Genomic DNA, 408,901 nt, shown 5'->3' with positions numbered 1-408,901 from the left:
TTCTTGCAGACTAATATTTATTAGAGGCAGCACAGCAGGAAGAGGCATACACAACTACATGTTCGCATTGCACATCTCTTCAAAAGCCAGTACACACTGGGATGCTCTATACAGGCAAAAGTGTGCAGATTGTAGGTTTCATTTTAGAGCTGATATGAAACAAATGCATTACTATTCCAAGATGCTTCAGATATGAGCCATTTTCTAATCATTAGCCATATTGATAGAAATAACAGATTAAATCTAATGCATCTCAGATAATAAACCATAAAACCATAAGACATAGGAACAGAAATAGAATCTGTTCAACATTCTTTTGTGGCTGAATAATTCACCATCTTCTGGCTAAAGAAATTCTTATTCATCTCTGTTCCAAAAGTACATCCTTGAATTCTGAGGCTGTGCCCTCTAGTCTGAGGCTCTCCTACTATAACAGACATTCTGTCTACATCCACTCTGTCTAGACCTTTGAATATTGAATGTTTCAATGAGATCCCTCTTATTCTTCTGAACACCAACGAATACAGGTCCAGAGACGTCACTCATGCATTGACACTTTTAGTCCAGGATTCATTCTCATGAACCTCCTTTGAACCCCTCCAATGCCAGCACATCCTTTCTTAATTAGCAGCCTAAAATTGCTCACAGTACCTCAAAATCAGTCTATCCACGGCCTAATAAAGCCTTAGCATTACATCTTATCTTTGTATTGTCTGCAAATATGGCCACAATTGTATTTCTATGCTATATTGGCTGTCCTGTTGTACATACTATTTATTACAAGTTACTATAAAAAACACATTGCACATTTAGACAGAGACATAACATAAAGATTTTTGCTCATGTTTGTGAAGGATGTAAGTAATGAAGTCAATTCAATTCTATTCACCAAGCCATCAGTTCTGTTTCAAGATTATTAACATGTAACGTGAAAAGTAGTGGACCAGAACACTGTGGAACACCATTAGTCACCGGCAGCCAACCAGAAAAGGCTCCCTTAACTTCGTGTCAGTCAGGCATTCTTTTATCCATGGTAGTACGTTTCCGTAATACCATGCAGCCTTATCTTCTTAGCAGTTTCATATGCAGTACCTTGTCAAAGGCCTTCTGACAATCAAAGAACATTCACCGACTCCCCTTTGTCTATCTTGCCTGCTATTTCCTCCAACAGATTTGTCAGGCAAGATTTCCCCTTAAGGAAACCATGCTGAATTCAGCCTATTTTATCATGCATCACACCTTTAAAGGACTTCAGCATCTTCCCAACCATGAAAGTCAGGCTACCTGGCCTATAATTTCTGGTCTTTTGCCTTCCTCCCTTCTTAAGAATGGAGTGACATTTGCAATTTTTCAGTGCTCCAGAACCGTACCGGAATCTCATGATTTGTGAAGGATCACTACCAATACCTCCACTATCTCTACATAAGAAGAAAAGAACACAAGAAAAGAAGCAGGAGTCGGCCATCTGGCCCATTGAACCTGCTCCGCCATTCAATAAGATCATGGCTGATCTGGCCACGGACTCATCTCCACCAATTTGCATTTTCCCCATAACCCTTAATTCTCCACAGCTTCCTCTTCCAGTGACTATACTCACTTCTGTCCCCAATGCACTCTAATTTCTGGCACAGTGAAGACTGATGCAAAATCCTTACAGTTCATTTGCCATTTCTTTGTCCTTCATTACTACCTCTCCAGTGGCACTTTCTTGTGGTCTGATATCCAATATTTGAAAAAATCTTTTGTTATCCTCTTATATTATTGTCTTGCTTGCCTTCACGTTTCATCTTTTCTCTCTTTATTGCTTTTTCAGTTGCCTTCCGCTGGCTTTTGAAAGCTTCCCAATCCTTCAGCTTGCCACTAATTTTTGCAGCATCTCTTTTATTATTATGCTGCCTTTGACTTCTTTCATCAGCCACAGTTCCCTCATCCTTCCTTTAGAATACCTCTTCTTCGGGATAAATCTATCCTGCGGCTTCCAAATTGTTTCTAGAATCTCCAGCCTTTGCTGCTCTGCCATCATTCCTGCTCATGTCCCTTCCAATCTAAAATCACTCTACATAAACCTGATCACTACAGTACGCAAGTGAAATGAACCTGACCAATCTGGCATAGATCGTATCTATGTACCATTACCTCAGCATCTATGTTCCCGCTAAGCTGTGCGCGTGCACACACGTTTTTCAACCAGCGCACAAAGGAAATTAACGTGCGCACAGAATGTTAGTTACCTAAAAATAACATAGTAATTAATAATTATACTTACGAAAATAATCTTTTAGCTAAATGTTTCTGTTAACTAGTTAATTGGTTTTTCAAATACCATAATGCACGTCACCGATTGATTCACTTCATTTTGCACAAGGCAAAATTAACAAGATAAGAAAGCAGTATCTGGGAGACAATGTTTTGTGGAGTGACAAAATTAAAGTTTTGCTAAGCCAACAACGTGAAGAAAACATCATAGTAGATACAAGTTCGCTGTTGACTTTTATAAATAGTCTTTGTGTTCATTTAGAAGAAAGGTTTCCTGAAGATGAGGTACAAGAATGGTCAGCTTTTGATTCTCCACAACTGCAGATTGTGACTTCACATTTGGCGATGAACAAGTTAATGCGTTATGTCTAAAATATCATAATTTTCTAGCTGAAAATACTGTAATAGTTAGACAGTTTAATGATTTCAAATTTTCAGTGCAAGAAAAAAAAATTAAATCCAAACTGATTTCAAATGTTGCTCAAATGGTAGCATTTGTACTTCAAAATGAACAGTTTTGCGACCTTGCACAGTTGACGGACATTGGGGGAACCTCTCTTGCGGCTGGTGCAGACTGCGAGCAAGGCTTTAGCCTAGTGAATCAACTCAAAAACAAGCTGAGAAACCGTTTAGGTGAATGTCATTTGGATATGTTAATGAGAATCAAAAGCTATTAATTGGATGGAAGTTCTATTAGTCGAGATAGAATTTACAAAGAATGGGTAAATGCCAAAGACAGGAGAGAGAGAAAATAACTGAGTGACTTAAATATGTATGTTATTTTGTTATTTTGTGCAGTTTTATGTCAAATATTTTGTAAACCTACATAAACTGTGCCATGTGTGCATTCAGTCTGCACATATTTTTGTCACAGGAAAAACATTTGCACAACGTAAGATTTTTGCGCACACTGACTACTAAAAATTAGAGGGAACATTGCTCTGCACAGTAATTTGTTTAAGTCATTAAGAAAATAGGAGTGTGCCAGTTGATCTGCAGAATATTTTGCCAAGGAGAAAACACTGAAATTGCATGGCTCATCTTATATTATAACATCCACCTCTTTTCGAGAAGGCACTTCCACTTGGAAAAGAAAAGTCCACTGAGAATAATGAAAAAATATATTTTTAACAAAACATATACAATGGTGCTACACCAACTGAGCAGAGGAATTTTTAAAGTACAAAAAAGACATTAACAGATATCATAGGGTTATGAAATTCTTATTAATAACAGTACATTATCATTCAAATCTCTCATTTCATGTAAAAACAATACTATTTCAAATATTACATTCCACAAAAATACAAAGAATAATAATACAATACTGTACAAAGTAGTTTTTGATTCTAATGAGGTAATAATATGGGAGCTGTACCATCTTAATAAATAAAATATTGTTCAATAATCTATTGATCAGTAGTTCACAGATTTTGTATTTGACATAAAATACTTCAAAATGTCACAGGCCTTAAAGCTGCCACTCAGACTCCAGTGTATGTCGTCCAGTCTCAGACCAGTTGTGGAGTTCAAATCTATTCAGTGAGGGCTCATGACACCTCCCATCATGAAGCTCAGGATCAGAATCAGGTTTAATATCACCAGCATATGTTGTGAAATTTGTTGTCATGCAGACTTTGTAGTAAATGTAAATGTAGTTCTTTAAACACATCACTGTGTCGTCAGAAACCAGGATAGGAGGAAGTCTCATTCTGGTTGTTCAGTGACTCTGTAGGACACATTGAAGGAGGCAAACAACTTGATTGATGCATGAAGAAACCTAAAAAACAGCAGGAAATTAAAGAGCATTTGAAAGATTCAGTGTCTGACCAATATCCTAATGATACAAACTCAAAACTTTTATGTTGACTGTTAACTAAGGACAAAAAACAAACAAAATTTGCGTTTAATTCACTTATTAAATTAAGTAGTATTTTCATTATTTCGCCTACAGCTCACAATATTTTTGATGATTAAAATATTACATTAATATTTTAGAAGCCAAGCAAACTTCAACTTAATCTAACATGTCCTGTTCAAAACATATTGTAACTTCTGCCTCAAACAATCAAAATGATTATCCAGCTTTGATCTTCACAAAAAGAAGTATTGGAAATAACCATAAGGAAAGAGATTTTCATTTCCTGACCCAACAATTTAATTTGTGTAAAAGTAATATTTTAAAAACAATATTGATAGACATTGGGAAAAAAATCTCAAGGGAAATGGGTTGCGTCTGTAAGAACTTAAAGTCATAAAATCAGAGAAACTTCAAAGTTCAGTTCCCTATGTTACCTGATTTTAGCTACAGCACCTGCAGGGACAATTAGAATACATTAGGCAGCATCTTCATGTCCATCTATCCCCCTAGAAAAGCATGTCCATTATGGTATTGATTGAGGACTGGACCCTATGCAACTTTGAATGCCTTTATCAAATCTCTCCTCGAAGGAAAATAATCTGTTTTTCTACATGTAATTGAAGACCCCTATCCCTAGTTTTGTTTTCATTCTTATATCCTTTCCAGGAATATGACAACTTTCCTAACCTGGGGTACTCAAAACTGTAATCAATATTCCAGCTGACGATTGACCAGTGACATAATACTTGGTATAATCTCCAGTTTTGTACCCAATGACTATTTATAAACCTGAAGTCCATATACACTTCTCTTTCTACACCGTTTTGAAAAATAAATAGAAGCAATAATCCAGCAGCAAGCTATTATCCTGGGGATAGCTATAACAATACAACTTCATTATCAGGCCTGAAGTAGAGAAGGGTATCATAACAAGGGATAACTTGGAAGGATCAATAGGGAGATGTGTCCATTAAGGACAGATTTTACTTCTGCAGGATAAGAACACCACAGGATGAGATAAATATTTATTTTGAAAACATTGGAGAGTACCAAAAGGTTTAGGGAAAATAACATATCAGTTCAACGTTAAGAAATTGAATTTGGCCCCCTTTAGGACAACAATAATCAGTAAATTCATGCATTAAGCCAGATAAGTGTTTACATGCTGGGAGACTTCCATTTAAAAATGTAAAATAATTACTGGAAAATTGTACTTGCATCAATTGAAGTCTTGCAAATCTTTCTAGATTTACACATGGCCATCAAAATGTTTCCTTTGGAGGCTTGTTACAAAATTTACTACGTGGTATTTAAGGTGCAGCAGTGGGATAGGAAGGTGATAATGGGACAGAAAGTAAAGTAGGTTTCATATTTATTTTATGAATAGACAATATCTGGTAAAGTTAACAGTCTGTCCCAATGATCCCTTGATTTGATATTGAAATGGGAAATACAAATTTTAGGGGTTGTAAAACAAGTCATCCAACCTGTCCTAATGCATTTCTAACCTTTGAAAACATTTGAATATTTAAACATTAGTGCAGTTCCTGGAAACCTTAATAAATGGCAAAGTATTCAATGGCTGCCAACTTAATGCAATATCAGGAGCTACATCCCAGTCACAGGTAAAATATTAGGAACCTTCTTATAGAGGTGAAACATATAAACTAAATTCCTTTAATATTCAAATATAAAAGGCAACAGCTTCACTGTTACTTTTAGTGAATAATTTTAGAGAGAGAGAGAAAGAGACTATAAAACTCTCAGCAACAATGCCCATGAAATAACAAACAAAAGCTTCACTGCAGATGATTCACTGCCAGTATTCTCCAAATCCCATAACTGCCGTGGAGGAGATGGGTGGAATCTGACTAAGTAGAGAACTTTTCCAGAAGAGAAGCTCAAATGTTTTCAATAAAATACAGACATGACTAAAGAACAGCGAAAAAAAAATAGCTTATTAGCAATTATATGTCATTTTTTATTACCTCCTGATGCCCTACAGCAATAAAATAACCAAGAAAAAGTCGGTGCTCCTTATCTTTGGCATAGAAATCCAAAAAAAGATTCCAACAGATTTTCCATTGAATTACAGAAGACTTTTCCAAATTTACTTAAAAGAAAACACATTCTTGTGAGCCGCAATTTCATTTCTACAAACTTGGTTAACAATCTCATCTCAGTGTGCCCCCTCTCCCTGCTCATGACCATTGGCTTCACCTGCCCTGCATCATATTCCATACATTTTCCCCCACAGTGAAAGGCAGGTTGTGTTTTACGAGCCCGATTTAATAATGAAGATAGAGGTACAGATGTGGTAAATATGGATTTGAGTAAGGCGTTCAACAAGGTCCCCCATGATAGGCTCATTCAGAGAGTCAGTAGCCATGGGGTCCAAGGAATCTTGACAGCATGGATTCAGAATTGATTTGCCTACAGAAGGCTGAATTGGTATTAGATGGAGTGCATTCTGCCTGGAGGTCGGTGACCAGTGGTGTTCTGCAAGGATCTGTTCTGGGACCCCTGCTCTTTGTGATTTTTATAAATATCTTTGATGAGGACGTGGAAGTAAATTTGCAGATGGCACAAAGGTTGGGGGTATTGTGGACAGTGTAAAAGGCTGTAGTTGTTACAATGGGACATTGACAGAAAGCGGAGCTGGGCTGGGAGGTGTCAGGTGGAATTCAATCCAGAAAAGTATGAAGTGATACACCTTGGAAGGTTAAATGAAGGCAGAGTACAGGGTAAATGGCAGGGTTTTATTTTGCAGAGTGAAGGAACAGAGTTACCTTGCGTTCCACATCCATAGAACTCTCAAAGTTACTGCACAAGTTGATAGGCAGCATATGGTGTAATTCCCTTTCAGATAGTTGGGGGACTGAGTTAAAGAGTTGTAAGGTAATGTTGCAACTCTTTAAAACTCTGGTTAGACCACATTTGGAGTGTTGTGTTCAGTTCTGGTTCCTTCATTACAGGAAGGATGCAGAAGCTTTAGAGAGGGTACAGAGATTTACCAAGATGCTGCCTGAATTAGAGCGCATGCCTTATGAGGAAAGACTGAGTGAGCCGGGGATTTTCTCTTTGGAGTAAAGGAGGATAAGAGGTGGCTTGATAGTGGTGTACAAGATCATAAGAGGCATAAACAGAGTGGGACAGATAGAACATTTTTCCTAGAGTGGCAATGGCTAATACAGAGGACATAATTTTCAGTTAATTGGACAAAAGTATTAGGGGGATGTTACAGGTAGATTTCTTTTAAAAAAGGAGAGTGGTGGGTGTGTGGATAGCACTGCCGGGGGTGGTGGTAGAGGCAGATACAATAAGTTTAAGAAACTTGTTGATAGGCACATGGCTGAAAGAAAAATGAAGGGCTATGTGGGAGTTAAGTGTTAAATTGACCTTGGAGTAGGTTAAAGGTCAGCACAACATCATGGCCTGAAGTTCTATATTTATATTCTACATTCTATGTTAAATTGAAGACAATCCTTAAAATGTGCCTCTTTAACCAAGCTTTTAATTAGTCCAACTAATACTTCTTTTATACTAGGGTCCCTTTTTAAGTAAATATTTGCATATTACACCATAATAATGAATGTAAGCAGGTGTTAACAGAGATCTAAGCCAATTTTGAAGAAAGTCGACTATCAGCATTCTAATAAAGGGCAGAGTGGCCTTAAGTAATCTAGTTTCCTTTTGTGTGGACCCAATCACCATTGTGTAGTACAGAAATCCAGAAATAAAAGCAGGTTCAGTCCTGTTCTATTTGAAAGCACATTGGGAATGTTCCATTCAACATCTTGAAGACAATTTTTTCCTTAACCACTTTGTTGTTCTCAAAACAGTTGATGATGAATTTAGATTTCTGTTGACATTAGAACTAAAGCCAACTGCATATATCTGGGACAATGCATTAAAGTTGGTTATCCTTGTGACTTCTATTTGAACTGTTGATTCGATGAGCAAAGGGCACTGTCTTTGAAAAGCAATGCTTGAGGGTGTTGCCATTCATTTCTTGAACTCGATCAAAAACATCTAGAACCTCAATTTAGTTTGAACAGAGGTAGGAATAAATAGTAGTGTCCGGATTAGATGGCCTGAATAGACGCCAACAGAGCAAGAATGATGTTAACATTCAAGCACCGTGTGGATCCCTGCTCCTTCAATTAGTCGTGATTTTGGGGAGATTCTGTGATAGGCAATCTGGACAAAGGGGTTGATCATATACACTTCCTTTGTTACCTGCAGGGCACTGGCACCCGGGTACACAGAAGCTCGTGGAACATTGAATGTCTGACTGCTGGTAGGTCGCACAGGTCTGCAGGCAGCTGCATTCACTGTAACTTGAACCACCAGGGCAAGTCGTACCTGAGAAAGACAACACAGAATCAAGAGCATTTTGTTAAAGAACAGCAAGCACTTTCACCGGGAGTTCATGATGTAATATTTCACTGAAGTAAGGAGAACTCATACAAAACAATTTTATTAGTATCACATAATTGCAGAATTCCTCAGGTGCAGTAGGTTTACCCATCTGTTTGTTGTCCTGAGCAAACCAACTCAAAAAAGGTCCCAGCAGAGTCATCAATTTAAGTCAGTAGACATGTCACAATCTTTGCTCAGATGGCCAGATAAAAGTAACAAACAGGGATCCTGTTCTCAAATTTTGTTACCATGGTGCCATCTATTTGCTATGGTATTACTCCATGGATGGCACCATGGCAACCAAGTGCACATTCACTCTTTAGAAGTAGATAAAAGGCTCATTTGGTAATTGGATCATTAAATATTTTGCAAACTTCAGTAACCTCAAGGCTAAAGCTGCAACTATGCTCTTCAGGCTTAATTTGATACTCAGTTCCCTCACGACTGGCATGACCCCACTTACCTACTTGGCTTGGGGAGAAAAGAAGAGGGACAAAGTGGGTAGGAGTAATTGGCAATTGCCTTCAGCGACCTAGGCCTCAAGGTCCAGAATTATCTCTTTGAACATCCCCTTCTTTCTATACTCCTTTAGCTGCATCTTAAAAACACTCTTCGACCAAGTAGTGGTTTACTTGTCCTAACATCTCCTTGCATAGCTCAACCAAATTTTGTCTTACATTTCAGGTGAAGCACCACAGATATTTTACTGCACCAAAGATGCTAAGTTAAGTTGAGAATGTGTAATTTTCTACCAGATGCATCGTCCCATGACATCAACTGCAGACAATCCCTCTCAGGCTGGCTCACCACAAAGCCCAGTAGACACTTACCACAGAGCATTTTGCTTCTCCAGGTTAAGATGATTCCGAGCCTCAGGGCACGAAACGCATAGGCTGACAGAATGTTGCATAGACACCTTGTCTGATCTACGCAGGTGCACAAGTCACGCAGACAAGCCCTGTAATAAGTCTGTGGGTCAATGTGGTCATGTGCTGGCTGAAATAAGGGACCCTGAAAAGAGTAGAGGGCACAGATGAAGTTGCTCAGACAATGGGCACAAACAGCATCACAGGAGAGGTGTTACATCATTTTCTGTAATTTTTTTTAAAAGGAGGCAAATTTTGTGATCCACAGGTAGTTCACAGTTGGGCAGAAAGTGCAGAATGGTGAAGATGTAAACAGAAAGAAGGTCAAAAGGGGTCTAGTGCTTTTTTTAGAAGGTAATTCAAACAGTGAAAAGGAATGATCTAGAAAGATAATGGGAAACACAGGAAGACGCAAGATTATCTTACATAGTCACCTTGCTCAGATGATTAATTGGAAGTGTGTCTGGTCTGATATTGATGGAACCAAAGAGCGATGGGGTTGGAATATGAAACTGGTATTAAGTGAAACATGGATGAGTTACGGACATCTGCAGTCCAGGCCTCTGCTCTGCACTCAAAGGCCAGCGACCATGAGGCACAAGAAGCCACGAGGGCTGGTCAGTTGGCATATCCCAGAGTTAGAGCTTGAGTTTGGGGTCCTGTCATTGGCTGGTCCAGGGTCAAAACCAAAGATAGAGGCCCAGAGGATGATTAGTAGTCCTGAAGTCGAAGCCCAGATGGCCGATGGCCGCAGACAGGAGGCTGAGGCCTGTACTGGAATTGGAGGACTGTCCGTGTGTGAGTGGGTGGGAGAGAGAGAGTAAAGGAGCTTGTTTGACAATTGCTGTTTCGTTGTTTGTTGTGTCCTGTGTTGTTCTACTGAGTATTGTGGGCATGCGATGTTTGCATCATAACATGTGAGACACTTGTGGGCTGCCCCAGCACATACTAGGGTGTATTGGTGTTAACGCAAATTATGCATTTCACTGTATGTTTCGATGTACCTGTACATGTAATAAATAAATCTGATTGTGAAGCTGGATGGCCTATTCCTGCTTCTGTTCCTTATGTTGTTTCACCTGCAGAGATGCTGTCTGTGTGCATTCTGTATGTATTCCCTGTGACAGTGAGTGTCCCCTGGTGTCCCAGCTTCCCCTCAATTCCCAGATTTTTGCCGGTAAGTTAATTGGTTACTTTCTTTCAGTGCAGGCGGGTGGCAGGAGAATCCTCGGAAAGTTGTAAATATGTGAGAGAGAACAGGTTACAAGGAAATTAACCAGGGAATAGGATTGATAGGAATGTTTGAGAGTTGGCAAATATTCAGTTGGCTGAATGGCCTTCTTCAATGTCATGAGAAATAGCTTATGACTTTATTAAATGTAATCAGTCTGTGATTGCTCACTTAAACAGTGTCTATTACTTACACAGTAAGGAGGAGCGAAGTCAATTTTAAAGAGGACAGTTTGGTTAAGTACATTCAGTGATTTTTCTTTTCTGGAGTAGAAAACAAAATATGGTAAAGTAAAGGCAAAGTAATCATGCCAAGGTAGTTAAAAAATCCATGCATAGACTGAAAGAAATACCAAGAAGAGACGAAGGACCAATTAGAAAGTATGGAAAGTAAGGATTAGAGCATTTCAGATTTGCTATCTGTTGTTTTCCTTCCATCCCTTTGAAAATTTTCGCACACAAGGACTTGAAGTAAATGGTAAAAGGTTACTGAGAGGAAGGTCTCAGGTTAGAGAAATCTGTGTTCTTGGTAGGACTGCCAACTTTGGTTGGTCAGTATTCTCAGGATCTCACCAGATGGGATTAGTTACTCAAAGACAGCTCTAATAAATACAATTCCCTTTGCTCCATTGATTGGTTTCACTTGGGCTGACAGATCAGAATGCTGATGCAGGTAATTTCACCAAAGTTTTCATATTTACAGATACTTTGATTCCCTACCTCAATCATTCATCATCTGACATGTCCAGTACTGTGACAGAATACCTGCTTACATAGAAAACTGATGGATTCCAATCTCAATTAAAAAAAAGTTGTTCAAATGGCCAACCTGCCATTTCTATTTTTAAATGGCATAATGATTTTTCTACAGGGCAGTTTTCAGGAGAGTAATTGTGAAGTCCAAAAGGCTGACACATTTTGGAAGCATTGCAATCTTGGGAATACAAGAACTCAAGGAATATGGAGAAGGCGAAAGTCGCCTAGCTCTTCATGCCATTGCTTAAGATCTTAATTTTCACTTCCCTCTCAATATTATCCAAACTGTCCCATAATTGCTTGATTTCCCTAAATATCTGTATTTTGAATTAACATGACTGAACCTCCACAACCCACCAGAGTAGAGAATTATCTTCATCTCAATACTAAGGAGCCTACTCTTATTTTCTGATGCACCACCTCTGATCCTAAACTCTTCTGTCATGAGAAACATCCTCTCTGCAGCTAGTATGTCAAGCCCTTTGAGAATTCCATATGTTTCAGTCTGTCAGCTCAATCTCTTCCTAATGAGCAAACCTGCCATCTCTGGAACCAGTCCACTGAATATTTTTTGCACTCCCTCCACGACAGGTACATTTTTAAACGCAAGAAGATGAAAACTGCACACAATACAGCATATGCTATTTCACCAAAGCTCTATACAATTACAATAATACTTCCTTACTGCTGTGTTTAAAACCCAACCTAATAAAGACCAATATATAATCTTCCATTTACAATGCATATGGCACCTGCAAATTCTCTTAGCGTAGTCCCTTTGAACAGCAATACAGTAGGACCCAATCTTTTACCATTTAACAAATACAAGTCACCACCTTCCTGGTATATTCCACAAAGTGGACAACCTTGCATTTTCCACAATATATTTCATCTGCTGTGTTCTCACTTATTGAAATAGCTTGTCCATATCTCCTTGAAGCTTCATTACATTTTCCTCCTCACTAGCAATCTCACCAGTCTCTGTTGACTATGCCAAGTTGAAATGGTGTTGTTTGGTTCACTCTGCTAAATCATTGACATAGATTATTACAAACCAGGATCCAAGCATCAATTACTACAGTGTCCCACCTTGCAAATTTAAAATAAAATGTTTATTCCCAATCTTTGCTTTGTGTCCAATTAAATAGTTTATTCACATCTGTAATCCACAGAAGTATTTAAGAAAAGGAAAGTGGGCCAAGGTTTCTTATCCCTATGGGCCCAGAAACTCTACTGGTAAGGTTTCCAAGTGATGTGTCATGTCCAGCAAAATCAGGTAGTGTTTGTTTACCGTACTCCCCATCCACCTGCTGTGCGCCTGTTCCCTCCTGACCATCTTTGGTACTCAGACTATCCTCTCCACTCCTGCTGCCTTAAATTAACCTTAAAGTAAGAGGGTGAAGGCATAGCCTTCTAATTTACTGATTTTCAGCCACTATAGATAATATCACTCACTTACATCATTTGTTGCCTTGCAATCTACTGAGCAACAAAACATTTCTCGGTAGAGAGAATGAATAGTTTCCTTGTACTGTTGATAAGCGAAAGAGATGAGAGTCCCTGTGCTTTTGCCACCTCCTGCCCTTTGGCGGGGAGTTCTGTCCTCTAGCAGGTTAGGAATAGATATTACTGGGAAATGTAATGTACTGGGCTGTGGGGAAACTACTAACACGAGGATCCTGTTGTCAAGTAAATCCAAATGTGATACCCTCAGTGGTAGCATTCTCACTGTTGAGTCAGAAAGGGTTCTGAACCCATTCCAGAGATTTCCGAACAAACAATAGGTTGAGGGGGCAGTACAGTGCCAAGTCAGTCCTGTATTTTCAAAGGTGCCATTTTCAACTAATGCGCTGTCTCTTTTCTTGCATGGATATCAAATATTCCAAAAAGGATATCCAGGAGATCTTTCTGGGGCTAATATTTCTATATTAACCATCATTATGTAAATCATTTGGTCATCATCTTATTGTTATGTGGAATCTTGCCCTGCACCAGTCATTACATAACTTGATAGTGATTTGTTTTTGGTTGGTTTCTAAGGCTGTCTGAATTTTCAATTAATGAAATAATGGCCGTTTTGAAAAACTGGAAGTCTGTTCTAAAGCAAACCATGTGGCATTAAATCACAAAATGCAATGAATTAGTAGTGCTTAGTAGGATAATGAATTACCATGATAATGAATTAGCAGTGTTTACCATGATAATGCTGCATGTGTCGTTTGCTGAATGGTGGTCATGAAGTCTCGTTCCATTACACAGATCTTCAGTATTTTTGGCAGTGCACATACTGCCATTTTTCTGCTCGATGACCCACCCATTTCCAAACTCGGTGGGCGACAAAGTCACTTCTCCACCTGGCAACCTATTAAAGCAATCCATTGTTAGTGATCCTTACAGCATGATGTTGTGAAAATTCAACCAAGGAATACCAAAGTTGACCTTACATAATGAACATAGAACATGTTGGAAAACCTTAACTGATCCAGTTGTACCTATGGAGAAAGAAGCTAATTAAGAGCTGACTGATAACATTGCCCATTTCTCTTTCCTCAGATGCTGCCATGTCTGCCAGATTTTCCTGCATTCCAGTTTTTAATTAAGATCTAAAGCATCTGCTGTGTTTTTTAAAACCAATTTTTAATGCTGACATTGTTTCAGTTTTGAGGGGAATTAAAATGGCTAGCAACCGAGAATTCCAGATGGTCATGCCAGAGGAACATGGTTGCTCGGTCAAGTGTTCTCACCAATGTAGAGGAGGACACATCAAGAGCACCATGTGCAATAGGCAAGGTTGGAGGTGACTCTCTGCCTCACCTGGAAGAGCTGCTTGGACACCTGGATGATAGTGAGGGAGATATAGAAACAGGTACTATACCTCTCCAGTTGCAGGAAAGAGAGAGGGGCAGGGATGGGTGGGGAGGGATGTGAACTCGGGAGTCACAGGGATAATGTTCCATACAGTAAGCAGAAAGGTGTGGGGAAGGGAAGATGTGCCTAGTGGTAGGATGATGTTATAGTTAGCAGAAATATTGAGGAATGACGTGCTGACTGTGCATGCAGGTGCAATGTAAGATCAGGACCTGAGGAAACTCCATCTCATTGCTGTCTTGGGGAAGGTAGGGTGAAAGCAAAATATCCTGGAAGGGAATATTTATCTCCACAATAGATGTGGTGGAGATGGAGAAACTGAGAGAAAGGAATGGCGAAATTTGCATTTATTCTTCCAAATTGTAAATGTTTAACTAAATATAAATGAAGTATTAACCTTACTCATTCTCATCAAGAAAAATGTGGTCCATACAAAACAGAGCTCTAGCTCATTAGCTGGTTTCATAAAAGAAGTAATAAATCAACGATCTAATATTATTAAATGTTAGTCATACAATGATAGAAGAATTAGTCGGACTAAGCGAACAGTGCCCAAGCAATGACTGGTAAGTGCAAAAAAACTGCATCGATAATATAACCTATAGGCCATCCTGGGTTACAAATACCAGTTTTGTGGACACCCTTACATACAAATGAACTCCCATAATATTATTACATTCAGAAGTTTAACACATGTTTGTGCCAAGAAATGGCAGCACTAATTGCCTCACTCTGTTCACTTCAGTAATTGTTCTTTCTTATCTGCCTTATTTGCTTTTCACACCAGTCATTTACAATACAATGGGGTGTGGTTACATAGCAAGTGATTTTGTGCTTTTTCTGACCTACTATATATACACATATTTGACTTGTGGATGTCTGTAAAAAAAACGGAACCCAGCCTGCAGTCAGTTGATGACATGACTCAATTTATTCAAAAGTTCAAGGTCTATTTCATCTGCTTGTTAAAATACTGGATTAGGAAGTGTAATAACTTTACAATCTCCCAGGGTTGCTCAGCATTGAGGTCAAAGGAGAGCAAGCTTCAGAAGAGTATAAAACCAGCATTCCATTGTCATGAATGGAATATTGAGGTATCAGTGGTGTCAGATTCATCGTTCTTACAGATAATGTGCGTATTTAACACTTACACAAAATCATCTGATTTGTTTCCATTAAAGTTGCCACACAGTCCACACATCCTCGACTGCAATGACTCTTGGGCATTAAGTTCTACAAAATTGTTTCCATCCCAAGTGATGATAAGGCCTGCAGGTAGCTTCAAAATGACATAGAGTCCTGTTGGGGCAGAAAATACAACTCAGACTATTTATCTAGCACAGACTTAACTAGAGATTATTATGATCTTGCATGCCATCTCTCTGCAGTGTTCAGATTATGTATAATTGGCAAACAATTGCATAGGACTTCATAAAACCAAGGACATTTATATAGCAGGCTGCCCATTTAAACAAATGGAGATTTCTCCTTAATGATTCTTGTGCATACAGTATGTTATCTTGAAAAGATATTAGATCTTTTCTTAAGGTTGAGGTTTTGAGGTACTTGGAGGCACACAATAAAATGGGTTGAAGTCAGCAAGGTTTCTTTAAAGGGAAATCATGCCTGACAACCTATTTGAATTATTTGAGGACATAACAGACATGATAGACAAAAGAGTCGGTGGATGATGTTTACATGCATTTTCAGAAGGCCTTTCATGAGGTACCACACAAGAGGATGCTAGACAAGATAAGAGCCCGTGGTATTACAGTAACGATACTAGTATGGACAGAAGATTGGCTGACTGGCAGAAGGCAAAGTGATATACTGCGTCCGGTGCTCCCGATGCGGCCTTCTATATATTGGCGAGACCCGACGCAGACTGGGAAACTATTTTGCTGAACACCTACGCTCTGTTTGTCAGAGAAAGCAGAATCTCCCAGTGACCACACATTTTAATTCCACGTCCCATTCCCATTCTGATATGTCTATCCACGGCCTCCTCTACTGTAAAGATGAAACCACACTCAAGTTGGAGGAACAACACCTTATATTCGGTCTGGGTAGCCTCCAACCTGATGGCATGAACATTGACTTCTCTAACTTCCGCTAATGCCCTACCTCCCCCTCGTACCCCATCAATTATTTATTTATATACACACATTCTTTCTCTCTCTCTCCTTTTTCTCCCTCTATCCCTCTGACTATACCCCTTGCCCATCCTCTGGGTTTCTCCTCCCTCCCCCCTTTCCTTCTCCCTGGGCCTCCTGTCCCATGATCCTCCCATATCCCTTTTGCCAATCACCCGTCCAGCTCTTGGCTCCATCCCTCCCCCTCCTGTCTCTCCTATCATTTTGGATCTCCCCCACCCCCTCCCACTTTCAATTCTCTTACTAGTTCTTCCTTCAGTTAGTCCTGACGAAGGGTCTCAGCCCGAAACGTCGACTGTACCTCTTCCTTTACAGATGCTGCCTGGCCTGCTGCATTCACCAGCAACTTTGATGTGTGTTGCAGGAATTTCTTTAGACAGAATTGGTGAATCTGTAAAATTCATTGCTACAGATAGCTGGGGATACCAAGACACTGAATATATTTAAGATGGAGGTTGATAGGTTTTTGATTAGTAAGTGAAACAAAGGTTACAGCTGGAAGACAGGGGAATGGTGTTATGGTCTTATGGAATGGTGTTAGGAGGGAAAATAAATCAGCCATGATTGAATGGAGGAATTGATTTGATGGACTTATGACCTAATTCTATTATGTCCTATAGTCTCATATTTATTTGCAAAGAATAGATATGATATCAAGAGCTGGAGAAGGTAAAGAGAAAATTCACCAGGATAGTACAACAGATGGGGCTTTGTAACAGATTGAAAAGGCTACAATTATTCTCTTTAGAGACAGAAGGCTAAGAGGAGCATGATGAGGAGTTTGATAAAACAAGTACGGAGAAACAACTTTTCTGAGAAGTGAATCACCTATCACAGATGGTAGACCTAAAATGGTTGGTAAAGGAGCTGGAGGGGAAATACTGTAGGAAGAAGCTTTTCAAACATCTTTTTTCTTAGGATGCAGGATGATTTTCAAAAATGAAGGCTTTGTCAGATTCTTTGGAGGCTTTCAAAAGGCAATAGGCTGGTACAAGTGGATGAGAATATTTTTGGATTACATGTAGTTCTGGCAAATGAGAAAACATTTAACGGCTCTTTTACAGACTGAGCACAGCTGTGAGAGGCATAATGGCCACCTGCCTGATGAAGGATCTTGGTTTGAAATATCTGTTCTTTATTCCTCTCCATAGATGCTGTCTGACCTACTAAGTTCCTGCAGCATTTTGTGTGGTTACGACTGCCTCCTGTGTTGCAACATTTCAAAATGTTTTGATTCTCACCCTTTCAATATCACAATCCGTTCTGGATGAGATTCAAAGATTTCCTTTGGACTTCTATTATGTACTTTATAGAGGAATGCAAACTTTTACCCCGCCAATGAAAACTTAAGCCTGTTATAAACTTGCTTATGCTGTAAAGGAGCAACCAAGCTGAATAGTTAAATACTATAACAACAGGAATTCTGCAGATGCTGGAAATTCAAGCAACACACATAAAAGTTGCTGGTGAACGCAGCAGGCCAGGCGGCATCTCTAGGAAGAGATGCGTTCACCAGCAACTTTTATGTGTGTTGCTGTTAGTTAAATACTATTGTGGCTGGTGTTTGATACAACTACAAGTCTATACGCCTTGGAATTAAGCATGATTTAAAAAAAAATGCAGTTAGGACTCAATAATTTGTAAAATTGTAAATAAATGTAAGGCTGTTTTTGAAGATGTTCATGGGTGAAATAGATTCAGTCATGAAGAATGATCCGCTCAGCAAAAGTCAGGCAAAATAAATTTAGTGTTTAGTCACCTAAGTGTGCAAACAAAATTTTGAAAACCAAAATCTGCAGAGCCAGTAGTCATTTTTACAAATCAACAAGAGATGCATTTTAAGAAGAGTTTAGCCTGGGATTTCCTGAACTGTTTATACAAAAAAAAAGTTCAAATAAATGTGAAGATTAGGATAGAAAGATCCCCTTTTTAAGATAGCAGAGGTGGATGTGCAGGATTTAGTCCAGAAGATGAAAAGCAGAAAGCTTGAGGATACAGTATATGAATTCCAATAATATCAATGAACAGTCAATAATGTTTTGAAGACCAAAGTTTGGATGATAGAAAGGAAGAAGTAAGAAAAAGGTATATGCATTTAGAAAGTGAAACACAATGTATTACAGATGCTTGTCCCTGGAGCAATAAATAATACGCTAGAGGGTCTCAGCAGGTCAAGCAGCATCTGTGGGGAACAAGACCAGTAAGTCCTGATGCAAAGTTTCAAACTGAAATATTGCCCTCTTCACTGACAGATGCTACTCAACCTCATGAGGTCTTGTGGATTGTCTCTCTTCATATTTGGAGCACATCTTTCATGGCCCTGCGGCACCTCACAGCTTCAAAAAGCCAAGTAAATGCTCAAGCCAGTCATTATTACAATATAAATAGTGGATTTGGAAGAATATTTCCCGCTATTGTTTTGTGTTGGGAAAAGCTCAAGATAAGTTTCAAACTGCATTTCTGGAAATTCCCATTATTCTTGCCAACTTTTCATTATTCCGCTGCATACCTGAATGATAAATGGAGATGCTTGATGTAGAATAATTTAATTCCATTCCCGTATTGTTCACCTGAGCAAGACGCCCGGCTGAAAGCTCGATGGTTCTATTTTTAGTTTGTACAATGAAGGCCATTGTCCCAGGATCTGAAGAATTGCCATTCATTTTATGGTGGTAAACTACCTAGAGAGCAAATAGTTATCAGGAAGCAGGCACAATATAGTTTGCATAATTATTAATATAATTCACATATTTGCTCATATGAAATCACTGCATACCACTGAATGGTGTATATATGCACTGGCTTAGAGGTAGTTTCGGGACAAGCAGGTTGGAATCCGAGCTCAGAACATGCCCAGGTACTGAATTGAATGTTGATACCATGATTTACAAAGGGGCTGGGCTTGGGCAGGGCAATGGAGTTGAGTATGATAAAAAGACTGTTCCGCAAGGTTCAGCAAACAACTATGCTTCACAGTCAGGTCTACAAATGTATCTTGTTCCACGTCATCAGTAAACTGCACTGCAGCATGAACTGATAGAGCAAGAAAAATCCTGCATACTACTGGAATGTGCGTGTCATCCCATTTCTAAACTCCAGTCTCCTGTTAACAGGAACTTCTGTCACCTTCAGGACCAAAGTTCTTAAAAAAATGAGATAACTGTAAATCTTGACTTTAAACTATCAAAAATACTCTCCTCATTGAAAGTAACATCAAGATCGTCAAAAATAAACTGAGCCATTACAAAAAGGTCCTATATTACCAGTAAAACCTTGTCTCACAAATGGCTATCATCAACAGTATCACAAGAATCAACATGCCTTATATAAAGAAAAGCATGCTTCTAAAATTCTCAAACATGAGGAAATCTTCAGATGCTGGAATTTCAAGCAACACACATAAAAGTTGCTGGTGAACGCAGCAGGCCAGGCGGCATCTCTAGGAAGAGGTACAGTCAACGTTTCGGGCCGAGACCCTTTGTCAAGACTAACTGAAAGAAGAGATAGTAAGAGATTTGAAAGTGGGAGGGGGAGGGAGAGATCTAAAATGATAGGAGAAGACAGGAGGGGGAGGGATGGAGCCAAGAGCTGGACAGTTGATTGGCAAAAGGGAAATGAGAGGATCATGGGACAGGAGGCCTACGGAGAAAGAAAAGGGAGGGGGGGGAAGCCCAGAGGATGCGCAAGGGGTATAGTGAGGGGGACAGAGGGAGAAAAAGGAGAGAGAGAGAGAAAGAATGTGTGTATATAAATAAATAACTGATGGGGTACGAGGGGGAGATGGAGAATAGCGGAAGTTTGAGAAGTCAATGATCATGCCATCAGGTTGGAGGCTACCCAGATGGAATATAAGGTGTTGTTCCTTCAACCTGAGTGTGGCTTCATCTTTACAGTAGAGGAGGCCGTGGATAGACATATCAGAATGGGAATGGGATGTGGAATTAAAATATGTGGTCAATGGGAGATCCTGCTTTCTCTGGCAGATGGAGCATAGGTGTTCAGCGAAACGATCTCTCAGTCTGCGTCGGGTCTCGCCAATACATAGGAGGCCACATCGGGAGCACTGGACGCAGTATATCAACCCAGCCGACTCACAGGTGAAGTGTCGCCTCACCTGGAAGGACTGTCTGGGGCCCTGAATGGTGGTAAGATAGGAAGAGTAAGGGCATGTGTAGCACTTGTTCCGCTTACATGGATAAGTGCCAGGAGGGAGATCAGTGGGGAGGGATGGGGGGGACGAATGGACAAGGGAGTCACGTAGGCAGCGGTCCCTGCGGAAAGTGGGGGGGTGGGGAGGGAAAGATGCGTTTGAGAGCAGAGTTGATGGTGGAGGAAGGGAAGCCCCTTTCTTTAAAAAAGGAAGACATCTCCTTTGTCCTGGAATGAAAAGCCTCATCCTGAGAGCAGAAATGGCGGAGATGGAGGAATTGCAAGAAGGGGATGGCATTTTTGCAAGAGACGGGGTGAGAAGAGGAATAGTCCAGATAGCTGTGAGAGTCAGTAGGCTTATAGTAGACATCAGTAGATAAGCTGTCTCCAGAGATAGAGACAGAAAGATCAAGACAGGGGAGGGAGGTGTTGGAAATGGACCAGGTAAACTTGAGGGCAGGGTGAAAGTTGGAGGCAAAGTTAATGAACTCAACCAGCTCAGCATGCGTGCAGGAAGCAGCGCCAATGCAGTCACCGGTGTAGTGAAGGAAAAGTGGGGGACAGATATCAGAATAGGTTTGGAACATAGATTGTTCTATAAAGCCAACAAAAAGGCAGGCGTAGCTAAGATCCTTACGGGTGCCCATGGCTACACCTTTAGTTTGGAGGAAATGGGAGGAGCAAAAGGAGAAATTATTAAGAGTAAGGACTAATTCTGCTAGATGGAGCAGAGTGGTGGTAGAGGGTAACTGGTTAGGTCTGGAATCCAAAAAGAAGCAGAGAGCTTTGAGACCTTCCTGATGGGGGATGGAGGTATATAGGGACTTGGACATCCATGGCGAAAATAAAGCGGTGGGGGCCAGGGAACTAAAATCATCAAGAAGTTTCTGAGTGTGAGAAGTGTCACGAACATAGGTAGGAAGGGATTGAACAAGGGGAGATAAAACCGTGTCGAGGTACACAGAAATGAGTTCGGTGGGGCAGGAGCAAGCTGAGACAATAGGTCTGCCAGGACAGGCAGGTTTGTGGATCTTGGGTAGGAGGTAGAAACGGGAAGTGCGGGGTGTGGGAACTATAAGGTTGGTAGCAGAGGACGGGAGATCCCCTGAGCGGATAAAGTCGGTGATGGTGTGGGAGACAATGGCCTGGTGCTCCTTGGTGGGGTCACGATCGAGGGGTAAATAAGAGGAGGTATCCGCGAGTTGTCGCTGTGCCTCGGCAAGGTAGAGGTCAGTACGCCAGACTACAACAGCAACCCCCTTATCGGCGGGTTTTATAGTAAGGTTACAATTAGTGCGGAGGGAGTGGAGAGCAGAGCATTCGGAAGGAGTGAGGTTGGAATAGGAACAAGGTGCGGTGAAGTCGAGGCGGTTGATATCCCATCAGTAGATAGCAATAAAGAGATTCCGAGCAGGCAGAAGACCAGAGTGGGGTGTCCATGAAGAGGAGGAGGGTTGAAGACGGGAGAAGGGGTCATCGGTGAGGGTGGGAGAGTCCTTGCTGAAGAAGTAGGCTCGAAGATGGAGCCAGCAGATGAGGAGTTCCGCGTCATGGCGAATGCGGAACTCGCTGAGGTGTGGGCGAAGGGGGACAAAGGTGAAGCCCTTACTGAGGACAGAGCGTTCTGCCTCTGACAGTTGAAGGTCGGAGGGGATGGTAAAGACCTGGCACGGATGAGAAGTGGGATCAGAGGGGGGAGGGGGGAGGCTGGGGTTATCAGTGGAGAGGGGAGGGTTGGGGTGAGAGGAAGATGGAGCCTTTGAGGACCCAGGAGCTGCCGGTGGGATCTGAGGGAGACGGGGAGAGTGGTAGTGGGGGAAGGGGAGACGGGAGTCACAATAGCAGCACATAAAGACCAGGCCTGGAGTTCAAGGCTGGAGTCGCAGCTGGTGGTTGCACAATCGCTTTGAAGATGTCCAGCTGTTGGCTCCATCCCTCCCCCTCCTGTCTTCTATCATTTTGGATCTCCCACTCCCACTTTCAAATCTCTTACTAGCTCTTCTTTGAGTTAGTCCTGATGAAGGGTCTCGGCCCAAAGTGTCGACTGTACCTCTGCCTGGCTTGCTGTGTTCACCAGCAACTTTTATGTGTGTTGCTTTCTAAAATTCTGATGTTATTTCTTTGGGGATGTGACTGGTGGGATTGATAAAGAGGTACCAGCAGAATATTCAAAGGAAGTTCAGAAGATGTCAGAAAGTTGTGTTATACAAGGGTTTAGGATTGCGATAGTGTATTCACATTGATTAAGGATTGGTTAAAAACAGGATCGGTTAAAATCAGGATCCAAAGAATAGGAATACATTTTCCATTCCATTGTCAGATTTTTATCCAGAAGAATGCCATGTGCATTAATATCAACTTTAAAACAGGAAATGCTGGAGATATTCAACAGGTTAAGCTGTGTGCGTGTAAAGAGAAACAGAGCTAACACTTCAGGTGGATGTTGACTGCTTGCTAACTTACTGCCTACATTACTGAATTACGTAATGGATGCAAGTAAGCTGTTTGTGAAAAGCTGGGAGGGAACTAATCTGTGACTCTATAAATAATATCTGAATTAGAAGTCTGCAAAGTAATACTTTTGTGTCAGACTGAGCAGACAGGATGTAGATACAGAACACCATGGAAAATATGAAGGTGATCACTTTGGACAGAACAGTATCGTTTAAATGACAGGAAGCAAGAAAATATTGCTCAGAGGAATTTAAGTATCGTTATACATGCAATGCAGCAAGTCAAAGTTCAAAGTAAATTTATCAGTATGTATATGTCACCATATACTACCCTACGATTTACTTTCTTGCAGGCATTCACAGTAGAACAAAGAAACGCAATAAAATTAATGAAAAACTATAAAAGCAAAGATGGACAAAAAATAACAATATGCAAAAGACAACAATCTGTACAAATACAAATAAATAAATCAACACTAAAAACAAGAGTTAAACGATAGCAGTTTTAAGGGTATGTAATTACGTTTACACAAGCAACGAATATAGTCTTGCAACAACAACACACATGCGTACACTTACTATGGAGGTGGCTGAACAATGGGCTCGCCAAGTTGATTCCTTGGATCACACAGGTGCAGGAAAGTAGCATCCATTATCGGCAACCCCCACCACCCAGGGCATGCCCACTTCTTGCTGCTGCCATCAGGAAGGTGGTATAGGAACCTCAGGACTCACATCATCAGGTTCAGGAACAGTCAGCCATCAGGCCTTGAACTAACAGGACATCTTCACTCAGCCCCATCATTGAAATATTCCCACGACCAATGGACTCACTTTCTTTCTTTTTAAATCTTTTTATTGGACTCACTTTCAAGGACCCTTCAGTTCATGTTCCTGATATTTATTACTTAATTATTTATTGTTATTATTTCCTTCTTTTTGCATTTGTACAGTTTGCTGTCTTTTGCACACTATATAAATGCCCGAGTTGGTGCGGTCTTTCATTGATTCAGTTATGATTATTATTCTATGGAGTTATTGAGTATGCCCAGGGTTGATAATAAATTTACTTTGAACTTTGGATAACAGAGCTGACATGAGGAGAGAGTGTGTGGGATGTGCAAATACTCTTTAGAAGAGTACCTCAGAAGACTTATTGAAACCAATAAGATTCTGGAGGTTTGATTGGGTAGATGCTGGGAAACTACTTCTCATGACGAGAAACCTAGAACTATGAAACAGGCTAAAGACAAAGCTCAGATAACCAGTGTCATAAATCTTCAGATTACTCTATCACAGAAGGCTGTGGGTACTGTATTGTTAATGATCAATTTTTAGGTTCAAAGGGAATTAAAGATACGGAAATAGAGATTTGAGGTTGTATTTGAGGTTGAGGATCTCCTACAGAATGTCAAAGCAAAGAAAGATGATATTTCAGTTGATTCCTGCTTCAATACCTTATATCCATTCATTGACTGTTCGTGGACTAATGGATGCTGAATGAGGTTCTCTTAATAAGTGATGTGTAAGTGTTAAATGTATGCTTCTTTAGTCATCGATGCTGAGATCAGCAACTTATACTGTGAGACTGGACCCAACTGTGTAGGGAAGTATACTTCAGAGGATTGCAGCTCTCTTCATTAGGATCAATTTGTTGCAGGCTTAGATCAGAATAAGAAACAATTAACCATCAATCTGGTATATCTGAGTAGCCAAAGCTGACATAATTAGATCACAAAGACAACACAACCAGCTTATAAAAGGAACTTACATTGAAACTGTTTGACTCGCAGTCCTTGGCTACAAGGTGGGTACACGTTCCATTAAGATCATAGAACAGGCCGTCAAAGGTCACGTAATGGGACCCTCCAAACACAATGCAGGAAGAACTCCCTGCAGGCAGACAGCAATACGATATTCAATAACATACAGTAAATAAAGAGAGGTTGCAGTTACACCCATCAGTTAAACAGATCCTCAATACACACTGGAACCTTTCCAACCCAATTGATCACTGCTTTTGAAGTGAAATCACTGCAAGTACACAGGCCAGCAATGTACACACAATCACTTCCAACAGCAAATGATGTAAGGGTCAATAAATGTACTATCACCTTTATAGAGGCAAAAGACACTTTAGGGCTGATGATACAGCATCAGCCATTGGAACATACAAATGACTTGTTGGAATGTTCCCTGCAACCTCCAGTCCTTGTTTGTGGCTTGCATCCCTGCTGAATTATATTCTTATGGAGACAGCAAAATAAAAACAAAATTATCTACCTTATTAACCCCTCCTGAAGATGTTGCTATTATATCGATAAACAGGGCATCAGCAATCCCTGTGTTGTGGCCATTATCTATGAGGGAGCTCACGTAGTGATTGCAGACTGTATAACTTATCAGAGGGAGATCTGAACATCCAGTTAAAGAGGTGAACTATTTTGCATTTAGTTAAACCCCAGCAAGTTGTTTCTCTGTTGATTTCTTGATAATTAATTTCTTTTAATTTGAAATGAATGATGGCCCTTGTGGCTAAAGGGATCAGGGGGTATGGAGGGAAGGCTGGTACAGGGTTCTGAGTTGGATGATCAGCCATGATCATACTGAATGGTGGTGCAGGCTCAAAGGGCCGAATGGCCTACTCCTGCACCTATTTTCTATGTTTCTACATTTCTATGAAATATGTGCAGGGCACTCTGATTTCCCCTGTGCAAGGACACTAATTGGTTTTCTGTTCATTCTCTTTCCCAAATATAAATTCATATTAAATCTTCTTTGAGATGATTTCCAGCATCTGCAGATTTTCTCTTGTTTGTGATTAAATCTTCTTTGCCAATTTTCTACCCATTTGCCAGCCCATATGCTCGTAAAGTCTATGAGAACCAGACCAAACATCCAAAAGCACCCAAATACAACAATAAGGATGTTCCTACTGATTCGCAATGTGGAAGGATAAATTTATTTGATTGACGTCAACTTACTTGCTTCGATTTGTACACAGGTCATGCAACACTCTCCATCAGGCAGGGTCAGGATGAACTGTGGTGGGCAGGAGATGGGAGGAGAACAGGGCTTGGTCTGACACTCCACAGTTCCATTGTTACAGTGACACAGATCACACCCATGCAGCCACTGGCTTTCAGCCTGCCTCAAACAGAGCAGAAAGAGTGCATCACCGTGCAGGCCAAGTGTAATAAAACATCAGTAATTCTAAATAAAGGGCTTAATAAGCAGTAAAACAAATTGGAGCCGATGAAGACAGCGATCACACAACTAGGACTTCTGTTTTAGTTCTCTTCATGTCTCGTCTTTTTTTCCTTATTTGTTGAGGACTGATTTGGTGTTGCCCTTGTTTCATTACTTTCAGAGTGAATGTCTAACGTTCTGTCAGTTCCTTTCCTATCTTCTCAGTATATGCAAGTTGGGATATTGCACTGCAGTCGTACAAGTCACTGGAGAGGCTGCACTTGGCGTACTGCGTACAGTTTTAGTCATCCTGTTATGGGAAAGATGTGGTTAAACTGGCAAGAGTGCAGACAAGATTTATCAGGATGTTGCCAGGACAAGAGGCCTGAGCTATAGGGAGAAGCTGGCCAGCTTAGGTTTTTATTCATGGAATGTAAGAGGGTGAGGGGCAACCTCACAGAAATGTTTAAAATTATGAGAATCCAATGATGAGGTGGATGGGACCAGTCTTTCCCCAGAGTAGGGGAGTCCGCAACTAGGGAGCACAAGTTTAGGGTGAGAGGGGAAAGATTTAAAAGGAACATGGGTAGCAACCTTTTTATGCAGATGGTGGGGAGTATATGCAGCACACTGCCAGAAGAAGTGATTAAGGCAGGTAGAATAGCATCATTTAAGACGCACTTGATAGGTACATGGAAGGGTGTGGAAGGGAAATGGGCCAAGCACAGGAAATTGGGACTAGCTGAGGGGCGCTGTGATTGGCAAGGACTGGTTGGGCTGTGTTGTTCTATGACACTATGGACAGTCTAGTGAAAGATTAGTGACCAATATCAAGTACATGCTCACAGACTTCTAAGACCATAAGACCATAAGACAAAGGAGCAGAAGTAGGCCATTCGGCCCATCGAGTCTGCTCCACCATTTTATCATGAGCTGATCCATTCTCCTATTTAGTCCCACTCCCCCGTCTTCTCACCATAACCTTTGATGCCCTGGCTACTCAGATACCTATCAATCTCTGCCTTAAATACACCCAATGACTTGGCCTCCACTGCTGCCCGTGGCAACAAATTCCATAGATTCACCACACTCTGACTAAAATAATTTCTTTGCATTTCTGTTCTGAAAGGGCGCCCTTCAATCCTTAAGTCATGCCCTCTCGTACTAGACTCCTCCATCATGGGAAACAACTTTGCCACATCCACTCTGTCCATGCCTTTTAACATTCGAAATGTTTCTATGAGGTCTCCCCTCATTCTTCTAAACTCCAAGGAACAGAGTCCAAGAGCGGACAAACGTTCCTCATATGTTAATCCTCTCACTCCCGGAATCATTCTAGTGAATCTTCTCTGTACCCTCTCCAATGTCAGCACATCCTTTCTTAAATAAGGAAACCAAAACTGCCCACAGTACTCCAAGTGAGGTCTCACCAGCGCCTTATAGAGCCTCAACATCACATCCCTGCTCCTATACTCTATTCCTCTAGAAATGAATGCCAACATTGCATTCACCTTCTTCACTACTGACTCAACCTGGAGGTTGACTTTAAGGGTATCCTATACGAGGACTCCCAAGTCCCGTTGCATCTCAGAACTTTGAATTCTTTCCCCATTTAAATAGTAGTCTGCCCGTTTATTTTTTTTGCCAAAGTGCATAACCATACACTTTCCAACATTGTACTTCATTTGCCACTTCTCTGCCCATTCTTCCAATCTATCCAAGTCTCTCTGCAGACTCTCCGTTTCCTCAGCACTACCGGCCCCTCCATCTATCTTCGTATCGTCAGCAAACTTAGCCACAAAGCCATCTATTCCATAATCCAAATCGTTGATGTACAATGTAAAAAGAAGCGGCCCCAACACTGATCCCTGTGGAACACCACTGGTAACCAGAATAGGATCCCTTTATTCCCGCTCTCTGTTTCCTGCCAATCAGCCAACGCTCTATCCACGTATGTAACTTTCCCGTAATTCCATGGGCTCTTATCTTGTTAAGTAGCCTCATGTGTGGCACCTTGTCAAAGGCCTTCTGAAAATCCAAATATACATCATCCACTGCATCTCCCTTGTCTAGCCTACTGATAATTTCCTCAAAAAATTGTAATAGGTTTGTCAGGCAGGATTTTCCTTTAAGGAATCCAATCCATGCTGAGTTCTGCCTATCTTCCATATCTGTCATATGCTTCCAGGTACTCTGTAACCTCATCCTTGACAATTGACTCCAACAACTTCCCAACCATCGACATCAAGCTAACAGGTCTATAATTACCTTTTTGCTTCCTTGCCCCCTTCTTAAATAGTGGAGTGACATTTGCAGTCTTCCAGTCTTCTGGAACCATGCCAGAATCTATCGACTTTTGAAAGATCATCGCTAATGCCTCCACAATCTCCACAGCTACTTCCTTCAGAACACGAAGGTACATTCCATCTGGTCCAGGAGATTTATCTACCTTTAGCCTATTCAGCTTCCTGAGTACTTCCTCTGTCGTAATTGTGACTGCGCACACTTCTCTTCCCTGCCACCCTTGAGTGTCCGGTATACTGCTGATGTCTTCCTCGGTGAAGACTGATGCAAAATACTCATTCAGTTCCTCTGCCATCTCCTCATCTCCCATTACAATTTCTCCAGCATCATTTTCTATCAGTCCTATATCTACTGTCACCTGTCTTTTACTCTTTATATACTTGAAAAAGCTTTTAGTATCCTCTTTGATATTATTTGCTAGCTTCCTTTCATAGTTAATCTTTTCTCTCTTAATGACCTTCTTGGTTTCCTTTTGTAAGGTTTTAAAAACTTCCCAATCCTCTGTCTTCCCATTAATTTTTGCTTCCTTGTATGCCCTCTCCTTTGCTTTAACTTTGGCTTTGACTTCTCTTGTCAAGCATGGTTGCATCCTTTTTCCACTCGAAAATTTCTTCTTTTTTGGAATATACCCATCTTGCACCTTCCTCACTTCTTGCATAAACTCCAGCCACTGCTGCTCTGCTGTCTTTCCCACCAGTGTCCCTTTCCAGTCAACTTTGGCCAGTTCCTCTCTGATGCCACTGTAATTTCCTTTACTCCACTTCTACACTTCCTTGACTAAATAGCTCCCTCCCTGGTTTATTTGAGGACTATTTCCTTTACTTGTTTACTCTATCTCTATTGATTTTGTCCTGATGATTTCATCTCCATTCCACAGCTGATGAGTTTCCCTTTTCCCCCAATCTAGGTTTCTCCTTCACTCTATCTGTCCCATTTTCCACATCTCTGTTCTGATCCCATATCCTTGCACCTAGAACAATTGGATTCCCTTCATCCTAACCCCCCACTCCAGTGGAATAGTTCTCTGATCAATGCTATGGCTCACTCTTCCGTCTCCATAAATTCACACTCTTTTTCTCATGCCAGCTTTCCACATTGTGGTAAACCATATATATATGTTGTAACTGGGTTAACTGTCTGGACACGCCCCTCTGCTGACTGCCCCTGTGGCTCCTCCCACAGAGTCCTGTATAAAGGTGTTTCGCCTTGCCCCCTCCCCCTCAGTCTGGGGGCAGACACTCACCGTGAAGGTCGTATTGTACAGCGAATAAAAGCCTTTCAGTATTTTACCAAACCTCAGTCTTTTGGAGTTATTGAAGGTGCTTCACACATCACACATGCTATGTTACTACCTCTCTCTTCACCATCCAGAGTGCCAAGCACTCTTTCAGGGTTAGCAGCAAATTACCAATTTGGCATTGAGCATTTGGTGCATATCGTGCAGTCTCTGCTCCATTTGGGAAATCAAACACAGATTGGTTTAAGTTTCCTTTCCACTCCCCATTCTGACTGCTTTCTTTGGACTACCGTATTGAAGCATCCAATAAGTTTGATGGGAAGTTTCTCATCATCTAAATGATTTCACCTCTCCTACAACCTGCATGGCTCAGCAATGATTTCAGCCATTTTAAAGGGTAAGTAACTATAGCATTGTATCTCACATTTCCAGTACTTTTCTCTCTTTGTTTTGGGTGCTTCAGGTTTCTTTCATTTCCTCATATTTATCTCTCTCACAAACATTAGACATTACCACCCACTTTCATCTGGCACAACAACCACTTGAGTCATTCAGTCTCTCCCAGTACCCACCCCATATCAGAACTCTTTGTTATCCCCCCTTCCCTCTTCTTCGCCCACAACTTTTAACTTTTTATTTCATGAAAGACTATTAACAAATTCTGTTTCTCCTGGATAGATGCTGCCTGATCTGATGAGTATGTCTAACAATCTGTTAATTATTTAACATTATCAAAACTTTCAATATTTTACATTTTATATAACTGATAAAGATGTACTTATGATGCGCTTTGGTGTCTAACATGTAGGCAATGGGGAAATACATGGGTGCTATGGAAATCTTTACATTTATTTAGCCTGTGTTGCTGATCATTGATATATTCCTAATTGGTACTGGTATATTATTGTCATATGTACCAAGATACCGTGAAAAGCTTGCTTTGCATACTGTTTATGCAGATCAAATCATTAAAAGGTATACTGAATCAGAATAAGGTAAAACAATAACAATGCAGAATGAAGTGAAAAGATACTGAAAGAATGCAGTGCAAGTAAATGATAAGGGTGCAAGGCCACAACATGCTAGATTTTGAGCCCAAGAATCCATGTGTTTGTACAAGAGGTCCATTCAAGTGTCTGATAAAAGTAGGAGAGAAGCTGTGTAGAGAATAGTACAGAGAACTTACCTCTACAGAGAACAGTGCAGAGAGTTTTAATTATTGCTCCTCTGCAGTAAACTATGGTTTTAAACTGCATAAAAATACTCCATTCTGTCCTATAATATGGAATAATAGGGCCATGTGTGTGTGGGATGATAGAAGGTCGGCACCAACTTTCCCTACTTGATCTGAAGTAAAATTGTGATTATCGTGATCCTTTTATTGTTGTAAATCCTATTGATATCTTACCTTTTTGCTCTCTTTTGCAAAGCCGATTTATTTCTTATAGTAATTTTTTAAATGTTTCTCTGTACTGCCAGTGGAAAATAATACATTTGATGACACACCCAAGTCTGTGATAATAAACCTGATTCTGATTCTAATACGAATGATACTCTGTCCCAAGAATAGAGCATCCCTAATTGTAAGTGTGAGGAAATCTTTTTCCATAAGCCTTGTGGTGGATTAGCTCATTTGACTCTTGGCAAAAAGGACTGAATCAAATTGCAGATTTTGTTCCATTGAAAGCAATGAGCTGCCATATGTTTCCATGAATTTCCCTTGATGATTCCTCCTAGAGATAGCATTCTGGAAATTGTCACTCAAGCTCAACCAGAAACCCTGATCTGCTGTGAGGCAGCCGGGCAATTAAAGAGACAAATCAATGTGAGCTTTTGGTCAGCTTCAAAATCCTACAGCAAGAGAGGAGGTCGCATTGAAATGAAGAAAAGCAAGTACCGGTATGTAATATTCTCTCACTACATCAAGGATCCGGGGCATGGTAATCCTGGTCATCTGATTCTTTTGGAAGTTTTGGAAAAGTGTACAGAAGAGGTTTTCCAGGGTGCTGCCTGGACTAGAGAATATGAGCTACAAGATGAGGTTGGACAACCTTGAATAATTTTCTCCAGAGATTTGAAAGTGAAGGGGAGACCTGATGGATGTCTATAAAATTACGAGAGGCATGGATAGAGTAGAGAGTCAAAATCGATTTTTCCGAGGGTTGAAATGCCAAATGCTGCAAGACATGAATTTAAGGTGAGAGGGGGAAGTTTTTTTTTATATAAACAGAGTAGTAGGTGCCTGGAATACTCTGCCAATGGTGGTTGTGGAAACAAACAGAATAGTAGCATTTAAGAGGCTTTTAGATAGACAATAGAATATAAGGGAATATAGGGACCATGTGCAGGAAGAAGAGAGTTAGCTTAGTTTGCCATCGTTTTTGGCATAGACATCTGAAGCCAAAGGACCTGTTCATGAGGTCAACTGTTCCCTGTTCCATGTTTCTAGGAGAGAATGGCATCTTTAAAAAACTCTACAGATGTACCATGGAGAACATTCTATCTGGCTGCGTCACCATCTGCATTCGGGGGGTGGGGGGCGGTGCTACTGAACAGGATGAAGTAAGCAGGAGAGAGTTGTAAACCTAGTCAGCCCCATCATGAGCTCTAGTCTCCCCAGTATCCAGAACATCTTCAAGGAGCGATGCCTCAAAAAGGCAGCATCCATTTCATGCCTTGTTCTCATTGCTACCATCAGGAAGGAGGTACTGAAGCCTAAAGGCACACACTTAACTATCCAGGAACAGTTTTTCCCCCCCTCTGCCATCCAATTTCTGAATGTACATTGAACCCATGAACATTATTTCACTACTTTTTTTATTTCTATTTTTGCTCTCCTTATTTAACATATTACACACACACACACACACACACACACACACACACACACACACACACCACACACACATACAGTAATTCAATTTTTTCTCTATTATGTATTGCATTGTACTGCTGCTACAAGTCAAATTTTCCAACATATGCCAGTGATATCAATATGATTCGGATTCTAATTTGACAAGGTGATGAATCAGGCTCAATCTAAGTCAATAGTAAAACTGCTCAGAAGGACTGAATGTCCTATCACTATGTTCATATTTTTCAAGGAGAGAGTTCTCAGCAAGAACCTTGCCCACTTTTGACATGGGGCAACAGTCATCACTGCTGCCGTTTTCGATGTGAACATCGGGTGGAAGTTGCTGACTCTGTTACCACACTGATTATAGGAGAAAGTTTGGAAAGATATTTTTTCCAAGCCTTTCGGGAAAGGTCACCTAACTTACCTCATGTACTTGATCCTGGTGCACACACCAGCGTAAATCAACACAAACCGGGCAACATTGGTTATCGGGAGTTTTCTGCTGTATTAAATCGCACAGCAAGTGTGGACATTGTTCCTTCTGTGACCTGCACAAAATTGAGCCTTTCTGTAAAAAAATACAGTAATAGTTGAAATGATAAACATTTTTATCAAGCGTTCAATTTACAGCCCAAAGTACTCAACAGTTAGGCATCTGTCATAATCCCCATCACAATGCAAGGGAGTTTTGCTGCAGATTTCGCTTGCTGCCTTTAGGTGGGACTGTAACATTAGAAACACACCAGCCTACTCATACACTAATTTCCAGTAACTAGGTTCCTTTCTCTCTTACATTTCCATTAGTCAGCTTGCTCATTACTTACTTCATTTCAACTCCAGCTGAAACTGCCTCAGCTTGCAGTCCTACAGCTCCTCACTCAAATGTTCCATTGATCTTTTATCAAGTCTCTTAACCTAAATTTTCCACATACCTCTGCTCTTTCAAAGTTATCTCACTCATCTGAGTGATCTACACTGATTCTCAATTTTTAAATATCTTTTAGTTTTCCCCTCCAATTGTTGGTCACCTGCCACCTGCTGTCAGATGTCTCCTCTGACAAATCTCTTCCTCCCTTGATGTTGACCAAATGCCTTTCATTGTCTTCTCTGTAAGCTCTGGCACTCCCTTCCCAAATTTCCTTTCATGTCCATCTTCTCTTTTCAGTCCTTTACTGATTAAATTTTTGCTATGCCTCTCACTCCAACATTCAAATTCTATCACGTTTTTGAAATGTTTGGGACATTCCTTCAGAGCTTAGTCTTTATAGAAATCAACCAGTTGTGCCAGATGGCACTGAACTCAAGTTATCCAGCTTTAATCTCAAACATATACGGAGTTATTTGTTCCCTAACAACCACCTTCTGCATTGACAAAAACTCTCATGATGAGTGCACACTGTGCAGGGAAACAGACGAGCTATCTCCGGCTTTATGGACTTTTGCAGGCTCAGAGTCCAATTTAGCATCATTCTCAAAGTCCAGCCATCAACTAATGCAAACTGAAAAAACCCTGTATCAGAGCGCAGAGAGTTAATTGAAGTTTTCCTTCTGCATGCCAGTCACTGAATAGATCAGACACAGTTCTATGTGCAATAATTTTTTTAAAATCCCCATTTAGCCTTATCTGTAGCAATGATTCCCATTTCAGAATATGTTTTATTTGCCATACTTACTAGCCAGTAAGATCACATTGTTAGAGTGGACAGTGATGTTTGTTATGAATAATTGAGAAATGCTCCACAACAGAATTGATTGTTAGTGCGGGGTAAGAAATCTAATTCAGAAACGTCAAAGTTAAGTTTCTTGTCATATGCACAAGTATACATGTATATATACAATAGGGTCTTTTAAGGGACTCTTAAATAGCTACATGGAGCTTAGTAAAAATAGAGGGCTATGCAGTAGGGAAATTCTAGGCAGTCTCTAGAGTAGGTTACATGGTTGGCACAACATTGTGGGCCGAAGGGCCTGTAATGTGCTGTAGATTTCTATGTTTCTATGTGCACAGGGGTAATGATAAACCTACTTGCAGTAGCACCACAGTCACATAGCATCATATATGCAACATTCACAAGAAAAACCCAAATTAACCATGAACTAAACACATTTTTAATACCATAAAACACAATTGTAACAAAAACTATCGAAGTCCATTTTAATGCAAAATGGTTATAGTTTTTTAAAAAACTGTTCGTCATACAGGATACATAGACGATGTTTATAAAGCCGTAAGCCAACCCCCACCCCCAATTCTGTTGGTTGACTAGAAAACAATCTTATCCAGAAATATAATAGGGAAAGTGATTCCCAAGTGCTGGAAAAAACCTTGGAACATAGTGTATTAGGAAGAAGTTATTCAATTGTTTATGGGCACGTGGGACTAGCTACCTGAAGGTCGTGAGTTCGAGCTCCAGCCGAGGGAACGTGTTGTGTCCTTGAACAAGGCACTTAATCATACATTGCTCTGCGATGACACTGGTGCCAAGCTGTATGGGTCCTAATGCCCTTCCCTTGGACAACATAGTTGTCGTGGAGGGAGGGGAGACTTGCAGCATGGGCAACTGCTGGTCTTCCATACAAACTTGCCCAGGCCTGTGCCCTGGAAACCTTTGAAGGCGCAAATCCGTGGTCTCTCAAGACTAACGGATGCCTTTACTTTGTTCAATTGTTTGAAGTAGTGCCCATGTGGCAGATTTTATTCAAGATCCTGCCTTCAGTTGTATATTGTTTACTGAAGTTTAGGTTTTTCTTTTGAGTGACCAGCATGTCAGTCTCAGAGATGCCATATGAAATGTGCTTTACTGATCAATCTGTGTGGAGTCCTTAGGGAGGACACAACTAAGCTTTACAATCACAGACAGACAACCCATCAGCAGTTGCTGCTTGGGCTGAAGTGGGTAGAATTGATTGTTGTTTTAAGGTATTACAGGTGGGAAATGTACTCCAGCAACAGTCAGATATATGCTACAATGTTGGCCTGGAAGATATTGTAGATGCTCAAGAACGCTGCCAAAAATCCTGTGCTATTGTACACCCCCTCGGGTCAAGCAGCTCGTGAGACTGAATTTATCACCATGCCCTGAACAATCTTTTAAAATAAATCATTAGCTTATACTCTGTTGCAAAAGTCAATATTTTGTACATAACATGGAATTTCTATTTTCCTGAAACCTGTTGGGGATATCATTCTCTGCTTTTCTCATTTCGGTCTATTTTGATTCCAGATACTGTACAAATTTACTTTTGGGAGCTGAATTGTTGACAGCTGTTTTCTGCTGGTCAAGAAAGATCTTCACAGCCAGTGGAGAAATGGATGGATACTATTGCAAGAAAGCTCAGAAACATTGAAAAGTGTACAATTTGCTTCATCATAACTTTAAGCTATCCCAAAGTGTTTTGGAACCAGTAAATATGGTTGAAATCTACATATTGTTGTTTTGTAAGCATACAAGGCAGTCCACAAAGATCAAATGAAAAGATTGTTAGCCTGTTGTGCTTCTGGCAGTGATTTGCTGAAGAATCGCGATTAGCCATTGACAAAATCACTGATCTTTTATGTAATACATCATATTTGGTTTTGATAAAAATATGGCAGGCTCTATTGCTGTCGGAATCCCTGTCAGTCCAGATTAAACAATGGAAAAATGAAATTCATTGAGAAAGTGAACAATATTTTCATAAAGCTATGACCAGAAAAAGATGGAGCATAGAAACAAGCCCTATGGCACAAATCTTTGCCAGTCATCAACCTCATATTCACACGAATCTGGTGTTATCCCCATTCTTCTCCAAGTTCTCATCAACTCCCTCAGGTTCTACCACTCACCCACACATAAAGGGCAATAAGCGGTGGCTAATTAATCTACCAACCCATGTCTTTTGGATATGGAAGGAAAGCAGAGCACACAGAATACAGAGGGAGAACATGTCCACTCGGGACAGACAATGCTTGAGGTCAAGATTGAACCCAGAAGCCTGGTGCTGTGAGGCAGTGGCTCTCTGGGTTGCACCACTGTAAGAGAACAGCATATTGTATCAGTCAGTGTGGTTGACAGTGACATACATTAACTAATAACTGAATTATCATTGTTACTTAAAAGAAATTCATACCTTCAGTTCAAACACAAGGCACAATAAATTACTTTTAAAGGAGGCAAATTGCAAAATGTATTTTTAACTATGTTACTAACCAAACACAAGCATATAGTACATGGATCTTCTCTGGGAACGCTCTGCCCATGGCTGAACACAAGTCCATCTTCATCTAGACAATCTAAGACAAACACAAATACAGTAAATTCAATCATGAAAATTCAAAGGGCAATCTAGCACAATATGTTTTCAGATAGACAGATACCAAAGACAAGATTACCAAGGAGAACATGATTTAATGTGTTTAGCATTATTCAAAGACAAAATGCAGAGGATATGGCATGAAAAGGATGGGCGATAATGCAAACATGATTCTGAGAAAGAATATAAATATTACAGTCTCAGAGAGTGTCTGTATCCTTAAAGAACACAGTCATTCAAACATCAGCTTCATCTCTGAAGCATCACCTATTTCACATATCCATGAACACTTTGCCAGTTTCTGTAACTTCAAGGCAATTGCACGAATGACATTTGAAAAACAATCTATCACTTCTAGATTCTCTTGTGGTCTTATGTAGCAAATACAATGTAGTCCTGAGACTCAGTGGTAGACATTTTGTTAAAGCTGCTATACTGTCACCTGCATGGATGCTCAGAGCAGGGCTCTTGATGCATTGTAAATGGAAGTCCTATTTGCTTACAGTGTCCAGGTGTACAAAATGAAATCACCCAGACCATGTTTCTATCAGCTGTTCAAAATCTATGATTGGAAATATAGATGATATATTGTAAATGCATTTGACTTCTTAATTTCCTCCAAACGCAGAGTATAACAGACTGAGCATTTTATTCCCACGGAGTAGCATCATTCTTATTCCCATAACCTTCCTGTAAGCTCAAGGGCAAATTTCTCTCAAAGGACCCATTGACGATTCCCAGTAAAGATTGGGCCCTGTGTGTGTTTTGTACAATGCTACTTCAACACACGTTGTTACACCAGGATGGATTTCCACCCATAATTTAAGGGAATGAATGTAAAAGGCAATACAACTCTGCAGTCACCTCCAACTCCATTCTGTCTACTGCACTTGTGTAAGGTCACTCATGAACTCGTTGACCATTCACTGCTTGCCAAGGAACCGTTCCTATCGTGCTTTGCTCAAGTACTTACTCAAATCTTCTTGGACCATCTCATCTTTGATTTTCGCAGAAGCCATTGAAGTGGTTTTGAATGTTTCTGATGGAGGAAGAATGGAGATCCCCCAAGGGGCACCATCTGAAATAACGCCCATTTTCATAGCCATTGGTTGCTTGGTTGTGATAACTCTTTGACTCTTAGATGAAGTATTTAGTTCCTGTCCTAGCCTCCTCTTCATGGTCCATGGTACAATTCGATTCAGATTATACTTTTTAGGCATTGCACTGCTTAAGAGAGACAAGGAGATCAACTCAACCTCTGAGTCAGAGGTTGGTTGTTGAGCTTTTGCTCTCTGAGGGCTTTGATAGAATTGTGTTGGTGCTGGCATCTCAGGGAGAGTATTGCCTGTGATCGGAGGATGTAATCCTGAACTCTCAGTGGGAGGTGAAGCCATGGACACTGGAAAAGCAAAAGGAAAATTTAGTTAATAATTCAGGCCAAGAATTAATCTACTGTTACTGGCATGGTGGCATGAGATCCCTGAAAACTTGCCCATGTGGATTCGGAATTCTCCTGTTCACAGAAGTTAGAGGGTGATAGTAGATGGGGCATATTCTACCTGGAGGTCAGTGACCAGTTGTTTTCTGCAGAGATATGGTCTTGGAGACCTGCTGTCTATGAATTTGGATGAGGAAATGGAGAGTGGGTTAGTAAGTCTACAGATAATGAACGTTGGAGGTATTGTGGAGAGTGTAAAAGCTTGTTGTAGACAGGATTTAGAGTTGGGTGGAGAAGCGGCAGATGCAGTTCAATACAGAAAAGTGTGAGATGATACACTTTGGAAGGTCAAACTTGAAGACGAATTACAAGGTTAATGAAAGGATTTGTAAAAACGTTAAGGGAAGCAGTGTGGATGAACAGAGATATCAGTGTCTATATCCCCGGACCACTCACTGTTGATAGGGTGGTATAAAGTGTGCTGGCCTTCATTGGATAGGAGACTGAGTTCCAGGTAATGCTGAAGTTCTTTAAAACTCTGGTTAGACAGCACTTGGAAATATTGTGTTCAGTACTGTTCACCTTATTACAGAAAGGATGTGGATGCTTTAAAAAGGGTGCAAAGGAAATTTATCAAGATGCTGCCTGGTTTAAAGAACACGCCTCATGAGGAAAGGTTGAGTGCGGTAAGTCCTTTCTCTTTGGAGTGATGGATCAGGAGAGCCGACCTACTGTAGGGGTAAAAGATTCTTTATTAAGATATACAGTGCAGAATAGTCCCTTTGAAACGCACCACCCAGCAACCTCTGTATTAACTCTATCCGAACCACAGGACAATCCACAAAGACCAATTAACCTACTAACCAGTACATCTCCAGACTGTGAGAAGAAACCAGAGCACCTGGAGAAAACAATGCATATCACAGGGATGACATACAAACTCCTTACAGAGGATGCCTGGGTTGATCTCCAAACTCCCACAGTCTGAGCTGTAACAGCACTGTGTTAACTGCTACACTACTGTGGTGTTGTCACAATTATGAGAGGCAACCGGCACCATTCTCCCAGGGTGACAATAACCAATGTCAGAGGTTATTCATTTAAGTTCAAAGTTCAAAGTAAAATTATTATCAAGGTACGTATATGCCACCATATACAACCCTGAAATTCATTTCCTTGCCAACATACACAACTAATCCAATAACCATAACAGGATCAATAAAAGACCTCACCAACAGGGTGAAATAAAAGAAAAAAAATAAATGAATAAGCAATAAATATCAAGACCATGAGATGAAGAGTCTTTGAAAGTGAGTCCATAGTTTGTGGGAACAGTTCAGTGATGGGGCAAGTGAAGTTATTTTCTCTGGTTTAGAAGTCTGATGGTTGAGGGGTAGTAACTGTTCCTTAACCTGGTGATGTGAGTACTGAGGCTCCTGTACCTTCTACCTGATGGCAGCAATGAGAAGAATGCACAACCTGGGTGATGGTGAACCTGATGATGGATGCTGCTTTCCTGCGACAGTGCTCCACACAGATGTGCTTAATGGTGGGGAGGGCTTTACCTGTGATGGACTGGGTCATAGCCACAACTTTTTTGCAGGATCTTACATTCAAGGGCATAGGCATTTTCATGTTATGCAGCCAGTCAATTCTACTCTGAACAACACATCTATAGAAGTTACTCAAAATTATAGATATCATGCTGAATCCTTGCAAACTCTTCAGTAAACAAAGCTGCTGCTGTGGTTTCTTCATAATTACACTTACATGCTAGGCGCAGGGTAGGTCTTCTGAAATGATAACACTGAGGAATTTAAAGTTGCTGACCCTCTCCACCTCTGATCCCCCGATAAGAACTGGCTTATGGACCTCTGATTTCCTCCTCCTGAAGTCATTTCATTTCGTTTGCCTCTCCCGTTACTCGGCCCGATCCGGAGTGCATGACAACGCAACCCACTGATTGATTCCCGCAGGACGCGCCCACCTACCTCAAAGACCTGACAACAACACACTGCATTGTTGGAAACCTGGAAAGATGCACTACTTACTGAGGAAGCCTGGGAAAAGAGCTGGGCTGCTGGTCAGATTGAAGCTGAGGAGCCTCAGGGTCCCTATGCCCACCATCCTACTAGCTAATGTGCAAGCCATAGAGAACAAGGTGGATGATCTTAAAGGGAGACTCACCTACTGCAGGGAGATGCAGAACTGCTGTGTATTCTGTTTCACTGAGACCTGGCTCTCCCCTGCCACCCCCGACTGTGCTATCCGACCGGAGGGATTTTCGATCCATCGGATGGACTGCATGGCGTCTTCGAGCAAGACAAGGGGAGGTAGTGTCTGCCTACTGATCAACACTGCGTGGTGCTCAGACACAGTGACACTGACAAGCTCCTGCAGACAGGACCTGGAACACCTGTAAGTGAAGTGTCGTCCCTACTATCTGCCACGGGAATTCACCTCGATCATACTGACAGCGGTCTACATTCCCCCCTAGGCGGACGTGGAGTGTGTTCTGAACATACTGTATGCCAACATCAGTGAACTTGAGACCAGGTATCCGGAGGCTTTGCTCATTACAGCCAGGGACTTTAACCAGGCCAACCTCAGAAAGGCACTGCCGAAGTTATACTAACATGTCTCCTGCCCCACTAGAGGCCCGAATATACTTGACCACTGCTACACAGCAGTCAAGGATGCCTACCGTTCTGTCCCACGACCTCACTTCGGAAAATCGGACCATCAGGCCGTACTCCTCCTCCCGGCTTACAAACAGAAACTGAAGAGGGAGGTCACGGTGTCAAAAGTAATGTTGCATTGGATGGAGGAAACGGATGAGGTCCTCCGTGACTGCTTTGAATCGGTGGACTAGTTAGTATTCAAGGACTCGGCAGCTAACCTCGATGAGTATGCCTCAGCTGTCACGGAGTTTATTTGGAAATGCATGGGGGGATTGTGTGTCTCGCAAGACGATCCAGGTATTCCCTAACCGGAAACCTTGGATGAATTATGAGGTCAAGTCCCTTTTAAAGGCTAGAGCTGCGGATTTTAGGTCCGGGGATACCAGTCGCTACACGGAATCCAGGCGTGAACTCTGGAAAGCCATTGTCCCTCTGTCCCGCTGACTATACCACTTGCCCATCCTCTGGGCTTTTCCCCCCCTCCCCCTTTCCTTCTCCCTGGGCCTCCTGTCCCATGATCCTCTCATATCCCCTTTGCCAAACACCTGTCCAGCTCTTGGCTCCATCCCTCCCCCTCCTGTCTTCTCCTATCATTTTGGATCTCCCCCTCCCCCTCCCACTTTCAAATCTCTTACTAGATCTTCCTTCAGTTAGTCCTGACGAAGGGTCTCAGCCTGAAACGTCGACTGTACCTCTTCCTAGAGATGTTGCCCGGCCTGCTGCATTCACCAGAAATTTTGCTGTGTGTTGGTTGAATTTCCAGCATCTGCAGAGTTCCTCCTGGAAGCAATATCGAGCCAAGCTGGAAGCCCAGTCTACCCAGAGGGATGCCAATAGACTATGGCAGGGTCTAAATGAGATCACTGGGCACAAAGAAAAGGCTGGGAATATCAATAACTCTGGCGCTTCTCTGTCTGATGAACTTAACGTATTCTACGTAGGATTCGAACAGAAGAGGAGCATCCCGCTTCCTCCGGATGAACCGGACATGGTGGCATCGAGATTCATCGTCACCGAAGAGGATGTTAGAAGGGCCTTCCTGAAGATAAATCCAAGGAAGGCGAAGGGCCCATATGGCATCCCGGGACGGGTTCTCCGAGCCTGTGCAAGCGAGCTAGCTAGAGTGTTTGCTGACATCTTCAACTGCTCCTTGTTTCAGTCTAAGATCCGCTCATGTTTTAAGAAGGCAACGATAATCCCAGTGCCGAAGAAGAGCAAGGTGGCATACCTGAATGACTATCGACCTGTGGCTCTGACATCAATTGCTATGAAGTGCTTCGAGAGATTGGTTATGGCATACATCAACTACAGCCTACCGATCAACCTCGATGCTTTGCAATTCGCCTACTGGAGCAACAGGTCAACGGCAGATGCCACCTCTCTGGCCCTACGTTCCTCCTTAGAACACCTGGAGAATAAAGACGCATATGTAAGGCTCCTTTTCATTGACTACAGCTCTGCCTTTAATACCATTATTCCAAATAAACTGATTCCTAAGCTCCAGAACCTGGGCCTTAGCACTCAGATCTGCAGCTGGATCTTCAACTTCCTCACAGACAGGACCCAGGCTGTAAAAATAGGGGACAAGCTCTCCTCTACAATCACTCTGAGCACTGGTGCCCCACAAGGCTGTATACTCAGCCCCCTGCTGTACTTACTGTACACCCATGATTGTGTAGCCAAGTTTCCATCAAACTCAATATATAAGTTTGCTGATGACACAACAATTGTAGGCCATATCTTGGGTAATGATAAGTTTGAGTACAGAGAGGAAATTAAGAACCTGGTGGCATGGTGCGAAGACAATAACGTATCCCTCAATGTCAGCAAGACGAAGGAATTGATTGTTGACTTCAGAAGGAGTAGCGGACCGCACGACCCCATTTACATCGGTGGTGCGCAAGTGGAACAGGTCAAAAACTTTAAGTTCCTCGGGATCAATATCACAAATGACCTGACTTGGTCCAACCAAGCAGAGTTCACTGCCAAGAAGGCCCACCAGCGCCTTTACTTCCTGAGAAAACTAAAGAAATTTGGCCTGTCCCTTAAAACCCTAATTTCTATAGATGCACTGTAGAAAGCATTCTTCTAGGGTGCATCACAACCTGGTATGGAAGTTGCCCTGTCCAAGACCGAAAGAAGCTGCAGAAGATCGTGAACACGGCGCAGCACATCACACAAACCAATCTTCTGTCCTTGGACTCACTTTACACTGCACGCTGTTGGAGCAGTGCTGCCAGGATAATCAAGGACACGACCCACCCAGCCAACACACCTTTCGTCCCTTTTTCCTCCGGGAGAAGGCTCAGGAGTTTGAAGACTCATATGGCCAGATTTGGGTACAGTTTCTTTCCAACTGTGACAAGACTGCTGAACGGATCCTGACCCGGATCTGGGCAGCACCTTCCAATTATCCGGACCTGCCTCTCGGTTTTTTTGCACTACCTTACTTCCCATTTTTCTATTTTCTATTTATGATTTATAATTTAAATTTTTAACATTTACTAATTTTAACTATTTTTAATCTTTTTATTATTTAATATTTGTAATCCAGGGAGCGGGAAGCGCAGAATCAAATATGGCTGTGATGATTGTACATTCTAGTACCAATTGTTTGGCGACAATAAAGTATAAAGTATCTTTTTACTGATACATAATCTTCTACAGCTATAAAATGATACACGACTTCAACAAATTGATATAGATACAGTTAATAAAGCTGAAGAAAAAACTTATCAAAAAAAGAATAATATGATAATAAAAAAATTTCTTATAAAAAAAGGAAAAAAGAGAACCCCAACTAACTAAAAGAAAAAAAACCCACTAACTACAAGAGAAAGAAAAAGAAAAAAAAGAAAAAAAGAGAAAAAAAAAACCATTAGGAACCAACTCCCAGAGCAATATGTCTTACGATCATCTATATAAAGAAGAAAAATCATCAACTGCCAATTCACATTTATATAAAATAAGATTGGAAAGAAACCATAAAAAGTAATTCAAATTAAATGATAATATTTGGCAAAAGAGCCCCATCTTCTCTCAAAATCGAATCAAGGATCTAAAGTTCTAGTTCTAATTTTTTCCAAACTACGACATTGTGGCGACCCACTTTCTAGCACACACGAACCGGCGTGCGCCGGCCGAGAGGCCAGCCCCAAAAAAGGCGCCAGGCTATCTTCACCGGCAGGGGAAAAAGCCCGCGCGTGGGAAAGGGAAGGTTTAAAAGGAGGCTGCGAAGTTTGAATAAGTCTCTTTTCTCGCAACTCCAACTCACCGACTATGTGTTGTTATTCTAGCACTGTGTGTAGCACACCGCTACAATTGGTGACCCCGACGGCCCAAACGATATTTGGACCAGAGATGACCGACGCCGCATCTGTTCATGCAGTTTCGTTAAAACTGCCAAGCTTTTGGACGCTACGACCTCGCTTATGGTTCGAACAAGCAGAAGCACAATTCCACATTCGGCAGATAACCTCGGAGTCCACTTGTTACTACTACGTGCTGAGCTCCCTTGACCAGGAGACTGTTGCACAAGTTGAGGAGTTTATACAGTCGCCCCCGGAGGACGGCAAATACACAGCATTCAAAGCCCTGCTCATAAGGACTTTCAGACTCTCACGGCATGAACGAGCTGCCCGCTTACTGCACCTGGATGGTTTGGGAGACAGGCCGCCATCAGTATTAATGAACGAAATGCTGGCCCTGGCTGAAGGACACAAACCCTGCCTCATGTTTGAGCAGGCGTTCCTAGAGCAACTGCCCGAGGACATATGCCTGCTGCTGTCTGACACAGATTTCAGCGACCCCCGGAAGGTGGCAGCCTGGGCAGATGTGCTGTGGAATGCCAAGAAGGAGAGAAGGGCGTCCGTCGCACAGATCACCAAGCCGCGTGCCCAATGGCAGACGCGGTAGACGCGGTAGCCACTTCCCCTGACCCAACACAATCAAAGACCTGCAGGAATTCGTGGGTATGGCGAATTTCTATCACCGTTTCCTCCCCTCAGCAGCCCGAATCATGTGCCCCCTGTTCACCCTGATGTCGAGTAAGGGCAAGGACATTACCTGGGACAAAGAGGCTGCAGCCGCTTTCGTTAAAACCAAAGAAGCCTTGGCAAACGCCGCGATGCTAGTGCACCCTAGAATGGACGTTCCTACTGCCCTCACGGTGGACGCATCCAACACAGCAGTTGGTGGAGTGCTGGAACAACTCATCGAGGGTCGCTGGCAACCCCTGGTGTTCTTCGGCAAACACCTACGACCACCCGAACTCAAATACAGTGCTTTCGACCGGGAGCTATTGGCACTATACCTGGCAATCCGGCATTTCAAATACTTCTTAGAAGGTAGGCCCTTCACCGCGTTCACGGACCACAAACCTTTGCGTTCACTAAGGTGCCCGACCCCTGGTCATCCCACCAGCAGCCACATCTGTCCTACATCTCCGAGTACACGACGGACACCTAGCATGTCTGGGGAAAGGACAACGTCGTGGCAGACGCACTTTCCAGACCGACCATACAGGCCCTGTCCCAGGGGGTAGACTATGCAGCGCTGGCGGAGGAACAGCAGGCAGATGATGAGATCCCTACTTACAGAACTGTGGTCTCCGGTTTGCAGCTCCAAGACCTCCCTGTAGGTATGTGGCGACCCACTTTCGAGCACACACGAACCGGCGTGCGCCAGCAGAGAGGCCGGCCCCAAAAAGGGCGCCAGGCTATCTTCACCAGCAGGGGGAAAATCCTGCACGCGGGAACGGGAAGGCTTAAAAGGAGGCCGCGAAGTTTGAATAAATCTCTTCTATCGCAACTTCAACTCACCAACTACGTGTCGTTATTCTAGTGCTGTGTGTAGCACACTGCTACAACATAACATTACTTGGGAAAACCATTGAATTAATGTAGGGACAGAGGTATCTTTCCATTTCAATAAAATAGCCCTTCTTGCCAACAATGTGACAAATGCATTTACATGTTGGTCTGAAGATGAAATACCCTGAATATGATGTGGAAATATTCCAAATAGAACAGTCAGTGTATGAGGTTGTAAATTAATTTTCAGAACTTTAGAGATTATAGAAAATAAAGGTTTTCAAAAAGTTTTTAATGAAGGACATGACCAGAACATATGTGACAAAGTGGCTACTTCAGTTTTACACCTATCACAATCGTTGTCTATGTTAGGAAATACTTTGGATAGTCTCTCCTTTGTTAAATAACGGTGAACAATTTTAAATTGAATTAAACAGTGATTGGCACATATCGAAGAAGAATTGACCATTTTCAGAACTCGCAACCAATCTTCATTAACAAAGGTCATATTAAGTTCTCTCTCCCAATCTTGTTTAATCTTTAGTGAGAGGTTATCTTTTTGTAGTAAAAGTAAATTATGAATTCTACCAATGGAACCTCTCACTAAAGGATTCATATTCAAAATAGTATCCAACAAATCAGATTCTTGCATATATGGAAACTTAGATAAGTATTTTTGTAAAAAATGTCTAACCTGAAGATATTGCAGGAAGTGTGTATGAGAGAGAGAATATTTGCTAATTAACTCTTCAAAAGTCATCAATTGACCATCACAAAATAAATCTGCAAAAAGTAACAGATCCCCTTATTTCTCCATAAGAGAAAAATGGGATCAGTTATTGAAGGTTTAAATAGAAAATTTCGATATAAAGAGCTAGACAATTTAAATTGTTTGAAGTTAAAAGAGTTGTGAAACTGAAACCAAATCTGTAAGGACTGTTTAATAACAGGGTAGAGATTTAAATTTGGAATGTTAGCAAGTTGTAAAGGTAATGGAACTCCTAATAATGAGGTTAAATGAAATTGTTTGATAGCTTTTAATTTCAAATCAATCCAAGCTGGTGTTTGGCTCTTGTTAATAATCAGCTCCTTGGTAACATTGAGTAAGAGACTGTTGCTGTGGCACTGTTCGGCCAGATTTCCAATCTCCCTCCTACATGCTGATTTATTATCACCTTTGATCCAACCTACAACAGTGGTGTCATCAACAAATTTAAATATGGCATTGGAGCTGTGCTTAGCCTCACAGCCATAAGAATAAAGAGTAGAGCAGGGGCCTAAGCACACAGCCCTGTAATTAACCTCTGCTGATGGAAATTGTGGAGGGGATGTTGTGGCCAATCCGAACTGAATGGGATCTGCAAGTGAGGAAGATCGAGGATGCAATTGTACAAGGAGGTATTGAGGCCAAAGTCTTGGAATTTATTGATTTCAAGGAAAGTTTAGGGGAGATATCAGCATAGGTATTTTTGAGACAGAGTTGTGGGTGCCTGGAATGCATTCTCCAGACTGCTGGGAGAGCCTAATGAGACAGGAACACTTGAAACATTCTTTGATAGGTATGTGAATGTAAGGAAAATAGAGTGTTATGAACTATGCAGGAGGAAAGAATTAGATTAATGGTTGAATAGTTCATATAGGTCCACACAATATCTTGGGCCCAAGTGCCAATACTGTGCTGTACTGTCCTAGGACCTATGTTTTATAAATAGAATAACACCAAATAAAGTTCATTCAGCCCATCAAAATGATTCTACCCAATGATTTCTGCTCTTGAAGTAGCTTAATCGCTCTTGAATTATTGAATCCTTTCCTTTCCTTTTCTTAGGATGGTACAGACAACTAATGAATTAGTAAGAATTCTACACCTCAGTTTTGATCCAGGCTTGGAATTTCCCCAGAGATACCCCTGCCTGTGTCGAGTAACCCTCTGAAAAATTTCATTAGCAAAAAAAAACAAATTCTCAACAGCATTTTGCTGGAACCTCACCATCAGGAATAGCAACAAAGGACTTCTCCGTCTCTAATACTTCATCCAACAATCTCAATACCCAGTACTTTTTGTGCCTGATTGCACTTAAAATCTCAGACGTCACACCCCAACCCAAGACTAGAGAATTAATTATTAAGTAAAATGTAAACAGACTTGTGGTCCATGTAACCTGATCAATGCAAGTCCTCACATTTTAACTACCTCATTTCCATTAGAGAAGATGACAATTTTCAAAGCCAGTTCATATATGTTTCAAGTCAGGACGGTACTTACGATCTGGACATATAGGACAGCATGAGCCAGCGACATGATGCAGAGGCTGTTCACACTTCAGTTCTGAGCAGCTGTCACCTTTCCAGTCACATTCCACATTACCTTTCTGAGGTGAACAAAGAAGATTATAACAAAGCAACCTCAATACTAGTAGAGCACTCCAGCATCAGAAAAAAACCCAGCAGATTTTGAATTGATATTCAAAGTAACTGGGAGACAAAATACTGGACCTTGCGTGCTTTTTCGGAAGGATATCTTTTAATTTGCTACATTTTAATCCAAATCTATTCATTTCCAGATGGCAATATCACTAATTACAGATCCACAGAGTAAGGCATCACATTGTGATGTTGTGATGTAGTGGCATAGCAATCAAGTTACTGGGCAAGCTTCTAGAGGCTTGAACTATTGACAAACAGAGATGCAAAGTGATTCAGAGGATGCACAAGTGTTAGTTATATGCTACCATGATCGGTGTGTCACTAATTTATCTGCTGAGTTTGAATTCCATCACAATAGCTGGGAAGATTAAGTTTCAAGTAATTGCATAATAATAAAACACTAGAATCAATGATGGCTTGCATGAAACTACCAGGCTGCAGTAAAAGATTTGCTGGTTAACATCTATCCTTCAAAAAATTCCTTATTCTGGCCTGCTTCTGATACTAGTCCCATGAATATGGGGTGGGGTGGGAGGAATCAAGACCGTACTCTGAAATGACCAAGGAAACCACTGAAGGACAATTACAGGTAGACAGCAATTGATAGAGACATTTTAAAAACTATTCTTTTTTGTGAAAATTACTAATAAGGTGTGCATTTTTGAGAATTGACTTGTCAGGTTTTCCATTCAGTTTAGATTCATGACTACTGCCACAATGTGTGAAGACACCAACATCATTACAAAAGTCCATTGACTATCACTTCACGATATTTATGAAAACCAAAGAGGTATTATTTTCTGTCACAGTGCACTGTGACTGTAGACCATCTAAAATGCACACTTTAAACTTTGACTAATAAAGAACATATTTTCTTAAGAATTTAGTCTCACCAACTTTGAATTACCTGTATTGAAAACTAGATTTATGTACAGAACAATCTCTGAGCTTTAAACATTTACACTGCTGTAAACATTTACAAGTGGAAATAATGATCTGATTTCCTGGCTATTGCTAGCATAATGGATAATTCCAGAAGCAGAGGTCTAGCTATAATTAGGTCTGCTTAAAGATTCTGCTTCCCAGGTTGATCTGAAATTATTCTCCAAATTTTATTTACCTGTTTAAATTAGAGCCTTCACGATTTTGCTAATGACCTTCCTTTTGCTTGCATATCACCTTTGAGAATATTTTCCATACGTGCACAACAGAGATGGCAGGCTGCTCTTGAACACAAAGGCAGAAGCATTTTGACTGCAAAGGGTGTCCCAGCAGTCAGGTCTCAGACTTAAACCCCTGTGAGTCTCAGGACAAATCAGACCTGTGCAACTTAAAAGCCTTCTTTAAACTACTTTACAGCTTTGAATGGTGAGATTGTCATTAGTTATGTTGGTGCCGTACAGACACTCGTAGGGAATTCACAGAACTTTGAAAGGAAAAAAACTGCACATGATACAACAATTAAGTCACATGGGATCAACACTGAGTTGGTCCGTTGGATACAAAATTGGCATGGTTATAAAAGGCAGCGGTTAGTGATGGTCGGGTGGGGGGGGGGCGGGAAGTGGGATATTCCTCTGTCTGTGACCAGTGGTGGGCTGATTTATATTTTTGCAGACAACACGAACATTGGTAGAACGCTGGATAGTGAGGAGGGCTGTCAAAGGATAAGTAGGGCATAGGTCACTTGGAAAGTTGAGTGGAGAAATGGCAGATGAGGTTTAGACCACAAGACGACATAGGACCAGAATTAGGCCATTCAGCCCATCGAGTCTTCTCCATCATTCTATCATGGCTGATCCCGGATCCCACTCAACCCCATACACTTGCCTTCTCGTCATAACCTTTGATGCCCTGACCCATCAAGGAACTATTAACTTTTGCCTTAAGTATACCCACAAACCTGGCTTCCGTCACAATCTGTGGCAGAGCATTCCACAGACTCACTACTCTGGCAAAATACATTCCTCCTTACCTCTGTTCTAAAAGGTCGCCCCTCAATTCTGAGGCTGTGCCCTCTAGTTCTGGATAGCCTCAACATAGGAGACATCCTCTCTACATCCACCCTATCTAGTCCTTTCAACATTCAGTAGGTTTCAATGAGATCCCCCCACCCCCCACCCCCGCATTCTTCTAAATTCCAGTGAGTACAGGCCAAAGCTACCAAACACTCCTTATATGTTAACCCCTTCATTCCCAGAATCAGCCTTGTAAACCTCCTCTGGACTCTCTCCAATAACAACACATCCTTTCTGAGATACAGGGTCCAAAACTGTTGACAATATTCCAAGTGTGGCCTGACTAGTGTCTTATAAAGCCTCAGCATTATCTCCATATTTTTATATTCTATTCCCCTTGAAATAAATGTCAACATTGCATCTGAGTTCTTTACCACAGACTCAACCTGTAAATTGACCTTCTTGGAGTCTTGCACAAGGACTCCTAAGTTCTTCTGCACGTCTGATGTTTGAAATGTCTCCCCATTTAGATAATAATCCACACTATTGTTCCTTTTACCAAAATGCATTATCATACATTTCCCAACACTGTATTCTATCAGCCACTTTTTTGCACATTCTTCCAATTTGTGTAAGTCCTGCTGCAATCGCATTGCTTCCTCAGCACTACCTACCCCTCCACCTATATTTGTATCATCTGCAAACATTGCCACAGAGCCATCAATTCCATTATCTAAATTATTGACAAACAATGTGAAAAGTAGCAGTGCTAATACTGATCTGAGGAACACCACTAGTCACTGGCAGGCACCAGAAAGTTCCCCTTTATTCCCACTTGCTTTCTTCTATCTGTCAGCCATTCCTCTATCCACGCCAGTATCTTCCCTGTTATGCCACAGGATTTTATCTTGTTAAGCAGCCTTGTGTGTGGCACCTTATCAAAGGCCTCCTGAAAATCTAAGTAAATAATATCCACTGCCTCTCCTTTGTCCATCCCGCATGCTACTTCCTCAAAGAACTCTAACAGGTTTGTCAGGCAAGATTTCCCTTCACAGAAACCATACTGACTGACTTATTTTATCATTAGTATCCAAGTACCCTGAAATCTCATCCTTAATAAAGGACTCCAACACTTTCCCAACCATTGAGGTTAGCTTAACTGGCCTATAATTTCCTTTCTTTTGCCTTCTTCCTTTCTCAAAGAGTGGAGTGATATTTGCAATTTTCCAGTCCTCCAGAACTATTCCAGAATCAAGTGATTCTTGAAAGATCATAACCAATACATCCGTTATCTCTTCTGCAACCCCGTTCAGAACTCTGGAATATAGTCAATCTGGTCCAGGTGACTTATCCACCTCAAGATCTTTTGAGTTTTCCTAGCACTTTTTCCTTTGTAATAGCAACAGCACTCACTCCTGCTCCCTGACCCTCACAGAGCTCTGGCACACTGCTAGTGTCTTCCACAGTGAAGACAGATGCCAAGTATTTATGAAGTTCATCTGCCATTTCTCCATTCTCCATTACTATCTCACGAGCATCATTTTCTGGTGGTCTAATTTCAACTCTCAACTCCCCTTTGTTTTTTATATAACTGAAAAAAAAACATTTAGTATCCTGCTTTATATTATCAGCTAGTTTGACCTCATATTTCATCTTCTCCCTTCTTATGGCTTTTGTAGTTGCTTTTGTTGGATTTTAAAAACTTCCCAATCATCCAGCTTCCCACTCATTTTTGCGACATTACGTGCCCTTTCCTTGGTTTATAATGCAGTCCTTAACTTCCTTTGTCATCCACGATTGCCTACCCCGCCACATGAGAACAACTTCTCTGCAACATATCTACCCTGTGCCTTGTGAACTATTCCCAGAAACTGCAGCCACTTCTGGGCTGCCAACATCTCATCAGTATCCCCCTCCAATCCACCTGAGCAAGTTCCTCTCTCATGCCTCTGTAATTCTCTTTATACTGATACTGATATGTCTGACTTATGCTTCTCCCTCTCAAATTGTAGTGTGAATTCAATCATGTTATGATCACTGCTCCTAAGGGTTTCTTCACCCTAAACTCCCTCATAAAATCTGGATTATTTTACAACACCCAATCTAACATGGCCTTTTCCAGAGGAGGCTCAAGCACCAGCTGCTCTATAAAGCTGTCTCAAAGGCATTCATCAAATTCCTTTTCTTGCGATCTGACACCAACCTAATTTTCCCAATCCACTTGTGTATTGAAATCCCCCATTACAAATGTGACATTATCCTTATTATATCCCTTTCCAGCTCTTTTTGCAATCTCAACCCCACATGTTGGCCACAATTTGGAAGCCTAAATATGGTTCCCATTTTTTTTAAACCTTACAGTTTCTTAACTCCACCCACAAAGATTCAACATTCTCTAACCCTATGTCACCTCTTTCTAAAGTAGTAGTTCCATCTCTTGCCAATACAGCCACACCACTGCTTATGCCTTCCTGTCTGTTCTTTTGATACAAAGTATACCCTTTGATGTTAAGCTCCCAACTACGGCCTTCTTTGAGCCATGACTCGGTGATGTCCACAATGTCATACTAACCAATCTTTAATTGCACTGCAAGTTTGTTCACCATATTCCAAATGTTACTCACATTTAAATACAGCACCTTCAGGCCTGCAGTCTTTGCCTTTTTGAATTTTGCCCCTGTGGTACAATTTAACTCTGCTCTGTCTCCCTTTGTACCCAATCAATGGCTTGTCTTTCCTTAAGTTCATGTTTCACCTGTCATCTACTTGTAAACCTGCTGGCTCATACTGGTTTCCATTCCCCTGCCATATTAGTTTAAACCAATCCCAATAGCTCTAGCAAACCTGCCTGCAAGAATATTGGTCCCCCTCGAATTCAAGTGCAATGCGTCCCTTTTGTACAGGTCACAGCTGCCCCAGAAGAGGTCCCAATGATCCAAAAAAAAAACCTGCCCCTGCTCCAATTCTTCAGCCACGCATTTACCTGCCATCTTATTCTATTCCTATTCTCACTATTGCATGGCACAGGTAGCAATCCCAAGATTACTACCCTAGAGCTACTCAGCTTCCTTCCTAATTCCCTGTATTCTGTTTTCAGGACTGCCTCCCTTTTTCTACCCATGTCGTTGGCACCAATAAGCACCACGAGTTCTGGCTGCTCACCCTCCCTTTTCGGGATATTGTGGACATGCTGAGAAACATCGTGGACCTTGGCACCTGGGAGGTAAACTACCATCCATGTTTCTTTTTCGTGTCCAAAGAAGCACCTATCTGTCCACCTAACAATAGAGTCCCCTATTACTGCTGCCATCCTTTTCAGTTCCCTTCCCTTCTGAGCCATAGGGATGTTTGAGGTATCCCACTTTCAGAGGTCAATACAAGAGGAAAGAGTACAGTAAATGGCAGGATATGTTGTATTATTGATCTGAGAGTACCTGCCCACAGCTCCCCAAAGGCAGCGAATCAAGGGAATAGAGAGCTAAAGGCAGCCAAGGTGACTTGCTTTCATCAGCCAGGGTGCTAGGTACAGAAGCTGTCAACTCATGTGGCAACTGTATAAAACTTTGATTAAGCCACTGTGAGGTTCCAGTCACCACACTATAGGAAGGGTACAGAGGCTTTGGACAACGGGCAGAAGAGGTTCATTGGGACATAACTTAGAATGAAGAATAAGGAAAAAAATGGACAAACTTGGATATTTTCCCTGGACCATCGGAAGCTGAAGGATGACCTGATGGAAGCATATAAAATTATGACAGGCATTGATAAGGCTAGGTAGAGTTTTTTTTATCCTTAGGAGTTAAGCACTAGGAGACATAGCTTTAAGTTGAGAGGGAGAAAGCTTGAAGTTTAGTGCTTCTCGGGGGAGGTGGTAGATGCAGATATAAGAGCGACATTCAAGAGGCATTAGGATAGGCATATGGTATGGACACATAGGGATTAAAGGGATACAGGCAATGTGTAAGAAGGTGGGATTAGTTAGATTGGAAACATGGTCTGAACAGATATGTTGGCCCAAAGGGGCTATCTTCTATGGAAAGCTGAAATAAGAAAACAGAAAATAATGAAAATACCCAGCAGGTCAGGAAATAACTGACAAAATACTCTAGACTCACATTCAGCATACATCGTTACCTTGTGCATGAATGCAAGTAAAGTTGGAATGAATATGTTCCACATCAAATCCACAGATCCTGTACAATTTATTCTACCACAGCAATTTAAAATCCCCACGGACAGCTCTGTGTAAACAGGCATAACGTGGAAGCCTAAAGCAAAACTAAAATCATTTCATCCACTTAATTGAAATTATCTCCATGATTAATCCCATTGATCCAGCTATTTCATTTATGTTTAGTTAATTATTTTAGACAAAATTGATTTTCATAGAAAGCTTACAGCACAGGAGTCCTTTTGTCCCATCAAGCTCTTGCTGGCTCTGTATACAAGTTCTCTAGAAACTCATGAGATCACAAAAGCTGGAATTATGTTTGGTGTTCTCAGCTCTCTCCCTGTTGACCATTTTTTCTTTTTTTGTTCACCAAATTAGCTCCCTCCTGAATGTCAAAATTAATTCCAGCTACTACAGCATAAAGAAGGTTTTCCTCATTATTATGGCTCTTCTGCCAATTATCTTCATTCTACATACATATTGGTTCTTGACCCTTCCATCGATGTGAACAGTATTTTCTGTACCAACTTTATACAGATCCTTCATGTTTGTAAAAATCACAAGCATTGTCCACATGCATAACTAAAGTTCAAAATTCATTTTTCATATTTTCAATTTATTATGAAAGTACATAGATTCATTTTCTTGTGGGCATTCCTAATAAATAAAAAGAACCTAATAATAATAATAAAGCAATCAATATCAAGACCATGAGATGAAGTGCCCTTGAAAGTGAGTCTATAGGGTGTGGGAACAAGTTCAGTGTTGGGGTGAGTGAAATTGTTTGAAGTTATCTCCTCCATTGAAGAGCCTGATGGATAGGGGTAATAATTGTTCAGATCACCTACCGTACAAAGGCAAACAACACAAGGGTCTGCAGCTGAGATGTAATAACCCCCGTCTTCTAGAACCTGATCGTCGTACAGACACACTATGGAAAATGTGCAAATACGCAGGTTAGAAAATACAGTAACAGCAGTTTCGTTTAATAACAGATACACACTGTATACTGGATTATAATGTGCCCAAGCATCAGTTCCATACTAATTAAATTACACTTGGACAATAATACAAAGTTTAAAAAATGATCAGGTAGCCAGAAACAGCACAAGCGAGAACTGCAGCAAGTTCTATTTATATAGCACTTATTTTAGCAAAATGTATCTGTACAACAATGCCGTCAAACACATTTTAGCAGGGAGCAATAAGAAGAGACAATCATTGTATGCTCCATTGCTGAGCAAGTTTTAAGAGGTACCTTAAAGGGGTAAGAGAAAGAAGTTGCAAAGCTTGTGGTTGGGGACAGTAGGTGGGAGGGAATACACAGACAAGAGCCTTGAAAACTCACAACATGACTGACAATGGGGAAATAATAAAGTACCAAGATGCTTATTTCAGCAGAATTAGCAAAGTGCAGGATGTAGGAGTTTTACAGAGATTCAAGTGGCAGCTAAGTTCTAAAATATGGATCTTGATTAGGCATCAGTCCATTTATGTTTAAGTAAAGCAGGCTCTGGAGCAGACCATGAATATTCAGAGTGGACTATCAACCGATATTTGCTCTGTGGAGGTCATTTTAATACCAATGTTCATTACCTTTGTGGAGCAATATTCCTGTCTGCTACAGGAGGCCAACAATTAAGAGCAGACATTGGCCAGGCTTAAAGCAATATATATGACTTATCTGGCTTTTGGAAATTGTTACAATAAATTTGACTGTTCATGGTTATTTTTTGATTTAACGTTTATTCATAAATATCTTGAGTATTTCAAATGCGTAAGAAGACAGTGGTCTTAATAAAACAACAGGTCTGTTAATAAGCAGTAACTGTAATGAAGACATGGTGAGGATTGTAACTCTAGTCCCATCTACTTCTAACTAGGTGTTGGGAAGATTCATTTCTGGCACGGGCATGTGCTCAATCCCTGACAAAAGGATGACCTACACAACAGTTGGCACACCACATTCCTAATCCATTTCTTGATATCAACTTGATATTAATTGCCATCTTTGAAGCTTTTAGAATGAAAATCTCACTTTACCAAAAGTTGACCCCATTAACTTGTCAATCACCAGATGCACTTGAAGTATCAAGAATTTTGAAAGTGAAAATTCAGACTAGTCATCAAACTCAGCCAGACTTACAAAGAATCAATAACAAAACATTAATTCTGATCATTACATTTCTGAACTGTATGATGCACAATACCAAAGTGGAGTCAATCATTTTATCAAAATAGTTCTCACAGGAGATGGGGAGACGAGTCCTTGCCACAACCGAGGTAACGCAGCTACATTGCCATCGGTCTCACTAATGAACGAGTGAACTACTTTTGTAGTATTCTACATTACCAAAGTCCAACAGGATCTTGCAATCATGATGTTAATATCCAAGACAATTACTTGCACTGTGTGCCATCCAATGGTAGACAAGTTCAGGAAACAATGCAACAACAGTACATTATAAGTGTAGCTCCATCGCTATTGAGAAACTCACTGATGGAATAGTCCTGCAGTACCTGTTGTTTTTTTTTAATACAATTGCAGTGACTTCTGATCATGAAAAAAGGCATACAAGATGAGCAAATACACCTTTGATTGGACCTGGAGTGGTCATTGCATCTGAGACTGGAGTTACCTTATTGGTCTCCATATTTAATAGATCATTGTTCAGAATTTCTACAATTTTCGACACGATACCACCAGATGACACATCTTCCTCTGTCCAGTAAGGGGAAACATTCCTTTAGGGTCAGATTCGTTCTTCCAACTCCACCTAAACCCATTCTTTTTCATGACATCTTCCTGTACAACCATCAGAGAATACGATGCCAGCCCTTTTGCTTCCCCCCCGCCCTTTCTACCACTCACAGAATATATGCAATAATCAGTTGAACCAGCAATTTGTGTGTAGATCATAGGGTATTCCTTACAATCGCAGCATACGGCATTCCCGTACAGTATACGCTATATAGTTTCCCTGGTACTGTATTGTGGAAACCAGAAGCAGGTACTGTATGTGACCAGGTTGCGGAACAGCGCTGTTCACCCTATGAGAAAGAATCCAAGCCTCAAGTTGCCCGTCCTTTTTAATAATGCATCCCAATTCCATCTTGCCCTTGTTTACTCCTATTCCAACAATGCTCAATACGAGCTTATCATTGAAGTTTTTAAATCAGATGATCAGCTGTTACAAACTTTCCTCGGGCATTTTCAGCATTTGAAGTCTTTTTAACTGCTCTCCTTTTCTACAATTTTACATTTCACCCTTCATCCCCGAATTACACCCTATAGTCACATCTGTTGTTATTCACTTGTCTTCATCACCTAATTCCAGTTGGCTCCACTGCCAGTAAGGATTTTGAATCTTATTTATTTATTAACATAGAGAGGAGACCAGGTCCTTCTGGCTCTTCGAGCCGCGGGGCCCGGCAATTCCCGGATTTAATCCTAGCCTAACTTTGGGACAACTTGCAATGACCAATTTACCTATCAACTGGTACGTCTTTGGACTGAGGGAAGAAACCGGAGCACCTGGAGGAAACCCACATGGTCGTGGGGAGAATGCACAAACTTTTTAATGGGTAGTGGCAGGAATTGAACTCGGATCGCTGGTACTGTAAATTCTTGTGCCAACCACTATACTACCGTGCCGTCCCCATGCATCACCTTTTCTCTGTCTTCCTCTTTTGCAGGAGGCACAGAGTGGGATAAAAGAGGCCTTTTCTGGTTGGCTGTCGATGATTAGTGGTGTTCCGCAGGGGACTGTGCTTAGGCTGCCTCTATTCGTGTTCTGTCAATAATTTGGACAACATAATTGATGGCTTTGTGGACAACATAAAGATAGATGGAGAGGCAGATGGAATGAGGAAGCAGGGAGTTTGCAGAAGGACTGAGACATATTAGGAGAATAGGCAAAGAAGTGGCAGATGGAAAACAAGTGTGGAGATGTGTATAGTCATGCACTTTGGTAGACAGAATAAAGGTATTGGCTATTTTATAAATAGGGAACAAATTCAGAAATCTGATGGGAGTCTGAGTGCAAGATTCCCTTAAGGTTAATAAGCAGGTTGAGTCACTGGTAAGGAAGGCAAATGCAATTTTAGCATACATTTTGAAAGGACTAGAATATAAAAGCAGGGATGTAATTCTGAGGATTTATAAGGCATTGGTCCGACTGCATTTCGATCATTGTGAGCAGTTTTGGGCTCCATACCCAACAAGGAATATACTGGCATTAGAGAGGGTCCAGAGGACTTTCGTGAGACTGATCTCAGGAATGAATGGGTTAACATATGAAGAGTGTTTGATGGCTCTGAGCCTGGTAGCTGTTGGGAGTTTAGAAGAATGAAGGGGATCATAATGAAACATACTGAATATTAAAAGGCCTAGAATGAATGGACAAGGAGAGGATGTTTCCACTATTAGGAGAGTCTAGGACCAGAGTGCATAGCCTCAGAATACAAGCTACATCCTTTTAGAAGATTGATGAGGAGGAATTTCTTTAGCCAGAGGGTGGTGAATCTGTGGAATTCTTTGCCACCGATGGCTGTGGAGAACAAATCTTTGGGTACATTTAAAATGGAGGTTGATAGATTCTTGATTCGTAAGGGTGTCAGAGGTTATAAGGTGACGGCAGGAGAATGGGGTTGAGAGGGATAATAAATCAGACATGATGGAATGGTGAAGTAAAGTCAATCTGTAGATCTTATGGTCAATGGTCTTTTGGTCACCCCACCCCTCTCTCCCACAATTCCTCGCAACTTTAATCATGTTATTATCAGTCTTAAAATCTCTAAGTTTACCCTAAACTCTCCCTTAGCAAATGGTCCCAGATCGGAAAAAAAAGTCCACTGTTTTCCGTCTCTAGTTTCTGTTGGTGGAAGGAAAACACATGGGTGGTGCGTGGACTTCACTACCACTGGTTCCCCAGCTGGTGGATACAAGGAGTGTTTATCTTACCTGAGCATGTTGGGCAGCAGTCACCTGGGACAGAATGGGGATGACCACAGGAAGGGGGCTCACACTTCTGAACTTCGCAACTTACTTCTCCCATCTGTTTGAGACAGTCAAGCAGAAATTGAGCAGTGGTGTTGGTGCAGGCGAGGTGGCCAGAGAAAGTACAGGTGATGTGAGCAGCGTGTGAGGGAGGGAGAGTAAAGGGAAGACTGAGAACAAGGGAAAAAGTGAGAGCAAATGAGAGTAAGGCAGTTAGTAGAAAAGAGGATTGTAAAGAGAAACAGAAACAAAACTGATGAGTGACAAGGCATTACCAGACACAGAAAGATGGAAAGATCAGGGCAGCATTTCTAAGAAATCATAAAGGATAGAAAAACAACTTTCAAAAGCATCCTATTAGCGTCATTTTAATTAATTACATTAAATACAGATGTTAGCAATGATACTTCTAAAGCCAGCATTTACTAATAGGTTATTTGGGACTAAATGTTGATTTGTACTGCATCTGCAGTTTAACATAAACACAAATTATTTGTTAATAATACAAACTTTTCTTTTGTTCATTTAGCAGATAGTAACAGCACTGGTCAATTGCAATCCAGTATCAATATTCAGCCAGTTTCCTCTCACTGAGCTATTCTGCTCTGGCTGGTGTGCTTTCCCCACCTGTTCAACAGGTGTCGTGCTTCATCCCACCCTCCGAACCATCTTGGTGTTTCCCTGTAGTAAGCATCACTGCCTGTCCTTGATCTTCTCCTGAGAATCAGAGAACGTCTTCTCAGAGTAGAACTTACTTGGCAGATGCAGTAGTGGCAGGGTCTGTTTTCAGGTTGAAATGTCTGGCCATTGGTGACCTTCCTCCCTTCATAGTTGCAGTCTGAAAGGGAAAGAGCACATGAATGTATATGTGCCACAATAAAGATGAACTCTGCATCTTAACCCTTCACTGTTAGTGGCAAGTCCTCATTTTCCAGCAAAACTATTCAATTACACACAGAGGGCAAGGAACTGTTACTGATACACCACTTAGACTGAGAATATTCTTCCAGCTCTTAGACATATGGTTTACTGAAGATGGAGATGGACAAACTACACTGAGACTTCCATCAAGCTTAGCAATGTGTAAGAACAGGAGGGAATGGATTTCCCTTCATGTGAAATGGACTAACCAACTTTGCACCCCTGTTTTGTTAATCTATATTCAGGAGACAGTTAGGCTATTCCAAATACAAAGGTAAAGTTCAATATTCAGAACCTCTGAACCCCAAAGCACATCAAAGGGATGTGCCTAATGTATAAGCTGGACAGTGATGAAAAAAAGATAGCAGGCGTTGAAGGAAGAGCCCAGTCATTAGAGGCAGCTGGGGGGGGGGGGGGACAGAAAGCAGTAAAAGTGTTTAGGATGGAGCATTGGACGCAGAGGAGGAGGTGGGTGTGTGGAGTTTGATCACAAGAGGTGGCTGGATGATTAACTTTCACTACTTTGTGCACGGTGATGGATAATTCTCAAGCTATGCTCCTTTGGGATGTGGTGTTGGATTGCTTTCACCGTCTAGTACCTTTCAGTAATTCTGTTATTTTACCAATTTGTACTTAATTATGCCAGAGCCAATGACATTTCTCTGAATGCAGTCATAGCCATTGCAGAATTATTTAGATTTCAGCAAAATTGATAGAAATGGAAAGCTGAGCATATTACAAATTTAGGATAACAATATTACACATCTGGTTCATCCCAAGCAGTTGGTAGAACACAGAACTCTGATTTCTATCGAACTGGGTTGCCAAATGCAGTCACACCATGACACAGGAAAAAGAATAGGCATTATGCCTGGAGACATCTTCTGTTCTCACCTACAAAAGGTATGTAGATGATTACAGTATACGCACAGCAGCGTAACCTGGAGCTTCAGAAGGGATAACACATTTTCTAAGGAGAGCAAGGTCATAGTCATTCAGTAGTTTATATTCTTAACCTGGGATCCTAGATATTGTTTCATGGATGCAGGGCTCAATTGCTAACAGAGAACTTGATCCAGAACAGCATCTCATTTGTCAGCACATTTAATCATTCTCCCCATTCCCTGTTGGCATAAAGCAGTTCTATGAACAACCAACCTCTCATCGGTTCCATACAATTCACCTTTTCCCTATTTATTAATCAATAACTAGAAAAGGTTAGATACAAAAAAGAGAAGTTTCATTGATGTGGGACAATATTGCTTTCTATCTGTACTGCCCTTTGGCCTTAACAGTCACGTACTTACAGATATTGATTGCAACATTCTAACAGTAAACCCAACTGTCTTCCTCAGGCAGGAGGTAGTCAAATGACAAGTCCCCCTAGAGCTTCCTCCTTGTATACCCTCTCAAGTGAGCAGGGCATTGGTAGCGTTTAATGCTCAATCCTGATTGGCTGCTACTGAATTTCCTATTCCTGAGTGGTTAGTTTGATTGGTTGATTTGTGAGGCCAAACCCTGTATCAAGGAGTTGTGTACTCTACACTTCTATTACCATGCTAAAAATATATATGTTGATGAGACTCGAAGGCCATTGAAGACCAGGATAGTAGAACATAAGAGTGCCTTATAAAAGCTTGAGAGCAGAGTGAAGTGGGATTGCTGAACACTCGCTATCATGCTTATGTATACCAAGGTCTGATGAGACCAACATCCTTGGCAAGGAAGAGAATATTTACAAAAGAAAGATTAGGGAAGATTAGAGTATCACTGGAGATGGAGCATGTGGGGATCGAAATGTATGTTTAAGGAGTGTACAGATAGCTCCAGTCTGGGACCATGCATTTCTAAAAAGGGTTTGGCCTAAAAATAAATCAACCAAACAGAGCAAGGCCAATTCAAACTAACAAATCAGGGTAGGCAATTCAAATCCAGCCAATCAGGATTGAGCATTAAGCCCACCCATGCCCTGCTCACTTGAGAGGGTATACAAGGAGGTATCTCCAGGGGGACTTGTCATTAAGCAAGAAGGGAAGGAATTATATTGACTTGACTTAGAATTGGGCCTACTACACTTAATAATTCCTTATGTTATTTTGGAAAACATCATTCTGGGGTATGTAAGTGTTGTCATCATTTTGAAACAGGTGAACGCATTCTTTTACATTGTGAAGCATATAAGGTTGAAGAAAGCAAATGCAGGCTGCAGTACTGTCTTTGAGGGTCGAAAGTTTTCATTTAAAAACTTTAGGTTATGGAAATGACTTTTAATTTTATTCACAATATTGTCTTCATTACTTACAATCTATATGGCTTTTTGTGGTAATTTAGTTTTCATTTGATAAAGAATGAGTAGGGCTTTTATTTCCCAGCTCTCTACACCACACTCCTGTCCAGCTGGTGGTGGTAATGCCCTTTTAAATTGGACTGCCAACCACCATTAAAAGTCAGAAGAAGAAGAAGGAACTTGTCATTTGACTAACTTGTGTCTGAGGAGGATGGTCGGGTTTGCTGTTGAAACGGTGTAATCAGTATCTGCAAGGATGTGACTGTTAAGGCCAAAGGATAGTATGGGTAGTCACAAAGCTTCTGTAGTCAACATTGCTTTCTGCCTGCTTACCTATCCTGGAAATAAACCAGAGGCATCATTAAACCAGGTAGCCTTTGAATATCACAAGTCTACTGTGAAATCAAAGATTCTATCTGGAGCTCAGATTTCTTCTAAATGTCTTTTCAAATATGGAACTGAACCACAGTCACTAACACTATCTCAATTTACAAAAAGATCACCGGTTCTATTTCTTGCAGCTCCTTATCGGACATCACCAAGGGGGTGGGTGGGGGGGGGGTACGATCACCATTTCAATACATTGAATTTATTACCTTTTACAAGGCTATTAAAATAAGCTATTAATTCTGACCTTGCTTCGGAGAACCAATGTTACTCATTCCATTATGAATAAAGCTGGTCACGTGAGTTCCATGCCACATTTCCAATGATGCACAAATGAAATAATAATAAGTTTCTTGCTTTTACAAAGCTACACAAAGGTGACTGGGTTTCCACTGGATAGCACAGCGGTGCAGCAGTTCGAACTCAAGTGACCCGGTTTTAATCTTGACCTCCTATGCTCGCTGTGTGGAGTTTGTATATTTGCTCTGTAAATTTCTCCTTAGTTTCTTCCTACATCATTGTCCCTACCACAGGTAGAGTTGAGGAGAACTGAAGGGTAATCACTGAGATGTACAACAACTTGACGTACTTCGTACATGCCATCCACGATGCTTGTCTATGCTCATCCCACTTGTCTACATTAGCCCTATACTGATCTCTGCCTTTCCTATCCAAGTACCTGTCCAAACACTTTCTAAGCAGTGTAATTGTATCTGCTACCAGCACCTCCTCTGATTATTACAGATAGATACAGATTACAGATCATTACAGATCTCTGCGATTATCTAATTCAGATATCTTTGAAATTTCACCCCTCATACCTTAACCCTGTGCCCTTGAACTGGGAAAATGGTTCTGACTATTTATGAGGGGCAGAGATGGTATAATTTTATTAACCTCTATAAGGTCACCCTTCAGCCCATGTTTCAGTGAGAATAAACCAGGTTTATCCATTCTCTCCTTTATAATCTATAATTACAGCCATCTTTTCCAACACCCTGGTGAATCTCCTCTGCACTCTATTCATTATTATCTTATTCTTGCTTAGTATGTGATCAGATAGAGAATGCACCCTGGTTGGTATACAGCCGCCAAGTTTCATATGGGATTTCTGATGATGGTTCATAGAATTGTATAGAATACTTCAAGTGTGTTCTAACCAATACTCTGTAAACCTGCATCATGACTTCCCCACTCCTCATCAACCACAGTAGGTCTGTTAAATCTACTGGAGCAAAGGTTTCTCTTTCTGTAAGACAATGAAGTTGAAGTCTTGCAAACTATGTTCTTCTTGCTGATCTGTTCCTTTTCATAAAATTTATCTACAAGCCTAAAAACACATCTTCTAAAAACACATTCCAATCATTGCACTGAAGTTAGCCTCGATAGTGTATACTCTTCTGTAAAAATGCATACATCTTGGCATAATTTCTGTCTACATACACACTCCAGGGAACAATATACAGCAGTCACCAACAGTCATCTTGGTTAATGTCAATCAGCTAATGAAATAGCCCCATTGTCCCTATTGGTTGACAGCTACTGTGGCCAATAGAGGATATTATTTGGTCGGTGTACAGCTGAGAAGTACCACAACGGGCTCCCAGTTACAGTTCACAATCCTCAACTGCAGCAGAACATCTGGGATACTGTAATAGCACATACCCATACAAAGGGGGCAGCACTCGCCTTCAGAATGGAAAGGATAGGTGCAGTGAACTTTGCACTCCACAGGAGAGCAGGCGGCAGAGCCAGACTGTGGAAGGGAAACAGGACAGAATGTTAGGTGTTGCTGCAGTTAGTCCTAATGGGTCTATTTGACCTGAAGATAATAATTCAGCAAATGGTGAAATGTAGTAATAAAACCAGAATAATATAATAGGACTGTACTATAAATAGAGCAAGAAATGACCTGGGTCATGCCTGATTGTCAACTTACTCTGAATTTTTAACTGAACAGCTTTCACTTGGCAGTCATAAATTTCCAACCACCCACATCAACCATCCTGCGCAGAAAACCATTTGACTATTTTGCAAATTTCCTCGCCAGGAGATAAAGCATGTCAGTGTGAGAGTGACAAACTACAAACTCAGCAATATTATTCTTTGATAATAACCTCTGCCAGGTGCATTCTGTCACTCCATAAAACAGTAAGGTAAATGAAATCCAAGCTATAAGCAGCCCAAAGTCAAATCACATGATTAAAACATTAGCTCTATTGAAATCCAAAGTCTTAATCTTTGTAAAAATATCAATGTGATAAAAATGAATAAGGTTTGGAATATGAAAGAACTGTACACACCCACCAGACAGATGCAGGTGAGGCAAGAGTCTACAGATGAGGGAAAAGTCTCATTATTCTGATAGATCATCCCACCATAGGCACAACCTATAAGAAGAATAAAAATGTTAGTGTTAGATATAACACAATCACCATAACTACCAATCAACAATAACGATAGTAATTAAGTTTGATAATATTCGCCCCTGTGGATTTGCAGTAATTAAGTTGTTTCCTAAGGTTGCCATAGCTGGGGTTGGTAGTGGGGATAAACTCTCACTACCTATAAAGTGCTCCAAATGGCGTGCGACTTTAACAGCCTCTGATAACCAAGTCCAACTCTTGGCCTTCACGTGTGGCTTAGCTACTCGGCCCGGTGGAACTGTTTCTACTGACAAGAGAAGGGGCGAAGGAAGACCACTGGTGTCTCGAAACCAGTTGCTTCAGGCAGGTGGGACTCATTAGCCCTGGACAGCAGCCCACCAAGGGGAAGGAAAACTCTTGATTTTAAACCTCCGCTGCCTTGCGGCCATACCCAGCCACTGGAAAGTCTTTGAGAGTAAACCCCGAAGAAGGAATCCAGGGCCGGGGTCCCTAAGGCATTTTGATGATGTTTACAACTTCACTCTGGCAACCTCTGTGACGACACTGGTGCTAAGCTGTATCAGCTCTTGCCCTTCCCTTGGACTACATCAGTGACATGGAGAGGGGGAGCCCACTGCATGGGCAAAAGCCGGCTCTTCAAATCTTCCTGCCCAGGCTTGCGCCCTGGAGAGGACACAGTCCACCAGAGGCACAAACCCATGTTCCCCTGGGATTGACGGCTACCTACTACTATTGAAGGTACCATGGCTGCCATTGACACACAGCAGTGCCATTGATCCTGGATGTTTTGCTGGAATTATTCAGCACTTGCTTGGGTAAATGCAACTCCAAAGACAAGAACCTCCACAAAAGGGCAAAGCAACCCATTTGCTCAGCACCCCGCCCTCCACCTCAAAAACATGCACCTCTCATACCGGATATAGATGGGTACAGACTGACTGCAGTGCCTCTATCCACAAGATGCACTGCAGTAACCTACCAAAGGACAAGGGCCAGCAGCTGTATGGGGACATCACCATCAAAAGTCTGACCTCACCTTAGTTTGGAAAGGAACTGTGTCCCTCTGCTGTTGGTGAATCAAAACCTTGGAATACCCTATCTAACAGCATTTCTGCCCATTCATTTTTGCTCAATTCCTTTTCTGACTTAGGAAGATATTTCACAGGCGGTAGTTTCCACTGTTTTTACTGTCTATGCTCAAGGATTTAAATTAGGTTCAAATTAGAGTCAGACAAAGCCAAATTGCTTCATTATATACACTGCATCAGTTTAAGAAGGTGGGTCACTAACCAGCTTCCCAAAGGTAAGCAATATTGGAAATAAATGTTGACCTCACTCACATATTGTGAGTAAGAAAGGAAAATTAAACTTTACGTGAAAAACAACCTGGGGTTTATGCACCCATATCAGCCCTGCAGTCTCATCATCGTCATCAGGTGCCATGCCCAGTTTGAGCTTTGACTGCCATGGCCGACACACTCCTGTTTTGTGTCAAGTGGATCAATTCACTGGTATTCATTTCCAGTTCTCTGGCTGCTGTCTCCATCATCATTTGTCTTTGTCTTCCTCTTGCTTTCTTCCCTTCAATCTTTCCCATTATTACTGTGCATTCTAACTCCTCTTTCCTAATCACATGACCAATGAAGTTATGTTGCCTTTTCATGATCTCATACATTATTTCTCTTTTTGGGTTTGCTCTGTTCATGACATCCTCGTTAGATATCCGTTCTGTCCATGATATTCTTTGCATCCTCCTCAAAAACCACATCTCTGCTGCTTCAATTTGTTTCCCCATGTTACTAGATATTGTCCAACATTTGAGCCATATAACATAACCGGATAAACGTAACATTTCAGTACTCTAAGGTGGGTTGTCATGCCTAGTTTAGTATTGGTCAGTATTGCTCGTTCTTGTGAAGGTGTCTTTTGCCATCCCTATTCTTCTTTTGATGTCCATGTTGCACCTGCCATCTGATGTCACCCAGCTTCCTAAGTAGCAAAAATTCTGTATTTGTTTTATGTCTTCCCCATTTATTCTCAGCCTGCAGATAGGATTCTCCTTCTTTTTGGATATCACCATACATTCTGTCTTTTTGCAATTGATAGATAGACCCATTTTTGCACTTTCTTCAACAACTATATCAATTAAGTTTTGTAGTTCTTCCTCCGTACTTGCAATTAAGACAGTGTCATCTGCGTATCTGAAATTATTGATGTTTTCACCACCAACTTTGATTCCCAAGATGTCTCTTATTTTTTGTAATATTGTCTCACTGTACACATTAAATAAATCAGGGGAGAAAACACACCCTTGTCTAACGCCTGTCTTGATTTTCATGAACTGACTCACTTCTCCATCTATTCTTACAGCGGCAGTCTGTTCCCAGTACAGATTTCTGATTAGGTGGAGGCTTTTGAACCTAGATCTAGAGTTTTCTGTAATATTTGAAATAACTTATTGTGCTTCACCTTATCGAATGCTTTTGTGTAGTCAATAAAAAAAACAAACAAATGTTTTTGCACTTGAATAGCTCATTCTGATAGTCCTTAACATCAATATTGCGTTTCATGTACCATTGTCTTTCACAAAACCATATTGTTCTTTACCTATTTCAGCTTGTATCTTACTTTTAGCTCTTGTCATCTAAATTCTTAGAAGTATCTTGATGATATGACTCATTAAACTTATGGTCCTATGTAATTCACATTCTATTGCTCCAGGTTTCTCAGGAAGAGTGATAAATACTGATTTTTTTTCATCTCTTCTGGTATTATTCCAGTCTCATAAATGTCATTGGTTTCAGTAAGTTTTTCAATTCCATAATCTTCAAGGGTGATAATTTGTTCTATTACTAATTCACCAGGACCTGTTGCCTTTCCTTTCTTCATCTTATTTATTGCATTACCACCTTCAGATTTTAAAATACTTGGACCTTCAATGTTTTTAATTTCTGGTTTTTCCCCTCGATCGTCTTCAAACAATTCCTGAATATACTCAGTCCATCTGTTCATAATCTGCAGTCTACATCATAACAAAAAGGCTTTGTCACTTGCTCTGTGGCGAGGGGCTAGTAAAAATTGTCTCATTTACACTTTTCTTCATACTAGTAGTAGACCCAAACTAACAACCAGAAGGTATCAGTGGAAGAGAATGAAAAGCAGAGGTGAACTAAAATGATAACAAAAGAGAATAAAAGGCAAGCACCACATCTTCATAAAACAGCAAAGTGTAAGAGGTTATGAGTATAAAATTGTGGAATTGGATTCAATTTGTCCGTGCAGTACTGGTGAAATTGCCCTGACAGCATTACAAATGAAGACAATTAATGCATAAGATTAAATCAGCCAGTTAACCATTTGGTTTTGTCTCGCTCTAATTTGAACTGAATTTAAATCCTTGAGCATAGACATTAAAAATGATGGAAATTACCACCTGTGAAATACCTTCCCAGGTCAGAAAAGGAATAGTGCGAAAACTGAACGGGCAGAAATGTAATCATCTACAAAGGCAGTAATGTACTCGATACCCAGTCACAAAAATATAGACACAAGCACCATCCACACCAACAAGCACGTGGGTTGATTTATATGTAATTGAAAAGCCACCTGCAGAACAGTCAGGGCAGCACTGGCCAGGAACTAGTATAGGATGTGCACAGGTCTCAAAGCATTCAGTCCTCTTACAGACAATTGAACCATCTGCCTGAAATGGAAGAGACAATGAGAACAGAGAACATAAAACATAAAACATCCAGGAGACAATAAACCACACCTAGGAACTGTGACATAAACCACTGTGTAGCTGGATACCAGAATGAGAGACTGGGGAACAACAGGCATTATGTTTTCTCACTGATGAATTCCCAGATACCAATCTGTGTGCAAATCCGCCATGAGAGAGGGAAGGAAAACACACCACTGTGCAAGTCATGTCCTTAAACAGGAATTTAATGGTGAAAGGATCGAGAGTGATCCTGAGTACGCATTCACAGAAATATGCATACATTTCCAATTGAGGTCTGAACAACATGCACTCTAAAAATATTATTCTCATTCAGCACCATTAACCAAATATGATATTCAAACTAGAGATGCTGGAAATCAAAGTACTACACCCAAAATGCTGGAGGAATTCAGCAGGCCAGGCAGCATCTTTCTTTCTTTTTCAATCTTTTTATTAGTTTCACAAAATGTAAACATGACATAGTAGTAATACAAAGTTATTGGGAATACATTGTTATAATTAACATGAGTAGTTATAGAGCTAAAAAATTGATTGACAAATCAACTGGCAGGCAGCATCTATGGAAAAGAGAAAACAATCAACATTTCGGTACTCAGGTCCTGATGAAGGGTCTCGGCCCAAAATGTCAACTGTTTACTCTTTTCCATAGATATTCCTGGCCTGCTGAGTTCCTCCAGGACTTTGTAATGATATTCAAACTGTCAAAATTAAAAATTATATTTGATGGTTGGAGACTTATCCTCCATTCTCAACATCTTTAGATTATTTGTCCTGATTGGACTCACCTGACACACACACACTTCACAGGGGTCGCCAGGTGACCATATCTGTCCAACTGGAAACTCAATTCCATTGTCATCTATGAAACAGCCTACCAGGGACAAAAGGTATGAAATTAAAGTGGTTAGGTACATTTCTCATTGGTGTCATGTGTGACGCCAAGTAGAGCTACCGGACGGATGATGTTAATGAGAGAGATAACGGAGGACAATGGAGAAACATTCAAAATGCTAATAAGAGAGAAGAGAGAGATTAACGAGAAAGAATCACGATTCAGATATTGACAGACTGGTTGCTTTGAACCTGAACTGTTTGAAGTTTGATGGCCAGGTGATACCCCGGCAGGGGGATAAAAAGAGCAGGTTTGCTAAGGCACGAGACACGTCACGAGACCCTGGGAAGAGCAGTGTGCCCCCACAAGTTGGTGGGAGTTTGGAGGACCGGTTCGCGGGAACTGATAAGAGGCTCACAGGGTGTAAAGCTACGAGCGGTGGGAACCTGGAGTGTGTGTCTGCCTTTGCCTGGGTGCTGGGTTCACCGCGGAAGAACGATCGTATCCGGAACGGAGGGGTCACAGTCGGTGACCACAGCGGGATTAGAAGACATCAAAAGGTCTGCCCGAAACCAACTGCATCTCTCTCTCTCTCTCTCTCTCTCCCCCCTCCCCCAACGGTACAACAGCGACTACTTCGAACTGTACTACACTGAACTGAACTCTGCTTCACTTTAGACTGATCATTTTACCCCTAGACTGAGATAGAGCTTGGTTGATTCCTATTACCCTAGTTCTGTGTATATGTGTGTATTACCATTGCTAACCTGTTACATTTATATCCTTACAATTACTGTACTGTATTACTTATTTCTTTAATAAAACTTTATTAGTTCCTAGTAATCACAGACTCCAACCAGTATTCCATTTCTGCTGGTTTGACAACCCAGTTACGGGGTACATAACATAAGTGGGGATCTCGTCTGGGATTTTGAAAGCCAAAATTGGGACTGGGTAAATTGACTGGGTTAAAATTCCCGAAAGAAAAAAAAAGGGCAAACAGTAGAAATGGAGATTGAGGAATTTCTAAAGGCGCCAACCTTGGAGGCATTAGAGGATGCCAGGAAATCAGAATTGGCAACTGTTGCAAAACGGTTGAATCTTTTTACGGGGAAGCCAACAATGAGGAGAGCGGAGATGCACAGAGCTGTCATTGAGCATTATGTATCTAAAAGTGTGTTTCCCCAGGGGGAGCTGGAGGTGGTATCTATGGGAAAACCTGGTGGAGAAGCAATGCAGCTGCAGATGGAAAAAAATTAAGACTTGAGCACGAGTTCCGAGTAAAGCAGTTAGAACGAGAAGAGAGAGACAAGCAGTTAGAACGGGAAGAGAGAGAGAAGCAGATCGAAAGGGAGTTTGCGCTAGAGAAGTTAAGGATGATGCTAGAGAGGGGCCAAACGCCAAACCAAGGTGGAGGGTTCAGGGCGACCCAGGAGGTTAGGTTGGTTCCCCCATTTGAGGAGGCCGATGTTGATCGGTACTTTCTACATTTTGAAAAAGTCGCTGCAAGTCAGGACTGGCCGAGGGATAAGTGGGCTGTTTTACTTCAGAATGTACTTGAGGGGAAGGCTCAACAAGCTTACTCAGCGTTGTCAGCAGAAGATGCCCAGAGGTATGACGTGGTGAAAGAGGCCATACTCAGGATTTATGAGTTGGTCCCGGAGGCATACCGGCAAAGGTTCCGGCATGTGAGGAAGCACATATTTAGAGTTTGCCCGTGAGATGCAGATGTATTGTGAGCGTTGGTGCACCTCGAAATGGGTCACTGGGAATTATGACAGACTGCTACAGCTAATCCTGATTGAGCAGTTTAAAGGTTGTGTCCCTAAAGGTATGAGCCCTATCTAGATGAGAAAGAGGCAGAAACCTTAGCCGCAACTGCTAAGTTAGCGGATGAGTACGTGTTAACACACAAAGCAAAGTTTACCCCGAGTAAGAGCTACCAGAAGGGTAGTCGAGAGGGCGGAGAGAGTCCGCCGGAAAAGCCAGAAAGTAATCCGGGAACTAGTGAGAAGGATAAGGAAGACAGGAAGCAGTTTGGTAGGAAGTCTCCTGGGGTCATATGCTATAATTGTGGGAAAGCCGGTCACATTGCGCCCTGGTGTTTTACCCCAAAGAAGGAGACGGGGAAAGGAAGAATGACGACTCCAACTGGCTGTATTGAGCCGGCAAACAAACCGTTAGGGGAGAAGAGGTCTGACAGAGTTCAGGAAGGGTGCGAGAAGTTTATTTCAGCCGGATTGGTATCGGTGAAGGAGGAGTCAAACCCAGTTCCAGTACGGATCTGGAGAGACACTGGGGCTTGTCAGTCATTGATCTTAAGGAGGGTGTTAGACTTTAGTTCAGAGATCGAGACCAGGGTGGTCACTGTGATAAAAGGCATCGGGAAAGGAACTGAAGCAGTACCTTTGCACCAGATATACCTGAAAAGTGACTTGGTCTCCAGACCGGTCACGATATGGGTGAGGCCCGAATTACCGATGGAAGACGTGGAGGTCTTACTCGGTAATGACCTTGCAGGTGGAGATGTGTACCCAGCAGTAAAGCTGACAAGCAAGCCTGCCAGGACTGAGGACCCACCCATGGACTCCCAGGTTAATCCCATTTGCGTAGTAACTCGGCGCATGTCCAGAAAGGCTGCCAAAGCGAATATAGATTTAGCTGAGACGTTTTTACCAGCCTTGTACCAGGAGGGGTTAGAAAGTGAGGATGAGTATAGTGGAGCGGAAGGAAGTGAGGGAGTTGAGGTAGATTTATCATTAGCGAGGAAGGAATTTATACAGGCACAGGAACGAGACGAGGAGATGATGGTTTTGATGGAGACAGCTCTCTCCGAAGCAGAAATAAAAAGGGAACCAGTGGGCTATTATGTGAAGGAGGGAGAACTGATGAGGAAGTGGAGACCAAGTACTGTGCCCGCAGATGAGGAGTGGGGGGCAGTACACCAGGTGGTAGTGCCGAAAATTTTTCAAGTGGGCCATAGAGTCTTAGTTCTGTTTCCAGTGGTAACCAACCTCCTCCAGGCGAGATTCCATGGTCCGTACAAAGTGATTAAAAAGATAGACTCTTTGAATTACGTTATTGAAATGCCAGATAGACGTAAGCCAACCCAATTAGTACACATTAATATGTTAAAAGCTTACCACGATCAGAAAGCAGATCTAGTCGGTGTTATCACGAAAATTAATGAGGCTGGGGTGCCAAATGATAAGGGGAGAACCCATCTTGAAATGATAAATATGGTGCCGACCTGATTGGAGAACTCTATTGTTTTGGCCAACTTTGCTGATAAGACCTCTCACTTAACCCCTGAACAGAGCGAGCCGCTGATAAAGCTAATTAACCGGCATGCAGATGTATGTCCGGATGTCCCGAGGCGATGCAAGGGGACGGTACATGATGTTGTTGTCACATCAGATCAGCCTATTAAGCAACACCCCTACAGGATGAACTTGGAGAAGGGCAAGCTAGTGGAGAAGAAATTGAACACATGCTAGCCACAGGTATTACTAGGCCATCTAAATCGGAATGGGCTTCTCCCTGTGTGGTTGTCCCGAAAGCCGATGGGAGCATATGATTCTGTACAGATTACAGGAAAGATGAACACCATCACAAAAACTGATGCTTACCCCATCCCAAGGGTAGACGATTGCATCAATAAAGTGGGGAGAGCTAAATACATCACAAAGATCGATTTGCTTAAAGGGTACTGGTTTGTTCCTTTAACCGACTGGGCTAGAGAAATCTCAGCATTTGTCACTCCATCCGGGTTATACGAGTATAATGTTTTACCTTTTGGCATGAAGAACGCCCCAGGGACCTTCCAAAGTATGATTAATTCAGTGATAAACAGGTTAAAGAACGCAGAAGCATATATTGATGATTTAGTGGTCTGGAGTGACATGTGGGAGGAACACATTGTGGAAGTAGAGGGACTGTTCAAACGGCTGTCTGAAGCCAACCTGACAGTGAACCTCGCAAAAAGTGAGTTCGGCCACGCTAAGGTCACCTATCTGGGGCATGTGGTAGGACAGGGGCAGCTGGCACCAATGCAGGCTAAGGTGCGGGCTATCTCTGAAGTTCCCATCCCGACGGACAAGAGAACCCTGAGAAGGTTCTTGGGGATGGTAGGGTACTATCGAAAGTTCTGCAAAAACTTTGCGGGTATTACCCTCCCTCTTACTAAACTCTTGCTGAAGAATGCGAAGTTTGTGTGGAATGACCTTTGTCAACAAGCCTTCGAGAGTCTGAAGGCGATTCTGTGTCACCACCCTGTATTGAATGCGCCTGACTTTTCAAAACCCTTCTCCCTAGCAACAGGTGCTAGCGACGAAGTGGCAGGGGCGGTGCTGTTGCAGACAGACAAAGAGGAAATTGAATACCCAGTGGCTTATTTTTCCAAGTTTAATGTCCATCAGAGAAATTATTCCACTGTGGAGAAGGAATTACTGGCAATCATACTGGCATTACAACATTTTGAGGTTTATATTTGTCCGGCACGGAAACCACTGATAATTTACACTGATCACAATCCATTAGTGTTTTTGGCCACAATGAAGGATAAAAACAAACGCTTACTAAGTTGGAGCCTGATGTTACAGGAATTTGATATTAAGATAAAAGATATAAAAGGAACAGACAATGTGATTGCTGATTGTCTGTCAAGTTGTTTAAATTTAAAGTTCTCTGTATTAGCCAAATAGCTGATGACTACATGTATATTAGTGTGTATCTTATAATGTGCATTCATGCCCATAATTTTTACCCCGGTAAAAATCCTTTTAAAGGTGGGGGTGTCATGTGTGATGCCAAGCAGAGCTACTGGACAGATGATGCTAATGAGAGAGATAATAGAAGACAATGGAGAAACATTCAAAATGCTGATAAGAGAGAAGAGAGAGATTAACGAGAAAGAAACACAATTCAGATATTGACGGACCGGTTGCTTTGAACATGAACTGTTTGAAGTTTGATGGACAGGTGATACCCCAGCAGGGAGATAAAGAGAGCAGGTTTGCTAAGGCACAAGACACGCCACGAGACCCTGGAAAGAGCAGTGTGCCCCCACAAGTTGGTGGAGTTTGGAGGGTCGGTTCACGGGAACTGATCAGAGGCTCACAGGGTGTAAAGGTACGATCGGTGGGAACCTGGGGTGTGTGTCTGCCCTTGCCTGGGTGCTGGGTTCACTGTGTAAGAACGATCGTATCCAGAACGGAGGGGTCATAGTTGGTGACCACAGCAGGTTTAGAAGACATCAAAAGGTCTGCCCGAAACCAACTGCATCTCTCTCTCTCTCTCTCCCCCCCCCCCCAACGGTACAACAATAGCCACTACTTGGAACTGCACTAAACTGAACTGAACTTTGCTTCACTTAAGACTGATCATCTTACCCTTAGACTGCGATAGAGCTTGGTTGATTCATGTTCCCCTAGTTCTGTGTATATGTGTGTATTATCATTGCTAACCTGTTACATTTATATCCTTATGATTAGTGTACTGTATTACTTATTTCTTTAATAAAACTTTATTAGTTCCTAGTAATCACAGACTCCAACGAGCGTTCCATTTCTGCTGGTTTGGCAACCCAGTTACGGGGTACGTAACATTGGTTATTAACAACCAGTCCTCTAAGTTACGTCCAAATTTAATTGGTATAACCAGAACTGAATGGTGCAACAAGCCCTCTGCTGTCCACTCTGCTCCCACATGACTGCACAGTCAAACACCAGGGCCATCATATCGTCAAGTTCACTGACACAACAGTGGTGGGGCTCATCACCAACTACGATGAGATGTCTACAGAGAGAAGGTGGAAGAGTTCGAAGCTCGGTGCCAGGCAAATAACCTCTTCTTTAATGTCACAAGATGAAGGAGATGGTTCTCGATTTCAGAACTCACACCCTATGTTCCTCTAAGCTGTGCACGTGTGTGCACGCACACACATTTTTCAACCAGCACACAAAGGAAACTAGTGTGCACGCAAAAGGTTAGTTACCTAAAATAATGTAGTAATTAATAATTATACTTATTGAAATGCCAAAGATAGGAGAGAGAAAAATAACTGAGTGACTTAAATATGTATGTTATTTTGTTGTTTTTCTGTGCATTTGTATGTCAAATATTTTGTAAATCTACATAAACTATGCCATGTGTGCATTTAGTGTGCACATACTTTTGTCACAGGAAAAATATTTGTACAACATAAGATTTTTGTGCACACTGACAACTAAAAATTAGAGGGAACATTGCTCACACTACTCATAACCCGCTGTACATCAGGGGAACAGCAATGGAAATTGCAAGCAAATTCAAATTCCTGCGAGTTAACATCAGACACGACTTCTCATGGTCCAGAACACATGTCAAGAAAGCTCACCAACACTTTCTGAAGAGGCTGAAGAGAGCTGGACTTTGCACATCCATACTCATGTCATTCTACAGATACACAGTAGAGAGCATAAAAAGCTGCATCACTCTTTGATACAGAAACTGCCCAATGCATCACCAGTACCACCTTATCCACCATCGAGGACATATATACAGAAAGGTGCTGAAAAGGGCCAGTAACATCATGAAAGGTCCCACCCACACTGGTCATGGACTGTTTCTCCCACTCCCATCATGGATGAAGCTACATAACGCCCACGCCAGGACCACCAGACTCAAAAACAGTAACTTTTGCCCAAGCAGTAAAGCTGATCAGCGCCTCCACTCACTAACTCCACCTACAGTCACATTATGTACAGCCTTGTATCCCTTTTGGACATAAATCAATGCATATAAGCTATCACATGTACTTATATATTGTTTTGTGTGTTTTCATTATTATTTTGTTCTTTATGTTTTGTCATCTTTTTGTGCTACATTGGATCCAGAGCAACAATTAATTTACACTTCTGTGCAGGTAATGACATTAAACCATTTTAAATCTTCAATCTTGAATCGGGTATTGTCTGTATGAATCTGTACCAGCATATATTTATCCCATCAGTCCATCAGAATTGACAAAAAATAGAGTGAAATTAAGTCCCCCAAGGGACTAAATAAGAAGATATTTATTCATTAAACAAAAATCCTTGAACTTCCATGGAATATGCTGAAACCAGATCATCAAAATTATAACAGATGAATGCTAAGTTTTGAAGATCAGCAATGAAAGGTAAGTTAGTAGAATAATTATAATAATAAATACCGAAGACCACCAGAATAATCTGAAAGTTCCTAACAATTGACAAACGAGTGTGCTTGGCTATCCCCGTAGCTCAATTTCTACCTGCCTGAGCTGAGAAAAAGATCAATAATAATAATCGAGCAACACACATCAAAGTTGCTGGTGAACGCAGCAGGCCAGGCAGCATCTCTAGGAAGAGGTACAGTTGACATTTCAGGCCGAGACCCTTCGTCAGGACTAACTGAAGGAAGAGTGAGTAAGAGATTTGAAAGTGGAAGGGGGAGGGGGAGATCCAAAATGATAGGAGAAGACAGGAGGGGGAGGGATAGAGCCGAGAGCTGGACAGGTGATAGGCAAAAGGGGATACGAGAGGATCATGGGACAGGAGGCCCAGGGAGAAGGAAAAGGGGGAGGGGAGGAAAACCCAAAGGATCGGCAAGGGGTATAGTCTGAGGAACAGAGGGAGAAAAAGGAGAGTGAGAGAAAGAATGTGTGTATATAAATAACGGATGGGGTACGAGGGGGAGGTGGGGCATTACCAGAAGTTAGAGAAGTCAATGTTCATGCCATCAGGTTGGAGGTTACCCAGACGGAATATAAAGTGTTGTTCCTCCAACCTGAGTGTGGCTTCATCTTTACAGTAGAGGAGGCCGTGGATAGATATATCAGAATGGGAATGGGATGTGGAATTAAAATGTGTGGCCACGGGGAGATCCTGCTTTCAAAAAATGTGTGGCCACTGGGAGATCCTGCTTTTTTTTTTAAAAGATGAAGCCACACTCAGGTTGGAGGAACAACACCTTATATTCTGCCTGGGTAGCCTCCAACCTGATGGCCTGAACATTGACTTCTCTAACTTCCGCTAATGCCCCACCTCCCCCTCGTACCCCATCCATTATTTATATACACACATTCTTTCTGTCTCTCTCCTTTTTCTCCCTCTGTCCCTCTCACTATACCCCTTGCCCACCCTCTGGGTTCCCCCCCCCTTTTCCTTCTCCCTGGGCCTCCTGTCTCATGATCCTCTCATATCCCTTTTGCCAATCACCTCTCCAGCTCTTGGCTCCATCCCTCCCCCTCCTGTCTTCTCCTGTCATTTTGGATCTCCCCCTCCCCCTCCCACTTTCAAATCTCTTACTAGCTCTTCCTTCAGTTAGTCCTGACGAAGGGTCTCGGCCTGAAATGTCGACTGTACCTCTTCCTAGAGATGCTGCCTGGCCTGCTGTGTTCACCAGCAACTTTGATGTGTGTTGCTTGAATTTCAGCATCTGCAGAATTCCTCGTGTTTGCATTTTTAAATAATAATAATCGCATTACATTGCAGGGCTACACTGCAATACCTATTAAATCTCCAGAAAGCCTCAATACTGACAACCACTAGAATAGTTTCAAAGTTCCTAGCAATTGAGAAATGAGTATACTTATGATATGATGGGTTTTTTTTTGGCACAACATCTTGTTTGGAAATTGATCTGGAAAATTTACAAAGAAAAATAAGAACTGAAGTGACAATTTTAAAAGGCACTCTGAACACTCAAATGCACTTGGACTACCTCAGACAGAAGGAGGAAGAGGAATAACAGACATAAAACATTTACACAATAGTCAGATAAAATTTCTAAGGATATATTTTCATCAACGAAGATGGAATTCAGTACTCCCTGCAAGCACGTTCAATTCTGATAAGAAGTACACACCACTGAACTTAAATGAAAGTACAACCAGAAAAAAATGAAGAAATTAATACTGTAGAAGAAAATGTAAACTGATGGAAGAGCATGACCCTCCATGGAAGACATTTCCATAATCTGAGCAAACTGGACATCAACAAGGAAGTGTCAAATGCCTGGTTCAGAATTGGAGACCTTTTCCTTGTGACAATACAGGACCAGGTGGCTAACACACACAAATATCAAAAATGTGTAATTAAAGGCCAACAAATTCAGGAAGGTAAATGCAGAAAATGCTAAGAGAAAGCAGAAACAATCCAACACATTACAGGATCCTGCGGCAGTTTAGCTCAATCTGATTACTTCCAGAGGCACAATCAAGTGGCAAACCTCATTCACCGAGTCTTTCTTTAAAATACAAATTCATAAAGGACATGGTATAAATACTATAAATACAAGCTGATCCAGTTTTAGAGTCAGAGTGCTGCAAGTTATATTATGACTGATCCATTATTACAGATAGGACAATCCATAATAACCAACTGGATATAATATTACAGGATAAACAAGCAAGGACAACTTACTTAAAAGAAATAGTCTTTCCAACATATAGAAATCAACAAGTGAAAAACACCAGAAATATGTTGAATTAAAAGAGGAGAATGAAAGACTATAGAATATGAACGGGGTATACATTGTCCCAATAGTAATATCTATAACTAGTACCAACCCAAAGTCACGACAAAATAGCATTAAACAATTAGGCCTACATAGCAATATTTAGGTACATCTCCAGAAAGCCACAATACTAAACACCACTAGAATAGTCCAAAAGTTCTGAACAATTGAGAAATTAGTGTGCTTTGCTATCCCCGTACCTCAAGTTTTACCAGCTTGAGCTGAGAAAAAAAAACAAAAATACAATATTACAAGTAATAACAGTTTCGGTGAATGGTTTTCTGTCCCCCATACGGCACGTCCCCCGGTGGCAAATCAGGGAAAGCTCTGTAGATATGTGGGGCAGGTAGGATATGCGAACCAAAACAGAAACAAATCCATAATGTATGTTCCTGGACTGGACTGTTCTCTGGTCAGCACCTGTTCTTCATGTTAGGGTGACTGAATAGACAACCTGACTGTAGGATTAAAAAGCTATACTCTTTCCCTTTAGAAATGGAGATATGTCCATGGAATCGAGTATTACGGCCGCAGCCTGGGGATTGCCAGGGTATGCCTGGAGCTACTAGCACTAGGCGTGACAGTAAGCAAACCGCTAGTAGTGCACTGCTGACTAGTCAGGCAGCTACCGGGAAACTGCAAAACGATACAGCCAGCAGTCAAAGTAGCCCTCCAGCACAAGAGGCTGCGACAGCTGCACATGTTTCTCAGAGGAGCAGTAGACATACAAATGAGACCAATCAAGCAATTAAGAGAAGAAAGACATGCATGAAATAGTCATTAGAAGTAAATACATTCATAAATATGTGTACGTTATCGAGTAATGGAACTTGAGACTGACATGACAGCATACAGGGGCAAACTTCAAAACATCCCTTCATACAAGTAAATGAACATTGGATCGTAGATCAATGTAGAAGAATGATAATAAAAAATAACTTCACTCTTAGAGACGTGTTAAACCAAATAAAACATGATGTTGCACAAGAGCTGGAAAGAAACCAACCTAAAGGCCATAACAATGTTACACAAGAAAATAATGAAGATGCCACGGCTATTTAAAACGGAATTACTTTAATGACTGCGCCACAACCTGACGATAACAGCAACAACACAGATGTAGAGCCTCTGCAGAATGCTGATGGTGAAGCTGAGCTTACAGATGAAATCTAACACCATACTTACAGAATACGTAGACACTGACCCAACAAAAAGATCCAACACAGCAAAACAAAATACCTCATCTAAATTTGCAAAAAATTATTAATTCTCTAAACAATATTATATTACCACAATATTTAGGAAAACTTGAAACGTTTGAAGAACTACACATAATAATATACTGCACAACATTAACAGCAGTGCAGTGCAATAGCTCCAGAATAGAGGCATTCATTCACAGAAACCCAAAAATGAGTAATGAAGTGAGAACACCAAAATGGCAGAGGAGATTTACTAGTTTGAGATGAGAAAAATAAAAATAATAATAGCTTAACCTATCTAAAGAAAAAAGGTAATTAATTATTTAAAAAAGAACTTTCTCTAATTGAAGAACACTTCAATCACAGAATGGAAATATTCATAGAAGAATTACAGAAAATATTTGATACAGGAACCAGTTAAGGTCGCTATGGCTGAGTTAATCAAAAGGAGCTACCCAGTCATATCCCATTTTCCATCACTAAGTCCACTGTCCTGTAGCTCATGGCTAAGTACACACCCAACTACTTACTGAATCCAAAGGAGATAGCTGCCATTACTGTCCCTTCAGCTAGTAAGCTTCCAACCCCGACCATTAAGTAAAAAGTACTTTCTGACCCTTTCCACTTTAACCCTCCTATTTATGTTTAAAGTGGTATTCCCTTGATTTTGACCCTTCTGCAAAGGAAAGATAAATTCTTCCTATTTACCTATGTCACTTAAATCTTCCCTCAGTTACCTCACTTACGAAAGGAACAACTCTGAATTGTGTAAGATGTCCTCATGGTCAAAATTTTTCAGTCTAGGCAATATTGTTGTAAATCTCCCTGGTATACTCTCTAGAGCAGTCTGATCTCTCTGTCATCTGGTGACCATCACTGTTAGCAGTACTCAACCTGCTGGGGTACAATATCACTAGGTGGAAAACAAATGAACGATGTGAAATATTGAGAGAACAGAAAAGATTCAAGGAACAAATTAGACTATGTAAAAATGTTATGCATCTCCATTATTTTGCCGCATAATTCAGTCTTAAGTATTATAGTAACTTGAACCTTGCATATCACGAGAGGACCAAGCTCACCTCTGACAATTTTATCTTGACGGCAAGTAAAGCAGCATTGGTTTGGCTCTAGAAACCATTCCTCCCTTGCACATTCCAACAGTGGGCAGGGCCTGTAATAGCACTCCACTTCACCATTCTGTGGGCACAATCAATCAACATTAGTGCTTAAAACAGAGAAAAATAATCAATTCACATTTATAGCTGAGATTTTATTGTATTGTTTAAAATTGTATTATTGGTTATACATTGAATTTGAGTGGTTAATACTTTAGAGATTTTGCACATATACGGCCTCAGTATAATCTGTGTGAAATTAATGAAAAGACTTATTTAACATGCATGGAATTTGTTTAAAGGGCACACAGAGTTTGGAAAAGTAAACTCTGAGGTCTAAACAAATTGATATAGGCAGTCTGAGAGAGTGGGAAAAATATGGCAAAAAAGGAGAAGAAAGGAGAAGAACTTAGATAGAAAACGTACAGAAACAAGATGTTATTCAAACTATGAGAACTGAACAATTTTGGAAGCCAGATGTCCTTGTACATAAATGACAGTGATAACCTGCCGATACACAAGCAATTAGGAAAGCAAATGGTATCCTGATGCTTGTTACAAATTACATATTACATTCTGGTAGGATCTTATTGAGACACAATTACAGAAAGATTTAAGGTAATTCACAGAATATCTCCTTTAAGGTCTTCTGATATGGGATATCAGTTATGTCCAAGATAACTGCTAACAGCTTTACCAATTCTACAGTAGATTTCTGAACCGTTCAGGCACGATACTTCTAGGTATTCTGTTCTCCTGGAAAAAAGATTTTGATGCTAAACCATGGTGTAATGGTCAATCATCTCAACGATCAATATAGGTAGGCTAAAATCTAATGAATTTTTCCAGCAATTAAAGGCACATTAGAATGACATGTTACACCTCTGCCCATATATGTCTGCCAAGTTGATTTACCAAGAAACACAGGGTAAATGGAAGCATTGTAGTTTGGAACTATCTCTGCAACTTGGTAGCTATTGTACAGCTAGAAAGAATAGTAACCCACGTCTAATCTTAAAAGGAAATCCAGCAGTAGATGATTTATTTTCTTTTCCAAAATAGCCCACAGGAGAGATGATAGGATAACAGATACCTGATTACCATAAACTGATCATACAATAGATTTGGAACATCGGCATAGTTTATATCATTAAGGGGATTGATCAGGAATTAATTGTTCTTTTATCTTTTGCTAGTTTTCTGCACATCTTGGAATAGAAATCTACTTTGGCCCCAAAACTGAACAGAGCATTGTCAACATCCATTCATTGTACTTCTTTCAAAGTTCAAAGGTCAAAGTCAATTTATTGTCAAAGTGCATCTATGTCACCATATACAAACCTAAGATTCAATTTTGCAGGTATTCACAGTAAATACAACAAACACAGTGATGGTCTGCATCTAACAGGAAGGACAGCGAATATACAAAAGACAACAAACCGTGCAAATCCAAAAAGAAACAATAGTAAACAAGCAATAGATATCAAGAACAGGAGATGAAGAGTTTTTAAAAATGAGTCCATAGATTATGGGAACAGTTCAGTGATGGAGGGAGTGAAGATGAATAAAGTTATCCCCTCTGGTTCAAGGGCCTGATGCTTGAGGGGTAATAACTGTTCCTGAACCTGGTGGTGTGAGTCCTGAGCCTCCTGTACCTCCTTCCTGAAAGGCAGTAGTCAGAAGAGGGCTTGGCCTGGATAGTGTGGATCCTCGATGCTGGGTGCTGCTTTACTACAACAATGCTCCATGTAGATGTGCTCAATGGTGGGGAGGGCTTTACCCATGATGGACTGGGCTGTGTCTGCTAATTTTTGTAGGCTTTTCTGTTCAAGGACATTGTTGTATCCATACCAGGCCGTGAGGTAACCAGTCAATATACTTCCCACCACACATCTATAGATGTTCATCAAAGATGACATAACAAACCTTCACAAACCTCTAAGAAAGTAGAGGCACAGCAGTGCTTTCTTTGTAATGCACTTACGTGTTGGGCCCAGGACACATCCTCTGGGTTAACAACACTGAGGAATTTAAAGTTGCTGACCCTATCCAGGTCTGGTTTATGGACCTCTGATTTTCTCATGCTGAAATCAACAATCAGCTCCTTGCTCTTGCTGACATCAAATGAGAGGTTTTGGCAGCAGCATTCAGCTGGATTTTCAATCTCCCTTCAATATGGTGATTCATCAGGACCTTGGATTTGGCCAACAACAGTGGTATAATCTGATATTAATTTGCAGGGCTGTCAATGCAAGGTCTCTAATCTCTGGCCTTTCTTTTCCAAATATATTGTTTAGTTTAAGTATTCCCCAAAACATTTCTCTGATTGAGCAGGAAGCTTTTTGTTGCACAGTAAAATCCTATTTCTGGTGAAATACTTAGGGATGCTTTACTATGTTAAAAGCTTTGACACAACTGGAAGGCATTGCTGTTGTACCATCCACAGTGAGGACATGTTACTTTGTGAGAAACATTCAAGTCAGACGACATCCTTTACCCAGCCGTCTCATGCACACAAGTTACAAAATAGGAATGTGATTCCTTAAGAATTGCATCCTTCCTGGAAGTGTAAAATTTAACTGGAAATCCTCAGGTGTTACTCTGACAGGTAGTTAGGACTATCATCTGTGTTGTTCACCAGACAAGTTTATGGAGACAACAATATTGTATTTTAGTACCAGAAACTTCTGATTTTGTTGATACTGCCATTGAGACCAGATGATGCTTCAATGCAATGAGAGAGTTAAAATACTTGAGGTGATGAATATTCAGTGGCTCTTGGTTGGTGACAGAATTTAAAGGACATACCCTGGAGCAGATGAGTTAACATCATCTTCTCCCCCACCCCCACCCTGCTGCACTAAGAATCTTGTTCCTGTGTACATAAATAAATAGCTTTAATTTCTTTTGAAGGGAAGTTGTAAAATTTCTTGTTGGAAAGTTGTGACTTGCCAGCTCCAGATAAACAAGCAAACAATGCCCTCAGTCTCTTACCAAACATGCGCAAGTGATGCAATCAACACCAGGCCGGGAGAACTCTGCCCCATGAGGATAGACGATGCCATGATCAATACACTCAGCTTAAGAAAGATAAAAATGTTAAATTAAATTAAAAAACAGTGCAATGTTGCTAAATGGTAATTTAACCAAGCATATTTTAAAAATAGATTTAATTTAACTTGCTCAGTAGGTTAGATCTTCAACACTAATTTATTCTACATAGTACACAGAACATAGAACAGCACAACAGGCCCTTCAGCCCACAATGTTGTGCTGAGCCAATTAAATTAACAATCAAATGGCTGCTCAAACTAATCTCTTCTATCTACACAACACCCATATCCCTCCATTTTCCTCACATTCATGAGCCTATCTAAACGTCTCTTAAAATTCCCTGATGTATCACCACTTCAGGCACCATTTTCTGTGTTAAAAACCTTCCCCTCACATATCTTTTAAAATTATCCCCTCTCACCTTAAATGCATGTCCTTTGCTATTAGACATTTCAACCTTGGGATAAAGATTCTACATGTCTACTTTATCTATGCCCTCATAATCTTATAAACCTCTATCAGATCTCTCAGCCTCCATTGCTGCTGAGAAAACACCCCAAATTTGTCCAACATCTCATTATAGCAAGTGCCCTTCTAATCCAGGCAGCATCCTGGTAAACCATCTCCAAAGCCTCGACATCCTTCTTATAATGGGGGGAGCAGAAGTGTAAGCAATACTGAGATACGGCCTAACTAGAGTTTTTATATAATAAAGGCAACATTCCATATGCCTTCTTAACCACCCTGTCAACCTGTGTACCACTTTCAGGGAGCTGTGAACTTGAATCCCAAGACCCTTTTGCTCATCAACACTGTTAAAGGTCTTTCCCTTAACTGTGTACTGTCTCTTTAGATTTGACCTACCAAGGTGCAACATTTCATATTTAGCCATGTTAAACTCCATCTTCCATACCTCTGCTCATATCTGTAACTGATCTATGTGCTGCTGTACTCTTTGCCAGTCATCTACACTATCCACAGCACCACCAATCTTTGCATCATTTGCAAACCTACTAACCACTCATCTATATTTTCATTCAGATCATTTATGTACATCATGAACAATAGAAATCCCAGTACAGATCACTGTGGAACACCATTAATCACAGAATTCAAGCTAGAATAAATCCCTTCGACCACCACTCTCTGTCTACTATGGGCAAGCCAGTTCTGAATCCAAACAGCCAATTCACCATTGATACCATGCACATTAATCTTCTGGATGAGCCTCTCAGGCAGAACCTTGTCAAATGCCTTTACTGAAATCCATGTAGGCAACATCAACAGCTATACCTTCCTCAATCACCCAATCAAAAAACTCAATCAAGTTAGTAAGACATGACTTGTCCCACACAAATCCATGCTGGCTCTTCCTACTTAGACCATAGTTTTCCAAATGCAGTAGTGTGGCAATCCTGTGAGTAAAAAGGTAACAGAATGATGTTAACTTTTATCCTACACACTAAAATTGTTCTTGGAACAGGAACTATTGGAAATAGAGCGTGATACAAAAACAGACCAGTCAGGTTCACGGTGATGTTCATGCTCCATGAGAGCCCCTTTTGCTCATCCAAGTCCATCTGTGTAATCTACTCCTTTCTCTTTCATATACTTCTTCAGATACCTCTAATAAGGCATCTGTACCATATCTGGGTAGTGATTTCCATGGGATAATTCTTATTGGTGTTCTTGAACAATGATGTCCTCTCTTATGCTCTTCACATATTGAAACATTCACTCCACATACTCTCTCTGAAAATTCTTTACTATTCTGAAGACGTTATGAGAACCTCTTTCTTTTTGAGGATTTTGTAAAATCCTCTATAAAATTGATCACATATACTCTATGTCTTTTTTATAACTTGGATACCAGAACTATATTAAGTATTGCATACAATGTCTTACAGTTCTTCCCTTCCAAAAATGAGCTGTTTGATTTGCATTTTATGGCCTTGCTAAGCAGTGACACACCTTTCAATAATTTGTGCATTTGTAGTGAATACATAATGCCCTTGTTCATTTACCATAGTGTACATCTGCCTTTCATATCATAAGTGGTCTCTTCATTTTTCTCAGCAAAATATTTTGTCTTATTGCTTATCTATGCTGAACTTTGGATTCTACTCTTGCTCCTTCTGAAAATTTATAAATATACTCCTCGGTAATTACTAACCCATTCATCTTGGCATTATTAAACTTAGTACTTGTATCTTATGTATTGCAGTGATTCTGGTTAATTGGGGCAGCCGCTTATTTGAGACAACTCTTTCAGAACAAAAACTAATTGAGAAAATAGCTGAATTCCCTTCATTTATTTGGGACACTATGTTGCTTAATTGGGACAGGAGACTGTTGCTGAACAGTTTCTAACTAGCATCTTTCGTGTGGCCATCAAACACTGCACCATGCTTAAAATGTAAACACAAGGAATTCTGCAGATGCTGGAAATTCAAGCAACAAACACCAAAGTTGCTGGTGAACGCAGCACGCCATTGTTTTCAAATCTCTTATTAGCTCTTCCTTCAGTTAGTCTTGATGAAGGTTCTCGGCCCGAAACGTTGACTGTACCTCTTCCTAGAGATGCTGCCTGGCCTGCTACGTTCACCAGCAACTTTGATGTGTGTTACCATGCTTAAAATGAACTGTTCTTAAATACCATCAGTTACGTATGTTTGTGTTCAAGAAGCTGTAATTTTTGTCACTGATTCCTGTTGCAAACTACTTAGCAGTGAGACAACTTCGCTCACCACGTTTTCATGCATTCAGTCTTGGAGATGCCAGAAACAACTGGGAGTGAAAATGAAATGACTTCCCAACTTCAACAAGTTAGGGATTACAGAGAAGATGAAGATATCTCCAATTTATTGCTTATTTATCTATTATTATTGTTTCTTCTTTTTTATATTTGCAGTTTGCTGTCACCTGCACTGTGGTTGAACACCCTAGTTAGGTGGTCCTTCACTGATTCTGTTATAGTTATTATTCTATAGATTTGTTGAGTATGCCCACAGAAAATGAATCTCAGGGTTGTATTTGATGACATATATGTACTTCCATAATAAAATAAAATATAATACATTTTACTTTGATCTTTTTGTTTATTACAATGAAAATGAAAACTTGAAGGATGCTATCATCAAAAAATTTGTATATCGACACTAGGTGCCTGCACTGATTTTGTTCATTTACAATCAGTCAAAAGTACACCATTTTAAATGAAAAGAGTTTACTAAGAGTAACTTGCAACTCAGTTAAACAGTAATTTGTTTTTTTATACCATTTTAATTCTTTCCATGAAACTTCAGTTAATTGGGCCAAAATGTACTGGTCCTAATGTGTCCCAATTGATCAGAATCCACTGTATTTGAATAACAATGGTCTGAGTGTAACTATCTTCTTTATCTGCATATGGTTAACCTTTACTTCCATTTTTTGCTTTCAGTCAATCCTCAAACCAGCGAACAATCCAGTTTGCTATTTGTCACCTGATTCCAGATTACCTGACTTTAGTTATTAGCCTATTGTTGAGTAACTACTCAAAGACCTTTTGAAAATCTAGATGAACTATCTGTAGTGTACAATCATTTCCATTTCCTTTGTTAACCCCAAAAGTAATGATAAGATAAGTCACAAGATTTCCACTTTTGAACTCTAAGGTATTCATTTTTTTATCTTCATTTTCTCCCTCAATAAGGATTCTAAATTTTTCTGGCCACTCCTATGCTGCTCAGTAGTCTGTCATTCCCACAATATGTTCTAGTTCTCCTATTCTCTATTTAGGTTCACTCTCTGTCAGTCTTTAGACACAATGCCTTTCTCTAACGAATTATTAAATACATAGCACTGTCTTTGCTTTCTTTCTCAAATGATTTTAAAAAGCATGAGTGCAATTCAGCTGGAAGAGGAACTTTATCCTCTGTTTGAGTAATTTAATATATTCCCTTTGTGCATTTTAAATGCACTAACATTATTTTCCATACCATCATATAATGCCATATCCAAATGTTCTGTCTCACTGGAAAATCTGGAACTAAAGAATAGTTTATTACTTTTGCTATCAGAAAGACAGCATAAAATAAAAGAAAGGGCTAAAAATGCAGAAATTAGTGGGAACCTAGAGAACTGGAATGCATTTAAAAACCAACAGAAGGCAACGAGAAAAGCAATTTGGAGAGAAGAGATGAAACATGAAAGTAAGCTGGCCTATAATATGAAGGAGTATACCAAAAGATTTTTTCAGAAATATAAAGAGTAAAAGAGAGGCGAGAGTGGAAAGTCGCTGGAAAATTATGCTGGAGGGGTAGAATTGAAGGACAAAGCAATGGCAGATGAATTTTATAATTATTTTGCATCAGCCTTTACTGTGGAAGGCACCAGAGGTATGCCAGAAATTCAAGAGTGTCAGGGGGCAGAAGTGAGTGTTGTTAACTTCAAAAAGGTGAAGGTGCTTAAGAAGCTGAAAGGTCTGAAGGTAGACAAGTCACCCGGATCAGATGGACTTCGCCCCAGGATTCTGAAAGAGATAGCTGAAAAGATTGTGGAAATATTAATAGTGATCTTTCAAGAATCACTATACTTTGTAAAGATTCTGGAGGAATGGAAAATTGCATTTTCACTCCACTGTTTAAGAAGGGAAGGAAGCAAAAGACAAAAAACTATATGCCAGTCATTTGACTTCAGTGATTGGCATGATGATAGAGTCAATTATTAAGGATGAGGTTTCAGGGTACCTGGAGGCATGTGATAAAATAGGCCAAACTTGGCATGGTTTATTTGAGAGGAAATCTTAACTGACAAATCTGTTGGAATTCTTTAAAATAATAGGCAGGATAGACAAGGGAGAGTCTGTGAATGTTGTTTACATGGACTTTCAGAAGACCTTTTACAAGTTGCTGCACATGAGGCTGCTAAACAAGATATCATGGTATAACAGGAAAGATTTTAGCATGGGCAGATGATTGGCTGACTGACAGGAGGCAAATAGTGGGTATAAAGATGGGCTTTTCTGGTTGGTTGCTGGCGACTAGTGGTGTGCAGCAGGGGTTGGTGTTTGGACCATTTCTTTTTATGTTATATATCAGTGATTTGGATGATGGAATTGATAGCCTTGTGGCCACGATTGCAGCTTATATAAGGATAGGTGGTGGGCAGGTCGTGTTGAGAAAGCAGGGAGTCTGCAGAAGGGCTTTAACAGATTAGAGCAAAAAAATGGCAGGTGGAATATAGTGTAGGGAAGTAAAGGCATAGACTATTTTCTAAATGGGGATAACATTCGGAAATCAGAGGTACAAACGGACTTGTGAGTCGTAGTGCAGGGTTCCCTAAAGGTTAACTTGCATGTTGAGTCAGCAATAAGGAAGTCAAATGCAATGTTACCACTCATTTCAAGAGGACTAGAAAATAAAAGCAAGGATGCAATGTTAAGGCTTATAAGGCATTGGTAAGATAACATTCAGAGTATTGGGCTCCATTTCTAAGAAAGGGTGTGCTGGCATTGGAGATGGTCCAGAGGAGGTTCACGAGAATGATCCAGGGAAAGAAACGGTTATCATGCAAAGAGTGTTCGTTAGCTCTTGGGCATATACTCACTGGAGTTTAAAAGATTGAGGAGAGGTCTCATTGAAACCTGTTGAATATTGAAAGGCCTAGACAGAGTGGATGTACAAAGTATATTTCCAATCGTGGGGGAGTCAAGGACCAGGAGGCAAAGCCTCAGAATACAAGGACATCCCTTTAAAACAAAGAAGAGGAAGAACTTCTTTAGCTATAGGGTAGTGAATCTGTGGAATTCATTGTCACAGATGGCTGTGAGGCCAGGTCATTGGGTACTTTGAAAGCTGAGGTTAATAGGTTCTTGGTTAGTCAGGGAAAAGGCAGGAGAATGGGTTGAGAAGGATAATATATCAGAGATGATGGAATGGCTGAACACACTTGATGGGCTGAATGGCCTAATTCTGCTCCTATGCCTTATGGTCTCTCGATCACTTTCTGTGGTTGTTTGTTGCTCCCTTTCATACCTTGTAACTTGTTGGATGGCATCTTTGCTGTTTCCTTAGCATTTGCCTGTATTTTTTTAACGACGTCGAGTTGCTAGCTCAGTGCTGAACTCAGCACAGATGGAAAGTGTGCAATGATTCGAACCTGGCCACATTAGTCTTGAAGTCCAGATTTGATACCATGACCCTACCATTTGGCAAGCTTGCCCCTTTGCCAACTCAGTCTTCAGCCTTTACTTATAATTTTGTGAAATATTTTACCACTTCGCTTCATTTACCTAAGTTCTGTTTTTGCTTTCCCAGATGCCATTTTGATTTTTCCTAATACCTCGGTATTTATCTTTCATGAACTCTTTTTTAATACGATTTTCTCACAGAGTGTGATGCTTTCCTTCCCACTGCTATACCATTGGGTTTGTATACTTCCAAAGTATTTATAAAGTCTTCACTTCATTCCTTTCCTTTTGGCATGTTTACATGGCTTCCTATGGCTTCTATTCTACCTCGGCTGACAGCGCCCTTGACCATATCAAATGTGTTTCTTCATGTCTGCTCTCACCCCCTTCTCATCTCAGCCACTGGCTTTCCCTTCCATCCTATCAGCGTCTACATTTAATGAATCATTCTTTGCATTTTTCTCCATTTTTGTTGACATTCTGAAACCAATAATTTTCCCCTCTTCTCCTCTTTCAACATTTGGAAGAAACTATTCCTCTTGTAACATGTCTGCAATTCCATCTCTATCAACAAGTCCTTTCCCAGAGCATTTTTCAGTGCCATCACAGCAGAAGCAATAACTGCTGTTTTACTTCAATTCTTTCCCAACATCCAGGAACCTAAGCATTCCTTCCAGGTGAAGCAGCAATTCACTACCATTTCTTCCAATCCAGTTTACTAAGTGCTCATAATATGATCTCCTTTGTACTAGAAACCCTGAAAAGTTTGGGTAACTGTTGTGTTTTGTAGAATGCATCTGTTCGATTTGCAAAGATGATCCTGAACTTTTAGCTGCTTGTGAATTTAGTTCTCCAATACTGTTCTAACCTGACAGAAGCATCTACATTGTTCTAATAAAACTCAACATAAACTTGAAGAACGATACCTTATGTTCCATCTAGACATTTTGCAGCATCTCGCGTCTCAATACCAGATGTATCAATGTCTGATAGATATAATTTTTCTAGCTTGAACTAACTCATTCTGTTGTAAACTTAACCACTGCAATGTTCACTTGGTCCTCCTCTCTCTATAGCAGGGGCTACCAAATATTTTTATGCCATAGACCCATAACCAAGAGGTCTGTGGACCACAGATTGGGCACTCCTGCTTTACAGATATTACCTAATCTGCTGTACATTTCCAACCTCTCTTGGTTTCAGGTTTCATCAATAGGTCTGAGATTTATTGCTTTTACATGTCCAGGCATTTATTCTCTCTCTCTCTTTAACTGCATGTCTTAATCTGTTGAGCAAATGGCTCTGTAAATGTCAGGTTGCATAGGTAGACTTGTTGTCTCCCTGTCTGAAAGGTTCCTGTTTTAGTATTGAATGCTGAGCTGTAGTTGATAAAGAGCATTCTGATGTATGCATCTTTGCTGTCCAGTTGTTCCAGGGTTGAGTGAAGAGCTCTGGATTGCTTCTTAAACTGCTTCACAGGTAGGAGTTGATATATTTCATCATCAACCTCTCAAAAACACTTCATCACAATGGATATAAGTGCTACTAGTCACTGAGGCAGGAGACCATATTCTTCTTAGGCCTGGTATAATTGAAGCCTCCTTGAAGCAGCTTGGTACCTCAAGACTGCCGAAATGAGAGGATAAAGATCTCAGTGAACACTCCAGCCAGCTGATCAGCACAAACTTTTAGTACTTGGTTAGATATCCATTAAGGGCCGAATACTTTTTGTGCGTTCACACTCCTGAAGGCTGCTCGCACGTCAGTCTCAGAGACTGAAATCACAGGATCATTGGGGCTGTGGGAGATTGCAATGGTTCCTCCATGTTTTGACAGTCAAAGTGAGCATTGAAGGCACTGAGCTCATCTGGAAGTGAAGCCCTGTTGTCGCCTATGTTGCTTGATTTAACTTTATAAGAGGTTATTAGAGCCCTTGTCTCCATCTATTAACTTATGGTTTGACTATTATCAGTTGAAAATATACTCTATTCTCTATGTCCTAAATGTTCTTTTTTCTATCCTGTTTGGTCAAAGAGCAAGACAGCACGGTTACAGGGCTTTCAGCACAACTAGCCCATGCTGACCACTGATCCCACCCAATAGTCTTTAGCCAATATCGCTCTAAGCCCTGCCCTTCCATGTACTCATCCAAGTGCTTCTTAAAATGATACCATCACACCTACCTAGATCACTTCTTTTAAATAGTCACCATTCTCAGTGTGAAAATGTTATACCATAGGTCCCTTTAAAATTTATGCTCCCCCCAGTCTTGCTCTCTCCTACCTGGGTAAAAGGTTATTACTGTCTACCATATTTATGCCTCTCTTAATTTTAAATATTTTCATAAAGTTGCCCCCTCATTTCCCTACTTTCCAAGAAACAAAGACCCAGCCTGGCCAAACTTTTTCTTTCACTGAGGCCCCCTCATTCTGGCAATATCCTCATTTTTTTCTGCACTATTTCCATTTTCACACCTTTCCCCTAACAGGGTAACCAAAACTCTATACATCATTTTGAAATCTAATAGTAGATATCAAATAGTATATGTGAGAAGTTTTTTGCATTTTTGATATGAAGGAAAATCACCTCCCTTTAAAAACTCTTCTGATTAATTACTTTATTGTCGCCAAACAATTGATAATAGAGTGTACAATCATCACAGCAATATTTGATTCTGCGCTTTGCGCTCCTTGAAGTAGAAATCAATAGTATATATTAAAAATTTAAATTATAAATCGTAAGTAGAAAATAGAAAAGGGAAAGTAAGGTAGCGCAAAAAAACCGAGAGGCAGGTCCGGATATTTGGAGGGTACGGCCCAGATCCGGGTCAGGATCCATTCAGCAGTCTTATCACAGCTGGAAAGAAGCTGTTCCCAGATCTGGCTGTATGAGTCTTCAAGCTCCTGAGCCTTCTCCCATAGGGAAGAGGGTCGAAAAGTGTGTTGGCTGGGTGGGTCGTGTCCTTGATTATCATAGCAGCACTGCTCTGACAGAGTAAAGTGAATCCAAGAACGGAAAATTGGTTTGTGTGATGTGCTGGGCTGTGTTCACAATTAATTAATATCGGGGCAGATGAAATTCCTGCAATTACTATTTGTATATTTTTTCCTCATCTTTTATTGTCATCATATTTTTCCTCCATCTTTCACTTGTGTGGTCTTGTGCGTTAACTTGTCTGTTGTCAAAGTGATTCTGCACTATGTTTTACCTTCAACTTTATGGATACTCTGCTGTCACAGGTTCATGCCTTGTTTCTGCTACCATAATATTATCACTAATTAGTACCGCCAGGATACCTCCCCCTTACTCGTTTCTGTCTTTCGTAAATATGTTATGCTCAGCAATGTTAGATTGCAGATCTGACTTTTCTGTAGCCATGTCTCAGTAACTTTTACCATGTCTGGTTTCTCTCAAAGTAACAGCCTTCACTTCCTTTTTATCTAGACACTCTACAGGCAGTCTTAATCAATTTTAATGTGATATTCTCGCATTTTATGGTTTACGATCTTATTAGACAATTTTAGTTACAGTTTTCCTTGAAAAGGAACTCCATCAATCACTTGTTAATTCTCCTGAACTACTGGCTTCAATGCTAATTTGCATGAGGTTGGCCAATAATTCAGAGGTTAACTCTCTGCAACTGTGTTTTTGATTTAGAGCCTAATTTCCAACTTTAGCACAACTTCCTCACTATTCCTACCTTTGTCATTTACTCCAACATCAACCACTGGATTTATAGCATGCTTTCCTCAATTCCTCTTCAGTGGTCACAAGGTTATTTATTCTAGTACAGGGGAGGCAATACCATTTTCAGGGTCAGGGTTCATTTTCTTAGCTGCAGGCTCCCTGACTGGTACATTTCTATTCTGCTCTTTCCCACTGGACAGGTTTCAAAGTTCAAAGTTCAAAAGCAACAACAATGACCTTCAGATCTCATGTTTGACGGTTAAATGTGGAACAGTAAAGCATGATGCCTCCAATGGACTATGCCAATGCCAATGTGGCAGGAGGGGCGGGATTCAAACTAGGCTGAGGCGTAGGGGATGAGGCTTCTTTTGCCTTCCATCTTGTACAGTCACTTGAAAGTAAGATCAACAATCTCAGGGCAAGGCTGCCGCATCAGAGGCAGATTTCAATTGTTGGTTGCATTGAGACTTGGTTAACAGCAAAAATGCTGGATGCAGCAATCCGACCAGAAGGTTTTATGATTTTCAGAATTGACTGAATCCTGAAGTCTGATAAGGAAAAAGGTGACGGCATATGCTTTTTTAGTCAATTTGCACAGACAATGGAGTTATGTCGACTTATTGTTCCTCTGACCTAGAACAACTAATGATTAAACGTAGACCATTCTACCTGCCTTGAGAGTTCTCATCCATGATCTTGACTGCAGTTTACATACCACCAGTGGTCGATTAGAAGCAAGCACTCACGAACCTGCACGATGCTGTCTGTAAACAAGAAACAGCCCACCCCAACACATTTCCAATTATAGTCAGCAACTTTAACCAGGCCTGTTTGAAGAAACCCCTGCCCAATTATCACCAGCACGTAACCTGTAGCACCAGAGGTCCCAACACACTGGATACCTGCTACACTATGATAAGGAATGCCTATCACTCCTTCCCGAGACTGTATTTTGGCAAGTTGGATCATTTGGCTGTACTCCTGCTACCTGCATACAGACAGAGCCTTAAGAGCAATTCTCCAGCGATCAAGACAACTAAGAGATGGTGACGAGAGGCTGAGGAATGGTTACATGATTGCTTTAAGTCAGTGGACCGGGCGTGTTCAAGAATTCATCTGAGGACCTGAATGACTACACCAGAGTCATTACAGACTTTATTCAAACAGTTGTGGATGACTGTGTCTCCATAAAATCCTTCAGGGTTTTCCCCAGTCAGAAGCCCTGGATAAACAATGAACTCTAGAACCTGCTGGGAGCCAGATTAGAGGCATTCAAGTCTGGAGGTCAAGAATACTACAAGAAATGCAGGTATGATCTCCGGAAAGCGATCACTTGGGTGAAATGGAGTTTCTGGAACCTATAAAGGATGCTCAACAGCTGTGGCAGGGTTTGAATGTTATACCCTCCTACAAAGCTAAATTTTGCAACATAGCAGAGCTTCACTTCCAGATGAGCTCAATACCTTCTATGCTTGCTTTGACCAACAGAGCAGGGAGGAACCATTGGGCATCCCCACATTTCCCGATGATCCTTTGGTCTGAGTAACTGAAGATGATGTGCGGGCTGCCTTCAAGACGGTGAATCTAAGGAAATTATCCACTCCGGACAGAGGACCTGGCCAAGTACTGAAGACCTCTGCCAACCAACTGCCTTGTATATTCACGGATATCTTCAACTTCTTTCTCCAGCAATGTGTGGTACCCATCTGCTTCAAGCAGTTTTCATTCATACCCAGGTTCCCAAGATGATCATGGAAACCCGTCTAAATGACCATTGCCCAGTAGTACTTACATCCACAGTAATCAAGTGTTCTGAGAGGCTGGTGTTCAAGCATATCAACTCCTGTCCGAGTGGCAACTTGGATCCACTCCAATTCCCCTACTGAAGCAACAGGTCTAATAAAAAGTTACCTTGTTGGCTCTTCACACAATCTTGGAACAACTGATCAGCAAAGATGCATACATCAGGATGCTCTTTTTTTAATTACTGCTTGCCATTTAACACCATCATCCCCTCAAAACTAACTCAGTAAGCTCAAAGACCTGGGCCTCAAAACACTCAATACACCATTGTGCAATTGGATCCTGGATTTCCTCACTTGCAGACACCAGTCAGTTTGGTTTGAAAAAACATCTCCTCCACAATCTCCATCAGCACAGCAGCACCACAGTGATGTGTGTTCTACTCGCTTTACACCAATGACTGTGTGGCTAAGTACAGCTCCAACACCATATACAAGTTTGCTGATGACACCACTGTTGCAGGCTGTATCAAAGGTGGTGATGAGTCAGCATCAGCATAAAGGAGGGAGATTGAAAATTTGGCTGAGTGATGTAATAACAACAACCTCTCACTCAATGTCAATCAGACCAAGGAGCTGATTGTAGACTTCAGGAGAGGGAAACCAGAGGTCCATGAGCCAGTAATCATTGGAAAATCAGAGGTGGAGAGGGTCAATAATTTTAAATTCCTCAGTGTCACTCTTTCAGAGGACCTGTCCTGGACCATCATATAAATATTATTGTGAAGAAAGCAGAACAACGCCTCTAGTTCTTCAGGAGTCTGTGGAGGTTCAGCATGCCATCAAAAACCTTGGCAAACTTCTATGGATGCGTGGTAGAAACTGTGTTGACTGGCTGCATTACCGTCTGGTATGGCAACACAATGCCTTTGAGCTGAAAATCTTACAAAAGCTAGTGGTTTTGGCCCAGTACATCACAGTTAAAACCCTCCCAACCATTGAGCACATCTACATGAAACACTGCCGTCGAAAAGCAGCATCCATCATCAAAAATCCTCACCACCCAGGACATGCTCTTTCCTCACTGCTGCCATCAAGTCGAAGGTACAGGAGCCTTAGGACTTGTCCCATTAGGATCAGGAACAGCTACTACCCCTCAGCCATCAGGATCTTGAATAAAAGGTGATAGCTACTTTCATTTAAGGATTCTGTTAAATTGTTATTTTCCAGAAGATCTATTTTATTGAACTGGAAGGAGACCAATCCTCCTACTACATTCCAGTGGTTTTCCCAAACTATATTATGTTTAAATTTAGAAAAAAATTTGAAGTGATATTTTTGATCCTTCGGTTAAATTTGAAGAAACTTGGAAAACATTTATTTAACATTTTCATATGATGTAATTTGACCTTTCCGAATCCTTCTTATTAACTTAAAATATATGAATAGAGGAGCGGAGTTGAGGACATTACTGAACGTGTTTGATTTAAGATATTGGTCTAGCCCTGTTTTGTTCCATTTGCTTTTTTGGGTTTAGTATTTTGCTCTTTTTTATTTTTTTTGGGGGGGTGGGTTTCTTTGTATTTTTTTTCTTTTTATTTCTTTATGATTAATTACATCATGAGTTTGGAAGTCTATTATACCTGTGTTATCTGAAATCTTTTTTGTATATGTTTATTAACAATAAGATTATTCCAATCTCTTTGTATCAACATTGTTATTTTGTTTATAATTTTGGAAAAATTTATAAAGAGATTTAAAAAGAAATTGTTATTTCATGCTCATTATTTATTCTTATTTATTTATATCTGCATTCGCACAGTTTGTTCACAGTTTACAGTTCCTGATGTTTACAGTTTACTGTTATTGTTCTTGAGATTTGCTAAGTATGACAGTGGAAAAGAACCTCAGTATTGTATGTAGTGATATTTATATACTCTGATAATAAATATACTTTGAACATTAGAATTATAATTAATTCATGGTTATAATGCTAGTGGAAATGCAAAAAAGAAGAGCGCCATGTTTATTATGTTGGGCTTTCTAAGACTCAGTATAAAGCATTACTTGGAACATCGTTTTGGTTGGGGCCTCAGCCAACATATTGAAAGTACTTCATGGGGACAGCTTCCTACTTTGGGCTGAGAGGGTGCAGAAAGAGTTAAAAACATGGTCAATTTATACATTAGTGCCTGTATCACAGCATCAACGTAAATTGAAGAATTCACAATAATGGATGACTTGACAATTTTGTGTACGTTTCCAAAGTCATGCATTTTACCAGACATGGTAAACCTCCACCAAAATTTGCTGTCTTCAGCACATTTCTTTTTCAACTAACTTTTGATACCAGGATCTCCCAAACCATCATGGAGACTCAACTGCACCAACATTATAGCTCAAGACAGAAATCCTTTCCTGTGACAGTGAGTTGTGTGGCTCATGATTTCCATAATTCTGCCTTGTAGTTATAAGGACAGACTCACAAAGCATGGAAAAGGGTCCCTCTGCTCACTGAGTCTGCACTAGGCAGAAGCACCCAGTTATATACAGTATATCCCACTGTTTTACCCTCCTCACATTCCCCAAAGTTTCTGCCACTCACCTCCACACTTGGGGCAAGTTATAGTAGCCAACTAACCTAACAATAGGCACATCTCTGAGACATAGAACACAAGATATAATCAGTGTAGACATATGGAGAACATACAAACTACACACAGGCAGAACCGGATATCAGAATTGAACAGAGCTCAAAGGCAGCAGCTCAGCGAGCTGCACCATTGTGCCACCTCAAATTTGATCTATAATGCATAAAAGAGATATGTGTAGAAAAATGGAAAGAAGTATGAAGAGCCTCAGTTAAAATTTACACCAAAATGAAATTTATGTTAATTTAAATACAAGCATCAACCAGAAGGGGCTTTAAGACTTTACTCTCAAAATCATAAAAGCTTAATTGTAAGAAAAATATCAGTTCAGATTGGAATTGTTTGGAGAGGAGCAAGTTTGTTTTGATATGTTAGAACTTTTGATGGATGGTGTTAGAAATAAGCTGTCCCCCTTAGACGTACAATGCTGACATCTTTCTATTTAAGTTTTTAAGAGCACAAAGCATAACAAACATCAAGGCAGATTTGTGCTGACAGCCCTAATCTGGTGTTGACAGATATAATTGACAACTGTTTTCGTATCCACTGAAGTGAGATCAAGGCCTCGTCTTAGCTGCAGGCCTCCTTAAGTGTCAGGGAAACTCCTACTGTACACTGATGTGACTAGTTTAGGTAAAATTATTTCAAAGCAGGTGCAAGGTTTATTAGTCTCATAGTTTCACACTAACCTTGCCAGGCATATCAAGATAAGAAATAAAATTGTGAAATATTCTGCTCTATTCTATGGCAAAAGAGTCATAGTTGTAAAGGACTGGAGCAAGTTCGAGTTTAGTCATCAGTTGATATTCTGGTGATGTATAATTATCAAAACACACACTAACCTGGGCATATCGGACAACAATCCAATAGAACTGGCTTCTCACATTCAACAGGAGGACACTTGGGCGTGATGCATTTCACATTTCCAGACTGGAAAAGATAAATATCAGTTATAACTTGAATCAACACCAATAACGCAGAGGTTAAACACGATGCTGTGAGAAAACACGATTTTGTAGTATTTGGCTGTCTCAACAATAAGTCTTTACAATGTCAATTTTGTGATTCAGATGATCAAAAGGATGTATTCATTCTAACAGTGGCTGCACTATGTACCATCTACAAAATGAACCTCATTTTCTCCCCTGGATTACTTTAACATCCCAGTTTCTCATCTTTCCTGATCGGCCTAGTTTCAGTAGGATGTCAAGGCTTTGGAGAGGGTGCAGAATAGGTTTCCCTGGATACTGCATGGATTAGAGGGTGTTTTGTTTTGTAACTTAAAAACATTAAACTAATTCTAAAGAAAGACACAGGAGTGCAAAATGCAGGTCTAACTTCAAGTTTAAGTGAGGTACTCGGGTATTGCATTGTAGCGTGATGATGTATACAAATAATGTTTGTATATTTACATATTCATGGATACATTTAACTCACAAATTAAATGAACAAGCATGCTATATATAAGGCATCCGTTAGTCTTGCGAGACCATGGATCTGCGCCTGGAAAGTCTTCACTCTCCAGGGTGCAGGCAAGGTTGTATGGAAGACCGGCAGTTGCCCATGCTGCAAGTCTCCCCTCTCCACGACACCAATGTTGTCCAAAGGAAGGGCAAGGGCCAATACAGCTTGGCACCAGTGTCGTCACAGAGCAATGTGTGGTTAAGTGCCTTGCTCAAGGACACAACACGCTGCCTCGGCTGGGGCTCGAACTCGTGACCTTCAGGTCACTAGTCGAATACCTTAACCACTTGGCCACGTGCCCACATGCTGTGTGTGTGTGTGTGTGTGTGTGTGTATATATATATAACACACATACAAATATTATTGATATATTAAATACACAACAGGGGGCACATGCTAAAGGGAGAGGCCGGACAATCTTGGGTTGTTTTCTCTGGAGCCACAGAGGCTGAGGGGAAATTGGTCAGAAGCTTTTAAGATTATGAGAGACATAGACAGAGAAGACAGCTGTATCTTTTTCCTAGGACTGAAATCTTTAATAGTACAAGGCATGCGATTAATGCAAGTGGGGCAAATTCAAAGCAGAAGTGCGGTGAGAGTTTTTGTTTTAAACAGAGAAGTGAGTGCTTGGAATGTGCTGCCAGATGTAGTAGTGGAGAGAAAAAAAAAAGGCAATAGTGGCATAAAAGAAAGATATATGCAGAGAAAGGAGGGATATGGACCTTGTATACACAGAGGGGATTAGTTTTATTAGCTATTTATTTACTAGTTCAATTAGCTCAGTACGATGCAGTGGGCCAAATATGCTGTTCCCGTGCTGTTCTGATCTATGTTCTATGTTCTTCTATTCCCTCTCCCCCTCCCCAGCCTCTGAAACCTGCCATGCCCTGCAGTCGAAAATGACAAGGGCAGAAGAAGCATGGGAACACCATCAACTGCAGGTTCCCTTCCGGGTCACGTCATTCTGACCTGGAAGTATAGTGTTGCACTTGGGCTCTGGAACATCCAACCCAATAGCACTCTGAAAGGATCTAACAACAGAAGGACTGCAGTAATTCAGGGTGACAGCTTAAATCTCCTTTCTCATAGGTATGCTGGCATGCCTACATTTGTAAAAGTTGATATATATATATATATATATATATAAAACACATGGAGCCTACTTGAACAGGGAATTTTACTTACAATGCAGGCACAAAGGGTACAATTGTCATTGGAGGGAGAGAAAACATCTTCGTGGTTCACAATTCTACCCTCATAGAGACACTCTGAAATTAAGAAAATATTTAGTAATATGGCAGAACCTCAAATACAAACAGGGATGAGAACAATGATGAAGCTATTAATGTATTCTAATTGAATGGGTGAAGATATTGCAGCAAGTACTATAGTATGTAAGCACGTATCTAAAAGCAACAGTTCAGAGGTTATCATACTCCACCTTTTCACAGAGTGTGATATGACAGTTGTCAATGAGATAGCATGAAATCTGTGAATTGGTGAAAACTTCAACTTTCTACAAGCTACTCTCACTGAATAAAGCATTGAAAATCTATTTTTACTACAGATGTCCAGTCCCTATATATCTTATTTTCACTATGGATGTGCAGTCCCTAGACACCTCCACCCCCCCCCCCACCAGGAAGGCCTCAAAGCTTCCTGTTTTTTTCTGGACACCAGGCCCAACCAGTTCCCCTCCACCACCACTCTCCTCTATCTGATAGAACTGGTCCTCACTCTCAAAAATTTCTCCTTCGACTCCTCTCACTTTCTTCAAACAAAAGGTGTAGCCATGGGCACTCGCATGGGTCCCAGCTATGTCTGCATTTTTGTCTGCTTATCTGGAACAGTCTACGTTCCAAACCAATACTGGTATCACTCCTCAACTTTCCCTAAGCTACATCGATGACTGCATTGGTGCAGCTTCCTGCACCCATGTGGAGCTCGTTGACTTCATCAACTTTGCCTCCAACTTCCACCCTGCTCTCCAATTTACCTCGTCCATTTCCGACACCTCCCTCTCCTTTCTTAGTCTGTCTTTATCTCTGGAGACAGATTATCTACTGATGCCTTTCATAAACACACTGACTTTCACAGATACCTGACTATACCTCTTCCCACCCTGTTACTTGTAAAATTACCATCCCCTTCTCTCAATTCCTTTGTCTCCACCGCATCTGCTCTAAGGATGAGGCTTTTCATTCCAGAACGAGATGTCCTTCTTTTTCACAGAAAGGGGCTTCCATTCCTTCACCATTAACTCTGTCTTCAACCACATCTCTTCCATTTTGCACATGTCTGCCCTCACCCCATCCACCCCACCAGGGATAGGGTTCCTCTTGTCCCTACCTACCATCCCACCAGCCTTCACGTCCGACACACAATTCTCTGTAATTTCTGCCATCTCCAATGGGATCCCACCACTAAGCACCTCTTTTCATCCCCTCCACATTCTGCATTCCGCAGGGATCACTCCCTACACAACTCCCTTCTCCATTCATCCCTCCCCACTGATCTCCCTCCTGGCACTTACCCTTGCAAGCGGAACAATTGCTACACTTCCTCCCTCACTACCATTCAGGGCCCCAAACAGTCCTTCCAGGTGAGGTGACACTTCACCTTTGAGTCTGTTGGGGTCATCTACTGTATCCGGTGCTCCCAGGTTGACCTGTATTTTGGTGAGACCCAACAGATTGGGAGATTGCTTCACCGAGCACCTATGCTCTGTCTGTCAGAAAAAGTGGGATTTCCTGGTGGACACCTATTTTAGTTCCACTTCCCATTCCCATACTGACATGTTAGTCCATGGCCTCCTCTACTGCCATCAGGTTGGAGGAGCAACACCTTATATTCCATCTGGGTAGCCTTCAACCTGATGGCATGAACGTTGATTTATCAAACCAGTAATGCCTCCCCCCAACTCTCTCCTTCACCATTCCTCATTCCCATTTCCCCCTCTCACCTCATCTCCTTACCTGCCCATCACCTCCCTCTGGTACCCTCCCTCTTTTCTTTCTTTATGGTCTTCTGTCCTCTCCCATCAGATTCCCCCTTCTCCAGCCCTGTATCTCTTTCACCAGTCAACTTCCCAGCTCTTTACTTCACTACTCCCACTCTCCAGGATTCACCTATCACCTTCTGGTTCTTCCTTCCTTCCCGCCCACTTTCTCACTCAAACTCCTCATCTTTTTCTCTCCAGTCCTGCTGGAAGTTCTCAGCCCGAATCATCGACTGTTCTTTTTTCCACAGATGCCTCCTGGCCTGCTGAGTTCCTCCAGCATTTTGCGTACATTGCTCTGGATTTCTAGCACCCGCAGATTTTCTCTTATTGAAAAGTTTATATCACTTAATGAGATGAAACTGAGTTTTTAAACTTGTGAAATGGCCCTGTTCACAAGGATTCATTTTATATCTGTGAAAAGATGTATCCTCAGAACAATTTATAAATTCTATGAATCATAAATGTGAAAATAATTAACTAAAAATTGTGTCATTCCATCTTCCATCTTGCTCCCTGTGGAAGGTCCTTTCCTTTATTCTCTTGTTGAAATGCTTTAATGTTAGATTAAGCATCCAATTTTTACTCCTGGTTATTGTCAGAATTCTCATTTTAATTATCTGCTTGGTCAGCTTGATGCTATCACTGTCACAGATCTCACAGAGCTGGTGTCTGACTACAACAGGGACTGTGGAAAAGGAGGAATTCCTGACAGAGATCAGTTGGTCTTTGTGGGCATCTTACTGAGATCAGTAGCAAGCAACATCACTGCTTACCTCAAAACCCAGCTAACATTACATGGATTATAATGTGTAGGTTAAAGCTACTGGTTTTATTTACAGATCTGTTAAATTACGGGCAGCAGTATTGATTTATAAAGATATTGAAATTAAACCAGCGTTAGTGCCCAAGGGATCCATTTAACCGTTTTGGGAGACTGATTTAATAGGATCTTTGATAAATCTTGAGTTGCATTATCCAGTCTGTATTCCGAAATGTCAGCTCATCCTTAGAGTTCAGAAAAATAACAGCAGTATTATCCTAAACTTATCCATTTCAAGAACTGTTGTCAAAGATGCCGTCACACATTGTTGGAAGTAAACAATTCCAATGATTAAATGATCAAACATTTTCCACCTATTTTTGCTGAAATGCTACTTTCCTCATAATAATTGCAACAAAAACGTGCTGACAAGTCACATCTTGACTAGCTTTTAGAATCTGCAGAGGATCATGAACTGCCCTTAAAATTTGGTGAAAAAAAAGAGTAATATTCTTTTTAACTCCTTTACTGAGACACTGCAGCTCCAGTATTGACAACATACTAATTCAAGACAGTAAGTCCAAAAACTTCCTATGACAGCAGTCCTTATTCAGAATGTTTAAAACTATGAGGAGCTGGAGCAGTCAGAACATCATTACATACAACAGATGCAACAAGTTGCCAACTAGCCTGACTTGGATGTAAGCAATTGTTCCTTTACAATTGCGGAACTTTCTACCTATCATGGCCCATTTTTAGAATCAAAGTAGAAACCTAACAAGAGATTATGGCAACATGCTTTCTACTTCATAGTTATAATTCTTCTAATGATGACATTGAAACATGCTATTTCATAACATTTCTGTCATCTTCATTCACTCATGGAACAATTAATGGGACATGGAAAATGAATTTCATGTTGTGTTTAGCCTACCTTATACATGACACTGGTGTCTGAAGTGCAAAGTTTCATTTTTTTTCTAAGACTTGAGCAGAAAAATGCATTAATAGAATAACAATACTCGAGCACTGTCACAGTGGTTTAAGAGGATTTGCTTTCTGAATGTACTAAATGCACTACAGAAATCTTTTAAAAGGTTTATTTAGAATATTAATAGATTATACTCACTATCACATGTCCCACAGCATTGACCTTCTTCAAGGACCTGATGGCTACAGGAAGTGTTGCAAACTATCAGTTGGCAATGTACCTCACCTTCCTAAAATATCAAGAACACATCGTCAACTTCATATTCTGAAGCAAATGACCAAAACTTTGCTTATTTTTTAAAACGATGAAGAAAATTACACAGAACATGATTTGTATTTAAAAATTTCATATGATATGGATCTTTCTGGTGAGATTTAACAACGGAACATTTTAATTTGCTTTTTCATTTCCTTCTCATTCCTTCAGCCATACCATCGTATCTACATGATGCATGTATTTACATCACAAATGAGTGTATCCTCATACAGAGGAAATCTTTTGGAATCAAAAACTTTAAGAATTATGGTCAACTGGGAAACTTCAAGATCTTGGAAAACTACAAAAGTGGTCAAGGCTGAGAGAAATCTCAGTCATCAAATTTTCTCCTTTTAACACCCATTCTTAATTCTCTCAGTCTCACAGTTAAAATGTTTAAATAGCACCAATATTCAATCTTCATCAGTTAACTTGGAAATTAACCCCAAATATCAAGCTCATTTTCTAAACACAGCAGCTGCCACTTGTCAAACAGTTGTAAGTAAACCTCCACCTAACAGTTGTTTAGCTTCTAGTCATAAATAGGAACCAGTCTTCAGTTTTTAAAATTAAATATCAAGCAGTAATCAGCTTGAAGTTAAGATAAAGTACTGACTACATAGAGCAGTTTTACAAACAAGCTTTGCAGAGAGCCTTATAGTTGTTGGCCCATAGTCTCTTGTCTTGCTGCTTAGGAGGTGCAGTATATGATAAAGGGTCATTTAATTTGGCTTGTTTCAAACAGACAAGCTGACTAAGTTGCTTAGTTCAAGGAAGTTTGTGAACCAAATGGATATAGCATACAGAGGGAAAGTTTGTGTACTCAGAGAAGTTAGCTTTACAAAATTAATGTCAGGTAGCTAAGAACTACATCTCCAAAAAGCTTTGATGCGGTTTGTGTAAAAAGGGCATCTGAGGAAATATTATATATGTGCAGTCACCCATGGTAAAGTGAAAGGGTACAAATGCAGAGAGACATTCATGTTTAATAGGAATGGTTAAGAAACATTAAGAAGTATGAGAAAAATATGGGGTGAGCTAGAATCTATCCCTCTGGCTTTGATTTCTCCATCTGCATCTGCTTTGTTGGCATGTCTTCTTAGTTTATAGGAATTGCACCTGTGTTTTGGAAATACTTTGTGTTTTAGAAATAGTTTATAATTTGGAAATATCTTATAAGTTAGAAAACCCCTGAGTTTTAAGAGTGCTTTAAGGATTTTGTTCGGATTTAAATGTGTATCATTGAAAATAAATTAACTGTTTTAAACTAACTTTGTTAGCTGGAAGGGAGGGAGAGGGACCCACTGCTCGAATAATGGATATTAGCAGCTAAACTCACCATGGAGAGTAAACAGGGAAGTGAACTTGTCTCTGATAATTGGGTAATTACAGTATAATATCCTTTTAGTGAGGATACTCGCGGCTATTTATATCTGATAGGGCTTAAAGTCTTTGTTTGAGTTCAAATCTAAGCAGTCAACTACCTCAATACAATTATCTTTTTGCTCACATTTAAAATGAACACATTTTAGATTCTATTTCTCATCTCCATTACTCATCTGATTTTCCACTTGAGAGTATTACACAATGCTCCCGTAGCACAGTGGTTAGTGCAACACTATGACAGCTCGGGGCGCTGGAGTTTGGAGTTCAATACAGGCGAGCTCTGTAAGGAGTCCCCAGGTACTCTGGTTTCCTCCCACAGTCCAAAGATGTACCAGGTAGGTTCATTGGACTTTGCAAATTGTCCTCTGGTTAAGTTAAGGTTAAATTGGGGTTGTTGGGTTGCTGAGGTGGTGCAGCTTGATGGGCTAGAAAAGTAGCCTTCGTGCTGCATCACTGAACAAATAAAATAAAATAAAACACGTAGTGAAAATGATGTGAAGAATTCCTGTGCTTTTTCCTTTGGAAAATTTACAACCTTAAATCCTTTTCCTTTTACTGAAGATGGATTCTTCCTTAAAATCTGCTTACTTATGTGCTTGGTATGGTATCAATGGAAAGCATGTCCAAATTTATCTTACCAATGTTACCTGTAAAGCTGTGGAACATGTTTCTCAAGAATGTTACAGCTTTGACAGATATGGTTATATTCAACAGCTCATCTAATATCTCCAGACATTATTACAGATTTGAAAGAAACAGTATTCAGTGGTAGGTAACAAGTATGCGATGGAATATCACTGGACTGTAAGGTGAAATTATATGTGTAGAATGATCCAGCGTTCAGTCATTCAACGCTTACCTGACAGAAGCAGGTCACACAGGGTTGGGCTGGTGAAGTCCATGAACTGTTATGAGCATAGATGCTCCCATTGGAAAGGCAGGCTAGGAAATCAAAGTGAAAATAATCACTTCAGTGTGGTAAAACATAGGAAGAGGCTCAAAGCCAACTCTTTAAATTAACCTATGTCCACAGAAGATAATAGACAACTTACTCTACCTATAATTCAAATCAAGATATTAAATCACTCGAGAGAGATGACTAAATATATTTAGAACTGCCTTGTGATCACCCCAACTATTGGGAATAAGAGAAACAGTGTAGCAGATCAAGCAATGTCTGTTGATAAAAGTATCAAGATTATCATCTGCATCAAGGTTCGTTCATCAGAAAAGAGTTCTGATATTCAGATGGCAGCAGGATACAAAAAGAGTTCAGAGAAGACGGAGGATGGAAGAATGCTTTTGATGCCATAACAGATAACCATTAATTAAAAGACTGCAAAGATGAATAAAAATGCCCTGTAATTTAAGAGTGGGAGTATGATAAATGGCCCAGCAGCATTGCACAAAGTCACGTGGCTTCATTAAGATCTCCCCAGTGAACACTGTCACATATTAGTTGTGTTACTGGGCAAGTAACCAGAATCATGAGTTTGAATTCACTAATGGCAGCTGAGGAATTTAAATTCAAGCAATTAAGTAAATCTAAATTAAATTAATTTTTATAAATAGCTTCAATTATGCATCTTCATAAACCTACTTCTTTGTTGTCAGAGACTAATCTAGTTCACTAAATCTGCTTCACCATGTGTTACTCAAGGTCAATGCTGTTGACCTATAACTGGTTCCTTAGCTCAGGGTCAATTATGGATGGAGAATAAATGCTGGCATGACCAATAAGGTCCTCATGTCTGAGCAGCCGTTATCTTAAAGATTAGTTTAGGTCCATTGGGGAGTCTTTAACAAAAAATAATCCTCAGAGGCAACAAGGGCAAAGTTTTAGCTCAAAAATATGCAAAATATACAAGTGTTTAAATTTGAAGAGCATATTTTCACTGTCAAGGTATGCAATTAAACTTTTATCTTTAAAATTCTTTTCTCAGATTATACATAATTAATAAGACCTTAATGGCAGCATTCTGATAAAGAGGATTGGAAGACAATTTGCAGCGTTAAGTTTCCCGTTTATACCCCTCACCACCTGATGAAGGCAGCTTTCTCATGTAACTAAACAGGCACTGAATTTCTTGTCCCACCTGCAACTTAATAAGCTTATATATTGGAAACCTGATGAAAACTGAGATGGGAGAATGTTTATTTGAAAGTAAATCACTCTCCAATCAGAAGCTGCATTTCTGAACAATTACAATTATTATCCATTAGTTGCATGGATTTCTCTTCTATAATCCTGTCAGGTTAGTTTTCAATAATTATGCAGAATTTCTTAAAGTTACTAGGTCTGGGTAAAATGCAAATCTTTAGATTTACTTTGACTGTCAATCACAATTACCTATTGTGGCTGTCTCCATATTTGCCAGAAAGTATTTATTTAAACTCACCATAATATTTCACTTCATATCAGTACTCATTATGGAGATTTCTCTCACCTTGCTGGGTACTTGATGCTACATTAACGTCAAGAAATGATCCTTTTTGCTGTATTTATAGTCAAGTATGAATGGGTGTGTTAGTAAATTTGCAGGTTATACGATGATTAGTGGTGTTGTGGTGTTGTAGGTAGCCTAGAAGACTGGCAAAGAATATAGAGCAGTTACAAATATGGGTGGGAAGATGGCTGATGGAATTTATTCCAGCCAAGTGTGAAGTGTTGCTCCTTGGAAGGTCAAATGAAAAGAGACAGTACACTGTTAATGGCAAGACCTTTAACAGTGTTGATAAGCAGATGGATCTTGGGGACTAAATTCATAGCTCCATGAAAGTGGCTGTACAGGTTGATAGGATGGGTAATGCCTTTATTAGTCGAGGTATTGAGTTCAAAGGTCAGGAAGTAATGTTGCAGCTTTATAAAACGCTAGTTAGGCTGCATCTGGAGTATTACATACAGCATACAGCATCCATCATAGGAAGGAAGGATGGATGCTGGAGAGGGTGGGTGCAGGAGAGGGTGCAGAATAGGTTCACCAAGATGATACCTGGATTAAAAGGCATGTGCTATAACAACCCAAGTAAAACAAACTTGGGTTGGACAAACATGCTTGGAATGCGCTGACTGGGGTAACGGGTTGAGGCAAATACATTAGAGACTTATAAGAGGTGCTTAGATGGGCACATGAAGGTTCAAAGAATGCATAAATTTGTACTCTGTGTAGGCAGAAGGGATTAGTGTAGTTGGTTATTTGATTTTATTGGTTCAGCATAGTATTGTGGGCCGAAGTATCTGCTTGTGTGTTGTACTCTTCTATGTTCTAATTATTACTGAGTCTGCTGTTGTTTGGTCTTTAACATATATCTGCAAACCCTGTGTGTTCTTTCTCCAATATTCAAAAATACAGACGGACTAACAAAGTGCTACATGCATTCCTTAAGTTGTCAATTAACTATTTGATAAGCACTCATTTAAAGTTTTTTTTTATTGGCCTTTCTATTCAGCATCACATCTATGAACTATGAATACAAATTGGCAGGTGGTAGGTGAGACCAGGTGAGGAGGAAAGTGGGTGGGTGGGTGGGAGGGATTGTATCTTTAGAAGATAAACTCAGATAGTTTAAATTCTGATGTATCAAATTGCCTACCAACCTGGGCTGGACTAAAGCCAGGTTCTGAGAATTGAACAGAGCTGCCCACTATCTCTTAAACATAAACACAAAACAAAAGAGTTCAGATGATCGGCACAGACCCATACGTAAAGCTGAATAAGAGGCTGTCAAGACAAATCAGAGCCATTTAATGCATAATTAGTGGGTTCCTCTGTCCATTTGCATGTGGCATCAGATTATTTATGGAGTACAACCAAACAGGAAAGCTTTAGCGATATCAGATTCCTAATCTCACTCGGCATGACAGCCAGCAGTTAGTATTTGGACTACACTCCTTCCAAAGACAGTTTAAGAGCTAAGATTCATCTTTCACTCCATATAGTATGTGACACGTCATGTTAACTCAGCTGGGGTTCAGAACAGTTTATGACCACTTTCATTATGATTATTTCCTTAAATTACATGTCCTCAGTGAAATAAAATTACAATAATGTACAAAAAACTTTAGAAAACAATGAAGAGAACTATTATTTCAACAAAGTAGTAATGTGACCTCTGAGTCTCCATTTCAATCAGATTTATTGCCATTAAAAGAGTTAAACCACCAAAAGCTCTTCTAGAATACAACCTGAAGAAAATAGATCACTTTTAAAGGAGGATCATGATTGGGAAGACATCCAAAAAAGGTCCTTCCATTAATACTTTTAAAATGGTTTTCCCTCTCCTGGGCTTTCAAAGGAATCTGTTTTATAATTCATGTCGTCAGACTTCCACTCGACCCTATTTCAGAAGAAGACACTGAACTTTTAAGTAACGTCCCAATACCTAAACTTTTCTATCTAAGGACTGATGAATAAATAGGTCATTGTGACAAGATAATTCCGATATAATCCAGAAGCACTGGACAAAAGCATCCTCCCTCTATTTGCTGAATGTAAACCTTTGTGACCTTGTACAGTGTGAATCTCAGCAACAGGGGGCATCAACATTTCTCCTGCAGGACAGAATTAAGTTTCCATCTTCAACAGAGAAACCACCAGAGTAGCAAATTACTTTACATTCTGGCAGTCCTTTGTTTGAGGATATTACAGAGATGCTCACTTCATTTTTTATTCTGAATTAGCCTAGCTTCTCCTGCTTGCTGTCTGCCTTTTATTTCATTGCTTTCAACACTCTCTACATATGGCTAACTTGCTTCTTTCTCTGGGCCTTTCCATGGACCAGACACTAAATGTTATCCAAACTATTTAATTACTTCACAGCACAGACAATCTAATATTTTCGGAATCTAATTTTTGCTTAATATTTCAAAAGTCACAGAAGTGAAATCCTTCATTTGATGCCTTCTGTTAAACTCCAATTTTCTGACACTAATAATTGAACCCAGGCAATATTTTACACCATATATTTTTAAAATGCAATTTTTACATATTTAGCTGGTTACTTTTTCTTCTTTTTTGTTGAACTTAAACCAAAGTTTTCACCTTCCACACATCTTCAAATGTTCAAAGCTTCGAAAGTTCATCAAAGTGTTCAACTCTGAAATTCTTCTTCTCCATGTAGCTATGAAAGAAAAGAGAGGTAACACAATCATCAACCCCCAAATTCCCCCTCCCCACTCAAAAAGTGAACAAAACAGAACAGGCACATCGAATCCCAAACCCACCCCCTCCCCACACACACACACACACACAATCAAAATGAGAAAGACTGGGCAAAAAATACAGAATACAAAAAAACTTTAAGACTGAGAAAAAGTCTATAGTCCAGGTCCACATCCAAAATGAAGAAAACCTGGACAACATTCTTCAGGTACTGAGGCAGGCTCTCCCCTCTCTGGTAGCATAACAGAGCAATCCTCAGCAATCAAAAGGCAGGTAGCCGGCTCTCACCCTCTGCACTCACCTTGATACTTCAATCTCCTTTGTCACTTTAATCGGTGCACAAATGAAGCTTTAATTGGCAAAATGGAGTCAAACAGGGGCTTGCACCTCGTCCTGTATCCTGCCTGCCATGAGGTTCACACACACTGCCTCTGTCTCCCGGAATCTTCTCTGGAAGCACTGGAACACCCAAACTATCTCCAAACTCTTGTATTTGTCTCAATGTTTCAATCTCCCTTGTTGCTTTTAATCAGCGAACAATGGAAGCTTTAATTGGTGAAATAGAGCCAAACTTCAGCTCACAGCCGTCCCTTAGCCTGCCCGCCTTGAGATGCGCACACGCTTCCGCTGCCTTCCGGAATCCCCTTGGAGATCCCAGAGTGCTGGAGCACCCTAACAATCTCGAAACAGCAAATCACAGACTCCAACAGTTCCACAATCACATCCAAGTTAAAAAACAAATGTAAAAGACATAAAAGAAATGAAATATATTGTTTCATGATCTATCCAGAAGATATTGACTGAAGGAGCATTGTACGCAGGTTTCGTCTTGACCACAAAAAAATAACTGATACAGCAGGTGAAAATATATTAATCTTTGCAAATTTACTTTAGACATTGTACATTTAGTATCATCAGTTAATCTAAAGTTGTTTAAATTCTTTTTACAAAAAGAGATTCTCTTCTGGTCAAGATGGCAGCTGCATAACATGCTCCTTCGGTTGACATCTTCTGGATAGGTCATGAAACCATATATTTCACTTTTTGTATGTCCTTTATATTTGCTTCTCATCTTGGATGTGACTCTGAAACTGTCGGGGCCTATGATTTGCAGTTTGGAGATTGTTTGGGTGTTCCACTACTCTGCATTCTCCAAGGAGATTCTGGGGGGCAGAGGCAGCGTGTGCGAACTCCATGGCGGGCTGGCCGCGGGACAGGGCGTAAGCTGATGTTTGACTCCATTTCGCTGACTAAAGCGATGAGGGAGATTGAAGCATTGAGTCGATTGCAGAGGGTGAGCACCAGCTGCCTGCCTTTTGATTGCCGAGGACCGCTCTGCTATGCTACCGGAGAGGGGAGAGCATGCTGCTGTGGCCAGAGAATGTTGTCCAGGTTTTCCGCATTTTGGTTGTGGACTTGGACTATAGACTTTTTTTTTTGGTTTTATAGATTTTTGTATTCTGTGTTCTTCACCTGGTCTTACTCATTTTTTTTTGCGTGGGAGATGGAGGGATTTGGGGCTCAATGTGGCTGTTACATTTTGTTCTTTTTTTATGTGGGGGAAGGGGGAATTTGGTGGTTGATACGTGTGTTCTGATTTTGTTCATTTTTTTTATGGGGAAGTGGATTTGAGGGTTGATGATTGTGCTGCCTTTCTTTTCTTTCTTGGTTTCATGACTACCTGGAGAATAAGAAATTCAGGGTTGTGTACTTTGGTAATAAATGAACCTTTGAGTATTATTTTTTTAATAAATGATTATTTACAAAATTCTATGGTGATGAAATAAATCAGATGAAATCTTGTCTCTCCCTAAATGATGTAAACCATTCATTCCCTGTTCACTAAACAGTGCTCAGGAATTCATTATAGATGGTTTTAATCAATATGATGTATCTCAGGAATATTATATGCCACATCACTTCTTCAGAAGCACAGATAAAAGCCTGCTTAAAATCTATGAAGCTGTAATACAATTGCAGTATTTTAAAAGTACCTCTGTAATCACTTTATCACAAAGAGCTTTGTGCTGGTTTTACAGTGTCTGCGTAAACAGTTTTCCATTATATTTACTGTTCATTTACATAAGTTGATGGAGACAACCATGAGAAGCACAGAGGAACACCTGGAGAAACTTCTGAAATACTCACAACATGCTGGAGGAACTCAGCAGGTCGGGCAGCATCCGTGGAAAAGATCGTTTGATGTTTCGGGCCGGAACCCTTCGTCAGGACTGTAGGGGGAGGGGGCAGGGGCACTATAAAGAAGGTGGGGGAGGGTGGGAAGGAGAAGGCTGGTAGGTTCCAGGTGAAAAACCAGTAAGGGGAAAGATAAAGGGGTGGGGGAGGGGAAGCAGGGAGGTGATAGGCAGGAAAGGTGAAGAAAGAAAGGGGAAAGCACAGTGGGTAGTAGAAGGAGGCGGAACCAAGAGGGAGGTGGTCGGATGCTTCCAGGATGTTGCATCGGCAAGTTTGAGGGCGCTGGAGGTTCATCCTCTGCGTGAGATGATGAGACTTTTGAGGGCCTTTGAGACTTTTACCGTGCCCCAGGTCTGTTCTTATCAAATTACAGTATTGCTTTGCACTGTTGTAACTATATGTTATAATTATGTGGTTTTTGTCAGTTTTTAAGTTGGTTTGTCAAGTGTTTCTGTGATATCATTCTGGAAAAACATTGTATCATTTCTTAATGCATGTATTACTAAATAATAACAAACGAGGACTGCGTGTCCTCATAATCTAATCTAATCTAATCATTCTTCTGTAGTGTTTACATTCACTCTAATCTATTTATTTGAAGAATGGTACACCAATACATTCCTTCCTGAATTACTTATTAATTTGGTAAGTGGACTTTGCTTCACTTTGACAATATGTTCCCCATCTTCAATGGTTATGTCTTCAACGCAAAAAAAAATTTAGTTTTTTTTTACAAATTAACAGAAACTTTTATTTGTTCTTCCAAGAAGATCAGGCTCCTCTCCTCTGCAGTTGTAAGCTCACCATCTATAAAACTAACTGTGGATTCAGTAAGGACTGGGTTTCTTTATCATCCATCAACACCAACAGAAACACAGTTTTAATCAGTACTATTAAAACTACACAACGGAAGAATAGGATGTACCAAAAATAATGCTGATGACTCATTATAAAATAACTATGAATGTATTATAAACTATGGTTAATTTATTGACAATATAAATAATCATTTTTCAAAATGAAATTTCGTTGGCATGTCAGCAAAAGTTGTTTGGCAATTTCAAGTCAATTTTGGGGTGGCATGGTAGCGTCGTGATTAGCAAAACGCTTTACAGTACAGGGAACTTTGGTTCAATTCCCACCACTGCCTGTAAGGAGTTTGTACTTTCTCCCTGTGACTGGGTGGATTTCCTCTGGGTGCTCCAGTTTCCTCCCACAGTAGAAAGACTGGTAGGTTAATTGGTTATTGTAAATGGTCCCTTGATTAGGCCAAGGTTAAATCAGGGATTGCTGGGTGGCACGACCTGAAGGGCCGTAGAGGACTATCCCACGCTGTATCCCAATAAATAAATAGAAATGATCATTGATGAGATTGACAAACCAGATAGTATTGTTGTTTGAGAAGTTCTAGCAAGACCTTCATAATACCTTCATACAAATCTTCATATGACCCTATGGATCATTTTCTGGCAGACAGGTTTACCATCTTTTCAGAAAGATAGCACTTTTACTGCTACGATAAAATGTCAACCAAGTCTCACGCACAACACGCTGGAGTAACTCAGCAGGTCGGACAGCATCCGTGGAAACGAACAGTCAATGTTTCAGGCCGGAACCCTTCGTCCTGACTGATGCTGCCCGACCTGCTGAGTTACCCCAGCGTGTTGTGGATGTTGCTTTGACCCCAGCATTTGCAGAGTATTTTGTGTCAACTAAGTCTATTCTGCTGATGTTCTAGATCACAGCTTGGACCTGAAATCTGTCTCAGATGTAACATATAAATATTTTTGTTTATATATATAAACCTGTGTCAATCCTCTTGAGTATTCTGTCTAGAAAGCCATCATACAAACCAATGGATCTCACATTACAGGTTGTCTCATGTTTTGTTGGTGAGGCAAAAAGCTTAAATTTTATATTTGGAATGTAATGGATGGAGGCAAAGTTTTCTTAAAGCTAAAATCTGCTCTGACTTTCGTTGCAGTTTTAGCTGTAATATGCAGAAAACAGAATGTGCGGCTTAAGGGATATACAAGGTTTATCTTACAAGTTGGATGGATGTCTCAAATTATTTTAAACCAACTGGAGAAGCTCAAGAAGCCCCTTTCAAATAAATGCACATCCTCCGAACCAGCATTCTATATTCATTATAAACTATCAGAAGATGTTCTTGCATGATAAAATGACCGAGTGCTTCAACCTCCCATGAAAAATAGTCTGCTTTCTACTGGTCCTGAAATACCTTTCAGGGAATCATTCAAAACAAAGCTGGACTTACATTCATTTGGCTCTCAAAAGTAAATCCCTTCCTGAAAGATTTTCCTCCTGAATTTACAAAGATGCTGATGAATTTCTGGGGAATGATAAGGGTGTAGAGCTCACCCAGGTTCAAGACACATTGAGCCGTGGATGGAAATCTTGGAAATATACCGCCAGAAGGATTATGTCTCTTCAGGTGTGGGGAGGAGCTTTGCAAAAGATGCTACCCTTAAATAATAAATTACTGACAACGTTCCACAATCATATATTCTAACGGCAGGGTAAGTAAACAGAGCCATCAGCACTCTATTAAATAAATTAACTACGAATACATTATAAACCATGGTCAATTTAATGACAATATTAGTAAATGTAACAGTAAAAGAAAAAAGGATATGCAAATGTTAATTGTAATTTTATAAAAAATGGAGATGGGGACTTCCAGCAAAAGGAAGACATTGAGCACATTAGAGAAACTCACACAGACAAGCTTTAAATCTTCACTATGTTCAACCAGAAGGGCTGATAAGATGAGTGGTATCATTGACAAGCAGGGAAATGAACAGTCACCACCTGTTGGGATCGCTTCACTGAAATGCAATTGGGATCATCAGTTTGGAGCTCAGTAGTCAGTTTAAATTCCTGATCCAGATCATTGTCCAATGACTTAGAGTGGGAAGAGTGCATGCCAAAATATTACAGAAAAGCTGTCTGGGTCAGCATTCAGATACATTGGCTCATTCAGTTAAATTTAGATTAGGAAACCAGATAGGAACATCAAAGAAAAGTACACTGCTAACAATCCCATCCTTTAACTGATGTCCTCAAGTATTTGTTAACTAGCCTTGGAAAAGACCAGGTGACAGACTTGAAACTCCCTAATTCCAGTAAACCGTAGTGTCAGGGAAAACATCTGAGAGAAACACAGTGTTCTCAAGAGGGAAGGGGTCAAAAAAGAAAGATGGAGAACTCTTGGCATTTGTGACACTCATCTATAACTTAGGTTTAAAGAATTTACTTACATTTGCAAGCAGGGCAGCAGAGCCCTGGCACCATCTCCGTCTTGATACAAGGCAGCGGTGGACATGTGGTGCATGAGACTAATCCCAACTAGCAGAGGTAAACAGATAGAAGGGAAAACAAAATTAAATTCCTATGCATTTACTGATATATTAAAGGGAAAGGAGAAGGCAGCAAGGTAGGGCAAGTATTTATACCATCAGATTTTATGTCCTAAATTGTCTGAAGCTAGATAAGTACTGCTGAATCGTGGCAACAGGTGTTCTGTAGAAACCACCAGATAATCTGTGCAAACAAAACACACAATGAGCAATGAAATAACAGGTAATCTGTATTAGTGAGGTTAACAGATGTGAAAATATTGGTCAGAATATCGGGGAGAATTCTTCTCTTTGAAGTAGTGCCTTGTAATTTCTTTCTTTCATCCATCATTGGCCTTGTGTTAGTATCTCAGACAGGGTACAGTACTGTCAGCAGTGTCAGTGCTGAACTCGACACCATAACTTCTTGTCCTGGACGGCAGAGCATTGGCAATAACGTGTAACTTTAAATGCAGTGTTCAGATATGGGAGGAGAAAAGACAACAGAAGAGGTAATTCCCAGGCTTTGTTCTTGTTCCTCGTGCAGCCAATTTAACTGCAATCCCAGGGAATCCACATAAAACTTATTTCCTCCATTATCTGGGTGTTTGAAAAGCAAAGAACATGAACAGAACTGTATCGATAAGGTACAGACCCTTGTCATTCTGGCCATTCTCTAGAGCATGACAGCTATCATTAGTTAAATCATACAAGGCTAGGCAAGTTAACACAGAGGGAATGTTTTCCTCTCAATTTAGTCTGAGCATTCCATACCAAAAACACAACGGAATGTGCTCAATTTAAATGACGGAAGAGTTTAAGATGCAGATAACTTAAGCTGGATTTCCTCTTTTTCTTGGCCAGGCGCTCAAATTCTGATGTGGAGACAGTTAAAGGTTCAAACTCAAAGTAAATTTATTATCGAAGTACGTACAAGTCACCACATACAATCCTGAGGTTTGTTTTCTTGCGGACATACACAGTTAGACCATGAAACACAATAGAATCAATGAAAGACTGCACACAAGACGGTCAAGAATCCAACGTGCACAAGACAACAAAGAGTAAATATAACAATAAGTAAATGATGAATAAATATAGAGAACGATTGATGAAGAGTTCTTAAAAGTGAGATCATAGGTTGGGAGAACAGTTCAGTGATGAGACAAGTGAAGTTGAGTGAAGTTATCCCCTCTGGTTTAAGAACCTGATGATTGAGGGATAATTGTTCCTGAATCTGGTGGTGTGGGCCCTGAGGCTCCTGTATCTTCTTTGTGAATGCAGCAGCAAGAAGGGAGCATAGCCTGGGTGGTCGGGGTCCTTGATGATCGATGCTGCTTTCCTGCGGCAATGCTCTGTGTAGATGTGCTCAGTGGTTGTGAGGCTTTACCTGAGATGGACTAGGCTATATCTAATACATTTTGCAGGGTTTTCTGTTCCAGGGCATTGGTGTTTCAATACAAGCCTATGATACAACCAGTCAATATACTTGCCACCACACAGCTATAGAAGTTTTTCAAAGTTTTAATTTCATACCGAATCTTTGTAAACTTCTAAGGTAGTAGCGGCATCATAATTCCTTTGTAATTTCACTTACATGCTGGGCCCAGGAAAAATCCTCTGAAATGACAAGGAGGAACTTCAAGTTACTGACCCTGTCCACCTCTGATCCTCCGATGAGAACTGGCTCATGGATCTCTGGTTTCCTCCTTCTGAAGTCCTTGGTCTTGCTGACATTGAGTAAGAGGTTGTTGTGGTGGCTGCACTCAGCCAGATTTTCAATCTCCCTCCTCTATGCTGATTCATCATCACCTTTGATTTGGCCAACAACAGTGGTGTTGCCTGGAGCCGCGTAAGCGAGGAGAGCAAGGGGGCTAAGCACATAGTCTTATGGTGCACCTTCGCTAATGGAGATTGTGGAGGAGATGTTGTTGCCAATCCGAACTGGCTGGGGTTTGCAAGTGAGCAAACTGAGGATCTAATTGCACAAGGAGTTATTGAGGCCAATATCCTGAAGCCGGGTGATTAGTCTGGAAGATGATAGAGTTGAATGCTGAACTGTAGTCGATAGAGCATCCTGATGTATGCATCTTTACTGTCCAGATGTTCTAGGTTTGAGTGAAGAGCCAATGAAGTGGCATTTGCTGTGGATCTGTTGTGCAATTGGCAATCGCCTCTGATCTGGGCCGACATTTACATGGCGGCCGGCACCTAATTAATTAGCTTGTTCGCGGATCGGTATCAGTCCGCGGCCCGGAGGTTGGGGACCACTGTCTTATTTGGTTGCCAGACCTAAATGCCATTGATCTGGCCTTCAGCAGATTGCGAATCTCATGGTACATCTATGGCTTCTGGTTGAAGATGACTGAATGATTTTGTGGAAATACTCTTGTCCACAAATGTTTTAATAAAGTCTATGACAACCATGGTCTTCATTAGTTCCATTAATTCAGATCCTCTGATAAATCCCTGAACATCTTGCAGGCCATTGACTCAAAGAAATCCTGTAGCCACTTCTCCGACTCCCGTGATCAACTCATTATTGTGTTTTTCTCTGGAGCCTTGTTCATTAGCCTCTGACTGTATGCTAGGAGAAAGACAGTCAATTGATCAGATTTCCCAGAGTGTAGTCTTGGCGTGGAAAAGTAGACATTCCTAATTGTAGTATAGCAGTAGTTGAGTGTGTTGGGGACCCTGGTGCTGATGATAATTGTGCAAAGAGTTATTCAAACAAGCTTGATTGAAGTCCCCGACTATGACTTGAAATGCGTCGGATGGGCTGATTTTGTTTGTGACAGCAAACGATATTGAATAAACAATTTGGTGGCAGCTTTTAATATCTTGATTAATGCCAGCTTTTGGCAGTATGTAAAATGTGGTCAGAATCAGGGAGGGCAACTATCATGGTAAGTAGAATGGATGGAACTTAATCATTAGATGTTCCAGGTCAGCGTAACAAGAGTGCAACAAGACCAAGAAAAAGTCCGACTACCACAGAGAAGTTAACCTGAAACACAGGTCCCCACCTTTTTGCCTTGTCTCAATCAGCAGATCGTTCCATCCTGTGCATTAAGATGCTCTCCAGTCTGATCATCAAATCCAGCATATTCAGAGTTAGCCATGTCTCCGTGAAACACAGAACACAACACTTCATTTCCTTCCGATACAGCAATCTTGCCCTTAGGTCCTCAAGCTTGTTCTACAGAGACTGTACATTTGTTCACAAGCTGCTGGGCACAGGAACTTCCACTGCTTGGTGTTCCAGCCTGGCTTGGAGTCCTCTCCTCCTCCCTCTTTTCCAGCTATAGTGATGTACAGTAAAGTACCTTCATCCACTGAAAGGTGCCGTATCCGCAGGCTTGAGAGTTAAGTTCACTGAGTCCTTCAGAAGATCATGAAATCACTAGGTCATTAAGACAGTTCAAAAGTATTTTGTTTAAAGGGAAATTACAGCCTGCAGGTTGCAGTGAGAGTAATTCAGAAGAGGTATATTTATAAGTTTAGTCAATAGTCCATAACATGTTGCCATGATTAACCAGTGCAATCCTCCTTCCCCTTACAGGATATTACTTTGTGAGACAGGAATGTGTCACCTTTTGCAGTTTTGTCAGTTTCATCTATTCTACCAAACCATTTTCAACAAATAACCATGCTTTCTGCCCAAGGGCTTACAGTGCTCCACATTCATTGCATAACTCTTCTACATGTGTTGTATAATGGTCTGCACCTTCACCATTCCCCAGGCTGACACTTTAACAAATCCAGCTGGATGACACATTGCTGTCATATCCTCTCGCTTCCTTTAAACACTGCAGTCCCGAGCCATGGGAGCAATCATCTCAACTTGCAAACTGACATAGCATGACAGCAATCTGAGCTCACGCTGCTGCAGTCAGATTCTGGGTTGCAGCCAACCGTGCTGGATCGAGAGCTGCAATGTCCATCCGTCATCATGTGGCATCATTGCCATATCTGAAAAGTTCCGCTTTAAATCATGCACAAAATTGTGTTGGCAAATAGTGGCTTTATAACGTGATGCAAATGAGCTCATTTGTTAGCCTTCTTCTGGAAGCTGTCGTATGCAAATATTTATCTGAGTCATTTCTGACAGAATCTATGCTTAACATCAAACTCCAGCAATCCGACTTTTGTGCCCTTTATTGTTCCAAATTGTGCAGATTTAATATCTGAGCTGATAACTGTGAGTGTATCATCAGGTGATTTTGCTTCCTTACCATCATGGACTCCATGTTTTTTCCCCATCATGCCCTGCAAGTTTGCTCACCTTGCATATCACAAAGCTGATGACAACAAAAATAAGGTATATATCTGTATACCCATTTCCTATCTTTAAAGCAGAAGAAATGGCAGTTAATAATTAGCAGATGGTGGGATGTGTGAACAACTGGCAGATGATAAGGTTATTTTACTTGGTTTCAGCCCTCTCCTGGCCATAGTTTCGACAATGAAGATTCCAGTAATGCCTTCTCCGTGAAGATTACCTCATGCTGTAACCTATCCCTTTGTGGTTAGTCCTACACATTTCCATTTGGGCATCAGTCTCTAAGAGAATACGAATTGTCTGAATGTATTGAACCATCTATTTGAATGATGTTCCAAAAGATTTCAAAAAGCAAATTTATTATCAAAGTACATATGCTTCACTATATACTACCCTGAGATACATTTTTTTGCAGGCATTCCTAATAGAACAAAGAAATGCAAATAAATAAATTGAAAACTACACACAGACTGGCAAGATGACAAACTGCACAAATAAAAATATAATAAACACAAAGTAGGTAAATAATACAGAGAACATGAGTTGTAAAGTCCTTGAAAGTGTGTCCATAGGTTGAGTTCAGTGATCAGTTCAGTGTTGAGGTGAGTGAAGTTATCCTCACTGGTTCAGGAGACTGATGGTTGAAGAGTAATAACTGCTCATGAACCTGGTGGTGTGGGGCCTGAGACTCCCATACTTCCTTCCTGATGGCAACAGTGAGAAGAGAGGATTGCCTGGATGGTGGGGGTCCTTGATGGTGTTTTCTTCTGACAGTGCTCCTTGTAGATATACTCAATGGTGGGGAGGGCTTTTCCTGTGATGGGCTGGGCTGTACCATTACTCTTTGGAAGCTTTTCTATTCTTGGGCATGGTGTTTTCATATCAGGCCATGATCCAACCAGCCAGGATACTCTCCACTGTGCATCTATGGAAGTATGTCAAAGTTTTAGATGACATACTGAATCTGTGCCAATATCTGAGAAAGTAGAGGCACAACTGCGCCATTTACATGCTGGTCTCAGGACAGATCCTGCAAGATGATAACACCAAGGAATTCCAAGTTACTGATCACAAAATGAGGACCTGATACACGGAACTCCATTTGCTTCCTCCTGCAGTCAATAATCAGCTCATTCGTTTTGCTGGCATTGAATGAAAGGTTGATGTTGTGGCATCTTCCAACCAAATTTTCAATCTCACTCCTATATGACAACTCGTAACCACCTTTGATTCAACTAACAATAATGGTGTCATTGGCAAATTTAAATATGGTGTTGGAGCTGTATTTAGCTATACAATCATAAGTATAAAGTGAGTAGAGCAGAGGACTAAGCTCGCAGCTTTGTGGTGCACCTGTGCTGAAGGTGATTGTGGAGGGGATGTTTTTGCCAATCCAAGCTGACTGGGATTTGCAAGTGAGAAAGTTGAGGATTCAATTGCACAAGAAGGTATTTAGAAATAGGTCGTGAAGCTTATTGATTAGCTTTGAGGGGATAATATTGTTGAATGGAAAGCTCCATTAAAGGAAAAGCGTCCTGATATATGCATGTTCACTGTCCAGATGCTCCAGAGCTGAGTGAAGAGACAGTCAAATGGCATCTGCTGTTGACCTGTTATGATGGCAGGCAAATTGGAGTAGATCCAAGACACTCCTCAAGCAGGTGTTTCCTGACCAGCCTCTCAGTGCATGTTGTTGTGTTGCTGGACCCATCACTGAGGCAGGTTACTACAATTATTCTAGGGCACTGGTATGATTGAAGCCTACTTGAAGTAGTGGATATGTATATTCTGGCAATTCTATAGTTCTAGGTACTATCCTTGTTAATTGGTGAACACTCGGGTGTGGTAAATTCACTAAGTGCAGTCATAAAATCTCTGAATGCATTGGATGGGATATGTTAATTGAAAGTTACACTCACTGGTCTGGAGATTTATATATGTGAATCAGCATCCAGGATTTCAGTGCTCCACTTCTGGCATTGAGCTCTGCTTCTCCCAGTTTAATGTGATTGATTCTTTCCCCAAAGATGTGCTGTGATCTGCTGAGTGTTTCCAACAGTTTACTTTTATTTTAGCGTTAACTAGTGCAAACCAACTTTAAATGATCCTAGCAAATTACTCGGGGAGTCCCAATCAAACGATCAACCATGGTTAGTGATGGGTGCATGTGGAAATCAGTATAATTAGCAGGCAACACACAGCTTATAGGTGTGCATTGCAATCTCTGAGCATGGGTTAATCAAAAATTGGGAGCTCTGTGCTTAGGGACAACCAAATTTACATCTATCATCTGGGTTGCAGTATGGGGGTTGTAGTGCACTGAGAATAGAAAATCCAAAATAATGTATAGAGGATGTGGAGGATGGAAGAGTGAAATCAATGTGCTAAGCATTTATAAGTTAATCAGTTTCTTCAATATACCTACAATTCTGCCATTTATATTCTCTCTAATATAATTAATGGAAATTTCTTACAAGAGTCTTCCTGGGCAATGAATTTAAATAAGCAATTCAATCACTGAAAAGTATATGGGAGCATCAAGGCAGAATGGTGCCCAGCCTAGACTCCCTAAGGGATGAAGCAAGTTGGATATCCTCTTGTGAAGTGTCTGCACCATGCCCGGCTCATCTTCCAAAATTGAAGGGCAAGGGTCATATACAGCTGAGACAGCCTCACCACCCCACAGAAATCAAGTAAGTACTTGCAACCTCTTACCCGACAAGTGCACTCAACACATTCCGACACTGTCCAGGTACTACCATCCTGTTGCAAGTTCCCATTATGCCAGCAGGATGTTGGTGGTGTCCAGGGAGTGGCTCGAATAGCAGCTGGGAAAGGTTGTTTGAGAGATTCCATTATTGCAACTGGGGCAGGTGGGCGTTCTGTAAAACAACGTCATAAAGCTCAGTACAGATATATTGATAGGGCGTAATATTTCTATCTAAAACTGCAGAGTGATTGTTAGATCTCCAGATAATGCAAATGGAACAAGGACAAGTGGCAGAATTATCTGGTTAGAAGAACAAGTAAATGTAGAGGCACAAACTCATGAAATTAGTTTGCATCACAATTCTGAAACACTGTCCAGTGACCATTAAGAAAGTAGTTCCAAGCATTCTCTGCTTGAAATTATTCATCTTTCTCTTAACTAATTTAAACTCATTCTTCAAAGGGAACATCCTAGGAAACTCTTCAGTCCAAGCAGTACAAGTCATATGCCAATAACATCACTGTACCTCTTTTCATAGTGGTACACTGTATGCAACTAATTTATGCTAGAAAGAATGGAGATGGGGAGGCATGGAGCACTTGCAAAATATGAAAGTATAATGACAATTATTGAGAAAGTAGGAACAGAAGGTTAGATACACTGTCAGTGTTATGTGCCAGTTTACCACAGGTGGAAAAGCAGCTAATGGAGTCTGTGGGGATCAATGGTTCCAGGATTTGAGAAGGGCCCTACAATGTTGTTTGTGGATATCCTTTGGGAAAGCAATGAGTGTCAACATCAGTCATGTTCATATTGCAAAAGTGACCTTTTATTGTTATTCCCTATGCAATCTGAAAGGGACTGGAAGAGACAAAATTAAGTTTTTACTGATTCTTCAAATCTCATTTCATCACCCTGCATACAACATAGGCCTTCACAAATTAAATTGAAGGAGAGAAAGCCAGTGATTCTAGTTGTCCAGACTGCAACATGCCATGATATTAGTTTTGCCAATTGGCCATGATGCAGGAGACTTGATTGCTGAAATTGAAGAAATCATTACTCTAATGTTCTGAACCCCCAGATGTGCTATAGTAGCACCTCTTGTATCCCTCCCCTCTACTGTAGTCCTGTTTGCTTCTTCACCAACCACTGGCTATCCTTCTCTTGTCTGATGAGAATTCTCAGGAGAATCTCCATAGAGAAATGAGTTGATCAAGAATCTCAGCCACCATAACAATTATCTGTATTAACCAAAACTCTCAGTTGTAATCCTGGTAAAAAAAAACTTCAAAAACAGGGTATAGCATTTGAACTGTGCTAAAATTCCTTTAAATAACACTGGAATTGGGTCCTTCTGGTTTAAGTACTGCACATTGACACAAGTTCCTCAACGCAATTCACAATGTTTCTAATTCCCACCACTGCCCACCCCTATTCCAGTAACACATTGATACTTTGGGCAAGTATCATATCAATACTGCTCCTGGACTACAAATAAATTTAACTTAATATTCTCCTTTCCAACCACTGAGAAATGACTTCAGTGCTAATTTGCCCTATTTACAGGGAGAGATCATGAATGTAAAACTTTAACTCTCTTCTAATGCTGTTATGAATTCTGCCAAGGATGGTCCAAAGCCCAGATGCAAAAGGAGAAGTGATGGGCTAGCAAACCATCCCATAAAATCACACAGCTACAAAAAGAACAAGAGAACCTCCAAAGACCTCATCCCTGGGAGAAGAAGGATCTTCGCTTAGAAGACAGAAGATGGATTACACCTGGGAACAACTTGAAAGACAGGCCCAGGACAGAGCACTCTGGTAATCTGCTGTTGATGCCCTATGACCCAACATGGGCTTAAAAAGATGCTGTTTTAACCTCTGCCTACTTTCAGCTTTTCTTAATCCTTCCATATTTAAGAATGGAACGACAAAGGAAAATGACTGACATGCATTGATTTCTATTCCAGCAGGAGGAAATGATTATTTAAAAAGTCTGGCCACTTTTTCCCCCAAACACAATATACAAGAAACATTCCTCAACAGATTAAAGCAACCATATCACCTCAGGTTTCAGAAGATTAGTGCAACACTTTGTTTTCACCCCTGAATATATTGCTACCTGAATTCTTGTCATATTCCACTTAGCATATAAAGGAATGCTGCTTGATTGTCCTCCGTACATTCTCTCTGTACTCACCTGTACAGGTGTTGTTCACGTTTAGGTGAAACCCATCCGGACAAGTACAGTAGAAACTTCCCTCAGTGTTAAAGCAATGATGAGAGCATGGGCTGGACAGGCATTCGTTAATATCTGAGAAAATAAAATGATCCATATCAAGCAATATGTAGGCTTTCAACAACGCTCACATCAGTACAATATTAGCAGGCATGGAGAAAGTGAAGAATAGCAGATGAGCAGTTGCAAGCTCGGTTCAGAGCTGGGCTGGCATTCCTGCAATTTATTGAAGGTTTATCGAACACATGGAAAAGATGCCTCACACTTTATTATTACTGAGACACCAAACCAATCAGAATCATATTTAAAAAAATACTGTCAGTACTGCATGGAATCTGAAATTCAGTGCAGAACTTGATCGGTTAGTGACCATGAAGAGTTCATTTCAAATGGCAGAGGCTGTAGCAATAATCCCTGATTTAGTCTATTCAGAAAGTATTAAAGACATTGTCTTGTGAGGATTTATGGAATTTTTAGGATTTAATATTTAAAGTATTTAATATTTCAGTAATATTTGAGTAATCCTGTATATACATTGATTAAGCATTCAAATTCATTTAAATTATTGATTACCAGTTATATGTAAAAATATGTTCATTGCATACGTCATCACACTACCACGTGATATGTGGGCACCTTGCTTAAAGTAAAGATGAAGTTACACCCACATTTCTTGGACTTATGTGTTTCCTTTGAATAGGATTAATGTTTTGAAGTTACGGAATATAGCATGTGGATTATTCAGTCTTGAATCCAAGGTCTAGATACTGAGTATCAGATGGTTGCCAACAAACATCTCATCCCTGAGCCAATTCTGCACTGAGTTCCAAAACAAATTCTTCTGGCCCTTCTCCTTGAGGAATATGGCTGCTTATTCTCTGAATTCTTACATTAAGTAGAAACATAGACATAGAAACATAGAAAGCCTACAGCACAATACGGTCCCTTCAGCCTACAAAGCCGTGCCGAACATGTCCTTACCTTAGAAATTACCTAGGGTTACTCATAGCCCTCTATTTTTCTAAGCTCCATGTACCTATCCAGGAGTCTCTTAAAAGACCCCATTATATCCACCTCCACCACTGTCGCCGACAGCTCATTCCATGCACTCACCACTCTCTGTGTAATAAAACTTACCCCTGACATTTCCTCTGTACCAACTTCCAAGCACCTTAAAACTGTGCCCTCTCATGCTAGCCATTTCAGCCCTGGGAAAAAGCCTCTGACTATCCACGCAATCAATGTCTCTCACCGTCTTATACACCTCTATTAGGTCACCTCTCATCCTCCGTCGCTCCAAGGAGAAAAGGCTGAGTTCACTCAACCTATTCTCATAAGGCACGCTCCCCAATCCAGGCAACATCCTTGTAAATCTCCTCTGCACCCTTTCTATGGTTTCCACATCCTTCCTGTAGTGAGGCGACCAGAACTGAGCACAGTACTCCAAGTGTGGTCTGACCAGGGTCCTATATAGCTGCAACATTACCTCTCAGCTCCTAATCTCAATTCCATGATTGATGAAGGCCAATACACCGTGTGCCTTCTTAACCACAGCGTCAACCTGCGCAGCAGCTTTGAGTGTCCTATGGACTCAGACCCCAAGATCCCTCTGATCCTCCATACTGCCAAGAGTCTTACCATTAATACTATATTCTGCCATCATATTTGACCTACCGAAATGAACCACCTCACACTTATCTGGGTTGAACTCCATCTGCCACTTCTCAGCCGAGTTTTGTATCCTATTGATGTCCCGCTGTAACCTCTGACAGCCCTCCACACTATCCACAACACCACCAACCTTTGCGTCCAGGAAAGGTTGGAAGTTGGAATATGGGGAAAAAAAATAAAAGAATACACACAAAAACCTGGATTGCAAACAGCTAAGGTTAGTAATTGGCACCATGGTAGCATAGTATCATTGCAGTTGGCACAATGGTATAACAGCTCGGGCTGTCAGAGTTGGGAGCTCAATCCCCGGATCCTCTGTATGGAGTTTGTATGTCCTCCCCGCGAAATGCTGGGGTTTTCTCCGGATGCTCCGGTTTCCTCCCACAGTCCAAAGGCGAACCGGTTGATTGGTTAATTGGTCATTGGATATCGTCCTATGATTAGGCTATCATTAAATCAGTGTGTTGTGGGAGGCACAGCTTGAAGGGCCAGGAGGGCTGATTCTGTACTGAATCTCAATAAATATAATGATACAATAAAGGCCAGGCCTACGCAATTGGAATAGCAATATTCATTCATTTCTTTTATGCTGAGATCCTATCAGAATCCTGTGCCAGCTTCTAACTGAACAACTTAAAACTCAAACAGGCAGTTGTTCAGCTGAACCAAAAATCAAATTTGTACAGAAGCAAATGAGAAAACAATGTAGGAAAACTCTCTTGCAAGAAGAGGAAAATGTTGGATTACTGTCCCCATACATAGTAGCAACCAAAAAGCTTTGCTTTATTCCACATCCTGATCTTATCTCTGTACATTTTAACATCCCCCTGCTATGTCTATCTTTCAAAGCAGTTAACAACCTCAAATATAATATCTACAGTTTATGCTAATATATGAAGAGCAGCCATTAGCATAGGGTACTGAAGCACACTTGTGAAACCATTTCTTGGCATGAATCAACAGCTTTGACAAAGAAAAGGGGGGAAAATAAGAGTTTTTCTTATAATCGGCAAACTGTAAGTAGTCTGTTAACCTCTCATCAGCCACTTGAGATCTTGTTTGCGTCTACAAAAAAAGCTTGAATCTGTACAATCTGTGCCAAGTGCTTAAAAGCTTTCTCAAAGCACACTGATAAAATTCCAGCTCATGGCCACCTCTCCCTCCCACTGAATTTGGCAGTGAAGTAAGGAAGACTGTGTGAATTAATGCTGATAACTACATAAAGCACACACTGTACATATCTTATCACTATGGTAAATTATGCATGGCTGATCTGAGACAGACACAAACTAGGGGCAGTGAGTCATTTTCTGCCAGAGATCTATATCCGGACTTGTAGAATACTTAGTCACACAGTTTATTAATTAAGATTTGGAGTGATTTATATCATCACTTATTTGGCTATCCTGTCCAGTCATCTGCAAGCAGGGTACCTCTGCATGTGACATATGGAAGACTTCAAAGATTTTGTGGTATAAAGCAATATATTCAAGTGTTAGTGATCCTTAAAGTAGTTACAAGGCAGCCCGCAGCTTCACCAGTATTTATCCGCAGTTTCATGTCTATAGAGCAGATTAATTTATGACAGAGGTGTTGTGATCTCTCATCCCACTATTGTTGTCACCCACTGGCGTTCTTCTTTGTATTCCATGAGCGGCACACAACATTGAAAAGAAAACACGGAAATTCCACATGTGGAAATGAATAGAAGTGCAGGAAAATAAATGGCTATCCACAAATTACATTGAACATAAAGCAGTTCACAGAACCATAATCAGACAAAAATTTTATCAAGCCAAAGGAAGAGATAATGAGATCAAGGGCTGTAGAAGAAAAAGGGAGGGGTGAGAGGGGGGAAGAAACAGTGAGAAGGAAGGAAGAAAAAGAGCAAATTGAAAGCACGAAAGAGAGAGGGAATTCCAAGGGCTAGACTCACAATGATGAAATCTTTTGTGGAATAGAATGAAATGGGGAAAGAAGTACAAGGCTGGAGGATGGTCGAGATAGATAAGGGTCTGCAAGAGATTAGTGATGTAATAGTAGGCAATGCCTTGGTGGGATCTGAACACAAAAAGGACAAAAGTTCAGTGCTGATGCATCATAAGTTATTAGGTGAATGGAACAATGTAGGAGTTGAGATATTATCTTTATAGTTTTACTTGAGCTCTAATTCATTGAGAGAGGAAATTGAAACCTGGTCAGAGAGAGTTGAAAACATCATGCCTGGAGTAAAGTATAAATAATAGTTTCAACACCATATTATATTATGTTCCTCTTGATCTAATTCTGTTTTGTAACTTCCCTTGGCGGTAGTGGCTGAAACATCTTTTCTGTTGTTTTTAACTGCCTTGAAATTATACAAAATAAGCTGTTAACAATGCAATAATTCTTTGACCTAAGCTATTGCTTGTGTATTGCCTCGTCTTTTAATGCTATTCCCCTGTCTTGCTTAGTCAATGATTTGGATGAGGGGATCAGCTGTACCCTATGCTGCTAATACAAAACTAAGTGGCAATGTGTGTTGTGGGGTAGAATTATAACTACTTGTAACTACGGAGTCCACAACCAAGGATGCCAATCTCAGAATAAGGGGTCAACCATTCAAAGGAAAGATGATACTTTTTCACCAAAATAGAGGAAATCTTTATAATTACGTGCTTGAGATGTCCGTGCAGATTTAGTTATTCAGTATTGGCAAGACAAAGATCAAAAGATTTTCAGATGAGGGAATCAGGGGATATTGTATTGGTGAAGGAATAGGAATAAATGTCTGGTCTTTTACCTCAACGCTGAAGAGAAAGACGAGAAATGACTTTACTGAATGCCCGTGCTGGTTCAAAGGGCCAAATTACTTTCTCCTGCTTCTATTCCTTATATTCTATTATGGATGGATGACAGAAGACCAGATTCAGGCAATTTAGCAGAAGGGGAAATCAATGGTCTAGAGGATACTAATCTAAGGTTGGAACACAAATCAAGAGCAAGTGGAAAGCCAAGGCTGCAGACATGAAAGCTCAGCCTAAAACAAGACCTAGAGGGAGCAAATGGACTCAGGGGCAAGTGGATGGTAACAATGTCTTTGAAACTTCACATTACTTAATTGACAAAAAACTTGCTGCATCAGGACTAGATACTGGATAAATGGGACAATGGAAAGGTTAAGACATTATTAGTGTTCAGAGAAACACACACAAGGTACTGGAGGAACTCAGCAGGTCAGGCAACACCTCGAGAGAGGAACAAATTGTTGTTTTGGACTGAGTATTCAGAAGTAAGTATTGGCATTGTACATGTGGAGTTACCTTATGTCTTTAGAATGATGTTGATACCTTCTGTTCTGTAGAATATTCAGTAAAACATTTATTCTACGATTTATTTCAAGGTTGTACAGATGGTAATCTAGAGCCTAGTTTTCATTTGAACTCTATGAATGGAAGTAGGCAACTAGGAGAAAAAAGCGAAACAAAATGGGCAAATGTGTTACCTGATGGGATGGTGGAATCAGAATCAATAGCAGCCTTCATATAAGGATTGGTTAAACACTTTGAGGAAAATAGTCTACAGCAATGTGATGAAAGAGCAGGGGAATAAAACTAAATTTCTTTTTGAAAGAGCTAGTACAAACAGAGTGAATGGAATAGTGTTACTCTGCATTGAAAAAAGATGGATAAGAGACAAGAGAGGCCAAAGCTTGCAAGCTTGAGACTGTAGCTCACTCACACAGATAGGTACAAAGCCACTGGAGATGCTTCAATGCCTTCGACTGGCTACTTAAGACCATAGTCCTAACCAGCTGAACAAGAGGAGGACAGAATAACACCATGTCAAAAGCTGCAACAGTTTCAAGATGAGAAGGGGCAGAAGTTAAAGAATGCAAAAATTGATGATATCAAGCACCTTGTCTTTCTGTTGTTATTGTCTGATCTGTTTGATAAAACACTTGTTTGAGAGTCTTGGAATTGATCTGAAAAGGACTACTATATTGTCCTCAAGAAACACACACAAAAAAAATGCTGGTGGAACACAGCAGGCCAGGCAGCATCTATAGGAAGAGGTACAGTTGACGTTTCGGCCCAGGACCCTTCGTCAGGACTAACTGAAAGAAGAGATAGTAAGAGATCTGAAAATAGGAGGGGGAGGGGGAGATCCGAAATGATAGGAGAAGACAGGAGGGAAGGGGTGGATCTAAGAGCTGGAAAGTTGATTGGAAAAAGGGATACCAGACTGGAGAAGGGAGAGGATCATGGGATGGGAAGCCTGGGGAGAGAGAGAAGGGGGGAGGGGAGCCTGGAGGGTGGAGAGCAGGCAAGGAGTTATAGTGAGTGGGACAGCATCTGAAGATTTCCTTGTGTCTGTGTTGTCCTCAAGAGGCTGCTTTTTACAGATCCTTGGAACAAAATTTGCTTTTAAACAGATTCTTTGGTGCACAGACGTAGTACGCATATCCAAAGAATAAACTTTTACACTTGGATTTCTGCAGCCTCGGGCAATCAGAGAAAATGTTGCATTTTCACTGGAATGGAAGACCAGAGCCAGAACTGGAATATTCATCCTGTCCAACTTCGGTGAAGTGAATTCTTTTGTAGCAACCAATCAAACAAATTGTTAAAAGTCCTTGAACCTTGGCATTGAACCAAACAAAAGTAATAGTAAAAATTCTCTTGGAATTTTTCAGCCAGGCTATTTTAAGCATGGGTACTACGAGATATGACATGCAAGTTCTTTGAAACTCTAACAAGGAAACCTGAATCAATGTGTGCAATTTGAAGCATTCCTTATACTTCAGTAATTTAATTTCATGACCAAAATTCTGGAAAGATCATATAAATAGGACGGCTGATATATGGTTCCCTTGAGTGAGATGTTCAGTGGCCATTAACTGTATTTCTGCACGTTCATAGTCTTCTGCTGCTGTAGCCCATCCACTTCAAGATTTGATGTGTTGTGCATTCAGAGCTGCTCTTCCGCACACCACCATTGTAATGTGTGGTAATCTGAGTTACTGTCACTTTCACGTCAGTTTGACCCAGCCTGGTCATTCTCCTCTGACTTCTCTCATTAACAAGGCATTTTCGCCCACAGATTTGGCACTCACTGGATGTGTTTTTTTGTTTTTCGCACCATTCTTTTGCATGAAAGGCCCTGGAGCCCAGCAGTTTCTGAGATATAGAAAACACCTTGTCTGGCACCAACAATCATTCCATAGTCAAATTCACTTGGATCACATTTCTTCTCCATTCTGATGTTTGGTCTGAATATCAACTGAACCTCATGAACATGTCAACATGTTTTTGCACATTGAGTTGCTGCCACATGACTCACTGATTAGATATTTGCATTAACAAGCAGTTGTACCTAATAAAATGGCCACTGTGTGTTTAAACTCAAACTTTAAAAACAGAAGGACTGCCTTGTTTGTAACACTTTAATCAAGCAGTCCCATCAATTAGGGTATTCCTTATCAGTTAATTCATAAGCTACTATACAGTATGCACTTCAAGTATAGAAGGGTCCATTTAAAATCCACACCAAATGCCCAGTGATAATCAGTTAAGATTGGACATACAGGCACTGTCCTTCATTTGCAGTTACAGTAATTGTAGGGAAAAATTATGCCAAAGCAAACCTGTATAGAATGCTCCCCTCTTACCCCTTTTCTTTCCCCCAGATGGCCATCATCTTCCTCTGGTGCCCTTCCACCTTGCTTTTCTCCCAGGGTCCAATCTCCTCTCCTTCTTCTTCAGCCCTTTACCTCTTCCACATACCACTTCCAAGCTACTTGCTTCATTCCCCCTCCACGCCCAACTACTTCACCTACCAACGGCCAGCATTTAAACATTGATTTCAAGGAGCTGATTACTGACGTATCGAATGCCTTGGAAATCTCTTTAATCATACCTGGAAAGGATGCTTCATGGTCCTTCCTGGCTTTCCTAATTCCCTTCTTGAGTTCTTTTCTGACTTCTGTATAATCCTCAAGGATTCTGTTTGATTCTAGTTTCTAAAGCTTTACCTTTCACCCTTCCTATTTTTGAATCAACACACATCTAAGTTGCTGGTGAACGCAGTAGGCCAGGCAGCATCTCTAGGAAGAGGTACCGTCGACGTTTCAGTCCGAGACCCTTCGTCAGGACTAACTGAAGGAAGAGCTAGTAAGAGATTTGAAAGTGGGATGGGGAGGGGGAGATCCAAAATGATAGGAGAAGACAGGACGGGGAGGGATGGAGCCAAGAGCTGGACAGGTGATTGGCAAAGGGGATATGAGAGGATCATGGGACAGGAGGCCCAGGGAGAAGGAAAAGGGGGAGGGGGGGAGAAAACCAGAGGATGGGCAAGGGGTATAGTCAGAGGGAGAAAAAGGAGAGAGACGGAAAGAATGTGTGTATATAAATAAATAACGGATGGGGTACGAGGGGGAAGTGGGGCATTAGCAGAAGTTAGAGAAGTCAATGTTCATGCCATCAGGTTGGAGGCTACCCAGACGGAATATAAAATGTTGTCTCTTACACTTCCTCCCTTACCTCCATTCAGGGCCCCAGACAGTCCTTCCAGGTGAGGGACATTTCACCTGTGAGTCGGCTGGGGTGATATACTGCGTCCGGTGCTCCCAATGTGGCCTTCTATATATTGGCGAGACCCGACGCAGACTGGGAGATCATTTTGCTGAACACCTACGCTCTGTCCGCCAGAGAAAGCAGGATCTCCCAGTGGCCACACATTTTAATTCCACATCCCATTCCCATTCTGATATGCCTATCCATGGCTCCTCTACTGTAAAGATGAAGCCACACTCAGGTTGGAGGAACAACACCTTATATTCCATCTGGGTAGCCTCCAACCTGATGGCACGAACATTGACTTCTTTAACTTCCGCTAATGCCCCACTTCCCCCTCGTACCCCATCCATTATTTATTTATATACACACATTCTTTCTGCCTCTCTCCTTTTTCTCCCTCTGCCCCTGTGACTATACCCCTTGCCCACCCTCTGGGTTTTATCCCCCCCTCCCCCTTTTCCTTCTCCCTGGGCCTCCTGTCCCATGATCCTCTCATATCCCTTTTGCCAATCACCTGTCCAGCTCTTGACTCCATCCCTCCCCCTCCTGTCTTCTCCTATCATTTTGGATCTCCCCTTCTCCCTCCCACTTTCAAATCTCTTACTAACTCTTCCTTCAGTTAGTCCTGACGAAGGGTCTTGGCCCGAAACGTCGACTGTACCTCTTCCTAGAGATGCTTGTTGGAGTGGATTTCTTTTTGGATAGATGATTTGTTTACACTTAAATGACTTTGGCCACCAGACTTCTATTTTAACTGTTTGACAAAGGACGTGGATTGAGTCCACCACAATGGGCTTCCTAAAAGGTGTAAATACCAGATGCTTCTGGTGCCTGATGCTGTAGTTTTGAAGGTAGTATCACCTATACATTATAAATATTAATTGTCTTCTATGTTAGCACGGGAAATGCCAAATAAATGTATCGTAGACTTAACTTACATTCCTAAAGGCTGTGGATACCAACCCAGACATGTTGGCATCAGATGGAAAGGATGAAATCCAAAGGTGTGATGTTGTATATAGCTTCAATAGGAAGCATTGTCTATGCATTGTCTGTAACTTTTTAAGTAGCGATTGCCTTTGTGTTTAGCATATAAATATCAAGCCCACATTTAGCTAGCAGACCTTTCTGCGGAAAGCGTCTCGATACGTAGGTACCTGCTGTACCTTGTTGTGTCGAACAAAGAAGCTCTTTGTATCTACCAGTGACTCTGTCTCTCCGGTAATTTCATCCACGCTACAACAATGCTGTCTGGCCTGCTGCGTTAACCAGCAACTTAGATGTGTGTTGCTTGAATTTCCAGCATCTGCAGAATTCCTCGTGTTTACTATTTTTGAATCGATTGTTTATTCCTCTCCATAGATGCTGCCTGACCTGTTGCTCTGTGGGTGTGTTACTCAGGATTTCAGCATCTGCAGAATCTTTTGTTCATTTCTTTTCTCTGTAGAAAGATGAACTTTGCCAGTTTTTCTGGTCACTTGCATTGATGCTAGGGGCTAGAATTTGTTCTTGGTTTCCATAATACTCCTCACCTTAATTTAATCAGAATATTATAGAATATCATTGCATTTCTACCCCCTCCACAGTTCTGTCTTTTTCCAATTCCCTATTCGGCTTCCTGGCTCACCCCCTCTCTTCTTCTCCGTTGGCCAACAACTCCCTCTGGTGCCCTTCTTTCTGTTTCTTCCTGTATGCGATTCCTTCTTTTCCATCCCTTTCCCTCTTCCACGTACTACCTCCCGGCTTCGTATTTCATCACCCATCCATCCACATAGGTTCACCTGCCAATTTGTACTCCCTCCCCTCCCCCTTCCTTCTTATTCTGGTTTCTTCCCCTCCTTTCTAGTTCTGATGAAGGGTATCGGCCTGAAGTGTCGACTGTTTACGGCTCTCTATAGATGCTGCCCGACTTGTTGAGTTTCTCCAGTATTTTGTATGCATTACTCGTTCGAACAGTTTATCCGGGATATTTGTAAGGAGATACATCGTGACCACTCTGTACACGGGCAGGAATACTCATAAGCAGACATTGTCAATTAAGCGCATCTCAGACCTAAAGATAATTGAGTACCAGCAATCCAAATGCCTGCTGGGACAAGTAAGTGTAGCCACTGCAAAGCCATTCCCATGCAGGATCAACATACACATGCAAAACCAAGAGTTTAAACACGCACAAAGAGGTAAACAGCAAGCAAGCATTGCCAAACCTGCCCAATCCCAACAACTAAAAAACAGATGCAATCCAAAGCAAAAACATAACACAAAGGAAATTAAACAGTATATACTGAATAATGATTCATAATCAAAGACAAAGTTTTTGAAGTAAAATGGTCTCATATCCACATGCATATGTATTAAAAAATTGATTAAATATTTTTCTGTGGTTGCCAAAATCATGCACTTTGATTTATGATGCTATACTAGTGATAAGGTGGACTTACCAGCTGTCATCTACAACTACATACATTAAATCCGTTGCTAAGAAAGAATGTTACACAATGTCATTTCTAATAACACATCACATCAATTTACCCCCAAAATATCAATTCTAAAATTGCAAGAGCCTACTTCAGAAATATACCAAAGAGAAAATGTTAAATCAATTAAGTTCAGTCAAAGACAGGGCTGGTAGCCAGGGAATTAATGCAATGCCACCATCCACGACAGTTCAATCAATCTGAAGCTTCAGTTTGTTTCACTACTGCTACATCGTGAAGTAAAGACCTCCATATCTTGCCTAATTTTTAAATTGACTGAGATCCACATGCACCTGGTCTGTAGACCACAGAGATCCAACAGAAAATAGTTACCTTAGCCATTCGGTTCCCTGTGTTATTTGGAATTATGGAACAGGCTGTCATATTCTGTACTTCCATTTCTACATATCAAACCATGTGTTAAGTGCACTTAACACAAACACTATCCACAAAAGAAACCACTATTATTTACCTGAGTCAACAGTAAGCAAAATCAGTGGCAAAATAATTATTGTATATGTATAATTATTGTATATGTTGTTGTATAGAAGATATCATGAAGACATGTATACAGAAGTCAGTAGATATTATAATGCAAATTAAGGCACATGCCTAGCCATTTTCAGAGCTGTAAATTAACGTCACAAATTTAATTAAATCCTTTCTTGTGTTCACCAAGCTCACTGTGTCCACTTTGGCTTACTTTATGACACAAAGCTATTCCAAAACTTGACATAGTTAACGTAAGGTGAGTTTAACAGATATTATCTACAATCACACTTAATGCACTGCTGAGAAGGTATGTTAAACAATGCCATTTCTAATAACATCTCATAATGGTAAGACTATTGGCAGTGTGGAGGATCAGAGGGATCTTGGGGTCAGAGGCCATAGGACACTCAAAGCTGCTGCACAGGTTGACTCTTTGGATAAGAAGGCATACGGTGCATTGGTCTTCATCAATCCTGGGGTTGCCTGCATTGGGGAGCATGCCTTATGAGAATAGGTTGAGTGAACTCGGCCTTTTCTCCTTAGAGTGACAGAGGATGAAAGGTGACCTGATAGAGGTATATAAGATGATGAGAGGCTTTGATCATGTGGATAGTCAGAGGCTTTTTCCCAGGGCTGAAATGGCTAGCACAAGAGGGCACAGTTTTAAGGTGTTTGGAAGTTGGTACAGAGGAGATGTCAGAGGTAAGTTTTTTACGCAGAGAATGGTGAGTGCGTGGAATGGGCTGCCGGCGACGGTGGTGGAGGTGGATACAATAGGGTCTTTTAAGAGACTTGGATAGGTACATGGAGCGTAGAAAAACAGAGGGCTATGGGTAACCCTAGGTGATTTCTAAGGTAAGGACATGTTCGGCACAGCCAAAAGGCCTGTATGGTGCTGCAGGTTTTCTATGTTTCTATAAACTGGCTCCAAAATTCCCATTCTTAATGGCTTCCTTGAACCGCAGGATTACATTTGCTAATCCACTGCAAATGCACTGCTAATTTGTTAGTTTTCAATCCCACTAATTTCTATCATTTTTTTTTGTAATGATGTTATTTTTTCCAAATGCTCATTCTCTCCTGACCTGCTGTTCCCCATTGTTACCAGGAGATAGACTGTTGCTGTATGAGAACGTTAAAACAAAGTTGTCACTCACAAAATGCAGACACAGTGGACATTTTTACAGAATATTTGGTCCACTAATTCTTTGCTGAATTTCTGGGCAATGTGAAGCTAGCAAGTGGCATGGCATCTATCTAAGCTACAATGTGATTAATACTGATATGAGCAATAAGCATTAATTATTTAATTAAGATAATGAGAGGCATGAATATAACAGACCATAAAGCAAGAAAATTAATAGTGCGGACTATGTTTACTAAAAGATTATCTGGATTAAAAGATTAAATACTAAAATTTTATTTAGATAATGAGGAAAAGAGATAAATTACTTTATAAAGACAGGAATGTCCAGGTAGAATAAGTATAGTGAAAAGTTAACTAGCCCTTATAAAAAGGAAAAACCAAGAACCTTCCATTCCTAATTCCTTGCTGTTATACAATCACTTTCTGGTGTACAGTTAAAGGCAAGTAAAAATGGCATATTATGTGACAGAAGAATGATTGGTCTCTTTAGGTGCCAATATCAAGTATACAACTTCAAACCATTTTATTGAAGGACGGAGTCCAACAAATTGCTTGTTAAAATCAAAATGTTGACTTGTGCCTATGGTTTAGAAATTTAAGAAGATAAATGGACTAATAAAATAGCATGTAGTAAAGAAAAATAAACTCTGCAAAGTCTCTTGATAAAACAGGAAATTGTTGACAAGAGTTCTGGACCAACTGGAAAATATACAATGAATGATCGGAAGGGAAAACCCTTACCAGGACAGTATTTTCTTCTATTTTGTTGCAAGTGACAGGAAAACTACATACTAGTATGCTCCAATAACTTTCCTTGGATTTATTTATCCACAAAATCTGATTTTACTTTTCTGGAATCTCTAAAGGGCTTAAAATTCTCAAAATTATATTCATGTCCAGGATGAGCAGTCACATTCCTGATACGTCTAAGTGCTTAAATGAGATTAAAATAAGAACTAAAGTGGTGACATCATAAAAATGTCAAAGCATACAAGTTTTCCATGCTCAACTGGGACAAGGCAATGAGCTTTAAAAGAGCTGCTGCTTATAGGAACAAAGATTTAATAGTGACAGCTTTGCAGATTCCATATTTCAAATTGTTTGCTCTAATTTCAACTACATAGCCAATACGGATTAAATTTTGACAGCAGTTCATTTCACAACTGTATTAATTGTTTTGCCAAAATAATGAATTTCTCAACCTTAATGTTGACATTTTAGGGAAGTGTAAATTATTTGCAGAAATTACTTCTTAAATGTCCTGACGGTAAGATATTGAAGATGTCACATAAAAAGAGGAACTAAATAAATACAAAAAAAAACAAATCACATGGGAAATATGTGTCTTATAAATCCTATAATATTCCTATTGAAAAATCTCTCTCAGGAATTACCTGTCAACTTCTAAAAAGTGAAAAGACATTATAAATGGTAACACCATGCCATTAAACTTCCTTCGATCAGTAGAAAAAAAACCCAGAAGAACTCAATTGTTTGATCCAGAGCCTACTGTTTCCTTGATAAAAATTGCCTGCATGCCACGTGGTAAAATGCAATAATTATTTGACTGAAAATACATGGCATCTTGAGTCCTGCTGAAGGGTCTCAGCCCGAAACATCGACTGTTCATTCTTTTCCATAGATGCTGCTTGGCCTGCTGAATTCCTCCAGCATTTTGTGCGATTTACTGATTTTGAGGAAAGCTTGACGTAGGAGCTAAAGGAACTGATTTATGATTGGACAAGCTCAATCAGTTTGGAACTGAAACTTGAAAACTGGCATTACAATGTCCTGCAACAAGGAGCCTGCTGTGCTCACCTGTACAGTCAACTCCATTAGGCAATAGGCTAAACCCAGGGGAACATACACTCTGGCAAGATTGGCAGATACGGTCAGCTGTAACAATAAATGAAACACAGCATGAGAAACTTGTATGCAAAATAAGACCTTTATGTGCTTTTAAAATTTTGTTTATGTTATTCCATTAAGCACTGTCAGACCAGGTGCAAAACAGGTACATTGTAGAATTAATGTTTCTTGAGGTTTCATTCATATTTGTGGCTCAGAAGTTCCATAAACACTGAAGGTTCACCTGGGACTGGAGAACTCTAAATGTTGCCCAAATTTCAAATCAAAATAAAACACAAGCTATGAACATTTGGGACTATTACAGTGCAGTGGCAAAAGCACACATACCAATGCATTTGTGAGGACCACAAAAAGCAAAAAGAAAACAATCAACATGGATTCAAAACAGAGACATAAATCCGAAGGCCCACTGGAATTGTTCAAAAATAGCAAGCAAATAGAACAAGACCTTATTTAAGTAATTATTACATGAGAGATGCCCAGTGGATAGAATTTACTGACATTTTCAGAAGGCACTAAAAGCTTTCCACATGCAAAAACTTAAAAGATTAGGACACATGGGATTAAAGGCATTGGACTAAGGCATAGCAGATGTGATTTCAAATATAACAGAGCAACATACAGTAATGCGAAGTGGTACAGGAAACAGAAAATATGTGCGCATAATGTAGCTGTGCCCATTAGTAGTGATGGAAATGGAAGAAACTGGGTGAAGTTAATGTCATCTTTGAGCATGCATTTATCAGGTGTAGAACATGTAGAGGGGCTTCTCATTACTTATTAGCTGCAAGTCAACACTTGACTTAGCTTTACTTGTAAGTCGATAGTTGGTGACTGCACATAGTTCTTGAACCTGTTGCAGAAAGTACATAGAAATGTAACTAAGATTATTAGGTTTACAAGACCTGATACACAGCTGATAAAACTAAGTATTTTCACTGCAGAAGAGAATAATGAGGGGGCATCACCAACCTGTAAAACATTCCAAGAGCAATGTACGATCTAGATTCAAGACTATTACTTAAAACAGAAAAACAAGAGAAAAGAATTGAAGTAAAGCTAAAACTGAGGTGAGGCTAAGTTTGAAATATATCTCCTCCCAATATAGTGACAAAGTGGAATGCAAACAATGGAGAAAATGTCACCTTCAAAACAGGCTTGAAAATGTTCCTCGAGGCTAGCCAGCGTAAAAGCAAAAAGCTAAAGTCTATTGAACAAAGCTAGGTAGAATCAGTCAAAATGTTGACTAAATACCTTATAAGAAGACTCGAAAAATACAGCTTTTGAAGGACATAAACAGCAGAAAATTGATAAAGTGTACCATAATAGCCTGTGAACAGTAGATTCATGGAAATATCTTTGATTACTGAGGACTAAAAGTGCATTTAGATATCAGTTTATGTCAACGACTTTTCACCAATCCCATTGCATTGAAATTCTTAGAGCAGGAATACTCTGCAAGAATTGCAATCAATGCATCTGTACCGCAGGATCAGTAGCTAAATGCACAACATCAGTTGTCAGCTATGAGCGAAGCAATTCGTTGCAAGAGAGGAAGTGACTTACGGATGCAGGAATGTCTGTCAAAGTGGAGCCGATAGCCTGGATGACAAGTGCAGTAGTAGCTTCCAGATGTGTTGATGCAGTTATGGGCACATCGGCCATTTTCAGAAGCAGCACATTCATTGTTGTCTTAAAACCAAGAAGATCAATTTATGTGTATGAAATACTCAAAAAGAGTATATCCCATTCTGTTGCCATGCTTGGGTAACTCTTTTAATAGAAGCTTGCAACGTGATATAACATAGTGAATGTTCGGCTGCGGAGCAGTGCTGTAGATTTTTTTAATTTACTCCTGAGATACATTTGAGTTCTCTAATTTTATCTTATCATTGTGGTCAACAATTGCATTGCAAGTTATTATATTTCAAATTTTTCTTTGCTTTCTCTATCTCCTCTTTTCCAGCAGGTTTTGATTCAGAGTATATTTCATCAATTGAAGTCCAAGTAACTTTCCTTCAACCTTCGTCTCTTTCATCTGCACTATTTTTCATTATTTTACTTTGTTGAATCTGGAGATAACATTGTCCAGAACCTTCTTCAGAAGTCAAAAATAAGGTAAATCTTGCTTAATTAGGTGACATAACAGTAACCATCTCACTCTATTGTCAGTAAGAACCAAAGGAAGAGAGAAGAAGAACAAAGAAGTCATGGTGGTCCTACACTGAAAAACAGCTCAAAGTAGACAGATAAGAAAATACCACTGATTAGGGAGTCTATGAAACAGTTCAATTTATGACATGACACAGGCAGCAGACAAAGAACTTACAATAAATAAAGCACCAGCTGTACTACAAATGACTGAAGATTCACTGAACATTTACACACAAACTATAAGAAAGATGACAATTAGGACCCTCATCCAAACACAGCTTCTATTAGATATAGGCCAGAGGGCAATTGTCAGCATGTTGTTGATTGCTGGCAGGTACAATCATGGTCTTCTTACATATTTGTAAATGTAGGTATGAAACTCTTGTTCACGTCAAATGATGCCATAGGTGATGTAGAAAGTAGCTATTTGGTGATAGCGAAGGCAGAAATACAGTGAAATGGAAATAGCTAAGCTAGCCACATGATTCATTGTTGTGTCTTTGTAACATTGTCTACTAAATCTTTCTTTGCTCTAATGAGAGCAGTTTCCACATAACTCAGAGATACCACCCATTATTCCTTCCCAGCTCTCTCTCTCATCAAAAGTGTGACTGCAGAACGTTCTCCTCCAAGAACCGTGGGCGCCATGACAGCACAACGGTTGGCTTAGCGCTATTACAGCTTGGGGCGTTCTGGAGTTCAGCGTTCAATTCCATCGCAGTCTGTGAGGAGTTCATATGTTCTCGCTGTGGTTTCCTCTGGGTGTCTCAGTTTCCTCCCACAGTCCAATGACATACCGGTCAGTAGGTTAATTGGCCATTGCAAATTGTCCTGTGATTAGGCTAGTGTTGAGTAGGTGGGTTACGGGATGATTGGGCTCATTGAGCTGGAGGGACCTGTACCATTCTGTGTCTCTAGTAAAAGAACTTAGCTCAACTCTACTACCCACACCCACCCCCTCCCACGTGCTCCCCCCCACCCCCCGGCAATTCAAAGTAAAAAGATAACAGACCTTGACAGCTGTGGCCATCTGTGTGCCGAGTATAACCACGTGGGCATAAACACTGGAAGCTGCCCAAGGTATTCACACAGATGTGGGAGCAATTGCTCTTTTCACATTCATTCACATCTGCAATAAAAGTGTCATAGCAATTTATCGGTGGGTGATATCAAAATATTGTCACGGACCTCTCACTTTCTGGCTTTGATCCAATATAAGGTTGATAATCATCTCTTAACTTCTTTTTCAAACTTAAAGCAGTGAGAATGGTCCCTATTATGGGTAAAGCCACACTCCACGGCCACTTTATTACATACCTTGTGTTTGAGGTTTTCTGCTGCTCTAGCCCAATGCAGTTCCAGTTCAACATGTTGTGCATTCAGAGATATACTTCTGCACACCACCGTTATAGTGAGTGGGTACTTGAGTTGCTGGTGCCCTTCTGTCAGCTTAAATTAGTGTGGCTATTCACCTTCTTTAGGCATCTGTTAGTCTCATGAGACCATGGATTTGTGCCTTGGAAGGTTTCCAGGGCACAGGCCTAGGCAAGGTTGTATGGAACACCAGAAGTTGCCTATGCTGCAAGTCTCCCCTCTCCATGCCACCGATGTTGTCCAAGGGAAGGGCATTAGGACTCATACAGCTTGGCACCGGTGTCATCGCAGAACAATGTGTGGTTAAGCACCTTGCTGAAGGACACACAGGCTGCCTCAGCAAAGACTCGAACTAGCGACCTTCAAATCACTAGACGAATGCCTTAACCACTTGGCCACGCGCCAACACAATGACCTCTCTTATTAACATGATATTTCCACCCACAGGACAGTGGTTCACTGGATGCCTTTTGTTTATCGGACCATTCTCTGTAAACTCTGGAAACTACTGTGCATGAAAGTCCCAGGAGATCAGTAGTTTCTGAAATAATTAAACCACCTTGTCTGGCACCAACAATCATTTCAGTCAAAGTCATTAGCTCACATTTCTTTCCTATTCTGATATTTGATCTGAACAACAACTGAACCACCTGCATTTTTTACATATTGAATTGCTGCCACATGATTGGCTGATCAGATATTTGTATAAACAAGCACTTGTACAGGTGAATCTAATAAAGTGATCACTGAGTTTACATCTTTTAGACAAATAACACGTTATGAAATAAGGACACTGGTGCTGAATTGCCTCAAGGAAGCTCAAAGATCATCATTATAACTTCACCTGAACAGCTGTGGGAAATTTAATAATGTTAGTATATTTAATGAACTTACAAATGTAGAGCAAATCAACTCAAAGCAAATTGTGGTCTACAAGCTCCAACCAATCAGAACATTTAACTGAACTTAAGCAATGAAAATCCATCTCTCAACCCATAGAGCAAGACCTTTATTTAGTTTCACTGCAGTAGATTCTGACATACTCCGACCCCAGCATCAAGAATAAACGTCTTTGATTGTGTAAGTGTCGTCATTGATTCATGCAAAATAAAAGAACTTCTTACTTCTTGAGGAGTGTAGTAATCTATTTTACCATGACGTGACTTCTGTAAATAGATGTCAACTAGACAACCAGGTGACCCGTTGGGGCACCCTTTGAGAGAAAGGTAGTGCAGTCTGATGTGATGTGCTTTGGAAATTAAAGAAGGAAAACTCAGTTTGTTAAAGAAGAAAGACGCGTAGCAAGACAAATATAGCTCCTCCTCGTTTAACGAAGGACACTTTTGATGACAACATTTCTGGTTGATCTGCCACCCTTCAAGAATACTCTAACGTTTTCATTTCTTTTTCCCCGGTTTAAAGCGACATACAGCTGACCACGCTGGAATAGCGGTTTCTCCAGATAAATCAACACATTCTCCATGGTTTGTCCTTGCGCCTTATGTATAGTCATAGCAAAGCATGACTGTATCGGGAACTGGCTCCGCTGAAGAGGGACATCTTCCCCTTCTGATAAACAGCGTAATTCTTGGGGTTTTGAACGCACCAATGTTTATCTTTGCTATGATGAGATTGTCATGCAGTTCTTCCACATCATTTGCGTTCTGTTGCAAAGCCTTCGTGGATCCAAGTTCCTCATTGAAATGATGGGAGATCCCCTCTTCAATTCCAGTTTATGTAGTGGCAATACAGAGAGTTCAACCGAATCAAGGAATTCTGTTGGAAAATGAGTGGTGTTAGCTGCTTCACTTACGGCATTGAAGGAACAGTATTCTTTCATGATTCCAGGGAAGCGTCTAATGCATGTGAAGTTTATTTTTTGCATCATTTCATTAAGAGGAACCAAGATAGAATTCCTGGAGAACAGTTCTGCAGGATTGTTGAAAGTCGGGTAGATGAAATCAATGCATTCTTCCATAGTTTTTGCTGGCAGAATCATATCTTCAGGTAATTCGATTTCATCGTTTTCATTTTTCTCAATCATGTCTTCTCCAACATTCAATAAGAACTCTGAATATCATCCTTTTCCCTCACTCAATCACGTTTCTCTTCAATTGAAACTTGATGAAGCTTCTCCATAAGTAGGATTTTCTTACGAATGAATTCTCCACATCAGCGTCATTTCCATGTTTCACAACTGCTAGAAGCTGACGGAAATCACCACAGCAAATGGTTAAAATACCCCTGAAGGCTTCATTCTTGCCGTGAACATCACGAAGAGTCTGGTCCATGGGTTCGAAGGTCTCCCTCCTAATCATGGGGCACTCATCCCAGACAATAAGCCTCGCATTTTGGAGTAAATTTGCAGTATTGGTGTTTTTATTGGGCATATTCATTGACTTTGAGGGGTATTTTGAATCTTGAATGTGCTGTCCTACCACCAGGCATCAATGTTGCTGCAGTACTTGATGATGCTACAGCAAAAGCAACACCTCCATCTCCCCTAACTTTAGCGAGGATCAAGTTGATGATAAAGGTCTTGCCCATTCCTTCTGGTGCATCAATGAAAATCATTGAAGAGAGATTCCTTTCCAAGCAGTCGCACACATATTCATATACTTCTCTTTGCTCATTATTTAATAGGGTACTCTTTGCCGCACATTCTCAGGTTGATCTTTCCTTTTCTCTGTCTCTTCCTCTCTCCTCCTTCTCTGCCTGTTTTTGTCATTCTGGAGACACACAGCCCTTTCATCCATCGTCTCTTCATCTCTTCTACCATTTGTTCTTTCTCTCTAATCCTGGAGTCATGCGGCCCTGGCCTGATCGGATTCTTGTTCTCTCCTCCTTCTGTGCCTATTGTTGTCATTTTGGAGACGAGCATGTCTCTCCTCCTCTGTCTCTTCTTCTCTCATCCTTTTTGTCCTGACTCTTTGATCCTGGAGTCATGTGGCCCTGGCCTCATCTGATTGTTGTTCTCTTCCTCCCCTTGTCGCTTCCCATCGATAATTAGGCTGTCCATATTTTTTTGCCCTGTAGTTCACCTCTTCTCCTCTCTTCCCTTCTGAACCAGAGTCATACTCAGTTCCAAAAATCTGACTGCTGTGGCTTTTCTCTGCTAGGTAAAGACCACCCCCCCACCCTCCTGTGTATCCCTCTGTTATGAACAGAATGGCCACAGGTCCGATTTTCTACCCCCTTTCTCCCTCCTGATGGTTACCTAGTTACTTGTGTCTTACACTTTAGGTTTAATTACCTCCCTGCATGGCCTGTTGATCAAATTCTCGAAGTCCTGAATTACCTGGAGTTCATCCAATTCCAGCTTCAATTACATAACATGGTCTGTAAGAAGCTGCAGCTGGATGCACTTCTTGCAAGTGTAGTCATCAGAGAGATGGGAGGTCTCCCTACTCTCCCAAATCCTGCAAGAGGAACATTCCACTACCTTGTCTGGCATCCCCACTGTCCTTGCTACACATTTAGAGAAAAAGAAAGTAAACTAAATAAAAAACCCTACTTACAGCCTTTGCCTCTTCTTGCCTAAGCCTCAACTCCCCACACCAGCACTGGTCCACTCCCACAATGGCTGCTCTGCTTAAATATAATTTCTTTTTATTGGTCCTTGCCAAGTGCATATGCGCACAATCCAATGTCTCCTCTGGAACTGTAGCACACAGAATATCCCAGCTGCCCCTACTCGTTTCTTTTAAAATCCCTCTCCTACTGTGCACAGTCCACCATCTCCTCAGGAATTGTGATACACAGAAAGATCATGCAGTCCTTTGGATGTTGACTATCCTGTTCTTCTACACAGATTTACTTCTCAAATTTCAAGCATCCTGCTTTAATGCCTTTACAAACAGAATGAAAGAGAGTATGAGTGCCAAATCAAAACTTTTTCTGCATTCCCCAGAATTCAGGACATGTTTATCCCAGACTACATGAGAAAAAAAAGGATTAAAAATGAAACTACGCCTCCAAACATCTCTGTATCAGTTCCTACACTTTCAAATAAGAGTTTCACGAGTCCACTCCTTCCAGATTATGTTCAAAATTGCAGAGAAAGGACTACGGTAGGAAACTTTGTCACATGGTGTGAGCAGAATTATCTGCAGCTTAATGTGAAAAAGACTAAGGAGCTGGTGGTAGACCTGAGAAGAGCTAAGGCACCGGTGACCCCTGTTTCCATCCAGGGGGTCAGTGTGGACATGGTGGAGGATTACAAATACCTGGGGATATGAATTGACAATAAACTGGACTGGTCAAAGAACACTGAGGCTGTCTATAAGAAGGGTCAGAGCCACCTCTATTTCCTGAGGAGACTGAGGACCTTTAACATCTGCCAGACGATGGTGAGGATGTTCTACGAGTCTGTGGTGGCCAGTGCTATCATGTTTGCTGTTGTGTGCTGGGGCAGCAGGCTGAGGGTGGCAGACACCAACAGAATCAACAAGCTCATTCGTAAGGCCAGTGATGTTGTGGGGATGGAACTGGGATCTCTCATGGTGGTGTCTGAAAAGAGGATGCTGTCTAAGTTGCATGCCATCTTGGCCAATGTCTCCCATCCACTACATATTGTACTGGGTGGGCACAGGAGTACATTCAGCCAGAGGCTCATTCCACCGAAATGCAGCACAGAGCATCATAGGAAGTCATTCCTGCCTGTGGCCATCAAACTTTACAACTCCTCCCTTGGAGGGTCAGACACCTTGAGCCAATGGGCTGGTCCTGGACTTATGTCATAATTTACTGGCATAATTTACATATTACTATTAACTATTTATGGTTCTATTACTATTTATTATTTATGGTGCAACTGTAATGAAAACCAATTTCCCCCGGGATCAATAAAGTATGACTATGACTATGACTATGACTATGACTATGACTATTTAATGCAAGCACATTCTTAGTCTTAGGAATAATTTGACGGCTTCTAATGACCCACCCCTCCTCACCTTTCCCCATTCCCATTTTCCTCTTGCACCTTATCTCCTTATCTGCCCATCACCTCCCTCTGGTGCTCCTCCCTCTTTTCCTTTTTTCCATGACCTTCTATCTTCTCCTATCAAATTCCCCCTTCACCTGCCCTTTATCTCTTTTACCAATCAACTTCCCAGATCTTTACTTCACCCCTCCATCTCTCCTGGTTTCACCTATCACGTGCTACCTTGTACTTCTCCCTCCCCTCCCCCCACCCTCTTATTCTGACTTCTTCCCTTCCTTTCTGGTCCTGATGAAGACTCTCGGCCTGAAACATCGGCTGTTTACTCTTTTCCACAGATGCTGCCTGACCTGCTGAGTTCCTCCGGCATTGTGTCTGTGCGTTGCTTTGGATCTCCAGCATCTGCAGATTTTCTCCTGTATGTACTTGATGACAACATTCTCTATGGCTGGTAGGTAAAGATGTTTTGTGGTTGTGTTGATAATTTTATGAAATAATATTGAAGCATTATCTGTTCTTTATAAATTAGAAAATTAAAAAAAGCCACATACCTACACACATCTGTCCATCAACCAGCATCTCATAACCAAGGGGGCAAGTACACTTGAAGCTGCCTATTGTATTAATGCACTTGTGTTCACAGAGATCATGTCCATCTGCTTCACACTCATCTATATCTAAAATTATGACAAGAACACAACAGTCAGCATCAAGCAATGGCTGTCATTCTTTTGCATAAAACTAGGGACCACACTTCAGCAGTTATTTTTAAGATGTGACTTAATAAGTTAGCCACATTCACAACATGACCAGGCACAATAAAAGTGTATATTTTTTAAACAACATTCATTGATCACAATTCCACAAATCATCAGACTTAATAAGTAGAAATGAGAAGTTCACCCACCCCATCTCATTTGGTACGAACAACCATGGTGAAGAGAATATCTTTGTTTTCTGCCAATGTCACTTCAATATGAAAAGGTTAATAAAGGCCCAACCAATACCTTAGACAAGAAGAAAGGTAGATTTGGCTGAGGGTTTTGCAACCAATCCAGTTGTATGCTTCATTGAAGTAAAAGAACAAAATCTGCAGAATTAAATTTACATTTAATTCCTTGCTGCAGTTAAACTTTACTTCCTTTTCGCCCTTACTCAGATGAATTTTTAACTTCAGCAAGATATACAAGGAGATAACAATACAGTATCAAGATAGTTGGAAGAACAGGTAGTGAGTCTGAAAGATTGATAGGTTCTTGAATGGTTGGGAGAATGGTTAAAAGTAGCAGATGGAATACAGCATGGGCAAGTGTGGGGTTGTGCATTGTGTCAGGAAGAATAGAGGTGTCGACTAAATGGCAAGGAAAACCCAGAGGCACAAAGAGACATGGGAGTCTCAGTTCAATATTTCCTTTAGGTTAACTTGAAGGATGGGTAAAGACACACAAATTAAATGTTAATATTAATTTCAAGAGGACTGTTATGTAAATGTGAGGAGGTACTGCTGTGTTTTCATAGGGCATTGCCCAGACTGTATTTGGAATGTTCTCAGCAATCTTGGGCTTCATATCAAAGATTTGTTAGCCCTGAAGATGGATTAGAGGAGTTTCAAATGAATGATCCCAGGAAGATAAAGCCTTTTGATGTCTCCGAGCCTGTACTTGATGAACTTCAAAAGAATAAGAGGGGATCTCCATGAATCACACCAGAATCTGAAAGGCCTGGAGAGAGTGAATGCAGAGAGTACGTTCCCATTCAAGGGACTGTCTAGGATTTGAGGGCACAGCCTGCGATATGTAGGTATGTCTCTTTAAAATTGAAATTAGGAGAAATAGCTTCAGCCATAGGAGGGTGATTTTGAGGACTCTGTTGCCACAGAAGGCTGTGGAGGCCAAGGCAATGGGTATACTTAAGGCAGAGATTGATAGGTTCTTGATTGGTAGGGGCGTTATAGGTTACAGGAAGAATGTAGGAGAATGGGCTTGATAAACTATCAGCCATATTGAATGGCAGAGAGATATCAATGGGCTGAATGACCAAACTTAGCTTTGATATTGTATGGGTAGCAGTAGAAAGGAAAACAGGTATAAAGAACAGTATATTTGCCATAGGTACTGTGTTAAAAATTTGATTTATTTTTTGGAATTTTTCCCTCAATTTGTCAGGAAATTCAGAGCAATGATTCTTTTTCATTCTAATTTCCCACCTGTAACATAACTATATGAGAAAGGGTGTCAGCAGCAAGCAAATATCTATCGTGATAGGAATAAAAATAATAAACTTCCTCCTGTATTAATGCATGCTTGACGCCATAACCTTTAACTTTGATCTGAGCATTCATCCCAGTCTGTAAACGTCACAGGACGGTAAGCTCACTTAAGCATTGGCTGTCACACACAAAATTATACTCATGCCTTTCAATTCCTATTGCATGTATGAATGCAATTGGGATATGTAGGCCAACTTAAACAGGAATTGGCGTAGCAGAGAACACAATAGGAAATTGAATTTAACAAGCCTCATTGGGGCTTGTATAAGCTTCATTGTACATTAAAATATACACTTTTCAATTATTGCTTAATTTCTATGATAAGCATGCAGTATCTAATTCAAAAAATAATTGACAATGATTTGTATATTTCATGGTTCTGGGTTATTTCTTTTGCAATCCCCTGTCTCGCCTCTGCTGGGAATTATGGGCGATGGGTAAATGGGAAAGAGGAGATAATGTCTGAGACAGAGCAGCCATATTCATACCAAAAGGCATAATAGTCTTAAGGGACTGAGTGCTCCAATTCTATTGTATTCTCTTATGCTCTAAACAGCTTTGGCACTAAACTGGTGAGTCGTTGGTCCTAATATCAAATCTTGGTCAGGTTGTAGATATTTTGCAAGACTTCAAGATGACCTAAAGTACATTTTTTAATCAACTAAGGAGGCTTCAAGTTTAATAGTCATTGTAATACAATAAATTCAGCAGCTAATTGGAGGGCAAGTAAAATAAATAACCAGATTTGCTTATTTAATGATACCAAATTGAGGGACAAATTTTTGGACACACCACAGGAGAACTTCACTGTTCTCCTTTAGTAATGTAATGGAATCTTGTACATTCAACCTGAGAAAGCAGATGGGGCCTCATTCTAACACTTCCAAAAACTGCAGCATAAACAATACAGTATTGTGTTCAAGTTACACCCTAATTTATGACCTGTAGCAGGCATTGAAAAGTTGAATTGATAGGCCAATGAACAACTCATTTAAGTGTCCCTATTATAAAATACAGAAGCATGTTACACCCATAGTGATATACACCAACGAAGCAGACTTGTGTTAGAAGAGGTCTCTTATTTGCACTCTTTGGTGAGCTGGAGTAAGCAGTAGAAATTAGGTAGTTCAGCAAACCACTGATATGTGACTAAAAATCCCAGAACTCCAAGTTGTTAAACATTATCGTTGGTGGCTAGATTCATGTGAAAAAGGGGATTTTAAGCAACTTGCACTTGGCCCTCGATTTTCCATTACACTTCATTTTGCTGGAACTGTGGCACTAGTTGATCCAATTACAAGGCAAACAATAACTGAGAAGCAACAAATAGATAGAGTAAAATTTTTAATAAATAACAAAACAGTATACTGAGTAGAACTGCAACTAACGGATAAATGAGTAAGAAAATAGATAAAAGTACCTAGGCACTGTCCTTCAACCATCTGAAAACCCTCCATACAGACACATTGATATGATCCCATGACGTTGAGGCAATGGTTTTCACAAAGAGAGTCATCCTCTTTGCACTCATCAATATCTAATTGTAAGGAAACAAAGATAAAGTCACGTACAATACCTCTGAAATGGAACTTAAAATGACAGAGGCAATTAAAACTTTTCAAAGAAAATAAAATGTAAAAGCAACAATAGAAATATGCACAGTAAAGGAAATTTATGAAGAAAACATCCAACCTCTTGGATAATTCAAATACTCCACAAAATTAGTTAGAATTTTCATTGTTAAAGTTGCATTTACACTGTAATGAAACAATGAATAATTTATTCCAAATAACCGCTTAACTCCATCCATAAGTTAAAAGAATTACAGAGGCATGAAAGAGGAGTTGGCCAGAATTGACTGGAAAAGAACACTGGCAGGGATGACAGCAATGGCTGGAATTACTGGAAGCAATTCAGAAGGTACACAATATATACTACTGAAAGAGGAAGAAGTATTTTAAAGGAAAGTTGACACAACCATGGCTAAGAAGAGAAGTCAAAGCCAACATGAAAGCCAGAGAGAAAGCATATAATAGAGCAAAAAATATTGGGAAGTTAGAGGATTGGGAAGCTTTTAAAAACCAACAGAAGGCATTTAAAAAGTTATTAAGAAGGTAAAGATGTAATACGAAAGTAGGTCAGCCAGTAATATTAAAGAGGGTACCAAAACTTTCTTCAGATACATAAAGTGTAAAAGAGAGGCAAGAGTGGATATCAGACCACAGGAAAATCATGCTGGGGAGGTAGTAATGGGGGACAGTAAAATAGTGGATGAAATGAATAAATATTTTGCAACAGTCTCCACTGTGAAAGACACTAACAGTACGGTGGAAGCTCCAGGAGTCAGGGGTCATGAAGTGTGTGAAGTTACCTTTACTAGAGAGGAGATTATTAGGAAACTGAAAGGTCTGATGGTAGAGTATCTGCAAATTTTCTCTTGTTTGAGGTCTAAAGGTAGATAAGTTACCTGGGCCAGATGGCGAACACCCCAGGGTTCTGAAACAGGTGGCTGAAGAGATTGTGGAGCCATTAGTAATGATCTTTCAAGAATCACTGGATTCTGGAATGGTTTAGGAAGACTAGAAAATTACAAATATCATTCCACTCTTAAAGAAGGGAGAGAGGGAGAAGAAAGAAAGCTATAGGCATTAGTCTGACCTCAGTGGCTGGGAAGGTGTTGGAGTCAATCATTAAGGATGAGGTTTTAGAGTACTTGGAGGCACATGATAAAATGGGCTGTAGTCAGCATGGTTTCCTCAAGGGAAAATCTTGCCAGACAAATCTGTTGGAATTATTTGGAAAAAAAAAACAAGCAGGGTAGACAAATGAGTATTGGTTGATGTACTTGTATTTTCAGAAGGCCTTTGACAAGGTGCCACACATGAGGCTGCTTAAGAAGCTACAATCCCGTGGTATTACAGGAAAAATTCCAGCGTTGATAAAGCAGTGGCTGATTGGCAGGAGATGAAGAGTGGGAATAAAGGGAGCCATTTCTAGTTGCCTGTCGGTGTCAAGTGGTGTTCCACAGGGGCCTGCGTTGGGACCAATTCTTTTTACGTTATATGTCAATGATTTGAATGGTGGAATTGATAGCTTTATTGCAACATTTGCAGTTAATATGAAGATAGGTGGAGGGGCAGGTAATTTTGAGGAAGTAGAGAAGGACATAGACAGATTAGGAGAATGGGCAAGGAAATGATACATGGAATACGGTGTTGGGAAGTCTATGGTCATGCACTTTGGTAGAAGAAATGAAAAGGGTTGACTATTTTCCAAATGGAGAGAAAATACTAAAAACTGAGGCACAAAGGGTCTTGGGAGTCCTTGTGCAGGATTTCCTAAAGGTTAATTGCAGGCTGAGTCCGTGCTGAGGAAAGAAAATGCAATGTTAAAATTTTATTTCAAGAGGACAAGCATATAAAAGTAAGGATGTAATGTTGAGACTTTATAAAGCACTGATGAGGCCTCACTTGGAGTATTGTGAGCAGTTTTGGGCTTCTGGCTTAGAAATGATATGCTGAAACTGGAGAGGGTTCATAGGAGGTTCACAAAAATGATTCCAGGATTGAATGGCTTGTCAGTTGAAGAATGTTTGGCTCTAGGCTTGTATTCACTAGAATTCAGAAGAATGAGGGGTGACCTCATTGAAATCTATCAAATGGTGAAAGGCCTTGATAGAGTGGATGTGGAGAGAATATTTCTTATGCTGGTAGAGTCTAAGACCAGAGGATGCAGCGTCAGAATAGAGGGTCATCCTTTTAGAACAGAGATGAGGAGGAATTTCTTTAGCCAGTGAGTGGTCAATCCATGGAATTCTTTGCCCTAGGCAGCTGTGGAATCCAAGTCTTTATGCACTGTATATTTAAGGCAGAGTTTTATAGCTTCTTGATTGATCAGGTTATGAAAGGATATAGGGAGAAGGCAGGAGATTGGGGCTGAGAGGAAAATTGAATCAACCATGATAAAGTGGTGGAGTAGACTTGAAAATAGCCAAGTAGCCCAATTCTGATCTTCTATCTTATGGTCTATTTAACTTTCTTTTCCAGAACACCCATCTCAAACTCACTTTAAGACCAGCTTGACTTGCTCTCTCTTGTTGTTCACTTATGTGGTTTCACCAGACAAAAATGAAGCCCCTCGCAGTTGCAAAGCCTCCCTGCTATTCAGCTACAAATCTTGAGGCAGTTTTCCCTAAGATGTGTTGGCATTGGAGATGGTCCAGAGGAAGTTTATGATGGCGAGCCCAAGAGTGAAAGGGTTAACCTATGAGGAACATTTAATAGCTCTGGACCTGTATTTGTTGGAGTTCTGAACAGTGTGGGCTGGGGGCGGGGGATGTCTCACTGAAACTTACTGGCTAGTGAAAGACCAAGATAGAATGAACGTGGAGAGGATGTTTTGTAATGGTGGGAGATCCTAGGACTAGAGGACACAGAATGTCCCTTTAGTACAGAGATGTGGAAGAATTTCTTTAGCCAGAGGAAGGTGAATCTGTGGAATTCAGGCCAAATCATTTAGGTATATTTAAAGTGGAGGAAGATAGGGTCATGATTATTAAGGACATCAAAGGTTACGGGGAGAAGACAAGATAATGGGGTTGAAAGAGAAAATGAATCAGCCACAGTTAAAGAACAGATCTAATGGGCTGAATGGCCTAATTCTGCTTGAATGTCTTATGGTCTTAAATCACTTTAGACTTTTGTTTTCACCTGCTGCTGATGCTATTCCTGTAATTGCACTTGCTCTGTGTTTTTTAGCTTGGTTTTTGAGACTGAGGTGAACCAACTGTTGTAAAGTATGGTTAGTGGGTGCTGTTGGTGGAAAACGAATGAAGGGATCCAACCTTCTTAATCTGGTCATTTTATTCCAATTGCTAATGCATTCCCCACTTGCCCTCTGTGCTTATTGAACCACCTGCTTGCTTGCTGCACCCAAATCTTGACTACTTTTGAATTGTTGTGTATTTGAAGTGATCCTGAGGCTGCTTGATAAGCACACATGGCATTTTGCTCTTTTGCCTTCCTTGAGGGATTTAGGCAGATGAGCTTGCTTATGAATCTATAACTTTCCAGCCCTCAGTATGAGGTGTGAGGGATCAAAGTAAAAACAAGAGGCAAAAGAATGAAAGAGAAAGAAGAGGAGGTGTGTGAATAACCAACACATGAGAGGAAAAGGAGCAAAAATTAATGAATGTACACAAAGATATCACTGATATTTTGCCTCATGGATACTCGGTGGGGGGCCTCAACCATAGTTACTGTGTTCAAGCACAAAATCACAACTTTTGCTTGCTCCTTCAAACTTTCTGTTCAGAGATGACTTTCTGTGAAAAGAAACTTTCAATCTGAGCTAGTCTGCTCTCTTCTCTTCTATCCTTTCTTCCTTCTTACCTTCACACATCTTCCTGTCAGCCTGAAGTCGGAAACCAGTACGGCAGGAGCAGAGGTAGCTGCCAAAAGTGTTGTGACAAGAATGGTGGCACACCCGGCGCTCCCCAACCCATCGGCACTCATTCACATCTGGAATGAAAGAAAACTGCATGGACAAATGGCAGGGACAGTACAGGCCAGATTAAACTCATACCAGGAGTATGTGAGAGGAAACCAACAAGGCAGCAGATACATCAAATTACCTAAATCCATGAGGTCAATTCAACAGCAGGATCGTCAACAATTTATCCTGCTCAGTCAAATGTCCTCTAGGGAAGAAAATATCATGACATTGCCAGTTCATCAGCTGGAAGTAAAATGCCCAGATGCTCAGAAATGTCTTCTCTCAAGCACTCCCTGCAAATTTCTCTTGTATGGCTGAATACCAGTACACAACACATCAACTCTCAATGGCCTGGTGAGATGCACTTCTTTTCTATCCTCCACTATTTCAAACAGGTAGAAGCCTCCACAGCCCTTCTAATTTAAAAAGCACTTTCAGTGCCAAATCCGAGTCAAACTGGCTTCTCAATACAACAGCCAACTGGCTTGACCCGTGAACCCTGGCTTTTTACTCCATATTGAAACACTCCATATTACAAAGCAGGAGAATCATCTAACAAATTTTACCACTGAAGCATGCAAGAAAATGTTAGCTCAAAAGATTAAAATATTGACAGACTTATGTGGCTCTAAAAGAAGGAGAAAAGAGAAAGGCAAAATAGTTTAGGAAGGGAATTTTAAAGCTTTAATAGCTGAAAGCAGAGGATCAATCAAGAGATAATTAAAATTCAAGCTGGAATCAGAGGATTGTGCAAAGGGCATAAACTATATGCTCTTGAAAACATTTCAAAAGCATTATTGCTTCAGAATTCAGGGCAAATGTAGGTCAGTGAACACAAGAAATTGATGTCAGCAAGGATGTAAACTTGAGTGCACAAAGAAGAGAATATCATAGTGCAGCCTGGAAAATATTAGAATGGCAAAATCTGAATGTAACCAGGATGAAGATTTAGATAGCAGATGATCTGAGGTGGGTTGAGTCAAGCAACATGATATTGGTGAACAACAGGAATTCTGCAGATGCTGGAAATTCAAGCAACACACATCAAAGTTGCTGGTGAACGCAGCAGGCCAGGCAGCATCTGTAGGAAGAGGTGCAGTCGGCGTTTCAGGCTGAGACCCTTCATCAGGACTAACTGAAGGAAGAGTGAGTAAGGGATTTGAAAGTTGGAGGGGGAGGGGGAGATCCAAAATGATAGGAGAAGACAGGAGGGGGAGGGATAGACCCAAGAGCTGGACAGGTGATAGGCAAAAGGGGATACGAGAGGATCATGGGACAGGAAGTCCAGGAAGAAAGACATGATCCTCTCGTATCCCCTTTTGCCTATCACCTGTCCAGCTCTTGGCTCTATCCCTCCCCCTCCTGTCTTCTCCTATCATTTTGGATCTCCCCCTCCCCCTCCCCCTCCAACTTTCAAATCCCTTACTCACTCTTCCTTCAGTTAGTCCTGACGAAGCGTCTCGGCCTGAAACGTCGACTGCACCTCTTCCTACAGATGCTGCCTGGCCTGCTGCGTTCACCAGCAACTTTGATGTGTGTTGCTTGATATTGGTGAAAATAGGCAAATTGTAAATATTCAATATATAGTCAAGAGTTCCTCTCAGGGTCAAATCTTTGGGAACTAAACTTGGCTGAATTTTGAAGTTTCTCTATAACCATCTCCATATCCCGAAGTTTATCAGTAATCTCAAAATAACATTTAGTCCTTTCATAGATTTTGATCTGCATCAAAGCAATGCATGGGAATGGTTAACTGGTAGGGAACTGCTCGTGGCTGAGTTTGCAAGGACTCCAGTATTAGATACATTAATTCTATGATTTACCGACATCAGATTAATCTGCCTGGCTGGCCAACTTAACTGATGGAGATAGCAGTAGAGATGGCTGCAAACTCATAAATAAATTACCCTGTCACCTGCCATGGAGGTGTATACATAAAAATATACAGTATATATGTACATGCATATACTTTACGTGTATGTATATATTGCACATACACAAAGGATTCTGGTTAATTGGGACGCATTGGACTGTACATTTTGGCCCATTTAAGTGGCTGCCCCAAATAGTTGAAGTTTCATGGAAATAGTTAAAAAGATTAAAAAAAGACAAACTACCATTTAATGGAGTAACAAATTATATATTTAAGTGAAATACAGAACAAATTAGAACACTACCAATACTACTACAATACTATAAAACTGCGTATTAGTTCCTAACACATTTTGATAGCGGGATCCATCCAGTGTGCATTGCTGTGTTCTTTTGATTGACTGTAAATGAACAAAATCAGTGCAGACACCTAGAGCAGATAACGGACTTGAAATGCATATTTTTAAAGACAAAATAAAAAATAAAATGATCAGAAATCATCTTTTGAATCCACGTCCATTGGCCCAAATGGATAACATGACACAAGCACACGTGTACTCTTTTTCCATAGATGCTGCCTGGCCTGCTGAGTTCCTCCAGCAGTTTGTGTGTGTTGCTTTGATTTCTTGCATCTGCAGATTCTCTCTTGTTTGTATTTTCTCGATTAGTTTTTTCTTTTAAGAGTTGTCCCAAACAAGTGACTGACCTGGTTAACTGGAATCCACTGTTTATAAAATATACAGCATGTATAACAGCAATGCTTTTGCCTCAGCTTAAACAACTCATAGAGCCCTGTGTACTGTTAAAAAAAAAGCTACATCACAGACTTTGATTCTGTGCCTTTTCTTGCCTGCAAATAATATCCCAGGTGGTTCTGTCAGGTATTAATTTGCTCTCCCTTCATAGTGTGTATTTCCATGGCCTTGCAATATATTTCCCTTATTCAAAGAGGCTTTCATTCTCATATAGAATAAGTATGATGTTTCTTTATTTCAACTGCTGATCTGACACTACATCTTTTATTAAATTATGCAATATGATTGGGTTCATCCTCAGATATGTCACATGCTAGGCTTACCCCCTACATTTTAAACATTCAGCACAGGATGGTGGAGTCACAGATTAGCCCAGCAATTATTGCCCATCCTTTACAAAAAAATTCAACAAGCAAATAAGGTTGGCTCACAGCTCCTTGACTAATTGAGAAGAGATTTTCTGGGGGTGCATCGATCATTAGCTGTTTGACAATCAACAGAGCACACCAGATCTATTGTCTCAGAAGACATTCTGCACTACCTTTGAAGCCTGAACTATGTGAGCCCTTGGTACAGAAGTGAATTGAATCTTGACCCTGGGACGAAGCCAGGAGCAGAGAAGCATCCTAGATACGGTATTTGTTGGACACCAATGATGTGACTGAACAAAGTCACTGAAGCTGGTGATATAGATGTCTTTATTCAGCACACAAACAGGCATCATACCGGAGACACTCTTAGAAGATTCTTCCTGATCTGGTAATACATTATATTTTTATATGCTAAAGATCAAAGGAAACAGCAGGGCAATTCTATAGTTACAATGTATCTACAATGCTTCCTTTGAATTACCTATAATTCTCAAACACCTTCAACCTCACATCAACACACTAGACACCCAAAATGAATGTGAATCCCCACTCACTCTGGGTTGCATTCATGCAATTGCAGACATCTCAGGTCAGATGGAGTCTTTCCTATTTTGCACTGGACCCCTGTCACGGTCCCGACCGTTAATTCCTCTTTTTCTCCTAATTTCCTTTTCCCCATGTTCTCCTGGGCTCCTTGATTGTGGCATCTGACTCTCATCTAAACCTGCAGCATAAAAACCCCAGCTTGCATCCACTTGTTGCCAGACCGTTGCTTCAGCCAGTATGGTAATTCACATTCCCGGCTGCTTAGAATGGTGTATTGTAAGTTTTACTTCAGTACCAAGGTTTAACTGTATACTCTGTCTCTCCATGTCAAGATAGGTATCACCTGCCGTTTGTCTTTCCATTTGCTGCTCTATATCAAGATAAGGATTGCCTGCCGCTTGCCTTTCCATTTAATGCTCCATGTCAAGATAAGTGTTGCTGGCTGCCTGTATTCTGTTTGCCATTCAGCTCCAGTAACACCCTGTGCCAAGAAAAGTTTTGCCTGCCTCCTGCTCTTCCATTCATTCGCGCTGTTTGCCTGTGTTCACTCTGTCTCTTGACCGCTTAGAATTGTGTATTCTAAATTCTGTTCCCGCGCTGTTTGCCTGTGTTAACTCTGTCTCTCAGCCGATTGGAATTGTGTATGCTAAATTCTGTTCCCGCGCTGTTTGCCTGTGTTAATTCTGTCTCTCGGCCTCTTAGAATTGTGCATTCTAAGTTTTGTTTCTGCGCTGTTGTTTCCCTGTGTTAACTCTGTCTTTCTGTGTTAAAAGGAGCATGGCATGCCACCCGTTGTTCTCCCCCAGCCACGCTCATCCCCTTGTCCGCATCCCTGCTCTGCCTCGTCCCACCGTCCGTCTACACTCTCCGCTAGCTCAGTGGTCAAATGCCGTGTTCTCACTGTAGCAACTCGGGTTCGATCCCTGGTCTAGCCTCGCTCACACCTCAGCTTTCCTCTACCTAATCCTCGCTCCCCGGCCTTCCTGCAGCCATTAATAAACACTCCTCTGATTACGCTCCCTCCGCGTCAGTGCCCTGTGTTTGGGTTCACCCGTTCTCATTGCAACAACCCCAGTCTGCAGCTCCAAGACTACCATTGTTCTGGGCTGCATTTTAAACTCAATCTATAGTCTACGTTCAGGTTTGAAGACTGTTAGCTATTGAAATTAACATTTGCGATATACTGTAACTCTAGAACACGCCAGAATCAAATTCAGGTTTTAGATGATGTGAAGTTTGTCATTTTGCTGTCCACCCATCTCATCAGCTAGATATGTGAACCTGCATTCATGTGTGCTTGGCTCTGTGTGTGTGGGAGGGTGGTGGATGAAGTCAATGGCATGGAAATTAAAATAACTATGGGTGGAAAGGGCAACCATGACAGCTGTGAAATACATGAAGAATTTTTAATAAAATTATTTTTCTTGTATTTACCTGGAGCAGCTTTCCAAGATCTACTTAAGAAAACAGAATGGGGAATGGCTCTTGTATCACCAAATAATTTCTCAATGGTGGGTGTCAAACTGAGAATCTATAGTAATCTTGGCAATCCAACCCACACCTATACAGAGTTCAAGTTCTCTGTTCTCATAGGCATACAAACACAGGATACAAATGGCATAAAAATTAGTTTTTGCAACAGCGGCATAGCACATTACAAGACAAGGACAAGTATAAGCTAACATAACATGACAGAAATTATTACCAATTGTACACATTTACACATGAAAAATAAACAAGAAAATAAATGCAATGACACAAGTCAATTTGAGATGTTTGCCAATGATGCTTTGAAGACCCCTCTAATTTAACAGAAGTGCATGACAGGTTAGGAGCTGAACTAGGAGGGAAACAAAGTGGCTTTTAGGATATAACATACAGTATTTCCACAATATGCAGCCCAGACACAGAAGCTCCAAAGGCCAAGGTGTGAACATCTCACTACTTTGGGTCTAAGACAGCTATGCGCACTTATAAAATGATACAAAGCCATACCACTTATTTCTTAGCCCTATGCTTATTATTCAAGGACATTTTATATGGTGTGGATAAGGTAAGTATTCTTGAAACAGATTAATTTCCAATTTGAAGGATTTTAACCTTTTTGACTGGTGACTTCAAGTGATTTATGTTGATTCAGATATTTCTGAAGTGGGCTGATATTTTGCACAGAAACTTCAGCCAGTGAAAATCAGATAGAACTAGCATAGATTACCCCCAAGTTATTATTTCCTGACAGACATAAGCTACTTTTCCTTGTTAATGGAGGACATCCTTACAAAGCAGGAAATACTAGCAATAAGCAAACAAAAGAAAACTTCTCTTAAGTATAGTATATGTTGCATTTGAATTGAAAAATGTCTGCTCTTCTCAACAAATACTCTAACTTTAGGTTGCAAGTGAAAATGCATTTGCAGTTAATGGGTTTATAGATTAACTCCTTTCCTATCAGAGAGATTTGTGTGATTCTGTGTTAATTGAGTGAACTAACAAAATAAAAGCATTGATTAAGTTTAATGTCTAATTTGGAGAAGACAAAATACACCCAGAAGAATCTAATTTTCTAGTCACTAATACCTCTCCTGCCAAGACCTGAAGAACGTTAGTACTAATGCCTGCTTTTTTTTCTTCAAACCTTTGAATTCAATGACCTAGCATGAATAGTTTCAATCTTCAGAGATTTTGGAAGAGCATTGTGAATATGCAATGTATTCCATGATGATTGATTTACTATAATGTTGTATAAATATTAAATCCAAACAATGCAACCTATGGGAGCTGGAAATAAGATGAATGTTGAAGGTCTGCACTTCATATTGTACATAACATGACAAGCAATAACAGCTGATCTGGGCCATTTTTATTCAATCACACCCTGTACCCAAAGCAAGGTCTAAATGCTCCAACTGGCTATCATGTTCAAAGACTGAATTAATCATAGAGACCAGTTGATCTAGGTTTGGTCACACAGGGAGAATCTTCATGGAATGAAGTGCTCATGGAAGGAGGACACATAGATGTGCACTAAGTAATTGCTACATTAGATACAGGAAGTAGCTATTAAAGTGGCCACCGAATGTATTTCTGTATGTCCAAGGTCTGCTGCTGTAGCCCATCCACTTCATGGTTCGATGTGCTGTGCATTCAGAGATGCTCTTCTGCACACCACTGTTGTAATGCTTGGTTACTTGAGTTACTGTCAGCTTGAACAATTCCAACCGTTCTCCTCTGACCTCTCTCATTGTTGTTGCTCCTTTCCACATCTTGTGGTGCATCAGATGGCAACCTTGTAATTTCTTTGGCATTTGCCTGTTTTTACGAGGCCAAGTTGCTAGCTTGATGCTCAACCCAACAGGGCTGGAAAGTGTTCAAGGAGCTAGCCAGATTCGAACCTGAGACCACCCGCCTTGAAGTTTGGTGTGGATGCCATTACACCACTGGCTGGCTGACCTCTCTAGTTAACAGGGTGTAATCACCCACAGATCAGCCCTCAACTGCTGTTTTTTTTATTTTGCTTCTCACACTCTCTGCAAACTCTAGATGGTTGTGCATAATAATCCCAAAAGATCAGCAGTTTCTGAGATAATCAAACCACCTCGTCTGGCACCAAATATCATTTCACAGTCAGAGTCACTTAGGTTACATTTCTTTCCCATTCTGATGCTTAGTCTGAACAACAACTGGACCTCTTGACCATGTCTGTGTGCTTTTATGCACTGAATAGCTGCCACATGATTGGTTAATTAGATACTTACATTAACAAGGTGTAACTAATAAAGTGGCCACTGAATGTATATTTCTGGGAACAATTCATGCACCTAAACCCAAAATCTGAAGCTATATGCTGGCATTTCCTGATGTTTGCAATGTTGGTCTAATAACTGTGAAATTGGAAAAAAAATCGGTCTTGGCCTCAATCCAAAGCAACATTAGTTGAATGACTTGTGAACGCAAAACAGATGTAACACTGAGGAAATCGGCTCCTTGATTTCAAAGAAGTGAAGAGAAATCATAAAAATAGCCAAGACAATGAAAATTGACAAACCAATATAAATCTCTCCAATGGAAAGTAACAAGAGTTAACTTGGCTCCCAGAACAGGAGAAAATAATAGAGGCCCACCTCAGGTTGAGCCAGACTGTAAAAAGATCAGCCTACTAACCTATCTGTAAATATTCCCAAAGGGATAATTCCTTCTGTGATTTTCCCTATTGGAATTACCCCAATTCCTAAACTGCATGTGGAGACTGAACAATTGAGGACAAACTGCTATTTAGGTCTCTCCAGGGAAGAACAGGGCACACAGTCATCCTGTGAGGAATTATTAATAGCCAATGTCAAAGTGGAATTGTTTCATGGAGGATTTGGCAAATTGTCTTTGCAAGAATAGAGTTGGCCAGGAGCCAGGTTATATGCTTTCCCCCTAACAGTTGGCAACTGCGAGGAAAAACAGACGTTCTGAAGAGCCGTGCATTCCATTTTATTCTACATCTGAGCCCACTCACTCACTTACCGGTAAGCAGATCTCTTCCTGGCTTGCTGCTTTCTAATGTTCTCCCTCCTTACATGAAAGCACATGGGACCATAGGTGTGAGAGGATTTTTGTTTTAAATATCCTTAGGAGGTAGGCAAGACAAGCAACCGCATTTTAACTACTAATTCCTCAAGCATTAACTGCAATAAAAGCCGAGAATTTCCTTTTTTACCCTTCAGTTGTTAAAAGCAATACTGACTGCCTCTCCAATGCAGTCCATAAAAATGTACCTCACATTGCAAGCTTCAAATGCAATGCACATGAAATAACGTTGTAAGGTTCTCTAGTGTAATGATGCACTGCTTTAGCTTCAGTACATGCCAAAACATTATCAGCTGGCTGCAGGTACTTGGACACAGCCTGGAGAGCCAGCTCTGAAAAGAGCAGAAGAACACATAAGCACCACTGCTACAACTTGCACAGTATTGCTGTGTAAGCAACACCTGCAAAGTTATTGATTATTTCTATGTCTGCAAGCACTTGTACTTTGGGGAAACCTGCTGTACACACAAGTCCTCATCCTCTGGGCCAAATCAGAAGATGGGTCCACCTGAATGTAGAGCTTGATCTGCGTAATGCAGTAGTGAATCGAAAACTACAAAACAAGCTAGAGTTGAATTGCAAAGGTCAAAAATGATCCTGAGGCTCAGAAGGTGACAGTGATGGTGTATTTGACTTCATCTACAGCATCATTTGAGGTCACTGGAGGTTGCAGGCAACAATAAGATCCGCTTTATTGAATTATACTCCACTGACTCATTGATTCCAATAGAAATATGGCTACATGCATGGATTTCTGTAAATACTGGGTGGATATAGAATCCCCTCTTTGCCTTCTCCTACCAGATCACCATCATGTTCCAGTGCCAATTTCCTCAATTCCTTTCCATGTCATCCAGTAACAATGTCCATTGGCTTAATTAAATATCTTTGTTTTTGGGTTAGAAACAAGATTTCATTGCAAAAATGTCAGAATGTGTAAGAAAGACTATTAATTATCACCAGTTTGCGTATGAATCAATGGGGACATAATGGGCAGCGCAGCTGCCTTTCAAAATAAACAATCTGAGCATATTGCCTCTTTAACCACATGGTTTCCAAAGAAATAACTTCAGTAGAAACAGGTTGTTTGAAGCAACTGCTATTGTTTAGACCATACAGTGTGAAAATCATGAAAGAAAGCAAAAAGGAAACAATGTTGCATTATTGTTAATGTCATCAGGCAAAATTTCAAGCCAGCAACACCACTGAAAACCTTCAGAGAAATATTGGGGTCAACTTCTCTGTGTGTCACCAAGGGTAATAGAAATTATTGTTATTTTGCTCTAAGGTTAAATCTATTTTAAACTACAATTCACTATTTTTTCAGTGCTATCAAAAGAATTTTCTAGGTCCACATGGGATTTAATCACAATGGACACCACATCTCAAACCCAACATGCCAAGAATGGTTGCCCAGCTTCCAGTACTGACTAAGAGTCTTGAAAACTCCATCAGGACAATGATCAAGTCAATTCTGTTACTTCTGGAAATGCAAAACTCTCCTTTTATTAAGAATCTGTCCTGAATTTCATTGCCGTAGAAGTACTATAATCTACCGAATGAGCAGGAAATTGTAAGTAACAAAAAACTTGCTGGAAGTAGTCAGCAGGTCAAGCAACATCTCCGGGAGAAAAGGAACTGTTGATGTTTCGTGTTGAAACTGTTCATTGGGACTGGAAATCTAACCAACTTGGGTTACCAGTTGTGGTTAGTCAGTGAATCAGACAGTTGTATAGAATGGAAATGGCCCTCCGTCCTCACTCGTCAATGCTGACCTGAGCTAGTCCTGTTTTCCTCCACTAAATATCCCTCCAAACCTTTCCAATCCACGTACCTGCCAAAATGTCTTTGAAATATCGTAATTGTACCTGCTTCTACCACTTGCTCTGGCAGCTCATTGTAGGGATGTAGGAATACACTTAAGAAAGAGACCAGAAGGGCTAAAAGGGAACGTGAAATATCCCCAGCAGGTTAAGATAAAGAGAAATCCTAACAGTTTCTCCAAGTATATTACAGCAAAGAGGTAAAAAGGAGAAAAAAACATCTCATTAAGGAGCAGTGACTCATTTATGTTTGGAGTCATGGGAAAAGGGCAAAATCTTAAATAAATACTTCACATCCGTATGTTGTAGAAGGAGTTTGCAGAAGCAGGTTGCCAAAGGAAGTTGCAAAACTAACGAGGTCAAAGAAGATAAAAGTGATGTCCTGAAACATATTACTATTACCAAAGAAAAGGTGATAGCATTCTTGAAGCAGATATGGGTGGATCAACTCTTGGAGCCTGGCCAAGTGTATCCTGACAGAATGTGGGAAGCAAGGGAGGAAATTGCTGGGCAGTGATGCTTATATCTTAGATAGTGCAGGTGAAATACCAGAAAAAGTGGAGTGATTGGATTCCCTTCTTAAGTTTACTTCGACAACCCTTCTACTCCTCGAGATAGTCAACTGATCCCAGTTGCCCATAACAGACATATGTTACCTTTTTTCCTGACCAGAGCTTTATCTATCTTTCTATCTATCTATCTATCTATCTATCCATCCATCCATCCATCCATCCAGTGGAATAGGCCCTTCTGGCTTTTCAAGCCACACTGCCCAGCAATCCCCTGATTTAGTCCTAGTCTAGTCATGGGGCAATTTACAATGACCAATGAACCTATCAACCGGTACTTTGGACCGTGAGTATAAACTGGAGCACCCGGAGGAAACCCATGCGGTCACGGGGAGAAAATACAAATTCCTTACAGGCAGTTGCGGGACCCTCATCAACCCCAGTTCTCTAATCCTGCCAACCTAACAGGAACAACTTGGCTGTGAACACTCCCCATGTCACAGTTAAAAACTTAACACGTCACATATACCTTTACTCCCACTCCCACTCCCACTCCAACTTTCCAACATCCTTTTTAATGCCATCAAAACTCGCCTTGCCCCAAATTAAAACTTAGTGGATTAGTCCCATCTTTTCCGATAACTACCATATAACTAATAAAAATATGGTCACTGGTCCCAAAGTACAAAGCCACTGACATATCGAGCACTTGCCTACCCTCATTTTCTAAGAGGAGGTCAAATGTAATTCCTTCTTCAATAAGAATATTTACATATTACTTGAGAAACTGTCTGTACACAATCAACAACTTCTTCCCCACCTAACCCCTTGGCACTATGGCAGCCCCAGTCAATATTAGGAAAGTTAATATCACCTACTATTACAACCCTAATATTTCCACACCTATTCGTGTCTCCCTGCATATTTGCCCTCTGACTCCCTCTGACTATTGGTGAGTCTATACTAGTATCCCATCAAAATGATCACCCATTCTTATTTTAGTTTTCTGCTCATATAGCTTCACTGGTTGGTTCTTCCAGAAACATCCTCTTGTAGTGTTGCTGTGATGTTGTGTCTTATCAATAGTACAACTCCCCCCTCCTCTCTTACCTCCCACCTCAATCATGGCCTCAAATTGTGAGTGGACAATCCTGCCCATCCCTCGACATTGTTTCTATAATAGCTTTAGCAATCTCAATGTGCTTAGCTATGCACTCAGATCACTTGCCTTACATTTGCATGATTAAATTTCAACTATTGGAGTGCCCAGCAGTATCAACAAAGTGTCCACAATACTCATCTCAGTAAAAAGAAACTTTATGTTCACTGTTTCCATAAGACCATAAGACCATAAGACCATTAGACATAGGAGCAGAATTAGGCCATTTGGCCCATCAGGTCTGCTCCGCCACTCAATCACGGCTGACCCTTTTCTCCCCTCCACAACCCCACACCCTGGCCTTCTCCCTGTAACTTTTGATGCCATATCCAAACAAGAACCTATCAAGCTCTGCCTTAAATACACCCAATGACCTGGCCTCCACAGCTGCCCATGGTAATAAATTCCACAAATTCACCACCCTCTGGCTGAAGAAATTTCTCGGTATCTCTGTTTTAAATGGACAAGTCTCTATCCTGAGGCTGTGCCCTCTTGTCCTAGATTCCCCCATGATGGGAAACTTCCTTTCCACATCTACTCAGTCTAGGCCTTTCAATATTCAAAAAGTTTCAATGAGATGCCCCGTCATCCTTCTAAATTCCAGAGAGTACAGACCTAGAGCTTCAAATGTGCCTCGTGTGATAACCCTTTCATTCCCGGAATCATCCTTGTGAACTTCCTCTGAACCCTCTCCAATGTCAGCACATCTTTTCTTAGATAAGGAGCCCAAAACTGTTCACAATACTCAAGGTGAGGCCTCACCAGTGCCTTATAAATCCTCAGCATCACATCCCTGCTCTTGTGTTCTAGACCTCTTGAAATGAATGCTAATATTGCATTTGCCCTCCTCACCAATAACTCTACTTGTAAGTAAACCATCAAGGTGTTCTGCACAAGGACTCCCAAGTCCCTTTGTATCTCAGTTTTTTTGTATTTTCTCCCCATTTAGAAAATAGTCTGCACATTTATTTCTACTACCAAAGCACATGTCCATGCATTTTTCCAACATTGTATTTCTTTGCTACTCTCTTGCCTCTTCTCCTAATCTGTCTAAGTCCTTCTGCAGCTGACCTGTTTCCTCAACACTACCTGTCCTTCCACCAATCTTTGTATTTTTTTCAAACTTGGCAACAAAGCCATCTATTCCATCATCTAACTCATTGATATACAGCATAAAAAGAAGTGGTCCCAACACCGATCCCTGCGCAACATCAATAGAAACATAGAAAATAGGTGCAGGAGTAGGCCATTCAGCCCTTCGAGCCTGCACCGCCATTCAGTATGATCATGGCTGATCATCCAGCTCAGAACCCTGTACCAGCCTTCCCTCCATACCCCCTGATCCCTTTAGCCACAAGGGTCATATCTAACTCCCTCTTAATTATAGCCAATGAACTGGCCTCAACTGTTTCCTGTGGCACAGAATTCCACAGGTTCACCACTCTCTGTGTGAAGAAGTTTTTCCTAATCTCGGTTCTAAAAGGCTTCCCCTTTATCCTCAAACTGTGACCCCTCGTTCTGGACTTCCCCAACATCGGAAACAATCTGCCTGCATCTAGCCTGTCCAATCCCTTGAGGATTTTATATGTTTCAATCAGATCCCCCCTCAATCTTCTAAATTCCAATGAGCATAAGCCTAGTTCATCCAGTCTTTCATCATATGAAAATCCTGCCATCCCAGGAATCAATCTGGTGAACCTTCTTTGTACTCCCTCTATGGCAAGGATGTCTTTCCTCAGATTAGGGGAACAAAACTGCACACAATACTCCAGGTGTGGTCTCACTAAGGCCTTGTACAACTGCAGTAGTACCTCCCTGCTCCTGTACTCGAATCCTCTTGCTATAAATGCCAGCATACCATTCGCCTTTTTCACCGCCTGCTGTACCTGCATGCCCACTTTTAATGACTGGTGTATAATGACACCCAGGTCTCGTTGCACCTCCCCTTTTCCTAATCGGCCACCATTCAGATAATAATCTGTTTTCCTGTTTTTGCCACCAAAGTGGATAACTTCACATTTATCCACATTAAATTGCATCTGCCATGAATTTTCCCACTCACTTAACCTATCCAGGTCACTCTGCATCCTCTTAGCATCCTCCTCACAGCTAACACTGCCGCCCAGCTTCGTGTCATCCGCAAACTTGGAGATGCTGCATTTAATTCCCTCATCCAAGTCATTAATATATATTGTAAACAACTGGGGTCCCAGCACTGAGCTTTGCGGTACCCCACTAGTCACTGCCTGCCATTCTGAAAAGGTCCCGTTTATTCCCACTCTTTGCTTCCTGTCTGCTAACCAATTCTCTATCCACATCAATACCTTACCCCCAATACCGTGTGCTTTTAAGTTTGCACACTAATCTCCTGTGTGGGACCTTGTCAAAAGTCTTTTGAAAATCCAAATATACCACAACCACTGGTTCTCCCTATCCACTCTACTAGTTACATCCTCAAAAATTCTATGAGATTCGTCAGACATGATTTTCCTTTCACAAATCCACACTGACTTTGTCCGATGATTTCACCGCTTTCCAAATGTGCTGTTATCACATCTTTGATAACTGACTCTAGCATTTTCCCCACCACCGAAGTTAGGCTAACTTCGCTGGTTTCTCTCTCCCTCCTTTTTTAAAAAGTGGGGTTACATTAGCCACCCTCCAATCCTCAGGAACTAGTCCAGAATCTAAAGAGTTTTGAAAAATTATCACTAATGCATCCACTATTTCTTGGGCTACTTCCTTAAGCACTGTGGGATGCAGACCATCTGGCCCTGGGGATTTATCTGCCCTTAATCCCTTCAATTTACCTAACACCACTTCCCTACTAACATGTATTTCGCTCGGTTCCTCCATCTCACTGGACCCTCTGTCCCCTACTATTTCTGGAAGATTATTTATGTCCTCCTTAGTGAAGACAGAACCAAAGTAATTATTCAATTAGTCTGCCATGTCCTTGCTCCCCATAATCAATTCACCTGTTTCTGTCTGTAGGGGACCTACATTTGCCTTAACCAATCTTTTTCTTTTCACATATCTATAAAAGCTTTTACAGTCAGTTTTTATGTTCCCTGCCAGTTTTCTCTCATAATCTTTTTTCCCCTTCCTAATTAAGCCCTTTGTCCTCCTCTGCTGAACTCTGAATTTCTCCCAGTCCTCAGGTGAGCCACTTTCTCTGGCTAATTTGTATGCTTCTTCTTTGGAATTGATAGTATCCCTAATTTCCCTTGTCAGCTACGGGTGACATGATGTCCTGTTTTATTTTACAATCAGAGAATGGGGAAGAGTAGTATATGAGAGGAACAGAACAAAAAAATGACTCTGGACTCTAGAGGTTAGAAAAATGAGGAGCCATCTCATTGAAACCCACCAAATACTTAAAGGCCGGAATAGAGTGGTTGTGGAGAGGAGGATGTTTCCATTGGTAGGAGAAACAAGGGTCTGAAGTCACAGCCTCAAAATAAAGGGACAGACCTTTGGAAATGAGATCAGGAGGAACTTCTTCAGCCAGCTGGTGGACAATCTGTGGAATTTGCTGTCTTTGACAGCTCTAGAATCCAAGTCATTGGACATACTTGAGGCAAAGATAAACAGGTCCTTGATTGTTAAGGGGTAAAGGGTTACAGGGAGAAACTGGGAAAATGGGGTTGATGTAAACAAAAAATGAGTCATGATGAATGGTGGAGCAGACTTAATGAACCAAATGGCCTGATTCTGCTCCTAGATCTTACGGTCTTAACATTACGCAGATTCACAGTACATCACAAGTTGTCCACTGTATCCACCTCACCTTTACAGTGTATGGAAAATCGAAGCATGTGACAGAAGCAAGAACAAAATGAGCATTAATAGGTGATCCTATTCTACTATTCAATAATATGGTGGACCTCATGCTCAACTCCACTTTGGGAGCCCATCCTCTTGAATCTGAATTCAATAATTTAAGAAGACCTTATTGATACGTATCCACAGCCCTCTGAATCTCACACATTCACATTCCTCAATGTGAAATTCCTTCTGACATCAGCCCTAATAGTCCATGACCCTATGTCATCTCATTCTAAGCTCTCTAGCCACATGAAACTACATCCTAGTATCTATTCATTGTTTAGAAGCTCATTCATCATCTCAAGATTTAATCAGAGCACCTTTCATTCTTCTGAATTCCAAATAGCAAGGACCCATTCTGCTCTGGTTTTTTCCTCAAAGGACTGCTCATTTATCCAGGAATCACCCTTGTAAACCTGAACTGCACGAGCCCCAAGGCAGGCACCTCTGTCAGATGTTCCCACTTTGAAGTTGTGACAATCTTATTAGTCGCAATATGCTGAAAGAACTCAGCAAGGCAGGCAGCATCTATGGAGGGGAATACACAGTGGACATTCTGGGCTGAGACCCTTCATCAGGACTGCGTCTCAGCCTAAAACATTGACAGCATATTTCCTTGCATAGATGATGCCAGACTTACTGAGTTCCTCAAACATTTTGCCTATGTTCTTCAGGTTTCCAGCATCTGCAGAATCTTCTGTGTTTAATATCTTAATAGTATTTAAAGAAATACTAAATGGGGCCTATATTTTATATGAACTTCTAATGTGTTGATATTAATGCATTAAACATCAATATCAAATAAGAGTAGTCTTGAGTTTCTCTGCTAAAACTAATGAAGCTGAAAGACATGCCTGTGCTCTGAAATATTACCAACTAAAGGCAGGAGTATACTACCATTAAGCTCAAGAATTCTCTGATATACTCCCACCTTGCAACAATCAAAGATCTTGGGATACACTCCCAACACCTGACACTCGGAGATTCTGAGACACATTCCCAGTAGGCTGATGCAAAATTCCAAATGATAAATGTAATAGGAAAAATATTGAGAACTTGCTTTCCATGGACAGAGGCCAAGTATTTTAACATACTTTATGAATAAGGTTTAAACCATAATAAAATCCATCAACCACATAAAATCAGTAACAGACATGCCAATCAAGGAGGACGTAATGGAATTATCATATAAATTGACCCTAGTTTTCATTTTCTTTAACTTGTCAATCTGCCATGTTTTTTGAAAGGCTTTATAAACTGAAGCTAATGCAGACATGACTGATTGGTGGCCAATGCCCAGCAATCCCCTGTTTCCTATCATGCTGACAAATCAGCTCTGACAGCCAGTCTCTTGTCTAGTTCCTCTGGGTTTCTTTCAGTGAGTTTGAATTCTAGAGTGGACACTACAGAGGGTGCCCTCTTTATTGCTTAAAGCTGCAATATACTAAAGATTAACATCACAGTGTCTGCAGTTGTTACAAAGTGGAACTTTAACCCCAGCCCCAGCAGTTGCTGAACAGAAAGAAATGTTATTGTTGTGTCTTGTAGCTTGGGCTTAGTTCCACTGTGAAGTAGCTGAGTAATTCACTTGAAATGTGCTTGTAGATTTGCACACAGCTAAGTTAGTTATACAATATTTATTTCTGGTGGAGCATGTACAATAATTTAAATGTGTCAGCCTTTGGAGGGACTGTGTGTTCAGATCTTTTGTAATGAGAGTGAAGGCGAGTAAATGTTGAGATTGTTATTGTGCGGAGAGGACATCCCTGGTCCTTGAACACTTACATCATTCCAGAGTATTTCCTGGTTCATTTTTTAAAACACTTCTTATATGCTATATCTTTCAGAGAAAGCAGGCCTGAGCAAGCCTTTTGTGTTACACAGTGCTTTGTTCTCCAACTCACCTATCCAAAGTACAAGCTTACTGTGTGTATACAGTATAACATATTAATGCCTAGACATCCAAATCAAATTCAATAAGAATTTCATCAAGAATGAGCTTTGATATCCCATTTAGAAGAAATTTGCAAGAATTGGATAAATGGTAGTTTTTTCTTTCCAAAATGCTTGGCCATATTTCAGGAACGTGAGGAAAAAATTTTGGGCAGAGAAGAAAATACTGATCAATTATTATTTTGCCTATGCTCTAATGGACAAATAATGGAAATAACTGAGGAAGCCAAAAAATTATAGCCGGAATTCTAGCAGTGAATTCAGAAGGAATATCGATGGAAATGTGGAGTTCAGGAGAAAAGGATAGAGAGCAAAAAAAAAATCACTGATTAGAATAGGATGATAAAAGGTGTGAAGAAGCTTGCATGGAGCATAAACAATGATAGTACTCATTTGAGATAAGTTCTAACGTGACTTAGTAAGAAAGATTACATGAATTCAACTATATCTTATAAGGGTGATTATGCTCTGAAGCAGAATGATCTACGATAAGCCATTAGGCCTGAGGTACAGGCCCGTTAGTCCTCATCTCAGGACCTTTAGACAACTCCCAACTGACAAATTCCTCTTTAATGCTTTTAAGTAACTTTGATCAGATGTTTTGTCAACTGAAGTAAATATAATGTGAAAAACTCCAAATTATTCAAGTGAAAAACAATTAACATGTATTGAAGTTATAGAATTTAAATTAATTCACTTTATTTTTTAACCTTAACTTTTGTAAACAAACCACTAACATTTGTAATTGAGGACGCTGACCTTAAATGGTTAACACAAAATAATCCGCAGATGCTGGGGTCAAAGCAACACTCACAACATGCTGGAGGAACTCAGCAGGTCGGGTAGCATCCGTGGAAAAGATGGGTCGACTTTTTGGTCCTGACGAAGGGTTCCGGCCCGAAACGTCGACCGATCTTTTCCACGGATGCTGCCCGACCTGCTGAGTTCCTCCAGCGCATTGTGAGTGACCTTAAATGGTTATTTTCCATCACAGCCACAAAAACCAAGAGGACAGAAGCAAAATGCAACTAATATTTCACACTAAAGTCTGTTTTGTAACTCCAAAACATAAAACTAATTGAAAAGAAACACAGAGCTGGGAATACTTGTCTTCATTTCATTTTTATTTTAAGTGGAGAGTGCACGCATGACGTGGTGTTATAATGACATATGCCATTCACATACTTTTACATATAACCTATAATAAATTATTCAAATAAAGAGTGCTTAATTAAACAATATATTTATCACATTACTCAAATATGACTGAAATATTAAATATACAACACTCTGTGCTTAGCTATAAACTTCAACTCAATATAGAATGTATATCAATTTATATATGTATATACTATCTATATATACAGTATACTACAAAATACGACTAGTATATAGACATTCACAGCACAATAAACTTTAAATTGTCCCACTCAGGCCTAAAGGTTTAACCTGCTGAGGATTTCTTACTCTTGTGAGATAATGTTTTTCCTGGCACTCTGCTTGGCAGGTGAGACATGAGGCCGTGAAACAATCTCAGATTCTGGGATGTCCTCTGTTGTGGTATGATTCTGGGACTGCAGGAAGAGGTTCTGACAGCTTAGGATACCTTTCCTCTTGACAGGTTGGCATCCCGTACACTGCATGGCAAGCTGCTCGATTTGCTGATCTATCCCAGTCTACCAGACAAAGCTTTGAGCCAATACTTTTATTTTGACCACGCCTAGATGAAGTGCATGTAGCTCCTTCAACACTTTAACTCTCAGCTTGTAAGGTACAACAATCTTTAGTCCCCACATAAGGCAATCCCCATTCAATGGTAAATTCATCCCGGCACTGATAAAAATGGGGGAATCTGCAGTTTCTCACAAACAAGAGAAAATCTGCAGATTCTGGAAAACCAAGCAACACACACAAAATGCTGGAGGAATTCAGCAGGCCAGGCAGCATCTATGGAAAAGAGTGTAGTTAACGTTTTGGGCCGAGACTCTCAATCAGGACTGGAGAAAAAAGACGTGGAGTTACAGCTAGAAGGTGGGGGAGGAGAGAAAGAAACACAAGGTGATATGTGAAACCGGGAGGGGAGGGAGGGGTGAAGTAAAGAGCAGGGAAGTTGATTGGTGAAAGGGATACAAGGCTGGAGAAGGGGGGGAATCTGACAGGAAAGGACAAAAAGCCATGGAGGAAATAAAGGGGGAGGAGCACTAGACCAGGGGTCCCCAAGCTTTTTTGCACTGCAGACCGGTTTATTATTGACAATATTCTTGCGGACCGGCTGACCGGGGCGGGGGGTGGTAGGGTTGCCAACGGACAAGAGTAGCAGTGGAATACGTAGTGTTTATCCCGAGAAAGACTACCATGACCATGAAGCCTTGCGCGGTCACCAGTGCGCATGCGTGTACATACCGATTTTTTCTACAAATTGTTTTTGGCGATACTGTTCGGCGGGGGGGTTGTTAATCATGACCGGAATATAGGTGATAAGTGGCTAATACACTCAGTTTCATTTCTAAAAGGGTTTATCTAACGAATTTAATATTAAACACACAGCGCATATTTTCCTCGCATGAATATAGTGATAAGTCAATTATGTCACTAATAAGTCAATAGCATCATAACATTTTAAGTAACGTTTGGATATTAACACACAGCACATATTTTCCCCGTATGAACATATAAAATCATTGCAACACACCAATATTGCCGAATCAGTGGGAGCCCTGGGCTTGTTTTCCTGCAACAAGATGGTGCCACCGAGGGGTGATGGGAGACAGCGATATACGAAGGGGGTTCCTTATGTCCGGTCTATTCCGCAATTTCATTTTCGTTGTATTCATTGCAGAGATATGTTGGAAATGGAAGCAACGTTTTCAGTGCTTTCGTGGCTATCTCAGGATATTTAGCCTTGACTTTGATCCAGAATGCCGGCAGAAATGTTCTGTCAAACATACTTTTCAGCCTGCCGTCATTTGCAAGCTAGTGGAGTTGATCTTCTTCCCGCGCTGATGTGGATGACGCATGCGTAATGACCTCACGTGCATTCAAGCTCAACAGTGGGCGTGACAGGGAATGAGGAAAGGTGCAGCTGACTCATATCGCCAAATCATATCGTTTCCTCACAGCCCGGTACCGGTCCGCGGCCCGGTGGTTGGGGACCGCTGCACTAGGGGGAAGTGTTGGGCTGGTAAGGAGGTAAGGTGAGAGAGAGGGAAATGGGAATTGGGAATGATGAAGAAAAGGTTGGGGGGACATTACCAGTTCAAGAAATCGATGTTGATGCCATCAGGTTGGAGGCTACCCAGACGGAATATAAGGTGTTGCTCCTTCAGTCTGAGTGTGGCTTCATTGCGACAGTGGAGGAGGCCATGGACTGACATGTTAGAATGGGAATGGGACGTGGAATTAAAATGGGCGGCCACTGGGTGATCCTGCTTCTTCTGGTGGCTGGAGCATAGGTGCTTGGCAAAGCAGGCTAGCACGGGACACAGTAGATGACCCCAACAGACTCACAGGTGAAGTATCGTCTCACCTGAGAGGACAATCTAGGGCCCTCAATGGTCGTGAGGGAGGATGTGTAGGGGCAGGTGTAGTAAATGTTCTGCTTGCAAGGATAAGTGCCGGGAGGGAGATCGGTGGGGAGAAATGAATGAACAAGGAGAATGATCCCTGCAGAAAGCAGAAAGCAGAAAGAGGGGAGGGGGGAGGGAAAGATGTGCTTAGTGGTGCGATCCTGTTGGTGATGGAGGATGTTATGGAGAATTATGTGCTGGTCATGGAGGCTGGTAGGGTGGCAGGTCCTCCGGCCATCCCACCAAGGATAGGATTCCTCTCGTCTTCACCTACCACTCCACCAGCCTCTGCATCCAGCACATAATCCTGCCCCTACACCTCCTCCCTCACCACCATTCAGGGCTCCAAACAATCCTTCCGGGTGAGGTGACACTTCACCTGTGAATCTGTTGGAATCATTTACTGGGTCCGGTGCTCCTAGTGTGGTCTCCTATATATTGATGAGATCCGACGTAGATTGATACTGGGTCCGGTGCTCCTAGCGTGGTCTCCTATATATTGATGAGATCCGACGTAGATTGATACTGGGTCCGGTGCTCCTAGCGTGGTCTCCTATATATTGATGAGATCCGATGTAGATTGATACTGGGTCCGGTGCTCCTAGCGTGGTCTCCTATATATTGATGAGATCCGATGTAGATTGATACTGGGTCCGGTGCTCCTAGTGTGGTCTCCTATATATTGATGAGATCCGATGTAGATTGATACTGGGTCCGGTGCTCCTAGTGTGGTCTCCTATATATTGATGAGATCCGATGTAGATTGAGAGATTGCTTCACTGAGCATCTACGTTCCATCTGCCTGAAGAAGCAGGATGTCCCAGTGGCTACCTATTTTAATTCCATTTCCAAATCCATTCTAATATGTCAATCCACGGCACCTCTGCTGTCATGATGAGACCACACTCAGGTTTGAGGAACAATACGTTATATTCCATCTGGGTAGCCTCCAACCTGATAGCATGAACATCAACTGCTCGATCTTCCAGTAATGACTCCCCCCCTTCATCATTGCCCATTCCTATTTTCCTCTGTCACCTTATCTCTTTACCTACCCATCACCTCCATCTGGTGCTCCTCCCCCTTTTCTTTCTTCCATGGCCTTCTGTCTTCTCCTATTAAATTTGCCCATCTTTCCAGCCCTTTACCTCTTTCATCGATCCACTTCCCAGCTCTTTACTTTATCGCTCTCCTCTTCCCAGTTTCACCTATCACCTTGTGTTTCTTCCTCCTCTTTCCCCACTTTCGTACCCTGACTCCCCAGCTCTTTTACTTCGGTCCTGATGAAGGGTCTCAGCTTGAAATGTTGATTGTATTCTTTTCCATAGATGCTGCCTGGCCTGCTAAGTTCCTCCAGCATTTTGTGTGTGTCGATCTGGACTTTCTGCTGCACATTCCAATCACTTTGGGTGACCATGTAGACTTGAGACTATGGGGTCAATTCAACCACATAGGTTGCAATGGACTCCCCTTCCTTTGAATTCCATTCATGAAACTTAAAGCATGGTGCAATTAACAATGATTTCAGTTCTAAATGTTCCTGCATTATGTTCATGATATCAGAAAAGCTCATTTCAGCTGGTTTACTTGAAGCAGTTAAACTTCTCAGCAACCTGTATGTCTTTAAATCCAATACATTCAACAAAATTGGCACTGACTTTTCATTGGCTATTTGATTTGCTTCAAAATACTGCTCAATTCGCTCAGTATACAATACCTGGTTATTTCTTGCACAATCAAGCACATCTATTTTTCTGATGTAGCTAGCAATTTCGACTGGTCACCCAAAACTCACTGTTTATGAACCTATGAATTCATCTGGCTCCTACCGTTTTTTTAACTTGACAATTTCTCTCTTCCCCTTCTGAAGAGGCATATGCTACACAGTTTTTTATTAAACTTGAATGTTTTGCTGCACTTCAACCGTAAGTAGCCATCCTGGGTGTATTTTAAATCTCATTTGTTGCCATTCTTATGTTTAGTAACTCTAAAGCATAAAACTAATTGAAAGGAAACACGGGGCCTGGAATGCATGTCTTAGTTTCATTTTCATTTTGACCTATGCCATTCAATCATGTACTTTTACATATAACCCATAATGAAGCAAACAATTTATTTAGCATATTACTCAAATATTACTGAAATATTAAGTACAAAACACTTACCCTCCAAACATTGTGGGAACCTGTAGGTTGCATGCTCCTTCTTTCTCTCTCTCCATGGGAATTTCTCCTTCACTCTCTATTCCTTGCTCCTATCCCTATCTCTATCCCATCACACGTTCACTCTCTTTTTCTTTTCCAGCATTTTTTAATCATCTTTCACTCATCCATTTATATCTGCAGTGGATCCAGATGTGATCTGGTGTGAACTCTGAAAATGGATCTGGTTTATCTCAGGTTCGATCATCAACACCCAGGGCAAGTACTAGTGTGGGAGGCAGGCAAACCCCGAATGGATTCTGCTACATGATTCCTGGCTCGTCTCCACAGACACTTCATTCCATCTTCTTTAAATATCTCATTCAAAAAGTAACTGAGGTTTTAATATGGAAAATCCAAGGGGAAGAGCACCATCTGTGGTTAATCTAAAAGTTAAAATTAGTATCAGACTTAAGTAAAAGTATTCAATTATACAAAGACATGTGGCAGAACAAAAAGACTGGACAGAATATTAAAAAGAACAAAAGAGCCCAAAAGATTAATAAGGAACATATCATAGTGGATTCCAGATAATTAGCCCACGGTTAATCGAGCAGCCACTTATTTGGGACAAGTTTTAAACAACAAAAAAGTAAAGAAAATAGCGTAATTCCCTTCATTTATTTGGGACACTCTGTCACTTAATTTGAGCAGGAGACTGTTGCTGAAGTTTCTAACTAGTGTCTGTCAGGTGCACTTGTGTGGCCATTAAACAACACACCATGCTTAGAGCAAACACTATTGAAATAGCATCAGTTGTGTGTGTTCCTGTTCAAAACGCAATTATTTTTGTCACTGATAGTTGGTGAGAAATGAGCAGTAAGACAACTTGGAATTATTTTGCTCACGGCGCTTTCAAGCATTCAGGCTTGGAGATGCCAGAAGCAGCTCAGAGTGAAAATGAAGCAATTTCAATACTACACAAATTAGGAACAACAACCAATTTGAAGGTATGGGCAATCATCTTGAATATTACAATGAAAATGAAGATTTGGAGAATGCAGTTGTTGAAAGTAATGTATGAAGGCAGTCCATTATCTGCACGAGGTGTCTGTGCTGAATTTGTTCACGCACAGTCAATGAAAAGAGCAAGGCTGAGTACACTGGGTGAAATCCTCCATCGATAATTATTAGGACCTGCAGCTTTAAAGTACAACAGTAGTATTGTTAGCATTCTAATTTGTTCTGTAGCACATTTAAATATATAACTAGTTACATAATTAAATGATAGTTTGTCTTATTTATACATTTTTAACTATTTCCATGAAACTTCGGCTAATTGGGGCAGCTGCTTAACCGGGCCAAAATGTACCGGTCTCGACGTGTCCCAATTAACTGGAATCCACTCTATCAGAATATCAGAAAAAGTAAGCCAAATGTTAAAAGCAAAGAATAATAGCTTTTAAAGATATTTTAAAAAGATTTAACTGAATGAACACGAATAATATATAAAGTTACTTTTAATGAAAAGTAAAGGGGTGGCAGATAAATCAAACAAATACTTCACTAAAAAGGATATCAGTAACAAACCAGAAATAAGTGTAAATCAGGAATTAGAAGGGACAAACTCAAGAAAATTGGCTTCACAAGGCCAGTTGTACTGAGTAAATTATTGGATCTGCAAATTAACAAGTCATCCGTGGGATTTCACTTAGGCTTTTATAAGGAGTGTTTCATGAATAACTCACGTGTAATGCCCTGGTTAAAATTGTATTTGTACTGCTATACTGTTAGGCATTTTACTTTAGCAGTTTTCTGCAAATGCAGTGTGTTCTGTTAGTTAAGTTTTCATAGACTAGTGTTTTGGCTACAGCTGAGATAAGAAGCTTTTGCTCAGCCTAGGAATGTTGTGTCTGCTATTTGGGTTCGTTTGATATTGTGCTGTAACATTCTGTCCAGTGGGATGTCATGGAAGATTCCAAAGAGCTGGATGGGATCAGATTTCTGAAAGACTGTTAGTCTGGTTTCGGATCTTTTGTTAAGGAGTTGCGGAGAAGAGTACGAGGGGAAGGTACCTGGGGATCCCAATTGATTGGGAAACCCTATTGTAAGAAGTGCTTTGTGCAGACGAATGGTTCAAAGGAGGAAGTCCCAATACTCCTGAGGTTTTTCAAAATGGTCTTCGAGGGAAGTGTGAGTGCGAGTGGAGCTTTTACCAGGCTGAGAAAGAGAGTTTTTGAAGTTCAGAATATCAAGAACATCCCTAGGCTTCTGGTCTATGAATCTATAGTCCTCGCTTCCTTGCTACATGGAGTGGAGTTGTGGACGACATACAGCTGGCACATAAAATCCCTAGAAACTTACCATCAAAGATGCCTCCAAAACAGTCTGAGAGTTAGTTGGAAGAACAGGCATACTGACTCCAGCACCCTGGAGGATGCTAACATTAACTTCATAGCCACAATCATGACTCAACAACAACTGTGATGGGTCGGCCACATTACCGTATGCCTGACTCCCGCCTCCTTAAAGCTGTTTGACCAACTCAAGGATGCAAAGTGCACTCCTGGAGGGCAGACAAAGTGGTTCAAGGACAGTATCAAGACCCACCTGAGGAACAGCCACATCAACCTGAATGGATGGGAGAAATTAGAACAGGATAGGAAAGGCCAGAGAAAGATTGCCTATAAGGGGATTGCACAGCTCGAAGAATACCTCCGCTGTGCTGCTGAGACTAAGCTGCTTCACTATAAGGAGATACTGGGAAAGGCCCAGCCAGCTACATCCACCACCACCTCAATGACTTACGCCTGCCAACACTGCTATAGGACTTGTGGATCATGGAGCGGCCTCTTTAGTCATCTCAAGACCCACAAGTGACCAGGTCAACCACCAGGAGAAGAATCATACTCGACTACGATGACACTCAACTACTACAGAAAAGAGCTCCAATTTTATGTGCACATTTAGACTGGTTTAACTGTACTGGGCCCTTTTCTTTTTTCTCCCTATTAACTGTTCGTTAAAGTGGAAATATCTGTAAATATACTTCCACTTTAATTTTATGCTGGTGTAAAATCTGTTATTTCCTGGTGAACAATAACTTTGCGTGGTGCAGCATTTACACAGAATTCACCACAACTTTTGTTCCTTCATCGGAACGTTCTGACTTTCCTGTTTGGTTGAACCTAATTCATACCAACCCCAGATGTGTGCTGCTTATCGAAGGTGGCCCTCTCACCATTACCCATGTAACGTTGAGTCACGGAGCTGTTAGTTAGCTAACGAACCAAGTTTGTCACAAGCCATGGTGAGAGGGTTACATTTTTGGGGGCTTCATCTGGAGGATTGGAATGCTGTATAAGGATTGATTAAGTGGCTTATTTGTCTGTTTAAACCTATGTTTTGTGGTAAGTGAGGTACTTTATTATGGATGCCATGGAAATTAAGGTCGGGTATAATACGACTACCAATGACATGGCTTAAGTCACAGTGCTCGTTCAGATAGGTACAGGAGAGGCGGGGCTATGGCCAGTTCATATTTCTAGAGCTGGCAAGGAGGTAGCTGAGGGTGAAGATTTTAAAGGCAAGTGTTCTCTTTTCTGTGGAGTGAGGGGAAGACTTTGGCTGATGTGAAAAGTCTAATGGGTCCTTCAGCTCTTGATTTAAGTTCTGAAACACGAGGAAATCTGCAGACACTGGAATTTCAAGCAACACACATAAAAGTTGCTGGTGAATGCAGCAGGCCAGGCAGCATCTCTAGGAAGAGGTACAGTCGATGTTTCGGGTGGAGACCCTTTGACAGGACTAACTGAAAGAAGAGCTAGTAAGAGATTTGAAAGTGGGAGGAGGAGGGGGAGATCAGAAATGATAGGAGAAGATAGGAGGGGGAGGGATGGAGCCAAGAGCTGGACAGTTGATGGGCAAAAGGGATATGAGAGGATCATGGGACAGGAGGCCTAGGGAGAAAGAAAACGGAGAGGGAGGGAAGCCCAGAGGGTAGGCAAGGGGTATAGTGAGGGGGACAGAGGGAGAAAAAGGAGAGAGAGAAAAAGAATGTGTGTATATAAATAAATAAATAACGGATGGGGTATGTTGGGGAGGTGGGGCATTAGTGGAAGTTTGAGAAGTCAATGTTCATGCCATCAGGTTGGAGGCTACCCAGACGGAATATAAGGTGGCATTCCTCCAATCTGAGTGTGACTTCATCTTTACAGTAGAGGAGGCCGTGGATAGACATATCAGAATGGGAATGGGACGTGGAATTGAACATCTCAGAATGGGAATGGAAAGTGGAATTAAACATATCAGAATGGGAATGGGACGTGGAATTTAAGTTCTGAGCTTGTTTTGGCTGTTACATCACAAGTTGATAAATGCCAAAATGTACCTGCAGAAGGCCAAAGATGTTGTAGGCTGTCAATTTTCTCTGGAGTCAAGCCCACGCCCGATGGGGAAGAAGAATATGAGGCTTGGGCTGAGCAGAAATCTCAGTTACTGGATGAATGGCCATGCTCAGATAACATAAAGAAAACTGAGACTGGTAGAGAGTTTAAAGGATCTGGTGGCTAATATAGAGAGGTTCCTAAAGGCAGAAAACCCATCAGCTAATTACATGCAAGCTCCAGATGAAGCTTTTGGCACTACTGAAAGTTCTGCCGATACTGTATTAGGTTGAAGTTTAGGCGTGCATTCCAGGAAGAGGGACAGAAGCTTTCTGCCTACCTTTTCAGGTTGGAGAAACAGCTGCACTATTAGTGCCACAAAGTGGGCATTCAGTTGTCTGAGAGAAATTGCTTGAGGGCAGAGCAAGTTGCGAAGGGCGCACTGTCACATGACATAATTGCTCCATGTCTTCAAATGACCCACAAGTTATGCCCTCCTCCATCTTTTACTGAGTTACTCAGAGAAGTTAGAGAGGAGGAAAATATGATTGAGGAGCAGAATGTTTCCAAAGGCCAAGTAACGTCTTCAGTGGTAGCCTCTGTTGTTAAAGTGACCCTTGATGCCACGGAGATAGAGCTTTTGAGGAATGAGGTGAAAAACCTTCAAGCTGAGCTGACTTGGTGCATGGCTGCTAATGTTTCAGCTGGACGTGACATGTCCTTGACAAAACCCAACTCACCTGTAGCACTTACTAAGCAGAGAAATGCTGCTGAAAAGGGTCTTCTGACTGGAGAGGCGACCAGTATTTTCTGTTATAACTGAGGAGGAGATGGACATTTCAAGCAAAAATGTGAGGGATAGGAACATTTTCAAAAAGTAAGTCAGTGGTTAATCAAAGAGAGAAGAAAAGATGCAAAACTATGAAGGAACCCAGTAACGGAGTGGGCTGGCCTCAAATAGTAAAGTGCATGACACTATTCCTGAAGGTTTGGTGTGGCCAAGCTCTGAAGTATCCATATGGACTGGAGGTACTTATGCTAAAGCCATACTTGACATAGGTTCTCAAGTTATTTTACTTCACAGATCCTTTTACAACCGGTATTTGATGCATTTGCCATTGACGCCACTCAGTGCCTTTCAATTTGGTGGCTTAGTGCTGATGATTACCCGTAAGATGGTTACTAGTCACTGAAACTGGAGTTTTCCAAAGCAGATATTGGAGTAACTGAGACTTTAGATACACCAGTGTTGGTCTGCCTGGAGCTGGTTGAAAAAGGTGAAGCTTCCGTTCTTGTGGGAACAGATACTCCCATTGTGAGAAGGCTCATGGGAACATGCAAGAAGAGAAATTGAGTGAATCTTTTTGAAAATCTTGTCCATTCACCTGATGTTCAGAGCTGCTTTTGAGAAGTGCAAGTTCCTCCTAAGCAGGATGATGAGCATAAACAAGGAACTGTGTGGTATATGCAGTTTAAACCTGTCACGTTATGTCGTGGAGGAGTAGCTAGAGTGACAAAGGACACCCCTTCCTGACAGAGTCCTTTTTTTAGGAGGTGTGGAGAAGAGCACAAGGAAAGATTCTCGGAGGACACCACCTGAAGGAGAAACCTTATTGTAAGAAGAGGTTTGTGCAGATGAGTGGCTCAAAGGAGGAAGTGCCAATATTCCTGAGTTAGCCAGTTCTTTCGAAATGGTCTTCAAGGGAGTTCGAACTATGGCCGGTGTCTTTCACGCAGAACATGGGTTCAGCACCTGGAGTAAAGCAGTTCCCTCTGCTACTCCAGAAAAGAGCTCCAATATTATATGCACATAACTGGTTTAACTGTACTGCCCCTTTTCTTTTTTCCCTATGAACTGTTTGCTAAAGTTGAAATATCTGTAAATATATTTCCCCTTTAATTTTAAGCTGGTGTAAGGTCTGTTATTTCCTGGCGAGTTACTACTTTGCATTGGCTGTATTTACACAGCATTCAAAACAACTTTTGTTCCCTCACTGGAACATTCCAACTTACTTGTCTGGTTGAACCCAAATCAGGTCGACCCCAGATCTGTAGCTTATTGAGGATGGCCCTCAATCACTGTTACCCATGCAATGCTGAGCCATACGGCTGTTATGGGCCATGGTGAGAGAGTTACATGTGCATTAACTTTATTTTTCCACACTTCCTTCAATTTGGGAAAACTTCCATTTGAGCGGAAATTAGCAAATGTAATTTCTTTATTTAAGAAGGGAGAGAGAAAGCAGTTAACTTACATCGGCTGCAGGGAAGATATTAAAAACTATTAATAAAGATGTTATAGAAGGGCACTTGGAAATATTCAAGTAGTGAAGTAAAGTCAATATGGTTTTGTGAGAAGAAAATCAAGTTTTCTGGTTTTATTGGTGTTTTCTGAAAAAGTGATTCAGGCTATAGATAAAGGGGAAAACAGAAACCATCCTGGGACCTCTGTTGTTTGTGATATAAGTTATACATCAATGGGTGGGTTAGGAAGTTTGCAGATGATACAAAGGTTGTTGCTGTGGAAAGCACAGAAGACTACAGATATGGGCCGAGAAATGGCAGATGGAGTTTAACTCGTCCAAATGTGAAGTGTTGCACTTTAAGAGATCAAATGGAAGGAGACAATACACAGTTAATGGTAAGACCCATTAAAGCATTGAGATGCAGAGAGATCTTGGGGTTCAAGTCCATATCTTCCTGAAAGTGGCTACACAGATTGATAGAGTGGTAAATAAGGCATATGGCATGCCTGCCTTTGTTAGTTGAGGAACTGAGTTCAAGGGTTGTGAAGTTATGTTGCAGCTTTATAAAAATCTATTTAGGTGCCATTATAGAGAATGGTGGGTGCTTGGAATGCACTGTCTAACGTGGTGGTGTAGACTAGTATGATCGGGGTTTTCAAGAGGTTCCTAGATAGGCACGTGAATGTGCAGGAAGTGGAAGGATATAGACATTGTGTCTGGAGAAGGGATTAGTTTAGTTGGGCATTTGGTTACTAATTTAACTAGTTTGACACATAGTGGCTGAGTTGTCTATTCTTGTGCTATACTGGTCTATATTCTAATAACGATGCTTTCAAGCCCACAGTTCTAGTCATCAATTGGTACTTGATATGGTGCTCAGAATACATTACTACTGAGCTACACAAACAGCACCCCCACCCCCCAACCCTAGAGCTTCTACCTGCAAGAATGAGAGAGGCATCATATGTAAGGGAGTATCACCTCCTGCAAGTTCTCTTTCAAGTGACACACCTTTCTGATTTGGAAATATATTACCGCTCCTTCATCTTCACTGGGTGTAAATCCGGAAATTCCCTACCCAACAGCAGTGTGGGAGTACCTTCAAAAGAACAACTACTGTGGTTCAAAAAGGCAGCTAAATTTCAGGAATAGGCAATAAATAATAGTTTTGTCAGCAACATCCTGGTTTCAAATATGAATATGTTCATAATTATTTTTTATTCCACAAAGAGCAAATGTAGCATGAAATTATATATAATCTTGATACAAGTAAACCTCAGTCCAACTTGTAGCCTATTGGAGAAATGAGAGATCTTCAGAAATTAACATGAGGTGGGGCACTTGTCTGAAGTTGTAATAAAAGAAAGTGAAATATTTTGAGGATGACAGTCAGAGAGTCAGAATTAGAATGACAAAGCAGGGAAACAAGAACTTCAGCCCAATTTGTGCATGCTAAAGATGTCAAACTAAGCTCGTCAGAGTTCCCTACATTTGGTACATATCCCTCTAAATCTTTCTGACTTACGTAACTGTCTGAATATCTTTTAAATGTCATAATTTTACCCTCCTCTACCACATCCTCTACAAATTGTTCCATATACCTACCATTCTCTATGAACAACTTGCCCCTCAGTCCCTTCTAATCTTGCCCACCCCTCCCACCGACTTTACCTTATGGGCCTTCTGATTTTAGACTTCTTGCTAGACTATGAGCATCCATTTTATCTGTGTCTGTCATGAATTCATAAACTTTACATTCATCATTCCAAAGAAACCAGTCCCTGTCTATCCTGTTAGTTCTGTCTATCAGACCCTTCAGTCTTAGCAACATTGATGTGAATTGTTTCCACATCCTCTACAGCTTAATCACATTCTTCCCACAGTAGGTGATCAGCACTGTGCACAATACTCCAAGTGTAGTCTCTGTACTGGTTCCTTAGGGTTGTTATAGCCTAAGGTGGTATTGGGGACAAGCTCCCTCTACCTATTAAATGCTCCCTATGGCGTGCCCTTCTACTAGCTTCTGACAATCAAGCCTAGCTCCTGGCCTTCACGTGGAACCATTTCTACTGATATAAGAAGGGGCAAAGGAAGGTTACTGGTGCCTTAAAACCAGTCGCTTTGGGTAGATGGGGCTTGTCACTCATGGTTGGCAGCTCAACTAGGAGAAGGAAAACTCTGATCTCAAACCTCTGCTGCCTTGTGGCTATACACACTCATGGGGAAGGCTTCAGGAGTAAGCCCCCGAGGGAAAAGCCTGGAGCTGAAGTCACCAAGGCCTACGTTGAGTTCAATGCTGACTGGCAACTCCTTCGATGCTGCTGGTACCAAACTGTATTGGTCTCAGCCATTCCTTTAGGTTCATCAGATGTTTGGAAAGGGGGAGCTTGCTACATGGGCAACAGCTTGCTCTCTATATCATACTGCCCAGGCGTGCGTATTTACAGGGGCGTATCTACAGAAAATAGCGCCTATCGCAAGCACTGAAATTGCGCCCCTGTCCAAACATCTGACACTCATCTTTTAGATAACTTTACCATAATATCAGCTCAAAAATACAAGTCAAGCTCGTCAGTCTTTTAATTAACAAATTATGGCACTACATGAAAATTATAACTGCACCTTCCTTGCTTTCACTGATGCAAATTGGTCTATGATGTGATCAAAGTCAGTTTTTTCAGTTTCTTCTCTTTCTACACTCAGCAGAGCAAGATCACAGAGTCTGCCTTGACCCACAGAGGCTCTCAAATACGAAAGTATTAGTTTTAACTTGCTGAATGATCTCTCAGAGCTGGCGATGGAAACTGCGATGGGTAGCATTATCTGAATAGCAATGCGAAGGTTGGGGAAGACGCTCTCATCTCCATACTGAACAATACATTCAAGAAGCTCTTCAGGTCTTGATAGTTTCATGTTGACCTGCCTTGATAGCAACATTCTGCAATCCAAAATTTCTTCATATAGCTGCTGTCCATCAACATCAGAGCCGTACGATTCGCCCAAATTTTCACACTTCTTCTTCAGGTCATTACAGTCAGCACCATAACACAGTCCCTCGACATCGAGAAGGAACCCAAACTTGGTGTCAGTGTCGTGCAAATGAGCAAACCTTTCGTCCATTTCTCTGTGAAGACGGTCGAGTGTTCCCTTCATGACTCATTCTATTTCCTCCTTAGCTGTTAACCCAGTGTCTCTCAAGTTCTCATCAGCCATTTGTTTCTTTCGTCTCTGACATCTTTCAACTTTAATATTCCATTCTTGACAGAGACTGACTCCTTCTTTGAGTGACTCACTGACCAACACATCTCATTCATCATAAAAGTAAATTCAGAAGGCTTTCAAACCCAGGGCAGCATCGTGGAAGTTCATGCTAGGATCCTGCAGCCTCTTTTTGAATATGGTCAATGCGAATGAGTACTTTGTTCCAAACTCCTAGCAAAGTCAGAAAATCGTAACTCAACTGCGGTTGTACAGCTGCCTTGTGTCACTTCTTGTTCCTCTGGTCTCGTTTTCATTGTCTATCATATTCTGGAGAACTTGAAGTATCTCCTCAAGGTACTTGCTGATGGGCATCACTGCTTCTGTCCTTGCACTCCAGCTGGTTTCGGACTCCGACTTAACAACCACAGGCACGGCGTTTTTGAGTTTTTCCTAGTGCTGTGTTGAACGAGAGAAAAACACGCAGAGAGCTTCGATGGTTCCAAAAAATATGACCGTCATCGTATCCTGCTCGGCTGCATGTACACCCGCCAAGTTGAGTGAGTGATTGTTGCAATTCACAAACACTGCTAGGTCGTTTTTCTCACTAATTGTTTGATGAACACCACTTCTGTGTCCAGCCATCACAGCAGCGTTGTCACAGCACTGTGTCCGACGATCTTGTAGCTCCATTTCGTCCTTCTCTAGCTGTTTCAAGATGTCTTCAACCAAGCTCGCAGCATCCTTCTGGTTTATCGGGAAAAAACCAAGGAAGGACTCTCTAACACGGACTGTTTTCCTCTCAAAATCAACTTCCACATAGAACATAGAATAGTACAGCACATTACAGGCCCTTCGGCCCACAATGTTGTGCCAACCTTCAAACCCTGCCTCCCATATAACCCCCCTCCCCACCTTAAATTCCTCCATATACCTGTCCAGTAGTCTCCTAAACTTCACTAGTGTATCTGCCTCCACCAGTGACACAGGCAGCACATTCCACACACCAACCACTCTCTGAGTAAAAAACCTTCCTCTAATATCCCCCTTGAACTTCCCACCCCTTACCTCAAAGCCATGTCCTCTTGTACTGAGCAGTGGTGCCCTGGGGAAGAGGCGCTGGGTATCCACTCTATCTATTCCTCTTAATATCTTGTACACCTCTATCATGTCTCCTCTCATCCTCCTTCTCTCCAAAGAGTAAAGCCCTAGCTCCCTTAATCTCTGATCATAATCCATACTCTCTAAACCAGGCAGCATCCTGGTAAGTCTGCTCTATACCCTTTCCAATGCTTCCACAACCTTCCTATAGTGAGGCGTTCAGAACAGGACACAGTACTCCAAGTGCGCCTAACCAGAGTTTTATAGAGCTGCATCATTACATCGTGACTCTTAAACTCTACCCCTCGACTTATGAAAGCTGACACCCCATAAGCTTTCTTAACTACCCTATCTACCTGTGAGGCAACTTTCAGGGATCTGTGGACATCCAAGATCCCTCTGCTCCTCCACACGACCAAGTGTCCTGCCATTTACTTTGTACTCTGCCTTGGAGTTTGTCCTTCCAAAGTGTACCACCTCACACTTCTCCTGGTTGAACTCCATCTGCCACTTCTCAGCCCACTTCTGCATCCTACCAATGTCTCTCTGCAATCTTCGACAATCCTCTACACTATCTACAACACCACCAACCTTCGTGTCGTCTGCAAACCTGCCAACCCACCCTTCTACCCCACATCCAGGTCGCTAATAAAAATCACGAAACGTAGAGGTCCCAGAACAGATCCTTGTGGGACACCACTAGTCACAACCCTCCAATCTGAAGGTACGCCCTCCACCATGACCCTCTGCCTTCTGTAGGCAAGCCAATTCTGAATCCACCTGGCCAAACTTCCCTTGATCCCATGCCTTCTGACTTTCTGAATAAGCCTACAGTGTGGAACCTTGTCAAATGCCTTACTAAAATCCATATAGATCACATCCACTGCACTACCCTCATCCATATGACTGGTCACTTCCTCAAAGAACTCTATCAGGCTTGTTAGACACAATCTACCCTTCACAAAGCCATGCTGACTGTTCCTGATCAGACCATGATTCTCTAAATGCCCATAGATCCTATGTCTAAGAATCTTTTCCAACAGCTTTCCCACCACAGATGTAAGGCTCATTGGTCTATAATTACCCAGACTATCCCTACTACCTTTTTTGAACAAGGGGACAACATTTGCCTCCCTCCAATCCTCCGGTACCATTCCCATGGATTACGAGGACATAAAGATCCTAGCCACAGGCTCAGCAATCTCTTCCCTCACCTCGTGGAGCAGCCTAGGGAATATTCCATCAGGCTCCGGGGTCTTATCTGTCCTAATGTATTTTAACAACTCCAACACCTCCTCTCCTTTAATATCAACATGCTCCAGGACATCAACCTCACTCATATTGTTCTCACCGTCATCAAGTTCCCTCTCATTGGTGAATACCGAAGAGAAGTATTCATTGAGGATCTTGCTCACTTCCACAGCCTCCAGACACATCTTCCCACCTTTATCTCTAATCAGTCCTACCTTCACTCCTGTCATCCTTTTGTTCTTCACATAATTGAAGAATGCCTTGGGGTTTTCCTTTATCCTACTCACCAAGGCCTTCTCATGCCCCCTTCTTTCTCTTCTCAGCCCCTTCTTAAGCTCCTTTCTTGCTTCCCTATATTCCTCAACAGACCCATCTGATCCTTGCTTCGTAAACCTCATGTATGCTGCCTTCTTCCACCTGACTAGATTCTCCACCTCACTTGTCACCCATGGTTCCTTCACCCTACCATTCTTTATCTTCCTCAGCAGGACAAATTTATCCCTAACATCCTGCGGGAGATCTCTAAACATCGATCACATGTCCATAGTACACTTCCCTGCAGAAAACATCATCCCAATTCACACCCGCAAGTTCTAGCCTTATAGCCTCATAATTTGCCCTTCCCCAATTAAGAATTTTCCTGTCCTCTCTGATTCTATCCTTTTCCATGTAATGCTAAAGGCCAGGGAGCAGTGGTCACTGTCCCCCAGATGCTCACCCACTGAGAGATCTGTGACCTGACCCGGTTCATTACCTAGTACTAGATCTAGTATGGCATTCCCCCTAGTCGGCTTGTCAACATACTGTGACAGGAATCCATCCTGGACACACTGAACAAACTCTGCCCTGTCTAACCCCTTGGAACTAATCGGGTGCCAATCAATATTAGGGAAGTTAAAGTCACCCATGATAACAACCCTGTTATTTTTGCACCTTTCCAAAATCTGCCTCCTAATCTGCTCCTCTGTATCTCTGCTGCTACCAGGGGGCCTGTAGAATACTCCCAGTAGAGTAACTGCTCCCTTCCTGTTCCTGACTTCCACCCATACTGACTCAAAAGAGAATCCTGCTACATTACCCACCCTTCTGTAGCTGTAATAGTATTCCTGACCAGTAATGCCACCCCTCCTCCCCTTTCTCCCCTCCTCTCCATCCCTTTTAAAGCACTGAATTCCAGGAATATTGAGAATCCATTCCTGCCCTGGTGCCATACCTCACTACTTCTGACATCTGTTCACAGTGTGCCTGATCAGGGGTCGAATCAAACATGAGACCATAGTACATGGCTTTACGAATGCTTCTCAACAGACTCTGATGAACAGTGGATGAACATGTGGATGAATTTGTTCTGGACACCCAGGGAAAGATAAAACTTGGATCCAGGATGACTTTCCAAATGAGTTAGATGTTCTTTTATGACAGGGTCAAAGATGGCCAGTGGTTTCAGTAAGCCAAGGGAATTTCCCAAATTGGAGTCATCGTCTAGCTGAAGTGACTCCCTGTGTCATTGTAAAGCCAGATTCTGAGTGGCAATGAATTTTATGCAGTGAAGGATTCTCGTCAAGATATCACGCCACTCCTGCTTTTCCTTCTCAATCTGTGACTGAAATACCGTGTTAATAACTCCTCTGTTTCCAGCTAAATTTCTTTCCATTTCTTTCCACTGTGTGAAGCATTCCTGATGATTCTTGGCATTTTCATGAACACCAATCCTTTCAGGTGCTTTCCACTGGTTGAATCCACTTTCCTGCTCCAATGAGGATTGATGGTCTGACCGGGAATAGAGAAGACAACAGATACAAAATGCAGACCTTTTAGAAGGGGAATAGACCAGCCATGAGCAAGTCACTTCCTAACCATGACCATTTCCCAATTTCCTCCTGATCCAAGTTTTGTTCATTTGTTTGTAGGAAAGGCCCCTCACTGTTCTGGATATTCTTCGAACCCAGCTTTATTATTTGTTCTCAATGCGTCAGGCAGAATTGCTTTTCCAGTATCCTTGTCGAACTTCAGAAGTCCAATGTCATGCTGTTCAATCACTTCTGGTATGACAGTTCGAGGCTCTTTGACAGCATCCAGTTCATTAGGTTCAGTTTCGTCGGGTTCAATCTCGTCAGGGAAAATCTCGTCAATAAGCTCAACATCACTACCACCACCATCGTCTCCCCCTCCTGGCATGTCCACGTTCTCTGTGGCAGCCTCACTCTTAATCTCATCATACTCAGATTTATCTGACTTGATTTCCTCCTCGGCTTGTGATGCATTTGTACTTGATCCATCTTCGGATTCTAACAAACTTGTAGCAGGTGCAGGCGGCTCCATGGAACATGTCGAACTATTTGTTCCAGGCTTTTCAAAGAAGGGCATGAAGAACTTGCTCGACTTCTTGGCTTCCTCTGCCTCCAACTTTCGTCTCTTCCGTCCTTCAGCTCCACTTTCCTTCTTCTTCGTGAAGCAACGTTTCATGGTCTTCTTACACAATGCTCTGAAATAAGGCCATCCTAGTGCTTCTCACCCATCATAATCAAAGACAGATCAGGCATCTGAAGAAAATTACGTTTTCACTATCTGAGGATGGCTTGTCTGATTTTATTAGAAATTGCTCAGTGGCGCCCCCTTCAAGTGGCGCCCAGGGCACGTGCTATACCTGCCATACCTTAGATACGCCACTGCGTATCTAGAGAGCTAGGACGCAGTATCCATGGTTGAACCCAACTGATGGACGCCTCACAATCTCTGTACTCACTGCCCTTTCTGATGAGGTGAAACACTCCATATTCCTTCTTTCCCACACCATCCGCCTGTGTCGTCACTTTTGGGGTATTATGTATTGTACTCTTAGACCTTTCTGTTCTACAACATTGAAGCCCTTACCATTCATTGTATATGTCCTGCCCTGCTTTAACTTCCCAAAATGCAAGAATTCACGCTGGTCCAAAGTTATGTTACATCTGTCATTCATTGTCCAGTTTCCTAGTTAATCCTGTAGTTACCCTTGATAAGCTTCTTAATGGTCCATAATACCACCAATGTCGGTGTGCTCCACAAACTTACTCTCGTACCACCAACGTTTCATCCAAATCATTTATTTAAGATAAAAAATGGAGACCCAGCACCAATCATTGTGGCACATCACTTGTCACAGGCAATCTGAAAAACAATTCTAACTCCTATTACCAAGCCAATTTTGTATCTAGTCAGCTAGGTCACCCAAGATTCCATGTCATCGAACTTTCCAAATCAGCCTACCATGTATGACCTCGTCAAAAGCCTTGCCAAAGTTCACATAGATGCTTTCTAATGGCTCAATATTGCCGATCTTCTTGGTCACTTATTTAAAAAACTCAGTCAAATTCATGAGATGCATGTTTCCATGCACAAGTCCACATTGACTCTCCCTGATCAGTCCTTGCATTTCCAACCGCAGACAGACCCTATCCCTCAAAATTTGCTCTGGTAACTTTCCTGCCTCTGATGTTAGGTTTACTGGCCTATTGTTCTCTGGCTTGTCCTTGCAACCTTTCTTAAATAAAGACACAATATGTGACAGCCTGCAATCTTCTAGTATCTAGACTAACAAAGTTATAAAAATCTCTGTCAGATAGCAATAGTCTCTTCCTTTGCTTCCTGCGTTATTCTAAGATACAATTAGTGAAGAACCTGTAGATGTATAAAAATATATGCAGTTCAAGATCACTAGCATCTTTTCATTCGTTATTGCAATGAATCAATGGCTAGAAATGGCAACGCATACATACATTTTAAGAGACTAGACACCTTCTACCTGTGCATAAATGCCCATTGTTGTGGAGGTAGTAGCCGAGCCTACAGGAACATTTAAAGCTGCCGATCACATTCTGACACCTTTGTTGGCATGGGGACCTGTTTCCTGCACATTCGTCGATATCTGCAACACAACCATACACTGGAATCAGATTGAAGAGTGATCATTTCAATACTGTAATTCCTTGTACATCTCACTGAATTACTTCTGAATAAATATTCCAACAAATAAAACCATGAAAGAGATCTAGATTTTGCCTGGATTTTGGGTATTGGTGGTTTAAATATCATAGTTTAAAGATAGATTAATTTAACTATCTCATGCTTCATCCTGTTGTTTGTAATATTGCTTTCACCTTTGAACAGTAAAAATAAAGACTGCATCTATGATTTTTCAGATAACCCCAGGACATCCTAAGCACTTTACAACAAATTTTGAAAATGATGTAATATAGCAAATAGGCACAAAAATTCTTTAACTATTAGCTAAAAAACTTTAGAAAGAGAGCAAGGTAGGCAGCATCTGTGGAGAGATAAAGAAAGTTAATATTTCAAAGTTTGAAGTACATTTATTATCAATGAACATATATTGTATGTCATCATATACAACCCTGAGATTCATTTTCTTGTGGGCAACCATAGTAACTACAAGAAACACCTTAAAAATCAATGTGGATACACCGCCAACAAGACGGACAACAACCAAGGAGCAAAAAAAGACAACAAAGTGTGCAAATAAAAAAGAGAAAAAATATTAAATAAATAATATTGAAAATATGAGATGAGGACTCCTTGAAAATGAATCCATAGGCTGCAGGAGCAATTCAGTGAAGGGGCAAGTGAAGATGAGTGAAGTTATTCCCTCTGATCAAGAGTCTGATAGTTGTAGGGTAATAACTGCTCCTGAACTTGGTGGTAGTCTTTAGGCTCCTGCAACTTCTTCCTAATGGCAGCAGCAAGAAGAGAGCATATGGCCTGGATGATGGGCGTCTTTGATGATGGCTGCTGCTTTTCTGCCAGAGTACTTCATGCAGGTGTGCTCAATGGTGGGGAGGGCTTTATCCGTGATGGACTGGGCCATACTCATTACTTTTTGTAGGCTTTTCTGTACAAGGGTATTGGTGTTTCCATACCAGGCCATGATGTGACAAGTCAATATACATTCCATCACAGTTTGTCAAAGTTTTAGACGACATGCCAGATCTTCACCAACATCTATGGAAGTAGAGGCTCTCCCAGCTTTCTTCATAATGGCACTTAAAGTTCAAGAGTTCAAAGTTCAAAGTACATTTATTATCAAACTATGTATACAGTGCTCAACCTTGAGATTATTCTTCTTGCAGACAGACACAAAATGAAGAAGCACAATAGAACCCATTTAAAGAAAAAAGAAACATACAAAACCATGCAAAAAGAACATATCACATAAACTTCAAAAAGCAAACAAATAACATATAGAACATTAAACCACAAAATCCCCTAAAGTAAGTCTACAGCCACGAGCTGCTGAGACGAGGTAAGCTGGTCCTGGAGCTGATGACTGTGGCCAAAGTCACCAAGTCAATCAGTTCAGCGCTGTGTTGATGGCTGAAGGCCACATCCACAGATCCAGTTCTGTGCCGAGGCATCTCAATCAAATTTCTCAAATAGTAAAACGCATTCAGTGACGAGAACGTTAAACATCAAACTGCAGCCGAAATTGAGTTCACACACCACAAGCCCCCAAAGCGATCAAACTTGGCAGTGTGGGACAAAGACTCCTGCACCTTGTGCCTGTAGCAGGTAGAGGGAGACTGGGCAACCACAGACAGACGGCACTGAACATCTGCTCATCTTCCACTTTCATCCTCGTCAATTCTAACCCTGCTCAACACTTCAATCAATGTGATATAATGGAGCCACCCACGACTTTGCACTCTGCCATAAGGAATTGATGCAGCCACCCCCAGGGAGGGCTGTAGTCGCATTCCGCGTCAAATCCTGCAGGAGATCACCGAACTGCCAGATCGTTCAGTCAGGCAAAAAAATACATACTTAAAAGGGAAATTCCAGGCTGTAATCATTTTGAGTTCAGAAGAAGGAGTACATCTAGATCAAGGATTTTCAACCTGGGGTCCATGGACCCCACTGTTAATGGTAGTGCTCTGTGGCATGAAAAAGGTTGAGCGCCCCTACTTTTGATTCTAAAAGAAGCAAACAATCTCCTAGTTCTGTAGTCTGTTTGTAAGATGTTGCTGTTCATCACCGGACATTCACATGCCGGACCCAGGACAAATCTCCTGAGATGATAACACCAAGGAACTTAAAGTTGCTGATGCCCTCCACCTCTGATACCCCAGAGAGGACTGGCTCATGCATCTCCAGCTTCCTCCTCCTGAAATCAATAATCACCTCCTTGGCCTTGCTGACGTTGGGTGGCAGGTTGTTGCTGTGAGACCACTCAGCCAGATTTTCAATCTCCCTCCAACACGCTGCTTCATTACTACCTTTGATTTGGCCAATGACAGTGGTGTCATCAGCAAACTTACATATGGCATTGGAGCTGTGCTTAGCCTCACAGTCACAGGCATAAGGCAAGAAGAGCAGGGATCTAAGTGCATATCCTTGTGTTGCAGCTGTGCTGAGGGAGATTGTGGCGACAATGTCGTTGGCAATCTGAACTGACTGGGCCCTGCAAATGAGGAAGTGGAAGATTCAGTTGCACAAGGAGGTGTTGAAGCCCAGGTCTTGGAGCTTATTGATTAGTTTTTAGGGGATGGTAGTACTGAATGCTACAGTCAGGTTGAAGATTCTACATCAAAACTGCAACAGTGTGAATAGAAGTTGACTTTAAATTGCTGAAAGTTGAGGGAAGGTAGATAGGAAAAGCAAAATATTTTCTGATAGGGTGGAACAGGGGTCACCAAGTGATTTTAATGTTGACAGAGCCAACTGGTTTAAGAGGACAGTTAGAGAGAGAGAAAATAAAGAAAGGAACATTTTAAAGCTAGGAAATGCAGGCCAAGCTGCAGTCAAACCAGAAAAAAAGAGAAAACCGAGAATACACAACAGATCACGGTCTTAGTAGTGAGAGAAAAACTGACTTAATTTACAAAGATCATTTTACTGCAGAACTGGGCAGGTCAACACAATCTGAAAAACCAAACTATGTGAAGTTCTTGACATTGGTATAGAAAGCTACAAGGTGCCTAGGCAGAGATGAGGTACTGTTCCTCAAGCTTATGCTGGGCACCACTGGGATTGTGTGGGAGGCCACAGGCAATTTAATCATTTTGGAAGTGAATGGGGAATTAACGTGATGAACAAACCTTACACTGCAATGCAGTAGAGAGCAGATAATTGGATTTTAATGCTTTCCCATAAATAGTATCACAAGATGTGTTAGACCTATCTGTCAGAATGATGGTGCCGAGTTTGATGGCTCATCTGAAAGAAGACACCTTCAGCAGTACAGAATCATGTTCAAACCATTTGGTGGAACTTGTCCCTACAGCCTTCCAACTCATTACAAACATCTTTCAAAAAGGAGATCCTCCACATCAAAAGATTTAAAATCCATCTAATTAAAAATATTAGCCATTTATAATTTCATTTGATACCTTTTATGTCAGAGAATTGCTAACAAATTTTTATCAGGAAATCAAAATTGGGCTTTTAATTACAAATCAAACCAACAATATATCAAAGTTCTGGAAGTTCCTTTGTGTTTCCAAATCATGTCGCAACAGTTAAAGTCTCAGCTGGAATTCATCAGTACAGCCCTCAGGTCAAGAAGCCGAGTTATGAATCAAAGACTTGGAGCACAGATGCAGAATTCACCTTCCAAATATTTCATGTTACAGAAATCATTCTCAGTAACATCTGTGATGAAAGAAGGCAATCAAAAGAAATGGTACAAAACATGGCCTCTAAATTTCTTAAACTAAGGAGTCAATTTAGCATGAAGAACTTCTAAATTAGTAACAATTTCCTTTTACTACTGCATTAAAATGAGGGGTCAAAACCAATTTGGAAACACTTTTTCGAATAAATAAGTTAAATGAATCACTCCTACGATCTATTGTGCTTTCTTCATTGGTCTCTCCTTTCTTAAGCTGACTGCTGTTTTAAAAATTTAAAGTGTACAGAGAAGTGTATTCATGAAAGCACTGGGTTGTATTTCAGAGCTTTTTTTGGATGCATAATAATGCAGATAGTATAAATAATGATGAGATAATGACAGAGAATGCAAAAAGACGCATCAGGTGAAACACCATTTGGAGGGAGAAACAGAGTTAACTTTTGATCAGAATTACCATCTTTAACATGGCCTAGAAGTTACCATCTTCATCTGCTTCATCAGTGATTAGAAATGACGATGTTTGTTAATGTACAAACTGCACAGTTCTGTTTGTAATCCAGCATTAAATAAAAGGAGTTTGTTCACATTTGGCAAGACTTGCAAGCAACACTTGTGCACCAAATAATAGGCAATAATCATTTTCAAAGACACAACATTCAATGCTTCTCACATGGACATTGAACTTTATTGCCATTGTTGAATTGTCTACCATCAGTTCCCTTGAATACTGACATTGACCAAAACTGCTCAATACTGTCACTGTGACAACAATAGCAGGTGAGACTCCATGGCGATGAACTTCCTTCCCAATTCCCCAAAGTCATCCACCATCCTTGCAATGTTCAAATCAGGAAAATAATTGAATACCCTCCAGTCATCTGAATGAGTGCGCTTTGAATAAGACTCAAAGTTCATCATCGTACAGGAGAAAGCTTCCATGATTGGCTGGCACTCCATACACCACCTAAAACATACTTACACAATACTCTCAACAATTCACTATTTCTTTTTTTCAATCACATTATTACCACCTAACAGGGCAAGAGCAGCAGATAAGTCAGAGTAACACCATCTCCAAGTCAGACTTGATAACATTACAGGATCAAATTCCTGGAATCCTATACTAAAGAGGACTGCAAGTGTAGCTGCAATGTTCAAGAACTGACTCTTCATCAAAGACAAATTAGGAGCGATATTTCATTAAATTTGGCCATATCAGCCATAGCAACACTCCACAAGTTAAAAGATATAAAAGTCAGTCAACCTGGGCTGTACAAATGCACAATGTAATGCTAACCCAGTGCAAACTGTGTTATTAATATTCCACCAATCACAAACTCAAACTGATTAGGAGACATTTCGTAATTTTCAACAACGATATATTTAATTGAGAAATAATGACCCACCAGATGATCCATTCATCACTGCATAAAAATGTTGACACAATATTCTGGCCTCTAGACGCATAGTTCATTTTAAATGGCATCACTTCCTGGATGTAAGTTTTTTTTATATCATTTCCTGCGCAGCTTAATTTGGATTTTGACTTGAAGCACACAGTGTAGAAAGACATTTCTATCCCCTCTTTATTTGCCCTTGAAACAGCAGTTTCTGTGAGTCTTATGCTTCCTTAACATTGGAAAACACTTAGTAGATATTTTTTGAAGATATGTTTATCGTTTATTGCTATTAAGCTGTTGTTGACGATTCAGTATTGAATTTAATATGTATTTTACTTAACTTTTTGCAGTTTCACAAGTAAGATTTCATTTAAAACCCCAAAGCAAGCTCTTGTCTCGGGTGATTTTTGATAAAGTGTTTACCTCACTGCATAGCTTTATAAATCAGTACTGTGAGGGCAGTAGAGTGAAAAGATAACTTGCCCTCAAAGGCATCACTTGTGGACTGGAAATGTGGCTGAACGCCATACGCAACGATATCAGCCTCTGGTCTCAGCAACGTCGATCGCCAAGCCCTGGAAGTCAGGTTAGAATGTGGCACATCGATTGCATCTTCAAGACGCTCAAACACAACCACAACTAGCATAGCTGCAATATGGGCCCGCACCTGTGCTGTGGCAGCAAGAAGGAGAGCAGTGTACGCTAAGCGCAAAGTTGAAATGCAAATGTATTAATCTTGTATAGACATGGAGAGAGCATGTGCTGAGGCTACACTGAGTGCACTCAAGGAGTGTGAAGCTAAGGCTACTTTAGCCAAGGAAAAGGTGTATGAAGCAACAGCTGGCTTAAATAGCAGTGAGCCTAGAGCCAGAATCAGTCATGCTTTGCCATGACAACAGCCAAAGCATCTTACTAAAGCTAACATACACTGCTCTGAGTGTAACAGTGAACAGGACATATCAGCTCTTCATTCAGGGCCGGCAGCTTGAGCTACTACTGGTTCCAGCATACCTGCAGAAGATTATTATAATCTGGAACCTTGCATTGGAGATGAGGTCTTTCTTTGAATCATGAACAAAGAGCTTAGCAAAGACAAGTCGAACAGTTGGGTAGCTCCTCTTCCATTTTGCTCTCCATGGCAACTACCGAACAATAGGGAGCAGGAACTAGGTCAACTCATAGCCCTCAATCACACGTTGAGAAGAAAACCAAAAATGAGCAAACATTATGTGGAGTTCATGGAGAGACTCTTCAGAAGAAGTCATGTTGTGTTAGCTCCTCCACCAGATCCCAACAAAGAAAACTGGTATTTATCCTACCTTGGTATTACCTCTCCCAGAAACCTGCAGAAACACGAATGGTTTGATGTATCCTCTTTAACCATATAACATATAACCATATGACAATTACAGCATGGAAACAGGCCATCTCGGCCCTTCTAGTCTGTGCCGAACTCTTATTCTCACCTAGTCCCACCAACCTGCTCTCAGCCCATAACTCTCCATTCCTTTCCTGTCCATATAGCTGTCCAATTTAACTTTAAATGACAACATCGAACCTGCCTCAACCACTTCTGCTGGAAGCTCGTTCCACACAGCTACCACTCTCTGAGTAAAGAAATTCCCCCTCATGTTACCCCTAAACCTTTGCCCCTTAACTCTCAACTCATGTCCTCTTGTTTAAATCTCCCCCACTCTCAATGGAAAAAGCCTATCCATGTCAACTCTATCTGTCCCCCACATAATTTTAAATACCTCTATCAAGTCCCCCCTCAACCTTCTATGCTCCAAAGAATAAAGACCCAACTTGTTCAACTTTTCTCTGTAACTTAGGAAATCCAGGTAACATTCTAGTAAATCTTCTCTGTACTCTCTCAATTTTGTTGACATCTTTCCTATAATTCAGTGACCAGAACTGTACACAACACTCCAAACTTGGCCTTGCCAACGCCTTGTACAATTCCAACATTACATCCCAACTCCTATACTCAATGCTCTGATTTATAAAGGCCAGCATACCAAAAGCTTTCTTCATCACCCTATCCAAATGAGCTTCCACCTTCAGGGAACTATGCACCACTATTCCTAGATCCCTCTGTTCTACTGCATTCTTCAATGCCCTACCATTTACCATGTATGTCCTATTTTGATTAGTCCTACCAAAATGTAGCACCTCACATCTATCAGCATTAAACTCCATCTGCCATCTTTCAGCTCACTCTTCTAACTGGCCTAAATCTCTCTGCAAGCTTTGAAAACCTACTTCGTTATCCACAACTCCACCTATCTTAGTATCATCTGCATACTTACTCATCCAATTTACCACCCCATCATCCAGATCATTAATATATATGACAAACAACATTGGACCCAGTACAGATCCCTGAGGCACACCATTAGATACCGGCCTCCCAACGTGAGAAGTAGTTATCCACCACTACTCTCTGGCGTCTCCCATCCAGCCACTGCTGAATTCATTTTACTACTTCAATATTAATACCTAAAGATTGAACCTTCCTAACTAACCTTCTGTGTGGAACCTTGTCAAAGGCCTTACTAAAGTCCATATAGACATCCACCGCTTTACCCTCTTCAACTTTCCTAGTATCCGCTTCAAAAAATTCAATAAGATTTGTCAAACATGACTTTCCATGCACAAAACCATATTGACTGTTCCTAATCAAACCCTGTCTATCCAGATAATTATATATACCACCTCTAAGAATAATTTCCATCAACTTACCCACCACTGATGTCAAACTCACAGGCTGATAATTGCTAAATTTACGCTTAGGACCCTTTTTAAACAATGGAACATGAGCAATACACCAATCCTCCAGCACCATCCCCATTTTTATTGACATTTGAAATATTTCTGTCAGAGCCCCTGCTATTTCCACACTAACTTCCCTCAAGGTCCTAGGGAATATCCTGTCAGGACCCAGAGACTTATCCACTTTTATATTCTTTAAAAGCGCCAGTACTTCCTCGTCTTTAATCAGCATAGTTTCCATAACTACCCTACTTGCTTCCCTTACCTTACACAATTCAATATCCTTCTCCTTAGTGAATACCGAAGAAAAGAAATTGTTCAAAATCTCCCCCATCTCTTTTGGCTCTGCACATAGCCGTCCACTCTTTCATGTGTGTTGCTGTTAAAGTGGCATTCCATTAATTCCATGTTGTCCAGTCTTGTTCATTTATGGTTTGTTCTGGTAGCTATTTCTTGCCACATGGTCCTGGTTTCCAAACCACTGGCATGGACCTTGTTCATCCAGGTAATATTAAGCCGGTTTTCTTGTTCTTGTCTCTCACATCCAAAGATTTTTGTTGGCAGATGTAATGTAACCATGAAGGGTCCAGCTGAAGACCCTGACTGGGTCATCACCATCAGGACCTGAACCCCGAACCCCTGCGCCACAGAGTCCGGACTGTTCCCAGTGTCTATATACATGGACACAGTATACAATATAATACAACTACTATATGGAAGTGAACAGCATAGAAAATTTTAAATTGTCCCATTCAGGCCTAAAATCACAGTGGAGGAGTTCTTACTCTTGTGGGATAACATCTTTCCTGACAAGCAAGGCCATTCTACTTGGTAGGTGAAACTTGTGGCTGTGAAACAATCTCAGGTTCCGGGGCTTCCTCCATGATGGTGGATGAAGGAGTTGACTCTGAGACTGCAGGAAGTGGTTCCGAGAGCTCTGAGCACCTTTCTTCTCCTTTTCTCAGTTTTTCACTCTGGATCTACTTCGATCCTTGCTTCTCTCATGATCTCTATCATGGTCTCACTCGTGGCTCTGATCTCATTCATGCTCTTGATCCCACTCCTTTTCATTTTCTTCTTTGTCGGATGTGTATCTAGCTCTTGGGAAGGTGCATTTAGTTCACTGGAGTATTTTATTCTCTTGCTAATCCTTCTGTTGTTCCCTTTATGATCTGATCTCTACTCTTGGTTTCCTCATCCACAACATCATTTAATGAATCCTTTGTTTTCATATCTCCATTGACTCCTCTCTTTTTGGAGTTCCATTCATCCAGCTGGGCTTTGGTCTTTGCACTTACTTTTAAAAGTAGCTTTTTGCCTCCCAGTTTAAGTTCATGCAATGACCTTAATGCACACAGATTCTGGTGCTTTATTCTCACAAAAGCCGAATGCTTGTAACTTTTATGAAGCTCCTTGAAACCCCTTCCAGCTTAAAAACAAGCCACATTTCACAAGTACCTGCCTGATCAGCAAATTAAAAGTTTTCTCAGATACGTTGCCTGCAAAAACTGTTGTAGTTGGACCACTGCTTTCATCACTTTCACGATTCCTCTGAGTAGCATGGATTTTCCTTTGTTAGAATCAGAATCAGGTTTTTTATCACTGGCATGTATCATGAAATTTGTTAACTTAGCAGCAGCAGTTCAATGCAATACATAATATAGAAGAAGAAGAAAAAATAATAATAAATAAATTACATATAGGCATATTGAATAGATTAAAAATCGTGCAAAAAAACAGAAATAATATATATTTAAAAGTGAGGTAGTGTTCAAGGGTCCAATGTCCATTTAGGAATCAGGTGGCAGACGGGAAGAAGCTGTTCCTGAATTGCTGAGTGTCTGCCTTCAGGCTTCTGTACCTCCTACCTGATAGTAACAGTGAAAAAAGGACATGCTCTGGGTGCTGGAGGTCCTTAATAATGAATGCTGCCTTTCTGAGACTCCGCTCCTTGAAGATGTCCTGTGTACTTTGTAGGCTAGTACCCAAGATGGAGCTGACTAAATTTTTGTCACTCTGCAGCTTCTTTTGGTCCTGTATAGTAGCCCCCCCCACCCCCCACCCCATGCCAGACAGTGGTGCAGCCTGTCAGAATGCTCTCCATGGTACATTTATAGAAGTATTTGTTGACATACCAAATCATTACTTACCAAATCTTGTCCAATACACTTTACAATCAGAGGCACAGAGGATGGCACCGACAACTTTTCACCCTCTGTTGCACAATGGTTCATGATGTACAGCATGGAGACAGTTGTGGGATCATCCAGCAACTTCCTTATTTTGCTTTTAGTTGATTCTATTACAAGGGATGTGGCATGAAAACGGTGAATGGATCTCCACTCAAGTTGTAGTTGTCTCAGCCAATCACGTCCCCACCACGCGAGCCCAGCTGTTTTTACAACCTACAAGCCCAATATGACATGTTGGTTGTTGTATCTCTCTGTTATGAATGTCATTTCCACAGGAGTTATCTTTTCTCCAATATAAGTTGGATATCTGCAGGCTTTAGTTCAGTATCTTCGACATGCCGTTCATAGTCATTTTGTGCACTGACTGAAACAGCTGAGCCAGGGTCCAATTCTGTTTTAGAAAGTGTGTTGCTCCAAAGAAAATAAAAACGTGCTGCACTGTTTTTTTACTCAATTGCTTCTCGCTGTTCTTTTTAAAAACTTGAATGTCTCACTATGCTTTAACACTTAGGTAGTCATCTCGGGTTCATTAAAACTTCCTCATCACCACTGTTTCATAACTCCAAAATATCAAACTATTTAAACAAAAATCATAGGACCAGGAAAGTAAGTCTAACTTCATGTTTTAGTTTAAGCGAGGTGCACTTGTGTTATGCGGTGCTGTGATGACGTGTGCCATTTATGTACTTTTACACGTAATCTGCAATGCGTTATGTAAACAACAAGAATGCTTAATCAAACAATATATTTACAATATTACTTGAATATTACTGAATTATTAAATACACAATGGTGGCAGTAGCAGTGTTCTTACCTTCAAGATCTTAAAGGCTTGAAAATTCCAAGCACCTACACAACAATTTCACTATCTACAACCCAGAAGAGTCAATGAAACCAAGTTCCTACTGATCTCAACCCAGCTGATCATGCCACCAGATGGCGTCAAACTAATCAGCTCACAGCAGGCACAAACTGATCCAGTTTAAAGTTGTCCACCATCTCCATTACTCTAAACTTAGATTGCACAGGATTTACCCTTCTGTCTCGCCAATGTGTGATAGATGCCAAGGGACAGAAGACACTTTGTCACATACCTTTTGCTTTTGCCCATTACTGACTGGATTTTGGTCCAAAATATTTGACTGGTACTCAAAGGCCTATAAAAGATCCTTCCCCTTGGAAGCTGGTCTCGCTATATTTGGCTGCTAGCAATCTACTATTTGTTTCCCTGCAGCCATACAACAATCTCTGATGCTGGGGATGATTGTTGCCAAACGACTTAACTTGAGGGAATGGAAATCACCTTCTCTCCCTTCCTTTCGGAGATGGATGGCTGATATGATCTCAGTCATACAGATGGAGAAAGTTAGGTTCTTGAGAACCAACTCAATTAAAAAACTTTCGGTTATATGGATCCATTTCTTGCCTACCTGGACAAGGCCGGGGACGGATGAACAATTTGCCCCCAGCTGATTTCTCACGGCCCTCATTTGAGATCTGATGTTCAGTATTTTTGAGCACTTTGTACAATAGGCATCCCTCTGATGTTATGTCTTTTTTTGCTAATTTCATTTTTACACATGTCTGAGCTGGTATGTTCTTGTTGATTTCATTGGTTTTTTTTGAAAATTTAGAAAATAAAGTATAAAAAAAACTAATCAGCTCACACTCTGCTGATAGGTCTCGGCTCGAAACCGTCGACTGTAGTGTCCTGCCGAAGATCTCGGCCTGAAACCGTTGACTGTACTCTTTTCCATAGACGCTGCCTGGCCTGCTGAGTTCCACCAGCATTTTGTTTGTGTTGCTCACACTCTCCTCATGGTTACATGACCTAGTATTTCTTGCCAAGAATGTCATTTTCCACCAAGAATGTCATCAAGGCCGGTATTTTCAAAGTGAAAATGGTTGAAGACCGTGTAGTAAGACTGCTTAAGACTAGTCTCTTAGACTTTCCTTCCTTTGTCAAAGACTTAACAAAATTATCATTTGACATTTTCAGTAATTAACATCCTATGGGTGTCAGGTGATGAAATTTCTGATCTCTAGAGGCAAAGTTCATTTCGTATGAACTTCACTTCCTGAACATCAGCTGTTTTTTATATCATTTCCTGTGCATTTATGTTGTGTAGAAAGACATCCATCGTCATCCCCTCTTTACTTGTCCTTGAAACAACAATATCTGGGAGCGTCAAGCTTTTTTAATATTGGTAAACATTGGTAGTAGATATATTTTGAAGGAAGTATTATAATTACCATTTATTGCTATCAAGCTATTGTATTGTTTGCAGCTTCGGGCTTCTTATTTTAGAAAGGATATACCAACATTGGAGAGGGTTCAGAGAAGATTCACGAGAACGATTCCAGGAATGAAAGGGTTACCGTATGAGGAACGTCTGGCAGCTCTTGGGCTGTATTCCATGGAGTTCAGGAGAATGAGGGGGGATCTCATAGAAACATTCTGAACGTAAAAAGGCCTGAACAGATTAGATATGGCAAAGTTACTTCCCATGGTAGGGGAGTCTAGGACAAGAGGGCATGACTTCAGGATTGAAGGATGTCCATTTAGAAATGAGATGATGAGAAATTGCTTTAGTCAGAGGGTGGTAAATCAGTGGAATTTGTTGCCACGAGTGGCTGTGGAAGCCAAGTCATTGGGTGCATTTAAGGCAGAGATAGATAGGTTCTTGATTAGCGAGGATATCAAAAGGTATGTGGAGAAGGCAGGAGAGTGGGGATGACTGGAAGAACTGGATCAGCCCATGATTGAATGGTGGAGCAGACTTGATGGGCTGAATGGTCTACTTCTGCTCCTATATCTTATGGTCTTATTGTCTTAAGATATTGTTGTGCAACAAATTGACTCTAGTCTACACAGCCTAGTAATGGAATATTGCATGTGTGTGATATAGAAATAGCAAAACATTTAGAGAGGAGTGGTTCCATTAGACAGACGCAGTATGGATTCAGAAAGGGTAAGTCCTGTTTGACAAACTTTCTGGAGTTATTGGAGGACATAATGAGTGCAGTGGATAGAGGGGAACAGGTGGATGTCATATACTTGGATTTCCAGAAGGCGCTCGATAAGGTGCTGCACAAGAGACTTATAAATAAGATACGGATGCATGGAGTCGGAGGAAATGTATTGGCATGGATAGTGGATTGGTTAACCGATAGAAGGCAGAGAGTTGGTGTAAATGGGTGTTTCTCCTGTTGGCAGTCTGTGGTGAGTGGGGTACCGCAGGGCTCGGTGCTGGGCCCGCAGCTGTTTACCATTTACATTGATGATTTGGAAGAGGGGACTGAGCGTAGTGTAGAAAAATTTGCTGATGACACTAAACTGAGTGGAAAAGCAAATTGTACGGAGGATGTGGAGAATCTGCAGAGGGATATAGATAGGTTAAGTGAGTGGGCCAAGGTCTGGCAGATGGAATACAACACTGGTAAATGCGAGATCATCCACTTTGGAAGGAATAATAGAAGAGCAGATTATTATTTAAATGGTGAAAGATTGCGGCATGCTGTTGTGTGGAGGGACTTGGGAGTGCTTGTTCATGAATCGCAAGAAGTTGGCTTGCAGGTACAACAGGTTATTAAGAAGGCAAACGGAATGTTGGCCTTCATTGCTAGAGAGATTGAATTCAAGAGCAGGGAGGTCATGCTGCAACTATACAGGGTACTGGTGAGGCCACACCTGGAGTACTATGTGCAGTTCTAGTCTCCATACGTGAGGAAGGATATACTAGCTTTGGAGGCAGTGCAGAGGAGGTTCACCAGGATGATTCCAGGGATGAAGGGGTTAACCTATGAGGAGAGATTGAATCGCCTGGGACTATACTCTCTGGAGTTCAGAAGAATGAGAGGGGATCTTATAGAAACACACAAAATTTTTAAAGGGATAGATAAGATAGAAGTGGGAAAGTTGTTTCCATTGGTAGGTGAGACTAGAACTAGGGGACATTGCCTCAAGATTCGGGGAGAAGATTTAGCATGGAGATGAGGAGAAACTGTTTTTCCCAGAGAGTGGTGAATCTGTGAAATTCTCTGACTGGGGAAGCAGTTGAGGCTTCTTCACTAAATGTATTTAAGATACAGTTAGATAGGTTTTTACATAGTAGGGGAATTAAGGGTTATGGGGAAAAGGCAGGTAGATGGAGTTGAGTTTACGGACATATCAGCCATGACCTTATTGAATGGCAGGGCAGGTTTGATGGGCCGGATGGCCTACTCCTGCTCCTATTTCTTATGTTCTTATGTTATGTTTATCTTGATTAACACTGATCATGAGAATAATTGACAGTATTAGTGCAATATGTTCAGGTACATAATGATTCTATTTTGAATTTAATCGATTTTACTTAACTTTTTGCTGTTTCACAAGTAAGATCTCATTAAAAACCCTGAAGGAAGTTTCTATCTTGGATGATTTTTAAGAAGGTGTTTAACTCACTGCATAGCTTTGTATATCAGCACTGCAAGGGCAGTAGACACAATATCAAATTCAAAGAGAAGGCAGATACTGCGGCTGATGGAATCTGGAGCCAGAGACCATCTGCTGAAGGAACTCAATGGGTCACACAGCATCTGTGAGTCAAAGGAATAGTTAATTGTTTTGGGTCAAACCCTTGTGTCAAAGAGAAGGTATATTATTTTGGGAACAGTAATGGTGACCTGGATTCAGAATATAGTATAACAAATAAGGATGACAAGATATACAAAAACAAACAGTGTGAGTTTCTACAAGTTTGCAAAAGGAAGCAAAAGGCAAAAGTAAATACATGTCCATTAGAGATAAAGGTTGAGGAAATTATTAATGGGACATAAGGAAATAACAGCACATAATTAGGATGAACGTATAAGTTTTTGGGGTACTGCAAGTCTGTGTCTTTATTGATGCTTGCTGCATGCTTGAGTGCTCGGAGGAGGGCACCGATGCTTTTTTTTTGCTGCTGGGGATGGGGGAGGAGTCAGTGCTTTGCTGCTGCTTGTGCATACAGGGGGGCTGGGGGGGCTTTGGGGTTCTAATGTTTAACTGTTATTCATTCTTTGGGACACTCCTCTGTTTTCATGGATGTATGTGTAGAGAAAGAATTTCAGGATGTATATTGTATACATTTCTCTGACATCAAATGTACCTATTAAAACAAATTGCATGTTAGCCTTTATTGCAAAAGGGTTGAAGCAAAAATGTAGATAATTCCTGTTACCAGACACGGCACAAGTGAAACATACCTGATGTATTCTGTACAATTTGGGTTTCTTTATTTAAGTACAAATATATTCGCATTGCAGTTGGATGGTTTTTGGAGGTTTACTCCATACGTAATATTTGCTATAATATTTGTTTGAAGGGCTTGTGGTGCAAACATTGTGCCAGCTTTTCTCGGTGCATAACACATGATAAATTGTGGAAATCTCCCTTTGACATATTTGCCCCACAGGTCCCTTGTAATCTCAAACGTTCATCATTATATCCAGTACTAAATCCACTATTGTGACCTCAAATTCAAGATAAACCAGGCAACAATAATCTGCCTTGTTTTTGCTCATCTTGCTTGATATCACAAACGTGTAGTCCCATCATCTTTCTTCTACTTAATCCAGGTATATAATGGGATAATATGGAGGAAACAATATTGTAATTGATCATTGTTGCACTTGAATCATTGAGTCAGATCGTTGACCCACAAATCAAAAGAATTACTAATGGTAAGAACATTATTTGCAATTCCACATAAAAAATTTCTGAAACACTAGTCTTCATGCATAATCATAATTGTGCCAATTGAAAGGACTTCCTGCTATGATGTTACTACAGCTCTTTTCACGAGCACTGTACAAAGCATAGTGCTTTTCCAAGATAAGTACAATGTAGTGTACAGTGAAAGAGTTAAAGCGATGGTCCAAGAACAGGTAGCAAGCTGAAGCTATCTGTAAATTGGATTTTGATACTGGCCAGTAGCCAGCTGGAAATTGGCCATGTCTTTCCACATTGAGCCTGCTGAGGAATACATTTGGCAAGCTGACAGTTCTCTGTCACAATCCATCTATTAGATAAATCTATCTGCAGGCAACATCAGTCCCACAGCTACTGTTTCAAAGAGACTTGATAGCCCATGACAGCAATAAAGAGCTTTCCACAACCTGGCCTAAAATAACAAATCAGACATAATTACCCCAGCAGTCTAACATCTGACCAACTTAAAAGTTGGACAGGAATAAAGCAATTAGTTTGATTGATCAGAAGGGATAACGCATATAAAGACAGGGTCAGGGTACAAGCTATACAATATTATGTGTGTTCTGTATTTCATGCTGTTTCCATAGGCCTGAATATCAACTGATGGGAATTCGATGAGATCACAAGGAAAATAACTTCATTTGCTGGTCCTACAGCAATGACAACAAAATGAAGGAAATGTTTGCCACAGTTTGTGATCTGTTATTCTGTTGGGTTGATGCAAAATTTTCAGTTCTAGATTAAGGAACATTTGTGGAAAACCACCTTTTGATTCCCAATGCACACACGTGCTCCTCCTTGCAAATCTTTTATCCACTCCTACCCATGAAAATGCAAATGGTGTGTAAGTGCCAGCAGACTTCTGGTATCTTAGCAAGTGGTCAGTTTCAATGTAAGAGGCTGAACAAGTGCTGGCTGGTTACAGGGCTGCATAACTGAGCCCAATCTTGTTCTCTCCTGGGGAGGATGATTTCTGGTGACTATTGAGAGCAGGGAATTTGCTGGTCTTCTGACAACTAGTCCAGATGGTGAGCACAATTGTTCTGCAACAAGAAAATTTCCATGGAATAACGTAGTTCCTGTCGTTTGACCCCAAGATTGGCAATCTGCAAGCAGCTGCAATATTGATTATCTCACACTAATCAAACAACTGAACTTCACATTGCAGTGCTGGAAAAGGTCATCTAAATGACAAAAGCAGCAAATTAGTAAATGCTGTCATTTACAATCAAGGCATGAGGCCTACTTTGTCGAGAGGATCACGCACAACACGCTGGAGGAACTCAGCAGGTTGGGCAGCATCTGTGGAAACGAACAGTCAATGCTTCGGGCTGAGACCATTCATGAGGACTGAAGAGGGAGGGGCAAGGGCCCTATAAAGAAGGTGGGGGGAGAAGCCTGGTAGATGCCAGGTGAAAAACCAGTAAGGGGAAAGATCAAGGGGTAGGGGAGGGGAAGCACAGAGGGGATAGGCAGGAAAGGTGAAGAAGGAATAGGAGAAATCACAATGGGTAGTAGAAGCAAGCGGAACCATGCAGGAGGTGATAGGCAGCTGGGGGAGGAGGCAGAGTGAAACTGGGATGGGGGAAGGGAGGGGGAGGGAATTACTGGAAGTTGGAAAACTCAATGTTCATGCCAAAGGGCTGGAGACTACCCAGACGGTATATGAGGTGTTGCTCCTCCAACCTGAGTTTGGCCTCATCATGGCAGTAGAGGAGGCCATGTATGGACATATCCGAATGGGAATGTGAAGCAGAGTTGAAGTGGGTGGCAACTGGGAGATCCTGCCTGTTGTGGCGGATGGAGTGAAGGTGCTCGACGAAGTGGTCCCCCAATCTGCGTCAGGTTTCACCAATGTAGAGGAGGTCGCACCAGGAGCACTGGATGCAATAGATGACCCCAACAGACTCACAAGTGAAGTGTTGCCTGAAGTGTTGTCCAGAGGATAATGCTTCATAAATAAAACTCTGGTGTTTGCGTTAAGATGAGATGGAGAATGTGCTGCAGACAAATGTGCAATAAAAATATTAATAAATTCATAAATAAAAGCATAGACTATTTTCTAAATGGAGAGAAATTTCAAACATCTGAGGTGCAATAAGATGTAATGTTGAGGCTTTATAAAGCACTGGTAAGGCCTCACTTGGAGTACTGTGAACAGTTTTGGGCCCCTTATCTAAAAAAGGATGTGCTGACATTGGCGACGGTTCAAAGGAGGTTCATGAAAATAATTACAGGATTGAAAGGCTTGTCATATGAAGAGCATTTGATGACTCTGGGCCTGTACTACTGGAATTCTGAAGAATGAGGGCTGACCTCATCGAAACCTATCGAATGTTGAAACGCCTTGATAGAGTGGATGTGGAGAGGATGGTGGGGGAGTCTAAGACCAGAAGACACAGCCTCAGAATAGAGAGGAGTCCTTTTAGAACAGAGATGAGGAGGAACTTCTTTCCCCTAGAGAGTGGCGAACCTGTGGAGATTTTGCTGGGGAGTCAGAGTCACGGGGTACACTTAAGGCAGATGTTGATAGATTTTTGATTGGTCAGGGTGTGTGGGATACGGTGAGAAGGCAGGAATTTGTGGCTGAGAGGGAATGGGTTACCCATGATGAGATGGCAGGGCAGACTCGATGGGACAAATGTCCTAATTCTGTTCCTAAATCTTATGGTCTAAAATGGTAGAATCTGGGAGACAATATTTAAGTCAACCTGGTCATTGCAATAACATCCTAGGCAGCCCAAAGCTGAAAACTGGGGAAGAGAAGTATAAATGTTGGCAGTCATGAACAGAATTGTGGTTTATCAAGGAAATGATTGTCAAATATGAACTCCATTCATCCCTATTTCAGTGGAACAGATATGAACGGAATTAACTTGCAAATCCCTACTTGTGTAAATAAACTAGCTCAAGATGTAAGAGTATTTCCTAACTCAGCAAAGTCTAAGCCAAATTACAAGTGCTTCTAAGCATCAAGATAGAACAAAAAAATTATATTAATATTCTTTGTTTCCCTGCCTGTGTCTGCACCTTAGCTTACTAGGCTCTTGGATCTTTTCAGTCACAGGCTACTGATCTGTCAATATCAGGGATCTAATGTGTGCACAGTCACAGTATCCATTATCCATGCAATGTAAAATATTCCCACCCTGTGATAACTGCATTCCATCTGCCTTAGAACTGTTGACAATTCAGAAGAAGACTTGCATTCTGTTTCTAAATCACGTAGAACTGAAAATGTTGAGTAAAATACTGTTCAATTTTGCAGGCTCTCTCACTGCTGGGAAAAGGAAACCGACTAACTCAAAAAGTAAAACGTTCTTCGTGAGTCATTTGATTCTTGCATGATAGTGTGATCTGATGACAACTGTCCACCAACCATCATCCCTTCCTATCCCCTTGAAGACAATCATGCAAAGATTTCCATGCAGGGAAGTATGGTTATAGCTAACGAGGAAAACACTCAAGGAGCAATAACTCCTCCAATGAGGCTTTTACTTCAATATTTAGAAAACATCTGGCTTGATATGGTTTGGTGTATGAATCAGTACTGTGAGACAGAATACGTATTTGATGCTAAGCAGGACAAAGGCATGAACAATGTCAACTCTCTCAACCGTCATGATGAGAGACTCTTGTGTCAATCATGAAAATGGATCTTAGTGACACAAGAGAAGGATATACTGGCACTGCCCAATGTCATGACCTAACCGAAACTTACTGCACTTCATGCATCCAGAAATTTTTTGAGTGGCCTAATTCCCTTAAAATATTTCTGCAGCTGTGAAACTTTCATTCTCTTTTAGATCTTGAATTTTTTGAACAAGAAGAATAGCAAATGAAAGTTTTACAATCACTCATCCAGTTATTGTATTTTTTTCTATGCTCTCTCCAAAAGAAAGCTTGTTTTACTAAATTAGTTCTTCAAAGTCATATCTTCATTCTTAAGAATTGGGAATACTCTTGGACATACTTCAAAGGACAAGCATTTTCTTCATGATCATGGAGACATAGAACCAGGATGTCCTGTGATCTTAAGAGTTAGTGTGGGACAGAATTTGCCCATATGATCACACAACTATCCCAATCAAATTTATCTTGCTTTTGCTCACAAGAAAATGAGAGATAGGGGTCTGAACAGTTAAGATGCTGTTCATTGATTGCCATCCTATTGACAATTGGGAAATTAGCCTGTGAAATGGTTCAGCCTTTCAAGAGAAGATGTAAAGAATAACTGAAATGGGATTGGCTCATTGGTGGGTAAGGCAAAACTTCTCCTGGTATATCCATGGAAATTCCATTTGCTAAAGTGAGTGCTAAAGTAATGGAATTCTGTGGACAGAAAACAGGAAGACCCACAAAAGGATGCTACAAAAATGGAAAATCACAGTTGAGATTCTCCTTCTAATCTCTAGTATTCATGATCTAGAATTAGAAACATTAAAATATTAAGACAAGAAGATGGCACCAGTGAACAACATGACCAATCCTCCTGGTGGTTAACAAAACTACTTCTTTCATTCTTTTTACATCTTCTTTTTCTTTCAAATATGGTTCTGCTACTGTTAGAGCCTGCGATCTACATTTTGGTGCTGTGCTATCAGGCCAGTTGAGCGATCTGGCACTTTGCTGTCTCCGAAGATGTTCAGTGAGTCATGTGGCCTCAAGGCCAAGAGGCCTGGAGATATGATAGACTATATTTCTCACCAATCTCCCAATTAAAACATCGAGGAAGATAGAAATCACTGATGCAAGAGTGGAAGATGAACTATACAGCGCAATCTTTTGGTCACTTGCTTGCTGCTTTCAGAAAAAGGTGGCTGTGTGTGATGGTCTCACTCTTCCTCTCACTCAGTGCTCCCAGAGGAAGGTCCCTGCATTCAAATGGTCTCTCTCTCCCTTGATGCTGTCGACGGATGGTGCCAGAGACCTGAGTCTTAGGCAAGGTTTAATTGATGCAGTTTGGGGATTAGATTCTGTAGTTCACATTATGATGTGTTTCCGGTTTCTGGTCAAGATTGCTTTTTTGTTGCTATTTTGGATGATTTTGATCAGGACGGCCTGCAGATAATGAACAACACGGTGCTAGATTAAATTAGAACTAAACTGAGGTGAACATGCCTGGACTCCCTCATTATTGTGTTTTACATTCTGTGTTTTTTCTTGTTTTTTTGCCATTTGCACAATTAGGGTTTTTTTTGCATTGGATGATGGTGTTTGATGTTTTTCTTTGAATGGGTTCCATGGTTTTCTTTTACACACCATGTAAAACTCAAAACGGATCTGAATACAGGGTCAGCTTTGTCCATCATTCCAGTGGCTGACAACAACAGACTGTTTTCACAAGATACCTCAGTAATGCTAAGGACTTACATGGGCGAAAGTGTGTCTCCGAAGGCAAACTGAAAGTAAATGTGATGTATAGAGGCCAAACACAACAGTTAGAGTTTTAGATTAGATTATTAGATTAGATTATGAGGACACTCAGTCCTCGTTTATTGTCATTTAGAAATGCATGCATTAAGAAATGATACAATGTTCCTCCACTATGATATCACAGAAACACAGAACAGACCGAGACTAAAACTGACAAAAAACACATAAATATAACATATAGTTACAACAGTGCAAAGCAATACCGTAATTTGATAAAGAGCAGACCATGGGCACAGTAAAAAAAAGTCTCAAAATCCCGTTAGCCCCATCATCTCACGCAGATGGTAGAAGGAAGAAAAACTCTCCCTGCCATGAACCTCCAGTGCCACAAACTTGCCGATGCAGCACCCTGGAAGCACCAGGCCACAGCCGACTCTGAGTCTGTCTGAAAACTTCGAGCCTCCGACCAGCCCTCCGACGCTGAGCACGGAGCACCATCTCTGCTGAGCGCTTCGACCTCAGCCCCAGCCACCAAGCAAGAGGCAAAGCCGAGGATTCGGGGCCTTTCCCTCCGGAGATTCTGAATCGCACAGTAGCAGCGGCAGTGAAACAGGCATTTCAGAAGTTTCACCGGATGTTCCTCTGTGCTTCTGACGTCCATCTCCATCAAATCAGGATTGTGCACAGCAACCTACTTAACAAATAACAGATATTCTTTCCGGAGTGGCTGCTGTGTGCTGCGTCGCGTCGCCATCTTCTCTTGTACCTGCATTGAAAAGTGCTTATGCATTGAAAAGTGGAGGGCCAACACTTTTCAGACATGAATGGTTGGGGAAAATCCAACCAGACTGACACTCAATCAAAGCTGTCAGTGTGACATCAATAGGCAAAGCCCAGATGGTAGAACTAACCAGAGACTGGCACAGCTGCTTAATGATAATGAGAAGATAATTGAGAAGGGGATTGGTAAACTCAAAGGCATGAAGGCCAGAATTGAAGTGAATGAAGCAGCAACACCAAGATTCTACAAAGCAAGTCCAGTGCTTTACATACTACATCCTAAAGTGGATGCTGAACTTCAGAACCTGGAAGTGTCTGGAATTCTCTCCAAGGTTGAGTGGAGCAATTGGGCTATGCCCATTGTCTCGGTGATCAAGAAATAGAAGGCCAGAACCACTTGCACATGTGTGGATTTCATATTGCGTATCAGCCCTGTGCTGAGTACTGTGCAGTATCCCCTGCCATGAATAGAAGACATTTTTGCATCTTTGGCAGGCGGGGAGAGGTTTTCAAACATTGACTTGTCACAAGCCTATCTGCAAATGTAGGTTGAGGAGTCAAGCAGGAAGTTCCTCACAATCAACACTCACAAGGGACTGTTCCAGTATAATCATCTCATCTTTGATATTGTATCAGCTCCAGCAATTTGGCAAAGACCAATGGACCAGGTGCTCCAAGATGTCCCAGGAACACAATGTTACCTTGATGACATCATCATGACTGGCAAAAATGATGAAGAGCACCTCCAGAACCTTGGTAAAGTACTTACTAGGCTGAGTGAGTATGGTCTGTGCACAGAGGGAGAGAAATGTGAGTTTTTCAAAAATGAAATCTCATATTGTGTCCATGTCAAGGACAAGCACGGCTTACATAAGTCACAAGAGAAGATTGAAGCAGTGCTATAGGGACTCAAACTGGAAAATGTGTCACAACTCAGGTCATACTTGGGCCTTGTAAACCATTACCACCGTTTCTCCCAAACATTGCTACAGTGCTGCATCCACTAAACACACTGTTACAGACAGGAGCAAAGCGGGAATGGTCAGAAAGATGTGAAAAAGCATTCAAGGAAACAAAGAGACTAATAACATCTGATGAACTGCTCAGCCATTATGACCCATCTCTGTCCATCAGACTGACGTGCAATGCATACCCCCCATGGCATTGGAGGGGTCACATGCTATGAAGGATGGATCTGAACATCGGATTGTATTTGCTTCAACGTCACTGACGAGCACAGAACACAACTATGTACACATTGATCGAGAGGCCCTTAGTCTAGTATGGGGAATAAAGAAGTTCCATCACTACCACTATGGACAAGAGTTTACACTAGTGACAGATCACCAGCCCTTTTTGTCCATTTTCAGTCCCAGAAAGGGAATTCCAGAGATGACTGCTATCCAGTTACAACATTGGGCATTATTCCTAGGAGCCCACTCTTATGACATAGAGTTCAAAGGTATCAAACAACACAGCAATGCTGATGGCTTGTCACGTCTTCCACTATTGGCAACTGTAGAAAAAAAGTCTTCATACTGCGACCTGGCAGAAGAGTCCAACACGGTATTGGTAGACCAGTCACTGGTAACAAATTCCGAATTACAAATGGAACCAAGGAATGTCACGACATTGTCAGAAGTCTATGAAATCACCATACAAGGATGGCCAGCTTATGGTAACCCTATGTTTCCAGAGTTCTCAGCGAGACAAGACCAACTGATGGTATGCCAAAGAATGCTGATGTGTGGATCTGCTGTTGTGGTTCCCTCTAAACTGTGTACCAGAGTGTTAGAAAACCTGCATGAAGGACACCTGGGTACAGTCAAGATGAAAAGTCTTGTCCGGAGCTATGCGTGGTGGTCGGGAATAGATAAACAGATTGAAAACTTGGCCAAAAGCTGTTCAGGATGCCAAAAAATTCAAGATGCACCCCCACAGGCACCGGTACACCCATGAGAGTGGTCATCGTTCCCATGGCAAAGAGGACATATTGACTTTGCTGGGCCCTTCATGGACTCCATACTTCTAATTGCTGTGAATATGCTGATTCGAAGTGGCTGGAGGTTATACCAATGAAGTCAACCACCTCAGCAAAGACTGTTTCCACCCTGAGGGCTACCTTCACCAGAAACGGCTTACCAGACAAATTGTGAGTGACAATGGACCACAATACATGTCAGAAGAATTCATGAAGAAAAATGGCATCAGACATTTCAAGTCAGCTTCTCACTACCCAGCAACGAATGGGTGAGCTGAAAGGTTTATCCAAACCCTCAAGAAGTCCATTAAAGCAATGGACAAGGAGGTCATTTCTCTACAGCACAATGTGGACCACTTTCTTTTTATGTATTGTTCTTGGAAAAACTAATCAAACACCTACAATGCTGTTCATGAGGAAGAATCTGAGATCTCACATGGACCTCCTGAAACCAGATCTACAGAGTGAAGTGCAGAATAAACAGTTCAGCAGTTGCCAAGTGAAGCAGTAAGGAGCTTCAAGATTGGACAGGAAACCCTAAAACATGACCACTGAGAAGACAAGTGGACACCCGGTAGGATAGCTACAAGAATGGGACCACTGATATACACAGTGGATGTTGGAGATCAGACATGGAGACGTCATGTGGACCAGATACTGGTTGCTCAATCAAAGAACACACCTGAGTTGATTACATCCAACAAGATGGACACATTACAGTCACCGGACCTACCTCTCAGTGATGATGTCACTGACAGCAGAGTGACACGGGAAACCAAGAGCATAATCTTAGACACTTACCAAACTTGATGTCACTCCACAGGTCCAGAGGGACTAGCCTGAAAGAAACAGAGTGCCATCCAAAAGACTGAACCCTTAGTACTGTAAAGTTGGTTATGGACTGTTATTGTGAAGGCATGTTTATTTGGAATATGGGTTTATGAAAGGGAAATTCAATGGTTTGTACATATACCATTTTCTGTTGAATTAATCTAAAGGGGGAGGAAGTGTAATGTATGGATCTATTTCTTCCAGATCAATGACCCTCCCCTTCCAGTACTATGTATTGATCTGTTGTCTGTACATGCATATTGTTCTCTCTCTCTCTCTCTCTCTCTCTCTCTCTCTCTCTCACTCACTCACTCACTCACATATGAATACACCACTCAAAGCCATCTCCCGCGTGCAAGAAAAAAAATCATGCAAACAATAAGAGTAAGCAAATAACTTTCAGAACTAAAGTTCACAACGTGAGTCCACAGCCCAGTTACAGCCAATCCAGGAGCCTTTTAGTTGCAGAACACATACTCAGTTCAGTGCAGAGACAAGTAAACCGTGTGAGCAATGAGCTGAACATCAGCCATCCCTCTCCTCCAGCCCCAACACCCTGACCTTTTCAAACTGGCCAAACAGTGGGTCGTTCTTTGCCACATAAGGAAATATTGGGCAAGATCATTCTTGAGCATCCTCCTTTAAAAAGCATTTGATAATTAAGGTCATTAATTCTGATTCTCACTCAACAGATACTACCTAACCTACTGAGTAGTCCCAGCATTTACAATTTTTGTTTCCGCTATCTAGTGCCTGTAGTTATTTGCTTTTCAAGTGTATCCAGCCAGTTTAGCTCAGTGAATGAGATCTCATTGAAACTTACACATTTCTCACAAGACTGGGTGCAGGAAGGATATTTTTCCCCAGCAGTAGAATCCAGAAGGCAACCCATTCATTGCCAGGATCATCCTAATCAACATCTCCAAATTGCTCCAGATCGAAATAACTGAAGTTTAAAACACTCTACTTGTCCTTCTAAATGGGTTTCTTATTCTTAATTTTGGAAATACAATTTCAGGTGCACTAGTATCTTTCATTTCTGTTTTCTATTCCTAGTAATGTCAATTTGTATCAGATTTACACACTCAGCGATTCAGGAACAGCTTCCTCCCCTCTGCCATCTGATTTCCAAATGGACATTGAACCCTTGAACACTACCTCACTACTTGTGTTTTATTTCTATTTTTTTGCTCTACTTATTTTAACTATTTTATATATATAATGTAATTCAGTTGTTTTTCTCTATATTTATTAATCATGTATTTCATTGTACTTCTGCCTTAAAGTTAATGAATTTCATGACATATGCTGGTGATATTAAATCTGATTCTGATGTTATAAGAACATTCATGCCAAGAGCTGCTAAGACAAACATTATTTACATTAAATATTTCATATCGTGCCTGAATGGGGAGACATAATTGAAAATCTAACCCAGCTGCCAAAGATCTAATGTCGGTAGCGAAGACATCATGTGCCTCTAGTCATGTAGCAAACTATCCTGACATCACAATAGCTGTGTAAACCACAACCATGCCAAAGAAGTTTGCCTTAGCACCACACAATTTCATACTTCCATGCAGTGCATACTAGATTAATGTTGGCAATCAGAGAGAGTAATTGGTTTTTTCCACATCTGACAAAGTTGTTGTGTCAATGATAAGTGGAAGTAACGCCTGGAGGAACGCAGCTGGTCAGCTGCAGCAACAACCGGCCAGGCCGCATTGGTGGAAAGAGAAAGCGCTCAATGCGTCAGGTCAGTGGCTCAGACTGCAATCTTGTTTCAGAACCAGCATCTGCAGCTTTACTTCGAATGCCAACCCTGATTAGTTCTTTTGTCAATGCCAGTACGCCGCTGGGAGCATACCTTCTGACATCTCTGGTATTAACTAAAGGGTCCAGACCCTACTTACACCTAAGTGCAGACTACATGGGTTTCAAATACTCAAATTATAGCAATACATACCAAAAAAACTCATGAAAATGAACTAAATATAAACGATGGCATTGAAACACAATTTATCTGGGCTCTCCATGGAGAAACTTGATCTCTCTTTCACTTTATAACATTGATCGGCTTGCAGATCTTTCAAGTGTTTATTCATTATTATCTTGGAGATGAAACCGACTTGCAAAAAAAGCAAAACATTTGGAGAAATATACAGTGTGATGCTTCACCTTACAGGGTGCATATGTGTGCATATGAAGCTATGTACCTGCATGTATAAACGTTCTATCCACAGCAAAGCATGCATATATTGCAAATGAGCATACGTGCATTTGTAGGTGAACCTTTGCAATATCCGAGAATCTTTATTGTTGTATGCATAGATAGAGAATTTCTGATCCACACAAGAGAATCCTGGCTGTTGGGATTTACTTATTCAGATACAGTGTGAATAGCTTCCTCCGGCCCTTTGAGCCACACTGCCCAGCAATGCCCTGATTTAATCCTAGCCTAATCATGGGACAATTTACAATGACCAATTAACTTACTAACCAGTATGTCTTTGGACTGTGGGAGGAAACCAGAGCATCTGGAAGAAACCTCTGCATTCACGGGGAGAACATACAAACTCCTCACAGGCAGAGGCAGGAATTGAACTTAGGTCGTAGGTACTATAAAGCATTGAGCTAACCACTATGTTACCATGCTGCCTTGATGTATCTGAGCAACACAAGATTCTTGCCTATCATATTCCAATCTTTCATCACTGTGAAAGATTGACAGAATCACTACGTTACCAAGTAGCAGAGATAGAACTTGCAACCCCCACCCCCCCCCCCATCTCTTTCAATCTTCACACTCTCCTATCACTTAAAACTCACCCCAAATTTTCTTCTGGAAAAAGATTCCTTTGATGTACACAAATCTGAGGCAATCGGAATGTTTATTTTCAAATAATAAAAGTTATGATGTACAGGTTTCTTTTCCTCACCCACACAGCTGTGCTTATCCGCAGAGAGCTGCATTCCTGCTCTGCAGTCACACACAAATCCGCCTTCCTTGTTCAAGCACTGCCCTTTGCAAGAGGCAGTAGAGCACTCATTGATATCTGAAAGAGAACGAAAGGTGGATCAAAGTATAGATAACTCAGAGCGGAAACTGGGATGGTATTCTGGCACTATCTTGGCTTGTGTAACTGGGAAGAAAATGGTTGAGACAATGGAAGAAACGCACTTATACAAACTAGGTCCAAAATCAACCTTCTACCTTTGCAGTTAATTCCAATGCTGGTTTCGACCATGGTGAAGCCAACCGGGCACACACGGGCGATCTCTTCACAGCCGCCGTGGTTGCAGCTCATGTCGCAACCATATTCCCCGCACCAAACAGAAAGCCCTAGGTTACGAAGAAAGAACAAACACTTTATAATGTTTTTCACAACCTTAGGACATGCCGGTGTACATTACATTCATGGTGTAGACAAGTGACAACACACAGCAAAGTTCCATAAACAGTAATGAGATATGTTTGAGTGATGCTGGTTAAGAATTAGACATAAGCTACAAAAACAAATTAGGATGGAGACAGTCAGTGGGAAAGAACAACAAACATTAGTGTTCACAAAGTTAAACAACTACCCTTTTTAATATAACCAAACATAGGTGATAGCAAGTGGGAGGGGCTTCATCTCAAAGCACCCTTGGAAAGACCAATCATAAACCATAAAATGCTAATGGTACACCTCTTGGCAATTGTAATGGCATTGAATACTGAGAGGAGATGACTAATAGATTAGCACTTGCATGGCACAAATATCACCAGCCACTTCTCAACTCAAGCCCAAATGTTATCCAGTGGTCTTGCTCCTCGCAGGCTGTAAAGGAAGTTGAACACATCACAGGGAAGAGCAGATATCTCTATATCTAGCCTTTTGATGATAGGGATTCACTAATGAAGCAATAACTCGTCAATGCCCCATCCAACAAAGCAATGCAATCATCCGAAGCTACTTCATAACCAGAGACGTATTTCTTTTCATAGAGTCATAGAAAAGGACAGCACAGAAACAGGCCCTTCAGCCCATCTAGTCTGTTGCAAACCATTTAAACTGCCTACTCCCCCCTGACCTGCACTGGATGCATAACCCTCCATACTCTTCTTTTTGCTGACTTTGAGCAGTTTGATCAGAATGATTGATGTGGACTGGGGTGCAGGTCTGCAATGGCTAGCAGCACTGAACTGAATACTGCTGGACTCCTGGTTAGATGGATGATATTCTATGTGTTGTTCACTCGCTTTCTGCAGATGGCACAATTTGTCTTTTTTCTCACGCGTTGGGTGTTTGATGGTTTCTTGAACTGGTTCCATGGTGTTTCTTTGGCTTGAGGCTGCCTGCAGGAGGACGCATCTCACAGCTGTATTCTGTTTGCATAACTTTGATATAAAAGTACCTTGAATCACACCAGTTAAGGGCTTTTCCGTCAACTCCCACTGAGAGGACAATGATGCAACATACGTTCGGATATTGATAATGACAAGGGCAGCCATATTCACTTTGCCAGTGAATTCTGCTTTTTATCCTGGTTTACACCAATGGATCTGGTGAGATCAGTGAGCAAGTGATTGCTAAGCAGTACTTGACAAAAGTACCTAAGGCTCCAATAATTAATTAATTGACATGGCTGAATTTATGAAACTGAATTTGCCCTTCTTTTCTTCAGCAGAAAGTACTTGGACAATCTTCAACATCGTGACTATAAGACCATAAGGTATATGAGCAGAATCAAGCTACTTGGCCCATTGAGTCTGCTCTGCCATTTCATCATGGCTGATCCATTTTCCCTCTCAGCCCCAATCTACTGCCTTCTCTCTGTATCCTTTCATGCCATGACTAATCAATAATCTATCAGACTCTGCCTTAAATATACCCAATGACGGCCTCCACAACTACCAGTAGCAATGAATTCCACAGATCACCACTCTCTGCCTAAAGAAATTCCTCCCCATCATGGCCTTTTGCCTGGTGCTTCTTCTAAGAAAATTATGAATTATTGATGGGAATACCAGCTAGTAGTTAGATTTCCCTGCATGTGCTTGACCTGACCACATGGGGTATACTGGTTTCAGCACTCAACTTCTTTCAGCACTGAGACCTGACTAACTGTTCCAATCTAGCCACTAACATCTACTCCTTAGTGTGAAAGACTTTTCAGGGTCACCTCGAATGTGTGCCGCTTTGCCATTTCTGAATCTGCTTCATGTGATTGGCCGGTGATCCATCCAGATATGGGCTTGGGGTTACAAACAGGTAAAACCAAGCTTGGAGAGCAAGATTTTGCCTGTAAGGTACATAAATGAACGAGTGGTGGTTTTTATGGCGAACCTCAGGTGGTTTGCATGCCTTGTTGATAGTGTTTGTTTATTCCAGATTTACTTCATTCTCAGTTCAGATTCACAAGTAGTCATGGTGAGACCAGAAGTCGGATCTCTAGACTATTAGTCCAATTCTTAGGATTGCTCGCTCAATAACATAAGCACTCTGCTGCCATATTTAACTCAGGGGAAAATACATAGGGGGACTATGAACTCCCATATCAACAAACTGAAATACTATTCCTTATCAAGTCTCAACTTGCACCAAACAGACTTTTGTAAAACACAGGAATCCCACACGGCCCCTGGGACAAGGAGTTAAGCACTTGAGGAAGTGATCAATAAAAGTGGTCAGTTATTGTAAAGGAAGCAGACATAATGACTGGAGAGGACAAATACAATGGCAGTTTATTTAAAGCAAAGCTGATAGCAGTTAAAATTACACATACAGTATATATGCCAAAAAGTGAAAGTAATGGGGCAGCTGAAGCTGGAAGGAGAATGCTGGAAGAAACATTTAAAAATCCAGTGGACTTATTCAATAAGCTACTCAGCCATTTGGACGAAAGGAATCCATGAGATTCAGTTTTTAGCAAAACTCTTCACATGCATGTTCATGGGATGCAGAAAGTAAACATGCAGGTAGAGTAAGCAGTTAAGGCAGTAAGTGGTATGTTGTCACTCCTGCCAGTAGCTGCAGCATAGGGCTTTGGTGAAACTAGATTTGAACTCGGTGCAACTTTTGTCTCTGCACCGAAGCAAGAGTCTACTTGCCTTTGAATCATTGCAGTTAAGCTTCACTGAAAAGGTTCCTGCCATAAATAAAGCATTTCTATGAGGAGAAATTTAGCAGGGTTGGCCATCCACACCATAGATCAGAAGGATATGATAGCATTGAATTCACAATACTCTGACAAAATAGCCAAAAGATAAAGATTAGATTAAAGATTAGTTTTATTTCTCTCATGTACTGTACGTTAAAACATACAGTGATATGTGTTATTTGTGTCAATGACCAACACTGTATATGTAGTGGGGGGCAGCCCGCCAGTGTCGCTAATGCTTCTGGCACCAACGTAGCATGCCCATGACGTACCATAACCGTACGTCTTTGTTCAAGTTCAAGTTTAATTATTATTCAACCATACATGAATACCCATGAATACAGCCAAACAAAACAGCGTTCCTCCGGGACTAACAGTCATACACAGCACAAGGCACAAGGAGCACATAGAAGATAGCAAATAAACACCAGTCACACACAAAAAAAAACATAGCCCAAGTCTTTAAGGGACACGTCTTGGAAATTGATGGTGCATAGGGGTTAGCGGTAAGAACAAGCAGTTCTCAGCAGTTCACAGATGAAAATAAGTACACGTGCAATCCAGCTTGTCATTCCACCGAATGAACGCTGAAGGGCTGCACAGATGGGAGGCCAGCCCCCAACCGAGCATGGACACCACACTACGCTGTCTCTGGTGTCCCTTCTCCTGGACTGTTGTAACGGGCAAGCCTATGGCTTGAGGCCTACTCCTCACTAAAACCAATGCCACGCACCTCCCCCGCTGTCTGTCTCATCAATAGACAAGGGAAATGGACTTGCTGTATTTCACATTATCAATGTCGAACAAGGTCTTGTGATCACTAGAGAAACGTCCAAGACAATCATTTGCTCTTATAGTCCTTCGTGCACTGACTCCAATGCCTTCCTGTAGCAGGCGGTAACATGGTCAGTACCAACTCCATCTCCTCTGCCAATGAGCAGCTCGCTGATGGAGTAGATCTGCAGTGCTTGAAGTTCTCAATGTCCAGCACTGTCTTGCGATTGTTAAAAAAAGATGTTTAAAAAAGACAAAAACACCTTTGGTTGGCTGCTGAGAGGCTTCTGCACCCAAACGTGCTGACATTTTACCGGAAGCTGGATTATCGGAGTGAACCGGAGCATCCGGAGGAAACGCACGTGCTCACATGAAAACATATAAACTTTGTATAGACAGTAGTGGAAATTGAATCCTGTCTGCTGATCGCTGGTGCTGTAATTGCATTAAGCATACTGCTTTGCTACTGTGCCGCCCCAGAGACCATTTCCTCCAGCCAGTATGTTTGTAATTGGGGGACATAGTGCACTACACCTGGAACCCAAGACCTCAGCGGGCTAAGGGTGCTCCGACTTTGAGTATATTTAAGGCTGGAATCAATAGACTGCTCGACACCACAGCATTCAGAGAACAGGATGAATTAGCATTGAAGAGGACCTGAAACCATGTTTGTGTGATACAGCAGGCTTCAGGAGTCTAATTACAATGTTTCCTTCTGTTTTACATATTGTTTCACTCCTCTGCAGGAGAGAAACCACAGGCAGAAAATGCAGAATGAAGAGGAAGTGGGAGAGGAGTTCTGCAATGCATTTTAAGAATGATTTAGCTAAAGTAAAGAACAGAGCGTTTTTGTCAGGGTCTGACTCAGAATAGGAGTGGCAGATGGTTTTGTCTGTCAAAATCAAAGTACATTTATTATCAAAGTATAATAATTGCAATTTGGAAGTGCACAAAAATCAAACCGTCAAGTTAACAAATGGTAAAACACCAAGAACAGATGAACCAAACACTGAAGGGGAAAACAGGAAAAGGTACAAACTGCTGAGGGTGAAAATGTAAGCTCAAAAATCTGGAAAGACTCCCCAGATACAGCAGCACCAGTGAAAAACAAGTCAACGTTCTGAACATTAAATCCTTCCTTGATATTTCAAGAACAATGATCTTTCAAGAATCAACAGATTCTAGCATTGTATCGGATGACTGGAAAATTGCAGATGTTGCTCCGCTATTTAAGAAGGGTGGGAGGCAGCAGAAAGGAAACTATAGACCTGTTAGCCTGACATCAGTGGTTGGGAAGCTGTTGGAATCGATTGTTAGGGATAAGATTACGGAGTACCTGGAGGCACATGACAAGGTAGGCCAAAGCTAGCATGGTTTCATAGAAACATAGAAAACCTACAGAACAATACAGGCCTTTTGGCCCACAAAGCTGTGCCAAACATGTCCTTACCTTAGAAATTACCTAGGGTTACCCATAGCCCTCTATTTTTCTGAGCTGCACGTACCTGTCAGGTCTCTTAAAAGACCCTATCATATCCGTCTCCACCACCATTGCTGGCAGCCTATTCCACGCACTCACCACTCTCTGTGTAAAAGACTTACCCCTGACATCTCCTCTGTACATACTTCCAAGCACCTTAAAACTGTGCCCTCTTGTGCTCGCCATTTCAGCCCTGGGAAAAAGCCTCTGACTATCCACATGATCAATGCCTCTCATCATCTTATACACATCATCTTCCTGAAAGGAAAATCCTGCCTGACAAACCTACTGCAATTTTTTGAGGAAATTACAAGCAGGATAGACAAAGGAGATGCAGTAGATGTGGTGTACTTGTATTTTCAGAAGGTCTTTGAAGGTGCCACACATGAGGCTGTTTAGCAAGATAGGCGCCCGTAGAATTACAAGGAAGTTAATAGCGTGACTGGAGCATTGGCTGATCGGCAAAAAACAGGGATCCTATTCTGGCTAGCTGCCGGTTACCAGTGGAGTACCACAGGAGTCGGTTTTGGAACCACTGCTTTATATGATGTATGTCAATGATTTGGACTACAGTATTAAGGGATTTGTGGCTAAATTTGCTGATGATACAAAGATAGTTGGAGGAGTGGGTAGTGTTGAGGAAACAGAGAGCCTGCAGAGAGACTTAGATAGTTTAGGGGAATAGACAAAGAAGTTGCAAATGAAATACAATGTTTGAAAGTGTATGGTCATGCACTTTGGTGGAAGAAATAAATGGGCAGACTATTATTTGGATAGGGAGAGAATTCAAACTGCAGAGATGCAAAGGGACTTGGGAGTCCTTGTGCAGGATACCCTAAAAGTTAACCTCCAGGTTGAATCCGTGGTGAAGAAGGTGAATGCAATTTTGGCATTCATTTCTAGAGGTATAGAATATAAGAGCAGGGATGTGATGTTGAGATTCTATAAGGCACTTGTGAAACCACACTCGGAGTATTAAATGCAGTTTTGGGCTCCTTATTTTAGAAAGAATATACTGACATTGGAGAGGGTTCAGAGAAGATTCACGTGAATGATTCTAGGAATGAAAGGGTTACTGTATGAAGAATGTCTTGCATCTGCAGTTTTGTTTTCCAGAGAAAGATAAGTTAGAAAGAAATAGTTTCCAATTGGCATAAAATACCCAAAGCAAGGCCAGGTCTACCTGTGAATCTTGGAGAGGAGGTAGAAGAGTACTGTGCAGGTGGGGAGTATATGAAAAGTAACGAAGGGAAGATCTCCTGAGGAAGTAAGTTTGTTAAATGCTTGGGAGACAATGGCCTGTTATTCAATGGTAGGAGAATGGTCCAGTGAAAATTTGAGAAATTCAAATTCTAGTTGAGAGTCCATCAAATCCGAATAACACTCTCTTTTGTCAGCAGGTATGTTGGCAATGTTATGGCTGGTCCTTGGTGAGCAAAATGAGATAGAGATAAAATAAGACAGTGGAAAAGATTGAGGTGGTCAATGTCACATCAACATTTAGTGATCACTAAGTCGAGAGCTGGTGAAAAGCTGAAAGTATCCCCTTCCCACTTCTCTGTTGCTCTCTATCACTTTAATGGTTTCCACTCCTGGTTGTAACCAACTTATCTTTATAACAGATATCTAATCCCTCTGTAGCGCCTTTTGAATCAAGACTTCTGGTGCTGAGAGAGTCTGCAAATTGGGACAAGGACCTCTGGCGAAACAAGTGGGCACGGGGTTGAAGATGCCCTAAAAAAGAATAACAGTTTAATATCATGCTGAGCTTGGCATTGATTTAGATGGAGATGAAGCCACGGCCTCGGCTGAGAACTGGCTGTCCCAAATCAGAGAATGGAAGATGAGATGGGATAGTGAAACATGGCAAGAAATACAATGAAAGTTAAAGAGGAGGATGATCTGCAAAATTCAACAGCTGTTAGAAGTTTGTGAGTTTTGTAAATTTAGATACAGCATGGTAACAGGCCCTTCTGGCCCAAGAAGCCTTACTGCCCAATTACACCCATGTGACCAATTACCCTCTGGAATGTGGAAGGAAACCAGAGCACCTGGAGGAAAACCCGCGTGCTCATGGGGAGAAAGTACAAACTCATTACAGACAGTGGAAGAATTGAACCCAGGTCACTGGTGCTGTAATAGTATAATACAAACCGCTACACTACCATGATCTTTTATGTCTGAAATGAAGGACCTTTTTCCTTGAGATATTGAAAGCGGTGAAAAACACAGTGGAACTTTTAACAAGGGCAGCTTCTTATTGGAGAAAAATAATTGGAAATAAAGAACAAAAACAGCAGGTTAAGCAACATGAAGAAGTGTTTAGTTCCAAAGAAAAATAGGAAAGAAGAATTATCCTCAGGGGATTTACAGTATGTGATAGGATGGAGGTTACGAGGGATTCAATGACAAGAGTGATGCTGGAGTCAGGTGAAAGGAATGCTAAAGGTCACTGAATACAAAAACTATATTTGAAGAATGTGTACAAAATAAAATCTTAAATGACACACAGGTAAATCTGATTGTTGATAACGCAAGGTACGAAGACTTTCTACCTGAAACTGCTGAGTCTCAACTTAAATTCTCTAATTGAGATTTTAGCCGACCTCTGAATATCATTTGCTTTAAATCATCCTTCATTTTTGATTAAATCTCTTTGATGTATGCTTACTTGTTAGCAGCACACTCCAATTCCAAACAAGTTGTTACTCACCACTTAAGCTGAAATATTTTGAAGTAATGCAAGAGCGCCCATTGGCTAAGAGTTGATATCCTTGATAACAAAGGCACCTGTAGCTGCCAATGTTGTTCTTGCAGATTTGCTGACAAAGACTTTGTCCTCCATATCGGGAACATTCATCAACATCTAGAAGTAAACACAGGAACGGGAGTCATTTGTTAGGAGCCAGAGGTATGCATATTTCAATTTGGCTCTTGCACATTCAAAGCTGTTTTCAGGATCCTAACACCATAGATTTTCTGTATAAAAAATGTAGTCTTGTTTTTCTTAGTTATTGGACAAAGTACTACCACCCTCAAAATCTAGGCTAGGAAAACATAAACCTTTAAAACTATTTTCTCAAATTGGTAGTGTGGAAGAGAATGAACCTTTACATTATAAACACAAGAAAGTGCATAGATGCTGAACATCCAAAGCAATGCACACAAAATGCTGGACGAACACAGCAGGTCAAGCAGCATCTCCGGAAATAAATAAACAGTTGACATTTCAGGCTGAGACCCTTCTTCAGGACTGAGAAGAAAGGGAGAAGACACCAGAATTAAAAGGTGGTGGGGAGGCGAAGGAGGATAGCTGGAATGTGAAAGGTGAAGCCAGGTGGGTGGGAAAAGTCAAGAACTGGAGAAGGAATCTGATAGAGAGGAGAGTGAACCATCGAAGAAAGGGAAGTAGGAAGGGAAAGTTTATTTTGCATACTGTAAAAACATGAAAGTGGACTTTCTTTTCTTGCAGGTAGTTAGGAATGCATTATGTATTTTTTTATATATTGGAAATCATGAATGTATTCCTGAGAGTCACTGGTCCCAACTGAATTTTAAATTACATTTTTCTTATCTCCTTTCAGAATTGCAGCAGTTAAATGATTCTATTCCAGTGCTGACTCCTGCAACTAAATATGGTTACTGGAATTTTTCATCAATGAGACAGGTTGTAACATGAATGATCAGAGGAGAATAGTTTTACCTTTTGCCTCCAATCCTTAGCACACAGATATTGTTCTTTTAATCTTCACATTGGTTACACAGATTCAAGGTGCATGATTGCCATTGAAAACAAGATGATGTTGGCTTTTTAATATCTACTGTATCATCTATTTCATTTACTGTTACTTCTAATATGTGTGGAGATGAAGCTGCCATCTTTGAATAGAAGTACTAGCATATTCTTCATCAATTAAATACTTAATAACAGTATACCATATATACTTTGGCTACAACAAATGGTAAAATATTTTTTCCAGCAATGAAAAATGTGAAAAATATCATTTGTATTTAAACTTGAAAATTAAAACTTCTCGTAAAAAGTGTATTTAAACAGCATTTTCTGATCTTACAATGTTAACGGTACACTTGTAGTATGGATTGCACATTAGCTTATTTCTGTACTGCCTTTTGGGAGCCTTACTTGGCAGGAAGGCAAATCAGAAATCTGTGCCTACACTCTGAATTATTTCCAAACCAGTTAGCTTTTAAAATCATTCGCAAATTATACCAGAAGTTTTGGTAAGGCTAGTTGCCAGGTTATGGTGAATGACAGGAGAATGGGATTGGTAAATTAGCCCCTTTATATACTGTAATTGGTAAATTGGATTTTATTATACACAGGTCTTTTTTGATTCATATTGTTTTGCTCTCCTTCATCTGTTTCCTGATTGTGCTTTATTCCTCTGTGCAATCAATTTAAATTGGCTAATATTATAACTTTAAAGACAGGCTTTTTTTTGCATTATTGCATTTCAACGAGTCCTGGATTTTCAAAATAAATTTAGAATTTTGCAATTAGCCTCAGAAAGGAAATATATATTTAATTGGAAGCAAAATTTTACACAGACAATTGGAATGTTTATGATTCTGTTCCTCACCTTCCTATGTTGCTTTCTGAAGGTTAATACCTTGTCCAGAACCTTAAGTAAACAGTGAATAAATGGTGTCCTCTAGTCACTGAATTTTTTTTTGTGATTTTCACAACAACTTGCTGTAAGTACAGAATGGAAATACATGTGCTTGCTGCTACCATTTTAAGCAGGGAAACAGCTCCTCATCTGGTCAATTGATCAGATGGATAAAATGTTAATAAGCAATGCAAAATTTGACCACAGAGTAAACATCAGATCCGACAAATAATTAAAATAATTAAAGAGGCTGATGAGAAAAAATTAAGTTAATTGAAAAAGTAAAACAAAAATCAGGTTTTTCACAATCTCTGGCAACAATATAAAGTTGATTGAATTAAAAAGCTAATCTTAGCACTAGAAAGGCTCTGACAATAATGAATAAGTATCACATTATTTAAGTTGGTTCACATTACTTTGAGTCAGTGGACTAGGCTGTGCTCTAGCATTCATCTAGCGATCTGAATGAATACACCACAGTTGTACGAACTTTGTTAAAACAACTGTAAATGAGTGTGTCCCTACTAAATCATTCAGAGTCTTCCCCAATCTGAAGCTCTGGATGAACCATGAGATCCAAAATTTGCTGAGAGCCAGATCAGTGGTATTCAAGTCTGGAGACCAAGGAAGCTACAAGAGGCGCAGGTACAATCTCCAGAAAGCTATCTCATGGGCAAAATGGAGATTCTGGACCAAGCTTCAGTCAATGAGCAATGCTTGACATCTGTGGCAGGGCTTGAATGTTATCATCTCCTGCAAGGTTAAGTCAAGCGACAGAAGAGAGAGTAGGACTTCGCTTTCAGATGAGCTCAATGCCCTCTATGCTTGCTTTGAACATCATAACATGGGGGAATCTGCCCCTCCCACATCTCCCAATGATCCCTGATCTCAGTATCTCAAGCTGACGTGGGGTCTGCCTTCAGGAGGGTGAATCCAAGGAAAGTATCTGGACCAGACAAGGTATCTGGCCACATTCTAAAGACAGTGCTGACCGACTGGCTGGAGTGATTTTAACATCTCACTTTGACAGCGTGTGGTACAAGCAGGCTTCAATTATACTGTTGCCCAAGAAGAGTGTGGTGACCTGTCTCAATGACTATCACCCACTTGCACTCACAACCACAGCGATGAAGTGTTTTGAGAGGCTGGTGATGAAACAGATCAGCTCCTGTCCGAAAGATGACTAAAATGTACTCGAATCTGCTTACCAGAGCAACAGCTCCATAGAAAATGTTACCTCATTGGCTCTTCACTCAACACTGGAACATCTGGACAGCAAAGATGCATACATCAGGATACTCTTTATCAACTACAGCTCAGCATTCAGTACCAACATCCCCTTAAAACTAATCAATAAGCTCCAAGTCTTTGGCCTCTATACCTCCTTGTGCAATTGAATCCTGGATTTCCTCACTTGCAGACTTCAGTCAGTTTGGATTGGCAACAACATTTCCTCCATGATCTCCATCAGCACAGGTGCACCACAGGACTATGCTTAGTCCCCTCCTCTACTCGCTTTACACTTATGACTGTGTGGCTAAGCACAGCTCCAATACCATTTTCAACATCACTGCTGTGGGCTGTATCAAAGGTGGTGATGAATCAGCATACGAGAGGGAGATTGAAAATTTGGCAGAATGGTATCATAACCAAAACCTCTTACTCAATGTCAGCAATTCCAAGGAACTGATTTTAGACTTTGGAGGAGGGAAACCAGAGGTCAATGAGCCAGTACTCATCAGAGGATCAGAGATGGAGAGAGTTAGCAGGGTTAAATTCCTGGTTTTACTATTTCAGAGGATTTGTCCTGGACCCAGCACGTAAGTGCAATTGTGAAGAAAGCACAGCAGCACCTCTACTTCCTTATGAGTCTGTCTGCAGTGATTCGGCATGACTTCGAAAACTTTGATAAACTTCTATAAATGTGTAGTGCAGAGAGTATTGGCTGGCTGCATCACGGCCTGGTATGGAAACACCAATGCCTTTGAATGGAAGATCCTACAAAAGGCAGTGGATTCAGCCCAGTACATCACGAGTACAGTCCTCCCAACCACTGAGCAACATTACTGTAGGAAAGCAGCTTCTATCATCAAAGATCTTCACCACCCAAGCTATGCTCTTTTCTCACTTCTGCCATCAGGTAAAAGGTACAAGAGCCTCAGGACTCACACCACCAGTTTTAAGAAGAGTTATTACCATACAACCATCAGGCTCTTGAGCAAGTGGAGATAACTTATCCAACCATTGAGATGTTCCCACAACCAATGCTCTTACTTTAAGGACTTTTTATCTTGTTATTTCATGTTCTTGTTATTTATTGCTATTTATTTATATTTGCATTTGCATAGTTTGTTGTCTTCTGAACTCTGGTTAATATTTCATTGATCCTGTTATGGTTACTATTCTATAGGTTCGCCCACAAGAAAATGACTCTCACTTATCCAACCATTGAGATGTTCCCACAACCAATGCTCTTATTTTAAGGACTTTTTATCTTGTTATTTCATGTTCTTGTTATTTATTGCTATTTATTTATATTTGCATTTGCATAGTTTGTTGTCTTCTGAACTCTGGTTAATATTTCATTGATCCTGTTATAGTTACTATTCTATAGATCCGCCCACAGGAAAATGACTCTCAGGGTTGTATATGGTGACACGTATGTACTTTGATAATAAAATTTACTTTGAACTTTGAAAATGTATCCAGATAAATAAGTACAAATTTAACTTTTTGTTGCAGGTTTGCTTTACTAATGTAGAAAGTTCACATGGTTCAATGACAGTGAGTCAGAATGTATGATTCAATTTTTATTATGAAACTTGTCTTCAATGACAGCTTCAGGAGTTTCATGTACAACACTGTCACTTTACAAGTTGCAAATAAACAATACCATCATTGGGTTCCCTATTATTTCCAATAAATTGTGTCCAATTAGTATTAGAAATACTAATTTTGCAGTTATAACTATATATACTGTATATCTAAGCAACACACACAAAATGCTGGAGGAACTCAGCAGGCCAGGCAGCATCTATGGAAAAGAATACAGTCAATGTTTCCGGCTGAGACCTTTTTCAATAGATCTTTTATCTATAGATGCTGCCTGTCCTGCTGAATTCCTCCAGCATTTTTTGTGTGGTGCTTGGAATTCCAGCATCCGCAGACTTTCTCTTGTTTATACTGTATATCTCCTTTATTTGATTGATGCATTCTTCAATATTCATTCTCATTTCTTTGGTCAAAACATGTGAAAGGTACAGTATTGAAATAATTGTGGTGTTGGCAGTTTAATTCTGCATTAACTTATGGGCTTCAAGTGTGAAAGAGGGGCACAGCATATTAACTGTTAATATGGGAATGCATGGTGGTTTGTGTTGCCTGGTGTAGAAATGGTGTATTGAAATATACAGTCAGTTCACCTTGTGTTGAAAGAGTGGCTGTGAACTTTAAGTGTGCTGGAATTACATCTGATGTGGCTCATGCAGATGTTGTCACTGAAGAAAAAAAGCTATAGCCCAAATGAACAAAATCAAAGCTATTATGGATTTCCCATCACCCTACACTACTAAAATACCATAGGAGTATTTAGATATGATAAATTTCTATCACTGCTTCATTCCATATACTTATGCTCCTCCTATATAGTGCTCTGAAAGACAATACCCCTAATCAGATGCTTGACTGGTCAGCGGACGTGATCAGCGCATTTGATGATACGAAATTAGCTCTTTCTAACTCGACCCTACTGGCACAACTGCTCCCCAATGCACTCATAGCCATTATTATTGTTGCTACTGTTGCTTCAGTCTATGCTGTGTATGATCAGTTGGCATCTTTCTTCAGCTGGCAGCTCTGACCCCCCCCCCCACCCAAAAGGAAGTACAGCCTGTTTGACCATAAGTTTCTTGGTCTCTATCTGACGGTCAGCCATTTTCATTTTCTTCTAGAGGGTCGCCATTTCACAGCGTTCATTGACCACAAACCACTTGTTCACGCAATGGCCAAAATATCAGACCCTTGGTCTGCATGGCAGCAATGGCATCTGCCCTACATATCATTGTTCACAACTGATATATGAAATAAACCCACGGCTGTTTGCCTCTGATGGCTAGCCATTGAGGCCATACACATCAGGGTTGACAATACCAACATGTCAGCTGACCAAGTTACTCACCCAGAGGTCCAAGATTACCGAACAGCAGTCATGAGCCTGCATTTGGCTGACATTAAGTTTGGGGAAGCCTGGGTTTCTCTCCTGTGCAATATCTCAACTAGTCACCCTTGCCCCAATATGCCTGCACATTGGAGACAGATTGTTTTCGACTCCATACATGGCCTCTCACATCTGGGCTGGAAAACCTCACAGAACCCAGTTGCACTGAAGTTTTTTTGGTACAGCCTCAGAAAGGACGTGTGTGATTGCAGTGCAGCCTGCAGGGATTGCCAGTGGACAAAAATTAACCATCATGTTCTGGCACCATTGGCAACTTTTGAGGTCCCTGAGCAACTGTTTGACCAGGTCATGTTGGTCTTCTTTCCCCCAACCCCCCCCCCCACCCCCACCTGCCTAGTCAGCCTTTGAACAGCACTCCACTCTTCTCAGTAAATCCAATTCCTTTTCACCCATTTCTACCTCCCATCATGGCATACAGCCCTCTCGGGTGCCGGTTGACTTTCATTCTGCCTTATTTGCTTTCTCCGCCATGATGCACACCAACATCCCCTCTGGTCCCCTTACAGTGGCCCGTTCCATGTTTTGGAATGAGGAGAAAAGACTTTTATCATAGTTGAAAAGGGTAAACCTGAACGCATTTCGGTAGATCGGCCCACTAAGGTTTGGAGTATTCCACTGCCATGCCCCTGGCATCACAACATGACCATGAGCATGTCAATGCACCTCTGGGCGTGCCAGAGGCACCTGTTATTCCCCCACCCCGGAACACAGGTCCTGAGCCAGTGGCTCGTCCAAGCTCCGGTCAGGCTCACAATGCTGGTTTCAGTGAATTCTGCGAGGGCCTGTGCAGGGTAACCTAATGGGGAGAAATGTACATAATTCACATGTACTGACATTGAGTTGGGGTTTCGTTTAAGAGACTGGCCTGACATAATGATGATATTACATACAGATTTTTAGCTCACTTTTGTGTCTAGGTTTTGGAGATCAATAAAATGTGTTACGGGTTTCATTAAATATAAAATGCCTCACTTCATTTTATTTGTGAAAACCTACTATGTCATTTCCTATGCATTGTTTTTCATAGAGCACTGCTTGAGAAATTAGTGCATATTGCCAGAGAAGTCTCTTTATTAGACAATCCTAGAACAACCAGGTTTTAATAACATTGCTCCAGATTGAGATCCCATTCTCAGAACCAGAAGCTGATTTAATATCACTGGCATATGTTGTAATTTTGGGCTGTTTTTTGCTGCAGCGGTTCATTGCAATACATAATTTAAAAAAACTATAAATTACAATAAGAAATATGTATTTTTAAATTAATTACTTGGTGGAAAAAAATGAGCAAAATTGGTGAAAAATAGGAAAAAGTAGTGGGGTAGTGTACAGTACATAGGTTCATTGTTCATTCAGAAAGCTGGTGGCACAGGGGAAGTACTGTAACTTGACTCCTCTGCTTTAGACACTACCACAGACTTTCCTCAACACCAATCTACAGCAACAACCCATGACCATCTAATCGGAAGAAAGCCTGACTCTCAGATGCCAGTCACCCACTAATAATTTTACAAATCTCAACCCAAATACCCACTACTCCACTGTAAGATACTAATGTTCACCTCAGTACTGTAACAGACCTCCCCTGACCTTAGTTAGCTCTCAAAAACAAGCTAATAAGCACAACCACCTCCCTTTATATTAAGTTTACGTTGGTCGGCCTATAATCAAAATCATCACTGCTTCACCACATAAGGACCTTCAAGTAAGCTTGTTTTTGGTTAAAACAGACAACAGTTTCAAACATGTCCATGTTTGAAACTCTGCAACCAGGAGTTGAATCAATACAGGAAGCAAAGAATTGTTACTCCAAATAGGAAATGGTACTTCTGCCCTGGTGCACCTTCCATTGGTTCTCATAGATTTCACCACAGCTTCGACTCAACCAGAAGGGCTTCATTGGCTAGCTTCCAATCAACCATTCATTCTTAGCCAAGGTATCTTGTGAAATGGTTACCCTTCCTCAGCTCTGTAAAACTCCTTTTTTCACCCAATTCCTACTTATGTTACTCACTGACAACATTATTTTCAGACTGACACTCAGCTTGCAAGTAACAGTTGTGTCTGTGGCGTCTTTTATTGCTTTTCTATTGGGAGACTATTCATATTGGACCTAGTCTCAACTGAGTACAGTTTTCAAAAGTAATACACGAGGAGAAGTGACCCTGTCAGGGGCTCTGCCACTTGATACTGGTATATTTGGCCACAGTCTGTGATCAAAATGCTGCTTATAATCTCAGTGAACAAGCCCTCACATAGTCAAATTGTGATATCCCCCACCTGGGTTCCTGTTCTTGTCCCTGCCTTGAAACACTCTTAATATCATCATCCAAATCACGATCACATCTCCTATCCTCCATGCTCTGTAAGTTTGTCATCCAAAATTGCCAGATAAAATCTTCGCCACCATCAAATTCTGTTCATTGTCCTTACCAATCTGCATTGGCTCCAGACCCCAAAACTTCCATTTTCAAAGCTTTCCTCAGGCTAAAATGCCTTCATGATTTTCCTCGGGCAGCTCTATGAACTCCCTCAGTCTCTGTGGTTGCCTCTTTCTCTGTGACACCTCACGTTACTCTACCATCGGTGGATGTGGTGCGCTGGATTTGCTTCCCTATTGGATTATTTTCACTAACAGTTAGTCTAAGCAGGGGCAGAATCAGGTCATTTTATGCAGGCCGAGTATAAGCGAAAAACGTAGATCACAAAAATAGAGATACAAGAACCAATTACAAAACTTCACAAGTGTGAATAAAATGTAATAACTTTGGAAAGGATATGTAATGAAGAAAAAGCCTGTGTCCTACAGTACTGCTGAGAGCCAAAGGTTACTCTCCAAGAGTTCCTCTTGTAAACATTTGGGGAGTAGAACTGTGGAAGAATTTGGCCATCTGGGTCGGGCAGAATATAGAATCGCGTGTCTGTATTGCTTAATGCCTAGATCAGCAGAGAGTCGTGGTGCTGCCCTTTAGCCTACTGCCCTCTCGTCTATTTCCATACACCACGAGCTGACGTGACTTAATTGTGGAAGAAAATTCTGAATAAAGGACTAAAATATCTGAGTTGTTAACACCCTGAACCTTCCTTTAATTAGCAATATGCCCAGTGCTGATCTTAGTGCATAAAACAGCAGCACAAACAAGATGGAGACAGTGAAGGTCAAAATTGTAGAGAGGACCCTGTGGGCTGTCAAATTAATGGCAATTAAACAGTGTGTATAATTTTCCTTCACCAGTCTGGTTCTAACATATAAAACAAATTATACTTTTAATGACTTATTGGATCTAAATATTTAATGAACTTTCTTTATACCAAAATTAAAGACTCACCATTTGGCCAGAGTTCTCAGCACGCTTCCAATAATCTACCTTAGTTTCAAGGATATTCTGACAACCTGTATCTGTCTGTTGTGGGCAGGAAAGAGACTGTCTCTGGCATTTTCATGGGAATTGATAAGACACTCAGGATTGACTTTTATAGCTTTAGCTGATGTAAGTGACTTTCTGTGTGTACGTATAAAAAAGGCTGTGACTATTGTCCTTTGGAAGACTTGACGATCGCACCGTTAACTGGTCATTCTTCCCTTATTCATGAACAAAGGTATTCTCGAGTCTCTTTGAAGTCTGTGTCCAATTTATTACTGACCAACTTTAATTGAAATTCCTTAGAAAATTAATTTGCTAACAAGAATAGAGTCCAAGCGGAAAAGATTGCTCATTGTATCCAGGCTACTTTGTCACAAATTTCCCTGCAACTTTTTTTTTGATTAACTCTGAGAAAGTATGTGGATTATTGTTTCCTAACCCATCTCATGAAAGAAATAGTTATCACAATCACATTCGTAAATCTTATTCCCCCCATTGGGCCATACGGTAGTGTGGATGTTAGCTTGACGCCTTACAATATAGATGACCCGCGTTCACTTCCTGCCACTGCCTGTAAGGAGTTTGTACGATCTCCCCGTGAACTGCACGGGTTTCCTCCAGGTGCTCCGGTTTCCTCCCACAGTCCAAAGACGTAGCAGCTGATAGGTTAATTAGTTACTGCAGATTGCCCTGTGACTAGGCTCCGATTAAATCAAAGGGTTGTTGGGTGGTGTGGTTTGAAGGGCTGGAAGGCCCTATTCCGTGCTTTATCTCAATAAATAAAATAAATAAATGAATCTCTTAATAGCAACTTATATAAATATGCACTATTTATGAAACGGATTGCTGTATCAAATCATTTTCAAATGCAAAACATAACATAAAAGGTAAAAAATTAAAATTTGTCACATGTAATATTTTATAAAATGCATGAAACTAGTAACACATGTTGTGCTTTGAGAATATTATTTCAGAAAGGTTCAAGTGTTTACGCTACATCTTGAGGAGATTAGTGGGATTGAACAGAAAGCAAGTACATGTTGTTTTAATTAAAATGAATTGTAGCAACAATCAACCCATTGCACACATCTGTTTACTCCATGAAGAACTCCAAAATATCATGGCATGCATGTCATTTCGTGCCTTTATATAAAAGTTACATCAGCTCTTTGCACTTCTCATATGTTTGATAGGAAGAAAGAGACAACTGAACAAGCATTCCAAAATCTGCGAAGGTTTATTGGATTCTGAAGCAAAACATACTTGAAATGCCTTTTAAACTATATGTGATTTAAGCAAATTTGGGGGAAAAACATTCATCAAGCTCAGGCTGACGAATGAATACACAAGCTGGGATCAACTTATGGCATGCGGACCCCTCAAATGTCAATTGACTTTCAATTGTTTTAAAACAGAATGCTGCAATAAGTAACAAATAATGCCAATTGAATGTTTTGTTTATTTATTATTATTTATGGCCCTTTGAACTGCACCATCCAGAAACTCCCAACAACCCCGGTTTAACCCTAACCTAACCACAGGACAATTTACAATGAACAATTAACCTATGCAGTATGTCTTTGGACTGTGGGAGGAAATCGGAGCACACGGAGAATACTCACGCATTCCACGCAGAGGACGTACAGAGACTCCTTACAGCGGAGCTGGGATGGGACTGAACTTGCTCTGAAGCCTTGAGCTGTAGTGGTATTGAGGTAACCGTTATGCTACTGTGGTGCCCACCTTGTTGGAAATTAAAGGCTAAGAGTTGTTGAGTTGCATCTTGACCAGCTGGGCTGACAATTCTGGTTTTGTGCTCTGTCTCTCTATGACTGTAGAAGTTACATAAAGACATAAGAAGTAGGAGCAGCAGTAGGCCATCTGGCCTGTCTAGACTGCTCTGCCATTCAATAAGATCATGGCTAATCTGACCATGAACTCATCTCCACCTACCTGCCTTTTCCCCATAACCCTTAATTCCCCTACTATGCAAATATCTATCCAATCTTGTCTTAAATATATTTACTGAGGTAGCCTCCACTGCTTCATTGGGCAGAGACTTCCACAGATTCACCACTCTTTGGAAAAAACAGTTCCTCCTCATTTCCAACCTAAATTTACTCCCCTAAATCTTGAGGCTATATCCCCTAGTTTGAGTCTCACCTGTCAGTGGAAGCAATTTTCCTGCCTCTATCTTATCTATCTCTTTCATAATTTTATATGTTTCTATTAGATCTCTGCTCATCCTTCTGAATTCCAGCGAGTATAGTCCCAGGTGACTCAATCTCTCCTCATAGTCTAATCCCTTCATCTCTGGAAACAACCTGGTGAAACTCCTCTGCTTCGCCTCCAAAGCCAGTATATCCTTCCTCAAGCAAGGAGACCAGAACTGCATGCACTACTCCAGGTGCGGCCTCACCAGTACCCTATACAATTGCTCTTAAATTCAATCCCTCTAGCAATGAAGGCCAACCTTCCATTTGCCTTCTTGATAGCCTGCTGCACTTGCAAACCAATCTTTTGCGATAGTGGTGTAGGAGACTGGAGAAAAGGGAAGAAAGAGGAGGCAAGTCATGACATCCCCCTTTGCCATCAGATATCTAAATGGAACATGAATGCATGCACATTACATGGTTCAGTGTAGGGTGAAAATGAATGTAAGTACCCATACCGGCTGAACTGCATTGGATTTAGGTTTGTAAGGATGGTTTTGGGGACAGAGAGGGGAGTTACGGGTCAGGTCAGCACCCAGGAATAGAGATGTGAGGAATTAGAGGTTAGACAAGTGTCTAAGTCTCTGCTCTTCATTTGAAGGCCAGCAACAAGGTTGTGGGATATCCGTGGTCAATGTTAGATATCAGGCTTGCAAAAAGTGGACAAAGGAGGTCAGTGAGTTGCTGACAGGTTCCAGAGTTGGAGTTCCATGCAGGCAGAAGGAGTGAGTTTCCCCCAGAGTTCGTGAATCGGTGAGACTAGAGTTTGAGGTCTGGTGTTCAATCTTCCATCATTGGCGAGTCCAGAGTTTGAGGCCTAGAGTTTGGTGATTGCTGTAACCTGGGATCAATGCCGAGGATGAAGAACCAAGGTTCAAATCAGAGGTCTAGAAATCAAGGCCTGTCAGCTAGAGCTGACTCTCTAATCTCTGCAAGTAGGCTGGAGAAGTTGAAGCCCAATGTCTACAGGCCTGAGCCCGAGCCCAAGTCTACTGGAGGCTGGAGGCTAAAGAAGAAAGCCCATTCTGGGGTCAAAGAACTGTGTACATGTGTGGGTGGGAGGGAGGAATGCGACTTGTTTTGCTGCTGCCAACAGGAAGAAGGTACAGGAGCCTCAAGACCCACATCACCAGGTTCAGGAACAGTTAATACCCCTCAACCATCAGGCTCTTGAACCAGAGGGGATAACTGCATTCAGCTTCACTCAACCCATCACTGAACTGTTCCCACAAGCTATGGGCTCAATTTCAAGGATTCTTCATCTCATTTTCTTGATATTCAATGCTTATTTACTGTATTCATTATTATTATTTTCTTTCTGTGTTTGCACAGTTTGCTGTCTTTTGCACGTTGGTTGTGTGTTTTGTTGTGTGCAGTCTTTCACTGATTCTATTGTGTTTCTTTGTATTTACTGTGAATGCCTGCAAGAAAGTGAATCTCAGGGGTTGTATAGGGTGACAGATATGTACTTTGATAATAAATTTACTTTGAACTTTGCTGCATGCCGCGTTCTGTGTTGTTTTGCCAAGCACTGTGGGCATGCTCTCTTGGCGTTGCAATGTGTGGAGACATTTGCAGGCTGCCCCCAGCACGTCTTCAGGTGTGTTGGCTGTTAACGCAAATGAAGCATTTAACTGTACATGTGATAACTAAATTTAAATCCTGAACCCTGAATCTTGATTTAAGGACACGACAGGGATACTATCTGGGCCAGATGCTTTTCTTGGGTTCACACTCTGGAAGACCGATTTTAAATCCATGTGGTGTTTGTGGGTTTGGGTGCACAGGAAGCCATCAGGATAGGTGATGACATTCCTATCCCCTTTCAGTCAAAACAAATGCAGGATATATTAAACTCATAGGGAAGGGATGTGCGACTAGCAATCTACCTGACTTCACTTTGTTGCCTGTCAGAGCGTGCAAGTCCTGCCATAATTAACTGTTTGGGACTTTGCTTCAGGATGATATTGTCTCCTGGCATCCCTGTTAGACCTACAGAGGTCTTATCCTGATTTTTTGTAAAGGTGAGTGTTACCGCATGTGAAAACTGCAACGCTGGACTTTAGCGGAATGGATCTCCGGGATCTTCAGTGGGCTGCATTAAGCAAGGAAAGACATATGTCCACTCCATGTACGTACCAAAGAAAACTGACAGAGATGCTGAGGTTGCTGTTGCTGCAACTGTCCTGCTACTACTTTGGACTGTGTACTTGAGCTTATAATGAAATAAGGCTTTACTTTAAAACAGGGAGCAGGAGACAACAAAGACCAAAGAACATAAGATAGAGGAAGCAGAATTAGACCATTAGGCCCACTGAGTTTGTGCCACCAATTCATCATGGCTGATTCATTTTTCCTCTCAGTCCCAATTCATGCCTTCTCCCCATATTCTTTCATGCCCTGACCAGTCAAGAATCTATCAACCTCTGCCTTAAATATACACTAAGACTTGGTCTCCGCAGCTGCCTGTGGCAACAAATTCCACAGATTCACCACACTCTGGCTAAAGAAATTCCTCCTCATCGCCATTCTAAAAGGATGCCCCTCTTTCCTGAGGCTGTGTGCTAAGGCCTTAGACTCTCCCACCTGAAGAAACATCCTCTCCAACAAAGTGGCTGGTTTGACATTTCCTGTAGTATTTGGAAGTTACAGAAAATATCTTCAGGGTAATACTGGTGCTCATTGAACACTTCGATTGTTGCCAACTCTTTGTTCTGAAGAAATCATTTTGGATGTGAAATGATCATAGGTTTTATGAAAACCTTCATAAAATGAAAGGCCCTGTGTTCATGTCAATCAGCAGCTTGAAGGCCCAGACACTTGAGAGTTTGAGTTAGTGAGGCCAAGTGGCTAGCAGTGGTTTGTGGTTCTATAATAAAGCTCAGTTTCCAGCATACATCCTAAGCAGTATGGAGAGTCCAAAATAATATCACAGCGAGTGAACTTCGCATTCATAATGCAACCTTAAGTACGTGATTGACACTCTAAAACAATGATGTCTGGGAAATAAGCAGAATAAAAATTTCAAATGCTGCATCACTAAGACAACGGAGTTGGTGGTGGACTTCAAGAAGGTGATAACACCCTGCACTCCCATCTCCATTAAGGGAACTCACCTGGACAATGAACTGGACTGGACTGAAAATACAGGAGCTCTGTACAAGAAGGGACAGAGCCAACTGTACTTCCTGAGGAGGCTCCGGTGGTTCAATGTCTGCAGTACTGTGCTGTAGACGCTCTATGACTCAGTGGTGGCCAGCATTCTATTCTACCCGTGGTCTGCTGGGGCAGCAGGGTGACAGTAGCTGATGCCAAGAAGATTGATAAGCTCGTCAGGAAGGCAGGTTCTGTTCTGGGGGTGGAACTGGATTCCCTGGTGGTTGTGTCTGAGAGGAGGATGCTGCAGAAGCTACAGAGCATTATGGACAATCCATCTGACCCCTCCATGACATACTGGACAAAGAGGAACACCTTTAGTAACAGGCTGATTCCACTGAGGTGCACCACTGAAAGCCACAGGAGATCCTTTCTCCCTGTAGCTATAAGACTGTACAACTTCTCCTCCTTAAATATATAAGTGTATGGTTTCATTGCACATCTGTACTTTGCACTATTACTTTTTAATGCACATTTTGTATTTTTTCCATATATCAATGCTTGCATTTCATATTTTAAAGTATGTATTTCTGACTGAGCAACCTTACAACAATAATTTCCTTCAGGTAAATAAAGTTTTATCTTACCTTATCATTGTCCTAATGTTACATAATACATAGTCTACAGTAAGTGTCTGGTGCCAGACAGCATCTAAAATTTAGAATAATATCATGAAGGGAACTAAGGGAGACAGCTACGATACACATCACTTCTATTTTTACACAAAATGTTACAAAAATATGGGAAGTTTAAAATTACCCTTGTAATAAATGAAAGGAACTGTACCATTATGTAACAGAACAAGGTCTATTGTCATTCTCCATTATTGCTGGAACCTGGCACCAACCAACCTTTGCTCTGCCTTCAGTTGTTATTCTCATTAGTGAGTTGCACATCGTACGACCTGAGAAAACAGATGTGGTGTAAAGATGAACGGGAACATGTGGCACCACATCGTAAAAGGGGTTTGAATTTCATGCACGTAGTTGGAGTGGAGACAGGTATATTACTGTAGCTGTGGGACTAGATTTTTTACTATTGCAGAAGGAGTCCAGAGGACATCATTCTGACTACAGTCAAGGTTACTGATTGCGTTGCAGGGAAGATTTATATTAAATGCAGCACATGCACCGGAATTGGAAGATGCTGCTGTGCCCTTTCCTTTGCACATGAAGCAGATCTTGTCTGTTATTTATTTATTGAGCTACAGCACAGAATAGGCCCTTCTGGCTCTTCAACCCACAACGCCCAGCAATCCCCCAAATTAACCCTAGCCTAATCGTGGGACAAGTTACAATGACCAATTAATCTACCAACCGTTACATCTTTGAACTGTGGGAGGAAACCAGAGCAATTGTAGGAAACCCATGCGGTCACAGGGAGAACGTACAAACTCCTTACAGACAGCCGCGGGAATTGAACCTGGATCGTTGGTGCTGATCGCTAACCATTAGACTATCATGACTCAGTACTGACAACATTGAGTGTTCCCTACTCTGCATCCAAACCGAAATGTGCAAAATAAGGAATAAAAGGAGGAGTAGGCTATAAAACCCTTGAGTTTATTCAGCCACAGAATAAAATGATTGGTAATTAGCCATTGTTTTGAGTTCCACTTTTCTGCCTACTTGTCAAACTTTCCTAAGGATCAAAGGTCTGTCTCTCTTGGCCTTGAACAGTTTCCACAGCTTCCTGAGGTAGAAAATCCCAAAGCCTCATGCCCCTCTGAGAAAGGAAGTTTCTCCATATTTCTGTATGAAACAGGTCTCTTATTTCCAACACCATGTCCCCAATTTCAGATTTCCTTACAAGGGGAAACATTTAGGATATACTGTATCTGGTCAAGTCCCAGCAGAATCTTGCGTACTTCAATAAGATGGCCTCACATTTTTCTCAACTCCATGACATTATAACTTTAGGAGAACTACAACCTCAGTCAAGAGATAGCTCATCTCACTCCTTGTAAATTGTTACTGTCAGAAAATAATATGGGCTCCCATGTGCTGAAGCAAGTTAAAGACAATGTTACATTTTGCATTGTCGCTCTTTATTTGGTTGTTGTGATTCTCTTCCTCATTTACCTAGTACTTTAGACCATTTTATTTGAGATTAGGAATTCGGAGTTTCACTAATTGTCTGTAAAATGAAGTTAACTCAGCCATGTAAAGGTGGAAGACGTGATGCCCTTGAGTACAGTTAGAGAATCCCAACCACTGACCATAAATCAGGAACATCTGCACCACTGAGGGATAATCAGGAGAATCCAGACCAGATATTCAGTGAAGATCGTCTGGATCACTGATGAAAAATTGGTAGTCTCTGAAACATGGGAGCTACTTGTGGAAGCACTGGATAGCTGGCATTAAGCAGTCAGGACACCTGATCTCTCCATAAGTGCCAGGTCCAGAAGCTGGCTTTAATTATTGATAGCTAATTAATGATTACTAATAAAGGAGTGGATGAATGGTGGGGTGGGGTTTGGGAGGAAGGGAAGATGAACTCAGCTGATGAATTTTCCTGAGTGTCATCTTGAATTTTGTCCCCACTCAAAGACAAGTGAGTAATATTTAAATTGTTGGAAACTATTTTTCATTTTTACTTCTAGCCTGACCCCGAACTCCCCTTTCTGTCCCCAAAACCATCCTTACAAACCTAAATCCTATGCAGATCAGCTGGTGCAGGTACTTGCATTTTTTTTATAACTTCTGCCTACTTCAGTCTAAGTTTCCCACTGATTTAAGATCAGTATCATCCTGGTACATAAGAAAAACAAGGGTAAAGTGTCTTAGTTATTACCACCGTTGGCTCTGACTTCTACCTCCATGAAGCACTTTATGATTTTAGTCATGGCATGCATTAACTCCAGAAAACCTTGACCAACTACAATTTGCCTACCACCAAAACATGTCTATGGCAGACACCATTTCCCTGGTCCTACATTCAACTCTGGAGCATTTGGATATAAAAATGCCTACTTTAGACAAATGTTTATTGACAACAGTTCTACCTTCAATACTATAATCCCAAGCACAGCTTCACCAAACTCCAGACCCTGGGAGTCAATACCTCCTTCTGCAACTGGATCCTTAACTTCCTGACCAACAGACTGCCATCAGCAGTACCTCTGCCACAATCATCTTCAACACTGGTGCTTTACAAGGCTGAGTCCTCCCTACAGGGATGGCAAACCTCTGGGACGCATGCCCAATGTTCACGCAGAAATCTTTTGTTGGTATTATACCCCTTGATGCTTTAAAACCCACCCATAATAAAAAGATACATTATGATTATCTTCGCTGCCAAATGAAGTAGTGAGTATTTCTTTACAACTTGAGATCATTGAGATGTTTTCACAGGAAACATCTTAGACCAGCTTGGCACCATCTAGACGGCTGCAAGAATGTGGGATGTTGGATGATACATTTTGAAACACTTACAGACCTAGTGTGCACATCAGTATTTGGATAGTAAACCATTATAATAACAATAATATCCAGAAATGATTGTATTTTTCCAATTGCCTTCTTGGAAGACTAAAATTAATAATATTTGAACACATTTTCTAAAACTCTTCATTTATTTCAGTCTGTCTCTGTTATACTTTTATTCATAGTAAAACAAGAACACACATAAATAAGCAACAGGATTCATCATTTTTCCTTAAAAGAGTCCATAGTTATTGCTACATATTCATGAGTCAATGATGGTCTCTGCTCAAAGTTACCATGGCACGTGAGAGATTTTTGTTAAAGTTTATCATTAATTTGGGCACACGCTCTCAGAAAGGTCCACCACCCTGGCCCTGGCCCTGTACAGTCATTGCTGCATGGCCAGTTTGTGCCCCAGCTCCACCCACCAGTTTGCGGATGAAGCCACTGTAGTGGGCCGTATCTCAAATAACAACGAGTCGGAGTACAGGAAGGAAATAGAGAGTCATTTCCCTCAATGTCAGGAAAACAAAAGAGCTGGTTATTGACCTCAAGAACGATTGCGGTGCACTTGCACCTGAAAAGCATTGATGATGCTGAGATTGAGAACTTCAGTTCCTCAGAGAGAACACCACTACTGTCTATCATGACCCAAATCGCATCTACTTCTAAAGGAGGGTAAGGAAATTTGGCATGTTCTCTTTGACCCTCAAGTACCATAGAAAGCATCTTATCTGGATGCATCATGGCTGGCTATGGCAACAACGATTTCATTCTCCTTTACACCTGTGTACTGGAAATGACATTAAACAGTCTTGAGTCCTAAATCTTGAAACTGCTCTGCCTGTGATTGCAGAAAACTGCAGAGAGCTGTAGACACAACTGAGCTCATGCAAAAACCATTGCCTCCTTCCATGAACCCTGTCTAAACTTCTCATCACCTTGATAAGCAGCTAGCATCATGAATGACCCCACCAACTCCAGATGTTCACACTTCTCTCCTCTCCAATTGGGCAGAAAATACAAAAGCTTCTAAGCACATAACACCAGAATCAGCGACAACTTCTACCCCACTGTTATAAGACTACTGAATGGCTACCTGGTACGATATGATGGACCCATGACCTCACAATCTACATTATTATGATCTTGCAATGCACTTTCTGCTGCTATCAGGAAAAAGGTATGGGAGCCTCAGGACTCACACCACCAAATTCAGGGACAGTTATTACCCCTCAACCATCAGCTCTGAAACAAAAACAGGGTCACTTCACTCAACTTCACTTGCCCTGTCACTAAACTGTTCCCATACCTATGGATTCACTTTCAAGGACTCTTCATTTCATGTTCTTGATATTTATCTTGTTATTATTTTTATTACTTTCTTTTTTGTATTTGCATAGTTTGTTGTCTTGCTGCTGTCTTTAGGAAGAAGGCACAGGATCCTCAGGACTTATACCACCAGCTACAGGAACAATTACTACCCCTCAACTATCAGGCTCTTGAATCAAAGGGGATAACTTCACTCCACTTCACTCGCCCCATCATTAAAATGTTCCTACAACTTATGGACTCACTTTAAAGTACTCCTCATCTCATGTTCTCAATATTTATTGCTTATTTATTTATTATTATTCATTTATTATTTTGGTATTTGAGCGGTTTGTTGCCTTTTGCACACTGGTTGAATGCCCACGTTGGTGCAGTCTTTCCTTGATTCTATAATGATTATTTATTCTATTATGAAGTTACTGAGTATGTCCACAGGAAAATGAATCTCAGATTTGTATATGATGACATGTGTGTACTTTGGTAATAAATTTACTTTGAAATTTATTCTGCACTCTGTTATTGTTTTACCTCAGTTATTGTTTCACCTTATTGTACCACCTCAATAGATTGTTGTAATGTATTAAATGGTATGAAGACAATTTCTTCCACTGTACCTTGATACGATATAAGTCAATTTATCATTTCAACAGTAATTCTTGGAGAAAAGTCCATTGAACTCCATATCAAGGACAATGCCAAAAATACACACTGTAAACCTCATCTGCTTACATTCTATACAGCATCGATGGTTCATCATGTCACTGCATATAACTCCTTAGATCAGAAGCATGGAAACCAGGTGCAGCATTAAACAGTATAGCACAGTACAGGGTCCTCGGCTCACGATGTTGTGACAACCTTTTAACTTACTCAAAGATCAACCTAATGCTCCTTCCACTTGTCTTTCAACCCTTTTGCCTGTTGCTTAAATGTTCCTAATGTATCTGCCTCTACCACCGTCCCTGGTATCACATTCCATGCACCCACTACTCTAAGTAAGAAATCTTCCTCTGACTATATGCTATACTTTCCTCCAATCACCTTAAAATTATTCCCTCTCATATTAGCCATTTCCACCCTGGGAAAAAAGGTACTCACTATCCACTTTATCTGTACCTCTTATCATCTTATACACCTCTATCAAGTGACCTCTCATCCTGCTTTACTTCGAAGAGAAAAGCCCTAGCTTTCTCAAACCAACCTCATAAGACAGCAGCATCTTCATAAATCTCCTTTGCACCCTCTCTAAAACTTCCATGTCCTTAAATTGAGGTGAACAGAACTGAGCACAATACTCCAAGCAAGTCACACAAAATGCTGCGGAAACTCAGCAGGCCAGGCTGCATCTAGGGAAAAGAGAAAACAATCCCAGATTCTCCCTTTTCAGGCCTTTTATCTCTTCCACTTACCATCTTCCCAGCCCTTTACCACACCCTTCCTCCTTCGCTGGCTTCACCTATCACCTACCACCCTGTACTTCTTCCTCCCCTCCCCCCACGTTCTTGGCCGAACATCTCAACTTCCTTTCCAGTCCTGAAGAAGGATCTCGGCCTGAAACGTCAACTGTTGACTCTTTTCCATAGATGCTGCCTGGCCTGCTGAGTTTGTATGTGCTGCTTGGATTTCCGGCATCTGCAGATTTTCTTGTCGCAATACTCGTGTGGATTTATAGAACTGCAACATTACCTCATAGATCTTGAACCAGTAGTCCCCCACATAAGTAAGACCAACACACACACACCATATGCATTCTCAATCTCCCCATCAACCTGCACAGCAACTTTGAAGGATCCATGTCTGGCTGGAATCAGCACTGACTTTCTGTGCTACTTCTGTGATAGGTATACTTTACATTCTTCTGCTCCATTGTATATTTTCCATAAACATTTTTCTTTTACTGTGTGTGTGGATCAAACATTGATACATGCTGGATTTTCTTTAAAACAGTTCGATTTGTGTGTGGTCATTTATTTAGTGGATTCCCACCAAAGGTAGACTGACATGGGGCGGTTTCCCAGAATGACGTCAAATATTTTGGTTAATAAAGTTCCTACATATCTTTGTGTTTATTCTCACAAATAAATATGAATAAACATGAGAGCTTAATACATCCACTCAAATAATTTTGTAAACAAACAATACAAAATTTGAAATCTTAAATTTTGCCACCAAGCTAAGCAACATCTATTAACAATTTACCCGTCCCTCGAGCCTTGTTTTTTGTTGATCAATACCCACTATTGACAGGCATATATATTAGACTTACCATAGCAGGTCCTTCCATTCTTTCCCAGAGAGTAACCAGCATAGCAACTGCAGACAGGCATCCCTCCAATCAGTGCACAGCTTTGATCACAATTCATGTTCAAGCATGAGGGTGGGTTTCCTGTAAAAGCAATTGATAACTGTGACTTCTTTTATTCAGTAACGACTACCAAAAGAGAAAAGAACAAGATACTTCATGAGAGAATGTGTGAACAAAGAGCAAAAGATTTCGTGAAACTCTCACACAAAAGGATGTTGGAAAAGAGCTTAAGAGCCTCATTCAAATATTTTCCACAAGGTCCAATTGATCACTTGTTTCTGTGTTAATCACTCATTGACAAAACCCAAGCAAAGGGTATTAAATGACATTTAAAAAAAAACTAATGTTTCAATAAATATATGAGCTTACAGATTCAAACTCTGAGGGAGAAAATAAGAGTGGCAAAAATTAATCAAATAAAGGAGTTATTTGAAACCAAACTTTTCTCCCCAGTTTCTTAATCACCTCCACTTCCCCATGGTCAAGGCTCACACTTGGTCTACAAACGTACAGGAAAGAAGTTGTTCTCCCTTCAGGCAAAGACTGCAAGGAGGGAGGCCATCAAGATGTGAAGAGTGCCCTCTTGGGCACAATACTTCAGCAGGTTCAAGTAGAGGGATATTATATGTAGAATAAAAACAGAGACACACATTAAATGTGCTTCTCGGAGGTTAAGTGCTCCAAAATAATACTAGCCATGTTTGAGTACATCGGGACGTATGGAAGCAGTCTCCAGTGAGTTCTGGAGCTGTCTTTTCCAGTATCTCATTGTGAGTTATGTGGACCTTTAAATAACAGTTAAAAGGTTAAAGTACAAGAATGTTGCCTAGATTAGAGAGCATAGCTTATGAGAATAGGTTGAGTGAACTTGGTCTTTTCTCCTTGGAGCGACGGAGGATGAGAGGTGACCTGATAGAGGTGTATGAGATGATGAGAGACATTGATCATGTGAATAGCCAGAGGCTTTTTCCCAGGGCTGAAATGAGGGGGCATAGTTTTAAGGTGCTTGGAAGTAGGTACAAGGGGTATGTCAGAGATAAGTTTTTCCACACAGAGTGGTGAGTGCATGGAATGCACTGCCAGTGAAGGTGGTAGAGGCGGATACAATAGGGTCTTTTAAGAGACTCTTAGATAGGTAGATGGAGCTTAGAAAAATAGAGGGCTATGTGATAGGGAAATTCTAGGCAGATTCTAAAGTAGGTTGCATGGTGGGCACAACATTGTGGGCTGAAGGGCCTGTAATGTGTTGTAGATTTCTATGTTCATGTTATACTCCTTTATGACTGTAACGGCCAAATGACAGCTCTATTTTGAAAGTGGGAACTCCATATCCATTGTTGGCCTTCTTAGCAGCTAAGATCATATTTAGCATGCACACTCATGTTCTGTCTTTACAAGTGAAGAATTTAATTATTGTTGCAGACTTTTATTTTATGTTCTCTTACATTTATCTTTTTTATTTAATCCAGTATTTCTTTCCTTCTTTCTTTTGTTTTTTACAAATTATTTCATGCTGATTACAAATGTTCAACTTTGTGTACTTTCTTTAGCTTACCCATATTACAGTTAGGATTCTCCAAATGAAACATCCAGACTACTGCTATAGATAGGAAGAGTACAAACTAAAGAGCGCAAAGTGAGAAAGAACTTCCACAAACAAGAGAAAATTTGCAGATGCTGGAAATCCAAGCAATACACATAAAATGCTGGAGGAACTCAGCAGATCAGGCAGTTTCAATGGAAAGGAGTACAGTCATCGTTTTGGGCTGAGGCCCTTCATCAGGACTGGAGAGAAATAATTTGGTTCATTTCCCTGTTCAAGCAAACTACAGACCACCAGGGCAGCAGATGACCATTCCGCACATCTAATTTGTAGCAAAATCAACGAGTTCACGTCTGATCAAAGGTCAAAGTAAATATATCATCAAAGTATGCATAATTCACCATGCGCAAACTTGAGATTCATTTTCGGAACACTTCAGAAGGGTGGAGCAAAGTTATGCTGACGCTAAACGGTGACTTCTTTGCTTGCATCTTCGGAAGCAGCTCTATTTCTATTTTTGATATCTCTTTTTTCTCCTTTCAAGGTTCTTTTGAAGACCTTGACCTGGTGTGTTACACTCTGACTTTGGCTCTTTGCGGGAATGGGACCTGCTCTCAGGGCTTTTTGATATCCCAAGGCCGTGGCCTGGAAGACTCGAGCGCCTTCAGGGTGCTGAATTTTCGTGGCTGTAGAGACGTGCTGATTCTAAGTCAGTGCCCCTGACTGAAGCATTGTGGGAGAACACAGAACATTGGGAGTAGTGGGTTAGCTGCCGTGGATTATGTGTCCAGAGGGCTGGTCCTTCCTGGGGCCGACTCTCTGGGAGCAGAGCTCAGAAAAAGTGATGCAAAAGACTTTTAATATCGAAAATCAGCAAGTTGTTTGTTCTGCCTCTCCCCTCGTGCTGTGAAACGGAGACATCTCTTTTTCCCTTATTAGGGAGAAAGCGAGCCTGTGGTATCTCGAATTACTGGGTGAACAAGTAGTCTTTGGGGGTACTGCAAGTCTGCGTCTTTATTGATGCTTGCTGCATGCTTGAGTGCTTGGTGGAGGGCACCGATGCTTTTTACTGGTGGGGGTGGGGTGGAGGTTTGTTGCTTTGTTGTTGCCTGTGCATGGGAGGGAGGAGCTGGGGGGCTTTGAGGTTCTAACTGTCATTCATTCTTTGGAACACTCTTCTGTTTTCATGGATGTTTGCGAAGAAAAAGAATTTCAGGATGTATATTGTATATATTTCTCTGACATTAAATGTACCTATTGACCTATTGATTTTCTTGCAGGCATTTACAGGAAAAATAATGAAATACAATAGAATCTACAAAAAAGCATACATAAACAAAAACCAATGTGCAAAAGACAAACTGCAAATAAAATGAGTTGTAAAAATGCCCTTGAAAGTATGTCTTTAGATTGTAGTATTAGCTTAGAGTTGTGGTTCATGAAGTTATCCACATCGGTTCTGGAGTTTGATGGTTGTATTTCTTTCTGAATGTGGTAGCATGGGGCCTAAAGCTTCTGTATCTCCTGCACAATTATGGTAGCGAGAAACAAACATGACCTGGCTGATAGGCGCAACTTTCTTATGGCAGCGCTCCATGTAAATGTACTGTACACAATGGTGGGGAGGGCTTTGCCTGTGATGGACTGGGCCATATCCATCACTTTCTGTAGTCTTTTCCATTCCTGAGCATTGGTGTTTCCATACCAGGCCATGAGGCAAACAGTTAGGATACTCCCTACTGTGCATCTATAGAAGTTTATCAAAGCTTTTGATGACATGCAAAATGTGTTCAACTTGGATGAAAGTAAAGGTACTGTCGTTTCTTCTTTGTGATGACACTTACGTGCAGGTCCATGGATAGATTCTCTGATGTATTAACACCAAGAAACTTAAAGCTACTGATCCTCTCAACCTCTGATCTCCTAATGAGGACTGGCTTATTGTCCTCCGGCTTCCTCCTCCTGTAGTTAATAAACTACATCTATATTCTGTAAACTAACTCCATATTCCCACTATGTTCCATATACATGAAGGCCATTAGTGAAAGGACATTTAATGAATCAGATTTTGATTCAGGTCAAATGCTATTTGATTAGATGCCAGTCTTCAGTAAACTCGATTCACTCCATGGGATATCAAAAAGGGACTGAAAGCATTGAAAAGGGAAGGAAGAGGGGAGACAAAATGAAGTGATGTGCAGATAAGAATAAGAGAAGAGGTAAGTGAGGAGCCAGAATCTGGACTGGAAAGAGAAATGGGGAAGGGGCAGTAATTACTGGAAATTAGAGCAATCCACGTTTGCGCCATCCGGTTGGACTCTACAGATGGACTATGAGCTGCTGCTCTCCAATCTGAGTGTGGCCTCATTGTGATGCAGATTCCCCTCCTCTTTTCATCTGCCCATCACCTCTCTCTGCTGCCCCCCCCCCGTAGTCCACTGTTCTCGCCTATCAGACTTCTCCTTCTTCAACCTTTTATCTTTTACACCTATCACCTTTCAGCTTCTCACTTCATCCCCTCCCCCTCTCTTGCCCAGCTTGTACCTCTTCTCTTCCCAGCTCCTTCTCCTTGCTTCTACTCCCTTCCTTTCCAGTGCTGATGAAGGGTCTCAGTCCAAAATGTCAACTGTTTATTCCTCTCCATAGATGCTACCTGTCCTGCCAAGTTCTTCCAGCATCTTGTGACTATATCTTCTTGATTATTTTCCACACTTGGCCTGAAATTTTGACGACTAAGCTACATAGATTCCCAAAACCTTTTGAAGCTTTACTGTTTCATGCTTTTCACTTTTGAGGAAATACTGGTGCCTAGAAATTGTATCATATGGTACTGTTTTATTTAGCACCATGCAATCCAAAATCCCTGAATAAATTGCACAATCATGATATTTATTGACACATCTCCAGTCACTATCCATGTCAACATTTCCAATGTTTTCCCGGTGATACAGTTCTCATATACTGCATGTTTCAAACATATACAGTGAGCATCTGCTTAAGACTCTAGGGAATGAGTATCTGAAAAGTCGGGGGGGGGGGGGGAATGCTGCAAAACACAGTGTCTTTCTTATTTAGTTGAGATTTAAAGGACTTCTCTGCTGACATCAAGGAACCTCAATAGGAGCTCAAGAACTGACAAAAGGTCCAATAGCACTTACATCCACTGTGATGAAGAGTTTTGAGAAGTACGTCATGAAACATTACAACTCCTGCTTGAGGAGTAACTTGGATCCACTCTAATTTGCCAAATGTCACAATAGGACAACAGCAGATGCCATCTCATTGGCTCTTCACTCCCAGACAATGAAGATGCATACATCAGGATGCTCTTCATTGATTACAGCTCAGCATTCAACATTATCATCCCCTCAAAAACTAAACAGAGAACTCCAAGACCTAGGCCTTGATAGACCTTTGTGCAATTGGACCCTCGATTTCCTCAGTTGCAGTCTCCAGTCAGTACAGACTGGCAAAACATCTCCTCCACAATCATCATCAGCACACATGTACCACAAAGCTGTACACAAAGCCCCCTATTCTACTTGCTTTATACCAATGAATGTGTGGCAAAGTACAGCTCTAACTTCAATCTAAATTTGCTGTGACAACACTATTGTTGGGTGAATCAAAGGTTGTGACAAATTGGCACATAGGAGGGAGATTGAAAATTCGTTTCAATGGCGTCACAACAGCCTTTCTCTCAATGTTAGCAAGACCAAAGGCTGACTATTTGCTACAGGAGAAAGAAACCAGAGGTTCATGAGCCAGTTCTCATGAGAGGATTAGGGCTGGAGAGGGTCAGTAACTTTCAATTCCTTGACATTCTCATTTCAGAGGATCTGCCCTGGGATCAGCGTGCAAGTGCCAGCACTATGAAGGCTCAAAAATGCCTCAACCTTCTCAGAAGTTTGCGCAGATTTGTCATGTCATCTACAACTTTGACAAGCTTCAATAGATGACAGTGGAAAATATCCCGATTGCATCATGGCCTGCGATGGAAATATCAATGTCCAAGAACTGAGAGCCTAAAAAAATTGGTGAATAAAGCCCAGTCCATCACAGGAAAAGTCCTCCCCACCATTGATCACATCTATGAGGAGTTCTACCACAAGAAAGCAGCATCCATCATTAAAGACCCCAACCATCCATGCTATGCTCTCTTCTCAAAGCTGCAATGAGGAAGGAGGTACAGGAGCCTAAATACCCGCACCAGCAGGTTCAATAACTGTTATGACACTTCAACCATCAGGCTTCTAAACCAGCGTGGATAACTTGACTCACCTCAGTTCAGATCTAGTTCCACAACCAATGGACTCACTTTGAAGAACTCTAAAACTTATGTTCTCTGTATTACTTATTTATTTTCATTTGCCCAGTTTGTCTTCTTTTGCCCATTGGTTGTTTTTCAGTCTTTATTTTATTACATTGTACTTCTCTTTTCTACTGTGAATGTCTGCAAGAAAATGAACTTCAGGGTGATATATGTGAACATATACTGTATGTATTTTGATAATAGTTACTTTGAACTTTGAAAAGATTGCTGAAAGGTATCTCAACCACTCACTGTTTGGTGATACTGCTTAATCCAATATTTGACTACAAAGCACATATCTTAATTGTGTGTCAGGTAATTCTTCCTTACTAAACCAACTCTCCCTATCACATTGTTTATCCTGTCATTATTGCCCAATCTACACAAGTTTAAAAATATTTTGACAAGAGGCAAAGATGTAGAGACCTGTTTCGGGTGGGGGGGGGGGTGTCAGTTCTGCTTCATGTTCCTACCTTGACAAAGGATATTTATTTAAATAACTGTTGAGCTACACTGAGTGGATTAGGCCTGAATTAAGTAGCACTGGAAGTGAGGAAAGGCAGTGATCTGGCAAGCTGTAGGAAAACTAAGCTTAGCTGTATTTTGGGAGGCATCTACATGAAGAGGGACAGATAAAAAAGACACAATGAGCCTTTATTATATTCCTACCTCACTTTTCAAAAAATCTGAAATCATTTTGTCCTTTTGTACCGGACAATGCAGTTACATTTTCAGCAGGAAAAAATATAGAGATAATGGAAAATATTTCTGCTTTGGGATTTCCCATCATCTCTGTATCTCACTTTCTGCCCACCACAAACAAATCATCAGTGCCAAAAAGGGAGCTGACAGCAGACCCATGTGCATTGTCAATTTTGCTGTCAATTTCCTGTAAATGCTTCCTCCTTGCACCTTGGTGAGAAAGATGGAACTAACTTCGAGAATATGGAGAGTTACGAGAACCCCAATCAAGTATTGCCAAGTAAATGTTATAGATGATACTTGTTTGTTGAGACAAAATATTGGGAGCTTTATTCCTAACGTGGCAGTGCAAACCTGCTCTATAATGTGTGAAAATGGCAATATAAACGTCTCTGCTATAGATCCCTATTATATACTTATCCAACTTCAGGAATATCTGATTAGCTCAATATAAGGATGGTGCCAAAAATGTGGTCTGTTCCCAGAAACCACCTTTCAGTCTATCTACTAAGAGTGGAACAGACACTAAACAGAATGGTAAGTTAAGTAAGTTGTAAGATGTTAAAGACACACAGGGCACCAATAAATCTGCATTTTCAACTGCCAGAGGAATTATTTGGTGGGGGTGTTCTCACCAGTCCCAAAATGTATTCTTGAGAATCTCTGAAACAAAACAGCCAGATGTCAAGGGAGATATTCGTAAGTGAGAAAGATGAAAAGTTGCCAGGATTTAAATATTGAATTAATGGGAACATAACACATTAACACTTTCTGATTACTGCTACCCTGACCTATCTGACCATTTATTTTCTTGTCACAATCCTTCCTCTTTCCAGAAATATAGCTACTCGTCCTTTGAACAGATTTATTCTGTCTCAGTTGACAGGGAGTTCTTAACCATTGAACAACTACCTTCGATACTACTCAAATATAGTGTTCTGAATTTTGCCGTAAAACCAATAGTGCTCACAATGGCTGAGCAGTAAATTCAGCTGCAGTGTTTTTGTGATCACATGAGCAGTTGAACATGGAAATCAGTGCCTCTTCAAGTCTTAAGGGAGGTAGCGCTTAAGGTAACCGCTAACTCTTTTATATTGCTGCATATAGGTTCAAAGGTTCATTTATTTATTATCAAAGAAATGCATCCATACACAACTCTGAAATTTGTCTTCTCCAGATAGCCATGAAACAAAGGAAGAACCTGAAAGTCATACGGAGGGAAACATCCAATCCACCTTCACCCCCCTCCCTGCACAAAAATGAACGACATCCCGATCATCAATCCCCAAAGCTCCTCCTCCCGCACAAAACGGAACAGGAAAATAACCCCTCGCCCAAACAAAAACTAACAGAACACAACATCAACCCCTCCCCCAAACCGTCATACAAATGCTCAAAGTATTCTACATTAATCTAGAGAAGGGGCATTGGAAGTTACAGATACCCATCTTAATGCAGGTAATTGGTTCAAAAGCCAGAGATTTCTGGTTCTGGGTTGCTCCTTGCAGCCAGTACTATACTCAAAAGATCAGCATTTCATTAATAGAGCATTCTTGTTTAGAAAATGTAAACTATGATTTATGCTCCAACAAGAGAATCTGCAGGAGAAAAGGCATCAATAGGCGCTGAATGATGATGCCACAATGGTCATCTGCATCCCATCCCCCTTCAGCAACTTTGGTCAAATCATCCACTAATATTCATCTCACGGGTGAAAATGGTTAATTTTTTGAAGCACCCAAGTGTTCTGGCAATCCATGAAAACACAGCTAATCTTGGGAGAAATCAAATGAAAATGTTTAGGTAACACATAACATTTTGGAGGAACTCAGCAGGCCAGGCAGCATCTATGGAAAAGAGTAAACAGTTGATGTTTTGGGCTGAGATCCTTCATCAGGACTGGAAAAAAGAGATGAGAAGTCAGAGTAAGAGGGTGAGGGGAGGGGATGAAGAAGTACAAAGTGGTAGGTAATAGGTGAAACTGAGAGAGGGGGAAAGGGTGAAGTAAAGAGCTCGGAAGTTGATTGGTGAAAGAGATAAAGGGCAGGTGAAATGGGAATCTGAAGGGAAAGGACAGAAGGCCATGGAGGAAGGGGAAGGGAAAGGAGCACCAGAGGGAGGTGATGGGCAAGTAAGGGGATGCACTGAGAGAGGGAAATGGGAATGGGGAATGGAGAAGTGGGGCAGTTACCAGAAGTTTGAGAAATCAATGTTCCTGCCATTAGGTTAGAGGCTACCTAAACAGAATACAAGATGTTGTCCTTCCAACCTGAATGAGGCCACACTCAGGTTGGAAGAGCAACACCTTATTTTGTTTTGTTATGTATTGCATTGAGCTGCTGCTGCTGTTAACAAATTTCGCGACACATGCCGGTGATAATAAACCTGATTCTGATTCTGATTCTGCATCCAGCCTGATTGCATGACCATTGATTTCTTGAACTTCCAGTAGTTGTTCCCTCCCCGAATCCCATTTGCCCCTCTCACTGTATCTCCTTACCTGCCCACCACCTCTCTCTGGTGCCCCTCCCCCTTCTCTTTCTTCCATGGTCTTCAGTCCTCTCCTACCAGATTCCCCCTTCTCCGTCCCTTTATCTCTTTCACCAATTGACTTCCCAGCTCTTTACTTTACTCCTCCCCCTCTCTTGGTTTCACCTATCGCCTACTACCTTGTACCTCTTCCTCCCTTCCCCCCACCCTCTTACTATGAGTTCTCATCTCTTTTTTTCCAGTCCTGCTGAAGGATCTCGGCCCAAAACATTAACAGGCCAGATGCTGCCTGGCCTGCTGAGTTCCTCCAGCATCTTATGTGTGTTACCTTATTTTCAGCATCTGCAGATTTTCTCCTGTAAGTGAAAATATTTGTCTGTTACATACTTCCAAACTTCTTTTAAACCAGGCATGCAGACCACTGAACCAACATGTAAAATATCCAAGTAGAGGCAGGCTTTGGTGTGCATGATACGGTCTGCTGATGGGCAGAGTTCAGGAGGGTTATTGTGAAAGCAATCAACAGTTCCAGGCCAAACAGTCACCAACCCAAGTAGTGTCTCTTGCTCATTTGCCCAAAGCTGTTAGTGGAGAATTGTGTATCAGAAACTGATTAGAGGTCACGTGGCAGTTTCCCCTTTTTCAATAAAAGAAAAAACTGCTCTATTAAAAGAACCCCAGGTGTATCTTTCATTTATCTCTCTCAATGACAATTAATTCATAGTTTGGCACTTTCATCTGCAAACTCAGATCCTGGTGCCTTTAGAAACAGAGGGGTTAAATCATGCCCTGTTGATCACATTTTCCCATCTCTCCCAAGAGAAGTGCAAGAATATCATTTTGCAGACAATATTGAGCTAATCTGCAATGCCCAATATTAAAACAACCAAATAATAACATTCAAGGTCAGCAGGTTTTATTTTGGCCAATCACGGTATAGCCAGAATATAGTACATATGAATAACCATCTTCGGGAATACATGTTGACCATTTCAGCTGGTGGTGTAGTGGCAACCATTCTCGACTACGAGGCATGTGGTTCCGGTTCGAATCCAGCAGGCCCCATGCACACTTTCCATCCATGCTGGGTTGACTGTCAAGCTAGCAATTTGGCCTCATTTATATACAAAAAAAACAACAAATGCTAAAGAAACAGCATCGTTGCTGCGCTACAAGGCACGGACAGGAACAAACAACCATTTCAAGGGGCAGCTGTGAAGGCTTTTATTGGTAGCCCAGTGTCACACAGGGCAAGGATTGCAGGTTACTTGTCTTAAGGAATACTCATGAAACAGGCAGGTTTCAATGACAGTACTGTAGTTTCATAGTGAATTGACAACATTCCTAATTATTTTAAATCCATTTCCTATTCCCGACTGACATGTCTGTCCATGTCTTTATCTACTGCATGTTGAATATGCTTAACACATATTAGAACAGGGGCTCCCAACCTTTTTTACACCATGGATCCCTACCATTAACCAAGGGCTCCATGGACCCCAGGTTGGGAACCCCTAGATAAGAGAAAGAACACTTCATATTCCACTGTGGTGGACTCCAGCCTAACGACATGAACATTGATTTCTCTAACTTCAGATCAGCACTCCCCTCTGCCCCCATTTTGTTTGCCCTCATCCCACTTGCTCCATCACCTCTTCTCTTCCTCTGTTCCACCCTCTCAATCTGCTCATCACCTACACATTCCTCCCTCCAGTTCCTCTCCTCACTTCCTTCCCTTTGTTCCATTGTTCACCATCTTCTTTTATCAGATTCCATCTTTCAGCCCTTTGTCACTTCCACATATCATTTCTCAGTTTCTTACATCATTTCCAAACTCCCCTTCCCCCCTCACCTGGATTTACCTGTCAGATCTTGCTGCACCCCTGCACCCACCCTTTTATAGTAGCTTTATTTATGAAGATACTGAAAGCCTTTTTACGTATATAAAGGGTAAAAGAGAGTTGAGGGTAGACATAGGACCAATAGAAAATGACACAAGAGATATTGTAACAAAAGACGCAGAGATGGCAGAGTAACTGAATGCGTATTTTACATCAGTCTTCACAGTGGAAGACATCTGCAGTATACCCGACATTAAAGACTGTAAAGGAAGTGAAGTACGTGCAGTGAAAATTACAAATGAGAAGGTGCTCAGGGAGCTTAGTGGTTTGAGGGTAGATAAATCTCCTGGACCTGATAAAATGCACCCTTGGGTTCTGAAAGAAGTAGCTGGAGAGATTGCGGAGGCATTAACAATGATCTTTCAAGAATCGATCGATTCTGGCATTGTACCAGATGACTGGAAAATTGCAAATGTTACTGCACTATTTAAGTAAGGTGGGAGGCAGCATAAAGGAAACTATAGACCTGTTAGCCTGACATCAGTGGTTGGGAAGTTGTTGGAATCAATTGTTAGGGATGAGAGTACGGAGTACCTGGAGGCACATGACAAGATAGGCCAAAGCCAGCATGGTTTCCTGAAAATCCTGCCTGACTAACCTACTGCAATTTTCTGAGGAAATTACAAGCAGTGTAGACAAAGAAGATGCAGTGGATGTGGTGTACTTGGATTTTCAGAAGGACTTTGACAAGGTGCTGCACATGAGGCTGCTTAGCAAGATAACAGCCCACGGAATTACAGGGAAGTTACTAGCATTGGTGGAGCATTGACTGATCGGCAGAAAACAGAGAGTGGGAATAAAGGGATACTATTCTGGCTGGCTGTCGTTTACCAGTGGAGCTCCACAGGGGTTGGTGTTGGGACCTCTGCTTTTTATGATGCATGTCAATGTTTTGGACTATGGGATTAATAGATTTGTGGCTAAATTTTCCAATGATACCAAGATAGGTGGAGGAGCAGGTAGTGTTGAGGAAATAGAGAGCCTGCAGAGAGACTTAGATAGTTTAGGGAAATGGACAAAGAAGTGGCAAGTGAAATACAATGTCGGAAAGTTATGGTCATACACTTTGGTGGAAGAAATAAATGGGGAGACTATTATTTAGATGGGAAGAGAATTCAAAATGCAAAGATGCAAAGGGACTTGGGACTTCTTGTGCAGGATCCCCCAAAAGATTAACCTCCAGTTTGAGTCAGTGATGAAGAAGATGAATGCAATGTAGGCATTCATTCCTAGAGGTATAGAATATAAAATTATTTTAGAAAGAATATACTGACATTGGAGAGGGTTCAGAGAAGATTCACGAGAGTGATTCCAGGAATGAAAGGGTTATGGTATGAGGAACGTCTGGCAGCTCTTGGGCTGTATTCCTTGGAGTTCAGGAGAATAACGGGGGATCTCATAGAAACATTCTGAATGTTAAAAGGCCTGAACAGATTAGATAAAGTTATTTCCCATGGTAGGGGAGTCAAGGACAAGAAGGCACGACTTCAGGATTGAAGGACGTCCATTTAGAACAGAGATGCGGAGAAATTACTTTTGTCAGAGGATGGTAAATCTGTGGAATTTGTTGCCACGAGCGGCTGTGGATGCCAAGTCATTGGGTGCATTTAAGGCAGGGATAGATATGTTCTTGAATAGCCAGGGCACCAAAGGTTGTGGTGAGAAGGCAGGGGAGGAGGGATGACTGGAAGAATTGGCTCAGCCCATGATTGAATTGCGGAGCATACTCAATGGGCTGAATGGCTTACTTCTGCTCCTATATCCTATGGTCTTAGGTCTTTATTTCCAGTCCTGGAGAAGGATTTAATCACAAAACATACACTGTCCATTTCCCTCCAAGGATTTTGCCTGACCTGCTAAGTTCCTCCAACATTGCTCTAAATATCCAGCACCTGCACCTTGCTTGTGTTACCAATATTAATTTTATATCTAACATCTATTTAATTAAGTTCCACAGGTGCTATGTTCAATGTCACTGAATCGTCATCTCAGGCAACAAGACTGCTGGCTCAGTAACTTCACCAGTGTAATCCAGCGAGAGATAGCACCATTACGTAAGGTAATGGCAGGGAATGCACCAAACCCTCAAGATAGTCAAGCCTCGCACATATTAGAACTAACAAAGTAAAGATACTGAATCAACAGAGAACCAGGAGAGTCCACACTCAATAACTGACCCAACCGGAAACATAGCAGAGCCTTATACATCTATCATGAATCTGAAGACCCTACAGCCTTCAAAAACCCTGGTGCAAACACCAATATAAAGCTATCAGATCAGCAATGAATTTGAAGAACCCACACAAAGATTCTAGTGCAGCGGGAAAGGATAGCTCACATGCAGCTACTGGTCTGACAGAAAACCTAGGAGTGCCTGCACACTGGTACTAGTCAGGAAGGAAATCAGCTGTGTCCATGGAAAACAAAAAGGAAAGGCAGGAGAATCTGCCCACAGGTATTGGTTAAGCAGAAAATCCAGGAGGTCCACAAGCACCCAATCTATCTGGAAATCAGAAGCTACACCAGGAACCGATCCAGTAGGTGAAACACCATTTTAGCAGTAAAGGAGAAGTGGTAGTACAGAGCTACTGCTTCAGCCAACTTCAGCTACCAAAGAGGCTGCACCTTGCAGGAAAGACAAGAAAAGCTGCTAAAGAAAAACTTAGGGACTCCTGGGCCAGCCAAAAACTCGGGAGAGTCCGTATGCAGCTGATGTCTCCACTTTAACACTTAGCCCAGCGGGAAATACAACAGATCACACATGACTGATGGTGCAGCAGGAAAACTTGGGGAGGCCACACACAACTTGGAGACTGCCCACTATCAGCGTGACTCCTCAGGGATTACACACTCAGATTCCAGGGCTGCAGGAGAGTTTCTACAAATCTATGCCCAAGCAGTGATTTCAGAGGAAGCAAAAGCCAATTTGCTAGTCCAGAAAGAAAACAGGAAGACCTAACAGGTAGCTGATAAAACAGCAGATCGCAGCAGAGAAGGACTTTAAGAGAAACATAGAAATAGGAGAGTCAATAGGCAGCAAGACAACAGCAGGGAAATAAAAACAACCAGCAGATGTGTCTGGACAGTCAAAGACACAGTAGTAGCCAACATAAGCCAACACAGATGACGGCATGATGAACATAACATACAGCTACTGGATTGTACAAGGGAAAATATCCCATACAGAGTTAGCAGTAACTGAGGCTACAATATTTGTTTCCTAAGGTGGTGGCAGCATACAATATCCCCTAATGAATCATCAATAGCTGGCTCAAATTTCAGATGAAAAAGTATTCATCAGGCCATTTCCAAAACTCCCCGTAAACCAAGATTTTATTCAGTCTTGGGAACACTGTATCCTTAAGTATGCTGAGATTAATATATTCAACAAATGGGACGCTGCTCGTTTGCAGACAGACCCAGTGTTGAGCGGCAAAGTTCTGGCTTCGTAGATCATATTCCTTGTTTCAGTCCAATGTACATCGCTCCACTTTGTATGTGGCATTCCTGCAACAGACTGTAGGTCTTGCTACAGTAGAGAGCTTTTGCAAGCACACAAAACAAAGCAGAATGCAGCTGTGTTGAACTGCATGTAACCACAAAGCAGAAGCCAAAACTAACTTCACATTTTAGGTATAATTTTTCTTTGAATCAAATCTATTTTTTAACTAATTTTCATTGGAAAATTGAAGCAGGTGACTGTTTCATTACAGTCACTGATATTTAGTCTGTCTCCTAATTCGATGATGATTGCTTTGGTGTTACCAGCATTCTACACCCTGTTTGTGCAGAGTAATCTCAGTCAGCAAAATGACTTTCATCATCAATACTCTCACACTACAGGCCATCAAATTCCTGCATATCAAACATCATTGCTAATATACATGGGAACTTATTTCTCAGAAGCTTTCTAAAGCATGTCTGACAGAACATTATCAACACAGCCCTTTTTTACAGAGGAACTTTCAATCAACAGGATGCCTCTGAAATGCATTGAGTAATGGTTAGCACAATGCTTTACAGTACCAGCGACTGGGTTCAATTCCTGCGCTACCTGTAAGAAGTTTGTACGTTCTCCCCTTGACTGTGTAGGTTTCCTCTGGGTGCTCTGGTTTCCTCCCACAGTCCAAAAATGTATCGGTTGATAGGTTAATTGGTCATTGTCAATTGTCCCGTATTTAGGCTGGGGTTAACTCAGAGGTGGCTGAGTGGTGGGGGGAGGGGGAGGGGGTCGAAGGACTGGAAGGGCCTATTGCAAACTGTATGTCAATAAACAAATAAATAAACAATGCCTAAATTAACAGCGGCCACAATCCAGTACACAGCTTCAACATGCAGCCTCAAACCCTGGAGAGAGAGGGACATGCCTGTCCTAGCATGCAACATCAGCTCTGGCAGACCTGCTGAATGAGATCTACAGTGAGATCCAATGGGCAGGAAGGTGGTACTGCAATGTTCCGTGGAGAGCACAGGACATGGCAAGGCACAGAAGACGTCGCAGTCATCCTGTGCGAGCAAGGAAGACCCCTGTTGGTGAAGTTTGTTCGTACCACTGGACCCAGACTTCTGAGGTGGAGAGATTGGATCTGCCCCAGTGCAGTGGCTTTTCCACATTAAAAACTCTCCCGCACAGGTTCCCTGTCTCCGTTGGACGCCATGGACAACCACCATTTATAATTGCAACATGATATATTTCCAAAGCTGTTCTATGCCTTCATGAAGAAACAAGTAATTTATTTATAAGCCAAGACTAAAGCAAAGCAAACTAGATCAGCTAATTTCATTCACACACACCAATACCAATCTAAGTCGTTCATTCATAAAACAATTTCTGAGCATCCATTTATTCATTCACAGAACAATTCTGGCCATTCATTCATGCATTAAAACTAAGTAAACCTGTTAGAACATATGGAGACTAAACCTTTACTAAAACAATAAAGAACAGGTCTTTCACCATCTCATTTTTATTATCAAAAATACTGACAACAAAAATGTTCTGTTTCAAAGCAGACAGCTGGTTATCATAGAAACACAGTTCAGTGCTGTTGTATATGTAATAAGAGTGAGCCCACTCTTAGGAGAAATTACTTGTTGTTATGACAAAGCTCTTCAATAACTAGGGCAGGTTAAAGAGTAGTATGCTGATTAAATGCTTCAGAATCAAAATTAGGAATAATATCACTGACATACGGTATGTCATGAATTTTGTTGTTTTGCAGAAGTACATTACAATACATAACAATAAAGATTATAAATTACTATTAGTATATATAAAAAGAGTAACTTAGTTTAACTAAGTTGTGGAAAAAGAGGGGAAAGATACTGAAGTAGTGTTTGTTCAGAATTCTGATATTCCATTCAGAAATCTGATAGTGCAGGGGAAGAAACTGTGGCTGAAACATTGAGTGAGAGTCTTCAGGCCTTTGTACCTTCTCCTTGATGATAGCAATGAGCAGAGGGCATGTCCTGGATGATGCGGCCCTTAATGATGGATGCTGCCTTTTTGAGGCATCACCTTTTGAAGGTGTTCTGGATACTGGGGAGGCTAGTGCCCATGATGGAGCTGACTGAGCTTACAACTTTCTGCAGATTTTTTCCAGTCCTGTGCAGTGGCACCTCCATGCTAGACAGTTAGGGTGCTCTCCACAGTACATCTTGAGAAATTTGTGAATGCCTTTGGTGAGATATCAATTCTTCTCAAAGTTGTTGACCTGTCATCAACAAAGGAGGAGGGTGACTCAAAATATAAGTCATATTTTGAAAGTGTACTTGAAAGGAATCTTCTATTGACTTAACTAAGGGTACTTAGCCCCATCCACAAACAAAGAGTTTTTAAGCACACTAGTACAATGAAAAAACTTAACTAAAGAAGCAAGCAGAAACAACCCTGGTCTATTGTCAGTGCCAGTCGTGGTTTATTCCACCATCCAATGGCTACTTGCTCCAGAGGTTGCCCTGTCATGCTTGCTGTCGGCTCCCAGAAGCAGTAGAGTGCCAAAGAAAGATGAATACATCTGCAGGGGCCTTAAGACTACATTTTCAACAGATGTGTCCTTCGCTGCACTGAATAGTATCTGTGGATGTAGTTACTGAATGTAGCGATTAGCAGATCTTGAAGACAGAATGCTCTCAGGAAAGAGAGCGAGAGTGTAAAAATGATGCAACAAAACTGATATCAACAAAAATCTGATATTTGATATCTGAGCACAATGTCATGTGAAAGTTGATTTATTTTGGTGTTCCCTGTATTAATACTTCCACCTTCAGCATTGCAACACTGCATGCTGTTGGCAGCTTCCTTGGAGCACTGGCTTTTAACAACTCAATATACAAGAAAAAAATATTTATTTTATGAGATAAAGAATTTTTTACACCGAATAATACTGGCTAAGCATACCTTAAGGTGTTACTGAGCCATGTTCTCTAATGTCATCATAGCCAGGTGGGGGGGGGGGGTGGAGGGGAGTAGGGATAAACTCCCTAAATGCTCCAAATGGTGTGTGTCTCATAAAGCCTCTGATAAACAAGTCCAACTTTTGGCCTTCACATGTGACTCAGCTAATAAAGCAGGTGGAACTGTTTCTACTAACAGCAGAAGAAGCAAAGATGGGTTATGGGCATCTTAAAACCAGTCACTCCGGGTAGATGGGGCTCATTAGCCATAGTTGGCAGCTCATCTAGGAAAAGGAAAACTGATCTTAAAGCTCCGTTGCATGGCAGCTTTACCCACGCATTGGGAAGGCTTCAGGAGTGAACATCGAGGAAAAATCGAGAGCTGGAGTCCCTAAGGCAGTACTACATTGAGTTCAACTCTGACTGGCAAGTCCTGCGAGACTGCTGGTGCCAAACTGTATCAGCCTCTGCCACTGTTGCTTTGCTTGAACAGGGGAGACTGCTGCATGGGCAACAGTTTGCTCTTCATATCGTACTGTCCTGGCTTGCGTATCGCATAGACTGCTTGGACACAACATCCATGATTGACCGCACCAACGGAGGCCTCACTCACACAACCAATCTAGGAATATTGAAGGTCTGAAGTGAGATCTATGATTTGACCGGCTCGGTTAGTAGGAGATGACCATGTGCAGATTGTAATGTTGAGAATTACTGCATCGATTCACAATGATTTTGTTGCTGAAAAGGAAAATGATGATTGATTATCTCTCTTAAAGGAACCTATCTGTTTAACACGTTAGAAGGATCTGATAGGGGAGAAAAAATATTCTATCTGAAAAGCAAATCAAGAACATTATAATCCTAAAATCTAGAGCCAGGGTACCATGTGAAAAAAGATCAAAATTATTTTTTCTGAACCAATTTCCCCCAGGATCAATAAAGTATGACTATGACTATGACTATGACTATTTCAAAGAGAAATTAGGGGGTATTTCTTCTGCAGAAATCTTATTTCTCTCATCGAGAAGGAAATGAATGCTGAGGTCTGAAGGTTCAGAGTGATAGATGTTTATCATTTGTTTTCAGAGTGATACACTAAACTAATAAGGGATTTGGAACAAAGGTGGGCAGGTAGAAAGAGAAATCGGAATTTCGAAGTATTGTTTAAAGCGCTAGAAGATTTTACTGAGTGTTGTTGTGTATGAAATGTCGAAATTTAGCATGCGGTGAGTGATTAAGATGGCAAATGAAATTTTGTCCATTAGTGTAAACAGATTTCAAATACAGACACAATGTTGCAACTTAAGAGTTTGCTGGCAGAAACAGGTCTAGAGTATTCGTATGGACTGGCCTCTTTATTAATAAAAGACTCAGGGATATACTCACTTTCAAAACAGTTCAGAGAAGATTCATTCAGTTGATATCTGGAAGGTATTATAAGGTGGAGCAGATTGAGACAATACTCAGTGGAGTTTAGAATTCTAGAGAGGTGACCACATCAAATCTTGCAAGATTCTGGAAGAATTGACATGTTACACATTGAAGGAATATTTCCCCTCATTAGTAGGGGGAGGATGGTATGGTTTTCAGAACTGTAGTGCCAGATTCTAGAATATTTGACTATTTGTGTTGAAAATGAGGAGGAAATTTAGAGGTTAGAATATAGTAGAATTCTATATCACAGAAAAATGTGGAGGCTAAATTATTGAACATACTGAAGGCTGAGACAGGCAGATTTTGTTTGCAGTGGAGTCAAGGATAATGGGAACTGATAGGATAATGGAATGGAGACAGAAATTAAATCAGCTATGATTGCACTGAATGATAGAGCAGAATTGAAGGGTAATATTGCCTGCTCCCGTTTGAACTTTATATCTTTGTTTGCACTTAAGTGAATAGTGGAGAGCTGCAGGAACTTAAAGGCAGCTCCTAATTCCTTGGTGACTCCAGCACGGCTGAGGTTCTGAAATTACCTTAGTTAGAATAAGGAAAAGTACCAATAGAAATGGAGGAAGTTTTTAAGTCATGCATGACAGAAAGATATACATGTCAACATATATAGTATCAACCAACAGAAACACTTCTAAAAATAAACTCTCTGACAGTATTTTATCAAAAATATAGCATTCAGAATATATTTAATTGCACTATTTCCACTAGTGATAGTTTAATACAGCTGTTCCATACGATGAACTCAGTTTCTTCCCCAGAAAACCTTATACATTCAATGAAACTGCTAAATCAAATCCAGCGCCCTTGCACTGTTAGCCTTAGTAATTGTTCCCAGTCGGCTGAATGCCTGCTATCCTAAGTCCAAGTCTATAATAAAGTCATGCTTAACGTCTCCTTCTATTCGGGATATTTTATGTGTTAATGTATTCTTTTGTTCTTATACTCAGGTATTTACCTTTAATTAATATCCAGCAGATCAGATCCCAGAAAGAATCTGGCCCTCACTGAACTAGCCCTGGCTATTTGGGAAGTTGTGTGATCAGCAACTCAGTTATGGCAAGAAATATCTTTCAATAAGTCCATTCTGCACCCAGGGGAAAGTTTTAAACTATATTTTTGAATATTACAGTTGTGTTGACAACAAACTAGTTCACGGTGAAGGAAACAGCCGTTAACTTCTCTTTTGAAAAGGCAGCATAGCAGAGTGGCACGGTGACCAGAATGGCTCCCTCCATCTCCAGCAACAGGGTTCAGACTTGGAATCTGGTGTTGCCCATGTGGAATTTGTACATTTTCTCTCTGACTACACAAATTTCCTTCCTCATTCCAAACATATGTTGGTTGGTAGGTTAATTTGTCATATAAATTCATTTGTTTGTTTAGCGGGATGTAGAATCTGCAGGTTGGGGCGGGGGCTGTAGGAAGATGCTGGAAATGTTGGGAGATTAAGTTACAGGAAAAATTATTAAGGAATTGGATTGCCCCAAGATTGAGTTGCTTGTAATGGCCTTTTATGATGTCAAAGGAAATATAGATGGTATCCAAGCACTCACAAGATTTCTAAAAACACAGTTGCATTCCTTTCTCCCAGAGCCCAAGTATAACGAGAAAAACCTGAATAATATGTACAGTGCCTATAAAAGGTATTCATCCATCCTTTTTGACTTTGTCATGTTGGGCAAGGATCGCAAGATCTTGCATCTGCGGACTCCAGAGCCTGCCGGCCCCGACGCTAGCAGGCATGAACTTTCGGTTGCGGCCCCTGCCGTTGATCTCGGCGGCTCCAACACCTCGGGACATGTTCAGGGCCCGGACTCCAGCAACGACCATGGACACATTCGAAGTGATTACGCAACCACCAACTGCGACTCCAGCCTTGAACTCCAGGCCGGGTCTTTATGTGCTGCTGTTGTGACTCCCGTCTCCCCTTCCCCCACCACCACTCCGCAGCCCCGTCTTCCTCAGATCCCACCGTCAGCTCCTGGGCCCTCAGAGGCTCCATCTTTCTCTCACCCCAACCCTCCCCTCTCCACTGACACCCCCAGCCTCCCCCCTCCCCCCTCTGATCCCAGCTCTCATCCGTGCCGGGTCTTTACCATCCCCTCCGACCTTCAACTGTCGGAGGCAGAACGCTCTGTCCTCAGTAAGGGCCTCACGTTTGTCCCCCTTCGCCCACACCTCAGCGAGTTCCGTGTTCGCCACGATGCGGAACTTTTCTTCCGCCGTCTCCATCTCCGAGCCTACTTCTTCGGCAAGGACTCTTCCACCCCCACCGATGACCCCTTCTCCCGTCTTCAACCCTCCTCTTCTTCATGGACACCCCGCTCTGGTCTTCTGCCTGCTCTGGATCTCTTTATCGCTAACTGCCGACGGGACATCAACCGTCTCGACTTTACCGCACCTTGTCCCCATTCCAACCTCACTCCTTCGGAATGCTCTGCTCTCCACTCCCTCCGCACTAATCCTAACATTATTATTAAACCCGCTGATAAGGGGGGTGCTGTTGTAGTCTGGCGTACTGACCTCTACCTTGCCGAGGCACAGCGACAACTCGCGGATACCTCCTCTTATTTACCCCTCGATCGTGACCCCACTAAGGAGCACCAGGCCATTGTCTCCCACACTATCAACGACTTTATCCGCTCAGGGGATCTCCCATCCACTGCTACCAACCTTATAGTTCCCACACCCCGCACTTCCCGTTTCTACCTCCTACCCAAGATCCACAAACCTGCCTGTCCTGGCCGACCTATTGTCTCAGCTTGCTCCTGCCCCACCGAACTCGTTTCTGCATACCTCGACACTGTTTTATCACCCCTTGTTCAATCCCTTCCGACCTATGTTCGTGACACTTCTCACGCTCTTAAACTTTTCGATGATTTTAAGTTCCCTGGCCCCCACCGCTTTATTTTCACCATGGATGTCCAGTCCCTATATACTTCCATCCCCCATCAGGAAGGTCTCAAAGCTCTACGCTTCTTTTTGGATTCCAGACCTAATCAGTTCCCCTCTACCACCACTCTGCTCCGTCTAGCGGAATTAGTCCTTACTCTTAATAATTTCTCCTTTTGCTCCTCCCATTTCCTCCAAACTAAAGGTGTAGCTATGGGCACCCGTATGGGTCCTAGCTATGCCTGCCTTTTTGTTGGGTTTGTGGAACAATCTATGTTCCGTGCCTATTCTGGTATCTGTCCCCCACTTTTCCTTCGCTACATCGACGACTGCATTGGCGCTGCTTCCTGCACGCATGCAGAACTCGTTGACTTTATTAACTTTGCCTCCAACTTTCACCCTGCCCTCAAGTTTACCTGGTCCATTTCCGACACCTCCCTCCCCTTTCTAGATCTTTCTGTCTCTATCTCTGGAGACAGCTTATCCACTGATGTCTACTATAAGCCTACTGACTCTCACAGCTATCTGGACTATTCCTCTTCTCACCCTGTCTCTTGCAAAACTGCCATCCCCTTCTCGCAATTCCTCCGTCTCCGCCGCATCTGCTCTCAGGATGAGGCTTTTCATTCTAGGACGAGGGAGATGTCTTCATTTTTTAAAGAAAGGGGCTTCCCTTCCTCCACTATCAACTCTGCTCTTAAACGCATCTCCCCCATTTCACGTACATCTGCTCTCACTCCATCCTCCCACCACCCCACTAGGAATAGGGTTCCCCTGGTCCTCACCTACCACCCCACCAGCCTCCGGGTCCAACATATTATTCTCCGTAACTTCCGCCACCTCCAACGGGATCCCACCACTAAGCACATCTTTCCCTCCCCCCCTCTCTCTGCATTCCGCAGGGATCGCTCCTTACACAACTCCCTTGTCCATTCGTCCCCCCCATCCCTCCCCACTGATCTCCCTCCTGGCACTTATCCGTGTAAGCGGAACAAGTGCTACACATGCCCTTACACTTCCTCCCTTACCACCATTCAGGGCCCCAAACAGTCCTTCCAGGTGAGGCATCACTTCACCTGTGAGTCGACTGGGGTGATATACTGCGTCCGGTGCTCCCGACGTGGCCTTTTATATATTGGTGAGACCCGACGCAGACTGGGAGACCGCTTTGCTGAACATCTACGCTCTGTCCGCCAGAGAAAGCAGGATCTCCCAGTGGCCACACATTTTAATTCCACATCCCATTCCCATTCTGACATGTCTATCCACGGCCTCCTCTACTGTAAAGATGAAGCCACACTCAGGTTGGAGGAACAACACCTTATATTCCGTCTGGGTAGCCTCCAACCTGATGGCATGAACATTGACTTCTCTAACTTCCGCTAGGCCCCACCTCCCCCTCGTACCCCAGCTGTTACTCATTTTTATGCACACATTCTTTCTCTCACTCTCCTTTTTCTCCCTCTGTCCCTCTGAATATACCTCTTGCCCATCCTCTGGGTCACCCCCCCCCCCCCGTCTTTCTTCCTGGACCTCCTGTCCCACGATCCTCTCGTATCCCCTTTTGCCTGTCACCTGTCCAGCTCTCGGCTCTATCCCTCCCCCTCCTGTCTTCTCCTATCATTTTGCATCTCCCTCTCCCCCTCCAGCTTTCAAATCCCTTACTCACTCTTCCTTCAGTTAGTCCCGACGAAGGGTCTCGGCCTGAAACGTCGACTGCGCCTCTTCCTATAGATGCTGCCTGGCCTGCTGCGTTCACCAGCAACTTTGATGTGTGTTGTTCATCCATCCTTGGAAGTTTTCATGTTTTATTGTTTTACAACATTGAATCACTCTGGATTTAATTTGGTTTTTTAACACTGATCAACAGAAAAGACTCTTTCATGTCAAAGTGTAAACAAATTTCTAAAAATTAGTCTAAATTTATTACAATTATTAAACACAAAATAATTGATTGTATACAATCAATTCAATATTTAGTAGATGCACCTTTGGCAGCAATTACACCCTTGAGTCTGTGTGGATAGGTCTCTATCAGCTTTACATATCTGGGGACTGCAATTTCTCCCCATTCTTCTTTACAAAACTGCTCAAGCTCTGTCAGATTGCATGGGGATCATGAGTGAACAGCCCCATTCAAATCCAGCCACAAATACTCAATTGGATTGAGGTCTGGGCTCTGACTTGGCCACTCCAGCACATTGACTTTGTTGTTTTTAAGCCATTCCTGTGTAGCTTCACTTTATGCTTGGGGTCATTGTCTTGCTGGAAAACAAATCTTCTCCCAGGTCGCAGTTCTCTTGCAGACTGCATCAGGTTTTCCTTCAGAATTCCCCTGTATTTTGTGGCATACGTTTTACCCTCTACCTTCACAAGCCTTCCAGGGCCTGCTGCAGTGAAGCATCCCCATAGCATGATGTAGTCACCACCATGCTTCACGGTAGGGATGATGTGCGGTGCTTGGTTTACACTAAAGATAACATTGATGGCCAAAAAGCTTGATATTTGTTTCATTAGACCGTAGAACCTTCTTCCTGCTGACTTCAGAGTCTCCCACATGCCTTCTGGCACATTCTAGCAGAGATTTTATGTAAGTTTTTTTCAACAGTGGTTTTCTTTTTGCCACTCTTCCATAAAGCTGTGACTGGAAGTTTTTTTTTAGCGCAGTCTCTCCCATCTCAGCTATTGAAGCTTGTAACTCCTCAGAATTTTCATAGGTCTCTTATTGGTAACCCCCACGTCCTCTCTTGCATGGTCACTTAGTTTTGGAGGACAGGCTGCTCTAGGCTGATTTTATAGCTGTGCCATATTCTTTGCATTTCTTGATGATTCACTGAACTGTACTCCAACAGAAATTCAGTGACTTGGAAATTTTCTTGTATCCATCTCCTGACTTATGCTTTTCAGTTACCTCTTTCACGGAGTTGCTAGGAGTGTTGTTTTGTCTTCATGGTGTAGTTTTTGCCAGGATACTGACTCACCAGCAGTTGGACCTTCCAGAAACAGGTGTATTTTTACCACAATCAATTGAAACACCTTGACTGCACACAGGTTTATATACAGCTAGGACACTTCAACTAATTGCGTGACTTCTAAAACCAACTGGCTGCACCAGTGATGATTTGGTGTGTCATATTAAAGGGGGTGAATACTTATGCAATCAAGTATTTTGTATTTTATAATTGTAATTAATTTAGATCTGTTTTCACTTTGACACTAGAATCTTTTTTTGTTGATCAATGTCAAAAGGAGCCAAATTAAATCAACTGTCATTCAATGTTGTAAAACAATAAAACATGAGGACTCTTCCGGGGGGTGGGGGGTGGTGGTGAATACTTTTTATAGGCAACGTATCAAAACCGCATAATAGACAACTCAGGCTGAGTGTTACGGTGAATGAGATTTTAAAGGAGGGAAATATTCTCCATTCTAATTTTGAAATTAATCAAGTATCATTAGAAGAGAAGATGAAACAACAGAGTAGGTTTTAAAAACATTCCAGGGATTGCAAAATCAGCAGGTCTCTACAAAAGTGATTCAGAACGCAAAATGAAAAACTTGAGTCTTATTACATCATCAGTGAGTGGATTCCTTAGCTATGAAATGCCTGTTTCAGAAAACGCAGGATTGCCTTTTTAATAAATCTCAGTCTATTTTAAAACCATTTCCAATCTGTACTCAGAAACTATTGCACATATGTGTAATTGTAAAACAAAAAACAAATTGGAATGCACCACCCCAAGGGAGTTGGGTGCAGTTTAGAGGAGTTTGTTCTCAAGATAATTTAATCGAAACATTCAGAAAAATAAAGGCTACATCCAGTCATACAAGCAGTTTAAAATAAATTGATTTAAGGAAAACTAGACCTTAGAATTAAAAGCTTTTCCTGCCAACTTTTCAATAATTGTCAATTTGATCCATTTCTTCAAAATAAAAATTGAATCTGTTTCTGACTGGCTCACATATGACTGTGAAGAAAAGCTAAATACTGCTTTGAATTGTTAAGGCCAGGGCCAGAACAATTTCCTGTACTAGTTCTGACACCCTAGAAGGTTAATGTATAATCAGATCAGTCATACAATAAGGAAGGGAAATCACGGTATTAACTATGAGGGCCTTCAATGATGATGAAGTATAACAAAAAAAAACTTTTTTAAAAAATGCAAGTTTTAAGAAAATACAATGTTGCACATTTAATAAGTTTCTTTATGCTGATATACCAAGATCTGTTACGATCAATAAGTTTAAATTGGCAGGTAAGTGGATTACAATTAACATGTCATTTTAATCATACTGGCTAACAAATTTAAAATTGAACTAACTATATCTGGAAGCCATATCAATTTTGATCCGTGGGATATTAATGCCATCTGAGGCATGTCTGGATAGAGAATGACTATCGTTCTTTGCCAAAATTGTTCTCGTTGCCTATTCCTCTTCCCACATATACTGCCCAACCTAAGACTATTTCCAGCATTTTCTGTTTATAATTGCAAACATCAGACAAGTCCACAGATGTTCAAAGCCAAGGAGGTACGCACATAGTGGAGTGCCTGAAACTGCTCAGTGAAAGAGATTGGGGTTGGCTGTGTAAGAGGCATTGGCTGTTCCTAGCCCAGAAGCAGAGCTGTAAGGCACATCTTTTCAAAGCTGCTTTCACTTTTTTTCAGTTGTCATTTCCCAAGGCCTAGGAGACTCAGTCTAGAGTTAACCGTTGAAAGCAGGGTCAGTTAGAAGGTGTCAGCCTCATGACACTATCAAAACACCCAATTTGGTTTGCGGGTGCTTCGACTCAGTTACACTTAAAAATGAGTGGGTTGGAGGAGACCAGTTTACATTCAGACCTATAATCTTTTAGCATAGCCAAAACAACCAAACTTTCAATATAGTTTCTTATTTTAAAATATCTACTGTTTATTTACATAACATTGCTTAGACATCTTTTTACACACTGTTCACTAGTACCCATCAAAAATGTTACCAGCACAATTTTACCAATTTAGACCTAAAGTGATGTTCATTTTTTTTCTCACCATCAATGTCAGAATGGTTTAATAATGTATCACTGAAAAGGTGACTGGACCTTCCATCATCTGAAATTTAAAAAAAACAAATTATGAAAATATCAATTAAATCCCAGCACATATATCTGACCTTGCAATCTTTATAAATTTCTTTAGAAAAGACAATATTGGAATTAATTTTCAAATTGCTGACTTTGCCTCTCAAGTCAATGCTATTACAGAGGATGTCTACCAAGTATCTGAAGTTAATCAGTGTTAATTTGGGTCCCACACAAAAAAAATCTCCTTTCCAATTTTTATCGCATTCAAAACTAAACAATGCAGATGCGCTATCTCAGAAGTAATTGATAGTTGCTATGGTTACCTGAACAGGCGATTCCTTGTTGACCTCCTCTGCAGAAGCAGAGATTGGGTGCGACACAGAAACCATTCCCACATCCAAAGGAACACACAGCTACAAACAAATCAAGAAAGGCCAAAAGTTAAAGTGCACCACTCTCCCAGTAGAAAATGTTTGCACTAATTTACAACAGCTGAACTTTGGAACTGCTTGCAGTAATCATCGCAGCTTGTAATAATTAGGTTCTTTAATTTTAGAAACTATTGCACGACTTTTCCAAGACATTTTTTTATAACAATCATTATCAAGTATAAGCAATGTGGTTCAAAGAATACTCCAACCAATAGTGCTTCAGATATGCAACAAAGATCCTGAGACCATGTTGGAGAAGCGTATCAGAGAAACAAAGGAACACAAGAATATTCTTGAAGTGAACATTACAATATACTGAAAAAGATTCAGAACTGGAGGGGTAGAAGATGAATCTGCAGCTGATAATGTGGGGACAGACAGTGCAATAGGAGGGAGTTGGGATAGATTTCAAAGGCTGACAGACAAGGCATGAATAGACCTTGGATAGGAATCAGATCTGCCTTTCCTGTGATCTCCACACAAGCTCTGGCACTCCCTGTGCTAATCAGGCAGTAAACACCATCAGCCTGGAGGCAATGGTCCTGCCCATCATTGTGCTTCCGGTGTGAAAGAGAGTAGGAATAAGAGCAAAGAGTGATATTGTGTATGTGTGTGTGGGTGCCAGTGGTATGTTCAGCTCAATGGTATATGCATGGGCGCAAGTGAGGAAGTAAGAGTCAGTGTTCAGCAAGTGAGGAGATAACTGAGTGAGCGAGTGAGAGACAGAGTCATTGAAGAATGATTGAGTTTGAGAAAGTGTGAGTGAGTGCATTATTGGCAATGCGTCACTCTATATTTCCAGTCACACACCAGAAATTGTCTGTGCATATAAGAGATGCTCTTGCCACAGTAAAATATAGAGTGAATTTACCCTTCACTCTGTATAGGATTTACACTGAAAGAATGTCTGACCAAATCAGAACTTATTGGACAGTAGCCTAGAGGTTTTGGAGCAGGTTGAGAAAGTGAAGCCAAATCTGAAGAATCTCCTTCATTTTGTCACTTACGTATGACACACAGCCCACTGCCCAGTGTTGGGTTCCATCCAAGGCAGCACCCATTCCCATATCGTGATTGGCACATATGAGGACCGTGGCGATACCTACAAAGAAGAGAATGAATAAATGTGTCACATAGATATTGCCAAAAGAGCGGAGGGCCAAAGATAAGGAATTAATTCGTTACTGTTTTGTGGGCAAATATGACAGCCCCTTTACTCACAGAAACGGCCAGTTAATCTGGTTTGGTTGAGCAAAGAATAATTGCAAGCACAATTGCTTAGAATTGGAATTGGAGTTGGTTTATTGTTGTCATATGTACCAAGTTATTGTGAAAAGCTTGTCTTGCATTCTGTTCAGACAGACAAACTATTGCACAAAGTTCAAGATCATAATGAGATAGATAATGAGATCAAAAGTCCATCTTATTGTACAAGAGGTTGTTTCAAGAGCCTTATAACAGCCTGTCCGTGAGCCTGGTGATGCTTTGTATCTTCTGCATGATTGGAGAGGGAAGAAGAGAGAATGTTTGCAGAGGGTGGCGCCCTTGATTATACTTGCTGTTTCACAGAGACAGCGAGAAGTATAGACCATAGAGAGGAGGCTGTTTTCCATGATGTACTGAGTTGTTACTACAACACCGCTTTTTCTTGCAGTCATGTGCAGAGCAGTTGCCATTCCAAGTCATTATGGATCCAGTTAGAATGCTTTTTATGGAGTATTGATAAAAATGAGTAAGGATTGATGGTACATGCCAAGTTTACTTAGCTTCCTGAGAAAGTGGAGGCATTGATGAGCTTTCTTTGCCATGATAGCAATATAGCTAGACCAGGGCAGACTGTTGGTGATGTTCACTTCTAGGAACTCGAAGCTCTCAAACTTCTCAACCTCAGTACTGTTGATATCCCCCTCAACAAGAGGTTTTAGCAGTTTGGATACTGTTGGAGGGTTGGGGGTTGGCCTAACAGAAGAAAGTCACAGTGGTCGGGTCTCTGGCACGGAGTCTGCCTCTGTGACTCAGAACGGAAGGGGTGAGAAGAGGTATGTTGTGGTGATAGGGGATGCATTAGTTAGGGGAACAGACAGGAGGTTCTTTGGGCAAGAACAAGATTCCTGGATGGTATGTTACCTCCCAGGTGCCCAGGTCCAGGATATCTTGGATTGGGTCCAAAGCATTCTTAAGTGGAAGGTGAACAGCCTGAAGTCATGGTTCATGTAGATACCAAAGACATGGGTAGAATGAGTAATGAGGTTCTGCAGAGGGAGTTCTGGGAGTTAGGTGCTAAGTTAAAGGGCAGGACCTCCAGGGTTGAGATCACAGGATTGCTACATGTGTCACATGCTAGTGCAGCCAGGGCTAGGAAGATTATACAGTTAAAATGTAGCTAAGAAGTTGGTGTAGGAGGGAGAGCATAATATTATTAGATCATTGGGCTCTTCTTCCAGGGAAGGTGGGATCCTGTACAGAAGGAATGATTTGCGCCTAAACTGGAGGAGGACTAATATCCTAGCAGGAAGGCTTGTTATACTGCACGGTGGGGTTAAACTAGAATTGCAGGGGGATGAGAACCAGAGTACCAGAACAGTCAGTGGAGAGGTTGTGGAGGCCATTGTTGGTAAGACCTCAGACAAAGTCAGGAATCAAAAGGTTGAGCATGGAGTGACTAGTGTCCTGAGCTGTGTATATTTCAATGCAAGAAATATTGTAGGAAAGGCGGATGATAGTGCTGAAGATGAAGTAGTTGGTTTACAAACAGAGGCCATGTGTAGTGAGGAGAGGTTGTTGATAGGCAACATTGCAGTCAATAGGATAAGTTGCAATGTAAAAGTCAGACAAAAATCAAAATGGGTGAATAGAAGACTGAAGGTGATATATCTGAATGCGCACAGTGTATAAAGTAAGGGAAATGAACTTGTAGCACAGATGCAGATTGGCATCTATGATGTTGTAGGCATCACTGAATCATGGTTGAAAGAAGATTATAGTTGAGATCTTGATTTTGAAGGATTCACATTGTATCAAAAGGACAGGCTAGAAGGCAGAGGAGGCAGTGTCACTCTGTTGGTAAAAAATGAAACCAAATAGTTAGAAAGAGGTGACATAGGGTCGGAAGGTGTTGAATCATTGTGGATAGAACTAAGGAACAGCAAGGGTAACAAGACCTTGATGCGAGTTGTATACACACCACGAAACAGTCATAAGGATGTGGTTTACAAATTACAACAGGAGATAGAAAATGCATGTCAAAAGGGCAATATTACAATAGTCATGGGGGATTTCAATATGCGGGTAGATTGGAAAAATCAGGCTGGTGCTGGATTACAGGAGGGGGAATTTCTAGAGTGTCTATCAGATGTCCTTATAGCACAGCTCATGGTTGAGCCCACTAGGGGATCTGCTATTTTAGACTAGGTGTTGTGCAATGAAGCAGAATTGATTAGAAATCTTAAGGTAAAAGAACCCTGAAGGGCAACTGATCATAATATGATCGAATACACCCTGAAATTTCAGAAGAAAGATGACATAACTGTGACTAACAAGAGAAGTCAGAGCCAACATAAAAGCAAAACAGAGGGCATATAATAGAGCAAAAATTAATGGGAAGTTGGAGGATTGGAAAGCTTTTAATTACCAACAGAAGGCAACTAAATAGTGTCATTAAGAAGGTAAAAATGGAATACAAAAGTAACTGGCAAATAATATTAAAGAGGATACCAAAAGTTTCTTCAGATACATAAAGTGTAAAAGGGAGACAAGAGTGGATACCAGACCGCTGGAGAGTGATGCTGGAGAGGTAGTAATGGGGACAAGAAAATGGTAGATGAACTGAATAAGTATTTTGCATCACCTTTCACTGTGGAAGACACAAGCAGTATGGTGAAAGTTCCAGGTGTTAGGGGACATGAAGTGTGTGTCATTACTAGAGAGAAGGTTCTTGGCAAAATGAAAGGTCTAAAGGTAGATACGTTACCTGGACCAATTGGTGTACATGTCAGGGTTCTGAAGAGGTGGTTGAAGAGATTGTGGAGGCATTAGTAATGATCTTTCAAGAATCACTAGATTCTGGAATAGTTCCGGAAGACTGGAAAACTGCAAATATCACTCCACTCTTCAAGAAGGAAAGACGCCAAGGAAAGGAAACTACAGGTCTGACCTCAGTGGTTGGGAAGATGTTCAAGTTCATTACTAAGGATGGGGTTTCAGGGTTCTTGGGGGCACATGATAAAATAGGCCATAGGCAGTATGGTTTCCTTAAGAGAATATCTTGCCTAACGTATCTGTTGGAATTCTTTGAAGAAATAGCAAGCAGGATAGAAAAAGGTCAATTGTTTGATATTGTGTTCTTAGATTTTCAGAAGGCCTTTGACAAGCTGCTCCACCTGAGGCAGCTTAACATTTAAGCGGCCACGACATTGCAGAAAAGATACTAGCATCAATATGGAAGTGGCTGATTGGCAGGAAGCAAAGAGTGGGAATAAAGGGAGCCTTTGCTTTTTAGTGGCCGGTGACTAGTGGTGTTCCATAGGGGTCTGTGTTGGGACCGATTCTTTTTACATTATATGTCAATGATTTGGACAATGAAATTGATGGCTTTGTTGTAAAGTTTGCAAATGATATGAAGATAGGTGGAGGGGTTGTAATTTTGAGGAAGTAGAGAGGCTACAGAGACTTGATTAGGAGTATGGGCAAAGAAATGGCAGATGGAATATTGTGTCAGGAAGAGTATGGTCATGCACTTTGGTAGAAGAAATGAAAAAGTTGACTATTTCTTAAATGGAGAGAAAATACAAAAAAACTGAGGCGCAAACAGACTTGGGAGGCCTTGTTTGTGCAGGATTCCTTAAATATGCAGGTTGAGTCTGTGGTGAGGAAGGCAAAATATAATGTTTTCATTCATTTCAATAGAACTAGAATGTAAAAGCAAGGATGTAATGTTCAGACTTTATAAAGCACTGGTGAGCTTCACTTAGAGTATTGTGAGCAATTATGAGCCCTTTATCTTAGAAAAAATGTGCTGAAACTGGAGAGGGTTCACAGAAATTTCACAAAAATGATTCCAGGATTAAATGGTTTGTCATATGAAGAGCATTTGATGGCTCTGGGCCTGTATTCACTAGAATTCAGAAGAATGAGGGGTGGGTGACCTCATTAAAACCTATCAAATTGTGAAAGGCCTTGATATAGTGGATGTGGAGAGAATGTTTCCTATAGTGGGAGAGTCTAAGACCAGAGGACACAGCCTCAGAATAGAGGTATGTCCTTTTAGAACTGAGATGAGGAGAAATTTCTTTAGCCAGAGAACGGAGAATCCGTGGAATTCATTGCCACAGGCAGCCGTAGAAGCCAAGACTTTATGTATACTTAAGGTACTGGTTGATAGACTCTTGATTAGTCAGGGCATGAAAAGATACATGGAGAAGGTAGGAAATTGAGCTGAGAGGAAAAATGGATCAACCACATGAAATGGTAGAGCAGATTCAACCAAATGGCCTAATTCTGCTCCAGTACCTTATGGTATTATGTTCTAAAAAGGACCCCCATCACCCAGGACCCTTCGGCAGTACTGGGTCTAAGCCCAAAACGTCGACTTACTCTTTTCCATAGATGCTGCCTGGCCTGCGGAGTTCCTCCAGCATTTTTGTGTGTTACTTGGATTTCCAGCATCTGCAGATTTTCTCTTGTTTCTATCACTGTATTTTTCCTTCGTTTTTGCACTACTTATTTAATTTAATTCTCTCTTTTTAATATAAATTGCTTATTGTAATTTATGGTTTTTATTATTATGTGTTGCAATTTACTACTGCCACAAAACAACAAATTTCATGGCATGTATCTTATGGTCTCTTATGGTCTTATATAGACAGATGTACGCATGCGCACTGCTCCACTTTCTTCAACTTCACCAATTTGCAGTTGTCCTTTACTAACAAAAGCATTCAGGTTGCCTATTCGAATCAATAGCTAAGTTTAACGCTAACAGTTCTGCAAGGATACATGATTTGCTCAGCAGACAACAATGTTTTAATATTAACGTTAAAGAAATGCCCAATTGCTGATGGTTAAGGCATAAAACTTAATAGATAATTTCATAAATTTCTTTTAAAATTGACAGCAGCTACTTTTAAATTTGGAGTCCATAAATTCTAGTCAAAGTCCATGCAATGTACAAAGTACATGTATGTCACCATCTACAACCGTAAGATTATTTTTCTGGTTAGCATATTCAGTAAATCCAAGAAGCACAGCAGAATCAATGAACAACTGCAGCCAGCAATATGGACATACAACCAATGTACAAAGGACAACAAACCGGGCAAATATGGAAGAGAAAATATATAAAAATATTAATAGATAAATAAGCAATAAGTACTGTGAACATGAGCTAAAGAGTCCTTGAAAGTGAGTCAATAAATTGTGGGAACGGGGTTCAGTGATGGGGCGAGAGTTGTACCCCTCTGGTTCAAGAGCTGATGGTTGCTCCTGAATGTAGTGTGGGTGCAAAGGTTCCTTTATCTCCTTTCTGATGGCAGCAGTGAGAACAGAGCATGGCCTGGGTGATAGGGGTCCTTGATGATGGATGCTGCTTTCCTGTGACAGCGCTCCATGTAGATGTGCTGAATAGTGGGAAGGGACTGTGATGGACTGTGCTGCATCCACTATTTTCTGACAGATTTTCCATTCAAAGGCATTAATATTTCTATACCAAGCTCTGATACACCCAGTCAATATAGTCTGCACAACATATCTGCAGACGTTTGTCCAATCACAAACAAGATAAAATCTGCAAATGCTGATTCATCACCATCCTTGATACGGCCAATGACAGTGGTGCCGTCAACAAACTTGAAAATGCATTGGAGCTGTGCTTAGCTACACGGTCATAAGTGTAATGCGAGTAGAGCGGGGGCTAAACATACAGCTCTGTGGTGTACCTGTGCTGATGGAGATTGTGGAGGAGATGTTGTTGCCAATCCGAACTGACTAGGGTCTGCAAGTGAGGAAACTGAAGATCTAATTGCACAAGGTGGTATTGAAGCCAAGGTCTTGAAGCTTATCGATTAGTTTTGAGGGAACAATAGTGCTGAATGCTGAGCTGTAGTTAATAAAGAGCATCCTGATATATGCATCTTTGCTGTCCAGATGTTCCAGGGTTGAGTGAAGAGCGAATGAAATGGCATCTGCTGTGGACCTGATGTGCCAGTAGACAAATTAGAGTGGATCCAAGTTGCTCCTCAGGCAGGATTTGATGTGCTGCATCACTAGCCACTGAAAGCACTTCATCACAGTAGATGTAAGTGTTAGTGGATGATAACAGTTGAGGCAAGAAACCACATTCTTCTTAGGCACTGGTATAATTGAAGCCTGCTTGAAGCAGATACATACCTCAGTCTGCCAAAGCAAGAGATGAAAGATGAACTCACCAGCCAGTCAATCAGCACAGGTCTTTCATACTCACCAGGTACCCCGTCAGAGCCGGATGCTTTCCTTGGGTTCACCCTCCTGAAAGATGTTGTCATTCTTTCCTCAGAGATTGAGATCACAGGGTCATCTGCGGGCTGTGGGAGTTTGTGAAAGTTCCTCCACATTTTGATGATCAAAGAGAGCATAGCAGGCATTGTGTTCATCTGGAAGTGAAGCCCTGCTGTCATCTGTGTCATTTGATTTCACTTTGTAAGATGAATTAGCATTCAAGACCTACCACAGCTGTCGAAAATACCCCAGTGAGTCAAGTTTAGTCCAGAATTGTCTCTTTTCATATGAGCTAGATTTCCAGAGATTGTGGACTGTGGATTCCATGGTACATCCAGGACCTCAGGTTGGGATACACTCTGAATGATCTTGTGGGGAAACACTCATCCACAACTGTTTTAAAGAATTCCATGACAACCATGGTGCATTCATTCAGATCCTCTGATGAGTCCTTGAACACATTCCAGTACACCAACTCAAAGCAATCCGGTAGCTGCTCCTCTGCCTCCTGCAACCACCTCTTTGTTGTCCTTATCTCTGGAGCCTTGCTCTTTAGCCTTTCCCTGTATCCAGGTAGAGAAGGACAGCCAAGAGATCAGATTTCCCAAACTGCGGTCTAGGTATGCAACAGTAGGCATTCCTAATCGTAGTATAGAAGTAGTCGAGTATATTGGGATCCCTGGTGCTGCAGGATATATGCTGATGATAACTGGGCAGAGATTTCCTCAAACAAGCATAAATGAAGTGCCAGACTATGTACTGAAATGCATTGGGGTGAACAGTTTCTTGTTTGGTGTTGGCTGTATTCAATATCTCGAATGCTTGGTTAATGTCGGCTTTTGGCAGTATGTAAACTGCAGTCAGGATCCTGAAGGAGAACTCTCTAGTTAATTAGAATGCTCAGCATTTATTTGTTAGATGTTCCAGTTAAGGGGAACAAGAGTTTGACAAGACCAAGACCGCTGCATCTGAGCACCACAGAGAGTTAATCATGAAACACCGACCCACCTTTTGTCTTCTCTGAATCAGCAGTTCAGTCCATCCTGTGTACTGAGAAGCCCTCAGATCTGATTGCTGAATCTGGCATGATCAGAGTAAGCCATGTCTCCATGAACCAAAGAACACAGCAATTTCACATTTCCCTCCAATACAGAAATGTCACCCTCAGGTCCTCAATCTTGTTCTTCAGCGACTATATATTTGCCAACAAGATGCTGGGTAGAGGAGCTGGTTACAGCTTGGCTTGCAGTTCTCCCCTCCTCCCAGCTATAGCAATGTACCTCTGTCTACTTAAAGGAGCCACATCTGCATGGTTGGGAGTTTAATCCTTCAGAAGATCAGGGAATCACTAGTTCATTAGGATAGTTCAAAAGGGAAATTACAGGCTGCAGTTTGCAGTGAGTGTAATTCAGAAGATGTATATTTATAAGTTTTGTAAGCAGCCCACAACATGTCACGGTGGTTCACTGGCACTATTTTGACCCGTTTTGACCCATTGGACTTTTACATAATAAATATTGCTCCATCTCTCCAATCCTCTCCCCCCACACACAATTATGTTTATCTTTTATCAACAAACAATGTGGTATAACAACTAAACAGAGAAGTTGCCGCAATTATTTTCCATGTTGAATGTTGAAATATGGGAATTGTGTGCATCTCCTCACTAGCTGGTCTTCATTCTGAGAATGTGGTGAGCTGAGAATTTTGGATAGGTAATGACAGATCAATGACAGTTTCCAGTGGAGATATCTTCTGAACTGTTTCAAATCCCAAGCCCAGGATCTAAACACAGGATATAAGCTGACACTTCAGTGAAAGTATTAGGAAATGTTGTATTGTCAATGGTACAGCTTTCCAAATGAAATACTAAACTGGGGCTGTCCCTGTTACTCAGAGAGTTATTTTCTCTTCTGGCATTATCTGGAGAACAATGAGCAGTTCTTATAGTCTTCTGGCCAAAATCTATCCCTCAAACAATGCTAAAAGCAGTTCAACCAGTTGGTATGTTAACCTTTATAGTAAACTGCGTATTCACAATAATAGCTGCCATTAGCTATGTTAACAACCACACTGCAGATATAATTCATTGACTGTGAAGTACTTTGTGATAACCTAAGTAATAAATGGGTACTTTTTCATATTCTACAATGATGTGAGATGCTTTTTTTAAAAATTCTTTTCATGAAGGTCGTTAATGGTCCACTGTATTTCTAGAGGTCTTACTATATGAGCCAACATCTGATACATTTAATATCCTGGTATGAATTCCATTGCTTGTTGTACAACCTTGTGAAGTATCACAGCCACAGATAAGATCCGCAAGTTCAACTTTTGGCTTCATTTGAAATTATTGCATTTAAAGCATCCTGGGATATGAGATAATCTTGTCATTCCAGACTGGTATGATATCAACTAAAATTTCCACCCAATTTCAAAAGCACAAATTATCCATTTAGTTTAGAAAATGGGAACAAGATTATGATTACTCATCTCCTTAAGCCTGCTTTGCCATTCAAACTTCAAAGTAAATTTATTATTAAAATACATATATGTCACCACATACGGGCTTAAGATTTAATTTCTTGATGGCATTCACAGTAGATACAATAGAATCCATGAGAGATCACACCCAACAGGATGAACAAACAACCAATGTGCAAATGACAACAAATTGTGGAAATACAAAAAGAAAGGAAGCAAAGAAATAGTAATAATATTAGTGTGATAAAGGAAAAACTTTCAGAATTTACTTCAAGGCTTAAGAAAACCTGTCAAATAGAGCTTAACAGTAGCAGTATAACAAAGGCAATAAATCCTTTGCTATACCCATATTAACATATTCTTTCAGTATAACATCTTGGTCTGAAACTGATCTAGAAAATTTATAAAGAAAAATAAGAAATGAAATGACAAATTTTAGCAAACACTATGTACACTCAAACACGCTTGGACTAACACAACTTAGGTCAGAAGACGGAAGAGGAATAACAGACATAAAAATTTACACAACAGTCAGATAAAACTTCTAAGGGTATATTTTCATCAATTAAAACACAATTCAGCACTCCTTGTGGACATATATAATTCTGATGAGAAGTACACACCACTAAGCTTAAATGAAAGCACAGCTCAGAAAAATGAAGACATTATCACTACAGAAGAAAAATTTAACCAATGGAAGAACATGACCCTCCATGGAAGACATCCCCATGATCTAGGCAGAACAGATGTCTTCAAGAAAGCATTGAGCACCTGGCTCAGAATTGGAGATCTCCTCCCAGAAACAGAAGGGTTCTTTGTGGCAATACAGAAACAGGTAGCTAACACAAAAAATCATTAAAAAAACATAATAAAAGACTAACAAACTCAAGACAATAAATGCAGAGAATGCCAAGATAAACTAAAAACAATCCAACATATTACAGGCTCTTGCAGCAGTTTAACTCAATCTGATTACTTACACAGGTACAATCAAGTGGCAAACATCATTCACCAAAATCTTGCTCTAAAATACAAACTCATAAAAGAAACTATACCTTATTATAAATACAAGTCTGATCCGGTTTTAGAGTCATAGTCCTACAAATTATATTATGACTGATCCATTATTACAGATAGGACAATCCATAATAACTGTCCGGATATCATATTACAGGATAAACAAGCAAGAACAGCTTACTTAATATATACGCCCATTCCAAACACACATAACATACAGAAATTAATGAATGAAAAACATCAGAAATATGCTGAATTAAAAGAGGAAATTGAAAGGCAATGGAACAGAACAGGGTATACATTGTCTCGATAGTAATATCTAGAAGTGATATCATCCCAAAGTCACTACACAATAGCATTAAACAATTAAGGCTGCACGGCAATATCTAGGCAAAACTCCAGAAAGCCAAAATACTAAACACCTCGAGAATTATCCAAAGGTTCCTAGCAATTAAGAAATGAGTGTGCTTGGCTATGCCTGTACCTCAGGGTTTACCAGCTTGAGCTGAGGAAAATAATAATAATAATATATAAGCAATAAATATCAAGAACATGAGATGAAGAGTTCTTGAAAGGGAGTCCGTAGTTTGTGGCAACAGCTCAGTGAAAGGGCAAATGAAGTTGAGTAAAGTTATTCCCTTTGGTTCGAAAGCTAATTGTTCAGTGATAATATGGTCTGTCCCTGAACTTCATTACCTAACTTCTCATACTCTTCAAAGCTCTTTAAAGAAAATCTTTAATTCGTCATCTCCTATTTTGACCTGCTTATAATCTCTGCACTGTTCTTATGAGACACAGTGTAAAGTATGAGGAATATCATCTCAACGTCTAACTTCCAGATTTAGTATTGAATTCAACAATTTCAGGAAACTGATTTTTCTATTTGAAACAGATCTGGACATATTGCAGTGTGCAGGAGTCATCTATCTGACATAATCAGCCACTGCAATCTCCTGTACCATGCTTTCAGCACTGAGTATTTTTCTCTTCTCTGCTTTTGGCACTTCAGTTTTCATTTATCTTCTCTTACACTTCTTAGAGAAATGTCTTCCTCTTTCAGCTGACACTCTTAATGCCAATCAATTTCTCCTGATCTCCATCTTCCCTTCTGTTCCCTCCATGCCTCCCCCTTTCTGTGCAATTTAAAATTTCTGATGGGAGATCGTCAACCTGAAACATTAACGGTTTCTCTCTGCGCTGCTGCTACCTAAATCTGAGTATTTCCAGCATTTTCCGAATTTGCTACTCACCATCCCAACCCCGCCAATAGTTTTGTATCAGATATTATTATACATGTAACTACAATTGGTTCCTTCATTCAATAGGTTAAAAATAACCGACCCCTTTCCACCAGTCCTTTGTGGCATACTATTAGTTACAGTGTGACAACCTACAGTAGCCCATTCATTCTATCTCTGTTATCTATCCATCAGTTACTTCAAATCTAATGACTTTCAGATCTGTGTAATGATTTTCCTTGTGGTCATTTACTGAAAACTTGACTTTAAATTTAAAAGTACAGAGAGCCAGTGCCTTTCCCTTATCTATTCCACGAGTTGCAACCATAACAAATGCTGAAGATTCATCATACAAGACTTCCTAACTGCAAATTTGAGCCCGTCCTGCCAAATCACACCATTTCCTAAACATCCTGCTAACATATTCCCAAGATTTGACTCCAGTTCTTACCCTATTGTAGGCTTTTCTCTCTCCCTCTTTTATTAAGGAACAGAGCCAACTTTTCTACATTCTGATCCAGGTGGACCTCTTAATGCCTAGAATTCAGACAATCAAATCTACAAGTTTGTTAGAATTACATTTATTTCTCTGATACTGTTTCTCCTGTCAGGTTAATCCAGCGGTCGCAACTGCTGAACATTTCGGATGTCTTCCACTCTACCTTGTACTTGGCTAGCTTTGACTACTCTGTCAGAAGGGAAGTTGCTTAGTCCTTACCTTTTTGATTAATTCACTAGGAATTTATTAATGTTGTCACTGGCCTTTTTCGCTCCCACCATTTCTGGAATTTATTTTGCAGCTTTGACAACAAAGACTGGTTACTAAGTACTTTTTAAATGCTTCTGCCATTTCCTTACTCCCAGTTATGGCTCATCTATGCTTGAAAGTAGATGAGCCACACCTGTCAAGGTATTTGTAGTCTGCTCTTATGACTCCTTCAAATTATTTTCATATTCCATTTCCTACTTCTATTTGTGTCTTGCTGATCATTTTCAGAATTCTAAGTCCTTGCTACTCCTTAGGCTTAATATGCTATTTGGGCAGTATTTTCTTTTTTTCCCTTTTAAACTTTAATTTCTCATTAGTTTACAGTGACACCACCTTTCTGATCAAGTTGTTAATTTCCTTAAATAATTGTATATTTGTTTCATGATTATCATGTTAGCTGTTTATTATTTCTTAATTTAGTGATTTAAATGTACACTTTCTAACTGTTGAACCTTGAATTTGTGTTTTCAGATCCCTAGTCCAGAGACCTATGTCACTGGTCAGGATCAAAACCTCTCTATTACAATCCCATCTTATGTTCAAACACTTATTTCCTCCAACAGACTAACAATTTTAGTTTGTGGAATCTCCCAGATGGAAGATAGCTGGAATACTTGCCTAATTTGCAAATGAATGTTGAACATGCCAGATAAGCAGGAAAGCACAGTCCTTTCATGACCTTATGAAACTGAACGAGAGATAGAGAAATTAAGAGACAAGTGGGAAAGAAATACGAGTTCAGAATAAAATTTGGATACAAATTGGTGAAGAATTGTCCCATTTTCATGTATTATTTCTTCTTATTGCCCTCTGCCAATTCCACCACAACCATGACCAGACTCGAACTGACTTATCCAACAAAATCATCATTTATAGAAAAGCTCTGGAATCTTAAAACTCTTTATGAACTCTGCCACAAATGGCCACATTCCATTAACAGGTGAGGTGATCATTTTTAGGGTCTGTTACAATTATATGTACTTTCAGATCTTAGCATGTTTATAGCTGGTGTTTTCAGATTCCTTTGAGGTAAATTCAGACAATACGAACAGTATCAGGACTCCATTCCCATTTTATTGAAGTCTGGATCCTCCAAGAGATTTCTGTTTATTTATAATGCATTTCTCTCAAAGTCGAAATCTCTGCAGGTTCCTACTGTTTACGCTCAATAAACACTCCATCTGCTGGTGTTTCCTTAAATTGTACGCAGTTGTTGTCGGTATCAAGGGAAAACCAAAAAATTGCAGATGGTGGAAATCTGAAATAAAAACAGGAAGTGCTAAAAATACTCAGTTGGTCAGGCAGCATCTGTGAATAGAGGAACAGTGCTAATGTTTATGGTCAAATATTTTTCTCAAAACCAGCTTAAATACCATATTTATCACACTGTATCAGAATCAAAATCAAGTTTAATATCACTGGTGTATGTCATGAAATTTGTTGTTTGGTGGCAGCAGTATATTGCAATCCATAATTACTACTATAAATTACAGTAAGTTTATATAAAAAAGAGAAAATTAAATGAGTAGAGCAAAAAGGAGAGAAATAGTTTCTGAATTGCTTTAGGCTCCTGTACCTCCTCTTTTATGATAGCAGTTAGAGGAGGACATGTTCTGGGTGATGGGAGTTTCTAATGATGGATGCCACCTTTTTTGAGGCATTGCCCTTTGAAGGTGCCCTGGATTCTGGAGAAGCTAGTGCCATAGATGAAGCTGGCTGGGTTTACATCTCCATACCGTTTTTTCTGATCCTGTGCAGTGGCTGCTTCATACCAGATGGTGAGATAACCAGTTAGAATGGTTTCTATGATACATCTGTAGACATTTATGAGTGTCTAATTACATAGTACCAATTCTCCTCATACTCCAAATGGAATATAACTGCTGCCATCTCTTCTTTGTAATTGCATCAATATGATGGGCCCAAGATAGATCCTCAGAGATGATGATATTCAGGAACTTGAAACTGCTCACCTTTTCCACTTCTGATCCCTCGGTGAGGACTGGTGTGCGTTTGCCCAACTTCCCGTTCCTGATGTCCACAATCAGTTTCATGGTCCTACTATTGTTGAATGCAATATTGTTGCTGTGACAGTACTTAACCAACTCATTTATCTCGCTCTTTTTTGCCTCCTTGTCATCATCTGAAATTCTGCCAATAATAGTTGTACAGTTGGCAAATGCATAGTTGTGTTTGAGTTGTGACTAGCCACACAATTGAGGATGTAGGGAGAGTAGAGCAATGGGCTATTCATGCATCCTTGAGCTGTGCCAGTGTTGATTGTCAGTGAGGTGAAGAAGTTATTTCTAATCTGTGCTGCTTACGGTCTCCCAATGAGGAGGTCAAGGATCCAGTTGCAAAGGGAGGTACAGAGGCCCAGGTTTTGTAGCTTGTTGATTAGAACTGAGGATATGATTGTGTTGAACGCTGAGCTGTAGTCAATAAGTAGCAGCCTGTTGTAGACATTACTATTGTTCAGGTGGTTCAAGGCTGACTGAAGAACCAGTGATGTTGCATACATTGTAGACCTAATGGGGCAACAGGAAGCATGCAAGCTGAAGCATGTCAGGTCCCTGCTTAGGCAGGAGTTGATACTAGCCATGACCAACCTCTTAAAGCACTTCATCACAGTAGATGTCAGTGCCATTCGGCTTCAGTCATTAAGGCAGCTCACCCTACTCTTCTTGGGCACTGGTATGATTGTCACCCTTCTGAAGCAGACAGGAACCTCCTACAGCAGAAGTGAGAGATTGAAGGCTCCCACCAGTTGGTTGACACAAGTTTTCAGAGCCCTGCCGCATATAGAATTCAGGCCCGATGCCGGTTTAAGAGGGTTCACCCTCTTACAAGAAGTTCTGACATCTGCCTCAGAGTCAGAGATCAAAGGGACACCAGATGCTGCAAGGATTCACACAGATGTAGTTTTATTCACCCTTTCAAAGTCTATATAAAAGTTGTTGAGCTCATCTGGTATCATATCCAAGGTTCCCTACGAGAGCTGATATATATCCAATTCCATCTCTATCCTCAATTGGAATTGTTGATTCGCTCTTAAAGTAGCCTTCTGTAGGTCATGCCTGGACGTAAATGCCACCGATCTAGCCCTCAGCAGACTATGAATTCCTGGTTCATCTACAGCTTTTGGTTTGGATATGCCAGTATGTTCTTGAAGGCACACACTCATCCATTTTAGGGCATATTCTGGAGTTATTGTATATAAGAAATATTAATTGCAAAGGAAACCATTCTTCAAACCTGAACGTAGGTAGTAGATTGAGATTAAAATAAACCCAGAACAATGTGTTCTTTGAGCTGCAGACTGGCGTGGATTGCAAACAAAGAAATACTTAATTTTACATGAGATATCTGCATATGTATGGATGCAGCCGAGAGTCAGTGCAGATTAACATTTATTTTGGGTGCTGGAGTGCTGGCGTGAAGATAGAGCTGTTTGAAAATTATATGTAAATCAAAGGAAGCATTGTGTATACATTGTAACTATAGAATTATCCTGATGTTACCTCTGATCTTTAACATAAATTGTCATGCAATATTGGGTCAGGCACGCATCTTCTTCTGAGAGTGTCTCCAGTATGATGCCTACTGTTTGTTTGGCAGAATGAAGACTTCTATATGTACCAGCTTCTATTTCTCTCTGGTGACTTTGTTTAAAATCACAATAGTCCACACAGGTCTTGATGATGTCTGTGTCAACTGTAATGTATTCATTCAGACTCAAAGATGAATTCCTGAATATTGTCCAGTACAGCAACTCAAAACAGTCCTGTAAGCATTCCACCACCTCCCTTGACCATAACCTTCTTGGTCCTCATCACTGTGTTCTTAAGCCTCTACCTATATGCTGGAAGTAGAAGTACAGCCAGGTGATTGGACATGGGATGGCACAGTATGCACTCTTGATTGTGGTATAACAGTGGTCAAGTGTGTTGGCTCCTCTTGTTCCACAGGTGATATATTGGTGTAGTTGTTCAGAGACTTCTTCAAGCTGGCCTGGTTGAAATCTCCCGTAATGATAGGGAAGACATCAAAATGCACAGTTTTGTGTCCGCTGATTACATTACTCTGTTCCTCCAGTGCCTGCCTGACATTGGCCTGAGGTGGAATGTACACCGCTACCAGGATGATGTTAGAAAACTTTCTAAGCAGATAAAATGGATGACATTTGACTGCTAGATGTTCCAGGTTGGGTAAGCCACCACATTTGTATACCATGTTGAGTTAATAAAAAAGCATATTCCACCACTTCTGCCTTTAAAAGACTGAGCTGTCCTGCCTTTGAGGAGAATGATGAAGCAATCAGGGTGCAGCACCATGTCTGAAATTGCGGGTGTGAGCCATGTTTCCATAAAGCAGAGTACACAGCAGTCCCCGATGTCCCTCTGGTACAGCAATCTTCCTGTGAGGTCTTCAATTTTAATTTCCAGAGACTGAAAATTTGCCGGCAGGATAGTCAGGAGTGTAAGTCTAAGGTCACAGCACTTGAATTGTACCTGTAGACCAACTTAGCATACCTATAGAAAATTATTGATAAATGAACACATTTCTGAAATACACTGAGCAAGTAGGAAAGCTCTCAAGTAAAGCAATACACTGCAGTGTTCAACACTAACTAGCAGGTTGTTTGGCTAAATCCTACCGTAAACTGAATGATCTCCGATATATGATTCTAATAAACAAAGTGACCCCACAAACAAGGCACAATCTTGCCCCAATTCATAACCTGAGAACTGATTAGAATAAACAGATAACATCTCTAAATAAATTCTTGATTAAATTATAATATTTTGATGTCCCTTTTAATTATTTTACAGTTTGGTTTATTGAGAGAATTTCTGACCAACCAATTTCCCCCGGGATTAATAAAGTATGACTATGACTATGAATGTGATTGGCCATGTTACAATGATTAACCCTCAATAATGATGACCAGTTAGGCACAGAAAGAATCTGTATTTACTGACAAGTACTTTTATTGGCTCAGGTCACAAGCACTTGAATTTACAAAACTAAATACCTGTGTGCACTCTACTGGGTTTCCTTGACCCTTCCTGAACAGTCAAAATAGAGGAAAAGTGATATGCAGGAAGAGGAGTCTATGCTGGCCAGGCATTCTTCTTGACCCCAATGTCATCTCTACGTTTTCAATATGGGGTCATCCACTTGTGTGATGGTTGGTCTCCACAAAATTGTCGCTGTACGTGCTCCCAAAATCCTCATTCTTACTCTTTTCTGTATCGGATCAATCCATTATCTTTCAATTTCATTGGCTCAAGATCATCTGACTGACATGTGTCAGCTTCTCATTGGATCTGACCCAAAGCTACAAACAGTATTGCTTTACTACCCTTTTCCCCTCCAGACCTGTGTCCTAAGTAATTCCTTTTGTTATTTCCAATTCATTCAACCAGGCCTACTAAACACTGGATTCAGATGATCAGGTAAGAAGCAGTTGTTTCTGCAAGCTTACATTTTACATAATAAAGAGCTTCTTATCTGAAAATGGTCTCAGCAGAAAACTCACCATGTCCATGTTAGGTTGTTCTGAATAAGTTATCCCAGAGCAAGTATACGTTCAAAAATATTTCACAAAATGGTGGATGCAAGGACAGTCTCACAAATTGGCCACCGCCATTCCTGCAACCATATGGCAAGAACAAAGACTTTTGTTTTGTCAGTTTACACCACCCTTGCCTCATTCCTGTTCACTGATCTGTAGATTGTAGCTCATTCTGAATTACTGAAATTCCCTACATCTGAAGACTGAGATCAAGTAACAGAAGTAAGATTACATGTCCGATATTGCTCGATTTTTGTGGATAGATTTGCTGCAACAGTCATAGTAACTTTGACTCCAACTACAAATGTTTGTAATGCAGGAGAAAAGCCTAAAAAAATACACTTTTTGCAATCTTACAACAATCTTTCAAGTGCTGCCCCATATATCGCAGTACCAAAACTTTACAGTGTTCATACGCATTTCTAATTCTACATTGCTGATTGTGATATTCAAGATAGAGATGAAGAACAATATTACTTTAAAAATGGATTCCTCATCAGCGCAAAATATGAGCACAATTGTCCCATGGCAGCAGGAAATGTCTCTGTTAAGTGAGTAAAAAAAGCAAGTAGTATAATAACTAAATTGCGATATACAATATTTCCTTTGATTCCATGTCAAAAATATTGGTAATTCAGAAGAAATATGATGAGTGAATCTTATCCTGTTACTAGAAACCACTGAAGAGCAGAGAACTTTCTAAACTTTCAGTATTCATGCAGCTCTGATCTTCCCCATCCGTTAGCCGCAACCCTACCCCTCAACATGATAGAGATGGCTTACAAGCTCACCAAAAAGTGACATGTCTGTGAATTGGGGTCTTACTCCATTTAATTCACTCCATCTCTGTGGAAATATTTATGCTTGACAACTGACCAAATACAGGTAAAGCAATTAAGCCATCGGGGGAAGAAAGCAAGCTGCCTTGCTCTGAGCTGCAATTCACATGAGAATCATTAAGTACAAAAACAGACATCCTCTGATTATGAAGCTAACACAGGGACTATTTTGCACTACAGAGCAACATCTTCTCGCTTTGAGCAATTGCACCTCCCAGGAGAGCCTTGTGAATTAAGAATTTCCATCTTCAATTGATATTTACAGTTGTCTTATACAGACAGAAGAATGATTGTTTGTGAGGAGAAGATTAGTCTGAGATGAAATCCTATTTATAGAGTTATATTTTCTGTTGAATGGAATGCATTTAGCATTATACAAGGATAGAGCTGGATATAATATCTGCCTCGTTTCAGAGAATTGATTGTTATTGCTCAAGGGCTTTCACTATTGAAAGTTGGCTGCTTGGTAATTACAATGTCATTCACATCTCCTAATGTTGCAATATTTATTCTATTCTCGGTTCTGATTATTTCTTCTTCGAACTTCCTCATGTACTCTTCCTCATTCCGAAATTCCAGAGCACCAAAATCAGCTTCTGTTTCTTACCCCTTTTTTCTTATGCACTCAAAGTTGGACACTTCACAATCCTTCGTTGTTTCTGCAGTCTGAAGGCTTTTGGAAATTCATTCGTAAGACATTGAATTACTATTTGTTCAATTCGCCTTTCAGTATGAGTACAGCCCTTTATACGGGTCTAAACTTTTAAGAAACAAAGTTAGCATTTCATAAGTGATTTGTCAAGATTGTGGAGTGCATATATATCATGAAGATCCAGCTTTCTGTTCTTGGGCTGGGCTGTTCTCAGCCAGGGCTGCTATACTTCTCAATACCACTGTACATAGAAAATAAACACCAACCGAAGTTCATTGTCTAGCATTTCCTGCCTAGTTGCAGCTGTTTGGGCATAGTACCAACTGTCCCCTCCTCGTGCTCAATGCCATAGACCAAACTCTCTGGTCAACTGTGATTACAGACACCGATTGTCTATCAGAGACTGTCTGCATCTGGTAGAGCTCTTACACTGAAAGGGGGAAATGTGTAGACCAGCCTATTTACACAGATAACATTTTGAATGTGCCACTCATTAAGGAAAATAATGAGCCTGAAACTCGTTTTAAAACAAGAATAGCTGTGGCTGCCTCCTTCTTCTACGTGTTTATTCCGCTGTGGACCAAATTGATATTACAGAGTAGTAGGCAACAAATTGTCCTGTAGACCAGCTCCATTTTAGCAAGAAGTTTACTGGAGGGAAGGTGTAGAAGGGGATTACAGTGAGAAACATGGAGAAAAATGTACTGGATGGTGTGTGGGTGTTGGGGGTGGGGTAATAAAGCTTTTCCTGCACTTAAATTTAGTTAGTTAAGGTCACGGTCTGAATGCTATAAACTGACACATTTAGGATGAAGATAAATTGCTCGAGCAGTCAAATTTGAAAAGTATGCTCCAAATCTTCCACTTGATTGATAGCATCAAGTAAATTTGGGGATTAAAAGAAGATCCTGCAGAGCAATTGATTCTACTTCCTGTATTTCTCTTGACACTGTTATGCTGAGAAGACCACATCCACCTTGTTTCAAGATGGACAGAACTCACACTATGATTCATGGGGCAGTTCCTTCCCCACTGAGGAAAACACTGAACAGTGTGGGCTCTTTTGCCCTTGATATTATGCTGACATCTTAATCTACTCCATGATCAATCTAACCCTTCCCTCCTACACAGTCCATAACCCTCCATTTTCTTATATCCATTTGCCTGTAAGTGACCCTATAGTATCAGCCTCTACTACCACCCCTGGCAGTGTGTTCCAGCCACCCACCATTCTCTGTGTAAAAAATGTAACTTTGCCATACCCCTAAACTTTTCTCCACCCACCTTAAACAGATGTTGTCTGATACTGGCCATTGCTTCCCTGGGAAAAAAGTGCTGGCTGTCCACATAGGCCTCACCTCAACTTTTATAAAGCCACAACATCACCTTGTAGCTCTTCAACTCAGTCCCCCTGACTAATGAAGGCCAACATACCATATGACTTCTTAATCACCCTATCACTTGGCATGGCAACTTTGAAGGACCTGTGGACTTGACACAAAGATCCCTCTGTTTCTCTACACTGCTCAGAATTCTGTCATTAACCTTGCATTCTGCCTTCGAGTTTGACCTTCCAAAATGAACTACTTCACATTATTCTGGATTAATCTCTATCTGTCACTTCTCAGCCCATCTCTGCATTATATCAATGTCCACATGACTGAGGAGAACCCTGATGACTTACTTATTTCCAGATAGCAGACAGTGGAAATTCTGCTGTAATCAGATTTATCCATTTTGGTGCAGGTTGTTATGGTCATAACATCTCTGAGTTTGCCTAGGATGTCATTCCCTTCACAGGTTCCATGTAACTTGCTGTGGATGAGGACGAGCTTAAAGATGCCATATCAAGGAGAGAGTTAAGGTTGGAGAGTTCTTCAAAGTGCTCGTTCTTACCGACCTCACTGTCATTGATGAATTATTCTCTGTTGTTAGCTCCAGACAGAGTGGGCTCTTGGAAATTGGTTCCTAAAATGTATTACTGGAACCTCAGTCAAGCTGCAGTGTGAGATAACACTTGCATGTGGGCACAAAGACCAAGCTCCCAGTACCTAAAACTTGCCAATGAAAGATGCTCTGCCAACTAGTCCTCTGACAATATAGATACATGGAAAATGTGAACAATTTCCATTATTTGGGGAAGCCTGTCTCCACAAAAGCTAATATCCATGGTGAAATTGACAGTTGCATTCCACACATTAGAACCACCTTTCGAAATTCAAGAACTCAAAGCTTACAGCCTACTTGGCTGCAGTAATCCCCGCACACCCATCTGCCCGAAGATGCTGGCTGCCTTCTACAAGAACCTCGAGAGCTGGACAGCCACAACAACTGCTGACTCTGTTAAATCCTCCATGCAGGAGCCATGTACCTATTTTCTATTTGTTTTGTATTTTGTGTTGCATGTTCATTATGGGTAGTTAGTCACGAGGCTGGGTATGGTAGAAGCAAAGGGTGTAGTTACATATTCATGCTTTGTCTTTAGTCAGTCTAGTTTTGGTAGAGCTAGAACGTGAGCTGTGGTGATAACTGACGTCCTGACGAAGGGTCCCGGCCTGAGACGTAGACTGTACCTCTTCCTAGAGATGCTACCTGTCCTGCTGCGTTCCACCAGCATTTTTTGTGTGGATTGCTTGAATTTCCAGCATCTGCAGACTTCTTCGTGTCTGGGGTGGTAACTTTTTTGTTGATCACTTAGATACATTTAGGTATGCTTGAATACAATGCTTGGTTAGTACGTTTAATATGCTAAGGCTGTTTATTTCATTTTTATTGTTTCAAAATTGTTCATTTTGCTGGTTCCTTACTAAAGGATCAAGTGTACTCTTCGACATTGGAACTTTGCTATTGAATGAATGCTGCATCATACAGTATCAACACCCACCCCCCTCCCCACTCCTTAGTCTCTAAGCGGTTTTGGTTTGTTTTCAAGTAACCACTACAATCCAGTTCTACCAGTGGAGTAGCGGAATGAGTGCCAATATGTTGTCCCACAACAACATCCCTAGTACTCAGTTACACTCACGTGGGTTCAATAGGGAGGTCAAGCTCTTGACATGCCCGACAGCTGACTACCAACACAGATACACTGCTCCAACTTCATCATAGAGTTTACTAGGTGGAAATGCGAAGGAAGTGACTCAAGAATATTCTCAAAATCAGCTTAAAAAAGTGTAACATCCTATTAACTAGGGAATTCCTAACCTAAGACCACTCAGTATGGCACTGAGAACATGAATGTCATCATTAGTAACTTTGAAAAGCATGCTATTAGCTGCCAATTAGAAAACTGCCTACACAGACATTCAGTTTAAGTGGCTCCTGCTGACCAGTGTCAGAGTCTGTGGGTCCAACTTTGAATCCAAAGACCTAAAGTGTAAACAGTCCATCCTTGACCTGAATAGATTGCTGAGAGAGGAAAAGAGAATGGAAACATGGCAGCCTTGATTCAATCAACAGAGGCCATTCAAAAATAATTCAAAATAAGTTAAGCAGAGGAAAGTAGAAGAGTTTAAACCCTTTTAATGAAATAATATGCAAGATGCAATGTCATAGAATGGCAAATAAACAGTATCGTTTTGCCAAAGCACAATTTCCTCAAGTTATAGCCCTTTAAGGGAAAAGAATAACAAATGTTGTCATTCCTCTCAGAGTCAGACCAAACTGAATGAAAAATAAAACTTTCTTAAATATCTTGCAGGAGCCCTGCAAAGTCCTTTGAGTGCTTGTTTCTGCAGACTGAGCAACCTTTTCCAAAACACTTCTAAAAAGCTGTGAATCGAGACTTCTATTCCAATAAAAGCGCATGTTGTTAATCTTCTTTTATTGCAGTTATTACACTGTAATGATGTTTATCCTACAGAGTCTCTATTTTGCTAGGAAGTGACCCACTGAGCAGTCCAATATCACCTGAACTACATCTGGTTTCCATTCCCACTGACTAAATATTCTGAAGGCTGGGTTTTGCAGTAATAATTTCTTTCAGTCACTCTAACCAGCTCTGGGTCAGTTCATGTGAAGAAATTACATTATGGAACAAATAAAACGAAGGGTAAGCAAGACAGGAAGAGGCTCAGAAGACCAGATGCAGGGCTACTACCTCTTCATTGCCAAAGGCTGATAAATTCATTAGCACATTTTCCAGTCCATTCCAAATATTCTTCACTTTTTTTTTGTTGTTGCCCAGCATGATACAGCTATCCACAAGAACCAGCAATCAAGTGACCCTTGAAGTATGAATCCAGAAAGTGTGGCAATTCAATCATGAGTTACCTCAAAACCAAGTTTAGTCTCCTCCTTATCCAACATACACGGGTTAGAGGACAGAAATCAGTGCAGGATTGCAGTGGCTTTGGCAAAGGCATGCAATTCATCTGATGTAATGTTCAATAAGAACTTACTGAAGTTCTGTGGGGAAACTATAAGTCAAGTGTCCTAAATTAAAATCCAATGGAAAGAGCTGCTAACAAATAGATAGCAAACATTCCATTTCAACTTTCCAGACCTTTTCCCATTCATACCAATTTTACAATTCCCAAATGATCGAATAAATTATTCACTTATGTTGTCTAGAGTCCCAAAGGAATCAAATATCACTCTCTAGCAATTTTCATTCCTGGCCAGTCTGCAGAATTGCCAATAAAAAGCAAAATGTAATTCAAAATGCAATTCAAAATTGCATGTTGAAGTTTACAATCAATCCAGGACAAACATAAACCCAGGTGCTGCAACGCATTTCAGAAATCAAACCCATTCCATTAAATAATTGCCTTCGTTGAGTGTTTTGTGTTACTTCAAATGAGCTGTTGACTGCATGACTGAGTGGGTGATGAGTTGAAGGCTTGCCAGGCACTTATAAGACTTTAGAGTTTATAGTCCCTGGCTCATGTACATGGTTCCTTGGCCAAGTAGTTAATGTGTTCATCAGGATCCAATTACAACCCTCATCACACTAGTACCTTCGAATGGCACAGCTTCATAGAATGATTGAAGAACAAGCAATTAGCCAGGGACCCTAAGTTGCATTAAAATCGGGACAGAAGATCAAAGCATTTAATAGTCTAAGGCATTTTAACCTTAACAAAATCATGGAATCCATTACTGTCACGTCTTGGGACAGAGGTGGTGAACCTATGGCACATATGCTCAATATAGCAAGCGCAAATACTTTGTTCATACATGGCACGCAGTGCTGCCCCTCAATCCTTGAAATCTCACTCAAAATAGAAAGATACATAATGATTATCGTTACTACCAAATGAAGCAGCGGATAATTTTTAACAACCCAAGAGCAGTGAGATGTTTTCACAGGAAACATCTCACACCAGCTTGATGCCAGCTAGACTGTTACAAGAACAGATGCTAGACTGTTACAAGAACAGATGAGTTTGGATGTTACATTTTGAAATCCTCACAGATATATGTACACATTAGTAGTTGGATAGCAAATAGTACAATAACAGTACTATTTAGAAATGACGTTATTGTTCAATTTTCTTTTCAAAATTATTAGTAGTATTTGAACAGGTTTTTAAAATGCTTCATTTATTTCAGTTTTTTTTTATACCTTTATTAATAGTAAAACAATGAATGCACATAAATAAGCAACAGGAGTTTTTTCCCTCTTTTTCCTCAAAAGAGTCCATAATTATTCATTAATCAATGAAATCTCTGCTCAAAATTACTGTGGCACAGGGAAGAATTTTTAGATTACTGCCAGGTTGGACACACGCTTTCAAAAATGTTTGGCACCGCTGACAAGGGAGTGTGCACTTGTTTCAATTTCTATTGAGCTATCCTTAGTGTTGTGAGCTGCCACAAAAAAAGCTGCAGAGGTTTAAGGAAACACATGCAAATGCAACATATATAGCATTTTCAAAGATGAGAACTACCTTATCTGCAAAATTAACAGTGATCAAACCGCAGAAAAGTCATTTCATAAAACCATCAACTCCTGAAAGTGGTGGCCACTAAGCACTAACAAAGATAAATAATGTGTATTCCACAATTGAGTTCTTAATTTAATCCTTCACTTAGTGGGCATTAATTAGTGTGGTTCTGAGAAACAAGATGTCCACAAACCTAATGATGTGTTACAGTCACAAGCGTTGACCAGATTAGCAGTTGCATTAGCAGGTTTATTGCCTCATTGATGGCATCGTTCTTATGCACAATTTAATAGAATTGTATCCTTATTTCAGAAAAAGATTTGCATTTTTTGTGCATCTCCTTGTTACTTTAAACTAGATCCTTCACGTGTGATGGTATTGGATTTGCTGACCATGAAGTTCTAAACTCAAATGAACACCTTAAACCCTATCTGAAAGAAACAGCCACGAATACTCTCACTAAAGGGAGATTATACTACAACCACATAATCTTTAAAAGCTAGTTCATTTCGCTGTTTATTCTCTGTTTGAGCGGTAGGTCCCCTCTCCCTACCAAGAAGAAGCTAACAATGTAATTTAAAACACAGTTCATTTATTTTCAGGGCTATACATTTAAATCCAAACAACATTCATAAAACACATTTGAAACTCACAGAGAATTTCTATCTGTAAAATATTTCCAAATTGCAAACCAGTTCCAAAGCACAAGGCATTTCTAAAACCACAAAGGACAAAGGACTTCCAAAACAGGGGTACAATTCCAATAAACTAAAAGGATATTGTTGTTGTTGTTGTTCGTCCTTTGTAGTCGAAGATGACCATGGCTTCAAAGTCAAATGGGAGATTGGTTGCTGTGGGTCCGGAGGTGACTGATGAGGCCAATCCGGGCCCTGAAGGCTCGCCCATATGTGGGACACAAGTGGATGGGTGCTGTTGTGGCAGTGGATGCTGCTCGGGCCTTGCGCACAGCACGCTTTCGTTGCGCCTCGATGATGCGCCTGACTTCAGCTGCACAGGTTCCTGTGGTGATCTTGCTGCGCCAAGCTGGACGGTCGAGGGCAAGCATCTCCCACGTGTTGATGTCGACACCCAGGGCTTTGAGGGACGCTTTCAGGCAGTCTTTGTAACGTTTCTTCTGCCCCCCGACTGAGCGCTTGCCCTGACACAGTTCTCCGTACAGCAGCTGCTTAGGCAATCGGCTGTCTGGCATTCTGACCACATGTCCAGGCCACCTGGCTTGGGCTTTCAGCAGGAGGGTGTAGACGCTGCAGAGCCCAGCTCGTTCCAGGATTTCCGTGTTGGGGACTTTGTCCTGCCACCTGATGTGGAGGAGTCTGCGGAGACAGCTCAGATGAAAGTGGTTGAGCTATTTGGCATGTCTGCTGTAGACAGTCCAGGTCTCGCTGGCATAAAGGAGGGTGGTAAAGACCACTGAACAGTAGACCTTCAGCTTGGTGGTAAGGCTGAGTCCTCTCCGCTCCCAGACGTTCTCACGGAGTCTCTCAAAGGCGGCGCTGGCTTTGGCAATCCTGTTGTTGACCTCAGCGTCTATGTTCACTGCGCGAGAGAGTATGCTGCCCAGGTAGGTGAAGTTGTCGGCTGCCTGGAGGTTCTGGCCCTTCACTGTGATGCGCAGCTCCTGGTATGGCTTTCCTGGGGCAGGCTGGTACATAACTTCGGTCTTTTTGGTGCTGATAGTGAGACCGAAGTTGTCGCAGGCTTGTGAGAAGCAGTCCATTTCACGCTGCATCTCCTGCTCTGTTCTGGCATTGAGTGCGCAGTCATCAGCAAACAAGAAGTGTCTGCCTGGTATGGTCGGGAGCAGCTGCAGGACCCGGCGAAGGTGGAGCAGCTAGTGGGCGAAAACAAGTGAGAGGGTGGTGTCATTACTACACCACTAGGTGATCATCCCAACGGCGGAGCAGGTGGAAGAGAAGACATCTCCCAACGGCTGCAAAGGTGGATGAGGATGTCCAACAATGGGTAGGGAGGCTTGCGAGCACGCTGCAAGAACTGCCGTAGACCCACAACACTCAGGGCTTGTCTACCTAGCGTGTGAAGCCTGGATTAGGCGGACTGCACGGAAGAAAAAGGATATACCTATGATGCGGCGAACGAGTCGTCCCATCGCAAAATTCAAAGTCAAAGGAGTGGGTTCTTGCTTACCCCATGTTTCTTCCATAGCTATTTGATGTTCCTTACCCCGTTCCTAATAAGTCTAAACTGCTCTGTACATTTATGCAGTTTCACTTCCACTTGGGTGACTTCACACACATATTATATTTCCTCAGATATCCTATTTACATGAACAATCTCAAAGCATCTTGAAGACACAATTCTCATTTAATGCTGTGAAGCTAACTTCTCTGGGTACATAAACCTTCCAACTATAAACACATCAATTATTGATATACTAAGTGATAATATCCATCAGGTCTGCAAACGTCCTTGCACTAAGCAATTTAATCAACTTGTCTGTTCTGAAACAAGCCTAATTAAATAACCAGTTGTCTTATGTTACACTCTGAGAAGCAATAAACCAGATGCAGTGAGCTATATCTGCCTCTATAGACAGAGCATCTTCAATAGTATTGCTATAGACAATACTTTGTTTTTAACTTTAAACTGATGACTGCTTTCCATTTACATTTTAAAAACTGAAGACTGACTCCCAATTATGACCAGAAGCTAAGCAAAGCAACATTAGCTGTAAGTTTACTTCCATCTGTTTGTGATCTAACAAGTGGCAGCTGCTGTGCTTAGAAAGTGAACTTTGCCATCAACCAAGAAGTGAATACCCATCACACAAGCTAAGACCAGACTTTCAAAATCTATAAGGTTTCTGATGACCTGTGTCTCACACCAAGTTTTCTGAATTTGCTAGTATTTTACACTAATTTATCACACTGTTTTTCTTCAGTCATTTTCAAATTATCTGGGAGCACTTTGCTCTTTCCCTAAGTTCCTGGAAATCCCACTTCCTCCATTATGCTGATAATGTCAGTATTGTGTCCAATGAACAAGCTGAGAAACCAGATGTTTCATCACAGTCCTTTCAGAATTGGTGTTTCAGATGAGATAGGATTAGTGGTGCAGAGAGAAAGCAGAGGAAACTAAATTTCAGTGACTGCACCTCAAGTAAAATGTTCAGTCTACCAGGAAATTAAAAAAAACTTAACATTGCAAAATTATCTCCACTCTCAAGAGGAAAAGCAGGATTGATGACAAGTAAAAGGCAAATTTGTGAACTGGAGTTGTCATAATCTTTTCAGTTTATATTCAAGCGATTACAGGCACTCCAGCACTTAAGTTAGAATTGTTACAGATATGGATTCTATTTTAATAACGTGAGATCATTACAAGGTATGTTCAAGTTGAGTGAAAGAAATGGGATAGAGTCAGTACAGATCTGGCAGCTCAAAATTCAGTGTGCCTTAGGCAGTGTGGACCATGTTAGGCAGGGGAAATATGCACTATCACAATATGTAACCTATGGTCCAAAAATACCCCAGAGTCTACTATTGTTTTTATGGCAAGTTATTAATTGTGATTCAATAAGCAATATAGAAGGGCATGCCAGAAAGACCATGAGTATTCTATAAAAGTGAGATGTCAGCCTCGTGAAGCTGTATCACATGCATGCAAAATAGCATGCAATAGAAAGAGCAAAGTAACATCACACTCAACAAATCAGAGCAAATCTCTGCAGTCCATCCACATCTAGTCCTGAATGGTGCTGATTAAATAAAGAGGAAAAGGCTCCATGAACATCTGCTTCCTTGTGATCATAGGACCCCTCTCGGTGGGAGGAGAAGATGGTGGCGCGATGCAGCGCGCACAGCTCTCTGGTGAAATTATATCGTATTTGTAAGTAGGATGCCGTGCACAATTCTGATTTGATGGAGACAGACGTGAGAAGGCACAGAGGAACATCTGGAGAAATTTCTGAAATGCCCGGTTTGCTGCCGCTGCTACCATGTGATCGAGAATCTCCGGAGGAAAGTCCCTAAAATCCCCGGCTTTGCCTGCTACTGGCGACCGAGGCTGGGGTCGAAGCGTTCAGCAGAGATGCTGCTCGGTACTCAGTGTTGCAGGGCTGATCGGAGCTTGAAGTTTTCGAACGACTCAGAGTTGGACTGTGGTCAGGCATGGCAGGGAGAGTTTTCTTCCTTCTCCCGTCTGCGAGAGATGTGGGACTTCGAGAGACTTTGAACATTTTTTTACTGTGCCCATGGCCTGTTCTTCATCAAGTAATGGTATTGTTGCATTGTTGGAACTATATGTTATAATTATGTGGTTTTTATTAGTTTTTCAGTCTTGGTCTGTCCTGTGTTTCTGTGATAATCACATCCGAGGAATATGACAATAAAAGAGGACTGCATGTCCTCATAATCTAATGATCATTACAGATCAAGATCTGTGCATTTACAACGTTTGTTCAGTCAGATTTGATCCACTTCAGAAGACATCAGGAAAAGGTTGACTGCACTCGATAGAATGCACTTCACGGAGACATTGTGGGTATGATATTGTAGACATAGGCTTCAGAATGAGCTAAATTGAAGCTAGCTTATTGCAATTTTATCAACAACTTAATGTGAAAAAAATTTCCCAGGTCTATCCTGTTCAAAACAGGTAGGAAAAATCCAACTCAGTTAGTTATGATAACCAAGAAAGTAATGTTATCAACTGTGCCAACAAGCAGCACTAACTCACCAGTTTGTTCCCACCAGTATTTAGCTTGGGTTCATCATAACTACTTAGCCTCAAACACCAGAAAACCTTGGCCCTAACATGGACAAGGAGCTGAATTCCACTGGTGCAGTGATTGTGACTGACCTTGACAGAAGGCAGCATCGACGAGATGTGCCATCATGGAGGGGAGATAAAATTGAAGTCTATAGGCATCAAGGGATGACATTTTCCTATTAAAAAAAAGTTGATAGTGCTTATCAGTGGTCAATCATCCCACTCCCAGGACCTCATTGTGCAACTTTCTAGGAACAGTGTCCTACAGCATAACCAGCTGCTTCTCTCACTCTCGATGTTGTCGGGGGATGGTGCCAGAGTTCTGGGTTTGGGGCAAGGTTTAATCAATACTCTTTGTGGAATGGACTTTAGTTCATGTTATGATGTGTTGCTAGTTGCTCCTTTTTCTTTTGCTATTTTAGGTGACTTTGGATTGGGGTAGCCTGCAGATACCGAACACTGAGCTGAACTGACTATGTCAGGACTCTTTTGATTTACTGTTTTTTTATTTTGTGTTTATCACTTACTATTTTAGTTGCCATTTCCACAATTTGTTTTTTTTGAGTGGGGGGGTGGTTGATTTTGTTTTTTGAACGGGTTCCTTGGTTTTCTTTGTTTCATGGTTATCGGTGGGAGAGACAAATCTCAGGGTTGTGCACTACATACATACTTTGATAATAAATGTACTTTGAATCTTTGCTTCAATGATCTTCTATCCATCACAATAGACAGGATATCATCTCACTGAATTCCATTTGTAAATTGCCAATAAATGAGGTCTTGCACGTTTATGTACAGCAAGACTCGTAAAGCATCAATGCATGGGGCCGATAGATGGCAAATAACATTTACACCGCAGAAGTGCTAGACGATAACCACCAAGAGAGTATAATCCCTGACCATTTATCTCTAATGCCATTGAGTGGCACGATAGCGTAGTGGTTAGCATGGCGCTTTACCATACAGGTGACCCGAGTTCAATTCCCAACGCTGATTGTAAGGAGTTTGCACATTCTCCCTGTGACCGCATGGATTTTCCCCAGCTGCTCCAGTTTCCTCCCACAGTCCAAAGATGTACCGGTTGGCAAGGTAATTGGTCATTATAAATTGTCCTGTGATTGGGCTAGGGTTAGATTTGGGGATAGCTGGGTAGCATGGCTCGAAGGGCATGAAGGGTCTGCTCCAAACTGTATCCCAATGAATAAATTAAAAAATAAACAATATCAGCGCATTCCTCTACACACCCACCATCATCACCTGAAACTCAGTTGCACCAGCCACATAAATAAAGCTACAAGTATCGGTCAGCGGCTGGCTCCTGTTGTGCGGGGCTCAGCTCCCTAAACCTCAAAGGCACAAGTCAGGAATGGGTGCTAATACTCTCTTCCTGGCTGGATGTAAGGAGCTTCAACAATGTGAGAAAGTCAGCACCATTCAGGACAAAGCCACTCAATAATTGGCACCACATCAACCACTCCAACCGTTCTTTCTGTGCAGCACTGGCACAGCAGTTACTTGTCTAGACTGCCCGGTTAGTATCTTCCAAACCCACAATCTCTGCAACCAAGAACAACAAGGGCAGCAGGTGAATAGAAACAACACCAGTTGCACAATTAACCTTCAGTGAACACACCATCTAGACTTGGAAGCACTTCATTGGCCCCTTATCTTTATCTAAATCCTGAATTTCCATGTCCTTGCAGGAGTATCATAACTAGATGGACTGCGAGTCACAATGGTTCAAAAGATGTCTTATCATCCTCTTCTCAGAGATGGCTACAGATGGGCACTGAATGCTAATCTTACCATGAAGCAGAGTACTCAGGAGAAACAAGAGTAAAATCAAAAAGCAGAATATGGCAATGAAAGCAGCTTCCATTTATATGCAGTGGAGAGTATATTGACTGGCTGCATCACAGCCTGGTACAGAAACACCAAAACACCAATGCCCTGGAACAGAAAATCCAACAAAAATTAGTGAATATGGCACAGTCCATCACGGGTAAAGCCCTCAGAACTACGGAGCACATCTACATGAAACACTGTCACAGGATAGCAACATCCATCATTAGGAACCCCCACCACCAGGACAAGCCCTCTCCTCAATGTTGCCATCAGGAAGAAGATACAGGAGCCTCAGGATTCACATCACCCTGTTCAGTAACAGTTATTACCCCTCAACCATTAAGCCCCTGAACCGAAGGGAGTAACTTCACTTGCCTCATCATCGAAATGTTCCCACAACCTATGGACTCACGTTCACCTCATGTTCTCGCTATTTATTGCTTATTTATTTATTATTATTACTGTTTCTTCTTTTCGTACTTACACAGTTTGTTGTCATCTGCACTCTGATTCAACACTCTAGTTGAGCCGCCTTTCATTGATTCTGTTATAGTGATTATTCCATAGCTTTGTTGAGCATGCCCACAAGGAAATGAATCTCAGGGTTGTATAAGATGACATATATATACTTCGATAATAAAATTTACTTTGAACTTTGAAGATGTAGATGAGAAATTTAAGTTAGAGATAACCAAAGGGCCCATACATTTACAACTGGTTAAGATTCAATTTAAATCTGTTTTCATGTTTGTCCTATTCAGAAGCAATGTGCTAAATTAATATTATTTGTCTCATTCCATCAACAACATATCAGAACAAACATTAAAAGTTAATGATCCTTTCTTGTCACTAAATTCTAGCCAAGCATTTCACAGGTTCACATTTATGCAAACATCTCATAAATTAGCATTCAGAATCAGATTGATCATCACTGACATATGTCATAAAAGTTTTGTTTGGAGACAGCAGTTCAGTGGAAGATATCAATAATTACTATAGGTACCACTGAAGGTAATGGATGAATAGATAGAGCACAAGAGGAATAGCGAGGTAATGTTCACAGTACATTCAGAAATCTGATGGTGGAGGGGAAGAAGCTGTTCCTAAATATTGAGTGTGCATCTTCAAGCTTCTGCATCTCTTCGCTGTTGGCAGTAATGAGCAGAGAGCATGTCCCGGATGGTGAATGTCTTGAAAATGGATGCTGCCTTTTGAAGAGTTCCTCGATGGTGGGGAGGCTTGTTTCTGTGGTGGAGCTGGCGGAATCTACAACTCTCAGCAACCTCTTTTGATTCTGCACAGTGGAACCTTTATACCAGTTAGTGAGCTTGTACACCTGTACACCTTAATTGACATACCAAATCTATCTTTACTGAAATACCAAATCTCCTCAAAATACTAATGAAGGATAGCTACAAGCAAGCCTTCTTCATGGTTGCATCAATGTGTTGGCCCCAGGATAGATCCTTTGAAATGTTGATGCTCAGGAACAAGAAACTACTCACTTTTTCCACCACTAACCCCCTCAACAAATACTGGTGAGTGTTCTTTAAACTTACCCTCCCCAACTCCACAATCAATTCCTTGGTCTTGCTGTCGTTGAGTGCAAGATTGTTACTATCACACCACTCAACCAGCAAATTTTGTTGCTGTTTGACTTTTCATTGCTATCTGAGATTCCACCAACAATAGTAGTGTCATTTCTGTCTGTGCACAACTACATAAATATTAAATAAAAGCATGCATGTGGGAGATGGCTTCAACTGGTGTATACACATTGGAGAGAGAGAGAGAGACACACACACACACACTGGCGGGGCATTGGGAGCAAGGGTGGACCCAAATGCAAGATATATCTTGTGAGGTTACTTAGATTTAGTTTATTGTTCGATACCAGGAGAGCAAGGCAGGAGCAGGAAATAGCGAACTGGACAAGGACCGAGGACTACGACTAAGCTGGGACCAAGGGTTTGGGCTTGGACTCGGAATCGGCTCCCAAAACTAGAGGAGACATGAAGAGGCTAGGGTATGGACTCCGAGCCAGAGACTGGGCAAGGACCCAGTACCTGGGTCTTGCCTCGGGCTCGGACCCCAGAACCAGGCAAGGACACGACATGGGCTAGGGAGAGGAGGAACATGGGAACACAGAGCCTCGGTCTCAGGGAGCAGGTACCTGGAACCATGGACACAAACATAGAACACAGAGTCGGGAGCCCTCCTTGGGTACAGGAAATAGTGCCAGGACTCGCACACAGAACAGAGAGCCGGGACTCCTCCTTGGGTACAGGAAATAGTGCCAGGACTCGCACACAGAACAGAGAGCCGGGACATCTCCTTGGGCACAGGACATAGGACCGGGACTCATGATCCTCCGCAGGGCAACGGCAGGATGGCCTGACCTACCCCGCGGTGGCGAGGACAAGACAAGACAAGACATGACTCTCCGTGGGGCAACGGCAAGACGGCCAGACTTACCCCCATGGAGGCAAGTACAGGACAAGATAAGACAAACAGGAATGAACACCAGACAGTACCTATCTAGCTCCGGTGATGAAAGTAGACTGAAGTGCAGGCGGGGGCTGCAGACGAGGGCTAGAGGCGAGAGGGGCAGAGAAGGGATTCAGACAAGGGGGTAGGACAGGAATCACAGACTGCCAGGACCAGGACTTGACTCGGAACTAGGAAGCCACCAGAGACAGGACTTGACTTGGTGCTTGAATGCCGCCAGGGCTAGGACTTGACTTGGTGCTTGAATGCCGCCAGGGCCAGGACTTGACTTGGTGCTTAAATGCCGCCGGAGCCAGAACTTGACTTGGAGCCTCTGGGTAATGGCGAGCTCTCGATTCTGCCTGGGAACAGTAGACAGCGGTTCTTGATTCCCTCCGGCGGGTTAACTGATGGACCCACCTCAGTGAGGAAACTTTGCAGGCTCGCTTTGGCGAGGTAACTGGACAGGTTTGCTCCGGTGAGGAAGGGCAAATTACCAGTACTCGCTTCGGCAGAGACTAAGCTTGCTCCGGCCAGATGACATCGGCACACCATGCCTTTGATGACTTTGCAGACGCTCCCGCGCCGAACGGCTGAAAGCCGGAGACTATAAACTACCGGTTCAGCCGAGTGTTAATTGCCTCTAATCACCAAAGTCGAGGGACACGGGAAAACAGGGAAGCAACGGTCCGGATCGCAACATAAACAAGGTAAATTTAAAGGGACCCCAATCTGGACCATGACAGAGAGAGAGAGAGATAGAGAGAGAGAGAGGAGAGAGAAATGTGCATACGTAGACAACAGCACATGTGCAGACAACAGACCAAATGTAGTACTAAGGTAGTAGTGGGGGGGGGGGGTCATTGCTCGAAAAGAAATAGATCGATACGCTACACTTCCTCTCCCTTTTAGATTAATGCAACATTAGACTGTAATGTACAAAATATTTGATTTCTGTTTCATATACCCATATTCCAAATCAACATGCTTTCATAATAAATAGTCCATAACAAACTTCACTGTTTTAAAGATTCAGTCTTTTGGGTGGTGCTCTATTTCTTTCAGTGTAGTACTTCTGGACCTGTGGAGTGACATCAGGTTAGGTAGGTGTCTTGTCTAAGACAACGTTCTCAGTTCCTGGTGTCACGTTACTGTCAGTGACGTCATCACTGGAAGGTAAGTCCGGTGACTGTAAAGTGTCCGTCTTGATGGATGGCGTTGACTCACATGTGTTCTTTGGTTGAACATCCAGCATCTGGTTCGCATAACGTCACCATGCCTGATGTCCAGCATCCACTACGCACGTCAGTTCTTGTAGCCATCCTACCGGGTGTCCACTTGCCTGCTCGGTAATCACATTGCCCCCTCCCCTTAGCACTATGATTGTGTCGCCTCCATCTGAGCCAACACTTACGTGCCGGGTGGCACCTAATTAATTAGCTTGTTTATTTTGGCTTTTTTCTTAAAGATGTGCTAGGTGCGTTCCGACTACCGCTGCACCGCTGCCTTCTTCGCGGCAATGTATCGGCCTGTGGCCTGGAGGTTGGGGACCACTGCATTAAACTAGAAAGTGTAGGGGCTCTCTTTTGCTCCTCCACTATGTTTGTGTTACAATACAGTTCAACTCTCTTGATATACAACCCCCAGCCTTCATTGGTGCTATCAAATTCATCAATTCTCCCAAATGAAGCTATCACCATGTTATTTTCACTTTAAATTCTCTGTGTCTTTCACTGTTACTATGCACTGCACTTAACTCTCACTGTTTTTTTTCCAAAATTGTCGGTGCAGTTTGTGATATTCTCTGACATTCAGGTTTGTACTTGTTGGCAACTTGTTGTGTCTGTGCACAACTACATATATATTAAATGAAAGCACGCATGCAGGAGATGGCTTTAACTGGTGTATTAACATTGGAGTGAAAGAGAGAGAGAGAGAGAGACAGACAATGCGCATGCATAGACAACAGACCCATATGTAGTGCTAAGGGGAGGGGGCATTATTGTTCTTAAAGAAATAGATCTATACATTACAGAGTCATTGGCAAACTTATAGATGCCATTTGAGCTGTATCTATCCACACAGTCAAGAATGTAGAGTAGTGGGCTAAGTCAGCATCCTTGTAGTGTACCTGTGTTGATTATTGGCAAATAGGAGATGGTATTACCAATCCCCAGTGAATGTGGTCTCTCGATGAGGGAATCAGGGAATCCGTTTCTAGAGGCCCAGGTTTTGAGGCTTGTTGATTAGCAGTGAGGGATGGTGGTGTTGAACGCCGATCTGTAATAGATAAACAGCAAGTTTACACAGGTCTTGCTGCAGTCCAGGTGGTCCAAGGCCAGGTGGACAGCCAGTAAGATTGCATCCCCTGTAGACCTGTTGCGGTGGAAGGCAAACTGCGGAGGGTCCAAGTCCTTGCTCGGGTAATAGTCACTGAAGCAGCTCACCCTGCTCTTCTGGCCATCTCTTAATTTTAAACAGATTTTTTAAGTCATCCCAAAATAACCTCTGTTCAAACAAAATGACTTCAACTTTCCCCAAGGTATTCTTCAGACCTGCGCATTCTTGCAAGATGTAGCACCTAGGAGAACCTGGTTTGTTGCTATTACATTTCTCTTCTTTAAGTGTGTACTCAGACTGCTGCACATATCTTTTCTTTCAATTATCAGCCTTTCTATCTATTGTCTATACTCTTCTGAATTTTCCTTGACTGCCCTTTTGCAAACTCCTTTCTGTTTCAAGGACAACGACCCAGGATTTTCCCAGTCCATCTACAGAGCAAAGATCACTCTTCTCTGTGATAATATATATATATATGTATTTCTTCAGCACCCTCTCTGCCTTTACAACTTTTTTATTATACAGCATCTGGAACTGACTATCAAACTGTAGCTCTGGCTCCATTATTAAGGTTTATCATGATTTCCTTGCTCCTGCATGCTTTTATTTATACATCATAACCGTTTTCTTAAACTGCATTGGAATTTTCAACAAACTATTCATGTGTCTTTATAAACCTTTTAGTTCTTTGATCCATTTTAGTATTTTGCCCTATAGTTTTTCCCCTCTTCCCTTTCTGCCAATGCTTTCATTTTGACCATGCCAAGTTGGATCTTCATGTAGCTCATGTAGTTCATGGTACAACTCTCAATCCTCAGAGAAAGCAACACTCATCAAGAGCAGGTTCATCTTGGCATTGGTAAAAATGGGGAAAGTGGAATTTCTGCTGCACATTACAGCCATTTTGCATGGTCATGCAGACATGAGACAGTGTGAGGTCTTCTCTGGTTTCTCTTTGGATCATCTCCGCCATAGTAGGGAGATTTTCAATACTTGTTCAGCCAGTAAAGTTTCTGCTTGGACAATGCAATTTTGTTCATGTTCACTTTCAGAGGCTGTTAGCAACAGAGAGAAGACAAGATGGCTCTTGTATACAACTCATGACTCATGCACGTCATGTAAAAAAGTGCGTTTTGTCACCACCGTCAGGTTTTCTGTCTGACGGTGGTGACACATAGTTTGACAGTGTTGACAAAAACATCAATAGACAATACACAATAGGTGCAGGAGTAGGCCATTCAGCCCTTTGAACCAGCACCACCATTCACTGTGATCATGGCTGACCATAATCAGTACCCTTTTCCTGCCTTCTCCCCATATCCCCTCACTCTGCTATCTTTACCCCTGGGATCAATAAAGTAAAGTATAACTATTAAGAGATCTATCTAACTCTTTTTTGAAAGAATCCAGAGAATTGGCCTCCACTGCCTTCTGAGGCAGAGCATTCCACAGAACCACAACCCTCTGGGTGAAAAAGTTCTTCCTCAACTCCATTCTAAATTGTCTACCCCTTATTCTTAAACTGTGGCCTGTGGTTCTGGACTCCCCCAACATCAGGAACATGTTTCCTGCCTCTAGCGTGTCCAATCCCTTAATAATCCTATATGTTTCAATCAGATCCCCTCTCATCCTTCTAAATTCCAGTGTATACAACCCCTGTCACTCCAATCTTTCAACATATGACAGTCCCGCCATCCCGGGAATTAACTTCGTGAACCTACGCTGCACTCTCTCAATAACTAGAATGTCCTTCCTCAAATTTGGAGACCAAAACTGTACACAATATTCCAGGTGTGGTGTCACCAGGGCCCTGTACAACTGCAGAAGGACCTCTTTGCTCCTATACTCAATTCCCCTTGTTATGAAGGCCAGCATGCCATTAGCTTTCTTCACTGCCTGCTGTACCTGCATGCTTACTTTCAGTGACTGATGAACAAGGACACCTAGATCTCATTGTTCTTCCCCTTTTCCTAAGTTGACACCATTCAGGTAGTAATCTGCCTTCCTGTTCTTGCCACCAAAGTGGATAACCTCACATTTATCCATATTAAACTGCATCTGCTTTGCATCTGCCCACTCACCCGAACTGTCCAAGTCACCCTGCATTCTCATAACATCCTCCTCACATTTCACACTGGCACCCAGCTTTATGTCATCTGAAAATTTGCTAATGTTACTTTTAATCCCTTCATCTAAATGATTAATGTATATTGTAAATAGTTGCGGTCCCAGCACCGAGCCTTGCGGTACCCCACTTGTCACTGCCTGCCATTCTGAAAAGGCCCCATTAATCCCTACTCTTTGTTTCCTGTCTGCCAATCAATTTTCTATCCATGTCAGTACCCTACCCCCAATACCATTTGCTCTAATTTTGCACACTAACCTCCTGTGTGGGACCTTATCAAAGGCTTTCTGACAGTCCGGGTACACTACATCCACTGGCTCTCCCTTGTCCATTTTCATAGTTACATCCCCAAAAAATTCCAGAAGATTAGTCAAGCATGATTTCCCCTTCGTAAATCCATACTGACTCGGACCTATCCTGCCATTGTTATCCAAATATGCCCCTATTACATCTTTTATAATTCATTCCAGCATCTTCCCCACCACTGATGTCAGACTAACTGGTCTATAATTGCCTGTTTTCTCTCTCCCTCCTTTCTTAAAAAGTGGGATAACATTAGCTACCCTCCAATCAGCAGGAACTGATCCTGAATCTATAAACATTGGAAAATGATTACCAATACTTCCACGATTTCTAGAGCCACCTCCTTAAGTACCCAGGGATGCAGACCACCAGGCCCTGGGGATTTATCAACCTTCAGGCTCATCAGTTTACCCAACACCATTTTGTGCCTGATGCAAATTTCCTTCAGTTCCTCTGTTACCCTAGGTCCTCTGGCCACTATTACATCCAAATCATCCTCAATGGAGGCTTGAATATAATTTATGATCACAATAAATAGTAATATGGCTTGTAATGTTTCATTAACCTCTTTATAATATACATAATTTCCCCTTTATTTCTTCCACACACAGGCCTACAATATTTCTGTACTATATGTATCCCCAATGACCAAAAACATAAATGAATTTAGTTGCACCATTTCATAATCATTTTATAAAATTTCACCAAATTAAACATAATTAAATTCATAGTAATTTTGCACAATCGCATAGTAATTCCTTTAAATTCTGACCTTCCTTTTATGTATTTTAGGAAGTTATAGCTAGGCAGCGGCTATCAGTGGAGGAGCCAAGGAGAAGAAACAGGGTGTAGTGTTCTTGTGCAGTGTGTTGAAACTGACTAAACACCAAGTTAAACCAATGAAGACAGAGTCGTAGTAAGGTTAACCATTTACTGTTCACTCTTCCACATTAATGTTGTATGATGAAAACTGTTGATAAACATATACAGCATCGGTTTCATTCTGGAGTCCCCGCATGCTCTTTTCTTTTAGCGAGTGTCTCCAGTCGCCCCGAGTAGGGAGCGAGGGGGTCCCATCAAATCGCCATCGGGCTCGAGCCGACTTCGCGTTTGAAATTGAAAAGCCAGCACACGTGCCGCCCCAACCGCTGCTTCCTTAATAGAAACCACATTAATAATTTTACTTCAAATACATTCTTATGAACTTACGGCGTTGCTTCTATAATGTTTCTTTGTGGGTAGAAATGGAGCTCTTCACGATCATGCCACACGCATGACACCCACCTTCACACCTTCTCCGAACTGGAGTTACACACAAGACGCGGCGAAACCGGAGGTGACGTCATTGCATGCTGCGATATACCGCAGACAATGAATTTACCTTTGTTATACTGTAACTTAATTATCGACCTTTAACTTAAACTAGAAAATAGTTACAAACAAATCCTTTAAAGCATAGACACAACAAGGTTAGATAAATGCCTTAAGGGCAACACACAGGGAATACCAAAAAAAGTGGAGAGAGAAAATATATAGTGAGCCAGAATTAAAGGAGGAATACCTGAGAAGGGAATAGCAAAGATGGAAGAAGAGAGTAGATGATGGGAAGATAAAAACTATCGGTGATTGGAATGAAAGGGAAAAGAGGAGTAAGAGAAAGGCGTGGAAACATAGACAGCATGAGTCAAGAGAAAGGGCCCAGAACGCCCAGAAATTCCCCCAGATAGTCCACTGGATCAGACTATACAGGAGCCAGCTCGCAGTAGACAGTCTATAGCAGGGGAAAGGGAAAGAAAGAAAACAAGAGCAAGATACTTGAGAGAGATGAAAGCTTTGATAAATAAACTTGAAGAGATAATAAAAGATAGGGTCAAACTGAAAAAGTGTGGGCAACGAGAGCAAACTAGAAATAAAAAAACACAAGAATCACCAAGAAAAAAAACAGAGCAGATGCTACAGGGAAGCAAACTCAAAAACCCTTCCATCAAGAATACCCTGCTCTTCCACAACTGCCACATTCAAGAATTTAATCAAAACAAAAATAATTTACAGTTACTCCGCAAGTCTGCTCAAAAATCAAAGAACTTGACTCTTTCAGGCAAGTTTCTAAAGAAATATCGCCTAATACGCCAGACAAAGAAGTTCGAGCTGACATACAACACACTGCGAAAGAGAAGGGCTACTGACAAAAAATCCACTTACATTCAAACAATAACCCAGATGGTACAGGATTTCTGCCATAATGCTGCACGGATCACGACTGACAAACTGGACACGATAACATGGAAGAAAATAAAGCATCAGAGAATGATTCTGACTGATACAATATTCAACCGCCACAGGGAGTTCATCAAAAAGGAACCAACTGTAAAACTCAGTTATTCATCCTTCTGTGCTTTACGTCCATTCTATGTCACAGCACCAAAACCATCCGATTGAAAGACATGACAATGCCAATACCATGGAAATGCAAAGCTGATGTTTGTGGTCCTAAGAGCATATGGTATTATCAAGTCCAGCAAATTGGAGGATAGTTTTGAACGTGTGTTGTTCTCAGACAAGCGAGGCATGTCTTCTGCACTCCCGCGCCCAGTGTCTCCACAAGCACACACTTCCCAGCCCACAGCAAGAGTTGACCGATGTTGAGTGGCAGCAATGGGAACGAGTTCAGGATCAAACAGCAGATGGAATTCACCACAACACAAGACCTGTGAAGCACAATGGCACACTGGCAGAGCTCATCAAACTATATGAAGACAAACTAAAGAGTGAAACGACAATAAATATGTGCTTGGTTCAGAACCAGTCCAGGGAATACAGGAGCATGATACAGAACTGCAATGAAAGCACTGTAATTGTGCATGTGGACTTTTCTGAGGCATGGAAATGCAAATATAGTTCTGAGGTACAGTCATTCCATTTTGGTCAGAACCTCCCACAGCACAATCTGCACACTGGCATGTACTACACAAAAGAATAGAAAGCAGGATTTTGTACAATATCAGAATCCAAGTAACAGGATGCTTCTGCCATTTGGACTCACATGGAACTAGTCCACAGAGATATACATTTAAAATTTCCAAAAGTTGTTACCATTCAATTTTAGTCAGATGGCCCCAGCATGCAGTACAAAAACAAGAAGAACTTCTCTCTCCTCAGCAATGTCCCACCAGCTCTGGGTTTCCAGAGAACAACCTGGAACTACTTCACCACTTCACATGGACGGGGAGCTCCAGATGGCATTGGGGGAACTGTGAAAAGGACTGCAGACAGCCTTGCACTATGGGGGAATGACATTGTGGATGTCAAGATCTTCCATAAGATGGTTGGGAGAAGCCTTTGTAGTATTCAGCTGTATCATATTGCTGAAGGTGACATGCAGACATATGATGCACTCCTTTCTCAACCACTAAAACCTGTACCAGCAATGAGGAAAATCCATCAGGTCATACCTTACAGAAACAGCATCCATTGCAGATCATTGCCATGTTTCTTCAGTGAGCCACAGACGTGCCAGTGTTTCAGCCAAACAACATTTCAGTTGACTGAAAATACACATGCCAGGGTACGGGCCGAGGAGAATGATGGCCCTACCACAATGGGAAAGAACTTTGGCAGTGCTGATGGAGGAAATGGAGCGGGAACCCCAGAGTGGTCCTGACGGGACTATGACAGATATATCTGCTGGTATCATTAATTGTGGAGATTGGCTTGTAGTCATTTATGACCAAAATTGGTGGTTAGCAAAGGCTGTCACTGTGGATGCTCATCATCAAAATGTTCAAGTGGAGTTTTTCCACCCTCATGGGCCCAACATGTGCTTCCATCCTAAACCAGGTGGAAAGGGTATGTGCTTCGTACCACTTGAAGATATTCTGGTCAAACTGATGGAGCCATCATCACTGGGTCATGTAAACAGGACAAGGGAGATCTACCACCTGTCTGCTGAAGTCATGGACTTCATAGAGGAGGAGCATATTAATCGTCTACTTCCTGATAAAGCTGACTGAACCTTTTCGAAGATTTTCAAGCCCTGAAATGGATGGAACTTTTTTTTAGTTCCTGTTGTGTTTTCTGATGTTTATGCTTAAACATTGCAGTGTACTGTAGTTTTTATTTTGCTGTTTACCATTGTTGTTAATATTTACAGAAGGTTAAAATGTACATGACAAATTGTTATTTGTTGTACCAAATTGTTAAATAAATTTGTTAAGCAAGGAAACATTGACTTGAGTGGTGAAAAGGTTGGAATTTTTTGTTGTAATTAGGCCACTGCCACCGCTGTCAGGTCTCAGTCACCACCGTCAGATGGAACTTACTTTGTTTTACATTAATATGCTTACAATCTGTTCCTCCAAAACAGTTGATTTGTTAAAGTAATTGTCTCTTTAAAATTAAAAATGTGTTTTTCTGTCTAAAATTGTTATTTTGTATATTTAATGCTAATGATAAAAGTTGCATGATGTAAGAGTTTTTAAAGGAGTACACGTGAAATAGTATAAAAAATGAACAAAGTGAATATTCAACACTTAACAGCATATATGTGTACCTATGGTGTAGACACAATGATTTAAAAGCTCCAAATCTATACAAGACTAAATAAATAGGAATAATTAACTTTTTATCGTGTCTGACTGTGTTGACAAAAACTAAGTAATGACAGGAAAAACACATATTTTATGAAAAAAATTACAGAATCAGGAGGTTGCACCAAAATATTGCTTGATTGCTGAGACCTTGTTCTATAAGCATATAAGTTTAGATTTCCTAACATTTGAAATGTTTTCTTTTTAAAATTAAAACCTGTTTTATCCAAATTCTCAAGAATCAGTGATAGTATACAATATTCAGTTATCCCTTGTGCAATTGAACACATTTATCTTTCTGATGTTGCCAGCCATTTCCACTTTTTTAAAAATTTACTGGATGCTTTTTATCTCCCAGTACTCACCGAACCAGTGAATTTGTCCGTTTTCTGCCTTTTTTTAAAGTCAAGTGTCTTGTTGCTCTTCAACATGTAGGTAGCTGTCTCAAGTTTGTTTAAAACTTCCTTATCACTACTGTTCTGTTTTGTAACTTCAAAACATAATACTAATTGACACCAAATACATGGAGCTGGGAATGCATGTCCTAGGTTTACTTTTAACAAGACACGCACTTATGAGATGGAGGCGTAATGATGAATGTCATTCACATAATTTTACATATAACCCATAATGAATTATTTAAATAGTAAAGAATGCTTAAACAAACAATATATTTATAATATTACTCAAATATTGCTGAAATATTAAATACACAATTCCCTTAGTATCCTCCTCAGGATTCACTGCATCTTCAATAATTGTTACAGCTGCAAATTATGCTTCATTAACTGAAGTCCAAGCAGGAAAAACAGGGAACCCTGTCCCAGCTATTGGAAAACACCATTGTTTATGTGTCTCAATGTTCCTGACAACTATCCAATTGCTTTTTGAAAGTCCATATTTACTACGTCAGGACAAGCTGGAACTTCATTAGAATTGTTAAGTAGGAAGATAGAGTACAACTATAGTGGAATCAGAACCAAAGTCAGGTTTAATATCACTGGCATACATCATGAAATTTATTAACTTACTGGCCACAGTACAATGCAATACATGATAAATATTGAAAAATAAATAAATAAATTACAGGAAGTGGGATGTATATTAAATAGTTAAATTAAAAATAGTGGTGCAAAAGCAGAAATAATTTTTAAAAAGTGAGGTAGTGTCCATGGGTTCATTGTCCATTTAGAAATCCAGTGGCGGAGGTAAAGAAGCTGTTCCTGAATCACTGACTGTGTGACTTTAGGCTTCTGTATCTCCTTCCTTATGGGAAAAATGAGAAGAGAGGATGTTCTGGCTAATGGGGATCCTTTATAATCAACGCTACTTTTTTGTGGCACCGCTCCTTGAAGATGTCTTGAGTACTATGTAGGCTAGAACCTATAATGGAGCTGACTAACTTTACAACTTCCTGTAGCTTCTTTCAATCCTGTGCCCCCCCCCACCCCCAGCCACCCCACCACTCAACCCATAGCAGAGAGTGATGCAGCCTGTTGGAATGCTCTTCACGGTAACATCTGCAGAAGTTTGAGTGTTTTAGATGACAAACCAAATCTCCTCAAACCCCTAATGGAATATAGCTGCTGTCTTGCCTTCTTTATAACTGCTTCAATATGTTGGAAGCAGGTCACATCCTCAGAGATAATGACACCCAGAAGCCTGAAATTGCTTACTCTCTCCACTTGTGATCCCTCTATGCAAATTGGTTCACGTTCCCTCGTCTTACTCTTTCTGAAGTGCACAATCAGCTCTTTGGTCTTACATTGAGTGCAAGGTGGTGCTGCGACACCACTCAATTAGCTGGTATATCTTGCTCCTGTACACCCTCTCATCTCCATCTCAGATTCTGCCAACAATGGTTGTATCATCAGCAAATTTATAGATGGCATTTGAGCTATGCCTAACCACATAGTCATGGGAATGTTCCCACAAAAGGTTGCGGTGTTTAAGGATCCTGAGGTTGCTATGTGTGAGGCCACCTAAGGAGCCATTTACTCTGCATTTACCCTGATCAAAGGTTAATGTAAGACTGGAACATCCAAGGGTAAAAAGCTCCTAATACTGGCAATGAATTTCAAACCTAGTAAACACGTGCAAACAAAAAAAAAATTACTATCTTGAGTAAAAGCAAACTGGTGGCAGAACATTCCAAGAATTTCGAAGTGTGGAAGACTATGTGGAAGGTGCTGATATCTATGAGATTGTTTTTCTCAGTTCAGCCCTCATAGCCCTTTATTAGCTGCATTCTTGAAATACAGAGATCTATTGATATCAGGTGGAAACCTAATGACCTTGGAGTTAATTATTGGGAGGACTGAAACTGGGAAGGTGGCCCCTCATGTTTATCCTGCAGTGCTGACAGATTTATTACAGATTATGCATCCATGGGTACAACTTGCTGAAACATGATAGCAGTTTATCTGTGTGCTTGTGGGCCTGGCTTTAAAAATGAATTGAGAAAATGTAGAGAAGTCCTGAAGGAAAAGGATTCCAGATCACCACAAATTCTGAGCATATTTTGTGAACCAAATTGGGCTATATTGTGCTTTATTTTAAATTTAATCCTCTTGCTTCAGGTTGTTTATTTTTTTTAAAAACATCCATTCTCCTTCCAATCATGACTGTGATTATCAAAGTATCAGTTAACCACCAACAATTCACCCAAGTGCCTAATCTTTAGGTCAGTCAAGGGAACTATTCAAATACAAAGGCAGTCCCAGCTGAACTCAAGCATGCTATCAAGAATCCCTTATGTGCCAAGCTTCCTAAGTAGTTGTGATTGGATAATGATCAGGAACGTGACCCCTGGTTGGCCTTTCCAATTTTCCACATTCATTCTGATACACTCAAGCAAATCAAAGTTAGCTGACAAAACCAGTTACAGAACCTTTCTATTGAAAGAGGATTGCATTTTATCCTTCCATCTGTATGGCTTGGTGTTACACAACATGCTTTGTTGTGCTTGCCCTGCATTTGGATCTTTTCTCAGCACTACAACCCTTCTGGCAAATTTCAAAGGCTGCCAGTGATTCTCTTGTACATTGTTCATGTAACATTGGCACGTCAGCTGCGTAGCTCAATCATCAATCATTCTCACAGTAAGTCATTAGCTCCAACTTATCGTTTGATGGAAGCTTTGCCGAGTGGAAACAAATCCAAAGGTTCCAAGTAGCAATTACCACCAGAGCCTTGGCATCAGTGGCTTTCCCTCATGCATTTTAGAATGAAGTGCTGTCAGTAAAGATGAGGAGAAAATGCTAGGGTTCCAAACAATTTAGCAACAATCTGCATCTCTCTTCACAACAGCTCACATTCAGAAGGAATTGGATAGCTAAGGTTGACCAACAAGGAAATTAAAGCACACGATGCAAGATAAGTACCTGTATTTTAAACATGTTGACACTTCTTGAGCCTTGAGCAAGAATTAATTACAGCAGCAAACATTGTATTTTCTCTCTTCTTAACAATTGTTGCAGAAAACATAGCAAAGTTATGAAGTAATGCACACAAAATGCTGGAGGAACTCAGCATGTCAGGCAGCATCTATGGAAAAGAGTAAATTGTCAACAATTCGAGCTGAGACCCTTCATCAGGACTAGGAAAAAAAAATAGGGAGTCGGAATACTTCTGGTAATGCCCCCCCTTCTCCTTCATCATTCCCCATTCCCATTTCCCTCTCTCATCTTATCTCCTTGCCTACCTATCAACTCCCTCTGGTGTTCCTCACCCTTTCCTTTCTTCCATGGCCTTCTGTCAACTTCTTTCAGATTCCCCCATCTCCAAACATTTATCTCTTTCACCAATTGACTTCCCAGTTGTTTACTTTACCTCTCCTCCTTTCCAGTTTCACCCATCACCTTGTGTTTCTTCCTCACCTCCCCCTGCCTTCTAAATTTGACTCCCCATCTTTTTCTCCAATGCTGAGGTAGAGCCTTAGCCCAGAATGTCGACTGTTTACTCTTTTCCACAGAGGCTACCTGGTCTGCTGATTTCTTCCAGCATTTTCTGTGCATATTACTTTGATTTCCAGCATCTGCAGATTTTCTCTTCTTTGCAAAGTTATAAATGCTACTTGATATACAAGTGAATTAGCCTAGATTAATGTCAGAGCCCTGTTCCACTAAGCTACCTGATTTCAGTTGCTGGAGCAGAATAAACAAGACAAAAAATTGTCTTCCCTACAGATTTAGAATTGAAGTAATTGAGGATCAACTTTGAAATTGTCATTAGTGCACAGGATCTGAAAACTTGAGCAAATATCAAAGCAATGTTTTAAAAAAAGTTACTAGCTAAACTAGACATGAGCTTACTTGAAAGGAAATGCTACACTAAGAACAAATGAGGAAACTACCTCCTGTATCTAATAAACATGTTTATGGTCTTCTGCCATAGCCCATCACCTTTAAAGTTCAACATGTTTTCCTTCAAAGATGTTCTTCTCCACACCACTGTTGTAATGCATGGTTACTTGAGTTGCTGTCACCTTCCTGCCATTTTGAAGTATCTGTCCATTCTCTGACCTCTCTCATTAACCAGGCGTTTTCACTCACATAATTGTTGCTCATTGGACGATTTTTTGTTTATCACACCATTGTCTAGAGACTGTTGCGCATGAAAATCCCAGAGATCAGTAGATTTTTAAGATACTCCCACTACCCTGTATGGCACCACAAATCATTACACGGTCAAAGTCACTGAGATCACATTTCTGATGTTTGGTCTGAACAACAGCTAAATCTCTTGACCTTGTCTGCATTCGTTAATGCTTTGAGTTACTGCCACGTGATTGGCTGATTGGATAGTGAGCAGGTATACAGGTATCCCTAATAAACTGGTCACTGAGTTACTTCCACTTCATGTAGAGGGAAATAAGTTTATTTCAATTAATTACACTGCTGTGGAAATATTATCCTTTGGAAAAGAATAGAAAATATTCTGATTAAGATAATAGTGAGAAATGAGTATATGATAAAAGTATCTAAAAGAGTTATAAGTATTAATATCACTAGAGAATCAATTAGAATAATTATAAAATTTAACATGGTAAACCGAAAAAAAAACGGGATTTCAGGTTTGATATAAAGTGGATTCCAGATCATTGGCATGTCAGTTAGTTGGAGCATCTGTTTATTTGGGGCAAGTCTTAAAGATCAAAAACGAATTGAGAAAATAGTTGGGATTCCCTTCATTATTTGGGACACTATGACAGTTAGTTGGGACAGAAGATTGTTGCCAAACAGTCTCTCAGTTGTGTGCACTTGTGTGGCTGTTAGACACTATACTGACCTTAGAGTGAACAGTTTTTAAGTATCATCAGTTGCACGTATTTTGTGTTTAAAAAGCAGTGTTTTTGGTCACTGATAGTTGATGAGAAATAAGCAGTAAGACAATTCAGAACCGGTTTGCTCACTGTGGTTTCAAGCAATCAGGCTTGGAGATGTCAAAAACAATCGTGAGTGAAATAAGACTATAAGATATAGGAGCAGAAGTAGGCAATTCGGCCCATCAAGTCTGCTCTGCCATTAAATCACGGGCTGATCCAATTCATCCATTCATCCCCATTTCCCTGCCTTCTGCCCATACCCTTTGCTGGCCTGGCTAATCAAGACCCTATCTATCTCTGCCTTAAATACACCCAATGACTTGGCCTTCACAGCCGCTCATGTCAACAAATTTCACAGATTTACTACCATCTGACTAAAGTAATTTTTCTGCATCTCGGTTCTAAAAGGACATCCTTCAATCTTGAAGTCGTGCTCTCTTGTCCTAGGCTCCCCTACCATGGGAAATAATTTTGCCATATCTAATTTGTTCAGGCCTTTTAACATTCAGAATGTTTCTATGAGATCCCGCCTCATTCTCCTAAATTCCGGGGAATACAGCCCAAGAGCTGCCAGACGTTCCTCATACGGTAACCCTTTCATTCCTGGAATCATTCTCATGAATCTTCTCTGAGTCCTCTCAATGTCAATATATCCTTTCTAAAATAAGGAGCGCAAAACTGCATACAATACTCCAAGTGTGGTCTCACTAATGCCTTATAGAGCCTCAACATCACATTTCTGCTCTTATATTGTATACCTATAGAAATGAATGCGAACATTGCATTCACCTTCTTCACCACTGACTCAACCTGGAAGTTAACCGTTGAGGGATCCTGTACAAGAACTCCCCAGTCCCTTTGCATCTCTGCATTTTGAATTCTCTCCCCATCTAAATAATAGTCTGCCCATTTATTTCTTTCACCAAAGTGCATGACCATACACTTTCCAACATTGCATTTCATTTGCCAACTCTTTGCCCATTCCCCTAAACTATCTAAGTCTCTCTGCAAGTTCTCTGTTTCCTCAACACTACCCGCTCCTCCACCTATCTTTGTATCATTGGCAAACTTAGCCACAAAATCATTGACATACATTGTAAAAAGTAGTGGTCCCAACACCGACCCCTGTGGAACTCCACTGATAACTGGCAGCCAGCGAGACTAGGATCCCTTTATTTCCACTCTCTGTTTTCTACCAATCAGCCGATGCTCCACCCATGCTAGTAACTTCACGGTAATTCCATGGGCTCTTATCTTACTAAGCAGCCTCATGTGCAGCACCTTGTCAAAGGTCTTCTGAAAATCCAAGTACACCACATCTACTACATCTCTTTTGTCTACCCTGCTTGTAATTTCCTCAAAAAATTGCAATAGGTTTGTCAGGCAAAATTTTCCTTTCAGGAAACCATGCTGGCTTTGGCCTATCTTGTCATGTGCCTCCAGGTATTCCGTAATCTCATCCCTAACAATCGATTCCAACAACTTCCCAACCACTGATATGAGGCTAACCGGTCTATAGTTTCCTTTCTGCTGCTTCCCACCCTTCTTATTTTCCAGTCATCTGGGACAATGGCAGAATCTATCGATTCTTGAACGATAATTGTTAATGCCTCTGTAATCTCTCCAGCTACTTCCTTCAGAACCCGAGTGTGTATTCTATCAGGTTCAGGTGATTTATCCACCCTCAGACCACTAAGCTTCCTGAGGACCTTCTCTGTCATAATTTTCACTGCACATACTTCATTTCCCTGACACTCTTCAATGTCCAATATACTGCAGATGTCTTCTACTATGAAGACTGAAGCAAAATACATATTCATTTCCTCTGCCACCTCTGTGTCTCCCATTACAATATCTCCAGCACCATTTTCTATTGGTCCTGTATCTACCCTCAATTCTCTTTTACCCTTTACATACTTAAAAAAGCTTTTAGTATCTTCTTTGATATTAGTCTCCAGCTTCCTTTCATAATTCATATTTTCCTGCCTAATGATCTTCTTAGTTTCCTTCTGCAAGCTTTTAAAAACTTCCCAATCCTCTATCTTTCCACTAGCTTTGACTTCCTTGTATGCCCTCTCTTTTGCTTTTACTTTGGCTCTGACTTCACTTGTCAGCCACAGTAGTGTCCTTTTTCCATTTGAAAATTTCTTCTTATTTGGAATATATCTGTCTTGCACGTCCCTTATTTTTCGCAAAAACTCCAGTCATTGCTGCTTTGCTGTCCTCCTTCTAGTGTCCCTTTCCAGTCAACTTTGGCCAGTTCCCCCCTCATGACATTGTATTTCCTTTATTCCACTGAAATACTGACACCTTGGACATTGGAAATGAAATGATTTCACTACTTCAAGTTAGGAATTACGAAGAATATGAAGGTATCAACAATTGTCTTAAATGTTACAATGAAGATGAAGACTTGAAAGATGCAATCATCCGAAACATTGCACGAAGGAACCCCATTATCTGCATAAAGTGTCTTTGGTGATTTTGATCATTTACAGTCAATCAAAAGAATTTGGCAGCATTCAGTGGATGAATTCCTCCATCAATAACTATTAGGAGCTAATACAGTTTTATTGCACTGCAATAGTATTGTTAATATTTAATTTAAATAGATAATTTGTTACACAGTTAAATGGCAGTTTGCCTCTTTTATACCTTTTCATTATTTCCATGAAATTACAGCTAATTTGGGCAGCTGCTTAACTGGACTAATATTTACTGGTCCTGGTGTGTCCCAATTAACCAGAATCCACTGTGTTGAAATTTTAGCAAAGACTCAGAGAAAATTCTAGACAAATCTACTGGAGCTCTTTCAGAATACAAGGCGAAGAGAAACATATGCAGAAGTGGGCACGATGGTAGTGTAGTGATTTGCACAATTCTATTACAGTTTGGGTTGGAGTTCAGAGTTCAGAGTTCAATTTAGATGCCATTGGTAAGGAGTTCTCACTTCCTTCTCATGAAGGCATGGATTTTTTCTGGGTGCTCTGGTTTCCTAACACATTACAAAGATGTATTGGTTAGTCATTATTATTATTATTATTAAGCCCATCACTGAACTCTTAATGTTCAGACAATCCCTTCAATTCAGCCACATAAACTGTAATGGACTCCCCTTCCTTTTGATTCCACTGATGTACCCTAAAGCACTCTGCAATCAATAATAATTTTGGCTCTAAATGTTCCTGCATTACTTTCACAATATCAGCAAAGCTCACTTTGGTAAATTTGGTTGGAGTACTTAAACTTCTAAGCAAATGGTTTGCCTTTAAACCTAAGGCACTCAACAAAACTGGCACATGCTTCTCATTGGCTATTTCAGTTGTTTCAAAATACTGCTTAATTTGCTCAGTATACACGAGCCAGTAATCCATTGTGCAATCAAATGCATCTACCTTTCCAATGTAAGCAGCTATTTTTGTTCCTTTTATCTATTTGTAATTATTATCACACGCTACTCATGCTACTCAGTGTTTATGAATCCATAAATTAATTAGTTTCCTGCCTTTTTTTGACTCAACAGTCTTTTCTCTCTCTCTGTTTTAGCTGATCTTTTCTCATTGTGCTTTTTTAAATCCCTGTTGTCTCATTGCACTTCAACAGGTAGGTAGTCATCCCAGGTTCTTTTAAAACTTTGCCTTCACCACAGTTATGTCTTGTAACTCCAAAACAGAAAAACTAATTGAAAACAAAAGCATTGATGCAAGAGACAATTTGTGAATGCTTGTTGTTACTTTAACAAGACTCATTAATATGATTTAGAATAGTAATGACATTCTATTTACATACAAAACCTCTTTTTACTGGGCATCTCTAGAAACGGCTCATTAGCCCCTCGTTAACAGCCACTGGACTCTGCGGCGAGAAGCCCACCTTTCTCTGACTTCATACATCCAGAGTGTATGTGACTTTGATTCAACCAAATCTGTGAGATTGGGATGTCTTGTCCACCCAGACCCCGGTACGTGTGATTGCTGTGTGACATACTGCTCCTGCAATCGGTCGTCAGCATGAAATAGCGTATCAGACACTGCATTCAATTATAAAGAAGTGTATTTATGAACATTAAATTAACCAAAGTGTTAATAAAGAAAAAAAGGCCCATATAATTAAACAGTCAAAGGTGCACAGGTTGGATCTCAAATCTTCAAAAACTCATATTCACCAATCCTTGATAGACATCTGCGTCTTGGCTCCATCGAATCACATTTACCCACCGGATCGAATCCTAGGGCCGGTTCTTTCCAGTGTCTTCTCTCTTCATCTCGCCAAGCAAAAACCAGGACCAACCTTAGAAGGTACTCCAGAACCTTCTCCCAGTTCCACCATCCTACTTGGATGACACATATTTCTAAGCCTCCCTTACCTTAATAGTAACCAAACAGGCAGAAAGCGGAACAGACTGCTCTTACAGAATGGCTAAAATGAAATACCTACAGCATAGCAGTGAAAATGTGAACCAGGGTGTTACAAATATACCCCACGGTGCATTATGTAGACAAGAAAGAGTGCTTAATCAAACAATGTATTTACAATATTACTCAAATACTACCAAAATATTAGATACACAACAGATCTCCTCACATTAATTAATACACTTAGTCTTGCTTTGTACATACTCAACGATTCAGCTGCCACAAAACGTTTGAGTAAAGAATTCCAAGAGTTCGCTATCCACAAGGTGAATAAAAACGTTACTATCAAATGGCCAAACTATTAGTTTGAGACTGCAGTCTCTAGTCCTAGGTACCTCAGCATGTTTGCATCCAATCTGCTAACCCTGCGAGAATTTGATACATATCAAACAGATCATCTATCATTCTCCTAAACTCTTAACGCTATGGTTCAATCTGCTTAATCTTTCCTCATAAGATGTTTCTAACGCCATCAATGACAAACCCCTCCCCCTACCACCATTCCAGATACCAATCTGATAAAAGTTATTTGCACTCCCTCTTTCTCAAGTATATTCTACCTTAGGTAGGAAGATAATGCACACAATATTCCAGGTGTTATATCACTTGGACCCTATAAAACAGGGGTTCCCAAACTCTTTTTTGCCATGGATCCCGACCATAAACTGAGGGCTCTGTGAAACCCCTGGCTGGAATCCCTTCTGTGGAACATCAGTACTGTTCCCATACTCAATTTGTTTTGCAATAAAGGCCAGCAGGCTTCCTACTTGTTTGCTGGACCCAGATGCTAGCTTTCAACAATTCATTAACATGGGCATTTAGGTCCCTCCACAAATATTTGATCTAATACAATTCTAATTTCTCACTAACCAAAGCTGGACCACTATTCCAGTGGGATTGTTGAGATTTAAGTAAGAAATATATCAGTTGTCAACTATGTATTAATTTTTTTAATGTTAGCCACCAGATGTTTAAAGTCGTTCCTTTTCATGGAAGTGTGGCGTGTGGCCAAGTGGTTAGGGCATTGGACTAGTGATCTGAAGGTCGTGGGTTCGGGCCTCGGCCAGGGTAGCGTGTGTGTCCTTGAGCAAGACGCTTAACCACACAATGCTCCAGTCTGCCCAGCTGAGAATGGGTACCGGCAAAAAAATGCTGGGGGGTTAACCTTGCGATAGACTGGTGTCCTAACCGGCGGGGGGGCGGGGGGTGGGACGGGGGGGGGAGTCTCGTACTCTCAGTTGCTTCACGCCACAGAAACTGGCATAAGCACCGGCCTGATGGGCCACAAGGCTTGTGACAGATTTTAATCTTAATCTTTTCACGGAAATAATTTGGAAAATGTGTGGCTCAAGTGATTGACGGTTGAGTTGAGTAGTTCTCTGATCTTGGCAAGTTACTTGCAAACATTTTGTCACCATACAAGGAGACATCGTCAGTGCGCTGTTGGTTGTGGTGTGGCCTCTGAATACTTGGCCTTTATGTACTTTTCAATCTGCTGATTTGACACAAATTCAGAAAGTCAGTTGTGATGCCGGGAGGAAGTCTTGGCGCTGATTGGCTGTGTGGTGAACTGCATGTGGTGTGATCTGGAATTTTGCCTGCATCAGCTCTTAAACAGGATCACATCACAACTGAGATTCCAGAATGATGTTAAATCAGCTGAGTGAAAAGTATATAAAAGCCAAGAATTTGTAGGACACACCTTAATCAACAGCGTACTGGCAATATCTCCTTGCATGGTGACAAAACATTTGCAAAAAAATTGGCAAGGTTAGGGAAAACTCCATCCAACCATTCCTTTTAATATAATTTCCCAGTCAATCAAAGTTAATTTAAACCACATACTTCTGTGTGGGAAAACAGAAGAAGAAAGATACATCTAGATGATGAGAGCTAGAGAAAGATGCAGGCTGCAGAAAAGGAGAAAGTCATGGAGGGATTGTTTACTAAGTCTCAGTGGGCAGAATTCAGGAACAACAAGGGGCAATAACTCTACTGGGTGTTTTTTATAGACCACCCAATAGTATCAGGGACTTTGAGCAGCAGATAGCGAGACAGATTCTGGAAAGATGCAATAATAACAGGGTTGTCGCGGTGGGAGATTTTAATTTCCCCAATATTGATTGGCATCTCCCTAGAGCAAGGTGTTTAGATGAGGTGGAGTTTGTTAGGTGTATTCAGGAATGTTTCCTGATGCAATATGTAGATAAGCCTACAAGAGGAGAGGCTGTACTTAATCTAGTAATGGGAAATGAATGTGGTCAGGTGTCAGATCTCTCAGTGGCAAGAGAATTTTGGAGATAGTGATCACAATTCTATCTCTTTTACCATAGCATTGAAGAGGGATAGGAACAGACAAGTTAGGAAAGTGTTTAATTAGAGTAAGGGGAAATATGAGGCTATCAGGCAGGAACTTGGAAGCATAAATTGGGAACAGATGTTCTCAGAGAAACATATGGCAGAAATGTGGCAAATGTTCAGGGGTTATTTGTGTGGAGTTCTGCATAGGTATGCTCCAATGAGACAGGGAAAGGATGGTAGGGCACAGGAACCATAGTGCACAAAGGTTGTTGAAAATCTAGTCAAGAAGAAAAGAAAAGCTTACGGAAGGTTCAAAACATTAGGTAATGATAGAGTCTCGAAAATTATAAGGTTAGCAGGAAGGAGCTTAAGAATGAAATTAGGAGGGCCAGAAGGGGCCATGAGAAGGCCTTGGTGAGCAGGATTAAGTAAAACACCAAGGCATTCTACAAGTATGTGAAGAGCAAGAGGACTAGACTGAACTCCTGCCTCAGTAAGGACCTGGACCCATTGCAATTTGCCTATCACCACAATAGGTCAATGGACAACACAGTCTCAATGGCACTCCACACAGCTTTAGACCACCTAGACAACACAAACACTTATGTCAGGATGCTGTTCATCGACTATAGCTCAGCATTTAATACCATCATTCCCACAATCCTGATTGAGAAGTTGCAGAGCCTGGGCTTCTGTACCTCCCTCTGCAATTCGATCCTTGACTTCCTAACCGGAAGACCACACTCTGTGCGGGTTGGTGATAACATATCCTCCTCGCTGACGATCAACACTGGCGCACCTCAGGGGTGTGTGTTTAGCCCAATGCTCTACTCTCTATATACACATGACTGTGTGGCTAGGCATAGTTCAAATACCATCTATAAATTTGCTGACGATACAACCATTGTTGGTAGAATCTCAGGTGGTGACGAGAGGGCGTACAGGAGTGAGATATGCCAACTAGTGGAATGGTGCCACAGCAACAACCTGGCACTCAATGTCAGTAAGATAAAAGAGCTGATTGTGGACTTCAGGAAGGGTAAGATGAAGGAACACATACCAATCCTCACAGAGGGATCAGAAGTGGAGAGAGTGAGCAGCTTCAAGTTCCTGGGTGTCAAGATCTCTGAGGATCTAACCCGGTCACAGCATATCGATGTAGTTATAAAGAAGGCAAGACAGCAGCTATACTTTATTAGGAGTTTGAAGAGATTTGGCATGTCAACAAATACACTCAAAATCTTCTATAGTTGTACTGTGGAGAGCATTCTGACAGACTGCATCACTGTCTGGTATGGAGGGGCTACTGTACAGGACTGAAAGAAGCTGCAGAAGGTTGTAAATCTAGTCAGCTCTATCTTGGGCATGAGCCTACAAACTATCCAGGATATTTTTAGAGAGCGGTGTCTCAGAAAGGCAGTGTCCATTATTAAGGACCTCCAGCACCCAGGGCATGCCCTTTTCTCACTGTTACCATCAGGTAGGATTCACAGAAGCCTGAAGGAAACACCCAGCGATTAAAGAACAGCTTCTTCCCCTCTGCCATCTGATTCCTGAATGGACATTGAAGCTTTGGACACTACCTCACTTTTTTGTTAATACACAGTATTTCTGTTTTTGCACATTTTAAAAAATCTATTCAATATATATATATAATTGATTTACTTGTTTATTTATTATTATGTTTTGTTTTATTTATTTTTTTCTCTCTGCTAGATTATGTATTGCATTGAGCTGCTGCTGCTAAATTAACAAATTTCACATCACATGATGATGATAATAAATGTGATTTTGATTCTTATTCTGATTCTGATAAGACATGAGAGAATAGGACCAATCAAGTGTGACAGTGGAAAAGTGTGTGCGGAACCAGAGGAGATAGCAGAAGTACTTAATGAATACTTTACTTCAGTGTTCACTATGGAAAAGGATCTTGGGGATTGTAGGGATGACGTACAGTGGACTGAAAAGCTTGAGCATATAGACATTAAGAAATAGGATGTGCTGAGCTTTTGGAAAGCATCAAGTTGGATAAGTCACTGGGATCGGACGAGATATACTGCAGGCTACTGTGGGAGGCGAGGGAGGAGATTGCTGAGCCTCTGGTAATGATCTTTGCAACATTGATGGGGGATGAATGAGGTTCTGGAGGATTGGAGGGTTTGAGATGTTGTTCCCTTATTCAAGAAAGGGAGTAGAGATAGCCCAGGAAATTATAGGCCAATGAGTCTTATTTCAGTGGTTGGTAAGTTGATGGAAAAGATGGTGAGAGGCAGGATTTATGAACATTTGGAGAGGCATAATATGATTAGGAATAGTCAGCATGGCTTTGCCTTATGAGCCTGACTGAATTTTTTGAGAATGTGACTAAACACATTGATGAAGGTAGAGCAGTAGATGTAGTGCATATGGATTTCAGCAAGGCGTTTGACAAGGTACCCCATGCAAGGCTTATTGAAAAAGTAAAGAGGCATGGGATCCAAGAGGACATTGCTTTGTGGATCCAGAAATGGCTTGTCCACAGAAGGCAAAGAGTGGTGTGCCTCAGGGATCTGTTCCGTGACCTCCTCTCTCTGTGACTTTTATAAGTGATCTGGATGAGTAAGTGGAGAGCTTAGTTAGTAAATTTGCTGATGACTCAAAGGTTGGGGTGTTGTGGATAGTGTGGAGGGCTGTTAGAGGTTACAACGGGACATCGATAGGATGCAAACCTGGGTTGAGAAGTGGCAGATGGAATTCAACCCAGATAAGTGTGCGGTGGTTCATTTTGGTATGTCAAATAGGGTGGAAGAATATAGTATTAATGGTAAGACTCTTGGCAGTGTGGAGGATCAGAGGGATCTTGGGGTCCAAGTCCATAGGACACTCAAAGCTGCTGCGCAGGTTGACCATGTAGTTAAGAAGGCGCACAATGCATTGGCCTTCCTCAACTGTGGGATTGAGTTCCAGAGCCGGGAGGTAATGTTACAGCTGTATAGAACCCAGGTCAGACCACACTTGGAGTACTGTGCTCAGTTCCGGTCGCCTTACTACAGGAAGGATGTGGAAACTATAGACAGGGTGCTGAAGAGATTTACAAGGATGTTGCCTGGATTGGGGAGCATGCCTTACGAGAATAGTTTGAATGAACTTGGCCTTTTCTCCTTGGAGCGACAGAGGATGAGAGGTGATGTAATAGAGGTGTATAAGATGATGAGAGGCATTGATCGTGTGGATAGTCAGAGGCTTTTTCCCAGAGCTGAAATGGCTAACATGAGGGGGCACAGTTTTAAGGTGCTTGGAAGTAGGTACAGAGGAGATGTCAGGGGTTAGTTTTTTACGCAGAGTGGTGAGTGCATGGAATGGGCTGCCGGTGACTGGTGGAGGCGGATACAATAGGGTCTTTTAAGAGGCTCCTGGATAGGTACATGGAGATCAGAAAAATAGAGGACTATGGGTAACCCTAGGTAATTTCTAAGGTAGGGACATGTTCGGTACAGCATTGTGGGCCGAAGGGCCTGTATTTTGCTGTAGGTTTTCTATGTTTCTATGTTTCTAATTCAAAGTCAAGATTAACTGGTTGTCAGAGGATATAAATTAGATAAGGTGCATGGAAGCAGCATTTATGTAGAAAGAGCAGACAGTCACCTTGGAATCATAATCCAGGTCTTGATTTTAATATATGCTCTGTCATCATGAAATGAATGATATCAAAGCATGCCCAGCTTGGGCTGATAACAAATTTGAAGACAATGCGAAACTCAAAGACTAGCTATAAACAACAAAATAGCTTTGACAGTGAGAGGGTTGGGTGGTGCCCAATTGCACGGAGTGAATTTTGTGCTGGGTTGGCAGCTGGCCTCCCAGTGGAAGAGCACATCTGGACCATGTGGTGTGACGCTGACACTGCCTCTGGCAGTGGGAAGAGAGTTGTTCTGCTTGAAAGCAATGTGTTACACAGCAGAGAAATAGAAGCTCATGAAGATGAGGAAGAAAGACAAACACTAACAATCTGCAGCATAGAATGACAAAGAGGACGTTTGAATATAACTAGCAGGGACAGAACACAGTCTCAAGATCTAATCATTATTTTGTACAGAACAATTGCCCTTTCATCTTGTGTACTATGTGTAACTTGGCATTTAAAACTGTATCATCGGAGACACAAACAGACACTAGAGAGAAAATTCAAAGAAGAGAAACCGGTTTCATAATTAGCCACCTGAGTCTTAGCTATACACTTAACAGGTGAATTAGCACAGTTAGATAATTTAGTTACACACGATATTAAGACAAATCTTTATACCTAGGCTTCTACATAGGTTCATACTTAGATAAGAAAGGGTCAATTAAGAGTTAATGCATACCTGCTTCACAAACAAAGTAAAATGTTAAGCTTAAGTGTATCTACTACAATAATGGACTGATTAACTCGAAGAGGTTGCTCCTTTCCTTTCAGCAGGCATGACAGAAGTTTCCCAATATTTTACCTGATATTATTAACTATATTCTCTCTCTTGAAGTTATCAACTAAGAGTCAGATGTTGATGGTGGTGATTGACTAGGACATGAGCCCCAGAAGATGGAACTTCATTATTTATAAATTTGGAACTTTAATGGCTTCTGAGGTGGAACAATTCTACTGTTGTTCCTTCACAAGCTTCTAGTTTTTATTATTCCCACTACCAAGTGATTCTCCTAACTTTTTCCTACTAAAAGAGTTAACATGGGGCTAACCACTTCCATTGACAAGGGGCTGAAAATGCCAATCTTCTCCACAGGTTGCCTCCTTGCTGCACAGCCTGCAGATCCCAAGGGTCCTGGTTCTTCAGTAAATAAATTAAAAGCATTTCTAGTGTCACACCTTGCTATAATATATGGGTAAGCGTGCCCAACAAAAGTCAACAGTTGAAAAACAAACCTGATGATTAGTCACAACGTCATGTTCATTCAAGGGAGTTTATTTAGTGCCAGGCGAAAAAAAAACACAAAAGCTCCCCAAAAGTTGTGAAGAAAAAAAATAGACAAATGAAAACAAACATGCATGTACAAAAATTTACAAATATACAGAGGCTTTCTCCATGACACAGTTTGTCTTTAACTTTCCAAAATAACTACTCACCAACCATCACATCCAACCTCCACACCTCTTTAGCAAAGCCAGACTGAGGATTTAAATCTGCATCCGCCTGGCTTAGAAGGACCAGGAAATTCTGTTGGTCTGAGTGAGATCATGTGATCAGAACATAATTATTTCAGATGCAGAATTGGAACATTTTAAACAGGGAGTCTACAGTTCCATACCACAACAAATGCCTTAGTTAAACCCATAGATCAGTGTCCACATGCTCAGATGAATATAAGATAAGATATAGAAGCAGAAGTAGGCCATTCAGCCCATTGAGTCTGTTCCATCATTCAATCATGGGCTGATCCAATTCTTCGATGCCACCCCTAATTAATTAGCTTGTTTATTTCGATTTTATTTCTTAAAGATGTGCTGGGCGCGTTCTGACTACCGCGGTAACACTGCATCTTTCGCGGAAATGTATCGGTCCGCGGCCTGGAGGTTGGGGACCACTGCCATACACTTTCCAACATTGTATTTCATTTGCCACTTCTTTGCCCATTCCCCTAAACTATCTAAGTCTCTCTGCAGGCTCTTTGTTTCCTCAACACTACCCGCTCCTCCACCTATCTTTGTATCATCGGCAAATTGAGCCACATATCCATTAATTCTATAGTCCAAATCATTGACATACATCGTAAAAAGCAGTGGTCCCAACACTGACCCTTGTGGAACTCCACTGGTAACTAGCAGTCAGTCAGAATAGGATTCCTTTATTTCCACTCTCTGTTTTCTCCCAATCAACCAAAGCACTACCCATACCAATAACTCCACTGTAATTACATGGGCTCTAAGCAGCCTCATGTGTGGCATCTTGTCAAAGGCCAAGTACACCACATCTACTGCATCTCCTTTGTCTACCCTGCTTTTAATTTCCTCAAAAAATTGCAATAGGTTTGTCAGGCAGGATTTTCCTTTCAGGAAACCATGCTGGCTTTGGCTTATGTTGTCATGTGCCTCCAGGTATTCCATAATCTCATCCCTAACAATCGATTCCAACAACTTGCCAACCACTGATGTTGGGCTAACAGGTCTATAGTTTCCTTTCTGCTGCCTCCCACCCTTCTTAAATAGCGGAGTAACATTTGCAATTTTCCGGTCATCCGGTACAATGCCAGAATCTATCAATTCTTGAAAGATCATTGTTAATGCCTTAGTTTCTCCTTCTCAAAATTGAAAGTGAACTTGATCATATTCTGATCACTGTACCCTAAGGATTCCTTAACCTTAAGCTCTCTTATCACCTCCGGATCATTGCACAACACCGAATCCAGCACAGCCGATCCACTAGTGGACTCAACAACAAGCTCTTCTAAAAAGCCATCCCTTAGACATTCTACAAATTCTCTTGCTTGAGGTCCGGTACTGGCCTGGTTTTCCCAATCCACTTTCATGTTAAAATCCACAACGATTATCATGACATTGCCCTTCTACCTGCTGCTGTAATTTGTGTGATGAGAATACACATAAATTAAGATGTTAGCTGGCCTGGGCTGGCACCAGTGGGATCAGCAGTTGGTCTGCCACCTGTCTTCAGGAGAAAGAGAGATAAGGAAAACAATGGAGCAGCATTTGGAGATGTTAATGAAGGGACGAGAGAGAGTAACAGAAGGAGAGCTGTCAAGATCGGCTCCCCCTTTGAACCCTGAACTGTTTGAAGTGATGGACAGGCGATACCCCAGCAGGGGGATAAAAAGGGACAGGTTCGCTAAGGCAGGACACACATGACACCCCGAGGTAACAAGACCCTGGAAGCGGTGCGTCTCCCACAAGTCGGTGGGAAGTTTTGGACAGCTGGTCGCGGGATCAAGCCATAGACGCACAGGGTGGAAAGGCACGATCAGCGGGAACCTGGTGTGTGTCCACCCTTGCCTGGGTGCCAGGTTCACCGCAGAGAAACGATCGTATCTGGAAACGGAGGGGTCACGGTTGGTGACCTCAGAAGACATCACAAAGGGCTCGCACGAAAGCTGACTGCGAAGAATATCGAAGGTCTGTGTGTGGAAGCCGTTTGAATATTCAATCGTTTTGTTCTCTCTCTCCTTCCCCCCACTGTCCATCTCCCACGGCAGCGATTACTGCGAACTGAACTGAACTAAATTGAACTGAACTTTGCGTCACTTTGAAACTGGTCATTTACCCCTAGACAACGATAGAGCTTGATTGATCCTGTTATCTTAATTCTGTGTACATGTGTGTTTATCATTGCTGAACTGTTGCATTCATTATCTTTTTGATTAGAGTACTGTGTTGCTTGTTTCTTTAATAAAACTTTCTTAGTTCTAGTAATCCAGACTCCAACTGAGTGATCCATTTCTGCTGGTTTGGCAGCCCAGTTACGGGGTATGTAACATAAGTGGGGTTCTCGTCCGCGATTTTGAACGCTAAATTTGGATGGAGTAAATTGATTGGGTTAAAATTCCCGAAAGAAAGAAAAGACAAACAGCAGAAATGGAGGCTGAGGAATTTATAAAGGCGCCGACCTTGGAGGCATTAGAGGATGCCAGGAAAACGGAATTGGTAGCTGTGGCCAAACGGTTGAATCTTGCTAAGGGGAAGTCGACAATGAGGAGAGAGGAGATACACAGAGCTATTGTAGAGCACTATGTATCCAAAGGTGTGTTTCCCCAAGGGGAGCTGGAGGTGGTGTTTATTGAAAAACCTGCTGGAGACGCGGTACAGGTGCAGCTTGAAAAACTGAGACTCGAGCACGAGTTCCGGGTACGGCAGTTAGAACACAAAGAGAAGCAGTTAGAAAGGCAGGAGAGAGAGAGAGAGAGACAGTTGGAGCGAGAGGAGAAACAGAGGAAAAGAGAATTTGAGCTGGAGAAGTTAAGGATAAGGGCAGAGCAGGGGCCCGTGCCGAACCAAGGTGGAGGGTTCTGGGCGACCCAGGAGGTTAGGCTGGTTCCCCATTTGACGATACCGACGTGGATCGGTACTTTCTCCATTTCGAAAAAGTTGCTACAAGTCAGGACTGGCCGAGGGATAAGTGGGCTATTTTGCTTCAGAGTGTACTAAAAGGCCCAACAAGCTTACTCAGCTTTGTCCGTGGAAAATGCCCAGAGGAATGAGGTGGTGAAAGAGGCCATCCTCAGGATTTATGAGTTGGTCCCGGAGGCATACCGGCAGAGGTTCTGGAATGCGAGGAAGCAGTGGGACTGCACGTATTTAGAGTTTGCCCGTGAGATGCAGACATATTGTGAGCGTTGGTGCGCCTCGAAGGGGGTAGAGGGGGATTATGACAGACTGCTACAGCTGATCCTGATTGAGCAGTTTGAAGGTTGTGTCCCTGAGGGTATGAGACCCTACCTAGATGAGAAAGAGGCAGCCACGCTAGCCGCAACTGCTAAGTTAGCGGATGAGTATGCGTTGACGCATAAAATGAAGTTTGCCCCGAGTAAAGGCTACCAGAAGGGTAGTCAGGACGGCGGGGAGAGTCCGCCAGAAAAGTCAGAAAGTAAGCCGGGGACTAGTGAGAAGGATAAGATAGACTGGGAGCAGTCTGGTAGGAAGTCTCCTGGGGTCGTCTGTTATAATTGCGGGAAAGTCGGACACTTTGCGTCCAGGTGCTTTGCCCCAAAGAAGGAGACGGGAAAAGGAAAAACGGCGATTTTGACTGGCTGTATCGAGCTGGTAAACGAACCTCTAGGGGAAGACAGGTCTGCCAAAGTTCAGGAAGGGCGCGAGAGGTTTATCTCGGCCAGATTGGTGTCAGTGAAGGAGGGGTTAAAACCAGTTCCAGTGCGGATCTGGAGAGACACGGGAGCGTGTCAGTCACTGATACTGAAGAGTGTATTAGAGTTTAGCTCAGAGACCCAGACTGGGGAGGTCAAGATCAAAGGTATTGGGGAAGGGACAGAGGCAGTCCCTTTGCACCAGATACACTTACAAAGCAACCTGGTCTCTGGACTAGTCACGATCGGGGTGAGGCCCGAATTACCGATGAAAGGCGTGGAAGTCTTGTTCGGTAATGACCTCGCCGGGGGAATTGTGTTCCCAGCCGTGAGATTGACAGGTCAGCCTGCCAGCATTGAGGCCCCGCCCATGGACTCACAGGTTCATCATGGGACTGCGGTAGTAAATGTAGCTGAGACGTTTCTGCCAGCCTTATACAAGAAGGGGGTAGAAAGTGAAAAGAAGGAGAGTAGTGAAACAAGAGGAGGTGAGGGGGCTGAGGCAGACTTAGCATTAGCCAGGAAGGACTTTATACAGGCACAGGAGCGAGACGAGGGGCTGATGGTTTTGGCGGAGACAGCTCCTTCTGACGCAGAATTAACAAGGGAACCAGTAGGCTATTGTGTGGAGGAAGAAGTGCTAAGGAAGAAAGGGAAACCAAGTACCGTACCCGCAGATGAGGAATGGGGGGTGGTGCAAATGAGTTATGGGGATGAGATTTTTAACCTGGCCCACAAGGTACCCCCCAGTGGACATTTTGCGGTGCTGGAGGAAACAGTTGGTGGAATCATGAAAGAGGTTTACTAGCTGCCCAGGAGGAAGGATGTTATTGATCATGGCAGACGCGAACTGAGACGGTCACAGGCTTTTGATATGCTAACAAACCTAGTCGGTGTTAGCGCGGAAATCAATGAAGCTAGGGTCTCCCTGATAAGAGAAAAAAAACATTTTGAAAAGATGAGTATGGTATCGACCAGATGGAAGAAGGCTATTGTTTTGGCCAGCGCTGTTGATAAGGTCTCTCCCTTAATCCCCGAACAAAGCGACTCTTTAGGAGAAGTAATTAAACGACTCGCACACGTGTGTTTGATTGTCCCGAGGCGATGCAAAGAACTGGGACATTGGGTGGTGTTTGTTACGCTAGGCTAGCCTAGCGAGCAATGATCCTATAGAATGAATAATTCAGTGACGAAAGGGCTGACGAACACAGAGGTGTGTATTGGCTATGTAATACGGCTGTCTGAAGCCAGCTTGATAGTGAACCTTGAAAAAAATGAGGTCGGCCACATGAAGGTCACTTACCTGGGAATTGTGGTGACACAGGGGCAGCTGGCAGCGATGCAAGCTAAAGTGCAGACTATCTCTGACATCCCACCCCCGACAGACAAGAGGGCCCTCAGAAGGCTCTTGGAGATGGTGGGGTACTGTAGGAAGTTTTGCAATAACTCTGCGGTTACTACCCCTCCTCCTCCTACTAAGCCCTTGCGAGAGAAAACTAAGTCGGAATGGGACAACCCTTGTTATTGTGGTCCGGGACGAAACCCAATGAGAGGTTACATTGATCGCAATTTATCAGTGTTTTTGGCCACTATGAAGTTTGCTAAGTTGGATCCTGGTCTAAGGGATTATTAATAACACATATAAAAGGAACAGAAAATGTGATGGCTGACTGTCTGTCAGGTGTTGACAACTTCAAATTTGCTGTATTAGCCAAATACCTGATAAAGATGTATATTTGTGTGTATCAAATAATGTATTCATGTTTGTAATTTTTACCCTGGTAAAAATCCTTAAGGGTGGGAAGTGTGATGAGAATACACATAAATTAAGATGTTAGCTGGCCTGGGCTGGCACCAGTGGGATCAGCAGTTGGTCTGCCACCTGTCTTCAGGAGAAAGAGAGATAAGGAAAACAATGGAGCAGCATTTGGAGATGTTAATGAAGGGACGGGAGAGAGTAACGGAAGGAGAGCTGTCAAGATTGGATCCCCCTTTGAACCCTGAACTGTTTGAAGTGATGGACAGGCGATACCCCAGCAGGGGGATAAAAAGGGACAGGTTCGCTAAGGCAGGACACACACAACACCCCGAGGTAACGAGACCCTGGAAGCGGTGCGTCTCCCACAAGTCGGTGGGAAGTTTTGGACAGCTGGTCGCGGGATCAAGCCATAGACGCACAGGGTGGAAAGCCACGATCAGCGGGAACCTGGTGTGTGTCCACCCTTGCCTGGGTGCCAGGTTCACCGCAGAGAAACGATCGTATCTGGAAACGGAGGGGTCACGGTTGGTGACCTCAGAAGACATCACAAAGGGCTCGCACGAAAGCTGACTGCGAAGAATATCGAAGGTCTGTGTGAGGAAGCCGTTTGAATATTCATTCGTTTTGTTCTCTCTCTCCTTCCCCCCACTGTCCATCTCCCACGGCAGTGATTACTGCGAACTGAACTGAACTAAATTGAACTGAACTTTGCGTCACTTTGAAACTGGTTATTTACCCCTAGACAACTATAGAGCTTGATTGATCCTGTTATCTTAATTCTGTGTACATGTCTGTTTATCATTGCTGAACTGTTGCATTCATTATCCTTTTGATTAGAGTACTGTGTTGCTTGTTTCTTTAATAAAACTTTCTTAGTTCTAGTAATCCAGACTCCAGCTGAGTGATCCATTTCTGCTGGTTTGCAACCCAGTTACGGGGTACGTAACATTTGTAATCCATATCCCGGCTGCTGTTTGGAGGCTTGTATACAACTGCCATTAGGGTCCTTTTACCTTTGCGATTTCTTAACTCAACCCATAGATACTCTACACCTTCTTATTCTATGTCATCCCTTTCTAATGATTTAATATTATTTCTTATACACAGGGCCACACCACCCCCTCTGCCTACTAATCTATCCTTCTGATTCACTGTATATCCTTGGATGTTCAGCTCCCATGGCAGCCATCCTTTTGCCAAGTTTCAGAGATGGCCACATTATCATAATTACCAATCCTTAGCTGAATTTTAAGATCATCCATTTTATTTCCTATGCTGCGTGCAATCAAATATAACATTTTCAGTCCAGTATTTGTTGCTTTTTAACTGCACCACACCTCTATTACCCTGTAACTCATCCCACTGGCTGTGATTAATGCCTCATCTCCTGCCTGTCCTTTGTATCATCTCTGTTGCACGCTATCTTTGATTTATTTCTGTCTTCCCCTTCCTCAGCCCTATCATCTGGTTCTCATCCCCCTGCCAAATTAGTTTAAACCCTTCCAAACAGCTCTATTAAACTTGCCTGCTAGGTTATTGGACGCCTTTGGGTTCAGATGTAACCCGTCCTTTTTGTACAGGTCGTACCTCTTTCAGAACAGGCCCCAATGATCCACGAACCCAAAGCCCTGCCCCCTACACCAGTCTCTCAGCCATGCAACAATATGCCTGATCATGCCATTCTTGCGCTCGTTAGCACGTGGCACAGGCAGCAATCTTGTGGTTACTCCCCTGGAGGTCCTGCTTTTCAGCTTTCTACCCAACTCCATGAATTCTCTCTTCAGGACCTCCTCCCTTTTTCTACCTATCTCATTGCTACCAACGTGTACCAAGACTTCTGGCTGTTCACCCTCTCCCTTCAGAATACTCTGCACCCGATCTGAGACATCCCGTACCCTGGCACCTGGGAGGCAACATGTCATGCGGGTATCTCTATCAGGCTGACAGAACCTCTTGTCTGTCCCCCTCACTATGGAATCCCCTATGATTACCTCATTACTCATCTTCTTCTCTCCCTTCTGCACCACGGAACCAGGCTCAATGCCAGAGACCCAATCACCATGGTCGTCCTCTGTCAGGTCACCCCCCGCCCCCTTCAACAGCATCTAAAATGAGACAACGATTACTGAGGGGGCTGGCCACAGGGGTGCTCTCTACTATCTGAGCTCTTGTCATCCCTTCCCTGGCAGTCACCCACTTGCCTAACCCCTGCAGCCTCGGGGTGACTAACTCCCTGTAGCTCCTGTCTATCTCCTGCTCACTTTCCCTAATAAGCTGTAGGTAATCAAGCTGCAGCTCCAGATCCCTAATACACGGTCTCTCAGAAGCTGCATCTCGGTGTACCTGGCACAGATGTGGCCATCTGGGAGACTGGAAGGTTCCCAGGATTCCTGGGAATATAAAAGAATCATGTCTCCCCACCAGTGGTGTTGCCTGAGTAGGGTGTAGTGGTCCTGCTCCCACTAACCCAGGCATTATCTTCGGATGCCTCAAACTGTCCTTCGGGTCTTTTGGAGCTCTTCTGCTGTCTGCAGACCGATGTAACGGTATGAGTGAAAATAAATGAAACTGTTTGGAATGCCTGTGTCTAGAATCCTTATTTTTATGAGTTATAAACCATTAGAGCACACTAACTGAAGGGATTGTTTTTGATTAGCCAAGCTTGCAATTGTTTTACTTTTGGGGTGTGTAAATGGTGAACTCCCAAGAACTGCAGAATGGGAGGGCAAAGTGTGTGAACTACTGGGGAAACTGGACAAGGGAAAGAATGAGGAGGAGTGACTAACCGGGCAAAGGGGCAAGGTTAGCGGGAGAATCAGCATTGCCAACCTGTCCTGTCATACTAGTGAGAACAGAATGAGGAATGTGCTATACTGCAAACACAAAATCAACAAAGGCCGGCCGGCTCTAACACTATAGCACGCAGCACAGCAATAAACCTGGAATCACAATGCACAAAATTTCACTTTCTCAAAGTGCCCTTATGGTTCAAGCTTGCCACGTTACTGGGTACATGAGTGTAACAGACAAGATCACTGTGGCAAAAAAAGTAAATTGCATCAAGGGATAATCATATGGACAGAAAGGGATGGAGTAATTAATCAGATTAGATTAGATTAGATTATGGGGAAGCGCAGTCGTCTTTTATTGTCATTTAGTAATGCATGCATTAAGAAATGATACAATGTTTCTCCAGAATGATATCACAGAAACACATGACAAACCAACTTAAAAACTAACAAAAACCACATAATTATAACATATAGTTACAACAGTGCAAAGCAATACCATAATTTGATAAAGGACAGACCATGGGCTCGGTAAAAAATCTGAAAGTCTCTCGAAAGTCCCATCATCTCACACAGACGGTGAACCTCCAGCGCTGCAAACTTGCTGATGCAGCATACTGGAAACATCCGACCACAGTCCGACTCCGAGTCCGTCCGAAAACTCCGAGCCTCCGACCAGCTCTCTGACACTGAGCACCGAGCACCATCTCTGCCGAGTGTTTCAACCCCGGCCCCAGCAACAGGCAATAGCCAAAGCTGAGGAATTGGGGCCTTCCCCTCCGGAGATTCTTGATCACACAGTAGCAGCGGCAGCGAAGCGGGCATTTCAGAAGTTTCTTTAGGAGTTCCTCCGTGCTACTCACAGCTGTCTCCATCAAATCAGGATTGTGCACGGCCCCCTAGTTAACACATACAATATCATTCGGAACAGCAACGTGCGCTGCATCGCGCCACCATCCTCTCCTCCCTCCATATTTTGTTTTTTTGGCTCCATATATATGCAGACATGGCCACTGGATCAGACAGTAAGTAACACTTTCCCAACAGGATGAAAAGTATAACCTTCAACTGCCATGCCTATATATATTTACCCTTGAGAAAGTGGTGGCGAACTAACTTCTTGAACTGTTGCAGGTTCTTCTTGAGAAGGTTTTTACCACAATAGAGTGGGTAGAGAAGTCAGTAATACTGAAAGACTGACAAGGTATTTTCAAATCAGAATGGTGTACATCTTGTAGAGCATTTCTAAAGCTGGTGTTGCTCCCACGTCCCTGCTGCCTCTGTCCGTCCTACTGTAGGAGTCACAGTTTTAAAGCACTGTGGGAGTAGTCTCAGTAAGACCAATGCATTCTGTAACCATTGTGTTGTCATGGTGGAGGAAAGAAGTATTTAGAAGTCAGCTGTTGGAGCTGCACTCATTTGGCCAAGTGGACTGTATTCCATCACACTCCTACTTTGTGCTTGTATTGGTGAAAGAAAGCTTTCAGTTCTCAGATAGCAAATTACTCAGCTTCTAAAATGCTCCTTGAGCCACAGCATTTACATGGTTCGTTAACTGAGCTTCTGATTTATGGTGACCTCCAGGATGTATTCATTGTTCAAGACTCATCACGACAATGCTACTGTATATCAAGGATTGGTGCTGAGACTCTCCCTTGCAGGTGACTGTCATTTCCTGCCATTTTTATAGTACATACTTTCCTTGTCATTTATTAACCTATGCTCAAATGATGTCTAGGTCTTACTGCATGGATTGGTTCTCTTGCTGATTTTGCAGCAAATGAATTGAACACAGTACAATCATCAGCAAACATCCCTGTTTCTGGAAGGAAGAAATCTACTATAAAGGAGTGCTGTCAGTAACTGGCCACTAACAGCCATTACTGTCTTCAGGATTTAATCAATGAGTTTTTACCCATTGATTGCCAATAACCGGGGTTTCTTGGTCTCACATCAGTCAAATGCAGCCACTATTAGCATATTTGGAATTTAGTTCTATGGTACATATTGGTATCTAGGCTGTGATGAGGTCTGGCCCTGATAAAAACCACACTAGGAAATGGGAAGGAGGAGAAAGGCAAGTAAATGTTGCTGGGCAGCATTATTGATGAAGCCTTCAATCACTTAGCTGATGACTGACGTGAAATGATTGCACAAGTCATTAGCTGATCGGCACAGCCTTACCTGCCGCCTTCACCAAATATAAGCCCCAGTTGCTAATTTCCCCCCAAAGATTGATTCTCCCCGAGCATTGATCGTTAATTTTTCAGCAGTGCAGTTCTTAACTGTTATCCTCACCCAACATTAGTCCTAATTCATCTCCATCACTGCCCCACTAAGAAAAAAATTATCTGTTCTCCTCTTCCATCCTAGTACTGTTGCCACACACACAGAATTACTCATGTTTGCTATTACTATTGTCATTTGCTATATCTTATATGTGCTCTATGACTGTTGTTGGCTGTTGGTACTGTGTTTTGTACCTTGGCCCTGGAGTAAAGCTGTTTCATTTGGCTGTATTCAAGGGTATTCATGTTTGGTCAAATGACAATTAAACTTGAACTTGAACTATATGGGAGCTATTGTTACACTCTGAAGTTGGAGGTGGTCAACTTAACTGTCATATCCAGTGGGAAACTGCCATATTAATCCTCTGTTGTACTTGGCTTGAATGAATATGATTTTTTCTCTATAATTAATAGCAGAGTGAAGATGAATAAGAACTATGCAGCCAAATTTTACTGAACTTTTAGCAAGGACACAATTTACAGGCAATCATACAATGCCCTGATTGTATTGAGCTACCCTTCCAACTCAACTTATCTAACTTGCTTCATGATGCAGCTCCAACAGCGCAGCTAGGTGGGAGCTCCAGAATCTAACCAGAACATTTTATATGGAATTGTCATGGTACTTCCCAACAGATTTAGGACTGAAATAATTAACTCCCAAACACAATGCTTTATGTTTGCTTGGCTTCAAGTTTTCCCCCACTGCTGACATTCTCAAGTTTTGTTTAAGGCACAATAGCAAATTTTGAAATAAGTTTTCAGCCCGGATGATATTAAACCAGTATCTATTTCTTCCCCAATACAACTGTTATAGTTTCCTTCAATGCTAACTAGCAGTTAAGGAAACAATTCCAGGCAATCATTACCTCATCAGATTTGGGCATGACATGTCAGATGAGGAAAGCTAACCACTGCTACTTGTGTTACACAAAGTAATTCTCTATTCTAGGCAACCAGAAAACCAGACCTGGCATTAGATATGTTGATGTCTAATCTTCCAAAATAAGCATTTACTTTTCATGCCATAATAATTTAGGTGGAGTCAGCAGAATGAGCAGTGGCCCTGTATCGTTCATCTACATAGGTAGTAGTGTTCATTGTGCATTTGTAAAACAACATCCATATTCCAGCTAATTTGCCCCGCCTGCTGTTTGAAGCAAGCAGACATCAATCATTTCTTTCTGTGTACTTTGGCACTGGTACGATTTCTTCTGGTAGCTGCAGCAAACAGTTTGAAAGGTTTGAGTGAAATGATCTCCGGCAATCTCCATCCGTGTGTTAGATTCTACAACATGTAAAAACTACAATGTGCCTGATTAGGGATCAGCATTAACCTTTCTAAGGTGGAACGTGCACTCTGCCTTCTAAACAACATTTTACAAACACGCGAAATCCACCCAGTATGCGTGGGTATGGTGGCACAGCAGTGTTAGGATGTACAGTTGAAATCAGAAGTTTACATACACCTTAGCCAAATACATTTAAACTCAGTTTTTCATAATTTCTGACATTTAATTCTAGAAAGCATTCCCTGTCTTAGGTCAGTTAGGATCACTACTTTATTTTAAGACTGTGAAATATCAGAATAATAGTAGAGAGAATGATTTATTTCAGCTTTTATTTCTTTCAGTTTACATATACTTTGTTAGTATTTGGTAGCATTGCCTTTAAGTTGTTTAACTTGGGTCAAACGTTTTGGATAGCCTTCCACAAACTTCTCACAGTAAGTTGCTGGAATGTTGTTCCATTCCTCCAGACACAACTGGTGTAACTGAGTCAGGTTTGTAGGCCTCCTTGCTCGCACACGCTTTTTCAGTTCTGCCCACAAATTTTCTATTGGATCGAGTTCAGGGCTTTGTGATGGCCACTCCAATACCTTGTCTTTGTTGTCCTTAAGCAATTTTGCCAGAAATTTGGAGGTATACTTGGGGTCATTGTCCATTTGGAAGACTCATTTGCGACCTAGCCTTAACTTCCTGGCTGATGTCTTGAGATGTTGCTTCAATATATCCACATAATTTTCCTTCCTCATGATGCCATCTATTTTGTGAAGTGCACCAGTCCCTCCTGCAGCAAAGCACCCCTACAACATGATGCTACCACCCCCATGCTTCATGGTTGTGATGGTGTTCTTCAGCTTGCAAGCCTCACCCTTTTTCCTCCAAACATAACGATGGTCATTATGGCCAAACAGTTCAATTTTTGTTTCATCAGACCAGAGGACATTTCTCCAAAAAGTAAGATCTTTGTCCCCATGTGCACTTGCAAACTGTAGTCTGGCTTTTTTATGGCGGTTCTGGAGCAGTGGCTTCTTCCTTGCTGAGCAGCCTTTCAGGTTATGTCGATATAGGACTTGTTTTACTGTGGATATAGATACTTGTCTACCTGTTTCCTCCAGCATCTTCACAAGGTCTTTTGCTGTTGTTCTGGGATTGATTTGCACTTTTCGTGCCAAAATACGTTCATCTCTAGGAGACAGAATGGGTCTCCTTCCTGAGCAGTATGACGGCTGCGTGGTCTCATGGTATTTATACTTGTGTACTATTGTTCATACAGATGAACGTGGTACCTTCAGGCATTTGGAAATTGCTCCCAAGGATGAACCAGACTTGACGTCATTTTCTGACCTCAATCCGATGGAAAATTTGTGGGCAGAACTGAAAAAGCATGTGTGAGCAAGGAGGCCTACAAACCTGACTCAGTTCTGTCTGGAGGAATGGAACAAAATTCTAGCAACAGTGAGGAGCTTGTAGAAGGCTACCCAAAACGTTTGACCCAAGTTAAACAATTTAAAGGCAATGCTACCAAATACTAACAAAGTATATGTAAACTTCTGACCCACTGGGAAAGTGATGAAAGAAATAAAAGCTGAAATAAATCATTCTCTCTACTATTATTCTGACATTTCATATTCTTAAAATAAAGTAGTGATCCTAACTGACCTAAGACAGGGAATGTTTTCTAGGATTAAATGTCAGGAATTGTGGAAAACTGAATTTAAATGTATTTGACTAAGGTGTATGTAAACTTCTGACTTCAACTGTATTCTGGAGTTATGGAGTATAGAAATGTTGATCTCAGTCATAAGACCATAGACATAGGAGCAGAATTAGGCCATTCAGCCCATTAAATCTGTTCCCCCATTCCATCATAGCTGACCCTAGATCCCACTCAACCCCATACATCTGCCTTCTTGCCATATCCTTTGATGCCCCAACCGATTAGAAAACGATCAACTTCTACCTTAAATATACGCATGGACTTGGCCTCCACCGCAGTCTGTGGCAGAGAATTCCACAGATTCACCACTCTCTGGCTAAAAAAAATTCCTCCTTGCCTCTGTTCTAAAGGGTTGCCTCTCAATTTTGAGGCTGTGCCCTCTAGTTCTGGATACCCCCACCATAGGAAATACCCTCTCCACAACCACCCTATCTAGTCCTTTCAACATTCGGTAGGTTTCAATGAGATCCCCCCGCATGCTTCTAAATTCCAGTGAGTACATGCCCAAAGCTGCCAAACGCTCCTGATATATTAACCCCTTCATTCCCAGTCTTCAGATCTGAATGCAGCTCAGATACAAGTGATTAGCATTCATTTTGAGTGTCTGGAGTGTTGGTGTGAAGATGGAGGTGTTTGAAAATTATAAGTAATTTAAAGGAAGCATTGTAGTTATAGAACTGTCCTGTTGTTATCTTTGACTTTAGCACATAAAACTATCATGTAATTTTGGATCAGGGAGGTGTCTTCCAAGAGTGTCTCCAGTATGATAGCAGCATGTTCTGGCAAATAAAAACTTCTGTATCCACCAGTTTCAGTGGAACCCTGGTGACTTCATTCACATTCACATCGATGTTCCTTTTCACACCTTGGGTAGCATTTTTTGCAGCTTCCTTCACACTTGTCTGTTATTTACGAGGCTGAGTTTCTAGCTTGACAGCCAACCCAGAAAACGTGCAAGAGGCCGTCCAGATTCAAACCCAGGGCCGTCTGCCTCAAAGTCCAGTGCTGATGCCAGTACACCACCAGCCAGCACAGGCACAACACAACAGCAGGTATTTCTGTTTCACAGCTCCACAGACCCAGATTTAAAGTTTCTCATCTCAACCCATGACTACTGGATTTCCTCAGGATGTTCCTTATTCTGCCACACCCCAAAGGCATGTTGCTTAGATCGTTGACTACTGCAAACTGCTGCTTAGTGTGGCGTGGCAAAAAAAAATCAAAATGGTAAGTTGTTGGACATTTGAGAAAACAATTTACAGGGCTACAGAACAGTAAACTCAAGAGATGCTGGAAATCCAGAATAACATACACAAAATGTGGTGGTGCCGAGGAGATTTACAAGGATGTTGCCTGGATTGGGGAGCGTGCCTTATGAGAATAGGCTGAGTGAACTCGGCCTTTTCTCCTTGGAGCGACAGAGGATGAGAGGTGACCTGATAGAGGTGTACAAGATAATGAGAGGCATTGATTGTGTGGATGGTCAGAGGCTTTTCCCCAGGGCTGAAATGGCTAGCATGAGAGGGCATAGTTTTAAGGTGTTTGGAAGTAGGTACAGAGCAGATGTCAGGGGTAAGTTTTTTACATAGAGAGTGGCGAGCGCGTGGAATGGGCTGCCAGCAGCGGTGGTGGAGGAGGAAATGATAGGGTCTTTTAAGGGACTCCTGGATAGCTACATGGAACTTAGAAAAATAGAGGGCTATAGGTAAAGCCCAGGTAGTTCTAGTGTAGGGACATGTTTGGCACAGCTTTGTGGGCTGAAGGGCCTGTATTGTGCTGTATGCTTTCTGTGTTTCTATGTAATAGAATGGGACTGATAGGAATGCCTGCTGAGAGTAAGCATGGTGAGCTTGATAGACTGAATGGCTTCTTACTGTGTCAAAATAAGCATGTTACCATCAAGGTCTGACAGCTGGCAGCATCAGAAAGCTAGACCTTGATATTGGTGGTTGGCATCCATCTGTCTCGAAGGACAATGGGTGATGATGATCATCATCACAAGCCTCGGAGGAAGGTATGGATATTAACAATCATATATTGACACCTCAGTTTGTGTCCACTTCAGCTGACTTATTATTTTCCAACTTAACTGCATGAACAGAGTGCCTGGAAATTGTTAGACTACTTTTGTTAATGGTGTTAAATTAAGTACCACCCTAAAGTTTGTTTTTAGAGGCCCTATTGAAAAATACGATCTTTTAAGGGTAAGTTCCCAGAATATCATGGCTAGGTTTCCCTATAAAACATCATACTCTTGTCAGTTTCTGTGCAGACCTACTCTGTTCAATCCTTATAAGTTCCAGCAACTGCGATCTTAGCAGCTGGCCCTTCACAGGGGCCAACATTGCATGGTGCAAGCAATCAACTATAAAAGAGTGCTGCTTCTTCAAGAATGTGCACTATAATTACAGCAGGCAGCGGAAAAGTGCTTGCAGGGCATCAAAGGGACTGGACAGACTGGTTAAGAACACTACCCAAAATACCACATGCTTTTTGCAATTGGGCAATGGAGATTCTCCAAGGAGACAGCCAGGTGTTTGGGGGAGGGGAGTGGGGTATTCAGACAAATCTTAAAGGCCAACCTAATTTAAACAAGAGTTATTCTGGAATGAGTGTACTTAACCAACAATGTCATAAATAAATTGTGACTGTTAAGGCCAGACCACCAAAGAAGCATTATCAATAATTATATATGACAACAATATCAAGTCCAGGCACTCTGAAATTACTTAGCAAAACATATCATACACCATCTGATTTTTAAAGCAGATCATTTACATGCGGAGTAACTGGACAAGCTACACTTGAAGTAGTGAAAATTTTTGGGTACTCCATATGCACAAAAAAAGTTAGAGTGAGTTATTGGACAGACTAGGACTTTATTGTTTAAAGTGTAGAAGACTGACAAAGAGATGTATAAAATCATGATGGGTATATGCACTGTCTATTTCTCAGAGCTGGGGTATAAAGAATTAGATGATATAGGTTTAAGGTGAGAAAGGAAAGATATAAGAAGAACTTAAAAAGATTAACTTGAAGAGGATCTCTGGAAAGCCATCTTATATGTGAAGTGGCAGTTCCAGACTGAACTTGAATTACTGAAGGATGCTCGACAGCTGTGTCAGGGCTTGAATGCTATTACTTCTTACAAAGTGAAACTAAGCAACATTGGTGACCACAAGGCTTCACTCCCTGATGTGCTCAATGTTTTCTTTGCTCACTTTGACTGTCAAAACATGGAAAAGCCTTCATAAACTTCCACAGTCCATGATGACCCTATGATTTCAGTCTCTGAGGCAGACATGAAATAATCCTTCAGGAGGATGAACCCACAGAAAGCATCTAACTCAGGTGGGGTACGAGGCTGAGTACTATAGACCTCTGCTATCAACTGGCTGTAGTGTTCACCGATATCTTTAACCTCTGACTTCAGCAGTTTGAGGTACCCACCTGCTTCAAGCAGACCTCAATTATACCAGTGCCTGAGAAGAACTTGACAGCCTGCCTCAATGACTATCATCCAGTAGCATTTACATCCTCTCTGATGAAGTGCTTTGAGAGGTTGGTGATGAACCATATTACTCTTGCCTGAGAAATGACTTGCATCCACTTCAAATTGCCTACCATCACAACAGGTCCACAGCAGATGCCATTTCTTTGGCTCTTCACTCAACCCTGGAACATCTAGACAGCAAACATGCATACATCAGGATGCTCTTTATTGACTACAGCTCAGTATTCATTATTATCGTCCCCTCAAAGCTTCAAGACCTTGACCTCAATATCTCCTTGAGCAATTGGTTCCTCGATTTCTTCACTTGCAGACCCCAGTATGTTTGGACTGGCAACATAATCTCTTCCACAATCTCAATCAGCACAAGTGCACCACAAGGCTTCCTGCTTAGCCCCCTGTACTTTACACACATGACTATGAGGCTAAGCACAGCTTTGATGCCATATTTAAGTTTGCTGAAGACATCACTGTTTTTGGCAAATCAACGGTAGTGACGAATCAGCATATAGGAAGAAGACTGAAAATCTGGATTAGTGGTGCCACAACAATAACCTCTCTCTCAATATCAGCAAGACCAAGGAGCTGATTGTTGACTTCAGGAAGAGGAAACTGGAAGACCATGAGCCAGTATTCATTGGAGATGGAAAGAGTCAACAACTTTAAATTCCTCTGTGTTATCATTTCAGAGAATCTGTCCTGGGCCCAGCACCTAAAGGTCATTATGTAGAAAACACAGCAGCACTTCTACTTCCTTAGAAGTTTGCGAAGATTCAGCATGACATCTAAAACTTTGACAAACTTCCATAGGTGCGTAGTGGAGAGTTTATTGACATCATGGTAGATTACGTCACAGCCTGGTATAGAAACACCAATGCCCTTGAATGGAAAATCCAACAAAAAGTAATGGATACAGCCCAGTCGATTATAGGGAATGCCCTCAATTGCACACATCTACATGGAGTATTGTCACAGGAAAGCAGCATCTCTCATCAAGGAACTTCCCCCCCCCCCCACCCCCGCCTCACCTAGACCATGCTCTCTTCAGGAAGAAGGTGGAAGAGCCTCAAGACCCACACCACCAAGCTCAGGAACAGTTGTGTATGGTGAAATGTGCAGTATGCGCTTTGATATTAAATTCACTTTGAACTTTGAACTTGAGGGGCAATGCTTGATTTTACACGAAGGATGGTATCTACTGTATGTGGACTGGGCTGTCAAAGGAAGGCGTTGAGGCAGGTGCAATAAACACTAAAAGCTTGGACAGATGCATTGATGGGAAAAGTTTAGAAGGTTATGGGCCAAGCACTGGAAAATGGAATCAGTTTGGACAGAGCATTTTGGTCAGCAGTTGGAGCAAGTGCCTATCTCCGTGATGAATGACTATGAAAGCAGAAACTGCATAGTTATGAATAGAATGAGTTGTACAAAACATGTAAAATTAACAGGAGACATAATTCAAGGCAGAAACTGGTTATTCAGGTAAGGTTTACCAATAGCAGATGATGCTGCTAAGGTATTATTTGTGAATAGCGTGTGCCCGCCTATCAAAGATAGAACAGCACTGCACCAGAGAGCATCAAAGGAGAGCTAGCATTAAAATTTGGCTTAAATTACTTAAACATCATCAAGCACATACATACAAATAGTACATTCAATATTTAGTAATGATGAGCTATGAAACTAGTGGCAGGCAGCTCTTACCCAGCTTAGCCAGCATCAGCTGGTGTAACAACTCTGAATCACGTAGATAATCAGACAGCATGGAAGAGCTCAGGTCTAAGTGGGACGTGCAATGTCATTTGGTAGCACTGTACACCTTCTAGCCAGGGCTTCAAACCTTCTAAGGACTGCATTCATCAAATATAGCAAGAGACTACAATAATCAATTAATCTATCAGCGTGACAAAGTAACATCAATATCAACAGAGACATTACATTTTGCCCCATTGAATCACATAGAGTCACAGAGTGCTACAATACACAAACAGGCCCTTTGGCCCATCTAGATAATGCCAACTTGTGTTTCTTCATTCTAATCCTATCTATTCAGAGATTGATAGGTATCTGAGTAGTCAGGGCATCAAAGGTTATGGTGAGAAGGTGGGGGAGTGGGACTAAATGGGAGAATGGATCAGATCATGATAAAATGGTGGTGCAGACTCGATGGGCCGAATGGCCAACTTCTGCTCCTTTGTCTTATGGTCTTATGGTCTTATGGTCTATTCGCACCATAGCTCACCATACCACCCTCATCCATGTACCTATCCAAATTACTATTAAAGGTTGCAATTGAAGCCATAATCACCACTTCCGCTGGCAGTTCATTCCACACTCACACCACCCTCTGAGTGAAGAAGTTCTCCCTCAGGTTTGAAAAAAACCATTAGACGTAAGAGCAGAATTAGGCCATTCGGCCCATTGACTCTGCTCCATCATGGATGATTTATTATTCCTCTCAACCCCATTCTCTTACCTTCTCCCTATAAAATTTAACACCCTTACTAATCAAGACCCTATCAACCTCTGCTATAAATATACTCAATGACTTGGTCTCGGCAGCAATCTGTGGTGTTGAATTCCACAGATTCACCCCCCTCCTCAATCCTCCTCATCTCTATTCTAAAGGGACCTCCTTGTATTGAGGCTGTGCCCTCACATCCTAGTGTCCCCCACTGATAAATATTTAATTTTTCACCTAAAACCTCTGATGTCTAGCTCTTGTCTCATCCAGTATTGGGAGAAAAAGCCTGCATGCATTCACCCCATCAGTACTCCTCATAATTGTGTATATCTCTAAAAGATCTCCCTTCACTCTTCTAAGTCCTAACCTATAACAACCTTCCGTTTTAACTCAAATCCTCAAATCCTGGCAGTAATTTTCTCTGCAAATTAAACTGCCTCATACGAACTGATCTGGTTAGAATTAGAAATCCATTTCTAGGTGTTAGGATATATCATGACATGGCACTGTAATGGTTTTTTAAAGGAAATGTAGAAGATCATAAAATTCAGCATTGTTGCTTGATATTGTCAGGTAATGCGATTTTCTTTCAGAAATTATGAACATTGCTGGTGACATTTCTCACTGGTTCCAACACCTAAATCAATAGCTGAATGTTTGCTGGGCAAATTAAAATGCACAAATGCACATGCACAAAACAACCACCTTCCAGACACAAGAATCTAATTCTTATTATACTGCGGTTGCCTCTTTGATTCCCAAGGGCACATGACCTTTGATTTATTGATAAGAACCTTGAAAAACAGGTGGATCGTATTATTTAATAAGGCCACCCTGACAGAGAACCTCCAGGGCTACAGACAGGTGGTCCTGGCAGGAAATTGTCAGCAAGTTCTCTCCAAGGCTACAAGTGTAGTTAAGGAATGCCTACACCTTGAGGAAGCATACAATGCAGACAGATGTCTGTGTCCATTCTGTTTGATGTTGTGGGCTGATGGAAAGGTTGTAAAAGCCTGGTCTGTTGATGTACAGACTGTCACAGATCTCCTATTAAATATGAGGCTTTGGAGTACTTGAAACACATAAAATATGCTGAACTCAGCATGATTTTCTTCAGGAGAAATTTTTTCTGACAAATCCGTTGGTGTTCTTTGCAGAAGTAACAGGCAAGCAAGATGAGGGAGCATCAGAGGATGTTATTACTTGGATTTTCAGAAGGCCTTTGATGATGCGCTGCACATGAGGCTGCTAAACAAGGCACAAGAAAGATACTAGCATGGATAGAAGATTGGCTGACTGGCAGAAGGCAACAAGCAAGAATAAAGAGGATCTTTTCTGGTTGACTGCCAGTGACTAGTAGTGTTCCGCAAGAGTTAGCGTTTGGTCAGCTACTTTTTACATTAAACGTTAATGATGGGATTGATGGCATTGTGGCCAAGTTCGCAGATGATTCCATTAATGAAAGAGATGATGCAAGTGGAGCATTTGATAGCTCTGGGACTGTACTCGCTGAAGTTCAGAAGGATGAAGAGGATCTCAATGAAACCTACCAAATATTGGAAGGCCTAGTTAGAGTGGATTTGGAGAGGATGCTTCCAATAGTGGGGGAGTCTAAGATCAGACAGCGCAGGCTCAGAATAGAGGGCCATCCATTTAGAACAGAGATAAGGAGGAATTTCTTTAGCCAGCGGGTGGTGAAACTATGGAATTCATACCTATCTATGACAGTAAGTTTATAGTTTCTTAATTAGCAAATCTGCGGTTGATCATTTCTTAATTAGCAAGTGAATCAACGTTTATGGGGAGAAGTCAGGAGAAGCGGGAAAATAAATCCGTCATGATGGAAGAGCACTGGTGAAGCACAACAATGACTTGCTGGCAGCAAAAATAAAGTAGTTATTTAATAATCACACTATTTCTCAAAAACAATCACTGCGATCAATAACCTGTAACTTCCCCTTCGGAGTTAAGCTTTTAAACTGTCTGTACCACCTGCATTTTTATGGTGTAAACTGAAGACCCGATGTTGCAGGACACTTGTGGCGTGGCGTGTATTGGCCAAGTCGAGATGGCGGAGCCCGGGCCCAAGAACGGGGAACAGGCCAATGACTGGCCGTTACAGGAGCGGACTTAGAGCCGATTTGAAGCAGCAGAACTGAGGCGAGGTACAGGTGAGGTTGCAGGGCCGAGGCCCGAGAGCAAGTAACAAACTGGGGTCTGACCGATGTAAGCACCAAGCCAGATTGGAAAGGTCGGGTATGGGCCAAATTGAGGCCGCAGGACCCGGGCCCAAAAGCATATCAGAGCAGCAGGGCTGAGTCCAAAAATGAGAAATAACGAGATGTTTGGCCAGTTTAAATGCTGGAGCAGATTGAAAAGGTCAGGGTGACAGGGATGGGCCAGTGTTCAACTCACAGCTCCGCAAGGTTTACCTGTCTCTGCAATGAACTGAGGCTGTGGACTGAGGCTCCTGGAATGGCTGTGACAGGCTTCATGGCTGTGAACTCACTTTTGAGATCTTCAGTTCTGAATGTTATTTGCTTCGTGTTATTTTTTACACAGTTTGTTTCTTTTTCTGCACATTGGGTATATGATGGTCTTTTTTTAAAGAATTCTATTGGGTTTTTTGTTTGGTAGCTACTTTTAAGGAGAAGTATTTCAAGGTTGTCTATAGCATACAAACTTCTTTAATAAATGTACTTTGAACTTTGAATCGTGTCGCAGATTTGGTAGGCCAAATGGCCTAATTCTGTTCTTCTGCCTTATGGTTTTAATGCAGCGTGAGTCATCACACACAGAAGCAGATGTAAAATGCAATGCTCCTGAGGCTTATTCCTAATGAGCATTATTCATTAAAATAGCAGCTTAGCTCCCAAAATACAGTGATTTTATTCTGTGTTATTTGATCATCTTTCCCACTGTTCCCCACTGTTCCCCACTGGTTCTAAGTCCTGCCAGACACACATTTTCTACACAGAAGTCAGTCATTTCCTGAAAACTTACTGAGGCACTAGTTGAAAATGTGTGAAGGGGGAGTCTGGTAATGAAGGCGATACGACTGGAGAATGAGGATTCACGATGATCAGTTTAGACTTGCACAATAGTTTGCCATGAAAACATCAGCAGATAACTTACAGATCATTTACAACAGAAGCTTTGAAGACCCAGCACAGGATACATGAGAAAATTCCCCATTCAATGCAGCTCCATTAAGTAATCCTAGATTGGATAGACTAATTTAATAACTTAGATCTGTTAAAAAACACCTAATCAATCACTATCCAATTGCGTTATTTTATTTCAATGTCAAGTGCAATGAATTCAGCTGAACTTATTTAACAACTGCAGGCAATGACCTGCATTAAGTCAAATTTATATATCTTGTCAATGAGCAATGGTTTATTCTCTGCACTGTAATGGTCCTGTGGTCTCTGTAGAATAAGAAACTATGTTTTGGGGAGCACTTTGTTATATTTGCCATCGTTTTCAGTACAGCAAAAAAATTCCTTTACTGAGTATGGAGTCAAATAGACAATAGGTGCAGGAGTAGGCCATTCGGCCCTTCGAGCCAGCACCGCCATTCACTGTGATCATGGCTGATCATCCACTATCAGTATCCAGTTCCTGCCTTCTCCCCATAACCATTGATTCCACGATCTTTAAGAGCTCTATCCATCTCTTTTTTGAAAGCATCCAGAGACTTGGCCTCCACAGCCTTCTGGGGCTGAGCATTCCATATATCCACCACTTTCTAGGTGAAAAAGTTTTTCCTCAACTCTGTTCTAAATGGCCTACCCCTAATTCTTAAACTGGACTGACCCATCAGCGGGAACATGCTTCCTGCCTGCAGCGTGTCCAATCCCTTAATAATCTGAGATGTTTCAATAAGATCCCCTCTCAGCCTTCTAAATTCCAGTGTATACAAGCCCAGTTGCTCCAATCTTTCAACATATGACAGTCCCGCCATCCCAGGAATTAACCTTGTGAACCTACGCTGCACTCCCTCAATAGCAAGAATGTTGTTCCTCGAATGTAGTAAACTGGGAAAATTTATAAAATGACTGCAAAACACAGGGGAAATAAAGAGGGAAGCCAACTGTCAGAGAATGACAAAAGCAAGGCACTATGTTAATTGTACTGATACAACAGATAACTCCTTCCATATACTCTCAGGTGCCTTTTTATTACTTACATCTGTACGTCAGCTAATTAATGCAACTATCTATTCAGCCAATCATGTGGCAGAAACTCAAGGCATAAAATTGATTCCTGGGATGGCAGGTCTTTCATATGAAGAAAGACTGGATGAACTGGGCTTGTACTCGTTGGAATTTAGAAGATTGAGGGGGGATCTGATTGAAACGTATAAGATCCTAAAGGGATTAGACAGGCTAGATGCGGGAAGATTGTTCCCGATGTTGGGGAGGTCTAGAACGAGGGGTCACAGTTTGAGGATAGAGGGGAAGCCTTTTAGGACCGAGGTTAGGAAAAACTTCTTCACACAGAGAGTGGTGAATCTGTGGAATTCTCTGCCACAACAAACTGTTGAGGCCAGTTCATTAGCTATGTTTAAAAGGAAGTTAGATATGGCCCTTGTGGCTACAGGGGTCAGGGGGTATGGAGGGAAGGCTGGGTTCTGAGTTGGATGATCAGCCATGATCATAATAAATGGCGGTGCAGGCTCGAAGGGCCGAATGGCCTACTCCTGCACCTATTTTCTATGTTTCTATGTTTCTATAAAAGCATGCAGATATGGTCAAGAGGTTCAGTTGCTTTTCAGAGTAAATATCAGAATGGGGAAGAAATGTGATCTGAGTGACTTTGACTGTGGAACCATTGCTGGTGCCAGATGGGGTAGTTTGAGTACCTCAGAAACTGCTGATCTCCTGCAATTTTATGCACAACAGTCTCTAAAGTTTACAGAGAATGGTGTTAAAAAGAAAAAAAAAATCCAGTGAGCTGCAGTTCTGTGGGTGAAAACACTTTGTCCATAACAGAGGTCAGAGGAGAAAGACCAGACAGGTCAAGCTGACAGGAATGCGTTACAGCAGTGGTGTGCATCTCTGAACACATAACACATCAAAGCTTCAAATGTTTGGGCTACAACAGCAGAAGACCATGAACATACACCCAGTGGCCACTTTATTAGGTACAGGAGGTACAACTCTTTCCTCCGATGCAGCCTGACGTGTGCATTATTCCCAGCATCTTACATGTTACATTTAAAAGCAGGACGGAACAGATATGGATCATGTGAAAGTGAGAGCAGGATAGAAATTATCAGCAAAAATAACAATATTTTTGATACATTAACTCCTTCTTTCCTGAGATCATTCTTGTGAACCTCCTCCCCAATGCCAGCACATCCTTTCACAGATAAGGGCCCAAAACTGCTCACAATACTCCAAGTGCAGTCTGGCCAATGCCTTACAAAGTTTCAGCATCACATCCTTGCTTTTATATTCTAGTCCTCTCAAAATGAATATTAACATCGCACTTGACTTCCTTACCACCAACTCAGCCTTCAAGTTAACCTTTAGGGAATCCTGCACAAGGACTCCCAAGTGCCTTTGAACCTCTGAATTCTGAATTTGCTCTCATTTAGAAAATAGGCTTTGCCTTTATTACTTTTACCAAAGTGCATGACCATATACTTTCCTACACTATATTTCATTTGTCACCTCTTTCCCCATTTTCCTGATCTGTAAGTCCTTCTGCAGATTGCCTGCTTCCTCCCTGCCCCTCCACCTATCTTTGTATCTTCTGAGATATTGGCCACAAAGCTACCAGTTCCATTATTCAGATCACTGACGTATGTAATGCCCTGGTTCACAATTTTACTGTTATGCTGTGTGTATTTCATTTTGGCAGTTCTGTAAGAGCAGTCTGTACTGTTTTCATGCTTATTTGGGTTACTGTTGAAGATAGGAGAAGAGAAAAATTAGGATGGTCAGATTAAGGGGAGGTATCTCTGGCAGCGGACACTAGGGTTGTGCTTGGGGCTTTTTTTTTAGAGGAGACAAAGAGAGAAGACACTGGGGAGAACCAGTCATAGCATGTGATCCGGTGGGAAACCCATTTGTTCGAGATGGATTGCGAGCGACGTTCGGAAGGTGGTGTGTGTTTTCATGTTGACCGAGGGCCCAGCACATGAGTGGCCAGAGAATCCAGGATGAGCTCCAACTTGAGCACATTTGACTGTTTAAGTAGAATGGGCCCTTTTCTTTCTGTTATTCTTTACTAACCCTTTAGTTAAGATTCATAAATGTAATTCCTTTAATCGTTATCAGTGTGCTGTCTGTTGTTTCTTGGCATTTATTTGTAACAGGGTAGCAAATGAGACAGCATTCACACAAACTGGGGTTTGGGTTGGGACTGAGCGTGCCTCAGTCTCAGGAGTTTGGCAGGGCTGGAATTTGTCTTCCCTAGACTGACACAGGATAGGAAACCAGGGTGTTTTGCAAATAATGTGAAAGGAAGCGGTCCCAGCACTGACCCCTGTGGAACACCACTAGTCACCGGCAGCCAACCAGAAAAGGCCACCTTTATTCCAACTTTCTGCCTCCTGCCCATCAGCCAATCTTCTATCCATGCTAATATCTTTCCTGTAATACCATCAGCTCTTATCACATTAAGCAGCCTCATATGTGATAACTTGTCAAAGACCTTCTGAAAATCCAAGTGAATAACATCCAATGACTCTCATTTGTCTACCTTGCCTGTTACTTCCTCAGATTTCCAACAGATTTGTCAGGCTAGATTTCCCCTTAAGGAAACCATGCTGACTTAGACCTATTTCATCATGTGCCTCCAAGTACAGGTTTCCCCCGCCATCTGGAGGTAGAGCATTCCTATGAAATGGTTCGTAAGCCGGAATGTCGTAAAGTGAAGAAGCAATTACCATTTATTTATATGGGAAAATTTTGTGAGCGTTCACAGACCCAAAAATAACCTACCAAATCATGCCAAATAACACATAAATCCTAAAATAACAGTAACATATAGTAAAAGAAGGAATGATATGATAAATACACAGCCTATATAAAGTAGAAATACTTCTTTACAACCATTGCCTGCACTGTTCTGCGTAGCGAAAATCTCACGCAAGCGCTCTCGGCAAAAACACTCTCTCCAGTAACCTTTAAGCTATGAAGCTGCCAAATGATACCAAATAACGCATAAAAATACACAGCCTATATAAAGTAGAAATAATGTATGTACAGTGTAGTATCACTTACCGGAATTGGGACAGTGCCGAGCACACTGATGATGGTGTGTTAGGCTGAGTCGTCAGAGATTGGGGTGGTGCAGTGGCCCCCACCCTCCAGGCAGTGAACCGATACCGATCCGCGAAGCATGCAGGGGTGCAGGGGTGTATCAGAGTAATCTGGGCCGACATTTACGTGCTGGGCGGCACCTAATTAATTAGCTTGTTTATTTCGGCTTTTTTCTTGAAGACATGCTGGGTGCCTCCCGGCTACCGCTGCATTCTCCGCGAATCGGTATCTGTCCATGGCCCAAGAGTTGGGACCACTGGGGTGGTGGGACACGGGGGTGTCATCTCATCGTCAATCAGGGCAGGCAGGTAATCTTCTTCTATGTCTGCCTGGATAGATGGCAAAGGTCGAGGTTTGTCGTCTGCTGTGGCTGATGTGGAAGGCTTGAAAAACAACAGTATGCTTGACTGCTAGCCTCGTGCATTTTTCCATCATACAGTTCTTTGTAAACTATCTTGCAAATATGCCCTAAACCGACGTACCCTTTCAAAATTAAAGTCGTACTTTATCATTGCAGTGAAAATCTCACGTAGTTGCTTCATGTTCAGTTTCTGGACGACTTCGCTTTCGGTCCGTTTGCTACTGCATTCGGTTTCAATTGTTATCCTTTCCTCTTCCAATTGCATCAGCTCTTCAGCTATCAGTTCTTGGTCATGGGGATGCCAAAACCTCTTCAACATCATCTTTGTCAACTTCCACAAGCCAAACTCACTTTCTCCTTACTTCGTTCACCATGTTTGAAACGCATAATTATGTCTAGTATTACGCTGAGTGTAACACACTTACGAGCTCTTTTAGGCTTTTCTGACACCTTAGTTCTCATCTTGCAAACGGATGCTCAAAATAATTCAACATAAAGCACAGATGGTCACAGGCACGTGTTCAAGCAATGCCGGTGAGAATGCCGTTTCGAATCCGGGGGAGAGCGGTTGTTTGGGTGCGCCCTGCTTTTTTTCACGCGCTGCTTTTCCCGCACGCTGCCTTTTCTCGTAACAGTGAAAACACCTTCTGTTAGCAAAAACAGGTAACTAATGTAGGTCTTTCGTAACAGTGAAGTTTCGTAAAGCGAACGTTCGAAAAGTGGGGGACACCTGTACCCCAAAATACTGATTTCTTCTAGCATTTTGTATGTGTTACTCTGTATTTCTAGCATCCGCAGAAGCTCTTTGTCTCCACCACCCCTTCAGGTGGTGCACTCCAGATTCCAACCACACTTCCTTCTCAGTTCATCTAAATCTCCTGTGCTTGACATTAAACCTATCACAGACCAATAATGGCCACAGCAGGCTAAAGTGCCAATGTTTCTGTGTGAGGTGGAAAGGATTTTTAGTATCTATCTATCTATCTTATCTATGCCCCTCATAATTTTGTGTAGCCCCTTGGTGTTCTCATATCCAACAAAAACAAACATATTCTTCCATTTTCTCTCCTCCAACCTGAAATACTCCGTGCCAAAGTAACATCTTGCTGAATCTCCTTTGCACCCTCTGCAGTTCAATAATGCCCTTCCTATAGTATAACAGTTCTGCCCCTCCTGCAGCCAAGTCTCACTAGTGGCTACAATATCATAATTTCATGTGCTGATCCTTGCTCCAAACTTATCGGCCTTACCTACCTTATTCCTCGCATTGAAATAGACATAACTCAGAACATTAGTCCTACCATGCTCGACATTTTGATTTCTGTCTTTGTATGGAGGCTTACCATCAAGTTACCCCATAACCACTCCACTATCTGCTCTGGCACTCTGGTTCCCATCCCCCTGCAATTCTCTTTTATTCATCTTTTCCATTCAAGATGGCGCCAGCAAATAATGATTCCTAGCGTGACATCTTCGAGATAGCGAATTGCTCCAATTATTTCACTTTTTCTACGCCGTCTGCTTGTTCTTTTTGTCTGGGTGCGTTATGGAAACTGTTTGACCCTATGACGTACAGTTTGGAATTCAATCGAAGGACCCAGCGTTCTGCTGTGTCTGGAGAGCTACCTTGGGGAGATCAGGGACGAGGAACCGAAAAGGACCGAGAACGCAAGCTGGCTCATGGAAAAGACCAGAGGCGAGGTGCAGGGTTATGAACGGCTCCATCGCGAAGCAGTGAGGGAGATTGAAGCAACAGGATGAATGCAATAATTTCCAACGGAGGCCACTGGGGCAGTGATAATCAGCAGCCTGTCCAGTGCATTTGGATCCGGGATAGCGGTCACTCCTTACGGAAGGACTGAGTTTGTGCACTTGCTTTCCTCGTATGCAGATGAAAAGATGTTTCCGGTATTCTGAGATTTATGTGATTATTCTGTTTTTTGGTGGGTAGGTGATCTATTAATTTTTTGCGTGTGGCGGGGTTGGGGTTTTGATGATACCACCACTGTTTTTTTCTGCAGGGGAGGGGTGGGGGGGGTTGTTGCTATCGTTTCTGTTTTTTTGTGGGGGGAGGGGATTTTGAAGTCTGTGAGTTTTGTTTCTTTTCTTTTTCATGCATGGGGGAATTGATGTCTTTTCTTTCACCAACATCCATGGTCTTTCTCTATTTCATGGCTATCTGGAGAAGCCAAGTTGTATTGTACATTCCTGCTTTGGCAATAAAATGAATCTTTGAACCTTTTTACAAACACCCCAGAGCAGCAGGAGCATATCTTCCCACAAAAAATGTTGGCCCACTCCAGTTCAGGTGCAAACCGTCCCATTTGTAAAGGTTCCACCTTCCTGGAAAAGAGCCCAATGATCCAAAAATCTGATGCCTTCCTTCCTGCACCATCTCCTTAGCCACATGTTAAACTGTATTTCTAGCCTCACTAGCATGTGGTGACAAGAGATAGAGTTTAATCTCATTAACGTGTAAATGATTTCCAATTCAGTACTTGTGAATTAAATCAACAAGGATGAACATCAACAAAAAAAAGCCAAAGAAAATAACATCAACACCCTATATCTTCCTCATTCTCAATGAATAGAATCCTAATTAAATAAACTGAGGCTCCAGTCCTGCACTAGTTCAGACCTGGCACAATATCAGGTACATAATGTTGGAGAATCCCTTGCTGAACTCAAAGTAGAATCCAGCAATAAACCAGATCCTGGAAGTGGCAGCATCTGTCATTCAGTAGGTGCAGGTCTTATAGCAAGTCTGTGCAGGTCTTGGACAAGCATCAAAAAGGCTGAATGCAGAATCGGCATTTGTCGCCCCTGTTTACAATGTATTAGAAGTAGACCATGCAGAAGAGGGAGCAGAGAAAGTAAATCTTTAAATCTCCTGTTCACTTATAATTTCAGTTATGAACTACAGAATTCAAAACATTTCAATAACAATCTCAAAGATTCAAAATGGTCTGGATAATATATAACCAAAAAATGCTGAAGATATGAACACAAGTTAAAAAGGATGAAAATATTTTATAATCTGCAGCACTTCAATGGGACAGCTTGATAAAAGATGAATCTTTTTTATATATAAATAAAGTTATGCTCAAGTCAAATCAGGAAATTCACAGATAGAAGGTTGGTAGGGTTTCTTTTAGTCCTTAATGTGCCAAATGTCAATTTTGACATCCTTCTGAACATTCCTGACAGGAATCAGAAAAACCAGCATACTGCTTCACATCAAACCACACCCCAGAACTATTAACAAGAAGGCTAGAGGTTATACTAATTCCCAATTCCTCAAATTAACAGTGACAGGCGTCTGATTGTAGCCAGACTGAAACAGCAGCCCATTGGGAGATTGTTTAGTTAGTCAACCCAAATAACCAGTCACTAATTAACACAGACAAGACCTTCAAATTCTAAAAAAAATCAAGACTATACAAATAGTTTTAACTCATATAAATGTATTGCTCATAGTGCAAGCACAGCCTCGCTATATAATGCAATACACCTAAGTATTCTTTCACAAGAATTACAACCGAACTACACATTGATTTCACAGTTTTGCCAAAACGCAAACTTGTAAACTTCATTTGAAATTCAAAACAACATTTATGTTAAAATTATTATAGAATAGAGCTGGTTAGCAGCAATGAAACATTTTTTAAATCTGGAAAAATAAAAGAGCTCACAGCAGTGTCACTTAGCAACCTTACTAATATTTCTACAAGCTCAAAACTTGTCAAGAGACCTTTAAAAATGGCCTTCAGCATGAAGTCTGTTGCTCTTTTGTTACTTTTTCCTACTTCTTCCCATTATATCACATCGCTAAGCACAAATACGAGTTCCCCTTCTCATGGTCCTTGTTGCTACTTTCTTCTAACATAAGCGGATGAACTTAAACCGTGGATCAATACGTGGAACTGTGACGCTGTGGCCATTACAGAGACTTGGATGTCTCTGGAGCAGGAACAGCTGCTGATCATGCCGGGCTTTAGATGTTTCAAAAAGAACAGAGAGGGAGGCAAAAGAGGTGGGGCGTAGCATTGCTAATTAGGGATAGTGTCACGGCTGCAGAAAAGGAGGAATTCACGGAGGGATTGTCTACTGAGTCAGTGTGGGTGGAAGTCAGAAACAGGAAAGGGGCAATAACTCTGCTGGGTGTTTTTTATAGACCCCCAATAGTAACAGGGATATCAAGGAGTAGATAGGGAGGCAGATTTTGGAACAGTGCAATAATAATAGGGTTGTTGTGATGGAAGATTTTAACTTTCCTAATATTGATTGGCACCTCCTTAGCGCAAGGGGTTTAGATGGGGTGGAGTTTGTTAGGTGTGTTCATGAAGATTTCCTGACACAATATATAGATAAGTCAACTAGAGGAGAGGCTGTACTTGATCCGGTATTGGGAGATGAACCTGGTCAGGTGTCAGATCTCTCAGTGGGAGAGCATTTTGGAGGTAGTGAGCACAAATCTATCTCCTTCACCATAGCGCTGGAGAGGAGTAGCAGCAGACAATTTGGGAAAACATTTAATTGTGGTAAGGGGAAATATGATACTATTAGGCAGGAACATGGGAGCATAAATTGGAAGCAGATGTTCTCAGGGAAATGCATAGCAGCAATGTGGCAAATGTTGAGGGAACATCTGCATGGAGTTCTGTATTGGTATGTTCCATTGAGGCAGGGAAAGGATGGTCGGGTAAAAGAACCATGGTGTACAAAAGATGTAGAAAGTCTAAGGTTCAAGAAACTAGGTACCATTAGAGCTCTAGAAAATTACAAGGTTGCTAGGAAGGAGCTTAAGAATGGAATTAGGAAAGCCAGAAGGGGCCATGAGAAGGCCTTGGTAAGCAGGATTAAGGAAAACCCCAAAGCATTCTACAAGTGTGTGAAAAGCAAGAGGATGAGCCGTGTGAGAATAGGACCAATCAGGTGCAATAGTGGAAACGTGTGCATGGAGTTGGAGGAGGTAGCGGAGGTACTTAATGAATACTTTGTTTCAGTATTCATCAGGGAAGAAGTGTGAGGATGACCTGCAGCAGACTGAAGCGCTTGAGCATATAGACATTAAGAAAGAGGATGTGCTGGGGCTTTTGAAAAGCATTAAGTTAGATAAGTCACTGAGACTGGATGAGATATACCGCAGGCTACTGTGAAGATTGCTGAATCTCTTGCGATGATCCTTGTGTCACCAATAGGGACGGGAGAAGTACTGGAGGATTGGAGGGTTGCAAATGTTGTTTCCTTGTTCCAGAAAGGGAGTAGAGATAACCCAGGAATTTATAGCCCAGTGAGTCTGACTTCAGTGGTAGGCAGGATGTTGAAGAAGATTCTGAGAGGCAGGATTTATGTACATTTGGAGAGATATAACCTGATCAGGGATAGTCAGCATGGCTTTGTCAAGGGCAGGTCGTGCCTTATGAGGCTGACTGAATTTTTTGAGGATGTAACAAAACAAACTGATGAAGGTAGAGCAGGGGATATAGTGTATATGGGTTTCAGTAAGGCATTTGATAAGTTTCCTCATGCAAGGCTCATTCAGAAAGTAATGAGGCATGGGATCCAAGGAGAGCTTGCTTAATGGATCCGGAATTGGCTTGCCTACAGAAGGCAAAGGGTGGTTGTAGATGGGTCATATTCTGCGTGGAGGCTGGTGAACAGTGATGTGCCTCAAGGATCTGTTCTGGGACCCCTGCTCTTTGTGATTTTTATAAATGACCTGGATGAAGAAGTAGAAGAGTGCGTTAGTAAGTTTGCTGATGACACAAAGGTTGGAAGTGTTGTGGATAGTCTGCAGGGCTGTTAGAGGTTACAGCGGGACATCGATAGGATGTAGAACTGGGCTGAGAAGTGGCAGATCGACTTCAACCCAGATAAGTATGAAGTGGTTCATTTTGGTAGATTAAATTTGAAGACAGAATATAATATTAATGGTAAGACTCTTGACAGCATGGAGGATCTGATAGATCTTGGGGTTTGTGTCGATAGAGCTGTCAAAGATGCTGTACAGGTTAATGATGTTGCTAAGAAGGCGTATGGTGTGTTGGCATTCATCAGCTGTGGGATTGAGTTCAAGGGCCATGAGGTAATTTTACAGCTGTATAAGACCCCTCTTGGAGTACTGTGTGCAGTTCTGCTCACCTCACTACAGGAAGGATGCGAACACTATAGAGAGAGTGCAGAGGAGATTTACAAGGATGTTGCCTGGATTGGAGGGTGTAACTTATGACAATAGGTTGAATGAACTTGGCTTATTCTCCTTGAAGCGATGGAGGATGAGAGGTGACCTGATAGAGGTGTATAAGATTATGAGGAGCATTGATTGCATAGATAGCCAGAGGCTTTTTCCCAGGGTTGAAATGGCTAACATGAGGGGGTATAGTTTTAAGATGCTTGTAAATAGATACCAAGTGGATGTCAGAGGTAAGTTTTTCACACAGAGAGTGGTGGCTGCCAGTGGCGGTGGTGGAAGTGGATACAATAGGGTCTTTTAAAGCCTCTTAGATAGGTACGTGTAGCATAGAAAAATAGAGGGCCATTTGCTAGGGAAATCCTAGGCAGTCTCTGGAGTAGGTTGCATGGTCAGCACAACATTGTGGGCTGAAGGGCCTGTAATGTGCTGTAAATTTCTATGTTCTATATTCTATACCCACTTCATATTCTTTATTAGATGAACAATCTCACACAGGTGAAAACATCATACTTTTCCATCTACCTTCTTTATCAACTTTTAGACTTCTAACAGGTCATGACGTTTCTGGAGATTTTCCTCAGCCTGTCATCTTTCTTGAAGCAACACAGGATAATGTACACTCTATTGTCACTTTATTAGGTACATCTCTACACCTGCGCAATCACGCAAATATCTCATCAGCTAATCATATGGCAGCAACTCAATGCACAAAAGCATGCAGACATGGTCAAGAGGTTCAGTTATTGTTCAGACCAAACATCAGAATGGGGAAGAAATGTGATCTAAGAGACTTGGTGCCTTGTGGGGGAGTTTGAGTATCTCAAAAACTGCTGATCTCCTGGGAGTTTACAGAGGTGGTGAGAAAAACAAAACAAAATCCAGTGAAGGGCAGTTCCATGGGTGAAAACGGCTTGTTAATGAATAGGATCAGAGGAGAATGGCCAGACTTGTTCAAGCTGACAAGAAGGTGACAGTAACTCAAAACAGTAGTGTGCAGAAGAGCATCTCTGAATGCACATGTCGAATGTTGAAGTGGATGGACTGCAGCAGCAGGAGACCATGAACATCCACTCTGTGGTACACCTAATAAAGTTGTCACTGAGTGTACCTTTCTCCATTACTGCTAATTGATTGTGTAATATAGGGATCAGCACCAAATTATGGCTTACCAGATCCATTTGAAGTTTTATTCGTAGTTTTTATGAATTTGCTACTTGTGATTTTTTTTGTGTGAATTTACATCTCTAAATGACTAATACACTCAGAGTCAGTTGAAACCAGTTTCTAACAAGTAGGTGGCACCTAATTCTTCCTTGGAAAAGAAATCACTAATTCAACCTTAACTACTCTGAAATCCATGGCATTTACATAGCTATTTTATATTTGTTATTATCTTCTGATAGTTTGTCATGGAATTGTTCCTATCAATCACCTCTGATTTTACAAATGCTACAGTTCTTGCAATTTTTGAGTACAAATACTTTATGTAAGTATTAGTAATTCCAAAAAATCCCTGTGGACCGTCACTTCAGCCTTCTGCCAGGTTTCTAATTTTTAAATTGTCTATTTGATTGCTGTCTCCTGACTTCATGTGCTTAACATCAGTCAAGTCTACTTTGCAGAAATTAATCAATTACTTCTTGAAAGTCTCTGAATATTAATTACTTTCATTTCTATCACCACTTTCATGGTTGCCTCTACAAAAAATTCAAAACATTTTGTTAACAATGATGTATCTGAAATCTATTCTGACTTCTCTTTGAATGCACTTTTGTTGAGATTCCTTTCTTATGACCAACACTGAACCATCTGGTCTACTATTTCTGCATTTAAATAGGAACCACCAAATGGCTGGTTCCCATTTAGATACAGAAATGGCATCACCTGTTTGTAGGACTTCAGACAATGCAAGTGGACCAGTATTTCTAAAAAAACATCCATATTGTGATTTTCTGTAGCACAAACCCCCTTTCCCTGTTGAATCCCATGTTATAAGTGGAGATATATACATACATTGCTTTTCTCTCATAGTAAGCAATTTTATTGGAGATGACAAAGTGAACCACAGCTATTATTTAACATCAGGCTCAGGAAATGGATGAAGTTTGCATGAAAGAAATAACAAATGTTATCAATTTTATTTACATATACATTAATGATTTAGACAAAGGGATTAAAAGTAGCATTAGCAAATTTGCAGATGACACAAAGCTGGGTGGCAGTGTGAAATGTGTGGAGGGTGTTGAGATAACGCAGGATGACTTGGGACAGGTTGGGTGAGAGAGCAGATGCGGTTTAATGTGGATAAATGTGAGGTTATCCATTTTGGTGGCAAGAACAGGAAGGCAGATTACTATTTGAATGGTGTCAAGTTAGGAAAAGTGGAAGTACAATGGGATCTAGGTATCCTTGTTCATCAGTCACTGAAAGTAAGCATGCAGATACAGCAGGCAGTGAAGAAATCTAATGGCATGTTGGCCTTCATAACTAGGGGAGTTGAGTATAGGAGCAAAGAGGTCCCTCTGCAGTTGTACAGGGCCCTGGTGAGACCACACCTGGAGTATTGTGTGCAGTTTTGGTCTCCAAATTTGAGGAAGAACATTCTTGCTATTGAGGGAGTGCAGTGTAGGTTCACGAGGTAAATTCCTGGGATGACGGGACTGTCATATGTTGAAAGATTGGAGCGACTGGGGTTGTATACACTGGAATTTAGAAGGATGAGAGGGGATCTGATTGAAACATATAAGATTATTAAGGGATTGGACACGCTGGAGGCAGGAAGTATGTTCCCGCTGATGGGTGAGTCCAGAACCAGAGGCCACAGTTTAAGAATAAGGGGTAGGCCATTTAGAGTGGAGTTGAGGAAAAACTTTTTCACCCTGAGAGTTGTGGATCTGTGGAATGCTCTGCCTCAGAAGGCAGTGGAGGCCAATTCTCTGGATGCTTTCAAGAAAGAGTTAGATAGAGCTCGTAATGATAGTGGAGTCAAGGGATATGGGCAGAAGGCAGGAATGGGGTACTGACTGTAGATGATCAACCATGATCACAGTGAATGGCGGTGCTGGCTCAAAGGACTGAATGGCCTACTCCTGCACCTATTGTCTATTGTCTAATTCTAGTCACTGAAGATCATGGGGCAATAGGTTTGGGTATGATGTTACCTGGTGACTGGGCTGGCAATCACAGCCAAGTACCTCCTCTGCCATGTCTTCTCCAATCCATGGATATGCCAACAGACATCTCAGTAAGTAGCGTTATCACTCTTTTCATGTGCAAGGTACTTTCTCTGAAGCTTGTGAATTTGAAAAACATTTAGGAGGTGGTGATATTGTAGTAATGAAAAAGGTGGTGCAGGAAGGGTTCAGGAGAGGAGGAAGTAAAAACTGAGGGATTATTTTAAGGAGTTGAGCAATGGCTACTGCAGTTTCCATTACGCACTGCATCGGTGAAATGCCCCACAGTACTGAATGCCTAAAATTAAAAATCAACAAAATTTGTTGTTTCTTTCAAATTGCTTTCACATTATCTCATCCACATAAATTCCACAAGTGCCAGTTTTATACGGTATCTCAAAATTCTGGTGGCGTTGTATGAACTCTGCAAGGGTGAATTTCCATTAAACAAACAGCTGTAATAAGACCATAAGACATAGGAGCAGAATTAGACCATCTGGCCCATCGAGTCTGCTCTGCCATTCAATCACGACTGATCCTTTTTTTCTATCTCCTCCTCAACCCCAGTTCCCGGCCTTCTCCGCGTAACCTTTGATGCCATGTTCACTCAAGAACCTGTCAATCTCTGGCTTAAATACACTCAACAACCTGGCCTTCACAGCTACATGTGGCAACAAATTCCACAAATTCATCACCCTTTAACTGAAGAAATTTCTCTGCAACTCTGTTTTGAAAGGGCGCCCCTCTATCTCGAGGCTGTGCCCTCTTGTCCTAGACTCTCCCACCTTGGGAAACATCCTTTCCACATCTACCCTGTCTAGGCCTTTCAACATTCAAAAGGTTTCAATGAGATTCCCTTCATCTTTCTGAATTCCAGTGAGCACAGATCCAGAGCCATCAAACGTTCCTCGTATGATAACCCTTTCATTCCTGGAATCATCCTTGTGAACTTCCTCCGGACCCTCTCCAATGCCAGCACATCTTTTCTAAGATGAGGTGCCCAATACTGTTCACAATACTCAAGGAGAGGACTCACCAGTGTCTTATAAAGCCTCAGAATCACATCCTTGCTCTTGTATTCTAGACGTCTTGAAATGAATGCAGGGATTGCCTATGTCTCCTTGCAAAGATGAGGATGTTTTTTACCAAGTTTGAATAACTTCTTTATTTTAACCCTTACAATTTATATGTTTAATCAATTGATTCCTTCTTCCTCTACCACCAACCTCACTATTATCCCTTTCCATTATCTATTATTGTAGCTCCTTACTACTCACGCTTTATTTTCCAATTTCCTTTACTTTTCCACACCCTTACATCCACATCCATCCCAACCCCAATCAATACTCCATTGCTGCTATTGTGATATCATGGCCACCATCTCAACTCTCCCATTGCTGACCAGAAAAAAATTTCAGATGCTGTAAATCCAAGCAACAGACACAAAATGCTGGAGGAACTCAAGCAAGCCAGGCTGCATCCATGGAGATAAGTACCGTGAACGTTTCAGGCCGTGAACCTTCGCTGACAGGTCTAGGTCTGAAACGTCGACTGTACTTTCTCCATGGATGCTGCCTGGCCTGCTGAGTTCCTCCAGCATTTTGTGTGTGTTGCTTCTCCTATTACTGTCCTGACCTGGCGTGGAACAAGAACAACACAGGACCACAGTGATGTTTGAAGACTCAGTCTAGTTCAGTACTGTCTAATAAGAATAACAACTTTCTTCTTGAACCAAAGTTGCATAAATAATTAATTATAAAACAATTCATAGCATATTTAAATACATCAGTCTCATTTTTTTCATAAAGGTACTGTCAGAATTTGTCTAAGGGACTTAAAATCATTGCTTCTCTACAGTGATCCAATAAGTAGCATGTAGAGTATTTAGAAATTAAAAAGAAAGTTGGTTTATAGTCACTGAGGTACTGCTCCTCATGTAAATTGTCCTTGTCATCTTATCAGGCACAGTAGAGCTCAGTTTTCAGATCAAATGCAGGCGAGAGGTGGCCTTCACAAGTTAGAGTGGGGTCAGATGAAACCTTTGAACAAAACAGGTGTTGGTTCAGCTCAGTACTTTATTCAGGCTGGGATGCTTGGCATAATATCACATGTGAATCATGTGGTTAAGGTTTCTGTACTTACAGAATTGGTTAAGTTGGGTCAGGTCTGGTCATGAGAAATACTAAAGGTACTCAGATTTGGTTCAGGTTCCAAGTTCACACTGGCTGTGTTCGCAATATCTCTAATGCAGACGGACTACAGTTTGCACATACCAATCCATATCCCAACCTCCAATAAAAGAAATCTACAGTCTGTAACAGTGAGTCATCATTTCAACAGTTTCTATGGGAATGAGTTCAACATAACTGCCAACATGAAAATCATTAGTAACTACATTATATACTCAGGTGTCCATGGCAAACATTGGCAGATTTTATTCCCTTTGTAGATCATGTGGAATAATTTCTTTTTAGTTCGAAGACTTAGGAGAAAAATCAACAATGTCTGAATTCATTTTTTTGAAAATCAGTTTTACTTCCTACCTCCTATTTAGAAAGTGTTCAATTTTTCAAAGTTGTCGTTCTATGTATACACCATCAGGAGTAAATCTCAATAACTAATGGTTAAATGATACCTAGCTGTGATAAGTACAATCTTATAACCTCAAGATTTTGCAACTTCAATTCCCACCAATAACAAGATTTCTGACTTCATTTTATTCTCATTTCCCCAAGGGTACTGAGGTCAATTACAGCATATAAATGTAATATTGCTCTGCTCGGAAGAAGAAAGGAAAGTTCAGGGTTGCTTACCATTATGCACTGCTCTTGAATAAAAATAACAAGCACAGAATCAGTCCTGACTGTAAATCACCACTTCCTGCTTTCAAACCCCATGACACAATGGTCAAGACCTATGTACTAAATTTCAATTGGACATGCTGTTGAAGGCATGTCTTGACTGTGAGCAAACCCCTGTAGTTATTTTGAGTGATCAATTATTGAAAAAAGCTACGGATATGGCTCATTCTCTGTACTTCAGAAACAATTCATATACTTCAGACAGCTCAAGTCTAAAAAGTTGTATTAATTTTTATGCCCATATTATCCACAGTTAGCTTAAAACTATTTAAAGGTTTCATTAATGTGTTATAAATTTTCTTCTTCTCTCTGAATAACTTAAATTCTTGTTTGCAATATTGCTGTGCTAACTTCCTGAGGAAATCCATAAATGGGAGCTAATTGGATCATGCACCTCTTAAGCAGTTTAGTCTAAAAAAAAGTACTTAGTGATTTAGTGAGTTTAAAATCAAAGCCAGCATTGCTTGAATGTGGACAGATTATTTGTCAGGAGACTAAGAGACATAACAGTACATACTGGCCAAGACATCAGTGAAGCATCAGCCTCACCTTCTGTGGAAAAGCAACAAGCATGTGGTGTGGCTCTGAGTCATTACTGATTTGATTGATGGGGCAGGTGGGAAGACAAAGGGGCCCAAGGTCACATTAGATCACTGGGCTACAACAGAACTGAAAGAACCCATTTATAAAAGAAAGTACTCAAGTCCGCTGGAACAACAAAAAATAGCCATGAAGTGAAATTCAAATCTGTATCAAGGGTCAGCCCTACCCTAAAGGGACAGTGTCAAGATATCAACATGTTTGCAAAGTAGACTCTATTCTAAAGATAACTTGCTCTGAAAAAAAATTCATTACAGGTCAAGCATGCCAAAAGGACAAAGGGTGTTTCAGCTATCATTTTTACTGAATCCAATAACTGAGTGGTTTCAACACAGGAGGAGAGAATCATCCAGTGAGTCCCCCTCCTGTTTTCTCATCAGAGCACTGCATATTCTCGCTTTTCTCAAACATATGCAGCTTCCTTTTGAAGGCTATAATTAAGTTTTCCTCTGCTGATACTGCTGGCAGAGCCTTCCAGATCTTAAACACTTGCATCTTAACAAGAAACTTTTCTACAGTTTTGGTTCTTTTGCCCATTATATTTTTTCTATGTCTCTTTGTTCTTGTCCCCTCCACCATAGAAAATAGTTTCTCTCAACCAACTTTTTTCAAACCCTTCATGATTCTGAATACCTATATCAGGTCCCCCATGCAATTCCCTCTGCTCTAAGGAAATCAACCCCAGTTTGTCATATTCAGAATTCCTTGCCCCTATTTCCAGGATCATTTTAGTAAATATCTTGCACAGAAGAAACACATTGTTTTTTTTTTCTGAGGCTGTGTTTATAAAAGTTGATCCTAACCTTGCATTCCTCGTTCATGTATTCTTATGTCTTGATTTGTGAAGCTCAGTATCGTATTTGCTTTTTTAACAATGTTCTCAGTCTATCCTGCCAACTACAATGAATTACGTGCAAACACTCCTAGCTCTCTGCTCTTGTGTCCCTTTTAGGATCACACTATTTGGTTTATATTGGCTCTGCTGAAACTCCCAATCAAAATGTAAAATCTTGTATTTTTCAATATTAAGATTCACCTGGCATCAATGCACCTATTCCACTACCCTACCTGCACCTCCTTGAAGACTATTAACTTCCTCTGCAGAGATCATTACATCTCCAGTATCTGTAAGTTGGAAGTTGTCCCTTGTACATTAAAGATCAAGTCATTAATATTTACTTTGAAAGTAATATTCATAGAACAGTGCTGTACCTGATGGAACTGCTATTCACAGCTCCATCAACAAAAATACTTCTACTACTGATTTGACATGACATCTAAAACTTTGACAAACTTCCATATTTGCATAGTGGAGAGTATATTGACTGGCTGCATTACAGCCTAGTATGGAAGCACCAATGTCCTTGAATGAAAAATCCTACAAAAAGTAGTGGACACAGCCCAGTCCGTCCTGGGAAAAGCCCTCCCAACCATTGAGCACATCTACATGAAATGCTGTCACAGGAAATCAGCATCCACCATTAGGGAGCTCCACTTCTCAGGACATGCTCTCTTCTTGTTGCTGTCATCAGGCAGAAGTGTCTTAGGACTCGTACCACCAGATTTAAGAACAATTGCTACTCCTCAACCATAAGGCCCTTGAATAAAAGGGGATAACTACGCTCACTTGCCTCATCATTGAACTATTTCCACAACCAATGATCTCACTTTAAGGATTCTTTATCTTATGTTCTTGTCATTTATTGATACTCATTTATATTGGCATTTGCACAATTTGTTTTCTTTTGCTCTCTGGTTGATCTTTCATTGATCCTGTTATAGTTACTATTCTATAGATTTGTTTAGTATGCCCAAGAGAAAATGAATCTCAGGGTTGTATATGGTGACATATATGTACTTTGATAATAAATTTTACATTGAACTTTGATATCTGTCATATCCTGTCTATTCTATTCTGTTCTATTTTATCCACTCTCCTCTTATTGTACAGGGAGTTCCCACTTTAACTACCCCACATTTTCCTTCATGGGAATATATCTAATCTATCGCTGACAAAGGTAAAACTGCACTGAACCATTGGTGTGACATGGTTGGCTCACAATAAAGTTAGCTCCCAGAAGCTGTGCAGTAAAGAAGTGGCACTGTGATGTAGTCATTAGTGAAATGCTCTTCCAGTGCCAGCAAGATGGGTTCAATTCCCACTGCTGTCTGTAAGGAGTTTGCACACTTTCCCTGTGTCCATGTGGGTTTCCTCCAGGTGCTCCGGTTTCCTCCCACCATTCTAAAGACATATGGGTTAATAAGGTTATTTGGTCACATGTGCATAATTGGCAAGCGTGGGGTCCTTGGCTAAAAAGGCCTGTTACTGAGTATTTCTAAATAAATAAGTCTGCAGTACATTCATGAAGCATTTATGCAATGAGGCCAATTCTCCCAAGTTGGACAATCGTCCTATTTACACAAGGCAGATTCTACAGCAGCTAATTGAACTAAGGTCACTGCTTGTAATCCTGTGCAATCCCAACATTTTATTTGCCATTTGCTGGACCTTCCTCAATGACTTGGGAAGTATATGGAATTGAGCAAGTAGTTAACATTGCATAGTGAGTAGCTGGAAAGTTGTATTTCATGAAGCATCAGCTTTCCAAGGGAGATGTGATGAAGATCATGCATCCGGGAAGGTCACAGCAGCCAGATCGGCAGCAATACCATATTTGCCTTTATTATAACCTCAGCCGACAACAGTGTCACAGGATGTAGTGCAGTTTGATGTGTAACCTACCCTAGAAACTTGTCATTTCAGGATTCCCTTCATACTCAGTAACCTCCCTGCCAGCATCAACTATGGATGCATCAACAAACAATGTGGAAGTTTGCAGAAATACTTATCTAACAAATATTAGCTTTAACTTAGTCAGGCCACTTTAGCTCCACTGGCAGCACTCGACATGTTCCGATCACATCCAATCGGAAGCAGGAACCGAAGACTACATCTGCAGTCTGTCCAGCGGAAGCCACCTGAATCACGAAAAACACTTTAGATACTCCATGCAGGTCCTTTTTCCTTCCCCAAATGAAGCTTCGACATCAAGAGGAATGGTATTTGGCCTCATAATGAGATTGCGTCTCACTTCTGAAAGAGGTTTTTAAATTCATGAAGATTAAAGAGACGATACAGCCGAACTATTGCCATTGGAAGAGGGGTTCAGAACTAAGGAATAAAGAATGAAGCCTATTAGAAACCGCCGCCCCCCCCCCCATGGGGTGGATAGGATCTGAAATGCACTACCAGAGATCGTGAAAAATGCAGATTCAATTAAAGGGCTCACAAGGGGGCTAGATAACCGGGGGGGGGGGCTATGGGGAGAAAGTAGCGAAATGCTACTAGCCGGATTGCTCTTCCGTAAAGCCAGCATGCACTCGGCGGGCCGAATGGCCTCCTTCGGTTCTGTAGCTATACTGTGACTCCTGGGGAATGCTGAAGGATAATAAAGTGATCGTACGGCGAAGGGAGATTACAGAGTGGGAAAGGTAACTTAATAACTAACATGCACCTACTTAAGTAAACATGGACTCAAAAAATATTTTTCGTTTTCACTGAAGAAATCCTTCCTTCATTTGGACAGGCGGAGAAGAGCCTAACACTTCAATCTGTGCAACCTCGCGGCACTGGTTAAACGAAGCTATATTCTGATGCTATTTATAGTTACAAAGGTAGTTACATATACTACCTTTGTATTTTAAAATATTCTCCATCAGTTAATACCATATCATTTTCAGCACCAAATGTAAATGCAGAACAAAAATGGCCAGAGGAACCTGGTCGATGACAGCAGGTTTAAAAACATGAGAGATCCACTTGGTTTCTTCCATTGGCTTCAATGTAATTCACTGAAATTACTGGTGAGTTAAATGAACCCTCGGTAAAATGGCCAAACGTTGGAAGGCGCTGGTTGCGGTCCCAGAATCTTACAATTATTCAATATGAATGAAAGTGAGCGGGGAGGACTGGCTCCCTTACCTATGCATAGCGGTGCCGTAGTGTTTCGAGACTCCTCGCTTCCTTCCCGAATAGCCCCTGCCATCTGCCCTCAGCACGCATAGAAGCACACACAGCGTCTTCAGCCCACTCATAGCCAAGCGGTGTGAGGAAGCGAGCGTCCAAACGCTCGGTGTAGCTCCGGCTCCGACTAAAGAGTAACACCGCTAAGCGGCAGCGCCCCGCTTCTCCCCGCACACTCGAGAGCAGAGCAATGATCTAGACGCGAAGAGGGGTAAGTGAGGGTTGGACTGGGAGGGGAACACAGTCCCAGACCCAGCCTCCAATGTAGGAGACGGAGGAAGTCCCGGCGGTGAGGAGAGAGGGATCGGGGCTTGTGGGCAAGGTGGGATGAAAGGGAAATCCCCGAATCCACATTTAGCGCCGAGCAAGGAGTACAGGGGAGGTGGCGATCCCGGTATCCACACTCGAAGTCACCCGGAGTAGAGTGGTGATGGAGGTATAAAATGCTTGGTCCCAGGCAAGGGAAAATGGAATGAAGATCCCTGATCCCACGACTGGGTATGGGCATCCCAATTCTTGCACAGGGAGAAATCCTGTTTCCCCATATTGTTCCCATATGTGTGACAGAGTGGTGAAGATAAACCCTTTACTACCCACTGCAAGGTGAAATTATGATTATGGTAATACACACAATGTGCTGGAGCAGCTCAACATGTCAGGCAGTATCTATGGATGGGAATAAACAGTCCACGTTTTGGACCTAGACCCTTCATCAGGTCTTGGCACAAAATGTCAACTGTTTTTTCCATCCATAGATGCTGCCTGACCTGCTGAGCTCCTTCAACACATTGTGTGTATTGCCCTAGATTTCCAGCATCTGCGGTACTTCTGTGTCTTCTGATTATTGCCTCTTACTATTGCACAAGGGACATTAATGCATTGGTGTTGATGCTCCCTTGTTTATAGTGAGGGGGGAGGACTCTACCCAAGATGTGTGCCTCTGCCCTCGCATTGGGCATTGTATCTTAATGGCCATTAGGGACTTTATCCTTAACTCTGCCAACCACTGTAGTCAAGTTCTGACCCTCCCATCTCACACCAGGAAGCCCTACATCCCAGATCGAGGAGATGTCTGACTTCAGATGGAAAGCGTATGTTTATCCTGGGCAGAGCAGTCTGCAAATACACAGGAGATTTCTGGCAACTTTTCAAGATCGTCTTCATTCTTCTTTAGTGGTTTATACCTTCGAAATGAAAACAATGACAAGCCCTTTCCATCAGCATTAGAGGATGATATATTTCTATCATGCACATAATCTGTGTCTCAGTTTAGGAAATTAGCGGTTTCTTCATATATTCCTCAACCATCATGTACGTAAGAAACATGTTCTCAGTAAAAACATTTGGATCCTTTGGGATCTTCCTTTTGTCTCACGGGTATGAGCAATGTAATTACATTTCCACTTGCAGTGAGACTAACATGTTGAACTTGTCCCTTTACTTGATTATCTCTTCCAAAGCCTAAACCATGATGATCATTTCTGAACTAAACAAATTATATTTCACTTTTTAACATTTTCAGCATTATTTATCTCAAATGGGATGTTTAAACTTCTGATGTGGTTTTCAACCTGGTACATGAATTCTGTTTCTCCTGCTGATTGTTTCCATATTTTGTGTTTTTGTTTCAGATTTCCAATATCTGCAGTACTTCTTAATTTCCAAAGCTCTCCCATTGATTAAACAATTTCCATTTCTTTTGACCAATTCTAAACAATTTTTAACTAATTATATTGTCAGAAGCCTAGTCCAATCAAATGAAGATCACACTGGAAGAGGTAGATGATAATAAATTTCCATTTTATAAAGCCTCCAACTATGATAATCCAGTAAAATGAAAACTCCAAAAGGCCACAAAATCAATTTAACAGCCAAGGTGGAAGTAATCTTCCATTACATGTGTGATTCAAGGCAGAAGGAATTCACTTGAAAACCTATCAGTTCATCAAACATGAGAGCACATATCAAGTGGAACCAAACCATGTTACAATCATGTGGACAAAGAAGAAGGTAGAATGAAGACAACTGAGCTAAAAAAAAAGGTAAAATTTCACTACAAGGTCCCATGTCCAACTTCATGCTTGCCAGTCCTATATACTCATATAAGCTTAACCTGTGAATGTCCCAGTAAGAGAGAAATAGCTCTCGTAATATAATGCCACATACAATCATAAAATTTTGCACTTAACCCAAGAGACTGCCACAAAAGTTAATATTAACTGGCAAATTTGAAGCTATGTAAACATGAAGCAAGCAACAGCTATTGAGTTTATTTCTGAGTAGCTGTAGAATTTCTCCTGCAACCTGACCTGAGTCTTGCACATTATGGAATGGTTTTGGTAAGTAAGGAATGGAGTCCTACACAGCAGTTTATGCAGCTTTTGATATATTATTGCATCACAGTGTTGAAGTGTCTGGTTAAGTTAATCTCCCACTGATGATTTGCCAGGATTTTGCTTTATACAAGATGAACAGTGGTAATGCATTTGACATCAAAAGGAAATGGTGAAGCTTCAGCTTAATGGAAATGATTATTGCCAGGTACAAGTAATAATGGTAACTTACAATTTGGCCAAGTCCAGGTTACACCATTGTCTTGCTGCATTCAAGTGTGACTGTCTCTCTGTTTGTGACTTGAGTATGAAGAGTGGGATCCTCGTGTGTATTTGCCACTAACCAGTCCCTCACAATAATCATGAGAGAGATTTGCCTTGTTACTGTCTGCCACCTTTCTCTTCTTCCTCTTCCACTTCTTTTTCCAGTTGGTGTGCAGTGTGGAACGATTGACTCTTCGTGATGCACAGAACGTAGCCCTGTAGTGCAGAGCATTAGACTGCCTGTCAAGCAACTACAGTGCATGCATGCCCTGGGCTGTCCAAAGTAATGTCACCTTGCCCACTGTTACATTTTACACTAGGCTCCATATGACTCTATAGCTGCAGTTAAAATTGCCCTGTCCAGCCAATCAGGACTCTGTGACTAGATGAGCCAAGAATATGGGCCTCATGCTTCAATAATCATTCATACATTCAAATGGTCAGCTGAAATACAGGAGGCAAAGCAGATCAGTCAGGCTGAATACTCATAGGAAGAGAAAATGCCTTCAGTACCCAGCAGAGCAAACAAGAGCTGTGGAGGAAAAGAAGACTGAGTTTTTGTATACAATATTAAATTTTATAACTTCAGGTAATTTGCTTTTTTTGTTTTAAGGTGAGACTTTAGGGACAGGAATGATGGAGAGTTAGAGGTCAAGGTATTAAATGAAGGGTCAGGGCTGGACCTGGTGTTCGGAGTCTGTGGCCAAAGGTCAGTGATCCTGAAGGTTGAGCCGGCAGGTGAGGAAACCAGTGACCTCCAGGTCCCTGAACTGAGGTCCATATGACCGGGTGTCAAGATGGCCGATAACTCCCCAGTAATGGGGTTCAGAGATCCGAGCAAGGCCAGAAGTTGAGGCCGTAAGATAAAACTGTGATTCGCAAGTCTCCAAAGTCAATACCTAGTGGTTGATGAAGTCCAGAGGATAGAGCCAAAGGTGAAAGTCCGGAGCTCGGTGAATCCAGAGGTAGAAGCCTGAAGTTTGAAGACTGAGGTCAGCGAGTCCAGATGTAGAGCCCCTTGGTCAACTTGTTCAGAGGTCAGAGACCCTAGGTCTGCAGGTTACTGAGTCTACGTGTCCAGGCTGGGGACGGGAAGTTGAATATCTGATGTTTGCGAGTCTGAGAGTCCAGGGCCAAGAACTGAGCATATAATCCCTTTGTCCCAACCCTCTCTGCATCTTAGTGTTAGTTTGCTTTTTCTCATTCCCAGTTCTATGAAGAGTCTTTCACCTGAATCATTTAATTCTACACTCAGTGGCTGCTTTACTAGATACACCTGTACCCCTGCTTGTTAATGCAAATATCTAATCAGCCAGTCAGGTGGCAGCAACTTAATGCAGAAAAGCATGCTGACATTGCCAAGAGGTTCAGTTGTTGTTCAGACCAAATATCAGGATCGGGAAGGAAATGTAATCTAAATGCCTTTGACCGTGGAATGATTGTTGATGCCAAACTTGGCGATTTGGGTACCCCAGAAACTGCTGATTGGCCTCCTGGGATTTTCATGCACAACAATCTCTAATGTTTACAGAGAATAGTGCACACTACAATAAAAACATTCACTGAGTGGTAGTTCTATGGGCGAAAATGAGAATTAAGAGATCAAAGGAAAATAGCCAGACTAGTTCAAGCTGACAGGAAGATGACAAGTATTCATATAACCATGTGTTGCAACAGTGATGTGTAGAAAAACATCTCTTGAAGTGGGTGGATTAGAACAGAAGAAGGACACAAAGATACACTCAGTGGCCACTTTATTAGGTACAGGAGGTACAATATCTAATAAAGTGGCCAGTGAATGTATTTCCCTTTCCTCTGATGTAGCCTGACCTGTGCATTATTCCCAGCGTCTCACATGTTACATATAAAAGCAGGACAGGACAGATATAGATCATATGAAAATGAAAGCAGGATGGAAATTGTCAGCAAAAGTAATAACCTTTTTCAATTCTACTTATTGCAGGAAGCAACACTGTGATAGTCAAACAACATCCAAATTAAGCTGGAGATATAGGACCTCATCTTGTATCTGGGTACGTGGCCTCCCTTGATACTCTGCTGAATGCAGCCATTTCAGATAAACAGTTTTTACCTGCCCAGCACCAATGTAAGAATAACCACTTTAACTCAGTTCCTCTGTCTCCAGAATTGTTGTCTCATCTGCGTGGTATTTGTGGCATTTTCTTTTGTTGCAGACTTCTAGCATCTGCTCTCTTCCGCCTCTCAGAGTTCCAGTAGAGTCCTTTTTTTTTTATTCTCTCTTTACCTGTCCTCAAAAAGCCGGCATCCATCATTAAGGACGTCCATCACCCAGGTCATGCCTTGCTCTCATGGCTACCATCAAGGAGCAGGTACAGGTGGTGACGGGAAGACTCCACACATTCAGTGATTCAGGAACAGCCTCGTCCCTTCCACCATTAGATTTCTGAATGAACAGTGAACCCATGAACACTAACTCATGACTTTTTCCTTATTTTTACTGCACTACTTATTCAATTTAACTATTATATATATATATAAATTGTGAATTACAGTACTTACTGTAATTCATATTTTTTCTCTATCACTATGTATCGCATTATACTGTTGCCACAAAAGCAACAAATTTTATGACATATTCCAGTGATATTAAACGATTCTGATTCTGATTTATCTACTAATTGAATAACTTGGAAAATATTGTGTCATCTTCACTATCATGGCCATTCTCTTTGCTCTCTCCACTGCTCCCCCTCATGAATTTGAAATATGTTTATGTACCTTCTCACTTTTCCAGTTCTGATAAAAAATCCTTGACCTGAAACAATAAATATGTTTCCACCTCCACCACAGTCCTACTGAATATTAGCTTTATGATTTTATTTCAGATTTTCAGCATCTATGGTTTAACGATGTTTAACTCGTATGAGTTTCCCAGATGTATGCATATGGTTGGCAGGGTGGAGTTACGTCTCCACCAAAGGACGTGTAAGGTGCTCTGTCCCCCCGCTGGCCTGTAGATCATCCTTGGGCAAGGCGTAGTACCTACTTAGCCCCATGATCAGAGTCATGTGAAGCCATGGGAGCAGGTGAAGGATGGTTGCATGTATCATAAGAGCTGGTTGTGCAACAGTTGACACCAAGCAGACAATCTCTGAAGAGTATTGATAATGACTGGGATCACCCGTCTCATAAGGACACTGCTGAGGAGAAGGCAATGGCAAACCACTTCTGTAGAAATATTTGCCAAGGACAGTCACGGTCATGAGACCATGGTCCCCAACATCACACGACACGGCACATAATGATGATGATGATAATGCATTTTCCAGAAGAATTGCTTGAATGTGGTCATACATAATCTGGGGGAATGTTCACTGCCAATAGCCCCTGCAGTTCATCACGAGCTCCAGGTTCACATGGAGAGCCCAGAGTGCCACATGGGTTCAATGTGCAATCTTTGCAAATCCATATGCCCACAGTTCCAGCTGTTCTTTATTTAAAGAAATAAATTCCCCACACTATGAGCAGAGAACATCTGTAATCTTCTGTGTGGAGCAATAAACTACAGATTGCAATATGTGACATATCACAGTTAGTGCCAGTTATAATGATCTAACAGATCTCTGTACTATTAATTTAGAAACCTCTAGAATGTCAGTGCAGTACTCCTTAGGGAATTTGAAATGTAGAAGGCTCCTGTAAGGTTCTTAGCTTGTGGGCCCTCCTTGCCTTCTCTGCTCATCTCATTCAGCCTTGTATTTAGCTCTTCTACTCTGCTTCTTGTGCAGGAGCTCCAGCAAGTAACTGTGTATGCTCTCAGAAACACTGCAGTGTGGTCTATCAACATAACAGCTCAACTGTTATATTCATAGCCTCAGCTTAAGAAGACAGCATACCAAAATGCTATTTTCATTACCCTGTGCCACCACTCTCAGGATACTCTAGACCTACACCCTACAGTCCCTCCATTTACTCTGTGTGCCTTACCAGACAGTGAATTGACTTACACTTGTCTGGAGTAAATTCCATTTTTCAGGGCTCCACCCAACTTTCCAAATGGTCAGTTAAACTACTTTGTTTGCTATCTATAACTCTACCTACTTTTGTGTCATAGCCCCACCTCCACCCAATATTCTCATCCATGTTATTACAAACAACATAAGTTCCAGCACTGAACCATGTACTACACCACATTACAGGTTTCCAGTCAGACAAAATAGTGATCCACCAGTAAACGCTGCCTCCTATCACCCAGCAAAATTTTGGATCCAGCTTGCTGCCATGCCTCATGTCCTTCGTGCCTTGGTGTTCTGGATCAGCCTGTGTGGGGCTTTGTCTAAAGCCTTACTAAAGTTCATGTAAATCATGTCTAATACTCTTCCTTTATCTTTTTGAGATATCTCCTCAAAACATAATAAGATTTGTAAAACATAATCTCTCCTTCATAAAACCGTGCTGACTCCTCCGAATCAGTCTTGACTTGACCTTTCCAGGTGAATATAAATCCTGCCCCCCTCACCCCCCCCCCCCAGAATCTTCTCAGCAACCTCCCTATAATTCTCTACAACCAGAGGCTCATTGGCCTTTCATTTCCAAATTTATTTATTGCCTGTAAATGACTGTAAGAAAATGAATTCAAGGTAGTATACGGTGATATATACTTTACTTTGACTTTGAAGGACATTCCTTCTATGGATTTGAATTAAAACAGCAGTAATAGGATCTGAAACATTAATCTAGGTTCCTATCCCTGAAGATAAGGACTGGCTTTATGTGTGTAAACTACCATTTCCTGCTCTCAGCTGCTGAAGTTATTTGTTTGTGTGAGTCTGTGGTCCTTTGGGTGTGGAGTGTATTAGGGGGACTGCACTGGGACTGATGTGAGTCATCCAGGAATTGTTAACACCTTGCCTTAAAGATAAGTGATATGCACTTGATGGAATTTACTCCAGCATTAAGGCTGTGGGATCAGTAGACAAGGGAAAATGTTGGAAACATTAAATTTGAAAAAATAATCATAAAGGGGTAACATTAGGCGAAATTTCAACTCGCGATTCATTCACGTAAAATATTTTTGAAACCTGCTCGCTCTCATGTTGCACATAATTACTGGCCTCACATATCATGAAAGAACAGTTAAATCTTTCTCAAGGTATTGATTATTGCAACAAAACAGCTGAGAGAAAACAAGCTGTGAAGAAGTGTTGCACTAAAACTTGGTGTGTGTGTTTCTCAGAGGGTTAATATGATTGGACTTAGGCTCCCACCTCCTCAAAAGTGGATTCAAAAGAACTTCAGACAGTCTCAGTAGTGTTTTTAAGACTACAAGATGGAGGAGTAGGAATATGTCACTTAGCCCATTGACTTTGTTCTGCCATTGCATCATGGTTGATTTATTATCCTTTTCAAACCCATTCTCCTGCATTCTCACCATAACCAGAGTGCCAGAGCAGTTAGTGGAGAGGTTGTAGAGACAGATATTGGTAGACCTCAGACAAAATCAGGAACCAAAAGGTCGAGCATGGTGCGACTAGTGTTCTGAGCTGCGTATATTTCAATGCAAGAAGTATCGTAGGAAAGGCTAAAGAGCTCTGGGCATGGATCAACACATGGAATTATGATGCTGTAGCCATCAATAAGACTTAGTCACAGGAGGGCAGGACTGGCAGCTCAATATTCCAGGGTTCCGTGTTTTAGATGAGATAGAGCAGGAGGGATTAAAGGAGGCAGGGTAGTGTTACTTGTCAGGGAAAATGTCACGGCAGTGCACTGTCAGGACATACTGGGAAATCAGAATCAGTTTTATTATCTCCAGCATGTGTCGTGAAATTTGTTAACTTAGCAGCAGCAGTTCAATATAGTACATAATATAGAAGAAAGAATAATAATAATAATTAATAAATAAGTCAATCAATTACAGTATACATATATTGAATAGATTAAAAATGGTGGAAAAACAGAAATAGTATATATTACAAAAGTGAACTTGACTAGTGAGGCATTATGGGTGGAACTGAGAATGAGGAAAATGAAAGGTATGACCATGTTAGCGGGGCTAGATTACAAACCACCCAACAGTCCTAGGGATTTAGAGGAACAAATTTGTAAGAGATCGCAGGCTGTTGCAAGAAACATTAGGTTGTTATAGTAGGTAATTTTAGCTTTCCACATATTGACTAGCAATCCCATACTGTAAAAGAACCAGATTGGATAGAGTTGGTCAAGTGTGTTCAGGAAAATTTCCTTCATCAGTGTGTAGAAGTCCCAACAAGAGAGCATGTGACACTGGATCTGCTATTAGGGAATGAGACAGGGCAGGTGACAGGAGTTTGTGCAGGGGAACACTTTGCATCAGTTTCAAAAATAAATATGCAAAAAGATAGGTCTGGTCTGCAGGTTGAGATTCTAAATTGAAGAAAGGTCAGTTTTCATGGTACAGTATTAGAAATGATCTGGCAAGTATAGATTTTTGAGAGTACAAAGCTTTTATGTACCTTTCACAATAAAAGGCAGAGATAACCAGTGTAGAAAACCATACTTTTCAAGAGATATCGAGGTCCTTCTTAAGAGAAGAGAGGTGCATAGCAGGTATAGGCAAGTAGGAAGAAATGAGGTGTTTATGGAATGCAAGGAATGTAAGAGATCACTTAAGAATGAAACCAGGAAGGCTAAAAGGAGACATGAAGTTGCTCTAGCAGACAAGGTGAAGGAGAGTACTAAGGGATTCTTACAGCTATGTTAATAGAAAAAGGATTGCAAGGAACAAAATTGGTCCTCTGGAAGACCAGAATGGTAATCCATTGTGGAAGCCAAAACAGATGGGGGAGATCTTAAATGAATTCTTTGCATCTGTATTTTCTCGGGAGATGGATAGAGTCTACAGAAGTAAGGCAAACCAGCATCAACTTCATGAATCCCATACAGATTACAGAGGGAGGAGGTGTTTGCTACCCTGAGGCAAATTATGGTGGATAAATCCCCAGGGCCTGACAAGATGTTCCCTTGGACTCTATGGGAGGCAAGTACAGAAATTACCGGTGCCTTAGCAAAGATATTTAAACCATCCTTAGCATCAGGAGGAGAGGTACCAGAGGATTGGAAAATGGCCAGTGTTGTTCCATTGTTTAAAGAAAGGCTCCAAACAGAAACCAGGAAATTATAGACCTGTGAGTCTGACATTGGCTGTGAGAAAGTTATTGGAAGTTATTCTAAGGGACAGGATATTTACGTATTTAGATAGACATGGACTGATTAAGGATAGTCAGAATGGCTTTTTGTGTGGTAGGTTATGTCAAGCTAATCTTGTAGAGTTTTTCAAGGAAGTTACCAGGAAAGTCACAATGACAAGGCAGTGGATGTTGTCTACATGGACTTTTGTAAGGTATTTGACAAGGTCCCAAGTGGCATTCAGTTGCCAGGCATTCAGGATGAGTTAGTAAATTGGATTTTCATCGGCTTTGTCGGAGAAGCCAAAGAGTGGTAGTGGAGGGTTGCCCCTCTGACTGGAAGCCTGTGACTAGTGGTGTGTTGGAGGGATCGGTGCTGGGTCCTTTGTTGTTAGTCATCTATATCAATGATCTGGATGATAATGTGGTTAACTGGATCAGCATACTTGCGGATGACATCAAGAATGGCGTGTAGTGGATAGTGAAGAAGGCTATCATGTCTTGCTGAGGGATCTGCCTCAGCTGGAAAATTGGGCTGAAACGGCAAATGGAATTTAATGCAGACAAGTGTGAGGTTTCACATCTTGGTAGGACCAACTAGGGTAGGTCTTTACAGTGAATGGTAGGGTATTGACGAGTGCAGTACAACAAAGGGATCAGGGAACACATCGAGTTCATTGAAAGTGTGTCACAGGTAGATAGGATCATAAAGAAAGCTTTTGGCTGATTGACCTTCATAAATCAGCGTATTGAGTACAGGAGATGGGATGTTATGGTGAAGTTGTATGAGACATTGGTGAGGCCGAGTTTGGAGTATTATGTGCACTTTTGCTTATTTACCTACAGGAAAGATGTAAACAAGGTTGAAAGCGTACAGAGAAAATCTACAAGGTTGTTGAAGGGTCTGAAGGAACTGTGTTATAAAGAAAGATTGAATAGATTAGGACTGTATTCTTTAGAACATAAAAAATTGAGGGAAGACCCTTCTTCCCTCAGAGGACTGCAAGAGTGTGGAATGAGCTGCTGGTACAAGTGGTGCATGCAAGCTTGATTTCAACCTTTAAGAGAAGTTTGGATAGGTACATGGATAGTCGGGATATGGAGGGCTATGGTCCTGGTGCAGGTCAACGGAAGTAAGCATTTTGAATGGCTTTGGCATAGACTAGATGGGCCAAAGGACCTGTTTCAATGCTATACTTCTCTATGACTCCAACCTTAGATGACTTGACTAATCAAGAACCTATCATCCACCGCTTTAAATATACTCAATGACTTGGTCTCCATAGCCTTTCATGGCAATGAATTCCACAGATTCACCACCTTCTGGCTCAAGAAGTTCCTTCTCATCTCTATTCTAAATGGATGCCCCTGTACTCTAAGGCTACGTCCACACTAGACCGGATAAATCCATAACCGAAGTTTTTTATCTTCGTTTTGACCCTCCGTCCACACTGAAATGGTGTTTTCCTCCCCCGAAAACGGTGCTTTTCTAAAACACTCTCCCGAGTGTTTAAATCTGAAAACACCAGTTGGCCGTTGTAGTGTGTAGGGGGTAACCGGCTAATTTAAAACCGCTGTCATGACGTGGCGGAACAAATGGTGGCGGCAGCACGGCATTTCATTGTTTTCTTGAACACAACCTCCAACACCACAACAACAATATCTGACAATAGATGTGTAACAGCCTAATGTAACATTGTATGGAAATACAAGATATCACTGATGCAGACATGTTTTATACATTTAACAAGGTGCTTTATTAATGTATTGCTTGTGCAAACATTCAATAGATGCAATTGTCACTTTTGCCCAGTAACTCGTTCTATTGCAAATGTTAAATACAGAAAAATAATACACAAAGACATGGCAAAAGTAAAGGCAAACAAATGAGGTAACAGCAAATTTCACCTTTGCCCAGTAACAAGCCTTATTGCGTTTAGTTGTAGCTGTCATCCCTTTCATTGGTGAAGAGTCTATGACTGTTGGAAATGTTTCTGGACAAACACTCACCAAGTCTTTCGTTTGGCAATTTCCTTTTAAGTGTTTCTAGTCTGTAACTGGACAAACGTGCACCAAGTATACCGTTTCCTCTTCGCTTGTTTTCTGTGTGTCCTGTGCATGCCCTGTAGGAGGAGATTTGCCCAAATATCCGTTTTAACGTGGACGGAAGTATTTTCAAAAACACCTGGTGAAGATGCCTATCATTTTTACATGAAACCAATGTTTTCAAAATGATCCGGTCTAGTGTGGACGTAGCCTAAGGCTGTGCCCTCTGGTCATAGACTCATCCATTATAGGAATCATCCTCCCCATATCCACTCTATCTAGGTCTTTCTATATTCAATAGGTTCCAATGCTATCCCCTTCAGTCTTCTAAATTCCAACGAGTACAGGCCTAGAGCCATCAAACACTCCTCATAAGTTAACCCCATCACTCTTGGAATCATTTAGGTGAACCTCTTCTGGATCCACTCCAATGCCAGCACATCTTTTCTCAGATAACAGGCCCAAGATGAGTGGCCACTGGGAGATCCCGCTTTTTCAGGTAGACGGAGCATAGGTGCTCGGTGAAGCGGTCTCCCAATCTACGTCGGGTCTCACCGATATACAGGAGGCCACACTGGGAACACCATTCTGAAAAGTTAATTCCACTTCCCATTCCTATTCTGAGATATCATTCCATGGCCTCCTCTACTGTCGCAATGAGGCCACTCTGTGGTTGGAGGACCAACACCTTATATTCCTTCTGGGTAGCCTCCAATCTGTTGGCATGAACATTGATTTCTCGAACTACCAGTAATGGCCACACCCCCCCACCTCTTATCTCCTTGCCTACACTCCCTGATGCTCCCCTTGTTTTTCTTTCTTCCATGGCATTTGTCCTCTCCTATTAGATTCCCCCTTCTCCAGCCCTGTATCTCTTTCACCAATCAATTTCCCAGCTCTTTACTTCACCCCTCCTCCCTCCCAGTTTCACCTGTCACCTTGTGTTTTTTCATCACCTCTCCCCACCTTCTACCTCTAACTCCTCATCTTTTTTCCCCAGTCCTGCAGAAGGGTCTCGGCCCGAAACATCAACTGTACCCCTTTCCATAGATGTTGCCTGGCCTGCTGAGTTCCTCCAGCATTTTGTATGTGTTGCTTAGATTTTCAGCGTCTGCAGATTTTCTCTTGTTTGTGATCCTACCCATCGTACCTACTATTTTGATTTTGCCTTTCAATTCTTTCCCTGACATCTACCTTCCAGTTCAATCCTTTCTTTACTGACCTGGTGCCCTGATTCTCAGACCCCTGCGAAACTAGATTAAATTCTTCTGAGTAGCATTAGCAATCCTCCTGGCCAGGATATTGGTTCCTCTATAGTTCAGGTGAAACCCGTTCCTCTTGTACATGTCAGCTCTTCCCCAGAAAAGGTTCCAATGATCCAAAAACTTGAAACCCTCTCCCCTGCACCATCTCTTCAGCCACTCATTCATCCGTACTATCATCGCTTTCCTACCTGAACTAGCCCATGGCACTGGGAATAATCCAGAGATTGCCACCTCAGAGGTCCTTCTCTGAAGCCTCTTTCTGACCTCTATATGCTCATTCCATCAGACCTTTTCCTGTTAAGGTGTACAATCCTCAAACTTCTCACTAATTTTTGCTGTATTATATATCCTCTTTTTTGCTTTTATGCTGTCTTTGACTTTCCTTGTCAGCTATGGTTGCCTCATTCTCCCTTTAGAATACTTCTTCATCTTTCCACCTTCTGAATGTCCCCTAGAAACTAAACCCATTGCTGTTTTGCCATCATCTGTGATAGCATTCCCATCCAATCAACTTTGGCCAACTCCTCTCTCATGCCTCTGTAATTCTCTTTACTACACTGTAATATTGATACATCTGATGGAATACTGATACATTTGACTTTATCTTCTTCCACTCAAACTGCAGGGTGATTTCTATCCTATTATGATCAACACCTCCTAAGAGTTCTTTTACCTTAAGCTCCCTAATCAAATCTGGTTCATTTCACAGCATCCAATTCAGAATTGCCTTTCCCCTAGCAGACTCAACCACAGGCTGCTGTAAAACACTACCTCATTTCTATTTCCTGTTAAAATTTATATCCCACATTCTGGCTACTGTTTGGAATCCTGTATAAAACTCCTATCAGCGTCTTTTTACCCTTGCAGGTTCTTAACTCTGCCTCCAAGTTTTCTACATCTTCCAGTCCTATGTCACTTCTTTCTAAGGATTTGATTTCATTTTTTACCATCAGAGCCACTCCACCCACCCTGCCTACCTGCCCATCCTTTCAGTGCAAGGTATATCCTTGGATATTAACCTATCTACTATGATCTACTTTCAGTCACAACTCAGTGATGCCCACATCATTCCTAGCAATCTCCAACTGGGCTACAAATTCATCTACCTTTTCAACAGTGAGTTTTTCTGCCATTGTCCCATTTTTTAGCATGACTAGGAGCTATCTGGATCATAATCAGCTGATTTAAAAAATGCAATCTATCAATGTTTGTGACTTGATGTTCAAAAGGATGGGGTGCCCTTGCATTCAAACCATTGAAATCTAGCATGCAGTGCATTAGGTAATCAGAAAGGCAAGTAGTATAATGGTCTTTATCATGAGAAGATTTGATTTCAGATGTTATTCTCCCATTTAAAGGACCTTTGTAATACAATACCTTAAGAATTTTATGCAGTTTATATCTCCTTATCTAAAGAAGGATATGCTTCCCACGACAGGAGTGAAAGGAAGATTCATTATCTTGTTTCTTAGATGGTGGTTTTTTTATCTGAAGAGAGAATGAGAACACTCTTCCTGCATTTTCTTGATTTTAGAAGGATCGGGAGTTATCATTGAGACATTCTTACAGGGTTGGGCAGAGTGAATGTGTGATGTATATCTCCCCTAACTGAGGAATGTTCAACCAGGGGTCACAGTAATAAAATAATGGACAGACCAATTTAGTTTGAGATGAGGAAGAAGATATTCACTCAGAGGGTGGTAAACCTATGGGATTCTCTACACTGGAGAGCTGATGCTGGTGTTGGGTAGAATACCATACATTAAAAAATGCAAGGCTTTTTAACAAGTTGAATTATTGTCAGGTAAATATTATTTGCTTTCACTCTTCTTTTTGTGTCTTCTAGCCAATGCTATAGTGTTGGAGGCTACCTTTCACCATCTGTTACCCCTATGAGACCCCTTTTACTCTCTACATTGCACATCTGCAAGGATACATTATGGATGCAGAGCCTGCAGTGAAGATGGTAAATTGAGGGATGTTGTAATCACGATTAGATTAGATTAGATTATGAGGACACTCAGTCCTCGTTCATTGTCATTTAGAAATGCATGCATTAAGAAATGATACAATGTTCCTCCAATATGATATCACAGAAACACAGGACAGACCAAGACTAAAACTGACAAAAACCACATAATTATAACATATAGTTACAACAGTGCAAAGCAATACCGTAACTTGATAAAGAGCAGACCATGGGCACAGTAAAAAAAAATCTCAAGTCCCGATAGCCCCATCAACTCACACAGACGGTAGAAGGGAGAAATTCTTCCTGCCATGAACCTCCAGTGCCGCAAACTTGCCGATGCAGCACCCTGGAAGTACCCGACCACAGCCGACTCTGAGTCCGTCCGAAAACTTCGAGCCTCTGACCAGCCCTCCCACACCGAGCACCGAACACCATCTCTGCCCAGCGCTTCGACCTCACCCCGGCGGCCGAGCGACAAGCAAAGCCAAGGTCTCAGGGCCTTCCCCTCCAGAGATTCTGGATCACACAGTAGCAGCGGTAGCGAAACAGGCATTTCAGAAGTTTCACCAGATGTTCCTTTGTACTCTCATGTCTGCCTCCATCAAATTAAGATTGTGCACGGCACCCTACTTGACAGATAACAGATATTCATCACCTGAGTGTCCGCTGCGCGCTGCATCGTGTCATCTTCTCCCCCGCTTACAATGTTAACGTGCAGAAATTGAAACATGAATTGTAATAAACACAAATTACAATGCACTACACATGGATTCCATTTCTACAAAGCATTGAGTCAGCTTTTAGAAGATTCTGTGGATCAGGGTTTTGCTTACCACACAAACCAAAAAAAAAGTTATTTGAAATTTAATGGATCTGGAATTCCTCTTATTTTTAGGTAAAGTATATGTTTGTCTGAGACAGACATTGGTAGTTATTGACTAATGAGGCTTTGCAACCAACTCTGCATCAAGATGTGAAAATCTGTTCTCTTCTGTCTCAGAAAGGACCCTAATTACCACAAACTTCTTGATTACTCAGAATAATTGCTATAAACTCTGAGACTTCAAAGGCTGATCAGGTCAGTTTTACAAAAGCTGTGTTGTTGAGCATAGCAATCGGAGGACTTAAGCAATTGTAATAGTGATAGATTTGAGCCAAATTATCACTTTGAGCAGAGGAGACATTGATGGGGGGTGAGTGAATATTTAAACTGGCATCAGATGTTCTGAAATCTGTGTCACCATTATGTTTTCAGTTAACTGGCCATTTACTGAAGGGCAGAGGATTAGGCTACACAATGGCCAAATAAACAAATTGGTCTGTAAAACTGCAAATCAGTCTAGGATTTAGAAGCTCTTATCTCCTCAGAAATCAATTCAGAATAGCCTCAAGGTTTATTTACAATGGATTACTGCTGGTGTATTTATTATAAGCTTAAATAGACATGTGCATGAAGATAACCTCTTTTAAAAGCCTATTGCACTCAATCAATATTTGTAATTGATTATGTAGTTGTGCCATTCAGATACCATACTTGAGATTTCACCCTTTGTAAAGACTGCCAAACGGCCTAAAAGCTTTTGATCCTCAGATGAACATTGCAATCTGCAACAAATATTAACGAGGCGTCATATTCTGAATGGACTGAGCATCTGCTCACCTCACAACTATTATTTTGTGCACTTTAAAGAATACACCTTCCATGGGAAAAAGAATACATTGTATGTTTGATTGATTCATACACATCCTTAGAAAACAATACATTAATCAACTGGCCATGGGTTGCTGCAGGGAAGATTTGATGATATATGTTTAAGAATGATTGATCAGCATAAATTTAAGTTCAAAAGTTCACTTTTAATTATTATACAACTACACATGAATACAGACGAACAAAATAATGTTCCTCTGGGGCCAAGATGCAAAACACAGAACAACCACTCTCAGCGCACTGCACACATAGCACATATAACTATGTTAGCTGAAAAACATATACTTACAGAAAAGAAATATTAAAAAATAGCAATATAGCCCAAACCCCTGAGTGTCATGACCTGTCAATTGATGGTGCATGGAAGTTGTCCTGGAGCCATGTTTCTGCAAGAACAAGCCCATAGCAGTTCCGCATATTGCATAATGCAGCTGCAGAAAGTACAGTCCCTCAGCTTGTTTCCCACCAAGCAAACACTAGAGTGCAGCACTGTTGGGAGGAGCCAGCCCACAATCCAGCACTGAATCCAATGGCACATAGCCAGCTCCGGCGCCTCCTTTGCTGGTGGCGGTAACAGGCAATCTTGAGGCAAAAATGAGGCCTGGTCCACACCACACCCAAGGCCACGCAGCTCCCCCGCTGTCTGTCAAGCCAAGAAATTAGTAAATTGGACTCACAGTATTCTATGCTACCAATGTCCAGCAGGGTCTTGCCATCACAACAAAATCAAGACAATCAACTGCACTGTTCACTGGATTGTGCACTGCCTGGTACCTTCTTCCCTAAATAGCTGAATCCGGCTTCAACACGGTGCACAAAAAGTCCAGCTCTGCCTCTCGCCATTGGGGTAGACCATACTCTCCTACAAGGGAAAACATTGTCAAAACATAAACTCTACCATAGAATTTTGTATGTTTTAATGAAATATCTCCTCCTTAACAAGAGAGTATAAGCCCAATCCTGTCGGTCTAGTTTAAAGTTCAAAGTAAATTTATTATCTTGTTCTCCAACAACTGCACATTTGCTAACAATATGCTGGATAGAGGGTGCCTGGCTTGGAGCCCTTCTATCCTGCCTCACTTTCGGCCATGGCAATGAACCTTAGTCTTCTTACAGGTACCATACCTGCTTGCTTGAGAGTTAAGTCTGCCAAGTCCTTCAGAACATCATGAAATCTGTAGTTCACTAAGAGAGTTCAAAAGCACATTACTTAAAGGGTATACAGCTCGCTGTCTGGGTGAGGAGATCTTGATGGTGGTAGGGTATTCACTTGTTTCACAGTCTGAGAAAGAATTTGTTACACATTCTGGCAGTGCAGTCTTAGGAAGCTCCATGCAGTCCAGCAAGATATCTTTCCTCCAATGATAATCCCCAGCATTACAATCAATGCAGCATTCCTTCTACCCTCTTAATTATTTACTCTATGTGCAGGGTATCAGACCATAACAGCTGCCAAATGGTAGCCCTTGTTATTTCACACATCATACCCTGCATGACAGAGAAATCCTTGAAATCCATGAATGGAAAGCCACACAGTGTGAGATAGGAGTATCAGGAGAGTGGTTTGAGATTTAATACTGACTACGTTTAAACAATATAAATTATGTCTTTTCTTCTGAGTCTGGAAATTTTCTCTGAAACATCAGACTGTCACACTGACGGGGGCATTAGGAGCAAGGGTGGACCCAAATGCAAGACACATCTTGTGAGGTTACTTAGATTTAGTTTATTGTTCGATACCAGGAGAGCAAGGCAGGAGCAGGAGTAGCGAACTGGACAAGGACTGTGGACTATGACTAGGCTGGAACCAAGGGTCTGGGCTAGGACTCGGAATCGGCTCCCAGAACTAGAGGGGACATGAAGAGGCTAGGGTATAGACTCCGAGCCCGAGACTGGGCAAGGACCCAGTACCTGGATCTTGCCTCGGGCTCGGACCCCAGAACCAGGCATGGACATGACATGGGCTAGGGAGAGGAGGAACATGGGAATACAGAGTCTCAGTCTTGGGAGAGCAGGTACATGGAACCATTGACACATACACAGAACACAGAGTCGGGACCCCTCCTTGGGTACAGGACATAGGGCCGGGACTCATGACTTCCCCCGCGGGGCAACGGCAAGATGGCCTGACTTACCCCACAGAGGCAAGGACAGGACAAGACAAGACATGACTCCCCACGGGGCAATGGCAAGACGGCCAGACTTAGCCCCACAGAGGCGAGGACCAGACAAGACAAAACATGACCCCCCCGCAGAGCAACGGCAAGACGGCCTGATTTACCCCACGGAGGCACGGACAAGACAAGACAAGATCAACACAAATGGACACTAGACAGTACCTATCTAGCTCCGGTGATGGAACTAGACCGAAGTGCAGGTGGGGGCTGCAGACGAGGGCTAGAGGCGAGAGGGACAGAGAAGGGATTCAGACAAGGGAGTAGGACAGGAATCACAAACCGCCAGGGCCAGGACTTGACTCAGAACTGGGAAGCTGCCAGAGACAGGACTTGACTTCGTGCTTGAATGCCGCCAGGGCCAGAACTTAACTTGGTGCTAGAATGCCGCCAGGACCAGGACTTGACTGGGTTCTAGAATGTTGCCGGAGCCAGGACTTGACTTGGAGCCTTCGGGTAGTGGCGAGCTCTCGACTCAGCCCGGGAACAGTAGACAGCGGTTCTTGATTCCCTCCGGCAGGTTAACTGACGGACCCACCTTGATGAGGAAACTTTGTAGGCTCGCTTTGGTGAGGTAACTGGACAGAGTTGCTCCGGTGAGGAAAAGGCGAATTTCCGGCACTCTTTTCGGCAGAGGCTAGGCTTGCTCCGGCCAGATGACATCGGCACACCGTACCTTAGATGACTTTGCAGACGCTCCCGCACCGAACGGCTGAAAGCCGGAGACTATAAACTACCGGTTCAGCCGAGTGTTAATTGCCTCTAATCACCAAAGTTGAGGGACACAGGAAAACAGGAAATCAACGGTCCGGATCGTAACATAAACAAGCTAAATTTAAAGGGACCTCGATCCGGACCATAACATAGACACTGATGAGTCCCTGAGCCATCCGCGATGTACTCTTGAGATCCAACACTGAATCAGCTTGCCTTTAGAACAGCCGATTATTTTAGTAAAAGAGTTGGAGTGGATGCTCAGAACAGCTGCCTAGAAATAATACAGAAGCTGGTTAAACAAAATTGTCTGCCTGCACCATGTATTTCACCTTCATAGGCCATGCCAATTATCATTTGATAATAAGAACAACCAAATGAATGGCGTAAGCCAGATTTTTTGAAGTAAATAAGGTTCCCTGGATGCCTAAGTGCAATTTTTAAAAATGTTCAGCTTTTATTAAGCTAGAGGCTCGAAGAGAAGTTTTGAATAACACATCAGGAGATTTTCTAGAATACCATTAATGTCTTGCAGGTACAGGAAATTCTTCTCTAGACATGGTCTATCAGGACCTCCATTGCTATGTACTACATTTCTTTTGGATTACGAGCCATCCCAAAATTTAGAGTCAGCCATAAATTTAGAGCTGGGTAGGTTGAATGAATACATACATTTCCATATAAACAATGGCCAATCAGCCAGCTTTAGTGGCTTCAGGCAAATCCAAGTGTTGGTGCTTTTCAATTACCATCATCTAAATGAAGGCTGTGAACAGCATAGCACCTCCTTATTGCCTGTTCTCAGCTCTTCACTAAAACTTCTTTTTCTTAGGCAGCCTTGGAGATAAAGAATGACCTGATTCAGAATCAGGTTTCATATCACTGGCATATGTCGTGAGGTAGGTTAACTTTGCAACAGGAGCCCACTGCAATACATGATAAATATAGAAAAAACAGCGGATTGCAGTAAGTAAATCTTACTGTAAATTAAATTAGTGCAAAAATATAAATTAAAACGTAGTAAGATTGGTCATGGTGGTGACATGGGTTCAGTGTCCATTCAGTAATCAGATGGCAGAGGGGAAGAAGCTGTCCCTGAATTGCTGAGTGTGTGCCTTCAGACTTCTGTACCTCCTTCCTAATGGTAGCAATGAGGAGAGGGCATGTCCTGATTAGTGGGGGCCTTAATGATGGATGCTGCCTTTTTGAGGCACTGCTCCCTGAAGATGTCTTGGATACTACAGAGGCTAGTACCCCGATTGATCTGACTAATTTTACAACCCTCTGCAGATTACTTTGATCCTGCCCCCCCACCTCCCTGTACGAGACAGTGATGTAATCAGTTAGAATGCTCTCTGCTGTACATTTGTAGAAATTTTTGAGTGTTTTAGGTGACATTCCAAATATCCTCAAACTCCTAATGAAATATAACCACTGACTTACCTTCTTTATAGCTGCATCGATATGTTGGGACCCGATTAGGTCCTCAGGGACATTAACATCCAGGAACATGAAATTGCTCACTCTCGTCTGATCTCCCCATGAGGATTGGTGTGTGTTCCCTCATCTTACCCTTTCTGAAGTCCACAATCAGCTCTTTGGTCTTACTGACGTTGAGTGGAAGGTTGTTGCTGCAGCATCACTCAAGTAGCTGGTACATCTTGTTCCTATACACCCTCTCGTCACCATTTGAGATTCTACCAACAATGGTCGTATCATCAGAAAATTTATAGCTGGCATTTGAACCGTGCCTAGCCACACATTCATGGGTGTAGAGAGAGTAGTGCAGTGGGCTAAGCACACATCTCTGAGCTGCGCCAGTGTTGTTTGTCAGCAAGGTGGAGATGTCATTACCAATCTGCACAGATTGTGGTCTTCTGATTAGAAAGTCAAGGATCCAGTTGCAAACGGAAGTACAGAGGCCTAGGTTCTGGAGCTTTTCGATCAGGATTGTAGGAATGATGGTGTTAAACATTAAGCTATAGTCAATAAATAGCATGCCAACATCGGTATTAGTATTGTCCAGGTGATACAAGGCTGCGTGGACAGCGTGGTCATAGACCTATTGTAGCGAAAGGCAAATTGAAGTGTGTCCAGGTCCTTGCTGAGGCAGGAATTGATTCTAGCCGTGACCAACCTCACAAAACACTTTGTCCCCACAGATGTGAATGCTGCTGGATGATAGTCATTAAGGCAGCTCACGCTGCTCTTC

General features: G+C 41.3%; 1 protein-coding gene across 6 annotated transcripts; it reads right to left on the bottom strand.

The window, feature by feature from the left end:
• Positions 1 to 3,411: 3,411 nt before the first annotated feature.
• Positions 3,412 to 387,217, bottom strand: LOC134353775 (von Willebrand factor C and EGF domain-containing protein-like). 6 transcript variants are annotated; one of them, XM_063062137.1, is made up of 43 exons: positions 387,021 to 387,217; positions 282,568 to 282,662; positions 281,453 to 281,542; positions 281,098 to 281,157; positions 254,335 to 254,454; positions 232,420 to 232,572; positions 224,523 to 224,651; positions 224,248 to 224,364; positions 196,400 to 196,522; positions 157,234 to 157,362; positions 153,264 to 153,380; positions 150,126 to 150,251; positions 144,271 to 144,387; positions 142,671 to 142,796; positions 141,054 to 141,131; positions 126,853 to 126,966; positions 124,655 to 124,821; positions 117,580 to 117,667; positions 107,800 to 107,882; positions 105,438 to 105,528; positions 101,733 to 101,815; positions 99,926 to 100,013; positions 84,772 to 84,857; positions 81,742 to 81,859; positions 69,892 to 69,977; positions 68,968 to 69,064; positions 65,282 to 65,364; positions 64,640 to 64,730; positions 60,135 to 60,217; positions 59,344 to 59,437; positions 55,229 to 55,311; positions 48,091 to 48,196; positions 37,868 to 38,293; positions 36,792 to 36,874; positions 33,026 to 33,169; positions 25,999 to 26,161; positions 24,786 to 24,907; positions 18,922 to 19,093; positions 15,411 to 15,558; positions 13,588 to 13,753; positions 9,370 to 9,550; positions 8,357 to 8,482; positions 3,412 to 4,036 (listed from the first exon to the last, which is right to left on the bottom strand). In XM_063062137.1, the coding sequence occupies exons 1-43, from the start codon at positions 387,131 to 387,133 to the stop codon at positions 3,939 to 3,941; spliced, it is 5,163 nt and encodes a 1,720-aa protein (XP_062918207.1). In that variant the 5' UTR covers positions 387,134 to 387,217; the 3' UTR covers positions 3,412 to 3,938. The 6 variants fall into 6 exon arrangements, with proteins under 6 accessions (XP_062918207.1, XP_062918208.1, XP_062918209.1 ...); XM_063062138.1 differs by lacking the exon at positions 64,640 to 64,730 and having other exon boundaries at positions 65,278 to 65,364; XM_063062139.1 differs by lacking the exon at positions 224,248 to 224,364.
• Between the last annotated feature and the right edge of the window lie 21,684 nt (positions 387,218 to 408,901).

Source organism: Mobula hypostoma, chromosome 11, assembly GCF_963921235.1.
Source record: "Mobula hypostoma chromosome 11, sMobHyp1.1, whole genome shotgun sequence".
NCBI classification, from domain to species: Eukaryota; Metazoa; Chordata; class Chondrichthyes; order Myliobatiformes; family Myliobatidae; genus Mobula; species Mobula hypostoma.
The sequence above is the reverse complement of the archived record's forward strand: the minus strand, read 5'-3'. Positions and strand labels throughout refer to the sequence as shown.

Coding starts and splice junctions, on each gene's coding strand:
- LOC134353775 (XM_063062137.1), bottom strand. CDS start 387,133: ATGAGTGGGCTGAAGACGCTGTGTGTGCTTCTATGCGTGCTGAGGGCA. Junction 26,162..33,025: donor ACCAGGATCAAGTACATGAG/GTAAGTTAGGTG, acceptor TGTTTGAGGCAG/GCTGAAAGCCAGTGGCTGCA. Junction 15,559..18,921: donor CATCTCCATTTATCATTCAG/GTATGCAGCGGA, acceptor CTGCCCCAACAG/GACTCTATGTCATTTTGAAG.